This window comes from Lepisosteus platostomus, chromosome 5 (assembly GCF_059453375.1).
Source record: "Lepisosteus platostomus isolate fLepPlt1 chromosome 5, fLepPlt1.hap1, whole genome shotgun sequence".
In the NCBI taxonomy this organism is placed as follows: domain Eukaryota; kingdom Metazoa; phylum Chordata; class Actinopteri; order Semionotiformes; family Lepisosteidae; genus Lepisosteus; species Lepisosteus platostomus.
Window position 1 is genome coordinate 28,053,928 of NC_142615.1, and position 576,716 is coordinate 28,630,643.

Consider the following 576,716-nt stretch of genomic DNA (forward strand, 5'->3'; position numbering starts at 1 on the left):
AAAACACGTTTTGACCCTTTCTGCACACTGGGGTTAAGAGCTGAGTGTGTGGGCTCTTCTGAGACTTGCTGCTACATGGGTATTCAGTTGTCTGAAAAAACGCGTTTATTTCGGGCTGAAAAACACGTTTTGCAGAGTGTACTGTTACTGCCCCATAACTTACATGGGGTTGACCAAACTTGCAGAAACATGTTTATTTCTGCTGAAAAACATGTTTTGGCACTTTCAGCACACTGGGGTTAAGATCTGAGTGTGTGGGCTCTTCTGAGCCTTGTTGCTACATGGGGATTCAGTTGTCTGAAAAAACGCGTATATTTCGGGCTGAAAAACACGTTTTGAAAAGTGTACTGTTACTGCCCCATAACTTACATGGGGTTGACCAAACTTGCAGAAACATGTTTATTTCTGCTGAAAAACATGTTTTGACACTTTCAGCACACTGGGGTTAAGATCTGAGTGTGTGGGCTCTTCTGAGCCTTGCTGCTACATGGGGATTCAGTTGTCTGAAAAAACGCGTTTATTTCGGGCTGAAAAACACGTTTTACAGAGTGTACTGTTACTGCCCCATAACTTACATGGGGTTGACCAAACTTGCAGAAACATGTTTATTTCTGCTGAAAAACACGTTTTGACACTTTCAGCACACTGTGGTTAAGATCTGAGTGTGTGGGCTCTTCTGAGCCTTGCTGCTACATGGGTATTCAGTTGTCTGAAAAAACGCGTTTATTTCGGGCTGAAAAACACGTTTTGAAAAGTTTACTGTTACTGCCCCATAACTTACATGGGGTTGACCAAACTTGCAGAAACATGTTTATTTCTGCTGAAACACAAGTTTTGACACTTTCAGCACACTGTGGTTAAGATCTGAGTGTGTGGGCTCTTCTGAGCCTTGTTGCTACATGGGGATTCAGTTGTCTGAAAAAACGCGTTTATTTCGGGCTGAAAAACACGTTTTGAAAAGTGTACTGTTACTGCCCCATAACTTACATGGGGTTGACCAAACTTGCAGAAACATGTTTATTTCTGCTGAAAAACATGTTTTGACACTTTCAGCACACTGGGGTTAAGATCTGAGTGTGTGGGCTCTTCTGAGCCTTGCTGCTACATGGGGATTCAGTTGTCTGAAAAAACGCGTTTATTTCGGGCTGAAAAACACGTTTTGAAAAGTGTACTGTTACTGCCCCATAACTTACATGGCGTTGACCAAACTTGCAGAAACATGTTTATTTCTGCTGAAAAACATGTTTTGACACTTTCAGCACACTGGGGTTAAGATCTGAGTGTGTGGGCTCTTCTGAGCCTTGCTGCTACATGGGGATTCAGTTGTCTGAAAAAACGCGTTTATTTCGGGCTGAAAAACACGTTTTGCAGAGTGTACTGTTACTGCCCCATAACTTACATGGGGTTGACCAAACTTGCAGAAACATGTTTATTTCTGCTGAAAAACATGTTTTGACACTTTCACCACACTGGGGTTAAGATCTGAGTGTGTGGGCTCTTCTGAGCCTTGTTGCTACATCGGGATTCAGTTGTCTGAAAAAACGCGTTTATTTCGGGCTGAAAAACACGTTTTGAAAAGTGTACTGTTACTGCCCCATAACTTACATGGGGTTGACCAAACTTGCAGAAACATGTTTATTTCTGCTGAAAAACATGTTTTGACACTTTCAGCACACTGGGGTTAAGATCTGAGTGTGTGGGCTCTTCTGAGCCTTGCTGCTACATGGGTATTCAGTTGTTTGAAAAAACGCGTTTATTTCGGGCTGAAATACACGTTTTGAAAAGTTTACTGTTACTGCCCCATAACTTACATGGGGTTGACCAAACTTGCAGAAACATGTTTATTTCTGCTGAAAAACAAGTTTTGACACTTTCAGCACACTGTGGTTAAGATCTGAGTGTGTGGGCTCTTCTGAGCCTTGTTGCTACATGGGGATTCAGTTGTCTGAAAAAACGCGTTTATTTCGGGCTGAAAAACACGTTTTGAAAAGTGTACTGTTACTGCCCCATAACTTACATGGGGTTGACCAAACTTGCAGAAACATGTTTATTTCTGCTGAAAAACATGTTTTGACACTTTCAGCACACTGGGGTTAAGATCTGAGTGTGTGGGCTCTTCTGAGCGTTGCTGCTACATGGGGATTCAGTTATCTGAAAAAACGCGTTTATTTCGGGCTGAAAAACACGTTTTACAGCCAAACTTGCAGAAACATGACACTTTCAGCACACTGGGGTTAAGATCTGAGTGTGTGGGCTCTTCTGAGCCTTGCTGCTACATGGGTATTCAGTTGTCTGAAAAAACGCGTTTATTTCGGGCTGAAAAACACGTTTTGAAAAGTGTACTGTTACTGCCCCATAACTTACATGGGGTTGACCAAACTTGCAGAAACATGTTTATTTCTGCTGAAAAACAAGTTTTGACACTTTCAGCACACTGGGGTTAAGATCTGAGTGTGTGGGCTCTTCTGAGCCTTGCTGCTACATGGGGATTCAGTTGTCTGAAAAAACGCGTTTATTTCGGGCTGAAAAACACGTTTTGAAAAGTGTACTGTTACTGCCCCATAACTTACATGGGGTTGACCAAACTTGCAGAAACATGTTTATTTCTGCTGAAAAACATGTTTTGACACTTTCAGCACACTGGGTTTAAGATCTGAGTGTGTGGGCTCTTCTGAGCCTTGCTGCTACATGGGGATTCAGTTGTCTGAAAAAACGCGTTTATTTCGGGCTGAAAAACACGTTTTGAAAAGTGTACTGTTACTGCCCCATAACTTACATGGGGTTGACCAAACTTGCAGAAACATGTTTATTTCTGCTGAAAAACATGTTTTGACACTTTCAGCACACTGGGGTTAAGATCTGAGTGTGTGGGCTCTTCTGAGCCTTGCTGCTACATGGGGATTCAGTTGTCTGAAAAAACGCGTTTATTTCGGGCTGAAAAACACGTTTTGCAGAGTGTACTGTTACTGCCCCATAACTTACATGGGGTTGACCAAACTTGCAGAAACATGTTTATTTCTGCTGAAAAACACGTTTTGACCCTTTCTGCACACTGGGGTTAAGAGCTGAGTGTGTGGGCTCTTCTGAGCCTTGTTGCTACATGGGGATTCAGTTGTCTGAAAAAACGCGTTTATTTCGGGCTGAAAAACACGTTTTGCAGAGTGTACTGTTACTGCCCCATAACTTACATGGGGTTGACCAAACTTGCAGAAACATGTTTATTTCTGCTGAAAAACATGTTTTGACACTTTCACCACACTGGGGTTAAGATCTGAGTGTGTGGGCTCTTCTGAGCCTTGTTGCTACATGGGGATTCAGTTGTCTGAAAAAACGCGTTTATTTCGGGCTGAAAAACACGTTTTGAAAAGTGTACTGTTACTGCCCCATAACTTACATGGGGTTGACCAAACTTGCAGAAACATGTTTATTTCTGCTGAAAAACATGTTTTGACACTTTCTGCACACTGGGGTTAAGATCTGAGTGTGTGGGCTCTTCTGAGCCTTGTTGCTACATGGGGATTCAGTTGTCTGAAAAAACGCGTTTATTTCGGGCTGAAAAACACGTTTTGAAAAGTGTACTGTTACTGCCCCATAACTTACATGGGGTTGACCAAACTTGCAGAAACATGTTTATTTCTGCTGAAAAACATGTTTTGACACTTTCAGCACACTGGGGTTAAGATCTGAGTGTGTGGGCTCTTCTGAGCCTTGCTGCTACATGGGTATTCAGTTGTCTGAAAAAACGCGTTTATTTCGGGCTGAAAAAAACGTTTTGAAAAGTGTACTGTTACTGCCCCATAACTTACATGGGGTTGACCAAACTTGCAGAAACATGTTTATTTCTGCTGAAAAACAAGTTTTGACACTTTCAGCACACTGGGGTTAAGATATGAGTGTGTGGGCTCTTCTGAGCCTTGCTGCTACATGGGGATTCAGTTGTCTGAAAAAACGCGTTTATTTCGGGCTGAAAAACACGTTTTGAAAAGTGTACTGTTACTGCCCCATAACTTACATGGGGTTGACCAAACTTGCAGAAACATGTTTATTTCTGCTGAAAAACATGTTTTGACACTTTCAGCACACTGGGGTTAAGATCTGAGTGTGTGGGCTCTTCTGAGCCTTGCTGCTACATGGGGATTCAGTTATCTGAAAAAACGCGTTTATTTCGGGCTGAAAAACACGTTTTGCAGAGTGTACTGTTACTGCCCCATAACTTACATGGGGTTGACCAAACTTGCAGAAACATGTTTATTTCTGCTGAAAAACACGTTTTGACCCTTTCTGCACACTGGGGTTAAGAGCTGAGTGTGTGGGCTCTTCTGAGACTTGCTGCTACATGGGTATTCAGTTGTCTGAAAAAACGCGTTTATTTCGGGCTGAAAAACACGTTTTGCAGAGTGTACTGTTACTGCCCCATAACTTACATGGGGTTGACCAAACTTGCAGAAACATGTTTATTTCTGCTGAAAAACATGTTTTGGCACTTTCAGCACACTGGGGTTAAGATCTGAGTGTGTGGGCTCTTCTGAGCCTTGTTGCTACATGGGGATTCAGTTGTCTGAAAAAACGCGTATATTTCGGGCTGAAAAACACGTTTTGAAAAGTGTACTGTTACTGCCCCATAACTTACATGGGGTTGACCAAACTTGCAGAAACATGTTTATTTCTGCTGAAAAACATGTTTTGACACTTTCAGCACACTGGGGTTAAGATCTGAGTGTGTGGGCTCTTCTGAGCCTTGCTGCTACATGGGGATTCAGTTGTCTGAAAAAACGCGTTTATTTCGGGCTGAAAAACACGTTTTACAGAGTGTACTGTTACTGCCCCATAACTTACATGGGGTTGACCAAACTTGCAGAAACATGTTTATTTCTGCTGAAAAACACGTTTTGACACTTTCAGCACACTGTGGTTAAGATCTGAGTGTGTGGGCTCTTCTGAGCCTTGCTGCTACATGGGTATTCAGTTGTCTGAAAAAACGCGTTTATTTCGGGCTGAAAAACACGTTTTGAAAAGTTTACTGTTACTGCCCCATAACTTACATGGGGTTGACCAAACTTGCAGAAACATGTTTATTTCTGCTGAAACACAAGTTTTGACACTTTCAGCACACTGTGGTTAAGATCTGAGTGTGTGGGCTCTTCTGAGCCTTGTTGCTACATGGGGATTCAGTTGTCTGAAAAAACGCGTTTATTTCGGGCTGAAAAACACGTTTTGAAAAGTGTACTGTTACTGCCCCATAACTTACATGGGGTTGACCAAACTTGCAGAAACATGTTTATTTCTGCTGAAAAACATGTTTTGACACTTTCAGCACACTGGGGTTAAGATCTGAGTGTGTGGGCTCTTCTGAGCCTTGCTGCTACATGGGGATTCAGTTGTCTGAAAAAACGCGTTTATTTCGGGCTGAAAAACACGTTTTGAAAAGTGTACTGTTACTGCCCCATAACTTACATGGCGTTGACCAAACTTGCAGAAACATGTTTATTTCTGCTGAAAAACATGTTTTGACACTTTCAGCACACTGGGGTTAAGATCTGAGTGTGTGGGCTCTTCTGAGCCTTGCTGCTACATGGGGATTCAGTTGTCTGAAAAAACGCGTTTATTTCGGGCTGAAAAACACGTTTTGCAGAGTGTACTGTTACTGCCCCATAACTTACATGGGGTTGACCAAACTTGCAGAAACATGTTTATTTCTGCTGAAAAACATGTTTTGACACTTTCACCACACTGGGGTTAAGATCTGAGTGTGTGGGCTCTTCTGAGCCTTGTTGCTACATCGGGATTCAGTTGTCTGAAAAAACGCGTTTATTTCGGGCTGAAAAACACGTTTTGAAAAGTGTACTGTTACTGCCCCATAACTTACATGGGGTTGACCAAACTTGCAGAAACATGTTTATTTCTGCTGAAAAACATGTTTTGACACTTTCAGCACACTGGGGTTAAGATCTGAGTGTGTGGGCTCTTCTGAGCCTTGCTGCTACATGGGTATTCAGTTGTCTGAAAAAACGCGTTTATTTCGGGCTGAAAAACACGTTTTGAAAAGTTTACTGTTACTGCCCCATAACTTACATGGGGTTGACCAAACTTGCAGAAACATGTTTATTTCTGCTGAAAAACAAGTTTGACACTTTCAGCACACTGTGGTTAAGATCTGAGTGTGTGGGCTCTTCTGAGCCTTGTTGCTACATGGGGATTCAGTTGTCTGAAAAAACGCGTTTATTTCGGGCTGAAAAACACGTTTTGAAAAGTGTACTGTTACTGCCCCATAACTTACATGGGGTTGACCAAACTTGCAGAAACATGTTTATTTCTGCTGAAAAACACGTTTTGACACTTTCAGCACACTGTGGTTAAGATCTGAGTGTGTGGGCTCTTCTGAGCCTTGCTGCTACATGGGTATTCAGTTGTCTGAAAAAACGCGTTTATTTCGGGCTGAAAAACACGTTTTGAAAAGTTTACTGTTACTGCCCCATAACTTACATGGGGTTGACCAAACTTGCAGAAACATGTTTATTTCTGCTGAAACACAAGTTTTGACACTTTCAGCACACTGTGGTTAAGATCTGAGTGTGTGGGCTCTTCTGAGCCTTGTTGCTACATGGGGATTCAGTTGTCTGAAAAAACGCGTTTATTTCGGGCTGAAAAACACGTTTTGAAAAGTGTACTTTTACTGCCCCATAACTTACATGGGGTTGACCAAACTTGCAGAAACATGTTTATTTCTGCTGAAAAACATGTTTTGACACTTTCAGCACACTGGGGTTAAGATCTGAGTGTGTGGGCTCTTCTGAGCCTTGCTGCTACATGGGGATTCAGTTGTCTGAAAAAACGCGTTTATTTCGGGCTGAAAAACACGTTTTGAAAAGTGTACTGTTACTGCCCCATAACTTACATGGCGTTGACCAAACTTGCAGAAACATGTTTATTTCTGCTGAAAAACATGTTTTGACACTTTCAGCACACTGGGGTTAAGATCTGAGTGTGTGGGCTCTTCTGAGCCTTGCTGCTACATGGGGATTCAGTTGTCTGAAAAAACGCGTTTATTTCGGGCTGAAAAACACGTTTTGCAGAGTGTACTGTTACTGCCCCATAACTTACATGGGGTTGACCAAACTTGCAGAAACATGTTTATTTCTGCTGAAAAACATGTTTTGACACTTTCACCACACTGGGGTTAAGATCTGAGTGTGTGGGCTCTTCTGAGCCTTGTTGCTACATCGGGATTCAGTTGTCTGAAAAAACGCGTTTATTTCGGGTTGAAAAACACGTTTTGAAAAGTGTACTGTTACTGCCCCATAACTTACATGGGGTTGACCAAACTTGCAGAAACATGTTTATTTCTGCTGAAAAACATGTTTTGACACTTTCAGCACACTGGGGTTAAGATCTGAGTGTGTGGGCTCTTCTGAGCCTTGCTGCTACATGGGTATTCAGTTGTCTGAAAAAACGCGTTTATTTCGGGCTGAAAAACACGTTTTGAAAAGTTTACTGTTACTGCCCCATAACTTACATGGGGTTGACCAAACTTGCAGAAACATGTTTATTTCTGCTGAAAAACAAGTTTTGACACTTTCAGCACACTGTGGTTAAGATCTGAGTGTGTGGGCTCTTCTGAGCCTTGTTGCTACATGGGGATTCAGTTGTCTGAAAAAACGCGTTTATTTCGGGCTGAAAAACACGTTTTGAAAAGTGTACTGTTACTGCCCCATAACTTACATGGGGTTGACCAAACTTGCAGAAACATGTTTATTTCTGCTGAAAAACATGTTTTGACACTTTCAGCACACTGGGGTTAAGATCTGAGTGTGTGGGCTCTTCTGAGCCTTGCTGCTACATGGGGATTCAGTTGTCTGAAAAAACGCGTTTATTTCGGGCTGAAAAACACGTTTTACAGAGTGTACTGTTACTGCCCCATAACTTACATGGGGTTGACCAAACTTGCAGAAACATGTTTATTTCTGCTGAAAAACACGTTTTGACCCTTTCTGCACACTGGGGTTAAGATCTGAGTGTGTGGGCTCTTCTGAGCCTTGTTGCTACATGGGTATTCAGTTGTCTGAAAAAACGCGTTTATTTCGGGCTGAAAAACACGTTTTGAAAAGTGTACTGTTACTGCCCCATAACTTACATGGGGTTGACCAAACTTGCAGAAACATGTTTATTTCTGCTGAAAAACATGTTTTGACACTTTCAGCACACTGGGGTTAAGATCTGAGTGTGTGGGCTCTTCTGAGCCTTGTTGCTACATGGGGATTCAGTTGTCTGAAAAAACGCGTTTATTTCGGGCTGAAAAACACGTTTTGAAAAGTGTACTGTTACTGCCCCATAACTTACATGGGGTTGACCAAACTTGCAGAAACATGTTTATTTCTGCTGAAAAACATGTTTTGACACTTTCAGCACACTGGGGTTAAGATCTGAGTGTGTGGGCTCTTCTGAGCCTTGCTGCTACATGGGGATTCAGTTGTCTGAAAAAACGCGTTTATTTCGGGCTGAAAAACACGTTTTGCAGAGTGTACTGTTACTGCCCCATAACTTACGTGGGGTTGACCAAACTTGCAGAAACATGTTTATTTCTGCTGAAAAACAAGTTTTGACACTTTCAGCACACTGTGGTTAAGATCTGAGTGTGTGGGCTCTTCTGAGCCTTGTTGCTACATGGGGATTCAGTTGTCTGAAAAAACGCGTTTATTTCGGGCTGAAAAACACGTTTGAAAAGTGTACTGTTACTGCCCCATAACTTACATGGGGTTGACCAAACTTGCAGAAACATGTTTATTTCTGCTGAAAAACATGTTTTGACACTTTCAGCACACTGGGGTTAAGATCTGAGTGTGTGGGCTCTTCTGAGCCTTGCTGCTACATGGGTATTCAGTTGTCTGAAAAAACGCGTTTATTTCGGGCTGAAAAACACGTTTTGAAAAGTTTACTGTTACTGCCCCATAACTTACATGGGGTTGACCAAACTTGCAGAAACATGTTTATTTCTGCTGAAAAACAAGTTTTGACACTTTCAGCACACTGTGGTTAAGATCTGAGTGTGTGGGCTCTTCTGAGCCTTGCTGCTACATGGGTATTCAGTTGTCTGAAAAAACGCGTTTATTTCGGGCTGAAAAACACGTTTTGAAAAGTTTACTGTTACTGCCCCATAACTTACATGGGGTTGACCAAACTTGCAGAAACATGTTTATTTCTGCTGAAACACAAGTTTTGACACTTTCAGCACACTGTGGTTAAGATCTGAGTGTGTGGGCTCTTCTGAGCCTTGTTGCTACATGGGGATTCAGTTGTCTGAAAAAACGCGTTTATTTCGGGCTGAAAAACACCTTTTGAAAAGTGTACTGTTACTGCCCCATAACTTACATGGGGTTGACCAAACTTGCAGAAACATGTTTATTTCTGCTGAAAAACATGTTTTGACACTTTCAGCACACTGGGGTTAAGATCTGAGTGTGTGGGCTCTTCTGAGCCTTGCTGCTACATGGGGATTCAGTTGTCTGAAAAAACGCGTTTATTTCGGGCTGAAAAACACGTTTTGAAAAGTGTACTGTTACTGCCCCATAACTTACATGGGGTTGACCAAACTTGCAGAAACATGTTTATTTCTGCTGAAAAACAAGTTTTGACACTTTCAGCACACTGGGGTTAAGATCTGAGTGTGTGGGCTCTTCTGAGCCTTGCTGCTACATGGGGATTCAGTTGTCTGAAAAAACGCGTTTATTTCGGGCTGAAAAACATGTTTTGAAAAGTGTACTGTTACTGCCCCATAACTTACATGGGGTTGACCAAACTTGCAGAAACATGTTTATTTCTGCTGAAAAACATGTTTTGACACTTTCAGCACACTGGGGTTAAGATCTGAGTGTGTGGGCTCTTCTGAGCCTTGCTGCTACATGGGGATTCAGTTGTCTGAAAAAACGCGTTTATTTCGGGCTGAAAAACACGTTTTGCAGAGTGTACTGTTACTGCCCCATAACTTACATGGGGTTGACCAAACTTGCAGAAACATGTTTATTTCTGCTGAAAAACACGTTTTGACCCTTTCTGCACACTGGGGTTAAGAGCTGAGTGTGTGGGCTCTTCTGAGACTTGCTGCTACATGGGTATTCAGTTGTCTGAAAAAACGCGTTTATTTCGGGCTGAAAAACACGTTTTGCAGAGTGTACTGTTACTGCCCCATAACTTACATGGGGTTGACCAAACTTGCAGAAACATGTTTATTTCTGCTGAAAAACATGTTTTGACACTTTCAGCACACTGGGGTTAAGATCTGAGTGTGTGGGCTCTTCTGAGCCTTGTTGCTACATGGGGATTCAGTTGTCTGAAAAAACGCGTTTATTTCGGGCTGAAAAACACGTTTGAAAAGTGTACTGTTACTGCCCCATAACTTACATGGGGTTGACCAAACTTGCAGAAACATGTTTATTTCTGCTGAAAAACACGTTTTGACACTTTCAGCACACTGTGGTTAAGATCTGAGTGTGTGGGCTCTTCTGAGCCTTGCTGCTACATGGGTATTCAGTTGTCTGAAAAAACGCGTTTATTTCGGGCTGAAAAACACGTTTTGAAAAGTTTACTGTTACTGCCCCATAACTTACATGGCGTTGACCAAACTTGCAGAAACATGTTTATTTCTGCTGAAAAACATGTTTTGACACTTTCAGCACACTGGGGTTAAGATCTGAGTGTGTGGGCTCTTCTGAGCCTTGCTGCTACATGGGGATTCAGTTGTCTGAAAAAACGCGTTTATTTCGGGCTGAAAAACACGTTTTGCAGAGTGTACTGTTACTGCCCCATAACTTACATGGGGTTGACCAAACTTGCAGAAACATGTTTATTTCTGCTGAAAAACATGTTTTGACACTTTCACCACACTGGGGTTAAGATCTGAGTGTGTGGGCTCTTCTGAGCCTTGTTGCTACATCGGGATTCAGTTGTCTGAAAAAACGCGTTTATTTCGGGTTGAAAAACACGTTTTGAAAAGTGTACTGTTACTGCCCCATAACTTACATGGGGTTGACCAAACTTGCAGAAACATGTTTATTTCTGCTGAAAAACATGTTTTGACACTTTCAGCACACTGGGGTTAAGATCTGAGTGTGTGGGCTCTTCTGAGCCTTGCTGCTACATGGGTATTCAGTTGTCTGAAAAAACGCGTTTATTTCGGGCTGAAAAACACGTTTTGAAAAGTTTACTGTTACTGCCCCATAACTTACATGGGGTTGACCAAACTTGCAGAAACATGTTTATTTCTGCTGAAAAACAAGTTTTGACACTTTCAGCACACTGTGGTTAAGATCTGAGTGTGTGGGCTCTTCTGAGCCTTGTTGCTACATGGGGATTCAGTTGTCTGAAAAAACGCGTTTATTTCGGGCTGAAAAACACGTTTTGAAAAGTGTACTGTTACTGCCCCATAACTTACATGGGGTTGACCAAACTTGCAGAAACATGTTTATTTCTGCTGAAAAACATGTTTTGACACTTTCAGCACACTGGGGTTAAGATCTGAGTGTGTGGGCTCTTCTGAGCCTTGCTGCTACATGGGGATTCAGTTGTCTGAAAAAACGCGTTTATTTCGGGATGAAAAACACGTTTTACAGAGTGTACTGTTACTGCCCCATAACTTACATGGGGTTGACCAAACTTGCAGAAACATGTTTATTTCTGCTGAAAAACACGTTTTGACCCTTTCTGCACACTGGGGTTAAGATCTGAGTGTGTGGGCTCTTCTGAGCCTTGTTGCTACATGGGTATTCAGTTGTCTGAAAAAACGCGTTTATTTCGGGCTGAAAAACACGTTTTGAAAAGTGTACTGTTACTGCCCCATAACTTACATGGGGTTGACCAAACTTGCAGAAACATGTTTATTTCTGCTGAAAAACATGTTTTGACACTTTCAGCACACTGGGGTTAAGATCTGAGTGTGTGGGCTCTTCTGAGCCTTGTTGCTACATGGGGATTCAGTTGTCTGAAAAAACGCGTTTATTTCGGGCTGAAAAACACGTTTTGAAAAGTGTACTGTTACTGCCCCATAACTTACATGGGGTTGACCAAACTTGCAGAAACATGTTTATTTCTGCTGAAAAACATGTTTTGACACTTTCAGCACACTGGGGTTAAGATCTGAGTGTGTGGGCTCTTCTGAGCCTTGCTGCTACATGGGGATTCAGTTGTCTGAAAAAACGCGTTTATTTCGGGCTGAAAAACACGTTTTGCAGAGTGTACTGTTACTGCCCCATAACTTACGTGGGGTTGACCAAACTTGCAGAAACATGTTTATTTCTGCTGAAAAACAAGTTTTGACACTTTCAGCACACTGTGGTTAAGATCTGAGTGTGTGGGCTCTTCTGAGCCTTGTTGCTACATGGGGATTCAGTTGTCTGAAAAAACGCGTTTATTTCGGGCTGAAAAACACGTTTGAAAAGTGTACTGTTACTGCCCCATAACTTACATGGGGTTGACCAAACTTGCAGAAACATGTTTATTTCTGCTGAAAAACATGTTTTGACACTTTCAGCACACTGGGGTTAAGATCTGAGTGTGTGGGCTCTTCTGAGCCTTGCTGCTACATGGGTATTCAGTTGTCTGAAAAAACGCGTTTATTTCGGGCTGAAAAACACGTTTTGAAAAGTTTACTGTTACTGCCCCATAACTTACATGGGGTTGACCAAACTTGCAGAAACATGTTTATTTCTGCTGAAAAACAAGTTTTGACACTTTCAGCACACTGTGGTTAAGATCTGAGTGTGTGGGCTCTTCTGAGCCTTGCTGCTACATGGGTATTCAGTTGTCTGAAAAAACGCGTTTATTTCGGGCTGAAAAACACGTTTTGAAAAGTTTACTGTTACTGCCCCATAACTTACATGGCGTTGACCAAACTTGCAGAAACATGTTTATTTCTGCTGAAAAACATGTTTTGACACTTTCAGCACACTGGGGTTAAGATCTGAGTGTGTGGGCTCTTCTGAGCCTTGCTGCTACATGGGGATTCAGTTGTCTGAAAAAACGCGTTTATTTCGGGCTGAAAAACACGTTTTGCAGAGTGTACTGTTACTGCCCCATAACTTACATGGGGTTGACCAAACTTGCAGAAACATGTTTATTTCTGCTGAAAAACATGTTTTGACACTTTCACCACACTGGGGTTAAGATCTGAGTGTGTGGGCTCTTCTGAGCCTTGTTGCTACATCGGGATTCAGTTGTCTGAAAAAACGCGTTTATTTCGGGTTGAAAAACACGTTTTGAAAAGTGTACTGTTACTGCCCCATAACTTACATGGGGTTGACCAAACTTGCAGAAACATGTTTATTTCTGCTGAAAAACATGTTTTGACACTTTCAGCACACTGGGGTTAAGATCTGAGTGTGTGGGCTCTTCTGAGCCTTGCTGCTACATGGGTATTCAGTTGTCTGAAAAAACGCGTTTATTTCGGGCTGAAAAACACGTTTTGAAAAGTTTACTGTTACTGCCCCATAACTTACATGGGGTTGACCAAACTTGCAGAAACATGTTTATTTCTGCTGAAAAACAAGTTTTGACACTTTCAGCACACTGTGGTTAAGATCTGAGTGTGTGGGCTCTTCTGAGCCTTGTTGCTACATGGGGATTCAGTTGTCTGAAAAAACGCGTTTATTTCGGGCTGAAAAACACGTTTTGAAAAGTGTACTGTTACTGCCCCATAACTTACATGGGGTTGACCAAACTTGCAGAAACATGTTTATTTCTGCTGAAAAACATGTTTTGACACTTTCAGCACACTGGGGTTAAGATCTGAGTGTGTGGGCTCTTCTGAGCCTTGCTGCTACATGGGGATTCAGTTGTCTGAAAAAACGCGTTTATTTCGGGCTGAAAAACACGTTTTACAGAGTGTACTGTTACTGCCCCATAACTTACATGGGGTTGACCAAACTTGCAGAAACATGTTTATTTCTGCTGAAAAACACGTTTTGACCCTTTCTGCACACTGGGGTTAAGATCTGAGTGTGTGGGCTCTTCTGAGCCTTGTTGCTACATGGGTATTCAGTTGTCTGAAAAAACGCGTTTATTTCGGGCTGAAAAACACGTTTTGAAAAGTGTACTGTTACTGCCCCATAACTTACATGGGGTTGACCAAACTTGCAGAAACATGTTTATTTCTGCTGAAAAACATGTTTTGACACTTTCAGCACACTGGGGTTAAGATCTGAGTGTGTGGGCTCTTCTGAGCCTTGTTGCTACATGGGGATTCAGTTGTCTGAAAAAACGCGTTTATTTCGGGCTGAAAAACACGTTTTGAAAAGTGTACTGTTACTGCCCCATAACTTACATGGGGTTGACCAAACTTGCAGAAACATGTTTATTTCTGCTGAAAAACATGTTTTGACACTTTCAGCACACTGGGGTTAAGATCTGAGTGTGTGGGCTCTTCTGAGCCTTGCTGCTACATGGGGATTCAGTTGTCTGAAAAAACGCGTTTATTTCGGGCTGAAAAACACGTTTTGCAGAGTGTACTGTTACTGCCCCATAACTTACGTGGGGTTGACCAAACTTGCAGAAACATGTTTATTTCTGCTGAAAAACAAGTTTTGACACTTTCAGCACACTGTGGTTAAGATCTGAGTGTGTGGGCTCTTCTGAGCCTTGTTGCTACATGGGGATTCAGTTGTCTGAAAAAACGCGTTTATTTCGGGCTGAAAAACACGTTTGAAAAGTGTACTGTTACTGCCCCATAACTTACATGGGGTTGACCAAACTTGCAGAAACATGTTTATTTCTGCTGAAAAACATGTTTTGACACTTTCAGCACACTGGGGTTAAGATCTGAGTGTGTGGGCTCTTCTGAGCCTTGCTGCTACATGGGTATTCAGTTGTCTGAAAAAACGCGTTTATTTCGGGCTGAAAAACACGTTTTGAAAAGTTTACTGTTACTGCCCCATAACTTACATGGGGTTGACCAAACTTGCAGAAACATGTTTATTTCTGCTGAAAAACAAGTTTTGACACTTTCAGCACACTGTGGTTAAGATCTGAGTGTGTGGGCTCTTCTGAGCCTTGCTGCTACATGGGTATTCAGTTGTCTGAAAAAACGCGTTTATTTCGGGCTGAAAAACACGTTTTGAAAAGTTTACTGTTACTGCCCCATAACTTACATGGCGTTGACCAAACTTGCAGAAACATGTTTATTTCTGCTGAAAAACATGTTTTGACACTTTCAGCACACTGGGGTTAAGATCTGAGTGTGTGGGCTCTTCTGAGCCTTGCTGCTACATGGGGATTCAGTTGTCTGAAAAAACGCGTTTATTTCGGGCTGAAAAACACGTTTTGCAGAGTGTACTGTTACTGCCCCATAACTTACATGGGGTTGACCAAACTTGCAGAAACATGTTTATTTCTGCTGAAAAACATGTTTTGACACTTTCACCACACTGGGGTTAAGATCTGAGTGTGTGGGCTCTTCTGAGCCTTGTTGCTACATCGGGATTCAGTTGTCTGAAAAAACGCGTTTATTTCGGGTTGAAAAACACGTTTTGAAAAGTGTACTGTTACTGCCCCATAACTTACATGGGGTTGACCAAACTTGCAGAAACATGTTTATTTCTGCTGAAAAACATGTTTTGACACTTTCAGCACACTGGGGTTAAGATCTGAGTGTGTGGGCTCTTCTGAGCCTTGCTGCTACATGGGTATTCAGTTGTCTGAAAAAACGCGTTTATTTCGGGCTGAAAAACACGTTTTGAAAAGTTTACTGTTACTGCCCAATAACTTACATGGGGTTGACCAAACTTGCAGAAACATGTTTATTTCTGCTGAAAAACAAGTTTTGACACTTTCAGCACACTGTGGTTAAGATCTGAGTGTGTGGGCTCTTCTGAGCCTTGTTGCTACATGGGGATTCAGTTGTCTGAAAAAACGCGTTTATTTCGGGCTGAAAAACACGTTTTGAAAAGTGTACTGTTACTGCCCCATAACTTACATGGGGTTGACCAAACTTGCAGAAACATGTTTATTTCTGCTGAAAAACATGTTTTGACACTTTCAGCACACTGGGGTTAAGATCTGAGTGTGTGGGCTCTTCTGAGCCTTGCTGCTACATGGGGATTCAGTTGTCTGAAAAAACGCGTTTATTTCGGGCTGAAAAACACGTTTTACAGAGTGTACTGTTACTGCCCCATAACTTACATGGGGTTGACCAAACTTGCAGAAACATGTTTATTTCTGCTGAAAAACACGTTTTGACCCTTTCTGCACACTGGGGTTAAGATCTGAGTGTGTGGGCTCTTCTGAGCCTTGTTGCTACATGGGTATTCAGTTGTCTGAAAAAACGCGTTTATTTCGGGCTGAAAAACACGTTTTGAAAAGTGTACTGTTACTGCCCCATAACTTACATGGGGTTGACCAAACTTGCAGAAACATGTTTATTTCTGCTGAAAAACATGTTTTGACACTTTCAGCACACTGGGGTTAAGATCTGAGTGTGTGGGCTCTTCTGAGCCTTGTTGCTACATGGGGATTCAGTTGTCTGAAAAAACGCGTTTATTTCGGGCTGAAAAACACGTTTTGAAAAGTGTACTGTTACTGCCCCATAACTTACATGGGGTTGACCAAACTTGCAGAAACATGTTTATTTCTGCTGAAAAACAAGTTTTGACACTTTCAGCACACTGTGGTTAAGATCTGAGTGTGTGGGCTCTTCTGAGCCTTGTTGCTACATGGGGATTCAGTTGTCTGAAAAAACGCGTTTATTTCGGGCTGAAAAACACGTTTGAAAAGTGTACTGTTACTGCCCCATAACTTACATGGGGTTGACCAAACTTGCAGAAACATGTTTATTTCTGCTGAAAAACATGTTTTGACACTTTCAGCACACTGGGGTTAAGATCTGAGTGTGTGGGCTCTTCTGAGCCTTGCTGCTACATGGGTATTCAGTTGTCTGAAAAAACGCGTTTATTTCGGGCTGAAAAACACGTTTTGAAAAGTTTACTGTTACTGCCCCATAACTTACATGGGGTTGACCAAACTTGCAGAAACATGTTTATTTCTGCTGAAAAACAAGTTTTGACACTTTCAGCACACTGTGGTTAAGATCTGAGTGTGTGGGCTCTTCTGAGCCTTGCTGCTACATGGGTATTCAGTTGTCTGAAAAAACGCGTTTATTTCGGGCTGAAAAACACGTTTTGAAAAGTTTACTGTTACTGCCCCATAACTTACATGGGGTTGACCAAACTTGCAGAAACATGTTTATTTCTGCTGAAACACAAGTTTTGACACTTTCAGCACACTGTGGTTAAGATCTGAGTGTGTGGGCTCTTCTGAGCCTTGTTGCTACATGGGGATTCAGTTGTCTGAAAAAACGCGTTTATTTCGGGCTGAAAAACACGTTTTGAAAAGTGTACTGTTACTGCCCCATAACTTACATGGGGTTGACCAAACTTGCAGAAACATGTTTATTTCTGCTGAAAAACATGTTTTGACACTTTCAGCACACTGGGGTTAAGATCTGAGTGTGTGGGCTCTTCTGAGCCTTGCTGCTACATGGGGATTCAGTTGTCTGAAAAAACGCGTTTATTTCGGGCTGAAAAACACGTTTTGAAAAGTGTACTGTTACTGCCCCATAACTTACATGGGGTTGACCAAACTTGCAGAAACATGTTTATTTCTGCTGAAAAACAAGTTTTGACACTTTCAGCACACTGGGGTTAAGATCTGAGTGTGTGGGCTCTTCTGAGCCTTGCTGCTACATGGGGATTCAGTTGTCTGAAAAAACGCGTTTATTTCGGGCTGAAAAACACGTTTTGAAAAGTGTACTGTTACTGCCCCATAACTTACATGGGGTTGACCAAACTTGCAGAAACATGTTTATTTCTGCTGAAAAACATGTTTTGACACTTTCAGCACACTGGGGTTAAGATCTGAGTGTGTGGGCTCTTCTGAGCCTTGCTGCTACATGGGGATTCAGTTGTCTGAAAAAACGCGTTTATTTCGGGCTGAAAAACACGTTTTGCAGAGTGTACTGTTACTGCCCCATAACTTACATGGGGTTGACCAAACTTGCAGAAACATGTTTATTTCTGCTGAAAAACATGTTTTGACACTTTCAGCACACTGGGGTTAAGATCTGAGTGTGTGGGCTCTTCTGAGCCTTGCTGCTACATGGGGATTCAGTTGTCTGAAAAAACGCGTTTATTTCGGGCTGAAAAACACGTTTTACAGAGTGTACTGTTACTGCCCCATAACTTTCATGGGGTTGACCAAACTTGCAGAAACATGTTTATTTCTGCTGAAAAACATGTTTTGACACTTTCAGCACACTGGGGTTAAGATCTGAGTGTGTGGGCTCTTCTGAGCCTTGTTGCTACATGGGGATTCAGTTGTCTGAAAAAACGCGTTTATTTCGGGCTGAAAAACACGTTTTGAAAAGTGTACTGTTACTGCCCCATAACTTACATGGGGTTGACCAAACTTGCAGAAACATGTTTATTTCTGCTGAAAAACATGTTTTGACACTTTCAGCACACTGGGGTTAAGATCTGAGTGTGTGGGCTCTTCTGAGCCTTGCTGCTACATGGGGATTCAGTTGTCTGAAAAAACGCGTTTATTTCGGGCTGAAAAACACGTTTTACAGAGTGTACTGTTACTGCCCCATAACTTACATGGGGTTGACCAAACTTGCAGAAACATGTTTATTTCTGCTGAAAAACATGTTTTGACACTTTCAGCACACTGGGGTTAAGATCTGAGTGTGTGGGCTCTTCTGAGCCTTGTTGCTACATGGGGATTCAGTTGTCTGAAAAAACGCGTTTATTTTGGGCTGAAAAACACGTTTTGAAAAGTGTACTGTTACTGCCCCATAACTTACATGGGGTTGACCAAACTTGCAGAAACATGTTTATTTCTGCTGAAAAACATGTTTTGACACTTTCAGCACACTGGGGTTAAGATCTGAGTGTGTGGGCTCTTCTGAGCCTTGTTGCTACATGGGGATTCAGTTGTCTGAAAAAACGCGTTTATTTCGGGCTGAAAAACACGTTTTGAAAAGTGTACTGTTACTGCCCCATAACTTACATGGGGTTGACCAAACTTGCAGAAACATGTTTATTTCTGCTGAAAAACATGTTTTGACACTTTCAGCACACTGGGGTTAAGATCTGAGTGTGTGGGCTCTTCTGAGCCTTGCTGCTACATGGGGATTCAGTTGTCTGAAAAAACGCGTTTATTTCGGGCTGAAAAACACGTTTTGCAGAGTGTACTGTTACTGCCCCATAACTTACATGGGGTTGACCAAACTTGCAGAAACATGTTTATTTCTGCTGAAAAACATGTTTTGACACTTTCAGCACACTGGGGTTAAGATCTGAGTGTGTGGGCTCTTCTGAGCCTTGTTGCTACATGGGGATTCAGTTGTCTGAAAAAACGCGTTTATTTCGGGCTGAAAAACACGTTTTGAAAAGTGTACTGTTACTGCCCCATAACTTACATGGGGTTGACCAAACTTGCAGAAACATGTTTATTTCTGCTGAAAAACATGTTTTGACACTTTCAGCACACTGGGGTTAAGATCTGAGTGTGTGGGCTCTTCTGAGCCTTGTTGCTACATGGGGATTCAGTTGTCTGAAAAAACGCGTTTATTTCGGGCTGAAAAACACGTTTTGAAAAGTGTACTGTTACTGCCCCATAACTTACATGGGGTTGACCAAACTTGCAGAAACATGTTTATTTCTGCTGAAAAACATGTTTTGACACTTTCACCACACTGGGGTTAAGATCTGAGTGTGTGGGCTCTTCTGAGCCTTGCTGCTACATCGGGATTCAGTTGTCTGAAAAAACGCGTTTATTTCGGGCTGAAAAACACGTTTTGAAAAGTGTACTGTTACTGCCCCATAACTTACATGGGGTTGACCAAACTTGCAGAAACATGTTTATTTCTGCTGAAAAACATGTTTTGACACTTTCAGCACACTGGGGTTAAGATCTGAGTGTGTGGGCTCTTCTGAGCCTTGCTGCTACATGGGTATTCAGTTGTCTGAAAAAACGCGTTTATTTCGGGCTGAAAAACACGTTTTGAAAAGTTTACTGTTACTGCCCCATAACTTACATGGGGTTGACCAAACTTGCAGAAACATGTTTATTTCTGCTGAAAAACATGTTTTGACACTTTCAGCACACTGGGGTTAAGATCTGAGTGTGTGGGCTCTTCTGAGCCTTGCTGCTACATGGGGATTCAGTTGTCTGAAAAAACGCGTTTATTTCGGGCTGAAAAACACGTTTTGCAGAGTGTACTGTTACTGCCCCATAACTTACATGGGGTTGACCAAACTTGCAGAAACATGTTTATTTCTGCTGAAAAACACGTTTTGACCCTTTCTGCACACTGGGGTTAAGAGCTGAGTGTGTGGGCTCTTCTGAGCCTTGTTGCTACATGGGGATTCAGTTGTCTGAAAAAACGCGTTTATTTCGGGCTGAAAAACACGTTTTGCAGAGTGTACTGTTACTTCCCCATAACTTACATGGGGTTGACCAAACTTGCAGAAACATGTTTATTTCTGCTGAAAAACATGTTTTGACACTTTCACCACACTGGGGTTAAGATCTGAGTGTGTGGGCTCTTCTGAGCCTTGTTGCTACATGGGGATTCAGTTGTCTGAAAAAACGCGTTTATTTCGGGCTGAAAAACACGTTTTGAAAAGTGTACTGTTACTGCCCCATAACTTACATGGGGTTGACCAAACTTGCAGAAACATGTTTATTTCTGCTGAAAAACATGTTTTGACACTTTCAGCACACTGGGGTTAAGATCTGAGTGTGTGGGCTCTTCTGAGCCTTGTTGCTACATGGGGATTCAGTTGTCTGAAAAAACGCGTTTATTTCGGGCTGAAAAACACGTTTTGAAAAGTGTACTGTTACTGCCCCATAACTTACATGGGGTTGACCAAACTTGCAGAAACATGTTTATTTCTGCTGAAAAACATGTTTTGACACTTTCAGCACACTGGGGTTAAGGTCTGAGTGTGTGGGCTCTTCTGAGCCTTGCTGCTACATGGGTATTCAGTTGTCTGAAAAAACGCGTTTATTTCGGGCTGAAAAAAACGTTTTGAAAAGTGTACTGTTACTGCCCCATAACTTACATGGGGTTGACCAAACTTGCAGAAACATGTTTATTTCTGCTGAAAAACAAGTTTTGACACTTTCAGCACACTGGGGTTAAGATCTGAGTGTGTGGGCTTTTCTGAGCCTTGTTGCTACATGGGGATTCAGTTGTCTGAAAAAACGCGTTTATTTCGGGCTGAAAAACACGTTTTGAAAAGTGTACTGTTACTGCCCCATAACTTACATGGGGTTGACCAAACTTGCAGAAACATGTTTATTTCTGCTGAAAAACATGTTTTGACACTTTCAGCACACTGGGGTTAAGATCTGAGTGTGTGGGCTCTTCTGAGCCTTGCTGCTACATGGGGATTCAGTTATCTGAAAAAACGCGTTTATTTCGGGCTGAAAAACACGTTTTGCAGAGTGTACTGTTACTGCCCCATAACTTACATGGGGTTGACCAAACTTGCAGAAACATGTTTATTTCTGCTGAAAAACACGTTTTGACCCTTTCTGCACACTGGGGTTAAGAGCTGAGTGTGTGGGCTCTTCTGAGACTTGCTGCTACATGGGTATTCAGTTGTCTGAAAAAACGCGTTTATTTCGGGCTGAAAAACACGTTTTGCAGAGTGTACTGTTACTGCCCCATAACTTACATGGGGTTGACCAAACTTGCAGAAACATGTTTATTTCTGCTGAAAAACATGTTTTGGCACTTTCAGCACACTGGGGTTAAGATCTGAGTGTGTGGGCTCTTCTGAGCCTTGTTGCTACATGGGGATTCAGTTGTCTGAAAAAACGCGTATATTTCGGGCTGAAAAACACGTTTTGAAAAGTGTACTGTTACTGCCCCATAACTTACATGGGGTTGACCAAACTTGCAGAAACATGTTTATTTCTGCTGAAAAACATGTTTTGACACTTTCAGCACACTGGGGTTAAGATCTGAGTGTGTGGGCTCTTCTGAGCCTTGCTGCTACATGGGGATTCAGTTGTCTGAAAAAACGCGTTTATTTCGGGCTGAAAAACACGTTTTACAGAGTGTACTGTTACTGCCCCATAACTTACATGGGGTTGACCAAACTTGCAGAAACATGTTTATTTCTGCTGAAAAACACGTTTTGACACTTTCAGCACACTGTGGTTAAGATCTGAGTGTGTGGGCTCTTCTGAGCCTTGCTGCTACATGGGTATTCAGTTGTCTGAAAAAACGCGTTTATTTCGGGCTGAAAAACACGTTTTGAAAAGTTTACTGTTACTGCCCCATAACTTACATGGGGTTGACCAAACTTGCAGAAACATGTTTATTTCTGCTGAAAAACAAGTTTTGACACTTTCAGCACACTGTGGTTAAGATCTGAGTGTGTGGGCTCTTCTGAGCCTTGTTGCTACATGGGGATTCAGTTGTCTGAAAAAACGCGTTTATTTCGGGCTGAAAAACACGTTTTGAAAAGTGTACTGTTACTGCCCCATAACTTACATGGGGTTGACCAAAATTGCAGAAACATGTTTATTTCTGCTGAAAAACATGTTTTGACACTTTCAGCACACTGGGGTTAAGATCTGAGTGTGTGGGCTCTTCTGAGCCTTGCTGCTACATGGGGATTCAGTTGTCTGAAAAAACGCGTTTATTTCGGGCTGAAAAACACGTTTTACAGAGTGTACTGTTACTGCCCCATAACTTACATGGGGTTGACCAAACTTGAAGAAACATGTTTATTTCTGCTGAAAAACACGTTTTGACCCTTTCTGCACACTGGGGTTAAGATCTGAGTGTGTGGGCTCTTCTGAGCCTTGTTGCTACATGGGTATTCAGTTGTCTGAAAAAACGCGTTTATTTCGGGCTGAAAAACACGTTGTGAAAAGTGTACTGTTACTGCCCCATAACTTACATGGGGTTGACCAAACTTGCAGAAACATGTTTATTTCTGCTGAAAAACATGTTTTGACACTTTCAGCACACTGGGGTTAAGATCTGAGTGTGTGGGCTCTTCTGAGCCTTGTTGCTACATGGGGATTCAGTTGTCTGAAAAAACGCGTTTATTTCGGGCTGAAAAACACGTTTTGAAAAGTGTACTGTTACTGCCCCATAACTTACATGGGGTTGACCAAACTTGCAGAAACATGTTTATTTCTGCTGAAAAACATGTTTTGACACTTTCAGCACACTGGGGTTAAGATCTGAGTGTGTGGGCTCTTCTGAGCCTTGCTGCTACATGGGTATTCAGTTGTCTGAAAAAACGCGTTTATTTCGGGCTGAAAAACACGTTTTGAAAAGTGTACTGTTACTGCCCCATAACTTACATGGGGTTGACCAAACTTGCAGAAACATGTTTATTTCTGCTGAAAAACATGTTTTGACACTTTCAGCACACTGGGGTTAAGATCTGAGTGTGTGGGCTCTTCTGAGCCTTGCTGCTACATGGGGATTCAGTTGTCTGAAAAAACGCGTTTATTTCGGGCTGAAAAACACGTTTTGAAAAGTGTACTGTTACTGCCCCATAACTTACATGGGGTTGACCAAACTTGCAGAAACATGTTTATTTCTGCTGAAAAACATGTTTTGACACTTTCAGCACACTGGGGTTAAGATCTGAGTGTGTGGGCTCTTCTGAGCCTTGCTGCTACATGGGGATTCAGTTGTCTGAAAAAACGCGTTTATTTCGGGCTGAAAAACACGTTTTGCAGAGTGTACTGTTACTGCCCCATAACTTACATGGGGTTGACCAAACTTGCAGAAACATGTTTATTTCTGCTGAAAAACACGTTTTGACCCTTTCTGCACACTGGGGTTAAGAGCTGAGTGTGTGGGCTCTTCTGAGACTTGCTGCTACATGGGTATTCAGTTGTCTGAAAAAACGCGTTTATTTCGGGCTGAAAAACACGTTTTGCAGAGTGTACTGTTACTGCCCCATAACTTACATGGGGTTGACCAAACTTGCAGAAACATGTTTATTTCTGCTGAAAAACATGTTTTGACACTTTCAGCACACTGGGGTTAAGATCTGAGTGTGTGGGCTCTTCTGAGCCTTGTTGCTACATGGGGATTCAGTTGTCTGAAAAAACGCGTTTATTTCGGGCTGAAAAACACGTTTTACAGAGTGTACTGTTACTGCCCCATAACTTACATGGGGTTGACCAAACTTGCAGAAACATGTTTATTTCTGCTGAAAAACATGTTTTGACACTTTCAGCACACTGGGGTTAAGATCTGAGTGTGTGGGCTCTTCTGAGCCTTGTTGCTACATGGGGATTCAGTTGACTGAAAAAACGCGTTTATTTCGGGCTGAAAAACACGTTTTGAAAAGTGTACTGTTACTGCCCCATAACTTACATGGGGTTGACCAAACTTGCAGAAACATGTTTATTTCTGCTGAAAAACATGTTTTGACACTTTCAGCACACTGGGGTTAAGATCTGAGTGTGTGGGCTCTTCTGAGCCTTGCTGCTACATGGGGATTCAGTTGTCTGAAAAAACGCGTTTATTTCGGGCTGAAAAACACGTTTTGAAAAGTGTACTGTTACTGCCCCATAACTTACATGGGGTTGACCAAACTTGCAGAAACATGTTTATTTCTGCTGAAAAACATGTTTTGACACTTTCAGCACACTGGGGTTAAGATCTGAGTGTGTGGGCTCTTCTGAGCCTTGTTGCTACATGGGGATTCAGTTGTCTGAAAAAACGCGTTTATTTCGGGCTGAAAAACACGTTTTGAAAAGTGTACTGTTACTGCCCCATAACTTACATGGGGTTGACCAAACTTGCAGAAACATGTTTATTTCTGCTGAAAAACATGTTTTGACACTTTCAGCACACTGGGGTTAAGATCTGAGTGTGTGGGCTCTTCTGAGCCTTGCTGCTACATGGGGATTCAGTTGTCTGAAAAAACGCGTTTATTTCGGGCTGAAAAACACGTTTTACAGAGTGTACTGTTACTGCCCCATAACTTACATGGGGTTGACCAAACTTGCAGAAACATGTTTATTTCTGCTGAAAAACATGTTTTGACACTTTCAGCACACTGGGGTTAAGATCTGAGTGTGTGGGCTCTTCTGAGCCTTGTTGCTACATGGGGATTCAGTTGTCTGAAAAAACGCGTTTATTTCGGGCTGAAAAACACGTTTTGAAAAGTGTACTGTTACTGCCCCATAACTTACATGGGGTTGACCAAACTTGCAGAAACATGTTTATTTCTGCTGAAAAACATGTTTTGACACTTTCAGCACACTGGGGTTAAGATCTGAGTGTGTGGGCTCTTCTGAGCCTTGCTGCTACATGGGGATTCAGTTGTCTGAAAAAACGCGTTTATTTCGGGCTGAAAAACACGTTTTGAAAAGTGTACTGTTACTGCCCCATAACTTACATGGGGTTGACCAAACTTGCAGAAACATGTTTATTTCTGCTGAAAAACAAGTTTTGACACTTTCAGCACACTGGGGTTAAGATCTGAGTGTGTGGGCTCTTCTGAGCCTTGCTGCTACATGGGGATTCAGTTGTCTGAAAAAACGCGTTTATTTCGGGCTGAAAAACACGTTTTGAAAAGTGTACTGTTACTGCCCCATAACTTACATGGGGTTGACCAAACTTGCAGAAACATGTTTATTTCTGCTGAAAAACATGTTTTGACACTTTCAGCACACTGGGGTTAAGATCTGAGTGTGTGGGCTCTTCTGAGCCTTGCTGCTACATGGGGATTCAGTTGTCTGAAAAAACGCGTTTATTTCGGGCTGAAAAACACGTTTTACAGAGTGTACTGTTACTGCCCCATAACTTACATGGGGTTGACCAAACTTGCAGAAACATGTTTATTTCTGCTGAAAAACATGTTTTGACACTTTCAGCACACTGGGGTTAAGATCTGAGTGTGTGGGCTCTTCTGAGCCTTGTTGCTACATGGGGATTCAGTTGTCTGAAAAAACGCGTTTATTTCGGGCTGAAAAACACGTTTTGAAAAGTGTACTGTTACTGCCCCATAACTTACATGGGGTTGACCAAACTTGCAGAAACATGTTTATTTCTGCTGAAAAACATGTTTTGACACTTTCAGCACACTGGGGTTAAGATCTGAGTGTGTGGGCTCTTCTGAGCCTTGCTGCTACATGGGGATTCAGTTGTCTGAAAAAACGCGTTTATTTCGGGCTGAAAAACACGTTTTACAGAGTGTACTGTTACTGCCCCATAACTTACATGGGGTTGACCAAACTTGCAGAAACATGTTTATTTCTGCTGAAAAACATGTTTTGACACTTTCAGCACACTGGGGTTAAGATCTGAGTGTGTGGGCTCTTCTGAGCCTTGTTGCTACATGGGGATTCAGTTGTCTGAAAAAACGCGTTTATTTTGGGCTGAAAAACACGTTTTGAAAAGTTTACTGTTACTGCCCCATAACTTACATGGGGTTGACCAAACTTGCAGAAACATGTTTATTTCTGCTGAAAAACAAGTTTTGACACTTTCAGCACACTGGGGTTAAGATCTGAGTGTGTGGGCTCTTCTGAGCCTTGTTGCTACATGGGGATTCAGTTGTCTGAAAAAACGCGTTTATTTCGGGCTGAAAAACACGTTTTGAAAAGTTTACTGTTACTGCCCCATAACTTACATGGGGTTGACCAAACTTGCAGAAACATGTTTATTTCTGCTGAAAAACAAGTTTTGACACTTTCAGCACACTGTGGTTAAGATCTGAGTGTGTGGGCTCTTCTGAGCCTTGCTGCTACATGGGTATTCAGTTGTCTGAAAAAACGCGTTTATTTCGGGCTGAAAAACACGTTTTGAAAAGTTTACTGTTACTGCCCCATAACTTACATGGGGTTGACCAAACTTGCAGAAACATGTTTATTTCTGCTGAAACACAAGTTTTGACACTTTCAGCACACTGTGGTTAAGATCTGAGTGTGTGGGCTCTTCTGAGCCTTGTTGCTACATGGGGATTCAGTTGTCTGAAAAAACGCGTTTATTTCGGGCTGAAAAACACGTTTTGAAAAGTGTACTGTTACTGCCCCATAACTTACATGGGGTTGACCAAACTTGCAGAAACATGTTTATTTCTGCTGAAAAACATGTTTTGACACTTTCAGCACACTGGGGTTAAGATCTGAGTGTGTGGGCTCTTCTGAGCCTTGCTGCTACATGGGGATTCAGTTGTCTGAAAAAACGCGTTTATTTCGGGCTGAAAAACACGTTTTGAAAAGTGTACTGTTACTGCCCCATAACTTACATGGCGTTGACCAAACTTGCAGAAACATGTTTATTTCTGCTGAAAAACATGTTTTGACACTTTCAGCACACTGGGGTTAAGATCTGAGTGTGTGGGCTCTTCTGAGCCTTGTTGCTACATGGGGATTCAGTTGTCTGAAAAAACGCGTTTATTTCGGGCTGAAAAACACGTTTTGAAAAGTGTACTGTTACTGCCCCATAACTTACATGGGGTTGACCAAACTTGCAGAAACATGTTTATTTCTGCTGAAAAACATGTTTTGACACTTTCAGCACACTGGGGTTAAGATCTGAGTGTGTGGGCTCTTCTGAGCCTTGCTGCTACATGGGTATTCAGTTGTCTGAAAAAACGCGTTTATTTCGGGCTGAAAAACACGTTTTGAAAAGTTTACTGTTACTGCCCCATAACTTACATGGGGTTGACCAAACTTGCAGAAACATGTTTATTTCTGCTGAAACACAAGTTTTGACACTTTCAGCACACTGTGGTTAAGATCTGAGTGTGTGGGCTCTTCTGAGCCTTGTTGCTACATGGGGATTCAGTTGTCTGAAAAAACGCGTTTATTTCGGGCTGAAAAACACGTTTTGCAGAGTGTACTGTTACTGCCCCATAACTTACATGGGGTTGACCAAACTTGCAGAAACATGTTTATTTCTGCTGAAAAACATGTTTTGACACTTTCACCACACTGGGGTTAAGATCTGAGTGTGTGGGCTCTTCTGAGCCTTGTTGCTACATGGGGATTCAGTTGTCTGAAAAAACGCGTTTATTTCGGGCTGAAAAACACGTTTTGAAAAGTGTACTGTTACTGCCCCATAACTTACATGGGGTTGACCAAACTTGCAGAAACATGTTTATTTCTGCTGAAAAACATGTTTTGACACTTTCAGCACACTGGGGTTAAGATCTGAGTGTGTGGGCTCTTCTGAGCCTTGCTGCTACATGGGTATTCAGTTGTCTGAAAAAACGCGTTAATTTCGGGCTGAAAAACACGTTTTGAAAAGTTTACTGTTACTGCCCCATAACTTACATGGGGTTGACCAAACTTGCAGAAACATGTTTATTTCTGCTGAAAAACAAGTTTTGACACTTTCAGCACACTGTGGTTAAGATCTGAGTGTGTGGGCTCTTCTGAGCCTTGTTGCTACATGGGGATTCAGTTGTCTGAAAAAACGCGTTTATTTCGGGCTGAAAAACACGTTTTGAAAAGTGTACTGTTACTGCCCCATAACTTACATGGGGTTGACCAAACTTGCAGAAACATGTTTATTTCTGCTGAAAAACATGTTTTGACACTTTCAGCACACTGGGGTTAAGATCTGAGTGTGTGGGCTCTTCTGAGCCTTGCTGCTACATGGGGATTCAGTTGTCTGAAAAAACGCGTTTATTTCTGGCTGAAAAACACGTTTTACAGAGTGTACTGTTACTGCCCCATAACTTACATGGGGTTGACCAAACTTGCAGAAACATGTTTATTTCTGCTGAAAAACACGTTTTGACCCTTTCTGCACACTGGGGTTAAGATCTGAGTGTGTGGGCTCTTCTGAGCCTTGTTGCTACATGGGTATTCAGTTGTCTGAAAAAACGCGTTTATTTCGGGCTGAAAAACACGTTTTGCAGAGTGTACTGTTACTGCCCCATAACTTACGTGGGGTTGACCAAACTTGCAGAAACATGTTTATTTCTGCTGAAAAACAAGTTTTGACACTTTCAGCACACTGTGGTTAAGATCTGAGTGTGTGGGCTCTTCTGAGCCTTGTTGCTACATGGGGATTCAGTTGTCTGAAAAAACGCGTTTATTTCGGGCTGAAAAACACGTTTGAAAAGTGTACTGTTACTGCCCCATAACTTACATGGGGTTGACCAAACTTGCAGAAACATGTTTATTTCTGCTGAAAAACATGTTTTGACACTTTCAGCACACTGGGGTTAAGATCTGAGTGTGTGGGCTCTTCTGAGCCTTGCTGCTACATGGGTATTCAGTTGTCTGAAAAAACGCGTTTATTTCGGGCTGAAAAACACGTTTTGAAAAGTTTACTGTTACTGCCCCATAACTTACATGGGGTTGACCAAACTTGCAGAAACATGTTTATTTCTGCTGAAAAACAAGTTTTGACACTTTCAGCACACTGTGGTTAAGATCTGAGTGTGTGGGCTCTTCTGAGCCTTGCTGCTACATGGGGATTCAGTTGTCTGAAAAAACGCGTTTATTTCGGGCTGAAAAACACGTTTTGAAAAGTGTACTGTTACTGCCCCATAACTTACATGGCGTTGACCAAACTTGCAGAAACATGTTTATTTCTGCTGAAAAACAAGTTTTGACACTTTCAGCACACTGTGGTTAAGATCTGAGTGTGTGGGCTCTTCTGAGCCTTGTTGCTACATGGGGATTCAGTTGTCTGAAAAAACGCGTTTATTTCGGGCTGAAAAACACGTTTTGAAAAGTGTACTGTTACTGCCCCATAACTTACATGGGGTTGACCAAACTTGCAGAAACATGTTTATTTCTGCTGAAAAACATGTTTTGACACTTTCAGCACACTGGGGTTAAGATCTGAGTGTGTGGGCTCTTCTGAGCCTTGTTGCTACATGGGGATTCAGTTGTCTGAAAAAACGCGTTTATTTCGGGCTGAAAAACACGTTTTGAAAAGTGTACTGTTACTGCCCCATAACTTACATGGGGTTGACCAAACTTGCAGAAACATGTTTATTTCTGCTGAAAAACATGTTTTGACACTTTCAGCACACTGGGGTTAAGATCTGAGTGTGTGGGCTCTTCTGAGCCTTGCTGCTACATGGGTATTCAGTTGTCTGAAAAAACGCGTTTATTTCGTGCTGAAAAACACGTTTTGAAAAGTTTACTGTTACTGCCCCATAACTTACATGGGGTTGACCAAACTTGCAGAAACATGTTTATTTCTGCTGAAAAACAAGTTTTGACACTTTCAGCACACTGTGGTTAAGATCTGAGTGTGTGGGCTCTTCTGAGCCTTGTTGCTACATGGGGATTCAGTTGTCTGAAAAAACGCGTTTATTTCGGGCTGAAAAACACGTTTTGAAAAGTGTACTGTTACTGCCCCATAACTTACATGGGGTTGACCAAACTTGCAGAAACATGTTTATTTCTGCTGAAAAACATGTTTTGACACTTTCAGCACACTGGGGTTAAGATCTGAGTGTGTGGGCTCTTCTGAGCCTTGCTGCTACATGGGGATTCAGTTGTCTGAAAAAACGCGTTTATTTCGGGCTGAAAAACACGTTTTGCAGAGTGTACTGTTACTGCCCCATAACTTACATGGGGTTGACCAAACTTGCAGAAACATGTTTATTTCTGCTGAAAAACATGTTTTGACACTTTCACCACACTGGGGTTAAGATCTGAGTGTGTGGGCTCTTCTGAGCCTTGTTGCTACATGGGGATTCAGTTGTCTGAAAAAACGCGTTTATTTCGGGCTGAAAAACACGTTTTGAAAAGTGTACTGTTACTGCCCCATAACTTACATGGGGTTGACCAAACTTGCAGAAACATGTTTATTTCTGCTGAAAAACATGTTTTGACACTTTCAGCACACTGGGGTTAAGATCTGAGTGTGTGGGCTCTTCTGAGCCTTGCTGCTACATGGGGATTCAGTTGTCTGAAAAAACGCGTTTATTTCGGGCTGAAAAACACGTTTTGCAGAGTGTACTGTTACTGCCAAATAACTTACATGGGGTTGACCAAACTTGCAGAAACATGTTTATTTCTGCTGAAAAACACGTTTTGACCCTTTCTGCACACTGGGGTTAAGAGCTGAGTGTGTGAGCTCTTCTGAGACTTGCTGCTAAATGGGTATTCAGTTGTCTGAAAAAACGCGTTTATTTCGGGCTGAAAAACACGTTTTGAAAAGTGTACTGTTACTGCCCCATAACTTACATGGGGTTGACCAAACTTGCAGAAACATGTTTATTTCTGCTGAAAAACATGTTTTGACACTTTCAGCACACTGGGGTTAAGATCTGAGTGTGTGGGCTCTTCTGAGCCTTGTTGCTACATGGGGATTCAGTTGTCTGAAAAAACGCGTTTATTTCGGGCTGAAAAACACGTTTTGAAAAGTGTACTGTTACTGCCCCATAACTTACATGGGGTTGACCAAACTTGCAGAAACATGTTTATTTCTGCTGAAAAACATGTTTTGACACTTTCAGCACACTGGGGTTAAGATCTGAGTGTGTGGGCTCTTCTGAGCCTTGCTGCTACATGGGTATTCAGTTGTCTGAAAAAACGCGTTTATTTCGGGCTGAAAAACACGTTTTGAAAAGTGTACTGTTACTGCCGCATAACTTACATGGGGTTGACCAAACTTGCAGAAACATGTTTATTTCTGCTGAAAAACAAGTTTTGACACTTTCAGCACACTGGGGTTAAGATCTGAGTGTGTGGGCTCTTCTGAGCCTTGCTGCTACATGGGGATTCAGTTGTCTGAAAAAACGCGTTTATTTCGGGCTGAAAAACACGTTTTGCAGAGTGTACTGTTACTGCCCCATAACTTACATGGGGTTGACCAAACTTGCAGAAACATGTTTATTTCTGCTGAAAAACATGTTTTGACACTTTCAGCACACTGGGGTTAAGATCTGAGTGTGTGGGCTCTTCTGAGCCTTGTTGCTACATGGGGATTCAGTTGTCTGAAAAAACGCGTTTATTTCGGGCTGAAAAACACGTTTTGAAAAGTGTACTGTTACTGCCCCATAACTTACATGGGGTTGACCAAACTTGCAGAAACATGTTTATTTCTGCTGAAAAACATGTTTTGACACTTTCAGCACACTGGGGTTAAGATCTGAGTGTGTGGGCTCTTCTGAGCCTTGCTGCTACATGGGGATTCAGTTGTCTGAAAAAACGCGTTTATTTCGGGCTGAAAAATACGTTTTGCAGAGTGTACTGTTACTGCCCCATAACTTACATGGGGTTGACCAAACTTGCAGAAACATGTTTATTTCTGCTGAAAAACATGTTTTGACACTTTCAGCACACTGGGGTTAAGATCTGAGTGTGTGGGCTCTTCTGAGCCTTGTTGCTACATGGGGATTCAGTTGTCTGAAAAAACGCGTTTATTTCGGGCTGAAAAACACGTTTTGAAAAGTGTACTGTTACTGCCCCATAACTTACATGGGGTTGACCAAACTTGCAGAAACATGTTTATTTCTGCTGAAAAACATGTTTTGACACTTTCAGCACACTGGGGTTAAGATCTGAGTGTGTGGGCTCTTCTGAGCCTTGTTGCTACATGGGGATTCAGTTATCTGAAAAAACGCGTTTATTTCGGGCTGAAAAACACGTTTTGAAAAGTGTACTGTTACTGCCCCATAACTTACATGGGGTTGACCAAACTTGCAGAAACATGTTTATTTCTGCTGAAAAACATGTTTTGACACTTTCAGCACACTGGGGTTAAGATCTGAGTGTGTGGGCTCTTCTGAGCCTTGTTGCTACATGGGGATTCAGTTGTCTGAAAAAACGCGTTTATTTCGGGCTGAAAAACACGTTTTGAAAAGTGTACTGTTACTGCCCCATAACTTACATGGGGTTGACCAAACTTGCAGAAACATGTTTATTTCTGCTGAAAAACATGTTTTGACACTTTCAGCACACTGGGGTTAAGATCTGAGTGTGTGGGCTCTTCTGAGCCTTGCTGCTACATGGGTATTCAGTTGTCTGAAAAAACGCGTTTATTTCGGGCTGAAAAACACGTTTTGAAAAGTGTACTGTTACTGCCCCATAACTTACATGGGGTTGACCAAACTTGCAGAAACATGTTTATTTCTGCTGAAAAACAAGTTTTGACACTTTCAGCACACTGGGGTTAAGATCTGAGTGTGTGGGCTCTTCTGAGCCTTGCTGCTACATGGGGATTCAGTTGTCTGAAAAAACGCGTTTATTTCGGGCTGAAAAACACGTTTTGAAAAGTGTACTGTTACTGCCCCATAACTTACATGGGGTTGACCAAACTTGCAGAAACATGTTTATTTCTGCTGAAAAACATGTTTTGACACTTTCAGCACACTGGGGTTAAGATCTGAGTGTGTGGGCTCTTCTGAGCCTTGCTGCTACATGGGGATTCAGTTGTCTGAAAAAACGCGTTTATTTCGGGCTGAAAAACACGTTTTGCAGAGTGTACTGTTACTGCCCCATAACTTACATGGGGTTGACCAAACTTGCAGAAACATGTTTATTTCTGCTGAAAAACACGTTTTGACCCTTTCTGCACACTGGGGTTAAGAGCTGAGTGTGTGGGCTCTTCTGAGACTTGCTGCTACATGGGTATTCAGTTGTCTGAAAAAACGCGTTTATTTCGGGCTGAAAAACACGTTTTGCAGAGTGTACTGTTACTGCCCCATAACTTACATGGGGTTGACCAAACTTGCAGAAACATGTTTATTTCTGCTGAAAAACATGTTTTGACACTTTCAGCACACTGGGGTTAAGATCTGAGTGTGTGGGCTCTTCTGAGCCTTGCTGCTACATGGGGATTCAGTTGTCTGAAAAAACGCGTTTATTTCGGGCTGAAAAACACGTTTTGAAAAGTGTACTGTTACTGCCCCATAACTTACATGGGGTTGACCAAACTTGCAGAAACATGTTTATTTCTGCTGAAAAACATGTTTTGACACTTTCAGCACACTGGGGTTAAGATCTGAGTGTGTGGGCTCTTCTGAGCCTTGTTGCTACATGGGGATTCAGTTGTCTGAAAAAACGCGTTTATTTCGGGCTGAAAAACACGTTTTGAAAAGTGTACTGTTACTGCCCCATAACTTACATGGGGTTGACCAAACTTGCAGAAACATGTTTATTTCTGCTGAAAAACAAGTTTTGACACTTTCAGCACACTGGGGTTAAGATCTGAGTGTGTGGGCTCTTCTGAGCCTTGTTGCTACATGGGGATTCAGTTGTCTGAAAAAACGCGTTTATTTCGGGCTGAAAAACACGTTTTGAAAAGTGTACTGTTACTGCCCCATAACTTACATGGGGTTGACCAAACTTGCAGAAACATGTTTATTTCTGCTGAAAAACATGTTTTGACACTTTCAGCACACTGGGTTTAAGATCTGAGTGTGTGGGCTCTTCTGAGCCTTGCTGCTACATGGGGATTCAGTTGTCTGAAAAAACGCGTTTATTTCGGGCTGAAAAACACGTTTTGAAAAGTGTACTGTTACTGCCCCATAACTTACATGGGGTTGACCAAACTTGCAGAAACATGTTTATTTCTGCTGAAAAACATGTTTTGACACTTTCAGCACACTGGGGTTAAGATCTGAGTGTGTGGGCTCTTCTGAGCCTTGCTGCTACATGGGGATTCAGTTGTCTGAAAAAACGCGTTTATTTCGGGCTGAAAAACACGTTTTGCAGAGTGTACTGTTACTGCCCCATAACTTACATGGGGTTGACCAAACTTGCAGAAACATGTTTATTTCTGCTGAAAAACACGTTTTGACCCTTTCTGCACACTGGGGTTAAGATCTGAGTGTGTGGGCTCTTCTGAGCCTTGTTGCTACATGGGGATTCAGTTGTCTGAAAAAACGCGTTTATTTCGGGCTGAAAAACACGTTTTGAAAAGTGTACTGTTACTGCCCCATAACTTACATGGGGTTGACCAAACTTGCAGAAACATGTTTATTTCTGCTGAAAAACATGTTTTGACACTTTCAGCACACTGGGGTTAAGATCTGAGTTTGTGGGCTCTTCTGAGCCTTGTTGCTACATGGGGATTCAGTTGTCTGAAAAAACGCGTTTATTTCGGGCTGAAAAACACATTTTGAAAAGTGTACTGTTACTGCCCCATAACTTACATGGGGTTGACCAAACTTGCAGAAACATGTTTATTTCTGCTGAAAAACATGTTTTGGCACTTTCAGCACACTGGGGTTAAGATCTGAGTGTGTGGGCTCTTCTGAGCCTTGTTGCTACATGGGGATTCAGTTGTCTGAAAAAACGCGTATATTTCGGGCTGAAAAACACGTTTTGAAAAGTGTACTGTTACTGCCCCATAACTTACATGGGGTTGACCAAACTTGCAGAAACATGTTTATTTCTGCTGAAAAACATGTTTTGACACTTTCAGCACACTGGGGTTAAGATCTGAGTGTGTGGGCTCTTCTGAGCCTTGCTGCTACATGGGTATTCAGTTGTCTGAAAAAAAGCGTTAATTTCGGGCTGAAAAACACGTTTTGAAAAGTGTACTGTTACTGTCCCATAACTTACATGGGGTTGACCAAACTTGCAGAAACATGTTTATTTCTGCTGAAAAACATGTTTTGACACTTTCAGCACACTGGGGTTAAGATCTGAGTGTGTGGGCTCTTCTGAGCCTTGCTGCTACATGGGGATTCAGTTGTCTGAAAAAACGCGTTTATTTCTGGCTGAAAAACACGTTTTACAGAGTGTACTGTTACTGCCCCATAACTTACATGGGGTTGACCAAACTTGCAGAAACATGTTTATTTCTGCTGAAAAACACGTTTTGACCCTTTCTGCACACTGGGGTTAAGATCTGAGTGTGTGGGCTCTTCTGAGCCTTGTTGCTACATGGGTATTCAGTTGTCTGAAAAAACGCGTTTATTTCGGGCTGAAAAACACGTTTTGCAGAGTGTACTGTTACTGCCCCATAACTTACGTGGGGTTGACCAAACTTGCAGAAACATGTTTATTTCTGCTGAAAAACAAGTTTTGACACTTTCAGCACACTGTGGTTAAGATCTGAGTGTGTGGGCTCTTCTGAGCCTTGTTGCTACATGGGGATTCAGTTGTCTGAAAAAACGCGTTTATTTCGGGCTGAAAAACACGTTTGAAAAGTGTACTGTTACTGCCCCATAACTTACATGGGGTTGACCAAACTTGCAGAAACATGTTTATTTCTGCTGAAAAACATGTTTTGACACTTTCAGCACACTGGGGTTAAGATCTGAGTGTGTGGGCTCTTCTGAGCCTTGCTGCTACATGGGTATTCAGTTGTCTGAAAAAACGCGTTTATTTCGGGCTGAAAAACACGTTTTGAAAAGTTTACTGTTACTGCCCCATAACTTACATGGGGTTGACCAAACTTGCAGAAACATGTTTATTTCTGCTGAAAAACAAGTTTTGACACTTTCAGCACACTGTGGTTAAGATCTGAGTGTGTGGGCTCTTCTGAGCCTTGCTGCTACATGGGTATTCAGTTGTCTGAAAAAACGCGTTTATTTCGGGCTGAAAAACACGTTTTGAAAAGTTTACTGTTACTGCCCCATAACTTACATGGGGTTGACCAAACTTGCAGAAACATGTTTATTTCTGCTGAAACACAAGTTTTGACACTTTCAGCACACTGTGGTTAAGATCTGAGTGTGTGGGCTCTTCTGAGCCTTGTTGCTACATGGGGATTCAGTTGTCTGAAAAAACGCGTTTATTTCGGGCTGAAAAACACGTTTTGAAAAGTGTACTGTTACTGCCCCATAACTTACATGGGGTTGACCAAACTTGCAGAAACATGTTTATTTCTGCTGAAAAACATGTTTTGACACTTTCAGCACACTGGGGTTAAGATCTGAGTGTGTGGGCTCTTCTGAGCCTTGCTGCTACATGGGGATTCAGTTGTCTGAAAAAACGCGTTTATTTCGGGCTGAAAAACACGTTTTGAAAAGTGTACTGTTACTGCCCCATAACTTACATGGCGTTGACCAAACTTGCAGAAACATGTTTATTTCTGCTGAAAAACATGTTTTGACACTTTCAGCACACTGGGGTTAAGATCTGAGTGTGTGGGCTCTTCTGAGCCTTGTTGCTACATGGGGATTCAGTTGTCTGAAAAAACGCGTTTATTTCGGGCTGAAAAACACGTTTTGAAAAGTGTACTGTTACTGCCCCATAACTTACATGGGGTTGACCAAACTTGCAGAAACATGTTTATTTCTGCTGAAAAACATGTTTTGACACTTTCAGCACACTGGGGTTAAGATCTGAGTGTGTGGGCTCTTCTGAGCCTTGCTGCTACATGGGTATTCAGTTGTCTGAAAAAACGCATTTATTTCGGGCTGAAAAACACGTTTTGAAAAGTGTACTGTTACTGCCCCATAACTTACATGGGGTTGACCAAACTTGCAGAAACATGTTTATTTCTGCTGAAAAACAAGTTTTGACACTTTCAGCACACTGGGGTTAAGATCTGAGTGTGTGGGCTCTTCTGAGCCTTGCTGCTACATGGGGATTCAGTTGTCTGAAAAAACGCGTTTATTTCGGGCTGAAAAACACGTTTTGAAAAGTGTACTGTTACTGCCCCATAACTTACATGGGGTTGACCAAACTTGCAGAAACATGTTTATTTCTGCTGAAAAACATGTTTTGACACTTTCAGCACACTGGGGTTAAGATCTGAGTGTGTGGGCTCTTCTGAGCCTTGCTGCTACATGGGGATTCAGTTGTCTGAAAAAACGCGTTTATTTCGGGCTGAAAAACACGTTTTACAGAGTGTACTGTTACTGCCCCATAACTTACATGGGGTTGACCAAACTTGCAGAAACATGTTTATTTCTGCTGAAAAACATGTTTTGACACTTTCAGCACACTGGGGTTAAGATCTGAGTGTGTGGGCTCTTCTGAGCCTTGTTGCTACATGGGGATTCAGTTGTCTGAAAAAACGCGTTTATTTCGGGCTGAAAAACACGTTTTGAAAAGTGTACTGTTACTGCCCCATAACTTACATGGGGTTGACCAAACTTGCAGAAACATGTTTATTTCTGCTGAAAAACATGTTTTGACACTTTCAGCACACTGGGGTTAAGATCTGAGTGTGTGGGCTCTTCTGAGCCTTGCTGCTACATGGGGATTCAGTTGTCTGAAAAAACGCGTTTATTTCGGGCTGAAAAACACGTTTTACAGAGTGTACTGTTACTGCCCCATAACTTACATGGGGTTGACCAAACTTGCAGAAACATGTTTATTTCTGCTGAAAAACATGTTTTGACACTTTCAGCACACTGGGGTTAAGATCTGAGTGTGTGGGCTCTTCTGAGCCTTGTTGCTACATGGGGATTCAGTTGTCTGAAAAAACGCGTTTATTTTGGGCTGAAAAACACGTTTTGAAAAGTGTACTGTTACTGCCCCATAACTTACATGGGGTTGACCAAACTTGCAGAAACATGTTTATTTCTGCTGAAAAACATGTTTTGACACTTTCAGCACACTGGGGTTAAGATCTGAGTGTGTGGGCTCTTCTGAGCCTTGTTGCTACATGGGGATTCAGTTGTCTGAAAAAACGCGTTTATTTCGGGCTGAAAAACACGTTTTGAAAAGTGTACTGTTACTGCCCCATAACTTACATGGGGTTGACCAAACTTGCAGAAACATGTTTATTTCTGCTGAAAAACATGTTTTGACACTTTCAGCACACTGGGGTTAAGATCTGAGTGTGTGGGCTCTTCTGAGCCTTGCTGCTACATGGGGATTCAGTTGTCTGAAAAAATGCGTTTATTTCGGGCTGAAAAACACGTTTTGCAGAGTGTACTGTTACTGCCCCATAACTTACATGGGGTTGACCAAACTTGCAGAAACATGTTTATTTCTGCTGAAAAACATGTTTTGACACTTTCAGCACACTGGGGTTAAGATCTGAGTGTGTGGGCTCTTCTGAGCCTTGTTGCTACATGGGGATTCAGTTGTCTGAAAAAACGCGTTTATTTTCGGGCTGAAAAACACGTTTTGAAAAGTGTACTGTTACTGCCCCATAACTTACATGGGGTTGACCAAACTTGCAGAAACATGTTTATTTCTGCTGAAAAACATGTTTTGACACTTTCAGCACACTGGGGTTAAGATCTGAGTGTGTGGGCTCTTCTGAGCCTTGTTGCTACATGGGGATTCAGTTGTCTGAAAAAACGCGTTTATTTCGGGCTGAAAAACACGTTTTGAAAAGTGTACTGTTACTGCCCCATAACTTACATGGGGTTGACCAAACTTGCAGAAACATGTTTATTTCTGCTGAAAAACATGTTTTGACACTTTCACCACACTGGGGTTAAGATCTGAGTGTGTGGGCTCTTCTGAGCCTTGTTGCTACATCGGGATTCAGTTGTCTGAAAAAACGCGTTTATTTCGGGCTGAAAAACACGTTTTGAAAAGTGTACTGTTACTGCCCCATAACTTACATGGGGTTGACCAAACTTGCAGAAACATGTTTATTTCTGCTGAAAAACATGTTTTGACACTTTCAGCACACTGGGGTTAAGATCTGAGTGTGTGGGCTCTTCTGAGCCTTGCTGCTACATGGGTATTCAGTTGTCTGAAAAAACGCGTTTATTTCGGGCTGAAAAACACGTTTTGAAAAGTTTACTGTTACTGCCCCATAACTTACATGGGGTTGACCAAACTTGCAGAAACATGTTTATTTCTGCTGAAAAACATGTTTTGACACTTTCAGCACACTGGGGTTAAGATCTGAGTGTGTGGGCTCTTCTGAGCCTTGCTGCTACATGGGGATTCAGTTGTCTGAAAAAACGCGTTTATTTCGGGCTGAAAAACACGTTTTGCAGAGTGTACTGTTACTGCCCCATAACTTACATGGGGTTGACCAAACTTGCAGAAACATGTTTATTTCTGCTGAAAAACACGTTTTGACCCTTTCTGCACACTGGGGTTAAGAGCTGAGTGTGTGGGCTCTTCTGAGACTTGCTGCTACATGGGTATTCAGTTGTCTGAAAAAACGCGTTTATTTCGGGCTGAAAAACACGTTTTGAAAAGTGTACTGTTACTGCCCCATAACTTACATGGGGTTGACCAAACTTGCAGAAACATGTTTATTTCTGCTGAAAAACATGTTTTGACACTTTCAGCACACTGGGGTTAAGATCTGAGTGTGTGGGCTCTTCTGAGCCTTGTTGCTACATGGGGATTCAGTTGTCTGAAAAAACGCGTTTATTTCGGGCTGAAAAACACGTTTTGAAAAGTGTACTGTTACTGCCCCATAACTTACATGGGGTTGACCAAACTTGCAGAAACATGTTTATTTCTGCTGAAAAACATGTTTTGACACTTTCAGCACACTGGGGTTAAGATCTGAGTGTGTGGGCTCTTCTGAGCCTTGTTGCTACATGGGGATTCAGTTGTCTGAAAAAACGCGTTTATTTCGGGCTGAAAAACACGTTTTGAAAAGTGTACTGTTACTGCCCCATAACTTACATGGGGTTGACCAAACTTGCAGAAACATGTTTATTTCTGCTGAAAAACATGTTTTGACACTTTCAGCACACTGGGGTTAAGATCTGAGTGTGTGGGCTCTTCTGAGCCTTGTTGCTACATGGGGATTCAGTTGTCTGAAAAAACGCGTTTATTTCGGGCTGAAAAACACGTTTTGAAAAGTGTACTGTTACTGCCCCATAACTTACATGGGGTTGACCAAACTTGCAGAAACATGTTTATTTCTGCTGAAAAACATGTTTTGACACTTTCAGCACACTGGGGTTAAGATCTGAGTGTGTGGGCTCTTCTGAGCCTTGCTGCTACATGGGTATTCAGTTGTCTGAAAAAACGCGTTTATTTCGTGCTGAAAAACACGTTTTGAAAAGTTTACTGTTACTGCCCCATAACTTACATGGGGTTGACCAAACTTGCAGAAACATGTTTATTTCTGCTGAAAAACAAGTTTTGACACTTTCAGCACACTGTGGTTAAGATCTGAGTGTGTGGGCTCTTCTGAGCCTTGTTGCTACATGGGGATTCAGTTGTCTGAAAAAACGCGTTTATTTCGGGCTGAAAAACACGTTTTGAAAAGTGTACTGTTACTGCCCCATAACTTACATGGGGTTGACCAAACTTGCAGAAACATGTTTATTTCTGCTGAAAAACATGTTTTGACACTTTCAGCACACTGGGGTTAAGATCTGAGTGTGTGGGCTCTTCTGAGCCTTGCTGCTACATGGGGATTCAGTTGTCTGAAAAAACGCGTTTATTTCTGGCTGAAAAACACGTTTTACAGAGTGTACTGTTACTGCCCCATAACTTACATGGGGTTGACCAAACTTGCAGAAACATGTTTATTTCTGCTGAAAAACACGTTTTGACCCTTTCTGCACACTGGGGTTAAGATCTGAGTGTGTGGGCTCTTCTGAGCCTTGTTGCTACATGGGGATTCAGTTGTCTGAAAAAACGCGTTTATTTCGGGCTGAAAAACACGTTTTGCAGAGTGTACTGTTACTGCCCCATAACTTACGTGGGGTTGACCAAACTTGCAGAAACATGTTTATTTCTGCTGAAAAACAAGTTTTGACACTTTCAGCACACTGTGGTTAAGATCTGAGTGTGTGGGCTCTTCTGAGCCTTGTTGCTACATGGGGATTCAGTTGTCTGAAAAAACGCGTTTATTTCGGGCTGAAAAACACGTTTGAAAAGTGTACTGTTACTGCCCCATAACTTACATGGGGTTGACCAAACTTGCAGAAACATGTTTATTTCTGCTGAAAAACATGTTTTGACACTTTCAGCACACTGGGGTTAAGATCTGAGTGTGTGGGCTCTTCTGAGCCTTGCTGCTACATGGGTATTCAGTTGTCTGAAAAAACGCGTTTATTTCGGGCTGAAAAACACGTTTTGAAAAGTTTACTGTTACTGCCCCATAACTTACATGGGGTTGACCAAACTTGCAGAAACATGTTTATTTCTGCTGAAAAACAAGTTTTGACACTTTCAGCACACTGTGGTTAAGATCTGAGTGTGTGGGCTCTTCTGAGCCTTGCTGCTACATGGGTATTCAGTTGTCTGAAAAAACGCGTTTATTTCGGGCTGAAAAACACGTTTTGAAAAGTTTACTGTTACTGCCCCATAACTTACATGGGGTTGACCAAACTTGCAGAAACATGTTTATTTCTGCTGAAACACAAGTTTTGACACTTTCAGCACACTGTGGTTAAGATCTGAGTGTGTGGGCTCTTCTGAGCCTTGTTGCTACATGGGGATTCAGTTGTCTGAAAAAACGCGTTTATTTCGGGCTGAAAAACACGTTTTGAAAAGTGTACTGTTACTGCCCCATAACTTACATGGGGTTGACCAAACTTGCAGAAACATGTTTATTTCTGCTGAAAAACATGTTTTGACACTTTCAGCACACTGGGGTTAAGATCTGAGTGTGTGGGCTCTTCTGAGCCTTGCTGCTACATGGGGATTCAGTTGTCTGAAAAAACGCGTTTATTTCGGGCTGAAAAACACGTTTTGAAAAGTGTACTGTTACTGCCCCATAACTTACATGGCGTTGACCAAACTTGCAGAAACATGTTTATTTCTGCTGAAAAACATGTTTTGACACTTTCAGCACACTGGGGTTAAGATCTGAGTGTGTGGGCTCTTCTGAGCCTTGTTGCTACATGGGGATTCAGTTGTCTGAAAAAACGCGTTTATTTCGGGCTGAAAAACACGTTTTGAAAAGTGTACTGTTACTGCCCCATAACTTACATGGGGTTGACCAAACTTGCAGAAACATGTTTATTTCTGCTGAAAAACATGTTTTGACACTTTCAGCACACTGGGGTTAAGATCTGAGTGTGTGGGCTCTTCTGAGCCTTGCTGCTACATGGGTATTCAGTTGTCTGAAAAAACGCGTTTATTTCGGGCTGAAAAACACGTTTTGAAAAGTGTACTGTTACTGCCCCATAACTTACATGGGGTTGACCAAACTTGCAGAAACATGTTTATTTCTGCTGAAAAACAAGTTTTGACACTTTCAGCACACTGGGGTTAAGATCTGAGTGTGTGGGCTCTTCTGAGCCTTGCTGCTACATGGGGATTCAGTTGTCTGAAAAAACGCGTTTATTTCGGGCTGAAAAACACGTTTTGAAAAGTGTACTGTTACTGCCCCATAACTTACATGGGGTTGACCAAACTTGCAGAAACATGTTTATTTCTGCTGAAAAACATGTTTTGACACTTTCAGCACACTGGGGTTAAGATCTGAGTGTGTGGGCTCTTCTGAGCCTTGCTGCTACATGGGGATTCAGTTGTCTGAAAAAACGCGTTTATTTCGGGCTGAAAAACACGTTTTACAGAGTGTACTGTTACTGCCCCATAACTTACATGGGGTTGACCAAACTTGCAGAAACATGTTTATTTCTGCTGAAAAACATGTTTTGACACTTTCAGCACACTGGGGTTAAGATCTGAGTGTGTGGGCTCTTCTGAGCCTTGTTGCTACATGGGGATTCAGTTGTCTGAAAAAACGCGTTTATTTCGGGCTGAAAAACACGTTTTGAAAAGTGTACTGTTACTGCCCCATAACTTACATGGGGTTGACCAAACTTGCAGAAACATGTTTATTTCTGCTGAAAAACATGTTTTGACACTTTCAGCACACTGGGGTTAAGATCTGAGTGTGTGGGCTCTTCTGAGCCTTGCTGCTACATGGGGATTCAGTTGTCTGAAAAAACGCGTTTATTTCGGGCTGAAAAACACGTTTTACAGAGTGTACTGTTACTGCCCCATAACTTACATGGGGTTGACCAAACTTGCAGAAACATGTTTATTTCTGCTGAAAAACATGTTTTGACACTTTCAGCACACTGGGGTTAAGATCTGAGTGTGTGGGCTCTTCTGAGCCTTGTTGCTACATGGGGATTCAGTTGTCTGAAAAAACGCGTTTATTTTGGGCTGAAAAACACGTTTTGAAAAGTGTACTATTACTGCCCCATAACTTACATGGGGTTGACCAAACTTGCAGAAACATGTTTATTTCTGCTGAAAAACATGTTTTGTCACTTTCAGCACACTGGGGTTAAGATCTGAGTGTGTGGGCTCTTCTGAGCCTTGTTGCTACATGGGGATTCAGTTGTCTGAAAAAACGCGTTTATTTCGGGCTGAAAAACACGTTTTGAAAAGTGTACTGTTACTGCCCCATAACTTACATGGGGTTGACCAAACTTGCAGAAACATGTTTATTTCTGCTGAAAAACATGTTTTGACACTTTCAGCACACTGGGGTTAAGATCTGAGTGTGTGGGCTCTTCTGAGCCTTGCTGCTACATGGGGATTCAGTTGTCTGAAAAAACGCGTTTATTTCGGGCTGAAAAACACGTTTTGCAGAGTGTACTGTTACTGCCCCATAACTTACATGGGGTTGACCAAACTTGCAGAAACATGTTTATTTCTGCTGAAAAACATGTTTTGACACTTTCAGCACACTGGGGTTAAGATCTGAGTGTGTGGGCTCTTCTGAGCCTTGTTGCTACATGGGGATTCAGTTGTCTGAAAAAACGCGTTTATTTCGGGCTGAAAAACACGTTTTGAAAAGTGTACTGTTACTGCCCCATAACTTACATGGGGTTGACCAAACTTGCAGAAACATGTTTATTTCTGCTGAAAAACATGTTTTGACACTTTCAGCACACTGGGGTTAAGATCTGAGTGTGTGGGCTCTTCTGAGCCTTGCTGCTACATGGGTATTCAGTTGTCTGAAAAAACGCGTTTATTTCGGGCTGAAAAACACGTTTTGAAAAGTTTACTGTTACTGCCCCATAACTTACATGGGGTTGACCAAACTTGCAGAAACATGTTTATTTCTGCTGAAAAACATGTTTTGACACTTTCAGCACACTGGGGTTAAGATCTGAGTGTGTGGGCTCTTCTGAGCCTTGCTGCTACATGGGGATTCAGTTGTCTGAAAAAACGCGTTTATTTCGGGCTGAAAAACACGTTTTGCAGAGTGTACTGTTACTGCCCCATAACTTACATGGGGTTGACCAAACTTGCAGAAACATGTTTATTTCTGCTGAAAAACACGTTTTGACCCTTTCTGCACACTGGGGTTAAGAGCTGAGTGTGTGGGCTCTTCTGAGACTTGCTGCTACATGGGTATTCAGTTGTCTGAAAAAACGCGTTTATTTCGGGCTGAAAAACACGTTTTGAAAAGTGTACTGTTACTGCCCCATAACTTACATGGGGTTGACCAAACTTGCAGAAACATGTTTATTTCTGCTGAAAAACATGTTTTGACACTTTCAGCACACTGGGGTTAAGATCTGAGTGTGTGGGCTCTTCTGAGCCTTGTTGCTACATGGGGATTCAGTTGTCTGAAAAAACGCGTTTATTTCGGGCTGAAAAACACGTTTTGAAAAGTGTACTGTTACTGCCCCATAACTTACATGGGGTTGACCAAACTTGCAGAAACATGTTTATTTCTGCTGAAAAACATGTTTTGACACTTTCAGCACACTGGGGTTAAGATCTGAGTGTGTGGGCTCTTCTGAGCCTTGTTGCTACATGGGGATTCAGTTGTCTGAAAAAACGCGTTTATTTCGGGCTGAAAAACACGTTTTGAAAAGTGTACTGTTACTGCCCCATAACTTACATGGGGTTGACCAAACTTGCAGAAACATGTTTATTTCTGCTGAAAAACATGTTTTGACACTTTCAGCACACTGGGGTTAAGATCTGAGTGTGTGGGCTCTTCTGAGCCTTGTTGCTACATGGGGATTCAGTTGTCTGAAAAAACGCGTTTATTTCGGGCTGAAAAACACGTTTTGAAAAGTGTACTGTTACTGCCCCATAACTTACATGGGGTTGACCAAACTTGCAGAAACATGTTTATTTCTGCTGAAAAACATGTTTTGACACTTTCAGCACACTGGGGTTAAGATCTGAGTGTGTGGGCTCTTCTGAGCCTTGCTGCTACATGGGTATTCAGTTGTCTGAAAAAACGCGTTTATTTCGTGCTGAAAAACACGTTTTGAAAAGTTTACTGTTACTGCCCCATAACTTACATGGGGTTGACCAAACTTGCAGAAACATGTTTATTTCTGCTGAAAAACAAGTTTTGACACTTTCAGCACACTGTGGTTAAGATCTGAGTGTGTGGGCTCTTCTGAGCCTTGTTGCTACATGGGGATTCAGTTGTCTGAAAAAACGCGTTTATTTCGGGCTGAAAAACACGTTTTGAAAAGTGTACTGTTACTGCCCCATAACTTACATGGGGTTGACCAAACTTGCAGAAACATGTTTATTTCTGCTGAAAAACATGTTTTGACACTTTCAGCACACTGGGGTTAAGATCTGAGTGTGTGGGCTCTTCTGAGCCTTGCTGCTACATGGGGATTCAGTTGTCTGAAAAAACGCGTTTATTTCGGGCTGAAAAACACGTTTTGCAGAGTGTACTGTTACTGCCCCATAACTTACATGGGGTTGACCAAACTTGCAGAAACATGTTTATTTCTGCTGAAAAACATGTTTTGACACTTTCACCACACTGGGGTTAAGATCTGAGTGTGTGGGCTCTTCTGAGCCTTGTTGCTACATGGGGATTCAGTTGTCTGAAAAAACGCGTTTATTTCGGGCTGAAAAACACGTTTTGAAAAGTGTACTGTTACTGCCCCATAACTTACATGGGGTTGACCAAACTTGCAGAAACATGTTTATTTCTGCTGAAAAACATGTTTTGACACTTTCAGCACACTGGGGTTAAGATCTGAGTGTGTGGGCTCTTCTGAGCCTTGCTGCTACATGGGGATTCAGTTGTCTGAAAAAACGCGTTTATTTCGGGCTGAAAAACACGTTTTGCAGAGTGTACTGTTACTGCCAAATAACTTACATGGGGTTGACCAAACTTGCAGAAACATGTTTATTTCTGCTGAAAAACACGTTTTGACCCTTTCTGCACACTGGGGTTAAGAGCTGAGTGTGTGGGCTCTTCTGAGACTTGCTGCTACATGGGTATTCAGTTGTCTGAAAAAACGCGTTTATTTCGAGCTGAAAAACACGTTTTGAAAAGTGTACTGTTACTGCCCCATAACTTACATGGGGTTGACCAAACTTGCAGAAACATGTTTATTTCTGCTGAAAAACATGTTTTGACACTTTCAGCACACTGGGGTTAAGATCTGAGTGTGTGGGCTCTTCTGAGCCTTGTTGCTACATGGGGATTCAGTTGTCTGAAAAAACGCGTTTATTTCGGGCTGAAAAACACGTTTTGAAAAGTGTACTGTTACTGCCCCATAACTTACATGGGGTTGACCAAACTTGCAGAAACATGTTTTTTTCTGCTGAAAAACATGTTTTGACACTTTCAGCACACTGGGGTTAAGATCTGAGTGTGTGGGCTCTTCTGAGCCTTGCTGCTACATGGGTATTCAGTTGTCTGAAAAAACGCGTTTATTTCGGGCTGAAAAACACGTTTTGAAAAGTTTACTGTTACTGCCCCATAACTTACATGGGGTTGACCAAACTTGCAGAAACATGTTTATTTCTGCTGAAAAACAAGTTTTGACACTTTCAGCACACTGTGGTTAAGATCTGAGTGTGTGGGCTCTTCTGAGCCTTGTTGCTACATGGGGATTCAGTTGTCTGAAAAAACGCGTTTATTTCGGGCTGAAAAACACGTTTTGAAAAGTGTACTGTTACTGCCCCATAACTTACATGGGGTTGACCAAACTTGCAGAAACATGTTTATTTCTGCTGAAAAACATGTTTTGACACTTTCAGCACACTGGGGTTAAGATCTGAGTGTGTGGGCTCTTCTGAGCCTTGCTGCTACATGGGGATTCAGTTGTCTGAAAAAACGCGTTTATTTCGGGCTGAAAAACACGTTTTGCAGAGTGTACTGTTACTGCCCCATAACTTACATGGGGTTGACCAAACTTGCAGAAACATGTTTATTTCTGCTGAAAAACATGTTTTGACACTTTCACCACACTGGGGTTAAGATCTGAGTGTGTGGGCTCTTCTGAGCCTTGTTGCTACATGGGGATTCAGTTGTCTGAAAAAACGCGTTTATTTCGGGCTGAAAAACACGTTTTGAAAAGTGTACTGTTACTGCCCCATAACTTACATGGGGTTGACCAAACTTGCAGAAACATGTTTATTTCTGCTGAAAAACACGTTTTGACCCTTTCTGCACACTGGGGTTAAGAGCTGAGTGTGTGGGCTCTTCTGAGACTTGCTGCTACATGGGTATTCAGTTGTCTGAAAAAACGCGTTTATTTCGGGCTGAAAAACACGTTTTGAAAAGTGTACTGTTACTGCCCCATAACTTACATGGGGTTGACCAAACTTGCAGAAACATGTTTATTTCTGCTGAAAAACATGTTTTGACACTTTCAGCACACTGGGGTTAAGATCTGAGTGTGTGGGCTCTTCTGAGCCTTGTTGCTACATGGGGATTCAGTTGTCTGAAAAAACGCGTTTATTTCGGGCTGAAAAACACGTTTTGAAAAGTGTACTGTTACTGCCCCATAACTTACATGGGGTTGACCAAACTTGCAGAAATATGTTTATTTCTGCTGAAAAACATGTTTTGACACTTTCAGCACACTGGTGTTAAGATCTGAGTGTGTGGGCTCTTCTGAGCCTTGTTGCTACATGGGGATTCAGTTGTCTGAAAAAACGCGTTTATTTCGGGCTGAAAAACACGTTTTGAAAAGTGTACTGTTACTGCCCCATAACTTACATGGGGTTGACCAAACTTGCAGAAACATGTTTATTTCTGCTGAAAAACATGTTTTGACACTTTCAGCACACTGGGTTTAAGATCTGAGTGTGTGGGCTCTTCTGAGCCTTGCTGCTACATGGGGATTCAGTTGTCTGAAAAAACGCGTTTATTTCGGGCTGAAAAACACGTTTTGAAAAGTGTACTGTTACTGCCCCATAACTTACATGGGGTTGACCAAACTTGCAGAAACATGTTTATTTCTGCTGAAAAACACGTTTTGACCCTTTCTGCACACTGGGGTTAAGAGCTGAGTGTGTGGGCTCTTCTGAGACTTGCTGCTACATGGGTATTCAGTTGTCTGAAAAAACGCGTTTATTTCGGGCTGAAAAACACGTTTTGAAAAGTGTACTGTTACTGCCCCATAACTTACATGGGGTTGACCAAACTTGCAGAAACATGTTTATTTCTGCTGAAAAACATGTTTTGACACTTTCAGCACACTGGGGTTAAGATCTGAGTGTGTGGGCTCTTCTGAGCCTTGTTGCTACATGGGGATTCAGTTGTCTGAAAAAACGCGTTTATTTCTGGCTGAAAAACACGTTTTGAAAAGTGTACTGTTACTGCCCCATAACTTACATGGGGTTGACCAAACTTGCAGAAACATGTTTATTTCTGCTGAAAAACATGTTTTGACACTTTCAGCACACTGGGGTTAAGATCTGAGTGTGTGGGCTCTTCTGAGCCTTGCTGCTACATGGGTATTCAGTTGTCTGAAAAAACGCGTTTATTTCGGGCTGAAAAACACGTTTTGAAAAGTGTACTGTTACTGCCCCATAACTTACATGGGGTTGACCAAACTTGCAGAAACATGTTTATTTCTGCTGAAAAACAAGTTTTGACACTTTCAGCACACTGGGGTTAAGATCTGAGTGTGTGGGCTCTTCTGAGCCTTGCTGCTACATGGGGATTCAGTTGTCTGAAAAAACGCGTTTATTTCGGGCTGAAAAACACGTTTTGCAGAGTGTACTGTTACTGCCCCATAACTTACATGGGGTTGACCAAACTTGCAGAAACATGTTTATTTCTGCTGAAAAACATGTTTTGACACTTTCAGCACACTGGGGTTAAGATCTGAGTGTGTGGGCTCTTCTGAGCCTTGTTGCTACATGGGGATTCAGTTGTCTGAAAAAACGCGTTTATTTCGGGCTGAAAAACACGTTTTGAAAAGTGTACTGTTACTGCCCCATAACTTACATGGGGTTGACCAAACTTGCAGAAACATGTTTATTTCTGCTGAAAAACATGTTTTGACACTTTCAGCACACTGGGGTTAAGATCTGAGTGTGTGGGCTCTTCTGAGCCTTGCTGCTACATGGGGATTCAGTTGTCTGAAAAAACGCGTTTATTTCGGGCTGAAAAATACGTTTTGCAGAGTGTACTGTTACTGCCCCATAACTTACATGGGGTTGACCAAACTTGCAGAAACATGTTTATTTCTGCTGAAAAACATGTTTTGACACTTTCAGCACACTGGGGTTAAGATCTGAGTGTGTGGGCTCTTCTGAGCCTTGTTGCTACATGGGGATTCAGTTGTCTGAAAAAACGCGTTTATTTCGGGCTGAAAAACACGTTTTGAAAAGTGTACTGTTACTGCCCCATAACTTACATGGGGTTGACCAAACTTGCAGAAACATGTTTATTTCTGCTGAAAAACATGTTTTGACACTTTCAGCACACTGGGGTTAAGATCTGAGTGTGTGGGCTCTTCTGAGCCTTGTTGCTACATGGGGATTCAGTTATCTGAAAAAACGCGTTTATTTCGGGCTGAAAAACACGTTTTGAAAAGTGTACTGTTACTGCCCCATAACTTACATGGGGTTGACCAAACTTGCAGAAACATGTTTATTTCTGCTGAAAAACATGTTTTGACACTTTCAGCACACTGGGGTTAAGATCTGAGTGTGTGGGCTCTTCTGAGCCTTGCTGCTACATGGGTATTCAGTTGTCTGAAAAAACGCGTTTATTTCGGGCTGAAAAACACGTTTTGAAAAGTGTACTGTTACTGCCCCATAACTTACATGGGGTTGACCAAACTTGCAGAAACATGTTTATTTCTGCTGAAAAACAAGTTTTGACACTTTCAGCACACTGGGGTTAAGATCTGAGTGTGTGGGCTCTTCTGAGCCTTGCTGCTACATGGGGATTCAGTTGTCTGAAAAAACGCGTTTATTTCGGGCTGAAAAACACGTTTTGAAAAGTGTACTGTTACTGCCCCATAACTTACATGGGGTTGACCAAACTTGCAGAAACATGTTTATTTCTGCTGAAAAACATGTTTTGACACTTTCAGCACACTGGGGTTAAGATCTGAGTGTGTGGGCTCTTCTGAGCCTTGCTGCTACATGGGGATTCAGTTGTCTGAAAAAACGCGTTTATTTCGGGCTGAAAAACACGTTTTGCAGAGTGTACTGTTACTGCCCCATAACTTACATGGGGTTGACCAAACTTGCAGAAACATGTTTATTTCTGCTGAAAAACACGTTTTGACCCTTTCTGCACACTGGGGTTAAGAGCTGAGTGTGTGGGCTCTTCTGAGACTTGCTGCTACATGGGTATTCAGTTGTCTGAAAAAACGCGTTTATTTCGGGCTGAAAAACACGTTTTGCAGAGTGTACTGTTACTGCCCCATAACTTACATGGGGTTGACCAAACTTGCAGAAACATGTTTATTTCTGCTGAAAAACATGTTTTGACACTTTCAGCACACTGGGGTTAAGATCTGAGTGTGTGGGCTCTTCTGAGCCTTGCTGCTACATGGGGATTCAGTTGTCTGAAAAAACGCGTTTATTTCGGGCTGAAAAACACGTTTTGAAAAGTGTACTGTTACTGCCCCATAACTTACATGGGGTTGACCAAACTTGCAGAAACATGTTTATTTCTGCTGAAAAACATGTTTTGACACTTTCAGCACACTGGGGTTAAGATCTGAGTGTGTGGGCTCTTCTGAGCCTTGTTGCTACATGGGGATTCAGTTGTCTGAAAAAACGCGTTTATTTCGGGCTGAAAAACACGTTTTGAAAAGTGTACTGTTACTGCCCCATAACTTACATGGGGTTGACCAAACTTGCAGAAACATGTTTATTTCTGCTGAAAAACAAGTTTTGACACTTTCAGCACACTGGGGTTAAGATCTGAGTGTGTGGGCTCTTCTGAGCCTTGTTGCTACATGGGGATTCAGTTGTCTGAAAAAACGCGTTTATTTCGGGCTGAAAAACACGTTTTGAAAAGTGTACTGTTACTGCCCCATAACTTACATGGGGTTGACCAAACTTGCAGAAACATGTTTATTTCTGCTGAAAAACATGTTTTGACACTTTCAGCACACTGGGTTTAAGATCTGAGTGTGTGGGCTCTTCTGAGCCTTGCTGCTACATGGGGATTCAGTTGTCTGAAAAAACGCGTTTATTTCGGGCTGAAAAACACGTTTTGAAAAGTGTACTGTTACTGCCCCATAACTTACATGGGGTTGACCAAACTTGCAGAAACATGTTTATTTCTGCTGAAAAACATGTTTTGACACTTTCAGCACACTGGGGTTAAGATCTGAGTGTGTGGGCTCTTCTGAGCCTTGCTGCTACATGGGGATTCAGTTGTCTGAAAAAACGCGTTTATTTCGGGCTGAAAAACACGTTTTGCAGAGTGTACTGTTACTGCCCCATAACTTACATGGGGTTGACCAAACTTGCAGAAACATGTTTATTTCTGCTGAAAAACACGTTTTGACCCTTTCTGCACACTGGGGTTAAGATCTGAGTGTGTGGGCTCTTCTGAGCCTTGTTGCTACATGGGGATTCAGTTGTCTGAAAAAACGCGTTTATTTCGGGCTGAAAAACACGTTTTGAAAAGTGTACTGTTACTGCCCCATAACTTACATGGGGTTGACCAAACTTGCAGAAACATGTTTATTTCTGCTGAAAAACATGTTTTGACACTTTCAGCACACTGGGGTTAAGATCTGAGTGTGTGGGCTCTTCTGAGCCTTGTTGCTACATGGGGATTCAGTTGTCTGAAAAAACGCGTTTATTTCGGGCTGAAAAACACATTTTGAAAAGTGTACTGTTACTGCCCCATAACTTACATGGGGTTGACCAAACTTGCAGAAACATGTTTATTTCTGCTGAAAAACATGTTTTGACACTTTCAGCACACTGGGGTTAAGATCTGAGTGTGTGGGCTCTTCTGAGCCTTGCTGCTACATGGGTATTCAGTTGTCTGAAAAAACGCGTTTATTTCGGGCTGAAAAAAACGTTTTGAAAAGTGTACTGTTACTGCCCCATAACTTACATGGGGTTGACCAAACTTGCAGAAACATGTTTATTTCTGCTGAAAAACAAGTTTTGACACTTTCAGCACACTGGGGTTAAGATCTGAGTGTGTGGGCTCTTCTGAGCCTTGCTGCTACATGGGGATTCAGTTGTCTGAAAAAACGCGTTTATTTCGGGCTGAAAAACACGTTTTGAAAAGTGTACTGTTACTGCCCCATAACTTACATGGGGTTGACCAAACTTGCAGAAACATGTTTATTTCTGCTGAAAAACATGTTTTGACACTTTCAGCACACTGGGGTTAAGATCTGAGTGTGTGGGCTCTTCTGAGCCTTGCTGCTACATGGGGATTCAGTTATCTGAAAAAACGCGTTTATTTCGGGCTGAAAAACACGTTTTGCAGAGTGTACTGTTACTGCCCCATAACTTACATGGGGTTGACCAAACTTGCAGAAACATGTTTATTTCTGCTGAAAAACACGTTTTGACCCTTTCTGCACACTGGGGTTAAGAGCTGAGTGTGTGGGCTCTTCTGAGACTTGCTGCTACATGGGTATTCAGTTGTCTGAAAAAACGCGTTTATTTCGGGCTGAAAAACACGTTTTGCAGAGTGTACTGTTACTGCCCCATAACTTACATGGGGTTGACCAAACTTGCAGAAACATGTTTATTTCTGCTGAAAAACATGTTTTGGCACTTTCAGCACACTGGGGTTAAGATCTGAGTGTGTGGGCTCTTCTGAGCCTTGTTGCTACATGGGGATTCAGTTGTCTGAAAAAACGCGTATATTTCGGGCTGAAAAACACGTTTTGAAAAGTGTACTGTTACTGCCCCATAACTTACATGGGGTTGACCAAACTTGCAGAAACATGTTTATTTCTGCTGAAAAACATGTTTTGACACTTTCAGCACACTGGGGTTAAGATCTGAGTGTGTGGGCTCTTCTGAGCCTTGCTGCTACATGGGGATTCAGTTGTCTGAAAAAACGCGTTTATTTCGGGCTGAAAAACACGTTTTACAGAGTGTACTGTTACTGCCCCATAACTTACATGGGGTTGACCAAACTTGCAGAAACATGTTTATTTCTGCTGAAAAACACGTTTTGACACTTTCAGCACACTGTGGTTAAGATCTGAGTGTGTGGGCTCTTCTGAGCCTTGCTGCTACATGGGTATTCAGTTGTCTGAAAAAACGCGTTTATTTCGGGCTGAAAAACACGTTTTGAAAAGTTTACTGTTACTGCCCCATAACTTACATGGGGTTGACCAAACTTGCAGAAACATGTTTATTTCTGCTGAAACACAAGTTTTGACACTTTCAGCACACTGGGGTTAAGATCTGAGTGTGTGGGCTCTTCTGAGCCTTGTTGCTACATGGGGATTCAGTTGTCTGAAAAAACGCGTTTATTTCGGGCTGAAAAACACGTTTTGCAGAGTGTACTGTTACTGCCCCATAACTTACATGGGGTTGACCAAACTTGCAGAAACATGTTTATTTCTGCTGAAAAACATGTTTTGACACTTTCACCACACTGGGGTTAAGATCTGAGTGTGTGGGCTCTTCTGAGCCTTGTTGCTACATCGGGATTCAGTTGTCTGAAAAAACGCGTTTATTTCGGGCTGAAAAACACGTTTTGAAAAGTGTACTGTTACTGCCCCATAACTTACATGGGGTTGACCAAACTTGCAGAAACATGTTTATTTCTGCTGAAAAACATGTTTTGACACTTTCAGCACACTGGGGTTAAGATCTGAGTGTGTGGGCTCTTCTGAGCCTTGCTGCTACATGGGTATTCAGTTGTCTGAAAAAACGCGTTAATTTCGGGCTGAAAAACACGTTTTGAAAAGTTTACTGTTACTGCCCCATAACTTACATGGGGTTGACCAAACTTGCAGAAACATGTTTATTTCTGCTGAAAAACAAGTTTTGACACTTTCAGCACACTGTGGTTAAGATCTGAGTGTGTGGGCTCTTCTGAGCCTTGTTGCTACATGGGGATTCAGTTGTCTGAAAAAACGCGTTTATTTCGGGCTGAAAAACACGTTTTGAAAAGTGTACTGTTACTGCCCCATAACTTACATGGGGTTGACCAAACTTGCAGAAACATGTTTATTTCTGCTGAAAAACATGTTTTGACACTTTCAGCACACTGGGGTTAAGATCTGAGTGTGTGGGCTCTTCTGAGCCTTGCTGCTACATGGGGATTCAGTTGTCTGAAAAAACGCGTTTATTTCTGGCTGAAAAACACGTTTTACAGAGTGTACTGTTACTGCCCCATAACTTACATGGGGTTGACCAAACTTGCAGAAACATGTTTATTTCTGCTGAAAAACACGTTTTGACCCTTTCTGCACACTGGGGTTAAGATCTGAGTGTGTGGGCTCTTCTGAGCCTTGTTGCTACATGGGTATTCAGTTGTCTGAAAAAACGCGTTTATTTCGGGCTGAAAAACACGTTTTGCAGAGTGTACTGTTACTGCCCCATAACTTACGTGGGGTTGACCAAACTTGCAGAAACATGTTTATTTCTGCTGAAAAACAAGTTTTGACACTTTCAGCACACTGTGGTTAAGATCTGAGTGTGTGGGCTCTTCTGAGCCTTGTTGCTACATGGGGATTCAGTTGTCTGAAAAAACGCGTTTATTTCGGGCTGAAAAACACGTTTGAAAAGTGTACTGTTACTGCCCCATAACTTACATGGGGTTGACCAAACTTGCAGAAACATGTTTATTTCTGCTTAAAAACATGTTTTGACACTTTCAGCACACTGGGGTTAAGATCTGAGTGTGTGGGCTCTTCTGAGCCTTGCTGCTACATGGGTATTCAGTTGTCTGAAAAAACGCGTTTATTTCGGGCTGAAAAACACGTTTTGAAAAGTTTACTGTTACTGCCCCATAACTTACATGGGGTTGACCAAACTTGCAGAAACATGTTTATTTCTGCTGAAAAACAAGTTTTGACACTTTCAGCACACTGTGGTTAAGATCTGAGTGTGTGGGCTCTTCTGAGCCTTGCTGCTACATGGGTATTCAGTTGTCTGAAAAAACGCGTTTATTTCGGGCTGAAAAACACGTTTTGAAAAGTTTACTGTTACTGCCCCATAACTTACATGGGGTTGACCAAACTTGCAGAAACATGTTTATTTCTGCTGAAACACAAGTTTTGACACTTTCAGCACACTGTGGTTAAGATCTGAGTGTGTGGGCTCTTCTGAGCCTTGTTGCTACATGGGGATTCAGTTGTCTGAAAAAACGCGTTTATTTCGGGCTGAAAAACACGTTTTGAAAAGTGTACTGTTACTGCCCCATAACTTACATGGGGTTGACCAAACTTGCAGAAACATGTTTATTTCTGCTGAAAAACATGTTTTGACACTTTCAGCACACTGGGGTTAAGATCTGAGTGTGTGGGCTCTTCTGAGCCTTGCTGCTACATGGGGATTCAGTTGTCTGAAAAAACGCGTTTATTTCGGGCTGAAAAACACGTTTTGAAAAGTGTACTGTTACTGCCCCATAACTTACATGGCGTTGACCAAACTTGCAGAAACATGTTTATTTCTGCTGAAAAACATGTTTTGACACTTTCAGCACACTGGGGTTAAGATCTGAGTGTGTGGGCTCTTCTGAGCCTTGTTGCTACATGGGGATTCAGTTGTCTGAAAAAACGCGTTTATTTCGGGCTGAAAAACACGTTTTGAAAAGTGTACTGTTACTGCCCCATAACTTACATGGGGTTGACCAAACTTGCAGAAACATGTTTATTTCTGCTGAAAAACATGTTTTGACACTTTCAGCACACTGGGGTTAAGATCTGAGTGTGTGGGCTCTTCTGAGCCTTGCTGCTACATGGGTATTCAGTTGTCTGAAAAAACGCGTTTATTTCGGGCTGAAAAACACGTTTTGAAAAGTGTACTGTTACTGCCCCATAACTTACATGGGGTTGACCAAACTTGCAGAAACATGTTTATTTCTGCTGAAAAACAAGTTTTGACACTTTCAGCACACTGGGGTTAAGATCTGAGTGTGTGGGCTCTTCTGAGCCTTGCTGCTACATGGGGATTCAGTTGTCTGAAAAAACGCGTTTATTTCGGGCTGAAAAACACGTTTTGAAAAGTGTACTGTTACTGCCCCATAACTTACATGGGGTTGACCAAACTTGCAGAAACATGTTTATTTCTGCTGAAAAACATGTTTTGACACTTTCAGCACACTGGGGTTAAGATCTGAGTGTGTGGGCTCTTCTGAGCCTTGCTGCTACATGGGTATTCAGTTGTCTGAAAAAACGCGTTTATTTCGGGCTGAAAAACACGTTTTGAAAAGTGTACTGTTACTGCCCCATAACTTACATGGGGTTGACCAAACTTGCAGAAACATGTTTATTTCTGCTGAAAAACAAGTTTTGACACTTTCAGCACACTGGGGTTAAGATCTGAGTGTGTGGGCTCTTCTGAGCCTTGTTGCTACATGGGGATTCAGTTGTCTGAAAAAACGCGTTTATTTCGGGCTGAAAAACACGTTTTGAAAAGTGTACTGTTACTGCCCCATAACTTACATGGGGTTGACCAAACTTGCAGAAAAATGTTTATTTCTGCTGAAAAACATGTTTTGACACTTTCAGCACACTGGGGTTAAGATCTGAGTGTGTGGGCTCTTCTGAGCCTTGCTGCTACATGGGTATTCAGTTGTCTGAAAAAACGCGTTTATTTCGGGCTGAAAAACACGTTTTGAAAAGTGTACTGTTACTGCCCCATAACTTACATGGGGTTGACCAAACTTGCAGAAACATGTTTATTTCTGCTGAAAAACAAGTTTTGACACTTTCAGCACACTGGGGTTAAGATCTGAGTGTGTGGGCTCTTCTGAGCCTTGTTGCTACATGGGGATTCAGTTGTCTTAAAAAACGCGTTTATTTCGGGCTGAAAAACACGTTTTGAAAAGTGTACTGTTACTGCCCCATAACTTACATGGGGTTGACCAAACTTGCAGAAACATGTTTATTTCTGCTGAAAAACACGTTTTGACCCTTTCTGCACACTGGGGTTAAGATCTGAGTGTGTGGGCTCTTCTGAGCCTTGCTGCTACATGGGTATTCAGTTGTCTGAAAAAACGCGTTTATTTCGGGCTGAAAAACACGTTTTGAAAAGTGTACTGTTACTGCCCCATAACTTACATGGGGTTGACCAAACTTGCAGAAACATGTTTATTTCTGCTGAAAAACATGTTTTGAACCTTTCTGCACACTGGGGTTAAGATCTGAGTGTGTGGGCTCTTCTGAGCCTTGCTGCTACATGGGGATTCAGTTGTCTGAAAAAACGCGTTTATTTCGGGCTGAAAAACACGTTTTGCAGAGTGTACTGTTACTGCCCCATAACTTACATGGGGTTGACCAAACTTGCAGAAACATGTTTATTTCTGCTGAAAAACACGTTTTGACCCTTTCTGCACACTGGGGTTAAGAGCTGAGTGTGTGGGCTCTTCTGAGACTTGCTGCTACATGGGTATTCAGTTGTCTGAAAAAACGCGTTTATTTCGGGCTGAAAAACACGTTTTGCAGAGTGTACTGTTACTGCCCCATAACTTACATGGGGTTGACCAAACTTGCAGAAACATGTTTATTTCTGCTGAAAAACAAGTTTTGACACTTTCAGCACACTGGGGTTAAGATCTTAGTGTGTGGGCTCTTCTGAGCCTTGTTGCTACATGGGGATTCAGTTGTCTGAAAAAACGCGTTTATTTCGGGCTGAAAAACACGTTTTGAAAAGTGTACTGTTACTGCCCCATAACTTACATGGGGTTGACCAAACTTGCAGAAACATGTTTATTTCTGCTGAAAAACATGTTTTGACACTTTCAGCACACTGGGGTTAAGATCTGAGTGTGTGGGCTCTTCTGAGCCTTGCTGCTACATGGGTATTCAGTTGTCTGAAAAAACGCGTTTATTTCGGGCTGAAAAACACGTTTTGAAAAGTGTACTGTTACTGCCCCATAACTTACATGGGGTTGACCAAACTTGCAGAAACATGTTTATTTCTGCTGAAAAACATGTTTTGACACTTTCAGCACACTGGGGTTAAGATCTGAGTGTGTGGGCTCTTCTGAGCCTTGCTGCTACATGGGGATTCAGTTGTCTGAAAAAACGCGTTTATTTCGGGCTGAAAAACACGTTTTGCAGAGTGTACTGTTACTGCCCCATAACTTACATGGGGTTGACCAAACTTGCAGAAACATGTTTATTTCTGCTGAAAAACACGTTTTGACCCTTTCTGCACACTGGGGTTAAGATCTGAGTGTGTGGGCTCTTCTGAGCCTTGCTGCTACATGGGTATTCAGTTGTCTGAAAAAACGCGTTTATTTCGGGCTGAAAAACACGTTTTGAAAAGTGTACTGTTACTGCCCCATAACTTACATGGGGTTGACCAAACTTGCAGAAACATGTTTATTTCTGCTGAAAAACAAGTTTTGACACTTTCAGCACACTGGGGTTAAGATCTGAGTGTGTGGGCTCTTCTGAGCCTTGTTGCTACATGGGGATTCAGTTGTCTGAAAAAACGCGTTGATTTCGGGCTGAAAAACACGTTTTGAAAAGTGTACTGTTACTGCCCCATAACTTACATGGGGTTGACCAAACTTGCAGAAACATGTTTATTTCTGCTGAAAAACAAGTTTTGACACTTTCAGCACACTGGGGTTAAGATCTGAGTGTGTGGGCTCTTCTGAGCCTTGTTGCTACATGGGGATTCAGTTGTCTGAAAAAACGCGTTTATTTCGGGCTGAAAAACACGTTTTGAAAAGTGTACTGTTACTGCCCCATAACTTACATGGGGTTGACCAAACTTGCAGAAACATGTTTATTTCTGCTGAAAAACATGTTTTGACACTTTCAGCACACTGGGGTTAAGATCTGAGTGTGTGGGCTCTTCTGAGCCTTGTTGCTACATGGAGATTCAGTTGTCTGAAAAAACGCGTTTATTTCGGGCTGAAAAACACGTTTTGAAAAGTGTACTGTTACTGCCCCATAACTTACATGGGGTTGACCAAACTTGCAGAAACATGTTTATTTCTGCTGAAAAACATGTTTTGACACTTTCAGCACACTGGGGTTAAGATCTGAGTGTGTGGGCTCTTCTGAGCCTTGTTGCTACATGGGGATTCAGTTGTCTGAAAAAACGCGTTTATTTCGGGCTGAAAAACACGTTTTGAAAAGTGTACTGTTACTGCCCCATAACTTACATGGGGTTGACCAAACTTGCAGAAACATGTTTATTTCTGCTGAAAAACAAGTTTTGACACTTTCAGCACACTGGGGTTAAGATCTGAGTGTGTGGGCTCTTCTGAGCCTTGTTGCTACATGGGGATTCAGTTGTCTGAAAAAACGCGTTTATTTCGGGCTGAAAAACACGTTTTGAAAAGTGTACTGTTACTGCCCCATAACTTACATGGGGTTGACCAAACTTGCAGAAACATGTTTATTTCTGCTGAAAAACATGTTTTGACACTTTCAGCACACTGGGGTTAAGATCTGAGTGTGTGGGCTCTTCTGAGCCTTGTTGCTACATGGGGATTCAGTTGTCTGAAAAAACGCGTTTATTTCGGGCTGAAAAACACGTTTTGAAAAGTGTACTGTTACTGCCCCATAACTTACATGGGGTTGACCAAACTTGCAGAAACATGTTTATTTCTGCTGAAAAACATGTTTTGACACTTTCAGCACACTGGGGTTAAGATCTGAGTGTGTGGGCTCTTCTGAGCCTTGCTGCTACATGGGTATTCAGTTGTCTGAAAAAACGCGTTGATTTCGGGCTGAAAAACACGTTTTGAAAAGTGTACTGTTACTGCCCCATAACTTACATGGGGTTGACCAAACTTGCAGAAACATGTTTATTTCTGCTGAAAAACAAGTTTTGACACTTTCAGCACACTGGGGTTAAGATCTGAGTGTGTGGGCTCTTCTGAGCCTTGTTGCTACATGGGGATTCAGTTGTCTGAAAAAACGCGTTTATTTCGGGCTGAAAAACACGTTTTGAAAAGTGTACTGTTACTGCCCCATAACTTACATGAGGTTGACCAAACTTGCAGAAACATGTTTATTTCTGCTGAAGAACATGTTTTGACACTTTCAGCATACTGGGGTTAAGATCTGAGTGTGTGGGCTCTTCTGAGCCTTGCTGCTACATGGGGATTCAGTTGTCTGAAAAAACGCGTTTATTTCGGGCTGAAAAACACGTTTTGCAGAGTGTACTGTTACTGCCCCATAACTTACATGGGGTTGACCAAACTTGCAGAAACATGTTTATTTCTGCTGAAAAACACGTTTTGACCCTTTCTGCACACTGGGGTTAAGAGCTGAGTGTGTGGGCTCTTCTGAGACTTGCTGCTACATGGGTATTCAGTTGTCTGAAAAAACGCGTTTATTTCGGGCTGAAAAACACGTTTTGCAGAGTGTACTGTTACTGCCCCATAACTTACATGGGGTTGACCAAACTTGCAGAAACATGTTTATTTCTGCTGAAAAACAAGTTTTGACACTTTCAGCACACTGGGGTTAAGATCTGAGTGTGTGGGCTCTTCTGAGCGTTGTTGCTACATGGGGATTCAGTTGTCTGAAAAAACGCGTTTATTTCGGGCTGAAAAACACGTTTTGGAAAGTGTACTGTTACTGCCCCATAACTTACATGGGGTTGACCAAACTTGCAGAAACATGTTTATTTCTGCTGAAAAACATGTTTTGACACTTTCAGCACACTGGGGTTAAGATCTGAGTGTGTGGGCTCTTCTGAGCCTTGTTGCTACATGGGGATTCAGTTGTCTGAAAAAACGCGTTTATTTCGGGCTGAAAAACACGTTTTGCAGAGTGTACTGTTACTGCCCCATAACTTACATGGGGTTGACCAAACTTGCAGAAACATGTTTATTTCTGCTGAAAAACATGTTTTGACACTTTCAGCACACTGGGGTTAAGATCTGAGTGTGTGGGCTCTTCTGAGACTTGCTGCTACATGGGTATTCAGTTGTCTGAAAAAACGCGTTTATTTCGGGCTGAAAAACACGTTTTGCAGAGTGTACTGTTACTGCCCCATAACTTACATGGGGTTGACCAAACTTGCAGAAACATGTTTATTTCTGCTGAAAAACAAGTTTTGACACTTTCAGCACACTGGGGTTAAGATCTGAGTGTGTGGGCTCTTCTGAGCCTTGTTGCTACATGGGGATTCAGTTGTCTGAAAAAACGCGTTTATCTCGGGCTGAAAAACACGTTTTGAAAAGTGTACTGTTACTGCCCCATAACTTACATGGGGTTGACCAAACTTGCAGAAACATGTTTATTTCTGCTGAAAAACATGTTTTGACACTTTCAGCACACTGGGGTTAAGATCTGAGTGTGTGGGCTCTTCTGAGCCTTGCTGCTACATGGGTATTCAGTTGTCTGAAAAAACGCGTTTATTTCGGGCCGAAAAACACGTTTTGAAAAGTGTACTGTTACTGCCCCATAACTTACATAGGGTTGACCAAACTTGCAGAAACATGTTTATTTCTGCTGAAGAACATGTTTTGACACTTTCAGCATACTGGGGTTAAGATCTGAGTGTGTGGGCTCTTCTGAGCCTTGCTGCTACATGGGTATTCAGTTGTCTGAAAAAACGCGTTTATTTCGGGCTGAAAAACACGTTTTGAAAAGTGTACTGTTACTGCCCCATAACTTACATGGGGTTGACCAAACTTGCAGAAACATGTTTATTTCTGCTGAAAAACATGTTTTGAACCTTTCTGCACACTGGGGTTAAGATCTGAGTGTGTGGGCTCTTCTGAGACTTGCTGCTACATGGGTATTCAGTTGTCTGAAAAAACGCGTTTATTTCGGGCTGAAAAACACGTTTTGCAGAGTGTACTGTTACTGCCCCATAACTTACATGGGGTTGACCAAACTTGCAGAAACATGTTTATTTCTGCTGAAAAACAAGTTTTGACACTTTCAGCACACTGGGGTTAAGATCTGAGTGTGTGGGCTCTTCTGAGCCTTGTTGCTACATGGGGATTCAGTTGTCTGAAAAAACGCGTTTATTTCGGGCTGAAAAACACGTTTTGAAAAGTGTACTGTTACTGCCCCATAACTTACATGGGGTTGACCAAACTTGCAGAAACATGTTTATTTCTGCTGAAAAACATGTTTTGACACTTTCAGCACACTGGGGTTAAGATCTGAGTGTGTGGGCTCTTCTGAGCCTTGTTGCTACATGGGGATTCAGTTGTCTGAAAAAACGCGTTTATTTCGGGCTGAAAAACACGTTTTGAAAAGTGTACTGTTACTGCCCCATAACTTACATGGGGTTGACCAAACTTGCAGAAACATGTTTATTTCTGCTGAAAAACATGTTTTGACACTTTCAGCACACTGGGGTTAAGATCTGAGTGTGTGGGCTCTTCTGAGCCTTGCTGCTACATGGGTATTCAGTTGTCTGAAAAAACGCGTTGATTTCGGGCTGAAAAACACGTTTTGAAAAGTGTACTGTTACTGCCCCATAACTTACATGGGGTTGACCAAACTTGCAGAAACATGTTTATTTCTGCTGAAAAACAAGTTTTGACACTTTCAGCACACTGGGGTTAAGATCTGAGTGTGTGGGCTCTTCTGAGCCTTGTTGCTACATGGGGATTCAGTTGTCTGAAAAAACGCGTTTATTTCGGGCTGAAAAACACGTTTTGAAAAGTGTACTGTTACTGCCCCATAACTTACATGAGGTTGACCAAACTTGCAGAAACATGTTTATTTCTGCTGAAAAACATGTTTTGACACTTTCAGCACACTGGGGTTAAGATCTGAGTGTGTGGGCTCTTCTGAGCCTTGCTGCTACATGGGTATTCAGTTGTCTGAAAAAACGCGTTTATTTCGGGCTGAAAAACACGTTTTGAAAAGTGTACTGTTACTGCCCCATAACTTACATGGGGTTGACCAAACTTGCAGAAAAATGTTTATTTCTGCTGAAAAACATGTTTTGACACTTTCAGCACACTGGGGTTAAGATCTGAGTGTGTGGGCTCTTCTGAGCCTTGCTGCTACATGGGTATTCAGTTGTCTGAAAAAACGCGTTTATTTCGGGCTGAAAAACACGTTTTGAAAAGTGTACTGTTACTGCCCCATAACTTACATGGGGTTGACCAAACTTGCAGAAACATGTTTATTTCTGCTGAAAAACAAGTTTTGACACTTTCAGCACACTGGGGTTAAGATCTGAGTGTGTGGGCTCTTCTGAGCCTTGTTGCTACATGGGGATTCAGTTGTCTTAAAAAACGCGTTTATTTCGGGCTGAAAAACACGTTTTGAAAAGTGTACTGTTACTGCCCCATAACTTACATGGGGTTGACCAAACTTGCAGAAACATGTTTATTTCTGCTGAAAAACACGTTTTGACCCTTTCTGCACACTGGGGTTAAGATCTGAGTGTGTGGGCTCTTCTGAGCCTTGCTGCTACATGGGTATTCAGTTGTCTGAAAAAACGCGTTTATTTCGGGCTGAAAAACACGTTTTGAAAAGTGTACTGTTACTGCCCCATAACTTACATGGGGTTGACCAAACTTGCAGAAACATGTTTATTTCTGCTGAAAAACATGTTTTGAACCTTTCTGCACACTGGGGTTAAGATCTGAGTGTGTGGGCTCTTCTGAGCCTTGCTGCTACATGGGGATTCAGTTGTCTGAAAAAACGCGTTTATTTCGGGCTGAAAAACACGTTTTGCAGAGTGTACTGTTACTGCCCCATAACTTACATGGGGTTGACCAAACTTGCAGAAACATGTTTATTTCTGCTGAAAAACAAGTATTGACACTTTCAGCACACTGGGGTTAAGATCTGAGTGTGTGGGCTCTTCTGAGCCTTGTTGCTACATGGGGATTCAGTTGTCTGAAAAAACGCGTTTATTTCGGGCTGAAAAACACGTTTTGCAGAGTGTACTGTTACTGCCCCATAACTTACATGGGGTTGACCAAACTTGCAGAAACATGTTTATTTCTGCTGAAAAACAAGTTTTGACACTTTCAGCACACTGGGGTTAAGATCTGAGTGTGTGGGCTCTTCTGAGCCTTGTTGCTACATGGGGATTCAGTTGTCTGAAAAAACGCGTTTATCTCGGGCTGAAAAACACGTTTTGAAAAGTGTACTGTTACTGCCCCATAACTTACATGGGGTTGACCAAACTTGCAGAAACATGTTTATTTCTGCTGAAAAACATGTTTTGACACTTTCAGCACACTGGGGTTAAGATCTGAGTGTGTGGGCTCTTCTGAGCCTTGCTGCTACATGGGTATTCAGTTGTCTGAAAAAACGCGTTTATTTCGGGCCGAAAAACACGTTTTGAAAAGTGTACTGTTACTGCCCCATAACTTACATAGGGTTGACCAAACTTGCAGAAACATGTTTATTTCTGCTGAAGAACATGTTTTGACACTTTCAGCATACTGGGGTTAAGATCTGAGTGTGTGGGCTCTTCTGAGCCTTGCTGCTACATGGGTATTCAGTTGTCTGAAAAAACGCGTTTATTTCGGGCTGAAAAACACGTTTTGAAAAGTGTACTGTTACTGCCCCATAACTTACATGGGGTTGACCAAACTTGCAGAAACATGTTTATTTCTGCTGAAAAACATGTTTTGAACCTTTCTGCACACTGGGGTTAAGATCTGAGTGTGTGGGCTCTTCTGAGACTTGCTGCTACATGGGTATTCAGTTGTCTGAAAAAACGCGTTTATTTCGGGCTGAAAAACACGTTTTGCAGAGTGTACTGTTACTGCCCCATAACTTACATGGGGTTGACCAAACTTGCAGAAACATGTTTATTTCTGCTGAAAAACAAGTTTTGACACTTTCAGCACACTGGGGTTAAGATCTGAGTGTGTGGGCTCTTCTGAGCCTTGTTGCTACATGGGGATTCAGTTGTCTGAAAAAACGCGTTTATTTCGGGCTGAAAAACACGTTTTGAAAAGTGTACTGTTACTGCCCCATAACTTACATGGGGTTGACCAAACTTGCAGAAACATGTTTATTTCTGCTGAAAAACATGTTTTGACACTTTCAGCACACTGGGGTTAAGATCTGAGTGTGTGGGCTCTTCTGAGCCTTGTTGCTACATGGGGATTCAGTTGTCTGAAAAAACGCGTTTATTTCGGGCTGAAAAACACGTTTTGAAAAGTGTACTGTTACTGCCCCATAACTTACATGGGGTTGACCAAACTTGCAGAAACATGTTTATTTCTGCTGAAAAACATGTTTTGACACTTTCAGCACACTGGGGTTAAGATCTGAGTGTGTGGGCTCTTCTGAGCCTTGCTGCTACATGGGTATTCAGTTGTCTGAAAAAACGCGTTGATTTCGGGCTGAAAAACACGTTTTGAAAAGTGTACTGTTACTGCCCCATAACTTACATGGGGTTGACCAAACTTGCAGAAACATGTTTATTTCTGCTGAAAAACAAGTTTTGACACTTTCAGCACACTGGGGTTAAGATCTGAGTGTGTGGGCTCTTCTGAGCCTTGTTGCTACATGGGGATTCAGTTGTCTGAAAAAACGCGTTTATTTCGGGCTGAAAAACACGTTTTGAAAAGTGTACTGTTACTGCCCCATAACTTACATGAGGTTGACCAAACTTGCAGAAACATGTTTATTTCTGCTGAAAAACATGTTTTGACACTTTCAGCACACTGGGGTTAAGATCTGAGTGTGTGGGCTCTTCTGAGCCTTGCTGCTACATGGGTATTCAGTTGTCTGAAAAAACGCGTTTATTTCGGGCTGAAAAACACGTTTTGAAAAGTGTACTGTTACTGCCCCATAACTTACATGGGGTTGACCAAACTTGCAGAAAAATGTTTATTTCTGCTGAAAAACATGTTTTGACACTTTCAGCACACTGGGGTTAAGATCTGAGTGTGTGGGCTCTTCTGAGCCTTGCTGCTACATGGGTATTCAGTTGTCTGAAAAAACGCGTTGATTTCGGGCTGAAAAACACGTTTTGAAAAGTGTACTGTTACTGCCCCATAACTTACATGGGGTTGACCAAACTTGCAGAAACATGTTTATTTCTGCTGAAAAACAAGTTTTGACACTTTCAGCACACTGGGGTTAAGATCTGAGTGTGTGGGCTCTTCTGAGCCTTGTTGCTACATGGGGATTCAGTTGTCTTAAAAAACGCGTTTATTTCGGGCTGAAAAACACGTTTTGAAAAGTGTACTGTTACTGCCCCATAACTTACATGGGGTTGACCAAACTTGCAGAAACATGTTTATTTCTGCTGAAAAACACGTTTTGACCCTTTCTGCACACTGGGGTTAAGATCTGAGTGTGTGGGCTCTTCTGAGCCTTGCTGCTACATGGGTATTCAGTTGTCTGAAAAAACGCGTTTATTTCGGGCTGAAAAACACGTTTTGAAAAGTGTACTGTTACTGCCCCATAACTTACATGGGGATGACCAAACTTGCAGAAACATGTTTATTTCTGCTGAAAAACATGTTTTGAACCTTTCTGCACACTGGGGTTAAGATCTGAGTGTGTGGGCTCTTCTGAGCCTTGCTGCTACATGGGGATTCAGTTGTCTGAAAAAACGCGTTTATTTCGGGCTGAAAAACACGTTTTGCAGAGTGTACTGTTACTGCCCCATAACTTACATGGGGTTGACCAAACTTGCAGAAACATGTTTATTTCTGCTGAAAAACAAGTATTGACACTTTCAGCACACTGGGGTTAAGATCTGAGTGTGTGGGCTCTTCTGAGCCTTGTTGCTACATGGGGATTCAGTTGTCTGAAAAAACGCGTTTATTTCGGGCTGAAAAACACGTTTTGCAGAGTGTACTGTTACTGCCCCATAACTTACATGGGGTTGACCAAACTTGCAGAAACATGTTTATTTCTGCTGAAAAACACGTTTTGACCCTTTCTGCACACTGGGGTTAAGATCTGAGTGTGTGGGCTCTTCTGAGCCTTGCTGCTACATGGGTATTCAGTTGTCTGAAAAAACGCGTTTATTTCGGGCTGAAAAACACGTTTTGCAGAGTGTACTGTTACTGCCCCATAACTTACATGGGGTTGACCAAACTTGCAGAAACATGTTTATTTCTGCTGAAAAACACGTTTTGACCCTTTCTGCACACTGGGGTTAAGATCTGAGTGTGTGGGCTCTTCTGAGCCTTGCTGCTACATGGGTATTCAGTTGTCTGAAAAAACGCGTTTATTTCGGGCTGAAAAACACGTTTTGAAAAGTGTACTGTTACTGCCCCATAACTTACATGGGGTTGACCAAACTTGCAGAAACATGTTTATTTCTGCTGAAAAACATGTTTTGACACTTTCAGCACACTGGGGTTAAGATCTGAGTGTGTGGGCTCTTCTGAGCCTTGCTGCTACATGGGTATTCAGTTGTCTGAAAAAACGCGTTTATTTCGGGCTGAAAAACACGTTTTGAAAAGTGTACTGTTACTGCCCCATAACTTACATGGGGTTGACCAAACTTGCAGAAACATGTTTATTTCTGCTGAAAAACAAGTTTTGACACTTTCAGCACACTGGGGTTAAGATCTGAGTGTGTGGGCTCTTCTGAGCCTTGTTGCTACATGGGGATTCAGTTGTCTGAAAAAACGCGTTTATTTCGGGCTGAAAAACACGTTTTGAAAAGTGTACTGTTACTGCCCCATAAATTACATGGGGTTGACCAAACTTGCAGAAACATGTTTATTTCTGCTGAAGAACATGTTTTGACACTTTCAGCATACTGGGGTTAAGATCTGAGTGTGTGGGCTCTTCTGAGCCTTGCTGCTACATGGGGATTCAGTTGTCTGAAAAAACGCGTTTATTTCGGGCTGAAAAACACGTTTTGCAGAGTGTACTGTTACTGCCCCATAACTTACATGGGGTTGACCAAACTTGCAGAAACATGTTTATTTCTGCTGAAAAACATGTTTTGACACTTTCAGCACACTGGGGTTAAGATCTGAGTGTGTGGGCTCTTCTGAGCCTTGTTGCTACATGGGGATTCAGTTGTCTGAAAAAACGCGTTTATTTCGGGCTGAAAAACACGTTTTGAAAAGTGTACTGTTACTGCCCCATAACTTACATGGGGTTGACCAAACTTGCAGAAACATGTTTATTTCTGCTGAAAAACATGTTTTGACACTTTCAGCACACTGGGGTTAAGATCTGAGTGTGTGGGCTCTTCTGAGCCTTGTTGCTACATGGGGATTCAGTTGTCTGAAAAAACGCGTTTATTTCGGGCTGAAAAACACGTTTTGAAAAGTGTACTGTTACTGCCCCATAACTTACATGGGGTTGACCAAACTTGCAGAAACATGTTTATTTCTGCTGAAAAACACGTTTTGACACTTTCAGCACACTAGGGTTAAGATCTGAGTGTGTGGGCTCTTCTGAGCCTTGTTGCTACATGGGGATTCAGTTGTCTGAAAAAACGCGTTTATTTCGGGCTGAAAAACACGTTTTGAAAAGTGTACTGTTACTGCCCCATAACTTACATGGGGTTGACCAAACTTGCAGAAACATGTTTATTTCTGCTGAAAAACATGTTTTGACACTTTCAGCACACTGGGGTTAAGACCTGAGTGTGTGGGCTCTTCTGAGCCTTGTTGCTACATGGAGATTCAGTTGTCTGAAAAAACGCGTTTATTTCGGGCTGAAAAACACGTTTTGAAAAGTGTACTGTTACTGCCCCATAACTTACATGGGGTTGACCAAACTTGCAGAAACATGTTTATTTCTGCTGAAAAACATGTTTTGACACTTTCAGCACACTGGGGTTAAGATCTGAGTGTGTGGGCTCTTCTGAGCCTTGTTGCTACATGGGGATTCAGTTGTCTGAAAAAACGCGTTTATTTCGGGCTGAAAAACACGTTTTGAAAAGTGTACTGTTACTGCCCCATAACTTACATGGGGTTGACCAAACTTGCAGAAACATGTTTATTTCTGCTGAAAAACATGTATTGACACTTTCAGCACACTGGGGTTAAGATCTGAGTGTGTGGGCTCTTCTGAGCCTTGCTGCTACATGGGTATTCAGTTGTCTGAAAAAACGCGTTTATTTCGGGCTGAAAAACACGTTTTGAAAAGTGTACTGTTACTGCCCCATAACTTACATGGGGTTGACCAAACTTGCAGAAACATGTTTATTTCTGCTGAAAAACAAGTTTTGACACTTTCAGCACACTGGGGTTAAGATCTGAGTGTGTGGGCTCTTCTGAGCCTTGTTGCTACATGGGGATTCAGTTGTCTGAAAAAACGCGTTTATTTCGGGCTGAAAAACACGTTTTGAAAAGTGTACTGTTACTGCCCCATAACTTACATGGGGTTGACCAAACTTGCAGAAACATGTTTATTTCTGCTGAAGAACATGTTTTGACACTTTCAGCATACTGGGGTTAAGATCTGAGTGTGTGGGCTCTTCTGAGCCTTGCTGCTACATGGGTATTCAGTTGTCTGAAAAAACGCGTTTATTTCGGGCTATAAAACACGTTTTGAAAAGTGTACTGTTACTGCCCCATAACTTACATGGGGTTGACCAAACTTGCAGAAACATGTTTATTTCTGCTGAAAAACATGTTTTGAACCTTTCTGCACACTGGGGTTAAGATCTGAGTGTGTGGGCTCTTCTGAGCCTTGCTGCTACATGGGGATTCAGTTGTCTGAAAAAACGCGTTTATTTCGGGCTGAAAAACACGTTTTGCAGAGTGTACTGTTACTGCCCCATAACTTACATGGGGTTGACCAAACTTGCAGAAACATGTTTATTTCTGCTGAAAAACACGTTTTGACCCTTTCTGCACACTGGGGTTAAGAGCTGAGTGTGTGGGCTCTTCTGAGACTTGCTGCTACATGGGTATTCAGTTGTCTGAAAAAACGCGTTTATTTCGGGCTGAAAAACACGTTTTGCAGAGTGTACTGTTACTGCCTCATAACTTACATGGGGTTGACCAAACTTGCAGAAACATGTTTATTTCTGCTGAAAAACAAGTTTTGACACTTTCAGCACACTGGGGTTAAGATCTGAGTGTGTGGGCTCTTCTGAGCCTTGTTGCTACATGGGGATTCAGTTGTCTGAAAAAACGCGTTTATTTCTGGCTGAAAAACACGTTTTGAAAAGTGTACTGTTACTGCCCCATAACTTACATGGGGTTGACCAAACTTGCAGAAACATGTTTATTTCTGCTGAAAAACATGTTTTGACACTTTCAGCACACTGGGGTTAAGATCTGAGTGTGTGGGCTCTTCTGAGCCTTGCTGCTACATGGGTATTCAGTTGTCTGAAAAAACGCGTTTATTTCGGGCTGAAAAACACGTTTTGAAAAGTGTACTGTTACTGCCCCATAACTTACATGGGGTTGACCAAACTTGCAGAAACATGTTTATTTCTGCTAAAAAACATGTTTTGACACTTTCAGCACACTGGGGTTAAGATCTGAGTGTGTGGGCTCTTCTGAGCCTTGCTGCTACATGGGGATTCAGTTGTCTGAAAAAACGCGTTTATTTCGGGCTGAAAAACACGTTTTGCAGAGTGTACTGTTACTGCCCCATAACTTACATGGGGTTGACCAAACTTGCAGAAACATGTTTATTTCTGCTGAAAAACACGTTTTGACCCTTTCTGCACACTGGGGTTAAGATCTGAGTGTGTGGGCTCTTCTGAGCCTTGCTGCTACATGGGTATTCAGTTGTCTGAAAAAACGCGTTTATTTCGGGCTGAAAAACACGTTTTGAAAAGTGTACTGTTACTGCCCCATAACTTACATGGGGTTGACCAAACTTGCAGAAACATGTTTATTTCTGCTGAAAAACAAGTTTTGACACTTTCAGCACACTGGGGTTAAGATCTGAGTGTGTGGGCTCTTCTGAGCCTTGTTGCTACATGGGGATTCAGTTGTCTGAAAAAACGCGTTTATTTCGGGCTGAAAAACACGTTTTGAAAAGTGTACTGTTACTGCCCCATAACTTACATGGGGTTGACCAAACTTGCAGAAACATGTTTATTTCTGCTGAAAAACAAGTTTTGACACTTTCAGCACACTGGGGTTAAGATCTGAGTGTGTGGGCTCTTCTGAGCCTTGTTGCTACATGGGGATTCAGTTGTCTGAAAAAACGCGTTTATTTCGGGCTGAAAAACACGTTTTGAAAAGTGTACTGTTACTGCCCCATAACTTACATGGGGTTGACCAAACTTGCAGAAACATGTTTATTTCTGCTGAAAAACATGTTTTGACACTTTCAGCACACTGGGGTTAAGATCTGAGTGTGTGGGCTCTTCTGAGCCTTGTTGCTACATGGAGATTCAGTTGTCTGAAAAAACGCGTTTATTTCGGGCTGAAAAACACGTTTTGAAAAGTGTACTGTTACTGCCCCATAACTTACATGGGGTTGACCAAACTTGCAGAAACATGTTTATTTCTGCTGAAAAACATGTTTTGACACTTTCAGCACACTGGGGTTAAGATCTGAGTGTGTGGGCTCTTCTGAGCCTTGTTGCTACATGGGGATTCAGTTGTCTGAAAAAACGCGTTTATTTCGGGCTGAAAAACACGTTTTGAAAAGTGTACTGTTACTGCCCCATAACTTACATGGGGTTGACCAAACTTGCAGAAACATGTTTATTTCTGCTGAAAAACAAGTTTTGACACTTTCAGCACACTGGGGTTAAGATCTGAGTGTGTGGGCTCTTCTGAGCCTTGTTGCTACATGGGGATTCAGTTGTCTGAAAAAACGCGTTTATTTCGGGCTGAAAAACACGTTTTGAAAAGTGTACTGTTACTGCCCCATAACTTACATGGGGTTGACCAAACTTGCAGAAACATGTTTATTTCTGCTGAAAAACATGTTTTGACACTTTCAGCACACTGGGGTTAAGATCTGAGTGTGTGGGCTCTTCTGAGCCTTGTTGCTACATGGGGATTCAGTTGTCTGAAAAAACGCGTTTATTTCGGGCTGAAAAACACGTTTTGAAAAGTGTACTGTTACTGCCCCATAACTTACATGGGGTTGACCAAACTTGCAGAAACATGTTTATTTCTGCTGAAAAACATGTTTTGACACTTTCAGCACACTGGGGTTAAGATCTGAGTGTGTGGGCTCTTCTGAGCCTTGCTGCTACATGGGTATTCAGTTGTCTGAAAAAACGCGTTGATTTCGGGCTGAAAAACACGTTTTGAAAAGTGTACTGTTACTGCCCCATAACTTACATGGGGTTGACCAAACTTGCAGAAACATGTTTATTTCTGCTGAAAAACAAGTTTTGACACTTTCAGCACACTGGGGTTAAGATCTGAGTGTGTGGGCTCTTCTGAGCCTTGTTGCTACATGGGGATTCAGTTGTCTGAAAAAACGCGTTTATTTCGGGCTGAAAAACACGTTTTGAAAAGTGTACTGTTACTGCCCCATAACTTACATGAGGTTGACCAAACTTGCAGAAACATGTTTATTTCTGCTGAAGAACATGTTTTGACACTTTCAGCATACTGGGGTTAAGATCTGAGTGTGTGGGCTCTTCTGAGCCTTGCTGCTACATGGGGATTCAGTTGTCTGAAAAAACGCGTTTATTTCGGGCTGAAAAACACGTTTTGCAGAGTGTACTGTTACTGCCCCATAACTTACATGGGGTTGACCAAACTTGCAGAAACATGTTTATTTCTGCTGAAAAACACGTTTTGACCCTTTCTGCACACTGGGGTTAAGAGCTGAGTGTGTGGGCTCTTCTGAGACTTGCTGCTACATGGGTATTCAGTTGTCTGAAAAAACGCGTTTATTTCGGGCTGAAAAACACGTTTTGCAGAGTGTACTGTTACTGCCCCATAACTTACATGGGGTTGACCAAACTTGCAGAAACATGTTTATTTCTGCTGAAAAACAAGTTTTGACACTTTCAGCACACTGGGGTTAAGATCTGAGTGTGTGGGCTCTTCTGAGCGTTGTTGCTACATGGGGATTCAGTTGTCTGAAAAAACGCGTTTATTTCGGGCTGAAAAACACGTTTTGGAAAGTGTACTGTTACTGCCCCATAACTTACATGGGGTTGACCAAACTTGCAGAAACATGTTTATTTCTGCTGAAAAACATGTTTTGACACTTTCAGCACACTGGGGTTAAGATCTGAGTGTGTGGGCTCTTCTGAGCCTTGTTGCTACATGGGGATTCAGTTGTCTGAAAAAACGCGTTTATTTCGGGCTGAAAAACACGTTTTGAAAAGTGTACTGTTACTGCCCCATAACTTACATGGGGTTGACCAAACTTGCAGAAACATGTTTATTTCTGCTGAAAAACATGTTTTGACACTTTCAGCACACTGGGGTTAAGATCTGAGTGTGTGGGCTCTTCTGAGACTTGCTGCTACATGGGTATTCAGTTGTCTGAAAAAACGCGTTTATTTCGGGCTGAAAAACACGTTTTGAAAAGTGTACTGTTACTGCCCCATAACTTACATGGGGTTGACCAAACTTGCAGAAACATGTTTATTTCTGCTGAAAAACAAGTTTTGACACTTTCAGCACACTGGGGTTAAGATCTGAGTGTGTGGGCTCTTCTGAGCCTTGTTGCTACATGGGGATTCAGTTGTCTGAAAAAACGCGTTTATTTCGGGCTGAAAAACACGTTTTGAAAAGTGTACTGTTACTGCCCCATAACTTACATGGGGTTGACCAAACTTGCAGAAACATGTTTATTTCTGCTGAAAAACAAGTTTTGACACTTTCAGCACACTGGGGTTAAGATCTGAGTGTGTGGGCTCTTCTGAGCCTTGTTGCTACATGGGGATTCAGTTGTCTGAAAAAACGCGTTTATTTCGGGCTGAAAAACACGTTTTGAAAAGTGTACTGTTACTGCCCCATAACTTACATGGGGTTGACCAAACTTGCAGAAACATGTTTATTTCTGCTGAAAAACATGTTTTGACACTTTCAGCACACTGGGGTTAAGATCTGAGTGTGTGGGCTCTTCTGAGCCTTGTTGCTACATGGAGATTCAGTTGTCTGAAAAAACGCGTTTATTTCGGGCTGAAAAACACGTTTTGAAAAGTGTACTGTTACTGCCCCATAACTTACATGGGGTTGACCAAACTTGCAGAAACATGTTTATTTCTGCTGAAAAACATGTTTTGACACTTTCAGCACACTGGGGTTAAGATCTGAGTGTGTGGGCTCTTCTGAGCCTTGTTGCTACATGGGGATTCAGTTGTCTGAAAAAACGCGTTTATTTCGGGCTGAAAAACACGTTTTGAAAAGTGTACTGTTACTGCCCCATAACTTACATGGGGTTGACCAAACTTGCAGAAACATGTTTATTTCTGCTGAAAAACAAGTTTTGACACTTTCAGCACACTGGGGTTAAGATCTGAGTGTGTGGGCTCTTCTGAGCCTTGTTGCTACATGGGGATTCAGTTGTCTGAAAAAACGCGTTTATTTCGGGCTGAAAAACACGTTTTGAAAAGTGTACTGTTACTGCCCCATAACTTACATGGGGTTGACCAAACTTGCAGAAACATGTTTATTTCTGCTGAAAAACATGTTTTGACACTTTCAGCACACTGGGGTTAAGATCTGAGTGTGTGGGCTCTTCTGAGCCTTGTTGCTACATGGGGATTCAGTTGTCTGAAAAAACGCGTTTATTTCGGGCTGAAAAACACGTTTTGAAAAGTGTACTGTTACTGCCCCATAACTTACATGGGGTTGACCAAACTTGCAGAAACATGTTTATTTCTGCTGAAAAACATGTTTTGACACTTTCAGCACACTGGGGTTAAGATCTGAGTGTGTGGGCTCTTCTGAGCCTTGCTGCTACATGGGTATTCAGTTGTCTGAAAAAACGCGTTGATTTCGGGCTGAAAAACACGTTTTGAAAAGTGTACTGTTACTGCCCCATAACTTACATGGGGTTGACCAAACTTGCAGAAACATGTTTATTTCTGCTGAAAAACATGTTTTGACACTTTCAGCACACTGGGGTTAAGATCTGAGTGTGTGGGCTCTTCTGAGCCTTGTTGCTACATGGAGATTCAGTTGTCTGAAAAAACGCGTTTATTTCGGGCTGAAAAACACGTTTTGAAAAGTGTACTGTTACTGCCCCATAACTTACATGGGGTTGACCAAACTTGCAGAAACATGTTTATTTCTGCTGAAAAACATGTTTTGACACTTTCAGCACACTGGGGTTAAGATCTGAGTGTGTGGGCTCTTCTGAGCCTTGTTGCTACATGGGGATTCAGTTGTCTGAAAAAACGCGTTTATTTCGGGCTGAAAAACACGTTTTGAAAAGTGTACTGTTACTGCCCCATAACTTACATGGGGTTGACCAAACTTGCAGAAACATGTTTATTTCTGCTGAAAAACAAGTTTTGACACTTTCAGCACACTGGGGTTAAGATCTGAGTGTGTGGGCTCTTCTGAGCCTTGTTGCTACATGGGGATTCAGTTGTCTGAAAAAACGCGTTTATTTCGGGCTGAAAAACACGTTTTGAAAAGTGTACTGTTACTGCCCCATAACTTACATGGGGTTGACCAAACTTGCAGAAACATGTTTATTTCTGCTGAAAAACATGTTTTGACACTTTCAGCACACTGGGGTTAAGATCTGAGTGTGTGGGCTCTTCTGAGCCTTGTTGCTACATGGGGATTCAGTTGTCTGAAAAAACGCGTTTATTTCGGGCTGAAAAACACGTTTTGAAAAGTGTACTGTTACTGCCCCATAACTTACATGGGGTTGACCAAACTTGCAGAAACATGTTTATTTCTGCTGAAAAACATGTTTTGACACTTTCAGCACACTGGGGTTAAGATCTGAGTGTGTGGGCTCTTCTGAGCCTTGCTGCTACATGGGTATTCAGTTGTCTGAAAAAACGCGTTGATTTCGGGCTGAAAAACACGTTTTGAAAAGTGTACTGTTACTGCCCCATAACTTACATGGGGTTGACCAAACTTGCAGAAACATGTTTATTTCTGCTGAAAAACATGTTTTGACACTTTCAGCATACTGGGGTTAAGATCTGAGTGTGTGGGCTCTTCTGAGCCTTGCTGCTACATGGGGATTCAGTTGTCTGAAAAAACGCGTTTATTTCGGGCTGAAAAACACGTTTTGCAGAGTGTACTGTTACTGCCCCATAACTTACATGGGGTTGACCAAACTTGCAGAAACATGTTTATTTCTGCTGAAAAACACGTTTTGACCCTTTCTGCACACTGGGGTTAAGAGCTGAGTGTGTGGGCTCTTCTGAGACTTGCTGCTACATGGGTATTCAGTTGTCTGAAAAAACGCGTTTATTTCGGGCTGAAAAACACGTTTTGCAGAGTGTACTGTTACTGCCCCATAACTTACATGGGGTTGACCAAACTTGCAGAAACATGTTTATTTCTGCTGAAAAACAAGTTTTGACACTTTCAGCACACTGGGGTTAAGATCTGAGTGTGTGGGCTCTTCTGAGCGTTGTTGCTACATGGGGATTCAGTTGTCTGAAAAAACGCGTTTATTTCGGGCTGAAAAACACGTTTTGGAAAGTGTACTGTTACTGCCCCATAACTTACATGGGGTTGACCAAACTTGCAGAAACATGTTTATTTCTGCTGAAAAACATGTTTTGACACTTTCAGCACACTGGGGTTAAGATCTGAGTGTGTGGGCTCTTCTGAGCCTTGTTGCTACATGGGGATTCAGTTGTCTGAAAAAACGCGTTTATTTCGGGCTGAAAAACACGTTTTGAAAAGTGTACTGTTACTGCCCCATAACTTACATGGGGTTGACCAAACTTGCAGAAACATGTTTATTTCTGCTGAAAAACATGTTTTGACACTTTCAGCACACTGGGGTTAAGATCTGAGTGTGTGGGCTCTTCTGAGACTTGCTGCTACATGGGGATTCAGTTGTCTGAAAAAACGCGTTTATTTCGGGCTGAAAAACACGTTTTGAAAAGTGTACTGTTACTGCCCCATAACTTACATGGGGTTGACCAAACTTGCAGAAACATGTTTATTTCTGCTGAAAAACATGTTTTGACACTTTCAGCACACTGGGGTTAAGATCTGAGTGTGTGGGCTCTTCTGAGCCTTGTTGCTACATGGGGATTCAGTTGTCTGAAAAAACGCGTTTATTTCGGGCTGAAAAACACGTTTTGAAAAGTGTACTGTTACTGCCCCATAACTTACATGGGGTTGACCAAACTTGCAGAAACATGTTTATTTCTGCTGAAAAACATGTTTTGACACTTTCAGCACACTGGGGTTAAGATCTGAGTGTGTGGGCTCTTCTGAGCCTTGCTGCTACATGGGTATTCAGTTGTCTGAAAAAACGCGTTGATTTCGGGCTGAAAAACACGTTTTGAAAAGTGTACTGTTACTGCCCCATAACTTACATGGGGTTGACCAAACTTGCAGAAACATGTTTATTTCTGCTGAAAAACATGTTTTGACACTTTCAGCACACTGGGGTTAAGATCTGAGTGTGTGGGCTCTTCTGAGCCTTGTTGCTACATGGAGATTCAGTTGTCTGAAAAAACGCGTTTATTTCGGGCTGAAAAACACGTTTTGAAAAGTGTACTGTTACTGCCCCATAACTTACATGGGGTTGACCAAACTTGCAGAAACATGTTTATTTCTGCTGAAAAACATGTTTTGACACTTTCAGCACACTGGGGTTAAGATCTGAGTGTGTGGGCTCTTCTGAGCCTTGTTGCTACATGGGGATTCAGTTGTCTGAAAAAACGCGTTTATTTCGGGCTGAAAAACACGTTTTGAAAAGTGTACTGTTACTGCCCCATAACTTACATGGGGTTGACCAAACTTGCAGAAACATGTTTATTTCTGCTGAAAAACAAGTTTTGACACTTTCAGCACACTGGGGTTAAGATCTGAGTGTGTGGGCTCTTCTGAGCCTTGTTGCTACATGGGGATTCAGTTGTCTGAAAAAACGCGTTTATTTCGGGCTGAAAAACACGTTTTGAAAAGTGTACTGTTACTGCCCCATAACTTACATGGGGTTGACCAAACTTGCAGAAACATGTTTATTTCTGCTGAAAAACATGTTTTGACACTTTCAGCACACTGGGGTTAAGATCTGAGTGTGTGGGCTCTTCTGAGCCTTGTTGCTACATGGGGATTCAGTTGTCTGAAAAAACGCGTTTATTTCGGGCTGAAAAACACGTTTTGAAAAGTGTACTGTTACTGCCCCATAACTTACATGGGGTTGACCAAACTTGCAGAAACATGTTTATTTCTGCTGAAAAACATGTTTTGACACTTTCAGCACACTGGGGTTAAGATCTGAGTGTGTGGGCTCTTCTGAGCCTTGCTGCTACATGGGTATTCAGTTGTCTGAAAAAACGCGTTGATTTCGGGCTGAAAAACACGTTTTGAAAAGTGTACTGTTACTGCCCCATAACTTACATGGGGTTGACCAAACTTGCAGAAACATGTTTATTTCTGCTGAAAAACATGTTTTGACACTTTCAGCATACTGGGGTTAAGATCTGAGTGTGTGGGCTCTTCTGAGCCTTGCTGCTACATGGGGATTCAGTTGTCTGAAAAAACGCGTTTATTTCGGGCTGAAAAACACGTTTTGCAGAGTGTACTGTTACTGCCCCATAACTTACATGGGGTTGACCAAACTTGCAGAAACATGTTTATTTCTGCTGAAAAACACGTTTTGACCCTTTCTGCACACTGGGGTTAAGAGCTGAGTGTGTGGGCTCTTCTGAGACTTGCTGCTACATGGGTATTCAGTTGTCTGAAAAAACGCGTTTATTTCGGGCTGAAAAACACGTTTTGCAGAGTGTACTGTTACTGCCCCATAACTTACATGGGGTTGACCAAACTTGCAGAAACATGTTTATTTCTGCTGAAAAACAAGTTTTGACACTTTCAGCACACTGGGGTTAAGATCTGAGTGTGTGGGCTCTTCTGAGCGTTGTTGCTACATGGGGATTCAGTTGTCTGAAAAAACGCGTTTATTTCGGGCTGAAAAACACGTTTTGGAAAGTGTACTGTTACTGCCCCATAACTTACATGGGGTTGACCAAACTTGCAGAAACATGTTTATTTCTGCTGAAAAACATGTTTTGACACTTTCAGCACACTGGGGTTAAGATCTGAGTGTGTGGGCTCTTCTGAGCCTTGTTGCTACATGGGGATTCAGTTGTCTGAAAAAACGCGTTTATTTCGGGCTGAAAAACACGTTTTGAAAAGTGTACTGTTACTGCCCCATAACTTACATGGGGTTGACCAAACTTGCAGAAACATGTTTATTTCTGCTGAAAAACATGTTTTGACACTTTCAGCACACTGGGGTTAAGATCTGAGTGTGTGGGCTCTTCTGAGACTTGCTGCTACATGGGTATTCAGTTGTCTGAAAAAACGCGTTTATTTCGGGCTGAAAAACACGTTTTGCAGAGTGTACTGTTACTGCCCCATAACTTACATGGGGTTGACCAAACTTGCAGAAACATGTTTATTTCTGCTGAAAAACAAGTTTTGACACTTTCAGCACACTGGGGTTAAGATCTGAGTGTGTGGGCTCTTCTGAGCCTTGTTGCTACATGGGGATTCAGTTGTCTGAAAAAACGCGTTTATCTCGGGCTGAAAAACACGTTTTGAAAAGTGTACTGTTACTGCCCCATAACTTACATGGGGTTGACCAAACTTGCAGAAACATGTTTATTTCTGCTGAAAAACATGTTTTGACACTTTCAGCACACTGGGGTTAAGATCTGAGTGTGTGGGCTCTTCTGAGCCTTGCTGCTACATGGGTATTCAGTTGTCTGAAAAAACGCGTTTATTTCGGGCCGAAAAACACGTTTTGAAAAGTGTACTGTTACTGCCCCATAACTTACATGGGGTTGACCAAACTTGCAGAAACATGTTTATTTCTGCTGAAAAACATGTTTTGACACTTTCAGCACACTGGGGTTAAGATCTGAGTGTGTGGGCTCTTCTGAGCCTTGCTGCTACATGGGTATTCAGTTGTCTGAAAAAACGCGTTTATTTCGGGCCGAAAAACACGTTTTGAAAAGTGTACTGTTACTGCCCCATAACTTACATAGGGTTGACCAAACTTGCAGAAACATGTTTATTTCTGCTGAAGAACATGTTTTGACACTTTCAGCATACTGGGGTTAAGATCTGAGTGTGTGGGCTCTTCTGAGCCTTGCTGCTACATGGGTATTCAGTTGTCTGAAAAAACGCGTTTATTTCGGGCTGAAAAACACGTTTTGAAAAGTGTACTGTTACTGCCCCATAACTTACATGGGGTTGACCAAACTTGCAGAAACATGTTTATTTCTGCTGAAAAACATGTTTTGAACCTTTCTGCACACTGGGGTTAAGATCTGAGTGTGTGGGCTCTTCTGAGACTTGCTGCTACATGGGTATTCAGTTGTCTGAAAAAACGCGTTTATTTCGGGCTGAAAAACACGTTTTGCAGAGTGTACTGTTACTGCCCCATAACTTACATGGGGTTGACCAAACTTGCAGAAACATGTTTATTTCTGCTGAAAAACAAGTTTTGACACTTTCAGCACACTGGGGTTAAGATCTGAGTGTGTGGGCTCTTCTGAGCCTTGTTGCTACATGGGGATTCAGTTGTCTGAAAAAACGCGTTTATTTCTGGCTGAAAAACACGTTTTGAAAAGTGTACTGTTACTGCCCCATAACTTACATGGGGTTGACCAAACTTGCAGAAACATGTTTATTTCTGCTGAAAAACATGTTTTGACACTTTCAGCACACTGGGGTTAAGATCTGAGTGTGTGGGCTCTTCTGAGCCTTGCTGCTACATGGGTATTCAGTTGTCTGAAAAAACGCGTTTATTTCGGGCTGAAAAACACGTTTTGAAAAGTGTACTGTTACTGCCCCATAACTTACATGGGGTTGACCAAACTTGCAGAAACATGTTTATTTCTGCTAAAAAACATGTTTTGACACTTTCAGCACACTGGGGTTAAGATCTGAGTGTGTGGGCTCTTCTGAGCCTTGCTGCTACATGGGGATTCAGTTGTCTGAAAAAACGCGTTTATTTCGGGCTGAAAAACACGTTTTGCAGAGTGTACTGTTACTGCCCCATAACTTACATGGGGTTGACCAAACTTGCAGAAACATGTTTATTTCTGCTGAAAAACACGTTTTGACCCTTTCTGCACACTGGGGTTAAGATCTGAGTGTGTGGGCTCTTCTGAGCCTTGCTGCTACATGGGTATTCAGTTGTCTGAAAAAACGCGTTTATTTCGGGCTGAAAAACACGTTTTGAAAAGTGTACTGTTACTGCCCCATAACTTACATGGGGTTGACCAAACTTGCAGAAACATGTTTATTTCTGCTGAAAAACAAGTTTTGACACTTTCAGCACACTGGGGTTAAGATCTGAGTGTGTGGGCTCTTCTGAGCCTTGTTGCTACATGGGGATTCAGTTGTCTGAAAAAACGCGTTTATTTCGGGCTGAAAAACACGTTTTGAAAAGTGTACTGTTACTGCCCCATAACTTACATGGGGTTGACCAAACTTGCAGAAACATGTTTATTTCTGCTGAAAAACAAGTTTTGACACTTTCAGCACACTGGGGTTAAGATCTGAGTGTGTGGGCTCTTCTGAGCCTTGTTGCTACATGGGGATTCAGTTGTCTGAAAAAACGCGTTTATTTCGGGCTGAAAAACACGTTTTGAAAAGTGTACTGTTACTGCCCCATAACTTACATGGGGTTGACCAAACTTGCAGAAACATGTTTATTTCTGCTGAAAAACATGTTTTGACACTTTCAGCACACTGGGGTTAAGATCTGAGTGTGTGGGCTCTTCTGAGCCTTGTTGCTACATGGAGATTCAGTTGTCTGAAAAAACGCGTTTATTTCGGGCTGAAAAACACGTTTTGAAAAGTGTACTGTTACTGCCCCATAACTTACATGGGGTTGACCAAACTTGCAGAAACATGTTTATTTCTGCTGAAAAACATGTTTTGACACTTTCAGCACACTGGGGTTAAGATCTGAGTGTGTGGGCTCTTCTGAGCCTTGTTGCTACATGGGGATTCAGTTGTCTGAAAAAACGCGTTTATTTCGGGCTGAAAAACACGTTTTGAAAAGTGTACTGTTACTGCCCCATAACTTACATGGGGTTGACCAAACTTGCAGAAACATGTTTATTTCTGCTGAAAAACACGTTTTGACCCTTTCTGCACACTGGGGTTAAGAGCTGAGTGTGTGGGCTCTTCTGAGACTTGCTGCTACATGGGTATTCAGTTGTCTGAAAAAACGCGTTTATTTCGGGCTGAAAAACACGTTTTGCAGAGTGTACTGTTACTGCCCCATAACTTACATGGGGTTGACCAAACTTGCAGAAACATGTTTATTTCTGCTGAAAAACAAGTTTTGACACTTTCAGCACACTGGGGTTAAGATCTGAGTGTGTGGGCTCTTCTGAGCCTTGTTGCTACATGGGGATTCAGTTGTCTGAAAAAACGCGTTTATTTCTGGCTGAAAAACACGTTTTGAAAAGTGTACTGTTACTGCCCCATAACTTACATGGGGTTGACCAAACTTGCAGAAACATGTTTATTTCTGCTGAAAAACATGTTTTGACACTTTCAGCACACTGGGGTTAAGATCTGAGTGTGTGGGCTCTTCTGAGCCTTGCTGCTACATGGGTATTCAGTTGTCTGAAAAAACGCGTTTATTTCGGGCTGAAAAACACGTTTTGAAAAGTGTACTGTTACTGCCCCATAACTTACATGGGGTTGACCAAACTTGCAGAAACATGTTTATTTCTGCTAAAAAACATGTTTTGACACTTTCAGCACACTGGGGTTAAGATCTGAGTGTGTGGGCTCTTCTGAGCCTTGTTGCTACATGGGGATTCAGTTGTCTGAAAAAACGCGTTTATTTCGGGCTGAAAAACACGTTTTGCAGAGTGTACTGTTACTGCCCCATAACTTACATGGGGTTGACCAAACTTGCAGAAACATGTTTATTTCTGCTGAAAAACACGTTTTGACCCTTTCTGCACACTGGGGTTAAGATCTGAGTGTGTGGGCTCTTCTGAGCCTTGCTGCTACATGGGTATTCAGTTGTCTGAAAAAACGCGTTTATTTCGGGCTGAAAAACACGTTTTGAAAAGTGTACTGTTACTGCCCCATAACTTACATGGGGTTGACCAAACTTGCAGAAACATGTTTATTTCTGCTGAAAAACAAGTTTTGACACTTTCAGCACACTGGGGTTAAGATCTGAGTGTGTGGGCTCTTCTGAGCCTTGTTGCTACATGGGGATTCAGTTGTCTGAAAAAACGCGTTTATTTCGGGCTGAAAAACACGTTTTGAAAAGTGTACTGTTACTGCCCCATAACTTACATGAGGTTGACCAAACTTGCAGAAACATGTTTATTTCTGCTGAAGAACATGTTTTGACACTTTCAGCATACTGGGGTTAAGATCTGAGTGTGTGGGCTCTTCTGAGCCTTGCTGCTACATGGGGATTCAGTTGTCTGAAAAAACGCGTTTATTTCGGGCTGAAAAACACGTTTTGCAGAGTGTACTGTTACTGCCCCATAACTTACATGGGGTTGACCAAACTTGCAGAAACATGTTTATTTCTGCTGAAAAACACGTTTTGACCCTTTCTGCACACTGGGGTTAAGAGCTGAGTGTGTGGGCTCTTCTGAGACTTGCTGCTACATGGGTATTCAGTTGTCTGAAAAAACGCGTTTATTTCGGGCTGAAAAACACGTTTTGCAGAGTGTACTGTTACTGCCCCATAACTTACATGGGGTTGACCAAACTTGCAGAAACATGTTTATTTCTGCTGAAAAACAAGTTTTGACACTTTCAGCACACTGGGGTTAAGATCTGAGTGTGTGGGCTCTTCTGAGCGTTGTTGCTACATGGGGATTCAGTTGTCTGAAAAAACGCGTTTATTTCGGGCTGAAAAACACGTTTTGGAAAGTGTACTGTTACTGCCCCATAACTTACATGGGGTTGACCAAACTTGCAGAAACATGTTTATTTCTGCTGAAAAACATGTTTTGACACTTTCAGCACACTGGGGTTAAGATCTGAGTGTGTGGGCTCTTCTGAGCCTTGTTGCTACATGGGGATTCAGTTGTCTGAAAAAACGCGTTTATTTCGGGCTGAAAAACACGTTTTGAAAAGTGTACTGTTACTGCCCCATAACTTACATGGGGTTGACCAAACTTGCAGAAACATGTTTATTTCTGCTGAAAAACATGTTTTGACACTTTCAGCACACTGGGGTTAAGATCTGAGTGTGTGGGCTCTTCTGAGACTTGCTGCTACATGGGTATTCAGTTGTCTGAAAAAACGCGTTTATTTCGGGCTGAAAAACACGTTTTGAAAAGTGTACTGTTACTGCCCCATAACTTACATGGGGTTGACCAAACTTGCAGAAACATGTTTATTTCTGCTGAAAAACAAGTTTTGACACTTTCAGCACACTGGGGTTAAGATCTGAGTGTGTGGGCTCTTCTGAGCCTTGTTGCTACATGGGGATTCAGTTGTCTGAAAAAACGCGTTTATTTCGGGCTGAAAAACACGTTTTGAAAAGTGTACTGTTACTGCCCCATAACTTACATGGGGTTGACCAAACTTGCAGAAACATGTTTATTTCTGCTGAAAAACAAGTTTTGACACTTTCAGCACACTGGGGTTAAGATCTGAGTGTGTGGGCTCTTCTGAGCCTTGTTGCTACATGGGGATTCAGTTGTCTGAAAAAACGCGTTTATTTCGGGCTGAAAAACACGTTTTGAAAAGTGTACTGTTACTGCCCCATAACTTACATGGGGTTGACCAAACTTGCAGAAACATGTTTATTTCTGCTGAAAAACATGTTTTGACACTTTCAGCACACTGGGGTTAAGATCTGAGTGTGTGGGCTCTTCTGAGCCTTGTTGCTACATGGAGATTCAGTTGTCTGAAAAAACGCGTTTATTTCGGGCTGAAAAACACGTTTTGAAAAGTGTACTGTTACTGCCCCATAACTTACATGGGGTTGACCAAACTTGCAGAAACATGTTTATTTCTGCTGAAAAACATGTTTTGACACTTTCAGCACACTGGGGTTAAGATCTGAGTGTGTGGGCTCTTCTGAGCCTTGTTGCTACATGGGGATTCAGTTGTCTGAAAAAACGCGTTTATTTCGGGCTGAAAAACACGTTTTGAAAAGTGTACTGTTACTGCCCCATAACTTACATGGGGTTGACCAAACTTGCAGAAACATGTTTATTTCTGCTGAAAAACAAGTTTTGACACTTTCAGCACACTGGGGTTAAGATCTGAGTGTGTGGGCTCTTCTGAGCCTTGTTGCTACATGGGGATTCAGTTGTCTGAAAAAACGCGTTTATTTCGGGCTGAAAAACACGTTTTGAAAAGTGTACTGTTACTGCCCCATAACTTACATGGGGTTGACCAAACTTGCAGAAACATGTTTATTTCTGCTGAAAAACATGTTTTGACACTTTCAGCACACTGGGGTTAAGATCTGAGTGTGTGGGCTCTTCTGAGCCTTGTTGCTACATGGGGATTCAGTTGTCTGAAAAAACGCGTTTATTTCGGGCTGAAAAACACGTTTTGAAAAGTGTACTGTTACTGCCCCATAACTTACATGGGGTTGACCAAACTTGCAGAAACATGTTTATTTCTGCTGAAAAACATGTTTTGACACTTTCAGCACACTGGGGTTAAGATCTGAGTGTGTGGGCTCTTCTGAGCCTTGCTGCTACATGGGTATTCAGTTGTCTGAAAAAACGCGTTGATTTCGGGCTGAAAAACACGTTTTGAAAAGTGTACTGTTACTGCCCCATAACTTACATGGGGTTGACCAAACTTGCAGAAACATGTTTATTTCTGCTGAAAAACAAGTTTTGACACTTTCAGCACACTGGGGTTAAGATCTGAGTGTGTGGGCTCTTCTGAGCCTTGTTGCTACATGGGGATTCAGTTGTCTGAAAAAACGCGTTTATTTCGGGCTGAAAAACACGTTTTGAAAAGTGTACTGTTACTGCCCCATAACTTACATGAGGTTGACCAAACTTGCAGAAACATGTTTATTTCTGCTGAAGAACATGTTTTGACACTTTCAGCATACTGGGGTTAAGATCTGAGTGTGTGGGCTCTTCTGAGCCTTGCTGCTACATGGGGATTCAGTTGTCTGAAAAAACGCGTTTATTTCGGGCTGAAAAACACGTTTTGCAGAGTGTACTGTTACTGCCCCATAACTTACATGGGGTTGACCAAACTTGCAGAAACATGTTTATTTCTGCTGAAAAACACGTTTTGACCCTTTCTGCACACTGGGGTTAAGAGCTGAGTGTGTGGGCTCTTCTGAGACTTGCTGCTACATGGGTATTCAGTTGTCTGAAAAAACGCGTTTATTTCGGGCTGAAAAACACGTTTTGCAGAGTGTACTGTTACTGCCCCATAACTTACATGGGGTTGACCAAACTTGCAGAAACATGTTTATTTCTGCTGAAAAACAAGTTTTGACACTTTCAGCACACTGGGGTTAAGATCTGAGTGTGTGGGCTCTTCTGAGCGTTGTTGCTACATGGGGATTCAGTTGTCTGAAAAAACGCGTTTATTTCGGGCTGAAAAACACGTTTTGGAAAGTGTACTGTTACTGCCCCATAACTTACATGGGGTTGACCAAACTTGCAGAAACATGTTTATTTCTGCTGAAAAACATGTTTTGACACTTTCAGCACACTGGGGTTAAGATCTGAGTGTGTGGGCTCTTCTGAGCCTTGTTGCTACATGGGGATTCAGTTGTCTGAAAAAACGCGTTTATTTCGGGCTGAAAAACACGTTTTGAAAAGTGTACTGTTACTGCCCCATAACTTACATGGGGTTGACCAAACTTGCAGAAACATGTTTATTTCTGCTGAAAAACATGTTTTGACACTTTCAGCACACTGGGGTTAAGATCTGAGTGTGTGGGCTCTTCTGAGACTTGCTGCTACATGGGTATTCAGTTGTCTGAAAAAACGCGTTTATTTCGGGCTGAAAAACACGTTTTGCAGAGTGTACTGTTACTGCCCCATAACTTACATGGGGTTGACCAAACTTGCAGAAACATGTTTATTTCTGCTGAAAAACAAGTTTTGACACTTTCAGCACACGGGGGTTAAGATCTGAGTGTGTGGGCTCTTCTGAGCCTTGTTGCTACATGGGGATTCAGTTGTCTTAAAAAACGCGTTTATCTCGGGCTGAAAAACACGTTTTGAAAAGTGTACTGTTACTGCCCCATAACTTACATGGGGTTGACCAAACTTGCAGAAACATGTTTATTTCTGCTGAAAAACATGTTTTGACACTTTCAGCACACTGGGGTTAAGATCTGAGTGTGTGGGCTCTTCTGAGCCTTGCTGCTACATGGGTATTCAGTTGTCTGAAAAAACGCGTTTATTTCGGGCCGAAAAACACGTTTTGAAAAGTGTACTGTTACTGCCCCATAACTTACATAGGGTTGACCAAACTTGCAGAAACATGTTTATTTCTGCTGAAGAACATGTTTTGACACTTTCAGCATACTGGGGTTAAGATCTGAGTGTGTGGGCTCTTCTGAGCCTTGCTGCTACATGGGTATTCAGTTGTCTGAAAAAACGCGTTTATTTCGGGCTGAAAAACACGTTTTGAAAAGTGTACTGTTACTGCCCCATAACTTACATGGGGTTGACCAAACTTGCAGAAACATGTTTATTTCTGCTGAAAAACATGTTTTGAACCTTTCTGCACACTGGGGTTAAGATCTGAGTGTGTGGGCTCTTCTGAGACTTGCTGCTACATGGGTATTCAGTTGTCTGAAAAAACGCGTTTATTTCGGGCTGAAAAACACGTTTTGCAGAGTGTACTGTTACTGCCCCATAACTTACATGGGGTTGACCAAACTTGCAGAAACATGTTTATTTCTGCTGAAAAACAAGTTTTGACACTTTCAGCACACTGGGGTTAAGATCTGAGTGTGTGGGCTCTTCTGAGCCTTGTTGCTACATGGGGATTCAGTTGTCTGAAAAAACGCGTTTATTTCGGGCTGAAAAACACGTTTTGAAAAGTGTACTGTTACTGCCCCATAACTTACATGGGGTTGACCAAACTTGCAGAAACATGTTTATTTCTGCTGAAAAACATGTTTTGACACTTTCAGCACACTGGGGTTAAGATCTGAGTGTGTGGGCTCTTCTGAGCCTTGTTGCTACATGGGGATTCAGTTGTCTGAAAAAACGCGTTTATTTCGGGCTGAAAAACACGTTTTGAAAAGTGTACTGTTACTGCCCCATAACTTACATGGGGTTGACCAAACTTGCAGAAACATGTTTATTTCTGCTGAAAAACATGTTTTGACACTTTCAGCACACTGGGGTTAAGATCTGAGTGTGTGGGCTCTTCTGAGCCTTGTTGCTACATGGGGATTCAGTTGTCTGAAAAAACGCGTTTATTTCGGGCTGAAAAACACGTTTTGAAAAGTGTACTGTTACTGCCCCATAACTTACATGAGGTTGACCAAACTTGCAGAAACATGTTTATTTCTGCTGAAGAACATGTTTTGACACTTTCAGCATACTGGGGTTAAGATCTGAGTGTGTGGGCTCTTCTGAGCCTTGCTGCTACATGGGTATTCAGTTGTCTGAAAAAACGCGTTTATTTCGGGCTGAAAAACACGTTTTGTAGAGTGTACTGTTACTGCCCCATAACTTACATGGGGTTGACCAAACTTGCAGAAACATGTTTATTTCTGCTGAAAAACAAGTTTTGACACTTTCAGCACACTGGGGTTAAGATCTGAGTGTGTGGGCTCTTCTGAGCCTTGTTGCTACATGGGGATTCAGTTGTCTGAAAAAACGCGTTTATTTCGGGCTGAAAAACACGTTTTGAAAAGTGTACTGTTACTGCCCCATAACTTACATGAGGTTGACCAAACTTGCAGAAACATGTTTATTTCTGCTGAAAAACATGTTTTGACACTTTCAGCACACTGGGGTTAAGATCTGAGTGTGTGGGCTCTTCTGAGCCTTGCTGCTACATGGGTATTCAGTTGTCTGAAAAAACGCGTTTATTTCGGGCTGAAAAACACGTTTTGAAAAGTGTACTGTTACTGCCCCATAACTTACATGGGGTTGACCAAACTTGCAGAAAAATGTTTATTTCTGCTGAAAAACATGTTTTGACACTTTCAGCACACTGGGGTTAAGATCTGAGTGTGTGGGCTCTTCTGAGCCTTGCTGCTACATGGGTATTCAGTTGTCTGAAAAAACGCGTTTATTTCGGGCTGAAAAACACGTTTTGCAGAGTGTACTGTTACTGCCCCATAACTTACATGGGGTTGACCAAACTTGCAGAAACATGTTTATTTCTGCTGAAAAACAAGTTTTGACACTTTCAGCACACTGGGGTTAAGATCTGAGTGTGTGGGCTCTTCTGAGCCTTGTTGCTACATGGGGATTCAGTTGTCTGAAAAAACGCGTTTATTTCGGGCTGAAAAACACGTTTTGAAAAGTGTACTGTTACTGCCCCATAACTTACATGGGGTTGACCAAACTTGCAGAAACATGTTTATTTCTGCTGAAAAACATGTTTTGACACTTTCAGCACACTGGGGTTAAGATCTGAGTGTGTGGGCTCTTCTGAGCCTTGTTGCTACATGGGGATTCAGTTGTCTGAAAAAACGCGTTTATTTCGGGCTGAAAAACACGTTTTGAAAAGTGTACTGTTACTGCCCCATAACTTACATGGGGTTGACCAAACTTGCAGAAACATGTTTATTTCTGCTGAAAAACATGTTTTGACACTTTCAGCACACTGGGGTTAAGATCTGAGTGTGTGGGCTCTTCTGAGCCTTGCTGCTACATGGGTATTCAGTTGTCTGAAAAAACGCGTTGATTTCGGGCTGAAAAACACGTTTTGAAAAGTGTACTGTTACTGCCCCATAACTTACATGGGGTTGACCAAACTTGCAGAAACATGTTTATTTCTGCTGAAAAACAAGTTTTGACACTTTCAGCACACTGGGGTTAAGATCTGAGTGTGTGGGCTCTTCTGAGCCTTGTTGCTACATGGGGATTCAGTTGTCTGAAAAAACGCGTTTATTTCGGGCTGAAAAACACGTTTTGAAAAGTGTACTGTTACTGCCCCATAACTTACATGAGGTTGACCAAACTTGCAGAAACATGTTTATTTCTGCTGAAGAACATGTTTTGACACTTTCAGCATACTGGGGTTAAGATCTGAGTGTGTGGGCTCTTCTGAGCCTTGCTGCTACATGGGTATTCAGTTGTCTGAAAAAACGCGTTTATTTCGGGCTGAAAAACACGTTTTGCAGAGTGTACTGTTACTGCCCCATAACTTACATGGGGTTGACCAAACTTGCAGAAACATGTTTATTTCTGCTGAAAAACAAGTTTTGACACTTTCAGCACACTGGGGTTAAGATCTGAGTGTGTGGGCTCTTCTGAGCCTTGTTGCTACATGGGGATTCAGTTGTCTGAAAAAACGCGTTTATTTCGGGCTGAAAAACACGTTTTGAAAAGTGTACTGTTACTGCCCCATAACTTACATGAGGTTGACCAAACTTGCAGAAACATGTTTATTTCTGCTGAAAAACATGTTTTGACACTTTCAGCACACTGGGGTTAAGATCTGAGTGTGTGGGCTCTTCTGAGCCTTGCTGCTACATGGGTATTCAGTTGTCTGAAAAAACGCGTTTATTTCGGGCTGAAAAACACGTTTTGAAAAGTGTACTGTTACTGCCCCATAACTTACATGGGGTTGACCAAACTTGCAGAAACATGTTTATTTCTGCTGAAAAACATGTTTTGACACTTTCAGCACACTGGGGTTAAGATCTGAGTGTGTGGGCTCTTCTGAGCCTTGTTGCTACATGGGGATTCAGTTGTCTGAAAAAACGCGTTTATTTCGGGCTGAAAAACACGTTTTGAAAAGTGTACTGTTACTGCCCCATAACTTACATGGGGTTGACCAAACTTGCAGAAACATGTTTATTTCTGCTGAAAAACACGTTTTGACACTTTCAGCACACTAGGGTTAAGATCTGAGTGTGTGGGCTCTTCTGAGCCTTGTTGCTACATGGGGATTCAGTTGTCTGAAAAAACGCGTTTATTTCGGGCTGAAAAACACGTTTTGAAAAGTGTACTGTTACTGCCCCATAACTTACATGGGGTTGACCAAACTTGCAGAAACATGTTTATTTCTGCTGAAAAACATGTTTTGACACTTTCAGCACACTGGGGTTAAGACCTGAGTGTGTGGGCTCTTCTGAGCCTTGTTGCTACATGGAGATTCAGTTGTCTGAAAAAACGCGTTTATTTCGGGCTGAAAAACACGTTTTGAAAAGTGTACTGTTACTGCCCCATAACTTACATGGGGTTGACCAAACTTGCAGAAACATGTTTATTTCTGCTGAAAAACATGTTTTGACACTTTCAGCACACTGGGGTTAAGATCTGAGTGTGTGGGCTCTTCTGAGCCTTGTTGCTACATGGGGATTCAGTTGTCTGAAAAAACGCGTTTATTTCGGGCTGAAAAACACGTTTTGAAAAGTGTACTGTTACTGCCCCATAACTTACATGGGGTTGACCAAACTTGCAGAAACATGTTTATTTCTGCTGAAAAACATGTATTGACACTTTCAGCACACTGGGGTTAAGATCTGAGTGTGTGGGCTCTTCTGAGCCTTGCTGCTACATGGGTATTCAGTTGTCTGAAAAAACGCGTTTATTTCGGGCTGAAAAACACGTTTTGAAAAGTGTACTGTTACTGCCCCATAACTTACATGGGGTTGACCAAACTTGCAGAAACATGTTTATTTCTGCTGAAAAACAAGTTTTGACACTTTCAGCACACTGGGGTTAAGATCTGAGTGTGTGGGCTCTTCTGAGCCTTGTTGCTACATGGGGATTCAGTTGTCTGAAAAAACGCGTTTATTTCGGGCTGAAAAACACGTTTTGAAAAGTGTACTGTTACTGCCCCATAACTTACATGGGGTTGACCAAACTTGCAGAAACATGTTTATTTCTGCTGAAGAACATGTTTTGACACTTTCAGCATACTGGGGTTAAGATCTGAGTGTGTGGGCTCTTCTGAGCCTTGCTGCTACATGGGTATTCAGTTGTCTGAAAAAACGCGTTTATTTCGGGCTATAAAACACGTTTTGAAAAGTGTACTGTTACTGCCCCATAACTTACATGGGGTTGACCAAACTTGCAGAAACATGTTTATTTCTGCTGAAAAACATGTTTTGAACCTTTCTGCACACTGGGGTTAAGATCTGAGTGTGTGGGCTCTTCTGAGCCTTGCTGCTACATGGGGATTCAGTTGTCTGAAAAAACGCGTTTATTTCGGGCTGAAAAACACGTTTTGCAGAGTGTACTGTTACTGCCCCATAACTTACATGGGGTTGACCAAACTTGCAGAAACATGTTTATTTCTGCTGAAAAACACGTTTTGACCCTTTCTGCACACTGGGGTTAAGAGCTGAGTGTGTGGGCTCTTCTGAGACTTGCTGCTACATGGGTATTCAGTTGTCTGAAAAAACGCGTTTATTTCGGGCTGAAAAACACGTTTTGCAGAGTGTACTGTTACTGCCCCATAACTTACATGGGGTTGACCAAACTTGCAGAAACATGTTTATTTCTGCTGAAAAACAAGTTTTGACACTTTCAGCACACTGGGGTTAAGATCTGAGTGTGTGGGCTCTTCTGAGCCTTGTTGCTACATGGGGATTCAGTTGTCTGAAAAAACGCGTTTATTTCTGGCTGAAAAACACGTTTTGAAAAGTGTACTGTTACTGCCCCATAACTTACATGGGGTTGACCAAACTTGCAGAAACATGTTTATTTCTGCTGAAAAACATGTTTTGACACTTTCAGCACACTGGGGTTAAGATCTGAGTGTGTGGGCTCTTCTGAGCCTTGTTGCTACATGGGGATTCAGTTGTCTGAAAAAACGCGTTTATTTCGGGCTGAAAAACACGTTTTGAAAAGTGTACTGTTACTGCCCCATAACTTACATGGGGTTGACCAAACTTGCAGAAACATGTTTATTTCTGCTGAAAAACATGTTTTGACACTTTCAGCACACTGGGGTTAAGATCTGAGTGTGTGGGCTCTTCTGAGCCTTGCTGCTACATGGGTATTCAGTTGTCTGAAAAAACGCGTTTATTTCGGGCTGAAAAACACGTTTTGAAAAGTGTACTGTTACTGCCCCATAACTTACATGGGGTGACCAAACTTGCAGAAACATGTTTATTTCTGCTGAAAAACAAGTTTTGACACTTTCAGCACACTGGGGTTAAGATCTGAGTGTGTGGGCTCTTCTGAGCCTTGTTGCTACATGGGGATTCAGTTGTCTGAAAAAACGCGTTTATTTCGGGCTGAAAAACACGTTTTGCAGAGTGTACTGTTACTGCCCCATAACTTACATGGGGTTGACCAAACTTGCAGAAACATGTTTATTTCTGCTGAAAAACACGTTTTGACCCTTTCTGCACACTGGGGTTAAGAGCTGAGTGTGTGGGCTCTTCTGAGACTTGCTGCTACATGGGTATTCAGTTGTCTGAAAAAACGCGTTTATTTCGGGCTGAAAAACACGTTTTGCAGAGTGTACTGTTACTGCCCCATAACTTACATGGGGTTGACCAAACTTGCAGAAACATGTTTATTTCTGCTGAAAAACATGTTTTGACACTTTCAGCACACTGGGGTTAAGATCTGAGTGTGTGGGCTCTTCTGAGCCTTGTTGCTACATGGGGATTCAGTTGTCTGAAAAAACGCGTTTATTTCGGGCTGAAAAACACGTTTTGAAAAGTGTACTGTTACTGCCCCATAACTTACATGGGGTTGACCAAACTTGCAGAAACATGTTTATTTCTGCTGAAAAACATGTTTTGACACTTTCAGCACACTGGGGTTAAGATCTGAGTGTGTGGGCTCTTCTGAGCCTTGCTGCTACATGGGGATTCAGTTGTCTGAAAAAACGCGTTTATTTCGGGCTGAAAAACACGTTTTGCAGAGTGTACTGTTACTGCCCCATAACTTACATGGGGATGACCAAACTTGCAGAAACATGTTTATTTCTGCTGAAAAACACGTTTTGACCCTTTCTGCACACTGGGGTTAAGATCTGAGTGTGTGGGCTCTTCCTAGCCTTGCTGCTACATGGGTATTCAGTTGTCTGAAAAAACGCGTTTATTTCGGGCTGAAAAACACGTTTTGAAAAGTGTACTGTTACTGCCCCATAACTTACATGGGGTTGACCAAACTTGCAGAAACATGTTTATTTCTGCTGAAAAACAAGTTTTGACACTTTCAGCACACTGGGGTTAAGATCTGAGTGTGTGGGCTCTTCTGAGCCTTGCTGCTACATGGGTATTCAGTTGTCTGAAAAAACGCGTTTATTTCGGGCTGAAAAACACGTTTTGAAAAGTAATAATAATAATAATAATAATAATAGCTTACACTTATATAGCGCTTTTCTGGACACGCCACTCAAAGCGCTTTACAGGTAATGGGGACTCCCCTCCACCACCACCAATGTGCAGCATCCACCTGGATGATGCGACGGCAGCCATAGTGCGCCAGAACGCTCACCACACATCAGCTATCAGTGGGGAGGAGAGCAGAGTAATGAAGCCAATTCATAGAGGGGGATTATTAGGAGGCCATGATTAGTAAGGGCCAATTGGAAATTTGGCCAGGACACCGGGCCAGAAAAGTGTACTGTTACTGCCCCATAACTTACATGGGGTTGACCAAACTTGCAGAAACATGTTTATTTCTGCTGATGAACATGTTTTGACACTTTCAGCATACTGGGGTTAAGATCTGAGTGTGTGGGCTCTTCTGAGCCTTGCTGCTACATGGGGATTCAGTTGTCTGAAAAAACGCGTTTATTTCGGGCTGAAAAACACGTTTTGCAGAGTGTACTGTTACTGCCCCATAACTTACATGGGGTTGACCAAACTTGCAGAAACATGTTTATTTCTGCTGAAAAACACGTTTTGACCCTTTCTGCACACTGGGGTTAAGAGCTGAGTGTGTGGGCTCTTCTGAGACTTGCTGCTACATGGGTATTCAGTTGTCTGAAAAAACGCGTTTATTTCGGGCTGAAAAACACGTTTTGCAGAGTGTACTGTTACTGCCCCATAACTTACATGGGGTTGACCAAACTTGCAGAAACATGTTTATTTCTGCTGAAAAACAAGTTTTTACACTTTCAGCACACTGGGGTTAAGATCTGAGTGTGTGGGCTCTTCTGAGCCTTGTTGCTACATGGGGATTCAGTTGTCTGAAAAAACGCGTTTATTTCGGGCTGAAAAACACGTTTTGAAAAGTGTACTGTTACTGCCCCATAACTTACATGGGGTTGACCAAACTTGCAGAAACATGTTTATTTCTGCTGAAAAACACGTTTTGACACTTTCAGCACACTGGGGTTAAGATCTGAGTGTGTGGGCTCTTCTGAGCCTTGTTGCTACATGGGGATTCAGTTGTCTGAAAAAACGCGTTTATTTCGGGCTGAAAAACACGTTTTGAAAAGTGTACTGTTACTGCCCCATAACTTACATGGGGTTGACCAAACTTGCAGAAACATGTTTATTTCTGCTGAAAAACATGTTTTGACACTTTCAGCACACTGGGGTTAAGATCTGAGTGTGTGGGCTCTTCTGAGCCTTGTTGCTACATGGAGATTCAGTTGTCTGAAAAAACGCGTTTATTTCGGGCTGAAAAACACGTTTTGAAAAGTGTACTGTTACTGCCCCATAACTTACATGGGGTTGACCAAACTTGCAGAAACATGTTTATTTCTGCTGAAAAACATGTTTTGACACTTTCAGCACACTGGGGTTAAGATCTGAGTGTGTGGGCTCTTCTGAGCCTTGTTGCTACATGGGGATTCAGTTGTCTGAAAAAACGCGTTTATTTCGGGCTGAAAAACACGTTTTGAAAAGTGTACTGTTACTGCCCCATAACTTACATGGGGTTGACCAAACTTGCAGAAACATGTTTATTTCTGCTGAAAAACATGTTTTGACACTTTCAGCACACTGGGGTTAAGATCTGAGTGTGTGGGCTCTTCTGAGCCTTGCTGCTACATGGGTATTCAGTTGTCTGAAAAAACGCGTTTATTTCGGGCTGAAAAACACGTTTTGAAAAGTGTACTGTTACTGCCCCATAACTTACATGGGGTTGACCAAACTTGCAGAAACATGTTTATTTCTGCTGAAAAACAAATTTTGACACTTTCAGCACACTGGGGTTAAGATCTGAGTGTGTGGGCTCTTCTGAGCCTTGTTGCTACATGGGGATTCAGTTGTCTGAAAAAACGCGTTCATTTCGGGCTGAAAAACACGTTTTGAAAAGTGTACTGTTACTGCCCCATAACTTACATGGGGTTGACCAAACTTGCAGAAACATGTTTATTTCTGCTGAAGAACATGTTTTGACACTTTCAGCATACTGGGGTTAAGATCTGAGTGTGTGGGCTCTTCTGAGCCTTGCTGCTACATGGGTATTCAGTTGTCTGAAAAAACGCGTTTATTTCGGGCTGAAAAACACGTTTTGCAGAGTGTACTGTTACTGCCCCATAACTTACATGGGGTTGACCAAACTTGCAGAAACATGTTTATTTCTGCTGAAAAACACGTTTTGACCCTTTCTGCACACTGGGGTTAAGATCTGAGTGTGTGGGCTCTTCTGAGACTTGCTGCTACATGGGTATTCAGTTGTCTGAAAAAACGCGTTTATTTCGGGCTGAAAAACACGTTTTGAAAAGTGTACTGTTACTGCCCCATAACTTACATGGGGTTGACCAAACTTGCAGAAACATGTTTATTTCTGCTGAAAAACATGTTTTGACACTTTCAGCACACTGGGGTTAAGATCTGAGTGTGTGGGCTCTTCTGAGCCTTGTTGCTACATGGGGATTCAGTTGTCTGAAAAAACGCGTTTATTTCGGGCTGAAAAACACGTTTTGAAAAGTGTACTGTTACTGCCCCATAACTTACATGGGGTTGACCAAACTTGCAGAAACATGTTTATTTTTGCTGAAAAACAAGTTTTGACACTTTCAGCACACTGGGGTTAAGATCTGAGTGTGTGGGCTCTTCTGAGCCTTTTTGCTACATGGGGATTCAGTTGTCTGAAAAAACGCGTTTATTTCGGGCTGAAAAACACGTTTTGAAAAGTGTACTGTTACTGCCCCATAACTTACATGGGGTTGACCAAACTTGCAGAAACATGTTTATTTCTGCTGAAAAACATGTTTTGACACTTTCAGCACACTGGGATTAAGATCTGAGTGTGTGGGCTCTTCTGAGCCTTGCTGCTACATGGGTATTCAGTTGTCTGAAAAAACGCGTTTATTTCGGGCTGAAAAACACGTTTTGAAAAGTGTACTGTTACTGCCCCATAACTTACATGGGGTTGACCAAACTTGCAGAAACATGTTTATTTCTGCTGAAAAACAAGTTTTGACACTTTCAGCACACTGGGGTTAAGATCTGAGTGTGTGGGCTCTTCTGAGCCTTGTTGCTACATGGGGATTCAGTTGTCTGAAAAAACGCGTTTATTTCGGGCTGAAAAACACGTTTTGAAAAGTGTACTGTTACTGCCCCATAACTTACATGGGGTTGACCAAACTTGCAGAAACATGTTTATTTCTGCTGAAAAACACGTTTTGACCCTTTCTGCACACTGGGGTTAAGAGCTGAGTGTGTGGGCTCTTCTGAGACTTGCTGCTACATGGTTATTCAGTTGTCTGAAAAAACGCGTTTATTTCGGGCTGAAAAACACGTTTTGCAGAGTGTACTGTTACTGCCCCATAACTTACATGGGGTTGACCAAACTTGCAGAAACATGTTTATTTCTGCTGAAAAACACGTTTTGACCCTATCTGCACACTGGGGTTAAGATCTGAGTGTGTGGGCTCTTCTGAGCCTTGCTGCTACATGGGTATTCAGTTGTCTGAAAAAACGCGTTTATTTCGGGCTGAAAAACACGTTTTGAAAAGTGTACTGTTACTGCCCCATAACTTACATGGGGTTGACCAAACTTGCAGAAACATGTTTATTTCTGCTGATAAACATGTTTTGACACTTTCAGCACACTGGGGTTAAGATCTGAGTGTGTGGGCTCTTCTGAGCCTTGTTGCTACATGGGGATTCAGTTGTCTGAAAAAACGCGTTTATTTCGGGCTGAAAAACACGTTTTGAAAAGTGTACTGTTACTGCCCCATAACTTACATGGGGTTGACCAAACTTGCAGAAACATGTTTATTTCTGCTGAAAAACAAGTTTTGACACTTTCAGCACACTGGGGTTAAGATCTGAGTGTGTGGGCTCTTCTGAGCCTTGCTGCTACATGGGTATTCAGTTGTCTGAAAAAACGCGTTTATTTCGGGCTGAAAAACACGTTTTGAAAAGTGTACTGTTACTGCCCCATAACTTACATGGGGTTGACCAAACTTGCAGAAACATGTTTATTTCTGCTGATGAACATGTTTTGACACTTTCAGCATACTGGGGTTAAGATCTGAGTGTGTGGGCTCTTCTGAGCCTTGCTGCTACATGGGGATTCAGTTGTCTGAAAAAACGCGTTTATTTCGGGCTGAAAAACACGTTTTGCAGAGTGTACTGTTACTGCCCCATAACTTACATGGGGTTGACCAAACTTGCAGAAACATGTTTATTTCTGCTGAAAAACACGTTTTGACCCTTTCTGCACACTGGGGTTAAGAGCTGAGTGTGTGGGCTCTTCTGAGACTTGCTGCTACATGGGTATTCAGTTGTCTGAAAAAACGCGTTTATTTCGGGCTGAAAAACACGTTTTGCAGAGTGTACTGTTACTGCCCCATAACTTACATGGGGTTGACCAAACTTGCAGAAACATGTTTATTTCTGCTGAAAAACAAGTTTTTACACTTTCAGCACACTGGGGTTAAGATCTGAGTGTGTGGGCTCTTCTGAGCCTTGTTGCTACATGGGGATTCAGTTGTCTGAAAAAACGCGTTTATTTCGGGCTGAAAAACACGTTTTGAAAAGTGTACTGTTACTGCCCCATAACTTACATGGGGTTGACCAAACTTGCAGAAACATGTTTATTTCTGCTGAAAAACACGTTTTGACACTTTCAGCACACTGGGGTTAAGATCTGAGTGTGTGGGCTCTTCTGAGCCTTGTTGCTACATGGGGATTCAGTTGTCTGAAAAAACGCGTTTATTTCGGGCTGAAAAACACGTTTTGAAAAGTGTACTGTTACTGCCCCTTAACTTACATGGGGTTGACCAAACTTGCAGAAACATGTTTATTTCTGCTGAAAAACACGTTTTGACACTTTCAGCACACTGGGGTTAAGATCTGAGTGTGTGGGCTCTTCTGAGCCTTGTTGCTACATGGGGATTCAGTTGTCTGAAAAAACGCGTTTATTTCGGGCTGAAAAACACGTTTTGAAAAGTGTACTGTTACTGCCCCATAACTTACATGGGGTTGACCAAACTTGCAGAAACATGTTTATTTCTGCTGAAAAACATGTTTTGACACTTTCAGCACACTGGGGTTAAGATCTGAGTGTGTGGGCTCTTCTGAGCCTTGCTGCTACATGGGTATTCAGTTGTCTGAAAAAACGCGTTTATTTCGGGCTGAAAAACACGTTTTGAAAAGTGTACTGTTACTGCCCCATAACTTACATGGGGTTGACCAAACTTGCAGAAACATGTTTATTTCTGCTGAAAAACAAATTTTGACACTTTCAGCACACTGGGGTTAAGATCTGAGTGTGTGGGCTCTTCTGAGCCTTGTTGCTACATGGGGATTCAGTTGTCTGAAAAAACGCGTTCATTTCGGGCTGAAAAACACGTTTTGAAAAGTGTACTGTTACTGCCCCATAACTTACATGGGGTTGACCAAACTTGCAGAAACATGTTTATTTCTGCTGAAGAACATGTTTTGACACTTTCAGCATACTGGGGTTAAGATCTGAGTGTGTGGGCTCTTCTGAGCCTTGCTGCTACATGGGTATTCAGTTGTCTGAAAAAACGCGTTTATTTCGGGCTGAAAAACACGTTTTGCAGAGTGTACTGTTACTGCCCCATAACTTACATGGGGTTGACCAAACTTGCAGAAACATGTTTATTTCTGCTGAAAAACACGTTTTGACCCTTTCTGCACACTGGGGTTAAGATCTGAGTGTGTGGGCTCTTCTGAGACTTGCTGCTACATGGGTATTCAGTTGTCTGAAAAAACGCGTTTATTTCGGGCTGAAAAACACGTTTTGAAAAGTGTACTGTTACTGCCCCATAACTTACATGGGGTTGACCAAACTTGCAGAAACATGTTTATTTCTGCTGAAAAACATGTTTTGACACTTTCAGCACACTGGGGTTAAGATCTGAGTGTGTGGGCTCTTCTGAGCCTTGTTGCTACATGGGGATTCAGTTGTCTGAAAAAACGCGTTTATTTCGGGCTGAAAAACACGTTTTGAAAAGTGTACTGTTACTGCCCCATAACTTACATGGGGTTGACCAAACTTGCAGAAACATGTTTATTTCTGCTGAAAAACAAGTTTTGACACTTTCAGCACACTGGGGTTAAGATCTGAGTGTGTGGGCTCTTCTGAGCCTTTTTGCTACATGGGGATTCAGTTGTCTGAAAAAACGCGTTTATTTCGGGCTGAAAAACACGTTTTGAAAAGTGTACTGTTACTGCCCCATAACTTACATGGGGTTGACCAAACTTGCAGAAACATGTTTATTTCTGCTGAAAAACATGTTTTGACACTTTCAGCACACTGGGATTAAGATCTGAGTGTGTGGGCTCTTCTGAGCCTTGCTGCTACATGGGTATTCAGTTGTCTGAAAAAACGCGTTTATTTCGGGCTGAAAAACACGTTTTGAAAAGTGTACTGTTACTGCCCCATAACTTACATGGGGTTGACCAAACTTGCAGAAACATGTTTATTTCTGCTGAAAAACAAGTTTTGACACTTTCAGCACACTGGGGTTAAGATCTGAGTGTGTGGGCTCTTCTGAGCCTTGTTGCTACATGGGGATTCAGTTGTCTGAAAAAACGCGTTTATTTCGGGCTGAAAAACACGTTTTGAAAAGTGTACTGTTACTGCCCCATAACTTACATGGGGTTGACCAAACTTGCAGAAACATGTTTATTTCTGCTGAAAAACACGTTTTGACCCTTTCTGCACACTGGGGTTAAGAGCTGAGTGTGTGGGCTCTTCTGAGACTTGCTGCTACATGGTTATTCAGTTGTCTGAAAAAACGCGTTTATTTCGGGCTGAAAAACACGTTTTGCAGAGTGTACTGTTACTGCCCCATAACTTACATGGGGTTGACCAAACTTGCAGAAACATGTTTATTTCTGCTGAAAAACACGTTTTGACCCTATCTGCACACTGGGGTTAAGATCTGAGTGTGTGGGCTCTTCTGAGCCTTGCTGCTACATGGGTATTCAGTTGTCTGAAAAAACGCGTTTATTTCGGGCTGAAAAACACGTTTTGAAAAGTGTACTGTTACTGCCCCATAACTTACATGGGGTTGACCAAACTTGCAGAAACATGTTTATTTCTGCTGATAAACATGTTTTGACACTTTCAGCACACTGGGGTTAAGATCTGAGTGTGTGGGCTCTTCTGAGCCTTGTTGCTACATGGGGATTCAGTTGTCTGAAAAAACGCGTTTATTTCGGGCTGAAAAACACGTTTTGAAAAGTGTACTGTTACTGCCCCATAACTTACATGGGGTTGACCAAACTTGCAGAAACATGTTTATTTCTGCTGAAAAACAAGTTTTGACACTTTCAGCACACTGGGGTTAAGATCTGAGTGTGTGGGCTCTTCTGAGCCTTGCTGCTACATGGGTATTCAGTTGTCTGAAAAAACGCGTTTATTTCGGGCTGAAAAACACGTTTTGAAAAGTGTACTGTTACTGCCCCATAACTTACATGGGGTTGACCAAACTTGCAGAAACATGTTTATTTCTGCTGATGAACATGTTTTGACACTTTCAGCATACTGGGGTTAAGATCTGAGTGTGTGGGCTCTTCTGAGCCTTGCTGCTACATGGGGATTCAGTTGTCTGAAAAAACGCGTTTATTTCGGGCTGAAAAACACGTTTTGCAGAGTGTACTGTTACTGCCCCATAACTTACATGGGGTTGACCAAACTTGCAGAAACATGTTTATTTCTGCTGAAAAACACGTTTTGACCCTTTCTGCACACTGGGGTTAAGAGCTGAGTGTGTGGGCTCTTCTGAGACTTGCTGCTACATGGGTATTCAGTTGTCTGAAAAAACGCGTTTATTTCGGGCTGAAAAACACGTTTTGCAGAGTGTACTGTTACTGCCCCATAACTTACATGGGGTTGACCAAACTTGCAGAAACATGTTTATTTCTGCTGAAAAACAAGTTTTTACACTTTCAGCACACTGGGGTTAAGATCTGAGTGTGTGGGCTCTTCTGAGCCTTGTTGCTACATGGGGATTCAGTTGTCTGAAAAAACGCGTTTATTTCGGGCTGAAAAACACGTTTTGAAAAGTGTACTGTTACTGCCCCATAACTTACATGGGGTTGACCAAACTTGCAGAAACATGTTTATTTCTGCTGAAAAACACGTTTTGACACTTTCAGCACACTGGGGTTAAGATCTGAGTGTGTGGGCTCTTCTGAGCCTTGTTGCTACATGGGGATTCAGTTGTCTGAAAAAACGCGTTTATTTCGGGCTGAAAAACACGTTTTGAAAAGTGTACTGTTACTGCCCCTTAACTTACATGGGGTTGACCAAACTTGCAGAAACATGTTTATTTCTGCTGAAAAACACGTTTTGACACTTTCAGCACACTGGGGTTAAGATCTGAGTGTGTGGGCTCTTCTGAGCCTTGTTGCTACATGGGGATTCAGTTGTCTGAAAAAACGCGTTTATTTCGGGCTGAAAAACACGTTTTGAAAAGTGTACTGTTACTGCCCCATAACTTACATGGGGTTGACCAAACTTGCAGAAACATGTTTATTTCTGCTGAAAAACATGTTTTGACACTTTCAGCACACTGGGGTTAAGATCTGAGTGTGTGGGCTCTTCTGAGCCTTGTTGCTACATGGAGATTCAGTTGTCTGAAAAAACGCGTTTATTTCGGGCTGAAAAACACGTTTTGAAAAGTGTACTGTTACTGCCCCATAACTTACATGGGGTTGACCAAACTTGCAGAAACATGTTTATTTCTGCTGAAAAACATGTTTTGACACTTTCAGCACACTGGGGTTAAGATCTGAGTGTGTGGGCTCTTCTGAGCCTTGTTGCTACATGGGGATTCAGTTGTCTGAAAAAACGCGTTTATTTCGGGCTGAAAAACACGTTTTGAAAAGTGTACTGTTACTGCCCCATAACTTACATGGGGTTGACCAAACTTGCAGAAACATGTTTATTTCTGCTGAAAAACATGTTTTGACACTTTCAGCACACTGGGGTTAAGATCTGAGTGTGTGGGCTCTTCTGAGCCTTGCTGCTACATGGGTATTCAGTTGTCTGAAAAAACGCGTTTATTTCGGGCTGAAAAACACGTTTTGAAAAGTGTACTGTTACTGCCCCATAACTTACATGGGGTTGACCAAACTTGCAGAAACATGTTTATTTCTGCTGAAAAACAAATTTTGACACTTTCAGCACACTGGGGTTAAGATCTGAGTGTGTGGGCTCTTCTGAGCCTTGTTGCTACATGGGGATTCAGTTGTCTGAAAAAACGCGTTCATTTCGGGCTGAAAAACACGTTTTGAAAAGTGTACTGTTACTGCCCCATAACTTACATGGGGTTGACCAAACTTGCAGAAACATGTTTATTTCTGCTGAAGAACATGTTTTGACACTTTCAGCATACTGGGGTTAAGATCTGAGTGTGTGGGCTCTTCTGAGCCTTGCTGCTACATGGGTATTCAGTTGTCTGAAAAAACGCGTTTATTTCGGGCTGAAAAACACGTTTTGCAGAGTGTACTGTTACTGCCCCATAACTTACATGGGGTTGACCAAACTTGCAGAAACATGTTTATTTCTGCTGAAAAACACGTTTTGACCCTTTCTGCACACTGGGGTTAAGATCTGAGTGTGTGGGCTCTTCTGAGACTTGCTGCTACATGGGTATTCAGTTGTCTGAAAAAACGCGTTTATTTCGGGCTGAAAAACACGTTTTGAAAAGTGTACTGTTACTGCCCCATAACTTACATGGGGTTGACCAAACTTGCAGAAACATGTTTATTTCTGCTGAAAAACATGTTTTGACACTTTCAGCACACTGGGGTTAAGATCTGAGTGTGTGGGCTCTTCTGAGCCTTGTTGCTACATGGGGATTCAGTTGTCTGAAAAAACGCGTTTATTTCGGGCTGAAAAACACGTTTTGAAAAGTGTACTGTTACTGCCCCATAACTTACATGGGGTTGACCAAACTTGCAGAAACATGTTTATTTCTGCTGAAAAACAAGTTTTGACACTTTCAGCACACTGGGGTTAAGATCTGAGTGTGTGGGCTCTTCTGAGCCTTTTTGCTACATGGGGATTCAGTTGTCTGAAAAAACGCGTTTATTTCGGGCTGAAAAACACGTTTTGAAAAGTGTACTGTTACTGCCCCATAACTTACATGGGGTTGACCAAACTTGCAGAAACATGTTTATTTCTGCTGAAAAACATGTTTTGACACTTTCAGCACACTGGGATTAAGATCTGAGTGTGTGGGCTCTTCTGAGCCTTGCTGCTACATGGGTATTCAGTTGTCTGAAAAAACGCGTTTATTTCGGGCTGAAAAACACGTTTTGAAAAGTGTACTGTTACTGCCCCATAACTTACATGGGGTTGACCAAACTTGCAGAAACATGTTTATTTCTGCTGAAAAACAAGTTTTGACACTTTCAGCACACTGGGGTTAAGATCTGAGTGTGTGGGCTCTTCTGAGCCTTGTTGCTACATGGGGATTCAGTTGTCTGAAAAAACGCGTTTATTTCGGGCTGAAAAACACGTTTTGAAAAGTGTACTGTTACTGCCCCATAACTTACATGGGGTTGACCAAACTTGCAGAAACATGTTTATTTCTGCTGAAAAACACGTTTTGACCCTTTCTGCACACTGGGGTTAAGAGCTGAGTGTGTGGGCTCTTCTGAGACTTGCTGCTACATGGTTATTCAGTTGTCTGAAAAAACGCGTTTATTTCGGGCTGAAAAACACGTTTTGCAGAGTGTACTGTTACTGCCCCATAACTTACATGGGGTTGACCAAACTTGCAGAAACATGTTTATTTCTGCTGAAAAACATGTTTTGACACTTTCAGCACACTGGGGTTAAGATCTGAGTGTGTGGGCTCTTCTGAGCCTTGTTGCTACATGGGGATTCAGTTGTCTGAAAAAACGCGTTTATTTCGGGCTGAAAAACACGTTTTGAAAAGTGTACTGTTACTGCCCCATAACTTACATGGGGTTGACCAAACTTGCAGAAACATGTTTATTTCTGCTGAAAAACAAGTTTTGACACTTTCAGCACACTGGGGTTAAGATCTGAGTGTGTGGGCTCTTCTGAGCCTTGCTGCTACATGGGTATTCAGTTGTCTGAAAAAACGCGTTTATTTCGGGCTGAAAAACACGTTTTGAAAAGTGTACTGTTACTGCCCCATAACTTACATGGGGTTGACCAAACTTGCAGAAACATGTTTATTTCTGCTGATGAACATGTTTTGACACTTTCAGCATACTGGGGTTAAGATCTGAGTGTGTGGGCTCTTCTGAGCCTTGCTGCTACATGGGGATTCAGTTGTCTGAAAAAACGCGTTTATTTCGGGCTGAAAAACACGTTTTGCAGAGTGTACTGTTACTGCCCCATAACTTACATGGGGTTGACCAAACTTGCAGAAACATGTTTATTTCTGCTGAAAAACACGTTTTGACCCTTTCTGCACACTGGGGTTAAGAGCTGAGTGTGTGGGCTCTTCTGAGACTTGCTGCTACATGGGTATTCAGTTGTCTGAAAAAACGCGTTTATTTCGGGCTGAAAAACACGTTTTGCAGAGTGTACTGTTACTGCCCCATAACTTACATGGGGTTGACCAAACTTGCAGAAACATGTTTATTTCTGCTGAAAAACAAGTTTTTACACTTTCAGCACACTGGGGTTAAGATCTGAGTGTGTGGGCTCTTCTGAGCCTTGTTGCTACATGGGGATTCAGTTGTCTGAAAAAACGCGTTTATTTCGGGCTGAAAAACACGTTTTGAAAAGTGTACTGTTACTGCCCCATAACTTACATGGGGTTGACCAAACTTGCAGAAACATGTTTATTTCTGCTGAAAAACACGTTTTGACACTTTCAGCACACTGGGGTTAAGATCTGAGTGTGTGGGCTCTTCTGAGCCTTGTTGCTACATGGGGATTCAGTTGTCTGAAAAAACGCGTTTATTTCGGGCTGAAAAACACGTTTTGAAAAGTGTACTGTTACTGCCCCTTAACTTACATGGGGTTGACCAAACTTGCAGAAACATGTTTATTTCTGCTGAAAAACATGTTTTGACACTTTCAGCACACTGGGGTTAAGATCTGAGTGTGTGGGCTCTTCTGAGCCTTGTTGCTACATGGAGATTCAGTTGTCTGAAAAAACGCGTTTATTTCGGGCTGAAAAACACGTTTTGAAAAGTGTACTGTTACTGCCCCATAACTTACATGGGGTTGACCAAACTTGCAGAAACATGTTTATTTCTGCTGAAAAACAAGTTTTGACACTTTCAGCACACTGGGGTTAAGATCTGAGTGTGTGGGCTCTTCTGAGCCTTGTTGCTACATGGGGATTCAGTTGTCTGAAAAAACGCGTTTATTTCGGGCTGAAAAACACGTTTTGAAAAGTGTACTGTTACTGCCCCATAAATTACATGGGGTTGACCAAACTTGCAGAAACATGTTTATTTCTGCTGAAGAACATGTTTTGACACTTTCAGCATACTGGGGTTAAGATCTGAGTGTGTGGGCTCTTCTGAGCCTTGCTGCTACATGGGGATTCAGTTGTCTGAAAAAACGCGTTTATTTCGGGCTGAAAAACACGTTTTGCAGAGTGTACTGTTACTGCCCCATAACTTACATGGGGTTGACCAAACTTGCAGAAACATGTTTATTTCTGCTGAAAAACATGTTTTGACACTTTCAGCACACTGGGGTTAAGATCTGAGTGTGTGGGCTCTTCTGAGCCTTGTTGCTACATGGGGATTCAGTTGTCTGAAAAAACGCGTTTATTTCGGGCTGAAAAACACGTTTTGAAAAGTGTACTGTTACTGCCCCATAACTTACATGGGGTTGACCAAACTTGCAGAAACATGTTTATTTCTGCTGAAAAACATGTTTTGACACTTTCAGCACACTGGGGTTAAGATCTGAGTGTGTGGGCTCTTCTGAGCCTTGTTGCTACATGGGGATTCAGTTGTCTGAAAAAACGCGTTTATTTCGGGCTGAAAAACACGTTTTGAAAAGTGTACTGTTACTGCCCCATAACTTACATGGGGTTGACCAAACTTGCAGAAACATGTTTATTTCTGCTGAAAAACACGTTTTGACACTTTCAGCACACTAGGGTTAAGATCTGAGTGTGTGGGCTCTTCTGAGCCTTGTTGCTACATGGGGATTCAGTTGTCTGAAAAAACGCGTTTATTTCGGGCTGAAAAACACGTTTTGAAAAGTGTACTGTTACTGCCCCATAACTTACATGGGGTTGACCAAACTTGCAGTAACATGTTTATTTCTGCTGAAAAACATGTTTTGACACTTTCAGCACACTGGGGTTAAGACCTGAGTGTGTGGGCTCTTCTGAGCCTTGTTGCTACATGGAGATTCAGTTGTCTGAAAAAACGCGTTTATTTCGGGCTGAAAAACACGTTTTGAAAAGTGTACTGTTACTGCCCCATAACTTACATGGGGTTGACCAAACTTGCAGAAACATGTTTATTTCTGCTGAAAAACATGTTTTGACACTTTCAGCACACTGGGGTTAAGATCTGAGTGTGTGGGCTCTTCTGAGCCTTGTTGCTACATGGGGATTCAGTTGTCTGAAAAAACGCGTTTATTTCGGGCTGAAAAACACGTTTTGAAAAGTGTACTGTTACTGCCCCATAACTTACATGGGGTTGACCAAACTTGCAGAAACATGTTTATTTCTGCTGAAAAACATGTATTGACACTTTCAGCACACTGGGGTTAAGATCTGAGTGTGTGGGCTCTTCTGAGCCTTGCTGCTACATGGGTATTCAGTTGTCTGAAAAAACGCGTTTATTTCGGGCTGAAAAACACGTTTTGAAAAGTGTACTGTTACTGCCCCATAACTTACATGGGGTTGACCAAACTTGCAGAAACATGTTTATTTCTGCTGAAAAACAAGTTTTGACACTTTCAGCACACTGGGGTTAAGATCTGAGTGTGTGGGCTCTTCTGAGCCTTGTTGCTACATGGGGATTCAGTTGTCTGAAAAAACGCGTTTATTTCGGGCTGAAAAACACGTTTTGAAAAGTGTACTGTTACTGCCCCATAACTTACATGGGGTTGACCAAACTTGCAGAAACATGTTTATTTCTGCTGAAGAACATGTTTTGACACTTTCAGCATACTGGGGTTAAGATCTGAGTGTGTGGGCTCTTCTGAGCCTTGCTGCTACATGGGTATTCAGTTGTCTGAAAAAACGCGTTTATTTCGGGCTATAAAACACGTTTTGAAAAGTGTACTGTTACTGCCCCATAACTTACATGGGGTTGACCAAACTTGCAGAAACATGTTTATTTCTGCTGAAAAACATGTTTTGAACCTTTCTGCACACTGGGGTTAAGATCTGAGTGTGTGGGCTCTTCTGAGCCTTGCTGCTACATGGGGATTCAGTTGTCTGAAAAAACGCGTTTATTTCGGGCTGAAAAACACGTTTTGCAGAGTGTACTGTTACTGCCCCATAACTTACATGGGGTTGACCAAACTTGCAGAAACATGTTTATTTCTGCTGAAAAACACGTTTTGACCCTTTCTGCACACTGGGGTTAAGAGCTGAGTGTGTGGGCTCTTCTGAGACTTGCTGCTACATGGGTATTCAGTTGTCTGAAAAAACGCGTTTATTTCGGGCTGAAAAACACGTTTTGCAGAGTGTACTGTTACTGCCCCATAACTTATATGGGGTTGACCAAACTTGCAGAAACATGTTTATTTCTGCTGAAAAACAAGTTTTGACACTTTCAGCACACTGGGGTTAAGATCTGAGTGTGTGGGCTCTTCTGAGCCTTGTTGCTACATTGGGATTCAGTTGTCTGAAAAAACGCGTTTATTTCTGGCTGAAAAACACGTTTTGAAAAGTGTACTGTTACTGCCCCATAACTTACATGGGGTTGACCAAACTTGCAGAAACATGTTTATTTCTGCTGAAAAACATGTTTTGACACTTTCAGCACACTGGGGTTAAGATCTGAGTGTGTGGGCTCTTCTGAGCCTTGTTGCTACATGGGGATTCAGTTGTCTGAAAAAACGCGTTTATTTCGGGCTGAAAAACACGTTTTGAAAAGTGTACTGTTACTGCCCCATAACTTACATGGGGTTGACCAAACTTGCAGAAACATGTTTATTTCTGCTGAAAAACATGTTTTGACACTTTCAGCACACTGGGGTTAAGATCTGAGTGTGTGGGCTCTTCTGAGCCTTGCTGCTACATGGGTATTCAGTTGTCTGAAAAAACGCGTTTATTTCGGGCTGAAAAACACGTTTTGAAAAGTGTACTGTTACTGCCCCATAACTTACATGGGGTGACCAAACTTGCAGAAACATGTTTATTTCTGCTGAAAAACAAGTTTTGACACTTTCAGCACACTGGGGTTAAGATCTGAGTGTGTGGGCTCTTCTGAGCCTTGTTGCTACATGGGGATTCAGTTGTCTGAAAAAACGCGTTTATTTCGGGCTGAAAAACACGTTTTGCAGAGTGTACTGTTACTGCCCCATAACTTACATGGGGTTGACCAAACTTGCAGAAACATGTTTATTTCTGCTGAAAAACACGTTTTGACCCTTTCTGCACACTGGGGTTAAGAGCTGAGTGTGTGGGCTCTTCTGAGACTTGCTGCTACATGGGTATTCAGTTGTCTGAAAAAACGCGTTTATTTCGGGCTGAAAAACACGTTTTGCAGAGTGTACTGTTACTGCCCCATAACTTACATGGGGTTGACCAAACTTGCAGAAACATGTTTATTTCTGCTGAAAAACATGTTTTGACACTTTCAGCACACTGGGGTTAAGATCTGAGTGTGTGGGCTCTTCTGAGCCTTGTTGCTACATGGGGATTCAGTTGTCTGAAAAAACGCGTTTATTTCGGGCTGAAAAACACGTTTTGAAAAGTGTACTGTTACTGCCCCATAACTTACATGGGGTTGACCAAACTTGCAGAAACATGTTTATTTCTGCTGAAAAACATGTTTTGACACTTTCAGCACACTGGGGTTAAGATCTGAGTGTGTGGGCTCTTCTGAGCCTTGCTGCTACATGGGGATTCAGTTGTCTGAAAAAACGCGTTTATTTCGGGCTGAAAAACACGTTTTGCAGAGTGTACTGTTACTGCCCCATAACTTACATGGGGTTGACCAAACTTGCAGAAACATGTTTATTTCTGCTGAAAAACACGTTTTGACCCTTTCTGCACACTGGGGTTAAGATCTGAGTGTGTGGGCTCTTCCTAGCCTTGCTGCTACATGGGTATTCAGTTGTCTGAAAAAACGCGTTTATTTCGGGCTGAAAAACACGTTTTGAAAAGTGTACTGTTACTGCCCCATAACTTACATGGGGTTGACCAAACTTGCAGAAACATGTTTATTTCTGCTGAAAAACAAGTTTTGACACTTTCAGCACACTGGGGTTAAGATCTGAGTGTGTGGGCTCTTCTGAGCCTTGCTGCTACATGGGTATTCAGTTGTCTGAAAAAACGCGTTTATTTCGGGCTGAAAAACACGTTTTGAAAAGTGTACTGTTACTGCCCCATAACTTACATGGGGTTGACCAAACTTGCAGAAACATGTTTATTTCTGCTGATGAACATGTTTTGACACTTTCAGCATACTGGGGTTAAGATCTGAGTGTGTGGGCTCTTCTGAGCCTTGCTGCTACATGGGGATTCAGTTGTCTGAAAAAACGCGTTTATTTCGGGCTGAAAAACACGTTTTGCAGAGTGTACTGTTACTGCCCCATAACTTACATGGGGTTGACCAAACTTGCAGAAACATGTTTATTTCTGCTGAAAAACACGTTTTGACCCTTTCTGCACACTGGGGTTAAGAGCTGAGTGTGTGGGCTCTTCTGAGACTTGCTGCTACATGGGTATTCAGTTGTCTGAAAAAACGCGTTTATTTCGGGCTGAAAAACACGTTTTGCAGAGTGTACTGTTACTGCCCCATAACTTACATGGGGTTGACCAAACTTGCAGAAACATGTTTATTTCTGCTGAAAAACAAGTTTTTACACTTTCAGCACACTGGGGTTAAGATCTGAGTGTGTGGGCTCTTCTGAGCCTTGTTGCTACATGGGGATTCAGTTGTCTGAAAAAACGCGTTTATTTCGGGCTGAAAAACACGTTTTGAAAAGTGTACTGTTACTGCCCCATAACTTACATGGGGTTGACCAAACTTGCAGAAACATGTTTATTTCTGCTGAAAAACACGTTTTGACACTTTCAGCACACTGGGGTTAAGATCTGAGTGTGTGGGCTCTTCTGAGCCTTGTTGCTACATGGGGATTCAGTTGTCTGAAAAAACGCGTTTATTTCGTGCTGAAAAACACGTTTTGAAAAGTGTACTGTTACTGCCCCATAACTTACATGGGGTTGACCAAACTTGCAGAAACATGTTTATTTCTGCTGAAAAACATGTTTTGACACTTTCAGCACACTGGGGTTAAGATCTGAGTGTGTGGGCTCTTCTGAGCCTTGTTGCTACATGGAGATTCAGTTGTCTGAAAAAACGCGTTTATTTCGGGCTGAAAAACACGTTTTGAAAAGTGTACTGTTACTGCCCCATAACTTACATGGGGTTGACCAAACTTGCAGAAACATGTTTATTTCTGCTGAAAAACATGTTTTGACACTTTCAGCACACTGGGGTTAAGATCTGAGTGTGTGGGCTCTTCTGAGCCTTGTTGCTACATGGGGATTCAGTTGTCTGAAAAAACGCGTTTATTTCGGGCTGAAAAACACGTTTTGAAAAGTGTACTGTTACTGCCCCATAACTTACATGGGGTTGACCAAACTTGCAGAAACATGTTTATTTCTGCTGAAAAACATGTTTTGACACTTTCAGCACACTGGGGTTAAGATCTGAGTGTGTGGGCTCTTCTGAGCCTTACTGCTACATGGGTATTCAGTTGTCTGAAAAAACGCGTTTATTTCGGGCTGAAAAACACGTTTTGAAAAGTGTACTGTTACTGCCCCATAACTTACATGGGGTTGACCAAACTTGCAGAAACATGTTTATTTCTGCTGAAAAACAAATTTTGACACTTTCAGCACACTGGGGTTAAGATCTGAGTGTGTGGGCTCTTCTGAGCCTTGCTGCTACATGGGTATTCAGTTGTCTGAAAAAACGCGTTTATTTCGGGCTGAAAAACACGTTTTGAAAAGTGTACTGTTACTGCCCCATAACTTACATGGGGTTGACCAAACTTGCAGAAACATGTTTATTTCTGCTGAAAAACACGTTTTGACACTTTCAGCACACTGGGGTTAAGATCTGAGTGTGTGGGCTCTTCTGAGCCTTGTTGCTACATGGGGATTCAGTTGTCTGAAAAAACGCGTTTATTTCGGGCTGAAAAACACGTTTTGAAAAGTGTACTGTTACTGCCCCATAACTTACATGGGGTTGACCAAACTTGCAGAAACATGTTTATTTCTGCTGAAAAACATGTTTTGACACTTTCAGCACACTGGGGTTAAGATCTGAGTGTGTGGGCTCTTCTGAGCCTTGTTGCTACATGGAGATTCAGTTGTCTGAAAAAACGCGTTTATTTCGGGCTGAAAAACACGTTTTGAAAAGTGTACTGTTACTGCCCCATAACTTACATGGGGTTGACCAAACTTGCAGAAACATGTTTATTTCTGCTGAAAAACATGTTTTGACACTTTCAGCACACTGGGGTTAAGATCTGAGTGTGTGGGCTCTTCTGAGCCTTGTTGCTACATGGGGATTCAGTTGTCTGAAAAAACGCGTTTATTTCGGGCTGAAAAACACGTTTTGAAAAGTGTACTGTTACTGCCCCATAACTTACATGGGGCTGACCAAACTTGCAGAAACATGTTTATTTCTGCTGAAAAACATGTTTTGACACTTTCAGCACACTGGGGTTAAGATCTGAGTGTGTGGGCTCTTCTGAGCCTTGCTGCTACATGGGTATTCAGTTGTCTGAAAAAACGCGTTTATTTCGGGCTGAAAAACACGTTTTGAAAAGTGTACTGTTACTGCCCCATAACTTACATGGGGTTGACCAAACTTGCAGAAACATGTTTATTTCTGCTGAAAAACAAATTTTGACACTTTCAGCACACTGGGGTTAAGATCTGAGTGTGTGGGCTCTTCTGAGCCTTGCTGCTACATGGGTATTCAGTTGTCTGAAAAAACGCGTTTATTTCGGGCTGAAAAACACGTTTTGCAGAGTGTACTGTTACTGCCCCATAACTTACATGGGGTTGACCAAACTTGCAGAAACATGTTTATTTCTGCTGAAAAACACGTTTTGACCCTTTCTGCACACTGGGGTTAAGATCTGAGTGTGTGGGCTCTTCTGAGACTTGCTGCTACATGGGTATTCAGTTGTCTGAAAAAACGCGTTTATTTCGGGCTGAAAAACACGTTTTGAAAAGTGTACTGTTACTGCCCCATAACTTACATGGGGTTGACCAAACTTGCAGAAACATGTTTATTTCTGCTGAAAAACATGTTTTGACACTTTCAGCACACTGGGGTTAAGATCTGAGTGTGTGGGCTCTTCTGAGCCTTGTTGCTACATGGGGATTCAGTTGTCTGAAAAAACGCGTTTATTTCGGGCTGAAAAACACGTTTTGAAAAGTGTACTGTTACTGCCCCATAACTTACATGGGGTTGACCAAACTTGCAGAAACATGTTTATTTCTGCTGAAAAACAAGTTTTGACACTTTCAGCACACTGGGGTTAAGATCTGAGTGTGTGGGCTCTTCTGAGCCTTTTTGCTACATGGGGATTCAGTTGTCTGAAAAAACGCGTTTATTTCGGGCTGAAAAACACGTTTTGAAAAGTGTACTGTTACTGCCCCATAACTTACATGGGGTTGACCAAACTTGCAGAAACATGTTTATTTCTGCTGAAAAACATGTTTTGACACTTTCAGCACACTGGGATTAAGATCTGAGTGTGTGGGCTCTTCTGAGCCTTGCTGCTACATGGGTATTCAGTTGTCTGAAAAAACGCGTTTATTTCGGGCTGAAAAACACGTTTTGAAAAGTGTACTGTTACTGCCCCATAACTTACATGGGGTTGACCAAACTTGCAGAAACATGTTTATTTCTGCTGAAAAACAAGTTTTGACACTTTCAGCACACTGGGGTTAAGATCTGAGTGTGTGGGCTCTTCTGAGCCTTGTTGCTACATGGGGATTCAGTTGTCTGAAAAAACGCGTTTATTTCGGGCTGAAAAACACGTTTTGAAAAGTGTACTGTTACTGCCCCATAACTTACATGGGGTTGACCAAACTTGCAGAAACATGTTTATTTCTGCTGAAAAACACGTTTTGACCCTTTCTGCACACTGGGGTTAAGAGCTGAGTGTGTGGGCTCTTCTGAGACTTGCTGCTACATGGGTATTCAGTTGTCTGAAAAAACGCGTTTATTTCGGGCTGAAAAACACGTTTTGCAGAGTGTACTGTTACTGCCCCATAACTTACATGGGGTTGACCAAACTTGCAGAAACATGTTTATTTCTGCTGAAAAACACGTTTTGACCCTATCTGCACACTGGGGTTAAGATCTGAGTGTGTGGGCTCTTCTGAGCCTTGCTGCTACATGGGTATTCAGTTGTCTGAAAAAACGCGTTTATTTCGGGCTGAAAAACACGTTTTGAAAAGTGTACTGTTACTGCCCCATAACTTACATGGGGTTGACCAAACTTGCAGAAACATGTTTATTTCTGCTGATAAACATGTTTTGACACTTTCAGCACACTGGGGTTAAGATCTGAGTGTGTGGGCTCTTCTGAGCCTTGTTGCTACATGGGGATTCAGTTGTCTGAAAAAACGCGTTTATTTCGGGCTGAAAAACACGTTTTGAAAAGTGTACTGTTACTGCCCCATAACTTACATGGGGTTGACCAAACTTGCAGAAACATGTTTATTTCTGCTGAAAAACAAGTTTTGACACTTTCAGCACACTGGGGTTAAGATCTGAGTGTGTGGGCTCTTCTGAGCCTTGCTGCTACATGGGTATTCAGTTGTCTGAAAAAACGCGTTTATTTCGGGCTGAAAAACACGTTTTGAAAAGTGTACTGTTACTGCCCCATAACTTACATGGGGTTGACCAAACTTGCAGAAACATGTTTATTTCTGCTGATGAACATGTTTTGACACTTTCAGCATACTGGGGTTAAGATCTGAGTGTGTGGGCTCTTCTGAGCCTTGCTGCTACATGGGGATTCAGTTGTCTGAAAAAACGCGTTTATTTCGGGCTGAAAAACACGTTTTGCAGAGTGTACTGTTACTGCCCCATAACTTACATGGGGTTGACCAAACTTGCAGAAACATGTTTATTTCTGCTGAAAAACACGTTTTGACCCTTTCTGCACACTGGGGTTAAGAGCTGAGTGTGTGGGCTCTTCTGAGACTTGCTGCTACATGGGTATTCAGTTGTCTGAAAAAACGCGTTTATTTCGGGCTGAAAAACACGTTTTGCAGAGTGTACTGTTACTGCCCCATAACTTACATGGGGTTGACCAAACTTGCAGAAACATGTTTATTTCTGCTGAAAAACAAGTTTTTACACTTTCAGCACACTGGGGTTAAGATCTGAGTGTGTGGGCTCTTCTGAGCCTTGTTGCTACATGGGGATTCAGTTGTCTGAAAAAACGCGTTTATTTCGGGCTGAAAAACACGTTTTGAAAAGTGTACTGTTACTGCCCCATAACTTACATGGGGTTGACCAAACTTGCAGAAACATGTTTATTTCTGCTGAAAAACACGTTTTGACACTTTCAGCACACTGGGGTTAAGATCTGAGTGTGTGGGCTCTTCTGAGCCTTGTTGCTACATGGGGATTCAGTTGTCTGAAAAAACGCGTTTATTTCGGGCTGAAAAACACGTTTTGAAAAGTGTACTGTTACTGCCCCTTAACTTACATGGGGTTGACCAAACTTGCAGAAACATGTTTATTTCTGCTGAAAAACATGTTTTGACACTTTCAGCACTCTGGGGTTAAGATCTGAGTGTGTGGGCTCTTCTGAGCCTTGTTGCTACATGGAGATTCAGTTGTCTGAAAAAACGCGTTTATTTCGGGCTGAAAAACACGTTTTGAAAAGTGTACTGTTACTGCCCCATAACTTACATGGGGTTGACCAAACTTGCAGAAACATGTTTATTTCTGCTGAAAAACATGTTTTGACACTTTCAGCACACTGGGGTTAAGATCTGAGTGTGTGGGCTCTTCTGAGCCTTGTTGCTACATGGGGATTCAGTTGTCTGAAAAAACGCGTTTATTTCGGGCTGAAAAACACGTTTTGAAAAGTGTACTGTTACTGCCCCATAACTTACATGGGGTTGACCAAACTTGCAGAAACATGTTTATTTCTGCTGAAAAACATGTTTTGACACTTTCAGCACACTGGGGTTAAGATCTGAGTGTGTGGGCTCTTCTGAGCCTTGCTGCTACATGGGTATTCAGTTGTCTGAAAAAACGCGTTTATTTCGGGCTGAAAAACACGTTTTGAAAAGTGTACTGTTACTGCCCCATAACTTACATGGGGTTGACCAAACTTGAAGAAACATGTTTATTTCTGCTGAAAAACAAGTTTTGACACTTTCAGCACACTGCGGTTAAGATCTGAGTGTGTGGGCTCTTCTGAGCCTTGTTGCTACATGGGGATTCAGTTGTCTGAAAAAACGCGTTCATTTCGGGCTGAAAAACACGTTTTGAAAAGTGTACTGTTACTGCCCCATAACTTACATGGGGTTGACCAAACTTGCAGAAACATGTTTATTTCTGCTGAAGAACATGTTTTGACACTTTCAGCATACTGGGGTTAAGATCTGAGTGTGTGGGCTCTTCTGAGCCTTGCTGCTACATGGGTATTCAGTTGTCTGAAAAAACGCGTTTATTTCGGGCTGAAAAACACGTTTTGAAAAGTGTACTGTTACTGCCCCATAACTTACATGGGGTTGACCAAACTTGCAGAAACATGTTTATTTCTGCTGAAAAACATGTTTTGAACCTTTCTGCACACTGGGGTTAAGATCTGAGTGTGTGGGCTCTTCTGAGCCTTGCTGCTACATGGGGATTCAGTTGTCTGAAAAAACGCGTTTATTTCGGGCTGAAAAACACGTTTTGCAGAGTGTACTGTTACTGCCCCATAACTTACATGGGGTTGACCAAACTTGCAGAAACATGTTTATTTCTGCTGAAAAACACGTTTTGACACTTTCAGCACACTGGGGTTAAGATCTGAGTGTGTGGGCTCTTCTGAGCCTTGTTGCTACATGGGGATTCAGTTGTCTGAAAAAACGCGTTTATTTCGGGCTGAAAAACACGTTTTGAAAAGTGTACTGTTACTGCCCCATAACTTACATGGGGTTGACCAAACTTGCAGAAACATGTTTATTTCTGCTGAAAAACATGTTTTGACACTTTCAGCACACTGGGGTTAAGATCTGAGTGTGTGGGCTCTTCTGAGCCTTGTTGCTACATGGAGATTCAGTTGTCTGAAAAAACGCGTTTATTTCGGGCTGAAAAACACGTTTTGAAAAGTGTACTGTTACTGCCCCATAACTTACATGGGGTTGACCAAACTTGCAGAAACATGTTTATTTCTGCTGAAAAACATGTTTTGACACTTTCAGCACACTGGGGTTAAGATCTGAGTGTGTGGGCTCTTCTGAGCCTTGTTGCTACATGGGGATTCAGTTGTCTGAAAAAACGCGTTTATTTCGGGCTGAAAAACACGTTTTGAAAAGTGTACTGTTACTGCCCCATAACTTACATGGGGTTGACCAAACTTGCAGAAACATGTTTATTTCTGCTGAAAAACATGTTTTGACACTTTCAGCACACTGGGGTTAAGATCTGAGTGTGTGGGCTCTTCTGAGCCTTGCTGCTACATGGGTATTCAGTTGTCTGAAAAAACGCGTTTATTTCGGGCTGAAAAACACGTTTTGAAAAGTGTACTGTTACTGCCCCATAACTTACATGGGGTTGACCAAACTTGCAGAAACATGTTTATTTCTGCTGAAAAACATGTTTTGAACTTTTCTGCACACTGGGGTTAAGATCTGAGTGTGTGGGCTCTTCTGAGCCTTGCTGCTACATGGGGATTCAGTTGTCTGAAAAAACGCGTTTATTTCGGGCTGAAAAACACGTTTTGCAGAGTGTACTGTTACTGCCCCATAACTTACATGGGGTTGACCAAACTTGCAGAAACATGTTTATTTCTGCTGAAAAACACGTTTTGACCCTTTCTGCACACTGGGGTTAAGAGCTGAGTGTGTGGGCTCTTCTGAGACTTGCTGCTACATGGGTATTCAGTTGTCTGAAAAAACGCGTTTATTTCGGGCTGAAAAACACGTTTTGCAGAGTGTACTGTTACTGCCCCATAACTTACATGGGGTTGACCAAACTTGCAGAAACATGTTTATTTCTGCTGAAAAACATGTTTTGACACTTTCAGCACACTGGGGTTAAGATCTGAGTGTGTGGGCTCTTCTGAGCCTTGTTGCTACATGGGGATTCAGTTGTCTGAAAAAACGCGTTTATTTCGGGCTGAAAAACACGTTTTGAAAAGTGTACTGTTACTGCCCCATAACTTACATGGGGTTGACCAAACTTGCAGAAACATGTTTATTTCTGCTGAAAAACATGTTTTGACACTTTCAGCACACTGGGATTAAGATCTGAGTGTGTGGGCTCTTCTGAGCCTTGTTGCTACATGGGGATTCAGTTGTCTGAAAAAACGCGTTTATTTCGGGCTGAAAAACACGTTTTGAAAAGTGTACTGTTACTGCCCCATAACTTACATGGGGTTGACCAAACTTGCAGAAACATGTTTATTTCTGCTGAAAAACACGTTTTGACCCTTTCTGCACACTGGGGTTAAGAGCTGAGTGTGTGGGCTCTTCTGAGACTTGCTGCTACATGGGTATTCAGTTGTCTGAAAAAACGTGTTTATTTCGGGCTGAAAAACACGTTTTGCAGAGTGTACTGTTACTGCCCCATAACTTACATGGGGTTGACCAAACTTGCAGAAACATGTTTATTTCTGCTGAAAAACAAGTTTTGACACTTTCAGCACACTGGGGTTAAGATCTGAGTGTGTGGGCTCTTCTGAGCCTTGTTGCTACATGGGGATTCAGTTGTCTGAAAAAACGCGTTTATTTCGGGCTGAAAAACACGTTTTGAAAAGTGTACTGTTACTGCCCCATAACTTACATGGGGTTGACCAAACTTGCAGAAACATGTTTATTTCTGCTGAAAAACATGTTTTGACACTTTCAGCACACTGGGATTAAGATCTGAGTGTGTGGGCTCTTCTGAGCCTTGCTGCTACATGGGTATTCAGTTGTCTGAAAAAACGCGTTTATTTCGGGCTGAAAAACACGTTTTGAAAAGTGTACTGTTACTGCCCCATAACTTACATGGGGTTGACCAAACTTGCAGAAACATGTTTATTTCTGCTGAAAAACAAGTTTTGACACTTTCAGCACACTGGGGTTAAGATCTGAGTGTGTGGGCTCTTCTGAGCCTTGTTGCTACATGGGGATTCAGTTGTCTGAAAAAACGCGTTTATTTCGGGCTGAAAAACACGTTTTGAAAAGTGTACTGTTACTGCCCCATAACTTACATGGGGTTGACCAAACTTGCAGAAACATGTTTATTTCTGCTGAAAAACACGTTTTGACCCTTTCTGCACACTGGGGTTAAGATCTGAGTGTGGGGGCTCTTCTGAGCCTTGTTGCTACATGGAGATTCAGTTGTCTGAAAAAACGCGTTTATTTCGGGCTGAAAAACACGTTTTGAAAAGTGTACTGTTACTGCCCCATAACTTACATGGGGTTGACCAAACTTGCAGAAACATGTTTATTTCTGCTGAAAAACATGTTTTGAACCTTTCTGCACACTGGGGTTAAGATCTGAGTGTGTGGGCTCTTCTGAGCCTTGCTGCTACATGGGGATTCAGTTGTCTGAAAAAACGCGTTTATTTCGGGCTGAAAAACACGTTTTGCAGAGTGTACTGTTACTGCCCCATAACTTACATGGGGTTGACCAAACTTGCAGAAACATGTTTATTTCTGCTGAAAAACAAGTTTTGACACTTTCAGCACACTGGGGTTAAGATCTGAGTGTGTGGGCTCTTCTGAGCCTTGTTGCTACATGGGGATTCAGTTGTCTGAAAAAACGCGTTTATTTCGGGCTGAAAAACACGTTTTGAAAAGTGTACTGTTACTGCCCCATAACTTACATGGGGTTGACCAAACTTGCAGAAACATGTTTATTTCTGCTGAAAAACATGTTTTGACACTTTCAGCACACTGGGATTAAGATCTGAGTGTGTGGGCTCTTCTGAGCCTTGCTGCTACATGGGTATTCAGTTGTCTGAAAAAACGCGTTTATTTCGGGCTGAAAAACACGTTTTGAAAAGTGTACTGTTACTGCCCCATAACTTACATGGGGTTGACCAAACTTGCAGAAACATGTTTATTTCTGCTGAAAAACAAGTTTTGACACTTTCAGCACACTGGGGTTAAGATCTGAGTGTGTGGGCTCTTCTGAGCCTTGTTGCTACATGGGGATTCAGTTGTCTGAAAAAACGCATTTATTTCGGGCTGAAAAACACGTTTTGAAAAGTGTACTGTTACTGCCCCATAACTTACATGGGGTTGACCAAACTTGCAGAAACATGTTTATTTCTGCTGAAAAACACGTTTTGACCCTTTCAGCACACTGGGGTTAAGATCTGAGTGTGTGGGCTCTTCTGAGCCTTGTTGCTACATGGGGATTCAGTTGTCTGAAAAAACGCGTTTATTTCGGGCTGAAAAACACGTTTTGAAAAGTGTACTGTTACTGCCCCATAACTTACATGGGGTTGACCAAACTTGCAGAAACATGTTTATTTCTGCTGAAAAACATGTTTTGACACTTTCAGCACACTGGGGTTAAGATCTGAGTGTGTGGGCTCTTCTGAGCCTTGCTGCTACATGGGTATTCAGTTGTCTGAAAAAACGCGTTGATTTCGGGCTGAAAAACACGTTTTGAAAAGTGTACTGTTACTGCCCCATAACTTACATGGGGTTGACCAAACTTGCAGAAACATGTTTATTTCTGCTGAAAAACAAGTTTTGACACTTTCAGCACACTGGGGTTAAGATCTGAGTGTGTGGGCTCTTCTGAGCCTTGTTGCTACATGGGGATTCAGTTGTCTGAAAAAACGCGTTTATTTCGGGCTGAAAAACACGTTTTGAAAAGTGTACTGTTACTGCCCCATAACTTACATGAGGTTGACCAAACTTGCAGAAACATGTTTATTTCTGCTGAAGAACATGTTTTGACACTTTCAGCATACTGGGGTTAAGATCTGAGTGTGTGGGCTCTTCTGAGCCTTGCTGCTACATGGGGATTCAGTTGTCTGAAAAAACGCGTTTATTTCGGGCTGAAAAACACGTTTTGCAGAGTGTACTGTTACTGCCCCATAACTTACATGGGGTTGACCAAACTTGCAGAAACATGTTTATTTCTGCTGAAAAACACGTTTTGACCCTTTCTGCACACTGGGGTTAAGAGCTGAGTGTGTGGGCTCTTCTGAGACTTGCTGCTACATGGGTATTCAGTTGTCTGAAAAAACGCGTTTATTTCGGGCTGAAAAACACGTTTTGCAGAGTGTACTGTTACTGCCCCATAACTTACATGGGGTTGACCAAACTTGCAGAAACATGTTTATTTCTGCTGAAAAACAAGTTTTGACACTTTCAGCACACTGGGGTTAAGATCTGAGTGTGTGGGCTCTTCTGAGCGTTGTTGCTACATGGGGATTCAGTTGTCTGAAAAAACGCGTTTATTTCGGGCTGAAAAACACGTTTTGGAAAGTGTACTGTTACTGCCCCATAACTTACATGGGGTTGACCAAACTTGCAGAAACATGTTTATTTCTGCTGAAAAACATGTTTTGACACTTTCAGCACACTGGGGTTAAGATCTGAGTGTGTGGGCTCTTCTGAGCCTTGTTGCTACATGGGGATTCAGTTGTCTGAAAAAACGCGTTTATTTCGGGCTGAAAAACACGTTTTGAAAAGTGTACTGTTACTGCCCCATAACTTACATGGGGTTGACCAAACTTGCAGAAACATGTTTATTTCTGCTGAAAAACACGTTTTGACCCTTTCTGCACACTGGGGTTAAGAGCTGAGTGTGTGGGCTCTTCTGAGACTTGCTGCTACATGGGTATTCAGTTGTCTGAAAAAACGTGTTTATTTCGGGCTGAAAAACACGTTTTGCAGAGTGTACTGTTACTGCCCCATAACTTACATGGGGTTGACCAAACTTGCAGAAACATGTTTATTTCTGCTGAAAAACAAGTTTTGACACTTTCAGCACACTGGGGTTAAGATCTGAGTGTGTGGGCTCTTCTGAGCCTTGTTGCTACATGGGGATTCAGTTGTCTGAAAAAACGCGTTTATTTCGGGCTGAAAAACACGTTTTGAAAAGTGTACTGTTACTGCCCCATAACTTACATGGGGTTGACCAAACTTGCAGAAACATGTTTATTTCTGCTGAAAAACATGTTTTGACACTTTCAGCACACTGGGATTAAGATCTGAGTGTGTGGGCTCTTCTGAGCCTTGCTGCTACATGGGTATTCAGTTGTCTGAAAAAACGCGTTTATTTCGGGCTGAAAAACACGTTTTGAAAAGTGTACTGTTACTGCCCCATAACTTACATGGGGTTGACCAAACTTGCAGAAACATGTTTATTTCTGCTGAAAAACAAGTTTTGACACTTTCAGCACACTGGGGTTAAGATCTGAGTGTGTGGGCTCTTCTGAGCCTTGTTGCTACATGGGGATTCAGTTGTCTGAAAAAACGCGTTTATTTCGGGCTGAAAAACACGTTTTGAAAAGTGTACTGTTACTGCCCCATAACTTACATGGGGTTGACCAAACTTGCAGAAACATGTTTATTTCTGCTGAAAAACACGTTTTGACCCTTTCTGCACACTGGGGTTAAGATCTGAGTGTGGGGGCTCTTCTGAGCCTTGTTGCTACATGGAGATTCAGTTGTCTGAAAAAACGCGTTTATTTCGGGCTGAAAAACACGTTTTGAAAAGTGTACTGTTACTGCCCCATAACTTACATGGGGTTGACCAAACTTGCAGAAACATGTTTATTTCTGCTGAAAAACATGTTTTGAACCTTTCTGCACACTGGGGTTAAGATCTGAGTGTGTGGGCTCTTCTGAGCCTTGCTGCTACATGGGGATTCAGTTGTCTGAAAAAACGCGTTTATTTCGGGCTGAAAAACACGTTTTGCAGAGTGTACTGTTACTGCCCCATAACTTACATGGGGTTGACCAAACTTGCAGAAACATGTTTATTTCTGCTGAAAAACAAGTTTTGACACTTTCAGCACACTGGGGTTAAGATCTGAGTGTGTGGGCTCTTCTGAGCCTTGTTGCTACATGGGGATTCAGTTGTCTGAAAAAACGCGTTTATTTCGGGCTGAAAAACACGTTTTGAAAAGTGTACTGTTACTGCCCCATAACTTACATGGGGTTGACCAAACTTGCAGAAACATGTTTATTTCTGCTGAAAAACATGTTTTGACACTTTCAGCACACTGGGATTAAGATCTGAGTGTGTGGGCTCTTCTGAGCCTTGCTGCTACATGGGTATTCAGTTGTCTGAAAAAACGCGTTTATTTCGGGCTGAAAAACACGTTTTGAAAAGTGTACTGTTACTGCCCCATAACTTACATGGGGTTGACCAAACTTGCAGAAACATGTTTATTTCTGCTGAAAAACAAGTTTTGACACTTTCAGCACACTGGGGTTAAGATCTGAGTGTGTGGGCTCTTCTGAGCCTTGTTGCTACATGGGGATTCAGTTGTCTGAAAAAACGCATTTATTTCGGGCTGAAAAACACGTTTTGAAAAGTGTACTGTTACTGCCCCATAACTTACATGGGGTTGACCAAACTTGCAGAAACATGTTTATTTCTGCTGAAAAACACGTTTTGACCCTTTCAGCACACTGGGGTTAAGATCTGAGTGTGTGGGCTCTTCTGAGCCTTGTTGCTACATGGGGATTCAGTTGTCTGAAAAAACGCGTTTATTTCGGGCTGAAAAACACGTTTTGAAAAGTGTACTGTTACTGCCCCATAACTTACATGGGGTTGACCAAACTTGCAGAAACATGTTTATTTCTGCTGAAAAACATGTTTTGACACTTTCAGCACACTGGGGTTAAGATCTGAGTGTGTGGGCTCTTCTGAGCCTTGCTGCTACATGGGTATTCAGTTGTCTGAAAAAACGCGTTGATTTCGGGCTGAAAAACACGTTTTGAAAAGTGTACTGTTACTGCCCCATAACTTACATGGGGTTGACCAAACTTGCAGAAACATGTTTATTTCTGCTGAAAAACAAGTTTTGACACTTTCAGCACACTGGGGTTAAGATCTGAGTGTGTGGGCTCTTCTGAGCCTTGTTGCTACATGGGGATTCAGTTGTCTGAAAAAACGCGTTTATTTCGGGCTGAAAAACACGTTTTGAAAAGTGTACTGTTACTGCCCCATAACTTACATGAGGTTGACCAAACTTGCAGAAACATGTTTATTTCTGCTGAAGAACATGTTTTGACACTTTCAGCATACTGGGGTTAAGATCTGAGTGTGTGGGCTCTTCTGAGCCTTGCTGCTACATGGGGATTCAGTTGTCTGAAAAAACGCGTTTATTTCGGGCTGAAAAACACGTTTTGCAGAGTGTACTGTTACTGCCCCATAACTTACATGGGGTTGACCAAACTTGCAGAAACATGTTTATTTCTGCTGAAAAACACGTTTTGACCCTTTCTGCACACTGGGGTTAAGAGCTGAGTGTGTGGGCTCTTCTGAGACTTGCTGCTACATGGGTATTCAGTTGTCTGAAAAAACGCGTTTATTTCGGGCTGAAAAACACGTTTTGCAGAGTGTACTGTTACTGCCCCATAACTTACATGGGGTTGACCAAACTTGCAGAAACATGTTTATTTCTGCTGAAAAACAAGTTTTGACACTTTCAGCACACTGGGGTTAAGATCTGAGTGTGTGGGCTCTTCTGAGCGTTGTTGCTACATGGGGATTCAGTTGTCTGAAAAAACGCGTTTATTTCGGGCTGAAAAACACGTTTTGGAAAGTGTACTGTTACTGCCCCATAACTTACATGGGGTTGACCAAACTTGCAGAAACATGTTTATTTCTGCTGAAAAACATGTTTTGACACTTTCAGCACACTGGGGTTAAGATCTGAGTGTGTGGGCTCTTCTGAGCCTTGTTGCTACATGGGGATTCAGTTGTCTGAAAAAACGCGTTTTTTTCGGGCTGAAAAACACGTTTTGAAAAGTGTACTGTTACTGCCCCATAACTTACATGGGGTTGACCAAACTTGCAGAAACATGTTTATTTCTGCTGAAAAACATGTTTTGACACTTTCAGCACACTGGGGTTAAGATCTGAGTGTGTGGGCTCTTCTGAGACTTGCTGCTACATGGGTATTCAGTTGTCTGAAAAAACGCGTTTATTTCGGGCTGAAAAACACGTTTTGCAGAGTGTACTGTTACTGCCCCATAACTTACATGGGGTTGACCAAACTTGCAGAAACATGTTTATTTCTGCTGAAAAACAAGTTTTGACACTTTCAGCACACTGGGGTTAAGATCTGAGTGTGTGGGCTCTTCTGAGCCTTGTTGCTACATGGGGATTCAGTTGTCTGAAAAAACGCGTTTATCTCGGGCTGAAAAACACGTTTTGAAAAGTGTACTGTTACTGCCCCATAACTTACATGGGGTTGACCAAACTTGCAGAAACATGTTTATTTCTGCTGAAAAACATGTTTTGACACTTTCAGCACACTGGGGTTAAGATCTGAGTGTGTGGGCTCTTCTGAGCCTTGCTGCTACATGGGTATTCAGTTGTCTGAAAAAACGCGTTTATTTCGGGCCGAAAAACACGTTTTGAAAAGTGTACTGTTACTGCCCCATAACTTACATAGGGTTGACCAAACTTGCAGAAACATGTTTATTTCTGCTGAAGAACATGTTTTGACACTTTCAGCATACTGGGGTTAAGATCTGAGTGTGTGGGCTCTTCTGAGCCTTGCTGCTACATGGGTATTCAGTTGTCTGAAAAAACGCGTTTATTTCGGGCTGAAAAACACGTTTTGAAAAGTGTACTGTTACTGCCCCATAACTTACATGGGGTTGACCAAACTTGCAGAAACATGTTTATTTCTGCTGAAAAACATGTTTTGAACCTTTCTGCACACTGGGGTTAAGATCTGAGTGTGTGGGCTCTTCTGAGACTTGCTGCTACATGGGTATTCAGTTGTCTGAAAAAACGCGTTTATTTCGGGCTGAAAAACACGTTTTGCAGAGTGTACTGTTACTGCCCCATAACTTACATGGGGTTGACCAAACTTGCAGAAACATGTTTATTTCTGCTGAAAAACAAGTTTTGACACTTTCAGCACACTGGGGTTAAGATCTGAGTGTGTGGGCTCTTCTGAGCCTTGTTGCTACATGGGGATTCAGTTGTCTGAAAAAACGCGTTTATTTCGGGCTGAAAAACACGTTTTGAAAAGTGTACTGTTACTGCCCCATAACTTACATGAGGTTGACCAAACTTGCAGAAACATGTTTATTTCTGCTGAAGAACATGTTTTGACACTTTCAGCATACTGGGGTTAAGATCTGAGTGTGTGGGCTCTTCTGAGCCTTGCTGCTACATGGGGATTCAGTTGTCTGAAAAAACGCGTTTATTTCGGGCTGAAAAACACGTTTTGCAGAGTGTACTGTTACTGCCCCATAACTTACATGGGGTTGACCAAACTTGCAGAAACATGTTTATTTCTGCTGAAAAACACGTTTTGACCCTTTCTGCACACTGGGGTTAAGAGCTGAGTGTGTGGGCTCTTCTGAGACTTGCTGCTACATGGGTATTCAGTTGTCTGAAAAAACGCGTTTATTTCGGGCTGAAAAACACGTTTTGCAGAGTGTACTGTTACTGCCCCATAACTTACATGGGGTTGACCAAACTTGCAGAAACATGTTTATTTCTGCTGAAAAACAAGTTTTGACACTTTCAGCACACTGGGGTTAAGATCTGAGTGTGTGGGCTCTTCTGAGCGTTGTTGCTACATGGGGATTCAGTTGTCTGAAAAAACGCGTTTATTTCGGGCTGAAAAACACGTTTTGGAAAGTGTACTGTTACTGCCCCATAACTTACATGGGGTTGACCAAACTTGCAGAAACATGTTTATTTCTGCTGAAAAACATGTTTTGACACTTTCAGCACACTGGGGTTAAGATCTGAGTGTGTGGGCTCTTCTGAGCCTTGTTGCTACATGGGGATTCAGTTGTCTGAAAAAACGCGTTTATTTCGGGCTGAAAAACACGTTTTGAAAAGTGTACTGTTACTGCCCCATAACTTACATGGGGTTGACCAAACTTGCAGAAACATGTTTATTTCTGCTGAAAAACATGTTTTGACACTTTCAGCACACTGGGGTTAAGATCTGAGTGTGTGGGCTCTTCTGAGACTTGCTGCTACATGGGTATTCAGTTGTCTGAAAAAACGCGTTTATTTCGGGCTGAAAAACACGTTTTGCAGAGTGTACTGTTACTGCCCCATAACTTACATGGGGTTGACCAAACTTGCAGAAACATGTTTATTTCTGCTGAAAAACAAGTTTTGACACTTTCAGCACACTGGGGTTAAGATCTGAGTGTGTGGGCTCTTCTGAGCCTTGTTGCTACATGGGGATTCAGTTGTCTGAAAAAACGCGTTTATCTCGGGCTGAAAAACATGTTTTGAAAAGTGTACTGTTACTGCCCCATAACTTACATGGGGTTGACCAAACTTGCAGAAACATGTTTATTTCTGCTGAAAAACATGTTTTGACACTTTCAGCACACTGGGGTTAAGATCTGAGTGTGTGGGCTCTTCTGAGCCTTGCTGCTACATGGGTATTCAGTTGTCTGAAAAAACGCGTTTATTTCGGGCCGAAAAACACGTTTTGAAAAGTGTACTGTTACTGCCCCATAACTTACATAGGGTTGACCAAACTTGCAGAAACATGTTTATTTCTGCTGAAGAACATGTTTTGACACTTTCAGCATACTGGGGTTAAGATCTGAGTGTGTGGGCTCTTCTGAGCCTTGCTGCTACATGGGTATTCAGTTGTCTGAAAAAACGCGTTTATTTCGGGCTGAAAAACACGTTTTGAAAAGTGTACTGTTACTGCCCCATAACTTACATGGGGTTGACCAAACTTGCAGAAACATGTTTATTTCTGCTGAAAAACATGTTTTGAACCTTTCTGCACACTGGGGTTAAGATCTGAGTGTGTGGGCTCTTCTGAGACTTGCTGCTACATGGGTATTCAGTTGTCTGAAAAAACGCGTTTATTTCGGGCTGAAAAACACGTTTTGCAGAGTGTACTGTTACTGCCCCATAACTTACATGGGGTTGACCAAACTTGCAGAAACATGTTTATTTCTGCTGAAAAACAAGTTTTGACACTTTCAGCACACTGGGGTTAAGATCTGAGTGTGTGGGCTCTTCTGAGCCTTGTTGCTACATGGGGATTCAGTTGTCTGAAAAAACGCGTTTATTTCGGGCTGAAAAACACGTTTTGAAAAGTGTACTGTTACTGCCCCATAACTTACATGGGGTTGACCAAACTTGCAGAAACATGTTTATTTCTGCTGAAAAACATGTTTTGACACTTTCAGCACACTGGGGTTAAGATCTGAGTGTGTGGGCTCTTCTGAGCCTTGTTGCTACATGGGGATTCAGTTGTCTGAAAAAACGCGTTTATTTCGGGCTGAAAAACACGTTTTGAAAAGTGTACTGTTACTGCCCCATAACTTACATGGGGTTGACCAAACTTGCAGAAACATGTTTATTTCTGCTGAAAAACATGTTTTGACACTTTCAGCACACTGGGGTTAAGATCTGAGTGTGTGGGCTCTTCTGAGCCTTGCTGCTACATGGGTATTCAGTTGTCTGAAAAAACGCGTTGATTTCGGGCTGAAAAACACGTTTTGAAAAGTGTACTGTTACTGCCCCATAACTTACATGAGGTTGACCAAACTTGCAGAAACATGTTTATTTCTGCTGAAGAACATGTTTTGACACTTTCAGCATACTGGGGTTAAGATCTGAGTGTGTGGGCTCTTCTGAGCCTTGCTGCTACATGGGTATTCAGTTGTCTGAAAAAACGCGTTTATTTCGGGCTGAAAAACACGTTTTGCAGAGTGTACTGTTACTGCCCCATAACTTACATGGGGTTGACCAAACTTGCAGAAACATGTTTATTTCTGCTGAAAAACAAGTTTTGACACTTTCAGCACACTGGGGTTAAGATCTGAGTGTGTGGGCTCTTCTGAGCCTTGTTGCTACATGGGGATTCAGTTGTCTGAAAAAACGCGTTTATTTCGGGCTGAAAAACACGTTTTGAAAAGTGTACTGTTACTGCCCCATAACTTACATGAGGTTGACCAAACTTGCAGAAACATGTTTATTTCTGCTGAAAAACATGTTTTGACACTTTCAGCACACTGGGGTTAAGATCTGAGTGTGTGGGCTCTTCTGAGCCTTGCTGCTACATGGGTATTCAGTTGTCTGAAAAAACGCGTTTATTTCGGGCCGAAAAACACGTTTTGAAAAGTGTACTGTTACTGCCCCATAACTTACATAGGGTTGACCAAACTTGCAGAAACATGTTTATTTCTGCTGAAGAACATGTTTTGACACTTTCAGCATACTGGGGTTAAGATCTGAGTGTGTGGGCTCTTCTGAGCCTTGCTGCTACATGGGTATTCAGTTGTCTGAAAAAACGCGTTTATTTCGGGCTGAAAAACACGTTTTGAAAAGTGTACTGTTACTGCCCCATAACTTACATGGGGTTGACCAAACTTGCAGAAACATGTTTATTTCTGCTGAAAAACATGTTTTGAACCTTTCTGCACACTGGGGTTAAGATCTGAGTGTGTGGGCTCTTCTGAGACTTGCTGCTACATGGGTATTCAGTTGTCTGAAAAAACGCGTTTATTTCGGGCTGAAAAACACGTTTTGCAGAGTGTACTGTTACTGCCCCATAACTTACATGGGGTTGACCAAACTTGCAGAAACATGTTTATTTCTGCTGAAAAACAAGTTTTGACACTTTCAGCACACTGGGGTTAAGATCTGAGTGTGTGGGCTCTTCTGAGCCTTGTTGCTACATGGGGATTCAGTTGTCTGAAAAAACGCGTTTATTTCGGGCTGAAAAACACGTTTTGAAAAGTGTACTGTTACTGCCCCATAACTTACATGGGGTTGACCAAACTTGCAGAAACATGTTTATTTCTGCTGAAAAACATGTTTTGACACTTTCAGCACACTGGGGTTAAGATCTGAGTGTGTGGGCTCTTCTGAGCCTTGTTGCTACATGGGGATTCAGTTGTCTGAAAAAACGCGTTTATTTCGGGCTGAAAAACACGTTTTGAAAAGTGTACTGTTACTGCCCCATAACTTACATGGGGTTGACCAAACTTGCAGAAACATGTTTATTTCTGCTGAAAAACATGTTTTGACACTTTCAGCACACTGGGGTTAAGATCTGAGTGTGTGGGCTCTTCTGAGCCTTGCTGCTACATGGGTATTCAGTTGTCTGAAAAAACGCGTTGATTTCGGGCTGAAAAACACGTTTTGAAAAGTGTACTGTTACTGCCCCATAACTTACATGGGGTTGACCAAACTTGCAGAAACATGTTTATTTCTGCTGAAAAACAAGTTTTGACACTTTCAGCACACTGGGGTTAAGATCTGAGTGTGTGGGCTCTTCTGAGCCTTGTTGCTACATGGGGATTCAGTTGTCTGAAAAAACGCGTTTATTTCGGGCTGAAAAACACGTTTTGAAAAGTGTACTGTTACTGCCCCATAACTTACATGAGGTTGACCAAACTTGCAGAAACATGTTTATTTCTGCTGAAGAACATGTTTTGACACTTTCAGCATACTGGGGTTAAGATCTGAGTGTGTGGGCTCTTCTGAGCCTTGCTGCTACATGGGTATTCAGTTGTCTGAAAAAACGCGTTTATTTCGGGCTGAAAAACACGTTTTGCAGAGTGTACTGTTACTGCCCCATAACTTACATGGGGTTGACCAAACTTGCAGAAACATGTTTATTTCTGCTGAAAAACAAGTTTTGACACTTTCAGCACACTGGGGTTAAGATCTGAGTGTGTGGGCTCTTCTGAGCCTTGTTGCTACATGGGGATTCAGTTGTCTGAAAAAACGCGTTTATTTCGGGCTGAAAAACACGTTTTGAAAAGTGTACTGTTACTGCCCCATAACTTACATGAGGTTGACCAAACTTGCAGAAACATGTTTATTTCTGCTGAAAAACATGTTTTGACACTTTCAGCACACTGGGGTTAAGATCTGAGTGTGTGGGCTCTTCTGAGCCTTGCTGCTACATGGGTATTCAGTTGTCTGAAAAAACGCGTTTATTTCGGGCTGAAAAACACGTTTTGAAAAGTGTACTGTTACTGCCCCATAACTTACATGGGGTTGACCAAACTTGCAGAAAAATGTTTATTTCTGCTGAAAAACATGTTTTGACACTTTCAGCACACTGGGGTTAAGATCTGAGTGTGTGGGCTCTTCTGAGCCTTGCTGCTACATGGGTATTCAGTTGTCTGAAAAAACGCGTTTATTTCGGGCTGAAAAACACGTTTTGAAAAGTGTACTGTTACTGCCCCATAACTTACATGGGGTTGACCAAACTTGCAGAAACATGTTTATTTCTGCTGAAAAACAAGTTTTGACACTTTCAGCACACTGGGGTTAAGATCTGAGTGTGTGGGCTCTTCTGAGCCTTGTTGCTACATGGGGATTCAGTTGTCTTAAAAAACGCGTTTATTTCGGGCTGAAAAACACGTTTTGAAAAGTGTACTGTTACTGCCCCATAACTTACATGGGGTTGACCAAACTTGCAGAAACATGTTTATTTCTGCTGAAAAACACGTTTTGACCCTTTCTGCACACTGGGGTTAAGATCTGAGTGTGTGGGCTCTTCTGAGCCTTGCTGCTACATGGGTATTCAGTTGTCTGAAAAAACGCGTTTATTTCGGGCTGAAAAACACGTTTTGAAAAGTGTACTGTTACTGCCCCATAACTTACATGGGGTTGACCAAACTTGCAGAAACATGTTTATTTCTGCTGAAAAACATGTTTTGAACCTTTCTGCACACTGGGGTTAAGATCTGAGTGTGTGGGCTCTTCTGAGCCTTGCTGCTACATGGGGATTCAGTTGTCTGAAAAAACGCGTTTATTTCGGGCTGAAAAACACGTTTTGCAGAGTGTACTGTTACTGCCCCATAACTTACATGGGGTTGACCAAACTTGCAGAAACATGTTTATTTCTGCTGAAAAACACGTTTTGACCCTTTCTGCACACTGGGGTTAAGAGCTGAGTGTGTGGGCTCTTCTGAGACTTGCTGCTACATGGGTATTCAGTTGTCTGAAAAAACGCGTTTATTTCGGGCTGAAAAACACGTTTTGCAGAGTGTACTGTTACTGCCCCATAACTTACATGGGGTTGACCAAACTTGCAGAAACATGTTTATTTCTGCTGAAAAACAAGTATTGACACTTTCAGCACACTGGGGTTAAGATCTGAGTGTGTGGGCTCTTCTGAGCCTTGTTGCTACATGGGGATTCAGTTGTCTGAAAAAACGCGTTTATTTCGGGCTGAAAAACACGTTTTGCAGAGTGTACTGTTACTGCCCCATAACTTACATGGGGTTGACCAAACTTGCAGAAACATGTTTATTTCTGCTGAAAAACACGTTTTGACCCTTTCTGCACACTGGGGTTAAGATCTGAGTGTGTGGGCTCTTCTGAGCCTTGCTGCTACATGGGTATTCAGTTGTCTGAAAAAACGCGTTTATTTCGGGCTGAAAAACACGTTTTGAAAAGTGTACTGTTACTGCCCCATAACTTACATGGGGTTGACCAAACTTGCAGAAACATGTTTATTTCTGCTGAAAAACATGTTTTGACACTTTCAGCACACTGGGGTTAAGATCTGAGTGTGTGGGCTCTTCTGAGCCTTGCTGCTACATGGGTATTCAGTTGTCTGAAAAAACGCGTTTATTTCGGGCTGAAAAACACGTTTTGAAAAGTGTACTGTTACTGCCCCATAACTTACATGGGGTTGACCAAACTTGCAGAAACATGTTTATTTCTGCTGAAAAACAAGTTTTGACACTTTCAGCACACTGGGGTTAAGATCTGAGTGTGTGGGCTCTTCTGAGCCTTGTTGCTACATGGGGATTCAGTTGTCTGAAAAAACGCGTTTATTTCGGGCTGAAAAACACGTTTTGAAAAGTGTACTGTTACTGCCCCATAAATTACATGGGGTTGACCAAACTTGCAGAAACATGTTTATTTCTGCTGAAGAACATGTTTTGACACTTTCAGCATACTGGGGTTAAGATCTGAGTGTGTGGGCTCTTCTGAGCCTTGCTGCTACATGGGGATTCAGTTGTCTGAAAAAACGCGTTTATTTCGGGCTGAAAAACACGTTTTGCAGAGTGTACTGTTACTGCCCCATAACTTACATGGGGTTGACCAAACTTGCAGAAACATGTTTATTTCTGCTGAAAAACATGTTTTGACACTTTCAGCACACTGGGGTTAAGATCTGAGTGTGTGGGCTCTTCTGAGCCTTGTTGCTACATGGGGATTCAGTTGTCTGAAAAAACGCGTTTATTTCGGGCTGAAAAACACGTTTTGAAAAGTGTACTGTTACTGCCCCATAACTTACATGGGGTTGACCATACTTGCAGAAACATGTTTATTTCTGCTGAAAAACATGTTTTGACACTTTCAGCACACTGGGGTTAAGATCTGAGTGTGTGGGCTCTTCTGAGCCTTGTTGCTACATGGGGATTCAGTTGTCTGAAAAAACGCGTTTATTTCGGGCTGAAAAACACGTTTTGAAAAGTGTACTGTTACTGCCCCATAACTTACATGGGGTTGACCAAACTTGCAGAAACATGTTTATTTCTGCTGAAAAACACGTTTTGACACTTTCAGCACACTAGGGTTAAGATCTGAGTGTGTGGGCTCTTCTGAGCCTTGTTGCTACATGGGGATTCAGTTGTCTGAAAAAACGCGTTTATTTCGGTCTGAAAAACACGTTTTGAAAAGTGTACTGTTACTGCCCCATAACTTACATGGGGTTGACCAAACTTGCAGAAACATGTTTATTTCTGCTGAAAAACATGTTTTGACACTTTCAGCACACTGGGGTTAAGACCTGAGTGTGTGGGCTCTTCTGAGCCTTGCTGCTACATGGAGATTCAGTTGTCTGAAAAAACGCGTTTATTTCGGGCTGAAAAACACGTTTTGAAAAGTGTACTGTTACTGCCCCATAACTTACATGGGGTTGACCAAACTTGCAGAAACATGTTTATTTCTGCTGAAAAACAAGTTTTGACACTTTCAGCACACTGGGGTTAAGATCTGAGTGTGTGGGCTCTTCTGAGCCTTGTTGCTACATGGGGATTCAGTTGTCTGAAAAAACGCGTTTATTTCGGGCTGAAAAACACGTTTTGAAAAGTGTACTGTTACTGCCCCATAACTTACATGGGGTTGACCAAACTTGCAGAAACATGTTTATTTCTGCTGAAGAACATGTTTTGACACTTTCAGCATACTGGGGTTAAGATCTGAGTGTGTGGGCTCTTCTGAGCCTTGCTGCTACATGGGTATTCAGTTGTCTGAAAAAACGCGTTTATTTCGGGCTATAAAACACGTTTTGAAAAGTGTACTGTTACTGCCCCATAACTTACATGGGGTTGACCAAACTTGCAGAAACATGTTTATTTCTGCTGAAAAACATGTTTTGAACCTTTCTGCACACTGGGGTTAAGATCTGAGTGTGTGGGCTCTTCTGAGCCTTGCTGCTACATGGGGATTCAGTTGTCTGAAAAAACGCGTTTATTTCGGGCTGAAAAACACGTTTTGCAGAGTGTACTGTTACTGCCCCATAACTTACATGGGGTTGACCAAACTTGCAGAAACATGTTTATTTCTGCTGAAAAACATGTTTTGAACCTTTCTGCACACTGGGGTTAAGATCTGAGTGTGTGGGCTCTTCTGAGCCTTGCTGCTACATGGGGATTCAGTTGTCTGAAAAAACGCGTTTATTTCGGGCTGAAAAACACGTTTTGCAGAGTGTACTGTTACTGCCCCATAACTTACATGGGGTTGACCAAACTTGCAGAAACATGTTTATTTCTGCTGAAAAACACGTTTTGACCCTTTCTGCACACTGGGGTTAAGAGCTGAGTGTGTGGGCTCTTCTGAGACTTGCTGCTACATGGGTATTCAGTTGTCTGAAAAAACGCGTTTATTTCGGGCTGAAAAACACGTTTTGAAAAGTGTACTGTTGCTGCCCCATAACTTACATGGGGTTGACCAAACTTGCAGAAACATGTTTATTTCTGCTGAAAAACATGTTTTGACACTTTCAGCACACTGGGGTTAAGATCTGAGTGTGTGGGCTCTTCTGAGCCTTGTTGCTACATGGGGATTCAGTTGTCTGAAAAAACGCGTTTATTTCGGGCTGAAAAACACGTTTTGAAAAGTGTACTGTTACTGCCCCATAACTTACATGGGGTTGACCAAACTTGCAGAAACATGTTTATTTCTGCTGAAAAACATGTTTTGACACTTTCAGCACACTGGGGTTAAGATCTGAGTGTGTGGGCTCTTCTGAGCCTTGCTGCTACATGGGTATTCAGTTGTCTGAAAAAACGCGTTTATTTCGGGCTGAAAAACACGTTTTGAAAAGTGTACTGTTACTGCCCCATAACTTACATGGGGTTGACCAAACTTGCAGAAACATGTTTATTTCTGCTGAAAAACATGTTTTGACACTTTCAGCACACTGGGGTTAAGATCTGAGTGTGTGGGCTCTTCTGAGCCTTGTTGCTACATGGGGATTCAGTTGTCTGAAAAAATGCGTTTATTTCGGGCTGAAAAACACGTTTTGAAAAGTGTACTGTTACTGCCCCATAACTTACATGGGGTTGACCAAACTTGCAGAAACATGTTTATTTCTGCTGAAAAACATGTTTTAACACTTTCAGCACACTGGGGTTAAGATCTGAGTGTGTGGGCTCTTCTGAGCCTTGCTGCTACATGGGGATTCAGTTGTCTGAAAAAACGCGTTTATTTCGGGCTGAAAAACACGTTTTGCAGAGTGTACTGTTACTGCCCCATAACTTACATGGGGTTGACCAAACTTGCAGAAACATGTTTATTTCTGCTGAAAAACATGTTTTGACACTTTCAGCACACTGGGGTTAAGATCTGAGTGTGTGGGCTCTTCTGAGCCTTGCTGCTACATGGGTATTCAGTTGTCTGAAAAAACGCGTTTATTTCGGGCTGAAAAACACGTTTTGAAAAGTGTACTGTTACTGCCCCATAACTTACATGGGGTTGACCAAACTTGCAGAAACATGTTTATTTCTGCTGAAAAACATGTTTTGAACCTTTCTGCACACTGGGGTTAAGATCTGAGTGTGTGGGCTCTTCTGAGCCTTGCTGCTACATGGGGATTCAGTTGTCTGAAAAAACGCGTTTATTTCGGGCTGAAAAACACGTTTTGCAGAGTGTACTGTTACTGCCCCATAACTTACATGGGGTTGACCAAACTTGCAGAAACATGTTTATTTCTGCTGAAAAACACGTTTTGACCCTTTCTGCACACTGGGGTTAAGAGCTGAGTGTGTGGGCTCTTCTGAGACTTGCTGCTACATGGGGATTCAGTTGTCTGAAAAAACGCGTTTATTTCGGGCTGAAAAACACGTTTTGAAAAGTGTACTGTTACTGCCCCATAACTTACATGGGGCTGACCAAACTTGCAGAAACATGTTTATTTCTGCTGAAAAACATGTTTTGACACTTTCAGCAAACTGGGGTTAAGATCTGAGTGTGTGGGCTCTTCTGAGCCTTGCTGCTACATGGGGATTCAGTTGTCTGAAAAAACGCGTTTATTTCGGGCTGAAAAACACGTTTTGCAGAGTGTACTGTTACTGCCCCATAACTTACATGGGGTTGACCAAACTTGCAGAAACATGTTTATTTCTGCTGAAAAACATGTTTTGACACTTTCAGCACACTGGGGTTAAGATCTGAGTGTGTGGGCTCTTCTGAGCCTTGTTGCTACGTGGGGATTCAGTTGTCTGAAAAAACGCGTTTATTTCGGGCTGAAAAACACGTTTTGAAAAGTGTACTGTTACTGCCCCATAACTTACATGGGGTTGACCAAACTTGCAGAAACATGTTTATTTCTGCTGAAAAACATGTTTTGACACTTTCAGCACACTGGGGTTAAGATCTGAGTGTGTGGGCTCTTCTGAGCCTTGCTGCTACATGGGGATTCAGTTGTCTGAAAAAACGCGTTTATTTCGGGCTGAAAAACACGTTTTGCAGAGTGTACTGTTACTGCCCCATAACTTACATGGGGTTGACCAAACTTGCAGAAACATGTTTATTTCTGCTGATAAACACGTTTTGACCCTTTCTGCACACTGGGGTTAAGAGCTGAGTGTGTGGGCTCTTCTGAGCCTTGCTGCTACATGGGGATTCAGTTGTCTGAAAAAACGCGTTTATTTCGGGCTGAAAAACACATTTTGCAGAGTGTACTGTTACTGCCCCATAACTTACATGGGGTTGACCAAACTTGCAGAAACATGTTTATTTCTGCTGAAAAACACGTTTTGACCCTTTCTGCACACTGGGGTTAAGATCTGAGTGTGTGGGCTCTTCTGAGCCTTGCTGCTACATGGGGATTCAGTTGTCTGAAAAAACGCGTTTATTTCGGGCTGAAAAACACGTTTTGCAGAGTGTACTGTTACTGCCCCATAACTTACATGGGGTTGACCAAACTTGCAGAAACATGTTTATTTCTGCTGAAAAACACGTTTTGACCCTTTCTGCACACTGGGGTTAAGAGCTGAGTGTGTGGGCTCTTCTGAGCCTTGCTGCTACATGGGGATTCAGTTGTCTGAAAAAACGCGTTTATTTCGGGCTGAAAAACACGTTTTGCAGAGTGTACTGTTACTGCCCCATAACTTACATGGGGTTGACCAAACTTGCAGAAACATGTTTATTTCTGCTGAAAAACACGTTTTGACCCTTTCTGCACACTGGGGTTAAGATCTGAGTGTGTGGGCTCTTCTGAGCCTTGTTGCTACATGGGGATTCAGTTGTCTGAAAAAACGCGTTTATTTCGGGCTGAAAAACACGTTTCGAAAAGTGTACTGTTACTGCCCCATAACTTACATGGGGTTGACCAAACTTGCAGAAACATGTTTATTTCTGCTGAAAAACATGTTTTGACACTTTCAGCACACTGGGGTTAAGATCTGAGTGTAAGGGCTCTTCTGAGCCTTGCTGCTACATGGAGATTCAGTTGTCTGAAAAAACGCGTTTATTTCGGGCTGAAAAACACGTTTTGCAGAGTGTACTGTTACTGCCCCATAACTTACATGGGGTTGACCAAACTTGCAGAAACATGTTTATTTCTGCTGAAAAACACGTTTTGACCCTTTCTGCACACTGGGGTTAAGATCTGAGTGTGTGGGCTCTTCTGAGCCTTGCTGCTACATGGGGATTCAGTTGTCTGAAAAAACGCGTTTATTTCGGGCTGAAAAACACGTTTTGCAGAGTGTACTGTTACTGCCCCATAACTTACATGGGGTTGACCAAACTTGCAGAAACATGTTTATTTCTGCTGAAAAACACGTTTTGACCCTTTCTGCACACTGGGGTTAAGAGCTGAGTGTGTGGGCTCTTCTGAGCCTTGCTGCTACATGGGGATTCAGTTGTCTGAAAAAACGCGTTTATTTCGGGCTGAAAAACACGTTTTGCAGAGTGTACTGTTACTGCCCCATAACTTACATGGGGTTGACCAAACTTGCAGAAACATGTTTATTTCTGCTGAAAAACACGTTTTGACCCTTTCTGCACACTGGGGTTAAGAGCTGAGTGTGTGGGCTCTTCTGAGACTTGCTGCTACATGGGGATTCAGTTGTCTGAAAAAACGCGTTTATTTCGGGCTGAAAAACACGTTTTGAAAAGTGTACTGTTACTGCCCCATTACTTACATGGGGTTGACCAAACTTGCAGAAACATGTTTATTTCTGCTGAAAAACACGTTTTGACCCTTTCTGCACACTGGGGTTAAGAGCTGAGTGTGTGGGCTCTTCTGAGACTTGCTGCTACATGGGGATTCAGTTGTCTGAAAAAACGCGTTTATTTCGGGCTGAAAAACACGTTTTGAAAAGTGTACTGTTACAGCCCCATAACTTACATGGGGTTGACTAAACCTGCAGAAACATGTTAATTTCTGCTGAAAAACATGTTTTGACACTTTCAGCACACTGGGGTTAAGATCTGAGTGTGTGGGCTCTTCTGAGCCTTGCTGCTACATGGGGATTCAGTTGTCTGAAAAAACGCGTTTATTTCGGGCTGAAAAACACGTTTTGAAAAGTGTACTGTTACTGCCCCATAACTTACATGGGGTTGACCAAACTTGCAGAAACATGTTTATTTCTGCTGAAAAACACGTTTTGACCCTTTCTGCACACTGGGGTTAAGAGCTGAGTGTGTGGGCTCTTCTGAGACTTGCTGCTACATGGGTATTCAGTTGTCTGAAAAAACGCGTTTATTTCGGGCTGAAAAACACGTTTTGAAAAGTGTACTGTTACTGCCCCATAACTTACATGGGGTTGACCAAACTTGCAGAAACATGTTTATTTCTGCTGAAAAACATGTTTTGACACTTTCAGCACACTGGGGTTAAGATCTGAGTGTAAGGGCTCTTCTGAGCCTTGCTGCTACATGGGGATTCAGTTGTCTGAAAAAACGCGTTTATTTCGGGCTGAAAAACACGTTTTGAAAAGTGTACTGTTACTGCCCCATAACTTACATGGGGTTGACCAAACTTGCAGAAACATGTTTATTTCTGCTGAAAAACATGTTTTGAACCTTTCTGCACACTGGGGTTAAGATCTGAGTGTGTGGGCTCTTCTGAGCCTTGCTGCTACATGGGGATTCAGTTGTCTGAAAAAACGCGTTTATTTCGGGCTGAAAAACACGTTTTGCAGAGTGTACTGTTACTGCCCCATAACTTACATGGGGTTGACCAAACTTGCAGAAACATGTTTATTTCTGCTGAAAAACATGTTTTGACACTTTCAGCACACTGGGGTTAAGATCTGAGTGTGTGGGCTCTTCTGAGCCTTGCTGCTACATGGGTATTCAGTTGTCTGAAAAAACGCGTTTATTTCGGGCTGAAAAACTCGTTTTGAAAAGTGTACTGTTACTGCCCCATAACTTACATGGGGTTGACCAAACTTGCAGAAACATGTTTATTTCTGCTGAAAAACATGTTTTGACACTTTCAGCACACTGGGGTTAAGATCTGAGTGTGTGGGCTCTTCTGAGCCTTGCTGCTACATGGGTATTCAGTTGTCTGAAAAAACGCGTTTATTTCGGGCTGAAAAACACGTTTTGAAAAGTGTACTGTTACTGCCCCATAACTTACATGGGGTTGACCAAACTTGCAGAAACATGTTTATTTCTGCTGAAAAACACGTTTTGACCCTTTCTGCACACTGGGGTTAAGAGCTGAGTGTGTGGGCTCTTCTGAGACTTGCTGCTACATGGGGATTCAGTTGTCTGAAAAAACGCGTTTATTTCGGGCTGAAAAACACGTTTTGAAAAGTGTACTGTTACTGCCCCATAACTTACATGGGGTTGACCAAACTTGCAGAAACATGTTTATTTCTGCTGAAAAACACGTTTTGACACTTTCAGCACACTGGGGTTAAGATCTGAGTGTAAGGGCTCTTCTGAGCCTTGCTGCTACATGGGGATTCAGTTGTCTGAAAAAACGCGTTTATTTCGGGCTGAAAAACACGTTTTGCAGAGTGTACTGTTACTGCCCCATAACTTACATGGGGTTGACCAAACTTGCAGAAACATGTTTATTTCTGCTGAAAAACACGTTTTGACCCTTTCTGCACACTGGGGTTAAGATCTGAGTGTGTGGGCTCTTCTGAGCCTTGCTGCTACATGGGTATTCAGTTGTCTGAAAAAACGCGTTTATTTCGGGCTGAAAAACACGTTTTGCAGAGTGTACTGTTACTGCCCCATAACTTACATGGGGTTGACCAAACTTGCAGAAACATGTTTATTTCTGCTGAAAAACACGTTTTGACCCTTTCTGCACACTGGGGTTAAGAGCTGAGTGTGTGGGCTCTTCTGAGCCTTGCTGCTACATGGGGATTCAGTTGTCTGAAAAAACGCGTTTATTTCGGGCTGAAAAACACGTTTTGCAGAGTGTACTGTTACTGCCCCATAACTTACATGGGGTTGACCAAACTTGCAGAAACATGTTTATTTCTGCTGAAAAACATGTTTTGACACTTTCAGCACACTGGGGTTAAGATCTGAGTGTGTGGGCTCTTCTGAGCCTTGCTGCTACATGGGTATTCAGTTGTCTGAAAAAACGCGTTTATTTCGGGCTGAAAAACACGTTTTGAAAAGTGTACTGTTACTGCCCCATAACTTACATGGGGTTGACCAAACTTGCAGAAACATGTTTATTTCTGCTGAAAAACATGTTTTGAACCTTTCTGCACACTGGGGTTAAGATCTGAGTGTGTGGGCTCTTCTGAGCCTTGCTGCTACATGGGGATTCAGTTGTCTGAAAAAACGCGTTTATTTCGGGCTGAAAAACACGTTTTGAAAAGTGTACTGTTACTGCCCCATAACTTACATGGGGTTGACCAAACTTGCAGAAACATGTTTATTTCTGCTGAAAAACATGTTTTGACACTTTCAGCACACTGGGGTTAAGATCTGAGTGTGTGGGCTCTTCTGAGCCTTGCTGCTACATGGGTATTCAGTTGTCTGAAAAAACGCATTTATTTCGGGCTGAAAAACTCGTTTTGAAAAGTGTACTGTTACTGCCCCATAACTTACATGGGGTTGACCAAACTTGCAGAAACATGTTTATTTCTGCTGAAAAACATGTTTTGAACCTTTCTGCACACTGGGGTTAAGATCTGAGTGTGTGGGCTCTTCTGAGCCTTGCTGCTACATGGGGATTCAGTTGTCTGAAAAAACGCGTTTATTTCGGGCTGAAAAACACGTTTTGAAAAGTGTACTGTTACTGCCCCATAACTTACATGGGGTTGACCAAACTTGCAGAAACATGTTTATTTCTGCTGAAAAACATGTTTTGACACTTTCAGCACACTGGGGTTAAGATCTGAGTGTGTGGGCTCTTCTGAGCCTTGCTGCTACATGGGTATTCAGTTGTCTGAAAAAACGCGTTTATTTCGGGCTGAAAAACTCGTTTTGAAAAGTGTACTGTTACTGCCCCATAACTTACATGGGGTTGACCAAACTTGCAGAAACATGTTTATTTCTGCTGAAAAACATGTTTTGAACCTTTCTGCACACTGGGGTTAAGATCTGAGTGTGTGGGCTCTTCTGAGCCTTGCTGCTACATGGGGATTCAGTTGTCTGAAAAAACGCGTTTATTTCGGGCTGAAAAACACGTTTTGCAGAGTGTACTGTTACTGCCCCATAACTTACATGGGGTTGACCAAACTTGCAGAAACATGTTTATTTCTGCTGAAAAACATGTTTTGACACTTTCAGCACACTGGGGTTAAGATCTGAGTGTGTGGGCTCTTCTGAGCCTTGCTGCTACATGGGGATTCAGTTGTCTGAAAAAACGCGTTTATTTCGGGCTGAAAAACACGTTTTGAAAAGTGTACTGTTACTGCCCCATAACTTACATGGGGTTGACCAAACTTGCAGAAACATGTTTATTTCTGCTGAAAAACATGTTTTGAACCTTTCTGCATACTGGGGTTAAGATCTGAGTGTGTGGGCTCTTCTGAGCCTTGCTGCTACATGGGGATTCAGTTGTCTGAAAAAACGCGTTTATTTCGGGCTGAAAAACACGTTTTGCAGAGTGTACTGTTACTGCCCCATAACTTACATGGGGTTGACCAAACTTGCAGAAACATGTTTATTTCTGCTGAAAAACATGTTTTGACACTTTCAGCACACTGGGGTTAAGATCTGAGTGTGTGGGCTCTTCTGAGCCTTGCTGCTACATGGGTATTCAGTTGTCTGAAAAAACGCGTTTATTTCGGGCTGAAAAACTCGTTTTGAAAAGTGTACTGTTACTGCCCCATAACTTACATGGGGTTGACCAAACTTGCAGAAACATGTTTATTTCTGCTGAAAAACATGTTTTGAACCTTTCTGCACACTGGGGTTAAGATCTGAGTGTGTGGGCTCTTCTGAGCCTTGCTGCTACATGGGGATTCAGTTGTCTGAAAAAACGCGTTTATTTCGGGCTGAAAAACACGTTTTGCAGAGTGTACTGTTACTGCCCCATAACTTACATGGGGTTGACCAAACTTGCAGAAACATGTTTATTTCTGCTGAAAAACATGTTTTGACACTTTCAGCACACTGGGGTTAAGATCTGAGTGTGTGGGCTCTTCTGAGCCTTGCTGCTACATGGGGATTCAGTTGTCTGAAAAAACGCGTTTATTTCGGGCTGAAAAACACGTTTTGCAGAGTGTACTGTTACTGCCCCATAACTTACATGGGGTTGACCAAACTTGCAGAAACATGTTTATTTCTGCTGAAAAACATGTTTTGACACTTTCAGTACACTGGGGTTAAGATCTGAGTGTGTGGACTCTTCTGAGCCTTGTTGCTACATGGGGATTCAGTTGTCTGAAAAAACGCGTTTATTTCGGGCTGAAAAACACGTTTTGAAAAGTGTACTGTTACTGCCCCATAACTTACATGGGGTTGACCAAACTTGCAGAAACATGTTTATTTCTGCTGAAAAACATGTTTTGACACTTTCAGCACACTGGGGTTAAGATCTGAGTGTGTGGGCTCTTCTGAGCCTTGCTGCTACATGGGGATTCAGTTGTCTGAAAAAACGCGTTTATTTCGGGCTGAAAAACACGTTTTGCAGAGTGTACTGTTACTGCCCCATAACTTACATGGGGTTGACCAAACTTGCAGAAACATGTTTATTTCTGCTGAAAAACACGTTTTGACCCTTTCTGCACACTGGGGTTAAGATCTGAGTGTGTGGGCTCTTCTGAGCCTTGCTGCTACATGGGGATTCAGTTGTCTGAAAAAACGCGTTTATTTCGGGCTGAAAAACACGTTTTGCAGAGTGTACTGTTACTGCCCCATAACTTACATGGGGTTGACCAAACTTGCAGAAACATGTTTATTTCTGCTGAAAAACACGTTTTGACCCTTTCTGCACACTGGGGTTAAGAGCTGAGTGTGTGGGCTCTTCTGAGCCTTGCTGCTACATGGGGATTCAGTTGTCTGAAAAAACGCGTTTATTTCGGGCTGAAAAACACGTTTTGCAGAGTGTACTGTTACTGCCCCATAACTTACATGGGGTTGACCAAACTTGCAGAAACATGTTTATTTCTACTGAAAAACACGTTTTGACCCTTTCTGCACACTGGGGTTAAGAGCTGAGTGTGTGGGCTCTTCTGAGACTTGCTGCTACATGGGAATTCAGTTGTCTGAAAAAACGCGTTTATTTCGGGCTGAAAAACACGTTTTGAAAAGTGTACTGTTACTGCCCCATAACTTACATGGGGTTGACCAAACTTGCAGAAACATGTTTATTTCTGCTGAAAAACATGTTTTGACACTTTCAGCACACTGGGGTTAAGATCTGAGTGTAAGGGCTCTTCTGAGCCTTGCTGCTACATGGGGATTCAGTTGTCTGAAAAAACGCGTTTATTTCGGGCTGAAAAACACGTTTTGCAGAGTGTACTGTTACTGCCCCATAACTTACATGGGGTTGACCAAACTTGCAGAAACATGTTTATTTCTGCTGAAAAACACGTTTTGACCCTTTCTGCACACTGGGGTTAAGAGCTGAGTGTGTGGGCTCTTCTGAGACTTGCTGCTACATGGGGATTCAGTTGTCTGAAAAAACGCGTTTATTTCGGGCTGAAAAACACGTTTTGAAAAGTGTACTGTTACTGCCCCATAACTTACATGGGGTTGACCAAACTTGCAGAAACATGTTTATTTCTGCTGAAAAACATGTTTTGACACTTTCAGCACACTGGGGTTAAGATCTGAGTGTAAGGGCTCTTCTGAGCCTTGCTGCTACATGGGGATTCAGTTGTCTGAAAAAACGCGTTTATTTCGGGCTGAAAAACACGTTTTGCAGAGTGTACTGTTACTGCCCCATAACTTACATGGGGTTGACCAAACTTGCAGAAACATGTTTATTTCTGCTGAAAAACACGTTTTGACCCTTTCTGCACACTGGGGTTAAGATCTGAGTGTGTGGGCTCTTCTGAGCCTTGCTGCTACATGGGGATTCAGTTGTCTGAAAAAACGCGTTTATTTCGGGCTGAAAAACACGTTTTGCAGAGTGTACTGTTACTGCCCCATAACTTACATGGGGTTGACCAAACTTGCAGAAACATGTTTATTTCTGCTGAAAAACACGTTTTGACCCTTTCTGCACACTGGGGTTAAGAGCTGAGTGTGTGGGCTCTTCTGAGCCTTGCTGCTACATGGGGATTCAGTTGTCTGAAAAAACGCGTTTATTTCGGGCTGAAAAACACGTTTTGCAGAGTGTACTGTTACTGCCCCATAACTTACATGGGGTTGACCAAACTTGCAGAAACATGTTTATTTCTGCTGAAAAACACGTTTTGACCCTTTCTGCACACTGGGGTTAAGAGCTGAGTGTGTGGGCTCTTCTGAGACTTGCTGCTACATGGGGATTCAGTTGTCTGAAAAAACGCGTTTATTGCGGGCTGAAAAACACGTTTTGCAGAGTGTACTGTTACTGCCCCATAACTTACATGGGGTTGACCAAACTTGCAGAAACATGTTTATTTCTGCTGAAAAACATGTTTTGACACTTTCAGCACACTGGGGTTAAGATCTGAGTGTGTGGGCTCTTCTGAGCCTTGCTGCTACATGGGTATTCAGTTGTCTGAAAAAACGCGTTTATTTCGGGCTGAAAAACACGTTTTGAAAAGTGTACTGTTACTGCCCCATAACTTACATGGGGTTGACCAAACTTGCAGAAACATGTTTATTTCTGCTGAAAAACATGTTTTGAACCTTTCTGCACACTGGGGTTAAGATCTGAGTGTGTGGGCTCTTCTGAGCCTTGCTGCTACATGGGGATTCAGTTGTCTGAAAAAACGCGTTTATTTCGGGCTGAAAAACACGTTTTGCAGGGTGTACTGTTACTGCCCCATAACTTACATGGGGTTGACCAAACTTGCAGAAACATGTTTATTTCTGCTGAAAAACATGTTTTGACACTTTCAGCACACTGGGGTTAAGATCTGAGTGTGTGGGCTCTTCTGAGCCTTGCTGCTACATGGGTATTCAGTTGTCTGAAAAAACGCGTTTATTTCGGGCTGAAAAACACGTTTTGAAAAGTGTACTGTTACTGCCCCATAACTTACATGGGGTTGACCAAACTTGCAGAAACATGTTTATTTCTGCTGAAAAACATGTTTTGAACCTTTCTGCACACTGGGGTTAAGATCTGAGTGTGTGGGCTCTTCTGAGCCTTGCTGCTACATGGGGATTCAGTTGTCTGAAAAAACGCGTTTATTTCGGGCTGAAAAACACGTTTTGCAGAGTGTACTGTTACTGCCCCATAACTTACATGGGGTTGACCAAACTTGCAGAAACATGTTTATTTCTGCTGAAAAACATGTTTTGACACTTTCAGCACACTGGGGTTAAGATCTGAGTGTGTGGGCTCTTCTGACCCTTGCTGCTACATGGGGATTCAGTTGTCTGAAAAAACGCGTTTATTTCGGGCTGAAAAACACGTTTTGCAGAGTGTACTGTTACTGCCCCATAACTTACATGGGGTTGACCAAACTTGCAGAAACATGTTTATTTCTGCTGAAAAACATGTTTTGACACTTTCAGTACACTGGGGTTAAGATCTGAGTGTGTGGGCTCTTCTGAGCCTTGTTGCTACATGGGGATTCAGTTGTCTGAAAAAACGCGTTTATTTCGGGCTGAAAAACACGTTTTGAAAAGTGTACTGTTACTGCCCCATAACTTACATGGGGTTGACCAAACTTGCAGAAACATGTTTATTTCTGCTGAAAAACATGTTTTGACACTTTCAGCACACTGGGGTTAAGATCTGAGTGTAAGGGCTCTTCTGAGCCTTGCTGCTACATGGGTATTCAGTTGTCTGAAAAAACGCGTTTATTTCGGGCTGAAAAACACGTTTTGAATAGTGTACTGTTACTGCCCCATAACTTACATGGGGTTGACCAAACTTGCAGAAACATGTTTATTTCTGCTGAAAAACATGTTTTGACACTTTCAGCACACTGGGGTTAAGATCTGAGTGTGTGGGCTCTTCTGAGCCTTGTTGCTACATGGGGATTCAGTTGTCTGAAAAAACGCGTTTATTTCGGGCTGAAAAACACGTTTTGAAAAGTGTACTGTTACTGCCCCATAACTTACATGGGGTTGACCAAACTTGCAGAAACATGTTTATTTCTGCTGAAAAACATGTTTTGACACTTTCAGCACACTGGGGTTAAGATCTGAGTGTAAGGGCTCTTCTGAGCCTTGCTGCTACATGGGGATTCAGTTGTCTGAAAAAACGCGTTTATTTCGGGCTGAAAAACACGTTTTGCAGAGTGTACTGTTACTGCCCCATAACTTACATGGGGTTGACCAAACTTGCAGAAACATGTTTATTTCTGCTGAAAAACATGTTTTGACACTTTCAGCACACTGGGGTTAAGATCTGAGTGTGTGGGCTCTTTTGAGCCTTGCTGCTACATGGGGATTCAGTTGTCTGAAAAAACGCGTTTATTTCGGGCTGAAAAACACGTTTTGCAGAGTGTACTGTTACTGCCCCATAACTTACATGGGGTTGACCAAACTTGCAGAAACATGTTTATTTCTGCTGAAAAACACGTTTTGACCCTTTCTGCACACTGGGGTTAAGAGCTGAGTGTGTGGGCTCTTCTGAGACTTGCTGCTACATGGGGATTCAGTTGTCTGAAAAAACGCGTTTATTTCGGGCTGAAAAACACGTTTTGAAAAGTGTACTGTTACTGCCCCATAACTTACATGGGGTTGACCAAACTTGCAGAAACATGTTTATTTCTGCTGAAAAACATGTTTTGACACTTTCAGCACACTGGGGTTAAGATCTGAGTGTAAGGGCTCTTCTGAGCCTTGCTGCTACATGGGGATTCAGTTGTCTGAAAAAACGCGTTTATTTCGGGCTGAAAAACACGTTTTGCAGAGTGTACTGTTACTGCCCCATAACTTACATGGGGTTGACCAAACTTGCAGAAACATGTTTATTTCTGCTGAAAAACATGTTTTGACACTTTCAGCACACTGGGGTTAAGATCTGAGTGTGTGGGCTCTTCTGAGCCTTGCTGCTACATGGGGATTCAGTTGTCTGAAAAAACGCGTTTATTTCGGGCTGAAAAACACGTTTTGCAGAGTGTACTGTTACTGCCCCATAACTTACATGGGGTTGACCAAACTTGCAGAAACATGTTTATTTCTGCTGAAAAACACGTTTTGACCCTTTCTGCACACTGGGGTTAAGAGCTGAGTGTGTGGGCTCTTCTGAGACTTGCTGCTACATGGGGATTCAGTTGTCTGAAAAAACGCGTTTATTTCGGGCTGAAAAACACGTTTTGAAAAGTGTACTGTTACTGCCCCATAACTTACATGGGGTTGACCAAACTTGCAGAAACATGTTTATTTCTGCTGAAAAACATGTTTTGACACTTTCAGCACACTGGGGTTAAGATCTGAGTGTAAGGGCTCTTCTGAGCCTTGCTGCTACATGGGGATTCAGTTGTCTGAAAAAACGCGTTTATTTCGGGCTGAAAAACACGTTTTGCAGAGTGTACTGTTACTGCCCCATAACTTACATGGGGTTGACCAAACTTGCAGAAACATGTTTATTTCTGCTGAAAAACACGTTTTGACCCTTTCTGCACACTGGGGTTAAGATCTGAGTGTGTGGGCTCTTCTGAGCCTTGCTGCTACATGGGTATTCAGTTGTCTGAAAAAACGCGTTTATTTCGGGCTGAAAAACACGTTTTGCAGAGTGTACTGTTACTGCCCCATAACTTACATGGGGTTGACCAAACTTGCAGAAACATGTTTATTTCTGCTGAAAAACACGTTTTGACCCTTTCTGCACACTGGGGTTAAGAGCTGAGTGTGTGGGCTCTTCTGAGCCTTGCTGCTACATGGGGATTCAGTTGTCTGAAAAAAAGCGTTTATTTCGGGCTGAAAAACACGTTTTGCAGAGTGTACTGTTACTGCCCCATAACTTACATGGGGTTGACCAAACTTGCAGAAACATGTTTATTTCTGCTGAAAAACATGTTTTGACACTTTCAGCACACTGGGGTTAAGATCTGAGTGTGTGGGCTCTTCTGAGCCTTGCTGCTACATGGGTATTCAGTTGTCTGAAAAAACGCGTTTATTTCGGGCTGAAAAACACGTTTTGAAAAGTGTACTGTTACTGCCCCATAACTTACATGGGGTTGACCAAACTTGCAGAAACATGTTTATTTCTGCTGAAAAACATGTTTTGAACCTTTCTGCACACTGGGGTTAAGATCTGAGTGTGTGGGCTCTTCTGAGCCTTGCTGCTACATGGGGATTCAGTTGTCTGAAAAAACGCGTTTATTTCGGGCTGAAAAACACGTTTTGCAGAGTGTACTGTTACTGCCCCATAACTTACATGGGGTTGACCAAACTTGCAGAAACATGTTTATTTCTGCTGAAAAACATGTTTTGACACTTTCAGCACACTGGGGTTAAGATCTGAGTGTGTGGGCTCTTCTGAGCCTTGCTGCTACATGGGTATTCAGTTGTCTGAAAAAACGCGTTTATTTCGGGCTGAAAAACTCGTTTTGAAAAGTGTACTGTTACTGCCCCATAACTTACATGGGGTTGACCAAACTTGCAGAAACATGTTTATTTCTGCTGAAAAACATGTTTTGACACTTTCAGCACACTGGGGTTAAGATCTGAGTGTGTGGGCTCTTCTGAGCCTTGCTGCTACATGGGTATTCAGTTGTCTGAAAAAACGCGTTTATTTCGGGCTGAAAAACACGTTTTGAAAAGTGTACTGTTACTGCCCCATAACTTACATGGGGTTGACCAAACTTGCAGAAACATGTTTATTTCTGCTGAAAAACATGTTTTGAACCTTTCTGCACACTGGGGTTAAGATCTGAGTGTGTGGGCTCTTCTGAGCCTTGCTGCTACATGGGGATTCAGTTGTCTGAAAAAACGCGTTTATTTCGGGCTGAAAAACACGTTTTGCAGAGTGTACTGTTACTGCCCCATAACTTACATGGGGTTGACCAAACTTGCAGAAACATGTTTATTTCTGCTGAAAAACATGTTTTGACACTTTAAGCACACTGGGGTTAAGATCTGAGTGTGTGGGCTCTTCTGAGCCTTGCTGCTACATGGGGATTCAGTTGTCTGAAAAAACGCGTTTATTTCGGGCTGAAAAACACGTTTTGCAGAGTGTACTGTTACTGCCCCATAACTTACATGGGGTTGACCAAACTTGCAGAAACATGTTTATTTCTGCTGAAAAACATGTTTTGACACTTTCAGTACACTGGGGTTAAGATCTGAGTGTGTGGGCTCTTCTGAGCCTTGTTGCTACATGGGGATTCAGTTGTCTGAAAAAACGCGTTTATTTCGGGCTGAAAAACACGTTTTGAAAAGTGTACTGTTACTGCCCCATAACTTACATGGGGTTGACCAAACTTGCAGAAACATGTTTATTTCTGCTGAAAAACATGTTTTGACACTTTCAGCACACTGGGGTTAAGATCTGAGTGTGTGGGCTCTTCTGAGCCTTGCTGCTACATGGGGATTCAGTTGTCTGAAAAAACGCGTTTATTTCGGGCTGAAAAACACGTTTTGCAGAGTGTACTGTTACTGCCCCATAACTTACATGGGGTTGACCAAACTTGCAGAAACATGTTTATTTCTGCTGAAAAACACGTTTTGACCCTTTCTGCACACTGGGGTTAAGATCTGAGTGTGTGGGCTCTTCTGAGCCTTGCTGCTACATGGGGATTCAGTTGTCTGAAAAAACGCGTTTATTTCGGTCTGAAAAACACGTTTTGCAGAGTGTACTGTTACTGCCCCATAACTTACATGGGGTTGACCAAACTTGCAGAAACATGTTTATTTCTGCTGAAAAACACGTTTTGACCCTTTCTGCACACTGGGGTTAAGATCTGAGTGTGTGGGCTCTTCTGAGCCTTGCTGCTACATGGGGATTCAGTTGTCTGAAAAAACGCGTTTATTTCGGGCTGAAAAACACGTTTTGCAGAGTGTACTGTTACTGCCCCATAACTTACATGGGGTTGACCAAACTTGCAGAAACATGTTTATTTCTGCTGAAAAACATGTTTTGACACTTTCAGCACACTGGGGTTAAGATCTGAGTGTGTGGGCTCTTCTGAGCCTTGCTGCTACATGGGTATTCAGTTGTCTGAAAAAACGCGTTTATTTCGGGCTGAAAAACTCGTTTTGAAAAGTGTACTGTTACTGCCCCATAACTTACATGGGGTTGACCAAACTTGCAGAAACATGTTTATTTCTGCTGAAAAACATGTTTTGAACCTTTCTGCACACTGGGGTTAAGATCTGAGTGTGTGGGCTCTTCTGAGCCTTGCTGCTACATGGGGATTCAGTTGTCTGAAAAAACGCGTTTATTTCGGGCTGAAAAACACGTTTTGCAGAGTGTACTGTTACTGCCCCATAACTTACATGGGGTTGACCAAACTTGCAGAAACATGTTTATTTCTGCTGAAAAACATGTTTTGACACTTTCAGCACACTGGGGTTAAGATCTGAGTGTGTGGGCTCTTCTGAGCCTTGCTGCTACATGGGGATTCAGTTGTCTGAAAAAACGCGTTTATTTCGGGCTGAAAAACACGTTTTGAAAAGTGTACTGTTACTGCCCCATAACTTACATGGGGTTGACCAAACTTGCAGAAACATGTTTATTTCTGCTGAAAAACATGTTTTGAACCTTTCTGCACACTGGGGTTAAGATCTGAGTGTGTGGGCTCTTCTGAGCCTTGCTGCTACATGGGGATTCAGTTGTCTGAAAAAACGCGTTTATTTCGGGCTGAAAAACACGTTTTGCAGAGTGTACTGTTACTGCCCCATAACTTACATGGGGTTGACCAAACTTGCAGAAACATGTTTATTTCTGCTGAAAAACATGTTTTGACACTTTCAGCACACTGGGGTTAAGATCTGAGTGTGTGGGCTCTTCTGAGCCTTGCTGCTACATGGGTATTCAGTTGTCTGAAAAAACGCGTTTATTTCGGGCTGAAAAACTCGTTTTGAAAAGTGTACTGTTACTGCCCCATAACTTACATGGGGTTGACCAAACTTGCAGAAACATGTTTATTTCTGCTGAAAAACATGTTTTGAACCTTTCTGCACACTGGGGTTAAGATCTGAGTGTGTGGGCTCTTCTGAGCCTTGCTGCTACATGGGGATTCAGTTGTCTGAAAAAACGCGTTTATTTCGGGCTGAAAAACACGTTTTGCAGAGTGTACTGTTACTGCCCCATAACTTACATGGGGTTGACCAAACTTGCAGAAACATGTTTATTTCTGCTGAAAAACATGTTTTGACACTTTCAGCACACTGGGGTTAAGATCTGAGTGTGTGGGCTCTTCTGAGCCTTGCTGCTACATGGGGATTCAGTTGTCTGAAAAAACGCGTTTATTTCGGGCTGAAAAACACGTTTTGCAGAGTGTACTGTTACTGCCCCATAACTTACATGGGGTTGACCAAACTTGCAGAAACATGTTTATTTCTGCTGAAAAACATGTTTTGACACTTTCAGTACACTGGGGTTAAGATCTGAGTGTGTGGGCTCTTCTGAGCCTTGTTGCTACATGGGGATTCAGTTGTCTGAAAAAACGCGTTTATTTCGGGCTGAAAAACACGTTTTGAAAAGTGTACTGTTACTGCCCCATAACTTACATGGGGTTGACCAAACTTGCAGAAACATGTTTATTTCTGCTGAAAAACATGTTTTGACACTTTCAGCACACTGGGGTTAAGATCTGAGTGTGTGGGCTCTTCTGAGCCTTGCTGCTACATGGGGATTCAGTTGTCTGAAAAAACGCGTTTATTTCGGGCTGAAAAACACGTTTTGCAGAGTGTACTGTTACTGCCCCATAACTTACATGGGGTTGACCAAACTTGCAGAAACATGTTTATTTCTGCTGAAAAACATGTTTTGACACTTTCAGCACACTGGGGTTAAGATCTGAGTGTAAGGGCTCTTCTGAGCCTTGCTGCTACATGGGGATTCAGTTGTCTGAAAAAACGCGTTTATTTCGGGCTGAAAAACACGTTTTGCAGAGTGTACTGTTACTGCCCCATAACTTACATGGGGTTGACCAAACTTGCAGAAACATGTTTATTTCTGCTGAAAAACACGTTTTGACCCTTTCTGCACACTGGGGTTAAGAGCTGAGTGTGTGGGCTCTTCTGAGACTTGCTGCTACATGGGGATTCAGTTGTCTGAAAAAACGCGTTTATTTCGGGCTGAAAAACACGTTTTGAAAAGTGTACTGTTACTGCCCCATAACTTACATGGGGTTGACCAAACTTGCAGAAACATGTTTATTTCTGCTGAAAAACATGTTTTGACACTTTCAGCACACTGGGGTTAAGATCTGAGTGTAAGGGCTCTTCTGAGCCTTGCTGCTACATGGGGATTCAGTTGTCTGAAAAAACGCGTTTATTTCGGGCTGAAAAACACGTTTTGCAGAGTGTACTGTTACTGCCCCATAACTTACATGGGGTTGACCAAACTTGCAGAAACATGTTTATTTCTGCTGAAAAACACGTTTTGACCCTTTCTGCACACTGGGGTTAAGATCTGAGTGTGTGGGCTCTTCTGAGCCTTGCTGCTACATGGGGATTCAGTTGTCTGAAAAAACGCGTTTATTTCGGGCTGAAAAACACGTTTTGCAGAGTGTACTGTTACTGCCCCATAACTTACATGGGGTTGACCAAACTTGCAGAAACATGTTTATTTCTGCTGAAAAACATGTTTTGACACTTTCAGCACACTGGGGTTAAGATCTGAGTGTGTGGGCTCTTCTGAGCCTTGCTGCTACATGGGTATTCAGTTGTCTGAAAAAACGCGTTTATTTCGGGCTGAAAAACTCGTTTTGAAAAGTGTACTGTTACTGCCCCATAACTTACATGGGGTTGACCAAACTTGCAGAAACATGTTTATTTCTGCTGAAAAACATGTTTTGAACCTTTCTGCACACTGGGGTTAAGATCTGAGTGTGTGGGCTCTTCTGAGCCTTGCTGCTACATGGGGATTCAGTTGTCTGAAAAAACGCGTTTATTTCGGGCTGAAAAACACGTTTTGCAGAGTGTACTGTTACTGCCCCATAACTTACATGGGGTTGACCAAACTTGCAGAAACATGTTTATTTCTGCTGAAAAACATGTTTTGACACTTTCAGCACACTGGGGTTAAGATCTGAGTGTGTGGGCTCTTCTGAGCCTTGCTGCTACATGGGGATTCAGTTGTCTGAAAAAACGCGTTTATTTCGGGCTGAAAAACACGTTTTGAAAAGTGTACTGTTACTGCCCCATAACTTACATGGGGTTGACCAAACTTGCAGAAACATGTTTATTTCTGCTGAAAAACATGTTTTGAACCTTTCTGCACACTGGGGTTAAGATCTGAGTGTGTGGGCTCTTCTGAGCCTTGCTGCTACATGGGGATTCAGTTGTCTGAAAAAACGCGTTTATTTCGGGCTGAAAAACACGTTTTGCAGAGTGTACTGTTACTGCCCCATAACTTACATGGGGTTGACCAAACTTGCAGAAACATGTTTATTTCTGCTGAAAAACATGTTTTGACACTTTCAGCACACTGGGGTTAAGATCTGAGTGTGTGGGCTCTTCTGAGCCTTGCTGCTACATGGGTATTCAGTTGTCTGAAAAAACGCGTTTATTTCGGGCTGAAAAACTCGTTTTGAAAAGTGTACTGTTACTGCCCCATAACTTACATGGGGTTGACCAAACTTGCAGAAACATGTTTATTTCTGCTGAAAAACATGTTTTGAACCTTTCTGCACACTGGGGTTAAGATCTGAGTGTGTGGGCTCTTCTGAGCCTTGCTGCTACATGGGGATTCAGTTGTCTGAAAAAACGCGTTTATTTCGGGCTGAAAAACACGTTTTGCAGAGTGTACTGTTACTGCCCCATAACTTACATGGGGTTGACCAAACTTGCAGAAACATGTTTATTTCTGCTGAAAAACATGTTTTGACACTTTCAGCACACTGGGGTTAAGATCTGAGTGTGTGGGCTCTTCTGACCCTTGCTGCTACATGGGGATTCAGTTGTCTGAAAAAACGCGTTTATTTCGGGCTGAAAAACACGTTTTGCAGAGTGTACTGTTACTGCCCCATAACTTACATGGGGTTGACCAAACTTGCAGAAACATGTTTATTTCTGCTGAAAAACATGTTTTGACACTTTCAGTACACTGGGGTTAAGATCTGAGTGTGTGGGCTCTTCTGAGCCTTGTTGCTACATGGGGATTCAGTTGTCTGAAAAAACGCGTTTATTTCGGGCTGAAAAACACGTTTTGAAAAGTGTACTGTTACTGCCCCATAACTTACATGGGGTTGACCAAACTTGCAGAAACATGTTTATTTCTGCTGAAAAACATGTTTTGACACTTTCAGCACACTGGGGTTAAGATCTGAGTGTGTGGGCTCTTCTGAGCCTTGCTGCTACATGGGGATTCAGTTGTCTGAAAAAACGCGTTTATTTCGGGCTGAAAAACACGTTTTGCAGAGTGTACTGTTACTGCCCCATAACTTACATGGGGTTGACCAAACTTGCAGAAACATGTTTATTTCTGCTGAAAAACACGTTTTGACCCTTTCTGCACACTGGGGTTAAGATCTGAGTGTGTGGGCTCTTCTGAGCCTTGCTGCTACATGGGGATTCAGTTGTCTGAAAAAACGCGTTTATTTCGGGCTGAAAAACACGTTTTGCAGAGTGTACTGTTACTGCCCCATAACTTACATGGGGTTGACCAAACTTGCAGAAACATGTTTATTTCTGCTGAAAAACACGTTTTGACCCTTTCTGCACACTGGGGTTAAGAGCTGAGTGTGTGGGCTCTTCTGAGCCTTGCTGCTACATGGGGATTCAGTTGTCTGAAAAAACGCGTTTATTTCGGGCTGAAAAACACGTTTTGCAGAGTGTACTGTTACTGCCCCATAACTTACATGGGGTTGACCAAACTTGCAGAAACATGTTTATTTCTACTGAAAAACACGTTTTGACCCTTTCTGCACACTGGGGTTAAGAGCTGAGTGTGTGGGCTCTTCTGAGACTTGCTGCTACATGGGAATTCAGTTGTCTGAAAAAACGCGTTTATTTCGGGCTGAAAAACACGTTTTGAAAAGTGTACTGTTACTGCCCCATAACTTACATGGGGTTGACCAAACTTGCAGAAACATGTTTATTTCTGCTGAAAAACATGTTTTGACACTTTCAGCACACTAGGGTTAAGATCTGAGTGTAAGGGCTCTTCTGAGCCTTGCTGCTACATGGGGATTCAGTTGTCTGAAAAAACGCGTTTATTTCGGGCTGAAAAACACGTTTTGCAGAGTGTACTGTTACTGCCCCATAACTTACATGGGGTTGACCAAACTTGCAGAAACATGTTTATTTCTGCTGAAAAACACGTTTTGACCCTTTCTGCACACTGGGGTTAAGAGCTGAGTGTGTGGGCTCTTCTGAGACTTGCTGCTACATGGGGATTCAGTTGTCTGAAAAAACGCGTTTATTTCGGGCTGAAAAACACGTTTTGAAAAGTGTACTGTTACTGCCCCATAACTTACATGGGGTTGACCAAACTTGCAGAAACATGTTTATTTCTGCTGAAAAACATGTTTTGACACTTTCAGCACACTGGGGTTAAGATCTGAGTGTAAGGGCTCTTCTGAGCCTTGCTGCTACATGGGGATTCAGTTGTCTGAAAAAACGCGTTTATTTCGGGCTGAAAAACACGTTTTGCAGAGTGTACTGTTACTGCCCCATAACTTACATGGGGTTGACCAAACTTGCAGAAACATGTTTATTTCTGCTGAAAAACACGTTTTGACCCTTTCTGCACACTGGGGTTAAGATCTGAGTGTGTGGGCTCTTCTGAGCCTTGCTGCTACATGGGGATTCAGTTGTCTGAAAAAACGCGTTTATTTCGGGCTGAAAAACACGTTTTGCAGAGTGTACTGTTACTGCCCCATAACTTACATGGGGTTGACCAAACTTGCAGAAACATGTTTATTTCTGCTGAAAAACACGTTTTGACCCTTTCTGCACACTGGGGTTAAGAGCTGAGTGTGTGGGCTCTTCTGAGCCTTGCTGCTACATGGGGATTCAGTTGTCTGAAAAAACGCGTTTATTTCGGGCTGAAAAACACGTTTTGCAGAGTGTACTGTTACTGCCCCATAACTTACATGGGGTTGACCAAACTTGCAGAAACATGTTTATTTCTGCTGAAAAACATGTTTTGACACTTTCAGCACACTGGGGTTAAGATCTGAGTGTAAGGGCTCTTCTGAGCCTTGCTGCTACATGGGGATTCAGTTGTCTGAAAAAACGCGTTTATTTCGGGCTGAAAAACACGTTTTGCAGAGTGTACTGTTACTGCCCCATAACTTACATGGGGTTGACCAAACTTGCAGAAACATGTTTATTTCTGCTGAAAAACACGTTTTGACCCTTTCTGCACACTGGGGTTAAGATCTGAGTGTGTGGGCTCTTCTGAGCCTTGCTGCTACATGGGGATTCAGTTGTCTGAAAAAACGCGTTTATTTCGGGCTGAAAAACACGTTTTGCAGAGTGTACTGTTACTGCCCCATAACTTACATGGGGTTGACCAAACTTGCAGAAACATGTTTATTTCTGCTGAAAAACACGTTTTGACCCTTTCTGCACACTGGGGTTAAGAGCTGAGTGTGTGGGCTCTTCTGAGCCTTGCTGCTACATGGGGATTCAGTTGTCTGAAAAAACGCGTTTATTTCGGGCTGAAAAACACGTTTTGCAGAGTGTACTGTTACTGCCCCATAACTTACATGGGGTTGACCAAACTTGCAGAAACATGTTTATTTCTGCTGAAAAACACGTTTTGACCCTTTCTGCACACTGGGGTTAAGAGCTGAGTGTGTGGGCTCTTCTGAGACTTGCTGCTACATGGGGATTCAGTTGTCTGAAAAAACGCGTTTATTGCGGGCTGAAAAACACGTTTTGCAGAGTGTACTGTTACTGCCCCATAACTTACATGGGGTTGACCAAACTTGCAGAAACATGTTTATTTCTGCTGAAAAACATGTTTTGACACTTTCAGCACACTGGGGTTAAGATCTGAGTGTGTGGGCTCTTCTGAGCCTTGCTGCTACATGGGTATTCAGTTGTCTGAAAAAACGCGTTTATTTCGGGCTGAAAAACACGTTTTGCAGAGTGTACTGTTACTGCCCCATAACTTACATGGGGTTGACCAAACTTGCAGAAACATGTTTATTTCTGCTGAAAAACATGTTTTGACACTTTCAGTACACTGGGGTTAAGATCTGAGTGTGTGGGCTCTTCTGAGCCTTGTTGCTACATGGGGATTCAGTTGTCTGAAAAAACGCGTTTATTTCGGGCTGAAAAACACGTTTTGAAAAGTGTACTGTTACTGCCCCATAACTTACATGGGGTTGACCAAACTTGCAGAAACATGTTTATTTCTGCTGAAAAACATGTTTTGACACTTTCAGCACACTGGGGTTAAGATCTGAGTGTGTGGGCTCTTCTGAGCCTTGCTGCTACATGGGGATTCAGTTGTCTGAAAAAACGCGTTTATTTCGGGCTGAAAAACACGTTTTGCAGAGTGTACTGTTACTGCCCCATAACTTACATGGGGTTGACCAAACTTGCAGAAACATGTTTATTTCTGCTGAAAAACACGTTTTGACCCTTTCTGCACACTGGGGTTAAGATCTGAGTGTGTGGGCTCTTCTGAGCCTTGCTGCTACATGGGGATTCAGTTGTCTGAAAAAACGCGTTTATTTCGGGCTGAAAAACACGTTTTGCAGAGTGTACTGTTACTGCCCCATAACTTACATGGGGTTGACCAAACTTGCAGAAACATGTTTATTTCTGCTGAAAAACACGTTTTGACCCTTTCTGCACACTGGGGTTAAGAGCTGAGTGTGTGGGCTCTTCTGAGCCTTGCTGCTACATGGGGATTCAGTTGTCTGAAAAAACGCGTTTATTTCGGGCTGAAAAACACGTTTTGCAGAGTGTACTGTTACTGCCCCATAACTTACATGGGGTTGACCAAACTTGCAGAAACATGTTTATTTCTACTGAAAAACACGTTTTGACCCTTTCTGCACACTGGGGTTAAGAGCTGAGTGTGTGGGCTCTTCTGAGACTTGCTGCTACATGGGAATTCAGTTGTCTGAAAAAACGCGTTTATTTCGGGCTGAAAAACACGTTTTGAAAAGTGTACTGTTACTGCCCCATAACTTACATGGGGTTGACCAAACTTGCAGAAACATGTTTATTTCTGCTGAAAAACATGTTTTGACACTTTCAGCACACTAGGGTTAAGATCTGAGTGTAAGGGCTCTTCTGAGCCTTGCTGCTACATGGGGATTCAGTTGTCTGAAAAAACGCGTTTATTTCGGGCTGAAAAACACGTTTTGCAGAGTGTACTGTTACTGCCCCATAACTTACATGGGGTTGACCAAACTTGCAGAAACATGTTTATTTCTGCTGAAAAACACGTTTTGACCCTTTCTGCACACTGGGGTTAAGAGCTGAGTGTGTGGGCTCTTCTGAGACTTGCTGCTACATGGGGATTCAGTTGTCTGAAAAAACGCGTTTATTTCGGGCTGAAAAACACGTTTTGAAAAGTGTACTGTTACTGCCCCATAACTTACATGGGGTTGACCAAACTTGCAGAAACATGTTTATTTCTGCTGAAAAACATGTTTTGACACTTTCAGCACACTGGGGTTAAGATCTGAGTGTAAGGGCTCTTCTGAGCCTTGCTGCTACATGGGGATTCAGTTGTCTGAAAAAACGCGTTTATTTCGGGCTGAAAAACACGTTTTGCAGAGTGTACTGTTACTGCCCCATAACTTACATGGGGTTGACCAAACTTGCAGAAACATGTTTATTTCTGCTGAAAAACACGTTTTGACCCTTTCTGCACACTGGGGTTAAGATCTGAGTGTGTGGGCTCTTCTGAGCCTTGCTGCTACATGGGGATTCAGTTGTCTGAAAAAACGCGTTTATTTCGGGCTGAAAAACACGTTTTGCAGAGTGTACTGTTACTGCCCCATAACTTACATGGGGTTGACCAAACTTGCAGAAACATGTTTATTTCTGCTGAAAAACACGTTTTGACCCTTTCTGCACACTGGGGTTAAGAGCTGAGTGTGTGGGCTCTTCTGAGCCTTGCTGCTACATGGGGATTCAGTTGTCTGAAAAAACGCGTTTATTTCGGGCTGAAAAACACGTTTTGCAGAGTGTACTGTTACTGCCCCATAACTTACATGGGGTTGACCAAACTTGCAGAAACATGTTTATTTCTGCTGAAAAACACGTTTTGACCCTTTCTGCACACTGGGGTTAAGAGCTGAGTGTGTGGGCTCTTCTGAGACTTGCTGCTACATGGGGATTCAGTTGTCTGAAAAAACGCGTTTATTGCGGGCTGAAAAACACGTTTTGCAGAGTGTACTGTTACTGCCCCATAACTTACATGGGGTTGACCAAACTTGCAGAAACATGTTTATTTCTGCTGAAAAACATGTTTTGACACTTTCAGCACACTGGGGTTAAGATCTGAGTGTGTGGGCTCTTCTGAGCCTTGCTGCTACATGGGTATTCAGTTGTCTGAAAAAACGCGTTTATTTCGGGCTGAAAAACACGTTTTGAAAAGTGTACTGTTACTGCCCCATAACTTACATGGGGTTGACCAAACTTGCAGAAACATGTTTATTTCTGCTGAAAAACATGTTTTGAACCTTTCTGCACACTGGGGTTAAGATCTGAGTGTGTGGGCTCTTCTGAGCCTTGCTGCTACATGGGGATTCAGTTGTCTGAAAAAACGCGTTTATTTCGGGCTGAAAAACACGTTTTGCAGGGTGTACTGTTACTGCCCCATAACTTACATGGGGTTGACCAAACTTGCAGAAACATGTTTATTTCTGCTGAAAAACATGTTTTGACACTTTCAGCACACTGGGGTTAAGATCTGAGTGTGTGGGCTCTTCTGAGCCTTGCTGCTACATGGGTATTCAGTTGTCTGAAAAAACGCGTTTATTTCGGGCTGAAAAACACGTTTTGAAAAGTGTACTGTTACTGCCCCATAACTTACATGGGGTTGACCAAACTTGCAGAAACATGTTTATTTCTGCTGAAAAACATGTTTTGAACCTTTCTGCACACTGGGGTTAAGATCTGAGTGTGTGGGCTCTTCTGAGCCTTGCTGCTACATGGGGATTCAGTTGTCTGAAAAAACGCGTTTATTTCGGGCTGAAAAACACGTTTTGCAGAGTGTACTGTTACTGCCCCATAACTTACATGGGGTTGACCAAACTTGCAGAAACATGTTTATTTCTGCTGAAAAACATGTTTTGACACTTTCAGCACACTGGGGTTAAGATCTGAGTGTGTGGGCTCTTCTGACCCTTGCTGCTACATGGGGATTCAGTTGTCTGAAAAAACGCGTTTATTTCGGGCTGAAAAACACGTTTTGCAGAGTGTACTGTTACTGCCCCATAACTTACATGGGGTTGACCAAACTTGCAGAAACATGTTTATTTCTGCTGAAAAACATGTTTTGACACTTTCAGTACACTGGGGTTAAGATCTGAGTGTGTGGGCTCTTCTGAGCCTTGTTGCTACATGGGGATTCAGTTGTCTGAAAAAACGCGTTTATTTCGGGCTGAAAAACACGTTTTGAAAAGTGTACTGTTACTGCCCCATAACTTACATGGGGTTGACCAAACTTGCAGAAACATGTTTATTTCTGCTGAAAAACATGTTTTGACACTTTCAGCACACTGGGGTTAAGATCTGAGTGTAAGGGCTCTTCTGAGCCTTGCTGCTACATGGGTATTCAGTTGTCTGAAAAAACGCGTTTATTTCGGGCTGAAAAACACGTTTTGAATAGTGTACTGTTACTGCCCCATAACTTACATGGGGTTGACCAAACTTGCAGAAACATGTTTATTTCTGCTGAAAAACATGTTTTGACACTTTCAGCACACTGGGGTTAAGATCTGAGTGTGTGGGCTCTTCTGAGCCTTGTTGCTACATGGGGATTCAGTTGTCTGAAAAAACGCGTTTATTTCGGGCTGAAAAACACGTTTTGAAAAGTGTACTGTTACTGCCCCATAACTTACATGGGGTTGACCAAACTTGCAGAAACATGTTTATTTCTGCTGAAAAACATGTTTTGACACTTTCAGCACACTGGGGTTAAGATCTGAGTGTAAGGGCTCTTCTGAGCCTTGCTGCTACATGGGGATTCAGTTGTCTGAAAAAACGCGTTTATTTCGGGCTGAAAAACACGTTTTGCAGAGTGTACTGTTACTGCCCCATAACTTACATGGGGTTGACCAAACTTGCAGAAACATGTTTATTTCTGCTGAAAAACATGTTTTGACACTTTCAGCACACTGGGGTTAAGATCTGAGTGTGTGGGCTCTTTTGAGCCTTGCTGCTACATGGGGATTCAGTTGTCTGAAAAAACGCGTTTATTTCGGGCTGAAAAACACGTTTTGCAGAGTGTACTGTTACTGCCCCATAACTTACATGGGGTTGACCAAACTTGCAGAAACATGTTTATTTCTGCTGAAAAACACGTTTTGACCCTTTCTGCACACTGGGGTTAAGAGCTGAGTGTGTGGGCTCTTCTGAGACTTGCTGCTACATGGGGATTCAGTTGTCTGAAAAAACGCGTTTATTTCGGGCTGAAAAACACGTTTTGAAAAGTGTACTGTTACTGCCCCATAACTTACATGGGGTTGACCAAACTTGCAGAAACATGTTTATTTCTGCTGAAAAACATGTTTTGACACTTTCAGCACACTGGGGTTAAGATCTGAGTGTAAGGGCTCTTCTGAGCCTTGCTGCTACATGGGGATTCAGTTGTCTGAAAAAACGCGTTTATTTCGGGCTGAAAAACACGTTTTGCAGAGTGTACTGTTACTGCCCCATAACTTACATGGGGTTGACCAAACTTGCAGAAACATGTTTATTTCTGCTGAAAAACATGTTTTGACACTTTCAGCACACTGGGGTTAAGATCTGAGTGTGTGGGCTCTTCTGAGCCTTGCTGCTACATGGGGATTCAGTTGTCTGAAAAAACGCGTTTATTTCGGGCTGAAAAACACGTTTTGCAGAGTGTACTGTTACTGCCCCATAACTTACATGGGGTTGACCAAACTTGCAGAAACATGTTTATTTCTGCTGAAAAACACGTTTTGACCCTTTCTGCACACTGGGGTTAAGAGCTGAGTGTGTGGGCTCTTCTGAGACTTGCTGCTACATGGGGATTCAGTTGTCTGAAAAAACGCGTTTATTTCGGGCTGAAAAACACGTTTTGAAAAGTGTACTGTTACTGCCCCATAACTTACATGGGGTTGACCAAACTTGCAGAAACATGTTTATTTCTGCTGAAAAACATGTTTTGACACTTTCAGCACACTGGGGTTAAGATCTGAGTGTAAGGGCTCTTCTGAGCCTTGCTGCTACATGGGGATTCAGTTGTCTGAAAAAACGCGTTTATTTCGGGCTGAAAAACACGTTTTGCAGAGTGTACTGTTACTGCCCCATAACTTACATGGGGTTGACCAAACTTGCAGAAACATGTTTATTTCTGCTGAAAAACACGTTTTGACCCTTTCTGCACACTGGGGTTAAGATCTGAGTGTGTGGGCTCTTCTGAGCCTTGCTGCTACATGGGTATTCAGTTGTCTGAAAAAACGCGTTTATTTCGGGCTGAAAAACACGTTTTGAAAAGTGTACTGTTACTGCCCCATAACTTACATGGGGTTGACCAAACTTGCAGAAACATGTTTATTTCTGCTGAAAAACATGTTTTGACACTTTCAGCACACTGGGGTTAAGATCTGAGTGTAAGGGCTCTTCTGAGCCTTGCTGCTACATGGGGATTCAGTTGTCTGAAAAAACGCGTTTATTTCGGGCTGAAAAACACGTTTTGCAGAGTGTACTGTTACTGCCCCATAACTTACATGGGGTTGACCAAACTTGCAGAAACATGTTTATTTCTGCTGAAAAACACGTTTTGACCCTTTCTGCACACTGGGGTTAAGATCTGAGTGTGTGGGCTCTTCTGAGCCTTGCTGCTACATGGGGATTCAGTTGTCTGAAAAAACGCGTTTATTTCGGGCTGAAAAACACGTTTTGCAGAGTGTACTGTTACTGCCCCATAACTTACATGGGGTTGACCAAACTTGCAGAAACATGTTTATTTCTGCTGAAAAACACGTTTTGACCCTTTCTGCACACTGGGGTTAAGAGCTGAGTGTGTGGGCTCTTCTGAGCCTTGCTGCTACATGGGGATTCAGTTGTCTGAAAAAACGCGTTTATTTCGGGCTGAAAAACACGTTTTGCAGAGTGTACTGTTACTGCCCCATAACTTACATGGGGTTGACCAAACTTGCAGAAACATGTTTATTTCTGCTGAAAAACACGTTTTGACCCTTTCTGCACACTGGGGTTAAGAGCTGAGTGTGTGGGCTCTTCTGAGACTTGCTGCTACATGGGGATTCAGTTGTCTGAAAAAACGCGTTTATTGCGGGCTGAAAAACACGTTTTGCAGAGTGTACTGTTACTGCCCCATAACTTACATGGGGTTGACCAAACTTGCAGAAACATGTTTATTTCTGCTGAAAAACATGTTTTGACACTTTCAGCACACTGGGGTTAAGATCTGAGTGTGTGGGCTCTTCTGAGCCTTGCTGCTACATGGGTATTCAGTTGTCTGAAAAAACGCGTTTATTTCGGGCTGAAAAACACGTTTTGAAAAGTGTACTGTTACTGCCCCATAACTTACATGGGGTTGACCAAACTTGCAGAAACATGTTTATTTCTGCTGAAAAACATGTTTTGAACCTTTCTGCACACTGGGGTTAAGATCTGAGTGTGTGGGCTCTTCTGAGCCTTGCTGCTACATGGGGATTCAGTTGTCTGAAAAAACGCGTTTATTTCGGGCTGAAAAACACGTTTTGCAGGGTGTACTGTTACTGCCCCATAACTTACATGGGGTTGACCAAACTTGCAGAAACATGTTTATTTCTGCTGAAAAACATGTTTTGACACTTTCAGCACACTGGGGTTAAGATCTGAGTGTGTGGGCTCTTCTGAGCCTTGCTGCTACATGGGTATTCAGTTGTCTGAAAAAACGCGTTTATTTCGGGCTGAAAAACACGTTTTGAAAAGTGTACTGTTACTGCCCCATAACTTACATGGGGTTGACCAAACTTGCAGAAACATGTTTATTTCTGCTGAAAAACATGTTTTGAACCTTTCTGCACACTGGGGTTAAGATCTGAGTGTGTGGGCTCTTCTGAGCCTTGCTGCTACATGGGGATTCAGTTGTCTGAAAAAACGCGTTTATTTCGGGCTGAAAAACACGTTTTGCAGAGTGTACTGTTACTGCCCCATAACTTACATGGGGTTGACCAAACTTGCAGAAACATGTTTATTTCTGCTGAAAAACATGTTTTGACACTTTCAGCACACTGGGGTTAAGATCTGAGTGTGTGGGCTCTTCTGACCCTTGCTGCTACATGGGGATTCAGTTGTCTGAAAAAACGCGTTTATTTCGGGCTGAAAAACACGTTTTGCAGAGTGTACTGTTACTGCCCCATAACTTACATGGGGTTGACCAAACTTGCAGAAACATGTTTATTTCTGCTGAAAAACATGTTTTGACACTTTCAGTACACTGGGGTTAAGATCTGAGTGTGTGGGCTCTTCTGAGCCTTGTTGCTACATGGGGATTCAGTTGTCTGAAAAAACGCGTTTATTTCGGGCTGAAAAACACGTTTTGAAAAGTGTACTGTTACTGCCCCATAACTTACATGGGGTTGACCAAACTTGCAGAAACATGTTTATTTCTGCTGAAAAACATGTTTTGACACTTTCAGCACACTGGGGTTAAGATCTGAGTGTAAGGGCTCTTCTGAGCCTTGCTGCTACATGGGTATTCAGTTGTCTGAAAAAACGCGTTTATTTCGGGCTGAAAAACACGTTTTGAATAGTGTACTGTTACTGCCCCATAACTTACATGGGGTTGACCAAACTTGCAGAAACATGTTTATTTCTGCTGAAAAACATGTTTTGACACTTTCAGCACACTGGGGTTAAGATCTGAGTGTGTGGGCTCTTCTGAGCCTTGTTGCTACATGGGGATTCAGTTGTCTGAAAAAACGCGTTTATTTCGGGCTGAAAAACACGTTTTGAAAAGTGTACTGTTACTGCCCCATAACTTACATGGGGTTGACCAAACTTGCAGAAACATGTTTATTTCTGCTGAAAAACATGTTTTGACACTTTCAGCACACTGGGGTTAAGATCTGAGTGTGTGGGCTCTTCTGAGCCTTGCTGCTACATGGGGATTCAGTTGTCTGAAAAAACGCGTTTATTTCGGGCTGAAAAACACGTTTTGCAGAGTGTACTGTTACTGCCCCATAACTTACATGGGGTTGACCAAACTTGCAGAAACATGTTTATTTCTGCTGAAAAACACGTTTTGACCCTTTCTGCACACTGGGGTTAAGAGCTGAGTGTGTGGGCTCTTCTGAGACTTGCTGCTACATGGGGATTCAGTTGTCTGAAAAAACGCGTTTATTTCGGGCTGAAAAACACGTTTTGAAAAGTGTACTGTTACTGCCCCATAACTTACATGGGGTTGACCAAACTTGCAGAAACATGTTTATTTCTGCTGAAAAACATGTTTTGACACTTTCAGCACACTGGGGTTAAGATCTGAGTGTAAGGGCTCTTCTGAGCCTTGCTGCTACATGGGGATTCAGTTGTCTGAAAAAACGCGTTTATTTCGGGCTGAAAAACACGTTTTGCAGAGTGTACTGTTACTGCCCCATAACTTACATGGGGTTGACCAAACTTGCAGAAACATGTTTATTTCTGCTGAAAAACATGTTTTGACACTTTCAGCACACTGGGGTTAAGATCTGAGTGTGTGGGCTCTTCTGAGCCTTGCTGCTACATGGGGATTCAGTTGTCTGAAAAAACGCGTTTATTTCGGGCTGAAAAACACGTTTTGCAGAGTGTACTGTTACTGCCCCATAACTTACATGGGGTTGACCAAACTTGCAGAAACATGTTTATTTCTGCTGAAAAACACGTTTTGACCCTTTCTGCACACTGGGGTTAAGAGCTGAGTGTGTGGGCTCTTCTGAGACTTGCTGCTACATGGGGATTCAGTTGTCTGAAAAAACGCGTTTATTTCGGGCTGAAAAACACGTTTTGAAAAGTGTACTGTTACTGCCCCATAACTTACATGGGGTTGACCAAACTTGCAGAAACATGTTTATTTCTGCTGAAAAACATGTTTTGACACTTTCAGCACACTGGGGTTAAGATCTGAGTGTAAGGGCTCTTCTGAGCCTTGCTGCTACATGGGGATTCAGTTGTCTGAAAAAACGCGTTTATTTCGGGCTGAAAAACACGTTTTGCAGAGTGTACTGTTACTGCCCCATAACTTACATGGGGTTGACCAAACTTGCAGAAACATGTTTATTTCTGCTGAAAAACACGTTTTGACCCTTTCTGCACACTGGGGTTAAGATCTGAGTGTGTGGGCTCTTCTGAGCCTTGCTGCTACATGGGTATTCAGTTGTCTGAAAAAACGCGTTTATTTCGGGCTGAAAAACACGTTTTGCAGAGTGTACTGTTACTGCCCCATAACTTACATGGGGTTGACCAAACTTGCAGAAACATGTTTATTTCTGCTGAAAAACACGTTTTGACCCTTTCTGCACACTGGGGTTAAGAGCTGAGTGTGTGGGCTCTTCTGAGCCTTGCTGCTACATGGGGATTCAGTTGTCTGAAAAAACGCGTTTATTTCGGGCTGAAAAACACGTTTTGCAGAGTGTACTGTTACTGCCCCATAACTTACATGGGGTTGACCAAACTTGCAGAAACATGTTTATTTCTGCTGAAAAACATGTTTTGACACTTTCAGCACACTGGGGTTAAGATCTGAGTGTGTGGGCTCTTCTGAGCCTTGCTGCTACATGGGTATTCAGTTGTCTGAAAAAACGCGTTTATTTCGGGCTGAAAAACACGTTTTGAAAAGTGTACTGTTACTGCCCCATAACTTTCATGGGGTTGACCAAACTTGCAGAAACATGTTTATTTCTGCTGAAAAACATGTTTTGAACCTTTCTGCACACTGGGGTTAAGATCTGAGTGTGTGGGCTCTTCTGAGCCTTGCTGCTACATGGGGATTCAGTTGTCTGAAAAAACGCGTTTATTTCGGGCTGAAAAACACGTTTTGCAGAGTGTACTGTTACTGCCCCATAACTTACATGGGGTTGACCAAACTTGCAGAAACATGTTTATTTCTGCTGAAAAACATGTTTTGACACTTTCAGCACACTGGGGTTAAGATCTGAGTGTGTGGGCTCTTCTGAGCCTTGCTGCTACATGGGTATTCAGTTGTCTGAAAAAACGCGTTTATTTCGGGCTGAAAAACTCGTTTTGAAAAGTGTACTGTTACTGCCCCATAACTTACATGGGGTTGACCAAACTTGCAGAAACATGTTTATTTCTGCTGAAAAACATGTTTTGACACTTTCAGCACACTGGGGTTAAGATCTGAGTGTGTGGGCTCTTCTGAGCCTTGCTGCTACATGGGTATTCAGTTGTCTGAAAAAACGCGTTTATTTCGGGCTGAAAAACACGTTTTGAAAAGTGTACTGTTACTGCCCCATAACTTACATGGGGTTGACCAAACTTGCAGAAACATGTTTATTTCTGCTGAAAAACATGTTTTGAACCTTTCTGCACACTGGGGTTAAGATCTGAGTGTGTGGGCTCTTCTGAGCCTTGCTGCTACATGGGGATTCAGTTGTCTGAAAAAACGCGTTTATTTCGGGCTGAAAAACACGTTTTGCAGAGTGTACTGTTACTGCCCCATAACTTACATGGGGTTGACCAAACTTGCAGAAACATGTTTATTTCTGCTGAAAAACATGTTTTGACACTTTAAGCACACTGGGGTTAAGATCTGAGTGTGTGGGCTCTTCTGAGCCTTGCTGCTACATGGGGATTCAGTTGTCTGAAAAAACGCGTTTATTTCGGGCTGAAAAACACGTTTTGCAGAGTGTACTGTTACTGCCCCATAACTTACATGGGGTTGACCAAACTTGCAGAAACATGTTTATTTCTGCTGAAAAACATGTTTTGACACTTTCAGTACACTGGGGTTAAGATCTGAGTGTGTGGGCTCTTCTGAGCCTTGTTGCTACATGGGGATTCAGTTGTCTGAAAAAACGCGTTTATTTCGGGCTGAAAAACACGTTTTGAAAAGTGTACTGTTACTGCCCCATAACTTACATGGGGTTGACCAAACTTGCAGAAACATGTTTATTTCTGCTGAAAAACATGTTTTGAACCTTTCTGCACACTGGGGTTAAGATCTGAGTGTGTGGGCTCTTCTGAGCCTTGCTGCTACATGGGGATTCAGTTGTCTGAAAAAACGCGTTTATTTCGGGCTGAAAAACACGTTTTGCAGAGTGTACTGTTACTGCCCCATAACTTACATGGGGTTGACCAAACTTGCAGAAACATGTTTATTTCTGCTGAAAAACATGTTTTGACACTTTAAGCACACTGGGGTTAAGATCTGAGTGTGTGGGCTCTTCTGAGCCTTGCTGCTACATGGGGATTCAGTTGTCTGAAAAAACGCGTTTATTTCGGGCTGAAAAACACGTTTTGCAGAGTGTACTGTTACTGCCCCATAACTTACATGGGGTTGACCAAACTTGCAGAAACATGTTTATTTCTGCTGAAAAACATGTTTTGACACTTTCAGTACACTGGGGTTAAGATCTGAGTGTGTGGGCTCTTCTGAGCCTTGTTGCTACATGGGGATTCAGTTGTCTGAAAAAACGCGTTTATTTCGGGCTGAAAAACACGTTTTGAAAAGTGTACTGTTACTGCCCCATAACTTACATGGGGTTGACCAAACTTGCAGAAACATGTTTATTTCTGCTGAAAAACATGTTTTGACACTTTCAGCACACTGGGGTTAAGATCTGAGTGTGTGGGCTCTTCTGAGCCTTGCTGCTACATGGGGATTCAGTTGTCTGAAAAAACGCGTTTATTTCGGGCTGAAAAACACGTTTTGCAGAGTGTACTGTTACTGCCCCATAACTTACATGGGGTTGACCAAACTTGCAGAAACATGTTTATTTCTGCTGAAAAACACGTTTTGACCCTTTCTGCACACTGGGGTTAAGATCTGAGTGTGTGGGCTCTTCTGAGCCTTGCTGCTACATGGGGATTCAGTTGTCTGAAAAAACGCGTTTATTTCGGTCTGAAAAACACGTTTTGCAGAGTGTACTGTTACTGCCCCATAACTTACATGGGGTTGACCAAACTTGCAGAAACATGTTTATTTCTGCTGAAAAACACGTTTTGACCCTTTCTGCACACTGGGGTTAAGAGCTGAGTGTGTGGGCTCTTCTGAGCCTTGCTGCTACATGGGGATTCAGTTGTCTGAAAAAACGCGTTTATTTCGGGCTGAAAAACACGTTTTGCAGAGTGTACTGTTACTGCCCCATAACTTACATGGGGTTGACCAAACTTGCAGAAACATGTTTATTTCTACTGAAAAACACGTTTTGACCCTTTCTGCACACTGGGGTTAAGAGCTGAGTGTGTGGGCTCTTCTGAGACTTGCTGCTACATGGGAATTCAGTTGTCTGAAAAAACGCGTTTATTTCGGGCTGAAAAACACGTTTTGAAAAGTGTACTGTTACTGCCCCATAACTTACATGGGGTTGACCAAACTTGCAGAAACATGTTTATTTCTGCTGAAAAACATGTTTTGACACTTTCAGCACACTGGGGTTAAGATCTGAGTGTAAGGGCTCTTCTGAGCCTTGCTGCTACATGGGGATTCAGTTGTCTGAAAAAACGCGTTTATTTCGGGCTGAAAAACACGTTTTGCAGAGTGTACTGTTACTGCCCCATAACTTACATGGGGTTGACCAAACTTGCAGAAACATGTTTATTTCTGCTGAAAAACACGTTTTGACCCTTTCTGCACACTGGGGTTAAGAGCTGAGTGTGTGGGCTCTTCTGAGACTTGCTGCTACATGGGGATTCAGTTGTCTGAAAAAACGCGTTTATTTCGGGCTGAAAAACACGTTTTGAAAAGTGTACTGTTACTGCCCCATAACTTACATGGGGTTGACCAAACTTGCAGAAACATGTTTATTTCTGCTGAAAAACATGTTTTGACACTTTCAGCACACTGGGGTTAAGATCTGAGTGTAAGGGCTCTTCTGAGCCTTGCTGCTACATGGGGATTCAGTTGTCTGAAAAAACGCGTTTATTTCGGGCTGAAAAACACGTTTTGCAGAGTGTACTGTTACTGCCCCATAACTTACATGGGGTTGACCAAACTTGCAGAAACATGTTTATTTCTGCTGAAAAACACGTTTTGACCCTTTCTGCACACTGGGGTTAAGATCTGAGTGTGTGGGCTCTTCTGAGCCTTGCTGCTACATGGGGATTCAGTTGTCTGAAAAAACGCGTTTATTTCGGGCTGAAAAACACGTTTTGCAGAGTGTACTGTTACTGCCCCATAACTTACATGGGGTTGACCAAACTTGCAGAAACATGTTTATTTCTGCTGAAAAACATGTTTTGACACTTTCAGCACACTGGGGTTAAGATCTGAGTGTGTGGGCTCTTCTGAGCCTTGCTGCTACATGGGTATTCAGTTGTCTGAAAAAACGCGTTTATTTCGGGCTGAAAAACTCGTTTTGAAAAGTGTACTGTTACTGCCCCATAACTTACATGGGGTTGACCAAACTTGCAGAAACATGTTTATTTCTGCTGAAAAACATGTTTTGAACCTTTCTGCACACTGGGGTTAAGATCTGAGTGTGTGGGCTCTTCTGAGCCTTGCTGCTACATGGGGATTCAGTTGTCTGAAAAAACGCGTTTATTTCGGGCTGAAAAACACGTTTTGCAGAGTGTACTGTTACTGCCCCATAACTTACATGGGGTTGACCAAACTTGCAGAAACATGTTTATTTCTGCTGAAAAACATGTTTTGACACTTTCAGCACACTGGGGTTAAGATCTGAGTGTGTGGGCTCTTCTGAGCCTTGCTGCTACATGGGGATTCAGTTGTCTGAAAAAACGCGTTTATTTCGGGCTGAAAAACACGTTTTGAAAAGTGTACTGTTACTGCCCCATAACTTACATGGGGTTGACCAAACTTGCAGAAACATGTTTATTTCTGCTGAAAAACATGTTTTGAACCTTTCTGCACACTGGGGTTAAGATCTGAGTGTGTGGGCTCTTCTGAGCCTTGCTGCTACATGGGGATTCAGTTGTCTGAAAAAACGCGTTTATTTCGGGCTGAAAAACACGTTTTGCAGAGTGTACTGTTACTGCCCCATAACTTACATGGGGTTGACCAAACTTGCAGAAACATGTTTATTTCTGCTGAAAAACATGTTTTGACACTTTCAGCACACTGGGGTTAAGATCTGAGTGTGTGGGCTCTTCTGAGCCTTGCTGCTACATGGGTATTCAGTTGTCTGAAAAAACGCGTTTATTTCGGGCTGAAAAACTCGTTTTGAAAAGTGTACTGTTACTGCCCCATAACTTACATGGGGTTGACCAAACTTGCAGAAACATGTTTATTTCTGCTGAAAAACATGTTTTGAACCTTTCTGCACACTGGGGTTAAGATCTGAGTGTGTGGGCTCTTCTGAGCCTTGCTGCTACATGGGGATTCAGTTGTCTGAAAAAACGCGTTTATTTCGGGCTGAAAAACACGTTTTGCAGAGTGTACTGTTACTGCCCCATAACTTACATGGGGTTGACCAAACTTGCAGAAACATGTTTATTTCTGCTGAAAAACATGTTTTGACACTTTCAGCACACTGGGGTTAAGATCTGAGTGTGTGGGCTCTTCTGAGCCTTGCTGCTACATGGGGATTCAGTTGTCTGAAAAAACGCGTTTATTTCGGGCTGAAAAACACGTTTTGCAGAGTGTACTGTTACTGCCCCATAACTTACATGGGGTTGACCAAACTTGCAGAAACATGTTTATTTCTGCTGAAAAACATGTTTTGACACTTTCAGTACACTGGGGTTAAGATCTGAGTGTGTGGGCTCTTCTGAGCCTTGTTGCTACATGGGGATTCAGTTGTCTGAAAAAACGCGTTTATTTCGGGCTGAAAAACACGTTTTGAAAAGTGTACTGTTACTGCCCCATAACTTACATGGGGTTGACCAAACTTGCAGAAACATGTTTATTTCTGCTGAAAAACATGTTTTGACACTTTCAGCACACTGGGGTTAAGATCTGAGTGTGTGGGCTCTTCTGAGCCTTGCTGCTACATGGGGATTCAGTTGTCTGAAAAAACGCGTTTATTTCGGGCTGAAAAACACGTTTTGCAGAGTGTACTGTTACTGCCCCATAACTTACATGGGGTTGACCAAACTTGCAGAAACATGTTTATTTCTGCTGAAAAACACGTTTTGACCCTTTCTGCACACTGGGGTTAAGATCTGAGTGTGTGGGCTCTTCTGAGCCTTGCTGCTACATGGGGATTCAGTTGTCTGAAAAAACGCGTTTATTTCGGGCTGAAAAACACGTTTTGCAGAGTGTACTGTTACTGCCCCATAACTTACATGGGGTTGACCAAACTTGCAGAAACATGTTTATTTCTGCTGAAAAACACGTTTTGACCCTTTCTGCACACTGGGGTTAAGAGCTGAGTGTGTGGGCTCTTCTGAGCCTTGCTGCTACATGGGGATTCAGTTGTCTGAAAAAACGCGTTTATTTCGGGCTGAAAAATACGTTTTGCAGAGTGTACTGTTACTGCCCCATAACTTACATGGGGTTGACCAAACTTGCAGAAACATGTTTATTTCTACTGAAAAACACGTTTTGACCCTTTCTGCACACTGGGGTTAAGAGCTGAGTGTGTGGGCTCTTCTGAGACTTGCTGCTACATGGGAATTCAGTTGTCTGAAAAAACGCGTTTATTTCGGGCTGAAAAACACGTTTTGAAAAGTGTACTGTTACTGCCCCATAACTTACATGGGGTTGACCAAACTTGCAGAAACATGTTTATTTCTGCTGAAAAACATGTTTTGACACTTTCAGCACACTGGGGTTAAGATCTGAGTGTAAGGGCTCTTCTGAGCCTTGCTGCTACATGGGGATTCAGTTGTCTGAAAAAACGCGTTTATTTCGGGCTGAAAAACACGTTTTGCAGAGTGTACTGTTACTGCCCCATAACTTACATGGGGTTGACCAAACTTGCAGAAACATGTTTATTTCTGCTGAAAAACACGTTTTGACCCTTTCTGCACACTGGGGTTAAGAGCTGAGTGTGTGGGCTCTTCTGAGACTTGCTGCTACATGGGGATTCAGTTGTCTGAAAAAACGCGTTTATTTCGGGCTGAAAAACACGTTTTGAAAAGTGTACTGTTACTGCCCCATAACTTACATGGGGTTGACCAAACTTGCAGAAACATGTTTATTTCTGCTGAAAAACATGTTTTGACACTTTCAGCACACTGGGGTTAAGATCTGAGTGTAAGGGCTCTTCTGAGCCTTGCTGCTACATGGGGATTCAGTTGTCTGAAAAAACGCGTTTATTTCGGGCTGAAAAACACGTTTTGCAGAGTGTACTGTTACTGCCCCATAACTTACATGGGGTTGACCAAACTTGCAGAAACATGTTTATTTCTGCTGAAAAACACGTTTTGACCCTTTCTGCACACTGGGGTTAAGATCTGAGTGTGTGGGCTCTTCTGAGCCTTGCTGCTACATGGGGATTCAGTTGTCTGAAAAAACGCGTTTATTTCGGGCTGAAAAACACGTTTTGCAGAGTGTACTGTTACTGCCCCATAACTTACATGGGGTTGACCAAACTTGCAGAAACATGTTTATTTCTGCTGAAAAACACGTTTTGACCCTTTCTGCACACTGGGGTTAAGAGCTGAGTGTGTGGGCTCTTCTGAGCCTTGCTGCTACATGGGGATTCAGTTGTCTGAAAAAACGCGTTTATTTCGGGCTGAAAAACACGTTTTGCAGAGTGTACTGTTACTGCCCCATAACTTACATGGGGTTGACCAAACTTGCAGAAACATGTTTATTTCTGCTGAAAAACACGTTTTGACCCTTTCTGCACACTGGGGTTAAGAGCTGAGTGTGTGGGCTCTTCTGAGACTTGCTGCTACATGGGGATTCAGTTGTCTGAAAAAACGCGTTTATTGCGGGCTGAAAAACACGTTTTGCAGAGTGTACTGTTACTGCCCCATAACTTACATGGGGTTGACCAAACTTGCAGAAACATGTTTATTTCTGCTGAAAAACATGTTTTGACACTTTCAGCACACTGGGGTTAAGATCTGAGTGTGTGGGCTCTTCTGAGCCTTGCTGCTACATGGGTATTCAGTTGTCTGAAAAAACGCGTTTATTTCGGGCTGAAAAACACGTTTTGAAAAGTGTACTGTTACTGCCCCATAACTTACATGGGGTTGACCAAACTTGCAGAAACATGTTTATTTCTGCTGAAAAACATGTTTTGAACCTTTCTGCACACTGGGGTTAAGATCTGAGTGTGTGGGCTCTTCTGAGCCTTGCTGCTACATGGGGATTCAGTTGTCTGAAAAAACGCGTTTATTTCGGGCTGAAAAACACGTTTTGCAGGGTGTACTGTTACTGCCCCATAACTTACATGGGGTTGACCAAACTTGCAGAAACATGTTTATTTCTGCTGAAAAACATGTTTTGACACTTTCAGCACACTGGGGTTAAGATCTGAGTGTGTGGGCTCTTCTGAGCCTTGCTGCTACATGGGTATTCAGTTGTCTGAAAAAACGCGTTTATTTCGGGCTGAAAAACACGTTTTGAAAAGTGTACTGTTACTGCCCCATAACTTACATGGGGTTGACCAAACTTGCAGAAACATGTTTATTTCTGCTGAAAAACATGTTTTGAACCTTTCTGCACACTGGGGTTAAGATCTGAGTGTGTGGGCTCTTCTGACCCTTGCTGCTACATGGGGATTCAGTTGTCTGAAAAAACGCGTTTATTTCGGGCTGAAAAACACGTTTTGCAGAGTGTACTGTTACTGCCCCATAACTTACATGGGGTTGACCAAACTTGCAGAAACATGTTTATTTCTGCTGAAAAACATGTTTTGACACTTTCAGTACACTGGGGTTAAGATCTGAGTGTGTGGGCTCTTCTGAGCCTTGTTGCTACATGGGGATTCAGTTGTCTGAAAAAACGCGTTTATTTCGGGCTGAAAAACACGTTTTGAAAAGTGTACTGTTACTGCCCCATAACTTACATGGGGTTGACCAAACTTGCAGAAACATGTTTATTTCTGCTGAAAAACATGTTTTGACACTTTCAGCACACTGGGGTTAAGATCTGAGTGTAAGGGCTCTTCTGAGCCTTGCTGCTACATGGGTATTCAGTTGTCTGAAAAAACGCGTTTATTTCGGGCTGAAAAACACGTTTTGAATAGTGTACTGTTACTGCCCCATAACTTACATGGGGTTGACCAAACTTGCAGAAACATGTTTATTTCTGCTGAAAAACATGTTTTGACACTTTCAGCACACTGGGGTTAAGATCTGAGTGTGTGGGCTCTTCTGAGCCTTGTTGCTACATGGGGATTCAGTTGTCTGAAAAAACGCGTTTATTTCGGGCTGAAAAACACGTTTTGAAAAGTGTACTGTTACTGCCCCATAACTTACATGGGGTTGACCAAACTTGCAGAAACATGTTTATTTCTGCTGAAAAACATGTTTTGACACTTTCAGCACACTGGGGTTAAGATCTGAGTGTAAGGGCTCTTCTGAGCCTTGCTGCTACATGGGGATTCAGTTGTCTGAAAAAACGCGTTTATTTCGGGCTGAAAAACACGTTTTGCAGAGTGTACTGTTACTGCCCCATAACTTACATGGGGTTGACCAAACTTGCAGAAACATGTTTATTTCTGCTGAAAAACATGTTTTGACACTTTCAGCACACTGGGGTTAAGATCTGAGTGTGTGGGCTCTTCTGAGCCTTGCTGCTACATGGGGATTCAGTTGTCTGAAAAAACGCGTTTATTTCGGGCTGAAAAACACGTTTTGCAGAGTGTACTGTTACTGCCCCATAACTTACATGGGGTTGACCAAACTTGCAGAAACATGTTTATTTCTGCTGAAAAACACGTTTTGACCCTTTCTGCACACTGGGGTTAAGAGCTGAGTGTGTGGGCTCTTCTGAGACTTGCTGCTACATGGGGATTCAGTTGTCTGAAAAAACGCGTTTATTTCGGGCTGAAAAACACGTTTTGAAAAGTGTACTGTTACTGCCCCATAACTTACATGGGGTTGACCAAACTTGCAGAAACATGTTTATTTCTGCTGAAAAACATGTTTTGACACTTTCAGCACACTGGGGTTAAGATCTGAGTGTAAGGGCTCTTCTGAGCCTTGCTGCTACATGGGGATTCAGTTGTCTGAAAAAACGCGTTTATTTCGGGCTGAAAAACACGTTTTGCAGAGTGTACTGTTACTGCCCCATAACTTACATGGGGTTGACCAAACTTGCAGAAACATGTTTATTTCTGCTGAAAAACATGTTTTGACACTTTCAGCACACTGGGGTTAAGATCTGAGTGTGTGGGCTCTTCTGAGCCTTGCTGCTACATGGGGATTCAGTTGTCTGAAAAAACGCGTTTATTTCGGGCTGAAAAACACGTTTTGCAGAGTGTACTGTTACTGCCCCATAACTTACATGGGGTTGACCAAACTTGCAGAAACATGTTTATTTCTGCTGAAAAACATGTTTTGACACTTTCAGCACACTGGGGTTAAGATCTGAGTGTGTGGGCTCTTCTGAGCCTTGCTGCTACATGGGTATTCAGTTGTCTGAAAAAACGCGTTTATTTCGGGCTGAAAAACACGTTTTGAAAAGTGTACTGTTACTGCCCCATAACTTACATGGGGTTGACCAAACTTGCAGAAACATGTTTATTTCTGCTGAAAAACATGTTTTGAACCTTTCTGCACACTGGGGTTAAGATCTGAGTGTGTGGGCTCTTCTGAGCCTTGCTGCTACATGGGGATTCAGTTGTCTGAAAAAACGCGTTTATTTCGGGCTGAAAAACACGTTTTGCAGGGTGTACTGTTACTGCCCCATAACTTACATGGGGTTGACCAAACTTGCAGAAACATGTTTATTTCTGCTGAAAAACATGTTTTGACACTTTCAGCACACTGGGGTTAAGATCTGAGTGTGTGGGCTCTTCTGAGCCTTGCTGCTACATGGGTATTCAGTTGTCTGAAAAAACGCGTTTATTTCGGGCTGAAAAACACGTTTTGAAAAGTGTACTGTTACTGCCCCATAACTTACATGGGGTTGACCAAACTTGCAGAAACATGTTTATTTCTGCTGAAAAACATGTTTTGAACCTTTCTGCACACTGGGGTTAAGATCTGAGTGTGTGGGCTCTTCTGAGCCTTGCTGCTACATGGGGATTCAGTTGTCTGAAAAAACGCGTTTATTTCGGGCTGAAAAACACGTTTTGCAGAGTGTACTGTTACTGCCCCATAACTTACATGGGGTTGACCAAACTTGCAGAAACATGTTTATTTCTGCTGAAAAACATGTTTTGACACTTTCAGCACACTGGGGTTAAGATCTGAGTGTGTGGGCTCTTCTGACCCTTGCTGCTACATGGGGATTCAGTTGTCTGAAAAAACGCGTTTATTTCGGGCTGAAAAACACGTTTTGCAGAGTGTACTGTTACTGCCCCATAACTTACATGGGGTTGACCAAACTTGCAGAAACATGTTTATTTCTGCTGAAAAACATGTTTTGACACTTTCAGTACACTGGGGTTAAGATCTGAGTGTGTGGGCTCTTCTGAGCCTTGTTGCTACATGGGGATTCAGTTGTCTGAAAAAACGCGTTTATTTCGGGCTGAAAAACACGTTTTGAAAAGTGTACTGTTACTGCCCCATAACTTACATGGGGTTGACCAAACTTGCAGAAACATGTTTATTTCTGCTGAAAAACATGTTTTGACACTTTCAGCACACTGGGGTTAAGATCTGAGTGTAAGGGCTCTTCTGAGCCTTGCTGCTACATGGGTATTCAGTTGTCTGAAAAAACGCGTTTATTTCGGGCTGAAAAACACGTTTTGAATAGTGTACTGTTACTGCCCCATAACTTACATGGGGTTGACCAAACTTGCAGAAACATGTTTATTTCTGCTGAAAAACATGTTTTGACACTTTCAGCACACTGGGGTTAAGATCTGAGTGTGTGGGCTCTTCTGAGCCTTGTTGCTACATGGGGATTCAGTTGTCTGAAAAAACGCGTTTATTTCGGGCTGAAAAACACGTTTTGAAAAGTGTACTGTTACTGCCCCATAACTTACATGGGGTTGACCAAACTTGCAGAAACATGTTTATTTCTGCTGAAAAACATGTTTTGACACTTTCAGCACACTGGGGTTAAGATCTGAGTGTAAGGGCTCTTCTGAGCCTTGCTGCTACATGGGGATTCAGTTGTCTGAAAAAACGCGTTTATTTCGGGCTGAAAAACACGTTTTGCAGAGTGTACTGTTACTGCCCCATAACTTACATGGGGTTGACCAAACTTGCAGAAACATGTTTATTTCTGCTGAAAAACATGTTTTGACACTTTCAGCACACTGGGGTTAAGATCTGAGTGTGTGGGCTCTTCTGAGCCTTGCTGCTACATGGGGATTCAGTTGTCTGAAAAAACGCGTTTATTTCGGGCTGAAAAACACGTTTTGCAGAGTGTACTGTTACTGCCCCATAACTTACATGGGGTTGACCAAACTTGCAGAAACATGTTTATTTCTGCTGAAAAACACGTTTTGACCCTTTCTGCACACTGGGGTTAAGAGCTGAGTGTGTGGGCTCTTCTGAGACTTGCTGCTACATGGGGATTCAGTTGTCTGAAAAAACGCGTTTATTTCGGGCTGAAAAACACGTTTTGAAAAGTGTACTGTTACTGCCCCATAACTTACATGGGGTTGACCAAACTTGCAGAAACATGTTTATTTCTGCTGAAAAACATGTTTTGACACTTTCAGCACACTGGGGTTAAGATCTGAGTGTAAGGGCTCTTCTGAGCCTTGCTGCTACATGGGGATTCAGTTGTCTGAAAAAACGCGTTTATTTCGGGCTGAAAAACACGTTTTGCAGAGTGTACTGTTACTGCCCCATAACTTACATGGGGTTGACCAAACTTGCAGAAACATGTTTATTTCTGCTGAAAAACATGTTTTGACACTTTCAGCACACTGGGGTTAAGATCTGAGTGTGTGGGCTCTTCTGAGCCTTGCTGCTACATGGGGATTCAGTTGTCTGAAAAAACGCGTTTATTTCGGGCTGAAAAACACGTTTTGCAGAGTGTACTGTTACTGCCCCATAACTTACATGGGGTTGACCAAACTTGCAGAAACATGTTTATTTCTGCTGAAAAACACGTTTTGACCCTTTCTGCACACTGGGGTTAAGATCTGAGTGTGTGGGCTCTTCTGAGCCTTGCTGCTACATGGGTATTCAGTTGTCTGAAAAAACGCGTTTATTTCGGGCTGAAAAACACGTTTTGCAGAGTGTACTGTTACTGCCCCATAACTTACATGGGGTTGACCAAACTTGCAGAAACATGTTTATTTCTGCTGAAAAACACGTTTTGACCCTTTCTGCACACTGGGGTTAAGAGCTGAGTGTGTGGGCTCTTCTGAGCCTTGCTGCTACATGGGGATTCAGTTGTCTGAAAAAACGCGTTTATTTCGGGCTGAAAAACACGTTTTGCAGAGTGTACTGTTACTGCCCCATAACTTACATGGGGTTGACCAAACTTGCAGAAACATGTTTATTTCTGCTGAAAAACATGTTTTGACACTTTCAGCACACTGGGGTTAAGATCTGAGTGTGTGGGCTCTTCTGAGCCTTGCTGCTACATGGGTATTCAGTTGTCTGAAAAAACGCGTTTATTTCGGGCTGAAAAACACGTTTTGAAAAGTGTACTGTTACTGCCCCATAACTTACATGGGGTTGACCAAACTTGCAGAAACATGTTTATTTCTGCTGAAAAACATGTTTTGAACCTTTCTGCACACTGGGGTTAAGATCTGAGTGTGTGGGCTCTTCTGAGCCTTGCTGCTACATGGGGATTCAGTTGTCTGAAAAAACGCGTTTATTTCGGGCTGAAAAACACGTTTTGCAGAGTGTACTGTTACTGCCCCATAACTTACATGGGGTTGACCAAACTTGCAGAAACATGTTTATTTCTGCTGAAAAACATGTTTTGACACTTTCAGCACACTGGGGTTAAGATCTGAGTGTGTGGGCTCTTCTGAGCCTTGCTGCTACATGGGTATTCAGTTGTCTGAAAAAACGCGTTTATTTCGGGCTGAAAAACTCGTTTTGAAAAGTGTACTGTTACTGCCCCATAACTTACATGGGGTTGACCAAACTTGCAGAAACATGTTTATTTCTGCTGAAAAACATGTTTTGACACTTTCAGCACACTGGGGTTAAGATCTGAGTGTGTGGGCTCTTCTGAGCCTTGCTGCTACATGGGTATTCAGTTGTCTGAAAAAACGCGTTTATTTCGGGCTGAAAAACACGTTTTGAAAAGTGTACTGTTACTGCCCCATAACTTACATGGGGTTGACCAAACTTGCAGAAACATGTTTATTTCTGCTGAAAAACATGTTTTGAACCTTTCTGCACACTGGGGTTAAGATCTGAGTGTGTGGGCTCTTCTGAGCCTTGCTGCTACATGGGGATTCAGTTGTCTGAAAAAACGCGTTTATTTCGGGCTGAAAAACACGTTTTGCAGAGTGTACTGTTACTGCCCCATAACTTACATGGGGTTGACCAAACTTGCAGAAACATGTTTATTTCTGCTGAAAAACATGTTTTGACACTTTCAGTACACTGGGGTTAAGATCTGAGTGTGTGGGCTCTTCTGAGCCTTGTTGCTACATGGGGATTCAGTTGTCTGAAAAAACGCGTTTATTTCGGGCTGAAAAACACGTTTTGAAAAGTGTACTGTTACTGCCCCATAACTTACATGGGGTTGACCAAACTTGCAGAAACATGTTTATTTCTGCTGAAAAACATGTTTTGACACTTTCAGCACACTGGGGTTAAGATCTGAGTGTGTGGGCTCTTCTGAGCCTTGCTGCTACATGGGGATTCAGTTGTCTGAAAAAACGCGTTTATTTCGGGCTGAAAAACACGTTTTGCAGAGTGTACTGTTACTGCCCCATAACTTACATGGGGTTGACCAAACTTGCAGAAACATGTTTATTTCTGCTGAAAAACACGTTTTGACCCTTTCTGCACACTGGGGTTAAGATCTGAGTGTGTGGGCTCTTCTGAGCCTTGCTGCTACATGGGGATTCAGTTGTCTGAAAAAACGCGTTTATTTCGGTCTGAAAAACACGTTTTGCAGAGTGTACTGTTACTGCCCCATAACTTACATGGGGTTGACCAAACTTGCAGAAACATGTTTATTTCTGCTGAAAAACACGTTTTGACCCTTTCTGCACACTGGGGTTAAGAGCTGAGTGTGTGGGCTCTTCTGAGCCTTGCTGCTACATGGGGATTCAGTTGTCTGAAAAAACGCGTTTATTTCGGGCTGAAAAACACGTTTTGCAGAGTGTACTGTTACTGCCCCATAACTTACATGGGGTTGACCAAACTTGCAGAAACATGTTTATTTCTACTGAAAAACACGTTTTGACCCTTTCTGCACACTGGGGTTAAGAGCTGAGTGTGTGGGCTCTTCTGAGACTTGCTGCTACATGGGAATTCAGTTGTCTGAAAAAACGCGTTTATTTCGGGCTGAAAAACACGTTTTGAAAAGTGTACTGTTACTGCCCCATAACTTACATGGGGTTGACCAAACTTGCAGAAACATGTTTATTTCTGCTGAAAAACATGTTTTGACACTTTCAGCACACTGGGGTTAAGATCTGAGTGTAAGGGCTCTTCTGAGCCTTGCTGCTACATGGGGATTCAGTTGTCTGAAAAAACGCGTTTATTTCGGGCTGAAAAACACGTTTTGCAGAGTGTACTGTTACTGCCCCATAACTTACATGGGGTTGACCAAACTTGCAGAAACATGTTTATTTCTGCTGAAAAACACGTTTTGACCCTTTCTGCACACTGGGGTTAAGAGCTGAGTGTGTGGGCTCTTCTGAGACTTGCTGCTACATGGGGATTCAGTTGTCTGAAAAAACGCGTTTATTTCGGGCTGAAAAACACGTTTTGAAAAGTGTACTGTTACTGCCCCATAACTTACATGGGGTTGACCAAACTTGCAGAAACATGTTTATTTCTGCTGAAAAACATGTTTTGACACTTTCAGCACACTGGGGTTAAGATCTGAGTGTAAGGGCTCTTCTGAGCCTTGCTGCTACATGGGGATTCAGTTGTCTGAAAAAACGCGTTTATTTCGGGCTGAAAAACACGTTTTGCAGAGTGTACTGTTACTGCCCCATAACTTACATGGGGTTGACCAAACTTGCAGAAACATGTTTATTTCTGCTGAAAAACACGTTTTGACCCTTTCTGCACACTGGGGTTAAGATCTGAGTGTGTGGGCTCTTCTGAGCCTTGCTGCTACATGGGGATTCAGTTGTCTGAAAAAACGCGTTTATTTCGGGCTGAAAAACACGTTTTGCAGAGTGTACTGTTACTGCCCCATAACTTACATGGGGTTGACCAAACTTGCAGAAACATGTTTATTTCTGCTGAAAAACACGTTTTGACCCTTTCTGCACACTGGGGTTAAGAGCTGAGTGTGTGGGCTCTTCTGAGCCTTGCTGCTACATGGGGATTCAGTTGTCTGAAAAAACGCGTTTATTTCGGGCTGAAAAACACGTTTTGCAGAGTGTACTGTTACTGCCCCATAACTTACATGGGGTTGACCAAACTTGCAGAAACATGTTTATTTCTGCTGAAAAACACGTTTTGACCCTTTCTGCACACTGGGGTTAAGAGCTGAGTGTGTGGGCTCTTCTGAGACTTGCTGCTACATGGGGATTCAGTTGTCTGAAAAAACGCGTTTATTTCGGGCTGAAAAACACGTTTTGCAGAGTGTACTGTTACTGCCCCATAACTTACATGGGGTTGACCAAACTTGCAGAAACATGTTTATTTCTGCTGAAAAACATGTTTTGACACTTTCAGCACACTGGGGTTAAGATCTGAGTGTGTGGGCTCTTCTGAGCCTTGCTGCTACATGGGTATTCAGTTGTCTGAAAAAACGCGTTTATTTCGGGCTGAAAAACACGTTTTGAAAAGTGTACTGTTACTGCCCCATAACTTACATGGGGTTGACCAAACTTGCAGAAACATGTTTATTTCTGCTGAAAAACATGTTTTGAACCTTTCTGCACACTGGGGTTAAGATCTGAGTGTGTGGGCTCTTCTGAGCCTTGCTGCTACATGGGGATTCAGTTGTCTGAAAAAACGCGTTTATTTCGGGCTGAAAAACACGTTTTGCAGGGTGTACTGTTACTGCCCCATAACTTACATGGGGTTGACCAAACTTGCAGAAACATGTTTATTTCTGCTGAAAAACATGTTTTGACACTTTCAGCACACTGGGGTTAAGATCTGAGTGTGTTGTCTCTTCTGAGCCTTGCTGCTACATGGGTATTCAGTTGTCTGAAAAAACGCGTTTATTTCGGGCTGAAAAACTCGTTTTGAAAAGTGTACTGTTACTGCCCCATAACTTACATGGGGTTGACCAAACTTGCAGAAACATGTTTATTTCTGCTGAAAAACATGTTTTGACACTTTCAGCACACTGGGGTTAAGATCTGAGTGTGTGGGCTCTTCTGAGCCTTGCTGCTACATGGGTATTCAGTTGTCTGAAAAAACGCGTTTATTTCGGGCTGAAAAACACGTTTTGAAAAGTGTACTGTTACTGCCCCATAACTTACATGGGGTTGACCAAACTTGCAGAAACATGTTTATTTCTGCTGAAAAACATGTTTTGACACTTTCAGCACACTGGGGTTAAGATCTGAGTGTGTGGGCTCTTCTGAGCCTTGCTGCTACATGGGGATTCAGTTGTCTGAAAAAACGCGTTTATTTCGGGCTGAAAAACACGTTTTGCAGAGTGTACTGTTACTGCCCCATAACTTACATGGGGTTGACCAAACTTGCAGAAACATGTTTATTTCTGCTGAAAAACACGTTTTGACCCTTTCTGCACACTGGGGTTAAGATCTGAGTGTGTGGGCTCTTCTGAGCCTTGCTGCTACATGGGGATTCAGTTGTCTGAAAAAACGCGTTTATTTCGGGCTGAAAAACACGTTTTGAAAAGTGTACTGTTACTGCCCCATAACTTACATAGGGTTGACCAAACTTGCAGAAACATGTTTATTTCTGCTGAAAAACACGATTTGAACCTTTCTGCACACTGGGGTTAAGATCTGAGTGTGTGGGCTCTTCTGAGCCTTGCTGCTACATGGGGATTCAGTTGTCTGAAAAAACGCGTTTATTTCGGGCTGAAAAACACGTTTTGAAAAGTGTACTGTTACTGCCCCATAACTTACATAGGGTTGACCAAACTTGCAGAAACATGTTTATTTCTGCTGAAAAACATGATTTGAACCTTTCTGCACACTGGGGTTAAGATCTGAGTGTGTGGGCTCTTCTGAGCCTTGCTGCTACATGGGGATTCAGTTGTCTGAAAAAACGCGTTTATTTCGGGCTGAAAAACACGTTTTGCAGAGTGTACTGTTACTGCCCCATAACTTACATGGGGTTGACCAAACTTGCAGAAACATGTTTATTTCTGCTGAAAAACACGTTTTGACCCTTTCTGCACACTGGGGTTAAGAGCTGAGTGTGTGGGCTCTTCTGAGCCTTGTTGCTACATGGGGATTCAGTTGTCTGAAAAAACGCGTTTATTTCGGGCTGAAAAACACGTTTTGAAAAGTGTACTGTTACTGCCCCATAACTTACATGGGGTTGACCAAACTTGCAGAAACATGTTTATTTCTGCTGAAAAACATGATTTGAACCTTTCTGCACACTGGGGTTAAGATCTGAGTGTGTGGGCTCTTCTGAGACTTGCTGCTACATGGGGATTCAGTTGTCTGAAAAAACGCGTTTATTTCGGGCTGAAAAACACGTTTTGAAAAGTGTACTGTTACTGCCCCATAACTTACATGGGGTTGACCAAACTTGCAGAAACATGTTTATTTCTGCTGAAAAACATGTTTTGACACTTTCAGCACACTGGGGTTAAGATCTGAGTGTAAGGGCTCTTCTGAGCCTTGCTGCTACATGGGGATTCAGTTGTCTGAAAAAACGCGTTTATTTCGGGCTGAAAAACACGTTTTGCAGAGTGTACTGTTACTGCCCCATAACTTACATGGGGTTGACCAAACTTGAAGAAACATGTTTATTTCTGCTGAAAAACATGATTTGAACCTTTCTGCACACTGGGGTTAAGATCTGAGTGTGTGGGCTCTTCTGAGCCTTGCTGCTACATGGGTATTCAGTTGTCTGAAAAAACGCGTTTATTTCGGGCTGAAAAACTCGTTTTGAAAAGTGTACTGTTACTGCCCCATAACTTACATGGGGTTGACCAAACTTGCAGAAACATGTTTATTTCTGCTGAAAAACATGTTTTGACACTTTCAGCACACTGGGGTTAAGATCTGAGTGTGTGGGCTCTTCTGAGCCTTGCTGCTACATGGGTATTCAGTTGTCTGAAAAAACGCGTTTATTTCGGGCTGAAAAACACGTTTTGAAAAGTGTACTGTTACTGCCCCATAACTTACATGGGGTTGACCAAACTTGCAGAAACATGTTTATTTCTGCTGAAAAACATGTTTTGACACTTTCAGCACACTGGGGTTAAGATTTGAGTGTGTGGGCTCTTCTGAGCCTTGCTGCTACATGGGGATTCAGTTGTCTGAAAAAACGCGTTTATTTCGGGCTGAAAAACACGTTTTGCAGAGTGTACTGTTACTGCCCCATAACTTACATGGGGTTGACCAAACTTGCAGAAACATGTTTATTTCTGCTGAAAAACACGTTTTGACCCTTTCTGCACACTGGGGTTAAGATCTGAGTGTGTGGGCTCTTCTGAGCCTTGCTGCTACATGGGGATTCAGTTGTCTGAAAAAACGCGTTTATTTCGGGCTGAAAAACACGTTTTGCAGAGTGTACTGTTACTGCCCCATAACTTACATGGGGTTGACCAAACTTGCAGAAACATGTTTATTTCTGCTGAAAAACATGTTTTGACACTTTCAGCACACTGGGGTTAAGATCTGAGTGTGTGGGCTCTTCTGAGCCTTGTTGCTACATGGGGATTCAGTTGTCTGAAAAAACGCGTTTATTTCGGGCTGAAAAACACGTTTTGAAAAGTGTACTGTTACTGCCCCATAACTTACATGGGGTTGACCAAACTTGCAGAAACATGTTTATTTCTGCTGAAAAACATGTTTTGACACTTTCAGCACACTGGGGTTAAGATCTGAGTGTGTGGGCTCTTCTGAGCCTTGCTGCTACATGGGTATTCAGTTGTCTGAAAAAACGCGTTTATTTCGGGCTGAAAAACACGTTTTGAAAAGTGTACTGTTACTGCCCCATAACTTACATGGGGTTGACCAAACTTGCAGAAACATGTTTATTTCTGCTGAAAAACATATTTTGACACTTTCAGCACACTGGGGTTAAGATCTGAGTGTGTGGGCTCTTCTGAGCCTTGTTGCTACATGGGGATTCAGTTGTCTGAAAAAACGCGTTTATTTCGGGCTGAAAAACACGTTTTGAAAAGTGTACTGTTACTGCCCCATAACTTACATGGGGTTGACCAAACTTGCAGAAACATGTTTATTTCTGCTGAAAAACATGTTTTGACACTTTCAGCACACTGGGGTTAAGATCTGAGTGTGTGGGCTCTTTTGAGCCTTGCTGCTACATGGGGATTCAGTTGTCTGAAAAAACGCGTTTATTTCGGGCTGAAAAACACGTTTTGCAGAGTGTACTGTTACTGCCCCATAACTTACATGGGGTTGACCAAACTTGCAGAAACATGTTTATTTCTGCTGAAAAACATGTTTTGACACTTTCAGCACACTGGGGTTAAGATCTGAGTGTGTGGGCTCTTCTGAGCCTTGCTGCTACATGGGTATTCAGTTGTCTGAAAAAACGCGTTTATTTCGGGCTGAAAAACACGTTTTGAAAAGTGTACTGTTACTGCCCCATAACTTACATGGGGTTGACCAAACTTGCAGAAACATGTTTATTTCTGCTGAAAAACATGTTTTGAACCTTTCTGCACACTGGGGTTAAGATCTGAGTGTGTGGGCTCTTCTGAGCCTTGCTGCTACATGGGGATTCAGTTGTCTGAAAAAACGCGTTTATTTCGGGCTGAAAAACACGTTTTGCAGAGTGTACTGTTACTGCCCCATAACTTACATGGGGTTGACCAAACTTGCAGAAACATGTTTATTTCTGCTGAAAAACACGTTTTGACCCTTTCTGCACACTGGGGTTAAGAGCTGAGTGTGTGGGCTCTTCTGAGACTTGCTGCTACATGGGGATTCAGTTGTCTGAAAAAACGCGTTTATTTCGGGCTGAAAAACACGTTTTGAAAAGTGTACTGTTACTGCCCCATAACTTACATGGGGTTGACCAAACTTGCAGAAACATGTTTATTTCTGCTGAAAAACATGTTTTGACACTTTCAGCACACTGGGGTTAAGATCTGAGTGTGTGGGCTCTTCTGAGCCTTGCTGCTACATGGGGATTCAGTTGTCTGAAAAAACGCGTTTATTTCGGGCTGAAAAACACGTTTTGCAGAGTGTACTGTTACTGCCCCATAACTTACATGGGGTTGACCAAACTTGCAGAAACATGTTTATTTCTGCTGAAAAACACGTTTTGACCCTTTCTGCACACTGGGGTTAAGATCTGAGTGTGTGGGCTCTTCTGAGCCTTGCTGCTACATGGGGATTCAGTTGTCTGAAAAAACGCGTTTATTTCGGGCTGAAAAACACGTTTTGCAGAGTGTACTGTTACTGCCCCATAACTTACATGGGGTTGACCAAACTTGCAGAAACATGTTTATTTCTGCTGAAAAACATGTTTTGACACTTTCAGCACACTGGGGTTAAGATCTGAGTGTGTGGGCTCTTCTGAGCCTTGCTGCTACATGGGGATTCAGTTGTCTGAAAAAACGCGTTTATTTCGGGCTGAAAAACACGTTTTGCAGAGTGTACTGTTACTGCCCCATAACTTACATGGGGTTGACCAAACTTGCAGAAACATGTTTATTTCTGCTGAAAAACACGTTTTGACCCTTTCTGCACACTGGGGTTAAGATCTGAGTGTGTGGGCTCTTCTGAGCCTTGCTGCTACATGGGGATTCAGTTGTCTGAAAAAACGCGTTTATTTCGGGCTGAAAAATACGTTTTGCAGAGTGTACTGTTACTGCCCCATAACTTACATGGGGTTGACCAAACTTGCAGAAACATGTTTATTTCTGCTGAAAAACACGTTTTGACCCTTTCTGCACACTGGGGTTAAGAGCTGAGTGTGTGGGCTCTTCTGAGCCTTGCTGCTACATGGGGATTCAGTTGTCTGAAAAAACGCGTTTATTTCGGGCTGAAAAACACGTTTTGCAGAGTGTACTGTTACTGCCCCATAACTTACATGGGGTTGACCAAACTTGCAGAAACATGTTTATTTCTGCTGAAAAACACGTTTTGACCCTTTCTGCACACTGGGGTTAAGAGCTGAGTGTGTGGGCTCTTCTGAGACTTGCTGCTACATGGGGATTCAGTTGTCTGAAAAAACGCGTTTATTTCGGGCTGAAAAACACGTTTTGAAAAGTGTACTGTTACTGCCCCATAAGTTACATGGGGTTGACCAAACTTGCAGAAACATGTTTATTTCTGCTGAAAAACATGTTTTGACACTTTCAGCACACTGGGGTTAAGATCTGAGTGTAAGGGCTCTTCTGAGCCTTGCTGCTACATGGGGATTCAGTTGTCTGAAAAAATGCGTTTATTTCGGGCTGAAAAACACGTTTTGCAGAGTGTACTGTTACTGCCCCATAACTTACATGGGGTTGACCAAACTTGCAGAAACATGTTTATTTCTGCTGAAAAACACGTTTTGACCCTTTCTGCACACTGGGGTTAAGAGCTGAGTGTGTGGGCTCTTCTGAGACTTGCTGCTACATGGGGATTCAGTTGTCTGAAAAAACGCGTTTATTTCGGGCTGAAAAACACGTTTTGAAAAGTGTACTGTTACTGCCCCATAAGTTACATGGGGTTGACCAAACTTGCAGAAACATGTTTATTTCTGCTGAAAAACATGTTTTGACACTTTCAGCACACTGGGGTTAAGATCTGAGTGTAAGGGCTCTTCTGAGCCTTGCTGCTACATGGGGATTCAGTTGTCTGAAAAAATGCGTTTATTTCGGGCTGAAAAACACGTTTTGCAGAGTGTACTGTTACTGCCCCATAACTTACATGGGGTTGACCAAACTTGCAGAAACATGTTTATTTCTGCTGAAAAACACGTTTTGACCCTTTCTGCACACTGGGGTTAAGAGCTGAGTGTGTGGGCTCTTCTGAGACTTGCTGCTACATGGGGATTCAGTTGTCTGAAAAAACGCGTTTATTTCGGGCTGAAAAACACGTTTTGAAAAGTGTACTGTTACTGCCCCATAACTTACATGGGGTTGACCAAACTTGCAGAAACATGTTTATTTCTGCTGAAAAACATGTTTTGAACTTTTCTGCACACTGGGGTTAAGATCTGAGTGTGTGGGCTCTTCTGAGCCTTGCTGCTACATGGGTATTCAGTTGTCTGAAAAAACGCGTTTATTTCGGGCTGAAAAACACGTTTTGAAAAGTGTACTGTTACTGCCCCATAACTTACATGGGGTTGACCAAACTTGCAGAAACATGTTTATTTCTGCTGAAAAACATGTTTTGAACCTTTCTGCACACTGGGGTTAAGATCTGAGTGTGTGGGCTCTTCTGAGCCTTGCTGCTACATGGGGATTCAGTTGTCTGAAAAAACGCGTTTATTTCGGGCTGAAAAACACGTTTTGCAGAGTGTACTGTTACTGCCCCATAACTTACATGGGGTTGACCAAACTTGCAGAAACATGTTTATTTCTGCTGAAAAACACGTTTTGACCCTTTCTGCACACTGGGGTTAAGAGCTGAGTGTGTGGGCTCTTCTGAGACTTGCTGCTACATGGGTATTCAGTTGTCTGAAAAAACGCGTTTATTTCGGGTTGAAAAACACGTTTTGAAAAGTGTACTGTTGCTGCCCCATAACTTACATGGGGTTGACCAAACTTGCAGAAACATGTTTATTTCTGCTGAAAAACATGTTTTGACACTTTCAGCACACTGGGGTTAAGATCTGAGTGTGTGGGCTCTTCTGAGCCTTGTTGCTACATGGGGATTCAGTTGTCTGAAAAAACGCGTTTATTTCGGGCTGAAAAACACGTTTTGAAAAGTGTACTGTTACTGCCCCATAACTTACATGGGGTTGACCAAACTTGCAGAAACATGTTTATTTCTGCTGAAAAACATGTTTTGACACTTTCAGCACACTGGGGTTAAGATCTGAGTGTGTGGGCTCTTCTGAGCCTTGCTGCTACATGGGTATTCAGTTGTCTGAAAAAACGCGTTTATTTCGGGCTGAGAAACACGTTTTGAAAAGTGTACTGTTACTGCCCCATAACTTACATGGGGTTGACCAAACTTGCAGAAACATGTTTATTTCTGCTGAAAAACATGATTTGAACCTTTCTGCACACTGGGGTTAAGATCTGAGTGTGTGGGCTCTTCTGAGACTTGCTGCTACATGGGGATTCAGTTGTCTGAAAAAACGCGTTTATTTCGGGCTGAAAAACACGTTTTGAAAAGTGTACTGTTACTGCCCCATAACTTACATGGGGTTGACCAAACTTGCAGAAACATGTTTATTTCTGCTGAAAAACATGTTTTGACACTTTCAGCACACTGGGGTTAAGATCTGAGTGTAAGGGCTCTTCTGAGCCTTGCTGCTACATGGGGATTCAGTTGTCTGAAAAAACGCGTTTATTTCGGGCTGAAAAACACGTTTTGCAGAGTGTACTGTTACTGCCCCATAACTTACATGGGGTTGACCAAACTTGAAGAAACATGTTTATTTCTGCTGAAAAACATGATTTGAACCTTTCTGCACACTGGGGTTAAGATCTGAGTGTGTGGGCTCTTCTGAGACTTGCTGCTACATGGGGATTCAGTTGTCTGAAAAAACGCGTTTATTTCGGGCTGAAAAACACGTTTTGAAAAGTGTACTGTTACTGCCCCATAACTTACATGGGGTTGACCAAACTTGCAGAAACATGTTTATTTCTGCTGAAAAACACGTTTTGACACTTTCAGCACACTGGAGTTAAGATCTGAGTGTGTGGGCTCTTCTGAGCCTTGCTGCTACATGGGGATTCAGTTGTCTGAAAAAACGCGTTTATTTCGGGCTGAAAAACACGTTTTGCAGAGTGTACTGTTACTGCCCCATAACTTACATGGGGTTGACCAAACTTGCAGAAACATGTTTATTTCTGCTGAAAAACATGTTTTGACACTTTCAGCACACTGGGGTTAAGATCTGAGTGTGTGGGCTCTTCTGAGCCTTGCTGCTACATGGGTATTCAGTTGTCTGAAAAAACGCGTTTATTTCGGGCTGAAAAACTCGTTTTGAAAAGTGTACTGTTACTGCCCCATAACTTACATGGGGTTGACCAAACTTGCAGAAACATGTTTATTTCTGCTGAAAAACATGTTTTGACACTTTCAGCACACTGGGGTTAAGATCTGAGTGTGTGGGCTCTTCTGAGCCTTGCTGCTACATGGGTATTCAGTTGTCTGAAAAAACGCGTTTATTTCGGGCTGAAAAACACGTTTTGAAAAGTGTACTGTTACTGCCCCATAACTTACATGGGGTTGACCAAACTTGCAGAAACATGTTTATTTCTGCTGAAAAACATGTTTTGACACTTTCAGCACACTGGGGTTAAGATTTGAGTGTGTGGGCTCTTCTGAGCCTTGCTGCTACATGGGGATTCAGTTGTCTGAAAAAACGCGTTTATTTCGGGCTGAAAAACACGTTTTGCAGAGTGTACTGTTACTGCCCCATAACTTACATGGGGTTGACCAAACTTGCAGAAACATGTTTATTTCTGCTGAAAAACACGTTTTGACCCTTTCTGCACACTGGGGTTAAGATCTGAGTGTGTGGGCTCTTCTGAGCCTTGCTGCTACATGGGGATTCAGTTGTCTGAAAAAACGCGTTTATTTCGGGCTGAAAAACACGTTTTGCAGAGTGTACTGTTACTGCCCCATAACTTACATGGGGTTGACCAAACTTGCAGAAACATGTTTATTTCTGCTGAAAAACATGTTTTGACACTTTCAGCACACTGGGGTTAAGATCTGAGTGTGTGGGCTCTTCTGAGCCTTGTTGCTACATGGGGATTCAGTTGTCTGAAAAAACGCGTTTATTTCGGGCTGAAAAACACGTTTTGAAAAGTGTACTGTTACTGCCCCATAACTTACATGGGGTTGACCAAACTTGCAGAAACATGTTTATTTCTGCTGAAAAACATGTTTTGACACTTTCAGCACACTGGGGTTAAGATCTGAGTGTGTGGGCTCTTCTGAGCCTTGCTGCTACATGGGTATTCAGTTGTCTGAAAAAACGCGTTTATTTCGGGCTGAAAAACACGTTTTGAAAAGTGTACTGTTACTGCCCCATAACTTACATGGGGTTGACCAAACTTGCAGAAACATGTTTATTTCTGCTGAAAAACATATTTTGACACTTTCAGCACACTGGGGTTAAGATCTGAGTGTGTGGGCTCTTCTGAGCCTTGTTGCTACATGGGGATTCAGTTGTCTGAAAAAACGCGTTTATTTCGGGCTGAAAAACACGTTTTGAAAAGTGTACTGTTACTGCCCCATAACTTACATGGGGTTGACCAAACTTGCAGAAACATGTTTATTTCTGCTGAAAAACATGTTTTGACACTTTCAGCACACTGGGGTTAAGATCTGAGTGTGTGGGCTCTTTTGAGCCTTGCTGCTACATGGGGATTCAGTTGTCTGAAAAAACGCGTTTATTTCGGGCTGAAAAACACGTTTTGCAGAGTGTACTGTTACTGCCCCATAACTTACATGGGGTTGACCAAACTTGCAGAAACATGTTTATTTCTGCTGAAAAACATGTTTTGACACTTTCAGCACACTGGGGTTAAGATCTGAGTGTGTGGGCTCTTCTGAGCCTTGCTGCTACATGGGTATTCAGTTGTCTGAAAAAACGCGTTTATTTCGGGCTGAAAAACACGTTTTGAAAAGTGTACTGTTACTGCCCCATAACTTACATGGGGTTGACCAAACTTGCAGAAACATGTTTATTTCTGCTGAAAAACATGTTTTGAACCTTTCTGCACACTGGGGTTAAGATCTGAGTGTGTGGGCTCTTCTGAGCCTTGCTGCTACATGGGGATTCAGTTGTCTGAAAAAACGCGTTTATTTCGGGCTGAAAAACACGTTTTGCAGAGTGTACTGTTACTGCCCCATAACTTACATGGGGTTGACCAAACTTGCAGAAACATGTTTATTTCTGCTGAAAAACACGTTTTGACCCTTTCTGCACACTGGGGTTAAGAGCTGAGTGTGTGGGCTCTTCTGAGACTTGCTGCTACATGGGGATTCAGTTGTCTGAAAAAACGCGTTTATTTCGGGCTGAAAAACACGTTTTGAAAAGTGTACTGTTACTGCCCCATAACTTACATGGGGTTGACCAAACTTGCAGAAACATGTTTATTTCTGCTGAAAAACATGTTTTGACACTTTCAGCACACTGGGGTTAAGATCTGAGTGTGTGGGCTCTTCTGAGCCTTGCTGCTACATGGGGATTCAGTTGTCTGAAAAAACGCGTTTATTTCGGGCTGAAAAACACGTTTTGCAGAGTGTACTGTTACTGCCCCATAACTTACATGGGGTTGACCAAACTTGCAGAAACATGTTTATTTCTGCTGAAAAACACGTTTTGACCCTTTCTGCACACTGGGGTTAAGATCTGAGTGTGTGGGCTCTTCTGAGCCTTGCTGCTACATGGGGATTCAGTTGTCTGAAAAAACGCGTTTATTTCGGGCTGAAAAACACGTTTTGCAGAGTGTACTGTTACTGCCCCATAACTTACATGGGGTTGACCAAACTTGCAGAAACATGTTTATTTCTGCTGAAAAACATGTTTTGACACTTTCAGCACACTGGGGTTAAGATCTGAGTGTGTGGGCTCTTCTGAGCCTTGCTGCTACATGGGGATTCAGTTGTCTGAAAAAACGCGTTTATTTCGGGCTGAAAAACACGTTTTGCAGAGTGTACTGTTACTGCCCCATAACTTACATGGGGTTGACCAAACTTGCAGAAACATGTTTATTTCTGCTGAAAAACACGTTTTGACCCTTTCTGCACACTGGGGTTAAGATCTGAGTGTGTGGGCTCTTCTGAGCCTTGCTGCTACATGGGGATTCAGTTGTCTGAAAAAACGCGTTTATTTCGGGCTGAAAAATACGTTTTGCAGAGTGTACTGTTACTGCCCCATAACTTACATGGGGTTGACCAAACTTGCAGAAACATGTTTATTTCTGCTGAAAAACACGTTTTGACCCTTTCTGCACACTGGGGTTAAGAGCTGAGTGTGTGGGCTCTTCTGAGCCTTGCTGCTACATGGGGATTCAGTTGTCTGAAAAAACGCGTTTATTTCGGGCTGAAAAACACGTTTTGCAGAGTGTACTGTTACTGCCCCATAACTTACATGGGGTTGACCAAACTTGCAGAAACATGTTTATTTCTGCTGAAAAACACGTTTTGACCCTTTCTGCACACTGGGGTTAAGAGCTGAGTGTGTGGGCTCTTCTGAGACTTGCTGCTACATGGGGATTCAGTTGTCTGAAAAAACGCGTTTATTTCGGGCTGAAAAACACGTTTTGAAAAGTGTACTGTTACTGCCCCATAAGTTACATGGGGTTGACCAAACTTGCAGAAACATGTTTATTTCTGCTGAAAAACATGTTTTGACACTTTCAGCACACTGGGGTTAAGATCTGAGTGTAAGGGCTCTTCTGAGCCTTGCTGCTACATGGGGATTCAGTTGTCTGAAAAAATGCGTTTATTTCGGGCTGAAAAACACGTTTTGCAGAGTGTACTGTTACTGCCCCATAACTTACATGGGGTTGACCAAACTTGCAGAAACATGTTTATTTCTGCTGAAAAACACGTTTTGACCCTTTCTGCACACTGGGGTTAAGAGCTGAGTGTGTGGGCTCTTCTGAGACTTGCTGCTACATGGGGATTCAGTTGTCTGAAAAAACGCGTTTATTTCGGGCTGAAAAACACGTTTTGAAAAGTGTACTGTTACTGCCCCATAAGTTACATGGGGTTGACCAAACTTGCAGAAACATGTTTATTTCTGCTGAAAAACATGTTTTGACACTTTCAGCACACTGGGGTTAAGATCTGAGTGTAAGGGCTCTTCTGAGCCTTGCTGCTACATGGGGATTCAGTTGTCTGAAAAAATGCGTTTATTTCGGGCTGAAAAACACGTTTTGCAGAGTGTACTGTTACTGCCCCATAACTTACATGGGGTTGACCAAACTTGCAGAAACATGTTTATTTCTGCTGAAAAACACGTTTTGACCCTTTCTGCACACTGGGGTTAAGAGCTGAGTGTGTGGGCTCTTCTGAGACTTGCTGCTACATGGGGATTCAGTTGTCTGAAAAAACGCGTTTATTTCGGGCTGAAAAACACGTTTTGAAAAGTGTACTGTTACTGCCCCATAACTTACATGGGGTTGACCAAACTTGCAGAAACATGTTTATTTCTGCTGAAAAACATGTTTTGAACCTTTCTGCACACTGGGGTTAAGATCTGAGTGTGTGGGCTCTTCTGAGCCTTGCTGCTACATGGGTATTCAGTTGTCTGAAAAAACGCGTTTATTTCGGGCTGAAAAACACGTTTTGAAAAGTGTACTGTTACTGCCCCATAACTTACATGGGGTTGACCAAACTTGCAGAAACATGTTTATTTCTGCTGAAAAACATGTTTTGAACCTTTCTGCACACTGGGGTTAAGATCTGAGTGTGTGGGCTCTTCTGAGCCTTGCTGCTACATGGGGATTCAGTTGTCTGAAAAAACGCGTTTATTTCGGGCTGAAAAACACGTTTTGCAGAGTGTACTGTTACTGCCCCATAACTTACATGGGGTTGACCAAACTTGCAGAAACATGTTTATTTCTGCTGAAAAACACGTTTTGACCCTTTCTGCACACTGGGGTTAAGAGCTGAGTGTGTGGGCTCTTCTGAGACTTGCTGCTACATGGGTATTCAGTTGTCTGAAAAAACGCGTTTATTTCGGGTTGAAAAACACGTTTTGAAAAGTGTACTGTTGCTGCCCCATAACTTACATGGGGTTGACCAAACTTGCAGAAACATGTTTATTTCTGCTGAAAAACATGTTTTGACACTTTCAGCACACTGGGGTTAAGATCTGAGTGTGTGGGCTCTTCTGAGCCTTGTTGCTACATGGGGATTCAGTTGTCTGAAAAAACGCGTTTATTTCGGGCTGAAAAACACGTTTTGAAAAGTGTACTGTTACTGCCCCATAACTTACATGGGGTTGACCAAACTTGCAGAAACATGTTTATTTCTGCTGAAAAACATGTTTTGACACTTTCAGCACACTGGGGTTAAGATCTGAGTGTGTGGGCTCTTCTGAGCCTTGCTGCTACATGGGTATTCAGTTGTCTGAAAAAACGCGTTTATTTCGGGCTGAGAAACACGTTTTGAAAAGTGTACTGTTACTGCCCCATAACTTACATGGGGTTGACCAAACTTGCAGAAACATGTTTATTTCTGCTGAAAAACATGTTTTGACACTTTCAGCACACTGGGGTTAAGATCTGAGTGTGTGGGCTCTTCTGAGCCTTGTTGCTACATGGGGATTCAGTTGTCTGAAAAAACGCGTTTATTTCGGGCTGAAAAACACGTTTTGAAAAGTGTACTGTTACTGCCCCATAACTTACATGGGGTTGACCAAACTTGCAGAAACATGTTTATTTCTGCTGAAAAACATGTTTTGACACTTTCAGCACACTGGGGTTAAGATCTGATTGTGTGGGCTCTTCTGAGCCTTGCTGCTACATGGGGATTCAGTTGTCTGAAAAAACGCGTTTATTTCGGGCTGAAAAACACGTTTTGCAGAGTGTACTGTTACTGCCCCATAACTTACATGGGGTTGACCAAACTTGCAGAAACATGTTTATTTCTGCTGAAAAACACGTTTTGACACTTTCAGCACACTGGGGTTAAGATCTGAGTGTGTGGGCTCTTCTGAGCCTTGCTGCTACATGGGTATTCAGTTGTCTGAAAAAACGCGTTTATTTCGGGCTGAAAAACACGTTTTGAAAAGTGTACTGTTACTGCCCCATAACTTACATGGGGTTGACCAAACTTGCAGAAACATGTTTATTTCTGCTGAAAAACATGTTTTGAACCTTTCTGCACACTGGGGTTAAGATCTGAGTGTGTGGGCTCTTCTGAGCCTTGCTGCTACATGGGGATTCAGTTGTCTGAAAAAACGCGTTTATTTCGGGCTGAAAAACACGTTTTGCAGAGTGTACTGTTACTGCCCCATAACTTACATGGGGTTGACCAAACTTGCAGAAACATGTTTATTTCTGCTGAAAAACACGTTTTGACCCTTTCTGCACACTGGGGTTAAGAGCTGAGTGTGTGGGCTCTTCTGAGACTTGCTGCTACATGGGGATTCAGTTGTCTGAAAAAACGCGTTTATTTCGGGCTGAAAAACACGTTTTGAAAAGTGTACTGTTACTGCCCCATAACTTACATGGGGTTGACCAAACTTGCAGAAACATGTTTATTTCTGCTGAAAAACATGTTTTGACACTTTCAGCACACTGGGGTTAAGATCTGAGTGTGTGGGCTCTTCTGAGCCTTGCTGCTACATGGGGATTCAGTTGTCTGAAAAAACGCGTTTATTTTGGGCTGAAAAACACGTTTTGCAGAGTGTACTGTTACTGCCCCATAACTTACATGGGGTTGACCAAACTTGCAGAAACATGTTTATTTCTGCTGAAAAACATGTTTTGACACTTTCAGCACACTGGGGTTAAGATCTGAGTGTGTGGGCTCTTCTGAGCCTTGTTGCTACATGGGGATTCAGTTGTCTGAAAAAACGCGTTTATTTCGGGCTGAAAAACACGTTTTGAAAAGTGTACTGTTACTGCCCCATAACTTACATGGGGTTGACCAAACTTGCAGAAACATGTTTATTTCTGCTGAAAAACATGTTTTGACACTTTCAGCACACTGGGGTTAAGATCTGAGTGTGTGGGCTCTTCTGAGCCTTGCTGCTACATGGGGATTCAGTTGTCTGAAAAAACGCGTTTATTTCGGGCTGAAAAACACGTTTTGCAGAGTGTACTGTTACTGCCCCATAACTTACATGGGGTTGACCAAACTTGCAGAAACATGTTTATTTCTGCTGAAAAACACGTTTTGACCCTTTCTGCACACTGGGGTTAAGATCTGAGTGTGTGGGCTCTTCTGAGCCTTGCTGCTACATGGGGATTCAGTTGTCTGAAAAAACGCGTTTATTTCGGGCTGAAAAACACGTTTTGCAGAGTGTACTGTTACTGCCCCATAACTTACATGGGGTTGACCAAACTTGCAGAAACATGTTTATTTCTGCTGAAAAACACGTTTTGACCCTTTCTGCACACTGGGGTTAAGATCTGAGTGTGTGGGCTCTTCTGAGCCTTGCTGCTACATGGGGATTCAGTTGTCTGAAAAAACGCGTTTATTTCGGGCTGAAAAACACGTTTTGCAGAGTGTACTGTTACTGCCCCATAACTTACATGGGGTTGACCAAACTTGCAGAAACATGTTTATTTCTGCTGAAAAACACGTTTTGACCCTTTCTGCACACTGGGGTTAAGAGCTGAGTGTGTGGGCTCTTCTGAGCCTTGCTGCTACATGGGGATTCAGTTGTCTGAAAAAACGCGTTTATTTCGGGCTGAAAAACACGTTTTGCAGAGTGTACTGTTACTGCCCCATAACTTACATGGGGTTGACCAAACTTGCAGAAACATGTTTATTTCTGCTGAAAAACATGTTTTGACACTTTCAGCACACTGGGGTTAAGATCTGAGTGTGTGGGCTCTTCTGAGCCTTGCTGCTACATGGGTATTCAGTTGTCTGAAAAAACGCGTTTATTTCGGGCTGAAAAACACGTTTTGCAGAGTGTACTGTTACTGCCCCATAACTTACATGGGGTTGACCAAACTTGCAGAAACATGTTTATTTCTGCTGAAAAACACGTTTTGACCCTTTCTGCACACTGGGGTTAAGAGCTGAGTGTGTGGGCTCTTCTGAGACTTGCTGCTACATGGGGATTCAGTTGTCTGAAAAAACGCGTTTATTTCGGGCTGAAAAACACGTTTTGAAAAGTGTACTGTTACTGCCCCATAACTTACATGGGGTTGACCAAACTTGCAGAAACATGTTTATTTCTGCTGAAAAACATGTTTTGACACTTTCAGCACACTGGGGTTAAGATCTGAGTGTGTGGGCTCTTCTGAGCCTTGCTGCTACATGGGGATTCAGTTGTCTGAAAAAACGCGTTTATTTCGGGCTGAAAAACACGTTTTGCAGAGTGTACTGTTACTGCCCCATAACTTACATGGGGTTGACCAAACTTGCAGAAACATGTTTATTTCTGCTGAAAAACACGTTTTGACCCTTTCTGCACACTGGGGTTAAGATCTGAGTGTGTGGGCTCTTCTGAGCCTTGCTGCTACATGGGGATTCAGTTGTCTGAAAAAACGCGTTTATTTCGGGCTGAAAAACACGTTTTGCAGAGTGTACTGTTACTGCCCCATAACTTACATGGGGTTGACCAAACTTGCAGAAACATGTTAATTTCTGCTGAAAAACACGTTTTGACCCTTTCTGCACACTGGGGTTAAGATCTGAGTGTGTGGGCTCTTCTGAGCCTTGCTGCTACATGGGGATTCAGTTGTCTGAAAAAACGCGTTTATTTCGGGCTGAAAAACACGTTTTGCAGAGTGTACTGTTACTGCCCCATAACTTACATGGGGTTGACCAAACTTGCAGAAACATGTTTATTTCTGCTGAAAAACATGTTTTGACACTTTCAGCACACTGGGGTTAAGATCTGAGTGTGTGGGCTCTTCTGAGCCTTGTTGCTACATGGGGATTCAGTTGTCTGAAAAAACGCGTTTATTTCGGGCTGAAAAACACGTTTTGAAAAGTGTACTGTTACTGCCCCATAACTTACATGGGGTTGACCAAACTTGCAGAAACATGTTTATTTCTGCTGAAAAACACGTTTTGACCCTTTCTGCACACTGGGGTTAAGAGCTGAGTGTGTGGGCTCTTCTGAGCCTTGCTGCTACATGGGGATTCAGTTGTCTGAAAAAACGCGTTTATTTCGGGCTGAAAAACACGTTTTGCAGAGTGTACTGTTACTGCCCCATAACTTACATGGGGTTGACCAAACTTGCAGAAACATGTTTATTTCTGCTGAAAAACATGTTTTGACACTTTCAGCACACTGGGGTTAAGATCTGAGTGTGTGGGCTCTTCTGAGCCTTGCTGCTACATGGGTATTCAGTTGTCTGAAAAAACGCGTTTATTTCGGGCTGAAAAACACGTTTTGCAGAGTGTACTGTTACTGCCCCATAACTTACATGGGGTTGACCAAACTTGCAGAAACATGTTTATTTCTGCTGAAAAACACGTTTTGACCCTTTCTGCACACTGGGGTTAAGAGCTGAGTGTGTGGGCTCTTCTGAGACTTGCTGCTACATGGGGATTCAGTTGTCTGAAAAAACGCGTTTATTTCGGGCTGAAAAACACGTTTTGAAAAGTGTACTGTTACTGCCCCATAACTTACATGGGGTTGACCAAACTTGCAGAAACATGTTTATTTCTGCTGAAAAACATGTTTTGACACTTTCAGCACACTGGGGTTAAGATCTGAGTGTGTGGGCTCTTCTGAGCCTTGCTGCTACATGGGGATTCAGTTGTCTGAAAAAACGCGTTTATTTTGGGCTGAAAAACACGTTTTGCAGAGTGTACTGTTACTGCCCCATAACTTACATGGGGTTGACCAAACTTGCAGAAACATGTTTATTTCTGCTGAAAAACATGTTTTGACACTTTCAGCACACTGGGGTTAAGATCTGAGTGTGTGGGCTCTTCTGAGCCTTGTTGCTACATGGGGATTCAGTTGTCTGAAAAAACGCGTTTATTTCGGGCTGAAAAACACGTTTTGAAAAGTGTACTGTTACTGCCCCATAACTTACATGGGGTTGACCAAACTTGCAGAAACATGTTTATTTCTGCTGAAAAACATGTTTTGACACTTTCAGCACACTGGGGTTAAGATCTGAGTGTGTGGGCTCTTCTGAGCCTTGCTGCTACATGGGGATTCAGTTGTCTGAAAAAACGCGTTTATTTCGGGCTGAAAAACACGTTTTGCAGAGTGTACTGTTACTGCCCCATAACTTACATGGGGTTGACCAAACTTGCAGAAACATGTTTATTTCTGCTGAAAAACACGTTTTGACCCTTTCTGCACACTGGGGTTAAGATCTGAGTGTGTGGGCTCTTCTGAGCCTTGCTGCTACATGGGGATTCAGTTGTCTGAAAAAACGCGTTTATTTCGGGCTGAAAAACACGTTTTGCAGAGTGTACTGTTACTGCCCCATAACTTACATGGGGTTGACCAAACTTGCAGAAACATGTTAATTTCTGCTGAAAAACACGTTTTGACCCTTTCTGCACACTGGGGTTAAGATCTGAGTGTGTGGGCTCTTCTGAGCCTTGCTGCTACATGGGGATTCAGTTGTCTGAAAAAACGCGTTTATTTCGGGCTGAAAAACACGTTTTGCAGAGTGTACTGTTACTGCCCCATAACTTACATGGGGTTGACCAAACTTGCAGAAACATGTTTATTTCTGCTGAAAAACATGTTTTGACACTTTCAGCACACTGGGGTTAAGATCTGAGTGTGTGGGCTCTTCTGAGCCTTGTTGCTACATGGGGATTCAGTTGTCTGAAAAAACGCGTTTATTTCGGGCTGAAAAACACGTTTTGAAAAGTGTACTGTTACTGCCCCATAACTTACATGGGGTTGACCAAACTTGCAGAAACATGTTTATTTCTGCTGAAAAACATGTTTTGACACTTTCAGCACACTGGGGTTAAGATCTGAGTGTGTGGGCTCTTCTGAGCCTTGCTGCTACATGGGGATTCAGTTGTCTGAAAAAACGCGTTTATTTCGGGCTGAAAAACACGTTTTGCAGAGTGTACTGTTACTGCCCCATAACTTACATGGGGTTGACCAAACTTGCAGAAACATGTTTATTTCTGCTGAAAAACATGTTTTGACACTTTCAGCACACTGGGGTTAAGATCTGAGTGTGTGGGCTCTTCTGAGCCTTGTTGCTACATGGGGATTCAGTTGTCTGAAAAAACGCGTTTATTTCGGGCTGAAAAACACGTTTTGAAAAGTGTACTGTTACTGCCCCATAACTTACATGGGGTTGACCAAACTTGCAGAAACATGTTTATTTCTGCTGAAAAACATGTTTTGACACTTTCAGCACACTGGGGTTAAGATCTGAGTGTGTGGGCTCTTCTGAGCCTTGCTGCTACATGGGTATTCAGTTGTCTGAAAAAACGCGTTTATTTCGGGCTGAAAAACACGTTTTGAAAAGTGTACTGTTACTGCCCCATAACTTACATGGGGTTGACCAAACTTGCAGAAACATGTTTATTTCTGCTGAAAAACATGTTTTGACACTTTCAGCACACTGGGGTTAAGATCTGAGTGTGTGGGCTCTTCTGAGCCTTGCTGCTACATGGGGATTCAGTTGTCTGAAAAAACGCGTTTATTTCGGGCTGAAAAACACGTTTTGCAGAGTGTACTGTTACTGCCCCATAACTTACATGGGGTTGACCAAACTTGCAGAAACATGTTTATTTCTGCTGAAAAACACGTTTTGACCCTTTCTGCACACTGGGGTTAAGATCTGAGTGTGTGGGCTCTTCTGAGCCCTGCTGCTACATGGGGATTCAGTTGTCTGAAAAAACGCGTTTATTTCGGGCTGAAAAACACGTTTTGCAGAGTGTACTGTTACTGCCCCATAACTTACATGGGGTTGACCAAACTTGCAGAAACATGTTTATTTCTGCTGAAAAACATGTTTTGACACTTTCAGCACACTGGGGTTAAGATCTGAGTGTGTGGGCTCTTCTGAGCCTTGTTGCTACATGGGGATTCAGTTGTCTGAAAAAACGCGTTTATTTCGGGCTGAAAAACACGTTTTGAAAAGTGTACTGTTACTGCCCCATAACTTACATGGGGTTGACCAAACTTGCAGAAACATGTTTATTTCTGCTGAAAAACATGTTTTGACACTTTCAGCACACTGGGGTTAAGATCTGAGTGTGTGGGCTCTTCTGAGCCTTGCTGCTACATGGGTATTCAGTTGTCTGAAAAAACGCGTTTATTTCGGGCTGAAAAACACGTTTTGAAAAGTGTACTGTTACTGCCCCATAACTTACATGGGGTTGACCAAACTTGCAGAAACATGTTTATTTCTGCTGAAAAACATGTTTTGACACTTTCAGCACACTGGGGTTAAGATCTGAGTGTGTGGGCTCTTCTGAGCCTTGCTGCTACATGGGGATTCAGTTGTCTGAAAAAACGCGTTTATTTCGGGCTGAAAAACACGTTTTGCAGAGTGTACTGTTACTGCCCCATAACTTACATGGGGTTGACCAAACTTGCAGAAACATGTTTATTTCTGCTGAAAAACACGTTTTGACCCTTTCTGCACACTGGGGTTAAGATCTGAGTGTGTGGGCTCTTCTGAGCCTTGCTGCTACATGGGGATTCAGTTGTCTGAAAAAACGCGTTTATTTCGGGCTGAAAAACACGTTTTGCAGAGTGTACTGTTACTGCCCCATAACTTACATGGGGTTGACCAAACTTGCAGAAACATGTTTATTTCTGCTGAAAAACATGTTTTGACACTTTCAGCACACTGGGGTTAAGATCTGAGTGTGTGGGCTCTTCTGAGCCTTGTTGCTACATGGGGATTCAGTTGTCTGAAAAAACGCGTTTATTTCGGGCTGAAAAACACGTTTTGAAAAGTGTACTGTTACTGCCCCATAACTTACATGGGGTTGACCAAACTTGCAGAAACATGTTTATTTCTGCTGAAAAACATGTTTTGACACTTTCAGCACACTGGGGTTAAGATCTGAGTGTGTGGGCTCTTCTGAGCCTTGCTGCTACATGGGTATTCAGTTGTCTGAAAAAACGCGTTTATTTCGGGCTGAAAAACACGTTTTGAAAAGTGTACTGTTACTGCCCCATAACTTACATGGGGTTGACCAAACTTGCAGAAACATGTTTATTTCTGCTGAAAAACATATTTTGACACTTTCAGCACACTGGGGTTAAGATCTGAGTGTGTGGGCTCTTCTGAGCCTTGTTGCTACATGGGGATTCAGTTGTCTGAAAAAACGCGTTTATTTCGGGCTGAAAAACACGTTTTGAAAAGTGTACTGTTACTGCCCCATAACTTACATGGGGTTGACCAAACTTGCAGAAACATGTTTATTTCTGCTGAAAAACATGTTTTGACACTTTCAGCACACTGGGGTTAAGATCTGAGTGTGTGGGCTCTTCTGAGCCTTGCTGCTACATGGGGATTCAGTTGTCTGAAAAAACGCGTTTATTTCGGGCTGAAAAACACGTTTTGCAGAGTGTACTGTTACTGCCCCATAACTTACATGGGGTTGACCAAACTTGCAGAAACATGTTTATTTCTGCTGAAAAACATGTTTTGACACTTTCAGCACACTGGGGTTAAGATCTGAGTGTGTGGGCTCTTCTGAGCCTTGCTGCTACATGGGTATTCAGTTGTCTGAAAAAACGCGTTTATTTCGGGCTGAAAAACACGTTTTGCAGAGTGTACTGTTACTGCCCCATAACTTACATGGGGTTGACCAAACTTGCAGAAACATGTTTATTTCTGCTGAAAAACATGTTTTGACACTTTCAGCACACTGGGGTTAAGATCTGAGTGTGTGGGCTCTTCTGAGCCTTGCTGCTGCATGGGTATTCAGTTGTCTGAAAAAACGCGTTTATTTCGGGCTGAAAAACACGTTTTGAAAAGTGTACTGTTACTGCCCCATAACTTACATGGGGTTGACCAAACTTGCAGAAACATGTTTATTTCTGCTGAAAAACATGTTTTGAACCTTTCTGCACACTGGGGTTAAGATCTGAGTGTGTGGGCTCTTCTGAGCCTTGCTGCTACATGGGGATTCAGTTGTCTGAAAAAACGCGTTTATTTCGGGCTGAAAAACACGTTTTGCAGAGTGTACTGTTACTGCCCCATAACTTACATGGGGTTGACCAAACTTGCAGAAACATGTTTATTTCTGCTGAAAAACACGTTTTGACCCTTTCTGCACACTGGGGTTAAGAGCTGAGTGTGTGGGCTCTTCTGAGACTTGCTGCTACATGGGGATTCAGTTGTCTGAAAAAACGCGTTTATTTCGGGCTGAAAAACACGTTTTGAAAAGTGTACTGTTACTGCCCCATAACTTACATGGGGTTGACCAAACTTGCAGAAACATGTTTATTTCTGCTGAAAAACATGTTTTGACACTTTCAGCACACTGGGGTTAAGATCTGAGTGTGTGGGCTCTTCTGAGCCTTGCTGCTACATGGGGATTCAGTTGTCTGAAAAAACGCGTTTATTTCGGGCTGAAAAACACGTTTTGCAGAGTGTACTGTTACTGCCCCATAACTTACATGGGGTTGACCAAACTTGCAGAAACATGTTTATTTCTGCTGAAAAACATGTTTTGACACTTTCAGCACACTGGGGTTAAGATCTGAGTGTGTGGGCTCTTCTGAGCCTTGTTGCTACATGGGGATTCAGTTGTCTGAAAAAACGCGTTTATTTCGGGCTGAAAAACACGTTTTGAAAAGTGTACTGTTACTGCCCCATAACTTACATGGGGTTGACCAAACTTGCAGAAACATGTTTATTTCTGCTGAAAAACATGTTTTGACACTTTCAGCACACTGGGGTTAAGATCTGAGTGTGTGGGCTCTTCTGAGCCTTGCTGCTACATGGGTATTCAGTTGTCTGAAAAAACGCGTTTATTTCGGGCTGAAAAACACGTTTTGAAAAGTGTACTGTTACTGCCCCATAACTTACATGGGGTTGACCAAACTTGCAGAAACATGTTTATTTCTGCTGAAAAACATGTTTTGACACTTTCAGCACACTGGGGTTAAGATCTGAGTGTGTGGGCTCTTCTGAGCCTTGCTGCTACATGGGGATTCAGTTGTCTGAAAAAACGCGTTTATTTCGGGCTGAAAAACACGTTTTGCAGAGTGTACTGTTACTGCCCCATAACTTACATGGGGTTGACCAAACTTGCAGAAACATGTTTATTTCTGCTGAAAAACACGTTTTGACCCTTTCTGCACACTGGGGTTAAGATCTGAGTGTGTGGGCTCTTCTGAGCCTTGCTGCTACATGGGGATTCAGTTGTCTGAAAAAACGCGTTTATTTCGGGCTGAAAAACACGTTTTGCAGAGTGTACTGTTACTGCCCCATAACTTACATGGGGTTGACCAAACTTGCAGAAACATGTTTATTTCTGCTGAAAAACATGTTTTGACACTTTCAGCACACTGGGGTTAAGATCTGAGTGTGTGGGCTCTTCTGAGCCTTGTTGCTACATGGGGATTCAGTTGTCTGAAAAAACGCGTTTATTTCGGGCTGAAAAACACGTTTTGAAAAGTGTACTGTTACTGCCCCATAACTTACATGGGGTTGACCAAACTTGCAGAAACATGTTTATTTCTGCTGAAAAACATGTTTTGACACTTTCAGCACACTGGGGTTAAGATCTGAGTGTGTGGGCTCTTCTGAGCCTTGCTGCTACATGGGTATTCAGTTGTCTGAAAAAACGCGTTTATTTCGGGCTGAAAAACACGTTTTGAAAAGTGTACTGTTACTGCCCCATAACTTACATGGGGTTGACCAAACTTGCAGAAACATGTTTATTTCTGCTGAAAAACATATTTTGACACTTTCAGCACACTGGGGTTAAGATCTGAGTGTGTGGGCTCTTCTGAGCCTTGTTGCTACATGGGGATTCAGTTGTCTGAAAAAACGCGTTTATTTCGGGCTGAAAAACACGTTTTGAAAAGTGTACTGTTACTGCCCCATAACTTACATGGGGTTGACCAAACTTGCAGAAACATGTTTATTTCTGCTGAAAAACATGTTTTGACACTTTCAGCACACTGGGGTTAAGATCTGAGTGTGTGGGCTCTTCTGAGCCTTGCTGCTACATGGGGATTCAGTTGTCTGAAAAAACGCGTTTATTTCGGGCTGAAAAACACGTTTTGCAGAGTGTACTGTTACTGCCCCATAACTTACATGGGGTTGACCAAACTTGCAGAAACATGTTTATTTCTGCTGAAAAACACGTTTTGACCCTTTCTGCACACTGGGGTTAAGATCTGAGTGTGTGGGCTCTTCTGAGCCTTGCTGCTACATGGGGATTCAGTTGTCTGAAAAAACGCGTTTATTTCGGGCTGAAAAACACGTTTTGCAGAGTGTACTGTTACTGCCCCATAACTTACATGGGGTTGACCAAACTTGCAGAAACATGTTAATTTCTGCTGAAAAACACGTTTTGACCCTTTCTGCACACTGGGGTTAAGATCTGAGTGTGTGGGCTCTTCTGAGCCTTGCTGCTACATGGGGATTCAGTTGTCTGAAAAAACGCGTTTATTTCGGGCTGAAAAACACGTTTTGCAGAGTGTACTGTTACTGCCCCATAACTTACATGGGGTTGACCAAACTTGCAGAAACATGTTTATTTCTGCTGAAAAACATGTTTTGACACTTTCAGCACACTGGGGTTAAGATCTGAGTGTGTGGGCTCTTCTGAGCCTTGTTGCTACATGGGGATTCAGTTGTCTGAAAAAACGCGTTTATTTCGGGCTGAAAAACACGTTTTGAAAAGTGTACTGTTACTGCCCCATAACTTACATGGGGTTGACCAAACTTGCAGAAACATGTTTATTTCTGCTGAAAAACACGTTTTGACCCTTTCTGCACACTGGGGTTAAGAGCTGAGTGTGTGGGCTCTTCTGAGCCTTGCTGCTACATGGGGATTCAGTTGTCTGAAAAAACGCGTTTATTTCGGGCTGAAAAACACGTTTTGCAGAGTGTACTGTTACTGCCCCATAACTTACATGGGGTTGACCAAACTTGCAGAAACATGTTTATTTCTGCTGAAAAACATGTTTTGACACTTTCAGCACACTGGGGTTAAGATCTGAGTGTGTGGGCTCTTCTGAGCCTTGCTGCTACATGGGTATTCAGTTGTCTGAAAAAACGCGTTTATTTCGGGCTGAAAAACACGTTTTGCAGAGTGTACTGTTACTGCCCCATAACTTACATGGGGTTGACCAAACTTGCAGAAACATGTTTATTTCTGCTGAAAAACACGTTTTGACCCTTTCTGCACACTGGGGTTAAGAGCTGAGTGTGTGGGCTCTTCTGAGACTTGCTGCTACATGGGGATTCAGTTGTCTGAAAAAACGCGTTTATTTCGGGCTGAAAAACACGTTTTGAAAAGTGTACTGTTACTGCCCCATAACTTACATGGGGTTGACCAAACTTGCAGAAACATGTTTATTTCTGCTGAAAAACATGTTTTGACACTTTCAGCACACTGGGGTTAAGATCTGAGTGTGTGGGCTCTTCTGAGCCTTGCTGCTACATGGGGATTCAGTTGTCTGAAAAAACGCGTTTATTTTGGGCTGAAAAACACGTTTTGCAGAGTGTACTGTTACTGCCCCATAACTTACATGGGGTTGACCAAACTTGCAGAAACATGTTTATTTCTGCTGAAAAACATGTTTTGACACTTTCAGCACACTGGGGTTAAGATCTGAGTGTGTGGGCTCTTCTGAGCCTTGTTGCTACATGGGGATTCAGTTGTCTGAAAAAACGCGTTTATTTCGGGCTGAAAAACACGTTTTGAAAAGTGTACTGTTACTGCCCCATAACTTACATGGGGTTGACCAAACTTGCAGAAACATGTTTATTTCTGCTGAAAAACATGTTTTGACACTTTCAGCACACTGGGGTTAAGATCTGAGTGTGTGGGCTCTTCTGAGCCTTGCTGCTACATGGGGATTCAGTTGTCTGAAAAAACGCGTTTATTTCGGGCTGAAAAACACGTTTTGCAGAGTGTACTGTTACTGCCCCATAACTTACATGGGGTTGACCAAACTTGCAGAAACATGTTTATTTCTGCTGAAAAACACGTTTTGACCCTTTCTGCACACTGGGGTTAAGATCTGAGTGTGTGGGCTCTTCTGAGCCTTGCTGCTACATGGGGATTCAGTTGTCTGAAAAAACGCGTTTATTTCGGGCTGAAAAACACGTTTTGCAGAGTGTACTGTTACTGCCCCATAACTTACATGGGGTTGACCAAACTTGCAGAAACATGTTAATTTCTGCTGAAAAACACGTTTTGACCCTTTCTGCACACTGGGGTTAAGATCTGAGTGTGTGGGCTCTTCTGAGCCTTGCTGCTACATGGGGATTCAGTTGTCTGAAAAAACGCGTTTATTTCGGGCTGAAAAACACGTTTTGCAGAGTGTACTGTTACTGCCCCATAACTTACATGGGGTTGACCAAACTTGCAGAAACATGTTTATTTCTGCTGAAAAACATGTTTTGACACTTTCAGCACACTGGGGTTAAGATCTGAGTGTGTGGGCTCTTCTGAGCCTTGTTGCTACATGGGGATTCAGTTGTCTGAAAAAACGCGTTTATTTCGGGCTGAAAAACACGTTTTGAAAAGTGTACTGTTACTGCCCCATAACTTACATGGGGTTGACCAAACTTGCAGAAACATGTTTATTTCTGCTGAAAAACATGTTTTGACACTTTCAGCACACTGGGGTTAAGATCTGAGTGTGTGGGCTCTTCTGAGCCTTGCTGCTACATGGGGATTCAGTTGTCTGAAAAAACGCGTTTATTTCGGGCTGAAAAACACGTTTTGCAGAGTGTACTGTTACTGCCCCATAACTTACATGGGGTTGACCAAACTTGCAGAAACATGTTTATTTCTGCTGAAAAACATGTTTTGACACTTTCAGCACACTGGGGTTAAGATCTGAGTGTGTGGGCTCTTCTGAGCCTTGTTGCTACATGGGGATTCAGTTGTCTGAAAAAACGCGTTTATTTCGGGCTGAAAAACACGTTTTGAAAAGTGTACTGTTACTGCCCCATAACTTACATGGGGTTGACCAAACTTGCAGAAACATGTTTATTTCTGCTGAAAAACATGTTTTGACACTTTCAGCACACTGGGGTTAAGATCTGAGTGTGTGGGCTCTTCTGAGCCTTGCTGCTACATGGGTATTCAGTTGTCTGAAAAAACGCGTTTATTTCGGGCTGAAAAACACGTTTTGAAAAGTGTACTGTTACTGCCCCATAACTTACATGGGGTTGACCAAACTTGCAGAAACATGTTTATTTCTGCTGAAAAACATGTTTTGACACTTTCAGCACACTGGGGTTAAGATCTGAGTGTGTGGGCTCTTCTGAGCCTTGCTGCTACATGGGGATTCAGTTGTCTGAAAAAACGCGTTTATTTCGGGCTGAAAAACACGTTTTGCAGAGTGTACTGTTACTGCCCCATAACTTACATGGGGTTGACCAAACTTGCAGAAACATGTTTATTTCTGCTGAAAAACACGTTTTGACCCTTTCTGCACACTGGGGTTAAGATCTGAGTGTGTGGGCTCTTCTGAGCCCTGCTGCTACATGGGGATTCAGTTGTCTGAAAAAACGCGTTTATTTCGGGCTGAAAAACACGTTTTGCAGAGTGTACTGTTACTGCCCCATAACTTACATGGGGTTGACCAAACTTGCAGAAACATGTTTATTTCTGCTGAAAAACATGTTTTGACACTTTCAGCACACTGGGGTTAAGATCTGAGTGTGTGGGCTCTTCTGAGCCTTGTTGCTACATGGGGATTCAGTTGTCTGAAAAAACGCGTTTATTTCGGGCTGAAAAACACGTTTTGAAAAGTGTACTGTTACTGCCCCATAACTTACATGGGGTTGACCAAACTTGCAGAAACATGTTTATTTCTGCTGAAAAACATGTTTTGACACTTTCAGCACACTGGGGTTAAGATCTGAGTGTGTGGGCTCTTCTGAGCCTTGCTGCTACATGGGTATTCAGTTGTCTGAAAAAACGCGTTTATTTCGGGCTGAAAAACACGTTTTGAAAAGTGTACTGTTACTGCCCCATAACTTACATGGGGTTGACCAAACTTGCAGAAACATGTTTATTTCTGCTGAAAAACATGTTTTGACACTTTCAGCACACTGGGGTTAAGATCTGAGTGTGTGGGCTCTTCTGAGCCTTGCTGCTACATGGGGATTCAGTTGTCTGAAAAAACGCGTTTATTTCGGGCTGAAAAACACGTTTTGCAGAGTGTACTGTTACTGCCCCATAACTTACATGGGGTTGACCAAACTTGCAGAAACATGTTTATTTCTGCTGAAAAACACGTTTTGACCCTTTCTGCACACTGGGGTTAAGATCTGAGTGTGTGGGCTCTTCTGAGCCTTGCTGCTACATGGGGATTCAGTTGTCTGAAAAAACGCGTTTATTTCGGGCTGAAAAACACGTTTTGCAGAGTGTACTGTTACTGCCCCATAACTTACATGGGGTTGACCAAACTTGCAGAAACATGTTTATTTCTGCTGAAAAACATGTTTTGACACTTTCAGCACACTGGGGTTAAGATCTGAGTGTGTGGGCTCTTCTGAGCCTTGTTGCTACATGGGGATTCAGTTGTCTGAAAAAACGCGTTTATTTCGGGCTGAAAAACACGTTTTGAAAAGTGTACTGTTACTGCCCCATAACTTACATGGGGTTGACCAAACTTGCAGAAACATGTTTATTTCTGCTGAAAAACATGTTTTGACACTTTCAGCACACTGGGGTTAAGATCTGAGTGTGTGGGCTCTTCTGAGCCTTGCTGCTACATGGGTATTCAGTTGTCTGAAAAAACGCGTTTATTTCGGGCTGAAAAACACGTTTTGAAAAGTGTACTGTTACTGCCCCATAACTTACATGGGGTTGACCAAACTTGCAGAAACATGTTTATTTCTGCTGAAAAACATATTTTGACACTTTCAGCACACTGGGGTTAAGATCTGAGTGTGTGGGCTCTTCTGAGCCTTGTTGCTACATGGGGATTCAGTTGTCTGAAAAAACGCGTTTATTTCGGGCTGAAAAACACGTTTTGAAAAGTGTACTGTTACTGCCCCATAACTTACATGGGGTTGACCAAACTTGCAGAAACATGTTTATTTCTGCTGAAAAACATGTTTTGACACTTTCAGCACACTGGGGTTAAGATCTGAGTGTGTGGGCTCTTCTGAGCCTTGCTGCTACATGGGGATTCAGTTGTCTGAAAAAACGCGTTTATTTCGGGCTGAAAAACACGTTTTGCAGAGTGTACTGTTACTGCCCCATAACTTACATGGGGTTGACCAAACTTGCAGAAACATGTTTATTTCTGCTGAAAAACATGTTTTGACACTTTCAGCACACTGGGGTTAAGATCTGAGTGTGTGGGCTCTTCTGAGCCTTGCTGCTACATGGGTATTCAGTTGTCTGAAAAAACGCGTTTATTTCGGGCTGAAAAACACGTTTTGCAGAGTGTACTGTTACTGCCCCATAACTTACATGGGGTTGACCAAACTTGCAGAAACATGTTTATTTCTGCTGAAAAACACGTTTTGACCCTTTCTGCACACTGGGGTTAAGAGCTGAGTGTGTGGGCTCTTCTGAGACTTGCTGCTACATGGGGATTCAGTTGTCTGAAAAAACGCGTTTATTTCGGGCTGAAAAACACGTTTTGAAAAGTGTACTGTTACTGCCCCATAACTTACATGGGGTTGACCAAACTTGCAGAAACATGTTTATTTCTGCTGAAAAACATGTTTTGACACTTTCAGCACACTGGGGTTAAGATCTGAGTGTGTGGGCTCTTCTGAGCCTTGCTGCTACATGGGTATTCAGTTGTCTGAAAAAACGCGTTTATTTCGGGCTGAAAAACACGTTTTGAAAAGTGTACTGTTACTGCCCCATAACTTACATGGGGTTGACCAAACTTGCAGAAACATGTTTATTTCTGCTGAAAAACATGTTTTGAACCTTTCTGCACACTGGGGTTAAGATCTGAGTGTGTGGGCTCTTCTGAGCCTTGCTGCTACATGGGGATTCAGTTGTCTGAAAAAACGCGTTTATTTCGGGCTGAAAAACACGTTTTGCAGAGTGTACTGTTACTGCCCCATAACTTACATGGGGTTGACCAAACTTGCAGAAACATGTTTATTTCTGCTGAAAAACACGTTTTGACCCTTTCTGCACACTGGGGTTAAGAGCTGAGTGTGTGGGCTCTTCTGAGACTTGCTGCTACATGGGGATTCAGTTGTCTGAAAAAACGCGTTTATTTCGGGCTGAAAAACACGTTTTGAAAAGTGTACTGTTACTGCCCCATAACTTACATGGGGTTGACCAAACTTGCAGAAACATGTTTATTTCTGCTGAAAAACATGTTTTGACACTTTCAGCACACTGGGGTTAAGATCTGAGTGTGTGGGCTCTTCTGAGCCTTGCTGCTACATGGGGATTCAGTTGTCTGAAAAAACGCGTTTATTTCGGGCTGAAAAACACGTTTTGCAGAGTGTACTGTTACTGCCCCATAACTTACATGGGGTTGACCAAACTTGCAGAAACATGTTTATTTCTGCTGAAAAACATGTTTTGACACTTTCAGCACACTGGGGTTAAGATCTGAGTGTGTGGGCTCTTCTGAGCCTTGTTGCTACATGGGGATTCAGTTGTCTGAAAAAACGCGTTTATTTCGGGCTGAAAAACACGTTTTGAAAAGTGTACTGTTACTGCCCCATAACTTACATGGGGTTGACCAAACTTGCAGAAACATGTTTATTTCTGCTGAAAAACATGTTTTGACACTTTCAGCACACTGGGGTTAAGATCTGAGTGTGTGGGCTCTTCTGAGCCTTGCTGCTACATGGGTATTCAGTTGTCTGAAAAAACGCGTTTATTTCGGGCTGAAAAACACGTTTTGAAAAGTGTACTGTTACTGCCCCATAACTTACATGGGGTTGACCAAACTTGCAGAAACATGTTTATTTCTGCTGAAAAACATGTTTTGACACTTTCAGCACACTGGGGTTAAGATCTGAGTGTGTGGGCTCTTCTGAGCCTTGCTGCTACATGGGGATTCAGTTGTCTGAAAAAACGCGTTTATTTCGGGCTGAAAAACACGTTTTGCAGAGTGTACTGTTACTGCCCCATAACTTACATGGGGTTGACCAAACTTGCAGAAACATGTTTATTTCTGCTGAAAAACACGTTTTGACCCTTTCTGCACACTGGGGTTAAGATCTGAGTGTGTGGGCTCTTCTGAGCCTTGCTGCTACATGGGGATTCAGTTGTCTGAAAAAACGCGTTTATTTCGGGCTGAAAAACACGTTTTGCAGAGTGTACTGTTACTGCCCCATAACTTACATGGGGTTGACCAAACTTGCAGAAACATGTTTATTTCTGCTGAAAAACATGTTTTGACACTTTCAGCACACTGGGGTTAAGATCTGAGTGTGTGGGCTCTTCTGAGCCTTGTTGCTACATGGGGATTCAGTTGTCTGAAAAAACGCGTTTATTTCGGGCTGAAAAACACGTTTTGAAAAGTGTACTGTTACTGCCCCATAACTTACATGGGGTTGACCAAACTTGCAGAAACATGTTTATTTCTGCTGAAAAACATGTTTTGACACTTTCAGCACACTGGGGTTAAGATCTGAGTGTGTGGGCTCTTCTGAGCCTTGCTGCTACATGGGTATTCAGTTGTCTGAAAAAACGCGTTTATTTCGGGCTGAAAAACACGTTTTGAAAAGTGTACTGTTACTGCCCCATAACTTACATGGGGTTGACCAAACTTGCAGAAACATGTTTATTTCTGCTGAAAAACATATTTTGACACTTTCAGCACACTGGGGTTAAGATCTGAGTGTGTGGGCTCTTCTGAGCCTTGTTGCTACATGGGGATTCAGTTGTCTGAAAAAACGCGTTTATTTCGGGCTGAAAAACACGTTTTGAAAAGTGTACTGTTACTGCCCCATAACTTACATGGGGTTGACCAAACTTGCAGAAACATGTTTATTTCTGCTGAAAAACATGTTTTGACACTTTCAGCACACTGGGGTTAAGATCTGAGTGTGTGGGCTCTTCTGAGCCTTGCTGCTACATGGGGATTCAGTTGTCTGAAAAAACGCGTTTATTTCGGGCTGAAAAACACGTTTTGCAGAGTGTACTGTTACTGCCCCATAACTTACATGGGGTTGACCAAACTTGCAGAAACATGTTTATTTCTGCTGAAAAACACGTTTTGACCCTTTCTGCACACTGGGGTTAAGATCTGAGTGTGTGGGCTCTTCTGAGCCTTGCTGCTACATGGGGATTCAGTTGTCTGAAAAAACGCGTTTATTTCGGGCTGAAAAACACGTTTTGCAGAGTGTACTGTTACTGCCCCATAACTTACATGGGGTTGACCAAACTTGCAGAAACATGTTTATTTCTGCTGAAAAACATGTTTTGACACTTTCAGCACACTGGGGTTAAGATCTGAGTGTGTGGGCTCTTCTGAGCCTTGTTGCTACATGGGGATTCAGTTGTCTGAAAAAACGCGTTTATTTCGGGCTGAAAAACACGTTTTGAAAAGTGTACTGTTACTGCCCCATAACTTACATGGGGTTGACCAAACTTGCAGAAACATGTTTATTTCTGCTGAAAAACATGTTTTGACACTTTCAGCACACTGGGGTTAAGATCTGAGTGTGTGGGCTCTTCTGAGCCTTGCTGCTACATGGGTATTCAGTTGTCTGAAAAAACGCGTTTATTTCGGGCTGAAAAACACGTTTTGAAAAGTGTACTGTTACTGCCCCATAACTTACATGGGGTTGACCAAACTTGCAGAAACATGTTTATTTCTGCTGAAAAACATATTTTGACACTTTCAGCACACTGGGGTTAAGATCTGAGTGTGTGGGCTCTTCTGAGCCTTGTTGCTACATGGGGATTCAGTTGTCTGAAAAAACGCGTTTATTTCGGGCTGAAAAACACGTTTTGAAAAGTGTACTGTTACTGCCCCATAACTTACATGGGGTTGACCAAACTTGCAGAAACATGTTTATTTCTGCTGAAAAACATGTTTTGACACTTTCAGCACACTGGGGTTAAGATCTGAGTGTGTGGGCTCTTCTGAGCCTTGCTGCTACATGGGGATTCAGTTGTCTGAAAAAACGCGTTTATTTCGGGCTGAAAAACACGTTTTGCAGAGTGTACTGTTACTGCCCCATAACTTACATGGGGTTGACCAAACTTGCAGAAACATGTTTATTTCTGCTGAAAAACATGTTTTGACACTTTCAGCACACTGGGGTTAAGATCTGAGTGTGTGGGCTCTTCTGAGCCTTGCTGCTACATGGGTATTCAGTTGTCTGAAAAAACGCGTTTATTTCGGGCTGAAAAACACGTTTTGAAAAGTGTACTGTTACTGCCCCATAACTTACATGGGGTTGACCAAACTTGCAGAAACATGTTTATTTCTGCTGAAAAACATGTTTTGAACCTTTCTGCACACTGGGGTTAAGATCTGAGTGTGTGGGCTCTTCTGAGCCTTGCTGCTACATGGGGATTCAGTTGTCTGAAAAAACGCGTTTATTTCGGGCTGAAAAACACGTTTTGCAGAGTGTACTGTTACTGCCCCATAACTTACATGGGGTTGACCAAACTTGCAGAAACATGTTTATTTCTGCTGAAAAACACGTTTTGACCCTTTCTGCACACTGGGGTTAAGAGCTGAGTGTGTGGGCTCTTCTGAGACTTGCTGCTACATGGGGATTCAGTTGTCTGAAAAAACGCGTTTATTTCGGGCTGAAAAACACGTTTTGAAAAGTGTACTGTTACTGCCCCATAACTTACATGGGGTTGACCAAACTTGCAGAAACATGTTTATTTCTGCTGAAAAACATGTTTTGACACTTTCAGCACACTGGGGTTAAGATCTGAGTGTGTGGGCTCTTCTGAGCCTTGCTGCTACATGGGGATTCAGTTGTCTGAAAAAACGCGTTTATTTCGGGCTGAAAAACACGTTTTGCAGAGTGTACTGTTACTGCCCCATAACTTACATGGGGTTGACCAAACTTGCAGAAACATGTTTATTTCTGCTGAAAAACACGTTTTGACCCTTTCTGCACACTGGGGTTAAGATCTGAGTGTGTGGGCTCTTCTGAGCCTTGCTGCTACATGGGGATTCAGTTGTCTGAAAAAACGCGTTTATTTCGGGCTGAAAAACACGTTTTGCAGAGTGTACTGTTACTGCCCCATAACTTACATGGGGTTGACCAAACTTGCAGAAACATGTTTATTTCTGCTGAAAAACATGTTTTGACACTTTCAGCACACTGGGGTTAAGATCTGAGTGTGTGGGCTCTTCTGAGCCTTGTTGCTACATGGGGATTCAGTTGTCTGAAAAAACGCGTTTATTTCGGGCTGAAAAACACGTTTTGAAAAGTGTACTGTTACTGCCCCATAACTTACATGGGGTTGACCAAACTTGCAGAAACATGTTTATTTCTGCTGAAAAACATGTTTTGACACTTTCAGCACACTGGGGTTAAGATCTGAGTGTGTGGGCTCTTCTGAGCCTTGCTGCTACATGGGGATTCAGTTGTCTGAAAAAACGCGTTTATTTCGGGCTGAAAAACACGTTTTGCAGAGTGTACTGTTACTGCCCCATAACTTACATGGGGTTGACCAAACTTGCAGAAACATGTTTATTTCTGCTGAAAAACACGTTTTGACCCTTTCTGCACACTGGGGTTAAGATCTGAGTGTGTGGGCTCTTCTGAGCCTTGCTGCTACATGGGGATTCAGTTGTCTGAAAAAACGCGTTTATTTCGGGCTGAAAAACACGTTTTGCAGAGTGTACTGTTACTGCCCCATAACTTACATGGGGTTGACCAAACTTGCAGAAACATGTTTATTTCTGCTGAAAAACACGTTTTGACCCTTTCTGCACACTGGGGTTAAGATCTGAGTGTGTGGGCTCTTCTGAGCCTTGCTGCTACATGGGGATTCAGTTGTCTGAAAAAACGCGTTTATTTCGGGCTGAAAAACACGTTTTGCAGAGTGTACTGTTACTGCCCCATAACTTACATGGGGTTGACCAAACTTGCAGAAACATGTTTATTTCTGCTGAAAAACATGTTTTGACACTTTCAGCACACTGGGGTTAAGATCTGAGTGTGTGGGCTCTTCTGAGCCTTGTTGCTACATGGGGATTCAGTTGTCTGAAAAAACGCGTTTATTTCGGGCTGAAAAACACGTTTTGAAAAGTGTACTGTTACTGCCCCATAACTTACATGGGGTTGACCAAACTTGCAGAAACATGTTTATTTCTGCTGAAAAACATGTTTTGACACTTTCAGCACACTGGGTTTAAGATCTGAGTGTGTGGGCTCTTCTGAGCCTTGCTGCTACATGGGGATTCAGTTGTCTGAAAAAACGCGTTTATTTCGGGCTGAAAAACACGTTTTGCAGAGTGTACTGTTACTGCCCCATAACTTACATGGGGTTGACCAAACTTGCAGAAACATGTTTATTTCTGCTGAAAAACATGTTTTGACACTTTCAGCACACTGGGGTTAAGATCTGAGTGTGTGGGCTCTTCTGAGCCTTGCTGCTACATGGGTATTCAGTTGTCTGAAAAAACGCGTTTATTTCGGGCTGAAAAACACGTTTTGAAAAGTGTACTGTTACTGCCCCATAACTTACATGGGGTTGACCAAACTTGCAGAAACATGTTTATTTCTGCTGAAAAACACGTTTTGAACCTTTCTGCACACTGGGGTTAAGATCTGAGTGTGTGGGCTCTTCTGAGCCTTGCTGCTACATGGGGATTCAGTTGTCTGAAAAAACGCGTTTATTTCGGGCTGAAAAACACGTTTTGCAGAGTGTACTGTTACTGCCCCATAACTTACATGGGGTTGACCAAACTTGCAGAAACATGTTTATTTCTGCTGAAAAACACGTTTTGACCCTTTCTGCACACTGGGGTTAAGAGCTGAGTGTGTGGGCTCTTCTGAGCCTTGCTGCTACATGGGGATTCAGTTGTCTGAAAAAACGCGTTTATTTCGGGCTGAAAAACACGTTTTGCAGAGTGTACTGTTACTGCCCCATAACTTACATGGGGTTGACCAAACTTGCAGAAACATGTTTATTTCTGCTGAAAAACACGTTTTGACCCTTTCTGCACACTGGGGTTAAGAGCTGAGTGTGTGGGCTCTTCTGAGACTTGCTGCTACATGGGGATTCAGTTGTCTGAAAAAACGCGTTTATTTCGGGCTGAAAAACACGTTTTGAAAAGTGTACTGTTACTGCCCCATAAGTTACATGGGGTTGACCCAACTTGCAGAAACATGTTTATTTCTGCTGAAAAACATGTTTTGACACTTTCAGCACACTGGGGTTAAGATCTGAGTGTAAGGGCTCTTCTGAGCCTTGCTGCTACATGGGGATTCAGTTGTCTGAAAAAACGCGTTTATTTCGGGCTGAAAAACACGTTTTGCAGAGTGTACTGTTACTGCCCCATAACTTACATGGGGTTGACCAAACTTGCAGAAACATGTTTATTTCTGCTGAAAAACACGTTTTGACCCTTTCTGCACACTGGGGTTAAGAGCTGAGTGTGTGGGCTCTTCTGAGACTTGCTGCTACATGGGGATTCAGTTGTCTGAAAAAACGCGTTTATTTCGGGCTGAAAAACACGTTTTGAAAAGTGTACTGTTACTGCCCCATAACTTACATGGGGTTGACCAAACTTGCAGAAACATGTTTATTTCTGCTGAAAAACATGTTTTGAACCTTTCTGCACACTGGGGTTAAGATCTGAGTGTGTGGGCTCTTCTGAGCCTTGCTGCTACATGGGTATTCAGTTGTCTGAAAAAACGCGTTTATTTCGGGCTGAAAAACACGTTTTGAAAAGTGTACTGTTACTGCCCCATAACTTACATGGGGTTGACCAAACTTGCAGAAACATGTTTATTTCTGCTGAAAAACATGTTTTGAACCTTTCTGCACACTGGGGTTAAGATCTGAGTGTGTGGGCTCTTCTGAGACTTGCTGCTACATGGGTATTCAGTTGTCTGAAAAAACGCGTTTATTTCGGGTTGAAAAACACGTTTTGAAAAGTGTACTGTTGCTGCCCCATAACTTACATGGGGTTGACCAAACTTGCAGAAACATGTTTATTTCTGCTGAAAAACATGTTTTGACACTTTCAGCACACTGGGGTTAAGATCTGAGTGTGTGGGCTCTTCTGAGCCTTGCTGCTACATGGGTATTCAGTTGTCTGAAAAAACGCGTTTATTTCGGGCTGAAAAACACGTTTTGAAAAGTGTACTGTTACTGCCCCATAACTTACATGGGGTTGACCAAACTTGCAGAAACATGTTTATTTCTGCTGAAAAACATGTTTTGACACTTTCAGCACACTGGGGTTAAGATCTGAGTGTGTGGGCTCTTCTGAGCCTTGTTGCTACATGGGGATTCAGTTGTCTGAAAAAACGCGTTTATTTCGGGCTGAAAAACACGTTTTGAAAAGTGTACTGTTACTGCCCCATAACTTACATGGGGTTGACCAAACTTGCAGAAACATGTTTATTTCTGCTGAAAAACACGTTTTGACCCTTTCTGCACACTGGGGTTAAGAGCTGAGTGTGTGGGCTCTTCTGAGACTTGCTGCTACATGGGGATTCAGTTGTCTGAAAAAACGCGTTTATTTCGGGCTGAAAAACACGTTTTGAAAAGTGTACTGTTACTGACCCATAAGTTACATGGGGTTGACCAAACTTGCAGAAACATGTTTATTTCTGCTGAAAAACATGTTTTGACACTTTCAGCACACTGGGGTTAAGATCTGAGTGTAAGGGCTCTTCTGAGCCTTGCTGCTACATGGGGATTCAGTTGTCTGAAAAAACGCGTTTATTTCGGGCTGAAAAACACGTTTTGCAGAGTGTACTGTTACTGCCCCATAACTTACATGGGGTTGACCAAACTTGCAGAAACATGTTTATTTCTGCTGAAAAACACGTTTTGACCCTTTCTGCACACTGGGGTTAAGAGCTGAGTGTGTGGGCTCTTCTGAGACTTGCTGCTACATGGGGATTCAGTTGTCTGAAAAAACGCGTTTATTTTGGGCTGAAAAACACGTTTTGAAAAGTGTACTGTTACTGCCCCATAACTTACATGGGGTTGACCAAACTTGCAGAAACATGTTTATTTCTGCTGAAAAACATGTTTTGAACCTTTCTGCACACTGGGGTTAAGATCTGAGTGTGTGGGCTCTTCTGAGCCTTGCTGCTACATGGGTATTCAGTTGTCTGAAAAAACGCGTTTATTTCGGGCTGAAAAACACGTTTTGCAGAGTGTACTGTTACTGCCCCATAACTTACATGGGGTTGACCAAACTTGCAGAAACATGTTTATTTCTGCTGAAAAACATGTTTTGACACTTTCAGCACACTGGGGTTAAGATCTGAGTGTGTGGGCTCTTCTGAGCCTTGCTGCTACATGGGTATTCAGTTGTCTGAAAAAACGCGTTTATTTCGGGCTGAAAAACACGTTTTGAAAAGTGTACTGTTACTGCCCCATAACTTACATGGGGTTGACCAAACTTGCAGAAACATGTTTATTTCTGCTGAAAAACATGTTTTGAACCTTTCTGCACACTGGGGTTAAGATCTGAGTGTGTGGGCTCTTCTGAGCCTTGCTGCTACATGGGGATTCAGTTGTCTGAAAAAACGCGTTTATTTCGGGCTGAAAAACACGTTTTGCAGAGTGTACTGTTACTGCCCCATAACTTACATGGGGTTGACCAAACTTGCAGAAACATGTTTATTTCTGCTGAAAAACACGTTTTGACCCTTTCTGCACACTGGGGTTAAGAGCTGAGTGTGTGGGCTCTTCTGAGCCTTGCTGCTACATGGGGATTCAGTTGTCTGAAAAAACGCGTTTATTTCGGGCTGAAAAACACGTTTTGCAGAGTATACTGTTACTGCCCCATAACTTACATGGGTTTGACCAAACTTGCAGAAACATGTTTATTTCTGCTGAAAAACACGTTTTGACCCTTTCTGCACACTGGGGTTAAGAGCTGAGTGTGTGGGCTCTTCTGAGACTTGCTGCTACATGGGGATTCAGTTGTCTGAAAAAACGCGTTTATTTCGGGTTGAAAAACACGTTTTGAAAAGTGTACTGTTGCTGCCCCATAACTTACATGGGGTTGACCAAACTTGCAGAAACATGTTTATTTCTGCTGAAAAACATGTTTTGACACTTTCAGCACACTGGGGTTAAGATCTGAGTGTGTGGGCTCTTCTGAGCCTTGTTGCTACATGGGGATTCAGTTGTCTGAAAAAACGCGTTTATTTCGGGCTGAAAAACACGTTTTGAAAAGTGTACTGTTACTGCCCCATAACTTACATGGGGTTGACCAAACTTGCAGAAACATGTTTATTTCTGCTGAAAAACATGTTTTGACACTTTCAGCACACTGGGGTTAAGATCTGAGCGTGTGGGCTCTTCTGAGCCTTGCTGCTACATGGGTATTCAGTTGTCTGAAAAAACGCGTTTATTTCGGGCTGAAAAACACGTTTTGAAAAGTGTACTGTTACTGCCCCATAACTTACATGGGGTTGACCAAACTTGCAGAAACATGTTTATTTCTGCTGAAAAACATATTTTGACACTTTCAGCACACTGGGGTTAAGATCTGAGTGTGTGGGCTCTTCTGAGCCTTGTTGCTACATGGGGATTCAGTTGTCTGAAAAAACGCGTTTATTTCGGGCTGAAAAACACGTTTTGAAAAGTGTACTGTTACTGCCCCATAACTTACATGGGGTTGACCAAACTTGCAGAAACATGTTTATTTCTGCTGAAAAACATGTTTTGACACTTTCAGCACACTGGGGTTAAGATCTGAGTGTGTGGGCTCTTCTGAGCCTTGTTGCTACATGGGGATTCAGTTGTCTGAAAAAACGCGTTTATTTCGGGCTGAAAAACACGTTTTGAAAAGTGTACTGTTACTGCCCCATAACTTACATGGGGTTGACCAAACTTGCAGAAACATGTTTATTTCTGCTGAAAAACATGTTTTGACACTTTCAGCACACTGGGGTTAAGATCTGATTGTGTGGGCTCTTCTGAGCCTTGCTGCTACATGGGGATTCAGTTGTCTGAAAAAACGCGTTTATTTCGGGCTGAAAAACACGTTTTGCAGAGTGTACTGTTACTGCCCCATAACTTACATGGGGTTGACCAAACTTGCAGAAACATGTTTATTTCTGCTGAAAAACATGTTTTGACACTTTCAGCACACTGGGGTTAAGATCTGAGTGTGTGGGCTCTTCTGAGCCTTGCTGCTACATGGGTATTCAGTTGTCTGAAAAAACGCGTTTATTTCGGGCTGAAAAACACGTTTTGAAAAGTGTACTGTTACTGCCCCATAACTTACATGGGGTTGACCAAACTTGCAGAAACATGTTTATTTCTGCTGAAAAACATGTTTTGAACCTTTCTGCACACTGGGGTTAAGATCTGAGTGTGTGGGCTCTTCTGAGCCTTGCTGCTACATGGGGATTCAGTTGTCTGAAAAAACGCGTTTATTTCGGGCTGAAAAACACGTTTTGCAGAGTGTACTGTTACTGCCCCATAACTTACATGGGGTTGACCAAACTTGCAGAAACATGTTTATTTCTGCTGAAAAACACGTTTTGACCCTTTCTGCACACTGGGGTTAAGAGCTGAGTGTGTGGGCTCTTCTGAGCCTTGCTGCTACATGGGGATTCAGTTGTCTGAAAAAACGCGTTTATTTCGGGCTGAAAAACACGTTTTGCAGAGTATACTGTTACTGCCCCATAACTTACATGGGTTTGACCAAACTTGCAGAAACATGTTTATTTCTGCTGAAAAACACGTTTTGACCCTTTCTGCACACTGGGGTTAAGAGCTGAGTGTGTGGGCTCTTCTGAGACTTGCTGCTACATGGGGATTCAGTTGTCTGAAAAAACGCGTTTATTTCGGGCTGAAAAACACGTTTTGAAAAGTGTACTGTTACTGCCCCATAACTTACATGGGGTTGACCAAACTTGCAGAAACATGTTTATTTCTGCTGAAAAACATGTTTTGACACTTTCAGCACACTGGGGTTAAGATCTGAGTGTAAGGGCTCTTCTGAGCCTTGCTGCTACATGGGGATTCAGTTGTCTGAAAAAACGCGTTTATTTCGGGCTGAAAAACACGTTTTGCAGAGTGTACTGTTACTGCCCCATAACTTACATGGGGTTGACCAAACTTGCAGAAACATGTTTATTTCTGCTGAAAAACACGTTTTGACCCTTTCTGCACACTGGGGTTAAGAGCTGAGTGTGTGGGCTCTTCTGAGACTTGCTGCTACATGGGTATTCAGTTGTCTGAAAAAACGCGTTTATTTCGGGTTGAAAAACACGTTTTGAAAAGTGTACTGTTGCTGCCCCATAACTTACATGGGGTTGACCAAACTTGCAGAAACATGTTTATTTCTGCTGAAAAACATGTTTTGACACTTTCAGCACACTGGGGTTAAGATCTGAGTGTGTGGGCTCTTCTGAGCCTTGTTGCTACATGGGGATTCAGTTGTCTGAAAAAACGCGTTTATTTCGGGCTGAAAAACACGTTTTGAAAAGTGTACTGTTACTGCCCCATAACTTACATGGGGTTGACCAAACTTGCAGAAACATGTTTATTTCTGCTGAAAAACATGTTTTGACACTTTCAGCACACTGGGGTTAAGATCTGAGCGTGTGGGCTCTTCTGAGCCTTGCTGCTACATGGGTATTCAGTTGTCTGAAAAAACGCGTTTATTTCGGGCTGAAAAACACGTTTTGAAAAGTGTACTGTTACTGCCCCATAACTTACATGGGGTTGACCAAACTTGCAGAAACATGTTTATTTCTGCTGAAAAACATATTTTGACACTTTCAGCACACTGGGGTTAAGATCTGAGTGTGTGGGCTCTTCTGAGCCTTGTTGCTACATGGGGATTCAGTTGTCTGAAAAAACGCGTTTATTTCGGGCTGAAAAACACGTTTTGAAAAGTGTACTGTTACTGCCCCATAACTTACATGGGGTTGACCAAACTTGCAGAAACATGTTTATTTCTGCTGAAAAACATGTTTTGACACTTTCAGCACACTGGGGTTAAGATCTGAGTGTGTGGGCTCTTCTGAGCCTTGCTGCTACATGGGGATTCAGTTGTCTGAAAAAACGCGTTTATTTCGGGCTGAAAAACACGTTTTGCAGAGTGTACTGTTACTGCCCCATAACTTACATGGGGTTGACCAAACTTGCAGAAACATGTTTATTTCTGCTGAAAAACATGTTTTGACACTTTCAGCACACTGGGGTTAAGATCTGAGTGTGTGGGCTCTTCTGAGCCTTGCTGCTACATGGGTATTCAGTTGTCTGAAAAAACGCGTTTATTTCGGGCTGAAAAACACGTTTTGAAAAGTGTACTGTTACTGCCCCATAACTTACATGGGGTTGACCAAACTTGCAGAAACATGTTTATTTCTGCTGAAAAACATGTTTTGAACCTTTCTGCACACTGGGGTTAAGATCTGAGTGTGTGGGCTCTTCTGAGCCTTGCTGCTACATGGGGATTCAGTTGTCTGAAAAAACGCGTTTATTTCGGGCTGAAAAACACGTTTTGCAGAGTGTACTGTTACTGCCCCATAACTTACATGGGGTTGACCAAACTTGCAGAAACATGTTTATTTCTGCTGAAAAACACGTTTTGACCCTTTCTGCACACTGGGGTTAAGAGCTGAGTGTGTGGGCTCTTCTGAGACTTGCTGCTACATGGGGATTCAGTTGTCTGAAAAAACGCGTTTATTTCGGGCTGAAAAACACGTTTTGAAAAGTGTACTGTTACTGCCCCATAACTTACATGGGGTTGACCAAACTTGCAGAAACATGTTTATTTCTGCTGAAAAACATGTTTTGAACCTTTCTGCACACTGGGGTTAAGATCTGAGTGTGTGGGCTCTTCTGAGCCTTGCTGCTACATGGGGATTCAGTTGTCTGAAAAAACGCGTTTATTTCGGGCTGAAAAACACGTTTTGCAGAGTGTACTGTTACTGCCCCATAACTTACATGGGGTTGACCAAACTTGCAGAAACATGTTTATTTCTGCTGAAAAACACGTTTTGACCCTTTCTGCACACTGGGGTTAAGATCTGAGTGTGTGGGCTCTTCTGAGCCTTGTTGCTACATGGGGATTCAGTTGTCTGAAAAAACGCGTTTATTTCGGGCTGAAAAACACGTTTTGAAAAGTGTACTGTTACTGCCCCATAACTTACATGGGGTTGACCAAACTTGCAGAAACATGTTTATTTCTGCTGAAAAACATGTTTTGACACTTTCAGCAAACTGGGGTTAAGATCTGAGTGTGTGGGCTCTTCTGAGCCTTGCTGCTACATGGGGATTCAGTTGTCTGAAAAAACGCGTTTATTTCGGGCTGAAAAACACGTTTTGCAGAGTGTACTGTTACTGCCCCATAACTTACATGGGGTTGACCAAACTTGCAGAAACATGTTTATTTCTGCTGAAAAACACGTTTTGACCCTTTCTGCACACTGGGGTTAAGATCTGAGTGTGTGGGCTCTTCTGAGCCTTGCTGCTACATGGGGATTCAGTTGTCTGAAAAAACGCGTTTATTTCGGGCTGAAAAACACGTTTTGCAGAGTGTACTGTTACTGCCCCATAACTTACATGGGGTTGACCAAACTTGCAGAAACATGTTTATTTCTGCTGAAAAACACGTTTTGACCCTTTCTGCACACTGGGGTTAAGAGCTGAGTGTGTGGGCTCTTCTGAGCCTTGCTGCTACATGGGGATTCAGTTGTCTGAAAAAACGCGTTTATTTCGGGCTGAAAAACACGTTTTGCAGAGTGTACTGTTACTGCCCCATAACTTACATGGGGTTGACCAAACTTGCAGAAACATGTTTATTTCTGCTGAAAAACACGTTTTGACCCTTTCTGCACACTGGGGTTAAGAGCTGAGTGTGTGGGCTCTTCTGAGACTTGCTGCTACATGGGGATTCAGTTGTCTGAAAAAACGCGTTTATTTCGGGCTGAAAAACACGTTTTGAAAAGTGTACTGTTACTGCCCCATAACTTACATGGGGTTGACCAAACTTGCAGAAACATGTTTATTTCTGCTGAAAAACACGTTTTGACCCTTTCTGAACACTGGGGTTAAGAGCTGAGTGTGTGGGCTCTTCTGAGCCTTGCTGCTACATGGGGATTCAGTTGTCTGAAAAAACGCGTTTATGTCGGGCTGAAAAACACGTTTTGCAGAGTGTACTGTTACTGCCCCATAACTTACATGGGGTTGACCAAACTTGCAGAAACATGTTTATTTCTGCTGAAAAACACGTTTTGACCCTTTCTGCACACTGGGGTTAAGAGCTGAGTGTGTGGGCTCTTCTGAGACTTGCTGCTACATGGGGATTCAGTTGTCTGAAAAAACGCGTTTATTTCGGGCTGAAAAACACGTTTTGAAAAGTGTACTGTTACTGCCCCATAACTTACATGGGGTTGACCAAACTTGCAGAAACATGTTTATTTCTGCTGAAAAACATGTTTTGACACTTTCAGCACACTGGGGTTAAGATCTGAGTGTAAGGGCTCTTCTGAGCCTTGCTGCTACATGGGGATTCAGTTGTCTGAAAAAACGCGTTTATTTCGGGCTGAAAAACACGTTTTGCAGAGTGTACTGTTACTGCCCCATAACTTACATGGGGTTGACCAAACTTGCAGAAACATGTTTATTTCTGCTGAAAAACACGTTTTGACCCTTTCTGCACACTGGGGTTAAGAGCTGAGTGTGTGGGCTCTTCTGAGACTTGCTGCTACATGGGGATTCAGTTGTCTGAAAAAACGCGTTTATTTCGGGCTGAAAAACACGTTTTGAAAAGTGTACTGTTACTGCCCCATAACTTACATGGGGTTGACCAAACTTGCAGAAACATGTTTATTTCTGCTGAAAAACATGTTTTGACACTTTCAGCACACTGGGGTTAAGATCTGAGTGTAAGGGCTCTTCTGAGCCTTGCTGCTACATGGGGATTCAGTTGTCTGAAAAAACGCGTTTATTTCGGGCTGAAAAACACGTTTTGCAGAGTGTACTGTTACTGCCCCATAACTTACATGGGGTTGACCAAACTTGCAGAAACATGTTTATTTCTGCTGAAAAACACGTTTTGACCCTTTCTGCACACTGGGGTTAAGAGCTGAGTGTGTGGGCTCTTCTGAGCCTTGCTGCTACATGGGTATTCAGTTGTCTGAAAAAACGCGTTTATTTAGGGCTGAAAAACACGTTTTGCAGAGTGTACTGTTATTGCCCCATAACTTACATGGGGTTGACCAAACTTGCAGAAACATGTTTATTTCTGCTGAAAAACACGTTTTGACCCTTTCTGCACACTGGGGTTAAGAGCTGAGTGTGTGGGCTCTTCTGAGCCTTGCTGCTACATGGGGATTCAGTTGTCTGAAAAAACGCGTTTATTTCGGGCTGAAAAACACGTTTTGCAGAGTGTACTGTTACTGCCCCATAACTTACATGGGGTTGACCAAACTTGCAGAAACATGTTTATTTCTGCTGAAAAACACGTTTTGACCCTTTCTGCACACTGGGGTTAAGAGCTGAGTGTGTGGGCTCTTCTGAGACTTGCTGCTACATGGGGATTCAGTTGTCTGAAAAAACGCGTTTATTTCGGGCTGAAAAACACGTTTTGCAGAGTGTACTGTTACTGCCCCATAACTTACATGGGGTTGACCAAACTTGCAGAAACATGTTTATTTCTGCTGAAAAACATGTTTTGACACTTTCAGCACACTGGGGTTAAGATCTGAGTGTGTGGGCTCTTCTGAGCCTTGCTGCTACATGGGTATTCAGTTGTCTGAAAAAACGCGTTTATTTCGGGCTGAAAAACACGTTTTGAAAAGTGTACTGTTACTGCCCCATAACTTACATGGGGTTGACCAAACTTGCAGAAACATGTTTATTTCTGCTGAAAAACATGTTTTGAACCTTTCTGCACACTGGGGTTAAGATCTGAGTGTCTGGGCTCTTCTGAGCCTTGCTGCTACATGGGGATTCAGTTGTCTGAAAAAACGCGTTTATTTCGGGCTGAAAAACACGTTTTGCAGAGTGTACTGTTACTGCCCCATAACTTACATGGGGTTGACCAAACTTGCAGAAACATGTTTATTTCTGCTGAAAAACATGTTTTGACACTTTCAGCACACTGGGGTTAAGATCTGAGTGTGTGGGCTCTTCTGAGCCTTGCTGCTACATGGGTATTCAGTTGTCTGAAAAAACGCGTTTATTTCGGGCTGAAAAACTCGTTTTGAAAAGTGTACTGTTACTGCCCCATAACTTACATGGGGTTGACCAAACTTGCAGAAACATGTTTATTTCTGCTGAGAAACATGTTTTGACACTTTCAGCACACTGGGGTTAAGATCTGAGTGTGTGGGCTCTTCTGAGCCTTGCTGCTACATGGGGATTCAGTTGTCTGAAAAAACGCGTTTATTTCGGGCTGAAAAACACGTTTTGCAGAGTGTACTGTTACTGCCCCATAACTTACATGGGGTTGACCAAACTTGCAGAAACATGTTTATTTCTGCTGAAAAACACGTTTTGACCCTTTCTGCACACTGGGGTTAAGATCTGAGTGTGTGGGCTCTTCTGAGCCTTGCTGCTACATGGGGATTCAGTTGTCTGAAAAAACGCGTTTATTTCGGGCTGAAAAACACGTTTTGCAGAGTGTACTGTTACTGCCCCATAACTTACATGGGGTTGACCAAACTTGCAGAAACATGTTTATTTCTGCTGAAAAACACGTTTTGACCCTTTCTGCACACTGGGGTTAAGAGCTGAGTGTGTGGGCTCTTCTGAGCCTTGCTGCTACATGGGGATTCAGTTGTCTGAAAAAACGCGTTTATTTCGGGCTGAAAAACACGTTTTGCAGAGTGTACTGTTACTGCCCCATAACTTACATGGGGTTGACCAAACTTGCAGAAACATGTTTATTTCTGCTGAAAAACACGTTTTGACCCTTTCTGCACACTGGGGTTAAGAGCTGAGTGTGTGGGCTCTTCTGAGACTTGCTGCTACATGGGGATTCAGTTGTCTGAAAAAACGCGTTTATTTCGGGCTGAAAAACACGTTTTGAAAAGTGTACTGTTACTGCCCCATAACTTACATGGGGTTGACCAAACTTGCAGAAACATGTTTATTTCTGCTGAAAAACATGTTTTGACACTTTCAGCACACTGGGGTTAAGATCTGAGTGTGTGGGCTCTTCTGAGCCTTGCTGCTACATGGGGATTCAGTTGTCTGAAAAAACGCGTTTATTTCGGGCTGAAAAACACGTTTTGCAGAGTGCACTGTTACTGCCCCATAACTTACATGGGGTTGACCAAACTTGCAGAAACATGTTTATTTCTGCTGAAAAACACGTTTTGACCCTTTCTGCACACTGGGGTTAAGAGCTGAGTGTGTGGGCTCTTCTGAGACTTGCTGCTACATGGGGATTCAGTTGTCTGAAAAAACGCGTTTATTTCGGGCTGAAAAACACGTTTTGAAAAGTGTACTGTTACTGCCCCATAACTTACATGGGGTTGACCAAACTTGCAGAAACATGTTTATTTCTGCTGAAAAACATGTTTTGACACTTTCAGCACACTGGGGTTAAGATCTGAGTGTAAGGGCTCTTCTGAGCCTTGCTGCTACATGGGGATTCAGTTGTCTGAAAAAACGCGTTTATTTCGGACTGAAAAACACGTTTTGCAGAGTGTACTGTTACTGCCCCATAACTTACATGGGGTTGACCAAACTTGCAGAAACATGTTTATTTCTGCTGAAAAACACGTTTTGACCCTTTCTGCACACTGGGGTTAAGATCTGAGTGTGTGGGCTCTTCTGAGCCTTGCTGCTACATGGGGATTCAGTTGTCTGAAAAAACGCGTTTATTTCGGGCTGAAAAACACGTTTTGCAGAGTGTACTGTTACTGCCCCATAACTTACATGGGGTTGACCAAACTTGCAGAAACATGTTTATTTCTGCTGAAAAACACGTTTTGACCCTTTCTGCACACTGGGGTTAAGAGCTGAGTGTGTGGGCTCTTCTGAGACTTGCTGCTACATGGGGATTCAGTTGTCTGAAAAAACGCGTTTATTTCGGGCTGAAAAACACGTTTTGCAGAGTGTACTGTTACTGCCCCATAACTTACATGGGGTTGACCAAACTTGCAGAAACATGTTTATTTCTGCTGAAAAACATGTTTTGACACTTTCAGCACACTGGGGTTAAGATCTGAGTGTGTGGGCTCTTCTGAGCCTTGCTGCTACATGGGTATTCAGTTGTCTGAAAAAACGCGTTTATTTCGGGCTGAAAAACACGTTTTGAAAAGTGTACTGTTACTGCCCCATAACTTACATGGGGTTGACCAAACTTGCAGAAACATGTTTATTTCTGCTGAAAAACATGTTTTGAACCTTTCTGCACACTGGGGTTAAGATCTGAGTGTGTGGGCTCTTCTGAGCCTTGCTGCTACATGGGGATTCAGTTGTCTGAAAAAACGCGTTTATTTCGGGCTGAAAAACACGTTTTGCAGAGTGTACTGTTACTGCCCCATAACTTACATGGGGTTGACCAAACTTGCAGAAACATGTTTATTTCTGCTGAAAAACATGTTTTGACACTTTCAGCACACTGGGGTTAAGATCTGAGTGTGTGGGCTCTTCTGAGCCTTGCTGCTACATGGGTATTCAGTTGTCTGAAAAAACGCGTTTATTTCGGGCTGAAAAACTCGTTTTGAAAAGTGTACTGTTACTGCCCCATAACTTACATGGGGTTGACCAAACTTGCAGAAACATGTTTATTTCTGCTGAGAAACATGTTTTGACACTTTCAGCACACTGGGGTTAAGATCTGAGTGTTTTGGCTCTTCTGAGCCTTGCTGCTACATGGGGATTCAGTTGTCTGAAAAAACGCGTTTATTTCGGGCTGAAAAACACGTTTTGCAGAGTGTACTGTTACTGCCCCATAACTTACATGGGGTTGACCAAACTTGCAGAAACATGTTTATTTCTGCTGAAAAACACGTTTTGACCCTTTCTGCACACTGGGGTTAAGATCTGAGTGTGTGGGCTCTTCTGAGCCTTGCTGCTACATGGGGATTCAGTTGTCTGAAAAAACGCGTTTATTTCGGGCTGAAAAACACGTTTTGCAGAGTGTACTGTTACTGCCCCATAACTTACATGGGGTTGACCAAACTTGCAGAAACATGTTTATTTCTGCTGAAAAACACGTTTTGACCCTTTCTGCACACTGGGGTTAAGAGCTGAGTGTGTGGGCTCTTCTGAGCCTTGCTGCTACATGGGGATTCAGTTGTCTGAAAAAACGCGTTTATTTCGGGCTGAAAAACACGTTTTGCAGAGTGTACTGTTACTGCCCCATAACTTACATGGGGTTGACCAAACTTGCAGAAACATGTTTATTTCTGCTGAAAAACACGTTTTGACCCTTTCTGCACACTGGGGTTAAGAGCTGAGTGTGTGGGCTCTTCTGAGACTTGCTGCTACATGGGGATTCAGTTGTCTGAAAAAACGCGTTTATTTCGGGCTGAAAAACACGTTTTGAAAAGTGTACTGTTACTGCCCCATAACTTACATGGGGTTGACCAAACTTGCAGAAACATGTTTATTTCTGCTGAAAAACATGTTTTGACACTTTCAGCACACTGGGGTTAAGATCTGAGTGTGTGGGCTCTTCTGAGCCTTGCTGCTACATGGGGATTCAGTTGTCTGAAAAAACGCGTTTATTTCGGACTGAAAAACACGTTTTGCAGAGTGTACTGTTACTGCCCCATAACTTACATGGGGTTGACCAAACTTGCAGAAACATGTTTATTTCTGCTGAAAAACACGTTTTGACCCTTTCTGCACACTGGGGTTAAGATCTGAGTGTGTGGGCTCTTCTGAGCCTTGCTGCTACATGGGTATTCAGTTGTCTGAAAAAACGCGTTTATTTCGGGCTGAAAAACACGTTTTGCAGAGTGTACTGTTACTGCCCCATAACTTACATGGGGTTGACCAAACTTGCAGAAACATGTTTATTTCTGCTGAAAAACACGTTTTGACCCTTTCTGCACACTGGGGTTAAGATCTGAGTGTGTGGGCTCTTCTGAGCCTTGCTGCTACATGGGGATTCAGTTGTCTGAAAAAACGCGTTTATTTCGGGCTGAAAAACACGTTTTGCAGAGTGTACTGTTACTGCCCCATAACTTACATGGGGTTGACCAAACTTGCAGAAACATGTTTATTTCTGCTGAAAAACATATTTTGACCCTTTCTGCACACTGGGGTTAAGAGCTGAGTGTGTGGGCTCTTCTGAGACTTGCTGCTACATGGGGATTCAGTTGTCTGAAAAAACGCGTTTATTTCGGGCTGAAAAACACGTTTTGAAAAGTGTACTGTTACTGCCCCATAACTTACATGGGGTTGACCAAACTTGCAGAAACATGTTTATTTCTGCTGAAAAACATGTTTTGACACTTTCAGCACACTGGGGTTAAGATCTGAGTGTGTGGGCTCTTCTGAGCCTTGCTGCTACATGGGGATTCAGTTGTCTGAAAAAACGCGTTTATTTCGGACTGAAAAACACGTTTTGCAGAGTGTACTGTTACTGCCCCATAACTTACATGGGGTTGACCAAACTTGCAGAAACATGTTTATTTCTGCTGAAAAACACGTTTTGACCCTTTCTGCACACTGGGGTTAAGATCTGAGTGTGTGGGCTCTTCTGAGCCTTGCTGCTACATGGGGATTCAGTTGTCTGAAAAAACGCGTTTATTTCGGGCTGAAAAACACGTTTTGCAGAGTGTACTGTTACTGCCCCATAACTTACATGGGGTTGACCAAACTTGCAGAAACATGTTTATTTCTGCTGAAAAACATGTTTTGACACTTTCAGCACACTGGGGTTAAGATCTGAGTGTGTGGGCTCTTCTGAGCCTTGCTGCTACATGGGGATTCAGTTGTCTGAAAAAACGCGTTTATTTCGGACTGAAAAACACGTTTTGCAGAGTGTACTGTTACTGCCCCATAACTTACATGGGGTTGACCAAACTTGCAGAAACATGTTTATTTCTGCTGAAAAACACGTTTTGACCCTTTCTGCACACTGGGGTTAAGATCTGAGTGTGTGGGCTCTTCTGAGCCTTGCTGCTACATGGGGATTCAGTTGTCTGAAAAAACGCGTTTATTTCGGGCTGAAAAACACGTTTTGCAGAGTGTACTGTTACTGCCCCATAACTTACATGGGGTTGACCAAACTTGCAGAAACATGTTTATTTCTGCTGAAAAACACGTTTTGACCCTTTCTGCACACTGGGGTTAAGAGCTGAGTGTGTGGGCTCTTCTGAGCCTTGCTGCTACATGGGGATTCAGTTGTCTGAAAAAACGCGTTTATTTCGGGCTGAAAAACACGTTTTGCAGAGTGTACTGTTACTGCCCCATAACTTACATGGGGTTGACCAAACTTGCAGAAACATGTTTATTTCTGCTGAAAAACACGTTTTGACCCTTTCTGCACACTGGGGTTAAGAGCTGAGTGTGTGGGCTCTTCTGAGACTTGCTGCTACATGGGGATTCAGTTGTCTGAAAAAACGCGTTTATTTCGGGCTGAAAAACACGTTTTGCAGAGTGTACTGTTACTGCCCCATAACTTACATGGGGTTGACCAAACTTGCAGAAACATGTTTATTTCTGCTGAAAAACATGTTTTGACACTTTCAGCACACTGGGGTTAAGATCTGAGTGTGTGGGCTCTTCTGAGCCTTGCTGCTACATGGGTATTCAGTTGTCTGAAAAAACGCGTTTATTTCGGGCTGAAAAACACGTTTTGAAAAGTGTACTGTTACTGCCCCATAACTTACATGGGGTTGACCAAACTTGCAGAAACATGTTTATTTCTGCTGAAAAACATGTTTTGAACCTTTCTGCACACTGGGGTTAAGATCTGAGTGTGTGGGCTCTTCTGAGCCTTGCTGCTACATGGGGATTCAGTTGTCTGAAAAAACGCGTTTATTTCGGGCTGAAAAACATGTTTTGCAGGGTGTACTGTTACTGCCCCATAACTTACATGGGGTTGACCAAACTTGCAGAAACATGTTTATTTCTGCTGAAAAACATGTTTTGACACTTTCAGCACACTGGGGTTAAGATCTGAGTGTGTGGGCTCTTCTGAGCCTTGCTGCTACATGGGTATTCAGTTGTCTGAAAAAACGCGTTTATTTCGGGCTGAAAAACTCGTTTTGAAAAGTGTACTGTTACTGCCCCATAACTTACATGGGGTTGACCAAACTTGCAGAAACATGTTTATTTCTGCTGAAAAACATGTTTTGACACTTTCAGCACACTGGGGTTAAGATCTGAGTGTGTGGGCTCTTCTGAGCCTTGCTGCTACATGGGTATTCAGTTGTCTGAAAAAACGCGTTTATTTCGGGCTGAAAAACACGTTTTGAAAAGTGTACTGTTACTGCCCCATAACTTACATGGGGTTGACCAAACTTGCAGAAACATGTTTATTTCTGCTGAAAAACATGTTTTGAACCTTTCAGCACACTGGGGTTAAGATCTGAGTGTGTGGGCTCTTCTGAGCCTTGCTGCTACATGGGGATTCAGTTGTCTGAAAAAACGCGTTTATTTCGGGCTGAAAAACACGTTTTGCAGAGTGTACTGTTACTGCCCCATAACTTACATGGGGTTGACCAAACTTGCAGAAACATGTTTATTTCTGCTGAAAAACATGTTTTGACACTTTCAGCACACTGGGGTTAAGATCTGAGTGTGTGGGCTCTTCTGAGCCTTGTTGCTACATGGGGATTCAGTTGTCTGAAAAAACGCGTTTATTTCGGGCTGAAAAACACGTTTTGAAAAGTGTACTGTTACTGCCCCATAACTTACATGGGGTTGACCAAACTTGCAGAAACATGTTTATTTCTGCTGAAAAACATGTTTTGACACTTTCAGCACACTGGGGTTAAGATCTGAGTGTGTGGGCTCTTCTGAGCCTTGCTGCTACATGGGGATTCAGTTGTCTGAAAAAACGCGTTTATTTCGGGATGAAAAACACGTTTTGCAGAGTGTACTGTTACTGCCCCATAACTTACATGGGGTTGACCAAACTTGCAGAAACATGTTTATTTCTGCTGAAAAACACGTTTTGACCCTTTCTGCACACTGGGGTTAAGATCTGAGTGTGTGGGCTCTTCTGAGCCTTGCTGCTACATGGGGATTCAGTTGTCTGAAAAAACGCGTTTATTTCGGGCTGAAAAACACGTTTTGAAAAGTGTACTGTTACTGCCCCATAACTTACATGGGGTTGACCAAACTTGCAGAAACATGTTTATTTCTGCTGAAAAACATGATTTGAACCTTTCTGCACACTGGGGTTAAGATCTGAGTGTGTGGGCTCTTCTGAGCCTTGCTGCTACATGGGTATTCAGTTGTCTGAAAAAACGCGTTTATTTCGGGCTGAAAAACTCGTTTTGAAAAGTGTACTGTTACTGCCCCATAACTTACATGGGGTTGACCAAACTTGCAGAAACATGTTTATTTCTGCTGAAAAACATGTTTTGACACTTTCAGCACACTGGGGTTAAGATCTGAGTGTGTGGGCTCTTCTGAGCCTTGCTGCTACATGGGTATTCAGTTGTCTGAAAAAACGCGTTTATTTCGGGCTGAAAAACACGTTTTGAAAAGTGTACTGTTACTGCCCCATAACTTACATGGGGTTGACCAAACTTGCAGAAACATGTTTATTTCTGCTGAAAAACATGTTTTGAACCTTTCTGCACACTGGGGTTAAGATCTGAGTGTGTGGGCTCTTCTGAGCCTTGCTGCTACATGGGGATTCAGTTGTCTGAAAAAACGCGTTTATTTCGGGCTGAAAAACACGTTTTGCAGAGTGCACTGTTACTGCCCCATAACTTACATGGGGTTGACCAAACTTGCAGAAACATGTTTATTTCTGCTGAAAAACACGTTTTGACCCTTTCTGCACACTGGGGTTAAGAGCTGAGTGTGTGGGCTCTTCTGAGACTTGCTGCTACATGGGGATTCAGTTGTCTGAAAAAACGCGTTTATTTCGGGCTGAAAAACACGTTTTGAAAAGTGTACTGTTACTGCCCCATAACTTACATGGGGTTGACCAAACTTGCAGAAACATGTTTATTTCTGCTGAAAAACATGTTTTGACACTTTCAGCACACTGGGGTTAAGATCTGAGTGTAAGGGCTCTTCTGAGCCTTGCTGCTACATGGGGATTCAGTTGTCTGAAAAAACGCGCTTATTTCGGGCTGAAAAACACGTTTTGCAGAGTGTACTGTTACTGCCCCATAACTTACATGGGGTTGACCAAACTTGCAGAAACATGTTTATTTCTGCTGAAAAACACGTTTTGACCCTTTCTGCACACTGGGGTTAAGATCTGAGTGTGTGGGCTCTTCTGAGCCTTGCTGCTACATGGGGATTCAGTTGTCTGAAAAAACGCGTTTATTTCGGGCTGACAAACACGTTTTGCAGAGTGTACTGTTACTGCCCCATAACTTACATGGGGTTGACCAAACTTGCAGAAACATGTTTATTTCTGCTGAAAAACACGTTTTGACCCTTTCTGCACACTGGGGTTAAGAGCTGAGTGTGTGGGCTCTTCTGAGCCTTGCTGCTACATGGGGATTCAGTTGTCTGAAAAAACGCGTTTATTTCGGGCTGAAAAACACGTTTTGCAGAGTGTACTGTTACTGCCCCATAACTTACATGGGGTTGACCAAACTTGCAGAAACATGTTTATTTCTGCTGAAAAACACGTTTTGACCCTTTCTGCACACTGGGGTTAAGAGCTGAGTGTGTGGGCTCTTCTGAGCCTTGCTGCTACATGGGTATTCAGTTGTCTGAAAAAACGCGTTTATTTCGGGCTGAAAAACACGTTTTGAAAAGTGTACTGTTACTGCCCCATAACTTACATGGGGTTGACCAAACTTGCAGAAACATGTTTATTTCTGCTGAAAAACATGTTTTGACACTTTCAGCACACTGGGGTTAAGATCTGAGTGTGTGGGCTCTTCTGAGCCTTGTTGCTACATGGGGATTCAGTTGTCTGAAAAAACGCGTTTATTTCGGGCTGAAAAACACGTTTTGAAAAGTGTACTGTTACTGCCCCATAACTTACATGGGGTTGACCAAACTTGCAGAAACATGTTTATTTCTGCTGAAAAACACGTTTTGACCCTTTCTGCACACTGGGGTTAAGAGCTGAGTGTGTGGGCTCTTCTGAGACTTGCTGCTACATGGGTATTCAGTTGTCTGAAAAAACGCGTTTATTTCGGGCTGAAAAACACGTTTTGAAAAGTGTACTGTTACTGCCCCATAACTTACATGGGGTTGACCAAACTTGCAGAAACATGTTTATTTCTGCTGAAAAACATGTTTTGACACTTTCAGCACACTGGGGTTAAGATCTGAGTGTGTGGGCTCTTCTGAGCCTTGTTGCTACATGGGGATTCAGTTGTCTGAAAAAACGCGTTTATTTCGGGCTGAAAAACACGTTTTGAAAAGTGTACTGTTACTGCCCCATAACTTACATGGGGTTGACCAAACTTGCAGAAACATGTTTATTTCTGCTGAAAAACATGTTTTGACACTTTCAGCACACTGGGGTTAAGATCTGAGTGTGTGGGCTCTTCTGAGCCTTGCTGCTACATGGGTATTCAGTTGTCTGAAAAAACGCGTTTATTTCGGGCTGAAAAACACGTTTTGAAAAGTGTACTGTTACTGCCCCATAACTTACATGGGGTTGACCAAACTTGCAGAAACATGTTTATTTCTGCTGAAAAACATGTTTTGAACCTTTCTGCACACTGGGGTTAAGATCTGAGTGTGTGGGCTCTTCTGAGCCTTGCTGCTACATGGGGATTCAGTTGTCTGAAAAAACGCGTTTATTTCGGGCTGAAAAACACGTTTTGCAGAGTGTACTGTTACTGCCCCATAACTTACATGGGGTTGACCAAACTTGCAGAAACATGTTTATTTCTGCTGAAAAACATGTTTTGAACCTTTCTGCACACTGGGGTTAAGATCTGAGTGTGTGGGCTCTTCTGAGCCTTGTTGCTACATGGGGATTCAGTTGTCTGAAAAAACGCGTTTATTTCGGGCTGAAAAACACGTTTTGAAAAGTGTACTGTTACTGCCCCATAACTTACATGGGGTTGACCAAACTTTCAGAAACATGTTTATTTCTGCTGAAAAACATGTTTTGACACTTTCAGCACACTGGGGTTAAGATCTGAGTGTGTGGGCTCTTCTGAGCCTTGCTGCTACATGGGTATTCAGTTGTCTGAAAAAACGCGTTTATTTCGGGCTGAAAAACACGTTTTGAAAAGTGTACTGTTACTGCCCCATAACTTACATGGGGTTGACCAAACTTGCAGAAACATGTTTATTTCTGCTGAAAAACATGTTTTGACACTTTCAGCACACTGGGGTTAAGATCTGAGTGTGTGGGCTCTTCTGAGCCTTGTTGCTACATGGGGATTCAGTTGTCTGAAAAAACGCGTTTATTTCGGGCTGAAAAACACGTTTTGAAAAGTGTACTGTTACTGCCCCATAACTTACATGGGGTTGACCAAACTTGCAGAAACATGTTTATTTCTGCTGAAAAACATGTTTTGACACTTTCAGCACACTGGGGTTAAGATCTGAGTGTGTGGGCTCTTCTGAGCCTTGTTGCTACATGGGTATTCAGTTGTCTGAAAAAACGCGTTTATTTCGGGCTGAAAAACACGTTTTGCAGAGTGTACTGTTACTGCCCCATAACTTACATGGGGTTGACCAAACTTGCAGAAACATGTTTATTTCTGCTGAAAAACACGTTTTGACCCTTTCTGCACACTGGAGTTAAGATCTGAGTGTGTGGGCTCTTCTGAGCCTTGTTGCTACATGGGTATTCAGTTGTCTGAAAAAACGCGTTTATTTCGGGCTGAAAAACACGTTTTGAAAAGTGTACTGTTACTGCCCCATAACTTACATGGGGTTGACCAAACTTGCAGAAACATGTTTATTTCTGCTGAAAAACATGTTTTGACACTTTCAGCACACTGGGGTTAAGATCTGAGTGTGTGGGCTCTTCTGAGCCTTGCTGCTACATGGGGATTCAGTTGTCTGAAAAAACGCGTTTATTTCGGGCTGAAAAACACGTTTTGAAAAGTGTACTGTTACTGCCCCATAACTTACATGGGGTTGACCAAACTTGCAGAAACATGTTTATTTCTGCTGAAAAACATGTTTTGACACTTTCAGCACACTGGGGTTAAGATCTGAGTGTGTGGGCTCTTCTGAGCCTTGTTGCTACATGGGGATTCAGTTGTCTGAAAAAACGCGTTTATTTCGGGCTGAAAAACACGTTTTGAAAAGTGTACTGTTACTGCCCCATAACTTACATGGGGTTGACCAAACTTGCAGAAACATGTTTATTTCTGCTGAAAAACATGTTTTGACACTTTCAGCACACTGGGGTTAAGATCTGAGTGTGTGGGCTCTTCTGAGCCTTGTTGCTACATGGGGATTCAGTTGTCTGAAAAAACGCGTTTATTTCGGGCTGAAAAACACGTTTTGAAAAGTGTACTGTTACTGCCCCATAACTTACATGGGGTTGACCAAACTTGCAGAAACATGTTTATTTCTGCTGAAAAACATGTTTTGACACTTTCAGCACACTGGGGTTAAGATCTGAGTGTGTGGGCTCTTCTGAGCCTTGCTGCTACATGGGGATTCAGTTGTCTGAAAAAACGCGTTTATTTCGGGCTGAAAAACACGTTTTGCAGAGTGTACTGTTACTGCCCCATAACTTACATGGGGTTGACCAAACTTGCAGAAACATGTTTATTTCTGCTGAAAAACACGTTTTGACCCTTTCTGCACACTGGGGTTAAGATCTGAGTGTGTGGGCTCTTCTGAGCCTTGCTGCTACATGGGTATTCAGTTGTCTGAAAAAACGCGTTTATTTCGGGCTGAAAAACACGTTTTGCAGAGTGTACTGTTACTGCCCCATAACTTACATGGGGTTGACCAAACTTGCAGAAACATGTTTATTTCTGCTGAAAAACATGTTTTGACACTTTCAGCACACTGGGGTTAAGATCTGAGTGTGTGGGCTCTTCTGAGCCTTGTTGCTACATGGGGATTCAGTTGTCTGAAAAAACGCGTTTATTTCGGGCTGAAAAACACGTTTTGAAAAGTGTACTGTTACTTCCCCATAACTTACATGGGGTTGACCAAACTTGCAGAAACATGTTTATTTCTGCTGAAAAACACGTTTTGACCCTTTCTGCACACTGGGGTTAAGAGCTGAGTGTGTGGGCTCTTCTGAGACTTGCTGCTACATGGGTATTCAGTTGTCTGAAAAAACGCGTTTATTTCGGGCTGAAAAACACGTTTTGAAAAGTGTACTGTTACTGCCCCATAACTTACATGGGGTTGACCAAACTTGCAGAAACATGTTTATTTCTGCTGAAAAACATGTTTTGACACTTTCAGCACACTGGGGTTAAGATCTGAGTGTGTGGGCTCTTCTGAGCCTTGTTGCTACATGGGGATTCAGTTGTCTGAAAAAACGCGTTTATTTCGGGCTGAAAAACACGTTTTGAAAAGTGTACTGTTACTGCCCCATAACTTACATGGGGTTGACCAAACTTGCAGAAACATGTTTATTTCTGCTGAAAAACATGTTTTGACACTTTCAGCACACTGGGGTTAAGATCTAAGTGTGTGGGCTCTTCTGAGCCTTGTTGCTACATGGGGATTCAGTTGTCTGAAAAAACGCGTTTATTTCGGGCTGAAAAACACGTTTTGAAAAGTGTACTGTTACTGCCCCATAACTTACATGGGGTTGACCAAACTTGCAGAAACATGTTTATTTCTGCTGAAAAACATGTTTTGACACTTTCAGCACACTGGGGTTAAGATCTGAGTGTGTGGGCTCTTCTGAGCCTTGCTGCTACATGGGTATTCAGTTGTCTGAAAAAACGCGTTTATTTCGGGCTGAAAAACACGTTTTGAAAAGTGTACTGTTACTGCCCCATAACTTACATGGGGTTGACCAAACTTGCAGAAACATGTTTATTTCTGCTGAAAAACATGTTTTGACACTTTCAGCACACTGGGGTTAAGATCTGAGTGTGTGGGCTCTTCTGAGCCTTGTTGCTACATGGGGATTCAGTTGTCTGAAAAAACGCGTTTATTTCGGGCTGAAAAACACGTTTTGAAAAGTGTACTGTTACTGCCCCATAACTTACATGGGGTTGACCAAACTTGCAGAAACATGTTTATTTCTGCTGAAAAACATGTTTTGACACTTTCAGCACACTGGGGTTAAGATCTGAGTGTGTGGGCTCTTCTGAGCCTTGCTGCTACATGGGGATTCAGTTGTCTGAAAAAACGCGTTTATTTCGGGCTGAAAAACACGTTTTGCAGAGTGTACTGTTACTGCCCCATAACTTACATGGGGTTGACCAAACTTGCAGAAACATGTTTATTTCTGCTGAAAAACACGTTTTGACCATTTCTGCACACTGGGGTTAAGATCTGAGTGTGTGGGCTCTTCTGAGCCTTGCTGCTACATGGGTATTCAGTTGTCTGAAAAAACGCGTTTATTTCGGGCTGAAAAACACGTTTTGCAGAGTGTACTGTTACTGCCCCATAACTTACATGGGGTTGACCAAACTTGCAGAAACATGTTTATTTCTGCTGAAAAACATGTTTTGACACTTTCAGCACACTGGGGTTAAGATCTGAGTGTGTGGGCTCTTCTGAGCCTTGTTGCTACATGGGGATTCAGTTGTCTGAAAAAACGCGTTTATTTCGGGCTGAAAAACACGTTTTGAAAAGTGTACTGTTACTTCCCCATAACTTACATGGGGTTGACCAAACTTGCAGAAACATGTTTATTTCTGCTGAAAAACACGTTTTGACCCTTTCTGCACACTGGGGTTAAGAGCTGAGTGTGTGGGCTCTTCTGAGACTTGCTGCTACATGGGTATTCAGTTGTCTGAAAAAACGCGTTTATTTCGGGCTGAAAAACACGTTTTGAAAAGTGTACTGTTACTGCCCCATAACTTACATGGGGTTGACCAAACTTGCAGAAACATGTTTATTTCTGCTGAAAAACATGTTTTGACACTTTCAGCACACTGGGGTTAAGATCTGAGTGTGTGGGCTCTTCTGAGCCTTGTTGCTACATGGGGTTTCAGTTGTCTGAAAAAACGCGTTTATTTCGGGCTGAAAAACACGTTTTGAAAAGTGTACTGTTACTGCCCCATAACTTACATGGGGTTGACCAAACTTGCAGAAACATGTTTATTTCTGCTGAAAAACATGTTTTGACACTTTCAGCACACTGGGGTTAAGATCTGAGTGTGTGGGCTCTTCTGAGCCTTGCTGCTACATGGGTATTCAGTTGTCTGAAAAAACGCGTTTATTTCGGGCTGAAAAACACGTTTTGAAAAGTGTACTGTTACTGCCCCATAACTTACATGGGGTTGACCAAACTTGCAGAAACATGTTTATTTCTGCTGAAAAACATGTTTTGACACTTTCAGCACACTGGGGTTAAGATCTGAGTGTGTGGGCTCTTCTGAGCCTTGTTGCTACATGGGGATTCAGTTGTCTGAAAAAACGCGTTTATTTCGGGCTGAAAAACACGTTTTGAAAAGTGTACTGTTACTGCCCCATAACTTACATGGGGTTGACCAAACTTGCAGAAACATGTTTATTTCTGCTGAAAAACATGTTTTGAACCTTTCTGCACACTGGGGTTAAGATCTGAGTGTGTGGGCTCTTCTGAGCCTTGCTGCTACATGGGGATTCAGTTGTCTGAAAAAACGCGTTTATTTCGGGCTGAAAAACACGTTTTGCAGAGTGTACTGTTACTGCCCCATAACTTACATGGGGTTGACCAAACTTGCAGAAACATGTTTATTTCTGCTGAAAAACATGTTTTGACACTTTCAGCACACTGGGGTTAAGATCTGAGTGTGTGGGCTCTTCTGAGCCTTGCTGCTACATGGGGATTCAGTTGTCTGAAAAAACGCGTTTATTTCGGGCTGAAAAACACGTTTTGAAAAGTGTACTGTTACTGCCCCATAACTTACATGGGGTTGACCAAACTTGCAGAAACATGTTTATTTCTGCTGAAAAACATGTTTTGACACTTTCAGCACACTGGGGTTAAGATCTGAGTGTGTGGGCTCTTCTGAGCCTTGCTGCTACATGGGGATTCAGTTGTCTGAAAAAACGCGTTTATTTCGGGCTGAAAAACACGTTTTGCAGAGTGTACTGTTACTGCCCCATAACTTACATGGGGTTGACCAAACTTGCAGAAACATGTTTATTTCTGCTGAAAAACACATTTTGACCCTTTCTGCACACTGGGGTTAAGAGCTGAGTGTGTGGGCTCTTCTGAGACTTGCTGCTACATGGGGATTCAGTTGTCTGAAAAAACGCGTTTATTTCGGGCTGAAAAACACGTTTTGAAAAGTGTACTGTTACTGCCCCATAACTTACATGGGGTTGACCAAACCTGCAGAAACATGTTTATTTCTGCTGAAAAACATGTTTTGACACTTTCAGCACACTGGGGTTAAGATCTGAGTGTGTGGGCTCTTCTGAGCCTTGCTGCTACATGGGTATTCAGTTGTCTGAAAAAACGCGTTTATTTCGGGCTGAAAAACACGTTTTGAAATGTGTACTGTTACTGCCCCATAACTTACATGGGGTTGACCAAACTTGCAGAAACATGTTTATTTCTGCTGAAAAACATGTTTTGACACTTTCAGCACACTGGGGTTAAGATCTGAGTGTGTGGGCTCTTCTGAGCCTTGTTGCTACATAGGGATTCAGTTGTCTGAAAAAACGCGTTTATTTCGGGCTGAAAAACACGTTTTGAAAAGTGTACTGTTACTGCCCCATAACTTACATGGGGTTGACCAAACTTGCAGAAACATGTTTATTTCTGCTGAAAAACATGTTTTGACACTTTCAGCACACTGGGGTTAAGATCTGAGTGTGTGGGCTCTTCTGAGCCTTGCTGCTACATGGGGATTCAGTTGTCTGAAAAAACGCGTTTATTTCGGGCTGAAAAACACGTTTTGCAGAGTGTACTGTTACTGCCCCATAACTTACATGGGGTTGACCAAACTTGCAGAAACATGTTTATTTCTGCTGAAAAACACGTTTTGACCCTTTCTGCACACTGGGGTTAAGATCTGAGTGTGTGGGCTCTTCTGAGCCTTGCTGCTACATGGGTATTCAGTTGTCTGAAAAAACGCGTTTATTTCGGGCTGAAAAACACGTTTTGAAAAGTGTACTGTTACTGCCCCATAACTTACATGGGGTTGACCAAACTTGCAGAAACATGTTTATTTCTGCTGAAAAACATGTTTTGACACTTTCAGCACACTGGGGTTAAGATCTGAGTGTGTGGGCTCTTCTGAGCCTTGCTGCTACATGGGTATTCAGTTGTCTGAAAAAACGCGTTTATTTCGGGCTGAAAAACACGTTTTGAAAAGTGTACTGTTACTGCCCCATAACTTACATGGGGTTGACCAAACTTGCAGAAACATGTTTATTTCTGCTGAAAAACATGTTTTGACACTTTCAGCACACTGGGGTTAAGATCTGAGTGTGTGGGCTCTTCTGAGCCTTGTTGCTACATGGGGATTCAGTTGTCTGAAAAAACGCGTTTATTTCGGGCTGAAAAACACGTTTTGAAAAGTGTACTGTTACTGCCCCATAACTTACATGGGGTTGACCAAACTTGCAGAAACATGTTTATTTCTGCTGAAAAACATGTTTTGAACCTTTCTGCACACTGGGGTTAAGATCTGAGTGTGTGGGCTCTTCTGAGCCTTGCTGCTACATGGGGATTCAGTTGTCTGAAAAAACGCGTTTATTTCGGGCTGAAAAACACGTTTTGCAGAGTGTACTGTTACTGCCCCATAACTTACATGGGGTTGACCAAACTTGCAGAAACATGTTTATTTCTGCTGAAAAACATGTTTTGACACTTTCAGCACACTGGGGTTAAGATCTGAGTGTGTGGGCTCTTCTGAGCCTTGCTGCTACATGGGGATTCAGTTGTCTGAAAAAACGCGTTTATTTCGGGCTGAAAAACACGTTTTGAAAAGTGTACTGTTACTGCCCCATAACTTACATGGGGTTGACCAAACTTGCAGAAACATGTTTATTTCTGCTGAAAAACATGTTTTGAACCTTTAAGCACACTGGGGTTAAGATCTGAGTGTGTGGGCTCTTCTGAGCCTTGCTGCTACATGGGTATTCAGTTGTCTGAAAAAACGCGTTTATTTCGGGCTGAAAAACACGTTTTGAAAAGTGTACTGTTACTGCCCCATAACTTACATGGGGTTGACCAAACTTGCAGAAACATGTTTATTTCTGCTGAAAAACATGTTTTGACACTTTCAGCACACTGGGGTTAAGATCTGAGTGTGTGGGCTCTTCTGAGCCTTGTTGCTACATGGGGATTCAGTTGTCTGAAAAAACGTGTTTATTTCGGGCTGAAAAACACGTTTTGAAAAGTGTACTGTTACTGCCCCATAACTTACATGGGGTTGACCAAACTTGCAGAAACATGTTTATTTCTGCTGAAAAACATGTTTTGAACCTTTCTGCACACTGGGGTTAAGATCTGAGTGTGTGGGCTCTTCTGAGCCTTGCTGCTACATGGGGATTCAGTTGTCTGAAAAAACGCGTTTATTTCGGGCTGAAAAACACGTTTTGCAGAGTGTACTGTTACTGCCCCATAACTTACATGGGGTTGACCAAACTTGCAGAAACATGTTTATTTCTGCTGAAAAACATGTTTTGACACTTTCAGCACACTGGGGTTAAGATCTGAGTGTGTGGGCTCTTCTGAGCCTTGCTGCTACATGGGGATTCAGTTGTCTGAAAAAACGCGTTTATTTCGGGCTGAAAAACACGTTTTGAAAAGTGTACTGTTACTGCCCCATAACTTACATGGGGTTGACCAAACTTGCAGAAACATGTTTATTTCTGCTGAAAAACATGTTTTGACACTTTCAGCACACTGGGGTTAAGATCTGAGTGTGTGGGCTCTTCTGAGCCTTGTTGCTACATGGGGATTCAGTTGTCTGAAAAAACGCGTTTATTTCGGGCTGAAAAACACGTTTTGAAAAGTGTACTGTTACTGCCCCATAACTTACATGGGGTTGACCAAACTTGCAGAAACATGTTTATTTCTGCTGAAAAACATGTTTTGAACCTTTCTGCACACTGAGGTTAAGATCTGAGTGTGTGGGCTCTTCTGAGCCTTGCTGCTACATGGGGATTCAGTTGTCTGAAAAAACGCGTTTATTTCGGGCTGAAAAACACGTTTTGCAGAGTGTACTGTTACTGCCCCATAACTTACATGGGGTTGACCAAACTTGCAGAAACATGTTTATTTCTGCTGAAAAACATGTTTTGACACTTTCAGCACACTGGGGTTAAGATCTGAGTGTGTGGGCTCTTCTGAGCCTTGCTGCTACATGGGGATTCAGTTGTCTGAAAAAACGCGTTTATTTCGGGCTGAAAAACACGTTTTGAAAAGTGTACTGTTACTGCCCCATAACTTACATGGGGTTGACCAAACTTGCAGAAACATGTTTATTTCTGCTGAAAAACATGTTTTGAACCTTTCTGCACACTGGGGTTAAGATCTGAGTGTGTGGGCTCTTCTGAGCCTTGCTGCTACATGGGGATTCAGTTGTCTGAAAAAACGCGTTTATTTCGGGCTGAAAAACACGTTTTGCAGAGTGTACTGTTACTGCCCCATAACTTACATGGGGTTGACCAAACTTGCAGAAACATGTTTATTTCTGCTGAAAAACATGTTTTGAACCTTTCTGCACACTGGGGTTAAGATCTGAGTGTGTGGGCTCTTCTGAGCCTTGCTGCTACATGGGGATTCAGTTGTCTGAAAAAACGCGTTTATTTCGGGCTGAAAAACACGTTTTGCAGAGTGTACTGTTACTGCCCCATAACTTACATGGGGTTGACCAAACTTGCAGAAACATGTTTATTTCTGCTGAAAAACATGTTTTGACACTTTCAGCACACTGGGGTTAAGATCTGAGTGTGTGGGCTCTTCTGAGCCTTGCTGCTACATGGGGATTCAGTTGTCTGAAAAAACGCGTTTATTTCGGGCTGAAAAACACGTTTTGAAAAGTGTACTGTTACTGCCCCATAACTTACATGGGGTTGACCAAACTTGCAGAAACATGTTTATTTCTGCTGAAAAACATGTTTTGAACCTTTCTGCACACTGGGGTTAAGATCTGAGTGTGTGGGCTCTTCTGAGCCTTGCTGCTACATGGGGATTCAGTTGTCTGAAAAAACGCGTTTATTTCGGGCTGAAAAACACGTTTTGCAGAGTGTACTGTTACTGCCCCATAACTTACATGGGGTTGACCAAACTTGCAGAAACATGTTTATTTCTGCTGAAAAACATGTTTTGACACTTTCAGCACACTAGGGTTAAGATCTGAGTGTGTGGGCTCTTCTGAGCCTTGCTGCTACATGGGTATTCAGTTGTCTGAAAAAACGCGTTTATTTCGGGCTGAAAAACACGTTTTGCAGAGTGTACTGTTACTGCCCCATAACTTACATGGGGTTGACCAAACTTGCAGAAACATGTTTATTTCTGCTGAAAAACATGTTTTGACACTTTCAGCACACTGGGGTTAAGATCTGAGTGTGTGGGCTCTTCTGAGCCTTGTTGCTACATGGGGATTCAGTTGTCTGAAAAAACGCGTTTATTTCGGGCTGAAAAACACGTTTTGAAAAGTGTACTGTTACTTCCCCATAACTTACATGGAGTTGACCAAACTTGCAGAAACATGTTTATTTCTGCTGAAAAACACGTTTTGACCCTTTCTGCACACTGGGGTTAAGAGCTGAGTGTGTGGGCTCTTCTGAGACTTGCTGCTACATGGGTATTCAGTTGTCTGAAAAAACGCGTTTATTTCGGGCTGAAAAACACGTTTTGAAAAGTGTACTGTTACTGCCCCATAACTTACATGGGGTTGACCAAACTTACAGAAACATGTTTATTTCTGCTGAAAAACATGTTTTGACACTTTCAGCACACTGGGGTTAAGATCTGAGTGTGTGGGCTCTTCTGAGCCTTGTTGCTACATGGGGATTCAGTTGTCTGAAAAAACGCGTTTATTTCGGGCTGAAAAACACGTTTTGAAAAGTGTACTGTTACTGCCCCATAACTTACATGGGGGTGACCAAACTTGCAGAAACATGTTTATTTCTGCTGAAAAACATGTTTTGACACTTTCAGCACACTGGGGTTAAGATCTGAGTGTGTGGGCTCTTCTGAGCCTTGCTGCTACATGGGTATTCAGTTGTCTGAAAAAACGCGTTTATTTCGGGCTGAAAAACACGTTTTGAAAAGTGTACTGTTACTGCCCCATAACTTACATGGGGTTGACCAAACTTGCAGAAACATGTTTATTTCTGCTGAAAAACATGTTTTGACACTTTCAGCACACTGGGGTTAAGATCTGAGTGTGTGGGCTCTTCTGAGCCTTGTTGCTACATGGGGATTCAGTTGTCTGAAAAAACGCGTTTATTTCGGGCTGAAAAACACGTTTTGAAAAGTGTACTGTTACTGCCCCATAACTTACATGGGGTTGACCAAACTTGCAGAAACATGTTTATTTCTGCTGAAAAACATGTTTTGAACCTTTCTGCACACTGGGGTTAAGATCTGAGTGTGTGGGCTCTTCTGAGCCTTGCTGCTACATGGGGATTCAGTTGTCTGAAAAAACGCGTTTATTTCGGGCTGAAAAACACGTTTTGAAAAGTGTACTGTTACTGCCCCATAACTTACATGGGGTTGACCAAACTTGCAGAAACATGTTTATTTCTGCTGAAAAACATGTTTTGAACCTTTCTGCACACTGGGGTTAAGATCTGAGTGTGTGGGCTCTTCTGAGCCTTGCTGCTACATGGGGATTCAGTTGTCTGAAAAAACGCGTTTATTTCGGGCTGAAAAACACGTTTTGCAGAGTGTACTGTTACTGCCCCATAACTTACATGGGGTTGACCAAACTTGCAGAAACATGTTTATTTCTGCTGAAAAACATGTTTTGAACCTTTCTGCACACTGGGGTTAAGATCTGAGTGTGTGGGCTCTTCTGAGCCTTGCTGCTACATGGGGATTCAGTTGTCTGAAAAAACGCGTTTATTTCGGGCTGAAAAACACGTTTTGCAGAGTGTACTGTTACTGCCCCATAACTTACATGGGGTTGACCAAACTTGCAGAAACATGTTTATTTCTGCTGAAAAACATGTTTTGACACTTTCAGCACACTGGGGTTAAGATCTGAGTGTGTGGGCTCTTCTGAGCCTTGCTGCTACATGGGGATTCAGTTGTCTGAAAAAACGCGTTTATTTCGGGCTGAAAAACACGTTTTGAAAAGTGTACTGTTAGTGCCCCATAACTTACATGGGGTTGACCAAACTTGCAGAAACATGTTTATTTCTGCTGAAAAACATGTTTTGAACCTTTCTGCACACTGGGGTTAAGATCTGAGTGTGTGGGCTCTTCTGAGCCTTGCTGCTACATGGGGATTCAGTTGTCTGAAAAAACGCGTTTATTTCGGGCTGAAAAACACGTTTTGCAGAGTGTACTGTTACTGCCCCATAACTTACATGGGGTTGACCAAACTTGCAGAAACATGTTTATTTCTGCTGAAAAACATGTTTTGACACTTTCAGCACACTGGGGTTAAGATCTGAGTGTGTGGGCTCTTCTGAGCCTTGCTGCTACATGGGTATTCAGTTGTCTGAAAAAACGCGTTTATTTCGGGCTGAAAAACACGTTTTGCAGAGTGTACTGTTACTGCCCCATAACTTACATGGGGTTGACCAAACTTGCAGAAACATGTTTATTTCTGCTGAAAAACATGTTTTGACACTTTCAGCACACTGGGGTTAAGATCTGAGTGTGTGGGCTCTTCTGAGCCTTGTTGCTACATGGGGATTCAGTTGTCTGAAAAAACGCGTTTATTTCGGGCTGAAAAACACGTTTTGAAAAGTGTACTGTTACATCCCCATAACTTACATGGGGTTGACCAAACTTGCAGAAACATGTTTATTTCTGCTGAAAAACATGTTTTGACCCTTTCTGCACACTGGGGTTAAGAGCTGTGTGTGTGGGCTCTTCTGAGACTTGCTGCTACATGGGTATTCAGTTGTCTGAAAAAACGCGTTTATTTCGGGCTGAAAAATACGTTTTGAAAAGTGTACTGTTACTGCCCCATAACTTACATGGGGTTGACCAAACTTGCAGAAACATGTTTATTTCTGCTGAAAAACATGTTTTGACACTTTCAGCACACTGGGGTTAAGATCTGAGTGTGTGGGCTCTTCTGAGCCTTGTTGCTACATGGGGATTCAGTTGTCTGAAAAAACGCGTTTATTTCGGGCTGAAAAACACGTTTTGAAAAGTGTACTGTTACTGCCCCATAACTTACATGGGGTTGACCAAACTTGCAGAAACATGTTTATTTCTGCTGAAAAACATGTTTTGACACTTTCAGCACACTGGGGTTAAGATCTGAGTGTGTGGGCTCTTCTGAGCCTTGTTGCTACATGGGGATTCAGTTGTCTGAAAAAACGCGTTTATTTCGGGCTGAAAAACACGTTTTGAAAAGTGTACTGTTACTGCCCCATAACTTACATGGGGTTGACCAAACTTGCAGAAACATGTTTATTTCTGCTGAAAAACATGTTTTGAACCTTTCTGCACACTGGGGTTAAGATCTGAGTGTGTGGGCTCTTCTGAGCCTTGCTGCTACATGGGGATTCAGTTGTCTGAAAAAACGCGTTTATTTCGGGCTGAAAAACACGTTTTGCAGAGTGTACTGTTACTGCCCCATAACTTACATGGGGTTGACCAAACTTGCAGAAACATGTTTATTTCTGCTGAAAAACATGTTTTGACACTTTCAGCACACTGGGGTTAAGATCTGAGTGTGTGGGCTCTTCTGAGCCTTGCTGCTACATGGGGATTCAGTTGTCTGAAAAAACGCGTTTATTTCGGGCTGAAAAACACGTTTTGAAAAGTGTACTGTTACTGCCCCATAACTTACATGGGGTTGACCAAACTTGCAGAAACATGTTTATTTCTGCTGAAAAACATGTTTTGAACCTTTCTGCACACTGGGGTTAAGATCTGAGTGTGTGGGCTCTTCTGAGCCTTGCTGCTACATGGGGATTCAGTTGTCTGAAAAAACGCGTTTATTTCGGGCTGAAAAACACGTTTTGCAGAGTGTACTGTTACTGCCCCATAACTTACATGGGGTTGACCAAACTTGCAGAAACATGTTTATTTCTGCTGAAAAACATGTTTTGACACTTTCAGCACACTGGGGTTAAGATCTGAGTGTGTGGGCTCTTCTGAGCCTTGCTGCTACATGGGTATTCAGTTGTCTGAAAAAACACGTTTATTTCGGGCTGAAAAACTCGTTTTGAAAAGTGTACTGTTACTGCCCCATAACTTACATGGGGTTGACCAAACTTGCAGAAACATGTTTATTTCTGCTGAAAAACATGTTTTGAACCTTTCTGCACACTGGGGTTAAGATCTGAGTGTGTGGGCTCTTCTGAGCCTTGTTGCTACATGGGGATTCAGTTGTCTGAAAAAACGCGTTTATTTCGGGCTGAAAAACACGTTTTGAAAAGTGTACTGTTACTGCCCCATAACTTACATGGGGTTGACCAAACTTGCAGAAACATGTTTATTTCTGCTGAAAAACATGTTTTGAACCTTTCTGCACACTGGGGTTAAGATCTGAGTGTGTGGGCTCTTCTGAGCCTTGCTGCTACATGGGGATTCAGTTGTCTGAAAAAACGCGTTTATTTCGGGCTGAAAAACACGTTTTGCAGAGTGTACTGTTACTGCCCCATAACTTACATGGGGTTGACCAAACTTGCAGAAACATGTTTATTTCTGCTGAAAAACATGTTTTGACACTTTCAGCACACTGGGGTTAAGATCTGAGTGTGTGGGCTCTTCTGAGCCTTGCTGCTACATGGGGATTCAGTTGTCTGAAAAAACGCGTTTATTTCGGGCTGAAAAACACGTTTTGAAAAGTGTACTGTTACTGCCCCATAACTTACATGGGGTTGACCAAACTTGCAGAAACATGTTTATTTCTGCTGAAAAACATGTTTTGAACCTTTCTGCACACTGGGGTTAAGATCTGAGTGTGTGGGCTCTTCTGAGCCTTGCTGCTACATGGGGATTCAGTTGTCTGAAAAAACGCGTTTATTTCGGGCTGAAAAACACGTTTTGCAGAGTGTACTGTTACTGCCCCATAACTTACATGGGGTTGACCAAACTTGCAGAAACATGTTTATTTCTGCTGAAAAACATGTTTTGACACTTTCAGCACACTGGGGTTAAGATCTGAGTGTGTGGGCTCTTCTGAGCCTTGCTGCTACATGGGTATTCAGTTGTCTGAAAAAACACGTTTATTTCGGGCTGAAAAACTCGTTTTGAAAAGTGTACTGTTACTGCCCCATAACTTACATGGGGTTGACCAAACTTGCAGAAACATGTTTATTTCTGCTGAAAAACATGTTTTGAACCTTTCTGCACACTGGGGTTAAGATCTGAGTGTGTGGGCTCTTCTGAGCCTTGTTGCTACATGGGGATTCAGTTGTCTGAAAAAACGCGTTTATTTCGGGCTGAAAAACACGTTTTGAAAAGTGTACTGTTACTGCCCCATAACTTACATGGGGTTGACCAAACTTGCAGAAACATGTTTATTTCTGCTGAAAAACATGTTTTGACACTTTCAGCACACTGGGGTTAAGATCTGAGTGTGTGGGCTCTTCTGAGCCTTGTTGCTACATGGGGATTCAGTTGTCTGAAAAAACGCGTTTATTTCGGGCTGAAAAACACGTTTTGAAAAGTGTACTGTTACTGCCCCATAACTTACATGGGGTTGACCAAACTTGCAGAAACATGTTTATTTCTGCTGAAAAACATGTTTTGACACTTTCAGCACACTGGGGTTAAGATCTGAGTGTGTGGGCTCTTCTGAGCCTTGTTGCTACATGGGGATTCAGTTGTCTGAAAAAACGCGTTTATTTCGGGCTGAAAAACACGTTTTGAAAAGTGTACTGTTACTGCCCCATAACTTACATGGGGTTGACCAAACTTGCCGAAACATGTTTATTTCTGCTGAAAAACATGTTTTGACACTTTCAGCACACTGGGGTTAAGATCTGAGTGTGTGGGCTCTTCTGAGCCTTGCTGCTACATGGGGATTCAGTTGTCTGAAAAAACGCGTTTATTTCGGGCTGAAAAACACGTTTTGAAAAGTGTACTGTTACTGCCCCATAACTTACATGGGGTTGACCAAACTTGCAGAAACATGTTTATTTCTGCTGAAAAACACGTTTTGACCCTTTCTGCACACTGGGGTTAAGATCTGAGTGTGTGGGCTCTTCTGAGCCTTGTTGCTACATGGGGATTCAGTTGTCTGAAAAAACGCGTTTATTTCGGGCTGAAAAACACGTTTTGAAAAGTGTACTGTTACTGCCCCATAACTTACATGGGGTTGACCAAACTTGCAGAAACATGTTTATTTCTGCTGAAAAACATGTTTTGACACTTTCAGCACACTGGGGTTAAGATCTGAGTGTGTGGGCTCTTCTGAGCCTTGCTGCTACATGGGGATTCAGTTGTCTGAAAAAACGCGTTTATTTCGGGCTGAAAAACACGTTTTGCAGAGTGTATTGTTACTGCCCCATAACTTACATGGGGTTGACCAAACTTGCAGAAACATGTTTATTTCTGCTGAAAAACACGTTTTGACCCTTTCTGCACACTGGGGTTAAGATCTGAGTGTGTGGGCTCTTCTGAGCCTTGCTGCTACATGGGTATTCAGTTGTCTGAAAAAACGCGTTTATTTCGGGCTGAAAAACACGTTTTGCAGAGTGTACTGTTACTGCCCCATAACTTACATGGGGTTGACCAAACTTGCAGAAACATGTTTATTTCTGCTGAAAAACATGTTTTGACACTTTCAGCACACTGGGGTTAAGATCTGAGTGTGTGGGCTCTTCTGAGCCTTGTTGCTACATGGGGATTCAGTTGTCTGAAAAAACGCGTTTATTTCGGGCTGAAAAACACGTTTTGAAAAGTGTACTGTTACTTCCCCATAACTTACATGGGGTTGACCAAACTTGCAGAAACATGTTTATTTCTGCTGAAAAACATGTTTTGAACCTTTCTGCACACTGGGGTTAAGATCTGAGTGTGTGGGCTCTTCTGAGCCTTGCTGCTACATGGGGATTCAGTTGTCTGAAAAAACGCGTTTATTTCGGGCTGAAAAACACGTTTTGCGGAGTGTACTGTTACTGCCCCATAACTTACATGGGGTTGACCAAACTTGCAGAAACATGTTTATTTCTGCTGAAAAACATGTTTTGACACTTTCAGCACACTGGGGTTAAGATCTGAGTGTGTGGGCTCTTCTGAGCCTTGTTGCTACATGGGGATTCAGTTGTCTGAAAAAACGCGTTTATTTCGGGCTGAAAAACACGTTTTGAAAAGTGTACTGTTACTGCCCCATAACTTACATGGGGTTGACCAAACTTGCAGAAACATGTTTATTTCTGCTGAAAAACATGTTTTGACACTTTCAGCACACTGGGGTTAAGATCTGAGTGTGTGGGCTCTTCTGAGCCTTGTTGCTACATGGGGATTCAGTTGTCTGAAAAAACGCGTTTATTTCGGGCTGAAAAACACGTTTTGAAAAGTGTACTGTTACTTCCCCATAACTTACATGGGGTTGACCAAACTTGCAGAAACATGTTTATTTCTGCTGAAAAACACGTTTTGACCCTTTCTGCACACTGGGGTTAAGAGCTGAGTGTGTGGGCTCTTCTGAGACTTGCTGCTACATGGGTATTCAGTTGTCTGAAAAAACGCGTTTATTTCGGGCTGAAAAACACGTTTTGAAAAGTGTACTGTTACTGCCCCATAACTTACATGGGGTTGACCAAACTTGCAGAAACATGTTTATTTCTGCTGAAAAACATGTTTTGACACTTTCAGCACACTGGGGTTAAGATCTGAGTGTGTGGGCTCTTCTGAGCCTTGTTGCTACATGGGGATTCAGTTGTCTGAAAAAACGCGTTTATTTCGGGCTGAAAAACACGTTTTGAAAAGTGTACTGTTACTGCCCCATAACTTACATGGGGTTGACCAAACTTGCAGAAACATGTTTATTTCTGCTGAAAAACATGTTTTGAACCTTTCTGCACACTGGGGTTAAGATCTGAGTGTGTGGGCTCTTCTGAGCCTTGCTGCTACATGGGGATTCAGTTGTCTGAAAAAACGCGTTTATTTCGGGCTGAAAAACACGTTTTGCAGAGTGTACTGTTACTGCCCCATAACTTACATGGGGTTGACCAAACTTGCAGAAACATGTTTATTTCTGCTGAAAAACATGTTTTGACACTTTCAGCACACTGGGGTTAAGATCTGAGTGTGTGGGCTCTTCTGAGCCTTGCTGCTACATGGGGATTCAGTTGTCTGAAAAAACGCGTTTATTTCGGGCTGAAAAACACGTTTTGCAGAGTGTACTGTTACTGCCCCATAACTTACATGGGGTTGACCAAACTTGCAGAAACATGTTTATTTCTGCTGAAAAACATGTTTTGACACTTTCAGCACACTGGGGTTAAGATCTGAGTGTGTGGGCTCTTCTGAGCCTTGCTGCTACATGGGGATTCAGTTGTCTGAAAAAACACGTTTATTTCGGGCTGAAAAACTCGTTTTGAAAAGTGTACTGTTACTGCCCCATAACTTACATGGGGTTGACCAAACTTGCAGAAACATGTTTATTTCTGCTGAAAAACATGTTTTGAACCTTTCTGCACACTGGGGTTAAGATCTGAGTGTGTGGGCTCTTCTGAGCCTTGTTGCTACATGGGGATTCAGTTGTCTGAAAAAACGCGTTTATTTCGGGCTGAAAAACACGTTTTGAAAAGTGTACTGTTACTGCCCCATAACTTACATGGGGTTGACCAAACTTGCAGAAACATGTTTATTTCTGCTGAAAAACATGTTTTGACACTTTCAGCACACTGGGGTTAAGATCTGAGTGTGTGGGCTCTTCTGAGCCTTGTTGCTACATGGGGATTCAGTTGTCTGAAAAAACGCGTTTATTTCGGGCTGAAAAACACGTTTTGAAAAGTGTACTGTTACTGCCCCATAACTTACATGGGGTTGACCAAACTTGCAGAAACATGTTTATTTCTGCTGAAAAACATGTTTTGACACTTTCAGCACACTGGGGTTAAGATCTGAGTGTGTGGGCTCTTCTGAGCCTTGTTGCTACATGGGGATTCAGTTGTCTGAAAAAACGCGTTTATTTCGGGCTGAAAAACACGTTTTGAAAAGTGTACTGTTACTGCCCCATAACTTACATGGGGTTGACCAAACTTGCCGAAACATGTTTATTTCTGCTGAAAAACATGTTTTGACACTTTCAGCACACTGGGGTTAAGATCTGAGTGTGTGGGCTCTTCTGAGCCTTGCTGCTACATGGGGATTCAGTTGTCTGAAAAAACGCGTTTATTTCGGGCTGAAAAACACGTTTTGAAAAGTGTACTGTTACTGCCCCATAACTTACATGGGGTTGACCAAACTTGCAGAAACATGTTTATTTCTGCTGAAAAACACGTTTTGACCCTTTCTGCACACTGGGGTTAAGATCTGAGTGTGTGGGCTCTTCTGAGACTTGCTGCTACATGGGGATTCAGTTGTCTGAAAAAACGCGTTTATTTCGGGCTGAAAAACACGTTTTGCAGAGTGTATTGTTACTGCCCCATAACTTACATGGGGTTGACCAAACTTGCAGAAACATGTTTATTTCTGCTGAAAAACACGTTTTGACCCTTTCTGCACACTGGGGTTAAGATCTGAGTGTGTGGGCTCTTCTGAGCCTTGCTGCTACATGGGTATTCAGTTGTCTGAAAAAACGCGTTTATTTCGGGCTGAAAAACAAGTTTTGCAGAGTGTACTGTTACTGCCCCATAACTTACATGGGGTTGACCAAACTTGCAGAAACATGTTTATTTCTGCTGAAAAACATGTTTTGACACTTTCAGCACACTGGGGTTAAGATCTGAGTGTGTGGGCTCTTCTGAGCCTTGTTGCTACATGGGGATTCAGTTGTCTGAAAAAACGCGTTTATTTCGGGCTGAAAAACACGTTTTGAAAAGTGTACTGTTACTTCCCCATAACTTACATGGGGTTGACCAAACTTGCAGAAACATGTTTATTTCTGCTGAAAAACATGTTTTGAACCTTTCTGCACACTGGGGTTAAGATCTGAGTGTGTGGGCTCTTCTGAGCCTTGCTGCTACATGGGGATTCAGTTGTCTGAAAAAACGCGTTTATTTCGGGCTGAAAAACACGTTTTGCGGAGTGTACTGTTACTGCCCCATAACTTACATGGGGTTGACCAAACTTGCAGAAACATGTTTATTTCTGCTGAAAAACATGTTTTGACACTTTCAGCACACTGGGGTTAAGATCTGAGTGTGTGGGCTCTTCTGAGCCTTGTTGCTACATGGGGATTCAGTTGTCTGAAAAAACGCGTTTATTTCGGGCTGAAAAACACGTTTTGAAAAGTGTACTGTTACTGCCCCATAACTTACATGGGGTTGACCAAACTTGCAGAAACATGTTTATTTCTGCTGAAAAACATGTTTTGACACTTTCAGCACACTGGGGTTAAGATCTGAGTGTGTGGGCTCTTCTGAGCCTTGTTGCTACATGGGGATTCAGTTGTCTGAAAAAACGCGTTTATTTCGGGCTGAAAAACACGTTTTGAAAAGTGTACTGTTACTTCCCCATAACTTACATGGGGTTGACCAAACTTGCAGAAACATGTTTATTTCTGCTGAAAAACACGTTTTGACCCTTTCTGCACACTGGGGTTAAGAGCTGAGTGTGTGGGCTCTTCTGAGACTTGCTGCTACATGGGTATTCAGTTGTCTGAAAAAACGCGTTTATTTCGGGCTGAAAAACACGTTTTGAAAAGTGTACTGTTACTGCCCCATAACTTACATGGGGTTGACCAAACTTGCAGAAACATGTTCATTTCTGCTGAAAAACATGTTTTGACACTTTCAGCACACTGGGGTTAAGATCTGAGTGTGTGGGCTCTTCTGAGCCTTGTTGCTACATGGGGATTCAGTTGTCTGAAAAAACGCGTTTATTTCGGGCTGAAAAACACGTTTTGAAAAGTGTACTGTTACTGCCCCATAACTTACATGGGGTTGACCAAACTTGCAGAAACATGTTTATTTCTGCTGAAAAACATGTTTTGACACTTTCAGCACACTGGGGTTAAGATCTGAGTGTGTGGGCTCTTCTGAGCCTTGCTGCTACATGGGTATTCAGTTGTCTGAAAAAACGCGTTTATTTCGGGCTGAAAAACACGTTTTGAAAAGTGTACTGTTACTGCCCCATAACTTACATGGGGTTGACCAAACTTGCAGAAACATGTTTATTTCTGCTGAAAAACATGTTTTGACACTTTCAGCACACTGGGGTTAAGATCTGAGTGTGTGGGCTCTTCTGAGCCTTGTTGCTACATGGGGATTCAGTTGTCTGAAAAAACGCGTTTATTTCGGGCTGAAAAACACGTTTTGAAAAGTGTACTGTTACTGCCCCATAACTTACATGGGGTTGACCAAACTTGCAGAAACATGTTTATTTCTGCTGAAAAACATGTTTTGACACTTTCAGCACACTGGGGTTAAGATCTGAGTGTGTGGGCTCTTCTGAGCCTTGTTGCTACATGGGGATTCAGTTGTCTGAAAAAACGCGTTTATTTCGGGCTGAAAAACACGTTTTGAAAAGTGTACTGTTACTGCCCCATAACTTACATGGGGTTGACCAAACTTGCCGAAACATGTTTATTTCTGCTGAAAAACATGTTTTGACACTTTCAGCACACTGGGGTTAAGATCTGAGTGTGTGGGCTCTTCTGAGCCTTGCTGCTACATGGGGATTCAGTTGTCTGAAAAAACGCGTTTATTTCGGGCTGAAAAACACGTTTTGAAAAGTGTACTGTTACTGCCCCATAACTTACATGGGGTTGACCAAACTTGCAGAAACATGTTTATTTCTGCTGAAAAACACGTTTTGACACTTTCTGCACACTGGGGTTAAGATCTGAGTGTGTGGGCTCTTCTGAGCCTTGTTGCTACATGGGGATTCAGTTGTCTGAAAAAACGCGTTTATTTCGGGCTGAAAAACACGTTTTGAAAAGTGTACTGTTACTGCCCCATAACTTACATGGGGTTGACCAAACTTGCAGAAACATGTTTATTTCTGCTGAAAAACATGTTTTGACACTTTCAGCACACTGGGGTTAAGATCTGAGTGTGTGGGCTCTTCTGAGCCTTGCTGCTACATGGGGATTCAGTTGTCTGAAAAAACGCGTTTATTTCGGGCTGAAAAACACGTTTTGCAGAGTGTATTGTTACTGCCCCATAACTTACATGGGGTTGACCAAACTTGCAGAAACATGTTTATTTCTGCTGAAAAACACGTTTTGACCCTTTCTGCACACTGGGGTTAAGATCTGAGTGTGTGGGCTCTTCTGAGCCTTGCTGCTACATGGGTATTCAGTTGTCTGAAAAAACGCGTTTATTTCGGGCTGAAAAACACGTTTTGCAGAGTGTACTGTTACTGCCCCATAACTTACATGGGGTTGACCAAACTTGCAGAAACATGTTTATTTCTGCTGAAAAACATGTTTTGACACTTTCAGCACACTGGGGTTAAGATCTGAGTGTGTGGGCTCTTCTGAGCCTTGTTGCTACATGGGGATTCAGTTGTCTGAAAAAACGCGTTTATTTCGGGCTGAAAAACACGTTTTGAAAAGTGTACTGTTACTTCCCCATAACTTACATGGGGTTGACCAAACTTGCAGAAACATGTTTATTTCTGCTGAAAAACATGTTTTGAACCTTTCTGCACACTGGGGTTAAGATCTGAGTGTGTGGGCTCTTCTGAGCCTTGCTGCTACATGGGGATTCAGTTGTCTGAAAAAACGCGTTTATTTCGGGCTGAAAAACACGTTTTGCAGAGTGTACTGTTACTGCCCCATAACTTACATGGGGTTGACCAAACTTGCAGAAACATGTTTATTTCTGCTGAAAAACATGTTTTGACACTTTCAGCACACTGGGGTTAAGATCTGAGTGTGTGGGCTCTTCTGAGCCTTGTTGCTACATGGGGATTCAGTTGTCTGAAAAAACGCGTTTATTTCGGGCTGAAAAACACGTTTTGAAAAGTGTACTGTTACTGCCCCATAACTTACATGGGGTTGACCAAACTTGCAGAAACATGTTTATTTCTGCTGAAAAACATGTTTTGACACTTTCAGCACACTGGGGTTAAGATCTGAGTGTGTGGGCTCTTCTGAGCCTTGTTGCTACATGGGGATTCAGTTGTCTGAAAAAACGCGTTTATTTCGGGCTGAAAAACACGTTTTGAAAAGTGTACTGTTACTTCCCCATAACTTACATGGGGTTGACCAAACTTGCAGAAACATGTTTATTTCTGCTGAAAAACACGTTTTGACCCTTTCTGCACACTGGGGTTAAGAGCTGAGTGTGTGGGCTCTTCTGAGACTTGCTGCTACATGGGTATTCAGTTGTCTGAAAAAACGCGTTTATTTCGGGCTGAAAAACACGTTTTGAAAAGTGTACTGTTACTGCCCCATAACTTACATGGGGTTGACCAAACTTGCAGAAACATGTTTATTTCTGCTGAAAAACATGTTTTGACACTTTCAGCACACTGGGGTTAAGATCTGAGTGTGTGGGCTCTTCTGAGCCTTGTTGCTACATGGGGATTCAGTTGTCTGAAAAAACGCGTTTATTTCGGGCTGAAAAACACGTTTTGAAAAGTGTACTGTTACTGCCCCATAACTTACATGGGGTTGACCAAACTTGCAGAAACATGTTTATTTCTGCTGAAAAACATGTTTTGACACTTTCAGCACACTGGGGTTAAGATCTGAGTGTGTGGGCTCTTCTGAGCCTTGCTGCTACATGGGTATTCAGTTGTCTGAAAAAACGCGTTTATTTCGGGCTGAAAAACACGTTTTGAAAAGTGTACTGTTACTGCCCCATAACTTACATGGGGTTGACCAAACTTGCAGAAACATGTTTATTTCTGCTGAAAAACATGTTTTGACACTTTCAGCACACTGGGGTTAAGATCTGAGTGTGTGGGCTCTTCTGAGCCTTGTTGCTACATGGGGATTCAGTTGTCTGAAAAACCGCGTTTATTTCGGGCTGAAAAACACGTTTTGAAAAGTGTACTGTTACTGCCCCATAACTTACATGGGGTTGACCAAACTTGCAGAAACATGTTTATTTCTGCTGAAAAACATGTTTTGAACCTTTCTGCACACTGAGGTTAAGATCTGAGTGTGTGGGCTCTTCTGAGCCTTGCTGCTACATGGGGATTCAGTTGTCTGAAAAAACGCGTTTATTTCGGGCTGAAAAACACGTTTTGCAGAGTGTACTGTTACTGCCCCATAACTTACATGGGGTTGACCAAACTTGCAGAAACATGTTTATTTTTGCTGAAAAACATGTTTTGACACTTTCAGCACACTGGGGTTAAGATCTGAGTGTGTGGGCTCTTCTGAGCCTTGTTGCTACATGGGGATTCAGTTGTCTGAAAAAACGCGTTTATTTCGGGCTGAAAAACACGTTTTGAAAAGTGTACTGTTACTTCCCCATAACTTACATGGGGTTGACCAAACTTGCAGAAACATGTTTATTTCTGCTGAAAAACACGTTTTGACCCTTTCTGCACACTGGGGTTAAGAGCTGAGTGTGTGGGCTCTTCTGAGACTTGCTGCTACATGGGTATTCAGTTGTCTGAAAAAACGCGTTTATTTCGGGCTGAAAAACACGTTTTGAAAAGTGTACTGTTACTGCCCCATAACTTACATGGGGTTGACCAAACTTGCAGAAACATGTTTATTTCTGCTGAAAAACATGTTTTGACACTTTCAGCACACTGGGGTTAAGATCTGAGTGTGTGGGCTCTTCTGAGCCTTGTTGCTACATGGGGTTTCAGTTGTCTGAAAAAACGCGTTTATTTCGGGCTGAAAAACACGTTTTGAAAAGTGTACTGTTACTGCCCCATAACTTACATGGGGTTGACCAAACTTGCAGAAACATGTTTATTTCTGCTGAAAAACATGTTTTGACACTTTCAGCACACTGGGGTTAAGATCTGAGTGTGTGGGCTCTTCTGAGCCTTGCTGCTACATGGGTATTCAGTTGTCTGAAAAAACGCGTTTATTTCGGGCTGAAAAACACGTTTTGAAAAGTGTACTGTTACTGCCCCATAACTTACATGGGGTTGACCAAACTTGCAGAAACATGTTTATTTCTGCTGAAAAACATGTTTTGACACTTTCAGCACACTGGGGTTAAGATCTGAGTGTGTGGGCTCTTCTGAGCCTTGTTGCTACATGGGGATTCAGTTGTCTGAAAAAACGCGTTTATTTCGGGCTGAAAAACACGTTTTGAAAAGTGTACTGTTACTGCCCCATAACTTACATGGGGTTGACCAAACTTGCAGAAACATGTTTATTTCTGCTGAAAAACATGTTTTGAACCTTTCTGCACACTGGGGTTAAGATCTGAGTGTGTGGGCTCTTCTGAGCCTTGCTGCTACATGGGGATTCAGTTGTCTGAAAAAACGCGTTTATTTCGGGCTGAAAAACACGTTTTGCAGAGTGTACTGTTACTGCCCCATAACTTACATGGGGTTGACCAAACTTGCAGAAACATGTTTATTTCTGCTGAAAAACATGTTTTGACACTTTCAGCACACTGGGGTTAAGATCTGAGTGTGTGGGCTCTTCTGAGCCTTGCTGCTACATGGGGATTCAGTTGTCTGAAAAAACGCGTTTATTTCGGGCTGAAAAACACGTTTTGAAAAGTGTACTGTTACTGCCCCATAACTTACATGGGGTTGACCAAACTTGCAGAAACATGTTTATTTCTGCTGAAAAACATGTTTTGAACCTTTCTGCACACTGGGGTTAAGATCTGAGTGTGTGGGCTCTTCTGAGCCTTGCTGCTACATGGGGATTCAGTTGTCTGAAAAAACGCGTTTATTTCGGGCTGAAAAACACGTTTTGCAGAGTGTACTGTTACTGCCCCATAACTTACATGGGGTTGACCAAACTTGCAGAAACATGTTTATTTCTGCTGAAAAACATGTTTTGACACTTTCAGCACACTGGGGTTAAGATCTGAGTGTGTGGGCTCTTCTGAGCCTTGCTGCTACATGGGTATTCAGTTGTCTGAAAAAACGCGTTTATTTCGGGCTGAAAAACACGTTTTGCAGAGTGTACTGTTACTGCCCCATAACTTACATGGGGTTGACCAAACTTGCAGAAACATGTTTATTTCTGCTGAAAAACATGTTTTCACACTTTCAGCACACTGGGGTTAAGATCTGAGTGTGTGGGCTCTTCTGAGCCTTGTTGCTACATGGGGATTCAGTTGTCTGAAAAAACGCGTTTATTTCGGGCTGAAAAACACGTTTTGAAAAGTGTACTGTTACTTCCCCATAACTTACATGGGGTTGACCAAACTTGCAGAAACATGTTTATTTCTGCTGAAAAACACGTTTTGACCCTTTCTGCACACTGGGGTTAAGAGCTGAGTGTGTGGGCTCTTCTGAGACTTGCTGCTACATGGGTATTCAGTTGTCTGAAAAAACGCGTTTATTTCGGGCTGAAAAACACGTTTTGAAAAGTGTACTGTTACTGCCCCATAATTTACATGGGGTTGACCAAACTTGCAGAAACATGTTTATTTCTGCTGAAAAACATGTTTTGACACTTTCAGCACACTGGGGTTAAGATCTGAGTGTGTGGGCTCTTCTGAGCCTTGTTGCTACATGGGGATTCAGTTGTCTGAAAAAACGCGTTTATTTCGGGCTGAAAAACACGTTTTGAAAAGTGTACTGTTACTGCCCCATAACTTACATGGGGTTGACCAAACTTGCAGAAACATGTTTATTTCTGCTGAAAAACATGTTTTGACACTTTCAGCACACTGGGGTTAAGATCTGAGTGTGTGGGCTCTTCTGAGCCTTGCTGCTACATGGGTATTCAGTTGTCTGAAAAAACGCGTTTATTTCGGGCTGAAAAACAAGTTTTGAAAAGTGTACTGTTACTGCCCCATAACTTACATGGGGTTGACCAAACTTGCAGAAACATGTTTATTTCTGCTGAAAAACATGTTTTGACACTTTCAGCACACTGGGGTTAAGATCTGAGTGTGTGGGCTCTTCTGAGCCTTGTTGCTACATGGGGATTCAGTTGTCTGAAAAAACGCGTTTATTTCGGCCTGAAAAACACGTTTTGAAAAGTGTACTGTTACTGCCCCATAACTTACATGGGGTTGACCAAACTTGCAGAAACATGTTTATTTCTGCTGAAAAACATGTTTTGAACCTTTCTGCACACTGAGGTTAAGATCTGAGTGTGTGGGCTCTTCTGAGCCTTGCTGCTACATGGGGATTCAGTTGTCTGAAAAAACGCGTTTATTTCGGGCTGAAAAACACGTTTTGCAGAGTGTACTGTTACTGCCCCATAACTTACATGGGGTTGACCAAACTTGCAGAAACATGTTTATTTCTGCTGAAAAACATGTTTTGACACTTTCAGCACACTGGGGTTAAGATCTGAGTGTGTGGGCTCTTCTGAGCCTTGCTGCTACATGGGGATTCAGTTGTCTGAAAAAACGCGTTTATTTCGGGCTGAAAAACACGTTTTGAAAAGTGTACTGTTACTGCCCCATAACTTACATGGGGTTGACCAAACTTGCAGAAACATGTTTATTTCTGCTGAAAAACATGTTTTGAACCTTTCTGCACACTGGGGTTAAGATCTGAGTGTGTGGGCTCTTCTGAGCCTTGCTGCTACATGGGGATTCAGTTGTCTGAAAAAACGCGTTTATTTCGGGCTGAAAAACACGTTTTGCAGAGTGTACTGTTACTGCCCCATAACTTACATGGGGTTGACCAAACTTGCAGAAACATGTTTATTTCTGCTGAAAAACATGTTTTGAACCTTTCTGCACACTGGGGTTAAGATCTGAGTGTGTGGGCTCTTCTGAGCCTTGCTGCTACATGGGGATTCAGTTGTCTGAAAAAACGCGTTTATTTCGGGCTGAAAAACACGTTTTGCAGAGTGTACTGTTACTGCCCCATAACTTACATGGGGTTGACCAAACTTGCAGAAACATGTTTATTTCTGCTGAAAAACATGTTTTGACACTTTCAGCACACTGGGGTTAAGATCTGAGTGTGTGGGCTCTTCTGAACCTTGCTGCTACATGGGGATTCAGTTGTCTGAAAAAACGCGTTTATTTCGGGCTGAAAAACACGTTTTGAAAAGTGTACTGTTACTGCCCCATAACTTACATGGGGTTGACCAAACTTGCAGAAACATGTTTATTTCTGCTGAAAAACATGTTTTGAACCTTTCTGCACACTGGGGTTAAGATCTGAGTGTGTGGGCTCTTCTGAGCCTTGCTGCTACATGGGGATTCAGTTGTCTGAAAAAACGCGTTTATTTCGGGCTGAAAAACACGTTTTGCAGAGTGTACTGTTACTGCCCCATAACTTACATGGGGTTGACCAAACTTGCAGAAACATGTTTATTTCTGCTGAAAAACATGTTTTGACACTTTCAGCACACTGGGGTTAAGATCTGAGTGTGTGGGCTCTTCTGAGCCTTGCTGCTACATGGGGATTCAGTTGTCTGAAAAAACGCGTTTATTTCGGGCTGAAAAACACGTTTTGCAGAGTGTACTGTTACTGCCCCATAACTTACATGGGGTTGACCAAACTTGCAGAAACATGTTTATTTCTGCTGAAAAACATGTTTTGACACTTTCAGCACACTGGGGTTAAGATCTGAGTGTGTGGGCTCTTCTGAGCCTTGTTGCTACATGGGGATTCAGTTGTCTGAAAAAACGCGTTTATTTCGGGCTGAAAAACACGTTTTGAAAAGTGTACTGTTACTTCCCCATAACTTACATGGGGTTGACCAAACTTGCAGAAACATGTTTATTTCTGCTGAAAAACACGTTTTGACCCTTTCTGCACACTGGGGTTAAGAGCTGAGTGTGTGGGCTCTTCTGAGACTTGCTGCTACATGGGTATTCAGTTGTCTGAAAAAACGCGTTTATTTCGGGCTGAAAAACACGTTTTGAAAAGTGTACTGTTACTGCCCCATAACTTACATGGGGTTGACCAAACTTGCAGAAACATGTTTATTTCTGCTGAAAAACATGTTTTGACACTTTCAGCACACTGGGGTTAAGATCTGAGTGTGTGGGCTCTTCTGAGCCTTGCTGCTACATGGGTATTCAGTTGTCTGAAAAAACGCGTTTATTTCGGGCTGAAAAACACGTTTTGAAAAGTGTACTGTTACTGCCCCATAACTTACATGGGGTTGACCAAACTTGCAGAAACATGTTTATTTCTGCTGAAAAACATGTTTTGACACTTTCAGCACACTGGGGTTAAGATCTGAGTGTGTGGGCTCTTCTGAGCCTTGTTGCTACATGGGGATTCAGTTGTCTGAAAAACCGCGTTTATTTCGGGCTGAAAAACACGTTTTGAAAAGTGTACTGTTACTGCCCCATAACTTACATGGGGTTGACCAAACTTGCAGAAACATGTTTATTTCTGCTGAAAAACATGTTTTGAACCTTTCTGCACACTGAGGTTAAGATCTGAGTGTGTGGGCTCTTCTGAGCCTTGCTGCTACATGGGGATTCAGTTGTCTGAAAAAACGCGTTTATTTCGGGCTGAAAAACACGTTTTGCAGAGTGTACTGTTACTGCCCCATAACTTACATGGGGTTGACCAAACTTGCAGAAACATGTTTATTTTTGCTGAAAAACATGTTTTGACACTTTCAGCACACTGGGGTTAAGATCTGAGTGTGTGGGCTCTTCTGAGCCTTGTTGCTACATGGGGATTCAGTTGTCTGAAAAAACGCGTTTATTTCGGGCTGAAAAACACGTTTTGAAAAGTGTACTGTTACTTCCCCATAACTTACATGGGGTTGACCAAACTTGCAGAAACATGTTTATTTCTGCTGAAAAACACGTTTTGACCCTTTCTGCACACTGGGGTTAAGAGCTGAGTGTGTGGGCTCTTCTGAGACTTGCTGCTACATGGGTATTCAGTTGTCTGAAAAAACGCGTTTATTTCGGGCTGAAAAACACGTTTTGAAAAGTGTACTGTTACTGCCCCATAACTTACATGGGGTTGACCAAACTTGCAGAAACATGTTTATTTCTGCTGAAAAACATGTTTTGACACTTTCAGCACACTGGGGTTAAGATCTGAGTGTGTGGGCTCTTCTGAGCCTTGTTGCTACATGGGGTTTCAGTTGTCTGAAAAAACGCGTTTATTTCGGGCTGAAAAACACGTTTTGAAAAGTGTACTGTTACTGCCCCATAACTTACATGGGGTTGACCAAACTTGCAGAAACATGTTTATTTCTGCTGAAAAACATGTTTTGACACTTTCAGCACACTGGGGTTAAGATCTGAGTGTGTGGGCTCTTCTGAGCCTTGCTGCTACATGGGTATTCAGTTGTCTGAAAAAACGCGTTTATTTCGGGCTGAAAAACACGTTTTGAAAAGTGTACTGTTACTGCCCCATAACTTACATGGGGTTGACCAAACTTGCAGAAACATGTTTATTTCTGCTGAAAAACATGTTTTGACACTTTCAGCACACTGGGGTTAAGATCTGAGTGTGTGGGCTCTTCTGAGCCTTGTTGCTACATGGGGATTCAGTTGTCTGAAAAAACGCGTTTATTTCGGGCTGAAAAACACGTTTTGAAAAGTGTACTGTTACTGCCCCATAACTTACATGGGGTTGACCAAACTTGCAGAAACATGTTTATTTCTGCTGAAAAACATGTTTTGAACCTTTCTGCACACTGGGGTTAAGATCTGAGTGTGTGGGCTCTTCTGAGCCTTGCTGCTACATGGGGATTCAGTTGTCTGAAAAAACGCGTTTATTTCGGGCTGAAAAACACGTTTTGCAGAGTGTACTGTTACTGCCCCATAACTTATATGGGGTTGACCAAACTTGCAGAAACATGTTTATTTCTGCTGAAAAACATGTTTTGACACTTTCAGCACACTGGGGTTAAGATCTGAGTGTGTGGGCTCTTCTGAGCCTTGCTGCTACATGGGGATTCAGTTGTCTGAAAAAACGCGTTTATTTCGGGCTGAAAAACACGTTTTGAAAAGTGTACTGTTACTGCCCCATAACTTACATGGGGTTGACCAAACTTGCAGAAACATGTTTATTTCTGCTGAAAAACATGTTTTGAACCTTTCTGCACACTGGGGTTAAGATCTGAGTGTGTGGGCTCTTCTGAGCCTTGCTGCTACATGGGGATTCAGTTGTCTGAAAAAACGCGTTTATTTCGGGCTGAAAAACACGTTTTGCAGAGTGTACTGTTACTGCCCCATAACTTACATGGGGTTGACCAAACTTGCAGAAACATGTTTATTTCTGCTGAAAAACATGTTTTGACACTTTCAGCACACTGGGGTTAAGATCTGAGTGTGTGGGCTCTTCTGAGCCTTGCTGCTACATGGGTATTCAGTTGTCTGAAAAAACGCGTTTATTTCGGGCTGAAAAACACGTTTTGCAGAGTGTACTGTTACTGCCCCATAACTTACATGGGGTTGACCAAACTTGCAGAAACATGTTTATTTCTGCTGAAAAACATGTTTTCACACTTTCAGCACACTGGGGTTAAGATCTGAGTGTGTGGGCTCTTCTGAGCCTTGTTGCTACATGGGGATTCAGTTGTCTGAAAAAACGCGTTTATTTCGGGCTGAAAAACACGTTTTGAAAAGTGTACTGTTACTTCCCCATAACTTACATGGGGTTGACCAAACTTGCAGAAACATGTTTATTTCTGCTGAAAAACACGTTTTGACCCTTTCTGCACACTGGGGTTAAGAGCTGAGTGTGTGGGCTCTTCTGAGACTTGCTGCTACATGGGTATTCAGTTGTCTGAAAAAACGCGTTTATTTCGGGCTGAAAAACACGTTTTGAAAAGTGTACTGTTACTGCCCCATAACTTACATGGGGTTGACCAAACTTGCAGAAACATGTTTATTTCTGCTGAAAAACATGTTTTGACACTTTCAGCACACTGGGGTTAAGATCTGAGTGTGTGGGCTCTTCTGAGCCTTGTTGCTACATGGGGATTCAGTTGTCTGAAAAAACGCGTTTATTTCGGGCTGAAAAACACGTTTTGAAAAGTGTACTGTTACTGCCCCATAACTTACATGGGGTTGACCAAACTTGCAGAAACATGTTTATTTCTGCTGAAAAACATGTTTTGACACTTTCAGCACACTGGGGTTAAGATCTGAGTGTGTGGGCTCTTCTGAGCCTTGCTGCTACATGGGTATTCAGTTGTCTGAAAAAACGCGTTTATTTCGGGCTGAAAAACAAGTTTTGAAAAGTGTACTGTTACTGCCCCATAACTTACATGGGGTTGACCAAACTTGCAGAAACATGTTTATTTCTGCTGAAAAACATGTTTTGACACTTTCAGCACACTGGGGTTAAGATCTGAGTGTGTGGGCTCTTCTGAGCCTTGTTGCTACATGGGGATTCAGTTGTCTGAAAAAACGCGTTTATTTCGGCCTGAAAAACACGTTTTGAAAAGTGTACTGTTACTGCCCCATAACTTACATGGGGTTGACCAAACTTGCAGAAACATGTTTATTTCTGCTGAAAAACATGTTTTGAACCTTTCTGCACACTGAGGTTAAGATCTGAGTGTGTGGGCTCTTCTGAGCCTTGCTGCTACATGGGGATTCAGTTGTCTGAAAAAACGCGTTTATTTCGGGCTGAAAAACACGTTTTGCAGAGTGTACTGTTACTGCCCCATAACTTACATGGGGTTGACCAAACTTGCAGAAACATGTTTATTTCTGCTGAAAAACATGTTTTGACACTTTCAGCACACTGGGGTTAAGATCTGAGTGTGTGGGCTCTTCTGAGCCTTGCTGCTACATGGGGATTCAGTTGTCTGAAAAAACGCGTTTATTTCGGGCTGAAAAACACGTTTTGAAAAGTGTACTGTTACTGCCCCATAACTTACATGGGGTTGACCAAACTTGCAGAAACATGTTTATTTCTGCTGAAAAACATGTTTTGAACCTTTCTGCACACTGGGGTTAAGATCTGAGTGTGTGGGCTCTTCTGAGCCTTGCTGCTACATGGGGATTCAGTTGTCTGAAAAAACGCGTTTATTTCGGGCTGAAAAACACGTTTTGCAGAGTGTACTGTTACTGCCCCATAACTTACATGGGGTTGACCAAACTTGCAGAAACATGTTTATTTCTGCTGAAAAACATGTTTTGAACCTTTCTGCACACTGGGGTTAAGATCTGAGTGTGTGGGCTCTTCTGAGCCTTGCTGCTACATGGGGATTCAGTTGTCTGAAAAAACGCGTTTATTTCGGGCTGAAAAACACGTTTTGCAGAGTGTACTGTTACTGCCCCATAACTTACATGGGGTTGACCAAACTTGCAGAAACATGTTTATTTCTGCTGAAAAACATGTTTTGACACTTTCAGCACACTGGGGTTAAGATCTGAGTGTGTGGGCTCTTCTGAACCTTGCTGCTACATGGGGATTCAGTTGTCTGAAAAAACGCGTTTATTTCGGGCTGAAAAACACGTTTTGAAAAGTGTACTGTTACTGCCCCATAACTTACATGGGGTTGACCAAACTTGCAGAAACATGTTTATTTCTGCTGAAAAACATGTTTTGAACCTTTCTGCACACTGGGGTTAAGATCTGAGTGTGTGGGCTCTTCTGAGCCTTGCTGCTACATGGGGATTCAGTTGTCTGAAAAAACGCGTTTATTTCGGGCTGAAAAACACGTTTTGCAGAGTGTACTGTTACTGCCCCATAACTTACATGGGGTTGACCAAACTTGCAGAAACATGTTTATTTCTGCTGAAAAACATGTTTTGACACTTTCAGCACACTGGGGTTAAGATCTGAGTGTGTGGGCTCTTCTGAGCCTTGCTGCTACATGGGGATTCAGTTGTCTGAAAAAACGCGTTTATTTCGGGCTGAAAAACACGTTTTGCAGAGTGTACTGTTACTGCCCCATAACTTACATGGGGTTGACCAAACTTGCAGAAACATGTTTATTTCTGCTGAAAAACATGTTTTGACACTTTCAGCACACTGGGGTTAAGATCTGAGTGTGTGGGCTCTTCTGAGCCTTGTTGCTACATGGGGATTCAGTTGTCTGAAAAAACGCGTTTATTTCGGGCTGAAAAACACGTTTTGAAAAGTGTACTGTTACTTCCCCATAACTTACATGGGGTTGACCAAACTTGCAGAAACATGTTTATTTCTGCTGAAAAACACGTTTTGACCCTTTCTGCACACTGGGGTTAAGAGCTGAGTGTGTGGGCTCTTCTGAGACTTGCTGCTACATGGGTATTCAGTTGTCTGAAAAAACGCGTTTATTTCGGGCTGAAAAACACGTTTTGAAAAGTGTACTGTTACTGCCCCATAACTTACATGGGGTTGACCAAACTTGCAGAAACATGTTTATTTCTGCTGAAAAACATGTTTTGACACTTTCAGCACACTGGGGTTAAGATCTGAGTGTGTGGGCTCTTCTGAGCCTTGTTGCTACATGGGGATTCAGTTGTCTGAAAAAACGCGTTTATTTCGGGCTGAAAAACACGTTTTGAAAAGTGTACTGTTACTGCCCCATAACTTACATGGGGGTGACCAAACTTGCAGAAACATGTTTATTTCTGCTGAAAAACATGTTTTGACACTTTCAGCACACTGGGGTTAAGATCTGAGTGTGTGGGCTCTTCTGAGCCTTGTTGCTACATGGGGATTCAGTTGTCTGAAAAAACGCGTTTATTTCGGGCTGAAAAACACGTTTTGAAAAGTGTACTGTTACTGCCCCATAACTTACATGGGGTTGACCAAACTTGCAGAAACATGTTTATTTCTGCTGAAAAACATGTTTTGACACTTTCAGCACACTGGGGTTAAGATCTGAGTGTGTGGGCTCTTCTGAGCCTTGCTGCTACATGGGGATTCAGTTGTCTGAAAAAACGCGTTTATTTCGGGCTGAAAAACACGTTTTGCAGAGTGTACTGTTACTGCCCCATAACTTACATGGGGTTGACCAAACTTGCAGAAACATGTTTATTTCTGCTGAAAAACATGTTTTGACACTTTCAGCACACTGGGGTTAAGATCTGAGTGTGTGGGCTCTTCTGAGCCTTGTTGCTACATGGGGATTCAGTTGTCTGAAAAAACGCGTTTATTTCGGGCTGAAAAACACGTTTTGAAAAGTGTACTGTTACATCCCCATAACTTACATGGGGTTGACCAAACTTGCAGAAACATGTTTATTTCTGCTGAAAAACACGTTTTGACCCTTTCTGCACACTGGGGTTAAGAGCTGTGTGTGTGGGCTCTTCTGAGACTTGCTGCTACATGGGTATTCAGTTGTCTGAAAAAACGCGTTTATTTCGGGCTGAAAAACACGTTTTGAAAAGTGTACTGTTACTGCCCCATAACTTACATGGGGTTGACCAAACTTGCAGAAACATGTTTATTTCTGCTGAAAAACATGTTTTGACACTTTCAGCACACTGGGGTTAAGATCTGAGTGTGTGGGCTCTTCTGAGCCTTGTTGCTACATGGGGATTCAGTTGTCTGAAAAAACGCGTTTATTTCGGGCTGAAAAACACGTTTTGAAAAGTGTACTGTTACTGCCCCATAACTTACATGGGGTTGACCAAACTTGCAGAAACATGTTTATTTCTGCTGAAAAACATGTTTTGAACCTTTCTGCACACTGGGGTTAAGATCTGAGTGTGTGGGCTCTTCTGAGCCTTGCTGCTACATGGGGATTCAGTTGTCTGAAAAAACGCGTTTATTTCGGGCTGAAAAACACGTTTTGCAGAGTGTACTGTTACTGCCCCATAACTTACATGGGGTTGACCAAACTTGCAGAAACATGTTTATTTCTGCTGAAAAACATGTTTTGACACTTTCAGCACACTGGGGTTAAGATCTGAGTGTGTGGGCTCTTCTGAGCCTTGCTGCTACATGGGGATTCAGTTGTCTGAAAAAACGCGTTTATTTCGGGCTGAAAAACACGTTTTGAAAAGTGTACTGTTACTGCCCCATAACTTACATGGGGTTGACCAAACTTGCAGAAACATGTTTATTTCTGCTGAAAAACATGTTTTGAACCTTTCTGCACACTGGGGTTAAGATCTGAGTGTGTGGGCTCTTCTGAGCCTTGCTGCTACATGGGGATTCAGTTGTCTGAAAAAACGCGTTTATTTCGGGCTGAAAAACACGTTTTGCAGAGTGTACTGTTACTGCCCCATAACTTACATGGGGTTGACCAAACTTGCAGAAACATGTTTATTTCTGCTGAAAAACATGTTTTGACACTTTCAGCACACTGGGGTTAAGATCTGAGTGTGTGGGCTCTTCTGAGCCTTGCTGCTACATGGGTATTCAGTTGTCTGAAAAAACACGTTTATTTCGGGCTGAAAAACTCGTTTTGAAAAGTGTACTGTTACTGCCCCATAACTTACATGGGGTTGACCAAACTTGCAGAAACATGTTTATTTCTGCTGAAAAACATGTTTTGAACCTTTCTGCACACTGGGGTTAAGATCTGAGTGTGTGGGCTCTTCTGAGCCTTGTTGCTACATGGGGATTCAGTTGTCTGAAAAAACGCGTTTATTTCGGGCTGAAAAACACGTTTTGAAAAGTGTACTGTTACTGCCCCATAACTTACATGGGGTTGACCAAACTTGCAGAAACATGTTTATTTCTGCTGAAAAACATGTTTTGACACTTTCAGCACACTGGGGTTAAGATCTGAGTGTGTGGGCTCTTCTGAGCCTTGTTGCTACATGGGGATTCAGTTGTCTGAAAAAACGCGTTTATTTCGGGCTGAAAAACACGTTTTGAAAAGTGTACTGTTACTGCCCCATAACTTACATGGGGTTGACCAAACTTGCAGAAACATGTTTATTTCTGCTGAAAAACATGTTTTGACACTTTCAGCACACTGGGGTTAAGATCTGAGTGTGTGGGCTCTTCTGAGCCTTGTTGCTACATGGGGATTCAGTTGTCTGAAAAAACGCGTTTATTTCGGGCTGAAAAACACGTTTTGAAAAGTGTACTGTTACTGCCCCATAACTTACATGGGGTTGACCAAACTTGCCGAAACATGTTTATTTCTGCTAAAAAACATGTTTTGACACTTTCAGCACACTGGGGTTAAGATCTGAGTGTGTGGGCTCTTCTGAGCCTTGCTGCTACATGGGGATTCAGTTGTCTGAAAAAACGCGTTTATTTCGGGCTGAAAAACACGTTTTGAAAAGTGTACTGTTACTGCCCCATAACTTACATGGGGTTGACCAAACTTGCAGAAACATGTTTATTTCTGCTGAAAAACACGTTTTGACCCTTTCTGCACACTGGGGTTAAGATCTGAGTGTGTGGGCTCTTCTGAGCCTTGTTGCTACATGGGGATTCAGTTGTCTGAAAAAACGCGTTTATTTCGGGCTGAAAAACACATTTTGAAAAGTGTACTGTTACTGCCCCATAACTTACATGGGGTTGACCAAACTTGCAGAAACATGTTTATTTCTGCTGAAAAACATGTTTTGACACTTTCAGCACACTGGGGTTAAGATCTGAGTGTGTGGGCTCTTCTGAGCCTTGCTGCTACATGGGGATTCAGTTGTCTGAAAAAACGCGTTTATTTCGGGCTGAAAAACACGTTTTGCAGAGTGTACTGTTACTGCCCCATAACTTACATGGGGTTGACCAAACTTGCAGAAACATGTTTATTTCTGCTGAAAAACATGTTTTGACACTTTCAGCACACTGGGGTTAAGATCTGAGTGTGTGGGCTCTTCTGAGCCTTGTTGCTACATGGGGATTCAGTTGTCTGAAAAAACGCGTTTATTTCGGGCTGAAAAACACGTTTTGAAAAGTGTACTGTTACTGCCCCATAACTTACATGGGGTTGACCAAACTTGCAGAAACATGTTTATTTCTGCTGAAAAACATGTTTTGACACTTTCAGCACACTGGGGTTAAGATCTGAGTGTGTGGGCTCTTCTGAGCCTTGCTGCTACATGGGTATTCAGTTGTCTGAAAAAACGCGTTTATTTCGGGCTGAAAAACACGTTTTGAAAAGTGTACTGTTACTGCCCCATAACTTACATGGGGTTGACCAAACTTGCAGAAACATGTTTATTTCTGCTGAAAAACAAGTTTTGACACTTTCAGCACACTGGGGTTAAGATCTGAGTGTGTGGGCTCTTCTGAGCCTTGTTGCTACATGGGGATTCAGTTGTCTGAAAAAACGCGTTTATTTCAGGCTGAAAAACACGTTTTGAAAAGTGTACTGTTACTGCCCCATAACTTACATGGGGTTGACCAAACTTGCAGAAACATGTTTATTTCTGCTGAAAAACATGTTTTGAACCTTTCTGCACACTGGGGTTAAGATCTGAATGTGTGGGCTCTTCTGAGCCTTGCTGCTACATGGGGATTCAGTTGTCTGAAAAAACGCGTTTATTTCGGGCTGAAAAACACGTTTTGCAGAGTGTACTGTTACTGCCCCATAACTTACATGGGGTTGACCAAACTTGCAGAAACATGTTTATTTCTGCTGAAAAACACGTTTTGACCCTTTCTGCACACTGGGGTTAAGAGCTGAGTGTGTGGGCTCTTCTGAGACTTGCTGCTACATGGGTATTCAGTTGTCTGAAAAAACGCGTTTATTTCGGGCTGAAAAACACGTTTTGAAAAGTGTACTGTTACTGCCCCATAACTTACATGGGGTTGACCAAACTTGCAGAAACATGTTTATTTCTGCTGAAAAACATGTTTTGACACTTTCAGCACACTGGGGTTAAGATCTGAGTGTGTGGGCTCTTCTGAGCCTTGTTGCTACATGGGGATTCAGTTGTCTGAAAAAACGCGTTTATTTCGGGCTGAAAAACACGTTTTGAAAAGTGTACTGTTACTGCCCCATAACTTACATGGGGTTGACCAAACTTGCCGAAACATGTTTATTTCTGCTGAAAAACATGTTTTGACACTTTCAGCACACTGGGGTTAAGATCTGAGTGTGTGGGCTCTTCTGAGCCTTGCTGCTACATGGGGATTCAGTTGTCTGAAAAAACGCGTTTATTTCGGGCTGAAAAACACGTTTTGAAAAGTGTACTGTTAATGCCCCATAACTTACATGGGGTTGACCAAACTTGCAGAAACATGTTTATTTCTGCTGAAAAACACGTTTTGACCCTTTCTGCACACTGGGGTTAAGATCTGAGTGTGTGGGCTCTTCTGAGCCTTGTTGCTACATGGGGATTCAGTTGTCTGAAAAAACGCGTTTATTTCGGGCTGAAAAACACGTTTTGAAAAGTGTACTGTTACTGCCCCATAACTTACATGGGGTTGACCAAACTTGCAGAAACATGTTTATTTCTGCTGAAAAACATGTTTTGACACTTTCAGCACACTGGGGTTAAGATCTGAGTGTGTGGGCTCTTCTGAGCCTTGCTGCTACATGGGGATTCAGTTGTCTGAAAAAACGCGTTTATTTCGGGCTGAAAAACACGTTTTGCAGAGTGTACTGTTACTGCCCCATAACTTACATGGGGTTGACCAAACTTGCAGAAACATGTTTATTTCTGCTGAAAAACATGTTTTGACACTTTCAGCACACTGGGGTTAAGATCTGAGTGTGTGGGCTCTTCTGAGCCTTGTTGCTACATGGGGATTCAGTTGTCTGAAAAAACGCGTTTATTTCGGGCTGAAAAACACGTTTTGAAAAGTGTACTGTTACTGCCCCATAACTTACATGGGGTTGACCAAACTTGCAGAAACATGTTTATTTCTGCTGAAAAACATGTTTTGACACTTTCAGCACACTGGGGTTAAGATCTGAGTGTGTGGGCTCTTCTGAGCCTTGCTGCTACATGGGTATTCAGTTGTCTGAAAAAACGCGTTTATTTCGGGCTGAAAAACACGTTTTGAAAAGTGTACTGTTACTGCCCCATAACTTACATGGGGTTGACCAAACTTGCAGAAACATGTTTATTTCTGCTGAAAAACATGTTTTGACACTTTCAGCACACTGGGGTTAAGATCTGAGTGTGTGGGCTCTTCTGAGCCTTGTTGCTACATGGGGATTCAGTTGTCTGAAAAAACGCGTTTATTTCGGGCTGAAAAACACGTTTTGAAAAGTGTACTGTTACTGCCCCATAACTTACATGGGGTTGACCAAACTTGCAGAAACATGTTTATTTCTGCTGAAAAACATGTTTTGACACTTTCAGCACACTGGGGTTAAGATCTGAGTGTGTGGGCTCTTCTGAGCCTTGCTGCTACATGGGGATTCAGTTGTCTGAAAAAACGCGTTTATTTCGGGCTGAAAAACAATGTTTTGCAGAGTGTACTGTTACTGCCCCATAACTTACATGGGGTTGACCAAACTTGCAGAAACATGTTTATTTCTGCTGAAAAACACGTTTTGACCCTTTCTGCACACTGGGGTTAAGATCTGAGTGTGTGGGCTCTTCTGAGCCTTGCTGCTACATGGGGATTCAGTTGTCTGAAAAAACGCGTTTATTTCGGGCTGAAAAACACGTTTTGAAAAGTGTACTGTTACTTCCCCATAACTTACATGGGGTTGACCAAACTTGCAGAAACATGTTTATTTCTGCTGAAAAACATGTTTTGAACCTTTCTGCACACTGGGGTTAAGATCTGAGTGTGTGGGCTCTTCTGAGCCTTGCTGCTACATGGGGATTCAGTTGTCTGAAAAAACGCGTTTATTTCGGGCTGAAAAACACGTTTTGCAGAGTGTACTGTTACTGCCCCATAACTTACATGGGGTTGACCAAACTTGCAGAAACATGTTTATTTCTGCTGAAAAACACGTTTTGACCCTTTCTGCACACTGGGGTTAAGAGCTGAGTGTGTGGGCTCTTCTGAGCCTTGCTGCTACATGGGTATTCAGTTGTCTGAAAAAACGCGTTTATTTCGGGCTGAAAAACACGTTTTGAAAAGTGTACTGTTACTGCCCCATAACTTTCATGGGGTTGACCAAACTTGCAGAAACATGTTTATTTCTGCTGAAAAACATGTTTTGAACCTTTCTGCACACTGGGGTTAAGATCTGAGTGTGTGGGCTCTTCTGAGCCTTGTTGCTACATGGGGATTCAGTTGTCTGAAAAAACGCGTTTATTTCGGGCTGAAAAACACGTTTTGAAAAGTGTACTGTTACTGCCCCATAACTTACATGGGGTTGACCAAACTTGCAGAAACATGTTTATTTCTGCTGAAAAACATGTTTTGACACTTTCAGCACACTGGGGTTAAGATCTGAGTGTGTGGGCTCTTCTGAGCCTTGTTGCTACATGGGGATTCAGTTGTCTGAAAAAACGCGTTTATTTCGGGCTGAAAAACACGTTTTGAAAAGTGTACTGTTACTGCCCCATAACTTACATGGGGTTGACCAAACTTGCAGAAACATGTTTATTTCTGCTGAAAAACATGTTTTGACACTTTCAGCACACTGGGGTTAAGATCTGAGTGTGTGGGCTCTTCTGAGCCTTGCTGCTACATGGGGATTCAGTTGTCTGAAAAAACGCGTTTATTTCGGGCTGAAAAACACGTTTTGCAGAGTGTACTGTTACTGCCCCATAACTTACATGGGGTTGACCAAACTTGCAGAAACATGTTTATTTCTGCTGAAAAACACGTTTTGACCCTTTCTGCACACTGGGGTTAAGAGCTGAGTGTGTGGGCTCTTCTGAGACTTGCTGCTACATGGGGATTCAGTTGTCTGAAAAAACGCGTTTATTTCGGGCTGAAAAACACGTTTTGAAAAGTGTACTGTTACTGCCCCATAACTTACATGGGGTTGACCAAACCTTCAGAAACATGTTTATTTCTGCTGAAAAACATGTTTTGACACTTTCAGCACACTGGGGTTAAGATCTGAGTGTGTGGGCTCTTCTGAGCCTTGCTGCTACATGGGTATTCAGTTGTCTGAAAAAACGCGTTTATTTCGGGCTGAAAAACACGTTTTGAAAAGTGTACTGTTACTGCCCCATAACTTACATGGGGTTGACCAAACTTGCAGAAACATGTTTATTTCTGCTGAAAAACATGTTTTGACACTTTCAGCACACTGGGGTTAAGATCTGAGTGTGTGGGCTCTTCTGAGCCTTGTTGCTACATGGGGATTCAGTTGTCTGAAAAAACGCGTTTATTTCGGGCTGAAAAACACGTTTTGAAAAGTGTACTGTTACTGCCCCATAACTTACATGGGGTTGACCAAACTTGCAGAAACATGTTTATTTCTGCTGAAAAACATGTTTTGACACTTTCAGCACACTGGGTTTAAGATCTGAGTGTGTGGGCTCTTCTGAGCCTTGCTGCTACATGGGGATTCAGTTGTCTGAAAAAACGCGTTTATTTCGGGCTGAAAAACACGTTTTGCAGAGTGTACTGTTACTGCCCCATAACTTACATGGGGTTGACCAAACTTGCAGAAACATGTTTATTTCTGCTGAAAAACACGTTTTGACCCTTTCTGCACACTGGGGTTAAGATTTGAGTGTGTGGGCTCTTCTGAGCCTTGCTGCTACATGGGTATTCAGTTGTCTGAAAAAACGCGTTTATTTCGGGCTGAAAAACACGTTTTGCAGAGTGTACTGTTACTGCCCCATAACTTACATGGGGTTGACCAAACTTGCAGAAACATGTTTATTTCTGCTGAAAAACATGTTTTGACACTTTCAGCACACTGGGGTTAAGATCTGAGTGTGTGGGCTCTTCTGAGCCTTGTTGCTACATGGGGATTCAGTTGTCTGAAAAAACGCGTTTATTTCGGGCTGAAAAACACGTTTTGAAAAGTGTACTGTTACTTCCCCATAACTTACATGGGGTTGACCAAACTTGCAGAAACATGTTTATTTCTGCTGAAAAACATGTTTTGAACCTTTCTGCACACTGGGGTTAAGATCTGAGTGTGTGGGCTCTTCTGAGCCTTGCTGCTACATGGGGATTCAGTTGTCTGAAAAAACGCGTTCATTTCGGGCTGAAAAACACGTTTTGCAGAGTGTACTGTTACTGCCCCATAACTTACATGGGGTTGACCAAACTTGCAGAAACATGTTTATTTCTGCTGAAAAACACGTTTTGACCCTTTCTGCACACTGGGGTTAAGAGCTGAGTGTGTGGGCTCTTCTGAGCCTTGCTGCTACATGGGTATTCAGTTGTCTGAAAAAACGCGTTTATTTCGGGCTGAAAAACACGTTTTGAAAAGTGTACTGTTACTGCCCCATAACTTACATGGGGTTGACCAAACTTGCAGAAACATGTTTATTTCTGCTGAAAAACATGTTTTGAACCTTTCTGCACACTGGGGTTAAGATCTGAGTGTGTGGGCTCTTCTGAGCCTTGTTGCTACATGGGGATTCAGTTGTCTGAAAAAACGCGTTTATTTCGGGCTGAAAAACACGTTTTGAAAAGTGTACTGTTACTGCCCCATAACTTACATGGGGTTGACCAAACTTGCAGAAACATGTTTATTTCTGCTGAAAAACATGTTTTGACACTTTCAGCACACTGGGGTTAAGATCTGAGTGTGTGGGCTCTTCTGAGCCTTGTTGCTACATGGGGATTCAGTTGTCTGAAAAAACGCGTTTATTTCGGGCTGAAAAACACGTTTTGAAAAGTGTACTGTTACTGCCCCATAACTTACATGGGGTTGACCAAACTTGCAGAAACATGTTTATTTCTGCTGAAAAACATGTTTTGACACTTTCAGCACACTGGGGTTAAGATCTGAGTGTGTGGGCTCTTCTGAGCCTTGCTGCTACATGGGGATTCAGTTGTCTGAAAAAACGCGTTTATTTCGGGCTGAAAAACACGTTTTGCAGAGTGTACTGTTACTGCCCCATAACTTACATGGGGTTGACCAAACTTGCAGAAACATGTTTATTTCTGCTGAAAAACACGTTTTGACCCTTTCTGCACACTGGGGTTAAGAGCTGAGTGTGTGGGCTCTTCTGAGACTTGCTGCTACATGGGGATTCAGTTGTCTGAAAAAACGCGTTTATTTCGGGCTGAAAAACACGTTTTGAAAAGTGTACTGTTACTGCCCCATAACTTACATGGGGTTGACCAAACCTTCAGAAACATGTTTATTTCTGCTGAAAAACATGTTTTGACACTTTCAGCACACTGGGGTTAAGATCTGAGTGTGTGGGCTCTTCTGAGCCTTGCTGCTACATGGGTATTCAGTTGTCTGAAAAAACGCGTTTATTTCGGGCTGAAAAACACGTTTTGAAAAGTGTACTGTTACTGCCCCATAACTTACATGGGGTTGACCAAACTTGCAGAAACATGTTTATTTCTGCTGAAAAACATGTTTTGACACTTTCAGCACACTGGGGTTAAGATCTGAGTGTGTGGGCTCTTCTGAGCCTTGTTGCTACATGGGGATTCAGTTGTCTGAAAAAACGCGTTTATTTCGGGCTGAAAAACACGTTTTGAAAAGTGTACTGTTACTGCCCCATAACTTACATGGGGTTGACCAAACTTGCAGAAACATGTTTATTTCTGCTGAAAAACATGTTTTGACACTTTCAGCACACTGGGGTTAAGAGCTGAGTGTGTGGGCTCTTCTGAGACTTGCTGCTACATGGGGATTCAGTTGTCTGAAAAAACGCGTTTATTTCGGGCTGAAAAACACGTTTTGCAGAGTGTACTGTTACTGCCCCATAACTTACATGGGGTTGACCAAACTTGCAGAAACATGTTTATTTCTGCTGAAAAACACGTTTTGACCCTTTCTGCACACTGGGGTTAAGAGCTGAGTGTGTGGGCTCTTCTGAGAATTGCTGCTACATGGGGATTCAGTTGTCTGAAAAAACGCGTTTATTTCGGGCTGAAAAACACGTTTTGAAAAGTGTACTGTTACTGCCCCATAACTTACATGGGGTTGACCAAACTTGCAGAAACATGTTTATTTCTGCTGAAAAACATGTTTTGACACTTTCAGCACACTGGGGTTAAGATCTGAGTGTGTGGGCTCTTCTGAGCCTTGCTGCTACATGGGGATTCAGTTGTCTGAAAAAACGCGTTTATTTCGGGCTGAAAAACACGTTTTGCAGAGTGTACTGTTACTGCCCCATAACTTACATGGGGTTGACCAAACTTGCAGAAACATGTTTATTTCTGCTGAAAAACATGTTTTGACACTTTCAGCACACTGGGGTTAAGATCTGAGTATGTGGGCTCTTCTGAGCCTTGTTGCTACATGGGGATTCAGTTGTCTGAAAAAACGCGTTTATTTCGGGCTGAAAAACACGTTTTGAAAAGTGTACTGTTACTTCCCCATAACTTACATGGGGTTGACCAAACTTGCAGAAACATGTTTATTTCTGCTGAAAAACATGTTTTGAACCTTTCTGCACACTGGGGTTAAGATCTGAGTGTGTGGGCTCTTCTGAGCCTTGCTGCTACATGGGGATTCAGTTGTCTGAAAAAACGCGTTTATTTCGGGCTGAAAAACACGTTTTGCAGAGTGTACTGTTACTGCCCCATAACTTACATGGGGTTGACCAAACTTGCAGAAACATGTTTATTTCTGCTGAAAAACATGTTTTGAACCTTTCTGCACACTGGGGTTAAGATCTGAGTGTGTGGGCTCTTCTGAGCCTTGCTGCTACATGGGTATTCAGTTGTCTGAAAAAACGCGTTTATTTCGGGCTGAAAAACACGTTTTGAAAAGTGTACTGTTACTGCCCCATAACTTACATGGGGTTGACCAAACTTGCAGAAACATGTTTATTTCTGCTGAAAAACATGTTTTGAACCTTTCTGCACACTGGGGTTAAGATCTGAGTGTGTGGGCTCTTCTGAGCCTTGTTGCTACATGGGGATTCAGTTGTCTGAAAAAACGCGTTTATTTCGGGCTGAAAAACACGTTTTGAAAAGTGTACTGTTACTGCCCCATAACTTACATGGGGTTGACCAAACTTGCAGAAACATGTTTATTTCTGCTGAAAAACATGTTTTGACACTTTCAGCACACTGGGGTTAAGATCTGAGTGTGTGGGCTCTTCTGAGCCTTGTTGCTACATGGGGATTCAGTTGTCTGAAAAAACGCGTTTATTTCGGGCTGAAAAACACGTTTTGAAAAGTGTACTGTTACTGCCCAATAACTTACATGGGGTTGACCAAACTTGCAGAAACATGTTTATTTCTGCTGAAAAACATGTTTTGACACTTTCAGCACACTGGGGTTAAGATCTGAGTGTGTGGGCTCTTCTGAGCCTTGCTGCTACATGGGGATTCAGTTGTCTGAAAAAACGCGTTTATTTCGGGCTGAAAAACACGTTTTGCAGAGTGTACTGTTACTGCCCCATAACTTACCTGGGGTTGACCAAACTTGCAGAAACATGTTTATTTCTGCTGAAAAACACGTTTTGACCCTTTCTGCACACTGGGGTTAAGAGCTGAGTGTGTGGGCTCTTCTGAGACTTGCTGCTACATGGGGATTCAGTTGTCTGAAAAAACGCGTTTATTTCGGGCTGAAAAACACGTTTTGAAAAGTGTACTGTTACTGCCCCATAACTTACACGGGGTTGACCAAACCTGCAGAAACATGTTTATTTCTGCTGAAAAACATGTTTTGACACTTTCAGCACACTGGGGTTAAGATCTGAGTGTGTGGGCTCTTCTGAGCCTTGCTGCTACATGGGGATTCAGTTGTCTGAAAAAACGCGTTTATTTCGGGCTGAAAAACACGTTTTGCAGAGTGTACTGTTACTGCCCCATAACTTACATGGGGTTGACCAAACTTGCAGAAACATGTTTATTTCTGCTGAAAAACACGTTTTGACCCTTTCTGCACACTGGGGTTAAGATCTGAGTGTGTGGGCTCTTCTGAGCCTTGCTGCTACATGGGGATTCAGTTGTCTGAAAAAACGCGTTTATTTCGGGCTGAAAAACACGTTTTGCAGAGTGTACTGTTACTGCCCCATAACTTACATGGGGTTGACCAAACTTGCAGAAACATGTTTATTTCTGCTGAAAAACATGTTTTGACACTTTCAGCACACTGGGGTTAAGATCTGAGTGTGTGGGCTCTTCTGAGCCTTGTTGCTACATGGGGATTCAGTTGTCTGAAAAAACGCGTTTATTTCGGGCTGAAAAACACGTTTTGAAAAGTGTACTGTTACTGCCCCATAACTTACATGGGGTTGACCAAACTTGCAGAAACATGTTTATTTCTGCTGAAAAACATGTTTTGACACTTTCAGCACACTGGGGTTAAGATCTGAGTGTGTGGGCTCTTCTGAGCCTTGTTGCTACATGGGGATTCAGTTGTCTGAAAAAACGCGTTTATTTCGGGCTGAAAAACACGTTTTGAAAAGTGTACTGTTACTGCCCCATAACTTACATGGGGTTGACCAAACTTGCAGAAACATGTTTATTTCTGCTGAAAAACATGTTTTGACACTTTCAGCACACTGGGGTTAAGATCTGAGTGTGTGGGCTCTTCTGAGCCTTGTTGCTACATGGGGATTCAGTTGTCTGAAAAAACGCGTTTATTTCGGGCTGAAAAACACGTTTTGAAAAGTGTACTGTTACTGCCCCATAACTTACATGGGGTTGACCAAACTTGCAGAAACATGTTTATTTCTGCTGAAAAACATGTTTTGACACTTTCAGCACACTGGGGTTAAGATCTGAGTGTGTGGGCTCTTCTGAGCCTTGTTGCTACATGGGGATTCAGTTGTCTGAAAAAACGCGTTTATTTCGGGCTGAAAAACACGTTTTGAAAAGTGTACTGTTACTGCCCCATAACTTACATGGGGTTGACCAAACTTGCAGAAACATGTTTATTTCTGCTGAAAAACATGTTTTGACACTTTCAGCACACTGGGGTTAAGATCTGAGTGTGTGGGCTCTTCTGAGCCTTGCTGCTACATGGGTATTCAGTTGTCTGAAAAAACGCGTTTATTTCGGGCTGAAAAACACGTTTTGAAAAGTGTACTGTTACTGCCCCATAACTTACATGGGGTTGACCAAACTTGCAGAAACATGTTTATTTCTGCTGAAAAACATGTTTTGAACCTTTCTGCACACTGGGGTTAAGATCTGAGTGTGTGGGCTCTTCTGAGCCTTGCTGCTACATGGGGATTCAGTTGTCTGAAAAAACGCGTTTATTTCGGGCTGAAAAACACGTTTTGCAGAGTGTACTGTTACTGCCCCATAACTTACATGGGGTTGACCAAACTTGCAGAAACATGTTTATTTCTGCTGAAAAACACGTTTTGACCCTTTCTGCACACTGGGGTTAAGAGCTGTGTGTGTGGGCTCTTCTGAGACTTGCTGCTACATGGGGATTCAGTTGTCTGAAAAAACGCGTTTATTTCGGGCTGAAAAACACGTTTTGAAAAGTGTACTGTTACTGCCCCATAACTTACATGGGGTTGACCAAACTTGCAGAAACATGTTTATTTCTGCTGAAAAACATGTTTTGAACCTTTCTGCACACTGGGGTTAAGATCTGAGTGTGTGGGCTCTTCTGAGCCTTGCTGCTACATGGGGATTCAGTTGTCTGAAAAAACGCGTTTATTTCGGGCTGAAAAACACGTTTTGCAGAGTGTACTGTTACTGCCCCATAACTTACATGGGGTTGACCAAACTTGCAGAAACATGTTTATTTCTGCTGAAAAACACGTTTTGACCCTTTCTGCACACTGGGGTTAAGAGCTGTGTGTGTGGGCTCTTCTGAGACTTGCTGCTACATGGGTATTCAGTTGTCTGAAAAAACGCGTTTATTTCGGGCTGTAAAACACGTTTTGAAAAGTGTACTGTTACTGCCCCATAACTTACATGGGGTTGACCAAACTTGCAGAAACATGTTTATTTCTGCTGAAAAACATGTTTTGACACTTTCAGCACACTGGGGTTAAGATCTGAGTGTGTGGGCTCTTCTGAGCCTTGTTGCTACATGGGGATTCAGTTGTCTGAAAAAACGCGTTTATTTCGGGCTGAAAAACACGTTTTGAAAAGTGTACTGTTACTGCCCCATAACTTACATGGGGTTGACCAAACTTGCAGAAACATGTTTATTTCTGCTGAAAAACATGTTTTGACACTTTCAGCACACTGGGGTTAAGATCTGAGTGTGTGGGCTCTTCTGAGCCTTGTTGCTACATGGGGATTCAGTTGTCTGAAAAAACGCGTTTATTTCGGGCTGAAAAACACGTTTTGAAAAGTGTACTGTTACTGCCCCATAACTTACATGGGGTTGACCAAACTTGCAGAAACATGTTTATTTCTGCTGAAAAACATGTTTTGACACTTTCAGCACACTGGGGTTAAGATCTGAGTGTGTGGGCTCTTCTGAGCCTTGTTGCTACATGGGGATTCAGTTGTCTGAAAAAACGCGTTTATTTCGGGCTGAAAAACACGTTTTGAAAAGTGTACTGTTACTGCCCCATAACTTACATGGGGTTGACCAAACTTGCAGAAACATGTTTATTTCTGCTGAAAAACATGTTTTGACACTTTCAGCACACTGGGGTTAAGATCTGAGTGTGTGGGCGCTTCTGAGCCTTGCTGCTACATGGGGATTCAGTTGTCTGAAAAAACGCGTTTATTTCGGGCTGAAAAACACGTTTTGCAGAGTGTACTGTTACTGCCCCATAACTTACATGGGGTTGACCAAACTTGCAGAAACATGTTTATTTCTGCTGAAAAACACGTTTTGACCCTTTCTGCACACTGGGGTTAAGATCTGAGTGTGTGGGCTCTTCTGAGCCTTGCTGCTACATGGGTATTCAGTTGTCTGAAAAAACGCGTTTATTTCGGGCTGAAAAACACGTTTTGCAGAGTGTACTGTTACTGCCCCATAACTTACATGGGGTTGACCAAACTTGCAGAAACATGTTTATTTCTGCTGAAAAACATGTTTTGAACCTTTCTGCACACTGGGGTTAAGATCTGAGTGTGTGGGCTCTTCTGAGCCTTGCTGCTACATGGGGATTCAGTTGTCTGAAAAAACGCGTTTATTTCGGGCTGAAAAACACGTTTTGCAGAGTGTACTGTTACTGCCCCATAACTTACATGGGTTTGACCAAACTTGCAGAAACATGTTTATTTCTGCTGAAAAACATGTTTTGACACTTTCAGCACACTGGGGTTAAGATCTGAGTGTGTGGGCTCTTCTGAGCCTTGCTGCTACATGGGGATTCAGTTGTCTGAAAAAACGCGTTTATTTCGGGCTGAAAAACACGTTTTGAAAAGTGTACTGTTACTGCCCCATAACTTACATGGGGTTCACCAAACTTGCAGAAACATGTTTATTTCTGCTGAAAAACATGTTTTGAACCTTTCTGCACACTGGGGTTAAGATCTGAATGTGTGGGCTCTTCTGAGCCTTGCTGCTACATGGGGATTCAGTTGTCTGAAAAAACGCGTTTATTTCGGGCTGAAAAACACGTTTTGCAGAGTGTACTGTTACTGCCCCATAACTTACATGGGGTTGACCAAACTTGCAGAAACATGTTTATTTCTGCTGAAAAACACGTTTTGACCCTTTCTGCACACTGGGATTAAGAGCTGAGTGTGTGGGCTCTTCTGAGACTTGCTGCTACATGGGTATTCAGTTGTCTGAAAAAACGCGTTTATTTCGGGCTGAAAAACACGTTTTGAAAAGTGTACTGTTAATGCCCCATAACTTACATGGGGTTGACCAAACTTGCAGAAACATGTTTATTTCTGCTGAAAAACACGTTTTGACCCTTTCTGCACACTGGGGTTAAGAGCTGAGTGTGTGGGCTCTTCTGAGAGTTGCTGCTACATGGGTATTCAGTTGTCTGAAAAACGCGTTTATTTCGGGCTGAAAAACACGTTTTGAAAAGTGTACTGTTACTGCCCCATAACTTACATGGGGTTGACCAAACTTGCAGAAACATGTTTATTTCTGCTGAAAAACATGTTTTGACACTTTAAGCACACTGGGGTTAAGATCTGAGTGTGTGGGCTCTTCTGAGCCTTGTTGCTACATGGGGATTCAGTTGTCTGAAAAAACGCGTTTATTTCGGGCTGAAAAACACGTTTTGAAAAGTGTACTGTTACTGCCCCATAACTTACATGGGGTTGACCAAACTTGCAGAAACATGTTTATTTCTGCTGAAAAACATGTTTTGACACTTTCAGCACACTGGGGTTAAGATCTGAGTGTGTGGGCTCTTCTGAGCCTTGTTGCTACATGGGGATTCAGTTGTCTGAAAAAACGCGTTTATTTCGGGCTGAAAAACACGTTTTGAAAAGTGTACTGTTACTGCCCCATAACTTACATGGGGTTGACCAAACTTGCAGAAACATGTTTATTTCTGCTGAAAAACATGTTTTGACACTTTCAGCACACTGGGGTTAAGATCTGAGTGTGTGGGCTCTTCTGAGCCTTGTTGCTACATGGGTATTCAGTTGTCTGAAAAAACGCGTTTATTTCGGGCTGAAAAACACGTTTTGAAAAGTGTACTGTTACTGCCCCATAACTTACATGGGGTTGACCAAACTTGCAGAAACATGTTTATTTCTGCTGAAAAACAAGTTTTGACACTTTCAGCACACTGGGGTTAAGATCTGAGTGTGTGGGCTCTTCTGAGCCTTGTTGCTACATGGGGATTCAGTTGTCTGAAAAAACGCGTTTATTTCGGGCTGAAAAACACGTTTTGAAAAGTGTACTGTTACTGCCCCATAACTTACATGGGGTTGACCAAACTTGCAGAAACATGTTTATTTCTGCTGAAAAACACGTTTTGACCCTTTCTGCACACTGGGGTTAAGATCTGAGTGTGTGGGCTCTTCTGAGCTTTGCTGCTACATGGGGATTCAGTTGTCTGAAAAAACGCGTTTATTTCGGGCTGAAAAACACGTTTTGAAAAGTGTACTGTTACTGCCCCATAACTTACATGGGGTTGACCAAACTTGCAGAAACATGTTTATTTCTGCTGAAAAACATGTTTTGACACTTTCAGCACACTGGGGTTAAGATCTGAGTGTGTGGGCTCTTCTGAGCCTTGCTGCTACATGGGTATTCAGTTGTCTGAAAAAACGCGTTTATTTCGGGCTGAAAAACACGTTTTGAAAAGTGTACTGTTACTGCCCCATAACTTACATGGGGTTGACCAAACTTGCAGAAACATGTTTATTTCTGCTGAAAAACAAGTTTTGACACTTTCAGCACACTGGGGTTAAGATCTGAGTGTGTGGGCTCTTCTGAGCCTTGTTGCTACATGGGGATTCAGTTGTCTGAAAAAACGCGTTTATTTCAGGCTGAAAAACACGTTTTGAAAAGTGTACTGTTACTGCCCCATAACTTACATGGGGTTGACCAAACTTGCAGAAACATGTTTATTTCTGCTGAAAAACATGTTTTGAACCTTTCTGCACACTGGGGTTAAGATCTGAATGTGTGGGCTCTTCTGAGCCTTGCTGCTACATGGGGATTCAGTTGTCTGAAAAAACGCGTTTATTTCGGGCTGAAAAACACGTTTTGCAGAGTGTACTGTTACTGCCCCATAACTTACATGGGGTTGACCAAACTTGCAGAAACATGTTTATTTCTGCTGAAAAACACGTTTTGACCCTTTCTGCACACTGGGGTTAAGAGCTGAGTGTGTGGGCTCTTCTGAGACTTGCTGCTACATGGGTATTCAGTTGTCTGAAAAAACGCGTTTATTTCGGGCTGAAAAACACGTTTTGAAAAGTGTACTGTTACTGCCCCATAACTTACATGGGGTTGACCAAACTTGCAGAAACATGTTTATTTCTGCTGAAAAACATGTTTTGACACTTTCAGCACACTGGGGTTAAGATCTGAGTGTGTGGGCTCTTCTGAGCCTTGCTGCTACATGGGTATTCAGTTGTCTGAAAAAACGCGTTTATTTCGGGCTGAAAAACACGTTTTGAAAAGTGTACTGTTACTGCCCCATAACTTACATGGGGTTGACCAAACTTGCAGAAACATGTTTATTTCTGCTGAAAAACAAGTTTTGACACTTTCAGCACACTGGGGTTAAGATCTGAGTGTGTGGGCTCTTCTGAGCCTTGTTGCTACATGGGGATTCAGTTGTCTGAAAAAACGCGTTTATTTCGGGCTGAAAAACACGTTTTGAAAAGTGTACTGTTACTGCCCCATAACTTACATGGGGTTGACCAAACTTGCAGAAACATGTTTATTTCTGCTGAAAAACACGTTTTGACCCTTTCTGCACACTGGGGTTAAGATCTGAGTGTGTGGGCTCTTCTGAGCCTTGCTGCTACATGGGGATTCAGTTGTCTGAAAAAACGCGTTTATTTCGGGCTGAAAAACACGTTTTGAAAAGTGTACTGTTACTGCCCCATAACTTACATGGGGTTGACCAAACTTGCAGAAACATGTTTATTTCTGCTGAAAAACACGTTTTGACCCTTTCTGCACACTGGGGTTAAGATCTGAGTGTGTGGGCTCTTCTGAGCCTTGCTGCTACATGGGTATTCAGTTGTCTGAAAAAACGCGTTTATTTCGGGCTGAAAAACACGTTTTGAAAAGTGTACTGTTACTGCCCCATAACTTACATGGGGTTGACCAAACTTGCAGAAACATGTTTATTTCTGCTGAAAAACATGTTTTGACACTTTCAGCACACTGGGGTTAAGATCTGAGTGTGTGGGCTCTTCTGAGCCTTGTTGCTACATGGGGATTCAGTTGTCTGAAAAAACGCGTTTATTTCGGGCTGAAAAACACGTTTTGAAAAGTGTACTGTTACTGCCCCATAACTTACATGGGGTTGACCAAACTTGCAGAAACGTTTATTTCTGCTGAAAAACATGTTTTGACACTTTCAGCACACTGGGGTTAAGATCTGAGTGTGTGGGCTCTTCTGAGCCTTGCTGCTACATGGGTATTCAGTTGTCTGAAAAAACGCGTTTATTTCGGGCTGAAAAACACGTTTTGAAAAGTGTACTGTTACTGCCCCATAACTTACATGGGGTTGACCAAACTTGCAGAAACATGTTTATTTCTGCTGAAAAACATGTTTTGACACTTTCAGCACACTGGGGTTAAGATCTGAGTGTGTGGGCTCTTCTGAGCCTTGTTGCTACATGGGGATTCAGTTGTCTGAAAAAACGCGTTTATTTCGGGCTGAAAAACACGTTTTGAAAAGTGTACTGTTACTGCCCCATAACTTACATGGGGTTGACCAAACTTGCAGAAACATGTTTATTTCTGCTGAAAAACATGTTTTGACACTTTCAGCACACTGGGGTTAAGATCTGAGTGTGTGGGCTCTTCTGAGCCTTGCTGCTACATGGGTATTCAGTTGTCTGAAAAAACGCGTTTATTTCGGGCTGAAAAACACGTTTTGCAGAGTGTACTGTTACTGCCCCATAACTTACATGGGGTTGACCAAACTTGCAGAAACATGTTTATTTCTGCTGAAAAACATGTTTTGAACCTTTCTGCACACTGGGGTTAAGATCTGAGTGTGTGGGCTCTTCTGAGCCTTGCTGCTACATGGGGATTCAGTTGTCTGAAAAAACGCGTTTATTTCGGGCTGAAAAACACGTTTTGCAGAGTGTACTGTTACTGCCCCATAACTTACATGGGGTTTACCAAACTTGCAGAAACGTTTATTTCTGCTGAAAAACATGTTTTGACACTTTCAGCACACTGGGGTTAAGATCTGAGTGTGTGGGCTCTTCTGAGCCTTGCTGCTACATGGGTATTCAGTTGTCTGAAAAAACGCGTTTATTTCGGGCTGAAAAACACGTTTTGAAAAGTGTACTGTTACTGCCCCATAACTTACATGGGGTTGACCAAACTTGCAGAAACATGTTTATTTCTGCTGAAAAACATGTTTTGACACTTTCAGCACACTGGGGTTAAGATCTGAGTGTGTGGGCTCTTCTGAGCCTTGTTGCTACATGGGGATTCAGTTGTCTGAAAAAACGCGTTTATTTCGGGCTGAAAAACACGTTTTGAAAAGTGTACTGTTACTGCCCCATAACTTACATGGGGTTGACCAAACTTGCAGAAACATGTTTATTTCTGCTGAAAAACATGTTTTGACACTTTCAGCACACTGGGGTTAAGATCTGAGTGTGTGGGCTCTTCTGAGCCTTGCTGCTACATGGGTATTCAGTTGTCTGAAAAAACGCGTTTATTTCGGGCTGAAAAACACGTTTTGCAGAGTGTACTGTTACTGCCCCATAACTTACATGGGGTTGACCAAACTTGCAGAAACATGTTTATTTCTGCTGAAAAACATGTTTTGAACCTTTCTGCACACTGGGGTTAAGATCTGAGTGTGTGGGCTCTTCTGAGCCTTGCTGCTACATGGGGATTCAGTTGTCTGAAAAAACGCGTTTATTTCGGGCTGAAAAACACGTTTTGAAAAGTGTACTGTTACTGCCCCATAACTTACATGGGGTTGACCAAACTTGCAGAAACATGTTTATTTCTGCTGAAAAACATGTTTTGACACTTTCAGCACACTGGGGTTAAGATCTGAGTGTGTGGGCTCTTCTGAGCCTTGCTGCTACATGGGGATTCAGTTGTCTGAAAAAACGCGTTTATTTCGGGCTGAAAAACACGTTTTGCAGAGTGTACTGTTACTGCCCCATAACTTACATGGGGTTGACCAAACTTGCAGAAACATGTTTATTTCTGCTGAAAAACATGTTTTGACACTTTCAGCACACTGGGGTTCAGATCTGAGTGTGTGGGCTCTTCTGAGCCTTGTTGCTACATGGGGATTCAGTTGTCTGAAAAAACGCGTTTATTTCGGGCTGAAAAACACGTTTTGCAGAGTGTACTGTTACTGCCCCATAACTTACATGGGGTTGACCAAACTTGCAGAAACATGTTTATTTCTGCTGAAAAACATGTTTTGACACTTTCAGCACACTGGGGTTCAGATCTGAGTGTGTGGGCTCTTCTGAGCCTTGTTGCTACATGGGGATTCAGTTGTCTAAAAAAACGCGTTTATTTCGGGCTGAAAAACACGTTTTGCAGAGTGTACTGTTACTGCCCCATAACTTACATGGGGTTGACCAAACTTGCAGAAACATGTTTATTTCTGCTGAAAAACACGTTTTGACCCTTTCTGCACACTGGGGTTAAGATCTGAGTGTGTGGGCTCTTCTGAGCCTTGCTGCTACATGGGTATTCAGTTGTCTGAAAAAACGCGTTTATTTCGGGCTGAAAAACACGTTTTGAAAAGTGTACTGTTACTGCCCCATAACTTACATGGGGTTGACCAAACTTGCAGAAACATGTTTATTTCTGCTGAAAAACATGTTTTGAACCTTTCTGCACACTGGGGTTAAGATCTGAGTGTGTGGGCTCTTCTGAGCCTTGCTGCTACATGGGGATTCAGTTGTCTGAAAAAACGCGTTTATTTCGGGCTGAAAAACACGTTTTGAAAAGTGTACTGTTACTGCCCCATAACTTACATGGGGTTGACCAAACTTGCAGAAACATGTTTATTTCTGCTGAAAAACATGTTTTGACACTTTCAGCACACTGGGGTTAAGATCTGAGTGTGTGGGCTCTTCTGAGCCTTGCTGCTACATGGGGATTCAGTTGTCTGAAAAAACGCGTTTATTTCGGGCTGAAAAACACGTTTTGCAGAGTGTACTGTTACTGCCCCATAACTTACATGGGGTTGACCAAACTTGCAGAAACATGTTTATTTCTGCTGAAAAACACGTTTTGACCCTTTCTGCACACTGGGGTTAAGAGCTGAGTGTGTGGGCTCTTCTGAGACTTGCTGCTACATGGGTATTCAGTTGTCTGAAAAAACGCGTTTATTTCGGGCTGAAAAACACGTTTTGAAAAGTGTACTGTTACTGCCCCATAACTTACATGGGGTTTACCAAACTTGCAGAAACGTTTATTTCTGCTGAAAAACATGTTTTGACACTTTCAGCACACTGGGGTTAAGATCTGAGTGTGTGGGCTCTTCTGAGCCTTGCTGCTACATGGGTATTCAGTTGTCTGAAAAAACGCGTTTATTTCGGGCTGAAAAACACGTTTTGAAAAGTGTACTGTTACTGCCCCATAACTTACATGGGGTTGACCAAACTTGCAGAAACATGTTTATTTCTGCTGAAAAACATGTTTTGACACTTTCAGCACACTGGGGTTAAGATCTGAGTGTGTGGGCTCTTTTGAGCCTTGTTGCTACATGGGGATTCAGTTGTCTGAAAAAACGCGTTTATTTCGGGCTGAAAAACACGTTTTGAAAAGTGTACTGTTACTGCCCCATAACTTACATGGGGTTGACCAAACTTGCAGAAACATGTTTATTTCTGCTGAAAAACATGTTTTGAACCTTTCTGCACACTGGGGTTAAGATCTGAGTGTGTGGGCTCTTCTGAGCCTTGCTGCTACATGGGGATTCAGTTGTCTGAAAAAACGCGTTTATTTCGGGCTGAAAAACACGTTTTGAAAAGTGTACTGTTACTGCCCCATAACTTACATGGGGTTGACCAAACTTGCAGAAACATGTTTATTTCTGCTGAAAAACATGTTTTGACACTTTCAGCACACTGGGGTTAAGATCTGAGTGTGTGGGCTCTTCTGAGCCTTGCTGCTACATGGGTATTCAGTTGTCTGAAAAAACGCGTTTATTTCGGGCTGAAAAACACGTTTTGCAGAGTGTACTGTTACTGCCCCATAACTTACATGGGGTTGACCAAACTTGCAGAAACATGTTTATTTCTGCTGAAAAACACGTTTTGACCCTTTCTGCACACTGGGGTTAAGAGCTGAGTGTGTGGGCTCTTCTGAGACTTGCTGCTACATGGGTATTCAGTTGTCTGAAAAAACGCGTTTATTTCGGGCTGAAAAACACGTTTTGAAAAGTGTACTGTTACTGCCCCATAACTTACATGGGGTTTACCAAACTTGCAGAAACGTTTATTTCTGCTGAAAAACATGTTTTGACACTTTCAGCACACTGGGGTTAAGATCTGAGTGTGTGGGCTCTTCTGAGCCTTGTTGCTACATGGGGATTCAGTTGTCTGAAAAAACGCGTTTATTTCGGGCTGAAAAACACGTTTTGAAAAGTGTACTGTTACTGCCCCATAACTTACATGGGGTTGACCAAACTTGCAGAAACATGTTTATTTCTGCTGAAAAACATGTTTTGACACTTTCAGCACACTGGGGTTAAGATCTGAGTGTGTGGGCTCTTCTGAGCCTTGCTGCTACATGGGTATTCAGTTGTCTGAAAAAACGCGTTTATTTCGGGCTGAAAAACACGTTTTGCAGAGTGTACTGTTACTGCCCCATAACTTACATGGGGTTGACCAAACTTGCAGAAACATGTTTATTTCTGCTGAAAAACATGTTTTGAACCTTTCTGCACACTGGGGTTAAGATCTGAGTGTGTGGGCTCTTCTGAGCCTTGCTGCTACATGGGGATTCAGTTGTCTGAAAAAACGCGTTTATTTCGGGCTGAAAAACACGTTTTGAAAAGTGTACTGTTACTGCCCCATAACTTACATGGGGTTGACCAAACTTGCAGAAACATGTTTATTTCTGCTGAAAAACATGTTTTGACACTTTCAGCACACTGGGGTTAAGATCTGAGTGTGTGGGCTCTTCTGAGCCTTGCTGCTACATGGGGATTCAGTTGTCTGAAAAAACGCGTTTATTTCGGGCTGAAAAACACGTTTTGCAGAGTGTACTGTTACTGCCCCATAACTTACATGGGGTTGACCAAACTTGCAGAAACATGTTTATTTCTGCTGAAAAACATGTTTTGACACTTTCAGCACACTGGGGTTCAGATCTGAGTGTGTGGGCTCTTCTGAGCCTTGTTGCTACATGGGGATTCAGTTGTCTGAAAAAACGCGTTTATTTCGGGCTGAAAAACACGTTTTGCAGAGTGTACTGTTACTGCCCCATAACTTACATGGGGTTGACCAAACTTGCAGAAACATGTTTATTTCTGCTGAAAAACATGTTTTGACACTTTCAGCACACTGGGGTTAAGATCTGAGTGTGTGGGCTCTTCTGAGCCTTGCTGCTACATGGGGATTCAGTTGTCTAAAAAAACGCGTTTATTTCGGGCTGAAAAACACGTTTTGCAGAGTGTACTGTTACTGCCCCATAACTTACATGGGGTTTACAAAACTTGCAGAAACATGTTTATTTCTGCTGAAAAACACGTTTTGACCCTTTCTGCACACTGGGGTTAAGATCTGAGTGTGTGGGCTCTTCTGAGCCTTGCTGCTACATGGGTATTCAGTTGTCTGAAAAAACGCGTTTATTTCGGGCTGAAAAACACGTTTTGAAAAGTGTACTGTTACTGCCCCATAACTTACATGGGGTTGACCAAACTTGCAGAAACATGTTTATTTCTGCTGAAAAACATGTTTTGAACCTTTCTGCACACTGGGGTTAAGATCTGAGTGTGTGGGCTCTTCTGAGCCTTGCTGCTACATGGGGATTCAGTTGTCTGAAAAAACGCGTTTATTTCGGGCTGAAAAACACGTTTTGAAAAGTGTACTGTTACTGCCCCATAACTTACATGGGGTTGACCAAACTTGCAGAAACATGTTTATTTCTGCTGAAAAACATGTTTTGACACTTTCAGCACACTGGGGTTAAGATCTGAGTGTGTGGGCTCTTCTGAGCCTTGCTGCTACATGGGGATTCAGTTGTCTGAAAAAACGCGTTTATTTCGGGCTGAAAAACACGTTTTGAAAAGTGTACTGTTACTGCCCCATAACTTACATGGGGTTGACCAAACTTGCAGAAACATGTTTATTTCTGCTGAAAAACACGTTTTGACCCTTTCTGCACACTGGGGTTAAGAGCTGAGTGTGTGGGCTCTTCTGAGACTTGCTGCTACATGGGTATTCAGTTGTCTGAAAAAACGCGTTTATTTCGGGCTGAAAAACACGTTTTGAAAAGTGTACTGTTACTGCCCCATAACTTACATGGGGTTTACCAAACTTGCAGAAACGTTTATTTCTGCTGAAAAACATGTTTTGACACTTTCAGCACACTGGGGTTAAGATCTGAGTGTGTGGGCTCTTCTGAGCCTTGCTGCTACATGGGTATTCAGTTGTCTGAAAAAACGCGTTTATTTCGGGCTGAAAAACACGTTTTGCAGAGTGTACTGTTACTGCCCCATAACTTACATGGGGTTGACCAAACTTGCAGAAACATGTTTATTTCTGCTGAAAAACATGTTTTGAACCTTTCTGCACACTGGGGTTAAGATCTGAGTGTGTGGGCTCTTCTGAGCCTTGCTGCTACATGGGGATTCAGTTGTCTGAAAAAACGCGTTTATTTCGGGCTGAAAAACACGTTTTGAAAAGTGTACTGTTACTGCCCCATAACTTACATGGGGTTGACCAAACTTGCAGAAACATGTTTATTTCTGCTGAAAAACATGTTTTGACACTTTCAGCACACTGGGGTTAAGATCTGAGTGTGTGGGCTCTTCTGAGCCTTGTTGCTACATGGGGATTCAGTTGTCTGAAAAAACGCGTTTATTTCGGGCTGAAAAACACGTTTTGAAAAGTGTACTGTTACTGCCCCATAACTTACATGGGGTTGACCAAACTTGCAGAAACATGTTTATTTCTGCTGAAAAACACGTTTTGACCCTTTCTGCACACTGGGGTTAAGAGCTGAGTGTGTGGGCTCTTCTGAGACTTGCTGCTACATGGGTATTCAGTTGTCTGAAAAAACGCGTTTATTTCGGGCTGAAAAACACGTTTTGAAAAGTGTACTGTTACTGCCCCATAACTTACATGGGGTTTACCAAACTTGCAGAAACGTTTATTTCTGCTGAAAAACATGTTTTGACACTTTCAGCACACTGGGGTTAAGATCTGAGTGTGTGGGCTCTTCTGAGCCTTGCTGCTACATGGGGATTCAGTTGTCTGAAAAAACGCGTTTATTTCGGGCTGAAAAACACGTTTTGAAAAGTGTACTGTTACTGCCCCATAACTTACATGGGGTTGACCAAACTTGCAGAAACATGTTTATTTCTGCTGAAAAACACGTTTTGACCCTTTCTGCACACTGGGGTTAAGATCTGAGTGTGTGGGCTCTTCTGAGCTTTGCTGCTACATGGGGATTCAGTTGTCTGAAAAAACGCGTTTATTTCGGGCTGAAAAACACGTTTTGAAAAGTGTACTGTTACTGCCCCATAACTTACATGGGGTTGACCAAACTTGCAGAAACATGTTTATTTCTGCTGAAAAACATGTTTTGACACTTTCAGCACACTGGGGTTAAGATCTGAGTGTGTGGGCTCTTCTGAGCCTTGCTGCTACATGGGTATTCAGTTGTCTGAAAAAACGCGTTTATTTCGGGCTGAAAAACACGTTTTGAAAAGTGTACTGTTACTGCCCCATAACTTACATGGGGTTGACCAAACTTGCAGAAACATGTTTATTTCTGCTGAAAAACAAGTTTTGACACTTTCAGCACACTGGGGTTAAGATCTGAGTGTGTGGGCTCTTCTGAGCCTTGTTGCTACATGGGGATTCAGTTGTCTGAAAAAACGCGTTTATTTCGGGCTGAAAAACACGTTTTGAAAAGTGTACTGTTACTGCCCCATAACTTACATGGGGTTGACCAAACTTGCAGAAACATGTTTATTTCTGCTGAAAAACATGTTTTGAACCTTTCTGCACACTGGGGTTAAGATCTGAATGTGTGGGCTCTTCTGAGCCTTGCTGCTACATGGGGATTCAGTTGTCTGAAAAAACGCGTTTATTTCGGGCTGAAAAACACGTCTTGCAGAGTGTACTGTTACTGCCCCATAACTTACATGGGGTTGACCAAACTTGCAGAAACATGTTTATTTCTGCTGAAAAACACGTTTTGACCCTTTCTGCACACTGGGGTTAAGAGCTGAGTGTGTGGGCTCTTCTGAGACTTGCTGCTACATGGGTATTCAGTTGTCTGAAAAAACGCGTTTATTTCGGGCTGAAAAACACGTTTTGAAAAGTGTACTGTTACTGCCCCATAACTTACATGGGGTTGACCAAACTTGCAGAAACATGTTTATTTCTGCTGAAAAACAAGTTTTGACACTTTCAGCACACTGGGGTTAAGATCTGAGTGTGTGGGCTCTTCTGAGCCTTGTTGCTACATGGGGATTCAGTTGTCTGAAAAAACGCGTTTATTTCGGGCTGAAAAACACGTTTTGAAAAGTGTACTGTTACTGCCCCATAACTTACATGGGGTTGACCAAACTTGCAGAAACATGTTTATTTCTGCTGAAAAACATGTTTTGAACCTTTCTGCACACTGGGGTTAAGATCTGAATGTGTGGGCTCTTCTGAGCCTTGCTGCTACATGGGGATTCAGTTGTCTGAAAAAACGCGTTTATTTCGGGCTGAAAAACACGTTTTGCAGAGTGTACTGTTACTGCCCCATAACTTACATGGGGTTGACCAAACTTGCAGAAACATGTTTATTTCTGCTGAAAAACACGTTTTGACCCTTTCTGCACACTGGGGTTAAGAGCTGAGTGTGTGGGCTCTTCTGAGACTTGCTGCTACATGGGTATTCAGTTGTCTGAAAAAACGCGTTTATTTCGGGCTGAAAAACACGTTTTGAAAAGTGTACTGTTACTGCCCCATAACTTACATGGGGTTGACCAAACTTGCAGAAACATGTTTATTTCTGCTGAAAAACATGTTTTGACACTTTCAGCACACTGGGGTTAAGATCTGAGTGTGTGGGCTCTTCTGAGCCTTGCTGCTACATGGGTATTCAGTTGTCTGAAAAAACGCGTTTATTTCGGGCTGAAAAACACGTTTTGAAAAGTGTACTGTTACTGCCCCATAACTTACATGGGGTTGACCAAACTTGCAGAAACATGTTTATTTCTGCTGAAAAACATGTTTTGACACTTTCAGCACACTGGGGTTAAGATCTGAGTGTGTGGGCTCTTCTGAGCCTTGTTGCTACATGGGGATTCAGTTGTCTGAAAAAACGCGTTTATTTCGGGCTGAAAAACACGTTTTGAAAAGTGTACTGTTACTGCCCCATAACTTACATGGGGTTGACCAAACTTGCAGAAACATGTTTATTTCTGCTGAAAAACATGTTTTGACACTTTCAGCACACTGGGGTTAAGATCTGAGTGTGTGGGCTCTTCTGAGCCTTGCTGCTACATGGGTATTCAGTTGTCTGAAAAAACGCGTTTATTTCGGGCTGAAAAACACGTTTTGCAGAGTGTACTGTTACTGCCCCATAACTTACATGGGGTTGACCAAACTTGCAGAAACATGTTTATTTCTGCTGAAAAACATGTTTTGACACTTTCAGCACACTGGGGTTAAGATCTGAGTGTGTGGGCTCTTCTGAGCCTTGCTGCTACATGGGTATTCAGTTGTCTGAAAAAACGCGTTTATTTCGGGCTGAAAAACACGTTTTGCAGAGTGTACTGTTACTGCCCCATAACTTACATGGGGTTGACCAAACTTGCAGAAACATGTTTATTTCTGCTGAAAAACACGTTTTGACCCTTTCTGCACACTGGGGTTAAGATCTGAGTGTGTGGGCTCTTCTGAGCCTTGCTGCTACATGGGTATTCAGTTGTCTGAAAAAACGCGTTTATTTCGGGCTGAAAAACACGTTTTGAAAAGTGTACTGTTACTGCCCCATAACTTACATGGGGTTGACCAAACTTGCAGAAACATGTTTATTTCTGCTGAAAAACATGTTTTGAACCTTTCTGCACACTGGGGTTAAGATCTGAGTGTGTGGGCTCTTCTGAGCCTTGCTGCTACATGGGGATTCAGTTGTCTGAAAAAACGCGTTTATTTCGGGCTGAAAAACACGTTTTGAAAAGTGTACTGTTACTGCCCCATAACTTACATGGGGTTGACCAAACTTGCAGAAACATGTTTATTTCTGCTGAAAAACATGTTTTGACACTTTCAGCACACTGGGGTTAAGATCTGAGTGTGTGGGCTCTTCTGAGCCTTGTTGCTACATGGGGATTCAGTTGTCTGAAAAAACGCGTTTATTTCGGGCTGAAAAACACGTTTTGAAAAGTGTACTGTTACTGCCCCATAACTTACATGGGGTTGACCAAACTTGCAGAAACATGTTTATTTCTGCTGAAAAACACGTTTTGACACTTTCTGCACACTGGGGTTAAGATCTGAGTGTGTGGGCTCTTCTGAGCTTTGCTGCTACATGGGGATTCAGTTGTCTGAAAAAACGCGTTTATTTCGGGCTGAAAAACACGTTTTGAAAAGTGTACTGTTACTGCCCCATAACTTACATGGGGTTGACCAAACTTGCAGAAACATGTTTATTTCTGCTGAAAAACATGTTTTGACACTTTCAGCACACTGGGGTTAAGATCTGAGTGTGTGGGCTCTTCTGAGCCTTGCTGCTACATGGGTATTCAGTTGTCTGAAAAAACGCGTTTATTTCGGGCTGAAAAACACGTTTTGAAAAGTGTACTGTTACTGCCCCATAACTTACATGGGGTTGACCAAACTTGCAGAAACATGTTTATTTCTGCTGAAAAACAAGTTTTGACACTTTCAGCACACTGGGGTTAAGATCTGAGTGTGTGGGCTCTTCTGAGCCTTGTTGCTACATGGGGATTCAGTTGTCTGAAAAAACGCGTTTATTTCGGGCTGAAAAACACGTTTTGAAAAGTGTACTGTTACTGCCCCATAACTTACATGGGGTTGACCAAACTTGCAGAAACATGTTTATTTCTGCTGAAAAACATGTTTTGAACCTTTCTGCACACTGGGGTTAAGATCTGAATGTGTGGGCTCTTCTGAGCCTTGCTGCTACATGGGGATTCAGTTGTCTGAAAAAACGCGTTTATTTCGGGCTGAAAAACACGTTTTGCAGAGTGTACTGTTACTGCCCCATAACTTACATGGGGTTGACCAAACTTGCAGAAACATGTTTATTTCTGCTGAAAAACACGTTTTGACCCTTTCTGCACACTGGGGTTAAGAGCTGAGTGTGTGGGCTCTTCTGAGACTTGCTGCTACATGGGTATTCAGTTGTCTGAAAAAACGCGTTTATTTCGGGCTGAAAAACACGTTTTGAAAAGTGTACTGTTACTGCCCCATAACTTACATGGGGTTGACCAAACTTGCAGAAACATGTTTATTTCTGCTGAAAAACATGTTTTGACACTTTCAGCACACTGGGGTTAAGATCTGAGTGTGTGGGCTCTTCTGAGCCTTGCTGCTACATGGGTATTCAGTTGTCTGAAAAAACGCGTTTATTTCGGGCTGAAAAACACGTTTTGAAAAGTGTACTGTTACTGCCCCATAACTTACATGGGGTTGACCAAACTTGCAGAAACATGTTTATTTCTGCTGAAAAACATGTTTTGACACTTTCAGCACACTGGGGTTAAGATCTGAGTGTGTGGGCTCTTCTGAGCCTTGTTGCTACATGGGGATTCAGTTGTCTGAAAAAACGCGTTTATTTCGGGCTGAAAAACACGTTTTGAAAAGTGTACTGTTACTGCCCCATAACTTACATGGGGTTGACCAAACTTGCAGAAACATGTTTATTTCTGCTGAAAAACATGTTTTGACACTTTCAGCACACTGGGGTTAAGATCTGAGTGTGTGGGCTCTTCTGAGCCTTGCTGCTACATGGGTATTCAGTTGTCTGAAAAAACGCGTTTATTTCGGGCTGAAAAACACGTTTTGCAGAGTGTACTGTTACTGCCCCATAACTTACATGGGGTTGACCAAACTTGCAGAAACATGTTTATTTCTGCTGAAAAACATGTTTTGACACTTTCAGCACACTGGGGTTAAGATCTGAGTGTGTGGGCTCTTCTGAGCCTTGCTGCTACATGGGTATTCAGTTGTCTGAAAAAACGCGTTTATTTCGGGCTGAAAAACACGTTTTGCAGAGTGTACTGTTACTGCCCCATAACTTACATGGGGTTGACCAAACTTGCAGAAACATGTTTATTTCTGCTGAAAAACACGTTTTGACCCTTTCTGCACACTGGGGTTAAGATCTGAGTGTGTGGGCTCTTCTGAGCCTTGCTGCTACATGGGTATTCAGTTGTCTGAAAAAACGCGTTTATTTCGGGCTGAAAAACACGTTTTGAAAAGTGTACTGTTACTGCCCCATAACTTACATGGGGTTGACCAAACTTGCAGAAACATGTTTATTTCTGCTGAAAAACATGTTTTGAACCTTTCTGCACACTGGGGTTAAGATCTGAGTGTGTGGGCTCTTCTGAGCCTTGCTGCTACATGGGGATTCAGTTGTCTGAAAAAACGCGTTTATTTCGGGCTGAAAAACACGTTTTGAAAAGTGTACTGTTACTGCCCCATAACTTACATGGGGTTGACCAAACTTGCAGAAACATGTTTATTTCTGCTGAAAAACATGTTTTGACACTTTCAGCACACTGGGGTTAAGATCTGAGTGTGTGGGCTCTTCTGAGCCTTGTTGCTACATGGGGATTCAGTTGTCTGAAAAAACGCGTTTATTTCGGGCTGAAAAACACGTTTTGAAAAGTGTACTGTTACTGCCCCATAACTTACATGGGGTTGACCAAACTTGCAGAAACATGTTTATTTCTGCTGAAAAACACGTTTTGACACTTTCTGCACACTGGGGTTAAGATCTGAGTGTGTGGGCTCTTCTGAGCTTTGCTGCTACATGGGGATTCAGTTGTCTGAAAAAACGCGTTTATTTCGGGCTGAAAAACACGTTTTGAAAAGTGTACTGTTACTGCCCCATAACTTACATGGGGTTGACCAAACTTGCAGAAACATGTTTATTTCTGCTGAAAAACATGTTTTGACACTTTCAGCACACTGGGGTTAAGATCTGAGTGTGTGGGCTCTTCTGAGCCTTGCTGCTACATGGGTATTCAGTTGTCTGAAAAAACGCGTTTATTTCGGGCTGAAAAACACGTTTTGAAAAGTGTACTGTTACTGCCCCATAACTTACATGGGGTTGACCAAACTTGCAGAAACATGTTTATTTCTGCTGAAAAACAAGTTTTGACACTTTCAGCACACTGGGGTTAAGATCTGAGTGTGTGGGCTCTTCTGAGCCTTGTTGCTACATGGGGATTCAGTTGTCTGAAAAAACGCGTTTATTTCGGGCTGAAAAACACGTTTTGAAAAGTGTACTGTTACTGCCCCATAACTTACATGGGGTTGACCAAACTTGCAGAAACATGTTTATTTCTGCTGAAAAACATGTTTTGAACCTTTCTGCACACTGGGGTTAAGATCTGAATGTGTGGGCTCTTCTGAGCCTTGCTGCTACATGGGGATTCAGTTGTCTGAAAAAACGCGTTTATTTCGGGCTGAAAAACACGTTTTGCAGAGTGTACTGTTACTGCCCCATAACTTACATGGGGTTGACCAAACTTGCAGAAACATGTTTATTTCTGCTGAAAAACACGTTTTGACCCTTTCTGCACACTGGGGTTAAGAGCTGAGTGTGTGGGCTCTTCTGAGACTTGCTGCTACATGGGTATTCAGTTGTCTGAAAAAACGCGTTTATTTCGGGCTGAAAAACACGTTTTGAAAAGTGTACTGTTACTGCCCCATAACTTACATGGGGTTGACCAAACTTGCAGAAACATGTTTATTTCTGCTGAAAAACATGTTTTGACACTTTCAGCACACTGGGGTTAAGATCTGAGTGTGTGGGCTCTTCTGAGCCTTGCTGCTACATGGGTATTCAGTTGTCTGAAAAAACGCGTTTATTTCGGGCTGAAAAACACGTTTTGAAAAGTGTACTGTTACTGCCCCATAACTTACATGGGGTTGACCAAACTTGCAGAAACATGTTTATTTCTGCTGAAAAACATGTTTTGACACTTTCAGCACACTGGGGTTAAGATCTGAGTGTGTGGGCTCTTCTGAGCCTTGTTGCTACATGGGGATTCAGTTGTCTGAAAAAACGCGTTTATTTCGGGCTGAAAAACACGTTTTGAAAAGTGTACTGTTACTGCCCCATAACTTACATGGGGTTGACCAAACTTGCAGAAACGTTTATTTCTGCTGAAAAACATGTTTTGACACTTTCAGCACACTGGGGTTAAGATCTGAGTGTGTGGGCTCTTCTGAGCCTTGCTGCTACATGGGTATTCAGTTGTCTGAAAAAACGCGTTTATTTCGGGCTGAAAAACACGTTTTGAAAAGTGTACTGTTACTGCCCCATAACTTACATGGGGTTGACCAAACTTGCAGAAACATGTTTATTTCTGCTGAAAAACATGTTTTGACACTTTCAGCACACTGGGGTTAAGATCTGAGTGTGTGGGCTCTTCTGAGCCTTGTTGCTACATGGGGATTCAGTTGTCTGAAAAAACGCGTTTATTTCGGGCTGAAAAACACGTTTTGAAAAGTGTACTGTTACTGCCCCATAACTTACATGGGGTTGACCAAACTTGCAGAAACATGTTTATTTCTGCTGAAAAACATGTTTTGAACCTTTCTGCACACTGGGGTTAAGATCTGAGTGTGTGGGCTCTTCTGAGCCTTGCTGCTACATGGGGATTCAGTTGTCTGAAAAAACGCGTTTATTTCGGGCTGAAAAACACGTTTTGAAAAGTGTACTGTTACTGCCCCATAACTTACATGGGGTTGACCAAACTTGCAGAAACATGTTTATTTCTGCTGAAAAACATGTTTTGACACTTTCAGCACACTGGGGTTAAGATCTGAGTGTGTGGGCTCTTCTGAGCCTTGCTGCTACATGGGTATTCAGTTGTCTGAAAAAACGCGTTTATTTCGGGCTGAAAAACACGTTTTGCAGAGTGTACTGTTACTGCCCCATAACTTACATGGGGTTGACCAAACTTGCAGAAACATGTTTATTTCTGCTGAAAAACACGTTTTGACACTTTCAGCACACTGGGGTTAAGATCTGAGTGTGTGGGCTCTTCTGAGCCTTGCTGCTACATGGGTATTCAGTTGTTTGAAAAAACGCGTTTATTTCGGGCTGAAAAACACGTTTTGAAAAGTGTACTGTTACTGCCCCATAACTTACATGGGGTTGACCAAACTTGCAGAAACATGTTTATTTCTGCTGAAAAACATGTTTTGACACTTTCAGCACACTGGGGTTAAGATCTGAGTGTGTGGGCTCTTCTGAGCCTTGTTGCTACATGGGGATTCAGTTGTCTGAAAAAACGCGTTTATTTCGGGCTGAAAAACACGTTTTGAAAAGTGTACTGTTACTGCCCCATAACTTACATGGGGTTGACCAAACTTGCAGAAACATGTTTATTTCTGCTGAAAAACATGTTTTGACACTTTCAGCACACTGGGGTTAAGATCTGAGTGTGTGGGCTCTTCTGAGCCTTGCTGCTACATGGGGATTCAGTTGTCTGAAAAAACGCGTTTATTTCGGGCTGAAAAACACGTTTTGCAGAGTGTACTGTTACTGCCCCATAACTTACATGGGGTTGACCAAACTTGCAGAAACATGTTTATTTCTGCTGAAAAACATGTTTTGAACCTTTCTGCACACTGGGGTTAAGATCTGAGTGTGTGGGCTCTTCTGAGCCTTGCTGCTACATGGGGATTCAGTTGTCTGAAAAAACGCGTTTATTTCGGGCTGAAAAACACGTTTTGAAAAGTGTACTGTTACTGCCCCATAACTTACATGGGGTTGACCAAACTTGCAGAAACATGTTTATTTCTGCTGAAAAACATGTTTTGACACTTTCAGCACACTGGGGTTAAGATCTGAGTGTGTGGGCTCTTCTGAGCCTTGCTGCTACATGGGGATTCAGTTGTCTAAAAAAACGCGTTTATTTCGGGCTGAAAAACACGTTTTGCAGAGTGTACTGTTACTGCCCCATAACTTACATGGGGTTGACCAAACTTGCAGAAACATGTTTATTTCTGCTGAAAAACACGTTTTGACCCTTTCTGCACACTGGGGTTAAGATCTGAGTGTGTGGGCTCTTCTGAGCCTTGCTGCTACATGGGTATTCAGTTGTCTGAAAAAACGCGTTTATTTCGGGCTGAAAAACACGTTTTGAAAAGTGTACTGTTACTGCCCCATAACTTACATGGGGTTGACCAAACTTGCAGAAACATGTTTATTTCTGCTGAAAAACATGTTTTGAACCTTTCTGCACACTGGGGTTAAGATCTGAGTGTGTGGGCTATTCTGAGCCTTGCTGCTACATGGGGATTCAGTTGTCTGAAAAAACGCGTTTATTTCGGGCTGAAAAACACGTTTTGAAAAGTGTACTGTTACTGCCCCATAACTTACATGGGGTTGACCAAACTTGCAGAAACATGTTTATTTCTGCTGAAAAACATGTTTTGACACTTTCAGCACACTGGGGTTAAGATCTGAGTGTGTGGGCTCTTCTGAGCCTTGCTGCTACATGGGGATTCAGTTGTCTGAAAAAACGCGTTTATTTCGGGCTGAAAAACACGTTTTGCAGAGTGTACTGTTACTGCCCCATAACTTACATGGGGTTGACCAAACTTGCAGAAACATGTTTATTTCTGCTGAAAAACATGTTTTGACACTTTCAGCACACTGGGGTTAAGATCTGAGTGTGTGGGCTCTTCTGAGCCTTGCTGCTACATGGGGATTCAGTTGTCTGAAAAAACGCGTTTATTTCGGGCTGAAAAACACGTTTTGCAGAGTGTACTGTTACTGCCCCATAACTTACATGGGGTTGACCAAACTTGCAGAAACATGTTTATTTCTGCTGAAAAACACGTTTTGACCCTTTCTGCACACTGGGGTTAAGATCTGAATGTGTGGGCTCTTCTGAGCCTTGCTGCTACATGGGGATTCAGTTGTCTGAAAAAACGCGTTTATTTCGGGCTGAAAAACACGTTTTGCAGAGTGTACTGTTACTGCCCCATAACTTACATGGGGTTGACCAAACTTGCAGAAACATGTTTATTTCTGCTGAAAAACACGTTTTGACCCTTTCTGCACACTGGGGTTAAGAGCTGAGTGTGTGGGCTCTTCTGAGACTTGCTGCTACATGGGTATTCAGTTGTCTGAAAAAACGCGTTTATTTCGGGCTGAAAAACACGTTTTGAAAAGTGTACTGTTACTGCCCCATAACTTACATGGGGTTGACCAAACTTGCAGAAACATGTTTATTTCTGCTGAAAAACAAGTTTTGACACTTTCAGCACACTGGGGTTAAGATCTGAGTGTGTGGGCTCTTCTGAGCCTTGTTGCTACATGGGGATTCAGTTGTCTGAAAAAACGCGTTTATTTCGGGCTGAAAAACACGTTTTGAAAAGTGTACTGTTACTGCCCCATAACTTACATGGGGTTGACCAAACTTGCAGAAACATGTTTATTTCTGCTGAAAAACACGTTTTGACCCTTTCTGCACACTGGGGTTAAGATCTGAGTGTGTGGGCTCTTCTGAGCCTTGCTGCTACATGGGGATTCAGTTGTCTGAAAAAACGCGTTTATTTCGGGCTGAAAAACACGTTTTGAAAAGTGTACTGTTACTGCCCCATAACTTACATGGGGTTGACAAAACTTGCAGAAACATGTTTATTTCTGCTGAAAAACACGTTTTGACCCTTTCTGCACACTGGGGTTAAGATCTGAGTGTGTGGGCTCTTCTGAGCCTTGCTGCTACATGGGTATTCAGTTGTCTGAAAAAACGCGTTTATTTCGGGCTGAAAAACACGTTTTGAAAAGTGTACTGTTACTGCCCCATAACTTACATGGGGTTGACCAAACTTGCAGAAACATGTTTATTTCTGCTGAAAAACATGTTTTGACACTTTCAGCACACTGGGGTTAAGATCTGAGTGTGTGGGCTCTTCTGAGCCTTGTTGCTACATGGGGATTCAGTTGTCTGAAAAAACGCGTTTATTTCGGGCTGAAAAACACGTTTTGAAAAGTGTACTGTTACTGCCCCATAACTTACATGGGGTTGACCAAACTTGCAGAAACGTTTATTTCTGCTGAAAAACATGTTTTGACACTTTCAGCACACTGGGGTTAAGATCTGAGTGTGTGGGCTCTTCTGAGCCTTGCTGCTACATGGGTATTCAGTTGTCTGAAAAAACGCGTTTATTTCGGGCTGAAAAACACGTTTTGAAAAGTGTACTGTTACTGCCCCATAACTTACATGGGGTTGACCAAACTTGCAGAAACATGTTTATTTCTGCTGAAAAACATGTTTTGACACTTTCAGCACACTGGGGTTAAGATCTGAGTGTGTGGGCTCTTCTGAGCCTTGTTGCTACATGGGGATTCAGTTGTCTGAAAAAACGCGTTTATTTCGGGCTGAAAAACACGTTTTGAAAAGTGTACTGTTACTGCCCCATAACTTACATGGGGTTGACCAAACTTGCAGAAACATGTTTATTTCTGCTGAAAAACATGTTTTGACACTTTCAGCACACTGGGGTTAAGATCTGAGTGTGTGGGCTCTTCTGAGCCTTGCTGCTACATGGGTATTCAGTTGTCTGAAAAAACACGTTTATTTCGGGCTGAAAAACACGTTTTGCAGAGTGTACTGTTACTGCCCCATAACTTACATGGGGTTGACCAAACTTGCAGAAACATGTTTATTTCTGCTGAAAAACATGTTTTGAACCTTTCTGCACACTGGGGTTAAGATCTGAGTGTGTGGGCTCTTCTGAGCCTTGCTGCTACATGGGGATTCAGTTGTCTGAAAAAACGCGTTTATTTCGGGCTGAAAAACACGTTTTGAAAAGTGTACTGTTACTGCCCCATAACTTACATGGGGTTGACCAAACTTGCAGAAACATGTTTATTTCTGCTGAAAAACATGTTTTGACACTTTCAGCACACTGGGGTTAAGATCTGAGTGTGTGGGCTCTTCTGAGCCTTGCTGCTACATGGGTATTCAGTTGTCTGAAAAAACGCGTTTATTTCGGGCTGAAAAACACGTTTTGCAGAGTGTACTGTTACTGCCCCATAACTTACATGGGGTTGACCAAACTTGCAGAAACATGTTTATTTCTGCTGAAAAACACGTTTTGACCCTTTCTGCACACTGGGGTTAAGAGCTGAGTGTGTGGGCTCTTCTGAGACTTGCTGCTACATGGGTATTCAGTTGTCTGAAAAAACGCGTTTATTTCGGGCTGAAAAACACGTTTTGAAAAGTGTACTGTTACTGCCCCATAACTTACATGGGGTTTACCAAACTTGCAGAAACGTTTATTTCTGCTGAAAAACATGTTTTGACACTTTCAGCACACTGGGGTTAAGATCTGAGTGTGTGGGCTCTTCTGAGCCTTGCTGCTACATGGGTATTCAGTTGTCTGAAAAAACGCGTTTATTTCGGCTGAAAAACACGTTTTGAAAAGTGTACTGTTACTGCCCCATAACTTACATGGGGTTGACCAAACTTGCAGAAACATTTTTATTTCTGCTGAAAAACATGTTTTGACACTTTCAGCACACTGGGGTTAAGATCTGAGTGTGTGGGCTCTTCTGAGCCTTGTTGCTACATGGGGATTCAGTTGTCTGAAAAAACGCGTTTATTTCGGGCTGAAAAACACGTTTTGAAAAGTGTACTGTTACTGCCCCATAACTTACATGGGGTTGACCAAACTTGCAGAAACATGTTTATTTCTGCTGAAAAACATGTTTTGACACTTTCAGCACACTGGGGTTAAGATCTGAGTGTGTGGGCTCTTCTGAGCCTTGCTGCTACATGGGTATTCAGTTGTCTGAAAAAACGCGTTTATTTCGGGCTGAAAAACACGTTTTGCAGAGTGTACTGTTACTGCCCCATAACTTACATGGGGTTGACCAAACTTGCAGAAACATGTTTATTTCTGCTGAAAAACATGTTTTGAACCTTTCTGCACACTGGGGTTAAGATCTGAGTGTGTGGGCTCTTCTGAGCCTTGCTGCTACATGGGGATTCAGTTGTCTGAAAAAACGCGTTTATTTCAGGCTGAAAAACACGTTTTGAAAAGTGTACTGTTACTGCCCCATAACTTACATGGGGTTGACCAAACTTGCAGAAACATGTTTATTTCTGCTGAAAAACATGTTTTGACACTTTCAGCACACTGGGGTTAAGATCTGAGTGTGTGGGCTCTTCTGAGCCTTGCTGCTACATGGGGATTAAGTTGACTGAAAAAACGCGTTTATTTCGGGCTGAAAAACACGTTTTGCAGAGTGTACTGTTACTGCCCCATAACTTACATGGGGTTGACCAAACTTGCAGAAACATGTTTATTTCTGCTGAAAAACATGTTTTGACACTTTCAGCACAATGGGGTTCAGATCTGAGTGTGTGGGCTCTTCTGAGCCTTGTTGCTACATGGGGATTCAGTTGTCTGAAAAAACGCGTTTATTTCGGGCTGAAAAACACGTTTTGCAGAGTGTACTGTTACTGCCCCATAACTTACATGGGGTTGACCAAACTTGCAGAAACATGTTTATTTCTGCTGAAAAACATGTCTTGACACTTTCAGCACACTGGGGTTAAGATCTGAGTGTGTGGGCTCTTCTGAGCCTTGCTGCTACATGGGTATTCAGTTGTCTGAAAAAACGCGTTTATTTCGGGCTGAAAAACACGTTTTGAAAAGTGTACTGTTACTGCCCCATAACTTACATGGGGTTGACCAAACTTGCAGAAACATGTTTATTTCTGCTGAAAAACATGTTTTGAACCTTTCTGCACACTGGGGTTAAGATCTGAGTGTGTGGGCTCTTCTGAGCCTTGCTGCTACATGGGGATTCAGTTGTCTGAAAAAACGCGTTTATTTCGGGCTGAAAAACACGTTTTGAAAAGTGTACTGTTACTGCCCCATAACTTACATGGGGTTGACCAAACTAGCAGAAACATGTTTATTTCTGCTGAAAAACATGTTTTGACACTTTCAGCACACTGGGGTTAAGATCTGAGTGTGTGGGCTCTTCTGAGCCTTGCTGCTACATGGGGATTCAGTTGTCTGAAAAAACGCGTTTATTTCGGGCTGAAAAACACGTTTTGCAGAGTGTACTGTTACTGCCCCATAACTTACATGGGGTTGACCAAACTTGCAGAAACATGTTTATTTCTGCTGAAAAACATGTTTTGACACTTTCAGCACACTGGGGTTAAGATCTGAGTGTGTGGGCTCTTCTGAGCCTTGCTGCTACATGGGGATTCAGTTGTCTGAAAAAACGCGTTTATTTCGGGCTGAAAAACACGTTTTGCAGAGTGTACTGTTACTGCCCCATAACTTACATGGGGTTGACCAAACTTGCAGAAACATGTTTATTTCTGCTGAAAAACACGTTTTGACCCTTTCTGCACACTGGGGTTAAGATCTGAGTGTGTGGGCTCTTCTGAGCCTTGCTGCTACATGGGGATTCAGTTGTCTGAAAAAACGCGTTTATTTCGGGCTGAAAAACACGTTTTGCAGAGTGTACTGTTACTGCCCCATAACTTACATGGGGTTGACCAAACTTGCAGAAACATGTTTATTTCTGCTGAAAATCATGTTTTGACCCTTTCTGCACACTGGGGTTAAGAGCTGAGTGTGTGGGCTCTTCTGAGACTTGCTGCTACATGGGTATTCAGTTGTCTGAAAAAACGCGTTTATTTCGGGCTGAAAAACACGTTTTGAAAAGTGTACTGTTACTGCCCCATAACTTACATGGGGTTGACCAAACTTGCAGAAACATGTTTATTTCTGCTGAAAAACACGTTTTGACCCTTTCTGCACACTGGGGTTAAGATCTGAGTGTGTGGGCTCTTCTGAGCCTTGCTGCTACATGGGTATTCAGTTGTCTGAAAAAACGCGTTTATTTCGGGCTGAAAAACACGTTTTGAAAAGTGTACTGTTACTGCCCCATAACTTACATGGGGTTGACCAAACTTGCAGAAACATGTTTATTTCTGCTGAAAAACATGTTTTGAACCTTTCTGCACACTGGGGTTAAGATCTGAGTGTGTGGGCTCTTCTGAGCCTTGCTGCTACATGGGGATTCAGTTGTCTGAAAAAACGCGTTTATTTCGGGCTGAAAAACACGTTTTGAAAAGTGTACTGTTACTGCCCCATAACTTACATGGGGTTGACCAAACTTGCAGAAACTTGTTTATTTCTGCTGAAAAACACGTTTTGACCCTTTCTGCACACTGGGGTTAAGATCTGAGTGTGTGGGCTCTTCTGAGCCTTGCTGCTACATGGGTATTCAGTTGTCTGAAAAAACGCGTTTATTTCGGGCTGAAAAACACGTTTTGAAAAGTGTACTGTTACTGCCCCATAACTTACATGGGGTTGACCAAACCTTCAGAAACATGTTTATTTCTGCTGAAAAACATGTTTTGACACTTTCAGCACACTGGGGTTAAGATCTGAGTGTGTGGGCTCTTCTGAGCCTTGCTGCTACATGGGTATTCAGTTGTCTGAAAAAACGCGTTTATTTCGGGCTGAAAAACACGTTTTGAAAAGTGTACTGTTACTGCCCCATAACTTACATGGGGTTTACCAAACTTGCAGAAACGTTTATTTCTGCTGAAAAACATGTTTTGACACTTTCAGCACACTGGGGTTAAGATCTGAGTGTGTGGGCTCTTCTGAGCCTTGCTGCTACATGGGTATTCAGTTGTCTGAAAAAACGCGTTTATTTCGGGCTGAAAAACACGTTTTGAAAAGTGTACTGTTACTGCCCCATAACTTACATGGGGTTGACCAAACTTGCAGAAACATGTTTATTTCTGCTGAAAAACATGTTTTGACACTTTCAGCACACTGGGGTTAAGATCTGAGTGTGTGGGCTCTTCTGAGCCTTGTTGCTACATGGGGATTCAGTTGTCTGAAAAAACGCGTTTATTTCGGGCTGAAAAACACGTTTTGAAAAGTGTACTGTTACTGCCCCATAACTTACATGGGGTTGACCAAACTTGCAGAAACATGTTTATTTCTGCTGAAAAACATGTTTTGACACTTTCAGCACACTGGGGTTAAGATCTGAGTGTGTGGGCTCTTCTGAGCCTTGCTGCTACATGGGTATTCAGTTGTCTGAAAAAACGCGTTTATTTCGGGCTGAAAAACACGTTTTGCAGAGTGTACTGTTACTGCCCCATAACTTACATGGGGTTGACCAAACTTGCAGAAACATGTTTCTTTCTGCTGAAAAACATGTTTTGAACCTTTCTGCACACTGGGGTTAAGATCTGAGTGTGTGGGCTCTTCTGAGCCTTGCTGCTACATGGGGATTCAGTTGTCTGAAAAAACGCGTTTATTTCGGGCTGAAAAACACGTTTTGAAAAGTGTACTGTTACTGCCCCATAACTTACATGGGGTTGACCAAACTTGCAGAAACATGTTTATTTCTGCTGAAAAACATGTTTTGACACTTTCAGCACACTGGGGTTAAGATCTGAGTGTGTGGGCTCTTCTGAGCCTTGCTGCTACATGGGTATTCAGTTGTCTGAAAAAACGCGTTTATTTCGGGCTGAAAAACACGTTTTGCAGAGTGTACTGTTACTGCCCCATAACTTACATGGGGTTGACCAAACTTGCAGAAACATGTTTATTTCTGCTGAAAAACATGTTTTGACACTTTCAGCACAATGGGGTTCAGATCTGAGTGTGTGGGCTCTTCTGAGCCTTGTTGCTACATGGGGATTCAGTTGTCTGAAAAAACGCGTTTATTTCGGGCTGAAAAACACGTTTTGCAGAGTGTACTGTTACTGCCCCATAACTTACATGGGGTTGACCAAACTTGCAGAAACATGTTTATTTCTGCTGAAAAACATGTTTTGACACTTTCAGCACACTGGGGTTAAGATCTGAGTGTGTGGGCTCTTCTGAGCCTTGCTGCTACATGGGTATTCAGTTGTCTGAAAAAACGCGTTTATTTCGGGCTGAAAAACACGTTTTGAAGTGTACTGTTACTGCCCCATAACTTACATGGGGTTGACCAAACTTGCAGAAACATGTTTATTTCTGCTGAAAAACATGTTTTGAACCTTTCTGCACACTGGGGTTAAGATCTGAGTGTGTGGGCTCTTCTGAGCCTTGCTGCTACATGGGGATTCAGTTGTCTGAAAAAACGCGTTTATTTCGGGCTGAAAAACACGTTTTGAAAAGTGTACTGTTACTGCCCCATAACTTACATGGGGTTGACCAAACTTGCAGAAACATGTTTATTTCTGCTGAAAAACATGTTTTGACACTTTCAGCACACTGGGGTTAAGATCTGAGTGTGTGGGCTCTTCTGAGCCTTGCTGCTACATGGGGATTCAGTTGTCTGAAAAAACGCGTTTATTTCGGGCTGAAAAACACGTTTTGCAGAGTGTACTGTTACTGCCCCATAACTTACATGGGGTTGACCAAACTTGCAGAAACATGTTTATTTCTGCTGAAAAACATGTTTTGACACTTTCAGCACACTGGGGTTAAGATCTGAGTGTGTGGGCTCTTCTGAGCCTTGCTGCTACATGGGGATTCAGTTGTCTGAAAAAACGCGTTTATTTCGGGCTGAAAAACACGTTTTGCAGAGTGTACTGTTACTGCCCCATAACTTACATGGGGTTGACCAAACTTGCAGAAACATGTTTATTTCTGCTGAAAAACACGTTTTGACCCTTTCTGCACACTGGGGTTAAGATCTGAGTGTGTGGGCTCTTCTGAGCCTTGCTGCTACATGGGGATTCAGTTGTCTGAAAAAACGCGTTTATTTCGGGCTGAAAAACACGTTTTGCAGAGTGTACTGTTACTGCCCCATAACTTACATGGGGTTGACCAAACTTGCAGAAACATGTTTATTTCTGCTGAAAAACATGTTTTGACCCTTTCTGCACACTGGGGTTAAGAGCTGAGTGTGTGGGCTCTTCTGAGACTTGCTGCTACATGGGTATTCAGTTGTCTGAAAAAACGCGTTTATTTCGGGCTGAAAAACACGTTTTGAAAAGTGTACTGTTACTGCCCCATAACTTACATGGGGTTGACCAAACTTGCAGAAACATGTTTATTTCTGCTGAAAAACACGTTTTGACCCTTTCTGCACACTGGGGTTAAGATCTGAGTGTGTGGGCTCTTCTGAGCCTTGCTGCTACATGGGTATTCAGTTGTCTGAAAAAACGCGTTTATTTCGGGCTGAAAAACACGTTTTGAAAAGTGTACTGTTACTGCCCCATAACTTACATGGGGTTGACCAAACTTGCAGAAACATGTTTATTTCTGCTGAAAAACATGTTTTGAACCTTTCTGCACACTGGGGTTAAGATCTGAGTGTGTGGGCTCTTCTGAGCCTTGCTGCTACATGGGGATTCAGTTGTCTGAAAAAACGCGTTTATTTCGGGCTGAAAAACACGTTTTGAAAAGTGTACTGTTACTGCCCCATAACTTACATGGGGTTGACCAAACTTGCAGAAACATGTTAATTTCTGCTGAAAAACACGTTTTGACCCTTTCTGCACACTGGGGTTAAGATATGAGTGTGTGGGCTCTTCTGAGCCTTGCTGCTACATGGGTATTCAGTTGTCTGAAAAAACGCGTTTATTTCGGGCTGAAAAACACGTTTTGAAAAGTGTACTGTTACTGCCCCATAACTTACATGGGGTTGACCAAACCTTCAGAAACATGTTTATTTCTGCTGAAAAACATGTTTTGACACTTTCAGCACATTGGGGTTAAGATCTGAGTGTGTGGGCTCTTCTGAGCCTTGCTGCTACATGGGTATTCAGTTGTCTGAAAAAACGCGTTTATTTCGGGCTGAAAAACACGTTTTGAAAAGTGTACTGTTACTGCCCCATAACTTACATGGGGTTGACCAAACTTGCAGAAACATGTTTATTTCTGCTGAAAAACATGTTTTGACACTTTCAGCACACTGGGGTTAAGATCTGAGTGTGTGGGCTCTTCTGAGCCTTGTTGCTACATGGGTATTCAGTTGTCTGAAAAAACGCGTTTATTTCGGGCTGAAAAACACGTTTTGAAAAGTGTACTGTTACTGCCCCATAACTTACATGGGGTTGACCAAACTTGCAGAAACATGTTTATTTCTGCTGAAAAACATGTTTTGAACCTTTCTGCACACTGGGGTTAAGATCTGAGTGTGTGGGCTCTTCTGAGCCTTGCTGCTACATGGGGATTCAGTTGTCTGAAAAAACGCGTTTATTTCGGGCTGAAAAACACGTTTTGCAGAGTGTACTGTTACTGCCCCATAACTTACATGGGGTTGACCAAACTTGCAGAAACATGTTTATTTCTGCTGAAAAACACGTTTTGACCCTTTCTGCACACTGGGGTTAAGAGCTGAGTGTGTGGGCTCTTCTGAGACTTGCTGCTACATGGGTATTCAGTTGTCTGAAAAAACGCGTTTATTTCGGGCTGAAAAACACGTTTTGAAAAGTGTACTGTTACTGCCCCATAACTTACATGGGGTTGACCAAACTTGCAGAAACATGTTTATTTCTGCTGAAAAACATGTTTTGACACTTTCAGCACACTGGGGTTAAGATCTGAGTGTGTGGGCTCTTCTGAGCCTTGTTGCTACATGGGGATTCAGTTGTCTGAAAAAACGCGTTTATTTCGGGCTGAAAAACACGTTTTGAAAAGTGTACTGTTACTGCCCCATAACTTACATGGGGTTGACCAAACTTGCAGAAACATGTTTATTTCTGCTGAAAAACATGTTTTGACACTTTCAGCACACTGGGGTTAAGATCTGAGTGTGTGGGCTCTTCTGAGCCTTGCTGCTACATGGGTATTCAGTTGTCTGAAAAAACGCGTTTATTTCGGGTTGAAAAACACGTTTTGAAAAGTGTACTGTTACTGCCCCATAACTTACATGGGGTTGACCAAACTTGCAGAAACATGTTTATTTCTGCTGAAAAACATGTTTTGACACTTTCAGCACACTGGGGTTAAGATCTGAGTGTGTGGGCTCTTCTGAGCCTTGTTGCTACATGGGGATTCAGTTGTCTGAAAAAACGCGTTTATTTCCGGCTGAAAAACACGTTTTGAAAAGTGTACTGTTACTGCCCCATAACTTACATGGGGTTGACCAAACTTGCAGAAACATGTTTATTTCTGCTGAAAAACATGTTTTGACACTTTCAGCACACTGGGGTTAAGATCTGAGTGTGTGGGCTCTTCTGAGCCTTGCTGCTACATGGGTATTCAGTTGTCTGAAAAAACGCGTTTATTTCGGGCTGAAAAACACGTTTTGAAAAGTGTACTGTTACTGCCCCATAACTTACATGGGGTTGACCAAACTTGCAGAAACATGTTTATTTCTGCTGAAAAACATGTTTTGACACTTTCAGCACACTGGGGTTAAGATCTGAGTGTGTGGGCTCTTCTGAGCCTTGTTGCTACATGGGGATTCAGTTGTCTGAAAAAACGCGTTTATTTCGGGCTGAAAAACACGTTTTGCAGAGTGTACTGTTACTGCCCCATAACTTACATGGGGTTGACCAAACTTGCAGAAACATGTTTATTTCTGCTGAAAAACACGTTTTGACCCTTTCTGCACACTGGGGTTAAGATCTGAGTGTGTGGGCTCTTCTGAGCCTTGCTGCTACATGGGTATTCAGTTGTCTGAAAAAACGCGTTTATTTCGGGCTGAAAAACACGTTTTGAAAAGTGTACTGTTACTGCCCCATAACTTACATGGGGTTGACCAAACTTGCAGAAACATGTTTATTTCTGCTGAAAAACACGTTTTGACCCTTTCTGCACACTGGGGTTAAGAGCTGAGTGTGTGGGCTCTTCTGAGACTTGCTGCTACATGGGGATTCAGTTGTCTGAAAAAACGCGTTTATTTCGGGCTGAAAAACACGTTTTGAAAAGTGTACTGTTACTGCCCCATAACTTACATGGGGTTGACCAAACTTGCAGAAACATGTTTATTTCTGCTGAAAAACATGTTTTGACACTTTCAGCACACTGGGGTTAAGATTTGAGTGTGTGGGCTCTTCTGAGCCTTGCTGCTACATGGGGATTCAGTTGTCTGAAAAAACGCGTTTATTTCGGGCTGAAAAACACGTTTTGCAGAGTGTACTGTTACTGCCCCATAACTTACATGGGGTTGACCAAACTTGCAGAAACATGTTTATTTCTGCTGAAAAACATGTTTTGACACTTTCAGCACACTGGGGTTAAGATCTGAGTGTGTGGGCTCTTCTGAGCCTTGTTGCTACATGGGGATTCAGTTGTCTGAAAAAACGCGTTTATTTCGGGCTGAAAAACACGTTTTGAAAAGTGTACTGTTACTGCCCCATAACTTACATGGGGTTGACCAAACTTGCAGAAACACGTTTATTTCTGCTGAAAAACACGTTTTGACACTTTCTGCACACTGGGGTTAAGAGCTGAGTGTGTGGGCTCTTCTGAGCCTTGCTGTTACATGGGGATTCAGTTGTCTGAAAAAACGCGTTTATTTCGGGCTGAAACACATTTTTTGCAAAGTGTGGTGTTACTGCTCCATAACTTTCATGGGGTTGACCAAACTTGCAGAAACATGTTTATTTCTGATGAAAAACACGTTTTGACCCTTTCTGCACACTGGAGTTTAGAGCTGAGTGTGTGGGCTCGTCTGAGCCTTGCTGTTACATGGGGATTCAGTTGTCTGAAAAAACGCGTTTATTTCGGGCTGAAAAACACATTTTGCAAAGTGTGCTGTTACTGCCCCATAACTTACATGGGGTTGACCAAACTTGCAGAAACATGTTTATTTCTGCTGAAAAACAAGTTTTGACCCTTTCTGCACACTGGGGTTAAGAGCTGAGTGTGTGGGCTCTTCTGAGCCTTGCTGTTACATGGGGATTCAGTTGTCTGAAAAAACGTGTTTATTTCGGGCTGAAAAACACGTTTTGCAAAGTGTGCTGTTACTGCCCCATAACTTTCATGGGGTTGACCAAACTTGCAGAAACACGTTTATTTCTGCTGAAAAACACGTTTTGACACTTTCTGCACACTGGGGTTAAGAGCTGAGTGTGTGGGCTCTTCTGAGCCTTGCTGTTACATGGGGATTCAGTTGTCTGAAAAAACGCGTTTATTTCGGGCTGAAACACATTTTTTGCAAGGTGTGGTGTTACTGCCCCATAACTTTCATGGGGTTGACCAAACTTGCAGAAACATGTTTATTTCTGCTGAAAAACATGTTTTGACACTTTCAGCACACTGGGGTTAAGATCTGAGTGTGTGGGCTCTTCTGAGCCTTGTTGCTACATGGGGATTCAGTTGTCTGAAAAAACGCGTTTATTTCGGGCTGAAAAACACGTTTTGCAAAGTGTGCTGTTACTGCCCCGTAACTTACATGGGGTTGACCAAACTTGCAGAAACATGTTTATTTCTGCTGAAAAACACGTTTTGACCCTTTCTGCACACTGGGGTTAAGAGCTGAGTGTGTGGGCTCTTCTGAGCCTTGCTGTTACATGGGGATTCAGTTGTCTGAAAAAACGCGTTTATTTCGGGCTGAAAAACACGTTTTGCAAAGTGTGCTGTTACTGCCCCATAACTTTCATGGGGTTGACCAAACTTGCAGAAACACGTTTATTTCTGCTGAAAAACACGTTTTGACACTTTCTGCACACTGGGGTTAAGAGCTGAGTGTGTGGGCTCTTCTGAGCCTTGCTCTTACATTGGGATTCAGTTGTCTGAAAAAACGCGTTTATTTCGGGCTGAAAAACACGTTTTGAAAAGTGTGCTGTTACTGCCCCATAACTTACATGGGGTTGACCAAACTTGCAGAAACATGTTTATTTCTGCTGAAAAACATGTTTTAACCCTTTCTGCACACTAGGGTTAAGAGCTGAGTGTGTGGGCTCTTCTGAGCCTTGCTGTTACATGGGGATTCAGTTGTCTGAAAAAACGCGTTTATTTCGGGCTGAAAAACACGTTTTGCAAAGTGTGCTGTTACTGCCCCATAACTTACATGGGGTTGACCAAACTGGCAGAAACATGTTTATTTCTGCTGAAAAACACGTTTTGACCCTTTCTGCACACTGGGGTTAAGAGCTGAGTGTGTGGGCTCTTCTGAGCCTTGCTGTTACATGGGGATTCAGTTGTCTGAAAAAACGCGTTTATTTCGGGCTGAAAAACACGTTTTGCAAAGTGTGCTGTTACTGCCCCATAACTTACATGGGGTTGACCAAACTTGCAGAAACATGTTTATTTCTGCTGAAAAACACGTTTTGACCCTTTCTGCACACTGGGGTTAAAAGCTGAGTGTGTGGGCTCTTCTGAGCCTTGCTGTTACATGGGGATTCAGTTGTCTGAAAAAACGTGTTTATTTCGGGCTGAAAAACACGTTTTGCAAAGTGTGCTGTTACTGCCCCATAACTTTCATGGGGTTGACCAAACTTGCAGAAACACGTTTATTTCTGCTGAAAAACACGTTTTGACACTTTCTGCACACTGGGGTTAAGAGCTGAGTGTGTGGGCTCTTCTGAGCCTTGCTGTTACATGGGGATTCAGTTGTCTGAAAAAACGCGTTTATTTCGGGCTGAAACACATTTTTTGCAAGGTGTGGTGTTACTGCCCCATAACTTTCATGGGGTTGACCAAACTTGCAGAAACATGTTTATTTCTGCTGAAAAACATGTTTTGACACTTTCAGCACACTGGGGTTAAGATCTGAGTGTGTGGGCTCTTCTGAGCCTTGCTGCTACATGGGTATTCAGTTGTCTGAAAAAACGCGTTTATTTCGGGCTGAAAAACACGTTTTGAAAAGTGTACTGTTACTGCCCCATAACTTACATGGGGTTGACCAAACTTGCAGAAACATGTTTATTTCTGCTGAAAAACATGTTTTGACACTTTCAGCACACTGGGGTTAAGATCTGAGTGTGTGGGCTCTTCTGAGCCTTGTTGCTACATGGGGATTCAGTTGTCTGAAAAAACGCGTTTATTTCGGGCTGAAAAACACGTTTTGAAAAGTGTACTGTTACTGCCCCATAACTTACATGGGGTTGACCAAACTTGCAGAAACATGTTTATTTCTGCTGAAAAACATGTTTTGACACTTTCAGCACACTGGGGTTAAGATCTGAGTGTGTGGGCTCGTCTGAGCCTTGCTGTTACATGGGGATTCAGTTGTCTGAAAAAAACGCGTTTATTTCGGGCTGAAAAACACGTTTTGCAAAGTGTGCTGTTACTGCCCCATAACTTTCATGGGGTTGACCAAACTTGCAGAAACATGTTTATTTCTGCTGAAAAACACGTTTTGACCCTTTCTGCACACTGGGGTTAAGAGCTGAGTGTGTGGGCTCGTCTGAGCCTTGCTGTTACATGGGGATTCAGTTGTCTGAAAAAAACGCGTTTATTTCGGGCTGAAAAACACGTTTTGCAAAGTGTGCTGTTACTGCCCCATAACTTTCATGGGGTTGACCAAACTTGCAGAAACATGTTTATTTCTGCTGAAAAACACGTTTTGACCCTTTCTGCACACTGGGGTAAAGAGCTGAGTGTGTGGGCTCGTCTGAGCCTTGCTGTTACATGGGGATTCAGTTGTCTGAAAAAACGTGTTTATTTCGGGCTGAAAAACACGTTTTGCAAAGTGTGCTGTTACTGCCCCATAACTTACATGGGGTTGACCAAACTTGCAGAAACATGTTTATTTCTGCTGAAAAACACGTTTTGACCCTTTCTGCACACTGGGGTTAAGAGCTGAGTGTGTGGGCTCTTCTGAGCCTTGCTGTTACATGGGGATTCAGTTGTCTGAAAAAACGCGTTTATTTCGGGCTGAAAAACACGTTTTGCAAAGTGTGCTGTTACTGCCCCATAACTTTCATGGGGTTGACCAAACTTGCAGAAACACGTTTATTTCTGCTGAAAAACACGTTTTGACACTTTCTGCACACTGGGGTTAAGAGCTGAGTGTGTGGGCTCTTCTGAGCCTTGCTGTTACATGGGGATTCAGTTGTCTGAAAAAACGCGTTTATTTCGGGCTGAAAAACACGTTTTGAAATCTGTGCTGTTACTGCCCCATAACTTATATGGGGTTGACCAAACTTTCAGAAACATGTTTATTTCTGCTGAAAAACACGTTTTGACCCTTTCTGCACACTGGGGTTAAGAGCTAAGTGTGTGGGCTCTTCTGAGCCTTGCTGTTACATGGGGATTCAGTTGTCTGAAAAAAACGCATTTATTTCGGGCTGAAAAACACGTTTTGACCCTTTCTGCACACTGGGGTTAAGAGCTGAGTGTGTGGGCTCTTCTGAGCCTTGCTGTTACATGGGGATTCAGTTGTCTGAAAAACGCGTTTATTTCGGGCTGAAAAACACGTTTTGAAAAGGGTGCTGTTACTGCCCCATAACTTACATGGGGTTGACCAAACTTGCAGAAACATGTTTAATTCTGCTGAAAAACACGTTTTGACACTTTCTGCACACCGGGGTTAAGAGCTGAGTGTGTGGGCTCTTCTGAGCCTTGCTGTTACATGGGGATTCAGTTGTCTAAAAAACGCGTTTATTTCGGGCTGAAAAACACGTTTTGCAAAGTGTGCTGTTACTGCCCCATAACTTACATGGGGTTGACCAAACTTGCAGAAACATGTTTATTTCTGCTGAAAAACACGTTTTGACCCTTTCTGCACACTGGGGTTAAGAGCTGAGTGTGTGGGCTCTTCTGAGCCTTGCTGTTACATGGGGATTCAGTTGTCTGAAAAAACGTGTTTATTTCGGGCTGAAAAACACGTTTTGCAAAGTGTGCTGTTACTGCCCCATAACTTTCATGGGGTTGACCAAACTTGCAGAAACACGTTTATTTCTGCTGAAAAACACGTTTTGACACTTTCTGCACACTGGGGTTAAGAGCTGAGTGTGTGGGCTCTTCTGAGCCTTGCTGTTACATGGGGATTCAGTTGTCTGAAAAAACGCGTTTATTTCGGGCTGAAACACATTTTTTGCAAGGTGTGGTGTTACTGCCCCATAACTTTCATGGGGTTGACCAAACTTGCAGAAACATGTTTATTTCTGCTGAAAAACATGTTTTGACACTTTCAGCACACTGGGGTTAAGATCTGAGTGTGTGGGCTCTTCTGAGCCTTGCTGCTACATGGGTATTCAGTTGTCTGAAAAAACGCGTTTATTTCGGGCTGAAAAACACGTTTTGCAAAGTGTGCTGTTACTGCCCCGTAACTTACATGGGGTTGACCAAACTTGCAGAAACATGTTTATTTCTGCTGAAAAACACGTTTTGACCCTTTCTGCACACTGGGGTTAAGAGCTGAGTGTGTGGGCTCTTCTGAGCCTTGCTGTTACATGGGGATTCAGTTGTCTGAAAAAACGCGTTTATTTCGGGCTGAAAAACACGTTTTGCAAAGTGTGCTGTTACTGCCCCATAACTTTCATGGGGTTGACCAAACTTGCAGAAACACGTTTATTTCTGCTGAAAAACACGTTTTGACACTTTCTGCACACTGGGGTTAAGAGCTGAGTGTGTGGGCTCTTCTGAGCCTTGCTCTTACATGGGGATTCAGTTGTCTGAAAAAACGCGTTTATTTCGGGCTGAAAAACACGTTTTGAAAACTGTGCTGTTACTGCCCCATAACTTACATGGGGTTGACCAAACTTGCAGAAACATGTTTAATTCTGCTGAAAAACACGTTTTGACACTTTCTGCACACCGGGGTTAAGAGCTGAGTGTGTGGGCTCTTCTGAGCCTTGCTGTTACATGGGGATTCAGTTGTCTAAAAAACGCGTTTATTTCGGGCTGAAAAACACGTTTTGCAAAGTGTGCTGTTACTGCCCCATAACTTACATGGGGTTGACCAAACTTGCAGAAACATGTTTATTTCTGCTGAAAAACACGTTTTGACCCTTTCTGCACACTGGGGTTAAGAGCTGAGTGTGTGGGCTCTTCTGAGCCTTGCTGTTACATGGGGATTCAGTTGTCTGAAAAAACGCGTTTATTTCGGGCTGAAAAACACGTTTTGCAAAGAGTGCTGTTACTGTCCCATAACTTTCATGGGGTTGACCAAACTTGCAGAAACATGTTTATTTCTGCTGAAAAACACGTTTTGACCCTTTCTGCACACTGGGGTTAAGAGCTGAGTGTGTGGGCTCTTCTGAGCCTTGCTGTTACATGGGGATTCAGTTGTCTGAAAAAACGCGTTTATTTCGGGCTGAAAAACACGTTTTGCAAAGTGTGCTGTTACTGCCCCATAACTTTCATGGGGTTGACCAAACTTGCAGAAACACGTTTATTTCTGCTGAAAAACACGTTTTGACACTTTCTGCACACTGGGGTTAAGAGCTGAGTGTGTGGGCTCTTCTGAGCCTTGCTGTTACATGGGGATTCAGTTGTCTGAAAAAACGCGTTTATTTCGGGCTGAAACACATTTTTTGCTAAGTGTGGTGTTACTGCTCCATAACTTTCATGGGGTTGACCAAACTTGCAGAAACATGTTTATTTCTGATGAAAAACACGTTTTGACCCTTTCTGCACACTGGAGTTTAGAGCTGAGTGTGTGGGCTCGTCTGAGCCTTGCTGTTACATGGGGATTCAGTTGTCTGAAAAAACGCGTTTATTTCGGGCTGAAAAACACATTTTGCAAAGTGTGCTGTTACTGCCCCATAACTTACATGGGGTTGACCAAACTTGCAGAAACATGTTTATTTCTGCTGAAAAACAAGTTTTGACCCTTTCTGCATACTGGGGTTAAGAGCTGAGTGTGTGGGCTCTTCTGAGCCTTGCTGTTACATGGGGATTCAGTTGTCTGAAAAAACGTGTTTATTTCGGGCTGAAAAACACGTTTTGCAAAGTGTGCTGTTACTGCCCCATAACTTTCATGGGGTTGACCAAACTTGCAGAAACACGTTTATTTCTGCTGAAAAACACGTTTTGACACTTTCTGCACACTGGGGTTAAGAGCTGAGTGTGTGGGCTCTTCTGAGCCTTGCTGTTACATGGGGATTCAGTTGTCTGAAAAAACGCGTTTATTTCGGGCTGAAACACATTTTTTGCAAGGTGTGGTGTTACTGCCCCATAACTTTCATGGGGTTGACCAAACTTGCAGAAACATGTTTATTTCTGCTGAAAAACATGTTTTGACACTTTCAGCACACTGGGGTTAAGATCTGAGTGTGTGGGCTCTTCTGAGCCTTGCTGCTACATGGGTATTCAGTTGTCTGAAAAAATGCGTTTATTTCGGGCTGAAAAACACGTTTTGCAAAGTGTGCTGTTACTGCCCCGTAACTTACATGGGGTTGACCAAACTTGCAGAAACATGTTTATTTCTGCTGAAAAACACGTTTTGACCCTTTCTGCACACTGGGGTTAAGAGCTGAGTGTGTGGGCTCTTCTGAGCCTTGCTCTTACATGGGGATTCAGTTGTCTGAAAAAACGCGTTTATTTCGGGCTGAAAAACACGTTTTGAAAACTGTGCTGTTACTGCCCCATAACTTACATGGGGTTGACCAAACTTGCAGAAACATGTTTATTTCTGCTGAAAAACATGTTTTAACCCTTTCTGCACACTAGGGTTAAGAGCTGAGTGTGTGGGCTCTTCTGAGCCTTGCTGTTACATGGGGATTCAGTTGTCTGAAAAAACGCGTTTATTTCGGGCTGAAAAACACGTTTTGAAAAGTGTGCTGTTACTGCCCCATAACTTACATGGGGTTGACCAAACTTGCAGAAACATGTTTATTTCTGCTGAAAAACACGTTTTGACCCTTTCTGCACACTGGGGTTAAGATCTGAGTGTGTGGGCTCTTCTGAGCCTTGCTGTTACATGGGGATTCAGTTGTCTGAAAAAACGAGTTTATTTCGGGCTGAAAAACACGTTTTGAAAAGTGTGCTGTTACTGCCCCATAACTTACATGGGGTTGACCAAACTTGCAGAAACATGTTTATTTCTGCTGAAAAACACGTTTTGACCCTTTCTGCACACTGGGGTTAAGAGCTGAGTGTGTGGGCTCGTCTGAGCCTTGCTGTTACATGGGGATTCAGTTGTCTGAAAAAACGCGTTTATTTCGGGCTGAAAAACACGTTTTGCAAAGTGTGCTGTTACTGCCCCATAACTTTCATGGGGTTGACCAAACTTGCAGAAACACGTTTATTTCTGCTGAAAAACACGTTTTGACACTTTCTGCACACTGGGGTTAAGAGCTGAGTGTGTGGGCTCTTCTGAGCCTTGCTGTTACATGGGGATTCAGTTGTCTGAAAAAACGCGTTTATTTCGGGCTGAAACACATTTTTTGCAAGGTGTGGTGTTACTGCCCCATAACTTTCATGGGGTTGACCAAACTTGCAGAAACATGTTTATTTCTGCTGAAAAACATGTTTTGACACTTTCAGCACACTGGGGTTAAGATCTGAGTGTGTGGGCTCTTCTGAGCCTTGCTGCTACATGGGTATTCAGTTGTCTGAAAAAACGCGTTTATTTCGGGCTGAAAAACACGTTTTGAAAAGTGTACTGTTACTGCCCCATAACTTACATGGGGTTGACCAAACTTGCAGAAACATGTTTATTTCTGCTGAAAAACATGTTTTGACACTTTCAGCACACTGGGGTTAAGATCTGAGTGTGTGGGCTCTTCTGAGCCTTGTTGCTACATGGGGATTCAGTTGTCTGAAAAAACGCGTTTATTTCGGGCTGAAAAACACGTTTTGCAAAGTGTGCTGTTACTGCCCCGTAACTTACATGGGGTTGACCAAACTTGCAGAAACATGTTTATTTCTGCTGAAAAACACGTTTTGACCCTTTCTGCACACTGGGGTTAAGAGCTGAGTGTGTGGGCTCGTCTGAGCCTTGCTGTTACATGGGGATTCAGTTGTCTGAAAAAAACGCGTTTATTTCGGGCTGAAAAACACGTTTTGCAAAGTGTGCTGTTACTGCCCCATAACTTTCATGGGGTTGACCAAACTTGCAGAAACATGTTTATTTCTGCTGAAAAACACGTTTTGACCCTTTCTGCACACTGGGGTAAAGAGCTGAGTGTGTGGGCTCGTCTGAGCCTTGCTGTTACATGGGGATTCAGTTGTCTGAAAAAACGTGTTTATTTCGGGCTGAAAAACACGTTTTGCAAAGTGTGCTGTTACTGCCCCATAACTTACATGGGGTTGACCAAACTTGCAGAAACATGTTTATTTCTGCTGAAAAACACGTTTTGACCCTTTCTGCACACTGGGGTTAAGATCTGAGTGTGTGGGCTCTTCTGAGCCTTGCTGCTACATGGGTATTCAGTTGTCTGAAAAAACGCGTTTATTTCGGGCTGAAAAACACGTTTTGAAAAGTGTACTGTTACTGCCCCATAACTTACATGGGGTTGACCAAACTTGCAGAAACATGTTTATTTCTGCTGAAAAACATGTTTTGAACCTTTCTGCACACTGGGGTTAAGATCTGAGTGTGTGGGCTCTTCTGAGCCTTGCTGCTACATGGGGATTCAGTTGTCTGAAAAAACGCGTTTATTTCGGGCTGAAAAACACGTTTTGAAAAGTGTACTGTTACTGCCCCAAAACTTACATGGGGTTGACCAAACTTGCAGAAACATGTTTATTTCTGCTGAAAAACATGTTTTGACACTTTCAGCACACTGGGGTTAAGATCTGAGTGTGTGGGCTCTTCTGAGCCTTGCTGCTACATGGGGATTCAGTTGTCTGAAAAAACGCGTTTATTTCGGGCTGAAAAACACGTTTTGCAGAGTGTACTGTTACTGCCCCATAACTTACATGGGGTTGACCAAACTTGCAGAAACATGTTTATTTCTACTGAAAAACATGTTTTGACACTTTCAGCACACTGGGGTTAAGATCTGAGTGTGTGGGCTCTTCTGAGCCTTGCTGCTACATGGGGATTCAGTTGTCTGAAAAAACGCGTTTATTTCGGGCTGAAAAACACGTTTTGCAAAGTGTGCTGTTACTGCCCCATAACTTTCATGGGGTTGACCAAACTTGCAGAAACACGTTTATTTCTGCTGAAAAACACGTTTTGACACTTTCTGCACACTGTGGTTAAGAGCTGAGTGTGTGGGCTCTTCTGAGCCTTGCTGTTACATGGGGATTCAGTTGTCTGAAGAAACGCGTTTATTTCGGGCTGAAAAACACGTTTTGCAAAGTGTGCTGTTACTGCCCCATAACTTTCATGGGGTTGACCAAACTTGCAGAAACACGTTTATTTCTGCTGAAAAACACGTTTTGACACTTTCTGCACACTGGGGTTAAGAGCTGAGTGTGTGGGCTCTTCTGAGCCTTGCTGTTACATGGGGATTCAGTTGTCTGAAAAAACGTGTTTATTTCGGGCTGAAAAACACGTTTTGCAAAGTGTGCTGTTACTGCCCCATAACTTTCATGGGGTTGAGCAAACTTGCAGAAACACGTTTATTTCTGCTGAAAAACACGTTTTGACACTTTCTGCACACTGGGGTTAAGAGCTGAGTGTGTGGGCTCTTCTGAGCCTTGCTGTTACATGGGGATTCAGTTGTCTGAAAAAACGCGTTTATTTCGGGCTGAAACACATTTTTTGCAAGGTGTGGTGTTACTGCCCCATAACTTTCATGGGGTTGACCAAACTTGCAGAAACATGTTTATTTCTGCTGAAAAACATGTTTTGACACTTTCAGCACACTGGGGTTAAGATCTGAGTGTGTGGGCTCTTCTGAGCCTTGCTGCTACATGGGTATTCAGTTGTCTGAAAAAACGCGTTTATTTCGGGCTGAAAAACACGTTTTGAAAAGTGTACTGTTACTGCCCCATAACTTACATGGGGTTGACCAAACTTGCAGAAACATGTTTATTTCTGCTGAAAAACATGTTTTGACACTTTCAGCACACTGGGGTTAAGATCTGAGTGTGTGGGCTCTTCTGAGCCTTGTTGCTACATGGGGATTCAGTTGTCTGAAAAAACGCGTTTATTTCGGGCTGAAAAACACGTTTTGCAAAGTGTGCTGTTACTGCCCCGTAACTTACATGGGGTTGACCAAACTTGCAGAAACATGTTTATTTCTGCTGAAAAACACGTTTTGACCCTTTCTGCACACTGGGGTTAAGAGCTGAGTGTGTGGGCTCTTCTGAGTCTTGCTGTTACATGGGGATTCAGTTGTCTGAAAAAACGCGTTTATTTAGGGCTGAAAAACACGTTTTGCAAAGTGTGCTGTTACTGCCTCATAACTTTCATGGGGTTGACCAAACTTGCAGAAACACGTTTATTTCTGCTGAAAAACACGTTTTGACACTTTCTGCACACTGGGGTTAAGAGCTGAGTGTGTGGGCTCTTCTGAGCCTTGCTCTTACATGGGGATTCAGTTGTCTGAAAAAACGCGTTTATTTCGGGCTGAAAAACACGTTTTGAAAACTGTGCTGTTACTGCCCCATAACTTACATGGGGTTGACCAAACTTGCAGAAACATGTTTATTTCTGCTGAAAAACATGTTTTAACCCTTTCTGCACACTAGGGTTAAGAGCTGAGTGTGTGGGCTCTTCTGAGCCTTGCTGTTACATGGGGATTCAGTTGTCTGAAAAAACGCGTTTATTTCGGGCTGAAAAACACGTTTTGCAAAGTGTGCTGTTACTGCCCCATAACTTACATGGGGTTGACCAAACTTGCAGAAACATGTTTATTTCTGCTGAAAAACACGTTTTGACCCTTTCTGCACACTGGGGTTAAGAGCTGAGTGTGTGGGCTCTTCTGAGCCTTGCTGTTACATGGGGATTCAGTTGTCTGAAAAAACGCGTTTATTTCGGGCTGAAAAACACGTTTTGAAAAGTGTGCTGTTACTGCCCCATAACTTACATGGGGTTGACCAAACTTGCAGAAACATGTTTATTTCTGCTGAAAAACACGTTTTGACCCTTTCTGCACACTGGGGTTAAGAGCTGAGTGTGTGGGCTCGTCTGAGCCTTGCTGTTACATGGGGATTCAGTTGTCTGAAAAAACGCGTTTATTTCGGGCTGAAAAACACGTTTTGCAAAGTGTGCTGTTACTGCCCCATAACTTTCATGGGGTTGACCAAACTTGCAGAAACACGTTTATTTCTGCTGAAAAACACGTTTTGACACTTTCTGCACACTGGGGTTAAGAGCTGAGTGTGTGGGCTCTTCTGAGCCTTGCTGTTACATGGGGATTCAGTTGTCTGAAAAAACGCGATTATTTCGGGCTGAAACACATTTTTTGCAAGGTGTGGTGTTACTGCCCCATAACTTTCATGGGGTTGACCAAACTTGCAGAAACATGTTTATTTCTGCTGAAAAACATGTTTTGACACTTTCAGCACACTGGGGTTAAGATCTGAGTGTGTGGGCTCTTCTGAGCCTTGCTGCTACATGGGTATTCAGTTGTCTGAAAAAACGCGTTTATTTCGGGCTGAAAAACACGTTTTGAATAGTGTACTGTTACTGCCCCATAACTTACATGGGGTTGACCAAACTTGCAGAAACATGTTTATTTCTGCTGAAAAACATGTTTTGACACTTTCAGCACACTGGGGTTAAGATCTGAGTGTGTGGGCTCTTCTGAGCCTTGTTGCTACATGGGGATTCAGTTGTCTGAAAAAACGCGTTTATTTCGGGCTGAAAAACACGTTTTGCAAAGTGTGCTGTTACTGCCCCGTAACTTACATGGGGTTGACCAAACTTGCAGAAACATGTTTATTTCTGCTGAAAAACACGTTTTGACCCTTTCTGCACACTGGGGTTAAGAGCTGAGTGTGTGGGCTCGTCTGAGCCTTGCTGTTACATGGGGATTCAGTTGTCTGAAAAAAACGCGTTTATTTCGGGCTGAAAAACACGTTTTGCAAAGTGTGCTGTTACTGCCCCATAACTTTCATGGGGTTGACCAAACTTGCAGAAACATGTTTATTTCTGCTGAAAAACACGTTTTGACCCTTTCTGCACACTGGGGTTAAGATCTGAGTGTGTGGGCTCGTCTGAGCCTTGCTGTTACATGGGGATTCAGTTGTCTGAAAAAAACGCGTTTATTTCGGGCTGAAAAACACGTTTTGCAAAGTGTGCTGTTACTGCCCCATAACTTTCATGGGGTTGACCAAACTTGCAGAAACATGTTTATTTCTGCTGAAAAACACGTTTTGACCCTTTCTGCACACTGGGGTAAAGAGCTGAGTGTGTGGGCTCGTCTGAGCCTTGCTGTTACATGGGGATTCAGTTGTCTGAAAAAACGTGTTTATTTCGGGCTGAAAAACACGTTTTGCAAAGTGTGCTGTTACTGCCCCATAACTTACATGGGGTTGACCAAACTTGCAGAAACATGTTTATTTCTGCTGAAAAACACGTTTTGACCCTTTCTGCACACTGGGGTTAAGAGCTGAGTGTGTGGGCTCTTCTGAGTCTTGCTGTTACATGGGGATTCAGTTGTCTGAAAAAACGCGTTTATTTAGGGCTGAAAAACACGTTTTGCAAAGTGTGCTGTTACTGCCTCATAACTTTCATGGGGTTGACCAAACTTGCAGAAACACGTTTATTTCTGCTGAAAAACACGTTTTGACACTTTCTGCACACTGGGGTTAAGAGCTGAGTGTGTGGGCTCTTCTGAGCCTTGCTCTTACATGGGGATTCAGTTGTCTGAAAAAACGCGTTTATTTCGGGCTGAAAAACACGTTTTGAAAACTGTGCTGTTACTGCCCCATAACTTACATGGGGTTGACCAAACTTGCAGAAACATGTTTATTTCTGCTGAAAAACATGTTTTAACCCTTTCTGCACACTAGGGTTAAGAGCTGAGTGTGTGGGCTCTTCTGAGCCTTGCTGTTACATGGGGATTCAGTTGTCTGAAAAAACGCGTTTATTTCGGGCTGAAAAACACGTTTTGCAAAGTGTGCTGTTACTGCCCCATAACTTACATGGGGTTGACCAAACTTGCAGAAACATGTTTATTTCTGCTGAAAAACACGTTTTGACCCTTTCTGCACACTGGGGTTAAGAGCTGAGTGTGTGGGCTCTTCTGAGCCTTGCTGTTACATGGGGATTCAGTTGTCTGAAAAAACGCGTTTATTTCGGGCTGAAAAACACGTTTTGAAAAGTGTGCTGTTACTGCCCCATAACTTACATGGGGTTGACCAAACTTGCAGAAACATGTTTATTTCTGCTGAAAAACACGTTTTGACCCTTTCTGCACACTGGGGTTAAGAGCTGAGTGTGTGGGCTCGTCTGAGCCTTGCTGTTACATGGGGATTCAGTTGTCTGAAAAAACGCGTTTATTTCGGGCTGAAAAACACGTTTTGCAAAGTGTGCTGTTACTGCCCCATAACTTTCATGGGGTTGACCAAACTTGCAGAAACACGTTTATTTCTGCTGAAAAACACGTTTTGACACTTTCTGCACACTGGGGTTAAGAGCTGAGTGTGTGGGCTCTTCTGAGCCTTGCTGTTACATGGGGATTCAGTTGTCTGAAAAAACGCGATTATTTCGGGCTGAAACACATTTTTTGCAAGGTGTGGTGTTACTGCCCCATAACTTTCATGGGGTTGACCAAACTTGCAGAAACATGTTTATTTCTGCTGAAAAACATGTTTTGACACTTTCAGCACACTGGGGTTAAGATCTGAGTGTGTGGGCTCTTCTGAGCCTTGCTGCTACATGGGTATTCAGTTGTCTGAAAAAACGCGTTTATTTCGGGCTGAAAAACACGTTTTGAATAGTGTACTGTTACTGCCCCATAACTTACATGGGGTTGACCAAACTTGCAGAAACATGTTTATTTCTGCTGAAAAACATGTTTTGACACTTTCAGCACACTGGGGTTAAGATCTGAGTGTGTGGGCTCTTCTGAGCCTTGTTGCTACATGGGGATTCAGTTGTCTGAAAAAACGCGTTTATTTCGGGCTGAAAAACACGTTTTGCAAAGTGTGCTGTTACTGCCCCGTAACTTACATGGGGTTGACCAAACTTGCAGAAACATGTTTATTTCTGCTGAAAAACACGTTTTGACCCTTTCTGCACACTGGGGTTAAGAGCTGAGTGTGTGGGCTCGTCTGAGCCTTGCTGTTACATGGGGATTCAGTTGTCTGAAAAAAACGCGTTTATTTCGGGCTGAAAAACACGTTTTGCAAAGTGTGCTGTTACTGCCCCATAACTTTCATGGGGTTGACCAAACTTGCAGAAACATGTTTATTTCTGCTGAAAAACACGTTTTGACCCTTTCTGCACACTGGGGTTAAGATCTGAGTGTGTGGGCTCGTCTGAGCCTTGCTGTTACATGGGGATTCAGTTGTCTGAAAAAAACGCGTTTATTTCGGGCTGAAAAACACGTTTTGCAAAGTGTGCTGTTACTGCCCCATAACTTTCATGGGGTTGACCAAACTTGCAGAAACATGTTTATTTCTGCTGAAAAACACGTTTTGACCCTTTCTGCACACTGGGGTAAAGAGCTGAGTGTGTGGGCTCGTCTGAGCCTTGCTGTTACATGGGGATTCAGTTGTCTGAAAAAACGTGTTTATTTCGGGCTGAAAAACACGTTTTGCAAAGTGTGCTGTTACTGCCCCATAACTTACATGGGGTTGACCAAACTTGCAGAAACATGTTTATTTCTGCTGAAAAACACGTTTTGACCCTTTCTGCACACTGGGGTTAAGAGCTGAGTGTGTGGGCTCTTCTGAGTCTTGCTGTTACATGGGGATTCAGTTGTCTGAAAAAACGCGTTTATTTAGGGCTGAAAAACACGTTTTGCAAAGTGTGCTGTTACTGCCTCATAACTTTCATGGGGTTGACCAAACTTGCAGAAACACGTTTATTTCTGCTGAAAAACACGTTTTGACACTTTCTGCACACTGGGGTTAAGAGCTGAGTGTGTGGGCTCTTCTGAGCCTTGCTCTTACATGGGGATTCAGTTGTCTGAAAAAACGCGTTTATTTCGGGCTGAAAAACACGTTTTGAAAACTGTGCTGTTACTGCCCCATAACTTACATGGGGTTGACCAAACTTGCAGAAACATGTTTATTTCTGCTGAAAAACATGTTTTAACCCTTTCTGCACACTAGGGTTAAGAGCTGAGTGTGTGGGCTCTTCTGAGCCTTGCTGTTACATGGGGATTCAGTTGTCTGAAAAAACGCGTTTATTTCGGGCTGAAAAACACGTTTTGCAAAGTGTGCTGTTACTGCCCCATAACTTACATGGGGTTGACCAAACTTGCAGAAACATGTTTATTTCTGCTGAAAAACACGTTTTGACCCTTTCTGCACACTGGGGTTAAGAGCTGAGTGTGTGGGCTCTTCTGAGCCTTGCTGTTACATGGGGATTCAGTTGTCTGAAAAAACGCGTTTATTTCGGGCTGAAAAACACGTTTTGAAAAGTGTGCTGTTACTGCCCCATAACTTACATGGGGTTGACCAAACTTGCAGAAACATGTTTATTTCTGCTGAAAAACACGTTTTGACCCTTTCTGCACACTGGGGTTAAGAGCTGAGTGTGTGGGCTCGTCTGAGCCTTGCTGTTACATGGGGATTCAGTTGTCTGAAAAAACGCGTTTATTTCGGGCTGAAAAACACGTTTTGCAAAGTGTGCTGTTACTGCCCCATAACTTTCATGGGGTTGACCAAACTTGCAGAAACACGTTTATTTCTGCTGAAAAACACGTTTTGACACTTTCTGCACACTGGGGTTAAGAGCTGAGTGTGTGGGCTCTTCTGAGCCTTGCTGTTACATGGGGATTCAGTTGTCTGAAAAAACGCGATTATTTCGGGCTGAAACACATTTTTTGCAAGGTGTGGTGTTACTGCCCCATAACTTTCATGGGGTTGACCAAACTTGCAGAAACATGTTTATTTCTGCTGAAAAACATGTTTTGACACTTTCAGCACACTGGGGTTAAGATCTGAGTGTGTGGGCTCTTCTGAGCCTTGCTGCTACATGGGTATTCAGTTGTCTGAAAAAACGCGTTTATTTCGGGCTGAAAAACACGTTTTGAATAGTGTACTGTTACTGCCCCATAACTTACATGGGGTTGACCAAACTTGCAGAAACATGTTTATTTCTGCTGAAAAACATGTTTTGACACTTTCAGCACACTGGGGTTAAGATCTGAGTGTGTGGGCTCTTCTGAGCCTTGTTGCTACATGGGGATTCAGTTGTCTGAAAAAACGCGTTTATTTCGGGCTGAAAAACACGTTTTGCAAAGTGTGCTGTTACTGCCCCGTAACTTACATGGGGTTGACCAAACTTGCAGAAACATGTTTATTTCTGCTGAAAAACACGTTTTGACCCTTTCTGCACACTGGGGTTAAGAGCTGAGTGTGTGGGCTCGTCTGAGCCTTGCTGTTACATGGGGATTCAGTTGTCTGAAAAAAACGCGTTTATTTCGGGCTGAAAAACACGTTTTGCAAAGTGTGCTGTTACTGCCCCATAACTTTCATGGGGTTGACCAAACTTGCAGAAACATGTTTATTTCTGCTGAAAAACACGTTTTGACCCTTTCTGCACACTGGGGTTAAGATCTGAGTGTGTGGGCTCGTCTGAGCCTTGCTGTTACATGGGGATTCAGTTGTCTGAAAAAAACGCGTTTATTTCGGGCTGAAAAACACGTTTTGCAAAGTGTGCTGTTACTGCCCCATAACTTTCATGGGGTTGACCAAACTTGCAGAAACATGTTTATTTCTGCTGAAAAACACGTTTTGACCCTTTCTGCACACTGGGGTAAAGAGCTGAGTGTGTGGGCTCGTCTGAGCCTTGCTGTTACATGGGGATTCAGTTGTCTGAAAAAACGTGTTTATTTCGGGCTGAAAAACACGTTTTGCAAAGTGTGCTGTTACTGCCCCATAACTTACATGGGGTTGACCAAACTTGCAGAAACATGTTTATTTCTGCTGAAAAACACGTTTTGACCCTTTCTGCACACTGGGGTTAAGAGCTGAGTGTGTGGGCTCTTCTGAGCCTTGCTGTTACATGGGGATTCAGTTGTCTGAAAAAACGCGTTTATTTCGGGCTGAAAAACACGTTTTGCAAAGTGTGCTGTTACTGCCCCATAACTTTCATGGGGTTGACCAAACTTGCAGAAACACGTTTATTTCTGCTGAAAAACACGTTTTGACACTTTCTGCACACTGGGGTTAAGAGCTGAGTGTGTGGGCTCTTCTGAGCCTTGCTGTTACATGGGGATTCAGTTGTCTGAAAAAACGCGTTTATTTCGGGCTGAAAAACACGTTTTGAAATCTGTGCTGTTACTGCCCCATAACTTATATGGGGTTGACCAAACTTTCAGAAACATGTTTATTTCTGCTGAAAAACACGTTTTGACCCTTTCTGCACACTGGGGTTAAGAGCTGAGTGTGTGGGCTCTTCTGAGCCTTGCTGTTACATGGGGATTCAGTTGTCTGAAAAAAACGCATTTATTTCGGGCTGAAAAACACGTTTTGACCCTTTCTGCACACTGGGGTTAAGAGCTGAGTGTGTGGGCTCTTCTGAGCCTTGCTGTTACATGGGGATTCAGTTGTCTGAAAAACGCGTTTATTTCGGGCTGAAAAACACGTTTTGAAAAGGGTGCTGTTACTGCCCCATAACTTTCATGGGGTTGACCAAACTTGCAGAAACATGTTTATTTCTGCTGAAAAACACGTTTTGACCCTTTCTGCACACTGGGGTTAAGAGCTGAGTGTGTGGGCTCGTCTGAGCCTTGCTGTTACATGGGGATTCAGTTGTCTGAAAAAAACGCGTTTATTTCGGGCTGAAAAACACGTTTTGCAAAGTGTGCTGTTACTGCCCCATAACTTTCATGGGGTTGACCAAACTTGCAGAAACATGTTTATTTCTGCTGAAAAACACGTTTTGACCCTTTCTGCACACTGGGGTTAAGATCTGAGTGTGTGGGCTCGTCTGAGCCTTGCTGTTACATGGGGATTCAGTTGTCTGAAAAAAACGCGTTTATTTCGGGCTGAAAAACACGTTTTGCAAAGTGTGCTGTTACTGCCCCATAACTTTCATGGGGTTGACCAAACTTGCAGAAACATGTTTATTTCTGCTGAAAAACACGTTTTGACCCTTTCTGCACACTGGGGTAAAGAGCTGAGTGTGTGGGCTCGTCTGAGCCTTGCTGTTACATGGGGATTCAGTTGTCTGAAAAAACGTGTTTATTTCGGGCTGAAAAACACGTTTTGCAAAGTGTGCTGTTACTGCCCCATAACTTACATGGGGTTGACCAAACTTGCAGAAACATGTTTATTTCTGCTGAAAAACACGTTTTGACCCTTTCTGCACACTGGGGTTAAGAGCTGAGTGTGTGGGCTCTTCTGAGCCTTGCTGTTACATGGGGATTCAGTTGTCTGAAAAAACGCGTTTATTTCGGGCTGAAAAACACGTTTTGCAAAGTGTGCTGTTACTGCCCCATAACTTTCATGGGGTTGACCAAACTTGCAGAAACACGTTTATTTCTGCTGAAAAACACGTTTTGACACTTTCTGCACACTGGGGTTAAGAGCTGAGTGTGTGGGCTCTTCTGAGCCTTGCTGTTACATGGGGATTCAGTTGTCTGAAAAAACGCGTTTATTTCGGGCTGAAAAACACGTTTTGAAATCTGTGCTGTTACTGCCCCATAACTTATATGGGGTTGACCAAACTTTCAGAAACATGTTTATTTCTGCTGAAAAACACGTTTTGACCCTTTCTGCACACTGGGGTTAAGAGCTGAGTGTGTGGGCTCTTCTGAGCCTTGCTGTTACATGGGGATTCAGTTGTCTGAAAAAAACGCATTTATTTCGGGCTGAAAAACAAGTTTTGACCCTTTCTGCACACTGGGGTTAAGAGCTGAGTGTGTGGGCTCTTCTGAGCCTTGCTGTTACATGGGGATTCAGTTGTCTGAAAAACGCGTTTATTTCGGGCTGAAAAACACGTTTTGAAAAGGGTGCTGTTACTGCCCCATAACTTACATGGGGTTGACCAAACTTGCAGAAACATGTTTAATTCTGCTGAAAAACACGTTTTGACACTTTCTGCACACCGGGGTTAAGAGCTGAGTGTGTGGGCTCTTCTGAGCCTTGCTGTTACATGGGGATTCAGTTGTCTAAAAAACGCGTTTATTTCGGGCTGAAAAACACGTTTTGCAAAGTGTGCTGTTACTGCCCCATAACTTACATGGGGTTGACCAAACTTGCAGAAACATGTTTATTTCTGCTGAAAAACACGTTTTGACCCTTTCTGCACACTGGGGTTAAGAGCTGAGTGTGTGGGCTCTTCTGAGCCTTGCTGTTACATGGGGATTCAGTTGTCTGAAAAAAACGCATTTATTTCGGGCTGAAAAACACGTTTTGACCCTTTCTGCACACTGGGGTTAAGACCTGAGTGTGTGGGCTCTTCTGAGCCTTGCTGTTACATGGGGATTCAGTTGTCTGAAAAACGCGTTTATTTCGGGCTGAAAAACACGTTTTGAAAAGGGTGCTGTTACTGCCCCATAACTTACATGGGGTTGACCAAACTTGCAGAAACATGTTTAATTCTGCTGAAAAACACGTTTTGACACTTTCTGCACACCGGGGTTAAGAGCTGAGTGTGTGGGCTCTTCTGAGCCTTGCTGTTACATGGGGATTCAGTTGTCTAAAAAACGCGTTTATTTCGGGCTGAAAAACACGTTTTGCAAAGTGTGCTGTTACTGCCCCATAACTTACATGGGGTTGACCAAACTTGCAGAAACATGTTTATTTCTGCTGAAAAACACGTTTTGACCCTTTCTGCACACTGGGGTTAAGAGCTGAGTGTGTGGGCTCTTCTGAGCCTTGCTGTTACATGGGGATTCAGTTGTCTGAAAAAACGCGTTTATTTCGGGCTGAAAAACACGTTTTGCAAAGAGTGCTGTTACTGTCCCATAACTTTCATGGGGTTGACCAAACTTGCAGAAACATGTTTATTTCTGCTGAAAAACACGTTTTGACCCTTTCTGCACACTGGGGTTAAGAGCTGAGTGTGTGGGCTCTTCTGAGCCTTGCTGTTACATGGGGATTCAGTTGTCTGAAAAAACGCGTTTATTTCGGGCTGAAAAACACGTTTTGCAAAGTGTGCTGTTACTGCCCCATAACTTTCATGGGGTTGACCAAACTTGCAGAAACACGTTTATTTCTGCTGAAAAACACGTTTTGACACTTTCTGCACACTGGGGTTAAGAGCTGAGTGTGTGGGCTCTTCTGAGCCTTGCTGTTACATGGGGATTCAGTTGTCTGAAAAAACGCGTTTATTTCGGGCTGAAACACATTTTTTGCAAAGTGTGGTGTTACTGCTCCATAACTTTCATGGGGTTGACCAAACTTGCAGAAACATGTTTATTTCTGATGAAAAACACGTTTTGACCCTTTCTGCACACTGGAGTTTAGAGCTGAGTGTGTGGGCTCGTCTGAGCCTTGCTGTTACATGGGGATTCAGTTGTCTGAAAAAACGCGTTTATTTCGGGCTGAAAAACACATTTTGCAAAGTGTGCTGTTACTGCCCCATAACTTACATGGGGTTGACCAAACTTGCAGAAACATGTTTATTTCTGCTGAAAAACAAGTTTTGACCCTTTCTGCACACTGGGGTTAAGAGCTGAGTGTGTGGGCTCTTCTGAGCCTTGCTGTTACATGGGGATTCAGTTGTCTGAAAAAACGTGTTTATTTCGGGCTGAAAAACACGTTTTGCAAAGTGTGCTGTTACTGCCCCATAACTTTCATGGGGTTGACCAAACTTGCAGAAACACGTTTATTTCTGCTGAAAAACACGTTTTGACACTTTCTGCACACTGGGGTTAAGAGCTGAGTGTGTGGGCTCTTCTGAGCCTTGCTGTTACATGGGGATTCAGTTGTCTGAAAAAACGCGTTTATTTCGGGCTGAAACACATTTCTTGCAAGGTGTGGTGTTACTGCCCCATAACTTTCATGGGGTTGACCAAACTTGCAGAAACATGTTTATTTCTGCTGAAAAACATGTTTTGACACTTTCAGCACACTGGGGTTAAGATCTGAGTGTGTGGGCTCTTCTGAGCCTTGCTGCTACATTGGTATTCAGTTGTCTGAAAAAACGCGTTTATTTCGGGCTGAAAAACACGTTTTGCAAAGTGTGCTGTTACTGCCCCGTAACTTACATGGGGTTGACCAAACTTGCAGAAACATGTTTATTTCTGCTGAAAAACACGTTTTGACCCTTTCTGCACACTGGGGTTAAGAGCTGAGTGTGTGGGCTCTTCTGAGCCTTGCTCTTACATGGGGATTCAGTTGTCTGAAAAAACGCGTTTATTTCGGGCTGAAAAACACGTTTTGAAAACTGTGCTGTTACTGCCCCATAACTTACATGGGGTTGACCAAACTTGCAGAAACATGTTTATTTCTGCTGAAAAACATGTTTTAACCCTTTCTGCACACTAGGGTTAAGAGCTGAGTGTGTGGGCTCTTCTGAGCCTTGCTGTTACATGGGGATTCAGTTGTCTGAAAAAACGCGTTTATTTCGGGCTGAAAAACACGTTTTGAAAAGTGTGCTGTTACTGCCCCATAACTTACATGGGGTTGACCAAACTTGCAGAAACATGTTTATTTCTGCTGAAAAACACGTTTTGACCCTTTCTGCACACTGGGGTTAAGATCTGAGTGTGTGGGCTCTTCTGAGCCTTGCTGTTACATGGGGATTCAGTTGTCTGAAAAAACGAGTTTATTTCGGGCTGAAAAACACGTTTTGAAAAGTGTGCTGTTACTGCCCCATAACTTACATGGGGTTGACCAAACTTGCAGAAACATGTTTATTTCTGCTGAAAAACACGTTTTGACCCTTTCTGCACACTGGGGTTAAGAGCTGAGTGTGTGGGCTCGTCTGAGCCTTGCTGTTACATGGGGATTCAGTTGTCTGAAAAAACGCGTTTATTTCGGGCTGAAAAACACGTTTTGCAAAGTGTGCTGTTACTGCCCCATAACTTTCATGGGGTTGACCAAACTTGCAGAAACACGTTTATTTCTGCTGAAAAACACGTTTTGACACTTTCTGCACACTGGGGTTAAGAGCTGAGTGTGTGGGCTCTTCTGAGCCTTGCTGTTACATGGGGATTCAGTTGTCTGAAAAAACGCGTTTATTTCGGGCTGAAACACATTTTTTGCAAGGTGTGGTGTTACTGCCCCATAACTTTCATGGGGTTGACCAAACTTGCAGAAACATGTTTATTTCTGCTGAAAAACATGTTTTGACACTTTCAGCACACTGGGGTTAAGATCTGAGTGTGTGGGCTCTTCTGAGCCTTGCTGCTACATGGGTATTCAGTTGTCTGAAAAAACGCGTTTATTTCGGGCTGAAAAACACGTTTTGAAAAGTGTACTGTTACTGCCCCATAACTTACATGGGGTTGACCAAACTTGCAGAAACATGTTTATTTCTGCTGAAAAACATGTTTTGACACTTTCAGCACACTGGGGTTAAGATCTGAGTGTGTGGGCTCTTCTGAGCCTTGTTGCTACATGGGGATTCAGTTGTCTGAAAAAACGCGTTTATTTCGGGCTGAAAAACACGTTTTGCAAAGTGTGCTGTTACTGCCCCGTAACTTACATGGGGTTGACCAAACTTGCAGAAACATGTTTATTTCTGCTGAAAAACACGTTTTGACCCTTTCTGCACACTGGGGTTAAGAGCTGAGTGTGTGGGCTCGTCTGAGCCTTGCTGTTACATGGGGATTCAGTTGTCTGAAAAAAACGCGTTTATTTCGGGCTGAAAAACACGTTTTGCAAAGTGTGCTGTTACTGCCCCATAACTTTCATGGGGTTGACCAAACTTGCAGAAACATGTTTATTTCTGCTGAAAAACACGTTTTGACCCTTTCTGCACACTGGGGTAAAGAGCTGAGTGTGTGGGCTCGTCTGAGCCTTGCTGTTACATGGGGATTCAGTTGTCTGAAAAAACGTGTTTATTTCGGGCTGAAAAACACGTTTTGCAAAGTGTGCTGTTACTGCCCCATAACTTACATGGGGTTGACCAAACTTGCAGAAACATGTTTATTTCTGCTGAAAAACACGTTTTGACCCTTTCTGCACACTGGGGTTAAGAGCTGAGTGTGTGGGCTCTTCTGAGCCTTGCTGTTACATGGGGATTCAGTTGTCTAAAAAACGCGTTTATTTCGGGCTGAAAAACACGTTTTGCAAAGTGTGCTGTTACTGCCCCATAACTTACATGGGGTTGACCAAACTTGCAGAAACATGTTTATTTCTGCTGAAAAACACGTTTTGACCCTTTCTGCACACTGGGGTTAAGAGCTGAGTGTGTGGGCTCTTCTGAGCCTTGCTGTTACATGGGGATTCAGTTGTCTGAAAAAACGCGTTTATTTCGGGCTGAAAAACACGTTTTGCAAAGAGTGCTGTTACTGTCCCATAACTTTCATGGGGTTGACCAAACTTGCAGAAACATGTTTATTTCTGCTGAAAAACACGTTTTGACCCTTTCAGCACACTGGGTTAAGAGCTGAGTGTGTGGGCTCTTCTGAGCCTTGCTGTTACATGGGGATTCAGTTGTCTGAAAAAACGCGTTTATTTCGGGCTGAAAAACACGTTTTGCAAAGTGTGCTGTTACTGCCCCATAACTTTCATGGGGTTGACCAAACTTGCAGAAACACGTTTATTTTTGCTGAAAAACACGTTTTGACACTTTCTGCACACTGGGGTTAAGAGCTGAGTGTGTGGGCTCTTCTGAGCCTTGCTGTTACATGGGGATTCAATTGTCTGAAAAAACGCGTTTATTTCGGGCTGAAACACATTTTTTGCAAAGTGTGGTGTTACTGCTCCATAACTTTCATGGGGTTGACCAAACTTGCAGAAACATGTTTATTTCTGATGAAAAACACGTTTTGACCCTTTCTGCACACTGGAGTTTAGAGCTGAGTGTGTGGGCTCGTCTGAGCCTTGCTGTTACATGGGGATTCAGTTGTCTGAAAAAACGCGTTTATTTCGGGCTGAAAAACACATTTTGCAAAGTGTGCTGTTACTGCCCCATAACTTACATGGGGTTGACCAAACTTGCAGAAACATGTTTATTTCTGCTGAAAAACAAGTTTTGACCCTTTCTGCACACTGGGGTTAAGAGCTGAGTGTGTGGGCTCTTCTGAGCCTTGCTGTTACATGGGGATTCAGTTGTCTGAAAAAACGTGTTTATTTCGGGCTGAAAAACACGTTTTGCAAAGTGTGCTGTTACTGCCCCATAACTTTCATGGGGTTGACCAAACTTGCAGAAACACGTTTATTTCTGCTGAAAAACACGTTTTGACACTTTCTGCACACTGGGGTTAAGAGCTGAGTGTGTGGGCTCTTCTGAGCCTTGCTGTTACATGGGGATTCAGTTGTCTGAAAAAACGCGTTTATTTCGGGCTGAAACACATTTCTTGCAAGGTGTGGTGTTACTGCCCCATAACTTTCATGGGGTTGACCAAACTTGCAGAAACATGTTTATTTCTGCTGAAAAACATGTTTTGACACTTTCAGCACACTGGGGTTAAGATCTGAGTGTGTGGGCTCTTCTGAGCCTTGCTGCTACATGGGTATTCAGTTGTCTGAAAAAACGCGTTTATTTCGGGCTGAAAAACACGTTTTGCAAAGTGTGCTGTTACTGCCCCGTAACTTACATGGGGTTGACCAAACTTGCAGAAACATGTTTATTTCTGCTGAAAAACACGTTTTGACCCTTTCTGCACACTGGGGTTAAGAGCTGAGTGTGTGGGCTCTTCTGAGCCTTGCTCTTACATGGGGATTCAGTTGTCTGAAAAAACGCGTTTATTTCGGGCTGAAAAACACGTTTTGAAAACTGTGCTGTTACTGCCCCATAACTTACATGGGGTTGACCAAACTTGCAGAAACATGTTTATTTCTGCTGAAAAACATGTTTTAACCCTTTCTGCACACTAGGGTTAAGAGCTGAGTGTGTGGGCTCTTCTGAGCCTTGCTGTTACATGGGGATTCAGTTGTCTGAAAAAACGCGTTTATTTCGGGCTGAAAAACACGTTTTGAAAAGTGTGCTGTTACTGCCCCATAACTTACATGGGGTTGACCAAACTTGCAGAAACATGTTTATTTCTGCTGAAAAACACGTTTTGACCCTTTCTGCACACTGGGGTTAAGATCTGAGTGTGTGGGCTCTTCTGAGCCTTGCTGTTACATGGGGATTCAGTTGTCTGAAAAAACGAGTTTATTTCGGGCTGAAAAACACGTTTTGAAAAGTGTGCTGTTACTGCCCCATAACTTACATGGGGTTGACCAAACTTGCAGAAACATGTTTATTTCTGCTGAAAAACACGTTTTGACCCTTTCTGCACACTGGGGTTAAGAGCTGAGTGTGTGGGCTCGTCTGAGCCTTGCTGTTACATGGGGATTCAGTTGTCTGAAAAAACGCGTTTATTTCGGGCTGAAAAACACGTTTTGCAAAGTGTGCTGTTACTGCCCCATAACTTTCATGGGGTTGACCAAACTTGCAGAAACACGTTTATTTCTGCTGAAAAACACGTTTTGACACTTTCTGCACACTGGGGTTAAGAGCTGAGTGTGTGGGCTCTTCTGAGCCTTGCTGTTACATGGGGATTCAGTTGTCTGAAAAAACGCGTTTATTTCGGGCTGAAACACATTTTTTGCAAGGTGTGGTGTTACTGCCCCATAACTTTCATGGGGTTGACCAAACTTGCAGAAACATGTTTATTTCTGCTGAAAAACATGTTTTGACACTTTCAGCACACTGGGGTTAAGATCTGAGTGTGTGGGCTCTTCTGAGCCTTGCTGCTACATGGGTATTCAGTTGTCTGAAAAAACGCGTTTATTTCGGGCTGAAAAACACGTTTTGAAAAGTGTACTGTTACTGCCCCATAACTTACATGGGGTTGACCAAACTTGCAGAAACATGTTTATTTCTGCTGAAAAACATGTTTTGACACTTTCAGCACACTGGGGTTAAGATCTGAGTGTGTGGGCTCTTCTGAGCCTTGCTGCTACATGGGGATTCAGTTGTCTGAAAAAACGCGTTTATTTCGGGCTGAAAAACACGTTTTGCAAAGTGTGCTGTTACTGCCCCATAACTTTCATGGGGTTGACCAAACTTGCAGAAACACGTTTATTTCTGCTGAAAAACACGTTTTGACACTTTCTGCACACTGGGGTTAAGAGCTGAGTGTGTGGGCTCTTCTGAGCCTTGCTGTTACATGGGGATTCAGTTGTCTGAAAAAACGCGTTTATTTCGGGCTGAAAAACACGTTTTGCAAAGTGTGCTGTTACTGCCCCATAACTTTCATGGGGTTGACCAAACTTGCAGAAACACGTTTATTTCTGCTGAAAAACACGTTTTGACACTTTCTGCACACTGGGGTTAAGAGCTGAGTGTGTGGGCTCTTCTGAGCCTTGCTGTTACATGGGGATTCAGTTGTCTGAAAAAACGTGTTTATTTCGGGCTGAAAAACACGTTTTGCAAAGTGTGCTGTTACTGCCCCATAACTTTCATGGGGTTGACCAAACTTGCAGAAACACGTTTATTTCTGCTGAAAAACACGTTTTGACACTTTCTGCACACTGGGGTAAAGAGCTGAGTGTGTGGGCTCTTCTGAGCCTTGCTGTTACATGGGGATTCAGTTGTCTGAAAAAACGCGTTTACTTCGGGCTGAAACACATTTTTTGCAAGGTGTGGTGTTACTGCCCCATAACTTTCATGGGGTTGACCAAACTTGCAGAAACATGTTTATTTCTACTGAAAAACATGTTTTGACACTTTCAGCACACTGGGGTTAAGATCTGAGTGTGTGGGCTCTTCTGAGCCTTGTTGCTACATGGGGATTCAGTTGTCTGAAAAAACGCGTTTATTTCGGGCTGAAAAACACGTTTTGCAAAGTGTGCTGTTACTGCCCCGTAACTTACATGGGGTTGACCAAACTTGCAGAAACATGTTTATTTCTGCTGAAAAACACGTTTTGACCCTTTCTGCACACTGGGGTTAAGATCTGAGTGTGTGGGCTCTTCTGAGCCTTGTTGCTACATGGGGATTCAGTTGTCTGAAAAAACGCGTTTATTTCGGGCTGAAAAACACGTTTTGCAAAGTGTGCTGTTACTGCCTCGTAACTTACATGGGGTTGACCAAACTTGCAGAAACATGTTTATTTCTGCTGAAAAACACGTTTTGACCCTTTCTGCACACTGGGGTTAAGAGCTGAGTGTGTGGGCTCGTCTGAGCCTTGCTGTTACATGGGGATTCAGTTGTCTGAAAAAAACGCGTTTATTTCGGGCTGAAAAACACGTTTTGCAAAGTGTGCTGTTACTGCCCCATAACTTTCATGGGGTTGACCAAACTTGCAGAAACATGTTTATTTCTGCTGAAAAACACGTTTTGACCCTTTCTGCACACTGGGGTAAAGAGCTGAGTGTGTGGGCTCGTCTGAGCCTTGCTGTTACATGGGGATTCAGTTGTCTGAAAAAACGTGTTTATTTCGGGCTGAAAAACACGTTTTGCAAAGTGTGCTGTTACTGCCCCAAAACTTACATGGGGTTGACCAAACTTGCAGAAACATGTTTATTTCTGCTGAAAAACACGTTTTGACCCTTTCTGCACACTGGGGTTAAGATCTGAGTGTGTGGGCTCTTTTGAGCCTTGCTGCTACATGGGTATTCAGTTGTCTGAAAAAACGCGTTTATTTCGGGCTGAAAAACACGTTTTGAAAAGTGTACTGTTACTGCCCCATAACTTACATGGGGTTGACCAAACTTGCAGAAACATGTTTATTTCTGCTGAAAAACATGTTTTGAACCTTTCTGCACACTGGGGTTAAGATCTGAGTGTGTGGGCTCTTCTGAGCCTTGCTGCTACATGGGGATTCAGTTGTCTGAAAAAACGCGTTTATTTCGGGCTGAAAAACACGTTTTGAAAAGTGTACTGTTACTGCCCCATAACTTACATGGGGTTGACCAAACTTGCAGAAACATGTTTATTTCTGCTGAAAAACATGTTTTGACACTTTCAGCACACTGGGGTTAAGATCTGAGTGTGTGGGCTCTTCTGAGCCTTGCTGCTACATGGGGATTCAGTTGTCTGAAAAAACGCGTTTATTTCGGGCTGAAAAACACGTTTTGCAGAGTGTACTGTTACTGCCCCATAACTTACATGGGGTTGACCAAACTTGCAGAAACATGTTTATTTCTACTGAAAAACATGTTTTGACACTTTCAGCACACTGGGGTTAAGATCTGAGTGTGTGGGCTCTTCTGAGCCTTGCTGCTACATGGGGATTCAGTTGTCTGAAAAAACGCGTTTATTTCGGGCTGAAAAACACGTTTTGCAAAGTGTGCTGTTACTGCCCCATAACTTTCATGGGGTTGACCAAACTTGCAGAAACACGTTTATTTCTGCTGAAAAACACGTTTTGACACTTTCTGCACACTGGGGTTAAGAGCTGAGTGTGTGGGCTCTTCTGAGCCTTGCTGTTACATGGGGATTCAGTTGTCTGAAAAAACGCGTTTATTTCGGGCTGAAAAACACGTTTTGCAAAGTGTGCTGTTACTGCCCCATAACTTTCATGGGGTTGACCAAACTTGCAGAAACACGTTTATTTCTGCTGAAAAACACGTTTTGACACTTTCTGCACACTGGGGTTAAGAGCTGAGTGTGTGGGCTCTTCTGAGCCTTGCTGTTACATGGGGATTCAGTTGTCTGAAAAAACGTGTTTATTTCGGGCTGAAAAACACGTTTTGCAAAGTGTGCTGTTACTGCCCCATAACTTTCATGGGGTTGACCAAACTTGCAGAAACACGTTTATTTCTGCTGAAAAACACGTTTTGACACTTTCTGCACACTGGGGTAAAGAGCTGAGTGTGTGGGCTCTTCTGAGCCTTGCTGTTACATGGGGATTCAGTTGTCTGAAAAAACGCGTTTATTTCGGGCTGAAACACATTTTTTGCAAGGTGTGGTGTTACTGCCCCATAACTTTCATGGGGTTGACCAAACTTGCAGAAACATGTTTATTTCTACTGAAAAACATGTTTTGACACTTTCAGCACACTGGGGTTAAGATCTGAGTGTGTGGGCTCTTCTGAGCCTTGTTGCTACATGGGGATTCAGTTGTCTGAAAAAACGCGTTTATTTCGGGCTGAAAAACACGTTTTGCAAAGTGTGCTGTTACTGCCCCGTAACTTACATGGGGTTGACCAAACTTGCAGAAACATGTTTATTTCTGCTGAAAAACACGTTTTGACCCTTTCTGCACACTGGGGTTAAGAGCTGAGTGTGTGGGCTCTTCTGAGCCTTGCTGTTACATGGGGATTCAGTTGTCTGAAAAAACGCGTTTATTTAGGGCTGAAAAACACGTTTTGCAAAGTGTGCTGTTACTGCCCCATAACTTTCATGGGGTTCACCAAACTTGCAGAAACACGTTTATTTCTGCTGAAAAACACGTTTTGACACTTTCTGCACACTGGGGTTAAGAGCTGAGTGTGTGGGCTCTTCTGAGCCTTGCTCTTACATGGGGATTCAGTTGTCTGAAAAAACGCGTTTATTTCGGGCTGAAAAACACGTTTTGAAAACTGTGCTGTTACTGCCCCATAACTTACATGGGGTTGACCAAACTTGCAGAAACATGTTTATTTCTGCTGAAAAACATGTTTTAACCCTTTCTGCACACTAGGGTTAAGAGCTGAGTGTGTGGGCTCTTCTGAGCCTTGCTGTTACATGGGGATTCAGTTGTCTGAAAAAACGCGTTTATTTCGGGCTGAAAAACACGTTTTGCAAAGTGTGCTGTTACTGCCCCATAACTTACATGGGGTTGACCAAACTTGCAGAAACATGTTTATTTCTGCTGAAAAACACGTTTTGACCCTTTCTGCACACTGGGGTTAAGAGCTGAGTGTGTGGGCTCTTCTGAGCCTTGCTGTTACATGGGGATTCAGTTGTCTGAAAAAACGCGTTTATTTCGGGCTGAAAAACACGTTTTGAAAAGTGTGCTGTTACTGCCCCATAACTTACATGGGGTTGACCAAACTTGCAGAAACATGTTTATTTCTGCTGAAAAACACGTTTTGACACTTTCTGCACACTGGGGTTAAGAGCTGAGTGTGTGGGCTCTTCTGAGCCTTGCTGTTACATGGGGATTCAGTTGTCTGAAAAAACGCGTTTATTTCGGGCTGAAAAACACGTTTTGCAAAGTGTGCTGTTACTGCCCCATAACTTTCATGGGGTTGACCAAACTTGCAGAAACACGTTTATTTCTGCTGAAAAACATGTTTTGACACTTTCAGCACACTGGGGTTAAGATCTGAGTGTGTGGGCTCTTCTGAGCCTTGCTGCTACATGGGGATTCAGTTGTCTGAAAAAACGCGTTTATTTCGGGCTGAAAAACACGTTTTGCAGAGTGTACTGTTACTGCCCCATAACTTACATAGGGTTGACCAAACTTGCAGAAACATGTTTATTTCTACTGAAAAACATGTTTTGACACTTTCAGCACACTGGGGTTAAGATCTGAGTGTGTGGGCTCTTCTGAGCCTTGCTGCTACATGGGGATTCAGTTGTCTGAAAAAACGCGTTTATTTCGGGCTGAAAAACACGTTTTGCAAAGTGTGCTGTTACTGCCCCATAACTTTCATGGGGTTGACCAAACTTGCAGAAACACGTTTATTTCTGCTGAAAAACACGTTTTGACACTTTCTGCACACTGGGGTTAAGAGCTGAGTGTGTGGGCTCTTCTGAGCCTTGCTGTTACATGGGGATTCAGTTGTCTGAAAAAACGCGTTTATTTCGGGCTGAAAAACACGTTTTGCAAAGTGTGCTGTTACTGCCCCATAACTTTCATGGGGTTGACCAAACTTGCAGAAACACGTTTATTTCTGCTGAAAAACACGTTTTGACACTTTCTGCACACTGGGGTTAAGAGCTGAGTGTGTGGGCTCTTCTGAGCCTTGCTGTTACATGGGGATTCAGTTGTCTGAAAAAACGTGTTTATTTCGGGCTGAAAAACACGTTTTGCAAAGTGTGCTGTTACTGCCCCATAACTTTCATGGGGTTGACCAAACTTGCAGAAACACGTTTATTTCTGCTGAAAAACACGTTTTGACACTTTCTGCACACTGGGGTTAAGAGCTGAGTGTGTGGGCTCTTCTGAGCCTTGCTGTTACATGGGGATTCAGTTGTCTGAAAAAACGCGTTTATTTCGGGCTGAAACACATTTTTTGCAAGGTGTGGTGTTACTGCCCCATAACTTTCATGGGGTTGACCAAACTTGCAGAAACATGTTTATTTCTACTGAAAAACATGTTTTGACACTTTCAGCACACTGGGGTTAAGATCTGAGTGTGTGGGCTCTTCTGAGCCTTGTTGCTACATGGGGATTCAGTTGTCTGAAAAAACGCGTTTATTTCGGGCTGAAAAACACGTTTTGCAAAGTGTGCTGTTACTGCCCCGTAACTTACATGGGGTTGACCAAACTTGCAGAAACATGTTTATTTCTGCTGAAAAACACGTTTTGACCCTTTCTGCACACTGGGGTTAAGAGCTGAGTGTGTGGGCTCTTCTGAGCCTTGCTGTTACATGGGGATTCAGTTGTCTGAAAAAACGCGTTTATTTAGGGCTGAAAAACACGTTTTGCAAAGTGTGCTGTTACTGCCCCATAACTTTCATGGGGTTCACCAAACTTGCAGAAACACGTTTATTTCTGCTGAAAAACACGTTTTGACACTTTCTGCACACTGGGGTTAAGAGCTGAGTGTGTGGGCTCTTCTGAGCCTTGCTCTTACATGGGGATTCAGTTGTCTGAAAAAACGCGTTTATTTCGGGCTGAAAAACACGTTTTGAAAACTGTGCTGTTACTGCCCCATAACTTACATGGGGTTGACCAAACTTGCAGAAACATGTTTATTTCTGCTGAAAAACATGTTTTAACCCTTTCTGCACACTAGGGTTAAGAGCTGAGTGTGTGGGCTCGTCTGAGCCTTGCTGTTACATGGGGATTCAGTTGTCTGAAAAAACGCGTTTATTTCGGGCTGAAAAACACGTTTTGCAAAGTGTGCTGTTACTGCCCCATAACTTACATGGGGTTGACCAAACTTGCAGAAACATGTTTATTTCTGCTGAAAAACACGTTTTGACCCTTTCTGCACACTGGGGTTAAGAGCTGAGTGTGTGGGCTCTTCTGAGCCTTGCTGTTACATGGGGATTCAGTTGTCTGAAAAAACGCGTTTATTTCGGGCTGAAAAACACGTTTTGCAAAGTGTGCTGTTACTGCCCCATAACTTTCATGGGGTTGACCAAACTTGCAGAAACACGTTTATTTCTGCTGAAAAACACGTTTTGACACTTTCTGCACACTGGGGTTAAGAGCTGAGTGTGTGGGCTCTTCTGAGCCTTGCTGTTACATGGGGATTCAGTTGTCTGAAAAAACGCGTTTATTTCGGGCTGAAAAACACGTTTTGAAATCTGTGCTGTTACTGCCCCATAACTTATATGGGATTGACCAAACTTTCAGAAACATGTTTATTTCTGCTGAAAAACACGTTTTGACCCTTTCTGCACACTGGGGTTAAGAGCTGAGTGTGTGGGCTCTTCTGAGCCTTGCTGTTACATGGGGATTCAGTTGTCTGAAAAAAACGCATTTATTTCGGGCTGAAAAACACGTTTTGACCCTTTCTGCACACTGGGGTTAAGAGCTGAGTGTGTGGGCTCTTCTGAGCCTTGCTGTTACATGGGGATTCAGTTGTCTGAAAAACGCGTTTATTTCGGGCTGAAAAACACGTTTTGAAAAGGGTGCTGTTACTGCCCCATAACTTACATGGGGTTGACCAAACTTGCAGAAACATGTTTATTTCTGCTGAAAAACATGTTTTGACCCTTTCTGCACACTGGGGTTAAGAGCTGAGTGTGTGGGCTCTTCTGAGCCTTGCTGTTACATGGGGATTCAGTTGTCTGAAAAAACGCGTTTATTTCGGGCTGAAAAACACGTTTTGCAAAGTGTGCTGTTACTGCCCCATAACTTACATGGGGTTGACCAAACTTGCAGAAACATGTTTATTTCTGCTGAAAAACACGTTTTGACCCTTTCTGCACACCGGGGTTAAGATCTGAGTGTGTGGGCTCTTCTGAGCCTTGCTGTTACATGGGGATTCAGTTGTCTAAAAAACGCGTTTATTTCGGGCTGAAAAACACGTTTTGAAAACTGTGCTGTTACTGCCCCATAACTTACATGGGGTTGACCAAACTTGCAGAAACATGTTTATTTCTGCTGAAAAACACGTTTTGACCCTTTCTGCACACTGGGGTTAAGAGCTTAGTGTGTGGGCTCGTCTGAGCCTTGCTGTTACATGGGGATTCAGTTGTCTGAAAAAACGCGTTTATTTCGGGCTGAAAAACACGTTTTGCAAAGTGTGCTGTTACTGCCCCGTAACTTACATGGGGTTGACCAAACTTGCAGAAACATGTTTATTTCTGCTGAAAAACACGTTTTGACCCTTTCTGCACACTGGGGTTAAGAGCTGAGTGTGTGGGCTCTTCTGAGCCTTGCTGTTACATGGGGATTCAGTTGTCTGAAAAAACGCGTTTATTTCGGGCTGAAAAACACGTTTTGCAAAGTGTGCTGTTACTGCCCCATAACTTTCATGGGGTTGACCAAACTTGCAGAAACACGTTTATTTCTGCTGAAAAACACGTTTTGACACTTTCTGCACACTGGGGTTAAGAGCTGAGTGTGTGGGCTCTTCTGAGCCTTGCTGTTACATGGGGATTCAGTTGTCTGAAAAAACGCGTTTATTTCGGCCTGAAAAACACGTTTTGAAAACTGTGCTGTTACTGCCCCATAACTTACATGGGGTTGACCAAACTTGCAGAAACATGTTTATTTCTGCTGAAAAACACGTTTTAACCCTTTCTGCACACTAGGGTTAAGAGCTGAGTGTGTGGGCTCTTCTGAGCCTTGCTGTTACATGGGGATTCAGTTGTCTGAAAAAACGCGTTCATTTCGGGCTGAAAAACACGTTTTGCAAAGTGTGCTGTTACTGCCCCATAACTTACATGGGGTTGACCAAACTTGCAGAAACATGTTTATTTCTGCTGAAAAACACGTTTTGACCCTTTCTGCACACTGGGGTTAAGAGCTGAGTGTGTGGGCTCTTCTGAGCCTTGCTGTTACATGGGGATTCAGTTGTCTGAAAAAACGTGTTTATTTCGGGCTGAAAAACACGTTTTGAAAAGTGTGCTGTTACTGCCCCATAACTTACATGGGGTTGACCAAACTTGCAGAAACATGTTTATTTCTGCTGAAAAACATGTTTTGACCCTTTCTGCACACTGGGGTTAAGAGCTGAGTGTGTGGGCTCGTCTGAGCCTTGCTGTTACATGGGGATTCAGTTGTCTGAAAAAAACGCGTTTATTTCGGGCTGAAAAACACGTTTTGCAAAGTGTGCTGTTACTGCCCCATAACTTTCATGGGGTTGACCAAACTTGCAGAAACATGTTTATTTCTGCTGAAAAACACGTTTTGACCCTTTCTGCACACTGGGGTTAAGAGCTGAGTGTGTGGGCTCGTCTGAGCCTTGCTGTTACATGGGGATTCAGTTGTCTGAAAAAAACGTGTTTATTTCGGGCTGAAAAACACGTTTTGCAAAGTGTGCTGTTACTGCCCCATAACTTTCATGGGGTTGACCAAACTTGCAGAAACATGTTTATTTCTGCTGAAAAACACGTTTTGACCCTTTCTGCACACTGGGGTTAAGAGCTGAGTGTGTGGGCTCGTCTGAGCCTTGCTGTTACATGGGGATTCAGTTGTCTGAAAAAACGCGTTTATTTCGGGCTGAAAAACACATTTTGCAAAGTGTGCTGTTACTGCCCCGTAACTTACATGGGGTTGACCAAACTTGCAGAAACATGTTTATTTCTGCTGAAAAACACGTTTTGACCCTTTCTGCACACTGGGGTTAAGAGCTGAGTGTGTGGGCTCTTCTGAGCCTTGCTGTTACATGGGGATTCAGTTGTCTGAAAAAACGCGTTTATTTCAGGCTGAAAAACACGTTTTGCAAAGTGTGATGTTACTGCCCCATAACTTTCATGGGGTTGACCAAACTTGCAGAAACACGTTTATTTCTGCTGAAAAACACGTTTTGACACTTTCTGCACACTGGGGTTAAGAGCTGAGTGTGTGGGCTCTTCTGAGCCTTGCTGTTACATGGGGATTCAGTTGTCTGAAAAAACGCGTTTATTTCGGGCTGAAAAACACGTTTTGCAAAGTGTGCTGTTACTGCCCCATAACTTTCATGGGGTTGACCAAACTTGCAGAAACACGTTTATTTCTGCTGAAAAACACGTTTTGACACTTTCTGCACACTGGGGTTAAGAGCTGAGTGTGTGGGCTCTTCTGAGCCTTGCTGTTACATGGGGATTCAGTTGTCTGAAAAAACGTGTTTATTTCGGGCTGAAAAACACGTTTTGCAAAGTGTGCTGTTACTGCCCCATAACTTTCATGGGGTTGACCAAACTTGCAGAAACACGTTTATTTCTGCTGAAAAACACGTTTTGACACTTTCTGCACACTGGGGTAAAGAGCTGAGTGTGTGGGCTCTTCTGAGCCTTGCTGTTACATGGGGATTCAGTTGTCTGAAAAAACGCGTTTACTTCGGGCTGAAACACATTTTTTGCAAGGTGTGGTGTTACTGCCCCATAACTTTCATGGGGTTGACCAAACTTGCAGAAACATGTTTATTTCTACTGAAAAACATGTTTTGACACTTTCAGCACACTGGGGTTAAGATCTGAGTGTGTGGGCTCTTCTGAGCCTTGTTGCTACATGGGGATTCAGTTGTCTGAAAAAACGCGTTTATTTCGGGCTGAAAAACACGTTTTGCAAAGTGTGCTGTTACTGCCCCGTAACTTACATGGGGTTGACCAAACTTGCAGAAACATGTTTATTTCTGCTGAAAAACACGTTTTGACCCTTTCTGCACACTGGGGTTAAGATCTGAGTGTGTGGGCTCTTCTGAGCCTTGTTGCTACATGGGGATTCAGTTGTCTGAAAAAACGCGTTTATTTCGGGCTGAAAAACACGTTTTGCAAAGTGTGCTGTTACTGCCTCGTAACTTACATGGGGTTGACCAAACTTGCAGAAACATGTTTATTTCTGCTGAAAAACACGTTTTGACCCTTTCTGCACACTGGGGTTAAGAGCTGAGTGTGTGGGCTCGTCTGAGCCTTGCTGTTACATGGGGATTCAGTTGTCTGAAAAAAACGCGTTTATTTCGGGCTGAAAAACACGTTTTGCAAAGTGTGCTGTTACTGCCCCATAACTTTCATGGGGTTGACCAAACTTGCAGAAACATGTTTATTTCTGCTGAAAAACACGTTTTGACCCTTTCTGCACACTGGGGTAAAGAGCTGAGTGTGTGGGCTCGTCTGAGCCTTGCTGTTACATGGGGATTCAGTTGTCTGAAAAAACGTGTTTATTTCGGGCTGAAAAACACGTTTTGCAAAGTGTGCTGTTACTGCCCCAAAACTTACATGGGGTTGACCAAACTTGCAGAAACATGTTTATTTCTGCTGAAAAACACGTTTTGACCCTTTCTGCACACTGGGGTTAAGATCTGAGTGTGTGGGCTCTTTTGAGCCTTGCTGCTACATGGGTATTCAGTTGTCTGAAAAAACGCGTTTATTTCGGGCTGAAAAACACGTTTTGAAAAGTGTACTGTTACTGCCCCATAACTTACATGGGGTTGACCAAACTTGCAGAAACATGTTTATTTCTGCTGAAAAACATGTTTTGAACCTTTCTGCACACTGGGGTTAAGATCTGAGTGTGTGGGCTCTTCTGAGCCTTGCTGCTACATGGGGATTCAGTTGTCTGAAAAAACGCGTTTATTTCGGGCTGAAAAACACGTTTTGAAAAGTGTACTGTTACTGCCCCATAACTTACATGGGGTTGACCAAACTTGCAGAAACATGTTTATTTCTGCTGAAAAACATGTTTTGACACTTTCAGCACACTGGGGTTAAGATCTGAGTGTGTGGGCTCTTCTGAGCCTTGCTGCTACATGGGGATTCAGTTGTCTGAAAAAACGCGTTTATTTCGGGCTGAAAAACACGTTTTGCAGAGTGTACTGTTACTGCCCCATAACTTACATGGGGTTGACCAAACTTGCAGAAACATGTTTATTTCTACTGAAAAACATGTTTTGACACTTTCAGCACACTGGGGTTAAGATCTGAGTGTGTGGGCTCTTCTGAGCCTTGCTGCTACATGGGGATTCAGTTGTCTGAAAAAACGCGTTTATTTCGGGCTGAAAAACACGTTTTGCAAAGTGTGCTGTTACTGCCCCATAACTTTCATGGGGTTGACCAAACTTGCAGAAACACGTTTATTTCTGCTGAAAAACACGTTTTGACACTTTCTGCACACTGGGGTTAAGAGCTGAGTGTGTGGGCTCTTCTGAGCCTTGCTGTTACATGGGGATTCAGTTGTCTGAAAAAACGCGTTTATTTCGGGCTGAAAAACACGTTTTGCAAAGTGTGCTGTTACTGCCCCATAACTTTCATGGGGTTGACCAAACTTGCAGAAACACGTTTATTTCTGCTGAAAAACACGTTTTGACACTTTCTGCACACTGGGGTTAAGAGCTGAGTGTGTGGGCTCTTCTGAGCCTTGCTGTTACATGGGGATTCAGTTGTCTGAAAAAACGTGTTTATTTCGGGCTGAAAAACACGTTTTGCAAAGTGTGCTGTTACTGCCCCATAACTTTCATGGGGTTGACCAAACTTGCAGAAACACGTTTATTTCTGCTGAAAAACACGTTTTGACACTTTCTGCACACTGGGGTAAAGAGCTGAGTGTGTGGGCTCTTCTGAGCCTTGCTGTTACATGGGGATTCAGTTGTCTGAAAAAACGCGTTTATTTCGGGCTGAAACACATTTTTTGCAAGGTGTGGTGTTACTGCCCCATAACTTTCATGGGGTTGACCAAACTTGCAGAAACATGTTTATTTCTACTGAAAAACATGTTTTGACACTTTCAGCACACTGGGGTTAAGATCTGAGTGTGTGGGCTCTTCTGAGCCTTGTTGCTACATGGGGATTCAGTTGTCTGAAAAAACGCGTTTATTTCGGGCTGAAAAACACGTTTTGCAAAGTGTGCTGTTACTGCCCCGTAACTTACATGGGGTTGACCAAACTTGCAGAAACATGTTTATTTCTGCTGAAAAACACGTTTTGACCCTTTCTGCACACTGGGGTTAAGAGCTGAGTGTGTGGGCTCTTCTGAGCCTTGCTGTTACATGGGGATTCAGTTGTCTGAAAAAACGCGTTTATTTAGGGCTGAAAAACACGTTTTGCAAAGTGTGCTGTTACTGCCCCATAACTTTCATGGGGTTCACCAAACTTGCAGAAACACGTTTATTTCTGCTGAAAAACACGTTTTGACACTTTCTGCACACTGGGGTTAAGAGCTGAGTGTGTGGGCTCTTCTGAGCCTTGCTCTTACATGGGGATTCAGTTGTCTGAAAAAACGCGTTTATTTCGGGCTGAAAAACACGTTTTGAAAACTGTGCTGTTACTGCCCCATAACTTACATGGGGTTGACCAAACTTGCAGAAACATGTTTATTTCTGCTGAAAAACATGTTTTAACCCTTTCTGCACACTAGGGTTAAGAGCTGAGTGTGTGGGCTCTTCTGAGCCTTGCTGTTACATGGGGATTCAGTTGTCTGAAAAAACGCGTTTATTTCGGGCTGAAAAACACGTTTTGCAAAGTGTGCTGTTACTGCCCCATAACTTACATGGGGTTGACCAAACTTGCAGAAACATGTTTATTTCTGCTGAAAAACACGTTTTGACCCTTTCTGCACACTGGGGTTAAGAGCTGAGTGTGTGGGCTCTTCTGAGCCTTGCTGTTACATGGGGATTCAGTTGTCTGAAAAAACGCGTTTATTTCGGGCTGAAAAACACGTTTTGAAAAGTGTGCTGTTACTGCCCCATAACTTACATGGGGTTGACCAAACTTGCAGAAACATGTTTATTTCTGCTGAAAAACACGTTTTGACACTTTCTGCACACTGGGGTTAAGAGCTGAGTGTGTGGGCTCTTCTGAGCCTTGCTGTTACATGGGGATTCAGTTGTCTGAAAAAACGCGTTTATTTCGGGCTGAAAAACACGTTTTGCAAAGTGTGCTGTTACTGCCCCATAACTTTCATGGGGTTGACCAAACTTGCAGAAACACGTTTATTTCTGCTGAAAAACATGTTTTGACACTTTCAGCACACTGGGGTTAAGATCTGAGTGTGTGGGCTCTTCTGAGCCTTGCTGCTACATGGGGATTCAGTTGTCTGAAAAAACGCGTTTATTTCGGGCTGAAAAACACGTTTTGCAGAGTGTACTGTTACTGCCCCATAACTTACATAGGGTTGACCAAACTTGCAGAAACATGTTTATTTCTACTGAAAAACATGTTTTGACACTTTCAGCACACTGGGGTTAAGATCTGAGTGTGTGGGCTCTTCTGAGCCTTGCTGCTACATGGGGATTCAGTTGTCTGAAAAAACGCGTTTATTTCGGGCTGAAAAACACGTTTTGCAAAGTGTGCTGTTACTGCCCCATAACTTTCATGGGGTTGACCAAACTTGCAGAAACACGTTTATTTCTGCTGAAAAACACGTTTTGACACTTTCTGCACACTGGGGTTAAGAGCTGAGTGTGTGGGCTCTTCTGAGCCTTGCTGTTACATGGGGATTCAGTTGTCTGAAAAAACGCGTTTATTTCGGGCTGAAAAACACGTTTTGCAAAGTGTGCTGTTACTGCCCCATAACTTTCATGGGGTTGACCAAACTTGCAGAAACACGTTTATTTCTGCTGAAAAACACGTTTTGACACTTTCTGCACACTGGGGTTAAGAGCTGAGTGTGTGGGCTCTTCTGAGCCTTGCTGTTACATGGGGATTCAGTTGTCTGAAAAAACGTGTTTATTTCGGGCTGAAAAACACGTTTTGCAAAGTGTGCTGTTACTGCCCCATAACTTTCATGGGGTTGACCAAACTTGCAGAAACACGTTTATTTCTGCTGAAAAACACGTTTTGACACTTTCTGCACACTGGGGTTAAGAGCTGAGTGTGTGGGCTCTTCTGAGCCTTGCTGTTACATGGGGATTCAGTTGTCTGAAAAAACGCGTTTATTTCGGGCTGAAACACATTTTTTGCAAGGTGTGGTGTTACTGCCCCATAACTTTCATGGGGTTGACCAAACTTGCAGAAACATGTTTATTTCTACTGAAAAACATGTTTTGACACTTTCAGCACACTGGGGTTAAGATCTGAGTGTGTGGGCTCTTCTGAGCCTTGTTGCTACATGGGGATTCAGTTGTCTGAAAAAACGCGTTTATTTCGGGCTGAAAAACACGTTTTGCAAAGTGTGCTGTTACTGCCCCGTAACTTACATGGGGTTGACCAAACTTGCAGAAACATGTTTATTTCTGCTGAAAAACACGTTTTGACCCTTTCTGCACACTGGGGTTAAGAGCTGAGTGTGTGGGCTCTTCTGAGCCTTGCTGTTACATGGGGATTCAGTTGTCTGAAAAAACGCGTTTATTTAGGGCTGAAAAACACGTTTTGCAAAGTGTGCTGTTACTGCCCCATAACTTTCATGGGGTTCACCAAACTTGCAGAAACACGTTTATTTCTGCTGAAAAACACGTTTTGACACTTTCTGCACACTGGGGTTAAGAGCTGAGTGTGTGGGCTCTTCTGAGCCTTGCTCTTACATGGGGATTCAGTTGTCTGAAAAAACGCGTTTATTTCGGGCTGAAAAACACGTTTTGAAAACTGTGCTGTTACTGCCCCATAACTTACATGGGGTTGACCAAACTTGCAGAAACATGTTTATTTCTGCTGAAAAACATGTTTTAACCCTTTCTGCACACTAGGGTTAAGAGCTGAGTGTGTGGGCTCTTCTGAGCCTTGCTGTTACATGGGGATTCAGTTGTCTGAAAAAACGCGTTTATTTCGGGCTGAAAAACACGTTTTGCAAAGTGTGCTGTTACTGCCCCATAACTTACATGGGGTTGACCAAACTTGCAGAAACATGTTTATTTCTGCTGAAAAACACGTTTTGACCCTTTCTGCACACTGGGGTTAAGAGCTGAGTGTGTGGGCTCTTCTGAGCCTTGCTGTTACATGGGGATTCAGTTGTCTGAAAAAACGCGTTTATTTCGGGCTGAAAAACACGTTTTGAAAAGTGTGCTGTTACTGCCCCATAACTTACATGGGGTTGACCAAACTTGCAGAAACATGTTTATTTCTGCTGAAAAACATGTTTTGACACTTTCAGCACACTGGGGTTAAGATCTGAGTGTGTGGGCTCTTCTGAGCCTTGCTGCTACATGGGTATTCAGTTGTCTGAAAAAACGCGTTTATTTCGGGCTGAAAAACACGTTTTGAATAGTGTACTGTTACTGCCCCATAACTTACATGGGGTTGACCAAACTTGCAGAAACATGTTTATTTCTGCTGAAAAACATGTTTTGACACTTTCAGCACACTGGGGTTAAGATCTGAGTGTGTGGGCTCTTCTGAGCCTTGTTGCTACATGGGGATTCAGTTGTCTGAAAAAACGCGTTTATTTCGGGCTGAAAAACACGTTTTGCAAAGTGTGCTGTTACTGCCCCGTAACTTACATGGGGTTGACCAAACTTGCAGAAACATGTTTATTTCTGCTGAAAAAAAAGTTTTGACCCTTTCTGCACACTGGGGTTAAGAGCTGAGTGTGTGGGCTCGTCTGAGCCTTGCTGTTACATGGGGATTCAGTTGTCTGAAAAAAACGCGTTTATTTCGGGCTGAAAAACACGTTTTGCAAAGTGTGCTGTTACTGCCCCATAACTTTCATGGGGTTGACCAAACTTGCAGAAACATGTTTATCTCTGCTGAAAAACACGTTTTGACCCTTTCTGCACACTGGGGTTAAGAGCTGAGTGTGTGGGCTCGTCTGAGCCTTGCTGTTACATGGGGATTCAGTTGTCTGAAAAAAACGCGTTTATTTCGGGCTGAAAAACACGTTTTGCAAAGTGTGCTGTTACTGCCCCATAACTTTCATGGGGTTGACCAAACTTGCAGAAACATGTTTATTTCTGCTGAAAAACACGTTTTGACCCTTTCTGCACACTGGGGTAAAGAGCTGAGTGTGTGGGCTCGTCTGAGCCTTGCTGTTACATGGGGATTCAGTTGTCTGAAAAAACGTGTTTATTTCGGGCTGAAAAACACGTTTTGCAAAGTGTGCTGTTACTGCCCCATAACTTACATGGGGTTGACCAAACTTGCAGAAACATGTTTATTTCTGCTGAAAAACACGTTTTGACCCTTTCTGCACACTGGGGTTAAGAGCTGAGTGTGTGGGCTCTTCTGAGCCTTGCTGTTACATGGGGATTCAGTTGTCTGAAAAAACGCGTTTATTTCGGGCTGAAAAACACGTTTTGCAAAGTGTGCTGTTACTGCCCCATAACTTTCATGGGGTTGACCAAACTTGCAGAAACACGTTTATTTCTGCTGAAAAACACGTTTTGACACTTTCTGCACACTGGGGTTAAGAGCTGAGTGTGTGGGCTCTTCTGAGCCTTGCTGTTACATGGGGATTCAGTTGTCTGAAAAAACGCGTTTATTTCGGGCTGAAAAACACGTTTTGAAATCTGTGCTGTTACTGCCCCATAACTTATATGGGATTGACCAAACTTTCAGAAACATGTTTATTTCTGCTGAAAAACACGTTTTGACCCTTTCTGCACACTGGGGTTAAGAGCTGAGTGTGTGGGCTCTTCTGAGCCTTGCTGTTACATGGGGATTCAGTTGTCTGAAAAAAACGCATTTATTTCGGGCTGAAAAACACGTTTTGACCCTTTCTGCACACTGGGGTTAAGAGCTGAGTGTGTGGGCTCTTCTGAGCCTTGCTGTTACATGGGGATTCAGTTGTCTGAAAAACGCGTTTATTTCGGGCTGAAAAACACGTTTTGAAAAGGGTGCTGTTACTGCCCCATAACTTACATGGGGTTGACCAAACTTGCAGAAACATGTTTATTTCTGCTGAAAAACATGTTTTGACCCTTTCTGCACACTGGGGTTAAGAGCTGAGTGTGTGGGCTCTTCTGAGCCTTGCTGTTACATGGGGATTCAGTTGTCTGAAAAAACGCGTTTATTTCGGGCTGAAAAACACGTTTTGCAAAGTGTGCTGTTACTGCCCCATAACTTACATGGGGTTGACCAAACTTGCAGAAACATGTTTATTTCTGCTGAAAAACACGTTTTGACCCTTTCTGCACACCGGGGTTAAGATCTGAGTGTGTTGGCTCTTCTGAGCCTTGCTGTTACATGGGGATTCAGTTGTCTAAAAAACGCGTTTATTTCGGGCTGAAAAACACGTTTTGAAAACTGTGCTGTTACTGCCCCATAACTTACATGGGGTTGACCAAACTTGCAGAAACATGTTTATTTCTGCTGAAAAACACGTTTTGACCCTTTCTGCACACTGGGGTTAAGAGCTTAGTGTGTGGGCTCGTCTGAGCCTTGCTGTTACATGGGGATTCAGTTGTCTGAAAAAACGCGTTTATTTCGGGCTGAAAAACACGTTTTGCAAAGTGTGCTGTTACTGCCCCGTAACTTACATGGGGTTGACCAAACTTGCAGAAACATGTTTATTTCTGCTGAAAAACACGTTTTGACCCTTTCTGCACACTGGGGTTAAGAGCTGAGTGTGTGGGCTCTTCTGAGCCTTGCTGTTACATGGGGATTCAGTTGTCTGAAAAAACGCGTTTATTTCGGGCTGAAAAACACGTTTTGCAAAGTGTGCTGTTACTGCCCCATAACTTTCATGGGGTTGACCAAACTTGCAGAAACACGTTTATTTCTGCTGAAAAACACGTTTTGACACTTTCTGCACACTGGGGTTAAGAGCTGAGTGTGTGGGCTCTTCTGAGCCTTGCTGTTACATGGGGATTCAGTTGTCTGAAAAAACGCGTTTATTTCGGCCTGAAAAACACGTTTTGAAAACTGTGCTGTTACTGCCCCATAACTTACATGGGGTTGACCAAACTTGCAGAAACATGTTTATTTCTGCTGAAAAACACGTTTTAACCCTTTCTGCACACTAGGGTTAAGAGCTGAGTGTGTGGGCTCTTCTGAGCCTTGCTGTTACATGGGGATTCAGTTGTCTGAAAAAACGCGTTCATTTCGGGCTGAAAAACACGTTTTGCAAAGTGTGCTGTTACTGCCCCATAACTTACATGGGGTTGACCAAACTTGCAGAAACATGTTTATTTCTGCTGAAAAACACGTTTTGACCCTTTCTGCACACTGGGGTTAAGAGCTGAGTGTGTGGGCTCTTCTGAGCCTTGCTGTTACATGGGGATTCAGTTGTCTGAAAAAACGTGTTTATTTCGGGCTGAAAAACACGTTTTGAAAAGTGTGCTGTTACTGCCCCATAACTTACATGGGGTTGACCAAACTTGCAGAAACATGTTTATTTCTGCTGAAAAACATGTTTTGACCCTTTCTGCACACTGGGGTTAAGAGCTGAGTGTGTGGGCTCGTCTGAGCCTTGCTGTTACATGGGGATTCAGTTGTCTGAAAAAAACGCGTTTATTTCGGGCTGAAAAACACGTTTTGCAAAGTGTGCTGTTACTGCCCCATAACTTTCATGGGGTTGACCAAACTTGCAGAAACATGTTTATTTCTGCTGAAAAACACGTTTTGACCCTTTCTGCACACTGGGGTTAAGAGCTGAGTGTGTGGGCTCGTCTGAGCCTTGCTGTTACATGGGGATTCAGTTGTCTGAAAAAAACGTGTTTATTTCGGGCTGAAAAACACGTTTTGCAAAGTGTGCTGTTACTGCCCCATAACTTTCATGGGGTTGACCAAACTTGCAGAAACATGTTTATTTCTGCTGAAAAACACGTTTTGACCCTTTCTGCACACTGGGGTTAAGAGCTGAGTGTGTGGGCTCGTCTGAGCCTTGCTGTTACATGGGGATTCAGTTGTCTGAAAAAACGCGTTTATTTCTGGCTGAAAAACACATTTTGCAAAGTGTGCTGTTACTGCCCCGTAACTTACATGGGGTTGACCAAACTTGCAGAAACATGTTTATTTCTGCTGAAAAACACGTTTTGACCCTTTCTGCACACTGGGGTTAAGAGCTGAGTGTGTGGGCTCTTCTGAGCCTTGCTGTTACATGGGGATTCAGTTGTCTGAAAAAACGCGTTTATTTCAGGCTGAAAAACACGTTTTGCAAAGTGTGATGTTACTGCCCCATAACTTTCATGGGGTTGACCAAACTTGCAGAAACACGTTTATTTCTGCTGAAAAACACGTTTTGACACTTTCTGCACACTGGGGTTAAGAGCTGAGTGTGTGGGCTCTTCTGAGCCTTGAAGTTACATGGGAATTCAGTTGTCTGAAAAAACGTGTTTATTTCGGGCTGAAAAACACGTTTTGAAAAGTGTGCTGTTACTGCCCCATAACTTACATGGGGTTGACCAAACTTGCAGAAACATGTTTAATTCTGCTGAAAAACACGTTTTGACACTTTCTGCACACCGGGGTTAAGAGCTGAGTGTGTGGGCTCTTCTGAGCCTTGCTGTTACATGGGGATTCAGTTGTCTAAAAAACGCGTTTATTTCGGGCTGAAAAACACGTTTTGCAAAGTGTGCTGTTACTGCCCCATAACTTACATGGGGTTGACCAAACTTGCAGAAACATGTTTATTTCTGCTGAAAAACACGTTTTGACCCTTTCTGCACACTGGGGTTAAGAGCTGAGTGTGTGGGCTCTTCTAAGCCTTGCTGTTACATGGGGATTCAGTTGTCTGAAAAAACGCGTTTATTTCGGGCTGAAAAACACGTTTTGCAAAGTGTGCTGTTACTGTCCCATAACTTTCATGGGGTTGACCAAACTTGCAGAAACATGTTTAATTCTGCTGAAAAACACGTTTTGACACTTTCTGCACACCGGGGTTAAGAGCAGAGTGTGTGGGCTCTTCTGAGTCTTGCTGTTACATGGGGATTCAGTTGTCTAAAAAACGCGTTTATTTCGGGCTGAAAAACACGTTTTGAAAACTGTGCTGTTACTGCCCCATAACTTACATGGGGTTGACCAAACTTGCAGAAACATGTTTATTTCTGATGAAAAACACGTTTTGACCCTTTCTGCACACTGGAGTTTAGAGCTGAGTGTGTAGGCTCGTCTGAGCCTTGCTGTTACATGGGGATTCAGTTGTCTGAAAAAACGCGTTCATTTCGGGCTGAAAAACACGTTTTGCAAAGTGTGCTGTTACTGCCCCATAACTTTCATGGGGTTGACCAAACTTGCAGAAACATGTTTATTTCTGCTGAAAAACAAGTTTTGACCCTTTCTGCACACTGGGGTTAAGAGCTGAGTGTGTGGGCTCTTCTGAGCCTTGCTGTTACATGGGGATTCAGTTGTCTGAAAAAACGTGTTTATTTTGGGCTGAAAAACACGTTTTGCAAAGTGTGCTGTTACTGCCCCATAACTTTCATGGGGTTGACCAAACTTGCAGAAACACGTTTATTTCTGCTGAAAAACACGTTTTGACACTTTCTGCACACTGGGGTTAAGAGCTGAGTGTGTGGGCTCTTCTGAGCCTTGCTGTTACATGGGGATTCAGTTGTCTGAAAAAACGCGTTTATTTCGGGCTGAAACACATTTTTTGCAAGGTGTGGTGTTACTGCCCCATAACTTTCATGGGGTTGACCAAACTTGCAGAAACATGTTTATTTCTGATGAAAAACACGTTTTGACCCTTTCTGCACACTGGAGTTTAGAGCTGAGTGTGTGGGCTCTTCTGAGCCTTGCTGATACATGGGGATTCAGTTGTCTGAAAAAACGCATTTATTTCGGGCTGAAAAACACGTTTTGCAAAGTGTGCTGTTACTGCCCCATAACTTTCATGGGGTTGACCAAACTTGCAGAAACACGTTTATTTCTGCTGAAAAACACGTTTTGACACTTTCTGCACACTGGGGTTAAGAGCTGAGTGTGTGGGCTCTTCTGAGCCTTGCTGTTACATGGGGATTCAGTTGTCTGAAAAAACACGTTTATTTCGGGCTGAAAAACACGTTTTGAAATCTGTGCTGTTACTGCCCCATAACTTATATGGGGTTGACCAAACTTTCAGAAACATGTTTATTTCTGCTGAACAACACGTTTTGACCCTTTCTGCACACTGGGGTTAAGAGCTGAGTGTGTGGGCTCTTCTGAGCCTTGCTGTTACATGGGGATTCAGTTGTCTGAATAAAACGCATTTATTTCGGGCTGAAAAACACGTTTTGACCCTTTCTGCACACTGGGGTTAAGAGCTGAGTGTGTGGGCTCTTCTGAGCCTTGCTGTTACATGGGGATTCAGTTGTCTGAAAAAAACGCGTTTATTTCGGGCTGAAAAACACGTTTTGAAAAGTGTGCTGTTACTGCCCCATAACTTACATGGGGTTGACCAAATTTGCAGAATCATGTTTATTTCTGCTGAAAAACATGTTTTGATCCTTTCTGCACACTGGGGTTAAGAGCTGAGTGTGTGGGCTCGTCTGAGCCTTGCTGTTACATGGGGATTCAGTTGTCTGAAAAAAACGCGTTTATTTCGGGCTGAAAAACACGTTTTGCAAAGTGTGCTGTTACTGCCCCATAACTTTCATGGGGTTGACCAAACTTGCAGAAACATGTTTATTTCTGCTGAAAAACACGTTTTGACCCTTTCTGCACACTGGGGTTAAGAGCTGAGTGTGTGGGCTCGTCTGAGCCTTGCTGTTACATGGGGATTCAGTTGTCTGAAAAAAACGCGTTTATTTCGGGCTGAAAAACACGTTTTGCAAAGTGTGCTGTTACTGCCCCATAACTTTCATGGGGTTGACCAAACTTGCAGAAACATGTTTATTTCTACTGAAAAACACGTTTTGACCCTTTCTGCACACTGGGGTTAAGAGCTGAGTGTGTGGGCTCGTCTGAGCCTTGCTGTTACATGGGGATTCAGTTGTCTGAAAAAAGGCGTTTATTTCGGGCTGAAACACATTTTTTGCAAAGTGTGGTGTTACTGCCCCATAACTTTCATGGGGTTGACCAAACTTGCAGAAACATGTTTATTTCTGATGAAAAACACGTTTTGACCCTTTCTGCACACTGGAGTTTAGAGCTGAGTGTGTGGGCTCTTCTGAGCCTTGCTGATACATGGGGATTCAGTTGTCTGAAAAAACGCATTTATTTCGGGCTGAAAAACACGTTTTGCAAAGTGTGCTGTTACTGCCCCATAACTTTCATGGGGTTGACCAAACTTGCAGAAACACGTTTATTTCTGCTGAAAAACACGTTTTGACACTTTCTGCACACTGGGGTTAAGAGCTGAGTGTGTGGGCTCTTCTGAGCCTTGCTGTTACATGGGGATTCAGTTGTCTGAAAAAACGCGTTTATTTCGGGCTGAAAAACACGTTTTGAAATCTGTGCTGTTACTGCCCCATAACTTTCATGGGGTTGACCAAACTTGCAGAAACATGTTTATTTCTGATGAAAAACACGTTTTGACCCTTTCTGCACACTGGGGTTAAGAGCTGAGTGTGTGGGCTCGTCTGAGCCTTGCTGTTACATGGGGATTCAGTTGTCTGAAAAAAACGCGTTTATTTCGGGCTGAAAAACACGTTTTGCAAAGTGTGCTGTTACTGCCCCATAACTTATATGGGGTTGACCAAACTTGCAGAAACATGTTTATTTCTGCTGAAAAACAAGTTTTGACCCTTTCTGCACACTGGGGTTAAGAGCTGAGTGTGTGGGCTCTTCTGAGCCTTGCTGTTACATGGGGATTCAGTTGTCTGAAAAAACGTGTTTATTTCGGGCTGAAAAACACGTTTTGCAAAGTGTGCTGTTACTGCCCCATAACTTTCATGGGGTTGACCAAACTTGCAGAAACACGTTTATTTCTGCTGAAAAACACGTTTTGACACTTTCTGCACACTGGGGTTAAGAGCTGAGTGTGTGGGCTCTTCTGAGCCTTGCTGTTACATGGGGATTCAGTTGTCTGAAAAAACGCGTTTATTTCGGGCTGAAACACATTTTTTGCAAGGTGTGGTGTTACTGCCCCATAACTTTCATGGGGTTGACCAAACTTGCAGAAACACGTTTATTTCTGCTGAAAAACACGTTTTGACACTTTCTGCACACTGGGGTTAAGAGCTGAGTGTGTGGGCTCTTCTGAGCCTTGCTGTTACATGGGGATTCAGTTGTCTGAAAAAACGCGTTTATTTCGGGCTGAAAAACACGTTTTGAAATCTGTGCTGTTACTGCCCCATAACTTATATGGGGTTGACCAAACTTTCAGAAACATGTTTATTTCTGCTGAAAAACACGTTTTGACCCTTTCTGCACACTGGGGTTAAGAGCTGAGTGTGTGGGCTCTTCTGAGCCTTGCTGTTACATGGGGATTCAGTTGTCTGAATAAAACGCATTTATTTCGGGCTGAAAAACACGTTTTGACCCTTTCTCCACACTGGGGTTAAGAGCTGAGTGTGTGGGCTCTTCTGAGCCTTGCTGTTACATGGGGATTCAGTTGTCTGAAAAAAACGCGTTTATTTCGGGCTGAAAAACACGTTTTGAAAAGTGTGCTGTTACTGCCCCATAACTTACATGGGGTTGACCAAATTTGCAGAAACATGTTTATTTCTGCTGAAAAACATGTTTTGACCCTTTCTGCACACTGGGGTTAAGAGCTGAGTGTGTGGGCTCGTCTGAGCCTTGCTGTTACATGGGGATTCAGTTGTCTGAAAAAAACGCGTTTATTTCGGGCTGAAAAACACGTTTTGCAAAGTGTGCTGTTACTGCCCCATAACTTTCATGGGGTTGACCAAACTTGCAGAAACATGTTTATTTCTGCTGAAAAACACGTTTTGACCCTTTCTGTACACTGGGGTTAAGAGCTGAGTGTGTGGGCTCGTCTGAGCCTTGCTGTTACATGGGGATTCAGTTGTCTGAAAAAAACGCGTTTATTTCGGGCTGAAAAACACGTTTTGCAAAGTGTGCTGTTACTGCCCCATAACTTTCATGGGGTTGACCAAACTTGCAGAAACATGTTTATTTCTGCTGAAAAACACGTTTTGACCCTTTCTGCACACTGGGGTTAAGAGCTGAGTGTGTGGGCTCGTCTGAGCCTTGCTGTTACATGGGGATTCAGTTGTCTGAAAAAAACGCGTTTATTTCGGGCTGAAAAACACATTTTGCAAAGTGTGCTGTTACTGCCCCATAACTTTCATGGGGTTGACCAAACTTGCAGAAACATGTTTATTTCTACTGAAAAACACGTTTTGACCCTTTCTGCACACTGGGGTTAAGAGCTGAGTGTGTGGGCTCGTCTGAGCCTTGCTGTTACATGGGGATTCAGTTGTCTGAAAAAAGGCGTTTATTTCGGGCTGAAACACATTTTTTGCAAAGTGTGGTGTTACTGCCCCATAACTTTCATGGGGTTGACCAAACTTGCAGAAACATGTTTATTTCTGATGAAAAACACGTTTTGACCCTTTCTGCACACTGGAGTTTAGAGCTGAGTGTGTGGGCTCTTCTGAGCCTTGCTGATACATGGGGATTCAGTTGTCTGAAAAAACGCATTTATTTCGGGCTGAAAAACACGTTTTGCAAAGTGTGCTGTTACTGCCCCATAACTTTCATGGGGTTGACCAAACTTGCAGAAACACGTTTATTTCTGCTGAAAAACACGTTTTGACACTTTCTGCACACTGGGGTTAAGAGCTGAGTGTGTGGGCTCTTCTGAGCCTTGCTGTTACATGGGGATTCAGTTGTCTGAAAAAACGCGTTTATTTCGGGCTGAAAAACACGTTTTGAAATCTGTGCTGTTACTGCCCCATAACTTTCATGGGGTTGACCAAACTTGCAGAAACATGTTTATTTCTGATGAAAAACACGTTTTGACCCTTTCTGCACACTGGGGTTAAGAGCTGAGTGTGTGGGCTCGTCTGAGCCTTGCTGTTACATGGGGATTCAGTTGTCTGAAAAAAACGCGTTTATTTCGGGCTGAAAAACACGTTTTGCAAAGTGTGCTGTTACTGCCCCATAACTTATATGGGGTTGACCAAACTTGCAGAAACATGTTTATTTCTGCTGAAAAACAAGTTTTGACCCTTTCTGCACACTGGGGTTAAGAGCTGAGTGTGTGGGCTCTTCTGAGCCTTGCTGTTACATGGGGATTCAGTTGTCTGAAAAAACGTGTTTATTTCGGGCTGAAAAACACGTTTTGCAAAGTGTGCTGTTACTGCCCCATAACTTTCATGGGGTTGACCAAACTTGCAGAAACACGTTTATTTCTGCTGAAAAACACGTTTTGACACTTTCTGCACACTGGGGTTAAGAGCTGAGTGTGTGGGCTCTTCTGAGCCTTGCTGTTACATGGGGATTCAGTTGTCTGAAAAAACGCGTTTATTTCGGGCTGAAACACATTTTTTGCAAGGTGTGGTGTTACTGCCCCATAACTTTCATGGGGTTGACCAAACTTGCAGAAACACGTTTATTTCAGCTGAAAAACACGTTTTGACACTTTCTGCACACTGGGGTTAAGAGCTGAGTGTGTGGGCTCTTCTGAGCCTTGCTGTTACATGGGGATTCAGTTGTCTGAAAAAACGCGTTTATTTCGGGCTGAAAAACACGTTTTGAAATCTGTGCTGTTACTGCCCCATAACTTATATGGGGTTGACCAAACTTTCAGAAACATGTTTATTTCTGCTGAAAAACATGTTTTGACCCTTTCTGCACACTGGGGTTAAGAGCTGAGTGTGTGGGCTCGTCTGAGCCTTGCTGTTACATGGGGATTCAGTTGTCTGAAAAAAACGCGTTTATTTCGGGCTGAAAAACACGTTTTGCAAAGTGTGCTGTTACTGCCCCATAACTTTCATGGGGTTGACCAAACTTGCAGAAACATGTTTATTTCTGCTGAAAAACACGTTTTGACCCTTTCTGCACACTGGGGTTAAGAGCTGAGTGTGTGGGCTCGTCTGAGCCTTGCTGTTACATGGGGATTCAGTTGTCTGAAAAAACGCGTTTATTTCGGGCTGAAACACATTTTTTGCAAGGTGTGGTGTTACTGCCCCATAACTTTCATGGGGTTGACCAAACTTGCAGAAACACGTTTATTTCTGCTGAAAAACACGTTTTGACACTTTCTGCACACTGGGGTTAAGAGCTGATTGTGTTTGCTCTTCTGAGCCTTGCTGTTACATGGGGATTCAGTTGTCTGAAAAAACGCGTTTATTTCGGGCTGAAAAACACGTTTTGCAAAGTGTGCTGTTACTGCCCCATAACTTTCATGGGGTTGACCAAACTTGCAGAAACACGTTTATTTCTGCTGAAAAACACGTTTTGACACTTTCTGCACACTGGGGTTAAGAGCTGAGTGTGTGGGCTCTTCTGAGCCTTGCTGTTACATGGGTATTCAGTTGTCTGAAAAAACGCGTTTATTTCGGGCTGAAACACATTTTTTGCAAAGTGTGGTGTTACTGCCCCATAACTTTCATGGGGTTGACCAAACTTGCAGAAACATGTTTATTTCTGATGAAAAACACGTTTTGACCCTTTCTGCACACTGGAGTTTAGAGCTGAGTGTGTGGGCTCTTCTGAGCCTTGCTGATACATGGGGATTCAGTTGTCTGAAAAAACGCATTTATTTCGGGCTGAAAAACACGTTTTGCAAAGTGTGCTGTTACTGCCCCATAACTTTCATGGGGTTGACCAAACTTGCAGAAACACGTTTATTTCTGCTGAAAAACACGTTTTGACACTTTCTGCACACTGGGGTTAAGAGCTGAGTGTGTGGGCTCTTCTGAGCCTTGCTGTTACATGGGGATTCAGTTGTCTGAAAAAACGCGTTTATTTCGGGCTGAAAAACACGTTTTGAAATCTGTGCTGTTACTGCCCCATAACTTTCATGGGGTTGACCAAACTTGCAGAAACATGTTTATTTCTGATGAAAAACACGTTTTGACCCTTTCTGCACACTGGGGTTAAGAGCTGAGTGTGTGGGCTCGTCTGAGCCTTGCTGTTACATGGGGATTCAGTTGTCTGAAAAAAACGCGTTTATTTCGGGCTGAAAAACACGTTTTGCAAAGTGTGCTGTTACTGCCCCATAACTTATATGGGGTTGACCAAACTTGCAGAAACATGTTTATTTCTGCTGAAAAACAAGTTTTGACCCTTTCTGCACACTGGGGTTAAGAGCTGAGTATGTGGGCTCTTCTGAGCCTTGCTGTTACATGGGGATTCAGTTGTCTGAAAAAACGTGTTTATTTCGGGCTGAAAAACACGTTTTGCAAAGTGTGCTGTTACTGCCCCATAACTTTCATGGGGTTGACCAAACTTGCAGAAACACGTTTATTTCTGCTGAAAAACACGTTTTGACACTTTCTGCACACTGGGGTTAAGAGCTGAGTGTGTGGGCTCTTCTGAGCCTTGCTGTTACATGGGGATTCAGTTGTCTAAAAAAACGCGTTTATTTCGGGCTGAAACACATTTTTTGCAAGGTGTGGTGTTACTGCCCCATAACTTTCATGGGGTTGACCAAACTTGCAGAAACATGTTTATTTCTGATGAAAAACACGTTTTGACCCTTTCTGCACACTGGAGTTTAGAGCTGAGTGTGTGGGCTCTTCTGAGCCTTGCTGATACATGGGGATTCAGTTGTCTGAAAAAACGCATTTATTTCGGGCTGAAAAACACGTTTTGCAAAGTGTGCTGTTACTGCCCCATAACTTTCATGGGGTTGACCAAACTTGCAGAAACACGTTTATTTCTGCTGAAAAACACGTTTTGACACTTTATGCACACTGGGGTTAAGAGCTGAGTGTGTGGGCTCTTCTGAGCCTTGCTGTTACATGGGGATTCAGTTGTCTGAAAAAACGCGTTTATTTCGGGCTGAAAAACACGTTTTGAAATCTGTGCTGTTACTGCCCCATAACTTATATGGGGTTGACCAAACTTTCAGAAACATGTTTATTTCTGCTGAAAAACACGTTTTGACCCTTTCTGCACACTGGGGTTAAGAGCTGAGTGTGTGGGCTCTTCTGAGCCTTGCTGTTACATGGGGATTCAGTTGTCTGAAAAAACGCGTTCATTTCGGGCTGAAAAACACGTTTTGCAAAGTGTGCTGTTACTGCCCCATAACTTACATGGGGTTGACCAAACTTGCAGAAACATGTTTATTTCTGTTGAAAAACACGTTTTGACCCTTTCTGCACACTGGGGTTAAGAGCTGAGTGTGTGGGCTCTTCTGAGCCTTGCTGTTACATGGGGATTCAGTTGTCTGAAAAAACGCGTTTATTTCGGGCTGAAAAACACGTTTTGAAAAGTGTGCTGTTACTGCCCCATAACTTACATGGGGTTGACCAAATTTGCAGAAACATGTTTATTTCTGCTGAAAAACATGTTTTGACCCTTTCTGCACACTGGGGTTAAGAGCTGAGTGTGTGGGCTCGTCTGAGCCTTGCTGTTACATGGGGATTCAGTTGTCTGAAAAAAACGCGTTTATTTCGGGCTGAAAAACACGTTTTGCAAAGTGTGCTGTTACTGCCCCATAACTTTCATTGGGTTGACCAAACTTGCAGAAACATGTTTATTTCTGCTGAAAAACACGTTTTGACCCTTTCTGCACACTGGGGTTAAGAGCTGAGTGTGTGGGCTCGTCTGAGCCTTGCTGTTACATGGGGATTCAGTTGTCTGAAAAAACGTGTTTATTTCGGGCTGAAAAACACGTTTTGCAAAGTGTGCTGTTACTGCCCCATAACTTACATGGGGTTGACCAAACTTGCAGAAACATGTTTATTTCTGCTGAAAAACACGTTTCGACCCTTTCTGCACACTGGGGTTAAGAGCTGAGTGTGTGGGCTCTTCTGAGCCTTGCTGTTACATGGGGATTCAGTTGTCTGAAAAAACGCGTTTATTTCGGGCTGAAAAACACGTTTTGCAAAGTGTGCTGTTACTGCCCCATAACTTTCATGGGGTTGACCAAACTTGCAGAAACACGTTTATTTCTGCTGAAAAACACGTTTTGACACTTTCTGCACACTGGGGTTAAGAGCTGAGTGTGTGGGCTCTTCTGAGCCTTGCTGTTACATGGGGATTCAGTTGTCTGAAAAAACGCGTTTATTTCGGGCTGAAACACATTTTTTGCAAGGTGTGGTGTTACTGCCCCATAACTTTCATGGGGTTGACCAAACTTGCAGAAACACGTTTATTTCTGCTGAAAAACACGTTTTGACACTTTCTGCACACTGGGGTTAAGAGCTGAGTGTGTGGGCTCTTCTGAGCCTTGCTGTTACATGGGGATTCAGTTGTCTGAAAAAAATGCGTTTATTTCGGGCTGAAAAACACGTTTTGAAAAGTGTGCTGTTACTGCCCCATAACTTACATGGGGTTGACCAAATTTGCAGAAACATGTTTATTTCTGCTGAAAAACATGTTTTGACCCTTTCTGCACACTGGGGTTAAGAGCTGAGTGTGTGGGCTCGTCTGAGCCTTGCTGTTACATGGGGATTCAGTTGTCTGAAAAAAACGCGTTTATTTCGGGCTGAAAAACACGTTTTGCAAAGTGTGCTGTTACTGCCCCATAACTTTCATGGGGTTGACCAAACTTGCAGAAACATGTTTATTTCTGCTGAAAAACACGTTTTGACCCTTTCTGCACACTGGGGTTAAGATCTGAGTGTGTGGGCTCGTCTGAGCCTTGCTGTTACATGGGGATTCAGTTGTCTGAAAAAAACGCGTTTATTTCGGGCTGAAAAACACGTTTTGCAAAGTGTGCTGTTACTGCCCCATAACTTTCATGGGGTTGACCAAACTTGCAGAAACATGTTTATTTCTGCTGAAAAACACGTTTCGACCCTTTCTGCACACTGGGGTTAAGAGCTGATTGTGTTTGCTCTTCTGAGCCTTGCTGTTACATGGGGATTCAGTTGTCTGAAAAAACGCGTTTATTTCGGGCTGAAACACATTTTTTGCAAGGTGTGGTGTTACTGCCCCATAACTTTCATGGGGTTGACCAAACTTGCAGAAACATGTTTATTTCTGATGAAAAACACGTTTTGACCCTTTCTGCACACTGGAGTTTAGAGCTGAGTGTGTGGGCTCTTCTGAGCCTTGCTGATACATGGGGATTCAGTTGTCTGAAAAAACGCATTTATTTCGGGCTGAAAAACACGTTTTGCAAAGTGTGCTGTTACTGCCCCATAACTTTCATGGGGTTGACCAAACTTGCAGAAACACGTTTATTTCTGCTGAAAAACACGTTTTGACACTTTATGCACACTGGGGTTAAGAGCTGAGTGTGTGGGCTCTTCTGAGCCTTGCTGTTACATGGGGATTCAGTTGTCTGAAAAAACGCGTTTATTTCGGGCTGAAAAACACGTTTTGAAATCTGTGCTGTTACTGCCCCATAACTTATATGGGGTTGACCAAACTTTCAGAAACATGTTTATTTCTGCTGAAAAACACGTTTTGACCCTTTCTGCACACTGGGGTTAAGAGCTGAGTGTGTGGGCTCTTCTGAGCCTTGCTGTTACATGGGGATTCAGTTGTCTGAAAAAACGCGTTCATTTCGGGCTGAAAAACACGTTTTGCAAAGTGTGCTGTTACTGCCCCATAACTTACATGGGGTTGACCAAACTTGCAGAAACATGTTTATTTCTGTTGAAAAACACGTTTTGACCCTTTCTGCACACTGGGGTTAAGAGCTGAGTGTGTGGGCTCTTCTGAGCCTTGCTGTTACATGGGGATTCAGTTGTCTGAAAAAACGCGTTTATTTCGGGCTGAAAAACACGTTTTGCAAAGTGTGCTGTTACTGCCCCATAACTTTCATTGGGTTGACCAAACTTGCAGAAACATGTTTATTTCTGCTGAAAAACACGTTTTGACCTTTCTGCACACTGGGGTTAAGAGCTGAGTGTGTGGGCTCGTCTGAGCCTTGCTGTTACATGGGGATTCAGTTGTCTGAAAAAACGTGTTTATTTCGGGCTGAAAAACACGTTTTGCAAAGTGTGCTGTTACTGCCCCATAACTTACATGGGGTTGACCAAACTTGCAGAAACATGTTTATTTCTGCTGAAAAACACGTTTCGACCCTTTCTGCACACTGGGGTTAAGAGCTGAGTGTGTGGGCTCTTCTGAGCCTTGCTGTTACATGGGGATTCAGTTGTCTGAAAAAACGCGTTTATTTCGGGCTGAAAAACACGTTTTGCAAAGTGTGCTGTTACTGCCCCATAACTTTCATGGGGTTGACCAAACTTGCAGAAACACGTTTATTTCTGCTGAAAAACACGTTTTGACACTTTCTGCACACTGGGGTTAAGAGCTGAGTGTGTGGGCTCTTCTGAGCCTTGCTGTTACATGGGGATTCAGTTGTCTGAAAAAAACGCGTTTATTTCGGGCTGAAAAACACGTTTTGCAAAGTGTGCTGTTACTGCCCCATAACTTTCATGGGGTTGACCAAACTTGTAGAAACACGTTTATTTCTGCTGAAAAACACGTTTTGACACTTTCTGCACACTGGGGTTAAGAGCTGAGTGTGTGGGCTCTTCTGAGCCTTGCTGTTACATGGGGATTCAGTTGTCTGAAAAAACGCGTTCATTTCGGGCTGAAAAACACGTTTTGCAAAGTGTGCTGTTACTGCCCCATAACTTTCATGGGGTTGACCAAACTTGCAGAAACATGTTTATTTCTGCTGAAAAACAAGTTTTGACCCTTTCTGCACACTGGGGTTAAGAGCTGAGTGTGTGGGCTCTTCTGAGCCTTGCTGTTACATGGGGATTCAGTTGTCTGAAAAAACGTGTTTATTTCGGGCTGAAAAACACGTTTTGCAAAGTGTGCTGTTACTGCCCCATAACTTTCATGGGGTTGACCAAACTTGCAGAAACACGTTTATTTCTGCTGAAAAACACGTTTTGACACTTTCTGCACACTGGGGTTAAGAGCTGAGTGTGTGGGCTCTTCTGAGCCTTGCTGTTACATGGGGATTCAGTTGTCTGAAAAAACGCGTTTATTTCGGGCTGAAAAACACGTTTTGAAATCTGTGCTGTTACTGCCCCATAACTTTCATGGGGTTGACCAAACTTGCAGAAACATGTTTATTTCTGATGAAAAACACGTTTTGACCCTTTCTGCACACTGGGGTTAAGAGCTGAGTGTGTGGGCTCGTCTGAGCCTTGCTGTTACATGGGGATTCAGTTGTCTGAAAAAAACGCGTTTATTTCGGGCTGAAAAACACGTTTTGCAAAGTGTGCTGTTACTGCCCCATAACTTATATGGGGTTGACCAAACTTGCAGAAACATGTTTATTTCTGCTGAAAAACAAGTTTTGACCCTTTCTGCACACTGGGGTTAAGAGCTGAGTATGTGGGCTCTTCTGAGCCTTGCTGTTACATGGGGATTCAGTTGTCTGAAAAAACGTGTTTATTTCGGGCTGAAAAACACGTTTTGCAAAGTGTGCTGTTACTGCCCCATAACTTTCATGGGGTTGACCAAACTTGCAGAAACACGTTTATTTCTGCTGAAAAACACGTTTTGACACTTTCTGCACACTGGGGTTAAGAGCTGAGTGTGTGGGCTCTTCTGAGCCTTGCTGTTACATGGGGATTCAGTTGTCTAAAAAAACGCGTTTATTTCGGGCTGAAACACATTTTTTGCAAGGTGTGGTGTTACTGCCCCATAACTTTCATGGGGTTGACCAAACTTGCAGAAACATGTTTATTTCTGATGAAAAACACGTTTTGACCCTTTCTGCACACTGGAGTTTAGAGCTGAGTGTGTGGGCTCTTCTGAGCCTTGCTGATACATGGGGATTCAGTTGTCTGAAAAAACGCATTTATTTCGGGCTGAAAAACACGTTTTGCAAAGTGTGCTGTTACTGCCCCATAACTTTCATGGGGTTGACCAAACTTGCAGAAACACGTTTATTTCTGCTGAAAAACACGTTTTGACACTTTATGCACACTGGGGTTAAGAGCTGAGTGTGTGGGCTCTTCTGAGCCTTGCTGTTACATGGGGATTCAGTTGTCTGAAAAAACGCGTTTATTTCGGGCTGAAAAACACGTTTTGAAATCTGTGCTGTTACTGCCCCATAACTTATATGGGGTTGACCAAACTTTCAGAAACATGTTTATTTCTGCTGAAAAACACGTTTTGACCCTTTCTGCACACTGGGGTTAAGAGCTGAGTGTGTGGGCTCTTCTGAGCCTTGCTGTTACATGGGGATTCAGTTGTCTGAAAAAACGCGTTCATTTCGGGCTGAAAAACACGTTTTGCAAAGTGTGCTGTTACTGCCCCATAACTTACATGGGGTTGACCAAACTTGCAGAAACATGTTTATTTCTGTTGAAAAACACGTTTTGACCCTTTCTGCACACTGGGGTTAAGAGCTGAGTGTGTGGGCTCTTCTGAGCCTTGCTGTTACATGGGGATTCAGTTGTCTGAAAAAAACGCGTTTATTTCGGGCTGAAAAACACGTTTTGCAAAGTGTGCTGTTACTGCCCCATAACTTTCATGGGGTTGACCAAACTTGCAGAAACATGTTTATTTCTGCTGAAAAACACGTTTTGACCCTTTCTGCACACTGGGGTTAAGATCTGAGTGTGTGGGCTCGTCTGAGCCTTGCTGTTACATGGGGATTCAGTTGTCTGAAAAAAACGCGTTTATTTCGGGCTGAAAAACACGTTTTGCAAAGTGTGCTGTTACTGCCCCATAACTTTCATGGGGTTGACCAAACTTGCAGAAACATGTTTATTTCTGCTGAAAAACACGTTTCGACCCTTTCTGCACACTGGGGTTAAGAGCTGATTGTGTTTGCTCTTCTGAGCCTTGCTGTTACATGGGGATTCAGTTGTCTGAAAAAACGCGTTTATTTCGGGCTGAAACACATTTTTTGCAAGGTGTGGTGTTACTGCCCCATAACTTTCATGGGGTTGACCAAACTTGCAGAAACATGTTTATTTCTGATGAAAAACACGTTTTGACCCTTTCTGCACACTGGAGTTTAGAGCTGAGTGTGTGGGCTCTTCTGAGCCTTGCTGATACATGGGGATTCAGTTGTCTGAAAAAACGCATTTATTTCGGGCTGAAAAACACGTTTTGCAAAGTGTGCTGTTACTGCCCCATAACTTTCATGGGGTTGACCAAACTTGCAGAAACACGTTTATTTCTGCTGAAAAACACGTTTTGACACTTTATGCACACTGGGGTTAAGAGCTGAGTGTGTGGGCTCTTCTGAGCCTTGCTGTTACATGGGGATTCAGTTGTCTGAAAAAACGCGTTTATTTCGGGCTGAAAAACACGTTTTGAAATCTGTGCTGTTACTGCCCCATAACTTATATGGGGTTGACCAAACTTTCAGAAACATGTTTATTTCTGCTGAAAAACACGTTTTGACCCTTTCTGCACACTGGGGTTAAGAGCTGAGTGTGTGGGCTCTTCTGAGCCTTGCTGTTACATGGGGATTCAGTTGTCTGAAAAAACGCGTTCATTTCGGGCTGAAAAACACGTTTTGCAAAGTGTGCTGTTACTGCCCCATAACTTACATGGGGTTGACCAAACTTGCAGAAACATGTTTATTTCTGTTGAAAAACACGTTTTGACCCTTTCTGCACACTGGGGTTAAGAGCTGAGTGTGTGGGCTCTTCTGAGCCTTGCTGTTACATGGGGATTCAGTTGTCTGAAAAAACGCGTTTATTTCGGGCTGAAAAACACGTTTTGCAAAGTGTGCTGTTACTGCCCCATAACTTTCATTGGGTTGACCAAACTTGCAGAAACATGTTTATTTCTGCTGAAAAACACGTTTTGACCTTTCTGCACACTGGGGTTAAGAGCTGAGTGTGTGGGCTCGTCTGAGCCTTGCTGTTACATGGGGATTCAGTTGTCTGAAAAAACGTGTTTATTTCGGGCTGAAAAACACGTTTTGCAAAGTGTGCTGTTACTGCCCCATAACTTACATGGGGTTGACCAAACTTGCAGAAACATGTTTATTTCTGCTGAAAAACACGTTTCGACCCTTTCTGCACACTGGGGTTAAGAGCTGAGTGTGTGGGCTCTTCTGAGCCTTGCTGTTACATGGGGATTCAGTTGTCTGAAAAAACGCGTTTATTTCGGGCTGAAAAACACGTTTTGCAAAGTGTGCTGTTACTGCCCCATAACTTTCATGGGGTTGACCAAACTTGCAGAAACACGTTTATTTCTGCTGAAAAACACGTTTTGACACTTTCTGCACACTGGGGTTAAGAGCTGAGTGTGTGGGCTCTTCTGAGCCTTGCTGTTACATGGGGATTCAGTTGTCTGAAAAAAACGCGTTTATTTCGGGCTGAAAAACACGTTTTGCAAAGTGTGCTGTTACTGCCCCATAACTTTCATGGGGTTGACCAAACTTGTAGAAACACGTTTATTTCTGCTGAAAAACACGTTTTGACACTTTCTGCACACTGGGGTTAAGAGCTGAGTGTGTGGGCTCTTCTGAGCCTTGCTGTTACATGGGGATTCAGTTGTCTGAAAAAACGCGTTCATTTCGGGCTGAAAAACACGTTTTGCAAAGTGTGCTGTTACTGCCCCATAACTTTCATGGGGTTGACCAAACTTGCAGAAACATGTTTATTTCTGCTGAAAAACAAGTTTTGACCCTTTCTGCACACTGGGGTTAAGAGCTGAGTGTGTGGGCTCTTCTGAGCCTTGCTGTTACATGGGGATTCAGTTGTCTGAAAAAACGTGTTTATTTCGGGCTGAAAAACACGTTTTGCAAAGTGTGCTGTTACTGCCCCATAACTTTCATGGGGTTGACCAAACTTGCAGAAACACGTTTATTTCTGCTGAAAAACACGTTTTGACACTTTCTGCACACTGGGGTTAAGAGCTGAGTGTGTGGGCTCTTCTGAGCCTTGCTGTTACATGGGGATTCAGTTGTCTGAAAAAACGCGTTTATTTCGGGCTGAAAAACACGTTTTGAAATCTGTGCTGTTACTGCCCCATAACTTTCATGGGGTTGACCAAACTTGCAGAAACATGTTTATTTCTGATGAAAAACACGTTTTGACCCTTTCTGCACACTGGGGTTAAGAGCTGAGTGTGTGGGCTCGTCTGAGCCTTGCTGTTACATGGGGATTCAGTTGTCTGAAAAAAACGCGTTTATTTCGGGCTGAAAAACACGTTTTGCAAAGTGTGCTGTTACTGCCCCATAACTTATATGGGGTTGACCAAACTTGCAGAAACATGTTTATTTCTGCTGAAAAACAAGTTTTGACCCTTTCTGCACACTGGGGTTAAGAGCTGAGTATGTGGGCTCTTCTGAGCCTTGCTGTTACATGGGGATTCAGTTGTCTGAAAAAACGTGTTTATTTCGGGCTGAAAAACACGTTTTGCAAAGTGTGCTGTTACTGCCCCATAACTTTCATGGGGTTGACCAAACTTGCAGAAACACGTTTATTTCTGCTGAAAAACACGTTTTGACACTTTCTGCACACTGGGGTTAAGAGCTGAGTGTGTGGGCTCTTCTGAGCCTTGCTGTTACATGGGGATTCAGTTGTCTAAAAAAACGCGTTTATTTCGGGCTGAAACACATTTTTTGCAAGGTGTGGTGTTACTGCCCCATAACTTTCATGGGGTTGACCAAACTTGCAGAAACATGTTTATTTCTGATGAAAAACACGTTTTGACCCTTTCTGCACACTGGAGTTTAGAGCTGAGTGTGTGGGCTCTTCTGAGCCTTGCTGATACATGGGGATTCAGTTGTCTGAAAAAACGCATTTATTTCGGGCTGAAAAACACGTTTTGCAAAGTGTGCTGTTACTGCCCCATAACTTTCATGGGGTTGACCAAACTTGCAGAAACACGTTTATTTCTGCTGAAAAACACGTTTTGACACTTTATGCACACTGGGGTTAAGAGCTGAGTGTGTGGGCTCTTCTGAGCCTTGCTGTTACATGGGGATTCAGTTGTCTGAAAAAACGCGTTTATTTCGGGCTGAAAAACACGTTTTGAAATCTGTGCTGTTACTGCCCCATAACTTATATGGGGTTGACCAAACTTTCAGAAACATGTTTATTTCTGCTGAAAAACACGTTTTGACCCTTTCTGCACACTGGGGTTAAGAGCTGAGTGTGTGGGCTCTTCTGAGCCTTGCTGTTACATGGGGATTCAGTTGTCTGAAAAAACGCGTTCATTTCGGGCTGAAAAACACGTTTTGCAAAGTGTGCTGTTACTGCCCCATAACTTACATGGGGTTGACCAAACTTGCAGAAACATGTTTATTTCTGTTGAAAAACACGTTTTGACCCTTTCTGCACACTGGGGTTAAGAGCTGAGTGTGTGGGCTCTTCTGAGCCTTGCTGTTACATGGGGATTCAGTTGTCTGAAAAAACGCGTTTATTTCGGGCTGAAAAACACGTTTTGAAAAGTGTGCTGTTACTGCCCCATAACTTACATGGGGTTGACCAAATTTGCAGAAACATGTTTATTTCTGCTGAAAAACATGTTTTGACCCTTTCTGCACACTGGGGTTAAGAGCTGAGTGTGTGGGCTCGTCTGAGCCTTGCTGTTACATGGGGATTCAGTTGTCTGAAAAAAACGCGTTTATTTCGGGCTGAAAAACACGTTTTGCAAAGTGTGCTGTTACTGCCCCATAACTTTCATTGGGTTGACCAAACTTGCAGAAACATGTTTATTTCTGCTGAAAAACACGTTTTGACCCTTTCTGCACACTGGGGTTAAGAGCTGAGTGTGTGGGCTCGTCTGAGCCTTGCTGTTACATGGGGATTCAGTTGTCTGAAAAAACGTGTTTATTTCGGGCTGAAAAACACGTTTTGCAAAGTGTGCTGTTACTGCCCCATAACTTACATGGGGTTGACCAAACTTGCAGAAACATGTTTATTTCTGCTGAAAAACACGTTTCGACCCTTTCTGCACACTGGGGTTAAGAGCTGAGTGTGTGGGCTCTTCTGAGCCTTGCTGTTACATGGGGATTCAGTTGTCTGAAAAAACGCGTTTATTTCGGGCTGAAAAACACGTTTTGCAAAGTGTGCTGTTACTGCCCCATAACTTTCATGGGGTTGACCAAACTTGCAGAAACACGTTTATTTCTGCTGAAAAACACGTTTTGACACTTTCTGCACACTGGGGTTAAGAGCTGAGTGTGTGGGCTCTTCTGAGCCTTGCTGTTACATGGGGATTCAGTTGTCTGAAAAAACGCGTTTATTTCGGGCTGAAACACATTTTTTGCAAGGTGTGGTGTTACTGCCCCATAACTTTCATGGGGTTGACCAAACTTGCAGAAACACGTTTATTTCTGCTGAAAAACACGTTTTGACACTTTCTGCACACTGGGGTTAAGAGCTGAGTGTGTGGGCTCTTCTGAGCCTTGCTGTTACATGGGGATTCAGTTGTCTGAAAAAAATGCGTTTATTTCGGGCTGAAAAACACGTTTTGAAAAGTGTGCTGTTACTGCCCCATAACTTACATGGGGTTGACCAAATTTGCAGAAACATGTTTATTTCTGCTGAAAAACATGTTTTGACCCTTTCTGCACACTGGGGTTAAGAGCTGAGTGTGTGGGCTCGTCTGAGCCTTGCTGTTACATGGGGATTCAGTTGTCTGAAAAAAACGCGTTTATTTCGGGCTGAAAAACACGTTTTGCAAAGTGTGCTGTTACTGCCCCATAACTTTCATGGGGTTGACCAAACTTGCAGAAACATGTTTATTTCTGCTGAAAAACACGTTTTGACCCTTTCTGCACACTGGGGTTAAGATCTGAGTGTGTGGGCTCGTCTGAGCCTTGCTGTTACATGGGGATTCAGTTGTCTGAAAAAAACGCGTTTATTTCGGGCTGAAAAACACGTTTTGCAAAGTGTGCTGTTACTGCCCCATAACTTTCATGGGGTTGACCAAACTTGCAGAAACATGTTTATTTCTGCTGAAAAACACGTTTCGACCCTTTCTGCACACTGGGGTTAAGAGCTGATTGTGTTTGCTCTTCTGAGCCTTGCTGTTACATGGGGATTCAGTTGTCTGAAAAAACGCGTTTATTTCGGGCTGAAACACATTTTTTGCAAGGTGTGGTGTTACTGCCCCATAACTTTCATGGGGTTGACCAAACTTGCAGAAACATGTTTATTTCTGATGAAAAACACGTTTTGACCCTTTCTGCACACTGGAGTTTAGAGCTGAGTGTGTGGGCTCTTCTGAGCCTTGCTGATACATGGGGATTCAGTTGTCTGAAAAAACGCATTTATTTCGGGCTGAAAAACACGTTTTGCAAAGTGTGCTGTTACTGCCCCATAACTTTCATGGGGTTGACCAAACTTGCAGAAACACGTTTATTTCTGCTGAAAAACACGTTTTGACACTTTATGCACACTGGGGTTAAGAGCTGAGTGTGTGGGCTCTTCTGAGCCTTGCTGTTACATGGGGATTCAGTTGTCTGAAAAAACGCGTTTATTTCGGGCTGAAAAACACGTTTTGAAATCTGTGCTGTTACTGCCCCATAACTTATATGGGGTTGACCAAACTTTCAGAAACATGTTTATTTCTGCTGAAAAACACGTTTTGACCCTTTCTGCACACTGGGGTTAAGAGCTGAGTGTGTGGGCTCTTCTGAGCCTTGCTGTTACATGGGGATTCAGTTGTCTGAAAAAACGCGTTCATTTCGGGCTGAAAAACACGTTTTGCAAAGTGTGCTGTTACTGCCCCATAACTTACATGGGGTTGACCAAACTTGCAGAAACATGTTTATTTCTGTTGAAAAACACGTTTTGACCCTTTCTGCACACTGGGGTTAAGAGCTGAGTGTGTGGGCTCTTCTGAGCCTTGCTGTTACATGGGGATTCAGTTGTCTGAAAAAACGCGTTTATTTCGGGCTGAAAAACACGTTTTGCAAAGTGTGCTGTTACTGCCCCATAACTTTCATTGGGTTGACCAAACTTGCAGAAACATGTTTATTTCTGCTGAAAAACACGTTTTGACCTTTCTGCACACTGGGGTTAAGAGCTGAGTGTGTGGGCTCGTCTGAGCCTTGCTGTTACATGGGGATTCAGTTGTCTGAAAAAACGTGTTTATTTCGGGCTGAAAAACACGTTTTGCAAAGTGTGCTGTTACTGCCCCATAACTTACATGGGGTTGACCAAACTTGCAGAAACATGTTTATTTCTGCTGAAAAACACGTTTCGACCCTTTCTGCACACTGGGGTTAAGAGCTGAGTGTGTGGGCTCTTCTGAGCCTTGCTGTTACATGGGGATTCAGTTGTCTGAAAAAACGCGTTTATTTCGGGCTGAAAAACACGTTTTGCAAAGTGTGCTGTTACTGCCCCATAACTTTCATGGGGTTGACCAAACTTGCAGAAACACGTTTATTTCTGCTGAAAAACACGTTTTGACACTTTCTGCACACTGGGGTTAAGAGCTGAGTGTGTGGGCTCTTCTGAGCCTTGCTGTTACATGGGGATTCAGTTGTCTGAAAAAAACGCGTTTATTTCGGGCTGAAAAACACGTTTTGCAAAGTGTGCTGTTACTGCCCCATAACTTTCATGGGGTTGACCAAACTTGTAGAAACACGTTTATTTCTGCTGAAAAACACGTTTTGACACTTTCTGCACACTGGGGTTAAGAGCTGAGTGTGTGGGCTCTTCTGAGCCTTGCTGTTACATGGGGATTCAGTTGTCTGAAAAAACGCGTTCATTTCGGGCTGAAAAACACGTTTTGCAAAGTGTGCTGTTACTGCCCCATAACTTTCATGGGGTTGACCAAACTTGCAGAAACATGTTTATTTCTGCTGAAAAACAAGTTTTGACCCTTTCTGCACACTGGGGTTAAGAGCTGAGTGTGTGGGCTCTTCTGAGCCTTGCTGTTACATGGGGATTCAGTTGTCTGAAAAAACGTGTTTATTTCGGGCTGAAAAACACGTTTTGCAAAGTGTGCTGTTACTGCCCCATAACTTTCATGGGGTTGACCAAACTTGCAGAAACACGTTTATTTCTGCTGAAAAACACGTTTTGACACTTTCTGCACACTGGGGTTAAGAGCTGAGTGTGTGGGCTCTTCTGAGCCTTGCTGTTACATGGGGATTCAGTTGTCTGAAAAAACACGTTTATTTCGGGCTGAAAAACACGTTTTGAAATCTGTGCTGTTACTGCCCCATAACTTATATGGGGTTGACCAAACTTTCAGAAACATGTTTATTTCTGCTGAAAAACACGTTTTGACCCTTTCTGCACACTGGGGTTAAGAGCTGAGTGTGTGGGCTCTTCTGAGCCTTGCTGTTACATGGGGATTCAGTTGTCTGAATAAAACGCATTTATTTCGGGCTGAAAAACACGTTTTGACCCTTTCTGCACACTGGGGTTAAGAGCTGAGTGTGTGGGCTCTTCTGAGCCTTGCTGTTACATGGGGATTCAGTTGTCTGAAAAAAACGCGTTTATTTCGGGCTGAAAAACACGTTTTGAAAAGTGTGCTGTTACTGCCCCATAACTTACATGGGGTTGACCAAATTTGCAGAAACATGTTTATTTCTGCTGAAAAACATGTTTTGACCCTTTCTGCACACTGGGGTTAAGAGCTGAGTGTGTGGGCTCGTCTGAGCCTTGCTGTTACATGGGGATTCAGTTGTCTGAAAAAAACGCGTTTATTTCGGGCTGAAAAACACGTTTTGCAAAGTGTGCTGTTACTGCCCCATAACTTTCATGGGGTTGACCAAACTTGCAGAAACATGTTTATTTCTGCTGAAAAACACGTTTTGACCCTTTCTGCACACTGGGGTTAAGAGCTGAGTGTGTGGGCTCGTCTGAGCCTTGCTGTTACATGGGGATTCAGTTGTCTGAAAAAAACGCGTTTATTTCGGGCTGAAAAACACGTTTTGCAAAGTGTGCTGTTACTGCCCCATAACTTTCATGGGGTTGACCAAACTTGTAGAAACACGTTTATTTCTGCTGAAAAACACGTTTTGACACTTTCTGCACACTGGGGTTAAGAGCTGAGTGTGTGGGCTCTTCTGAGCCTTGCTGTTACATGGGGATTCAGTTGTCTGAAAAAAGGCGTTTATTTCGGGCTGAAACACATTTTTTGCAAAGTGTGGTGTTACTGCCCCATAACTTTCATGGGGTTGACCAAACTTGCAGAAACATGTTTATTTCTGATGAAAAACACGTTTTGACCCTTTCTGCACACTGGAGTTTAGAGCTGAGTGTGTGGGCTCTTCTGAGCCTTGCTGATACATGGGGATTCAGTTGTCTGAAAAAACGCATTTATTTCGGGCTGAAAAACACGTTTTGCAAAGTGTGCTGTTACTGCCCCATAACTTACATGGGGTTGACCAAATTTGCAGAAACATGTTTATTTCTGCTGAAAAACATGTTTTGACCCTTTCTGCACACTGGGGTTAAGAGCTGAGTGTGTGGGCTCGTCTGAGCCTTGCTGTTACATGGGGATTCAGTTGTCTGAAAAAAACGCGTTTATTTCGGGCTGAAAAACACGTTTTGCAAAGTGTGCTGTTACTGCCCCATAACTTTCATGGGGTTGACCAAACTTGCAGAAACATGTTTATTTCTGCTGAAAAACACGTTTTGACCCTTTCTGCACACTGGGGTTAAGAGCTGAGTGTGTGGGCTCGTCTGAGCCTTGCTGTTACATGGGGATTCAGTTGTCTGAAAAAACGTGTTTATTTCGGGCTGAAAAACACGTTTTGCAAAGTGTGCTGTTACTGCCCCATAACTTACATGGGGTTGACCAAACTTGCAGAAACATGTTTATTTCTGCTGAAAAACACGTTTCGACCCTTTCTGCACACTGGGGTTAAGAGCTGAGTGTGTGGGCTCTTCTGAGCCTTGCTGTTACATGGGGATTCAGTTGTCTGAAAAAACGCGTTTATTTCGGGCTGAAAAACACGTTTTGCAAAGTGTGCTGTTACTGCCCCATAACTTTCATGGGGTTGACCAAACTTGCAGAAACACGTTTATTTCTGCTGAAAAACACGTTTTGACACTTTCTGCACACTGGGGTTAAGAGCTGAGTGTGTGGGCTCTTCTGAGCCTTGCTGTTACATGGGGATTCAGTTGTCTGAAAAAACGCGTTTATTTCGGGCTGAAACACATTTTTTGCAAAGTGTGGTGTTACTGACCCATAACTTTCATGGGGTTGACCAAACTTGCAGATACATGTTTATTTCTGCTGAAAAACACGTTTTGACCCTTTCTGCACACTGGAGTTTAGAGCTGAGTGTGTGGGCTCGTCTGAGCCTTGCTGTTACATGGGGATTCAGTTGTCTGAAAAAAACGCGTTTATTTCGGGCTGAAAAACACGTTTTGCAAAGTGTGCTGTTACTGCCCCATAACTTATATGGGGTTGACCAAACTTGCAGAAACATGTTTATTTCTGCTGAAAAACAAGTTTTGACCCTTTCTGCACACTGGGGTTAAGAGCTGAGTATGTGGGCTCTTCTGAGCCTTGCTGTTACATGGGGATTCAGTTGTCTGAAAAAACGTGTTTATTTCGGGCTGAAAAACACGTTTTGCAAAGTGTGCTGTTACTGCCCCATAACTTTCATGGGGTTGACCAAACTTGCAGAAACACGTTTATTTCTGCTGAAAAACACGTTTTGACACTTTCTGCACACTGGGGTTAAGAGCTGAGTGTGTGGGCTCTTCTGAGCCTTGCTGTTACATGGGGATTCAGTTGTCTGAAAAAACGCGTTTATTTCGGGCTGAAACACATTTTTTGCAAGGTGTGGTGTTACTGCCCCATAACTTTCATGGGGTTGACCAAACTTGCAGAAACATGTTTATTTCTGATGAAAAACACGTTTTGACCCTTTCTGCACACTGGAGTTTAGAGCTGAGTGTGTGGGCTCTTCTGAGCCTTGCTGATACATGGGGATTCAGTTGTCTGAAAAAACGCATTTATTTCGGGCTGAAAAACACGTTTTGCAAAGTGTGCTGTTACTGCCCCATAACTTTCATGGGGTTGACCAAACTTGCAGAAACACGTTTATTTCTGCTGAAAAACACGTTTTGACACTTTCTGCACACTGGGGTTAAGAGCTGAGTGTGTGGGCTCTTCTGAGCCTTGCTGTTACATGGGGATTCAGTTGTCTGAAAAAACGCGTTTATTTCGGGCTGAAACACATTTTTTGCAAGGTGTGGTGTTACTGCCCCATAACTTTCATGGGGTTGACCAAACTTGCAGAAACATGTTTATTTCTGATGAAAAACACGTTTTGACCCTTTCTGCACACTGGAGTTTAGAGCTGAGTGTGTGGGCTCTTCTGAGCCTTGCTGATACATGGGGATTCAGTTGTCTGAAAAAACGCATTTATTTCGGGCTGAAAAACACGTTTTGCAAAGTGTGCTGTTACTGCCCCATAACTTTCATGGGGTTGACCAAACTTGCAGAAACACGTTTATTTCTGCTGAAAAACACGTTTTGACACTTTATGCACACTGGGGTTAAGAGCTGAGTGTGTGGGCTCTTCTGAGCCTTGCTGTTACATGGGGATTCAGTTGTCTGAAAAAACGCGTTTATTTCGGGCTGAAAAACACGTTTTGAAATCTGTGCTGTTACTGCCCCATAACTTATATGGGGTTGACCAAACTTTCAGAAACATGTTTATTTCTGCTGAAAAACACGTTTTGACCCTTTCTGCACACTGGGGTTAAGAGCTGAGTGTGTGGGCTCTTCTGAGCCTTGCTGTTACATGGGGATTCAGTTGTCTGAAAAAACGCGTTCATTTCGGGCTGAAAAACACGTTTTGCAAAGTGTGCTGTTACTGCCCCATAACTTACATGGGGTTGACCAAACTTGCAGAAACATGTTTATTTCTGTTGAAAAACACGTTTTGACCCTTTCTGCACACTGGGGTTAAGAGCTGAGTGTGTGGGCTCTTCTGAGCCTTGCTGTTACATGGGGATTCAGTTGTCTGAAAAAACGCGTTTATTTCGGGCTGAAAAACACGTTTTGAAAAGTGTGCTGTTACTGCCCCATAACTTACATGGGGTTGACCAAATTTGCAGAAACATGTTTATTTCTGCTGAAAAACATGTTTTGACCCTTTCTGCACACTGGGGTTAAGAGCTGAGTGTGTGGGCTCGTCTGAGCCTTGCTGTTACATGGGGATTCAGTTGTCTGAAAAAAACGCGTTTATTTCGGGCTGAAAAACACGTTTTGCAAAGTGTGCTGTTACTGCCCCATAACTTTCATGGGGTTGACCAAACTTGCAGAAACATGTTTATTTCTGCTGAAAAACACGTTTTGACCCTTTCTGCACACTGGGGTTAAGAGCTGAGTGTGTGGGCTCGTCTGAGCCTTGCTGTTACATGGGGATTCAGTTGTCTGAAAAAAACGCGTTTATTTCGGGCTGAAAAACACGTTTTGCAAAGTGTGCTGTTACTGCCCCATAACTTTCATTGGGTTGACCAAACTTGCAGAAACATGTTTATTTCTGCTGAAAAACACGTTTTGACCCTTTCTGCACACTGGGGTTAAGAGCTGAGTGTGTGGGCTCGTCTGAGCCTTGCTGTTACATGGGGATTCAGTTGTCTGAAAAAACGTGTTTATTTCGGGCTGAAAAACACGTTTTGCAAAGTGTGCTGTTACTGCCCCATAACTTACATGGGGTTGACCAAACTTGCAGAAACATGTTTATTTCTGCTGAAAAACACGTTTCGACCCTTTCTGCACACTGGGGTTAAGAGCTGAGTGTGTGGGCTCTTCTGAGCCTTGCTGTTACATGGGGATTCAGTTGTCTGAAAAAACGCGTTTATTTCGGGCTGAAAAACACGTTTTGCAAAGTGTGCTGTTACTGCCCCATAACTTTCATGGGGTTGACCAAACTTGCAGAAACACGTTTATTTCTGCTGAAAAACACGTTTTGACACTTTCTGCACACTGGGGTTAAGAGCTGAGTGTGTGGGCTCTTCTGAGCCTTGCTGTTACATGGGGATTCAGTTGTCTGAAAAAACGCGTTTATTTCGGGCTGAAACACATTTTTTGCAAAGTGTGGTGTTACTGACCCATAACTTTCATGGGGTTGACCAAACTTGCAGAAACATGTTTATTTCTGATGAAAAACACGTTTTGACCCTTTCTGCACACTGGAGTTTAGAGCTGAGTGTGTGGGCTCGTCTGAGCCTTGCTGTTACATGGGGATTCAGTTGTCTGAAAAAACGCGTTCATTTCGGGCTGAAAAACACGTTTTGCAAAGTGTGCTGTTACTGCCCCATAACTTTCATGGGGTTGACCAAACTTGCAGAAACATGTTTATTTCTGCTGAAAAACAAGTTTTGACCCTTTCTGCACACTGGGGTTAAGAGCTGAGTGTGTGGGCTCTTCTGAGCCTTGCTGTTACATGGGGATTCAGTTGTCTGAAAAAACGTGTTTATTTCGGGCTGAAAAACACGTTTTGCAAAGTGTGCTGTTACTGCCCCATAACTTTCATGGGGTTGACCAAACTTGCAGAAACACGTTTATTTCTGCTGAAAAACACGTTTTGACACTTTCTGCACACTGGGGTTAAGAGCTGAGTGTGTGGGCTCTTCTGAGCCTTGCTGTTACATGGGGATTCAGTTGTCTGAAAAAACACGTTTATTTCGGGCTGAAAAACACGTTTTGAAATCTGTGCTGTTACTGCCCCATAACTTATATGGGGTTGACCAAACTTTCAGAAACATGTTTATTTCTGCTGAAAAACACGTTTTGACCCTTTCTGCACACTGGGGTTAAGAGCTGAGTGTGTGGGCTCTTCTGAGCCTTGCTGTTACATGGGGATTCAGTTGTCTGAATAAAACGCATTTATTTCGGGCTGAAAAACACGTTTTGACCCTTTCTGCACACTGGGGTTAAGAGCTGAGTGTGTGGGCTCTTCTGAGCCTTGCTGTTACATGGGGATTCAGTTGTCTGAAAAAAACGCGTTTATTTCGGGCTGAAAAACACGTTTTGAAAAGTGTGCTGTTACTGCCCCATAACTTACATGGGGTTGACCAAATTTGCAGAAACATGTTTATTTCTGCTGAAAAACATGTTTTGACCCTTTCTGCACACTGGGGTTAAGAGCTGAGTGTGTGGGCTCGTCTGAGCCTTGCTGTTACATGGGGATTCAGTTGTCTGAAAAAAACGCGTTTATTTCGGGCTGAAAAACACGTTTTGCAAAGTGTGCTGTTACTGCCCCATAACTTTCATGGGGTTGACCAAACTTGCAGAAACATGTTTATTTCTGCTGAAAAACACGTTTTGACCCTTTCTGCACACTGGGGTTAAGAGCTGAGTGTGTGGGCTCGTCTGAGCCTTGCTGTTACATGGGGATTCAGTTGTCTGAAAAAAACGCGTTTATTTCGGGCTGAAAAACACGTTTTGCAAAGTGTGCTGTTACTGCCCCATAACTTTCATGGGGTTGACCAAACTTGTAGAAACACGTTTATTTCTGCTGAAAAACACGTTTTGACACTTTCTGCACACTGGGGTTAAGAGCTGAGTGTGTGGGCTCTTCTGAGCCTTGCTGTTACATGGGGATTCAGTTGTCTGAAAAAAGGCGTTTATTTCGGGCTGAAACACATTTTTTGCAAAGTGTGGTGTTACTGCCCCATAACTTTCATGGGGTTGACCAAACTTGCAGAAACATGTTTATTTCTGATGAAAAACACGTTTTGACCCTTTCTGCACACTGGAGTTTAGAGCTGAGTGTGTGGGCTCTTCTGAGCCTTGCTGATACATGGGGATTCAGTTGTCTGAAAAAACGCATTTATTTCGGGCTGAAAAACACGTTTTGCAAAGTGTGCTGTTACTGCCCCATAACTTACATGGGGTTGACCAAATTTGCAGAAACATGTTTATTTCTGCTGAAAAACATGTTTTGACCCTTTCTGCACACTGGGGTTAAGAGCTGAGTGTGTGGGCTCGTCTGAGCCTTGCTGTTACATGGGGATTCAGTTGTCTGAAAAAAACGCGTTTATTTCGGGCTGAAAAACACGTTTTGCAAAGTGTGCTGTTACTGCCCCATAACTTTCATGGGGTTGACCAAACTTGCAGAAAGATGTTTATTTCTGCTGAAAAACACGTTTTGACCCTTTCTGCACACTGGGGTTAAGAGCTGAGTGTGTGGGCTCGTCTGAGCCTTGCTGTTACATGGGGATTCAGTTGTCTGAAAAAAACGCGTTTATTTCGGGCTGAAAAACACGTTTTGCAAAGTGTGCTGTTACTGCCCCATAACTTTCATTGGGTTGACCAAACTTGCAGAAACATGTTTATTTCTGCTGAAAAACACGTTTTGACCCTTTCTGCACACTGGAGTTTAGAGCTGAGTGTGTGGGCTCGTCTGAGCCTTGCTGTTACATGGGGATTCAGTTGTCTGAAAAAACGCGTTCATTTCGGGCTGAAAAACACGTTTTGCAAAGTGTGCTGTTACTGCCCCATAACTTTCATGGGGTTGACCAAACTTGCAGAAACATGTTTATTTCTGCTGAAAAACAAGTTTTGACCCTTTCTGCACACTGGGGTTAAGAGCTGAGTGTGTGGGCTCTTCTGAGCCTTGCTGTTACATGGGGATTCAGTTGTCTGAAAAAACGTGTTTATTTCGGGCTGAAAAACACGTTTTGCAAAGTGTGCTGTTACTGCCCCATAACTTTCATGGGGTTGACCAAACTTGCAGAAACACGTTTATTTCTGCTGAAAAACACGTTTTGACACTTTCTGCACACTGGGGTTAAGAGCTGAGTGTGTGGGCTCTTCTGAGCCTTGCTGTTACATGGGGATTCAGTTGTCTGAAAAAACGCGTTTATTTCGGGCTGAAACACATTTTTTGCAAGGTGTGGTGTTACTGCCCCATAACTTTCATGGGGTTGACCAAACTTGCAGAAACATGTTTATTTCTGATGAAAAACACGTTTTGACCCTTTCTGCACACTGGAGTTTAGAGCTGAGTGTGTGGGCTCTTCTGAGCCTTGCTGATACATGGGGATTCAGTTGTCTGAAAAAACGCATTTATTTCGGGCTGAAAAACACGTTTTGCAAAGTGTGCTGTTACTGCCCCATAACTTTCATGGGGTTGACCAAACTTGCAGAAACACGTTTATTTCTGCTGAAAAACACGTTTTGACACTTTCTGCACACTGGGGTTAAGAGCTGAGTGTGTGGGCTCTTCTGAGCCTTGCTGTTACATGGGGATTCAGTTGTCTGAAAAAACGCGTTTATTTCGGGCTGAAACACATTTTTTGCAAAGTGTGGTGTTACTGCCCCATAACTTTCATGGGGTTGACCAAACTTGCAGAAACATGTTTATTTCTGATGAAAAACACGTTTTGACCCTTTCTGCACACTGGAGTTTAGAGCTGAGTGTGTGGGCTCGTCTGAGCCTTGCTGTTACATGGGGATTCAGTTGTCTGAAAAAACGCGTTCATTTCGGGCTGAAAAACACGTTTTGAAAACTGTGCTGTTACTGCCCCATAACTTACATGGGGTTGACCAAACTTGCAGAAACATATTTATTTCTGCTGAAAAACACGTTTTAACCCTTTCTGCACACTAGGGTTAAGAGCTGAGTGTGTGGGCTCTTCTGAGCCTTGCTGTTACATGGGGATTCTGTTGTCTGAAAAAACGTGTTCATTTCGGGCTGAAAAACACGTTTTGCAAAGTGTGCTGTTACTGCCCCATAACTTACATGGGGTTGACCAAACTTGCAGAAACATGTTTATTTCTGCTGAAAAACACGTTTTGACCCTTTCTGCACACTGGGGTTAAGAGCTGAGTGTGTGGGCTCTTCTGAGCCTTGCTGTTACATGGGGATTCAGTTGTCTGAAAAAACGCGTTTATTTCGGGCTGAAAAACACGTTTTGAAAAGTGTGCTGTTACTGCCCCATAACTTACATGGGGTTGACCAAATTTGCAGAAACATGTTTATTTCTGCTGAAAAACATGTTTTGACCCTTTCTGCACACTGGGGTTAAGAGCTGAGTGTGTGGGCTCGTCTGAGCCTTGCTGTTACATGGGGATTCAGTTGTCTGAAAAAAACGCGTTTATTTCGGGCTGAAAAACACGTTTTGCAAAGTGTGCTGTTACTGCCCCATAACTTTCATGGGGTTGACCAAACTTGCAGAAACATGTTTATTTCTGCTGAAAAACACGTTTTGACCCTTTCTGCACACTGGGGTTAAGAGCTGAGTGTGTGGGCTCGTCTGAGCCTTGCTGTTACATGGGGATTCAGTTGTCTGAAAAAAACGCGTTTATTTCGGGCTGAAAAACACGTTTTGCAAAGTGTGCTGTTACTGCCCCATAACTTTCATGGGGTTGACCAAACTTGCAGAAACATGTTTATTTCTGCTGAAAAACACGTTTTGACCCTTTCTGCACACTGGGGTTAAGAGCTGAGTGTGTGGGCTCGTCTGAGCCTTGCTGTTACATGGGGATTCAGTTGTCTGAAAAAACGTGTTTATTTCGGGCTGAAAAACACGTTTTGCAAAGTGTGCTGTTACTGCCCCATAACTTACATGGGGTTGACCAAACTTGCAGAAACATGTTTATTTCTGCTGAAAAACACATTTCGACCCTTTCTGCACACTGGGGTTAAGAGCTGAGTGTGTGGGCTCTTCTGAGCCTTGCTGTTACATGGGGATTCAGTTGTCTGAAAAAACGCGTTTATTTCGGGCTGAAAAACACGTTTTGAAATCTGTGCTGTTACTGCCCCATAACTTTCATGGGGTTGACCAAACTTGCAGAAACATGTTTATTTCTGATGAAAAACACGTTTTGACCCTTTCTGCACACTGGGGTTAAGAGCTGAGTGTGTGGGCTCGTCTGAGCCTTGCTGTTACATGGGGATTCAGTTGTCTGAAAAAAACGCGTTTATTTCGGGCTGAAAAACACGTTTTGCAAAGTGTGCTGTTACTGCCCCATAACTTATATGGGGTTGACCAAACTTGCAGAAACATGTTTATTTCTGCTGAAAAACAAGTTTTGACCCTTTCTGCACACTGGGGTTAAGAGCTGAGTGTGTGGGCTCTTCTGAGCCTTGCTGTTACATGGGGATTCAGTTGTCTGAAAAAACGTGTTTATTTCGGGCTGAAAAACACGTTTTGCAAAGTGTGCTGTTACTGCCCCATAACTTTCATGGGGTTGACCAAACTTGCAGAAACACGTTTATTTCTGCTGAAAAACACGTTTTGACACTTTCTGCACACTGGGGTTAAGAGCTGAGTGTGTGGGCTCTTCTGAGCCTTGCTGTTACATGGGGATTCAGTTGTCTGAAAAAACGCGTTTATTTCGGGCTGAAACACATTTTTTGCAAGGTGTGGTGTTACTGCCCCATAACTTTCATGGGGTTGACCAAACTTGCAGAAACACGTTTATTTCTGCTGAAAAACACGTTTTGACACTTTCTGCACACTGGGGTTAAGAGCTGAGTGTGTGGGCTCTTCTGAGCCTTGCTGTTACATGGGGATTCAGTTGTCTGAAAAAACGCGTTTATTTCGGGCTGAAAAACACGTTTTGAAATCTGTGCTGTTACTGCCCCATAACTTATATGGGGTTGACCAAACTTTCAGAAACATGTTTATTTCTGCTGAAAAACACGTTTTGACCCTTTCTGCACACTGGGGTTAAGAGCTGAGTGTGTGGGCTCTTCTGAGCCTTGCTGTTACATGGGGATTCAGTTGTCTGAATAAAACGCATTTATTTCGGGCTGAAAAACACGTTTTGACCCTTTCTGCACACTGGGGTTAAGAGCTGAGTGTGTGGGCTCTTCTGAGCCTTGCTGTTACATGGGGAGTCAGTTGTCTGAAAAAAACGCGTTTATTTCGGGCTGAAAAACACGTTTTGAAAAGTGTGCTGTTACTGCCCCATAACTTACATGGGGTTGACCAAATTTGCAGAAACATGTTTATTTCTGCTGAAAAACATGTTTTGACCCTTTCTGCACACTGGGGTTAAGAGCTGAGTGTGTGGGCTCGTCTGAGCCTTGCTGTTACATGGGGATTCAGTTGTCTGAAAAAAACGCGTTTATTTCGGGCTGAAAAACACGTTTTGCAAAGTGTGCTGTTACTGCCCCATAACTTTCATGGGGTTGACCAAACTTGCAGAAACATGTTTATTTCTGCTGAAAAACACGTTTTGACCCTTTCTGCACACTGGGGTTAAGAGCTGAGTGTGTGGGCTCGTCTGAGCCTTGCTGTTACATGGGGATTCAGTTGTCTGAAAAAACGCGTTTATTTCGGGCTGAAACACATTTTTTGCAAGGTGTGGTGTTACTGCCCCATAACTTTCATGGGGTTGACCAAACTTGCAGAAACACGTTTATTTCTGCTGAAAAACACGTTTTGACACTTTCTGCACACTGGGGTTAAGAGCTGAGTGTGTGTGCTCTTCTGAGCCTTGCTGTTACATGGGGATTCAGTTGTCTGAAAAAAACGCGTTTATTTCGGGCTGAAAAACACGTTTTGAAAAGTGTGCTGTTACTGCCCCATAACTTACATGGGGTTGACCAAACTTGCAGAAACATGTTTATTTCTGCTGAAAAACACGTTTCGACCCTTTCTGCACACTGGGGTTAAGAGCTGATTGTGTTTGCTCTTCTGAGCCTTGCTGTTACATGGGGATTCAGTTGTCTGAAAAAACGCATTTATTTCGGGCTGAAAAACACGTTTTGCAAAGTGTGCTGTTACTGCCCCATAACTTTCATGGGGTTGACCAAACTTGCAGAAACATGTTTATTTCTGATGAAAAACACGTTTTGACCCTTTCTGCACAGTGGAGTTTAGAGCTGAGTGTGTGGGCTCTTCTGAGCCTTGCTGATACATGGGGATTCAGTTGTCTGAAAAAACGCATTTATTTCGGGCTGAAAAACACGTTTTGCAAAGTGTGCTGTTACTGCCCCATAACTTTCATGGGGTTGACCAAACTTGCAGAAACACGTTTATTTCTGCTGAAAAACACGTTTTGACACTTTCTGCACACTGGGGTTAAGAGCTGAGTGTGTGGGCTCTTCTGAGCCTTGCTGTTACATGGGGATTCAGTTGTCTGAAAAAACGCGTTTATTTCGGGCTGAAAAACACGTTTTGAAATCTGTGCTGTTACTGCCCCATAACTTTCATGGGGTTGACCAAACTTGCAGAAACATGTTTATTTCCGATGAAAAACACGTTTTGACCCTTTCTGCACACTGGGGTTAAGAGCTGAGTGTGTGGGCTCGTCTGAGCCTTGCTGTTACATGGGGATTCAGTTGTCTGAAAAAACGTGTTTATTTCGGGCTGAAAAACACGTTTTGCAAAGTGTGCTGTTACTGCCCCATAACTTTCATGGGGTTGACCAAACTTGCAGAAACACGTTTATTTCTGCTGAAAAACACGTTTTGACACTTTCTGCACACTGGGGTTAAGAGCTGAGTGTGTGGGCTCTTCTGAGCCTTGCTGTTACATGGGGATTCAGTTGTCTGAAAAAAACGCGTTTATTTCGGGCTGAAAAACACGTTTTGAAAAGTGTGCTGTTACTGCCCCATAACTTACATGGGGTTGACCAAATTTGCAGAAACATGTTTATTTCTGCTGAAAAACATGTTTTGACCCTTTCTGCACACTGGGGTTAAGAGCTGAGTGTGTGGGCTCGTCTGAGCCTTGCTGTTACATGGGGATTCAGTTGTCTGAAAAAACGTGTTTATTTCGGGCTGAAAAACACGTTTTGCAAAGTGTGCTGTTACTGCCCCATAACTTTCATGGGGTTGACCAAACTTGCAGAAACACGTTTATTTCTGCTGAAAAACACGTTTTGACACTTTCTGCACACTGGGGTTAAGAGCTGAGTGTGTGGGCTCTTCTGAGCCTTGCTGTTACATGGGGATTCAGTTGTCTGAAAAAACACGTTTATTTCGGGCTGAAAAACACGTTTTGAAATCTGTGCTGTTACTGCCCCATAACTTATATGGGGTTGACCAAACTTTCAGAAACATGTTTATTTCTGCTGAAAAACACGTTTTGACCCTTTCTGCACACTGGGGTTAAGAGCTGAGTGTGTGGGCTCTTCTGAGCCTTGCTGTTACATGGGGATTCAGTTGTCTGAATAAAACGCATTTATTTCGGGCTGAAAAACACGTTTTGACCCTTTCTGCACACTGGGGTTAAGAGCTGAGTGTGTGGGCTCTTCTGAGCCTTGCTGTTACATGGGGATTCAGTTGTCTGAAAAAAACGCGTTTATTTCGGGCTGAAAAACACGTTTTGCAAAGTGTGCTGTTACTGCCCCATAACTTACATGGGGTTGACCAAATTTGCAGAAACATGTTTATTTCTGCTGAAAAACATGTTTTGACCCTTTCTGCACACTGGGGTTAAGAGCTGAGTGTGTGGGCTCGTCTGAGCCTTGCTGTTACATGGGGATTCAGTTGTCTGAAAAAAACGCGTTTATTTCGGGCTGAAAAACACGTTTTGCAAAGTGTGCTGTTACTGCCCCATAACTTTCATGGGGTTGACCAAACTTGCAGAAAGATGTTTATTTCTGCTGAAAAACACGTTTTGACCCTTTCTGCACACTGGGGTTAAGAGCTGAGTGTGTGGGCTCGTCTGAGCCTTGCTGTTACATGGGGATTCAGTTGTCTGAAAAAAACGCGTTTATTTCGGGCTGAAAAACACGTTTTGCAAAGTGTGCTGTTACTGCCCCATAACTTTCATTGGGTTGACCAAACTTGCAGAAACATGTTTATTTCTGCTGAAAAACACGTTTTGACCCTTTCTGCACACTGGAGTTTAGAGCTGAGTGTGTGGGCTCGTCTGAGCCTTGCTGTTACATGGGGATTCAGTTGTCTGAAAAAACGCGTTCATTTCGGGCTGAAAAACACGTTTTGCAAAGTGTGCTGTTACTGCCCCATAACTTTCATGGGGTTGACCAAACTTGCAGAAACATGTTTATTTCTGCTGAAAAACAAGTTTTGACCCTTTCTGCACACTGGGGTTAAGAGCTGAGTGTGTGGGCTCTTCTGAGCCTTGCTGTTACATGGGGATTCAGTTGTCTGAAAAAACGTGTTTATTTCGGGCTGAAAAACACGTTTTGCAAAGTGTGCTGTTACTGCCCCATAACTTTCATGGGGTTGACCAAACTTGCAGAAACACGTTTATTTCTGCTGAAAAACACGTTTTGACACTTTCTGCACACTGGGGTTAAGAGCTGAGTGTGTGGGCTCTTCTGAGCCTTGCTGTTACATGGGGATTCAGTTGTCTGAAAAAACGCGTTTATTTCGGGCTGAAACACATTTTTTGCAAGGTGTGGTGTTACTGCCCCATAACTTTCATGGGGTTGACCAAACTTGCAGAAACATGTTTATTTCTGATGAAAAACACGTTTTGACCCTTTCTGCACACTGGAGTTTAGAGCTGAGTGTGTGGGCTCTTCTGAGCCTTGCTGATACATGGGGATTCAGTTGTCTGAAAAAACGCATTTATTTCGGGCTGAAAAACACGTTTTGCAAAGTGTGCTGTTACTGCCCCATAACTTTCATGGGGTTGACCAAACTTGCAGAAACACGTTTATTTCTGCTGAAAAACACGTTTTGACACTTTCTGCACACTGGGGTTAAGAGCTGAGTGTGTGGGCTCTTCTGAGCCTTGCTGTTACATGGGGATTCAGTTGTCTGAAAAAACGCGTTTATTTCGGGCTGAAACACATTTTTTGCAAAGTGTGTTGTTACTGCCCCATAACTTTCATGGGGTTGACCAAACTTGCAGAAACATGTTTATTTCTGATGAAAAACACGTTTTGACCCTTTCTGCACACTGGAGTTTAGAGCTGAGTGTGTGGGCTCGTCTGAGCCTTGCTGTTACATGGGGATTCAGTTGTCTGAAAAAACGCGTTCATTTCGGGCTGAAAAACACGTTTTGAAAACTGTGCTGTTACTGCCCCATAACTTACATGGGGTTGACCAAACTTGCAGAAACATATTTATTTCTGCTGAAAAACACGTTTTAACCCTTTCTGCACACTAGGGTTAAGAGCTGAGTGTGTGGGCTCTTCTGAGCCTTGCTGTTACATGGGGATTCTGTTGTCTGAAAAAACGTGTTCATTTCGGGCTGAAAAACACGTTTTGCAAAGTGTGCTGTTACTGCCCCATAACTTACATGGGGTTGACCAAACTTGCAGAAACATGTTTATTTCTGCTGAAAAACACGTTTTGACCCTTTCTGCACACTGGGGTTAAGAGCTGAGTGTGTGGGCTCTTCTGAGCCTTGCTGTTACATGGGGATTCAGTTGTCTGAAAAAACGCGTTTATTTCGGGCTGAAAAACACGTTTTGAAAAGTGTGCTGTTACTGCCCCATAACTTACATGGGGTTGACCAAATTTGCAGAAACATGTTTATTTCTGCTGAAAAACATGTTTTGACCCTTTCTGCACACTGGGGTTAAGAGCTGAGTGTGTGGGCTCGTCTGAGCCTTGCTGTTACATGGGGATTCAGTTGTCTGAAAAAAACGCGTTTATTTCGGGCTGAAAAACACGTTTTGCAAAGTGTGCTGTTACTGCCCCATAACTTTCATGGGGTTGACCAAACTTGCAGAAACATGTTTATTTCTGCTGAAAAACACGTTTTGACCCTTTCTGCACACTGGGGTTAAGAGCTGAGTGTGTGGGCTCGTCTGAGCCTTGCTGTTACATGGGGATTCAGTTGTCTGAAAAAAACGCGTTTATTTCGGGCTGAAAAACACGTTTTGCAAAGTGTGCTGTTACTGCCCCATAACTTTCATGGGGTTGACCAAACTTGCAGAAACATGTTTATTTCTGCTGAAAAACACGTTTTGACCCTTTCTGCACACTGGGGTTAAGAGCTGAGTGTGTGGGCTCGTCTGAGCCTTGCTGTTACATGGGGATTCAGTTGTCTGAAAAAACGTGTTTATTTCGGGCTGAAAAACACGTTTTGCAAAGTGTGCTGTTACTGCCCCATAACTTACATGGGGTTGACCAAACTTGCAGAAACATGTTTATTTCTGCTGAAAAACACATTTCGACCCTTTCTGCACACTGGGGTTAAGAGCTGAGTGTGTGGGCTCTTCTGAGCCTTGCTGTTACATGGGGATTCAGTTGTCTGAAAAAACGCGTTTATTTCGGGCTGAAAAACACGTTTTGAAATCTGTGCTGTTACTGCCCCATAACTTTCATGGGGTTGACCAAACTTGCAGAAACATGTTTATTTCTGATGAAAAACACGTTTTGACCCTTTCTGCACACTGGGGTTAAGAGCTGAGTGTGTGGGCTCGTCTGAGCCTTGCTGTTACATGGGGATTCAGTTGTCTGAAAAAAACGCGTTTATTTCGGGCTGAAAAACACGTTTTGCAAAGTGTGCTGTTACTGCCCCATAACTTATATGGGGTTGACCAAACTTGCAGAAACATGTTTATTTCTGCTGAAAAACAAGTTTTGACCCTTTCTGCACACTGGGGTTAAGAGCTGAGTGTGTGGGCTCTTCTGAGCCTTGCTGTTACATGGGGATTCAGTTGTCTGAAAAAACGTGTTTATTTCGGGCTGAAAAACACGTTTTGCAAAGTGTGCTGTTACTGCCCCATAACTTTCATGGGGTTGACCAAACTTGCAGAAACACGTTTATTTCTGCTGAAAAACACGTTTTGACACTTTCTGCACACTGGGGTTAAGAGCTGAGTGTGTGGGCTCTTCTGAGCCTTGCTGTTACATGGGGATTCAGTTGTCTGAAAAAACGCGTTTATTTCGGGCTGAAACACATTTTTTGCAAGGTGTGGTGTTACTGCCCCATAACTTTCATGGGGTTGACCAAACTTGCAGAAACACGTTTATTTCTGCTGAAAAACACGTTTTGACACTTTCTGCACACTGGGGTTAAGAGCTGAGTGTGTGGGCTCTTCTGAGCCTTGCTGTTACATGGGGATTCAGTTGTCTGAAAAAACGCGTTTATTTCGGGCTGAAAAACACGTTTTGAAATCTGTGCTGTTACTGCCCCATAACTTATATGGGGTTGACCAAACTTTCAGAAACATGTTTATTTCTGCTGAAAAACACGTTTTGACCCTTTCTGCACACTGGGGTTAAGAGCTGAGTGTGTGGGCTCTTCTGAGCCTTGCTGTTACATGGGGATTCAGTTGTCTGAATAAAACGCATTTATTTCGGGCTGAAAAACACGTTTTGACCCTTTCTGCACACTGGGGTTAAGAGCTGAGTGTGTGGGCTCTTCTGAGCCTTGCTGTTACATGGGGAGTCAGTTGTCTGAAAAAAACGCGTTTATTTCGGGCTGAAAAACACGTTTTGAAAAGTGTGCTGTTACTGCCCCATAACTTACATGGGGTTGACCAAATTTGCAGAAACATGTTTATTTCTGCTGAAAAACATGTTTTGACCCTTTCTGCACACTGGGGTTAAGAGCTGAGTGTGTGGGCTCGTCTGAGCCTTGCTGTTACATGGGGATTCAGTTGTCTGAAAAAAACGCGTTTATTTCGGGCTGAAAAACACGTTTTGCAAAGTGTGCTGTTACTGCCCCATAACTTTCATGGGGTTGACCAAACTTGCAGAAACATGTTTATTTCTGCTGAAAAACACGTTTTGACCCTTTCTGCACACTGGGGTTAAGAGCTGAGTGTGTGGGCTCGTCTGAGCCTTGCTGTTACATGGGGATTCAGTTGTCTGAAAAAACGCGTTTATTTCGGGCTGAAACACATTTTTTGCAAGGTGTGGTGTTACTGCCCCATAACTTTCATGGGGTTGACCAAACTTGCAGAAACACGTTTATTTCTGCTGAAAAACACGTTTTGACACTTTCTGCACACTGGGGTTAAGAGCTGAGTGTGTGTGCTCTTCTGAGCCTTGCTGTTACATGGGGATTCAGTTGTCTGAAAAAAACGCGTTTATTTCGGGCTGAAAAACACGTTTTGAAAAGTGTGCTGTTACTGCCCCATAACTTACATGGGGTTGACCAAACTTGCAGAAACATGTTTATTTCTGCTGAAAAACACGTTTCGACCCTTTCTGCACACTGGGGTTAAGAGCTGATTGTGTTTGCTCTTCTGAGCCTTGCTGTTACATGGGGATTCAGTTGTCTGAAAAAACGCATTTATTTCGGGCTGAAAAACACGTTTTGCAAAGTGTGCTGTTACTGCCCCATAACTTTCATGGGGTTGACCAAACTTGCAGAAACATGTTTATTTCTGATGAAAAACACGTTTTGACCCTTTCTGCACAGTGGAGTTTAGAGCTGAGTGTGTGGGCTCTTCTGAGCCTTGCTGATACATGGGGATTCAGTTGTCTGAAAAAACGCATTTATTTCGGGCTGAAAAACACGTTTTGCAAAGTGTGCTGTTACTGCCCCATAACTTTCATGGGGTTGACCAAACTTGCAGAAACACGTTTATTTCTGCTGAAAAACACGTTTTGACACTTTCTGCACACTGGGGTTAAGAGCTGAGTGTGTGGGCTCTTCTGAGCCTTGCTGTTACATGGGGATTCAGTTGTCTGAAAAAACGCGTTTATTTCGGGCTGAAAAACACGTTTTGAAATCTGTGCTGTTACTGCCCCATAACTTTCATGGGGTTGACCAAACTTGCAGAAACATGTTTATTTCCGATGAAAAACACGTTTTGACCCTTTCTGCACACTGGGGTTAAGAGCTGAGTGTGTGGGCTCGTCTGAGCCTTGCTGTTACATGGGGATTCAGTTGTCTGAAAAAACGTGTTTATTTCGGGCTGAAAAACACGTTTTGCAAAGTGTGCTGTTACTGCCCCATAACTTTCATGGGGTTGACCAAACTTGCAGAAACACGTTTATTTCTGCTGAAAAACACGTTTTGACACTTTCTGCACACTGGGGTTAAGAGCTGAGTGTGTGGGCTCTTCTGAGCCTTGCTGTTACATGGGGATTCAGTTGTCTGAAAAAAACGCGTTTATTTCGGGCTGAAAAACACGTTTTGAAAAGTGTGCTGTTACTGCCCCATAACTTACATGGGGTTGACCAAATTTGCAGAAACATGTTTATTTCTGCTGAAAAACATGTTTTGACCCTTTCTGCACACTGGGGTTAAGAGCTGAGTGTGTGGGCTCGTCTGAGCCTTGCTGTTACATGGGGATTCAGTTGTCTGAAAAAACGTGTTTATTTCGGGCTGAAAAACACGTTTTGCAAAGTGTGCTGTTACTGCCCCATAACTTTCATGGGGTTGACCAAACTTGCAGAAACACGTTTATTTCTGCTGAAAAACACGTTTTGACACTTTCTGCACACTGGGGTTAAGAGCTGAGTGTGTGGGCTCTTCTGAGCCTTGCTGTTACATGGGGATTCAGTTGTCTGAAAAAACACGTTTATTTCGGGCTGAAAAACACGTTTTGAAATCTGTGCTGTTACTGCCCCATAACTTATATGGGGTTGACCAAACTTTCAGAAACATGTTTATTTCTGCTGAAAAACACGTTTTGACCCTTTCTGCACACTGGGGTTAAGAGCTGAGTGTGTGGGCTCTTCTGAGCCTTGCTGTTACATGGGGATTCAGTTGTCTGAATAAAACGCATTTATTTCGGGCTGAAAAACACGTTTTGACCCTTTCTGCACACTGGGGTTAAGAGCTGAGTGTGTGGGCTCTTCTGAGCCTTGCTGTTACATGGGGATTCAGTTGTCTGAAAAAAACGCGTTTATTTCGGGCTGAAAAACACGTTTTGAAAAGTGTGCTGTTACTGCCCCATAACTTACATGGGGTTGACCAAATTTGCAGAAACATGTTTATTTCTGCTGAAAAACATGTTTTGACCCTTTCTGCACACTGGGGTTAAGAGCTGAGTGTGTGGGCTCGTCTGAGCCTTGCTGTTACATGGGGATTCAGTTGTCTGAAAAAAACGCGTTTATTTCGGGCTGAAAAACACGTTTTGCAAAGTGTGCTGTTACTGCCCCATAACTTTCATGGGGTTGACCAAACTTGCAGAAACATGTTTATTTCTGCTGAAAAACACGTTTTGACCCTTTCTGCACACTGGGGTTAAGAGCTGAGTGTGTGGGCTCGTCTGAGCCTTGCTGTTACATGGGGATTCAGTTGTCTGAAAAAAACGCGTTTATTTCGGGCTGAAAAACACGTTTTGCAAAGTGTGCTGTTACTGCCCCATAACTTTCATGGGGTTGACCAAACTTGTAGAAACACGTTTATTTCTGCTGAAAAACACGTTTTGACACTTTCTGCACACTGGGGTTAAGAGCTGAGTGTGTGGGCTCTTCTGAGCCTTGCTGTTACATGGGGATTCAGTTGTCTGAAAAAAGGCGTTTATTTCGGGCTGAAACACATTTTTTGCAAAGTGTGGTGTTACTGCCCCATAACTTTCATGGGGTTGACCAAACTTGCAGAAACATGTTTATTTCTGATGAAAAACACGTTTTGACCCTTTCTGCACACTGGAGTTTAGAGCTGAGTGTGTGGGCTCTTCTGAGCCTTGCTGATACATGGGGATTCAGTTGTCTGAAAAAACGCATTTATTTCGGGCTGAAAAACACGTTTTGCAAAGTGTGCTGTTACTGCCCCATAACTTACATGGGGTTGACCAAATTTGCAGAAACATGTTTATTTCTGCTGAAAAACATGTTTTGACCCTTTCTGCACACTGGGGTTAAGAGCTGAGTGTGTGGGCTCGTCTGAGCCTTGCTGTTACATGGGGATTCAGTTGTCTGAAAAAAACGCGTTTATTTCGGGCTGAAAAACACGTTTTGCAAAGTGTGCTGTTACTGCCCCATAACTTTCATGGGGTTGACCAAACTTGCAGAAAGATGTTTATTTCTGCTGAAAAACACGTTTTGACCCTTTCTGCACACTGGGGTTAAGAGCTGAGTGTGTGGGCTCGTCTGAGCCTTGCTGTTACATGGGGATTCAGTTGTCTGAAAAAAACGCGTTTATTTCGGGCTGAAAAACACGTTTTGCAAAGTGTGCTGTTACTGCCCCATAACTTTCATTGGGTTGACCAAACTTGCAGAAACATGTTTATTTCTGCTGAAAAACACGTTTTGACCCTTTCTGCACACTGGGGTTAAGAGCTGAGTGTGTGGGCTCGTCTGAGCCTTGCTGTTACATGGGGATTCAGTTGTCTGAAAAAACGTGTTTATTTCGGGCTGAAAAACACGTTTTGCAAAGTGTGCTGTTACTGCCCCATAACTTACATGGGGTTGACCAAACTTGCAGAAACATGTTTATTTCTGCTGAAAAACACGTTTCGACCCTTTCTGCACACTGGGGTTAAGAGCTGAGTGTGTGGGCTCTTCTGAGCCTTGCTGTTACATGGGGATTCAGTTGTCTGAAAAAACGCGTTTATTTCGGGCTGAAAAACACGTTTTGCAAAGTGTGCTGTTACTGCCCCATAACTTTCATGGGGTTGACCAAACTTGCAGAAACACGTTTATTTCTGCTGAAAAACACGTTTTGACACTTTCTGCACACTGGGGTTAAGAGCTGAGTGTGTGGGCTCTTCTGAGCCTTGCTGTTACATGGGGATTCAGTTGTCTGAAAAAACGCGTTTATTTCGGGCTGAAACACATTTTTTGCAAAGTGTGGTGTTACTGACCCATAACTTTCATGGGGTTGACCAAACTTGCAGATACATGTTTATTTCTGATGAAAAACACGTTTTGACCCTTTCTGCACACTGGAGTTTAGAGCTGAGTGTGTGGGCTCGTCTGAGCCTTGCTGTTACATGGGGATTCAGTTGTCTGAAAAAACGCGTTCATTTCGGGCTGAAAAACACGTTTTGCAAAGTGTGCTGTTACTGCCCCATAACTTTCATGGGGTTGACCAAACTTGCAGAAACATGTTTATTTCTGCTGAAAAACAAGTTTTGACCCTTTCTGCACACTGGGGTTAAGAGCTGAGTGTGTGGGCTCTTCTGAGCCTTGCTGTTACATGGGGATTCAGTTGTCTGAAAAAACGCGTTTATTTCGGGCTGAAACACATTTTTTGCAAGGTGTGGTGTTACTGCCCCATAACTTTCATGGGGTTGACCAAACTTGCAGAAACATGTTTATTTCTGATGAAAAACACGTTTTGACCCTTTCTGCACACTGGAGTTTAGAGCTGAGTGTGTGGGCTCTTCTGAGCCTTGCTGATACATGGGGATTCAGTTGTCTGAAAAAACGCATTTATTTCGGGCTGAAAAACACGTTTTGCAAAGTGTGCTGTTACTGCCCCATAACTTTCATGGGGTTGACCAAACTTGCAGAAACACGTTTATTTCTGCTGAAAAACACGTTTTGACACTTTCTGCACACTGGGGTTAAGAGCTGAGTGTGTGGGCTCTTCTGAGCCTTGCTGTTACATGGGGATTCAGTTGTCTGAAAAAACGCGTTTATTTCGGGCTGAAACACATTTTTTGCAAAGTGTGGTGTTACTGCCCCATAACTTTCATGGGGTTGACCAAACTTGCAGAAACATGTTTATTTCTGATGAAAAACACGTTTTGACCCTTTCTGCACACTGGAGTTTAGAGCTGAGTGTGTGGGCTCGTCTGAGCCTTGCTGTTACATGGGGATTCAGTTGTCTGAAAAAACGCGTTCATTTCGGGCTGAAAAACACGTTTTGAAAACTGTGCTGTTACTGCCCCATAACTTACATGGGGTTGACCAAACTTGCAGAAACATATTTATTTCTGCTGAAAAACACGTTTTAACCCTTTCTGCACACTAGGGTTAAGAGCTGAGTGTGTGGGCTCTTCTGAGCCTTGCTGTTACATGGGGATTCTGTTGTCTGAAAAAACGTGTTCATTTCGGGCTGAAAAACACGTTTTGCAAAGTGTGCTGTTACTGCCCCATAACTTACATGGGGTTGACGAAACTTGCAGAAACATGTTTATTTCTGCTGAAAAACACGTTTTGACCCTTTCTGCACACTGGGGTTAAGAGCTGAGTGTGTGGGCTCTTCTGAGCCTTGCTGTTACATGGGGATTCAGTTGTCTGAAAAAACGCGTTTATTTCGGGCTGAAAAACACGTTTTGAAAAGTGTGCTGTTACTGCCCCATAACTTACATGGGGTTGACCAAATTTGCAGAAACATGTTTATTTCTGCTGAAAAACATGTTTTGACCCTTTCTGCACACTGGGGTTAAGAGCTGAGTGTGTGGGCTCGTCTGAGCCTTGCTGTTACATGGGGATTCAGTTGTCTGAAAAAAACGCGTTTATTTCGGGCTGAAAAACACGTTTTGCAAAGTGTGCTGTTACTGCCCCATAACTTTCATGGGGTTGACCAAACTTGCAGAAACATGTTTATTTCTGCTGAAAAACACGTTTTGACCCTTTCTGCACACTGGGGTTAAGAGCTGAGTGTGTGGGCTCGTCTGAGCCTTGCTGTTACATGGGGATTCAGTTGTCTGAAAAAAACGCGTTTATTTCGGGCTGAAAAACACGTTTTGCAAAGTGTGCTGTTACTGCCCCATAACTTTCATGGGGTTGACCAAACTTGCAGAAACGTTTATTTCTGCTGAAAAACACGTTTTGACCCTTTCTGCACACTGGGGTTAAGAGCTGAGTGTGTGGGCTCGTCTGAGCCTTGCTGTTACATGGGGATTCAGTTGTCTGAAAAAACGTGTTTATTTCGGGCTGAAAAACACGTTTTGCAAAGTGTGCTGTTACTGCCCCATAACTTACATGGGGTTGACCAAACTTGCAGAAACATGTTTATTTCTGCTGAAAAACACGTTTCGACCCTTTCTGCACACTGGGGTTAAGAGCTGAGTGTGTGGGCTCTTCTGAGCCTTGCTGTTACATGGGGATTCAGTTGTCTGAAAAAACGCGTTTATTTCGGGCTGAAAAACACGTTTTGAAATCTGTGCTGTTACTGCCCCATAACTTTCATGGGGTTGACCAAACTTGCAGAAACATGTTTATTTCTGATGAAAAACACGTTTTGACCCTTTCTGCACACTGGGGTTAAGAGCTGAGTGTGTGGGCTCGTCTGAGCCTTGCTGTTACATGGGGATTCAGTTGTCTGAAAAAAACGCGTTTATTTCGGGCTGAAAAACACGTTTTGCAAAGTGTGCTGTTACTGCCCCATAACTTATATGGGGTTGACCAAACTTGCAGAAACATGTTTATTTCTGCTGAAAAACAAGTTTTGACCCTTTCTGCACACTGGGGTTAAGAGCTGAGTGTGTGGGCTCTTCTGAGCCTTGCTGTTACATGGGGATTCAGTTGTCTGAAAAAACGTGTTTATTTCGGGCTGAAAAACACGTTTTGCAAAGTGTGCTGTTACTGCCCCATAACTTTCATGGGGTTGACCAAACTTGCAGAAACACGTTTATTTCTGCTGAAAAACACGTTTTGACACTTTCTGCACACTGGGGTTAAGAGCTGAGTGTGTGGGCTCTTCTGAGCCTTGCTGTTACATGGGGATTCAGTTGTCTGAAAAAACGCGTTTATTTCGGGCTGAAACACATTTTTTGCAAGGTGTGGTGTTACTGCCCCATAACTTTCATGGGGTTGACCAAACTTGCAGAAACACGTTTATTTCTGCTGAAAAACACGTTTTGACACTTTCTGCACACTGGGGTTAAGAGCTGAGTGTGTGGGCTCTTCTGAGCCTTGCTGTTACATGGGGATTCAGTTGTCTGAAAAAACGCGTTTATTTCGGGCTGAAAAACACGTTTTGAAATCTGTGCTGTTACTGCCCCATAACTTATATGGGGTTGACCAAACTTTCAGAAACATGTTTATTTCTGCTGAAAAACACGTTTTGACCCTTTCTGCACACTGGGGTTAAGAGCTGAGTGTGTGGGCTCTTCTGAGCCTTGCTGTTACATGGGGATTCAGTTGTCTGAATAAAACGCATTTATTTCGGGCTGAAAAACACGTTTTGACCCTTTCTGCACACTGGGGTTAAGAGCTGAGTGTGTGGGCTCTTCTGAGCCTTGCTGTTACATGGGGAGTCAGTTGTCTGAAAAAAACGCGTTTATTTCGGGCTGAAAAACACGTTTTGAAAAGTGTGCTGTTACTGCCCCATAACTTACATGGGGTTGACCAAATTTGCAGAAACATGTTTATTTCTGCTGAAAAACATGTTTTGACCCTTTCTGCACACTGGGGTTAAGAGCTGAGTGTGTGGGCTCGTCTGAGCCTTGCTGTTACATGGGGATTCAGTTGTCTGAAAAAAACGCGTTTATTTCGGGCTGAAAAACACGTTTTGCAAAGTGTGCTGTTACTGCCCCATAACTTTCATGGGGTTGACCAAACTTGCAGAAACATGTTTATTTCTGCTGAAAAACACGTTTTGACCCTTTCTGCACACTGGGGTTAAGAGCTGAGTGTGTGGGCTCGTCTGAGCCTTGCTGTTACATGGGGATTCAGTTGTCTGAAAAAACGCGTTTATTTCGGGCTGAAACACATTTTTTGCAAGGTGTGGTGTTACTGCCCCATAACTTTCATGGGGTTGACCAAACTTGCAGAAACACGTTTATTTCTGCTGAAAAACACGTTTTGACACTTTCTGCACACTGGGGTTAAGAGCTGAGTGTGTGGGCTCTTCTGAGCCTTGCTGTTACATGGGGATTCAGTTGTCTGAAAAAACGCATTTATTTCGGGCTGAAAAACACGTTTTGCAAAGTGTGCTGTTACTGCCCCATAACTTTCATGGGGTTGACCAAACTTGCAGAAACATGTTTATTTCTGATGAAAAACACGTTTTGACCCTTTCTGCACAGTGGAGTTTAGAGCTGAGTGTGTGGGCTCTTCTGAGCCTTGCTGATACATGGGGATTCAGTTGTCTGAAAAAACGCATTTATTTCGGGCTGAAAAACACGTTTTGCAAAGTGTGCTGTTACTGCCCCATAACTTTCATGGGGTTGACCAAACTTGCAGAAACACGTTTATTTCTGCTGAAAAACACGTTTTGACACTTTCTGCACACTGGGGTTAAGAGCTGAGTGTGTGGTGTAGAGAAAACCGGTTCATAGCCGTTCAGGGACGCCAAATATGTAATGTTAGTGGCTCTCTGAAGGCACCAGTTCTGTAGGGTTTGGGCATTTACTGAGACAATTATTAATTGTAGCAGTAAATCACAAAGTTGATTCTGTTGATGGCTTTAGAATCCAACCATGCGACATAACTCAAACAACGCGCACACACAGGTACTAATACACGAGGATACATTTATTAATACATAGAATATGCATATAAACCTAACAGATCTTAGCGAGAGGGTTATCAGAATACAAACGTTATATATTCAATCAGTTACAAAGAGTTACACATCAAGAGGACATACGTTCAGTATATCATTCATTAAGACCGTTTCGTAAAGTGAACTTGGTTACAACTTCTACATTAGATACTCAAACAAGTACATAACTCTTAGGAATTAAATTGATATCAACTGGTTGGGATAACAATTGAATTCTCGAGCTGTAATGCATTGAAGTTGAATACTCATCCAATCTCTGGGGATTCAGATCTCCTGCGGGCACAAAGAAACAGTTGCAGGCTGTTGCTGTCCAATCCGCGCTCTCTGGCTCGGTGCCAGGCTGTGCTGTGCGGCTTGCGACGGTGCGCTGCTGATGCTCACTGTTGGCTTTAACTAGCAAAGTTTGTGCACAGGAGAAAAGATGACTGTGGGTCCCAGCAAGTCAGGAAGAGGACCAGTTCGTTTATGATGAAGAGCTAGTTCTGAATAGTGATTCAGCTGTCCACAGTTCCGACCTGTTCACGAGGCCTGCTGCTGGTTACTCTCTGGCAACCTCCACTCTAGACTCTTAGAACAAAGGAAAGTTCTGGCACTCGGACACACTGGCCGTTCCGTGGTTGTCCGGGCTGAGTCTCAGGATGGTCAGGAGGCGAGCTGCGAGAATGTCCTGCCCTTGGGATTCTCCTTTGAATTCCTTCTGAATCTTGTCTGAATCTTGTTGAATCTCTCAGGCTCTCTGTGTTGCCTGTTTTTACCTGGAGGAACTTCAGCTCATTGATTGGCTGAAAGTTCCATGGGCATCAGAGTCCCACGTGGGTTACTCGGCCCTACCGGTCCCTGATTGGTTGATCAAGGTGAGATATGAGTCACTTAGTCCTGACACTTAGGAATGCAATCCAGATGTCCAACTCGCACTCCCTAGACAGATAGGCACCAATGGATGACCATTGATCATGATAGCCAGGCTTAGCTAAGTGCATCCCCCTTTGGGAGCTGTCCTTGGACCTTAAATCACCTTGCATGAATGGTTTCTCTGTGGCTGCACCACAGAGATGAACAGAGAAATGAGGCCTAATTTGGGAAAGCTCAGAAACACTTAATTCTGCCTTATTATTAAGCCTCGCCGCTACATATCCCCCCTTTTTGAAGGTCACGAGGTCCTGAGGCGTTGTTGCCTTCAAAACAAAACAGAGTTAAGTGATGTCCCTTGCCATTAGAACATTAATCTTAAATGTCTACATTACTCCTCGAGAATTCATACCGGAACCAGCATTGGATACAAACAGGATGAATAACATCTGGAGTACGTATAAACACGGTAGGAGACATTATCTCAGTCTAGGAATTACACATCAGGAAGTTCACTGTCAATATCTGATACCTCTGTGGTAGATATTTGGGGAGAAGTCACTTCCTTTCTTTTGACATGCTACCTTTGACTCATTCGTGCTACCCAGAGTACATCTTGATGTGAGAGTACAGCATTCAGAGTACACTGTCAGTCATGATCCAGCTTCCCGGCAGTAGTGTTACAATAACAACAGTTCCTGTTCCCAGCCCCCCGATAAACCACAACACCTGTGTTGGGTATCTGCTAGGGTGATTTGGAGGTTTGTTCCATTAAAGCAAACTAACTACCTGTACCTCTTCAGGGCTTACTGTTTCTTGGATTTCTATCCAATTCCTTAGTGTGGCACCTGAAGGCATCCATGACCTCAAGTTTGGTCTTATATTGTCTGGTTCCAGACCGTACAGTGTTTAGTTACCATGCTGTACTATGGCCTCCTCGGGAACTTACAGGAAAACTATTGGTTAGGTAGCTGCATTGCGGTAGCTGTATCATGCCTGTCACAAGTCATAGTGTCAGTTAAATGTGGTGTGCTTACCAGCCATTTACTTCCCACCTGCTCTTCATGGGGTTCATTAACCTCCCTCTGCCCATTAGTAGCTTTACACCCTTCATTGGTGAATCGTTTAGACACAGCCAATGGATAGCTTTGGTAGCCATACCCATCTCAAGATTTGGAACCGAATTCAATCTTGGATTGCCTTCTGGGTGAGCTATGAGCGATGGGGTTAATGTCACACACTCCTCTACTGAGAAGAGTGGAATCAAGTGGGTTGGGATTTGTGCCGTGGTTAGACTGGCTACAGTGGCACTAAACTCCCTTAACAGGTCTTGTGTCAACATTCTGGCCTGTTGCACACAAGCATATACCCACTGTATAACACCAACAATCATGTCCACTGTTTGGGGAATAAGGTTTAACCCTGTTGCATAGGAAGTTGCCTTTAGGGTTTTCCCTAAGCTTTCCAACTTTTGCTGCTGTTGATACAGTCTGTCACTACCCTCTGGCATCTCTGACACCTGCCTTCTTGGGGCAGTCAGGGTGAGAGTGCCAGTAGCACACAAACCTACCAGAAATAGCAAATGCACAACAGTGGTGGCAGCAATCAGTCCTCCCAAAAGTCTTTTCGGGTGGCTGATCCCAGTCATCTCCTTCTGAGTGACTGTTGCCTTTCTAAGCTGGCGCAGCATGTACATGGTGTCTTTCTCAGTATGCCCTGTGGCATCTTGGGCACCAACATCCTGGAAATCTGGGGAGATCTGACGCAGCGGCTGATGCTGCTCCTCCGTTTCCAGGGCATCTGCTTTTTCGATTTGTTCATGCCTGTGCTCTAGTAACCCTGCAGGGGGCGGTGCAGCGGTGGAGCATGCCTGACCCTCGGCTGAGTGGTCATCTGGAGCACCTGAGTGATCTGGGATTGTTATCCCATTCTCACTGTTCAGGTCCACCCTGCACACTTCCTGATTGAGGAATCCCTCTATCGGCATGTTTACAATCGTTCGCTGGGGGTAGGTGTAGGACACCTGCTCGCTCCCCCCTTCCCTCGCTAGGGGTTCAGGGAGCTGCCCCAGCACTGGGATAGCTAGTTCACTGTCTTTGAACTTACTATCACTCACCAGGCCCATGTCAGTGCAGGCGGGGATTCTGACACTTCTCTTTGCGATGTCCTGCACTGGCAGGCGGGTGACTTTACCATCCAGCTCCAGTCTGGCTGAACCACTGTTGGTCAGACTCAGACTGACAGACTGAGCTGGTGGCTGTAAGAAAACCGGCTCGGCTTTCATTCCCTGTCCCTTCTGGGGGACTGGGTGTGTTGGCAACCCTGCCGTTGAGGCAGGAACAATCAGGTCAGTCTCACTCACTACCTGGTAGTTGTGAGAAATAATGTTACCTGACTGCAGGTTCCCTGGGTCAAAGCAGAGGGAATCGGCATCTGGGATCAGGTGTGTCCACAGCGCAGTAGTCTCAGCGTCGAGCTGGACCTCCTGTCTAACCTGTGAATGTTGCACCAGGGGCACCTGGCGGTGGCCCTGTGACAGCTGCTCAAGCAGATCCTCACTAATAGAGGACCTCTCAGCGCTAAGGGTGAGGGCTTCATCACCAACCTGCTCTCCTGCCATCTGGATCCCTTCCACCACTGCGGGGTGGTGTTCCTGAACCCTCTTGGGTGCCAGGGTGCACAGGGAAAGCTCCTTCTCATCGCCAGGTGGGGAGATCTGCTCCTCTTTAGGGATGTAAAAGGGGTGTGCTTTACCTGGTGGATCAGGCGGCTGCTCGGAGCACCGCTCCTGTGGCATGGAGGCTGTTGGGACCTCAGCCGGGACACGACTTCCCTGTATATCTGGGGAACAAGGAAATATTTTTATTTCTTGTCCAGAGGGAACAGAAGGAATCTCCGCATAGGCTTCTGTGTTCGGTGGGCACTGTGTGAGCACAGTCTGCCTCTTGGCCCCCCTTTCCTTCTGTACAGAAGGCTTAGGAGCCTTGACCTGTTTCCACACCTTGCCTTTCTGGTGATCCACCAAAGGTTCCTCTCTGAGTCGCATGCCCTTTTCTTTTTCTACCCGTTTGAGCTTGCCGTGTGACATCAAACACCTTTCAACCTCAGTGTCAATCAGTGTCTCACTGGGTAAGACATCTCCCATGGCAGCCTTGAGGTAAAAGCTTCTTGCTTTTCCTCTGCGTTTTACTGCCTGCTCTGTGACTTCAGGGGTGGAGTCAGCACTCACTTGGGAGTGGCTGACCTTATCCAGGCAGGAACCATTCCGCTCAATCAGATAGACTGAGGGAGGGAGAAGGGGCGGGTCTCCGCCTCCTCCAGTGGAGAGTATCAGCTCATTCACGCTTCCGGCAGCCTTGGGGAACGGTTGTCCCTGTCCTAATAAAGCTTGTTCAAGCCTGGCCAGGCGGGCGGCTACTGAATCCTTTTGTTCAGCCTTTTCTAGCCCTTTCCCTCCCCCGGTGTTCTCATGGCACTTAGGACGCTGGGTGCGGTCCTGTGTGAGTGCTTTGGAACGGGGCTTAGCCAGCTCAGGAGCCTGTGCTCCTTCGAGCAGGGGGGAATTAACCCTGCTGGCTCTGACGGCGAACGCAGTCGCTTTAGCAACTTTTTGCTCAGAGCGACTTTGGACATCATACTCCCAGGCTTTCTGCACGAATCTCTTAATATCAGTCATTTTCATGGTCTGTGCATCTGTATGCATTAAGATCATCTTTCTGACTGACGGGTGGAGATTCGCAATGAATAAACCCTTGAAATGTGTGTTCTCTTCGCAACCCTCATCATTTCGCCCTGCAAAATAAGTTCGTCTAAGTCTCTCGTAATATTCGCGAGGGGACTCTGCTCTCTCGTGCTTAATGTTAAGAGCGGCGGCTATCGCAGCAGTCGGGTCAATAAACGCACTGTATTCTTCGATAAGTGCTTGACACAGCTGCTCAAAATCATTACAGACTTCTTTCATCTGCCTAGCCATCCACTCATGTACAGCTCTGCTGGTAGTTTTCCTGACCAGAAACACTTTCTCCTGTTCTGTGGCGTTTGGCAGGTACTGCAGGGTATACCTGAGGTCTTGAATATAACTCTCGATATTATTCTCTGACACTGCGGGGTCAAATCTCTCTATGTCCTTCGCTAGCTCTCTCAGAGAATGGAGATTTATTCTAGCTTCTCCGCTGACGGAGATATGGAAGAGATCGTGGTCAGACCTGTCGCTGCTAGAGAGAGTGCTTAATAGCGACTCGAATTCAGACCTTTTAGCAACCATCGTTAAACTTAAAGAGTATTACTTTTAAGTACGAAATTACAGTTTTACCACAGAAAACCACAAGATCAAGTATGCAATCAACCCGGTAGATCGCAAAAGATCACAAAACAATCAAGCACTGCTTAAAGAGCAAGGGGAACTTTTTTTCCTTTCGGCTTTCAGCACACTGTATTGTCGTGTATGAAACCCGCGGCGTTTTATATTGAATTATTCCGCTTGGTTGACTCATTTCAGTCTTGCCACGCCCACCCAGGGACGCCAAATAAATGTAGAGAAAACCGGTTCATAGCCGTTCAGGGACGCCAAATATGTAATGTTAGTGGCTCTCTGAAGGCACCAGTTCTGTAGGGTTTGGGCATTTACTGAGACAATTATTAATTGTAGCAGTAAATCACAAAGTTGATTCTGTTGATGGCTTTAGAATCCAACCATGCGACATAACTCAAACAACGCGCACACACAGGTACTAATACACGAGGATACATTTATTAATACATAGAATATGCATATAAACCTAACAGATCTTAGCGAGAGGGTTATCAGAATACAAACGTTATATATTCAATCAGTTACAAAGAGTTACACATCAAGAGGACATACGTTCAGTATATCATTCATTAAGACCGTTTCGTAAAGTGAACTTGGTTACAACTTCTACATTAGATACTCAAACAAGTACATAACTCTTAGGAATTAAATTGATATCAACTGGTTGGGATAACAATTGAATTCTCGAGCTGTAATGCATTGAAGTTGAATACTCATCCAATCTCTGGGGATTCAGATCTCCTGCGGGCACAAAGAAACAGTTGCAGGCTGTTGCTGTCCAATCCGCGCTCTCTGGCTCGGTGCCAGGCTGTGCTGTGCGGCTTGCGACGGTGCGCTGCTGATGCTCACTGTTGGCTTTAACTAGCAAAGTTTGTGCACAGGAGAAAAGATGACTGTGGGTCCCAGCAAGTCAGGAAGAGGACCAGTTCGTTTATGATGAAGAGCTAGTTCTGAATAGTGATTCAGCTGTCCACAGTTCCGACCTGTTCACGAGGCCTGCTGCTGGTTACTCTCTGGCAACCTCCACTCTAGACTCTTAGAACAAAGGAAAGTTCTGGCACTCGGACACACTGGCCGTTCCGTGGTTGTCCGGGCTGAGTCTCAGGATGGTCAGGAGGCGAGCTGCGAGAATGTCCTGCCCTTGGGATTCTCCTTTGAATTCCTTCTGAATCTTGTCTGAATCTTGTTGAATCTCTCAGGCTCTCTGTGTTGCCTGTTTTTACCTGGAGGAACTTCAGCTCATTGATTGGCTGAAAGTTCCATGGGCATCAGAGTCCCACGTGGGTTACTCGGCCCTACCGGTCCCTGATTGGTTGATCAAGGTGAGATATGAGTCACTTAGTCCTGACACTTAGGAATGCAATCCAGATGTCCAACTCGCACTCCCTAGACAGATAGGCACCAATGGATGACCATTGATCATGATAGCCAGGCTTAGCTAAGTGCATCCCCCTTTGGGAGCTGTCCTTGGACCTTAAATCACCTTGCATGAATGGTTTCTCTGTGGCTGCACCACAGAGATGAACAGAGAAATGAGGCCTAATTTGGGAAAGCTCAGAAACACTTAATTCTGCCTTATTATTAAGCCTCGCCGCTACAGTGGGCTCTTCTGAGCCTTGCTGTTACATGGGGATTCAGTTGTCTGAAAAAACGCGTTTATTTCGGGCTGAAAAACACGTTTTGAAATCTGTGCTGTTACTGCCCCATAACTTTCATGGGGTTGACCAAACTTGCAGAAACATGTTTATTTCCGATGAAAAACACGTTTTGACCCTTTCTGCACACTGGGGTTAAGAGCTGAGTGTGTGGGCTCGTCTGAGCCTTGCTGTTACATGGGGATTCAGTTGTCTGAAAAAACGTGTTTATTTCGGGCTGAAAAACACGTTTTGCAAAGTGTGCTGTTACTGCCCCATAACTTTCATGGGGTTGACCAAACTTGCAGAAACACGTTTATTTCTGCTGAAAAACACGTTTTGACACTTTCTGCACACTGGGGTTAAGAGCTGAGTGTGTGGGCTCTTCTGAGCCTTGCTGTTACATGGGGATTCAGTTGTCTGAAAAAAACGCGTTTATTTCGGGCTGAAAAACACGTTTTGAAAAGTGTGCTGTTACTGCCCCATAACTTACATGGGGTTGACCAAATTTGCAGAAACATGTTTATTTCTGCTGAAAAACATGTTTTGACCCTTTCTGCACACTGGGGTTAAGAGCTGAGTGTGTGGGCTCGTCTGAGCCTTGCTGTTACATGGGGATTCAGTTGTCTGAAAAAACGTGTTTATTTCGGGCTGAAAAACACGTTTTGCAAAGTGTGCTGTTACTGCCCCATAACTTTCATGGGGTTGACCAAACTTGCAGAAACACGTTTATTTCTGCTGAAAAACACGTTTTGACACTTTCTGCACACTGGGGTTAAGAGCTGAGTGTGTGGGCTCTTCTGAGCCTTGCTGTTACATGGGGATTCAGTTGTCTGAAAAAACACGTTTATTTCGGGCTGAAAAACACGTTTTGAAATCTGTGCTGTTACTGCCCCATAACTTATATGGGGTTGACCAAACTTTCAGAAACATGTTTATTTCTGCTGAAAAACACGTTTTGACCCTTTCTGCACACTGGGGTTAAGAGCTGAGTGTGTGGGCTCTTCTGAGCCTTGCTGTTACATGGGGATTCAGTTGTCTGAATAAAACGCATTTATTTCGGGCTGAAAAACACGTTTTGACCCTTTCTGCACACTGGGGTTAAGAGCTGAGTGTGTGGGCTCTTCTGAGCCTTGCTGTTACATGGGGATTCAGTTGTCTGAAAAAAACGCGTTTATTTCGGGCTGAAAAACACGTTTTGCAAAGTGTGCTGTTACTGCCCCATAACTTTCATGGGGTTGACCAAACTTGCAGAAACATGTTTATTTCTGCTGAAAAACACGTTTTGACCCTTTCTGCACACTGGGGTTAAGAGCTGAGTGTGTGGGCTCGTCTGAGCCTTGCTGTTACATGGGGATTCAGTTGTCTGAAAAAAACGCGTTTATTTCGGGCTGAAAAACACGTTTTGCAAAGTGTGCTGTTACTGCCCCATAACTTTCATGGGGTTGACCAAACTTGTAGAAACACGTTTATTTCTGCTGAAAAACACGTTTTGACACTTTCTGCACACTGGGGTTAAGAGCTGAGTGTGTGGGCTCTTCTGAGCCTTGCTGTTACATGGGGATTCAGTTGTCTGAAAAAAGGCGTTTATTTCGGGCTGAAACACATTTTTTGCAAAGTGTGGTGTTACTGCCCCATAACTTTCATGGGGTTGACCAAACTTGCAGAAACATGTTTATTTCTGATGAAAAACACGTTTTGACCCTTTCTGCACACTGGAGTTTAGAGCTGAGTGTGTGGGCTCTTCTGAGCCTTGCTGATACATGGGGATTCAGTTGTCTGAAAAAACGCATTTATTTCGGGCTGAAAAACACGTTTTGCAAAGTGTGCTGTTACTGCCCCATAACTTACATGGGGTTGACCAAATTTGCAGAAACATGTTTATTTCTGCTGAAAAACATGTTTTGACCCTTTCTGCACACTGGGGTTAAGAGCTGAGTGTGTGGGCTCGTCTGAGCCTTGCTGTTACATGGGGATTCAGTTGTCTGAAAAAAACGCGTTTATTTCGGGCTGAAAAACACGTTTTGCAAAGTGTGCTGTTACTGCCCCATAACTTTCATGGGGTTGACCAAACTTGCAGAAAGATGTTTATTTCTGCTGAAAAACACGTTTTGACCCTTTCTGCACACTGGGGTTAAGAGCTGAGTGTGTGGGCTCGTCTGAGCCTTGCTGTTACATGGGGATTCAGTTGTCTGAAAAAAACGCGTTTATTTCGGGCTGAAAAACACGTTTTGCAAAGTGTGCTGTTACTGCCCCATAACTTTCATTGGGTTGACCAAACTTGCAGAAACATGTTTATTTCTGCTGAAAAACACGTTTTGACCCTTTCTGCACACTGGGGTTAAGAGCTGAGTGTGTGGGCTCGTCTGAGCCTTGCTGTTACATGGGGATTCAGTTGTCTGAAAAAACGTGTTTATTTCGGGCTGAAAAACACGTTTTGCAAAGTGTGCTGTTACTGCCCCATAACTTACATGGGGTTGACCAAACTTGCAGAAACATGTTTATTTCTGCTGAAAAACACGTTTCGACCCTTTCTGCACACTGGGGTTAAGAGCTGAGTGTGTGGGCTCTTCTGAGCCTTGCTGTTACATGGGGATTCAGTTGTCTGAAAAAACGCGTTTATTTCGGGCTGAAAAACACGTTTTGCAAAGTGTGCTGTTACTGCCCCATAACTTTCATGGGGTTGACCAAACTTGCAGAAACACGTTTATTTCTGCTGAAAAACACGTTTTGACACTTTCTGCACACTGGGGTTAAGAGCTGAGTGTGTGGGCTCTTCTGAGCCTTGCTGTTACATGGGGATTCAGTTGTCTGAAAAAACGCGTTTATTTCGGGCTGAAACACATTTTTTGCAAAGTGTGGTGTTACTGACCCATAACTTTCATGGGGTTGACCAAACTTGCAGATACATGTTTATTTCTGATGAAAAACACGTTTTGACCCTTTCTGCACACTGGAGTTTAGAGCTGAGTGTGTGGGCTCGTCTGAGCCTTGCTGTTACATGGGGATTCAGTTGTCTGAAAAAACGCGTTCATTTCGGGCTGAAAAACACGTTTTGCAAAGTGTGCTGTTACTGCCCCATAACTTTCATGGGGTTGACCAAACTTGCAGAAACATGTTTATTTCTGCTGAAAAACAAGTTTTGACCCTTTCTGCACACTGGGGTTAAGAGCTGAGTGTGTGGGCTCTTCTGAGCCTTGCTGTTACATGGGGATTCAGTTGTCTGAAAAAACGTGTTTATTTCGGGCTGAAAAACACGTTTTGCAAAGTGTGCTGTTACTGCCCCATAACTTTCATGGGGTTGACCAAACTTGCAGAAACACGTTTATTTCTGCTGAAAAACACGTTTTGACACTTTCTGCACACTGGGGTTAAGAGCTGAGTGTGTGGGCTCTTCTGAGCCTTGCTGTTACATGGGGATTCAGTTGTCTGAAAAAACGCGTTTATTTCGGGCTGAAACACATTTTTTGCAAGGTGTGGTGTTACTGCCCCATAACTTTCATGGGGTTGACCAAACTTGCAGAAACATGTTTATTTCTGATGAAAAACACGTTTTGACCCTTTCTGCACACTGGAGTTTAGAGCTGAGTGTGTGGGCTCTTCTGAGCCTTGCTGATACATGGGGATTCAGTTGTCTGAAAAAACGCATTTATTTCGGGCTGAAAAACACGTTTTGCAAAGTGTGCTGTTACTGCCCCATAACTTTCATGGGGTTGACCAAACTTGCAGAAACACGTTTATTTCTGCTGAAAAACACGTTTTGACACTTTCTGCACACTGGGGTTAAGAGCTGAGTGTGTGGGCTCTTCTGAGCCTTGCTGTTACATGGGGATTCAGTTGTCTGAAAAAACGCGTTTATTTCGGGCTGAAACACATTTTTTGCAAAGTGTGGTGTTACTGCCCCATAACTTTCATGGGGTTGACCAAACTTGCAGAAACATGTTTATTTCTGATGAAAAACACGTTTTGACCCTTTCTGCACACTGGAGTTTAGAGCTGAGTGTGTGGGCTCGTCTGAGCCTTGCTGTTACATGGGGATTCAGTTGTCTGAAAAAACGCGTTCATTTCGGGCTGAAAAACACGTTTTGAAAACTGTGCTGTTACTGCCCCATAACTTACATGGGGTTGACCAAACTTGCAGAAACATATTTATTTCTGCTGAAAAACACGTTTTAACCCTTTCTGCACACTAGGGTTAAGAGCTGAGTGTGTGGGCTCTTCTGAGCCTTGCTGTTACATGGGGATTCTGTTGTCTGAAAAAACGTGTTCATTTCGGGCTGAAAAACACGTTTTGCAAAGTGTGCTGTTACTGCCCCATAACTTACATGGGGTTGACCAAACTTGCAGAAACATGTTTATTTCTGCTGAAAAACACGTTTTGACCCTTTCTGCACACTGGGGTTAAGAGCTGAGTGTGTGGGCTCTTCTGAGCCTTGCTGTTACATGGGGATTCAGTTGTCTGAAAAAACGCGTTTATTTCGGGCTGAAAAACACGTTTTGAAAAGTGTGCTGTTACTGCCCCATAACTTACATGGGGTTGACCAAATTTGCAGAAACATGTTTATTTCTGCTGAAAAACATGTTTTGACCCTTTCTGCACACTGGGGTTAAGAGCTGAGTGTGTGGGCTCGTCTGAGCCTTGCTGTTACATGGGGATTCAGTTGTCTGAAAAAAACGCGTTTATTTCGGGCTGAAAAACACGTTTTGCAAAGTGTGCTGTTACTGCCCCATAACTTTCATGGGGTTGACCAAACTTGCAGAAACATGTTTATTTCTGCTGAAAAACACGTTTTGACCCTTTCTGCACACTGGGGTTAAGAGCTGAGTGTGTGGGCTCGTCTGAGCCTTGCTGTTACATGGGGATTCAGTTGTCTGAAAAAAACGCGTTTATTTCGGGCTGAAAAACACGTTTTGCAAAGTGTGCTGTTACTGCCCCATAACTTTCATGGGGTTGACCAAACTTGCAGAAACATGTTTATTTCTGCTGAAAAACACGTTTTGACCCTTTCTGCACACTGGGGTTAAGAGCTGAGTGTGTGGGCTCGTCTGAGCCTTGCTGTTACATGGGGATTCAGTTGTCTGAAAAAACGTGTTTATTTCGGGCTGAAAAACACGTTTTGCAAAGTGTGCTGTTACTGCCCCATAACTTACATGGGGTTGACCAAACTTGCAGAAACATGTTTATTTCTGCTGAAAAACACGTTTCGACCCTTTCTGCACACTGGGGTTAAGAGCTGAGTGTGTGGGCTCTTCTGAGCCTTGCTGTTACATGGGGATTCAGTTGTCTGAAAAAACGCGTTTATTTCGGGCTGAAAAACACGTTTTGAAATCTGTGCTGTTACTGCCCCATAACTTTCATGGGGTTGACCAAACTTGCAGAAACATGTTTATTTCTGATGAAAAACACGTTTTGACCCTTTCTGCACACTGGGGTTAAGAGCTGAGTGTGTGGGCTCGTCTGAGCCTTGCTGTTACATGGGGATTCAGTTGTCTGAAAAAAACGCGTTTATTTCGGGCTGAAAAACACGTTTTGCAAAGTGTGCTGTTACTGCCCCATAACTTATATGGGGTTGACCAAACTTGCAGAAACATGTTTATTTCTGCTGAAAAACAAGTTTTGACCCTTTCTGCACACTGGGGTTAAGAGCTGAGTGTGTGGGCTCTTCTGAGCCTTGCTGTTACATGGGGATTCAGTTGTCTGAAAAAACGTGTTTATTTCGGGCTGAAAAACACGTTTTGCAAAGTGTGCTGTTACTGCCCCATAACTTTCATGGGGTTGACCAAACTTGCAGAAACACGTTTATTTCTGCTGAAAAACACGTTTTGACACTTTCTGCACACTGGGGTTAAGAGCTGAGTGTGTGGGCTCTTCTGAGCCTTGCTGTTACATGGGGATTCAGTTGTCTGAAAAAAGGCGTTTATTTCGGGCTGAAACACATTTTTTGCAAGGTGTGGTGTTACTGCCCCATAACTTTCATGGGGTTGACCAAACTTGCAGAAACACGTTTATTTCTGCTGAAAAACACGTTTTGACACTTTCTGCACACTGGGGTTAAGAGCTGAGTGTGTGGGCTCTTCTGAGCCTTGCTGTTACATGGGGATTCAGTTGTCTGAAAAAACGCGTTTATTTCGGGCTGAAAAACACGTTTTGAAATCTGTGCTGTTACTGCCCCATAACTTATATGGGGTTGACCAAACTTTCAGAAACATGTTTATTTCTGCTGAAAAACACGTTTTGACCCTTTCTGCACACTGGGGTTAAGAGCTGAGTGTGTGGGCTCTTCTGAGCCTTGCTGTTACATGGGGATTCAGTTGTCTGAATAAAACGCATTTATTTCGGGCTGAAAAACACGTTTTGACCCTTTCTGCACACTGGGGTTAAGAGCTGAGTGTGTGGGCTCTTCTGAGCCTTGCTGTTACATGGGGAGTCAGTTGTCTGAAAAAAACGCGTTTATTTCGGGCTGAAAAACACGTTTTGAAAAGTGTGCTGTTACTGCCCCATAACTTACATGGGGTTGACCAAATTTGCAGAAACATGTTTATTTCTGCTGAAAAACATGTTTTGACCCTTTCTGCACACTGGGGTTAAGAGCTGAGTGTGTGGGCTCGTCTGAGCCTTGCTGTTACATGGGGATTCAGTTGTCTGAAAAAAACGCGTTTATTTCGGGCTGAAAAACACGTTTTGCAAAGTGTGCTGTTACTGCCCCATAACTTTCATGGGGTTGACCAAACTTGCAGAAACATGTTTATTTCTGCTGAAAAACACGTTTTGACCCTTTCTGCACACTGGGGTTAAGAGCTGAGTGTGTGGGCTCGTCTGAGCCTTGCTGTTACATGGGGATTCAGTTGTCTGAAAAAACGCGTTTATTTCGGGCTGAAACACATTTTTTGCAAGGTGTGGTGTTACTGCCCCATAACTTTCATGGGGTTGACCAAACTTGCAGAAACACGTTTATTTCTGCTGAAAAACACGTTTTGACACTTTCTGCACACTGGGGTTAAGAGCTGAGTGTGTGGGCTCTTCTGAGCCTTGCTGTTACATGGGGATTCAGTTGTCTGAAAAAAACGCGTTTATTTCGGGCTGAAAAACACGTTTTGAAAAGTGTGCTGTTACTGCCCCATAACTTACATGGGGTTGACCAAACTTGCAGAAACATGTTTATTTCTGCTGAAAAACACGTTTCGACCCTTTCTGCACACTGGGGTTAAGAGCTGATTGTGTTTGCTCTTCTGAGCCTTGCTGTTACATGGGGATTCAGTTGTCTGAAAAAACGCATTTATTTCGTGCTGAAAAACACGTTTTGCAAAGTGTGCTGTTACTGCCCCATAACTTACATGGGGTTGACCAAACTTGCAGAAACATGTTTATTTCTGCTGAAAAACACGTTTCGACCCTTTCTGCACACTGGGGTTAAGAGCTGAGTGTGTGGGCTCTTCTGAGCCTTGCTGTTACATGGGGATTCAGTTGTCTGAAAAAACGCGTTTATTTCGGGCTGAAAAACACGTTTTGAAATCTGTGCTGTTACTGCCCCATAACTTTCATGGGGTTGACCAAACTTGCAGAAACATGTTTATTTCTGATGAAAAACACGTTTTGACCCTTTCTGCACACTGGGGTTAAGAGCTGAGTGTGTGGGCTCGTCTGAGCCTTGCTGTTACATGGGGATTCAGTTGTCTGAAAAAAACGCGTTTATTTCGGGCTGAAAAACACGTTTTGCAAAGTGTGCTGTTACTGCCCCATAACTTATATGGGGTTGACCAAACTTGCAGAAACATGTTTATTTCTGCTGAAAAACAAGTTTTGACCCTTTCTGCACACTGGGGTTAAGAGCTGAGTGTGTGGGCTCTTCTGAGCCTTGCTGTTACATGGGGATTCAGTTGTCTGAAAAAACGTGTTTATTTCGGGCTGAAAAACACGTTTTGCAAAGTGTGCTGTTACTGCCCCATAACTTTCATGGGGTTGACCAAACTTGCAGAAACACGTTTATTTCTGCTGAAAAACACGTTTCGACCCTTTCTGCACACTGGGGTTAAGAGCTGATTGTGTTTGCTCTTCTGAGCCTTGCTGTTACATGGGGATTCAGTTGTCTGAAAAAACGCATTTATTTCGGGCTGAAAAACACGTTTTGCAAAGTGTGCTGTTACTGCCCCATAACTTTCATGGGGTTGACCAAACTTGCAGAAACATGTTTATTTCTGATGAAAAACACGTTTTGACCCTTTCTGCACAGTGGAGTTTAGAGCTGAGTGTGTGGGCTCTTCTGAGCCTTGCTGATACATGGGGATTCAGTTGTCTGAAAAAACGCATTTATTTCGGGCTGAAAAACACGTTTTGCAAAGTGTGCTGTTACTGCCCCATAACTTTCATGGGGTTGACCAAACTTGCAGAAACACGTTTATTTCTGCTGAAAAACACGTTTTGACACTTTCTGCACACTGGGGTTAAGAGCTGAGTGTGTGGGCTCTTCTGAGCCTTGCTGTTACATGGGGATTCAGTTGTCTGAAAAAACGCGTTTATTTCGGGCTGAAAAACACGTTTTGAAATCTGTGCTGTTACTGCCCCATAACTTTCATGGGGTTGACCAAACTTGCAGAAACATGTTTATTTCCGATGAAAAACACGTTTTGACCCTTTCTGCACACTGGGGTTAAGAGCTGAGTGTGTGGGCTCGTCTGAGCCTTGCTGTTACATGGGGATTCAGTTGTCTGAAAAAACGTGTTTATTTCGGGCTGAAAAACACGTTTTGCAAAGTGTGCTGTTACTGCCCCATAACTTTCATGGGGTTGACCAAACTTGCAGAAACACGTTTATTTCTGCTGAAAAACACGTTTTGACACTTTCTGCACACTGGGGTTAAGAGCTGAGTGTGTGGGCTCTTCTGAGCCTTGCTGTTACATGGGGATTCAGTTGTCTGAAAAAAACGCGTTTATTTCGGGCTGAAAAACACGTTTTGAAAAGTGTGCTGTTACTGCCCCATAACTTACATGGGGTTGACCAAATTTGCAGAAACATGTTTATTTCTGCTGAAAAACATGTTTTGACCCTTTCTGCACACTGGGGTTAAGAGCTGAGTGTGTGGGCTCGTCTGAGCCTTGCTGTTACATGGGGATTCAGTTGTCTGAAAAAACGCATTTATTTCGGGCTGAAAAACACGTTTTGCAAAGTGTGCTGTTACTGCCCCATAACTTTCATGGGGTTGACCAAACTTGCAGAAACATGTTTATTTCTGCTGAAAAACACGTTTTGACCCTTTCTGCACACTGGGGTTAAGAGCTGAGTGTGTGGGCTCGTCTGAGCCTTGCTGTTACATGGGGATTCAGTTGTCTGAAAAAAACGCGTTTATTTCGGGCTGAAAAACACGTTTTGCAAAGTGTGCTGTTACTGCCCCATAACTTTCATGGGGTTGACCAAACTTGCAGAAACATGTTTATTTCTGCTGAAAAACACGTTTTGACCCTTTCTGCACACTGGGGTTAAGAGCTGAGTGTGTGGGCTCGTCTGAGCCTTGCTGTTACATGGGGATTCAGTTGTCTGAAAAAACGTGTTTATTTCGGGCTGAAAAACACGTTTTGCAAAGTGTGCTGTTACTGCCCCATAACTTACATGGGGTTGACCAAACTTGCAGAAACATGTTTATTTCTGCTGAAAAACAAGTTTCGACCCTTTCTGAACACTGGGGTTAAGAGCTGAGTGTGTGGGCTCTTCTGAGCCTTGCTGTTACATGGGGATTCAGTTGTCTGAAAAAACGCGTTTATTTCGGGCTGAAAAACACGTTTTGCAAAGTGTGCTGTTACTGCCCCATAACTTTCATGGGGTTGACCAAACTTGCAGAAACACGTTTATTTCTGCTGAAAAACACGTTTTGACACTTTCTGCACACTGGGGTTAAGAGCTGAGTGTGTGGGCTCTTCTGAGCCTTGCTGTTACATGGGGATTCAGTTGTCTGAAAAAACGCGTTTATTTCGGGCTGAAACACATTTTTTGCAAAGTGTGGTGTTACTGCCCCATAACTTTCATGGGGTTGACCAAACTTGCAGAAACACGTTTATTTCTGCTGAAAAACACGTTTTGACACTTTCTGCACACTGGGGTTAAGAGCTGAGTGTGTGGGCTCTTCTGAGCCTTGCTGTTACATGGGGATTCAGTTGTCTGAAAAAACGCGTTTATTTCGGGCTGAAAAACACGTTTTGAAATCTGTGCTGTTACTGCCCCATAACTTATATGGGGTTGACCAAACTTTCAGAAACATGTTTATTTCTGCTGAAAAACACGTTTTGACCCTTTCTGCACACTGGGGTTAAGAGCTGAGTGTGTGGGCTCTTCTGAGCCTTGCTGTTACATGGGGATTCAGTTGTCTGAATAAAACGCATTTATTTCGGGCTGAAAAACACGTTTTGACCCTTTCTGCACACTGGGGTTAAGAGCTGAGTGTGTGGGCTCTTCTGAGCCTTGCTGTTACATGGGGATTCAGTTGTCTGAAAAAAACGCGTTTATTTCGGGCTGAAAAACACGTTTTGAAAAGTGTGCTGTTACTGCCCCATAACTTACATGGGGTTGACCAAATTTGCAGAAACATGTTTATTTCTGCTGAAAAACATGTTTTGACCCTTTCTGCACACTGGGGTTAAGAGCTGAGTGTGTGGGCTTGTCTGAGCCTTGCTGTTACATGGGGATTCAGTTGTCTGAAAAAAACGCGTTTATTTCGGGCTGAAAAACACGTTTTGCAAAGTGTGCTGTTACTGCCCCATAACTTTCATGGGGTTGACCAAACTTGCAGAAACATGTTTATTTCTGCTGAAAAACACGTTTTGACCCTTTCTGCACACTGGGGTTAAGAGCTGAGTGTGTGGGCTCGTCTGAGCCTTGCTGTTACATGGGGATTCAGTTGTCTGAAAAAACGCGTTTATTTCGGGCTGAAACACATTTTTTGCAAGGTGTGGTGTTACTGCCCCATAACTTTCATGGGGTTGACCAAACTTGCAGAAACACGTTTATTTCTGCTGAAAAACACGTTTTGACACTTTCTGCACACTGGGGTTAAGAGCTGAGTGTGTGGGCTCTTCTGAGCCTTGCTGTTACATGGGGATTCAGTTGTCTGAAAAAAACGCGTTTATTTCGGGCTGAAAAACACGTTTTGAAAAGTGTGCTGTTACTGCCCCATAACTTACATGGGGTTGACCAAATTTGCACAAACATGTTTATTTCTGCTGAAAAACATGTTTTGACCCTTTCTGCACACTGGGGTTAAGAGCTGAGTGTGTGGGCTCGTCTGAGCCTTGCTGTTACATGGGGATTCAGTTGTCTGAAAAAAACGCGTTTATTTCGGGCTGAAAAACACGTTTTGCAAAGTGTGCTGTTACTGCCCCATAACTTTCATGGGGTTGACCAAACTTGCAGAAACGTTTATTTCTGCTGAAAAACACGTTTTGACCCTTTCTGCACACTGGGGTTAAGAGCTGAGTGTGTGGGCTCGTCTGAGCCTTGCTGTTACATGGGGATTCAGTTGTCTGAAAAAAACGCGTTTATTTCGGGCTGAAAAACACGTTTTGCAAAGTGTGCTGTTACTGCCCCATAACTTTCATGGGGTTGACCAAACTTGCAGAAACATGTTTATTTCTGCTGAAAAACACGTTTTGACCCTTTCTGCACACTGGGGTTAAGAGCTGAGTGTGTGGGCTCGTCTGAGCCTTGCTGTTACATGGGGATTCAGTTGTCTGAAAAAACGTGTTTATTTCGGGCTGAAAAACACGTTTTGCAAAGTGTGCTGTTACTGCCCCATAACTTACATGGGGTTGACCAAACTTGCAGAAACATGTTTATTTCTGCTGAAAAACACGTTTCGACCCTTTCTGCACACTGGGGTTAAGAGCTGATTGTGTTTGCTCTTCTGAGCCTTGCTGTTACATGGGGATTCAGTTGTCTGAAAAAACGCATTTATTTCGGGCTGAAAAACACGTTTTGCAAAGTGTGCTGTTACTGCCCCATAACTTTCATGGGGTTGACCAAACTTGCAGAAACATGTTTATTTCTGATGAAAAACACGTTTTGACCCTTTCTGCACACTGGAGTTTAGAGCTGAGTGTGTGGGCTCTTCTGAGCCTTGCTGATACATGGGGATTCAGTTGTCTGAAAAAACGCATTTATTTCGGGCTGAAAAACACGTTTTGCAAAGTGTGCTGTTACTGCCCCATAACTTTCATGGGGTTGACCAAACTTGCAGAAACACGTTTATTTCTGCTGAAAAACACGTTTTGACACTTTCTGCACACTGGGGTTAAGAGCTGAGTGTGTGGGCTCTTCTGAGCCTTGCTGTTACATGGGGATTCAGTTGTCTGAAAAAACGCGTTTATTTCGGGCTGAAAAACACGTTTTGAAATCTGTGCTGTTACTGCCCCATAACTTTCATGGGGTTGACCAAACTTGCAGAAACATGTTTATTTCTGATGAAAAACACGTTTTGACCCTTTCTGCACACTGGGGTTAAGAGCTGAGTGTGTGGGCTCGTCTGAGCCTTGCTGTTACATGGGGATTCAGTTGTCTGAAAAAAACGCGTTTATTTCGGGCTGAAAAACACGTTTTGCAAAGTGTGCTGTTACTGCCCCATAACTTATATGGGGTTGACCAAACTTGCAGAAACATGTTTATTTCTGCTGAAAAACAAGTTTTGACCCTTTCTGCACACTGGGGTTAAGAGCTGAGTATGTGGGCTCTTCTGAGCCTTGCTGTTACATGGGGATTCAGTTGTCTGAAAAAACGTGTTTATTTCGGGCTGAAAAACACGTTTTGCAAAGTGTGCTGTTACTGCCCCATAACTTTCATGGGGTTGACCAAACTTGCAGAAACACGTTTATTTCTGCTGAAAAACACGTTTTGACACTTTCTGCACACTGGGGTTAAGAGCTGAGTGTGTGGGCTCTTCTGAGCCTTGCTGTTACATGGGGATTCAGTTGTCTGAAAAAAACGCGTTTATTTCGGGCTGAAAAACACGTTTTGAAAAGTGTGCTGTTACTGCCCCATAACTTACATGGGGTTGACCAAATTTGCAGAAACATGTTTATTTCTGCTGAAAAACATGTTTTGACCCTTTCTGCACACTGGGGTTAAGAGCTGAGTGTGTGGGCTCGTCTGAGCCTTGCTGTTACATGGGGATTCAGTTGTCTGAAAAAAACGCGTTTATTTCGGGCTGAAAAACACGTTTTGCAAAGTGTGCTGTTACTGCCCCATAACTTTCATGGGGTTGACCAAACTTGCAGAAACATGTTTATTTCTGCTGAAAAACACGTTTTGACCCTTTCTGCACACTGGGGTTAAGAGCTGAGTGTGTGGGCTCGTCTGAGCCTTGCTGTTACATGGGGATTCAGTTGTCTGAAAAAAACGCGTTTATTTCGGGCTGAAAAACACGTTTTGCAAAGTGTGCTGTTACTGCCCCATAACTTTCATGGGGTTGACCAAACTTGCAGAAACATGTTTATTTCTGCTGAAAAACACGTTTTGACCCTTTCTGCACACTGGGGTTAAGAGCTGAGTGTGTGGGCTCGTCTGAGCCTTGCTGTTACATGGGGATTCAGTTGTCTGAAAAAACGTGTTTATTTCGGGCTGAAAAACACGTTTTGCAAAGTGTGCTGTTACTGCCCCATAACTTACATGGGGTTGACCAAACTTGCAGAAACATGTTTATTTCTGCTGAAAAACACGTTTCGACCCTTTCTGCACACTGGGGTTAAGAGCTGAGTGTGTGGGCTCTTCTGAGCCTTGCTGTTACATGGGGATTCAGTTGTCTGAAAAAACGCGTTTATTTCGGGCTGAAAAACACGTTTTGCAAAGTGTGCTGTTACTGCCCCATAACTTTCATGGGGTTGACCAAACTTGCAGAAACACGTTTATTTCTGCTGAAAAACACGTTTTGACACTTTCTGCACACTGGGGTTAAGAGCTGAGTGTGTGGGCTCTTCTGAGCCTTGCTGTTACATGGGGATTCAGTTGTCTGAAAAAACGCGTTTATTTCGGGCTGAAACACATTTTTTGCAAAGTGTGGTGTTACTGCCCCATAACTTTCATGGGGTTGACCAAACTTGCAGAAACATGTTTATTTCTGATGAAAAACACGTTTTGACCCTTTCTGCACACTGGAGTTTAGAGCTGAGTGTGTGGGCTCTTCTGAGCCTTGCTGATACATGGGGATTCAGTTGTCTGAAAAAACGCATTTATTTCGGGCTGAAAAACACGTTTTGCAAAGTGTGCTGTTACTGCCCCATAACTTTCATGGGGTTGACCAAACTTGCAGAAACACGTTTATTTCTGCTGAAAAACACGTTTTGACACTTTCTGCACACTGGGGTTAAGAGCTGAGTGTGTGGGCTCTTCTGAGCCTTGCTGTTACATGGGGATTCAGTTGTCTGAAAAAACGCGTTTATTTCGGGCTGAAAAACACGTTTTGAAATCTGTGCTGTTACTGCCCCATAACTTATATGGGGTTGACCAAACTTTCAGAAACATGTTTATTTCTGCTGAAAAACACGTTTTGACCCTTTCTGCACACTGGGGTTAAGAGCTGAGTGTGTGGGCTCTTCTGAGCCTTGCTGTTACATGGGGATTCAGTTGTCTGAATAAAACGCATTTATTTCGGGCTGAAAAACACGTTTTGACCCTTTCTGCACACTGGGGTTAAGAGCTGAGTGTGTGGGCTCTTCTGAGCCTTGCTGTTACATGGGGATTCAGTTGTCTGAAAAAAACGCGTTTATTTCGGGCTGAAAAACACGTTTTGAAAAGTGTGCTGTTACTGCCCCATAACTTACATGGGGTTGACCAAATTTGCAGAAACATGTTTATTTCTGCTGAAAAACACGTTTTGACACTTTCTGCACACTGGGGTTAAGAGCTGAGTGTGTGGGCTCTTCTGAGCCTTGCTGTTACATGGGGATTCAGTTGTCTGAAAAAAACGCGTTTATTTCGGGCTGAAAAACACGTTTTGAAAAGTGTGCTGTTACTGCCCCATAACTTACATGGGGTTGACCAAATTTGCAGAAACATGTTTATTTCTGCTGAAAAACATGTTTTGACCCTTTCTGCACACTGGGGTTAAGAGCTGAGTGTGTGGGCTCGTCTGAGCCTTGCTGTTACATGGGGATTCAGTTGTCTGAAAAAAACGCGTTTATTTCGGGCTGAAAAACACGTTTTGCAAAGTGTGCTGTTACTGCCCCATAACTTTCATGGGGTTGACCAAACTTGCAGAAACGTTTATTTCTGCTGAAAAACACGTTTTGACCCTTTCTGCACACTGGGGTTAAGAGCTGAGTGTGTGGGCTCGTCTGAGCCTTGCTGTTACATGGGGATTCAGTTGTCTGAAAAAAACGCGTTTATTTCGGGCTGAAAAACACGTTTTGCAAAGTGTGCTGTTACTGCCCCATAACTTTCATGGGGTTGACCAAACTTGCAGAAACATGTTTATTTCTGCTGAAAAACACGTTTTGACCCTTTCTGCACACTGGGGTTAAGAGCTGAGTGTGTGGGCTCGTCTGAGCCTTGCTGTTACATGGGGATTCAGTTGTCTGAAAAAACGTGTTTATTTCGGGCTGAAAAACACGTTTTGCAAAGTGTGCTGTTACTGCCCCATAACTTACATGGGGTTGACCAAACTTGCAGAAACATGTTTATTTCTGCTGAAAAACACGTTTCGACCCTTTCTGCACACTGGGGTTAAGAGCTGATTGTGTTTGCTCTTCTGAGCCTTGCTGTTACATGGGGATTCAGTTGTCTGAAAAAACGCATTTATTTCGGGCTGAAAAACACGTTTTGCAAAGTGTGCTGTTACTGCCCCATAACTTTCATGGGGTTGACCAAACTTGCAGAAACATGTTTATTTCTGATGAAAAACACGTTTTGACCCTTTCTGCACACTGGAGTTTAGAGCTGAGTGTGTGGGCTCTTCTGAGCCTTGCTGATACATGGGGATTCAGTTGTCTGAAAAAACGCATTTATTTCGGGCTGAAAAACACGTTTTGCAAAGTGTGCTGTTACTGCCCCATAACTTTCATGGGGTTGACCAAACTTGCAGAAACACGTTTATTTCTGCTGAAAAACACGTTTTGACACTTTCTGCACACTGGGGTTAAGAGCTGAGTGTGTGGGCTCTTCTGAGCCTTGCTGTTACATGGGGATTCAGTTGTCTGAAAAAACGCGTTTATTTCGGGCTGAAAAACACGTTTTGAAATCTGTGCTGTTACTGCCCCATAACTTTCATGGGGTTGACCAAACTTGCAGAAACATGTTTATTTCTGATGAAAAACACGTTTTGACCCTTTCTGCACACTGGGGTTAAGAGCTGAGTGTGTGGGCCCGTCTGAGCCTTGCTGTTACATGGGGATTCAGTTGTCTGAAAAAAACGCGTTTATTTCGGGCTGAAAAACACGTTTTGCAAAGTGTGCTGTTACTGCCCCATAACTTATATGGGGTTGACCAAACTTGCAGAAACATGTTTATTTCTGCTGAAAAACAAGTTTTGACCCTTTCTGCACACTGGGGTTAAGAGCTGAGTATGTGGGCTCTTCTGAGCCTTGCTGTTACATGGGGATTCAGTTGTCTGAAAAAACGTGTTTATTTCGGGCTGAAAAACACGTTTTGCAAAGTGTGCTGTTACTGCCCCATAACTTTCATGGGGTTGACCAAACTTGCAGAAACACGTTTATTTCTGCTGAAAAACACGTTTTGACACTTTCTGCACACTGGGGTTAAGAGCTGAGTGTGTGGGCTCTTCTGAGCCTTGCTGTTACATGGGGATTCAGTTGTCTGAAAAAAACGCGTTTATTTCGGGCTGAAAAACACGTTTTGAAAAGTGTGCTGTTACTGCCCCATAACTTACATGGGGTTGACCAAATTTGCAGAAACATGTTTATTTCTGCTGAAAAACATGTTTTGACCCTTTCTGCACACTGGGGTTAAGAGCTGAGTGTGTGGGCTCGTCTGAGCCTTGCTGTTACATGGGGATTCAGTTGTCTGAAAAAAACGCGTTTATTTCGGGCTGAAAAACACGTTTTGCAAAGTGTGCTGTTACTGCCCCATAACTTTCATGGGGTTGACCAAACTTGCAGAAACATGTTTATTTCTGCTGAAAAACACGTTTTGACCCTTTCTGCACACTGGGGTTAAGAGCTGAGTGTGTGGGCTCGTCTGAGCCTTGCTGTTACATGGGGATTCAGTTGTCTGAAAAAAACGCGTTTATTTCGGGCTGAAAAACACGTTTTGCAAAGTGTGCTGTTACTGCCCCATAACTTTCATGGGGTTGACCAAACTTGCAGAAACATGTTTATTTCTGCTGAAAAACACGTTTTGACCCTTTCTGCACACTGGGGTTAAGAGCTGAGTGTGTGGGCTCGTCTGAGCCTTGCTGTTACATGGGGATTCAGTTGTCTGAAAAAACGTGTTTATTTCGGGCTGAAAAACACGTTTTGCAAAGTGTGCTGTTACTGCCCCATAACTTACATGGGGTTGACCAAACTTGCAGAAACATGTTTATTTCTGCTGAAAAACACGTTTCGACCCTTTCTGCACACTGGGGTTAAGAGCTGAGTGTGTGGGCTCTTCTGAGCCTTGCTGTTACATGGGGATTCAGTTGTCTGAAAAAACGCGTTTATTTCGGGCTGAAAAACACGTTTTGCAAAGTGTGCTGTTACTGCCCCATAACTTTCATGGGGTTGACCAAACTTGCAGAAACACGTTTATTTCTGCTGAAAAACACGTTTTGACACTTTCTGCACACTGGGGTTAAGAGCTGAGTGTGTGGGCTCTTCTGAGCCTTGCTGTTACATGGGGATTCAGTTGTCTGAAAAAACGCGTTTATTTCGGGCTGAAACACATTTTTTGCAAAGTGTGGTGTTACTGCCCCATAACTTTCATGGGGTTGACCAAACTTGCAGAAACATGTTTATTTCTGATGAAAAACACGTTTTGACCCTTTCTGCACACTGGAGTTTAGAGCTGAGTGTGTGGGCTCTTCTGAGCCTTGCTGATACATGGGGATTCAGTTGTCTGAAAAAACGCATTTATTTCGGGCTGAAAAACACGTTTTGCAAAGTGTGCTGTTACTGCCCCATAACTTTCATGGGGTTGACCAAACTTGCAGAAACACGTTTATTTCTGCTGAAAAACACGTTTTGACACTTTCTGCACACTGGGGTTAAGAGCTGAGTGTGTGGGCTCTTCTGAGCCTTGCTGTTACATGGGGATTCAGTTGTCTGAAAAAACGCGTTTATTTCGGGCTGAAAAACACGTTTTGAAATCTGTGCTGTTACTGCCCCATAACTTTCATGGGGTTGACCAAACTTGCAGAAACATGTTTATTTCTGATGAAAAACACGTTTTGACCCTTTCTGCACACTGGGGTTAAGAGCTGAGTGTGTGGGCTCGTCTGAGCCTTGCTGTTACATGGGGATTCAGTTGTCTGAAAAAAACGCGTTTATTTCGGGCTGAAAAACACGTTTTGCAAAGTGTGCTGTTACTGCCCCATAACTTATATTGGGTTGACCAAACTTGCAGAAACATGTTTATTTCTGCTGAAAAACAAGTTTTGACCCTTTCTGCACACTGGGGTTAAGAGCTGAGTGTGTGGGCTCTTCTGAGCCTTGCTGTTACATGGGGATTCAGTTGTCTGAAAAAACGTGTTTATTTCGGGCTGAAAAACACGTTTTGCAAAGTGTGCTGTTACTGCCCCATAACTTTCATGGGATTGACCAAACTTGCAGAAACATGTTTATTTCTGCTGAAAAACACGTTTTGACCCTTTCTGCACACTGGGGTTAAGAGCTGAGTGTGTGGGCTCGTCTGAGCCTTGCTGTTACATGGGGATTCAGTTGTCTGAAAAAACGTGTTTATTTCGGGCTGAAAAACACGTTTTGCAAAGTGTGCTGTTACTGCCCCATAACTTACATGGGGTTGACCAAACTTGCAGAAACATGTTTATTCCTGCTGAAAAACACGTTTCGACCCTTTCTGCACACTGGGGTTAAGAGCTGAGTGTGTGGGCTCTTCTGAGCCTTGCTGTTACATGGGGATTCAGTTGTCTGAAAAAACGCGTTTATTTCGGGCTGAAAAACACGTTTTGCAAAGTGTGCTGTTACTGCCCCATAACTTTCATGGGGTTGACCAAACTTGCAGAAACATGTTTATTTCTGATGAAAAACACGTTTTGACCCTTTCTGCACACTGGAGTTTAGAGCTGAGTGTGTGGGCTCTTCTGAGCCTTGCTGATACATGGGGATTCAGTTGTCTGAAAAAACGCATTTATTTCGGGCTGAAAAACACGTTTTGCAAAGTGTGCTGTTACTGCCCCATAACTTTCATGGGGTTGACCAAACTTGCAGAAACACGTTTATTTCTGCTGAAAAACACGTTTTGACACTTTCTGCACACTGGGGTTAAGAGCTGAGTGTGTTGGCTCTTCTGAGCCTTGCTGTTACATGGGGATTCAGTTGTCTGAAAAAACGCGTTTATTTCGGGCTGAAAAACACGTTTTGAAATCTGTGCTGTTACTGCCCCATAACTTATATGGGGTTGACAAAACTTTCAGAAACATGTTTATTTCTGCTGAAAAACACGTTTTGACCCTTTCTGCACACTGGGGTTAAGAGCTCAGTGTGTGGGCTCTTCTGAGCCTTGCTGTTACATGGGGATTCAGTTGTCTGAAAAAAACGCGTTTATTTCGGGCTGAAAAACACGTTTTGAAAAGTGTGCTGTTACTGCCCCATAACTTACATGGGGTTGACCAAATTTGCAGAAACATGTTTATTTCTGCTGAAAAACATGTTTTGACCCTTTCTGCACACTGGGGTTAAGAGCTGAGTGTGTGGGCTCGTCTGAGCCTTGCTGTTACATGGGGATTCAGTTGTCTGAAAAAAACGCGTTTATTTCGGGCTGAAAAACACGTTTTGCAAAGTGTGCTGTTACTGCCCCATAACTTTCATGGGGTTGACCAAACTTGCAGAAACATGTTTATTTCTGCTGAAAAACACGTTTTGACCCTTTCTGCACACTGGGGTTAAGAGCTGAGTGTGTGGGCTCGTCTGAGCCTTGCTGTTACATGGGGATTCAGTTGTCTGAAAAAACGTGTTTATTTCGGGCTGAAAAACACGTTTTGCAAAGTGTGCTGTTACTGCCCCATAACTTACATGGGGTTGACCAAACTTGCAGAAACATGTTTATTTCTGCTGAAAAACACGTTTCGACCCTTTCTGCACACTGGGGTTAAGAGCTGAGTGTGTGGGCTCTTCTGAGCCTTGCTGTTACATGGGGATTCAGTTGTCTGAAAAAACGCGTTTATTTCGGGCTGAAAAACACGTTTTGCAAAGTGTGCTGTTACTGCCCCATAACTTTCATGGGGTTGACCAAACTTGCAGAAACACGTTTATTTCTGCTGAAAAACACGTTTTGACACTTTCTGCACACTGGGGTTAAGAGCTGAGTGTGTGGGCTCTTCTGAGCCTTGCTGTTACATGGGGATTCAGTTGTCTGAAAAAACGCGTTTATTTCGGGCTGAAACACATTTTTTGCAAAGTGTGGTGTTACTGCCCCATAACTTTCATGGGGTTGACCAAACTTGCAGAAACATGTTTATTTCTGATGAAAAACACGTTTTGACCCTTTCTGCACACTGGAGTTTAGAGCTGAGTGTGTGGGCTCTTCTGAGCCTTGCTGATACATGGGGATTCAGTTGTCTGAAAAAACGCATTTATTTCGGGCTGAAAAACACGTTTTGCAAAGTGTGCTGTTACTGCCCCATAACTTTCATGGGGTTGACCAAACTTGCAGAAACACGTTTATTTCTGCTGAAAAACACGTTTTGACACTTTCTGCACACTGGGGTTAAGAGCTGAGTGTGTGGGCTCTTCTGAGCCTTGCTGTTACATGGGGATTCAGTTGTCTGAAAAAACGCGTTTATTTCGGGCTGAAAAACACGTTTTGAAATCTGTGCTGTTACTGCCCCATAACTTTCATGGGGTTGACCAAACTTGCAGAAACATGTTTATTTCTGATGAAAAACACGTTTTGACCCTTTCTGCACACTGGGGTTAAGAGCTGAGTGTGTGGGCTCGTCTGAGCCTTGCTGTTACATGGGGATTCAGTTGTCTGAAAAAATCGCGTTTATTTCGGGCTGAAAAACACGTTTTGCAAAGTGTGCCGTTACTGCCCCATAACTTATATGGGGTTGACCAAACTTGCAGAAACATGTTTATTTCTGCTGAAAAACAAGTTTTGACCCTTTCTGCACACTGGGGTTAAGAGCTGAGTGTGTGGGCTCTTCTGAGCCTTGCTGTTACATGGGGATTCAGTTGTCTGAAAAAACGTGTTTATTTCGGGCTGAAAAACACGTTTTGCAAAGTGTGCTGTTACTGCCCCATAACTTTCATGGGGTTGACCAAACTTGCAGAAACATGTTTATTTCTGCTGAAAAACACGTTTTGACCCTTTCTGCACACTGGGGTTAAGAGCTGAGTGTGTGGGCTCGTCTGAGCCTTGCTGTTACATGGGGATTCAGTTGTCTGAAAAAACGTGTTTATTTCGGGCTGAAAAACACGTTTTGCAAAGTGTGCTGTTACTGCCCCATAACTTACATGGGGTTGACCAAACTTGCAGAAACATGTTTATTTCTGCTGAAAAACACGTTTCGACCCTTTCTGCACACTGGGGTTAAGAGCTGAGTGTGTGGGCTCTTCTGAGCCTTGCTGTTACATGGGGATTCAGTTGTCTGAAAAAACGTGTTTATTTCGGGCTGAAAAACACGTTTTGCAAAGTGTGCTGTTACTGCCCCATAACTTTCATGGGGTTGACCAAACTTGCAGAAACATGTTTATTTCTGATGAAAAACACGTTTTGACCCTTTCTGCACACTGGAGTTTAGAGCTGAGTGTGTGGGCTCTTCTGAGCCTTGCTGATACATGGGGATTCAGTTGTCTGAAAAAACGCATTTATTTCGGGCTGAAAAACACGTTTTGCAAAGTGTGCTGTTACTGCCCCATAACTTTCATGGGGTTGACCAAACTTGCAGAAACACGTTTATTTCTGCTGAAAAACACGTTTTGACACTTTCTGCACACTGGGGTTAAGAGCTGAGTGTGTGGGCTCTTCGGAGCCTTGCTGTTACATGGGGATTCAGTTGTCTGAAAAAACGCGTTTATTTCGGGCTGAAAAACACGTTTTGAAATCTGTGCTGTTACTGCCCCATAACTTTCATGGGGTTGACCAAACTTGCAGAAACATGTTTATTTCTGATGAAAAACACGTTTTGACCCTTTCTGCACACTGGGGTTAAGAGCTGAGTGTGTGGGCTCGTCTGAGCCTTGCTGTTACATGGGGATTCAGTTGTCTGAAAAAAACGCGTTTATTTCGGGCTGAAAAACACGTTTTGCAAAGTGTGCTGTTACTGCCCCATAACTTATATTGGGTTGACCAAACTTGCAGAAACATGTTTATTTCTGCTGAAAAACAAGTTTTGACCCTTTCTGCACACTGGGGTTAAGAGCTGAGTGTGTGGGCTCTTCTGAGCCTTGCTGTTACATGGGGATTCAGTTGTCTGAAAAAACGTGTTTATTTCGGGCTGAAAAACACGTTTTGCAAAGTGTGCTGTTACTGCCCCATAACTTTCATGGGATTGACCAAACTTGCAGAAACATGTTTATTTCTGCTGAAAAACACGTTTTGACCCTTTCTGCACACTGGGGTTAAGAGCTGAGTGTGTGGGCTCGTCTGAGCCTTGCTGTTACATGGGGATTCAGTTGTCTGAAAAAACGTGTTTATTTCGGGCTGAAAAACACGTTTTGCAAAGTGTGCTGTTACTGCCCCATAACTTACATGGGGTTGACCAAACTTGCAGAAACATGTTTATTCCTGCTGAAAAACACGTTTCGACCCTTTCTGCACACTGGGGTTAAGAGCTGAGTGTGTGGGCTCTTCTGAGCCTTGCTGTTACATGGGGATTCAGTTGTCTGAAAAAACGCGTTTATTTCGGGCTGAAAAACACGTTTTGCAAAGTGTGCTGTTACTGCCCCATAACTTTCATGGGGTTGACCAAACTTGCAGAAACATGTTTATTTCTGATGAAAAACACGTTTTGACCCTTTCTGCACACTGGAGTTTAGAGCTGAGTGTGTGGGCTCTTCTGAGCCTTGCTGATACATGGGGATTCAGTTGTCTGAAAAAACGCATTTATTTCGGGCTGAAAAACACGTTTTGCAAAGTGTGCTGTTACTGCCCCATAACTTTCATGGGGTTGACCAAACTTGCAGAAACACGTTTATTTCTGCTGAAAAACACGTTTTGACACTTTCTGCACACTGGGGTTAAGAGCTGAGTGTGTGGGCTCTTCTGAGCCTTGCTGTTACATGGGGATTCAGTTGTCTGAAAAAACGCGTTTATTTCGGGCTGAAAAACACGTTTTGAAATCTGTGCTGTTACTGCCCCATAACTTATATGGGGTTGACAAAACTTTCAGAAACATGTTTATTTCTGCTGAAAAACACGTTTTGACCCTTTCTGCACACTGGGGTTAAGAGCTCAGTGTGTGGGCTCTTCTGAGCCTTGCTGTTACATGGGGATTCAGTTGTCTGAAAAAAACGCGTTTATTTCGGGCTGAAAAACACGTTTTGAAAAGTGTGCTGTTACTGCCCCATAACTTACATGGGGTTGACCAAATTTGCAGAAACATGTTTATTTCTGCTGAAAAACATGTTTTGACCCTTTCTGCACACTGGGGTTAAGAGCTGAGTGTGTGGGCTCGTCTGAGCCTTGCTGTTACATGGGGATTCAGTTGTCTGAAAAAAACGCGTTTATTTCGGGCTGAAAAACACGTTTTGCAAAGTGTGCTGTTACTGCCCCATAACTTTCATGGGGTTGACCAAACTTGCAGAAACATGTTTATTTCTGCTGAAAAACACGTTTTGACCCTTTCTGCACACTGGGGTTAAGAGCTGAGTGTGTGGGCTCGTCTGAGCCTTGCTGTTACATGGGGATTCAGTTGTCTGAAAAAACGTGTTTATTTCGGGCTGAAAAACACGTTTTGCAAAGTGTGCTGTTACTGCCCCATAACTTACATGGGGTTGACCAAACTTGCAGAAACATGTTTATTTCTGCTGAAAAACACGTTTCGACCCTTTCTGCACACTGGGGTTAAGAGCTGAGTGTGTGGGCTCTTCTGAGCCTTGCTGTTACATGGGGATTCAGTTGTCTGAAAAAACGCGTTTATTTCGGGCTGAAAAACACGTTTTGCAAAGTGTGCTGTTACTGCCCCATAACTTTCATGGGGTTGACCAAACTTGCAGAAACACGTTTATTTCTGCTGAAAAACACGTTTTGACACTTTCTGCACACTGGGGTTAAGAGCTGAGTGTGTGGGCTCTTCTGAGCCTTGCTGTTACATGGGGATTCAGTTGTCTGAAAAAACGCGTTTATTTCGGGCTGAAACACATTTTTTGCAAAGTGTGGTGTTACTGCCCCATAACTTTCATGGGGTTGACCAAACTTGTAGAAACATGTTTATTTCTGATGAAAAACACGTTTTGACCCTTTCTGCACACTGGAGTTTAGAGCTGAGTGTGTGGGCTCTTCTGAGCCTTGCTGATACATGGGGATTCAGTTGTCTGAAAAAACGCATTTATTTCGGGCTGAAAAACACGTTTTGCAAAGTGTGCTGTTACTGCCCCATAACTTTCATGGGGTTGACCAAACTTGCAGAAACACGTTTATTTCTGCTGAAAAACACGTTTTGACACTTTCTGCACACTGGGGTTAAGAGCTGAGTGTGTGGGCTCTTCTGAGCCTTGCTGTTACATGGGGATTCAGTTGTCTGAAAAAACGCGTTTATTTCGGGCTGAAAAACACGTTTTGAAATCTGTGCTGTTACTGCCCCATAACTTTCATGGGGTTGACCAAACTTGCAGAAACATGTTTATTTCTGATGAAAAACACGTTTTGACCCTTTCTGCACACTGGGGTTAAGAGCTGAGTGTGTGGGCTCGTCTGAGCCTTGCTGTTACATGGGGATTCAGTTGTCTGAAAAAATCGCGTTTATTTCGGGCTGAAAAACACGTTTTGCAAAGTGTGCCGTTACTGCCCCATAACTTATATGGGGTTGACCAAACTTGCAGAAACATGTTTATTTCTGCTGAAAAACAAGTTTTGACCCTTTCTGCACACTGGGGTTAAGAGCTGAGTGTGTGGGCTCTTCTGAGCCTTGCTGTTACATGGGGATTCAGTTGTCTGAAAAAACGTGTTTATTTCGGGCTGAAAAACACGTTTTGCAAAGTGTGCTGTTACTGCCCCATAACTTTCATGGGGTTGACCAAACTTGCAGAAACATGTTTATTTCTGCTGAAAAACACGTTTTGACCCTTTCTGCACACTGGGGTTAAGAGCTGAGTGTGTGGGCTCGTCTGAGCCTTGCTGTTACATGGGGATTCAGTTGTCTGAAAAAACGTGTTTATTTCGGGCTGAAAAACACGTTTTGCAAAGTGTGCTGTTACTGCCCCATAACTTACATGGGGTTGACCAAACTTGCAGAAACATGTTTATTTCTGCTGAAAAACACGTTTCGACCCTTTCTGCACACTGGGGTTAAGAGCTGAGTGTGTGGGCTCTTCTGAGCCTTGCTGTTACATGGGGATTCAGTTGTCTGAAAAAACGTGTTTATTTCGGGCTGAAAAACACGTTTTGCAAAGTGTGCTGTTACTGCCCCATAACTTTCATGGGGTTGACCAAACTTGCAGAAACATGTTTATTTCTGATGAAAAACACGTTTTGACCCTTTCTGCACACTGGAGTTTAGAGCTGAGTGTGTGGGCTCTTCTGAGCCTTGCTGATACATGGGGATTCAGTTGTCTGAAAAAACGCATTTATTTCGGGCTGAAAAACACGTTTTGCAAAGTGTGCTGTTACTGCCCCATAACTTTCATGGGGTTGACCAAACTTGCAGAAACACGTTTATTTCTGCTGAAAAACACGTTTTGACACTTTCTGCACACTGGGGTTAAGAGCTGAGTGTGTGGGCTCTTCGGAGCCTTGCTGTTACATGGGGATTCAGTTGTCTGAAAAAACGCGTTTATTTCGGGCTGAAAAACACGTTTTGAAATCTGTGCTGTTACTGCCCCATAACTTTCATGGGGTTGACCAAACTTGCAGAAACATGTTTATTTCTGATGAAAAACACGTTTTGACCCTTTCTGCACACTGGGGTTAAGAGCTGAGTGTGTGGGCTCGTCTGAGCCTTGCTGTTACATGGGGATTCAGTTGTCTGAAAAAACGTGTTTATTTCGGGCTGAAAAACACGTTTTGCAAAGTGTGCTGTTACTGCCCCATAACTTACATGGGGTTGACCAAACTTGCAGAAACATGTTTATTCCTGCTGAAAAACACGTTTCGACCCTTTCTGCACACTGGGGTTAAGAGCTGAGTGTGTGGGCTCTTCTGAGCCTTGCTGTTACATGGGGATTCAGTTGTCTGAAAAAACGCGTTTATTTCGGGCTGAAAAACACGTTTTGCAAAGTGTGCTGTTACTGCCCCATAACTTTCATGGGGTTGACCAAACTTGCAGAAACATGTTTATTTCTGATGAAAAACACGTTTTGACCCTTTCTGCACACTGGAGTTTAGAGCTGAGTGTGTGGGCTCTTCTGAGCCTTGCTGATACATGGGGATTCAGTTGTCTGAAAAAACGCATTTATTTCGGGCTGAAAAACACGTTTTGCAAAGTGTGCTGTTACTGCCCCATAACTTTCATGGGGTTGACCAAACTTGCAGAAACACGTTTATTTCTGCTGAAAAACACGTTTTGACACTTTCTGCACACTGGGGTTAAGAGCTGAGTGTGTGGGCTCTTCTGAGCCTTGCTGTTACATGGGGATTCAGTTGTCTGAAAAAACGCGTTTATTTCGGGCTGAAAAACACGTTTTGAAATCTGTGCTGTTACTGCCCCATAACTTATATGGGGTTGACAAAACTTTCAGAAACATGTTTATTTCTGCTGAAAAACACGTTTTGACCCTTTCTGCACACTGGGGTTAAGAGCTCAGTGTGTGGGCTCTTCTGAGCCTTGCTGTTACATGGGGATTCAGTTGTCTGAAAAAAACGCGTTTATTTCGGGCTGAAAAACACGTTTTGAAAAGTGTGCTGTTACTGCCCCATAACTTACATGGGGTTGACCAAATTTGCAGAAACATGTTTATTTCTGCTGAAAAACATGTTTTGACCCTTTCTGCACACTGGGGTTAAGAGCTGAGTGTGTGGGCTCGTCTGAGCCTTGCTGTTACATGGGGATTCAGTTGTCTGAAAAAAACGCGTTTATTTCGGGCTGAAAAACACGTTTTGCAAAGTGTGCTGTTACTGCCCCATAACTTTCATGGGGTTGACCAAACTTGCAGAAACATGTTTATTTCTGCTGAAAAACACGTTTTGACCCTTTCTGCACACTGGGGTTAAGAGCTGAGTGTGTGGGCTCGTCTGAGCCTTGCTGTTACATGGGGATTCAGTTGTCTGAAAAAACGTGTTTATTTCGGGCTGAAAAACACGTTTTGCAAAGTGTGCTGTTACTGCCCCATAACTTACATGGGGTTGACCAAACTTGCAGAAACATGTTTATTTCTGCTGAAAAACACGTTTCGACCCTTTCTGCACACTGGGGTTAAGAGCTGAGTGTGTGGGCTCTTCTGAGCCTTGCTGTTACATGGGGATTCAGTTGTCTGAAAAAACGCGTTTATTTCGGGCTGAAAAACACGTTTTGCAAAGTGTGCTGTTACTGCCCCATAACTTTCATGGGGTTGACCAAACTTGCAGAAACACGTTTATTTCTGCTGAAAAACACGTTTTGACACTTTCTGCACACTGGGGTTAAGAGCTGAGTGTGTGGGCTCTTCTGAGCCTTGCTGTTACATGGGGATTCAGTTGTCTGAAAAAACGCGTTTATTTCGGGCTGAAACACATTTTTTGCAAAGTGTGGTGTTACTGCCCCATAACTTTCATGGGGTTGACCAAACTTGTAGAAACATGTTTATTTCTGATGAAAAACACGTTTTGACCCTTTCTGCACACTGGAGTTTAGAGCTGAGTGTGTGGGCTCTTCTGAGCCTTGCTGATACATGGGGATTCAGTTGTCTGAAAAAACGCATTTATTTCGGGCTGAAAAACACGTTTTGCAAAGTGTGCTGTTACTGCCCCATAACTTTCATGGGGTTGACCAAACTTGCAGAAACACGTTTATTTCTGCTGAAAAACACGTTTTGACACTTTCTGCACACTGGGGTTAAGAGCTGAGTGTGTGGGCTCTTCTGAGCCTTGCTGTTACATGGGGATTCAGTTGTCTGAAAAAACGCGTTTATTTCGGGCTGAAAAACACGTTTTGAAATCTGTGCTGTTACTGCCCCATAACTTTCATGGGGTTGACCAAACTTGCAGAAACATGTTTATTTCTGATGAAAAACACGTTTTGACCCTTTCTGCACACTGGGGTTAAGAGCTGAGTGTGTGGGCTCGTCTGAGCCTTGCTGTTACATGGGGATTCAGTTGTCTGAAAAAAACGCGTTTATTTCGGGCTGAAAAACACGTTTTGCAAAGTGTGCCGTTACTGCCCCATAACTTATATGGGGTTGACCAAACTTGCAGAAACATGTTTATTTCTGCTGAAAAACAAGTTTTGACCCTTTCTGCACACTGGGGTTAAGAGCTGAGTGTGTGGGCTCTTCTGAGCCTTGCTGTTACATGGGGATTCAGTTGTCTGAAAAAACGTGTTTATTTCGGGCTGAAAAACACGTTTTGCAAAGTGTGCTGTTACTGCCCCATAACTTTCATGGGGTTGACCAAACTTGCAGAAACATGTTTATTTCTGCTGAAAAACACGTTTTGACCCTTTCTGCACACTGGGGTTAAGAGCTGAGTGTGTGGGCTCGTCTGAGCCTTGCTGTTACATGGGGATTCAGTTGTCTGAAAAAACGTGTTTATTTCGGGCTGAAAAACACGTTTTGCAAAGTGTGCTGTTACTGCCCCATAACTTACATGGGGTTGACCAAACTTGCAGAAACATGTTTATTTCTGCTGAAAAACACGTTTCGACCCTTTCTGCACACTGGGGTTAAGAGCTGAGTGTGTGGGCTCTTCTGAGCCTTGCTGTTACATGGGGATTCAGTTGTCTGAAAAAACGCGTTTATTTCGGGCTGAAAAACACGTTTTGAAAAGTGTACTGTTACTGCCCCATAACTTACATGGGGTTGACCAAACTTGCAGAAACATGTTTATTTCTGATGAAAAACACGTTTTGACCCTTTCTGCACACTGGAGTTTAGAGCTGAGTGTGTGGGCTCTTCTGAGCCTTGCTGATACATGGGGATTCAGTTGTCTGAAAAAACGCATTTATTTCGGGCTGAAAAACACGTTTTGCAAAGTGTGCTGTTACTGCCCCATAACTTTCATGGGGTTGACCAAACTTGCAGAAACACGTTTATTTCTGCTGAAAAACACGTTTTGACACTTTCTGCACACTGGGGTTAAGAGCTGAGTGTGTGGGCTCTTCTGAGCCTTGCTGTTACATGGGGATTCAGTTGTCTGAAAAAACGCGTTTATTTCGGGCTGAAAAACACGTTTTGAAATCTGTGCTGTTACTGCCCCATAACTTATATGGGGTTGACCAAACTTTCAGAAACATGTTTATTTCTGCTGAAAAACACGTTTTGACCCTTTCTGCACACTGGGGTTAAGAGCTGAGTGTGTGGGCTCGTCTGAGCCTTGCTGTTACATGGGGATTCAGTTGTCTGAAAAAAACGTGTTTATTTCGGGCTGAAAAACACGTTTTGCAAAGTGTGCTGTTACTGCCCCATAACTTACATGGGGTTGACCAAACTTGCAGAAACATGTTTATTTCTGCTGAAAAACACGTTTCGACCCTTTCTGCACACTGGGGTTAAGAGCTGAGTGTGTGGGCTCTTCTGAGCCTTGCTGTTACATGGGGATTCAGTTGTCTGAAAAAACGCGTTTATTTCGGGATGAAAAACACGTTTTGCAAAGTGTGCTGTTACTGCCCCATAACTTTCATGGGGTTGACCAAACTTGCAGAAACACGTTTATTTCTGCTGAAAAACACGTTTTGACACTTTCTGCACACTGGGGTTAAGAGCTGAGTGTGTGGGCTCGTCTGAGCCTTGCTGTTACATGGGGATTCAGTTGTCTGAAAAAAACGCGTTTATTTCGGGCTGAAAAACACGTTTTGCAAAGTGTGCTGTTACTGCCCCATAACTTTCATGGGGTTGACCAAACTTGCAGAAACATGTTTATTTCTGCTGAAAAACACGTTTTGACCCTTTCTGCACACTGGGGTTAAGAGCTGAGTGTGTGGGCTCGTCTGAGCCTTGCTGTTACATGGGGATTCAGTTGTCTGAAAAAAACGCGTTTATTTCGGGCTGAAAAACACGTTTTGCAAAGTGTGCTGTTACTGCCCCATAACTTTCATGGGGTTGACCAAACTTGCAGAAACATGTTTATTTCTGCTGAAAAACACGTTTTGACCCTTTCTGCACACTGGGGTTAAGAGCTGAGTGTGTGGGCTCGTCTGAGCCTTGCTGTTACATGGGGATTCAGTTGTCTGAAAAAACGCGTTTATTTCGGGCTGAAAAACACGTTTTAAAATCTGTGCTGTTACTGCCCCATAACTTTCATGGGGTTGACCAAACTTGCAGAAACATGTTTATTTCTGATGAAAAACACGTTTTGACCCTTTCTGCACACTGGGGTTAAGAGCTGAGTGTGTGGGCTCGTCTGAGCCTTGCTGTTACATGGGGATTCAGTTGTCTGAAAAAAACGCGTTTATTTCGGGCTGAAAAACACGTTTTGCAAAGTGTGCTGTTACTGCCCCATAACTTATATGGGGTTGACCAAACTTGCAGAAACATGTTTATTTCTGCTGAAAAACAAGTTTTGACCCTTTCTGCACACTGGGGTTAAGAGCTGAGTGTGTGGGCTCTTCTGAGCCTTGCTGTTACATGGGGATTCAGTTGTCTGAAAAAACGTGTTTATTTCGGGCTGAAAAACACGTTTTGCAAAGTGTGCTGTTACTGCCCCATAACTTTCATGGGGTTGACCAAACTTGCAGAAACATGTTTATTTCTGATGAAAAACACGTTTTGACCCTTTCTGCACACTGGGGTTAAGAGCTGAGTGTGTGGGCTCGTCTGAGCCTTGCTGTTACATGGGGATTCAGTTGTCTGAAAAAAACGCGTTTATTTCGGGCTGAAAAACACGTTTTGCAAAGTGTGCTGTTACTGCCCCATAACTTATATGGGGTTGACCAAACTTGCAGAAACATGTTTATTTCTGCTGAAAAACAAGTTTTGACCCTTTCTGCACACTGGGGTTAAGAGCTGAGTGTGTGGGCTCTTCTGAGCCTTGCTGTTACATGGGGATTCAGTTGTCTGAAAAAACGTGTTTATTTCGGGCTGAAAAACACGTTTTGCAAAGTGTGCTGTTACTGCCCCATAACTTTCATGGGGTTGACCAAACTTGCAGAAACATGTTTATTTCTGCTGAAAAACACGTTTTGACCCTTTCTGCACACTGGGGTTAAGAGCTGAGTGTGTGGGCTCGTCTGAGCCTTGCTGTTACATGGGGATTCAGTTGTCTGAAAAAAACGCGTTTATTTCGGGCTGAAAAACACGTTTTGCAAAGTGTGCTGTTACTGCCACATAACTTTCATGGGGTTGACCAAACTTGCAGAAACATGTTTATTTCTGCTGAAAAACACGTTTTGACCCTTTCTGCACACTGGGGTTAAGAGCTGAGTGTGTGGGCTCGTCTGAGCCTTGCTGTTACATGGGGATTCAGTTGTCTGAAAAAACGTGTTTATTTCGGGCTGAAAAACACGTTTTGCAAAGTGTGCTGTTACTGCCCCATAACTTACATGGGGTTGACCAAACTTGCAGAAACATGTTTATTTCTGCTGAAAAACACGTTTCGACCCTTTCTGCACACTGGGGTTAAGAGCTGAGTGTGTGGGCTCTTCTGAGCCTTGCTGTTACATGGGGATTCAGTTGTCTGAAAAAACGCGTTTATTTCGGGCTGAAAAACACGTTTTGAAATCTGTGCTGTTACTGCCCCATAACTTTCATGGGGTTGACCAAACTTGCAGAAACATGTTTATTTCTGATGAAAAACACGTTTTGACCCTTTCTGCACACTGGGGTTAAGAGCTGAGTGTGTGGGCTCGTCTGAGCCTTGCTGTTACATGGGGATTCAGTTGTCTGAAAAAAACGCGTTTATTTCGGGCTGAAAAACACGTTTTGCAAAGTGTGCTGTTACTGCCCCATAACTTATATGGGGTTGACCAAACTTGCAGAAACATGTTTATTTCTGCTGAAAAACAAGTTTTGACCCTTTCTGCACACTGGGGTTAAGAGCTGAGTGTGTGGGCTCTTCTGAGCCTTGCTGTTACATGGGGATTCAGTTGTCTGAAAAAACGTGTTTATTTCGGGCTGAAAAACACGTTTTGCAAAGTGTGCTGTTACTGCCCCATAACTTTCATGGGGTTGACCAAACTTGCAGAAACATGTTTATTTCTGATGAAAAACACGTTTTGACCCTTTCTGCACACTGGGGTTAAGAGCTGAGTGTGTGGGCTCGTCTGAGCCTTGCTGTTACATGGGGATTCAGTTGTCTGAAAAAAACGCGTTTATTTCGGGCTGAAAAACACGTTTTGCAAAGTGTGCTGTTACTGCCCCATAACTTATATGGGGTTGACCAAACTTGCAGAAACATGTTTATTTCTGCTGAAAAACAAGTTTTGACCCTTTCTGCACACTGGGGTTAAGAGCTGAGTGTGTGGGCTTGTCTGAGCCTTGCTGTTACATGGGGATTCAGTTGTCTGAAAAAACGCGTTTATTTCGGGCTGAAACACATTTTTTGCAAGGTGTGGTGTTACTGCCCCATAACTTTCATGGGGTTGACCAAACTTGCAGAAACACGTTTATTTCTGCTGAAAAACACGTTTTGACCCTTTCTGCACACTGGGGTTAAGAGCTGAGTGTGTGGGCTCTTCTGAGCCTTGCTGATACATGGGGATTCAGTTGTCTGAAAAAACGCATTTATTTCGGGCTGAAAAACACGTTTTGCAAAGTGTGCTGTTACTGCCCCATAACTTTCATGGGGTTGACCAAACTTGCAGAAACACGTTTATTTCTGCTGAAAAACACGTTTTGACACTTTCTGCACACTGGGGTTAAGAGCTGAGTGTGTGGGCTCTTCTGAGCCTTGCTGTTACATGGGGATTCAGTTGTCTGAAAAAACGCGTTTATTTCGGGCTGAAAAACACGTTTTGAAATCTGTGCTGTTACTGCCCCATAACTTATATGGGGTTGACCAAACTTTCAGAAACATGTTTATTTCTGCTGAAAAACACGTTTTGACCCTTTCTGCACACTGGGGTTAAGAGCTGAGTGTGTGGGCTCTTCTGAGCCTTGCTGTTACATGGGGATTCAGTTGTCTGAATAAAACGCATTTATTTCGGGCTGAAAAACACGTTTTGACCCTTTCTGCACACTGGGGTTAAGAGCTGAGTGTGTGGGCTCTTCTGAGCCTTGCTGTTACATGGGGATTCAGTTGTCTGAAAAAAACGCGTTTATTTCGGGCTGAAAAACACGTTTTGAAAAGTGTGCTGTTACTGCCCCATAACTTACATGGGGTTGACCAAATTTGCAGAAACATGTTTATTTCTGCTGAAAAACATGTTTTGACCCTTTCTGCACACTGGGGTTAAGAGCTGAGTGTGTGGGCTCGTCTGAGCCTTGCTGTTACATGGGGATTCAGTTGTCTGAAAAAAACGCGTTTATTTCGGGCTGAAAAACACTTTTTGCAAAGTGTGCTGTTACTGCCCCATAACTTTCATGGGGTTGACCAAACTTGCAGAAACATGTTTATTTCTGCTGAAAAACACGTTTTGACCCTTTCTGCACACTGGGGTTAAGAGCTGAGTGTGTGGGCTCGTCTGAGCCTTGCTGTTACATGGGGATTCAGTTGTCTGAAAAAAACGCGTTTATTTCGGGCTGAAAAACACGTTTTGCAAAGTGTGCTGTTACTGCCCCATAACTTTCATGGGGTTGACCAAACTTGCAGAAACATGTTTATTTCTGCTGAAAAACACGTTTTGACCCTTTCTGCACACTGGGGTTAAGAGCTGAGTGTGTGGGCTCGTCTGAGCCTTGCTGTTACATGGGGATTCAGTTGTCTGAAAAAACGTGTTTATTTCGGGCTGAAAAACACGTTTTGCAAAGTGTGCTGTTACTGCCCCATAACTTACATGGGGTTGACCAAACTTGCAGAAACATGTTTATTTCTGCTGAAAAACACGTTTCGACCCTTTCTGCACACTGGGGTTAAGAGCTGAGTGTGTGGGCTCTTCTGAGCCTTGCTGTTACATGGGGATTCAGTTGTCTGAAAAAACGCGTTTATTTCGGGCTGAAAAACACGTTTTGAAATCTGTGCTGTTACTGCCCCATAACTTTCATGGGGTTGACCAAACTTGCAGAAACATGTTTATTTCTGATGAAAAACACGTTTTGACCCTTTCTGCACACTGGGGTTAAGAGCTGAGTGTGTGGGCTCGTCTGAGCCTTGCTGTTACATGGGGATTCAGTTGTCTGAAAAAAACGCGTTTATTTCGGGCTGAAAAACACGTTTTGCAAAGTGTGCTGTTACTGCCCCATAACTTATATGGGGTTGACCAAACTTGCAGAAACATGTTTATTTCTGCTGAAAAACAAGTTTTGACCCTTTCTGCACACTGGGGTTAAGAGCTGAGTGTGTGGGCTCTTCTGAGCCTTGCTGTTACATGGGGATTCAGTTGTCTGAAAAAACGTGTTTATTTCGGGCTGAAAAACACGTTTTGCAAAGTGTGCTGTTACTGCCCCATAACTTTCATGGGGTTGACCAAACTTGCAGAAACATGTTTATTTCTGATGAAAAACACGTTTTGACCCTTTCTGCACACTGGGGTTAAGAGCTGAGTGTGTGGGCTCGTCTGAGCCTTGCTGTTACATGGGGATTCAGTTGTCTGAAAAAAACGCGTTTATTTCGGGCTGAAAAACACGTTTTGCAAAGTGTGCTGTTACTGCCCCATAACTTATATGGGGTTGACCAAACTTGCAGAAACATGTTTATTTCTGCTGAAAAACAAGTTTTGACCCTTTCTGCACACTGGGGTTAAGAGCTGAGTGTGTGGGCTTGTCTGAGCCTTGCTGTTACATGGGGATTCAGTTGTCTGAAAAAACGCGTTTATTTCGGGCTGAAACACATTTTTTGCAAGGTGTGGTGTTACTGCCCCATAACTTTCATGGGGTTGACCAAACTTGCAGAAACACGTTTATTTCTGCTGAAAAACACGTTTTGACCCTTTCTGCACACTGGGGTTAAGAGCTGAGTGTGTGGGCTCTTCTGAGCCTTGCTGATACATGGGGATTCAGTTGTCTGAAAAAACGCATTTATTTCGGGCTGAAAAACACGTTTTGCAAAGTGTGCTGTTACTGCCCCATAACTTTCATGGGGTTGACCAAACTTGCAGAAACACGTTTATTTCTGCTGAAAAACACGTTTTGACACTTTCTGCACACTGGGGTTAAGAGCTGAGTGTGTGGGCTCTTCTGAGCCTTGCTGTTACATGGGGATTCAGTTGTCTGAAAAAACGCGTTTATTTCGGGCTGAAAAACACGTTTTGAAATCTGTGCTGTTACTGCCCCATAACTTATATGGGGTTGACCAAACTTTCAGAAACATGTTTATTTCTGCTGAAAAACACGTTTTGACCCTTTCTGCACACTGGGGTTAAGAGCTGAGTGTGTGGGCTCTTCTGAGCCTTGCTGTTACATGGGGATTCAGTTGTCTGAATAAAACGCATTTATTTCGGGCTGAAAAACACGTTTTGACCCTTTCTGCACACTGGGGTTAAGAGCTGAGTGTGTGGGCTCTTCTGAGCCTTGCTGTTACATGGGGATTCAGTTGTCTGAAAAAAACGCGTTTATTTCGGGCTGAAAAACACGTTTTGAAAAGTGTGCTGTTACTGCCCCATAACTTACATGGGGTTGACCAAATTTGCAGAAACATGTTTATTTCTGCTGAAAAACATGTTTTGACCCTTTCTGCACACTGGGGTTAAGAGCTGAGTGTGTGGGCTCGTCTGAGCCTTGCTGTTACATGGGGATTCAGTTGTCTGAAAAAAACGCGTTTATTTCGGGCTGAAAAACACTTTTTGCAAAGTGTGCTGTTACTGCCCCATAACTTTCATGGGGTTGACCAAACTTGCAGAAACATGTTTATTTCTGCTGAAAAACACGTTTTGACCCTTTCTGCACACTGGGGTTAAGAGCTGAGTGTGTGGGCTCGTCTGAGCCTTGCTGTTACATGGGGATTCAGTTGTCTGAAAAAAACGCGTTTATTTCGGGCTGAAAAACACGTTTTGCAAAGTGTGCTGTTACTGCCCCATAACTTTCATGGGGTTGACCAAACTTGCAGAAACATGTTTATTTCTGCTGAAAAACACGTTTTGACCCTTTCTGCACACTGGGGTTAAGAGCTGAGTGTGTGGGCTCGTCTGAGCCTTGCTGTTACATGGGGATTCAGTTGTATGAAAAAACGTGTTTATTTCGGGCTGAAAAACACGTTTTGCAAAGTGTGCTGTTACTGCCCCATAACTTACATGGGGTTGACCAAACTTGCAGAAACATGTTTATTTCTGCTGAAAAACACGTTTCGACCCTTTCTGCACACTGGGGTTAAGAGCTGAGTGTGTGGGCTCTTCTGAGCCTTGCTGTTACATGGGGATTCAGTTGTCTGAAAAAACGCGTTTATTTCGGAATGAAAAACACGTTTTGCAAAGTGTGCTGTTACTGCCCCATAACTTTCATGGGGTTGACCAAACTTGCAGAAACACGTTTATTTCTGCTGAAAAACACGTTTTGACACTTTCTGCACACTGGGGTTAAGAGCTGAGTGTGTGGGCTCTTCTGAGCCTTGCTGTTACATGGGGATTCAGTTGTCTGAAAAAACGCGTTTATTTCGGGCTGAAACACATTTTTTGCAAAGTGTGGTGTTACTGCCCCATAACTTTCATGGGGTTGACCAAACTTGCAGAAACATGTTTATTTCTGATGAAAAACACGTTTTGACCCTTTCTGCACACTGGAGTTTAGAGCTGAGTGTGTGGGCTCGTCTGAGCCTTGCTGTTACATGGGGATTCAGTTGTCTGAAAAAACGCGTTCATTTCGGGCTGAAAAACACGTTTTGAAAACTGTGCTGTTACTGCCCCATAACTTACATGGGGTTGACCAAACTTGCAGAAACATGTTTATTTCTGCTGAAAAACACGTTTTAACCCTTTCTGCACACTAGGGTTAAGAGCTGAGTGTGTGGGCTCTTCTGAGCCTTGCTGTTACATGGGGATTCAGTTGTCTGAAAAAACGCGTTCATTTCGGGCTGAAAAACACGTTTTGCAAAGTGTGCTGTTACTGCCCCATAACTTACATGGGGTTGACCAAACTTGCAGAAACATGTTTATTTCTGCTGAAAAACACGTTTTGACCCTTTCTGCACACTGGGGTTAAGAGCTGAGTGTGTGGGCTCTTCTGAGCCTTGCTGTTACATGGGGATTCAGTTGTCTGAAAAAATGCGTTTATTTCGGGCTGAAAAACACGTTTTGAAAAGTGTGCTGTTACTGCCCCATAACTTACATGGGGTTGACCAAATTTGCAGAAACATGTTTATTTCTGCTGAAAAACATGTTTTGACCCTTTCTGCACACTGGGGTTAAGAGCTGAGTGTGTGGGCTCGTCTGAGCCTTGCTGTTACATGGGGATTCAGTTGTCTGAAAAAAACGCGTTTATTTCGGGCTGAAAAACACGTTTTGCAAAGTGTGCTGTTACTGCCCCATAACTTTCATGGGGTTGACCAAACTTGCAGAAACATGTTTATTTCTGCTGAAAAACACGTTTTGACCCTTTCTGCACACTGGGGTTAAGAGCTGAGTGTGTGGGCTCGTCTGAGCCTTGCTGTTACATGGGGATTCAGTTGTCTGAAAAAAACGCGTTTATTTCGGGCTGAAAAACACGTTTTGCAAAGTGTGCTGTTACTGCCCCATAACTTTCATGGGGTTGACCAAACTTGCAGAAACATGTTTATTTCTGCTGAAAAACACGTTTCGACCCTTTCTGCACACTGGGGTTAAGAGCTGAGTGTGTGGGCTCTTCTGAGCCTTGCTGTTACATGGGGATTCAGTTGTCTGAAAAAACGCGTTTATTTCGGGCTGAAAAACACGTTTTGAAATCTGTGCTGTTACTGCCCCATAACTTTCATGGGGTTGACCAAACTTGCAGAAACATGTTTATTTCTGATGAAAAACACGTTTTGACCCTTTCTGCACACTGGGGTTAAGAGCTGAGTGTGTGGGCACGTCTGAGCCTTGCTGTTACATGGGGATTCAGTTGTCTGAAAAAAACGCGTTTAATTCGGGCTGAAAAACACGTTTTGCAAAGTGTGCTGTTACTGCCCCATAACTTATATGGGGTTGACCAAACTTGCAGAAACATGTTTATTTCTGCTGAAAAACAAGTTTTGACCCTTTCTGCACACTGGGGTTAAGAGCTGAGTGTGTGGGCTCTTCTGAGCCTTGCTGTTACATGGGGATTCAGTTGTCTGAAAAAACGTGTTTATTTCGGGCTGAAAAACACGTTTTGCAAAGTGTGCTGTTACTGCCCCATAACTTTCATGGGGTTGACCAAACTTGCAGAAACACGTTTATTTCTGCTGAAAAACACGTTTTGACACTTTCTGCACACTGGGGTTAAGAGCTGAGTGTGTGGGCTCTTCTGAGCCTTGCTGTTACATGGAGATTCAGTTGTCTGAAAAAACGCGTTTATTTCGGGCTGAAACACATTTTTTGCAAGGTGTGGTGTTACTGCCCCATAACTTTCATGGGGTTGACCAAACTTGCAGAAACACGTTTATTTCTGCTGAAAAACACGTTTTGAAACTTTCTGCACACTGGGGTTAAGAGCTGAGTGTGTGGGCTCTTCTGAGCCTTGCTGTTACATGGGGATTCAGTTGTCTGAAAAAACGCGTTTATTTCGGGCTGAAAAACACGTTTTGAAATCTGTGCTGTTACTGCCCCATAACTTATATGGGGTTGACCAAACTTTCAGAAACATGTTTATTTCTGCTGAAAAACACGTTTTGACCCTTTCTGCACACTGGGGTTAAGAGCTGAGTGTGTGGGCTCTTCTGAGCCTTGCTGTTACATGGGGATTCAGTTGTCTGAATAAAACGCATTTATTTCGGGCTGAAAAACACGTTTTGACCCTTTCTGCACACTGGGGTTAAGAGCTGAGTGTGTGGGCTCTTCTGAGCCTTGCTGTTACATGGGGATTCAGTTGTCTGAAAAAAACGCGTTTATTTCGGGCTGAAAAACACGTTTTGAAAAGTGTGCTGTTACTGCCCCATAACTTACATGGGGTTGACCAAATTTGCAGAAACATGTTTATTTCTGCTGAAAAACATGTTTTGACCCTTTCTGCACACTGGGGTTAAGAGCTGAGTGTGTGGGCTCGTCTGAGCCTTGCTGTTACATGGGGATTCAGTTGTCTGAAAAAAACACGTTTATTTCGGGCTGAAAAACACGTTTTGCAAAGTGTGCTGTTACTGCCCCATAACTTTCATGGGGTTGACCAAACTTGCAGAAACATGTTTATTTCTGCTGAAAAACACGTTTTGACCCTTTCTGCACACTGGGGTTAAGAGCTGAGTGTGTGGGCTCGTCTGAGCCTTGCTGTTACATGGGGATTCAGTTGTCTGAAAAAACGCGTTTATTTCGGGCTGAAACACATTTTTTGCAAGGTGTGGTGTTACTGCCCCATAACTTTCATGGGGTTGACCAAACTTGCAGAAACACGTTTATTTCTGCTGAAAAACACGTTTTGACACTTTCTGCACACTGGGGTTAAGAGCTGAGTGTGTGGGCTCTTCTGAGCCTTGCTGTTACATGGGGATTCAGTTGTCTGAAAAAACGCGTTTATTTCGGGCTGAAACACATTTTTTGCAAGGTGTGGTGTTACTGCCCCATAACTTTCATGGGGTTGACCAAACTTGCAGAAACATTTTTATTTCTGATGAAAAACACGTTTTGACCTTTTCTGCACACTGGAGTTTAGAGCTGAGTGTGTGGGCTCTTCTGAGCCTTGCTGATACATGGGGATTCAGTTGTCTGAAAAAACGCATTTATTTCGGGCTGAAAAACACGTTTTGCAAAGTGTGCTGTTACTGCCCCATAACTTTCATGGGGTTGACCAAACTTGCAGAAACACGTTTATTTCTGCTGAAAAACACGTTTTGACACTTTCTGCACACTGGGGTTAAGAGCTGAGTGTGTGGGCTCTTCTGAGCCTTGCTGTTACATGGGGATTCAGTTGTCTGAAAAAACGCGTTTATTTCGGGCTGAAACACATTTTTTGCAAGGTGTGGTGTTACTGCCCCATAACTTTCATGGGGTTGACCAAACTTGCAGAAACATTTTTATTTCTGATGAAAAACACGTTTTGACCCTTTCTGCACACTGGAGTTTAGAGCTGAGTGTGTGGGCTCTTCTGAGCCTTGCTGATACATGGGGATTCAGTTGTCTGAAAAAACGCATTTATTTCGGGCTGAAAAACACGTTTTGCAAAGTGTACTGTTACTGCCCCATAACTTTCATGGGGTTGACCAAACTTGCAGAAACACGTTTATTTCTGCTGAAAAACACGTTTTGACACTTTCTGCACACTGGGGTTAAGAGCTGAGTGTGTGGGCTCTTCTGAGCCTTGCTGTTACATGGGGATTCAGTTGTCTGAAAAAACGCGTTTATTTCGGGCTGAAAAACACGTTTTGAAATCTGTGCTGTTACTGCCCCATAACTTATATGGGGTTGACCAAACTTTCAGAAACATGTTTATTTCTGCTGAAAAACACGTTTTGACCCTTTCTGCACACTGGGGTTAAGAGCTGAGTGTGTGGGCTCTTCTGAGCCTTGCTGTTACATGGGGATTCAGTTGTCTGAATAAAACGCATTTATTTCGGGCTGAAAAACACGTTTTGACCCTTTCTGCACACTGGGGTTAAGAGCTGAGTGTGTGGGCTCTTCTGAGCCTTGCTGTTACATGGGGATTCAGTTGTCTGAAAAAACGCGTTTATTTCGGGCTGAAAAACACGTTTTGAAAAGTGTGCTGTTACTGCCCCATAACTTACATGGGGTTGACCAAATTTGCAGAAACATGTTTATTTCTGCTGAAAAACATGTTTTGACCCTTTCTGCACACTGGGGTTAAGAGCTGAGTGTGTGGGCTCGTCTGAGCCTTGCTGTTACATGGGGATTCAGTTGTCTGAAAAAAACGCGTTTATTTCGGGCTGAAAAACACGTTTTGCAAAGTGTGCTGTTACTGCCCCATAACTTTCATGGGGTTGACCAAACTTGCAGAAACATGTTTATTTCTGCTGAAAAACACGTTTTGACCCTTTCTGCACACTGGGGTTAAGAGCTGAGTGTGTGGGCTCGTCTGAGCCTTGCTGTTACATGGGGATTCAGTTGTCTGAAAAAACGCGTTTATTTCGGGCTGAAACACATTTTTTGCAAGGTGTGGTGTTACTGCCCCATAACTTTCATGGGGTTGACCAAACTTGCAGAAACACGTTTATTTCTGCTGAAAAACACGTTTTGACACTTTCTGCACACTGGGGTTAAGAGCTGAGTGTGTGGGCTCTTCTGAGCCTTGCTGTTACATGGGGATTCAGTTGTCTGAAAAAAACGCGTTTATTTCGGGCTGAAAAACACGTTTTGAAAAGTGTGCTGTTACTGCCCCATAACTTACATGGGGTTGACCAAATTTGCAGAAACATGTTTATTTCTGCTGAAAAACATGTTTTGACCCTTTCTGCACACTGGGGTTAAGAGCTGAGTGTGTGGGCTCGTCTGAGCCTTGCTGTTACATGGGGATTCAGTTGTCTGAAAAAAACGCGTTTATTTCGGGCTGAAAAACACGTTTTGCAAAGTGTGCTGTTACTGCCCCATAACTTTCATGGGGTTGACCAAACTTGCAGAAACATGTTTATTTCTGATGAAAAACACGTTTTGACCCTTTCTGCACACTGGGGTTAAGAGCTGAGTGTGTGGGCTCGTCTGAGCCTTGCTGTTACATGGGGATTCAGTTGTCTGAAAAAACGCGTTTATTTCGGGCTGAAAAACACGTTTTGCAAAGTGTGCTGTTACTGCCCCATAACTTTCATGGGGTTGACCAAACTTGCAGAAACACGTTTATTTCTGCTGAAAAACACGTTTTGACACTTTCTGCACACTGGGGTTAAGAGCTGAGTGTGTGGGCTCTTCTGAGCCTTGCTGTTACATGGGGATTCAGTTGTCTGAAAAAACGCGTTTATTTCGGGCTGAAACACATTTTTTGCAAAGTGTGGTGTTACTGCCCCATAACTTTCATGGGGTTGACCAAACTTGCAGAAACATGTTTATTTCTGATGAAAAACACGTTTTGACCCTTTCTGCACACTGGAGTTTAGAGCTGAGTGTGTGGGCTCTTCTGAGCCTTGCTGATACATGGGGATTCAGTTGTCTGAAAAAACGCATTTATTTCGGGCTGAAAAACACGTTTTGCAAAGTGTGCTGTTACTGCCCCATAACTTTCATGGGGTTGACCAAACTTGCAGAAACACGTTTATTTCTGCTGAAAAACACGTTTTGACACTTTCTGCACACTGGGGTTAAGAGCTGAGTGTGTGGGCTCTTCTGAGCCTTGCTGTTACATGGGGATTCAGTTGTCTGAAAAAACGCGTTTATTTCGGGCTGAAAAACACGTTTTGAAATCTGTGCTGTTACTGCCCCATAACTTTCATGGGGTTGACCAAACTTGCAGAAACATGTTTATTTCTGATGAAAAACACGTTTTGACCCTTTCTGCACACTGGGGTTAAGAGCTGAGTATGTGGGCTCTTCTGAGCCTTGCTGTTACATGGGGATTCAGTTGTCTGAAAAAACGTGTTTATTTCGGGCTGAAAAACACGTTTTGCAAAGTGTGCTGTTACTGCCCCATAACTTTCATGGGGTTGACCAAACTTGCAGAAACACGTTTATTTCTGCTGAAAAACACGTTTTGACACTTTCTGCACACTGGGGTTAAGAGCTGAGTGTGTGGGCTCTTCTGAGCCTTGCTGTTACATGGGGATTCAGTTGTCTGAAAAAACGCGTTTATTTCGGGCTGAAACACATTTTTTGCAAGGTGTGGTGTTACTGCCCCATAACTTTCATGGGGTTGACCAAACTTGCAGAAACATTTTTATTTCTGATGAAAAACACGTTTTGACCCTTTCTGCACACTGGAGTTTAGAGCTGAGTGTGTGGGCTCTTCTGAGCCTTGCTGATACATGGGGATTCAGTTGTCTGAAAAAACGCATTTATTTCGGGCTGAAAAACACGTTTTGCAAAGTGTGCTGTTACTGCCCCATAACTTTCATGGGGTTGACCAAACTTGCAGAAACACGTTTATTTCTGCTGAAAAACACGTTTTGACACTTTCTGCACACTGGGGTTAAGAGCTGAGTGTGTGGGCTCTTCTGAGCCTTGCTGTTACATGGGGATTCAGTTGTCTGAAAAAACGCGTTTATTTCGGGCTGAAAAACACGTTTTGAAATCTGTGCTGTTACTGCCCCATAACTTATATGGGGTTGACCAAACTTTCAGAAACATGTTTATTTCTGCTGAAAAACACGTTTTGACCCTTTCTGCACACTGGGGTTAAGAGCTGAGTGTGTGGGCTCTTCTGAGCCTTGCTGTTACATGGGGATTCAGTTGTCTGAATAAAACGCATTTATTTCGGGCTGAAAAACACGTTTTGACCCTTTCTGCACACTGGGGTTAAGAGCTGAGTGTGTGGGCTCTTCTGAGCCTTGCTGTTACATGGGGATTCAGTTGTCTGAAAAAAACGCGTTTATTTCGGGCTGAAAAACACGTTTTGCAAAGTGTGCTGTTACTGCCCCATGACTTTCATGGGGTTGACCAAACTTGCAGAAACATGTTTATTTCTGCTGAAAAACACGTTTTGACCCTTTCTGCACACTGGGGTTAAGAGCTGAGTGTGTGGGCTCGTCTGAGCCTTGCTGTTACATGGGGATTCAGTTGTCTGAAAAAAACGCGTTTATTTCGGGCTGAAAAACACGTTTTGCAAAGTGTGCTGTTACTGCCCCATAACTTTCATGGGGTTGACCAGACTTGCAGAAACATGTTTATTTCTGCTGAAAAACACGTTTTGACCCTTTCTGCACACTGGGGTTAAGAGCTGAGTGTGTGGGCTCGTCTGAGCCTTGCTGTTACATGGGGATTCAGTTGTCTGAAAAAACGCGTTTATTTCGGGCTGAAACACATTTTTTGCAAGGTGTGGTGTTACTGCCCCATAACTTTCATGGGGTTGACCAAACTTGCAGAAACACGTTTATTTCTGCTGAAAAACACGTTTTGACACTTTCTGCACACTGGGGTTAAGAGCTGAGTGTGTGGGCTCTTCTGAGCCTTGCTGTTACATGGGGATTCAGTTGTCTGAAAAAAACGCGTTTATTTCGGGCTGAAAAACACGTTTTGAAAAGTGTGCTGTTACTGCCCCATAACTTACATGGGGTTGACCAAATTTGCAGAAACATGTTTATTTCTGCTGAAAAACATGTTTTGACCCTTTCTGCACACTGGGGTTAAGAGCTGAGTGTGTGGGCTCGTCTGAGCCTTGCTGTTACATGGGGATTCAGTTGTCTGAAAAAAACGCGTTTATTTCGGGCTGAAAAACACGTTTTGCAAAGTGTGCTGTTACTGCCCCATAACTTTCATGGGGTTGACCAAACTTGCAGAAACATGTTTATTTCTGCTGAAAAACACGTTTTGACCCTTTCTGCACACTGGGGTTAAGAGCTGAGTGTGTGGGCTCGTCTGAGCCTTGCTGTTACATGGGGATTCAGTTGTCTGAAAAAAACGCGTTTATTTCGGGCTGAAAAACACGTTTTGCAAAGTGTGCTGTTACTGCCCCATAACTTTCATGGGGTTGACCAAACTTGCAGAAACATGTTTATTTCTGCTGAAAAACACGTTTTGACCCTTTCTGCACACTGGGGTTAAGAGCTGATTGTGTTTGCTCTTCTGAGCCTTGCTGTTACATGGGGATTCAGTTGTCTGAAAAAACGCGTTTATTTCGGGCTGAAAAACACGTTTTGCAAAGTGTGCTGTTACTGCCCCATAACTTTCATGGGGTTGACCAAACTTGCAGAAACACGTTTATTTCTGCTGAAAAACACGTTTTGACACTTTCTGCACACTGGGGTTAAGAGCTGAGTGTGTGGGCTCTTCTGAGCCTTGCTGTTACATGGGGATTCAGTTGTCAGAAAAAACGCGTTTATTTCGGGCTGAAACACATTTTTTGCAAAGTGTGGTGTTACTGCCCCATAACTTTCATGGGGTTGACCAAACTTGCAGAAACATGTTTATTTCTGATGAAAAACACGTTTTGACCCTTTCTGCACACTGGAGTTTAGAGCTGAGTGTGTGGGCTCTTCTGAGCCTTGCTGATACATGGGGATTCAGTTGTCTGAAAAAACGCATTTATTTCGGGCTGAAAAACACGTTTTGCAAAGTGTGCTGTTACTGCCCCATAACTTTCATGGGGTTGACCAAACTTGCAGAAACACGTTTATTTCTGCTGAAAAACACGTTTTGACACTTTCTGCACACTGGGGTTAAGAGCTGAGTGTGTGGGCTCTTCTGAGCCTTGCTGTTACATGGGGATTCAGTTGTCTGAAAAAACGCGTTTATTTCGGGCTGAAAAACACGTTTTGAAATCTGTGCTGTTACTGCCCCATAACTTTCATGGGGTTGACCAAACTTGCAGAAACATGTTTATTTCTGATGAAAAACACGTTTTGACCCTTTCTGCACACTGGGGTTAAGAGCTGAGTGTGTGGGCTCGTCTGAGCCTTGCTGTTACATGGGGATTCAGTTGTCTGAAAAAAACGCGTTTATTTCGGGCTGAAAAACACGTTTTGCAAAGTGTGCTGTTACTGCCCCATAACTTATATGGGGTTGACCAAACTTGCAGAAACATGTTTATTTCTGCTGAAAAACAAGTTTTGACCCTTTCTGCACACTGGGGTTAAGAGCTGAGTATGTGGGCTCTTCTGAGCCTTGCTGTTACATGGGGATTCAGTTGTCTGAAAAAACGTGTTTATTTCGGGCTGAAAAACACGTTTTGCAAAGTGTGCTGTTACTGCCCCATAACTTTCATGGGGTTGACCAAACTTGCAGAAACACGTTTATTTCTGCTGAAAAACTCGTTTTGACACTTTCTGCACACTGGGGTTAAGAGTTGAGTGTGTGGGCTCTTCTGAGTCTTGCTGTTACATGGGGATTCAGTTGTCTGAAAAAACGCGTTTATTTCGGGCTGAAACACATTTTTTGCAAGGTGTGGTGTTACTGCCCCATAACTTTCATGGGGTTGACCAAACTTGCAGAAACATTTTTATTTCTGATGAAAAACACGTTTTGACCCTTTCTGCACACTGGAGTTTAGAGCTGAGTGTGTGGGCTCTTCTGAGCCTTGCTGATACATGGGGATTCAGTTGTCTGAAAAAACGCATTTATTTCGGGCTGAAAAACACGTTTTGCAAAGTGTGCTGTTACTGCCCCATAACTTTCATGGGGTTGACCAAACTTGCAGAAACACGTTTATTTCTGCTGAAAAACACGTTTTGACACTTTCTGCACACTGGGGTTAAGAGCTGAGTGTGTGGGCTCTTCTGAGCCTTGCTGTTACATGGGGATTCAGTTGTCTGAAAAAACGCGTTTATTTCGGGCTGAAAAACACGTTTTGAAATCTGTGCTGTTACTGCCCCATAACTTATATGGGGTTGACCAAACTTTCAGAAACATGTTTATTTCTGCTGAAAAACCCGTTTTGACCCTTTCTGCACACTGGGGTTAAGAGCTGAGTGTGTGGGCTCTTCTGAGCCTTGCTGTTACATGGGGATTCAGTTGTCTGAATAAAACGCATTTATTTCGGGCTGAAAAACACGTTTTGACCCTTTCTGCACACTGGGGTTAAGAGCTGAGTGTGTGGGCTCTTCTGAGCCTTGCTGTTACATGGGGATTCAGTTGTCTGAAAAAAACGCGTTTATTTCGGGCTGAAAAACACGTTTTGCAAAGTGTGCTGTTACTGCCCCATGACTTTCATGGGGTTGACCAAACTTGCAGAAACATGTTTATTTCTGCTGAAAAACACGTTTTGACCCTTTCTGCACACTGGGGTTAAGAGCTGAGTGTGTGGGCTCGTCTGAGCCTTGCTGTTACATGGGGATTCAGTTGTCTGAAAAAAACGCGTTTATTTCGGGCTGAAAAACACGTTTTGCAAAGTGTGCTGTTACTGCCCCATAACTTTCATGGGGTTGACCAAACTTGCAGAAACATGTTTATTTCTGCTGAAAAACACGTTTTGACCCTTTCTGCACACTGGGGTTAAGAGCTGAGTGTGTGGGCTCGTCTGAGCCTTGCTGTTACATGGGGATTCAGTTGTCTGAAAAAACGCGTTTATTTCGGGCTGAAACACATTTTTTGCAAGGTGTGGTGTTACTGCCCCATAACTTTCATGGGGTTGACCAAACTTGCAGAAACACGTTTATTTCTGCTGAAAAACACGTTTTGACACTTTCTGCACACTGGGGTTAAGAGCTGAGTGTGTGGGCTCTTCTGAGCCTTGCTGTTACATGGGGATTCAGTTGTCTGAAAAAAACGCGTTTATTTCGGGCTGAAAAACACGTTTTGAAAAGTGTGCTGTTACTGCCCCATAACTTACATGGGGTTGACCAAATTTGCAGAAACATGTTTATTTCTGCTGAAAAACATGTTTTGACCCTTTCTGCACACTGGGGTTAAGAGCTGAGTGTGTGGGCTCGTCTGAGCCTTGCTGTTACATGGGGATTCAGTTGTCTGAAAAAAACGCGTTTATTTCGGGCTGAAAAACACGTTTTGCAAAGTGTGCTGTTACTGCCCCATAACTTTCATGGGGTTGACCAAACTTGCAGAAACATGTTTATTTCTGCTGAAAAACACGTTTTGACCCTTTCTGCACACTGGGGTTAAGAGCTGAGTGTGTGGGCTCGTCTGAGCCTTGCTGTTACATGGGGATTCAGTTGTCTGAAAAAACGTGTTTATTTCGGGCTGAAAAACACGTTTTGCAAAGTGTTCTGTTACTGCCCCATAACTTACATGGGGTTGACCAAACTTGCAGAAACATGTTTATTTCTGCTGAAAAACAAGTTTTGACCCTTTCTGCACACTGGGGTTAAGAGCTGAGTGTGTGGGCTCTTCTGAGCCTTGCTGTTACATGGGGATTCAGTTGTCTGAAAAAACGTGTTTATTTCGGGCTGAAAAACACGTTTTGCAAAGTGTGCTGTTACTGCCCCATAACTTTCATGGGGTTGACCAAACTTGCAGAAACACGTTTATTTCTGCTGAAAAACACGTTTTGACACTTTCTGCACACTGGGGTTAAGAGCTGAGTGTGTGGGCTCTTCTGAGCCTTGCTGTTACATGGAGATTCAGTTGTCTGAAAAAACGCGTTTATTTCGGGCTGAAACACATTTTTTGCAAGGTGTGGTGTTACTGCCCCATAACTTTCATGGGGTTGACCAAACTTGCAGAAACACGTTTATTTCTGCTGAAAAACACGTTTTGAAACTTTCTGCACACTGGGGTTAAGAGCTGAGTGTGTGGGCTCTTCTGAGCCTTGCTGTTACATGGGGATTCAGTTGTCTGAAAAAACGCGTTTATTTCGGGCTGAAAAACACGTTTTGAAATCTGTGCTGTTACTGCCCCATAACTTATATGGGGTTGACCAAACTTTCAGAAACATGTTTATTTCTGCTGAAAAACACGTTTTGACCCTTTCTGCACACTGGGGTTAAGAGCTGAGTGTGTGGGCTCTTCTGAGCCTTGCTGTTACATGGGGATTCAGTTGTCTGAATAAAACGCATTTATTTCGGGCTGAAAAACACGTTTTGACCCTTTCTGCACACTGGGGTTAAGAGCTGAGTGTGTGGGCTCTTCTGAGCCTTGCTGTTACATGGGGATTCAGTTGTCTGAAAAAAACGCGTTTATTTCGGGCTGAAAAACACGTTTTGAAAAGTGTGCTGTTACTGCCCCATAACTTACATGGGGTTGACCAAATTTGCAGAAACATGTTTATTTCTGCTGAAAAACATGTTTTGACCCTTTCTGCACACTGGGGTTAAGAGCTGAGTGTGTGGGCTCGTCTGAGCCTTGCTGTTACATGGGGATTCAGTTGTCTGAAAAAAACGCGTTTATTTCGGGCTGAAAAACACGTTTTGCAAAGTGTGCTGTTACTGCCCCATAACTTTCATGGGGTTGACCAAACTTGCAGAAACATGTTTATTTCTGCTGAAAAACACGTTTTGACCCTTTCTGCACACTGGGGTTAAGAGCTGAGTGTGTGGGCTCGTCTGAGCCTTGCTGTTACATGGGGATTCAGTTGTCTGAAAAAACGTGTTTATTTCGGGCTGAAAAACACGTTTTGCAAAGTGTTCTGTTACTGCCCCATAACTTACATGGGGTTGACCAAACTTGCAGAAACATGTTTATTTCTGCTGAAAAACACGTTTCGACCCTTTCTGCACACTGGGGTTAAGAGCTGATTGTGTTTGCTCTTCTGAGCCTTGCTGTTACATGGGGATTCAGTTGTCTGAAAAAACGCGTTTATTTCGGGCTGAAAAACACGTTTTGCAAAGTGTGCTGTTACTGCCCCATAACTTTCATGGGGTTGACCAAACTTGCAGAAACACGTTTATTTCTGATGAAAAACACGTTTTGACCCTTTCTGCACACTGGAGTTTAGAGCTGAGTGTGTGGGCTCTTCTGAGCCTTGCTGATACATGGGGATTCAGTTGTCTGAAAAAACGCATTTATTTCGGGCTGAAAAACACGTTTTGCAAAGTGTGCTGTTACTGCCCCATAACTTTCATGGGGTTGACCAAACTTGCAGAAACACGTTTATTTCTGCTGAAAAACACGTTTTGACACTTTCTGCACACTGGGGTTAAGAGCTGAGTGTGTGGGCTCTTCTGAGCCTTGCTGTTACATGGGGATTCAGTTGTCTGAAAAAACGCGTTTATTTCGGGCTGAAAAACACGTTTTGAAATCTGTGCTGTTACTGCCCCATAACTTTCATGGGGTTGACCAAACTTGCAGAAACATGTTTATTTCTGATGAAAAACACGTTTTGACCCTTTCTGCACACTGGGGTTAAGAGCTGAGTGTGTGGGCTCGTCTGAGCCTTGCTGTTACATGGGGATTCAGTTGTCTGAAAAAAACGCGTTTATTTCGGGCTGAAAAACACGTTTTGCAAAGTGTGCTGTTACTGCCCCATAACTTATATGGGGTTGACCAAACTTGCAGAAACATGTTTATTTCTGCTGAAAAACAAGTTTTGACCCTTTCTGCACACTGGGGTTAAGAGCTGAGTATGTGGGCTCTTCTGAGCCTTGCTGTTACATGGGGATTCAGTTGTCTGAAAAAACGTGTTTATTTCGGGCTGAAAAACACGTTTTGCAAAGTGTGCTGTTACTGCCCCATAACTTTCATGGGGTTGACCAAACTTGCAGAAACACGTTTATTTCTGCTGAAAAACACGTTTTGACACTTTCTGCACACTGGGGTTAAGAGCTGAGTGTGTGGGCTCTTCTGAGCCTTGCTGTTACATGGGGATTCAGTTGTCTGAAAAAACGCGTTTATTTCGGGCTGAAACACATTTTTTGCAAGGTGTGGTGTTACTGCCCCATAACTTTCATGGGGTTGACCAAACTTGCAGAAACATTTTTATTTCTGATGAAAAACACGTTTTGACCCTTTCTGCACACTGGAGTTTAGAGCTGAGTGTGTCGGCTCTTCTGAGCCTTGCTGATACATGGGGATTCAGTTGTCTGAAAAAACGCATTTATTTCGGGCTGAAAAACACGTTTTGCAAAGTGTGCTGTTACTGCCCCATAACTTTCATGGGGTTGACCAAACTTGCAGAAACACGTTTATTTCTGCTGAAAAACACGTTTTGACACTTTCTGCACACTGGGGTTAAGAGCTGAGTGTGTGGGCTCTTCTGAGCCTTGCTGTTACATGGGGATTCAGTTGTCTGAAAAAACGCGTTTATTTCGGGCTGAAAAACACGTTTTGAAATCTGTGCTGTTACTGCCCCATAACTTATATGGGGTTGACCAAACTTTCAGAAACATGTTTATTTCTGCTGAAAAACACGTTTTGACCCTTTCTGCACACTGGGGTTAAGAGCTGAGTGTGTGGGCTCTTCTGAGCCTTGCTGTTACATGGGGATTCAGTTGTCTGAATAAAACGCATTTATTTCGGGCTGAAAAACACGTTTTGACCCTTTCTGCACACTGGGGTTAAGAGCTGAGTGTGTGGGCTCTTCTGAGCCTTGCTGTTACATGGGGATTCAGTTGTCTGAAAAAACGCGTTTATTTCGGGCTGAAAAACACGTTTTGCAAAGTGTGCTGTTACTGCCCCATAACTTTCATGGGGTTGACCAAACTTGCAGAAACACGTTTATTTCTGCTGAAAAACACGTTTTGACACTTTCTGCACACTGGGGTTAAGAGCTGAGTGTGTGGGCTCTTCTGAGCCTTGCTGTTACATGGGGATTCAGTTGTCTGAAAAAACGCGTTTATTTCGGGCTGAAACACATTTTTTGCAAAGTGTGGTGTTACTGCCCCATAACTTTCATGGGGTTGACCAAACTTGCAGAAACATGTTTATTTCTGATGAAAAACACGTTTTGACCCTTTCTGCACACTGGAGTTTAGAGCTGAGTGTGTGGGCTCTTCTGAGCCTTGCTGATACATGGGGATTCAGTTGTCTGAAAAAACGCATTTATTTCGGGCTGAAAAACACGTTTTGCAAAGTGTGCTGTTACTGCCCCATAACTTTCATGGGGTTGACCAAACTTGCAGAAACACGTTTATTTCTGCTGAAAAACACGTTTTGACACTTTCTGCACACTGGGGTTAAGAGCTGAGTGTGTGGGCTCTTCTGAGCCTTGCTGTTACATGGGGATTCAGTTGTCTGAAAAAACGCGTTTATTTCGGGCTGAAAAACACGTTTTGAAATCTGTGCTGTTACTGCCCCATAACTTTCATGGGGTTGACCAAACTTGCAGAAACATGTTTATTTCTGATGAAAAACACGTTTTGACCCTTTCTGCACACTGGGGTTAAGAGCTGAGTGTGTGGGCTCGTCTGAGCCTTGCTGTTACATGGGGATTCAGTTGTCTGAAAAAAACGCGTTTATTTCGGGCTGAAAAACACGTTTTGCAAAGTGTGCTGTTACTGCCCCATAACTTATATGGGGTTGACCAAACTTGCAGAAACATGTTTATTTCTGCTGAAAAACAAGTTTTGACCCTTTCTGCACACTGGGGTTAAGAGCTGAGTGTGTGGGCTCTTCTGAGCCTTGCTGTTACATGGGGATTCAGTTGTCTGAAAAAACGTGTTTATTTCGGGCTGAAAAACACGTTTTGCAAAGTGTGCTGTTACTGCCCCATAACTTTCATGGGGTTGACCAAACTTGCAGAAACATGTTTATTTCTGCTGAAAAACACGTTTTGACCCTTTCTGCACACTGGGGTTAAGAGCTGAGTGTGTGGGCTCGTCTGAGCCTTGCTGTTACATGGGGATTCAGTTGTCTGAAAAAACGTGTTTATTTCGGGCTGAAAAACACGTTTTGCAAAGTGTGCTGTTACTGCCCCATAACTTACATGGGGTTGACCAAACTTGCAGAAACATGTTTATTTCTGCTGAAAAACACGTTTCGACCCTTTCTGCACACTGGGGTTAAGAGCTGAGTGTGTGGGCTCTTCTGAGCCTTGCTGTTACATGGGGATTCAGTTGTCTGAAAAAACGCGTTTATTTCGGGCTGAAAAACACGTTTTGCAAAGTGTGCTGTTACTGCCCCATAACTTTCATGGGGTTGACCAAACTTGCAGAAACATGTTTATTTCTGATGAAAAACACGTTTTGACCCTTTCTGCACACTGGAGTTTAGAGCTGAGTGTGTGGGCTCTTCTGAGCCTTGCTGATACATGGGGATTCAGTTGTCTGAAAAAACGCATTTATTTCGGGCTGAAAAACACGTTTTGCAAAGTGTGCTGTTACTGCCCCATAACTTTCATGGGGTTGACCAAACTTGCAGAAACACGTTTATTTCTGCTGAAAAACACGTTTTGACACTTTCTGCACACTGGGGTTAAGAGCTGAGTGTGTGGGCTCTTCTGAGCCTTGCTGTTACATGGGGATTCAGTTGTCTGAAAAAACGCGTTTATTTCGGGCTGAAAAACACGTTTTGAAATCTGTGCTGTTACTGCCCCATAACTTATATGGGGTTGACCAAACTTTCAGAAACATGTTTATTTCTGCTGAAAAACACGTTTTGACCCTTTCTGCACACTGGGGTTAAGAGCTGAGTGTGTGGGCTCTTCTGAGCCTTGCTGTTACATGGGGATTCAGTTGTCTGAATAAAACGCATTTATTTCGGGCTGAAAAACACGTTTTGACCCTTTCTGCACACTGGGGTTAAGAGCTGAGTGTGTGGGCTCTTCTGAGCCTTGCTGTTACATGGGGATTCAGTTGTCTGAAAAAAACGCGTTTATTTCGGGCTGAAAAACACGTTTTGAAAAGTGTGCTGTTACTGCCCCATAACTTACATGGGGTTGACCAAATTTGCAGAAACATGTTAATTTCTGCTGAAAAACATGTTTTGACCCTTTCTGCACACTGGGGTTAAGAGCTGAGTGTGTGGGCTCGTCTGAGCCTTGCTGTTACATGGGGATTCAGTTGTCTGAAAAAAACGCGTTTATTTCGGGCTGAAAAACACGTTTTGCAAAGTGTGCTGTTACTGCCCCATAACTTTCATGGGGTTGACCAAACTTGCAGAAACATGTTTATTTCTGCTGAAAAACACGTTTTGACCCTTTCTGCACACTGGGGTTAAGAGCTGAGTGTGTGGGCTCGTCTGAGCCTTGCTGTTACATGGGGATTCAGTTGTCTGAAAAAAACGCGTTTATTTCGGGCTGAAAAACACGTTTTGCAAAGTGTGCTGTTACTGCCCCATAACTTTCATGGGGTTGACCAAACTTGCAGAAACATGTTTATTTCTGCTGAAAAACACGTTTTGACCCTTTCTGCACACTGGGGTTAAGAGCTGAGTGTGTGGGCTCGTCTGAGCCTTGCTGTTACATGGGGATTCAGTTGTATGAAAAAACGTGTTTATTTCGGGCTGAAAAACACGTTTTGCAAAGTGTGCTGTTACTGCCCCATAACTTACATGGGGTTGACCAAACTTGCAGAAACATGTTTATTTCTGCTGAAAAACACGTTTCGACCCTTTCTGCACACTGGGGTTAAGAGCTGAGTGTGTGGGCTCTTCTGAGCCTTGCTGTTACATGGGGATTCAGTTGTCTGAAAAAACGCGTTTATTTCGGGATGAAAAACACGTTTTGCAAAGTGTGCTGTTACTGCCCCATAACTTTCATGGGGTTGACCAAACTTGCAGAAACACGTTTATTTCTGCTGAAAAACACGTTTTGACACTTTCTGCACACTGGGGTTAAGAGCTGAGTGTGTGGGCTCTTCTGAGCCTTGCTGTTACATGGGGATTCAGTTGTCTGAAAAAACGCGTTTATTTCGGGCTGAAACACATTTTTTGCAAAGTGTGGTGTTACTGCCCCATAACTTTCATGGGGTTGACCAAACTTGCAGAAACATGTTTATTTCTGATGAAAAACACGTTTTGACCCTTTCTGCACACTGGAGTTTAGAGCTGAGTGTGTGGGCTCGTCTGAGCCTTGCTGTTACATGGGGATTCAGTTGTCTGAAAAAACGCGTTCATTTCGGGCTGAAAAACACGTTTTGAAAACTGTGCTGTTACTGCCCCATAACTTACATGGGGTTGACCAAACTTGCAGAAACATGTTTATTTCTGCTGAAAAACACGTTTTAACCCTTTCTGCACACTAGGGTTAAGAGCTGAGTGTGTGGGCTCTTCTGAGCCTTGCTGTTACATGGGGATTCAGTTGTCTGAAAAAACGCGTTCAATTCGGGCTGAAAAACACGTTTTGCAAAGTGTGCTGTTACTGCCCCATAACTTACATGGGGTTGACCAAACTTGCAGAAACATGTTTATTTCTGCTGAAAAACACGTTTTGACCCTTTCTGCACACTGGGGTTAAGAGCTGAGTGTGTGGGCTCTTCTGAGCCTTGCTGTTACATGGGGATTCAGTTGTCTGAAAAAACGCGTTTATTTCGGGCTGAAAAACACGTTTTGAAAAGTGTGCTGTTACTGCCCCATAACTTACATGGGGTTGACCAAATTTGCAGAAACATGTTTATTTCTGCTGAAAAACATGTTTTGACCCTTTCTGCACACTGGGGTTAAGAGCTGAGTGTGTGGGCTCGTCTGAGCCTTGCTGTTACATGGGGATTCAGTTGTCTGAAAAAAACGCGTTTATTTCGGGCTGAAAAACACGTTTTGCAAAGTGTGCTGTTACTGCCCCATAACTTTCATGGGGTTGACCAAACTTGCAGAAACATGTTTATTTCTGCTGAAAAACACGTTTTGACCCTTTCTGCACACTGGGGTTAAGAGCTGAGTGTGTGGGCTCGTCTGAGCCTTGCTGTTACATGGGGATTCAGTTGTCTGAAAAAAACGCGTTTATTTCGGGCTGAAAAACACGTTTTGCAAAGTGTGCTGTTACTGCCCCATAACTTTCATGGGGTTGACCAAACTTGCAGAAACATGTTTATTTCTGCTGAAAAACACGTTTTGACCCTTTCTGCACACTGGGGTTAAGAGCTGAGTGTGTGGGCTCGTCTGAGCCTTGCTGTTACATGGGGATTCAGTTGTCTGAAAAAACGTGTTTATTTCGGGCTGAAAAACACGTTTTGCAAAGTGTGCTGTTACTGCCCCATAACTTACATGGGGTTGACCAAACTTGCAGAAACATGTTTATTTCTGCTGAAAAACACGTTTCGACCCTTTCTGCACACTGGGGTTAAGAGCTGAGTGTGTGGGCTCTTCTGAGCCTTGCTGTTACATGGGGATTCAGTTGTCTGAAAAAAACGCGTTTATTTCGGGCTGAAAAACACGTTTTGCAAAGTGTGCTGTTACTGCCCCATAACTTTCATGGGGTTGACCAAACTTGCAGAAACACGTTTATTTCTGCTGAAAAACACGTTTTGACACTTTCTGCACACTGGGGTTAAGAGCTGAGTGTGTGGGCTCTTCTGAGCCTTGCTGTTACATGGGGATTCAGTTGTCTGAAAAAACGCGTTTATTTCGGGCTGAAACACATTTTTTGCAAGGTGTGGTGTTACTGCCCCATAACTTTCATGGGGTTGACCAAACTTGCAGAAACATTTTTATTTCTGATGAAAAACACGTTTTGACCCTTTCTGCACACTGGAGTTAAGAGCTGAGTGTGTCGGCTCTTCTGAGCCTTGCTGATACATGGGGATTCAGTTGTCTGAAAAAACGCATTTATTTCGGGCTGAAAAACACGTTTTGCAAAGTGTGCTGTTACTGCCCCATAACTTTCATGGGGTTGACCAAACTTGCAGAAACACGTTTATTTCTGCTGAAAAACACGTTTTGACACTTTCTGCACACTGGGGTTAAGAGCTGAGTGTGTGGGCTCTTCTGAGCCTTGCTGTTACATGGGGATTCAGTTGTCTGAAAAAACGCGTTTATTTCGGGCTGAAAAACACGTTTTGAAATCTGTGCTGTTACTGCCCCATAACTTATATGGGGTTGACCAAACTTTCAGAAACATGTTTATTTCTGCTGAAAAACACGTTTTGACCCTTTCTGCACACTGGGGTTAAGAGCTGAGTGTGTGGGCTCTTCTGAGCCTTGCTGTTACATGGGGATTCAGTTGTCTGAATAAAACGCATTTATTTCGGGCTGAAAAACACGTTTTGACCCTTTCTGCACACTGGGGTTAAGAGCTGAGTGTGTGGGCTCTTCTGAGCCTTGCTGTTACATGGGGATTCAGTTGTCTGAAAAAACGCGTTTATTTCGGGCTGAAAAACACGTTTTGCAAAGTGTGCTGTTACTGCCCCATAACTTTCATGGGGTTGACCAAACTTGCAGAAACACGTTTATTTCTGCTGAAAAACACGTTTTGACACTTTCTGCACACTGGGGTTAAGAGATGAGTGTGTGGGCTCTTCTGAGCCTTGCTGTTACATGGGGATTCAGTTGTCTGAAAAAACGCGTTTATTTCGGGCTGAAACACATTTTTTGCAAAGTGTGGTGTTACTGCCCCATAACTTTCATGGGGTTGACCAAACTTGCAGAAACATGTTTATTTCTGATGAAAAACACGTTTTGACCCTTTCTGCACACTGGAGTTTAGAGCTGAGTGTGTGGGCTCTTCTGAGCCTTGCTGATACATGGGGATTCAGTTGTCTGAAAAAACGCATTTATTTCGGGCTGAAAAACACGTTTTGCAAAGTGTGCTGTTACTGCCCCATAACTTTCATGGGGTTGACCAAACTTGCAGAAACACGTTTATTTCTGCTGAAAAACACGTTTTGACACTTTCTGCACACTGGGGTTAAGAGCTGAGTGTGTGGGCTCTTCTGAGCCTTGCTGTTACATGGGGATTCAGTTGTCTGAAAAAACGCGTTTATTTCGGGCTGAAAAACACGTTTTGAAATCTGTGCTGTTACTGCCCCATAACTTTCATGGGGTTGACCAAACTTGCAGAAACATGTTTATTTCTGATGAAAAACACGTTTTGACCCTTTCTGCACACTGGGGTTAAGAGCTGAGTGTGTGGGCTCGTCTGAGCCTTGCTGTTACATGGGGATTCAGTTGTCTGAAAAAAACGCGTTTATTTCGGGCTGAAAAACACGTTTTGCAAAGTGTGCTGTTACTGCCCCATAACTTATATGGGGTTGACCAAACTTGCAGAAACATGTTTATTTCTGCTGAAAAACAAGTTTTGACCCTTTCTGCACACTGGGGTTAAGAGCTGAGTGTGTGGGCTCTTCTGAGCCTTGCTGTTACATGGGGATTCAGTTGTCTGAAAAAACGTGTTTATTTCGGGCTGAAAAACACGTTTTGCAAAGTGTGCTGTTACTGCCCCATAACTTTCATGGGGTTGACCAAACTTGCAGAAACATGTTTATTTCTGCTGAAAAACACGTTTTGACCCTTTCTGCACACTGGGGTTAAGAGCTGAGTGTGTGGGCTCGTCTGAGCCTTGCTGTTACATGGGGATTCAGTTGTCTGAAAAAACGTGTTTATTTCGGGCTGAAAAACACGTTTTGCAAAGTGTGCTGTTACTGCCCCATAACTTACATGGGGTTGACCAAACTTGCAGAAACATGTTTATTTCTGCTGAAAAACACGTTTCGACCCTTTCTGCACACTGGGGTTAAGAGCTGAGTGTGTGGGCTCTTCTGAGCCTTGCTGTTACATGGGGATTCAGTTGTCTGAAAAAACGCGTTTATTTCGGGCTGAAAAACACGTTTTGCAAAGTGTGCTGTTACTGCCCCATAACTTTCATGGGGTTGACCAAACTTGCAGAAACATGTTTATTTCTGATGAAAAACACGTTTTGACCCTTTCTGCACACTGGAGTTTAGAGCTGAGTGTGTGGGCTCTTCTGAGCCTTGCTGATACATGGGGATTCAGTTGTCTGAAAAAACGCATTTATTTCGGGCTGAAAAACACGTTTTGCAAAGTGTGCTGTTACTGCCCCATAACTTTCATGGGGTTGACCAAACTTGCAGAAACACGTTTATTTCTGCTGAAAAACACGTTTTGACACTTTCTGCACACTGGGGTTAAGAGCTGAGTGTGTGGGCTCTTCTGAGCCTTGCTGTTACATGGGGATTCAGTTGTCTGAAAAAACGCGTTTATTTCGGGCTGAAAAACACGTTTTGAAATCTGTGCTGTTACTGCCCCATAACTTATATGGGGTTGACCAAACTTTCAGAAACATGTTTATTTCTGCTGAAAAACACGTTTTGACCCTTTCTGCACACTGGGGTTAAGAGCTGAGTGTGTGGGCTCTTCTGAGCCTTGCTGTTACATGGGGATTCAGTTGTCTGAATAAAACGCATTTATTTCGGGCTGAAAAACACGTTTTGACCCTTTCTGCACACTGGGGTTAAGAGCTGAGTGTGTGGGCTCTTCTGAGCCTTGCTGTTACATGGGGATTCAGTTGTCTGAAAAAAACGCGTTTATTTCGGGCTGAAAAACACGTTTTGAAAAGTGTGCTGTTACTGCCCCATAACTTACATGGGGTTGACCAAATTTGCAGAAACATGTTAATTTCTGCTGAAAAACATGTTTTGACCCTTTCTGCACACTGGGGTTAAGAGCTGAGTGTGTGGGCTCGTCTGAGCCTTGCTGTTACATGGGGATTCAGTTGTCTGAAAAAAACGCGTTTATTTCGGGCTGAAAAACACGTTTTGCAAAGTGTGCTGTTACTGCCCCATAACTTTCATGGGGTTGACCAAACTTGCAGAAACATGTTTATTTCTGCTGAAAAACACGTTTTGACCCTTTCTGCACACTGGGGTTAAGAGCTGAGTGTGTGGGCTCGTCTGAGCCTTGCTGTTACATGGGGATTCAGTTGTCTGAAAAAAACGCGTTTATTTCGGGCTGAAAAACACGTTTTGCAAAGTGTGCTGTTACTGCCCCATAACTTTCATGGGGTTGACCAAACTTGCAGAAACATGTTTATTTCTGCTGAAAAACACGTTTTGACCCTTTCTGCACACTGGGGTTAAGAGCTGAGTGTGTGGGCTCGTCTGAGCCTTGCTGTTACATGGGGATTCAGTTGTCTGAAAAAACGTGTTTATTTCGGGCTGAAAAACACGTTTTGCAAAGTGTGCTGTTACTGCCCCATAACTTACATGGGGTTGACCAAACTTGCAGAAACATGTTTATTTCTGCTGAAAAACACGTTTCGACCCTTTCTGCACACTGGGGTTAAGAGCTGAGTGTGTGGGCTCTTCTGAGCCTTGCTGTTACATGGGGATTCAGTTGTCTGAAAAAAACGCGTTTATTTCGGGCTGAAAAACATGTTTTGCAAAGTGTGCTGTTACTGCCCCATAACTTTCATGGGATTGACCAAACTTGCAGAAACACGTTTATTTCTGCTGAAAAACACGTTTTGACACTTTCTGCACACTGGGGTTAAGAGCTGAGTGTGTGGGCTCTTCTGAGCCTTGCTGTTACATGGGGATTCAGTTGTCTGAAAAAACGCGTTTATTTCGGGCTGAAACAAATTTTTTGCAAGGTGTGGTGTTACTGCCCCATAACTTTCATGGGGTTGACCAAACTTGCAGAAACATGTTTATTTCTGATGAAAAACACGTTTTGACCCTTTCTGCACACTGGAGTTTAGAGCTGAGTGTGTGGGCTCTTCTGAGCCTTGCTGATACATGGGGATTCAGTTGTCTGAAAAAACGCATTTATTTCGGGCTGAAAAACACGTTTTGCAAAGTGTGCTGTTACTGCCCCATAACTTTCATGGGGTTGACCAAACTTGCAGAAACACGTTTATTTCTGCTGAAAAACACGTTTTGACACTTTCTGCACACTGGGGTTAAGAGCTGAGTGTGTGGGCTCTTCTGAGCCTTGCTGTTACATGGGGATTCAGTTGTCTGAAAAAACGCGTTTATTTCGGGCTGAAAAACACGTTTTGAAATCTGTGCTGTTACTGCCCCATAACTTTCATGGGGTTGACCAAACTTGCAGAAACATGTTTATTTCTGATGAAAAACACGTTTTGACCCTTTCTGCACACTGGGGTTAAGAGCTGAGTGTGTGGGCTCGTCTGAGCCTTGCTGTTACATGGGGATTCAGTTGTCTGAAAAAAACGCGTTTATTTCGGGCTGAAAAACACGTTTTGAAATCTGTGCTGTTACTGCCCCATAACTTATATGGGGTTGACCAAACTTTCAGAAACATGTTTATTTCTGCTGAAAAACACGTTTTGACCCTTTCTGCACACTGGGGTTAAGAGCTGAGTGTGTGGGCTCTTCTGAGCCTTGCTGTTACATGGGGATTCAGTTGTCTGAATAAAACGCATTTATTTCGGGCTGAAAAACACGTTTTGACCCTTTCTGCACACTGGGGTTAAGAGCTGAGTGTGTGGGCTCTTCTGAGCCTTGCTGTTACATGGGGATTCAGTTGTCTGAAAAAAACGCGTTTATTTCGGGCTGAAAAACACGTTTTGAAAAGTGTGCTGTTACTGCCCCATAACTTACATGGGGTTGACCAAATTTGCAGAAACATGTTTATTTCTGCTGAAAAACATGTTTTGACCCTTTCTGCACACTGGGGTTAAGAGCTGAGTGTGTGGGCTCGTCTGAGCCTTGCTGTTACATGGGGATTCAGTTGTCTGAAAAAAACGCGTTTATTTCGGGCTGAAAAACACGTTTTGCAAAGTGTGCTGTTACTGCCCCATAACTTTCATGGGGTTGACCAAACTTGCAGAAACATGTTTATTTCTGATGAAAAACACGTTTTGACCCTTTCTGCACACTGGGGTTAAGAGCTGAGTGTGTGGGCTCTTCTGAGCCTTGCTGTTACATGGGGATTCAGTTGTCTGAATAAAACGCATTTATTTCGGGCTGAAAAACACGTTTTGACCCTTTCTGCACACTGGGGTTAAGAGCTGAGTGTGTGGGCTCTTCTGAGCCTTGCTGTTACATGGGGATTCAGTTGTCTGAAAAAAACGCGTTTATTTCGGGCTGAAAAACACGTTTTGCAAAGTGTGCTGTTACTGCCCCATAACTTTCATGGGGTTGACCAAACTTGCAGAAACATGTTTATTTCTGCTGAAAAACACGTTTTGACCCTTTCTGCACACTGGGGTTAAGAGCTGAGTGTGTGGGCTCTTCTGAGCCTTGCTGTTACATGGGGATTCAGTTGTCTGAATAAAACGCATTTATTTCGGGCTGAAAAACACGTTTTGACCCTTTCTGCACACTGGGGTTAAGAGCTGAGTGTGTGGGCTCTTCTGAGCCTTGCTGTTACATGGGGATTCAGTTGTCTGAAAAAAACGCGTTTATTTCGGGCTGAAAAACACGTTTTGCAAAGTGTGCTGTTACTGCCCCATAACTTTCATGGGGTTGACCAAACTTGCAGAAACATGTTTATTTCTGCTGAAAAACACGTTTTGACCCTTTCTGCACACTGGGGTTAAGAGCTGAGTGTGTGGGCTCGTCTGAGCCTTGCTGTTACATGGGGATTCAGTTGTCTGAAAAAACGTGTTTATTTCGGGCTGAAAAACACGTTTTGCAAAGTGTGCTGTTACTGCCCCATAACTTACATGGGGTTGACCAAACTTGCAGAAACATGTTTATTTCTGCTGAAAAACACGTTTCGACCCTTTCTGCACACTGGGGTTAAGAGCTGAGTGTGTGGGCTCTTCTGAGCCTTGCTGTTACATGGGGATTCAGTTGTCTGAAAAAACGCGTTTATTTCGGGCTGAAAAACACGTTTTGCAAAGTGTGCTGTTACTGCCCCATAACTTTCATGGGGTTGACCAAACTTGCAGAAACATGTTTATTTCTGATGAAAAACACGTTTTGACCCTTTCTGCACACTGGAGTTTAGAGCTGAGTGTGTGGAATCTTCTGAGCCTTGCTGATACATGGGGATTCAGTTGTCTGAAAAAACGCATTTATTTCGGGCTGAAAAACACGTTTTGCAAAGTGTGCTGTTACTGCCCCATAACTTTCATGGGGTTGACCAAACTTGCAGAAACACGTTTATTTCTGCTGAAAAACACGTTTTGACACTTTCTGCACACTGGGGTTAAGAGCTGAGTGTGTGGGCTCTTCTGAGCCTTGCTGTTACATGGGGATTCAGTTGTCTGAAAAAACGCGTTTATTTCGGGCTGAAAAACACGTTTTGAAATCTGTGCTGTTACTGCCCCATAACTTATATGGGGTTGACCAAACTTTCAGAAACATGTTTATTTCTGCTGAAAAACACGTTTTGACCCTTTCTGCACACTGGGGTTAAGAGCTGAGTGTGTGGGCTCTTCTGAGCCTTGCTGTTACATGGGGATTCAGTTGTCTGAATAAAACGCATTTATTTCGGGCTGAAAAACACGTTTTGACCCTTTCTGCACACTGGGGTTAAGAGCTGAGTGTGTGGGCTCTTCTGAGCCTTGCTGTTACATGGGGATTCAGTTGTCTGAAAAAAACGCGTTTATTTCGGGCTGAAAAACACGTTTTGAAAAGTGTGCTGTTACTGCCCCATAACTTACATGGGGTTGACCAAATTTGCAGAAACATGTTAATTTCTGCTGAAAAACATGTTTTGACCCTTTCTGCACACTGGGGTTAAGAGCTGAGTGTGTGGGCTCGTCTGAGCCTTGCTGTTACATGGGGATTCAGTTGTCTGAAAAAAACGCGTTTATTTCGGGCTGAAAAACACGTTTTGCAAAGTGTGCTGTTACTGCCCCATAACTTTCATGGGGTTGACCAAACTTGCAGAAACATGTTTATTTCTGCTGAAAAACACGTTTTGACCCTTTCTGCACACTGGGGTTAAGAGCTGAGTGTGTGGGCTCGTCTGAGCCTTGCTGTTACATGGGGATTCAGTTGTCTGAAAAAAACGCGTTTATTTCGGGCTGAAAAACACGTTTTGCAAAGTGTGCTGTTACTGCCCCATAACTTTCATGGGGTTGACCAAACTTGCAGAAACATGTTTATTTCTGCTGAAAAACACGTTTTGACCCTTTCTGCACACTGGGGTTAAGAGCTGAGTGTGTGGGCTCGTCTGAGCCTTGCTGTTACATGGGGATTCAGTTGTATGAAAAAACGTGTTTATTTCGGGCTGAAAAACACGTTTTGCAAAGTGTGCTGTTACTGCCCCATAACTTACATGGGGTTGACCAAACTTGCAGAAACATGTTTATTTCTGCTGAAAAACACGTTTCGACCCTTTCTGCACACTGGGGTTAAGAGCTGAGTGTGTGGGCTCTTCTGAGCCTTGCTGTTACATGGGGATTCAGTTGTCTGAAAAAACGCGTTTATTTCGGGATGAAAAACACGTTTTGCAAAGTGTGCTGTTACTGCCCCATAACTTTCATGGGGTTGACCAAACTTGCAGAAACACGTTTATTTCTGCTGAAAAACACGTTTTGACACTTTCTGCACACTGGGGTTAAGAGCTGAGTGTGTGGGCTCTTCTGAGCCTTGCTGTTACATGGGGATTCAGTTGTCTGAAAAAACGCGTTTATTTCGGGCTGAAACACATTTTTTGCAAAGTGTGGTGTTACTGCCCCATAACTTTCATGGGGTTGACCAAACTTGCAGAAACATGTTTATTTCTGATGAAAAACACGTTTTGACCCTTTCTGCACACTGGAGTTTAGAGCTGAGTGTGTGGGCTCGTCTGAGCCTTGCTGTTACATGGGGATTCAGTTGTCTGAAAAAACGCGTTCATTTCGGGCTGAAAAACACGTTTTGAAAACTGTGCTGTTACTGCCCCATAACTTACATGGGGTTGACCAAACTTGCAGAAACATGTTTATTTCTGCTGAAAAACACGTTTTGACCCTTTCTGCACACTGGGGTTAAGAGCTGAGTGTGTGGGCTCTTCTGAGCCTTGCTGTTACATGGGGATTCAGTTGTCTGAAAAAACGCGTTTATTTCGGGCTGAAAAACACGTTTTGAAAAGTGTGCTGTTACTGCCCCATAACTTACATGGGGTTGACCAAATTTGCAGAAACATGTTTATTTCTGCTGAAAAACATGTTTTGACCCTTTCTGCACACTGGGGTTAAGAGCTGAGTGTGTGGGCTCGTCTGAGCCTTGCTGTTACATGGGGATTCAGTTGTCTGAAAAAAACGCGTTTATTTCGGGCTGAAAAACACGTTTTGCAAAGTGTGCTGTTACTGCCCCATAACTTTCATGGGGTTGACCAAACTTGCAGAAACATGTTTATTTCTGCTGAAAAACACGTTTTGACCCTTTCTGCACACTGGGGTTAAGAGCTGAGTGTGTGGGCTCGTCTGAGCCTTGCTGTTACATGGGGATTCAGTTGTCTGAAAAAAACGCGTTTATTTCGGGCTGAAAAACACGTTTTGCAAAGTGTGCTGTTACTGCCCCATAACTTTCATGGGGTTGACCAAACTTGCAGAAACATGTTTATTTCTGCTGAAAAACACGTTTTGACCCTTTCTGCACACTGGGGTTAAGAGCTGAGTGTGTGGGCTCGTCTGAGCCTTGCTGTTACATGGGGATTCAGTTGTCTGAAAAAACGTGTTTATTTCGGGCTGAAAAACACGTTTTGCAAAGTGTGCTGTTACTGCCCCATAACTTACATGGGGTTGACCAAACTTGCAGAAACATGTTTATTTCTGCTGAAAAACACGTTTCGACCCTTTCTGCACACTGGGGTTAAGAGCTGAGTGTGTGGGCTCTTCTGAGCCTTGCTGTTACATGGGGATTCAGTTGTCTGAAAAAAACGCGTTTATTTCGGGCTGAAAAACATGTTTTGCAAAGTGTGCTGTTACTGCCCCATAACTTTCATGGGATTGACCAAACTTGCAGAAACACGTTTATTTCTGCTGAAAAACACGTTTTGACACTTTCTGCACACTGGGGTTAAGAGCTGAGTGTGTGGGCTCTTCTGAGCCTTGCTGTTACATGGGGATTCAGTTGTCTGAAAAAACGCGTTTATTTCGGGCTGAAACACATTTTTTGCAAGGTGTGGTGTTACTGCCCCATAACTTTCATGGGGTTGACCAAACTTGCAGAAACATGTTTATTTCTGATGAAAAACACGTTTTGACCCTTTCTGCACACTGGAGTTTAGAGCTGAGTGTGTGGGCTCTTCTGAGCCTTGCTGATACATGGGGATTCAGTTGTCTGAAAAAACGCATTTATTTCGGGCTGAAAAACACGTTTTGCAAAGTGTGCTGTTACTGCCCCATAACTTTCATGGGGTTGACCAAACTTGCAGAAACACGTTTATTTCTGCTGAAAAACACGTTTTGACACTTTCTGCACACTGGGGTTAAGAGCTGAGTGTGTGGGCTCTTCTGAGCCTTGCTGTTACATGGGGATTCAGTTGTCTGAATAAAACGCATTTATTTCGGGCTGAAAAACACGTTTTGACCCTTTCTGCACACTGGGGTTAAGAGCTGAGTGTGTGGGCTCTTCTGAGCCTTGCTGTTACATGGGGATTCAGTTGTCTGAAAAAACGCGTTTATTTCGGGCTGAAAAACACGTTTTGAAATCTGTGCTGTTACTGCCCCATAACTTTCATGGGGTTGACCAAACTTGCAGAAACATGTTTATTTCTGATGAAAAACACGTTTTGACCCTTTCTGCACACTGGGGTTAAGAGCTGAGTGTGTGGGCTCGTCTGAGCCTTGCTGTTACATGGGGATTCAGTTGTCTGAAAAAAACGCGTTTATTTCGGGCTGAAAAACACGTTTTGAAATCTGTGCTGTTACTGCCCCATAACTTATATGGGGTTGACCAAACTTTCAGAAACATGTTTATTTCTGCTGAAAAACACGTTTTGACCCTTTCTGCACACTGGGGTTAAGAGCTGAGTGTGTGGGCTCTTCTGAGCCTTGCTGTTACATGGGGATTCAGTTGTCTGAATAAAACGCATTTATTTCGGGCTGAAAAACACGTTTTGACCCTTTCTGCACACTGGGGTTAAGAGCTGAGTGTGTGGGCTCTTCTGAGCCTTGCTGTTACATGGGGATTCAGTTGTCTGAAAAAAACGCGTTTATTTCGGGCTGAAAAACACGTTTTGAAAAGTGTGCTGTTACTGCCCCATAACTTACATGGGGTTGACCAAATTTGCAGAAACATGTTTATTTCTGCTGAAAAACATGTTTTGACCCTTTCTGCACACTGGGGTTAAGAGCTGAGTGTGTGGGCTCGTCTGAGCCTTGCTGTTACATGGGGATTCAGTTGTCTGAAAAAAACGCGTTTATTTCGGGCTGAAAAACACGTTTTGCAAAGTGTGCTGTTACTGCCCCATAACTTTCATGGGGTTGACCAAACTTGCAGAAACATGTTTATTTCTGCTGAAAAACACGTTTCGACCCTTTCTGCACACTGGGGTTAAGAGCTGAGTGTGTGGGCTCTTCTGAGCCTTGCTGTTACATGGGGATTCAGTTGTCTGAAAAAACGCGTTTATTTCGGGATGAAAAACACGTTTTGCAAAGTGTGCTGTTACTGCCCCATAACTTTCATGGGGTTGACCAAACTTGCAGAAACACGTTTATTTCTGCTGAAAAACACGTTTTGACACTTTCTGCACACTGGGGTTAAGAGCTGAGTGTGTGGGCTCTTCTGAGCCTTGCTGTTACATGGGGATTCAGTTGTCTGAAAAAACGCGTTTATTTCGGGCTGAAACACATTTTTTGCAAAGTGTGGTGTTACTGCCCCATAACTTTCATGGGGTTGACCAAACTTGCAGAAACATGTTTATTTCTGATGAAAAACACGTTTTGACCCTTTCTGCACACTGGAGTTTAGAGCTGAGTGTGTGGGCTCGTCTGAGCCTTGCTGTTACATGGGGATTCAGTTGTCTGAAAAAACGCGTTCATTTCGGGCTGAAAAACACGTTTTGAAAAGTGTGCTGTTACTGCCCCATAACTTACATGGGGTTGACCAAACTTGCAGAAACATGTTTATTTCTGCTGAAAAACACGTTTTAACCCTTTCTGCACACTAGGGTTAAGAGCTGAGTGTGTGGGCTCTTCTGAGCCTTGCTGTTACATGGGGATTCAGTTGTCTGAAAAAACGCGTTCATTTCGGGCTGAAAAACACGTTTTGCAAAGTGTGCTGTTACTGCCCCATAACTTACATGGGGTTGACCAAACTTGCAGAAACATGTTTATTTCTGCTGAAAAACACGTTTTGACCCTTTCTGCACACTGGGGTTAAGAGCTGAGTGTGTGGGCTCTTCTGAGCCTTGCTGTTACATGGGGATTCAGTTGTCTGAAAAAACGCGTTTATTCCGGGCTGAAAAACACGTTTTGCAAAGTGTGCTGTTACTGCCCCATAACTTTCATGGGGTTGACCAAACTTGCAGAAACATGTTTATTTCTGCTGAAAAACACGTTTTGACCCTTTCTGCACACTGGGGTTAAGAGCTGAGTGTGTGGGCTCGTCTGAGCCTTGCTGTTACATGGGGATTCAGTTGTCTGAAAAAAACGCGTTTATTTCGGGCTGAAAAACACGTTTTGCAAAGTGTGCTGTTACTGCCCCATAACTTTCATGGGGTTGACCAAACTTGCAGAAACATGTTTATTTCTGCTGAAAAACACGTTTTGACCCTTTCTGCACACTGGGGTTAAGAGCTGAGTGTGTGGGCTCGTCTGAGCCTTGCTGTTACATGGGGATTCAGTTGTCTGAAAAAACGTGTTTATTTCGGGCTGAAAAACACGTTTTGCAAAGTGTGCTGTTACTGCCCCATAACTTACATGGGGTTGACCAAACTTGCAGAAACATGTTTATTTCTGCTGAAAAACACGTTTCGACCCTTTCTGCACACTGGGGTTAAGAGCTGAGTGTGTGGGCTCTTCTGAGCCTTGCTGTTACATGGGGATTCAGTTGTCTGAAAAAACGCGTTTATTTCGGGCTGAAAAACACGTTTTGCAAAGTGTGCTGTTACTGCCCCATAACTTTCATGGGGTTGACCAAACTTGCAGAAACACGTTTATTTCTGCTGAAAAACACGTTTTGACACTTTCTGCACACTGGGGTTAAGAGCTGAGTGTGTGGGCTCTTCTGAGCCTTGCTGTTACATGGGGATTCAGTTGTCTGAAAAAACGCGTTTATTTCGGGCTGAAACACATTTTTTGCAAAGTGTGGTGTTACTGCCCCATAACTTTCATGGGGTTGACCAAACTTGCAGAAACATGTTTATTTCTGATGAAAAACACGTTTTGACCCTTTCTGCACACTGGGGTTAAGAGCTGAGTGTGTGGGTTCGTCTGAGCCTTGCTGTTACATGGGGATTCAGTTGTCTGAAAAAACGTGTTTATTTCGGGCTGAAAAACATGTTTTGCAAAGTGTGCTGTTACTGCCCCATAACTTTCATGGGGTTGACCAAACTTGCAGAAACACGTTTATTTCTGCTGAAAAACACGTTTTGACACTTTCAGCACACTGGGGTTAAGAGCTGAGTGTGTGGGCTCTTCTGAGCCTTGCTGTTACATGGGGATTCAGTTGTCTGAAAAAACGCGTTTATTTCGGGCTGAAACACATTTTTTGCAAGGTGTGGTGTTACTGCCCCATAACTTTCATGGGGTTGACCAAACTTGCAGAAACATGTTTATTTCTGATGAAAAACACGTTTTGACCCTTTCTGCACACTGGAGTTTAGAGCTGAGTGTGTGGGCTCTTCTGAGCCTTGCTGATACATGGGGATTCAGTTGTCTGAAAAAACGCATTTATTTCGGGCTGAAAAACACGTTTTGCAAAGTGTGCTGTTACTGCCCCATAACTTTCATGGGGTTGACCAAACTTGCAGAAACACGTTTATTTCTGCTGAAAAACACGTTTTGACACTTTCTGCACACTGGGGTTAAGAGCTGAGTGTGTGGGCTCTTCTGAGCCTTGCTGTTACATGGGGATTCAGTTGTCTGAAAAAACGCGTTTATTTCGGGCTGAAAAACACGTTTTGAAATCTGTGCTGTTACTGCCCCATAACTTATATGGGGTTCACCAAACTTTCAGAAACATGTTTATTTCTGCTGAAAAACACGTTTTGACCCTTTCTGCACACTGGGGTTAAGAGCTGAGTGTGTGGGCTCTTCTGAGCCTTGCTGTTACATGGGGATTCAGTTGTCTGAATAAAACGCATTTATTTCGGGCTGAAAAACACGTTTTGACCCTTTCTGCACACTGGGGTTAAGAGCTGAGTGTGTGGGCTCTTCTGAGCCTTGCTGTTACATGGGGATTCAGTTGTCTGAAAAACGCGTTTATTTCGGGCTGAAAAACACGTTTTGAAAAGTGTGCTGTTACTGCCCCATAACTTACATGGGTTTGACCAAACTTGCAGAAACATGTTTATTTCTGCTGAAAAACACGTTTTGACCCTTTCTGCACACTGGGGTTAAGAGCTGAGTGTGTGGGCTCTTTTGAGCCTTGCTGTTACATGGGGATTCAGTTGTCTGAAAAAACGCGTTTATTTCGGGCTGAAAAACACGTTTTGCAAAGTGTGCTGTTACTGCCCCATAACTTTCATGGGGTTGACCAAACTTGCAGAAACATGTTTATTTCTGCAGAAAAACATGTTTTGACCCTTTCTGCACACTGGGGTTAAGAGCTGAGTGTGTGGGCTCTTCTGAGCCTTGCTGTTACATAGGGATTCAGTTGTCTGAAAAAACGCGTTTATTTCGGGCTGAAAAACACGTTTTGAAAAGTGTGCTGTTACTGCCCCATAACTTACATGGGGTTGACCAAACTTGCAGAAACACGTTTATTTCTGCTGAAAAACACGTTTTGACACTTTCTGCACACTGGGGTTAAGAGCTGAGTGTGTGGGCTCTTCTGAGCCTTGCTGTTACATGGGGATTCAGTTGTCTGAAAAAACGCGTTTATTTCGGGCTGAAACACATTTTTTGCAAAGTGTGGTGTTACTGCCCCATAACTTTCATGGGGTTGACCAAACTTGCAGAAACATGTTTATTTCTGATGAAAAACACGTTTTGACCCTTTCTGCACACTGGAGTTTAGAGCTGAGTGTGTGGGCTCTTCTGAGCCTTGCTGATACATGGGGATTCAGTTGTCTGAAAAAACGCGTTTATTTCGGGCTGAAAAACACGTTTTGAAATCTGTGCTGTTACTGCCCCATAACTTTCATGGGGTTGACCAAACTTGCAGAAACATGTTTATTTCTGATGAAAAACACGTTTTGACCCTTTCTGCACACTGGGGTTAAGAGCTGAGTGTGTGGGCTCGTCTGAGCCTTGCTGTTACATGGGGATTCAGTTGTCTGAAAAAAACGCGTTTATTTCGGGCTGAAAAACACGTTTTGCAAAGTGTGCTGTTACTGCCCCATAACTTATATGGGGTTGACCAAACTTGCAGAAACATGTTTATTTCTGCTGAAAAACACGTTTTGACCCTTTCTGCACACTGGGGTTAAGAGCTGAGTGTGTGGGCTCTTCTGAGCCTTGCTGTTACATGGGGATTCAGTTGTCTGAAAAAACGTGTTTATTTCGGGCTGAAAAACACGTTTTGCAAAGTGTGCTGTTACTGCCCCATAACTTTCATGGGGTTGACCAAACTTGCAGAAACACGTTTATTTCTGCTGAAAAACACGTTTTGACACTTTCTGCACACTGGGGTTAAGAGCTGAGTGTGTGGGCTCTTCTGAGCCTTGCTGTTACATGGGGATTCAGTTGTCTGAAAAAACGCGTTTATTTCGGGCTGAAACACATTTTTTGCAAGGTGTGGTGTTACTGCCCCATAACTTTCATGGGGTTGACCAAACTTGCAGAAACATGTTTATTTCTAATGAAAAACACGTTTTGACCCTTTCTGCACACTGGAGTTTAGAGCTGAGTGTGTGGGCTCTTCTGAGCCTTGCTGATACATGGGGATTCAGTTGTCTGAAAAAACGCATTTATTTCGGGCTGAAAAACACGTTTTGCAAAGTGTGCTGTTACTGCCCCATAACTTTCATGGGGTTGACCAAACTTGCAGAAACACGTTTATTTCTGCTGAAAAACACGTTTTGACACTTTCTGCACACTGGGGTTAAGAGCTGAGTGTGTGGGCTCTTCTGAGCCTTGCTGTTACATGGGGATTCAGTTGTCTGAAAAAAACGCGTTTATTTCGGGCTAAAAAACACGTTTTGAAAAGTGTGCTGTTACTGCCCCATAACTTACATGGGGTTGACCAAATTTGCAGAAACATGTTTATTTCTGCTGAAAAACATGTTTTGACCCTTTCTGCACACTGGGGTTAAGAGCTGAGTGTGTGGGCTCGTCTGAGCCTTGCTGTTACATGGGGATTCAGTTGTCTGAAAAAAACGCGTTTATTTCGGGCTGAAAAACACGTTTTGCAAAGTGTGCTGTTACTGCCCCATAACTTTCATGGGGTTGACCAAACTTGCAGAAACATGTTTATTTCTGCTGAAAAACACGTTTTGACCCTTTCTGCACACTGGGGTTAAGAGCTGAGTGTGTGGGCTCGTCTGAGCCTTGCTGTTACATGGGGATTCAGTTGTCTGAAAAAAACGCGTTTATTTCGGGCTGAAAAACACGTTTTGCAAAGTGTGCTGTTACTGCCCCATAACTTTCATGGGGTTGACCAAACTTGCAGAAACATGTTTATTTCTGCTGAAAAACACGTTTTGACCCTTTCTGCACACTGGGGTTAAGAGCTGAGTGTGTGGGCTCGTCTGAGCCTTGCTGTTACATGGGGATTCAGTTGTCTGAAAAAACGTGTTTATTTCGGGCTGAAAAACACGTTTTGCAAAGTGTGCTGTTACTGCCCCATAACTTACATGGGGTTGACCAAACTTGCAGAAACATGTTTATTTCTGCTGAAAAACACGTTTCGACCCTTTCTGCACACTGGGGTTAAGAGCTGAGTGTGTGGGCTCTTCTGAGCCTTGCTGTTACATGGGGATTCAGTTGTCTGAAAAAACGCGTTTATTTCGGGATGAAAAACACGTTTTGCAAAGTGTGCTGTTACTGCCCCATAACTTTCATGGGGTTGACCAAACTTGCAGAAACACGTTTATTTCTGCTGAAAAACACGTTTTGACACTTTCTGCACACTGGGGTTAAGAGCTGAGTGTGTGGGCTCTTCTGAGCCTTGCTGTTACATGGGGATTCAGTTGTCTGAAAAAACGCGTTCATTTCGGGCTGAAAAACACGTTTTGCAAAGTGTGCTGTTACTGCCCCATAACTTACATGGGGTTGACCAAACTTGCAGAAACATGTTTATTTCTGCTGAAAAACACGTTTTGACCCTTTCTGCACACTGGGGTTAAGAGCTGAGTGTGTGGGCTCTTCTGAGCCTTGCTGTTACATGGGGATTCAGTTGTCTGAAAAAACGCGTTTATTTCGGGCTGAAAAACACGTTTTGAAAAGTGTGCTGTTACTGCCCCATAACTTACATGGGGTTGACCAAATTTGCAGAAACATGTTTATTTCTGCTGAAAAACATGTTTTGACCCTTTCTGCACACTGGGGTTAAGAGCTGAGTGTGTGGGCTCGTCTGAGCCTTGCTGTTACATGGGGATTCAGTTGTCTGAAAAAAACGTGTTTATTTCGGGCTGAAAAACACGTTTTGCAAAGTGTGCTGTTACTGCCCCATAACTTTCATGGGGTTGACCAAACTTGCAGAAACATGTTTATTTCTGCTGAAAAACACGTTTTGACCCTTTCTGCACACTGGGGTTAAGAGCTGAGTGTGTGGGCTCGTCTGAGCCTTGCTGTTACATGGGGATTCAGTTGTCTGAAAAAAACGCGTTTATTTCGGGCTGAAAAACACGTTTTGCAAAGTGTGCTGTTACTGCCCCATAACTTTCATGGGGTTGACCAAACTTGCAGAAACATGTTTATTTCTGCTGAAAAACACGTTTTGACCCTTTCTGCACACTGGGGTTAAGAGCTGAGTGTGTGGGCTCGTCTGAGCCTTGCTGTTACATGGGGATTCAGTTGTCTGAAAAAACGTGTTTATTTCGGGCTGAAAAACACGTTTTGCAAAGTGTGCTGTTACTGCCCCATAACTTACATGGGGTTGACCAAACTTGCAGAAACATGTTTATTTCTGCTGAAAAACACGTTTTGACCCTTTCTGCACACTGGGGTTAAGAGCTGAGTGTGTGGGCTCGTCTGAGCCTTGCTGTTACATGGGGATTCAGTTGTCTGAAAAAACGTGTTTATTTCGGGCTGAAAAACACGTTTTGCAAAGTGTGCTGTTACTGCCCCATAACTTACATGGGGTTGACCAAACTTGCAGAAACACGTTTATTTCTGCTGAAAAACACGTTTTGACACTTTCTGCACACTGGGGTTAAGAGCTGAGTGTGTGGGCTCTTCTGAGCCTTGCTGTTACATGGGGATTCAGTTGTCTGAAAAAAACGCGTTTATTTCGGGCTAAAAAACACGTTTTGAAAAGTGTGCTGTTACTGCCCCATAACTTACATGGGGTTGACCAAATTTGCAGAAACATGTTTATTTCTGCTGAAAAACATGTTTTGACCCTTTCTGCACACTGGGGTTAAGAGCTGAGTGTGTGGGCTCGTCTGAGCCTTGCTGTTACATGGGGATTCAGTTGTCTGAAAAAAACGCGTTTATTTCGGGCTGAAAAACACGTTTTGCAAAGTGTGCTGTTACTGCCCCATAACTTTCATGGGGTTGACCAAACTTGCAGAAACATGTTTATTTCTGCTGAAAAACACGTTTTGACCCTTTCTGCACACTGGGGTTAAGAGCTGAGTGTGTGGGCTCGTCTGAGCCTTGCTGTTACATGGGGATTCAGTTGTCTGAAAAAAACGCGTTTATTTCGGGCTGAAAAACACGTTTTGCAAAGTGTGCTGTTACTGCCCCATAACTTTCATTGGGTTGACCAAACTTGCAGAAACATGTTTATTTCTGCTGAAAAACACGTTTTGACCCTTTCTGCACACTGGGGTTAAGAGCTGAGTGTGTGGGCTCGTCTGAGCCTTGCTGTTACATGGGGATTCAGTTGTCTGAAAAAACGTGTTTATTTCGGGCTGAAAAACACGTTTTGCAAAGTGTGCTGTTACTGCCCCATAACTTACATGGGGTTGACCAAACTTGCAGAAACATGTTTATTTCTGCTGAAAAACACGTTTCGACCCTTTCTGCACACTGGGGTTAAGAGCTGAGTGTGTGGGCTCTTCTGAGCCTTGCTGTTACATGGGGATTCAGTTGTCTGAAAAAACGCGTTTATTTCGGGATGAAAAACACGTTTTGCAAAGTGTGCTGTTACTGCCCCATAACTTTCATGGGGTTGACCAAACTTGCAGAAACACGTTTATTTCTGCTGAAAAACACGTTTTGACACTTTCTGCACACTGGGGTTAAGAGCTGAGTGTGTGGGCTCTTCTGAGCCTTGCTGTTACATGGGGATTCAGTTGTCTGAAAAAACGCGTTCATTTCGGGCTGAAAAACACGTTTTGCAAAGTGTGCTGTTACTGCCCCATAACTTACATGGGGTTGACCAAACTTGCAGAAACATGTTTAGTTCTGCTGAAAAACACGTTTTGACCCTTTCTGCACACTGGGGTTAAGAGCTGAGTGTGTGGGCTCTTCTGAGCCTTGCTGTTACATGGGGATTCAGTTGTCTGAAAAAACGCGTTTATTTCGGGCTGAAAAACACGTTTTGAAAAGTGTGCTGTTACTGCCCCATAACTTACATGGGGTTGACCAAATTTGCAGAAACATGTTTATTTCTGCTGAAAAACATGTTTTGACCCTTTCTGCACACTGGGGTTAAGAGCTGAGTGTGTGGGCTCGTCTGAGCCTTGCTGTTACATGGGGATTCAGTTGTCTGAAAAAAACGTGTTTATTTCGGGCTGAAAAACACGTTTTGCAAAGTGTGCTGTTACTGCCCCATAACTTTCATGGGGTTGACCAAACTTGCAGAAACATGTTTATTTCTGCTGAAAAACACGTTTTGACCCTTTCTGCACACTGGGGTTAAGAGCTGAGTGTGTGGGCTCGTCTGAGCCTTGCTGTTACATGGGGATTCAGTTGTCTGAAAAAAACGCGTTTATTTCGGGCTGAAAAACACGTTTTGCAAAGTGTGCTGTTACTGCCCCATAACTTTCATGGGGTTGACCAAACTTGCAGAAACATGTTTATTTCTGCTGAAAAACACGTTTTGACCCTTTCTGCACACTGGGGTTAAGAGCTGAGTGTGTGGGCTCGTCTGAGCCTTGCTGTTACATGGGGATTCAGTTGTCTGAAAAAACGTGTTTATTTCGGGCTGAAAAACACGTTTTGCAAAGTGTGCTGTTACTGCCCCATAACTTACATGGGGTTGACCAAACTTGCAGAAACATGTTTATTTCTGCTGAAAAACACGTTTTGACCCTTTCTGCACACTGGGGTTAAGAGCTGAGTGTGTGGGCTCGTCTGAGCCTTGCTGTTACATGGGGATTCAGTTGTCTGAAAAAACGTGTTTATTTCGGGCTGAAAAACACGTTTTGCAAAGTGTGCTGTTACTGCCCCATAACTTACATGGGGTTGACCAAACTTGCAGAAACACGTTTATTTCTGCTGAAAAACACGTTTTGACACTTTCTGCACACTGGGGTTAAGAGCTGAGTGTGTGGGCTCTTCTGAGCCTTGCTGTTACATGGGGATTCAGTTGTCTGAAAAAACGCGTTTATTTCGGGCTGAAAAACACGTTTTGAAATCTGTGCTGTTACTGCCCCATAACTTATATGGGGTTCACCAAACTTTCAGAAACATGTTTATTTCTGCTGAAAAACACGTTTTGACCCTTTCTGCACACTGGGGTTAAGAGCTGAGTGTGTGGGCTCTTCTGAGCCTTGCTGTTACATGGGGATTCAGTTGTCTGAATAAAACGCATTTATTTCGGGCTGAAAAACACGTTTTGACCCTTTCTGCACACTGGGGTTAAGAGCTGAGTGTGTGGGCTCTTCTGAGCCTTGCTGTTACATGGGGATTCAGTTGTCTGAAAAACGCGTTTATTTCGGGCTGAAAAACACGTTTTGAAAAGTGTGCTGTTACTGCCCCATAACTTACATGGGTTTGACCAAACTTGCAGAAACATGTTTATTTCTGCTGAAAAACACGTTTTGACCCTTTCTGCACACTGGGGTTAAGAGCTGAGTGTGTGGGCTCTTTTGAGCCTTGCTGTTACATGGGGATTCAGTTGTCTGAAAAAACGCGTTTATTTCGGGCTGAAAAACACGTTTTGCAAAGTGTGCTGTTACTGCCCCATAACTTTCATGGGGTTGACCAAACTTGCAGAAACATGTTTATTTCTGCTGAAAAACATGTTTTGACCCTTTCTGCACACTGGGGTTAAGAGCTGAGTGTGTGGGCTCTTCTGAGCCTTGCTGTTACATAGGGATTCAGTTGTCTGAAAAAACGCGTTTATTTCGGGCTGAAAAACACGTTTTGAAAAGTGTGCTGTTACTGCCCCATAACTTACATGGGGTTGACCAAACTTGCAGAAACACGTTTATTTCTGCTGAAAAACACGTTTTGACACTTTCTGCACACTGGGGTTAAGAGCTGAGTGTGTGGGCTCTTCTGAGCCTTGCTGTTACATGGGGATTCAGTTGTCTGAAAAAACGCGTTTATTTCGGGCTGAAACACATTTTTTGCAAAGTGTGGTGTTACTGCCCCATAACTTTCATGGGGTTGACCAAACTTGCAGAAACATGTTTATTTCTGATGAAAAACACGTTTTGAACCCTTTCTGCACACTGGAGTTTAGAGCTGAGTGTGTGGGCTCTTCTGAGCCTTGCTGATACATGGGGATTCAGTTGTCTGAAAAAACGCATTTATTTCGGGCTGAAAAACACGTTTTGCAAAGTGTGCTGTTACTGCCCCATAACTTTCATGGGGTTGACCAAACTTGCAGAAACACGTTTATTTCTGCTGAAAAACACGTTTTGACACTTTCTGCACACTGGGGTTAAGAGCTGAGTGTGATGGCTCTTCTGAGCCTTGCTGTTACATGGGGATTCAGTTGTCTGAAAAAACGCGTTTATTTCGGGCTGAAAAACACGTTTTGAAATCTGTGCTGTTACTGCCCCATAACTTTCATGGGGTTGACCAAACTTGCAGAAACATGTTTATTTCTGATGAAAAACACGTTTTGACCCTTTCTGCACACTGGGGTTAAGAGCTGAGTGTGTGGGCTCGTCTGAGCCTTGCTGTTACATGGGGATTCAGTTGTCTGAAAAAAACGCGTTTATTTCGGGCTGAAAAACACGTTTTGCAAAGTGTGCTGTTACTGCCCCATAACTTATATGGGGTTGACCAAACTTGCAGAAACATGTTTATTTCTGCTGAAAAACACGTTTTGACCCTTTCTGCACACTGGGGTTAAGAGCTGAGTGTGTGGGCTCTTCTGAGCCTTGCTGTTACATGGGGATTCAGTTGTCTGAAAAAACGTGTTTATTTCGGGCTGAAAAACACGTTTTGCAAAGTGTGCTGTTACTGCCCCATAACTTTCATGGGGTTGACCAAACTTGCAGAAACACGTTTATTTCTGCTGAAAAACACGTTTTGACACTTTCTGCACACTGGGGTTAAGAGCTGAGTGTGTGGGCTCTTCTGAGCCTTGCTGTTACATGGGGATTCAGTTGTCTGAAAAAACGCGTTTATTTCGGGCTGAAACACATTTTTTGCAAGGTGTGGTGTTACTGCCCCATAACTTTCATGGGGTTGACCAAACTTGCAGAAACATGTTTATTTCTGATGAAAAACACGTTTTGACCCTTTCTGCACACTGGAGTTTAGAGCTGAGTGTGTGGGCTCTTCTGAGCCTTGCTGATACATGGGGATTCAGTTGTCTGAAAAAACGCATTTATTTCGGGCTGAAAAACACGTTTTGCAAAGTGTGCTGTTACTGCCCCATAACTTTCATGGGGTTGACCAAACTTGCAGAAACACGTTTATTTCTGCTGAAAAACCCGTTTTGACACTTTCTGCACACTGGGGTTAAGAGCTGAGTGTGTGGGCTCTTCTGAGCCTTGCTGTTACATGGGGATTCAGTTGTCTGAAAAAAACGCGTTTATTTCGGGCTAAAAAACACGTTTTGCAAAGTGTGCTGTTACTGCCCCATAACTTACATGGGGTTGACCAAACTTGCAGAAACATGTTTATTTCTGCTGAAAAACACGTTTCGACCCTTTCTGCACACTGGGGTTAAGAGCTGAGTGTGTGGGCTCTTCTGAGCCTTGCTGTTACATGGGGATTCAGTTGTCTGAAAAAACGCGTTTATTTCGGGCTGAAAAACACGTTTTGCAAAGTGTGCTGTTACTGCCCCATAACTTTCATGGGGTTGACCAAACTTGCAGAAACACGTTTATTTCTGCTGAAAAACACGTTTTGACACTTTCTGCACACTGGGGTTAAGAGCTGAGTGTGTGGGCTCTTCTGAGCCTTGCTGTTACATGGGGATTCAGTTGTCTGAAAAAACGCGTTTATTTCGGGCTGAAACACATTTTTTGCAAAGTGTGGTGTTACTGCCCCATAACTTTCATGGGGTTGACCAAACTTGCAGAAACATGTTTATTTCTGATGAAAAACACGTTTTGACCCTTTCTGCACACTGGGGTTAAGAGCAGAGTGTGTGGGTTCGTCTGAGCCTTGCTGTTACATGGGGATTCAGTTGTCTGAAAAAACGTGTTTATTTCGGGCTGAAAAACATGTTTTGCAAAGTGTGCTGTTACTGCCCCATAACTTTCATGGGGTTGACCAAACTTGCAGAAACACGTTTATTTCTGCTGAAAAACACGTTTTGACACTTTCAGCACACTGGGGTTAAGAGCTGAGTGTGTGGGCTCTTCTGAGCCTTGCTGTTACATGGGGATTCAGTTGTCTGAAAAAACGCGTTTATTTCGGGCTGAAAAACACGTTTTGAAAAGTGTGCTGTTACTGCCCCATAACTTACATGGGGTTGACCAAATTTGCAGAAACATGTTTATTTCTGCTGAAAAACACGTTTTGACCCTTTCTGCACACTGGAGTTTAGAGCTGAGTGTGTGGGCTCTTCTGAGCCTTGCTGATACATGGGGATTCAGTTGTCTGAAAAAACGCATTTATTTCGGGCTGAAAAACACGTTTTGCAAAGTGTGCTGTTACTGCCCCATAACTTTCATGGGGTTGACCAAACTTGCAGAAACACGTTTATTTCTGCTGAAAAACACGTTTTGACACTTTCTGCACACTGGGGTTAAGAGCTGAGTGTGTGGGCTCTTCTGAGCCTTGCTGTTACATGGGGATTCAGTTGTCTGAAAAAACGCGTTTATTTCGGGCTGAAAAACACGTTTTGAAATCTGTGCTGTTACTGCCCCATAACTTATATGGGGTTCACCAAACTTTCAGAAACATGTTTATTTCTGCTGAAAAACACGTTTTGACCCTTTCTGCACACTGGGGTTAAGAGCTGAGTGTGTGGGCTCTTCTGAGCCTTGCTGTTACATGGGGATTCAGTTGTCTGAATAAAACGCATTTATTTCGGGCTGAAAAACACGTTTTGACCCTTTCTGCACACTGGGGTTAAGAGCTGAGTGTGTGGGCTCTTCTGAGCCTTGCTGTTACATGGGGATTCAGTTGTCTGAAAAACGCGTTTATTTCGGGCTGAAAAACACGTTTTGAAAAGTGTGCTGTTACTGCCCCATAACTTACATGGGTTTGACCAAACTTGCAGAAACATGTTTATTTCTGCTGAAAAACACGTTTTGACCCTTTCTGCACACTGGGGTTAAGAGCTGAGTGTGTGGGCTCTTTTGAGCCTTGCTGTTACATGGGGATTCAGTTGTCTGAAAAAACGCGTTTATTTCGGGCTGAAAAACACGTTTTGCAAAGTGTGCTGTTACTGCCCCATAACTTTCATGGGGTTGACCAAACTTGCAGAAACATGTTTATTTCTGCTGAAAAACATGTTTTGACCCTTTCTGCACACTGGGGTTAAGAGCTGAGTGTGTGGGCTCTTCTGAGCCTTGCTGTTACATAGGGATTCAGTTGTCTGAAAAAACGCGTTTATTTCGGGCTGAAAAACACGTTTTGAAAAGTGTGCTGTTACTGCCCCATAACTTACATGGGGTTGACCAAACTTGCAGAAACACGTTTATTTCTGCTGAAAAACACGTTTTGACACTTTCTGCACACTGGGGTTAAGAGCTGAGTGTGTGGGCTCTTCTGAGCCTTGCTGTTACATGGGGATTCAGTTGTCTGAAAAAACGCGTTTATTTCGGGCTGAAACACATTTTTTGCAAAGTGTGGTGTTACTGCCCCATAACTTTCATGGGGTTGACCAAACTTGCAGAAACATGTTTATTTCTGATGAAAAACACGTTTTGACCCTTTCTGCACACTGGAGTTTAGAGCTGAGTGTGTGGGCTCTTCTGAGCCTTGCTGATACATGGGGATTCAGTTGTCTGAAAAAACGCATTTATTTCGGGCTGAAAAACACGTTTTGCAAAGTGTGCTGTTACTGCCCCATAACTTTCATGGGGTTGACCAAACTTGCAGAAACACGTTTATTTCTGCTGAAAAACACGTTTTGACACTTTCTGCACACTGGGGTTAAGAGCTGAGTGTGATGGCTCTTCTGAGCCTTGCTGTTACATGGGGATTCAGTTGTCTGAAAAAACGCGTTTATTTCGGGCTGAAAAACACGTTTTGAAATCTGTGCTGTTACTGCCCCATAACTTTCATGGGGTTGACCAAACTTGCAGAAACATGTTTATTTCTGATGAAAAACACGTTTTGACCCTTTCTGCACACTGGGGTTAAGAGCTGAGTGTGTGGGCTCGTCTGAGCCTTGCTTTTACATGGGGATTCAGTTGTCTGAAAAAAACGCGTTTATTTCGGGCTGAAAAACACGTTTTGCAAAGTGTGCTGTTACTGCCCCATAACTTATATGGGGTTGACCAAACTTGCAGAAACATGTTTATTTCTGCTGAAAAACACGTTTTGACCCTTTCTGCACACTGGGGTTAAGAGCTGAGTGTGTGGGCTCTTCTGAGCCTTGCTGTTACATGGGGATTCAGTTGTCTGAAAAAACGTGTTTATTTCGGGCTGAAAAACACGTTTTGCAAAGTGTGCTGTTACTGCCCCATAACTTTCATGGGGTTGACCAAACTTGCAGAAACACGTTTATTTCTGCTGAAAAACACGTTTTGACACTTTCTGCACACTGGGGTTAAGAGCTGAGTGTGTGGGCTCTTCTGAGCCTTGCTGTTACATGGGGATTCAGTTGTCTGAAAAAACGCGTTTATTTCGGGCTGAAACACATTTTTTGCAAGGTGTGGTGTTACTGCCCCATAACTTTCATGGGGTTGACCAAACTTGCAGAAACATGTTTATTTCTGATGAAAAACACGTTTTGACCCTTTCTGCACACTGGAGTTTAGAGCTGAGTGTGTGGGCTCTTCTGAGCCTTGCTGATACATGGGGATTCAGTTGTCTGAAAAAACGCATTTATTTCGGGCTGAAAAACACGTTTTGCAAAGTGTGCTGTTACTGCCCCATAACTTTCATGGGGTTGACCAAACTTGCAGAAACACGTTTATTTCTGCTGAAAAACACGTTTTGACACTTTCTGCACACTGGGGTTAAGAGCTGAGTGTGTGGGCTCTTCTGAGCCTTGCTGTTACATGGGGATTCAGTTGTCTGAAAAAAACGCGTTTATTTCGGGCTAAAAAACACGTTTTGAAAAGTGTGCTGTTACTGCCCCATAACTTACATGGGGTTGACCAAATTTGCAGAAACATGTTTATTTCTGCTGAAAAACATGTTTTGACCCTTTCTGCACACTGGGGTTAAGAGCTGAGTGTGTGGGCTCGTCTGAGCCTTGCTGTTACATGGGGATTCAGTTGTCTGAAAAAAACGCGTTTATTTCGGGCTGAAAAACACGTTTTGCAAAGTGTGCTGTTACTGCCCCATAACTTTCATGGGGTTGACCAAACTTGCAGAAACATGTTTATTTCTGCTGAAAAACACGTTTTGACCCTTTCTGCACACTGGGGTTAAGAGCTGAGTGTGTGGGCTCGTCTGAGCCTTGCTGTTACATGGGGATTCAGTTGTCTGAAAAAAACGCGTTTATTTCGGGCTGAAAAACACGTTTTGCAAAGTGTGCTGTTACTGCCCCATAACTTTCATGGGGTTGACCAAACTTGCAGAAACATGTTTATTTCTGCTGAAAAACACGTTTTGACCCTTTCTGCACACTGGGGTTAAGAGCTGAGTGTGTGGGCTCGTCTGAGCCTTGCTGTTACATGGGGATTCAGTTGTCTGAAAAAACGTGTTTATTTCGGGCTGAAAAACACGTTTTGCAAAGTGTGCTGTTACTGCCCCATAACTTACATGGGGTTGACCAAACTTGCAGAAACACGTTTATTTCTGCTGAAAAACACGTTTCGACCCTTTCTGCACACTGGGGTTAAGAGCTGACTGTGTGGGCTCTTCTGAGCCTTGCTGTTACATGGGGATTCAGTTGTCTGAAAAAACGCGTTTATTTCGGGATGAAAAACACGTTTTGCAAAGTGTGCTGTTACTGCCCCATAACTTTCATGGGGTTGACCAAACTTGCAGAAACACGTTTATTTCTGCTGAAAAACACGTTTTGACACTTTCTGCACACTGGGGTTAAGAGCTGAGTGTGTGGGCTCTTCTGAGCCTTGCTGTTACATGGGGATTCAGTTGTCTGAAAAAACGCGTTCATTTCGGGCTGAAAAACACGTTTTGCAAAGTGTGCTGTTACTGCCCCATAACTTACATGGGGTTGACCAAACTTGCAGAAACATGTTTATTTCTGCTGAAAAACACGTTTTGACCCTTTCTGCACACTGGGGTTAAGAGCTGAGTGTGTGGGCTCTTCTGAGCCTTGCTGTTACATGGGGATTCAGTTGTCTGAAAAAACGCGTTTATTTCGGGCTGAAAAACACGTTTTGAAAAGTGTGCTGTTACTGCCCCATAACTTACATGGGGTTGACCAAATTTGCAGAAACATGTTTATTTCTGCTGAAAAACATGTTTTGACCCTTTCTGCACACTGGGGTTAAGAGCTGAGTGTGTGGGCTCGTCTGAGCCTTGCTGTTACATGGGGATTCAGTTGTCTGAAAAAACGTGTTTATTTCGGGCTGAAAAACACGTTTTGCAAAGTGTGCTGTTACTGCCCCATAACTTACATGGGGTTGACCAAACTTGCAGAAACATGTTTATTTCTGCTGAAAAACACGTTTTGACCCTTTCTGCACACTGGGGTTAAGAGCTGAGTGTGTGGGCTCGTCTGAGCCTTGCTGTTACATGGGGATTCAGTTGTCTGAAAAAAACGCGTTTATTTCGGGCTGAAAAACACGTTTTGCAAAGTGTGCTGTTACTGCCCCATAACTTATATGGGGTTGACCAAACTTGCAGAAACATGTTTATTTCTGCTGAAAAACACGTTTTGACCCTTTCTGCACACTGGGGTTAAGAGCTGAGTGTGTGGGCTCTTCTGAGCCTTGCTGTTACATGGGGATTCAGTTGTCTGAAAAAACGTGTTTATTTCGGGCTGAAAAACACGTTTTGCAAAGTGTGCTGTTACTGCCCCATAACTTTCATGGGGTTGACCAAACTTGCAGAAACACGTTTATTTCTGCTGAAAAACACGTTTTGACACTTTCTGCACACTGGGGTTAAGAGCTGAGTGTGTGGGCTCTTCTGAGCCTTGCTGTTACATGGGGATTCAGTTGTCTGAAAAAACGCGTTTATTTCGGGCTGAAACACATTTTTTGCAAGGTGTGGTGTTACTGCCCCATAACTTTCATGGGGTTGACCAAACTTGCAGAAACATGTTTATTTCTGATGAAAAACACGTTTTGACCCTTTCTGCACACTGGAGTTTAGAGCTGAGTGTGTGGGCTCTTCTGAGCCTTGCTGATACATGGGGATTCAGTTGTCTGAAAAAACGCATTTATTTCGGGCTGAAAAACACGTTTTGCAAAGTGTGCTGTTACTGCCCCATAACTTTCATGGGGTTGACCAAACTTGCAGAAACACGTTTATTTCTGCTGAAAAACACGTTTTGACACTTTCTGCACACTGGGGTTAAGAGCTGAGTGTGTGGGCTCTTCTGAGCCTTGCTGTTACATGGGGATTCAGTTGTCTGAAAAAAACGCGTTTATTTCGGGCTAAAAAACACGTTTTGCAAAGTGTGCTGTTACTGCCCCATAACTTACATGGGGTTGACCAAACTTGCAGAAACATGTTTATTTCTGCTGAAAAACACGTTTCGACCCTTTCTGCACACTGGGGTTAAGAGCTGAGTGTGTGGGCTCTTCTGAGCCTTGCTGTTACATGGGGATTCAGTTGTCTGAAAAAACGCGTTTATTTCGGGCTGAAAAACACGTTTTGCAAAGTGTGCTGTTACTGCCCCATAACTTTCATGGGGTTGACCAAACTTGCAGAAACACGTTTATTTCTGCTGAAAAACACGTTTTGACACTTTCTGCACACTGGGGTTAAGAGCTGAGTGTGTGGGCTCTTCTGAGCCTTGCTGTTACATGGGGATTCAGTTGTCTGAAAAAACGCGTTTATTTCGGGCTGAAACACATTTTTTGCAAAGTGTGGTGTTACTGCCCCATAACTTTCATGGGGTTGACCAAACTTGCAGAAACATGTTTATTTCTGATGAAAAACACGTTTTGACCCTTTCTGCACACTGGGGTTAAGAGCAGAGTGTGTGGGTTCGTCTGAGCCTTGCTGTTACATGGGGATTCAGTTGTCTGAAAAAACGTGTTTATTTCGGGCTGAAAAACATGTTTTGCAAAGTGTGCTGTTACTGCCCCATAACTTTCATGGGGTTGACCAAACTTGCAGAAACACGTTTATTTCTGCTGAAAAACACGTTTTGACACTTTCAGCACACTGGGGTTAAGAGCTGAGTGTGTGGGCTCTTCTGAGCCTTGCTGTTACATGGGGATTCAGTTGTCTGAAAAAACGCGTTTATTTCGGGCTGAAAAACACGTTTTGAAAAGTGTGCTGTTACTGCCCCATAACTTACATGGGGTTGACCAAATTTGCAGAAACATGTTTATTTCTGCTGAAAAACACGTTTTGACCCTTTCTGCACACTGGAGTTTAGAGCTGAGTGTGTGGGCTCTTCTGAGCCTTGCTGATACATGGGGATTCAGTTGTCTGAAAAAACGCATTTATTTCGGGCTGAAAAACACGTTTTGCAAAGTGTGCTGTTACTGCCCCATAACTTTCATGGGGTTGACCAAACTTGCAGAAACACGTTTATTTCTGCTGAAAAACACGTTTTGACACTTTCTGCACACTGGGGTTAAGAGCTGAGTGTGTGGGCTCTTCTGAGCCTTGCTGTTACATGGGGATTCAGTTGTCTGAAAAAACGCGTTTATTTCGGGCTGAAAAACACGTTTTGAAATCTGTGCTGTTACTGCCCCATAACTTATATGGGGTTCACCAAACTTTCAGAAACATGTTTATTTCTGCTGAAAAACACGTTTTGACCCTTTCTGCACACTGGGGTTAAGAGCTGAGTGTGTGGGCTCTTCTGAGCCTTGCTGTTACATGGGGATTCAGTTGTCTGAATAAAACGCATTTATTTCGGGCTGAAAAACACGTTTTGACCCTTTCTGCACACTGGGGTTAAGAGCTGAGTGTGTGGGCTCTTCTGAGCCTTGCTGTTACATGGGGATTCAGTTGTCTGAAAAACGCGTTTATTTCGGGCTGAAAAACACGTTTTGAAAAGTGTGCTGTTACTGCCCCATAACTTACATGGGTTTGACCAAACTTGCAGAAACATGTTTATTTCTGCTGAAAAACACGTTTTGACCCTTTCTGCACACTGGGGTTAAGAGCTGAGTGTGTGGGCTCTTTTGAGCCTTGCTGTTACATGGGGATTCAGTTGTCTGAAAAAACGCGTTTATTTCGGGCTGAAAAACACGTTTTGCAAAGTGTGCTGTTACTGCCCCATAACTTTCATGGGGTTGACCAAACTTGCAGAAACATGTTTATTTCTGCTGAAAAACATGTTTTGACCCTTTCTGCACACTGGGGTTAAGAGCTGAGTGTGTGGGCTCTTCTGAGCCTTGCTGTTACATAGGGATTCAGTTGTCTGAAAAAACGCGTTTATTTCGGGCTGAAAAACACGTTTTGAAAAGTGTGCTGTTACTGCCCCATAACTTACATGGGGTTGACCAAACTTGCAGAAACACGTTTATTTCTGCTGAAAAACACGTTTTGACACTTTCTGCACACTGGGGTTAAGAGCTGAGTGTGTGGGCTCTTCTGAGCCTTGCTGTTACATGGGGATTCAGTTGTCTGAAAAAACGCGTTTATTTCGGGCTGAAACACATTTTTTGCAAAGTGTGGTGTTACTGCCCCATAACTTTCATGGGGTTGACCAAACTTGCAGAAACATGTTTATTTCTGATGAAAAACACGTTTTGACCCTTTCTGCACACTGGAGTTTAGAGCTGAGTGTGTGGGCTCTTCTGAGCCTTGCTGATACATGGGGATTCAGTTGTCTGAAAAAACGCATTTATTTCGGGCTGAAAAACACGTTTTGCAAAGTGTGCTGTTACTGCCCCATAACTTTCATGGGGTTGACCAAACTTGCAGAAACACGTTTATTTCTGCTGAAAAACACGTTTTGACACTTTCTGCACACTGGGGTTAAGAGCTGAGTGTGATGGCTCTTCTGAGCCTTGCTGTTACATGGGGATTCAGTTGTCTGAAAAAACGCGTTTATTTCGGGCTGAAAAACACGTTTTGAAATCTGTGCTGTTACTGCCCCATAACTTTCATGGGGTTGACCAAACTTGCAGAAACATGTTTATTTCTGATGAAAAACACGTTTTGACCCTTTCTGCACACTGGGGTTAAGAGCTGAGTGTGTGGGCTCGTCTGAGCCTTGCTTTTACATGGGGATTCAGTTGTCTGAAAAAAACGCGTTTATTTCGGGCTGAAAAACACGTTTTGCAAAGTGTGCTGTTACTGCCCCATAACTTATATGGGGTTGACCAAACTTGCAGAAACATGTTTATTTCTGCTGAAAAACACGTTTTGACCCTTTCTGCACACTGGGGTTAAGAGCTGAGTGTGTGGGCTCTTCTGAGCCTTGCTGTTACATGGGGATTCAGTTGTCTGAAAAAACGTGTTTATTTCGGGCTGAAAAACACGTTTTGCAAAGTGTGCTGTTACTGCCCCATAACTTTCATGGGGTTGACCAAACTTGCAGAAACACGTTTATTTCTGCTGAAAAACACGTTTTGACACTTTCTGCACACTGGGGTTAAGAGCTGAGTGTGTGGGCTCTTCTGAGCCTTGCTGTTACATGGGGATTCAGTTGTCTGAAAAAACGCGTTTATTTCGGGCTGAAACACATTTTTTGCAAGGTGTGGTGTTACTGCCCCATAACTTTCATGGGGTTGACCAAACTTGCAGAAACATGTTTATTTCTGATGAAAAACACGTTTTGACCCTTTCTGCACACTGGAGTTTAGAGCTGAGTGTGTGGGCTCTTCTGAGCCTTGCTGATACATGGGGATTCAGTTGTCTGAAAAAACGCATTTATTTCGGGCTGAAAAACACGTTTTGCAAAGTGTGCTGTTACTGCCCCATAACTTTCATGGGGTTGACCAAACTTGCAGAAACACGTTTATTTCTGCTGAAAAACACGTTTTGACACTTTCTGCACACTGGGGTTAAGAGCTGAGTGTGTGGGCTCTTCTGAGCCTTGCTGTTACATGGGGATTCAGTTGTCTGAAAAAAACGCGTTTATTTCGGGCTAAAAAACACGTTTTGAAAAGTGTGCTGTTACTGCCCCATAACTTACATGGGGTTGACCAAATTTGCAGAAACATGTTTATTTCTGCTGAAAAACATGTTTTGACCCTTTCTGCACACTGGGGTTAAGAGCTGAGTGTGTGGGCTCGTCTGAGCCTTGCTGTTACATGGGGATTCAGTTGTCTGAAAAAAACGCGTTTATTTCGGGCTGAAAAACACGTTTTGCAAAGTGTGCTGTTACTGCCCCATAACTTTCATGGGGTTGACCAAACTTGCAGAAACATGTTTATTTCTGCTGAAAAACACGTTTTGACCCTTTCTGCACACTGGGGTTAAGAGCTGAGTGTGTGGGCTCGTCTGAGCCTTGCTGTTACATGGGGATTCAGTTGTCTGAAAAAAACGCGTTTATTTCGGGCTGAAAAACACGTTTTGCAAAGTGTGCTGTTACTGCCCCATAACTTTCATGGGGTTGACCAAACTTGCAGAAACATGTTTATTTCTGCTGAAAAACACGTTTTGACCCTTTCTGCACACTGGGGTTAAGAGCTGAGTGTGTGGGCTCGTCTGAGCCTTGCTGTTACATGGGGATTCAGTTGTCTGAAAAAACGTGTTTATTTCGGGCTGAAAAACACGTTTTGCAAAGTGTGCTGTTACTGCCCCATAACTTACATGGGGTTGACCAAACTTGCAGAAACACGTTTATTTCTGCTGAAAAACACGTTTCGACCCTTTCTGCACACTGGGGTTAAGAGCTGACTGTGTGGGCTCTTCTGAGCCTTGCTGTTACATGGGGATTCAGTTGTCTGAAAAAACGCGTTTATTTCGGGATGAAAAACACGTTTTGCAAAGTGTGCTGTTACTGCCCCATAACTTTCATGGGGTTGACCAAACTTGCAGAAACACGTTTATTTCTGCTGAAAAACACGTTTTGACACTTTCTGCACACTGGGGTTAAGAGCTGAGTGTGTGGGCTCTTCTGAGCCTTGCTGTTACATGGGGATTCAGTTGTCTGAAAAAACGCGTTCATTTCGGGCTGAAAAACACGTTTTGCAAAGTGTGCTGTTACTGCCCCATAACTTACATGGGGTTGACCAAACTTGCAGAAACATGTTTATTTCTGCTGAAAAACACGTTTTGACCCTTTCTGCACACTGGGGTTAAGAGCTGAGTGTGTGGGCTCTTCTGAGCCTTGCTGTTACATGGGGATTCAGTTGTCTGAAAAAACGCGTTTATTTCGGGCTGAAAAACACGTTTTGAAAAGTGTGCTGTTACTGCCCCATAACTTACATGGGGTTGACCAAATTTGCAGAAACATGTTTATTTCTGCTGAAAAACATGTTTTGACCCTTTCTGCACACTGGGGTTAAGAGCTGAGTGTGTGGGCTCGTCTGAGCCTTGCTGTTACATGGGGATTCAGTTGTCTGAAAAAACGTGTTTATTTCGGGCTGAAAAACACGTTTTGCAAAGTGTGCTGTTACTGCCCCATAACTTACATGGGGTTGACCAAACTTGCAGAAACATGTTTATTTCTGCTGAAAAACACGTTTTGACCCTTTCTGCACACTGGGGTTAAGAGCTGAGTGTGTGGGCTCGTCTGAGCCTTGCTGTTACATGGGGATTCAGTTGTCTGAAAAAACGTGTTTATTTCGGGCTGAAAAACACGTTTTGCAAAGTGTGCTGTTACTGCCCCATAACTTACATGGGGTTGACCAAACTTGCAGAAACACGTTTATTTCTGCTGAAAAACACGTTTTGACACTTTCTGCACACTGGGGTTAAGAGCTGAGTGTGTGGGCTCTTCTGAGCCTTGCTGTTACATGGGGATTCAGTTGTCTGAAAAAACGCGTTTATTTCGGGCTGAAAAACACGTTTTGAAATCTGTGCTGTTACTGCCCCATAACTTATATGGGGTTCACCAAACTTTCAGAAACATGTTTATTTCTGCTGAAAAACACGTTTTGACCCTTTCTGCACACTGGGGTTAAGAGCTGAGTGTGTGGGCTCTTCTGAGCCTTGCTGTTACATGGGGATTCAGTTGTCTGAATAAAACGCATTTATTTCGGGCTGAAAAACACGTTTTGACCCTTTCTGCACACTGGGGTTAAGAGCTGAGTGTGTGGGCTCTTCTGAGCCTTGCTGTTACATGGGGATTCAGTTGTCTGAAAAACGCGTTTATTTCGGGCTGAAAAACACGTTTTGAAAAGTGTGCTGTTACTGCCCCATAACTTACATGGGTTTGACCAAACTTGCAGAAACATGTTTATTTCTGCTGAAAAACACGTTTTGACCCTTTCTGCACACTGGGGTTAAGAGCTGAGTGTGTGGGCTCTTTTGAGCCTTGCTGTTACATGGGGATTCAGTTGTCTGAAAAAACGCGTTTATTTCGGGCTGAAAAACACGTTTTGCAAAGTGTGCTGTTACTGCCCCATAACTTTCATGGGGTTGACCAAACTTGCAGAAACATGTTTAATTCTGCTGAAAAACATGTTTTGACCCTTTCTGCACACTGGGGTTAAGAGCTGAGTGTGTGGGCTCTTCTGAGCCTTGCTGTTACATAGGGATTCAGTTGTCTGAAAAAACGCGTTTATTTCGGGCTGAAAAACACGTTTTGAAAAGTGTGCTGTTACTGCCCCATAACTTACATGGGGTTGACCAAACTTGCAGAAACACGTTTATTTCTGCTGAAAAACACGTTTTGACACTTTCTGCACACTGGGGTTAAGAGCTGAGTGTGTGGGCTCTTCTGAGCCTTGCTGTTACATGGGGATTCAGTTGTCTGAAAAAACGCGTTTATTTCGGGCTGAAACACATTTTTTGCAAAGTGTGGTGTTACTGCCCCATAACTTTCATGGGGTTGACCAAACTTGCAGAAACATGTTTATTTCTGATGAGAAACACGTTTTGAACCCTTTCTGCACACTGGAGTTTAGAGCTGAGTGTGTGGGCTCTTCTGAGCCTTGCTGATACATGGGGATTCAGTTGTCTGAAAAAACGCATTTATTTCGGGCTGAAAAACACGTTTTGCAAAGTGTGCTGTTACTGCCCCATAACTTTCATGGGGTTGACCAAACTTGCAGAAACACGTTTATTTCTGCTGAAAAACACGTTTTGACACTTTCTGCACACTGGGGTTAAGAGCTGAGTGTGATGGCTCTTCTGAGCCTTGCTGTTACATGGGGATTCAGTTGTCTGAAAAAACGCGTTTATTTCGGGCTGAAAAACACGTTTTGAAATCTGTGCTGTTACTGCCCCATAACTTTCATGGGGTTGACCAAACTTGCAGAAACATGTTTATTTCTGATGAAAAACACGTTTTGACCCTTTCTGCACACTGGGGTTAAGAGCTGAGTGTGTGGGCTCGTCTGAGCCTTGCTGTTACATGGGGATTCAGTTGTCTGAAAAAAACGCGTTTATTTCGGGCTGAAAAACACGTTTTGCAAAGTGTGCTGTTACTGCCCCATAACTTATATGGGGTTGACCAAACTTGCAGAAACATGTTTATTTCTGCTGAAAAACACGTTTTGACCCTTTCTGCACACTGGGGTTAAGAGCTGAGTGTGTGGGCTCTTCTGAGCCTTGCTGTTACATGGGGATTCAGTTGTCTGAAAAAACGTGTTTATTTCGGGCTGAAAAACACGTTTTGCAAAGTGTGCTGTTACTGCCCCATAACTTTCATGGGGTTGACCAAACTTGCAGAAACACGTTTATTTCTGCTGAAAAACACGTTTTGACACTTTCTGCACACTGGGGTTAAGAGCTGAGTGTGATGGCTCTTCTGAGCCTTGCTGTTACATGGGGATTCAGTTGTCTGAAAAAACGCGTTTATTTCGGGCTGAAAAACACGTTTTGAAATCTGTGCTGTTACTGCCCCATAACTTTCATGGGGTTGACCAAACTTGCAGAAACATGTTTATTTCTGATGAAAAACACGTTTTGACCCTTTCTGCACACTGGGGTTAAGAGCTGAGTGTGTGGGCTCGTCTGAGCCTTGCTGTTACATGGGGATTCAGTTGTCTGAAAAAAACGCGTTTATTTCGGGCTGAAAAACACGTTTTGCAAAGTGTGCTGTTACTGCCCCATAACTTATATGGGGTTGACCAAACTTGCAGAAACATGTTTATTTCTGCTGAAAAACACGTTTTGACCCTTTCTGCACACTGGGGTTAAGAGCTGAGTGTGTGGGCTCTTCTGAGCCTTGCTGTTACATGGGGATTCAGTTGTCTGAAAAAACGTGTTTATTTCGGGCTGAAAAACACGTTTTGCAAAGTGTGCTGTTACTGCCCCATAACTTTCATGGGGTTGACCAAACTTGCAGAAACACGTTTATTTCTGCTGAAAAACACGTTTTGACACTTTCTGCACACTGGGGTTAAGAGCTGAGTGTGTGGGCTCTTCTGAGCCTTGCTGTTACATGGGGATTCAGTTGTCTGAAAAAACGCGTTTATTTCGGGCTGAAACACATTTTTTGCAAGGTGTGGTGTTACTGCCCCATAACTTTCATGGGGTTGACCAAACTTGCAGAAACATGTTTATTTCTGATGAAAAACACGTTTTGACCCTTTCTGCACACTGGAGTTTAGAGCTGAGTGTGTGGGCTCTTCTGAGCCTTGCTGATACATGGGGATTCAGTTGTCTGAAAAAACGCATTTATTTCGGGCTGAAAAACACGTTTTGCAAAGTGTGCTGTTACTGCCCCATAACTTTCATGGGGTTGACCAAACTTGCAGAAACACGTTTATTTCTGCTGAAAAACACGTTTTGACACTTTCTGCACACTGGGGTTAAGAGCTGAGTGTGTGGGCTCTTCTGAGCCTTGCTGTTACATGGGGATTCAGTTGTCTGAAAAAAACGCGTTTATTTCGGGCTAAAAAACACGTTTTGAAAAGTGTGCTGTTACTGCCCCATAACTTACATGGGGTTGACCAAATTTGCAGAAACATGTTTATTTCTGCTGAAAAACATGTTTTGACCCTTTCTGCACACTGGGGTTAAGAGCTGAGTGTGTGGGCTCGTCTGAGCCTTGCTGTTACATGGGGATTCAGTTGTCTGAAAAAAACGCGTTTATTTCGGGCTGAAAAACACGTTTTGCAAAGTGTGCTGTTACTGCCCCATAACTTTCATGGGGTTGACCAAACTTGCAGAAACATGTTTATTTCTGCTGAAAAACACGTTTTGACCCTTTCTGCACACTGGGGTTAAGAGCTGAGTGTGTGGGCTCGTCTGAGCCTTGCTGTTACATGGGGATTCAGTTGTCTGAAAAAACGTGTTTATTTCGGGCTGAAAAACACGTTTTGCAAAGTGTGCTGTTACTGCCCCATAACTTACATGGGGTTGACCAAACTTGCAGAAACATGTTTATTTCTGCTGAAAAACACGTTTCGACCCTTTCTGCACACTGGGGTTAAGAGCTGAGTGTGTGGGCTCTTCTGAGCCTTGCTGTTACATGGGGATTCAGTTGTCTGAAAAAACGCGTTTATTTCGGGATGAAAAACACGTTTTGCAAAGTGTGCTGTTACTGCCCCATAACTTTCATGGGGTTGACCAAACTTGCAGAAACACGTTTATTTCTGCTGAAAAACACGTTTTGACACTTTCTGCACACTGGGGTTAAGAGCTGAGTGTGTGGGCTCTTCTGAGCCTTGCTGTTACATGGGGATTCAGTTGTCTGAAAAAACGCGTTCATTTCGGGCTGAAAAACACGTTTTGCAAAGTGTGCTGTTACTGCCCCATAACTTACATGGGGTTGACCAAACTTGCAGAAACATGTTTATTTCTGCTGAAAAACACGTTTTGACCCTTTCTGCACACTGGGGTTAAGAGCTGAGTGTGTGGGCTCTTCTGAGCCTTGCTGTTACATGGGGATTCAGTTGTCTGAAAAAACGCGTTTATTTCGGGCTGAAAAACACGTTTTGAAAAGTGTGCTGTTACTGCCCCATAACTTACATGGGGTTGACCAAATTTGCAGAAACATGTTTATTTCTGCTGAAAAACATGTTTTGACCCTTTCTGCACACTGGGGTTAAGAGCTGAGTGTGTGGGCTCGTCTGAGCCTTGCTGTTACATGGGGATTCAGTTGTCTGAAAAAAACGTGTTTATTTCGGGCTGAAAAACACGTTTTGCAAAGTGTGCTGTTACTGCCCCATAACTTTCATGGGGTTGACCAAACTTGCAGAAACATGTTTATTTCTGCTGAAAAACACGTTTTGACCCTTTCTGCACACTGGGGTTAAGAGCTGAGTGTGTGGGCTCGTCTGAGCCTTGCTGTTACATGGGGATTCAGTTGTCTGAAAAAAACGCGTTTATTTCGGGCTGAAAAACACGTTTTGCAAAGTGTGCTGTTACTGCCCCATAACTTTCATGGGGTTGACCAAACTTGCAGAAACATGTTTATTTCTGCTGAAAAACACGTTTTGACCCTTTCTGCACACTGGGGTTAAGAGCTGAGTGTGTGGGCTCGTCTGAGCCTTGCTGTTACATGGGGATTCAGTTGTCTGAAAAAACGTGTTTATTTCGGGCTGAAAAACACGTTTTGCAAAGTGTGCTGTTACTGCCCCATAACTTACATGGGGTTGACCAAACTTGCAGAAACATGTTTATTTCTGCTGAAAAACACGTTTTGACCCTTTCTGCACACTGGGGTTAAGAGCTGAGTGTGTGGGCTCGTCTGAGCCTTGCTGTTACATGGGGATTCAGTTGTCTGAAAAAACGTGTTTATTTCGGGCTGAAAAACACGTTTTGCAAAGTGTGCTGTTACTGCCCCATAACTTACATGGGGTTGACCAAACTTGCAGAAACACGTTTATTTCTGCTGAAAAACACGTTTTGACACTTTCTGCACACTGGGGTTAAGAGCTGAGTGTGTGGGCTCTTCTGAGCCTTGCTGTTACATGGGGATTCAGTTGTCTGAAAAAACGCGTTTATTTCGGGCTGAAAAACACGTTTTGAAATCTGTGCTGTTACTGCCCCATAACTTATATGGGGTTCACCAAACTTTCAGAAACATGTTTATTTCTGCTGAAAAACACGTTTTGACCCTTTCTGCACACTGGGGTTAAGAGCTGAGTGTGTGGGCTCTTCTGAGCCTTGCTGTTACATGGGGATTCAGTTGTCTGAATAAAACGCATTTATTTCGGGCTGAAAAACACGTTTTGACCCTTTCTGCACACTGGGGTTAAGAGCTGAGTGTGTGGGCTCTTCTGAGCCTTGCTGTTACATGGGGATTCAGTTGTCTGAAAAACGCGTTTATTTCGGGCTGAAAAACACGTTTTGAAAAGTGTGCTGTTACTGCCCCATAACTTACATGGGTTTGACCAAACTTGCAGAAACATGTTTATTTCTGCTGAAAAACACGTTTTGACTCTTTCTGCACACTGGGGTTAAGAGCTGAGTGTGTGGGCTCTTTTGAGCCTTGCTGTTACATGGGGATTCAGTTGTCTGAAAAAACGCGTTTATTTCGGGCTGAAAAACACGTTTTGCAAAGTGTGCTGTTACTGCCCCATAACTTTCATGGGGTTGACCAAACTTGCAGAAACATGTTTATTTCTGCTGAAAAACATGTTTTGACCCTTTCTGCACACTGGGGTTAAGAGCTGAGTGTGTGGGCTCTTCTGAGCCTTGCTGTTACATAGGGATTCAGTTGTCTGAAAAAACGCGTTTATTTCGGGCTGAAAAACACGTTTTGAAAAGTGTGCTGTTACTGCCCCATAACTTACATGGGGTTGACCAAACTTGCAGAAACACGTTTATTTCTGCTGAAAAACACGTTTTGACACTTTCTGCACACTGGGGTTAAGAGCTGAGTGTGTGGGCTCTTCTGAGCCTTGCTGTTACATGGGGATTCAGTTGTCTGAAAAAACGCGTTTATTTCGGGCTGAAACACATTTTTTGCAAAGTGTGGTGTTACTGCCCCATAACTTTCATGGGGTTGACCAAACTTGCAGAAACATGTTTATTTCTGATGAAAAACACGTTTTGAACCCTTTCTGCACACTGGAGTTTAGAGCTGAGTGTGTGGGCTCTTCTGAGCCTTGCTGATACATGGGGATTCAGTTGTCTGAAAAAACGCATTTATTTCGGGCTGAAAAACACGTTTTGCAAAGTGTGCTGTTACTGCCCCATAACTTTCATGGGGTTGACCAAACTTGCAGAAACACGTTTATTTCTGCTGAAAAACACGTTTTGACACTTTCTGCACACTGGGGTTAAGAGCTGAGTGTGATGGCTCTTCTGAGCCTTGCTGTTACATGGGGATTCAGTTGTCTGAAAAAACGCGTTTATTTCGGGCTGAAAAACACGTTTTGAAATCTGTGCTGTTACTGCCCCATAACTTTCATGGGGTTGACCAAACTTGCAGAAACATGTTTATTTCTGATGAAAAACACGTTTTGACCCTTTCTGCACACTGGGGTTAAGAGCTGAGTGTGTGGGCTCGTCTGAGCCTTGCTGTTACATGGGGATTCAGTTGTCTGAAAAAAACGCGTTTATTTCGGGCTGAAAAACACGTTTTGCAAAGTGTGCTGTTACTGCCCCATAACTTTCATGGGGTTGACCAAACTTGCAGAAACACGTTTATTTCTGCTGAAAAACACGTTTTGACACTTTCTGCACACTGGGGTTAAGAGCTGAGTGTGTGGGCTCTTCTGAGCCTTGCTGTTACATGGGGATTCAGTTGTCTGAAAAAACGCGTTTATTTCGGGCTGAAACACATTTTTTGCAAGGTGTGGTGTTACTGCCCCATAACTTTCATGGGGTTGACCAAACTTGCAGAAACATGTTTATTTCTGATGAAAAACACGTTTTGACCCTTTCTGCACACTGGAGTTTAGAGCTGAGTGTGTGGGCTCTTCTGAGCCTTGCTGATACATGGGGATTCAGTTGTCTGAAAAAACGCATTTATTTCGGGCTGAAAAACACGTTTTGCAAAGTGTGCTGTTACTGCCCCATAACTTTCATGGGGTTGACCAAACTTGCAGAAACACGTTTATTTCTGCTGAAAAACACGTTTTGACACTTTCTGCACACTGGGGTTAAGAGCTGAGTGTGTGGGCTCTTCTGAGCCTTGCTGTTACATGGGGATTCAGTTGTCTGAAAAAAACGCGTTTATTTCGGGCTAAAAAACACGTTTTGAAAAGTGTGCTGTTACTGCCCCATAACTTACATGGGGTTGACCAAATTTGCAGAAACATGTTTTTTTCTGCTGAAAAACATGTTTTGACCCTTTCTGCACACTGGGGTTAAGAGCTGAGTGTGTGGGCTCGTCTGAGCCTTGCTGTTACATGGGGATTCAGTTGTCTGAAAAAAACGCGTTTATTTCGGGCTGAAAAACACGTTTTGCAAAGTGTGCTGTTACTGCCCCATAACTTTCATGGGGTTGACCAAACTTGCAGAAACATGTTTATTTCTGCTGAAAAACACGTTTTGACCCTTTCTGCACACTGGGGTTAAGAGCTGAGTGTGTGGGCTCGTCTGAGCCTTGCTGTTACATGGGGATTCAGTTGTCTGAAAAAAACGCGTTTATTTCGGGCTGAAAAACACGTTTTGCAAAGTGTGCTGTTACTGCCCCATAACTTTCATGGGGTTGACCAAACTTGCAGAAACATGTTTATTTCTGCTGAAAAACACGTTTTGACCCTTTCTGCACACTGGGGTTAAGAGCTGAGTGTGTGGGCTCGTCTGAGCCTTGCTGTTACATGGGGATTCAGTTGTCTGAAAAAACGTGTTTATTTCGGGCTGAAAAACACGTTTTGCAAAGTGTGCTGTTACTGCCCCATAACTTACATGGGGTTGACCAAACTTGCAGAAACATGTTTATTTCTGCTGAAAAACACGTTTCGACCCTTTCTGCACACTGGGGTTAAGAGCTGAGTGTGTGGGCTCTTCTGAGCCTTGCTGTTACATGGGGATTCAGTTGTCTGAAAAAACGCGTTTATTTCGGGATGAAAAACACGTTTTGCAAAGTGTGCTGTTACTGCCCCATAACTTTCATGGGGTTGACCAAACTTGCAGAAACACGTTTATTTCTGCTGAAAAACACGTTTTGACACTTTCTGCACACTGGGGTTAAGAGCTGAGTGTGTGGGCTCTTCTGAGCCTTGCTGTTACATGGGGATTCAGTTGTCTGAAAAAACGCGTTCATTTCGGGCTGAAAAACACGTTTTGCAAAGTGTGCTGTTACTGCCCCATAACTTACATGGGGTTGACCAAACTTGCAGAAACATGTTTATTTCTGCTGAAAAACACGTTTTGACCCTTTCTGCACACTGGGGTTAAGAGCTGAGTGTGTGGGCTCTTCTGAGCCTTGCTGTTACATGGGGATTCAGTTGTCTGAAAAAACGTGTTTATTTCGGGCTGAAAAACACGTTTTGCAAAGTGTGCTGTTACTGCCCCATAACTTACATGGGGTTGACCAAACTTGCAGAAACATGTTTATTTCTGCTGAAAAACACGTTTTGACCCTTTCTGCACACTGGGGTTAAGAGCTGAGTGTGTGGGCTCGTCTGAGCCTTGCTGTTACATGGGGATTCAGTTGTCTGAAAAAACGTGTTTATTTCGGGCTGAAAAACACGTTTTGCAAAGTGTGCTGTTACTGCCCCATAACTTACATGGGGTTGACCAAACTTGCAGAAACACGTTTATTTCTGCTGAAAAACACGTTTTGACACTTTCTGCACACTGGGGTTAAGAGCTGAGTGTGTGGGCTCTTCTGAGCCTTGCTGTTACATGGGGATTCAGTTGTCTGAAAAAACGCGTTTATTTCGGGCTGAAAAACACGTTTTGAAATCTGTGCTGTTACTGCCCCATAACTTATATGGGGTTCACCAAACTTTCAGAAACATGTTTATTTCTGCTGAAAAACACGTTTTGACCCTTTCTGCACACTGGGGTTAAGAGCTGAGTGTGTGGGCTCTTCTGAGCCTTGCTGTTACATGGGGATTCAGTTGTCTGAATAAAACGCATTTATTTCGGGCTGAAAAACACGTTTTGACCCTTTCTGCACACTGGGGTTAAGAGCTGAGTGTGTGGGCTCTTCTGAGCCTTGCTGTTACATGGGGATTCAGTTGTCTGAAAAACGCGTTTATTTCGGGCTGAAAAACACGTTTTGAAAAGTGTGCTGTTACTGCCCCATAACTTACATGGGTTTGACCAAACTTGCAGAAACATGTTTATTTCTGCTGAAAAACACGTTTTGACCCTTTCTGCACACTGGGGTTAAGAGCTGAGTGTGTGGGCTCTTTTGAGCCTTGCTGTTACATGGGGATTCAGTTGTCTGAAAAAACGCGTTTATTTCGGGCTGAAAAACACGTTTTGCAAAGTGTGCTGTTACTGCCCCATAACTTTCATGGGGTTGACCAAACTTGCAGAAACATGTTTATTTCTGCTGAAAAACATGTTTTGACCCTTTCTGCACACTGGGGTTAAGAGCTGAGTGTGTGGGCTCTTCTGAGCCTTGCTGTTACATAGGGATTCAGTTGTCTGAAAAAACGCGTTTATTTCGGGCTGAAAAACACGTTTTGAAAAGTGTGCTGTTACTGCCCCATAACTTACATGGGGTTGACCAAACTTGCAGAAACACGTTTATTTCTGCTGAAAAACACGTTTTGACACTTTCTGCACACTGGGGTTAAGAGCTGAGTGTGTGGGCTCTTCTGAGCCTTGCTGTTACATGGGGATTCAGTTGTCTGAAAAAACGCGTTTATTTCGGGCTGAAACACATTTTTTGCAAAGTGTGGTGTTACTGCCCCATAACTTTCATGGGGTTGACCAAACTTGCAGAAACATGTTTATTTCTGATGAAAAACACGTTTTGAACCCTTTCTGCACACTGGAGTTTAGAGCTGAGTGTGTGGGCTCTTCTGAGCCTTGCTGATACATGGGGATTCAGTTGTCTGAAAAAACGCATTTATTTCGGGCTGAAAAACACGTTTTGCAAAGTGTGCTGTTACTGCCCCATAACTTTCATGGGGTTGACCAAACTTGCAGAAACACGTTTATTTCTGCTGAAAAACACGTTTTGACACTTTCTGCACACTGGGGTTAAGAGCTGAGTGTGATGGCTCTTCTGAGCCTTGCTGTTACATGGGGATTCAGTTGTCTGAAAAAACGCGTTTATTTCGGGCTGAAAAACACGTTTTGAAATCTGTGCTGTTACTGCCCCATAACTTTCATGGGGTTGACCAAACTTGCAGAAACATGTTTATTTCTGATGAAAAACACGTTTTGACCCTTTCTGCACACTGGGGTTAAGAGCTGAGTGTGTGGGCTCGTCTGAGCCTTGCTGTTACATGGGGATTCAGTTGTCTGAAAAAAACGCGTTTATTTCGGGCTGAAAAACACGTTTTGCAAAGTGTGCTGTTACTGCCCCATAACTTATATGGGGTTGACCAAACTTGCAGAAACATGTTTATTTCTGCTGAAAAACACGTTTTGACCCTTTCTGCACACTGGGGTTAAGAGCTGAGTGTGTGGGCTCTTCTGAGCCTTGCTGTTACATGGGGATTCAGTTGTCTGAAAAAACGTGTTTATTTCGGGCTGAAAAACACGTTTTGCAAAGTGTGCTGTTACTGCCCCATAACTTTCATGGGGTTGACCAAACTTGCAGAAACACGTTTATTTCTGCTGAAAAACACGTTTTGACACTTTCTGCACACTGGGGTTAAGAGCTGAGTGTGTGGGCTCTTCTGAGCCTTGCTGTTACATGGGGATTCAGTTGTCTGAAAAAACGCGTTTATTTCGGGCTGAAACACATTTTTTGCAAGGTGTGGTGTTACTGCCCCATAACTTTCATGGGGTTGACCAAACTTGCAGAAACATGTTTATTTCTGATGAAAAACACGTTTTGACCCTTTCTGCACACTGGAGTTTAGAGCTGAGTGTGTGGGCTCTTCTGAGCCTTGCTGATACATGGGGATTCAGTTGTCTGAAAAAACGCATTTATTTCGGGCTGAAAAACACGTTTTGCAAAGTGTGCTGTTACTGCCCCATAACTTTCATGGGGTTGACCAAACTTGCAGAAACACGTTTATTTCTGCTGAAAAACACGTTTTGACCCTTTCTGCACACTGGGGTTAAGAGCTGAGTGTGTGGGCTCTTCTGAGCCTTGCTGTTACATGGGGATTCAGTTGTCTGAAAAAAACGCGTTTATTTCGGACTGAAAAACACGTTTTGAAAAGTGTGCTGTTACTGCCCCATAACTTACATGGGGTTGACCAAATTTGCAGAAACATGTTTATTTCTGCTGAAAAACATGTTTTGACCCTTTCTGCACACTGGGGTTAAGAGCTGAGTGTGTGGGCTCGTCTGAGCCTTGCTGTTACATGGGGATTCAGTTGTCTGAAAAAAACGCGTTTATTTCGGGCTGAAAAACACGTTTTGCAAAGTGTGCTGTTACTGCCCCATAACTTTCATGGGGTTGACCAAACTTGCAGAAACACGTTTATTTCTGCTGAAAAACACGTTTTGACACTTTCTGCACACTGGGGTTAAGAGCTGAGTGTGTGGGCTCTTCTGAGCCTTGCTGTTACATGGGGATTCAGTTGTCTGAAAAAACGCGTTTATTTCGGGCTGAAACACATTTTTTGCAAGGTGTGGTGTTACTGCCCCATAACTTTCATGGGGTTGACCAAACTTGCAGAAACATGTTTATTTCTGATGAAAAACACGTTTTGACCCTTTCTGCACACTGGAGTTTAGAGCTGAGTGTGTGGGCTCTTCTGAGCCTTGCTGATACATGGGGATTCAGTTGTCTGAAAAAACGCATTTATTTCGGGCTGAAAAACACGTTTTGCAAAGTGTGCTGTTACTGCCCCATAATTTTCATGGGGTTGACCAAACTTGCAGAAACACGTTTATTTCTGCTGAAAAACACGTTTTGACACTTTCTGCACACTGGGGTTAAGAGCTGAGTGTGTGGGCTCTTCTGAGCCTTGCTGTTACATGGGGATTCAGTTGTCTGAAAAAACGCGTTTATTTTGGGCTGAAAAACACGTTTTGAAATCTGTGCTGTTACTGCCCCATAACTTATATGGGGTTGACCAAACTTTCAGAAACATGTTTATTTCTGCTGAAAAACACGTTTTGACCCTTTCTGCACACTGGGGTTAAGAGCTGAGTGTGTGGGCTCTTCTGAGCCTTGCTGTTACATGGGGATTCAGTTGTCTGAATAAAACGCATTTATTTCGGGCTGAAAAACACGTTTTGACCCTTTCTGCACACTGGGGTTAAGAGCTGAGTGTGTGGGCTCTTCTGAGCCTTGCTGTTACATGGGGATTCAGTTGTCTGAAAAAAACGCGTTTATTTCGGGCTAAAAAACACGTTTTGAAAAGTGTGCTGTTACTGCCCCATAACTTACATGGGGTTGACCAAATTTGCAGAAACATGTTTATTTCTGCTGAAAAACATGTTTTGACCCTTTCTGCACACTGGGGTTAAGAGCTGAGTGTGTGGGCTCGTCTGAGCCTTGCTGTTACATGGGGATTCAGTTGTCTGAAAAAAACGCGTTTATTTCGGGCTGAAACACATTTTTTGCAAGGTGTGGTGTTACTGCCCCATAACTTTCATGGGGTTGACCAAACTTGCAGAAACATGTTTATTTCTGATGAAAAACACGTTTTGACCCTTTCTGCACACTGGAGTTTAGAGCTGAGTGTGTGGGCTCTTCTGAGCCTTGCTGATACATGGGGATTCAGTTGTCTGAAAAAACGCATTTATTTCGGGCTGAAAAACACGTTTTGCAAAGTGTGCTGTTACTGCCCCATAACTTTCATGGGGTTGACCAAACTTGCAGAAACACGTTTATTTCTGCTGAAAAACACGTTTTGACACTTTCTGCACACTGGGGTTAAGAGCTGAGTGTGTGGGCTCTTCTGAGCCTTGCTGTTACATGGGGATTCAGTTGTCTGAAAAAAACGCGTTTATTTCGGGCTAAAAAACACGTTTTGAAAAGTGTGCTGTTACTGCCCCATAACTTACATGGGGTTGACCAAATTTGCAGAAACATGTTTATTTCTGCTGAAAAACATGTTTTGACCCTTTCTGCACACTGGGGTTAAGAGCTGAGTGTGTGGGCTCGTCTGAGCCTTGCTGTTACATGGGGATTCAGTTGTCTGAAAAAAACGCGTTTATTTCGGGCTGAAAAACACGTTTTGCAAAGTGTGCTGTTACTGCCCCATAACTTTCATGGGGTTGACCAAACTTGCAGAAACATGTTTATTTCTGCTGAAAAACACGTTTTGACCCTTTCTGCACACTGGGGTTAAGAGCTGAGTGTGTGGGCTCGTCTGAGCCTTGCTGTTACATGGGGATTCAGTTGTCTGAAAAAAACGCGTTTATTTCGGGCTGAAAAACACGTTTTGCAAAGTGTGCTGTTACTGCCCCATAACTTTCATGGGGTTGACCAAACTTGCAGAAACATGTTTATTTCTGCTGAAAAACACGTTTTGACCCTTTCTGCACACTGGGGTTAAGAGCTGAGTGTGTGGGCTCGTCTGAGCCTTGCTGTTACATGGGGATTCAGTTGTCTGAAAAAACGTGTTTATTTCGGGCTGAAAAACACGTTTTGCAAAGTGTGCTGTTACTGCCCCATAACTTACATGGGGTTGACCAAACTTGCAGAAACATGTTTATTTCTGCTGAAAAACACGTTTCGACCCTTTCTGCACACTGGGGTTAAGAGCTGAGTGTGTGGGCTCTTCTGAGCCTTGCTGTTACATGGGGATTCAGTTGTCTGAAAAAACGCGTTTATTTCGGGATGAAAAACACGTTTTGCAAAGTGTGCTGTTACTGCCCCATAACTTTCATGGGGTTGACCAAACTTGCAGAAACACGTTTATTTCTGCTGAAAAACACGTTTTGACACTTTCTGCACACTGGGGTTAAGAGCTGAGTGTGTGGGCTCTTCTGAGCCTTGCTGTTACATGGGGATTCAGTTGTCTGAAAAAACGCGTTCATTTCGGGCTGAAAAACACGTTTTGCAAAGTGTGCTGTTACTGCCCCATAACTTACATGGGGTTGACCAAACTTGCAGAAACATGTTTATTTCTGCTGAAAAACACGTTTTGACCCTTTCTGCACACTGGGGTTAAGAGCTGAGTGTGTGGGCTCTTCTGAGCCTTGCTGTTACATGGGGATTCAGTTGTCTGAAAAAACGCGTTTATTTCGGGCTGAAAAACACGTTTTGAAAAGTGTGCTGTTACTGCCCCATAACTTACATGGGGTTGACCAAATTTGCAGAAACATGTTTATTTCTGCTGAAAAACATGTTTTGACCCTTTCTGCACACTGGGGTTAAGAGCTGAGTGTGTGGGCTCGTCTGAGCCTTGCTGTTACATGGGGATTCAGTTGTCTGAAAAAAACGTGTTTATTTCGGGCTGAAAAACACGTTTTGCAAAGTGTGCTGTTACTGCCCCATAACTTTCATGGGGTTGACCAAACTTGCAGAAACATGTTTATTTCTGCTGAAAAACACGTTTTGACCCTTTCTGCACACTGGGGTTAAGAGCTGAGTGTGTGGGCTCGTCTGAGCCTTGCTGTTACATGGGGATTCAGTTGTCTGAAAAAAACGCGTTTATTTCGGGCTGAAAAACACGTTTTGCAAAGTGTGCTGTTACTGCCCCATAACTTTCATGGGGTTGACCAAACTTGCAGAAACATGTTTATTTCTGCTGAAAAACACGTTTTGACCCTTTCTGCACACTGGGGTTAAGAGCTGAGTGTGTGGGCTCGTCTGAGCCTTGCTGTTACATGGGGATTCAGTTGTCTGAAAAAACGTGTTTATTTCGGGCTGAAAAACACGTTTTGCAAAGTGTGCTGTTACTGCCCCATAACTTACATGGGGTTGACCAAACTTGCAGAAACAAGTTTATTTCTGCTGAAAAACACGTTTCGACCCTTTCTGCACACTGGGGTTAAGAGCTGAGTGTGTGGGCTCTTCTGAGCCTTGCTGTTACATGGGGATTCAGTTGTCTGAAAAAACGCGTTTATTTCGGGCTGAAAAACACGTTTTGCAAAGTGTGCTGTTACTGCCCCATAACTTTCATGGGGTTGACCAAACTTGCAGAAACACGTTTATTTCTGCTGAAAAACACGTTTTGACACTTTCTGCACACTGGGGTTAATAGCTGAGTGTGTGGGCTCTTCTGAGCCTTGCTGTTACATGGGGATTCAGTTGTCTGAAAAAACGCGTTTATTTCGGGCTGAAACACATTTTTTGCAAAGTGTGGTGTTACTGCCCCATAACTTTCATGGGGTTGACCAAACTTGCAGAAACATGTTTATTTCTGATGAAAAACACGTTTTGACCCTTTCTGCACACTGGGGTTAAGAGCTGAGTGTGTGGGCTCGTCTGAGCCTTGCTGTTACATGGGGATTCAGTTGTCTGAAAAAAACGCGTTTATTTCGGGCTGAAAAACACGTTTTGAAAAGTGTGCTGTTACTGCCCCATAACTTTCATGGGGTTGACCAAACTTGCAGAAACATGTTTATTTCTGATGAAAAACACGTTTTGACCCTTTCTGCACACTGGGGTTAAGAGCTGAGTGTGTGGGCTCTTCTGAGCCTTGCTGTTACATGGGGATTCAGTTGTCTGAAAAAACGCGTTTATTTCGGGCTGAAAAACACGTTTTGAAAAGGGTGCTGTTACTGCCCCATAACTTACATGGGGTTGACCAAAGTTGCAGAAACATGTTTATTTCTGCTGAAAAACACGTTTTGACCCTTTCTGCACACTGGGGTTAAGAGCTGAGTGTGTGGGCTCTTCTGAGCCTTGCTATTACATGGGGATTCAGTTGTCTGAAAAAACGCGTTTATTTCGGGCTGAAAAACACGTTTTGCAAAGTGTGCTGTTACTGCCCCATAACTTTCATGGGGTTGACCAAACTTGCAGAAACACGTTTATTTCTGCTGAAAAACACGTTTTGACACTTTCTGCACACTGGGGTTAAGAGCTGAGTGTGTGGGCTCTTCTGAGCCTTGCTGTTACATGGGGATTCAGTTGTCTGAAAAAACGCGTTTATTTCGGGCTGAAACACATTTTTTGGAAAGTGTGGTGTTACTGCCCCATAACTTTCATGGGGTTGACCAAACTTGCAGAAACATGTTTATTTCTGATGAAAAACACGTTTTGACCCTTTCTGCACACTGGGGTTAAGAGCTGAGTGTGTGGGCTCGTCTGAGCCTTGCTGTTACATGGGGATTCAGTTGTCTGAAAAAAACGCGTTTATTTCGGGCTGAAAAACACGTTTTGAAAAGTGTGCTGTTACTGCCCCATAACTTTCATGGGGTTGACCAAACTTGCAGAAACATGTTTATTTCTGATGAAAAACACGTTTTGACCCTTTCTGCACACTGGGGTTAAGAGCTGAGTGTGTGGGCTCTTCTGAGCCTTGCTGTTACATGGGGATTCAGTTGTCTGAATAAAACGCATTTATTTCGGGCTGAAAAACACGTTTTGACCCTTTCTGCACACTGGGGTTAAGAGCTGAGTGTGTGGGCTCTTCTGAGCCTTGCTGTTACATGGGGATTCAGTTGTCTGAAAAACGCGTTTATTTCGGGCTGAAAAACACGTTTTGAAAAGTGTGCTGTTACTGCCCCATAACTTTCATGGGGTTGACCAAACTTGCAGAAACATGTTTATTTCTGATGAAAAACACGTTTTGACCCTTTCTGCACACTGGGGTTAAGAGCTGAGTGTGTGGGCTCGTCTGAGCCTTGCTGTTACATGGGGATTCAGTTGTCTGAAAAAAACGCGTTTATTTCGGGCTGAAAAACACGTTTTGCAAAGTGTGCTGTTACTGCCCCATAACTTATATGGGGTTGACCAAACTTGCAGAAACATGTTTATTTCTGCTGAAAAACACGTTTTGACCCTTTCTGCACACTGGGGTTAAGAGCTGAGTGTGTGGGCTCTTCTGAGCCTTGCTGTTACATGGGGATTCAGTTGTCTGAAAAAACGTGTTTATTTCGGGCTGAAAAACACGTTTTGCAAAGTGTGCTGTTACTGCCCCATAACTTTCATGGGGTTGACCAAACTTGCAGAAACACGTTTATTTCTGCTGAAAAACACGTTTTGACACTTTCTGCACACTGGGGTTAAGAGCTGAGTGTGTGGGCTCTTCTGAGCCTTGCTGTTACATGGGGATTCAGTTGTCTGAAAAAACGCGTTTATTTCGGGCTGAAACACATTTTTTGCAAGGTGTGGTGTTACTGCCCCATAACTTTCATGGGGTTGACCAAACTTGCAGAAACATGTTTATTTCTGATGAAAAACACGTTTTGACCCTTTCTGCACACTGGAGTTTAGAGCTGAGTGTGTGGGCTCTTCTGAGCCTTGCTGATACATGGGGATTCAGTTGTCTGAAAAAACGCATTTATTTCGGGCTGAAAAACACGTTTTGCAAAGTGTGCTGTTACTGCCCCATAACTTTCATGGGGTTGACCAAACTTGCAGAAACACGTTTATTTCTGCTGAAAAACACGTTTTGACCCTTTCTGCACACTGGTGTTAAGAGCTGAGTGTGTGGGCTCTTCTGAGCCTTGCTGTTACATGGGGATTCAGTTGTCTGAAAAAAACGCGTTTATTTCGGACTGAAAAACACGTTTTGAAAAGTGTGCTGTTACTGCCCCATAACTTACATGGGGTTGACCAAATTTGCAGAAACATGTTTATTTCTGCTGAAAAACATGTTTTGACCCTTTCTGCACACTGGGGTTAAGAGCTGAGTGTGTGGGCTCGTCTGAGCCTTGCTGTTACATGGGGATTCAGTTGTCTGAAAAAAACGCGTTTATTTCGGGCTGAAAAACACGTTTTGCAAAGTGTGCTGTTACTGCCCCATAACTTTCATGGGGTTGACCAAACTTGCAGAAACACGTTTATTTCTGCTGAAAAACACGTTTTGACACTTTCTGCACACTGGGGTTAAGAGCTGAGTGTGTGGGCTCTTCTGAGCCTTGCTGTTACATGGGGATTCAGTTGTCTGAAAAAACGCGTTTATTTCGGGCTGAAACACATTTTTTGCAAGGTGTGGTGTTACTGCCCCATAACTTTCATGGGGTTGACCAAACTTGCAGAAACATGTTTATTTCTGATGAAAAACACGTTTTGACCCTTTCTGCACACTGGAGTTTAGAGCTGAGTGTGTGGGCTCTTCTGAGCCTTGCTGATACATGGGGATTCAGTTGTCTGAAAAAACGCATTTATTTCGGGCTGAAAAACACGTTTTGCAAAGTGTGCTGTTACTGCCCCATAATTTTCATGGGGTTGACCAAACTTGCAGAAACACGTTTATTTCTGCTGAAAAACACGTTTTGACACTTTCTGCACACTGGGGTTAAGAGCTGAGTGTGTGGGCTCTTCTGAGCCTTGCTGTTACATGGGGATTCAGTTGTCTGAAAAAACGCGTTTATTTTGGGCTGAAAAACACGTTTTGAAATCTGTGCTGTTACTGCCCCATAACTTATATGGGGTTGACCAAACTTTCAGAAACATGTTTATTTCTGCTGAAAAACACGTTTTGACCCTTTCTGCACACTGGGGTTAAGAGCTGAGTGTGTGGGCTCTTCTGAGCCTTGCTGTTACATGGGGATTCAGTTGTCTGAATAAAACGCATTTATTTCGGGCTGAAAAACACGTTTTGACCCTTTCTGCACACTGGGGTTAAGAGCTGAGTGTGTGGGCTCTTCTGAGCCTTGCTGTTACATGGGGATTCAGTTGTCTGAAAAAAACGCGTTTATTTCGGGCTAAAAAACACGTTTTGAAAAGTGTGCTGTTACTGCCCCATAACTTACATGGGGTTGACCAAATTTGCAGAAACATGTTTATTTCTGCTGAAAAACATGTTTTGACCCTTTCTGCACACTGGGGTTAAGAGCTGAGTGTGTGGGCTCGTCTGAGCCTTGCTGTTACATGGGGATTCAGTTGTCTGAAAAAAACGCGTTTATTTCGGGCTGAAAAACACGTTTTGCAAAGTGTGCTGTTACTGCCCCATAACTTTCATGGGGTTGACCAAACTTGCAGAAACATGTTTATTTCTGCTGAAAAACACGTTTTGACCCTTTCTGCACACTGGGGTTAAGAGCTGAGTGTGTGGGCTCTTCTGAGCCTTGCTGTTACATGGGGATTCAGTTGTCTGAAAAAACGCGTTTATTTCGGGATGAAAAACACGTTTTGCAAAGTGTGCTGTTACTGCCCCATAACTTTCATGGGGTTGACCAAACTTGCAGAAACACGTTTATTTCTGCTGAAAAACACGTTTTGACACTTTCTGCACACTGGGGTTAAGAGCTGAGTGTGTGGGCTCTTCTGAGCCTTGCTGTTACATGGGGATTCAGTTGTCTGAAAAAATGCGTTCATTTCGGGCTGAAAAACACGTTTTGCAAAGTGTGCTGTTACTGCCCCATAACTTACATGGGGTTGACCAAACTTGCAGAAACATGTTTATTTCTGCTGAAAAACACGTTTTGACCCTTTCTGCACACTGGGGTTAAGAGCTGAGTGTGTGGGCTCGTCTGAGCCTTGCTGTTACATGGGGATTCAGTTGTCTGAAAAAAACGCGTTTATTTCGGGCTGAAAAACACGTTTTGCAAAGTGTGCTGTTACTGCCCCATAACTTTCATGGGGTTGACCAAACTTGCAGAAACATGTTTATTTCTGCTGAAAAACACGTTTTGACCCTTTCTGCACACTGGGGTTAAGAGCTGAGTGTGTGGGCTCGTCTGAGCCTTGCTGTTACATGGGGATTCAGTTGTCTGAAAAAACGTGTTTATTTCGGGCTGAAAAACACGTTTTGCAAAGTGTGCTGTTACTGCCCCATAACTTACATGGGGTTGACCAAACTTGCAGAAACATGTTTATTTCTGCTGAAAAACACGTTTCGACCCTTTCTGCACACTGGGGTTAAGAGCTGAGTGTGTGGGCTCTTCTGAGCCTTGCTGTTACATGGGGATTCAGTTGTCTGAAAAAACGCGTTTATTTCGGGCTGAAAAACACGTTTTGCAAAGTGTGCTGTTACTGCCCCATAACTTTTATGGGGTTGACCAAACTTGCAGAAACACGTTTATTTCTGCTGAAAAACACGTTTTGACACTTTCTGCACACTGGGGTTAAGAGCTGAGTGTGTGGGCTCTTCTGAGCCTTGCTGTTACATGGGGATTCAGTTGTCTGAAAAAACGCGTTTATTTCGGGCTGAAACACATTTTTTGCAAAGTGTGGTGTTACTGCCCCATAACTTTCATGGGGTTGACCAAACTTGCAGAAACATGTTTATTTCTGATGAAAAACACGTTTTGACCCTTTCTGCACACTGGGGTTAAGAGCTGAGTGCGTGGGCTCGTCTGAGCCTTGCTGTTACATGGGGATTCAGGTGTCTGAAAAAAACGTGTTTATTTCGGGCTGAAAAACACGTTTTGCAAAGTGTGCTGTTACTGCCCCATAACTTTCATGGGGTTGACCAAACTTGCAGAAACATGTTTATTTCTGCTGAAAAACAAGTTTTGACCCTTTCTGCACACTGGGGTTAAGAGCTGAGTGTGTGGGCTCTTCTGAGCCTTGCTGTTACATGGGGATTCAGTTGTCTGAAAAAACGTGTTTATTTCGGGCTGAAAAACATGTTTTGCAAAGTGTGCTGTTACTGCCCCATAACTTTCATGGGGTTGACCAAACTTGCAGAAACACGTTTATTTCTGCTGAAAAACACGTTTTGACACTTTCTGCACACTGGGGTTAAGAGCTGAGTGTGATGGCTCTTCTGAGCCTTGCTGTTACATGGGGATTCAGTTGTCTGAAAAAACGCGTTTATTTCGGGCTGAAAAACACGTTTTGAAATCTGTGCTGTTACTGCCCCATAACTTTCATGGGGTTGACCAAACTTGCAGAAACATGTTTATTTCTGATGAAAAACACGTTTTGACCCTTTCTGCACACTGGGGTTAAGAGCTGAGTGTGTGGGCTCGTCTGAGCCTTGCTGTTACATGGGGATTCAGTTGTCTGAAAAAAACGCGTTTATTTCGGGCTGAAAAACACGTTTTGCAAAGTGTGCTGTTACTGCCCCATAACTTATATGGGGTTGACCAAACTTGCAGAAACATGTTTATTTCTGCTGAAAAACACGTTTTGACCCTTTCTGCACACTGGGGTTAAGAGCTGAGTGTGTGGGCTCTTCTGAGCCTTGCTGTTACATGGGGATTCAGTTGTCTGAAAAAACGTGTTTATTTCGGGCTGAAAAACACGTTTTGCAAAGTGTGCTGTTACTGCCCCATAACTTTCATGGGGTTGACCAAACTTGCAGAAACACGTTTATTTCTGCTGAAAAACACGTTTTGACACTTTCTGCACACTGGGGTTAAGAGCTGAGTGTGTGGGCTCTTCTGAGCCTTGCTGTTACATGGGGATTCAGTTGTCTGAAAAAACGCGTTTATTTCGGGCTGAAACACATTTTTTGCAAGGTGTGGTGTTACTGCCCCATAACTTTCATGGGGTTGACCAAACTTGCAGAAACATGTTTATTTCTGATGAAAAACACGTTTTGACCCTTTCTGCACACTGGAGTTTAGAGCTGAGTGTGTGGGCTCTTCTGAGCCTTGCTGATACATGGGGATTCAGTTGTCTGAAAAAACGCATTTATTTCGGGCTGAAAAACACGTTTTGCAAAGTGTGCTGTTACTGCCCCATAACTTTCATGGGGTTGACCAAACTTGCAGAAACACGTTTATTTCTGCTGAAAAACACGTTTTGACACTTTCTGCACACTGGGGTTAAGAGCTGAGTGTGTGGGCTCTTCTGAGCCTTGCTGTTACATGGGGATTCAGTTGTCTGAAAAAAACGCGTTTATTTCGGGCTAAAAAACACGTTTTGAAAAGTGTGCTGTTACTGCCCCATAACTTACATGGGGTTGACCAAATTTGCAGAAACATGTTTATTTCTGCTGAAAAACATGTTTTGACCCTTTCTGCACACTGGGGTTAAGAGCTGAGTGTGTGGGCTCGTCTGAGCCTTGCTGTTACATGGGGATTCAGTTGTCTGAAAAAAACGCGTTTATTTCGGGCTGAAAAACACGTTTTGCAAAGTGTGCTGTTACTGCCCCATAACTTTCATGGGGTTGACCAAACTTGCAGAAACATGTTTATTTCTGCTGAAAAACACGTTTTGACCCTTTCTGCACACTGGGGTTAAGAGCTGAGTGTGTGGGCTCGTCTGAGCCTTGCTGTTACATGGGGATTCAGTTGTCTGAAAAAAACGCGTTTATTTCGGGCTGAAAAACACGTTTTGCAAAGTGTGCTGTTACTGCCCCATAACTTTCATGGGGTTGACCAAACTTGCAGAAACATGTTTATTTCTGCTGAAAAACACGTTTTGACCCTTTCTGCACACTGGGGTTAAGAGCTGAGTGTGTGGGCTCGTCTGAGCCTTGCTGTTACATGGGGATTCAGTTGTCTGAAAAAACGTGTTTATTTCGGGCTGAAAAACACGTTTTGCAAAGTGTGCTGTTACTGCCCCATAACTTACATGGGGTTGACCAAACTTGCAGAAACATGTTTATTTCTGCTGAAAAACACGTTTCGACCCTTTCTGCACACTGGGGTTAAGAGCTGAGTGTGTGGGCTCTTCTGAGCCTTGCTGTTACATGGGGATTCAGTTGTCTGAAAAAACGCGTTTATTTCGGGATGAAAAACACGTTTTGCAAAGTGTGCTGTTACTGCCCCATAACTTTCATGGGGTTGACCAAACTTGCAGAAACACGTTTATTTCTGCTGAAAAACACGTTTTGACACTTTCTGCACACTGGGGTTAAGAGCTGAGTGTGTGGGCTCTTCTGAGCCTTGCTGTTACATGGGGATTCAGTTGTCTGAAAAAACGCGTTCATTTCGGGCTGAAAAACACGTTTTGCAAAGTGTGCTGTTACTGCCCCATAACTTACATGGGGTTGACCAAACTTGCAGAAACATGTTTATTTCTGCTGAAAAACACGTTTTGACCCTTTCTGCACACTGGGGTTAAGAGCTGAGTGTGTGGGCTCTTCTGAGCCTTGCTGTTACATGGGGATTCAGTTGTCTGAAAAAACGCGTTTATTTCGGGCTGAAAAACACGTTTTGAAAAGTGTGCTGTTACTGCCCCATAACTTACATGGGGTTGACCAAATTTGCAGAAACATGTTTATTTCTGCTGAAAAACATGTTTTGACCCTTTCTGCACACTGGGGTTAAGAGCTGAGTGTGTGGGCTCGTCTGAGCCTTGCTGTTACATGGGGATTCAGTTGTCTGAAAAAAACGTGTTTATTTCGGGCTGAAAAACACGTTTTGCAAAGTGTGCTGTTACTGCCCCATAACTTTCATGGGGTTGACCAAACTTGCAGAAACATGTTTATTTCTGCTGAAAAACACGTTTTGACCCTTTCTGCACACTGGGGTTAAGAGCTGAGTGTGTGGGCTCGTCTGAGCCTTGCTGTTACATGGGGATTCAGTTGTCTGAAAAAAACGCGTTTATTTCGGGCTGAAAAACACGTTTTGCAAAGTGTGCTGTTACTGCCCCATAACTTTCATGGGGTTGACCAAACTTGCAGAAACATGTTTATTTCTGCTGAAAAACACGTTTTGACCCTTTCTGCACACTGGGGTTAAGAGCTGAGTGTGTGGGCTCGTCTGAGCCTTGCTGTTACATGGGGATTCAGTTGTCTGAAAAAACGTGTTTATTTCGGGCTGAAAAACACGTTTTGCAAAGTGTGCTGTTACTGCCCCATAACTTACATGGGGTTGACCAAACTTGCAGAAACATGTTTATTTCTGCTGAAAAACACGTTTCGACCCTTTCTGCACACTGGGGTTAAGAGCTGAGTGTGTGGGCTCTTCTGAGCCTTGCTGTTACATGGGGATTCAGTTGTCTGAAAAAACGCGTTTATTTCGGGCTGAAAAACAAGTTTTGCAAAGTGTGCTGTTACTGCCCCATAACTTTCATGGGGTTGACCAAACTTGCAGAAACACGTTTATTTCTGCTGAAAAACACGTTTTGACACTTTCTGCACACTGGGGTTAAGAGCTGAGTGTGTGGGCTCTTCTGAGCCTTGCTGTTACATGGGGATTCAGTTGTCTGAAAAAACGCGTTTATTTCGGGCTGAAACACATTTTTTGCAAAGTGTGGTGTTACTGCCCCATAACTTTCATGGGGTTGACCAAACTTGCAGAAACATGTTTATTTCTGATGAAAAACACGTTTTGACCCTTTCTGCACACTGGGGTTAAGAGCTGAGTGTGTGGGCTCGTCTGAGCCTTGCTGTTACATGGGGATTCAGTTGTCTGAAAAAAACGCGTTTATTTCGGGCTGAAAAACACGTTTTGAAAAGTGTGCTGTTACTGCCCCATAACTTTCATGGGGTTGACCAAACTTGCAGAAACATGTTTATTTCTGATGAAAAACACGTTTTGACCCTTTCTGCACACTGGGGTTAAGAGCTGAGTGTGTGGGCTCTTCTGAGCCTTGCTGTTACATGGGGATTCAGTTGTCTGAATAAAACGCATTTATTTCGGGGTGAAAAACACGTTTTGACCCTTTCTGCACACTGGGGTTAAGAGCTGAGTGTGTGGGCTCTTCTGAGCCTTGCTGTTACATGGGGATTCAGTTGTCTGAAAAACGCGTTTATTTCGGGCTGAAAAACACGTTTTGAAAAATGTGCTGTTACTGCCCCATAACTTTCATGGGGTTGACCAAACTTGCAGAAACATGTTTATTTCTGATGAAAAACACGTTTTGACCCTTTCTGCACACTGGGGTTAAGAGCTGAGTGTGTGGGCTCGTCTGAGCCTTGCTGTTACATGGGGATTCAGTTGTCTGAAAAAAACGCGTTTATTTCGGGCTGAAAAACACGTTTTGCAAAGTGTGCTGTTACTGCCCCATAACTTATATGGGGTTGACCAAACTTGCAGAAACATGTTTATTTCTGCTGAAAAACACGTTTTGACCCTTTCTGCACACTGGGGTTAAGAGCTGAGTGTGTGGGCTCTTCTGAGCCTTGCTATTACATGGGGATTCAGTTGTCTGAAAAAACGCGTTTATTTCGGGCTGAAAAACACGTTTTGCAAAGTGTGCTGTTACTGCCCCATAACTTTCATGGGGTTGACCAAACTTGCAGAAACACGTTTATTTCTGCTGAAAAACACGTTTTGACACTTTCTGCACACTGGGGTTAAGAGCTGAGTGTGTGGGCTCTTCTGAGCCTTGCTGTTACATGGGGATTCAGTTGTCTGAAAAAACGCGTTTATTTCGGGCTGAAACACATTTTTTGGAAAGTGTGGTGTTACTGCCCCATAACTTTCATGGGGTTGACCAAACTTGCAGAAACATGTTTATTTCTGATGAAAAACACGTTTTGACCCTTTCTGCACACTGGGGTTAAGAGCTGAGTGTGTGGGCTCGTCTGAGCCTTGCTGTTACATGGGGATTCAGTTGTCTGAAAAAAACGCGTTTATTTCGGGCTGAAAAACACGTTTTGAAAAGTGTGCTGTTACTGCCCCATAACTTTCATGGGGTTGACCAAACTTGCAGAAACATGTTTATTTCTGATGAAAAACACGTTTTGACCCTTTCTGCACACTGGGGTTAAGAGCTGAGTGTGTGGGCTCTTCTGAGCCTTGCTGTTACATGGGGATTCAGTTGTCTGAATAAAACGCATTTATTTCGGGCTGAAAAACACGTTTTGACCCTTTCTGCACACTGGGGTTAAGAGCTGAGTGTGTGGGCTCTTCTGAGCCTTGCTGTTACATGGGGATTCAGTTGTCTGAAAAACGCGTTTATTTCGGGCTGAAAAACACGTTTTGAAAAGTGTGCTGTTACTGCCCCATAACTTTCATGGGGTTGACCAAACTTGCAGAAACATGTTTATTTCTGATGAAAAACACGTTTTGACCCTTTCTGCACACTGGGGTTAAGAGCTGAGTGTGTGGGCTCGTCTGAGCCTTGCTGTTACATGGGGATTCAGTTGTCTGAAAAAAACGCGTTTATTTCGGGCTGAAAAACACGTTTTGCAAAGTGTGCTGTTACTGCCCCATAACTTATATGGGGTTGACCAAACTTGCAGAAACATGTTTATTTCTGCTGAAAAACACGTTTTGACCCTTTCTGCACACTGGGGTTAAGAGCTGAGTGTGTGGGCTCTTCTGAGCCTTGCTGTTACATGGGGATTCAGTTGTCTGAAAAAACGTGTTTATTTCGGGCTGAAAAACACGTTTTGCAAAGTGTGCTGTTACTGCCCCATAACTTTCATGGGGTTGACCAAACTTGCAGAAACACGTTTATTTCTGCTGAAAAACACGTTTTGACACTTTCTGCACACTGGGGTTAAGAGCTGAGTGTGTGGGCTCTTCTGAGCCTTGCTGTTACATGGGGATACAGTTGTCTGAAAAAACGCGTTTATTTCGGGCTGAAACACATTTTTTGCAAGGTGTGGTGTTACTGCCCCATAACTTTCATGGGGTTGACCAAACTTGCAGAAACATGTTTATTTCTGATGAAAAACACGTTTTGACCCTTTCTGCACACTGGAGTTTAGAGCTGAGTGTGTGGGCTCTTCTGAGCCTTGCTGATACATGGGGATTCAGTTGTCTGAAAAAACGCATTTATTTCGGGCTGAAAAACACGTTTTGCAAAGTGTGCTGTTACTGCCCCATAACTTTCATGGGGTTGACCAAACTTGCAGAAACACGTTTATTTCTGCTGAAAAACACGTTTTGACACTTTCTGCACACTGGGGTTAAGAGCTGAGTGTGTGGGCTCTTCTGAGCCTTGCTGTTACATGGGGATTCAGTTGTCTGAAAAAACGCGTTTATTTCGGGCTGAAAAACACGTTTTGAAATCTGTGCTGTTACTGCCCCATAACTTATATGGGGTTGACCAAACTTTCAGAAACATGTTTATTTCTGCTGAAAAACACGTTTTGACCCTTTCTGCACACTGGGGTTAAGAGCTGAGTGTGTTGGCTCTTCTGAGCCTTGCTGTTACATGGGGATTCAGTTGTCTGAATAAAACGCATTTATTTCGGGCTGAAAAACACGTTTTGAAAAGTGTGCTGTTACTGCCCCATAACTTTCATGGGGTTGACCAAACTTGCAGAAACATGTTTATTTCTGATGAAAAACACGTTTTGACCCTTTCTGCACACTGGGGTTAAGAGCTGAGTGTGTGGGCTCTTCTGAGCCTTGCTGTTACATGGGGATTCAGTTGTCTGAATAAAACGCATTTATTTCGGGCTGAAAAACACGTTTTGACCCTTTCTGCACACTGGGGTTAAGAGCTGAGTGTGTGGGCTCTTCTGAGCCTTGCTGTTACATGGGGATTCAGTTGTCTGAAAAACGCGTTTATTTCGGGCTGAAAAACACGTTTTGAAAAGTGTGCTGTTACTGCCCCATAACTTTCATGGGGTTGACCAAACTTGCAGAAACATGTTTATTTCTGATGAAAAACACGTTTTGACCCTTTCTGCACACTGGGGTTAAGAGCTGAGTGTGTGGGCTCGTCTGAGCCTTGCTGTTACATGGGGATTCAGTTGTCTGAAAAAAACGCGTTTATTTCGGGCTGAAAAACACGTTTTGCAAAGTGTGCTGTTACTGCCCCATAACTTATATGGGGTTGACCAAACTTGCAGAAACATGTTTATTTCTGCTGAAAAACACGTTTTGACCCTTTCTGCACACTGGGGTTAAGAGCTGAGTGTGTGGGCTCTTCTGAGCCTTGCTGTTACATGGGGATTCAGTTGTCTGAAAAAACGTGTTTATTTCGGGCTGAAAAACACGTTTTGCAAAGTGTGCTGTTACTGCCCCATAACTTTCATGGGGTTGACCAAACTTGCAGAAACACGTTTATTTCTGCTGAAAAACACGTTTTGACACTTTCTGCACACTGGGGTTAAGAGCTGAGTGTGTGGGCTCTTCTGAGCCTTGCTGTTACATGGGGATTCAGTTGTCTGAAAAAACGCGTTTATTTCGGGCTGAAACACATTTTTTGCAAGGTGTGGTGTTACTGCCCCATAACTTTCATGGGGTTGACCAAACTTGCAGAAACATGTTTATTTCTGATGAAAAACACGTTTTGACCCTTTCTGCACACTGGAGTTTAGAGCTGAGTGTGTGGGCTCTTCTGAGCCTTGCTGATACATGGGGATTCAGTTGTCTGAAAAAACGCATTTATTTCGGGCTGAAAAACACGTTTTGCAAAGTGTGCTGTTACTGCCCCATAACTTTCATGGGGTTGACCAAACTTGCAGAAACACGTTTATTTCTGCTGAAAAACACGTTTTGACACTTTCTGCACACTGGGGTTAAGAGCTGAGTGTGTGGGCTCTTCTGAGCCTTGCTGTTACATGGGGATTCAGTTGTCTGAAAAAACGCGTTTATTTCGGGCTGAAAAACACGTTTTGAAATCTGTGCTGTTACTGCCCCATAACTTATATGGGGTTGACCAAACTTTCAGAAACATGTTTATTTCTGCTGAAAAACACGTTTTGACCCTTTCTGCACACTGGGGTTAAGAGCTGAGTGTGTTGGCTCTTCTGAGCCTTGCTGTTACATGGGGATTCAGTTGTCTGAATAAAACGCATTTATTTCGGGCTGAAAAACACGTTTTGACCCTTTCTGCACACTGGGGTTAAGAGCTGAGTGTGTGGGCTCTTCTGAGCCTTGCTGTTACATGGGGATTCAGTTGTCTGAAAAAAACGCGTTTATTTCGGACTGAAAAACACGTTTTGAAAAGTGTGCTGTTACTGCCCCATAACTTACATGGGGTTGACCAAATTTGCAGAAACATGTTTATTTCTGCTGAAAAACATGTTTTGACCCTTTCTGCACACTGGGGTTAAGAGCTGAGTGTGTGGGCTCGTCTGAGCCTTGCTGTTACATGGGGATTCAGTTGTCTGAAAAAAACGCGTTTATTTCGGGCTGAAAAACACGTTTTGCAAAGTGTGCTGTTACTGCCCCATAACTTTCATGGGGTTGACCAAACTTGCAGAAACACGTTTATTTCTGCTGAAAAACACGTTTTGACACTTTCTGCACACTGGGGTTAAGAGCTGAGTGTGTGGGCTCTTCTGAGCCTTGCTGTTACATGGGGATTCAGTTGTCTGAAAAAACGCGTTTATTTCGGGCTGAAACACATTTTTTGCAAGGTGTGGTGTTACTGCCCCATAACTTTCATGGGGTTGACCAAACTTGCAGAAACATGTTTATTTCTGATGAAAAACACGTTTTGACCCTTTCTGCACACTGGAGTTTAGAGCTGAGTGTGTGGGCTCTTCTGAGCCTTGCTGATACATGGGGATTCAGTTGTCTGAAAAAACGCATTTATTTCGGGCTGAAAAACACGTTTTGCAAAGTGTGCTGTTACTGCCCCATAATTTTCATGGGGTTGACCAAACTTGCAGAAACACGTTTATTTCTGCTGAAAAACACGTTTTGACACTTTCTGCACACTGGGGTTAAGAGCTGAGTGTGTGGGCTCTTCTGAGCCTTGCTGTTACATGGGGATTCAGTTGTCTGAAAAAACGCGTTTATTTTGGGCTGAAAAACACGTTTTGAAATCTGTGCTGTTACTGCCCCATAACTTATATGGGGTTGACCAAACTTTCAGAAACATGTTTATTTCTGCTGAAAAACACGTTTTGACCCTTTCTGCACACTGGGGTTAAGAGCTGAGTGTGTGGGCTCTTCTGAGCCTTGCTGTTACATGGGGATTCAGTTGTCTGAATAAAACGCATTTATTTCGGGCTGAAAAACACGTTTTGACCCTTTCTGCACACTGGGGTTAAGAGCTGAGTGTGTGGGCTCTTCTGAGCCTTGCTGTTACATGGGGATTCAGTTGTCTGAAAAAAACGCGTTTATTTCGGGCTAAAAAACACGTTTTGAAAAGTGTGCTGTTACTGCCCCATAACTTACATGGGGTTGACCAAATTTGCAGAAACATGTTTATTTCTGCTGAAAAACATGTTTTGACCCTTTCTGCACACTGGGGTTAAGAGCTGAGTGTGTGGGCTCGTCTGAGCCTTGCTGTTACATGGGGATTCAGTTGTCTGAAAAAAACGCGTTTATTTCGGGCTGAAAAACACGTTTTGCAAAGTGTGCTGTTACTGCCCCATAACTTTCATGGGGTTGACCAAACTTGCAGAAACATGTTTATTTCTGCTGAAAAACATGTTTTGACCCTTTCTGCACACTGGGGTTAAGAGCTGAGTGTGTGGGCTCTTCTGAGCCTTGCTGTTACATGGGGATTCAGTTGTCTGAAAAAACGCGTTTATTTCGGGCTGAAAAACACGTTTTGAAAAGTGTGCTGTTACTGCCCCATAACTTACATGGGGTTGACCAAATTTGCAGAAACATGTTTATTTCTGCTGAAAAACATGTTTTGACCCTTTCTGCACACTGGGGTTAAGAGCTGAGTGTGTGGGCTCGTCTGAGCCTTGCTGTTACATGGGGATTCAGTTGTCTGAAAAAAACGTGTTTATTTCGGGCTGAAAAACACGTTTTGCAAAGTGTGCTGTTACTGCCCCATAACTTTCATGGGGTTGACCAAACTTGCAGAAACATGTTTATTTCTGCTGAAAAACACGTTTTGACCCTTTCTGCACACTGGGGTTAAGAGCTGAGTGTGTGGGCTCGTCTGAGCCTTGCTGTTACATGGGGATTCAGTTGTCTGAAAAAAACGCGTTTATTTCGGGCTGAAAAACACGTTTTGCAAAGTGTGCTGTTACTGCCCCATAACTTTCATGGGGTTGACCAAACTTGCAGAAACATGTTTATTTCTGCTGAAAAACACGTTTTGACCCTTTCTGCACACTGGGGTTAAGAGCTGAGTGTGTGGGCTCGTCTGAGCCTTGCTGTTACATGGGGATTCAGTTGTCTGAAAAAACGTGTTTATTTCGGGCTGAAAAACACGTTTTGCAAAGTGTGCTGTTACTGCCCCATAACTTACATGGGGTTGACCAAACTTGCAGAAACATGTTTATTTCTGCTGAAAAACACGTTTCGACCCTTTCTGCACACTGGGGTTAAGAGCTGAGTGTGTGGGCTCTTCTGAGCCTTGCTGTTACATGGGGATTCAGTTGTCTGAAAAAACGCGTTTATTTCGGGCTGAAAAACACGTTTTGCAAAGTGTGCTGTTACTGCCCCATAACTTTCATGGGGTTGACCAAACTTGCAGAAACACGTTTATTTCTGCTGAAAAACACGTTTTGACACTTTCTGCACACTGGGGTTAAGAGCTGAGTGTGTGGGCTCTTCTGAGCCTTGCTGTTACATGGGGATTCAGTTGTCTGAAAAAACGCGTTTATTTCGGGCTGAAACACATTTTTTGCAAAGTGTGGTGTTACTGCCCCATAACTTTCATGGGGTTGACCAAACTTGCAGAAACATGTTTATTTCTGATGAAAAACACGTTTTGACCCTTTCTGCACACTGGGGTTAAGAGCTGAGTGTGTGGGCTCGTCTGAGCCTTGCTGTTACATGGGGATTCAGGTGTCTGAAAAAAACGCGTTTATTTCGGGCTGAAAAACACGTTTTGCAAAGTGTGCTGTTACTGCCCCATAACTTTCATGGGGTTGACCAAACTTGCAGAAACATGTTTATTTCTGCTGAAAAACAAGTTTTGACCCTTTCTGCACACTGGGGTTAAGAGCTGAGTGTGTGGGCTCTTCTGAGCCTTGCTGTTACATGGGGATTCAGTTGTCTGAAAAAACGTGTTTATTTCGGGCTGAAAAACATGTTTTGCAAAGTGTGCTGTTACTGCCCCATAACTTTCATGGGGTTGACCAAACTTGCAGAAACACGTTTATTTCTGCTGAAAAACACGTTTTGACACTTTCTGCACACTGGGGTTAAGAGCTGAGTGTGTGGGCTCTTCTGAGCCTTGCTGTTACATGGGGATTCAGTTGTCTGAAAAAACGCGTTTATTTCGGGCTGAAACACATTTTTTGCAAGGTGTGGTGTTACTGCCCCATAACTTTCATGGGGTTGACCAAACTTGCAGAAACATGTTTATTTCTGATGAAAAACACGTTTTGACCCTTTCTGCACACTGGAGTTTAGAGCTGAGTGTGTGGGCTCTTCTGATCCTTGCTGATACATGGGGATTCAGTTGTCTGAAAAAACGCATTTATTTCGGGCTGAAAAACACGTTTTGCAAAGTGTGCTGTTACTGCCCCATAACTTTCATGGGGTTGACCAAACTTGCAGAAACACGTTTATTTCTGCTGAAAAACACGTTTTGACACTTTCTGCACACTGGGGTTAAGAGCTGAGTGTGTGGGCTCTTCTGAGCCTTGCTGTTACATGGGGATTCAGTTGTCTGAAAAAACGCGTTTATTTCGGGCTGAAAAACACGTTTTGAAATCTGTGCTGTTACTGCCCCATAACTTATATGGGGTTGACCAAACTTTCAGAAACATGTTTATTTCTGCTGAAAAACACGTTTTGACCCTTTCTGCACACTGGGGTTAAGAGCTGAGTGTGTGGGCTCTTTTGAGCCTTGCTGTTACATGGGGATTCAGTTGTCTGAAAAAACGCGTTTATTTCGGGCTGAAAAACACGTTTTGCAAAGTGTGCTGTTACTGCCCCATAACTTTCATGGGGTTGACCAAACTTGCAGAAACATGTTTATTTCTGCTGAAAAACATGTTTTGACCCTTTCTGCACACTGGGGTTTAGAGCTGAGTGTGTGGGCTCTTCTGAGCCTTGCTGTTACATAGGGATTCAGTTGTCTGAAAAAACGCGTTTATTTCGGGCTGAAAAACACGTTTTGAAAAGTGTGCTGTTACTGCCCCATAACTTACATGGGGTTGACCAAACTTGCAGAAACATGTTTATTTCTGCTGAAAAACACATTTTGACCCTTTCTGCACACTGGGGTTAAGAGCTGAGTGTGTGGGCTCGTCTGAGCCTTCCTGTTACATGGGGATTCAGTTGTCTGAAAAAACGTGTTTATTTCTGGCTGAAAAACACGTTTTGCAAAGTGTGCTGTTACTGCCCCATAACTTTCATGGGGTTGACCAAACTTGCAGAAACACGTTTATTTCTGCTGAAAAACACGTTTTGACACTTTCTGCACACTGGGGTTAAGAGCTGAGTGTGTGGGCTCTTCTGAGCCTTGCTGTTACATGGGGATTCAGTTGTCTGAAAAAAACGCGTTTATTTCGGGCTGAAAAACACGTTTTGCAAAGTGTGCTGTTACTGCCCCATAACTTATATGGGGTTGACCAAACTTGCAGAAACATGTTTATTTCTGCTGAAAAACAAGTTTTGACCCTTTCTGCACACTGGGGTTAAGAGCTGAGTGTGTGGGCTCTTCTGAGCCTTGCTGTTACATGGGGATTCAGTTGTCTGAAAAAACGTGTTTATTTCGGGCTGAAAAACACGTTTTGCAAAGTGTGCTGTTACTGCCCCATAACTTTCATGGGGTTGACCAAACTTGCAGAAACACGTTTATTTCTGCTGAAAAACACGTTTTGACACTTTCTGCACACTGGGGTTAAGAGCTGAGTGTGTGGGCTCTTCTGAGCCTTGCTGTTACATGGGGATTCAGTTGTCTGAAAAAACGCGTTTATTTCGGGCTGAAACACATTTTTTGCAAGGTGTGGTGTTACTGCCCCATAACTTTCATGGGGTTGACCAAACTTGCAGAAACATGTTTATTTCTGATGAAAAACACGTTTTGACCCTTTCTGCACACTGGAGTTTAGAGCTGAGTGTGTGGGCTCTTCTGAGCCTTGCTGATACATGGGGATTCAGTTGTCTGAAAAAACGCATTTATTTCGGGCTGAAAAACACGTTTTGCAAAGTGTGCTGTTACTGCCCCATAACTTTCATGGGGTTGACCAAACTTGCAGAAACACGTTTATTTCTGCTGAAAAACACGTTTTGACACTTTCTGCACACTGGGGTTAAGAGCTGAGTGTGTGGGCTCTTCTGAGCCTTGCTGTTACATGGGGATTCAGTTGTCTGAAAAAACGCGTTTATTTCGGGCTGAAAAACACGTTTTGAAATCTGTGCTGTTACTGCCCCATAACTTATATGGGGTTGACCAAACTTTCAGAAACATGTTTATTTCTGCTGAAAAACACGTTTTGACCCTTTCTGCACACTGGGGTTAAGAGCTGAGTGTGTGGGCTCTTCTGAGCCTTGCTGTTACATGGGGATTCAGTTGTCTGAATAAAACGCATTTATTTCGGGCTGAAAAACACGTTTTGACCCTTTCTGCACACTGGGGTTAAGAGCTGAGTGTGTGGGCTCTTCTGAGCCTTGCTGTTACATGGGGATTCAGTTGTCTGAAAAAAACGCGTTTATTTCGGGCTGAAAAACACGTTTTGAAAAGTGTGCTGTTACTGCCCCATAACTTACATGGGGTTGACCAAATTTGCAGAAACATGTTTATTTCTGCTGAAAAACATGTTTTGACCCTTTCTGCACACTGGGGTTAAGAGCTGAGTGTGTGGGCTCGTCTGAGCCTTGCTGTTACATGGGGATTCAGTTGTCTGAAAAAAACGCGTTTATTTCGGGCTGAAAAACACGTTTTGCAAAGTGTGCTGTTACTGCCCCATAACTTTCATGGGGTTGACCAAACTTGCAGAAATATGTTTATTTCTGCTGAAAAACACGTTTTGACCCTTTCTGCACACTGGGGTTAAGAGCTGAGTGTGTGGGCTCGTCTGAGCCTTGCTGTTACATGGGGATTCAGTTGTCTGAAAAAAACACGTTTATTTCGGGCTGAAAAACACGTTTTGCAAAGTGTGCTGTTACTGCCCCATAACTTTCATGGGGTTGACCAAACTTGCAGAAACATGTTTATTTCTGCTGAAAAACACGTTTTGACCCTTTCTGCACACTGGGGTTAAGAGCTGAGTGTGTGGGCTCGTCTGAGCCTTGCTGTTACATGGGGATTCAGTTGTCTGAAAAAACGTGTTTATTTCGGGCTGAAAAACACGTTTTGCAAAGTGTGCTGTTACTGCCCCATAACTTTCATGGGGTTGACCAAACTTGCAGAAACACGTTTATTTCTGCTGAAAAACACGTTTTGACACTTTCTGCACACTGGGGTTAAGAGCTGAGTGTGTGGGCTCTTCTGAGCCTTGCTGTTACATGGGGATTCAGTTGTCTGAAAAAACGCGTTTATTTCGGGCTGAAACACATTTTTTGCAAGGTGTGGTGTTACTGCCCCATAACTTTCATGGGGTTGACCAAACTTGCAGAAACATGTTTATTTCTGATGAAAAACACGTTTTGACCCTTTCTGCACACTGGAGTTTAGAGCTGAGTGTGTGGGCTCTTCTGAGCCTTGCTGATACATGGGGATTCAGTTGTCTGAAAAAACGCATTTATTTCGGGCTGAAAAACACGTTTTGCAAAGTGTGCTGTTACTGCCCCATAACTTTCATGGGGTTGACCAAACTTGCAGAAACACGTTTATTTCTGCTGAAAAACACGTTTTGACACTTTCTGCACACTGGGGTTAAGAGCTGAGTGTGTGGGCTCTTCTGAGCCTTGCTGTTACATGGGGATTCAGTTGTCTGAAAAAACGCGTTTATTTCGGGCTGAAAAACACGTTTTGAAATCTGTGCTGTTACTGCCCCATAACTTATATGGGGTTGACCAAACTTTCAGAAACATGTTTATTTCTGCTGAAAAACACGTTTTGACCCTTTCTGCACACTGGGGTTAAGAGCTGAGTGTGTGGGCTCTTCTGAGCCTTGCTGTTACATGGGGATTCAGTTGTCTGAATAAAACGCATTTATTTCGGGCTGAAAAACACGTTTTGACCCTTTCTGCACACTGGGGTTAAGAGCTGAGTGTGTGGGCTCTTCTGAGCCTTGCTGTTACATGGGGATTCAGTTGTCTGAAAAAAACGCGTTTATTTCGGGCTGAAAAACACGTTTTGAAAAGTGTGCTGTTACTGCCCCATAACTTACATGGGGTTGACCAAATTTGCAGAAACATGTTTATTTCTGCTGAAAAACATGTTTTGACCCTTTCTGCACACTGGGGTTAAGAGCTGAGTGTGTGGGCTCGTCTGAGCCTTGCTGTTACATGGGGATTCAGTTGTCTGAAAAAAACGCGTTTATTTCGGGCTGAAAAACACGTTTTGCAAAGTGTGCTGTTACTGCCCCATAACTTTCATGGGGTTGACCAAACTTGCAGAAATATGTTTATTTCTGCTGAAAAACACGTTTTGACCCTTTCTGCACACTGGGGTTAAGAGCTGAGTGTGTGGGCTCGTCTGAGCCTTGCTGTTACATGGGGATTCAGTTGTCTGAAAAAAACACGTTTATTTCGGGCTGAAAAACACGTTTTGCAAAGTGTGCTGTTACTGCCCCATAACTTTCATGGGGTTGACCAAACTTGCAGAAACATGTTTATTTCTGCTGAAAAACACGTTTTGACCCTTTCTGCACACTGGGGTTAAGAGCTGAGTGTGTGGGCTCGTCTGAGCCTTGCTGTTACATGGGGATTCAGTTGTCTGAAAAAACGTGTTTATTTCGGGCTGAAAAACACGTTTTGCAAAGTGTGCTGTTACTGCCCCATAACTTTCATGGGGTTGACCAAACTTGCAGAAACACGTTTATTTCTGCTGAAAAACACGTTTTGACACTTTCTGCACACTGGGGTTAAGAGCTGAGTGTGTGGGCTCTTCTGAGCCTTGCTGTTACATGGGGATTCAGTTGTCTGAAAAAACGCGTTTATTTCGGGCTGAAACACATTTTTTGCAAAGTGTGGTGTTACTGCCCCATAACTTTCATGGGGTTGACCAAACTTGCAGAAACATGTTTATTTCTGATGAAAAACACGTTTTGACCCTTTCTGCACACTGGAGTTTAGAGCTGAGTGTGTGGGCTCGTCTGAGCCTTGATGTTACATGGGGATTCAGTTGTCTGAAAAAACGCGTTCATTTCGGGCTGAAAAACACGTTTTTAAAACTGTGCTGTTACTGCCCCATAACTTACATGGGGTTGACCAAACTTGCAGAAACATGTTTATTTCTGCTGAAAAACAAGTTTTGACCCTTTCTGCACACTGGGGTTAAGAGCTGAGTGTGTGGGCTCTTCTGAGCCTTGCTGTTACATGGGGATTCAGTTGTCTGAAAAAACGTGTTTATTTCGGGCTGAAAAACATGTTTTGCAAAGTGTGCTGTTACTGCCCCATAACTTTCATGGGGTTGACCAAACTTGCAGAAACACGTTTATTTCTGCTGAAAAACACGTTTTGACACTTTCTGCACACTGGGGTTAAGAGCTGAGTGTGTGGGCTCTTCTGAGCCTTGCTGTTACATGGGGATTCAGTTGTCTGAAAAAACGCGTTAATTTCGGGCTGAAACACATTTTTTGCAAGGTGTGGTGTTACTGCCCCATAACTTTCATGGGGTTGACCAAACTTGCAGAAACATGTTTATTTCTGATGAAAAACACGTTTTGACCCTTTCTGCACACTGGAGTTTAGAGCTGAGTGTGTGGGCTCTTCTGAGCCTTGCTGATACATGGGGATTCAGTTGTCTGAAAAAACGCATTTATTTCGGGCTGAAAAACACGTTTTGAAATCTGTGCTGTTACTGCCCCATAACTTATATGGGGTTGACCAAACTTTCAGAAACATGTTTATTTCTGCTGTAAAACACGTTTTGACCCTTTCTGCACACTGGGGTTAAGAGCTGAGTGTGTGGGCTCTTCTGAGCCTTGCTGTTACATGGGGATTCAGTTGTCTGAATAAAACGCATTTATTTCGGGCTGAAAAACACGTTTTGACCCTTTCTGCACACTGGGGTTAAGAGCTGAGTGTGTGGGCTCTTCTGAGCCTTGCTGTTACATGGGGATTCAGTTGTCTGAAAAACGCGTTTATTTCGGGCTGAAAAACACGTTTTGAAAAGTGTGCTGTTACTGCCCCATAACTTACATGGGTTTGACCAAACTTGCAGAAACATGTTTATTTCTGCTGAAAAACACGTTTTGACACTTTCTGCACACTGGGGTTAAGAGCTGAGTGTGTGGGCTCTTCTGAGTCTTGCTGTTTTATGGGGATTCAGTTGTCTGAAAAAACGCGTTTATTTCGGGCTGAAAAACACGTTTTGACCCTTTCTGCACACTGGGGTTAAGAGCTGAGTGTGTGGGCTCTTCTGAGCCTTGCTGTTACATGGGGATTCAGTTGTCTGAAAAACGCGTTTATTTCGGGCTGAAAAACACGTTTTGAAAAGTGTGCTGTTACTGCCCCATAACTTACATGGGTTTGACCAAACTTGCAGAAACATGTTTATTTCTGCTGAAAAACACGTTTTGACCCTTTCTACACACTGGGGTTAAGAGCTGAGTGTGTGGGCTCTTTTGAGCCTTGCTGTTACATGGGGATTCAGTTGTCTGAAAAAACGCGTTTATTTCGGGCTGAAAAACACGTTTTGCAAAGTGTGCTGTTACTGCCCCATAACTTTCATGGGGTTGACCAAACTTGCAGAAACATGTTTATTTCTGCTGAAAAACATGTTTTGACCCTTTCTGCACACTGGGGTTTAGAGCTGAGTGTGTGGGCTCTTCTGAGCCTTGCTGTTACATAGGGATTCAGTTGTCTGAAAAAACGCGTTTATTTCGGGCTGAAAAACACGTTTTGAAAAGTGTGCTGTTACTGCCCCATAACTTACATGGGGTTGACCAAACTTGCAGAAACATGTTTATTTCTGCTGAAAAACACATTTTGACCCTTTCTGCACACTGGGGTTAAGAGCTGAGTGTGTGGGCTCGTCTGAGCCTTCCTGTTACATGGGGATTCAGTTGTCTGAAAAAACGTGTTTATTTCGGGCTGAAAAACACGTTTTGCAAAGTGTGCTGTTACTGCCCCATAACTTTCATGGGGTTGACCAAACTTGCAGAAACATGTTTATTTCTGCTGAAAAACACGTTTTGACCCTTTCTGCACACTGGGGTTAAGAGCTGAGTGTGTGGGCTCTTCTGAGCCTTGCTGTTACATGGGGATTCAGTTGTCTGAAAAAACGCGTTTATTTCGGGCTGAAAAACACGTTTTGCAAAGTGTGCTGTTACTGCCCCATAACTTTCATGGGGTTGACCAAACTTGCAGAAACATGTTTATTTCTGCTGAAAAACACGTTTTGACCCTTTCTGCACACTGGGGTTAAGAGCTGAGTGTGTGGGCTCTTCTGAGCCTTGCTGTTACATGGGGATTCATTTGTCTGAAAAAACGCGTTTATTTCGGGCTGAAAAACACGTTTTGCAAAGTGTGCTGTTACTGCCGCATAACTTTCATGGGGTTGACCAAACTTGCAGAAACACGTTTATTTCTGCTGAAAAACACGTTTTGACACTTTCTGCACACTGGGGTTAAGAGCTGAGTGTGTGGGCTCTTCTGAGCCTTGCTGTTACATGGGGATTCAGTTGTCTGAAAAAACGCGTTTATTTCGGGCTGAAAAACATGTTTTGAAAACTGTGCTGTTACTGCCCCATAACTTACATGGGGTTGACCAAACTTGCAGAAACATGTTTATTTCTGCTGAAAAACACGTTTTGACCCTTTCTGCACACTGGGGTTAAGAGCTGAGTGTGTGGGCTCTTCTGAGCCTTGCTGTTACATGGGGATTCAGTTGTCTGAAAAAACGCGTTTATTTCAGGCTGAAACACATTTTTTGCAAAGTGTGGTGTTACTGCCCCATAACTTTCATGGGGTTGACCAAACTTGCAGAAACATGTTTATTTCTGATGAAAAACACGTTTTGACCCTTTCTGCACACTGGAGTTTAGAGCTGAGTGTGTGGGCTCGTCTGAGCCTTGCTGTTACATGGGGATTCAGTTGTCTGAAAAAACGCGTTTATTTCGGGCTGAAAAACACATTTTGCAAAGTGTGCTGTTACTGCCGCATAACTTTCATGGGGTTGACCAAACTTGCAGAAACATGTTTATTTCTGCTGAAAAACACGTTTTGACACTTTCTGCACACTGGGGTTAAGAGCTGAGTGTGTGGGCTCTTCTGAGCCTTGCTGTTACATGGGGATTCAGTTGTCTGAAAAAACGCGTTTATTTCGGGCTTAAAAACACGTTTTGCAAAGTGTGCTGTTACTGCCCCATAACTTACATGGGGTTGACCAAACTTGCAGAAACATGTTTATTTCTGCTGAAAAACACGTTTTGACACTTTCTGCACACTGGGGTTTAGAGCTGAGTGTGTGGGCTCTTCTGAGCCTTGCTGTTACATGGGGATTCAGTTGTCTGAAAAAACGCGTTTATTTCGGGCTGAAAAACACGTTTTGAAAAGTGTGCTGTTACTGCCCCATAACTTACTTGGGGTTGACCAAACTTGCAGAAACATGTTTATTTCTGCTGAAAAACACGTTTTGACCCTTTCTGCACACTGGGGTTAAGAGCTGAGTGTGTGGGCTCATCTGAGCCTTGCTGTTACATGGGGAATCAGTTGTCTGAAAAAACGTGTTTATTTCGGGCTGAAAAACACGTTTTGCAAAGTGTGCTTTTACTGCCCCATAACTTATATGGGGTTGACCAAACTTGCAGAAACATGTTTATTTCTGCTGAAAAACACGTTTTGACCCTTTCTGCACACTGGGGTTAAGAGCTGAGTGTGTGGGCTCTTCTGAGCCTTGCTGTTACATGGGGATTCAGTTGTCTGAAAAAAACGCGTTTATTTCTGGCTGAAAAACTTGTTTTGCAAAGTGTGCTGTTACTGCCCCATAACTTTCATGGGGTTGACCAAACTTGCAGAAACGTTTATTTCTGCTGAAAAACACGTTTTGACCCTTTCTGCACACTGGGGTTAAGAGCTGAGTGTGTGGGCTCGTCTGAGCCTTGCTGTTACATGGGGATTCAGTTGTCTGAAAAAACGCGTTTATTTCGGGCTGAAAAACACGTTTTGCAAAGTGTGCTGTTACTGCCCCATAACTTACATGGGGTTGACCAAACTTGCAGAAACATGTTTATTTCTGCTGAAAAACACGTTTTGACCCTTTCTGCACACTGGGGTTAAGAGCTGAGTGTGTGGGCTCTTCTGAGCCTTGCTGTTACATGGGGATTCATTTGTCTGAAAAAACGCGTTTATTTCGGGCTGAAAAACACGTTTTGCAAAGTGTGCTGTTACTGCCGCATAACTTTCATGGGGTTGACCAAACTTGCAGAAACACGTTTATTTCTGCTGAAAAACACGTTTTGACCCTTTCTGCACACTGGGGTTAAGAGCTGAGTGTGTGGGCTCTTCTGAGCCTTGCTGTTACATGGGGATTCAGTTGTCTGAAAAAACGCGTTTATTTCGGGCTGAAAAACACATTTTGCAAAGTGTGCTGTTACTGCCCCATAACTTACATGGGGTTGACCAAACTTGCAGAAACATGTTTATTTCTGCTGAAAAACAAGTTTTGACCCTTTCTGCACACTGGGGTTAAGAGCTGAGTGTGTGGGCTCTTCTGAGCCTTGCTGTTACATGGGGATTCAGTTGTCTGAAAAAACGCGTTTATTTCGGGCTGAAAAACACGTTTTGCAAAGTGTGCTGTTACTGCCCCATAACTTTCATGGGGTTGACCAAACTTGCAGAAACATGTTTATTTCTGCTGAAAAACACGTTTTGACACTTTCTGCACACTGGGGTTAAGAGCTGACTGTGTGGGCTCGTCTGAGCCTTGCTGTTACATGGGGATTCAGTTGTCTGAAAAAACGCATTTATTTCGGGCTGAAAAACACGTTTTGCAAAGTGTGCTGTTACTGCCCCATAACTTACATGGGGTTGACCAAACTTGCAGAAACATGTTTATTTCTGCTGAAAAACACGTTTTGACCCTTTCTGCACACTGGGGTTAAGAGCTGAGTGTGTGGGCTCTTCTGAGCCTTGCTGTTACATGGGGATTCAGTTGTCTGAAAAACGCGTTTATTTCGGGCTGAAAAACACGTTTTGAAAAGTGTGCTGTTACTGCCCCATAACTTACATGGGGTTGACCAAACTTGCAGAAACATGTTTATTTCTGCTGAAAAACACGTTTTGACCCTTTCTGCACACTGGGGTTAAGAGCTGAGTGTGTGGGCTCGTCTGAGCCTTGCTGTTACATGGGGATTCAGTTGTCTGAAAAAACGCGTTTATTTCGGGCTGAAAAACACGTTTTGCAAAGTGTGCTGTTACTGCCCCATAACTTACATGGGGTTGACCAAACTTTCAGAAACATGTTTATTTCTGCTGAAAAACACGTTTTGACCCTTTCTGCACACTGGGGTTAAGAGCTGAGTGTGTGGGCTCTTCTGAGCCTTGCTGATACATGGGGATTCAGTTGTCTGAAAAAACGCGTTTATTTCGGGCTGAAAAACACGTTTTGCAAAGTGTGCTGTTACTGCCCCATAACTTTCATGGGGTTGACCAAACTTGCAGAAACACGTTTATTTCTGCTGAAAAACACGTTTTGACCCTTTCTGCACACTGCGGTTAAGAGCTGAGTGTGTGGGCTCTTCTGAGCCTTGCTGTTACATGGGGATTCAGTTGTCTGAAAAAACGCGTTTATTTCGGGCTGAAAAACAAGTTTTGCAAAGTGTGCTGTTACTGCCCCATAACTTACATGGGGTTGACCAAACTTGCAGAAACATGTTTTTTTCTGCTGAAAAACACGTTTTGACCCTTTCTGCACACTGGGGTTAAGAGCTGAGTGTGTGGGCTCTTCTGAGCCTTGCTGTTACATGGGGATTCAGTTGTCTGAAAAACGCGTTTATTTCGGGCTGAAAAACACGTTTTGAAAAGTGTGCTGTTACTGCCCCATAACTTACATGGGGTTGACCAAACTTGCAGAAACATGTTTATTTCTGCTGAAAAACACGTTTTGACCCTTTCTGCACACTGGGGTTAAGAGCTGAGTGTGTGGGCTCGTCTGAGCCTTGCTGTTACATGGGGATTCAGTTGTCTGAAAAAACGTGTTTATTTCGGGCTGAAAAACACGTTTTGCAAAGTGTGCTGTTACTGCCCCATAACTTACATGGGGTTGACCAAACTTGCAGAAACATGTTTATTTCTGCTGAAAAACACGTTTTGACCCTTTCTGCACACTGGGGTTAAGAGCTGAGTGTGTGGGCTCTTCTGAGCCTTGCTGATACATGGGGATTCAGTTGTCTGAAAAAACGCGTTTATTTCGGGCTGAAAAACACATTTTGCAAAGTGTGCTGTTACTGCCCCATAACTTTCATGGGGTTGACCAAACTTGCAGAAACACGTTTATTTCTGCTGAAAAACACGTTTTGACCCTTTCTGCACACTGCGGTTAAGAGCTGAGTGTGTGGGCTCGTCTGAGCCTTGCTGTTTCATGGGGATTCAGTTGTCTGAAAAAACGCGTTTATTTCGGGCTGAAAAACACGTTTTGCAAAGTGTGCTGTTACTGCCCCATAACTTACATGGGGTTGACCAAACTTGCAGAAACATGTTTATTTCTGCTGAAAAACACGTTTTGACCCTTTCTGCACACTGGGGTTAAGAGCTGAGTGTGTGGGCTCTTCTGAGCCTTGCTGTTACATGGGGATTCAGTTGTCTGAAAAACGCGTTTATTTCGGGCTGAAAAACACGTTTTGAAAAGTGTGCTGTTACTGCCCCATAACTTACATGGGGTTGACCAAACTTGCAGAAACATGTTTATTTCTGCTGAAAAACACGTTTTGACCCTTTCTGCACACTGGGGTTAAGAGCTGAGTGTGTGGGCTCGTCTGAGCCTTGCTGTTACATGGGGATTCAGTTGTCTGAAAAAACGCGTTTATTTCGGGCTGAAAAACACGTTTTGCAAAGTGTGCTGTTACTGCCCCATAACTTACATGGGGTTGACCAAACTTGCAGAAACATGTTTATTTCTGCTGAAAAACACGTTTTAACCCTTTCTGCACACTGGGGTTAAGAGCTGAGTGTGTGGGCTCTTCTGAGCCTTGCTGATACATGGGGATTCAGTTGTCTGAAAAAACGCGTTTATTTCGGGCTGAAAAACACGTTTTGCAAAGTGTGCTGTTACTGCCCCATAACTTTCATGGGGTTGACCAAACTTGCAGAAACACGTTTATTTCTGCTGAAAAACACGTTTTGACCCTTTCTGCACACTGCGGTTAAGAGCTGAGTGTGTGGGCTCTTCTGAGCCTTGCTGTTACATGGGGATTCAGTTGTCTGAAAAAACGTGTTTATTTCGGGCTGAAAAACACGTTTTGCAAAGTGTGCTGTTACTACCCCATAACTTATATGGGGTTGACCAAACTTGCAGAAACATGTTTATTTCTGCTGAAAAACACGTTTTGACCCTTTAAGCACACTGGGGTTAAGAGCTGAGTGTGTGGGCTCTTCTGAGCCTTGCTGTTACATGGGGATTCAGTTGTCTGAAAAAACGCGTTTATTTCGGGCTGAAAAACACGTCTTGCAAAGTGTGCTGTTACTGCCCCATAACTTTCATGGGGTTGACCAAACTTGCAGAAACATGTTTATTTCTGCTGAAAAACAAGTTTTGACCCTTTCTGCACACTGGGGTTAAGAGCTGAGTGTGTGGGCTCTTCTGAGCCTTGCTGTTACATGGGGATTCAGTTGTCTGAAAAAACGCGTTTATTTCGGGCTGAAAAACACGTTTTGCAAAGTGTGCTGTTACTGCCCCATAACTTTCATGGGGTTGACCAAACTTGCAGAAACATGTTTATTTCTGCTGAAAAACACGTTTTGACACTTTCTGCACACTGGGGTTAAGAGCTGACTGTGTGGGCTCGTCTGAGCCTTGCTGTTACATGGGGATTCAGTTGTCTGAAAAAACGCATTTATTTCGGGCTGAAAAACACGTTTTGCAAAGTGTGCTGTTACTGCCCCATAACTTACATGGGGTTGACCAAACTTGCAGAAACATGTTTATTTCTGCTGAAAAACACGTTTTGACCCTTTCTGCACACTGGGGTTAAGAGCTGAGTGTGTGGGCTCTTCTGAGCCTTGCTGTTACATGGGGATTCAGTTGTCTGAAAAACGCGTTTATTTCGGGCTGAAAAACACGTTTTGAAAAGTGTGCTGTTACTGCCCCATAACTTACATGGGGTTGACCAAACTTGCAGAAACATGTTTATTTCTGCTGAAAAACACGTTTTGACCCTTTCTGCACACTGGGGTTAAGAGCTGAGTGTGTGGGCTCGTCTGAGCCTTGCTGTTACATGGGGATTCAGTTGTCTGAAAAAACGCGTTTATTTCGGGCTGAAAAACACGTTTTGCAAAGTGTGCTGTTACTGCCCCATAACTTACATGGGGTTGACCAAACTTTCAGAAACATGTTTATTTCTGCTGAAAAACACGTTTTGACCCTTTCTGCACACTGGGGTTAAGAGCTGAGTGTGTGGGCTCTTCTGAGCCTTGCTGATACATGGGGATTCAGTTGTCTGAAAAAACGCGTTTATTTCGGGCTGAAAAACACGTTTTGCAAAGTGTGCTGTTACTGCCCCATAACTTTCATGGGGTTGACCAAACTTGCAGAAACACGTTTATTTCTGCTGAAAAACACGTTTTGACCCTTTCTGCACACTGCGGTTAAGAGCTGAGTGTGTGGGCTCTTCTGAGCCTTGCTGTTACATGGGGATTCAGTTGTCTGAAAAAACGTGTTTATTTCGGGCTGAAAAACACGTTTTGCAAAGTGTGCTGTTACTGCCCCATAACTTACATGGGGTTGACCAAACTTGCAGAAACATGTTTATTTCTGCTGAAAAACACGTTTTGACCCTTTCTGCACACTGGGGTTAAGAGCTGAGTGTGTGGGCTCTTCTGAGCCTTGCTGTTACATGGGGATTCAGTTGTCTGAAAAACGCGTTTATTTCGGGCTGAAAAACACGTTTTGAAAAGTGTACTGTTACTGCCCCATAACTTACATGGGGTTGACCAAACTTGCAGAAACATGTTTATTTCTGCTGAAAAACACGTTTTGACCCTTTCTGCACACTGGGGTTAAGAGCTGAGTGTGTGGGCTCGTCTGAGCCTTGCTGTTACATGGGGATTCAGTTGTCTGAAAAAACGTGTTTATTTCGGGCTGAAAAACACGTTTTGCAAAGTGTGCTGTTACTGCCCCATAACTTACATGGGGTTGACCAAACTTGCAGAAACATGTTTATTTCTGCTGAAAAACACGTTTTGACCCTTTCTGCACACTGCGGTTAAGAGCTGAGTGTGTGGGCTCGTCTGAGCCTTGCTGTTACATGGGGATTCAGTTGTCTGAAAAAACGCGTTTATTTCGGGCTGAAAAACACGTTTTGCAAAGTGTGCTGTTACTGCCCCATAACTTACATGGGGTTGACCAAACTTGCAGAAACATGTTTATTTCTGCTGAAAAACACGTTTTGACCCTTTCTGCACACTGGGGTTAAGAGCTGAGTGTGTGGGCTCTTCTGAGCCTTGCTGTTACATGGGGATTCAGTTGTCTGAAAAACGCGTTTATTTCGGGCTGAAAAACACGTTTTGAAAAGTGTGCTGTTACTGCCCCATAACTTACATGGGGTTGACCAAACTTGCAGAAACATGTTTATTTCTGCTGAAAAACACGTTTTGACCCTTTCTGCACACTGGGGTTAAGAGCTGAGTGTGTGGGCTCGTCTGAGCCTTGCTGTTACATGGGGATTCAGTTGTCTGAAAAAACGCGTTTATTTCGGGCTGAAAAACACGTTTTGCAAAGTGTGCTGTTACTGCCCCATAACTTACATGGGGTTGACCAAACTTGCAGAAACATGTTTATTTCTGCTGAAAAACACGTTTTAACCCTTTCTGCACACTGGGGTTAAGAGCTGAGTGTGTGGGCTCTTCTGAGCCTTGCTGATACATGGGGATTCAGTTGTCTGAAAAAACGCGTTTATTTCGGGCTGAAAAACACATTTTGCAAAGTGTGCTGTTACTGCCCCATAACTTTCATGGGGTTGACCAAACTTGCAGAAACACGTTTATTTCTGATGAAAAACACGTTTTGACCCTTTCTGCACACTGCGGTTAAGAGCTGAGTGTGTGGGCTCTTCTGAGCCTTGCTGTTACATGGGGATTCAGTTGTCTGAAAAAACGTGTTTATTTCGGGCTGAAAAACACGTTTTGCAAAGTGTGCTGTTACTACCCCATAACTTATATGGGGTTGACCAAACTTGCAGAAACATGTTTATTTCTGCTGAAAAACACGTTTTGACCCTTTAAGCACACTGGGGTTAAGAGCTGAGTGTGTGGGCTCTTCTGAGCCTTGCTGTTACATGGGGATTCAGTTGTCTGAAAAAACGCGTTTATTTCGGGCTGAAAAACTTGTTTTGCAAAGTGTGCTGTTACTGCCCCATAACTTTCATGGGGTTGACCAAACTTGCAGAAACATGTTTATTTCTGCTGAAAAACACGTTCTGACCCTTTCTGCACACTGGGGTTAAGAGCTGAGTGTGTGGGCTCTTCTGAGCGTTGCTGTTACATGGGGATTCAGTTGTCTGAAAAAACGCGTTTATTTCGGGCTGAAAAACACGTTTTGCAAAGTGTGCTGTTACTGCCCCATAACTTTCATGGGGTTGACCAAACTTGCAGAAACATGTTTATTTCTGCTGAAAAACACGTTTTGACCCTTTCTGCACACTGGGGTTTAGAGCTGAGTGTGTGGGCTCTTCTGAGCCTTGCTGTTACATGGGGATTCAGTTGTCTGAAAAAACGCGTTTATTTCAGGCTGAAACACATTTTTTGCAAAGTGTGGTGTTACTGCCCCATAACTTTCATGGGGTTGACCAAACTTGCAGAAACATGTTTATTTCTGATGAAAAACACGTTTTGACCCTTTCTGCACACTGGAGTTTAGAGCTGAGTGTGTGGGCTCGTCTGAGCCTTGCTGTTACATGGGGATTCAGTTGTCTGAAAAAACGCGTTTATTTCGGGCTGAAAAACACATTTTGCAAAGTGTGCTGTTACTGCCGCATAACTTTCATGGGGTTGACCAAACTTGCAGAAACATGTTTATTTCTGCTGAAAAACACGTTTTGACACTTTCTGCACACTGGGGTTAAGAGCTGAGTGTGTGGGCTCTTCTGAGCCTTGCTGTTACATGGGGATTCAGTTGTCTGAAAAAACGCGTTTATTTCGGGCTTAAAAACACGTTTTGCAAAGTGTGCTGTTACTGCCCCATAACTTACATGGGGTTGACCAAACTTGCAGAAACATGTTTATTTCTGCTGAAAAACACGTTTTGACACTTTCTGCACACTGGGGTTTAGAGCTGAGTGTGTGGGCTCTTCTGAGCCTTGCTGTTACATGGGGATTCAGTTGTCTGAAAAAACGCGTTTATTTCGGGCTGAAAAACACGTTTTGAAAAGTGTGCTGTTACTGCCCCATAACTTACTTGGGGTTGACCAAACTTGCAGAAACATGTTTATTTCTGCTGAAAAACACGTTTTGACCCTTTCTGCACACTGGGGTTAAGAGCTGAGTGTGTGGGCTCATCTGAGCCTTGCTGTTACATGGGGAATCAGTTGTCTGAAAAAACGTGTTTATTTCGGGCTGAAAAACACGTTTTGCAAAGTGTGCTTTTACTGCCCCATAACTTATATGGGGTTGACCAAACTTGCAGAAACATGTTTATTTCTGCTGAAAAACACGTTTTGACCCTTTCTGCACACTGGGGTTAAGAGCTGAGTGTGTGGGCTCTTCTGAGCCTTGCTGTTACATGGGGATTCAGTTGTTTGAAAAAAACGCGTTTATTTCTGGCTGAAAAACTTGTTTTGCAAAGTGTGCTGTTACTGCCCCATAACTTTCATGGGGTTGACCAAACTTGCAGAAACATGTTTATTTCTGCTGAAAAACACGTTTTGACCCTTTCTGCACACTGGGGTTAAGAGCTGAGTGTGTGGGCTCGTCTGAGCCTTGCTGTTACATGGGGATTCAGTTGTCTGAAAAAACGCGTTTATTTCGGGCTGAAAAACACGTTTTGCAAAGTGTGCTGTTACTGCCCCATAACTTACATGGGGTTGACCAAACTTGCAGAAACATGTTTATTTCTGCTGAAAAACACGTTTTGACCCTTTCTGCACACTGGGGTTAAGAGCTGAGTGTGTGGGCTCTTCTGAGCCTTGCTGTTACATGGGGATTCATTTGTCTGAAAAAACGCGTTTATTTCGGGCTGAAAAACACGTTTTGCAAAGTGTGCTGTTACTGCCGCATAACTTTCATGGGGTTGACCAAACTTGCAGAAACACGTTTATTTCTGCTGAAAAACACGTTTTGACCCTTTCTGCACACTGGGGTTAAGAGCTGAGTGTGTGGGCTCTTCTGAGCCTTGCTGTTACATGGGGATTCAGTTGTCTGAAAAAACGCGTTTATTTCGGGCTGAAAAACACATTTTGCAAAGTGTGCTGTTACTGCCCCATAACTTACATGGGGTTGACCAAACTTGCAGAAACATGTTTATTTCTGCTGAAAAACAAGTTTTGACCCTTTCTGCACACTGGGGTTAAGAGCTGAGTGTGTGGGCTCTTCTGAGCCTTGCTGTTACATGGGGATTCAGTTGTCTGAAAAAACGCGTTTATTTCGGGCTGAAAAACACGTTTTGCAAAGTGTGCTGTTACTGCCCCATAACTTTCATGGGGTTGACCAAACTTGCAGAAACATGTTTATTTCTGCTGAAAAACACGTTTTGACACTTTCTGCACACTGGGGTTAAGAGCTGACTGTGTGGGCTCGTCTGAGCCTTGCTGTTACATGGGGATTCAGTTGTCTGAAAAAACGCATTTATTTCGGGCTGAAAAACACGTTTTGCAAAGTGTGCTGTTACTGCCCCATAACTTACATGGGGTTGACCAAACTTGCAGAAACATGTTTATTTCTGCTGAAAAACACGTTTTGACCCTTTCTGCACACTGGGGTTAAGAGCTGAGTGTGTGGGCTCTTCTGAGCCTTGCTGTTACATGGGGATTCAGTTGTCTGAAAAACGCGTTTATTTCGGGCTGAAAAACACGTTTTGAAAAGTGTGCTGTTACTGCCCCATAACTTACATGGGGTTGACCAAACTTGCAGAAACATGTTTATTTCTGCTGAAAAACACGTTTTGACCCTTTCTGCACACTGGGGTTAAGAGCTGAGTGTGTGGGCTCGTCTGAGCCTTGCTGTTACATGGGGATTCAGTTGTCTGAAAAAACGTGTTTATTTCGGGCTGAAAAACACGTTTTGCAAAGTGTGCTGTTACTGCCCCATAACTTACATGGGGTTGACCAAACTTGCAGAAACATGTTTATTTCTGCTGAAAAACACGTTTTGACCCTTTCTGCACACTGGGGTTAAGAGCTGAGTGTGTGGGCTCTTCTGAGCCTTGCTGATACATGGGGATTCAGTTGTCTGAAAAAACGCGTTTATTTCGGGCTGAAAAACACATTTTGCAAAGTGTGCCGTTACTGCCCCATAACTTTCATGGGGTTGACCAAACTTGCAGAAACACGTTTATTTCTGCTGAAAAACACGTTTTGACCCTTTCTGCACACTGCGGTTAAGAGCTGAGTGTGTGGGCTCGTCTGAACCTTGCTGTTACATGGGGATTCAGTTGTCTGAAAAAACGCGTTTATTTCGGGCTGAAAAACACGTTTTGCAAAGTGTGCTGTTACTGCCCCATAACTTACATGGGGTTGACCAAACTTGCAGAAACATGTTTATTTCTGCTGAAAAACACGTTTTGACCCTTTCTGCACACTGGGGTTAAGAGCTGAGTGTGTGGGCTCTTCTGAGCCTTGCTGTTACATGGGGATTCAGTTGTCTGAAAAACGCGTTTATTTCGGGCTGAAAAACACGTTTTGAAAAGTGTGCTGTTACTGCCCCATAACTTACATGGGGTTGACCAAACTTGCAGAAACATGTTTATTTCTGCTGAAAAACACGTTTTGACCCTTTCTGCACACTGGGGTTAAGAGCTGAGTGTGTGGGCTCGTCTGAGCCTTGCTGTTACATGGGGATTCAGTTGTCTGAAAAAACGCGTTTATTTCGGGCTGAAAAACACGTTTTGCAAAGTGTGCTGTTACTGCCCCATAACTTACATGGGGTTGACCAAACTTGCAGAAACATGTTTATTTCTGCTGAAAAACACGTTTTAACCCTTTCTGCACACTGGGGTTAAGAGCTGAGTGTGTGGGCTCTTCTGAGCCTTGCTGATACATGGGGATTCAGTTGTCTGAAAAAACGCGTTTATTTCGGGCTGAAAAACACGTTTTGCAAAGTGTGCTGTTACTGCCCCATAACTTTCATGGGGTTGACCAAACTTGCAGAAACACGTTTATTTCTGCTGAAAAACACGTTTTGACCCTTTCTGCACACTGCGGTTAAGAGCTGAGTGTGTGGGCTCTTCTGAGCCTTGCTGTTACATGGGGATTCAGTTGTCTGAAAAAACGTGTTTATTTCGGGCTGAAAAACACGTTTTGCAAAGTGTGCTGTTACTACCCCATAACTTATATGGGGTTGACCAAACTTGCAGAAACATGTTTATTTCTGCTGAAAAACACGTTTTGACCCTTTAAGCACACTGGGGTTAAGAGCTGAGTGTGTGGGCTCTTCTGAGCCTTGCTGTTACATGGGGATTCAGTTGTCTGAAAAAACGCGTTTATTTCGGGCTGAAAAACACGTTTTGCAAAGTGTGCTGTTACTGCCCCATAACTTTCATGGGGTTGACCAAACTTGCAGAAACATGTTTATTTCTGCTGAAAAACAAGTTTTGACCCTTTCTGCACACTGGGGTTAAGAGCTGAGTGTGTGGGCTCTTCTGAGCCTTGCTGTTACATGGGGATTCAGTTGTCTGAAAAAACGCGTTTATTTCGGGCTGAAAAACACGTTTTGCAAAGTGTGCTGTTACTGCCCCATAACTTTCATGGGGTTGACCAAACTTGCAGAAACATGTTTATTTCTGCTGAAAAACACGTTTTGACACTTTCTGCACACTGGGGTTAAGAGCTGACTGTGTGGGCTCGTCTGAGCCTTGCTGTTACATGGGGATTCAGTTGTCTGAAAAAACGCATTTATTTCGGGCTGAAAAACACGTTTTGCAAAGTGTGCTGTTACTGCCCCATAACTTACATGGGGTTGACCAAACTTGCAGAAACATGTTTATTTCTGCTGAAAAACACGTTTTGACCCTTTCTGCACACTGGGGTTAAGAGCTGAGTGTGTGGGCTCTTCTGAGCCTTGCTGTTACATGGGGATTCAGTTGTCTGAAAAACGCGTTTATTTCGGGCTGAAAAACACGTTTTGAAAAGTGTGCTGTTACTGCCCCATAACTTACATGGGGTTGACCAAACTTGCAGAAACATGTTTATTTCTGCTGAAAAACACGTTTTGACCCTTTCTGCACACTGGGGTTAAGAGCTGAGTGTGTGGGCTCGTCTGAGCCTTGCTGTTACATGGGGATTCAGTTGTCTGAAAAAACGCGTTTATTTCGGGCTGAAAAACACGTTTTGCAAAGTGTGCTGTTACTGCCCCATAACTTACATGGGGTTGACCAAACTTTCAGAAACATGTTTATTTCTGCTGAAAAACACGTTTTGACCCTTTCTGCACACTGGGGTTAAGAGCTGAGTGTGTGGGCTCTTCTGAGCCTTGCTGATACATGGGGATTCAGTTGTCTGAAAAAACGCGTTTATTTCGGGCTGAAAAACACGTTTTGCAAAGTGTGCTGTTACTGCCCCATAACTTTCATGGGGTTGACCAAACTTGCAGAAACACGTTTATTTCTGCTGAAAAACACGTTTTGACCCTTTCTGCACACTGGGGTTAAGAGCTGAGTGTGTGGGCTCTTCTGAGCCTTGCTGTTACATGGGGATTCAGTTGTCTGAAAAACGCGTTTATTTCGGGCTGAAAAACACGTTTTGAAAAGTGTACTGTTACTGCCCCATAACTTACATGGGGTTGACCAAACTTGCAGAAACATGTTTATTTCTGCTGAAAAACACGTTTTGACCCTTTCTGCACACTGGGGTTAAGAGCTGAGTGTGTGGGCTCGTCTGAGCCTTGCTGTTACATGGGGATTCAGTTGTCTGAAAAAACGTGTTTATTTCGGGCTGAAAAACACGTTTTGCAAAGTGTGCTGTTACTGCCCCATAACTTACATGGGGTTGACCAAACTTGCAGAAACATGTTTATTTCTGCTGAAAAACACGTTTTGACCCTTTCTGCACACTGGGGTTAAGAGCTGAGTGTGTGGGCTCTTCTAAGCCTTGCTGATACATGGGGATTCAGTTGTCTGAAAAAACGCGTTTATTTCGGGCTGAAAAACACATTTTGCAAAGTGTGCTGTTACTGCCCCATAACTTTCATGGGGTTGACCAAACTTGCAGAAACACGTTTATTTCTGCTAAAAAACACGTTTTGACCCTTTCTGCACACTGCGGTTAAGAGCTGAGTGTGTGGGCTCGTCTGAGCCTTGCTGTTACATGGGGATTCAGTTGTCTGAAAAAACGCGTTTATTTCGGGCTGAAAAACACGTTTTGCAAAGTGTGCTGTTACTGCCCCATAACTTACATGGGGTTGACCAAACTTGCAGAAACATGTTTATTTCTGCTGAAAAACACGTTTTGACCCTTTCTGCACACTGGGGTTAAGAGCTGAGTGTGTGGGCTCTTCTGAGCCTTGCTGTTACATGGGGATTCAGTTGTCTGAAAAAACGCGTTTATTTCGGGCTGAAAAACACGTTTTGCAAAGTGTGCTGTTACTGCCCCATAACTTACATGGGGTTGACCAAACTTGCAGAAACATGTTTATTTCTGCTGAAAAACACGTTTTAACCCTTTCTGCACACTGGGGTTAAGAGCTGAGTGTGTGGGCTCTTCTGAGCCTTGCTGATACATGGGGATTCAGTTGTCTGAAAAAACGCGTTTATTTCGGGCTGAAAAACACATTTTGCAAAGTGTGCTGTTACTGCCCCATAACTTTCATGGGGTTGACCAAACTTGCAGAAACACGTTTATTTCTGATGAAAAACACGTTTTGACCCTTTCTGCACACTGCGGTTAAGAGCTGAGTGTGTGGGCTCTTCTGAGCCTTGCTGTTACATGGGGATTCAGTTGTCTGAAAAAACGTGTTTATTTCGGGCTGAAAAACACGTTTTGCAAAGTGTGCTGTTACTACCCCATAACTTATATGGGGTTGACCAAACTTGCAGAAACATGTTTATTTCTGCTGAAAAACACGTTTTGACCCTTTAAGCACACTGGGGTTAAGAGCTGAGTGTGTGGGCTCTTCTGAGCCTTGCTGTTACATGGGGATTCAGTTGTCTGAAAAAACGCGTTTATTTCGGGCTGAAAAACACGTTTTGCAAAGTGTGCTGTTACTGCCCCATAACTTTCATGGGGTTGACCAAACTTGCAGAAACATGTTTATTTCTGCTGAAAAACACGTTCTGACCCTTTCTGCACACTGGGGTTAAGAGCTGAGTGTGTGGGCTCTTCTGAGCGTTGCTGTTACATGGGGATTCAGTTGTCTGAAAAAACGCGTTTATTTCGGGCTGAAAAACACGTTTTGCAAAGTGTGCTGTTACTGCCCCATAACTTTCATGGGGTTGACCAAACTTGCAGAAACATGTTTATTTCTGCTGAAAAACACGTTTTGACCCTTTCTGCACACTGGGGTTTAGAGCTGAGTGTGTGGGCTCTTCTGAGCCTTGCTGTTACATGGGGATTCAGTTGTCTGAAAAAACGCGTTTATTTCAGGCTGAAACACATTTTTTGCAAAGTGTGGTGTTACTGCCCCATAACTTTCATGGGGTTGACCAAACTTGCAGAAACATGTTTATTTCTGATGAAAAACACGTTTTGACCCTTTCTGCACACTGGAGTTTAGAGCTGAGTGTGTGGGCTCGTCTGAGCCTTGCTGTTACATGGGGATTCAGTTGTCTGAAAAAACGCGTTTATTTCGGGCTGAAAAACACATTTTGCAAAGTGTGCTGTTACTGCCGCATAACTTTCATGGGGTTGACCAAACTTGCAGAAACATGTTTATTTCTGCTGAAAAACACGTTTTGACACTTTCTGCACACTGGGGTTAAGAGCTGAGTGTGTGGGCTCTTCTGAGCCTTGCTGTTACATGGGGATTCAGTTGTCTGAAAAAACGCGTTTATTTCGGGCTTAAAAACACGTTTTGCAAAGTGTGCTGTTACTGCCCCATAACTTACATGGGGTTGACCAAACTTGCAGAAACATGTTTATTTCTGCTGAAAAACACGTTTTGACACTTTCTGCACACTGGGGTTTAGAGCTGAGTGTGTGGGCTCTTCTGAGCCTTGCTGTTACATGGGGATTCAGTTGTCTGAAAAAACGCGTTTATTTCGGGCTGAAAAACACGTTTTGAAAAGTGTGCTGTTACTGCCCCATAACTTACTTGGGGTTGACCAAACTTGCAGAAACATGTTTATTTCTGCTGAAAAACACGTTTTGACCCTTTCTGCACACTGGGGTTAAGAGCTGAGTGTGTGGGCTCATCTGAGCCTTGCTGTTACATGGGGAATCAGTTGTCTGAAAAAACGTGTTTATTTCGGGCTGAAAAACACGTTTTGCAAAGTGTGCTTTTACTGCCCCATAACTTATATGGGGTTGACCAAACTTGCAGAAACATGTTTATTTCTGCTGAAAAACACGTTTTGACCCTTTCTGCACACTGGGGTTAAGAGCTGAGTGTGTGGGCTCTTCTGAGCCTTGCTGTTACATGGGGATTCAGTTGTTTGAAAAAAACGCGTTTATTTCTGGCTGAAAAACTTGTTTTGCAAAGTGTGCTGTTACTGCCCCATAACTTTCATGGGGTTGACCAAACTTGCAGAAACATGTTTATTTCTGCTGAAAAACACGTTTTGACCCTTTCTGCACACTGGGGTTAAGAGCTGAGTGTGTGGGCTCGTCTGAGCCTTGCTGTTACATGGGGATTCAGTTGTCTGAAAAAACGCGTTTATTTCGGGCTGAAAAACACGTTTTGCAAAGTGTGCTGTTACTGCCCCATAACTTACATGGGGTTGACCAAACTTGCAGAAACATGTTTATTTCTGCTGAAAAACACGTTTTGACCCTTTCTGCACACTGGGGTTAAGAGCTGAGTGTGTGGGCTCTTCTGAGCCTTGCTGTTACATGGGGATTCATTTGTCTGAAAAAACGCGTTTATTTCGGGCTGAAAAACACGTTTTGCAAAGTGTGCTGTTACTGCCGCATAACTTTCATGGGGTTGACCAAACTTGCAGAAACACGTTTATTTCTGCTGAAAAACACGTTTTGACCCTTTCTGCACACTGGGGTTAAGAGCTGAGTGTGTGGGCTCTTCTGAGCCTTGCTGTTACATGGGGATTCAGTTGTCTGAAAAAACGCGTTTATTTCGGGCTGAAAAACACATTTTGCAAAGTGTGCTGTTACTGCCCCATAACTTACATGGGGTTGACCAAACTTGCAGAAACATGTTTATTTCTGCTGAAAAACAAGTTTTGACCCTTTCTGCACACTGGGGTTAAGAGCTGAGTGTGTGGGCTCTTCTGAGCCTTGCTGTTACATGGGGATTCAGTTGTCTGAAAAAACGCGTTTATTTCGGGCTGAAAAACACGTTTTGCAAAGTGTGCTGTTACTGCCCCATAACTTTCATGGGGTTGACCAAACTTGCAGAAACATGTTTATTTCTGCTGAAAAACACGTTTTGACACTTTCTGCACACTGGGGTTAAGAGCTGACTGTGTGGGCTCGTCTGAGCCTTGCTGTTACATGGGGATTCAGTTGTCTGAAAAAACGCATTTATTTCGGGCTGAAAAACACGTTTTGCAAAGTGTGCTGTTACTGCCCCATAACTTACATGGGGTTGACCAAACTTGCAGAAACATGTTTATTTCTGCTGAAAAACACGTTTTGACCCTTTCTGCACACTGGGGTTAAGAGCTGAGTGTGTGGGCTCTTCTGAGCCTTGCTGTTACATGGGGATTCAGTTGTCTGAAAAACGCGTTTATTTCGGGCTGAAAAACACGTTTTGAAAAGTGTGCTGTTACTGCCCCATAACTTACATGGGGTTGACCAAACTTGCAGAAACATGTTTATTTCTGCTGAAAAACACGTTTTGACCCTTTCTGCACACTGGGGTTAAGAGCTGAGTGTGTGGGCTCGTCTGAGCCTTGCTGTTACATGGGGATTCAGTTGTCTGAAAAAACGCGTTTATTTCGGGCTGAAAAACACGTTTTGCAAAGTGTGCTGTTACTGCCCCATAACTTACATGGGGTTGACCAAACTTTCAGAAACATGTTTATTTCTGCTGAAAAACACGTTTTGACCCTTTCTGCACACTGGGGTTAAGAGCTGAGTGTGTGGGCTCTTCTGAGCCTTGCTGATACATGGGGATTCAGTTGTCTGAAAAAACGCGTTTATTTCGGGCTGAAAAACACGTTTTGCAAAGTGTGCTGTTACTGCCCCATAACTTTCATGGGGTTGACCAAACTTGCAGAAACACGTTTATTTCTGCTGAAAAACACGTTTTGACCCTTTCTGCACACTGCGGTTAAGAGCTGAGTGTGTGGGCTCTTCTGAGCCTTGCTGTTACATGGGGATTCAGTTGTCTGAAAAAACGCGTTTATTTCGGGCTGAAAAACACGTTTTGCAAAGTGTGCTGTTACTGCCCCATAACTTACATGGGGTTGACCAAACTTGCAGAAACATGTTTATTTCTGCTGAAAAACACGTTTTGACCCTTTCTGCACACTGGGGTTAAGAGCTGAGTGTGTGGGCTCTTCTGAGCCTTGCTGTTACATGGGGATTCAGTTGTCTGAAAAACGCGTTTATTTCGGGCTGAAAAACACGTTTTGAAAAGTGTGCTGTTACTGCCCCATAACTTACATGGGGTTGACCAAACTTGCAGAAACATGTTTATTTCTGCTGAAAAACACGTTTTGACCCTTTCTGCACACTGGGGTTAAGAGCTGAGTGTGTGGGCTCGTCTGAGCCTTGCTGTTACATGGGGATTCAGTTGTCTGAAAAAACGTGTTTATTTCGGGCTGAAAAACACGTTTTGCAAAGTGTGCTGTTACTGCCCCATAACTTACATGGGGTTGACCAAACTTGCAGAAACATGTTTATTTCTGCTGAAAAACACGTTTTGACCCTTTCTGCACACTGGGGTTAAGAGCTGAGTGTGTGGGCTCTTCTGAGCCTTGCTGATACATGGGGATTCAGTTGTCTGAAAAAACGCGTTTATTTCGGGCTGAAAAACACATTTTGCAAAGTGTGCTGTTACTGCCCCATAACTTTCATGGGGTTGACCAAACTTGCAGAAACACGTTTATTTCTGCTGAAAAACACGTTTTGACCCTTTCTGCACACTGCGGTTAAGAGCTGAGTGTGTGGGCTCGTCTGAACCTTGCTGTTACATGGGGATTCAGTTGTCTGAAAAAACGCGTTTATTTCGGGCTGAAAAACACGTTTTGCAAAGTGTGCTGTTACTGCCCCATAACTTACATGGGGTTGACCAAACTTGCAGAAACATGTTTATTTCTGCTGAAAAACACGTTTTGACCCTTTCTGCACACTGGGGTTAAGAGCTGAGTGTGTGGGCTCTTCTGAGCCTTGCTGTTACATGGGGATTCAGTTGTCTGAAAAACGCGTTTATTTCGGGCTGAAAAACACGTTTTGAAAAGTGTGCTGTTACTGCCCCATAACTTACATGGGGTTGACCAAACTTGCAGAAACATGTTTATTTCTGCTGAAAAACACGTTTTGACCCTTTCTGCACACTGGGGTTAAGAGCTGAGTGTGTGGGCTCGTCTGAGCCTTGCTGTTACATGGGGATTCAGTTGTCTGAAAAAACGCGTTTATTTCGGGCTGAAAAACACGTTTTGCAAAGTGTGCTGTTACTGCCCCATAACTTACATGGGGTTGACCAAACTTGCAGAAACATGTTTATTTCTGCTGAAAAACACGTTTTAACCCTTTCTGCACACTGGGGTTAAGAGCTGAGTGTGTGGGCTCTTCTGAGCCTTGCTGATACATGGGGATTCAGTTGTCTGAAAAAACGCGTTTATTTCGGGCTGAAAAACACGTTTTGCAAAGTGTGCTGTTACTGCCCCATAACTTTCATGGGGTTGACCAAACTTGCAGAAACACGTTTATTTCTGCTGAAAAACACGTTTTGACCCTTTCTGCACACTGCGGTTAAGAGCTGAGTGTGTGGGCTCTTCTGAGCCTTGCTGTTACATGGGGATTCAGTTGTCTGAAAAAACGTGTTTATTTCGGGCTGAAAAACACGTTTTGCAAAGTGTGCTGTTACTACCCCATAACTTATATGGGGTTGACCAAACTTGCAGAAACATGTTTATTTCTGCTGAAAAACACGTTTTGACCCTTTAAGCACACTGGGGTTAAGAGCTGAGTGTGTGGGCTCTTCTGAGCCTTGCTGTTACATGGGGATTCAGTTGTCTGAAAAAACGCGTTTATTTCGGGCTGAAAAACACGTTTTGCAAAGTGTGCTGTTACTGCCCCATAACTTTCATGGGGTTGACCAAACTTGCAGAAACATGTTTATTTCTGCTGAAAAACAAGTTTTGACCCTTTCTGCACACTGGGGTTAAGAGCTGAGTGTGTGGGCTCTTCTGAGCCTTGCTGTTACATGGGGATTCAGTTGTCTGAAAAAACGCGTTTATTTCGGGCTGAAAAACACGTTTTGCAAAGTGTGCTGTTACTGCCCCATAACTTTCATGGGGTTGACCAAACTTGCAGAAACATGTTTATTTCTGCTGAAAAACACGTTTTGACACTTTCTGCACACTGGGGTTAAGAGCTGACTGTGTGGGCTCGTCTGAGCCTTGCTGTTACATGGGGATTCAGTTGTCTGAAAAAACGCATTTATTTCGGGCTGAAAAACACGTTTTGCAAAGTGTGCTGTTACTGCCCCATAACTTACATGGGGTTGACCAAACTTGCAGAAACATGTTTATTTCTGCTGAAAAACACGTTTTGACCCTTTCTGCACACTGGGGTTAAGAGCTGAGTGTGTGGGCTCTTCTGAGCCTTGCTGTTACATGGGGATTCAGTTGTCTGAAAAACGCGTTTATTTCGGGCTGAAAAACACGTTTTGAAAAGTGTGCTGTTACTGCCCCATAACTTACATGGGGTTGACCAAACTTGCAGAAACATGTTTATTTCTGCTGAAAAACACGTTTTGACCCTTTCTGCACACTGGGGTTAAGAGCTGAGTGTGTGGGCTCGTCTGAGCCTTGCTGTTACATGGGGATTCAGTTGTCTGAAAAAACGCGTTTATTTCGGGCTGAAAAACACGTTTTGCAAAGTGTGCTGTTACTGCCCCATAACTTACATGGGGTTGACCAAACTTTCAGAAACATGTTTATTTCTGCTGAAAAACACGTTTTGACCCTTTCTGCACACTGGGGTTAAGAGCTGAGTGTGTGGGCTCTTCTGAGCCTTGCTGATACATGGGGATTCAGTTGTCTGAAAAAACGCGTTTATTTCGGGCTGAAAAACACGTTTTGCAAAGTGTGCTGTTACTGCCCCATAACTTTCATGGGGTTGACCAAACTTGCAGAAACACGTTTATTTCTGCTGAAAAACACGTTTTGACCCTTTCTGCACACTGCGGTTAAGAGCTGAGTGTGTGGGCTCTTCTGAGCCTTGCTGTTACATGGGGATTCAGTTGTCTGAAAAAACGCGTTTATTTCGGGCTGAAAAACACGTTTTGCAAAGTGTGCTGTTACTGCCCCATAACTTACATGGGGTTGACCAAACTTGCAGAAACATGTTTATTTCTGCTGAAAAACACGTTTTGACCCTTTCTGCACACTGGGGTTAAGAGCTGAGTGTGTGGGCTCTTCTGAGCCTTGCTGTTACATGGGGATTCAGTTGTCTGAAAAACGCGTTTATTTCGGGCTGAAAAACACGTTTTGAAAAGTGTGCTGTTACTGCCCCATAACTTACATGGGGTTGACCAAACTTGCAGAAACATGTTTATTTCTGCTGAAAAACACGTTTTGACCCTTTCTGCACACTGGGGTTAAGAGCTGAGTGTGTGGGCTCGTCTGAGCCTTGCTGTTACATGGGGATTCAGTTGTCTGAAAAAACGTGTTTATTTCGGGCTGAAAAACACGTTTTGCAAAGTGTGCTGTTACTGCCCCATAACTTACATGGGGTTGACCAAACTTGCAGAAACATGTTTATTTCTGCTGAAAAACACGTTTTGACCCTTTCTGCACACTGGGGTTAAGAGCTGAGTGTGTGGGCTCTTCTGAGCCTTGCTGATACATGGGGATTCAGTTGTCTGAAAAAACGCGTTTATTTCGGGCTGAAAAACACATTTTGCAAAGTGTGCTGTTACTGCCCCATAACTTTCATGGGGTTGACCAAACTTGCAGAAACACGTTTATTTCTGCTGAAAAACACGTTTTGACCCTTTCTGCACACTGCGGTTAAGAGCTGAGTGTGTGGGCTCGTCTGAGCCTTGCTGTTACATGGGGATTCAGTTGTCTGAAAAAACGCGTTT